The 576,716-nt window shown below is 47.6% G+C and overlaps 5 protein-coding genes and 1 long non-coding RNA gene across 6 annotated transcripts in view; all 6 read left to right on the forward strand.

The window, feature by feature from the left end:
* Positions 1-21,594: 21,594 nt before the first annotated feature.
* Positions 21,595-311,782, forward strand: LOC125940925 (calcium-activated chloride channel regulator 2-like). The gene is made up of 11 exons (XM_049657656.1): positions 21,595-21,691; positions 29,328-29,501; positions 33,653-33,780; positions 37,369-37,480; positions 39,462-39,689; positions 66,919-67,218; positions 80,226-80,441; positions 295,636-295,903; positions 299,260-299,433; positions 303,794-304,072; positions 311,155-311,782. The coding sequence occupies exons 2-11, from the start codon at positions 29,334-29,336 to the stop codon at positions 311,718-311,720; spliced, it is 2,439 nt and encodes an 812-aa protein (XP_049513613.1). The 5' UTR covers positions 21,595-21,691; positions 29,328-29,333; the 3' UTR covers positions 311,721-311,782.
* On the forward strand, positions 171,018-200,486 carry LOC125940928 (uncharacterized). The gene is made up of 3 exons (XM_049657659.1): positions 171,018-171,218; positions 188,951-189,229; positions 199,676-200,486. The coding sequence occupies exons 2-3, from the start codon at positions 189,109-189,111 to the stop codon at positions 200,260-200,262; spliced, it is 708 nt and encodes a 235-aa protein (XP_049513616.1). The 5' UTR covers positions 171,018-171,218; positions 188,951-189,108; the 3' UTR covers positions 200,263-200,486.
* Positions 286,365-289,680, forward strand: LOC119431042 (uncharacterized). Its single transcript, XM_049657657.1, has one exon. The coding sequence runs from the start codon at positions 286,649-286,651 to the stop codon at positions 288,971-288,973; it is 2,325 nt and encodes a 774-aa protein (XP_049513614.1). The 5' UTR covers positions 286,365-286,648; the 3' UTR covers positions 288,974-289,680.
* A 95,813-nt stretch (positions 311,783-407,595) lies between the features above and the next one.
* Positions 407,596-576,716, forward strand: part of LOC125941011 (calcium-activated chloride channel regulator family member 3-like) — a 226,166-nt gene continuing 57,045 nt past the window's right edge. The window contains exons 1-2 of the mRNA XM_049657887.1: positions 407,596-407,685; positions 421,113-421,285. Of these exons, the coding sequence (XP_049513844.1) occupies positions 421,126-421,285 (160 nt within the window). The 5' untranslated portion in view covers positions 407,596-407,685; positions 421,113-421,125. The remainder of the gene's footprint in view (positions 407,686-421,112; positions 421,286-576,716) is intronic.
* On the forward strand, positions 462,091-464,701 carry LOC125940929 (uncharacterized). Its single transcript, XR_007464088.1, has 3 exons — positions 462,091-462,227; positions 463,723-463,764; positions 464,573-464,701. It is a non-coding gene; the product is annotated as an uncharacterized LOC125940929 (long non-coding RNA).
* Positions 499,948-568,600, forward strand: LOC125940927 (calcium-activated chloride channel regulator 2-like). The gene is made up of 6 exons (XM_049657658.1): positions 499,948-500,232; positions 514,037-514,249; positions 524,627-524,894; positions 546,290-546,463; positions 552,336-552,614; positions 568,014-568,600. The coding sequence occupies exons 1-6, from the start codon at positions 499,975-499,977 to the stop codon at positions 568,595-568,597; spliced, it is 1,776 nt and encodes a 591-aa protein (XP_049513615.1). The 5' UTR covers positions 499,948-499,974; the 3' UTR covers positions 568,598-568,600.

Below are 576,716 nucleotides of genomic sequence, written 5' to 3' on the forward strand. Positions count from 1 at the left end.
TGAATATGAACTATGATGGATATTGTAGTATGTTGGTTTCTTCTTATTGAAGAGGCACGCACCGGAGTTAACAAGGAAGTTTTCAATGAGTCGACCTCTCACGTCGCATCGCGAGTCTCGCCAAAGGGTATGATGAGCATTAAAATCACCAGTGATGATGTATGGTTCTGGGAGCTGGTCGATGAGGCTGTAAAATTTCGTTTTACTGAGGTGATGGTTGGGTGGTATGTAGATGGAGCAAATCGTTATAAGCTTGTTGAATAAAATTGCTCGCACAGACACAGCCTCGAGAGGCATGTGAAGGGCTAACTGTTGGCAAGCAACAGACTTATTTACAACTATGGCTACATCGCCGGACAAGGCAGAAGCGTTGTCACGATCTTTACGGAAAATGGCATATTGCTTTAGAAAGTTGGACTGTGTAGGTTTTAAGTGTGTTTCTTGGACACACAGCACCTTCGGATTAAATTTATATATGAGTTCTGTGATGTAGTCGAGGTTACGAAGTAGTCCTCTGACGTTCCACTGTAGTATCTGAGTGGCCATGTTGCAGACTATGTTTGTGCTGTGTGTCTCGTGTAAAAACACTAACTTAACTTACAGAGCCCTTGTCGGGCCCTGTGATGCGGGATTTTTCTTTTTTGGAGCGGTCGAGAGATTTTCGCCGCTCCTTAGGCGCTGGCTGCGCCGTCTGGCTTGAAGATGTGTCCATCGGCTCATGCGGCACCCTGGACACCCGCTCTTGAGAGCGGTTTGTTCGCGGTGAAGGCCTCGTCTCGAGGGGCGAGACCTTGGAGGCCACCAGCCCGGAGGTCGATGGCCCCTTTTGGGATGGCGGAGCAGTGCTAGCTGCAGCCGCCGAGGGGGCAGATGGCTTCGCCACCGGCTCACTACGCGCGGGCCGGACAGCAGCCGGAAGCCGCTGCGACGCTGTCCCCTAAAGCGTCACATCGGCAAAGCTGGTTTTTGGCAGGTAGGACACCTGCCTTCGCGCCTCTTTAAACGAAATGTTTTGTGTGACTTTTACTGTGACTATTTCTTTCTCTTTCTTCCACGACGGGCACGACCGCGAGTAGGCGGCATGCTTGCCATCTCAGTTACACATTGCAGTTTGTTTTCACAGGATTCGGATGCATGTTCGTGGGCACATTTCGCACAGGTGAGGCGGCCATGGCAGTTCTGCGAACTGTGGCCTAATCTTTGACACTTAAACCAACGGACAGGGTTCGGAATGTAGGGCCTCACTCTGATCTTTATGTATCCTGTCTCTGTGGTCTCGGGCAGTACACTTGTACCGAATGTCAGAATAATGTGTTTTGTTTGGATCTCTTTGCCATCTCGCCTCATCTTAATTCGTTTTACATTGATCACATTTTCATCTTTCCAGCCCTCCAGAAGTTCCGCTTCGGTTAGGTCCATTAGATCATCATCTGAGACGACACCACGAGTGGTGTTCATCGTGCGGTGCGGGGTCACTGTTATTGGCATTTCGCCAAAAGACACTAAGGTATGCAACTTTTCATGTTGTTTTTTTGTCGCGGAGTTCCAGAAGGACATCGCCACTTGCCAACTTTGTAGCCTTGTAGCCTGGTCCTATGGTTTCTGTCAAGCCTTTCGCAACGAGAGGAGGTGATGCAGCTCTTGCGTTCTTGTCTGGCTTCTCACTAAGGATCACGTGAAATCGTGGAAAAATGTCTTGTGACCAAAAAAATTGAAATACTTAGGAGCGCCCCCGTTTCGGTCGGCGATCAGCAAGTGCAGGAAAGGAGCTATCCTTATATGTGAAATGTGTTTCGGCGGTGGCGCCAGCCACCCACCATGGAGCCCAACAAGGCGACACTGCAGAATCTGTAAGGAACAGGTCTGGCAAACTCCAACTGTACGCCACCGCTATAACCAAATACATATACCCAAGGCAGGATATAATGCACAAGGTTAACCCTTACTGCCCGCGAAGTCGGAAGTGAAAGGAAAATGAAGAGAGGACAGGAAAGATTGAAAGGGAGAGAGAAAGGCGAAGGTTGGAGGGAGAGAGAGACAGGAAAGGGGAACTACCGATTTCCCCCGGGTGGGTCAGTCCGGGGGTGCCGTCTAGGTGAAGCGAAGGCCAAAGAAGTGTGTTGCCTCCGCCGAGGGGCCGTAAAGGTCCAAACACCCGGCATCGGCTCAACCCCCAGGATCCCCTTTTCCCCGGACACGGCTAAGCCGCGCACGGTAAGACGCGGGAGGGTCCAACCCCCATGTGCTCGGGTCCGTGGTGTCGCAACACACCAAACGCCTGCTTACGCAGACGCCCCTGCGGGGGTGTTATGGGAGCGTCAGGACTTATCAAGTCGGGAAGGGCCGACCCCTCCGTCTCCTCCACCGCCAGCCTCCGCTTACGCTGGAAGACCGCACTGCTCAGCTCGAACCTGGCAGCACAACTCTGGGCCATCCACCCAGGCAGCACATCACATGGGGCCAACTAGGGCCGATGATGGTTTTCAGCCGGCACTGGCTGGGCCGCGAAGGCCCGCCGTTGCCTCCGTAATGCCAGTGCTGGCAAAGCCACTGTAACAGACATCCAGCGCTGGCCCTGCTTTGCCGGTGAATGCCCGTTAATGGTTGGGCCGGGCTTCGCAACTGGCTATCCCGGGCCGGCTTTGCCGTAAGAGTGCCGTCATTGGCTGTACATCTCGAAACATTGGTTAACAACGTCCGTTCAAAGCTATAGGCATAGCCACATTGTTTAGCAGTTCTGATAGACCAGTAAATATCGACCTGTCAAACAGAACGGCATTTCAATATTACTTTTCACGCAGCATTCGCTATTTATTTGAATTTTCCACCGCTCACGCCAACTGCAACGAGATCACTCTGGTAATTTTTTGTCTCTTACTAAATTATTATGTAAGTTCTGCATATTTTTTTTGTTTTATTACAAAGGCTGTTAACTTTCGCCTGATTGTATTTGTGTTGAATCATTCGATCGGACATTGTTAACAAGTGGCACAAGGGCACTCCATTATAATGCGTAAATGCGCGCACGCCGTGTGCATCCTCGATAGGCGCAATAACAAATTCAAGGGGCTATATAATTAAAAGGCATGTGCGCTTACATGTGCGTCGTTTAAGTAGTGTGGCGGGTAGTGAATTGCAAAATACTGCATAACTTTATGGTGCAATCATCTGTACCACTTGCCAGTAATACCGTCGCTAGCTCAACTTCTGCAGCGGCTGTAAATTTTATTGCCAGTACAATACAAGACATTTTGGATGACTGCTCCCTATATTATTTTTCTGCATAGAGAGCGTGTCGAACTATGCAGTAGTGTCTCCTGTGGCCAGCTTCATTATAATCTTAGGTGCCTTTCCCGGAATACTCTGTCGTTCGTGTTTTCTTTTTTTTTCCTGTTTTGGATGCCAGATGATTTTTTCTGACCAATGGGCACAGTAGGCGTCAATTCCTCCCCGCAGAAAGAACCGGGGAAAAAAAGAAATGGCGCCATGTTGAAGAAGAGGTTTCTGCTGGGCTATTGGTGCATATTTCTAAAACAAAAAAACAGCCAATAGAAGAGACAAGAGTGTGAGACAAGCCCAACGCTAACTTACAATGAAATGCTTATTTTGCACGACGCCAAATATATCTACACTGAAGAGAAGGGGGAAGGCGGAGAACAGAGACAACGCCACAAGAGACATACGGGGGTGGGAAGGGGGGGGGGGGGGAGTGAAGAGAAAGGTTTGCTCAGACGACCAAGACGTCTATACAAGGCGCTCTCCGTTGGAAGGGAACAGAAAATACAGAAAAATAAAAAAGAACAGGAATGTTCGTGGCCCGCCGCGCCATTCCGAACCTTGACGGATGGCTGAAAGAGTTGAAGTTACCGACCTAGGACTGACAACGAAGAGCGAGGCTAAGATTAAGGAGAATACAGAAATATAGAATGAAAAAGAAAATGAAGATGAAGGCTACTGGATAAAATATGTAAGCTACTGAATAAAATTAATTTCTGATTAAAAAGTGGAACAAGCATAAAGAAAAAAAAAACTACTAAGATATATATATTTTTCAAGTAGGTGAACTCTTTTCGTGAGAGCAACACAGATTTGAATAAATTTTTTTGCTGACGTTTGCATCTTTTATCAGCTAATCAATAAACCTATCGTTGTTTTGACTTTGCAAGGCGGCATACATAAGCTTCCTTATTCCTTATTAAATTCAGGCTCCCACTGGCACCCTCAACGACACACCTCTGGTAACTTCTTCCTCTTGTAAATAAATATCTCGGTATATACATCACACACAACATTTTTGGAATATGTACGTTGAGTTTTCAATTTACCAATGCCAGCCGCATGTTTGGTTTCTCGCTCCAAAATTTTCTTCATGGGAAGCTTTTATTTTATAAATCTATGGTGGGGTCAATCTTCGAGTACACCAGTTCTGTCTCGCAACTCTCGAAAGTGTCCAAAACCTTGCCGTCCTTGTTTTGCTACATACAATTACTCATGTGTAGCCAGTGCGCCTTCTACAAAATCGTCGCTTGGTTTACCTTGTTGCCGTATGCGATCTCGCTTGTGTTTGTTTATTACGATTTATTTTATTACTCCCGCTGCTTAAAGGACATATTTTTCTACCTCTCACCTACGTTTCTTCTCGCAGCAGCCACGTTTGAAGCTTTCTTGTTTATGAAAAGAAAAAAAAACTGCGCGCTTTTTTTACGTAAAGCCTTCGGGCTTTGACACTATACTAACATAATTAAGTAAATTAATTTGGCGAACTTGAACGAGATCCTTGTACTCGCTTTTTGGGCTTCACTTGTATGTTATGCGCCACGTAATGTATTGTCGCGAGGTTTTTTAGATACGGCTGCCGCTCCTATGTGTCTATTCATTTTTTTTTCCGAAGAGGGAGGTTATATTATTTAACTAGAAGCAAGAAATGCATGGGGGCATGTTAGTAAGTGATGTTGTGCGCCGGACTACCCCTTTGCGCACACGTTGTCTTACTCTACCATTCTCCTGGGATAAACAGCGCAAGAAATAATAAAAAACAATAATTGATCACTTTGAGATGTTCTACAGGCCCATTTGTCATGTTTTACATTTCAGCTATAATATATAATTAGATCAGCACAAGTGCTACTGCTCGTTCAGCCACAGCAGCTTTTGGAAAAAGAAAAAATAAATAAATAAAAGAATAAAAAAACGTGCGCGAGTCGTTCTTCACTACTATCAGGCGATGTGACGTCAAAACACCAAGAATGCGTTTCACTCTCACCACGTTTTCCCTGCGTTCCCTCGCTTTGCAGTGTCGAAGGTATGCACGGTCTATAATGCGCACAGCCGAGCCTGCGTTGCTAATCAGAACCGGATGGGCGCACAAAGAAGCGTGAATAATGCCCTGTCAAATTTGTTGCTCCCTGCGCGGACCTCGCCGGCTTCCAAAAAAACGTGGTGACTCTCAGTCTCTCGGAGGACGAGGGACCCGTACACATTCTGCTTCTGCGTGTGAGTTGTCGTAGCCCACATTTCTCGAACCATGTTTTGCTTGCGAAGCATGCATCAACTTGTCCAGCAACGTGTTCAGTACCAGCGGCTTGACCTTCGCCACTACAAGCTTCGTTCCACACTGCTATTGGGTGAAACATGAGCTAGCCAAACGTTGGAAAACTGCATTTACTGCGAAATAAACTCAATTATCGCAAGGTAAGTACAATTGTCTTATTTTTATTCTCAAGTATCGTGTTTCAACTAAGTGCACTGCCTAATACGTGTATTTTCTTTTTTTACAGAGATAATGTACGGCCACTTTTTACTACGTACGTAGACGGTGCTGCACCGCTTCAGCGTCAGCTGAAACGCACTGTCTGTTTGAAAACACGCAGCACGGCACATTTCGGCTGGTACACTCAAGAAGACCAAAGTTGGATTGTCGTAATTCCTTACTCAGGAAGTACATTCTGCGAGCTGACTGGTGTTCAGAACTTCCTGCAAAAGTATAATCTGTTCTATTGCAGCTTGCTTAGGTGTTTATCATGAAACAATGCACCCTTTCTTTGCTACCTCTGTTCTAAAAGCTTACACATTGCCAAAGGCTAAGTACAGCTACCCACAAGCACTTACGAGAAGTCTTGTGATGAAGGCATAATTAATCATAATTGGCTAGTTAGAACAAAAATGGCATATTTTGATGTGCGGCATTTCGTACCTAATTTTTGCGTATTTCTGCTTCTTTTTTTCAGCTTCAACAAATTGTTTGGATGGAGAAATCATATCTGTGGGAGGTTGCCTTCAATATAATGAACGCCATCATGGGCCATGCAGTTCAACTGCCGTACAGCCTGCATGGGAAGAAAAGCAAGAGACTGTTTAACATGCGGCTATGCAGAGGGGGAACAGGTGATACGCATTTAATTTCTCAGTTTTGTACCTTTTGCTTATATTATGCACTGCTGAAAGTGTTGGGATAATAAAGGTATATGTATTGTATGCAGATGGTGCCTGAGAGACGCAGACATCGACATCAATCAAGCGCAAGGCTTCATAAGAATGTGGCTGCCAGGCGTCATCGACTATGCTAATAGCAGAAGGCGGCATTACGCCGGAGCGGCTTAACCCCCCGCAGCGTCATAAACAAAGCTTTCGTAGGTGGTCCGCAGGATTGGGGATACGAGCGACAATCTGTATGAACCTATTTTAAGACCAATAAAGAAATTGTGTATATTATTTGGTGATGTTATTGTAGATCATGGCATGTTGCATCGAGCTACCCTGCAATATTTGCGTAATTTAAAATCGTAGGAAATAACGGCATCGCCCACATAAATCACAATCTGCCAATATGGCCATGCCAGTGGGTAATGCGGGGCAATAAATTGACTAAAAGTGGCAGAGCCGGCTATTGACCAATACCGGCGCTGCCAGTAGGCAAGGTGGGACACTAGAATGGCAATGAACGGCAGAGCCGGCTATCTGCCTGTATTGGCGCTGCCACACAATGGCCGAAATAGGCCCTTTAGGGGCATGGCCACGCTGGGCCATTCTTGACGCCGGTAGCGCTGCCGGTTTCGGGCCTATATTTGTGCCGGTGTTTGCCGTGATATTGCCGTGCTGGGGCCAGCCTGGTTGTGCTGCCTGGGCAGCGAGCCGTGGAAGCCGCTTCGAGACAAGGTCTCGGAACCGCGTTCGCGGCGGGTGCCCAGACCCACTAAAAAGACGCCGGACTCGAATCTCATTGATTTGAAAATAATGTTTACGTTCTTCTTCTTAGTGGGTATGAGGCACTCTCAGAGGCAAAAAAACAAGCAAACAAGCAAGCAAATAATCATACAAACAAAAACAAAGAAACAGTCGGTGTGCTGTAATTCGGTGACTTTTCATGATTCTGTGATTTTGTGTAATCTAACCTTGGGACGGAAAAAAATATCAATCGCAAGAGGAATTATCGGCAACATACACAGGTATAGCGTATTCCTTATTATTGTTTCAAGGTCATCGTCATTGTCATGTCGCCGACGGTGGCCCGGGCCCGGGCGGCGGCGGAGGCGCCGCCGTAGAACAAGGGGGATAGCGTCGCAGACCGGCGGACGACGACATGGAAGGAAGGACAAGTGAACAGTCGAGGAACCCCTCGTGCAATCTTCGTTTTTAATCATCGTGACACCTGTATAAATAGGCAAGCCACCAGGTGACGCTAGCAGAGCTTGGTCACTGCCGCTCTGGGGAGTCCTATAGTCGGCGGATGTAGACTATACTCCATCTCACAAGCTGTTGTCAGCAGTGTGGAAGCTACACGAATTCTTAACCAATAGGAAGGCCAAATGCCCCTCGAGATGTGCTCATTCGCGCCGCGTCGTCTGCTCAGCGTCTGCTTGCCATCCACATACAGGGTGTCCCAGCTATCACGCAGCACGATTTAAAAAAAGAGGAACGGTGTTACGCGAAGCAAACCTAGTGCGTATTGTTTCCAGTACAATGTAGTAGCTGCCGCTAACTTTTTGTTCCTGAGATCTAATTAGTTAACTTTAATTATCTAACTCGAGAAGTACTCTCCTACTTATCAAAGTATCAATGAGAAAATTGTAGAGCAACATGAAAAACTCCCGATACAGCTTTCTGTTGCTCAATACGTGCTACATAAATCTATTTTTCCGAGCGTGAAAGAAGCCAGAGAATACACGCAGAATTGCCGCGTGAATGGCCGCTTGAGGCACTTTGCGTCTATTCGAACGGGCACCCAGATGCGTCTCTTCGGGACGATTGGCACTGGTAGGGGCCTGTGTACACGAGACGCTGAGAACTGGAGGCGCCTCTCGAGCGTCGGTGTCTTGCGTTCTGACTATGCCCTGCCGTGACGCCAGTCCAATGGAACGGCACACGGCTTCTATGTGCTCCCATTTTCCACACCTGAAACAGACTGCATCTCGAGCTGGACAGGAGGGTGAACTTGCGAGGTGATACCTGGACCGGCAGCGTTACCAGGTGGTTGGTTGTCGGGCCGGCCGGGCGCCTAGTTGACTTCGACAGGGCTACACCCGGGAAGGCCGCTCGTGCCGTCGACAACCATTTTTTCTTCTGCTCGGCAGCGGTATCCGATCGAATTCACCTGGGCGGTTGTAAACCACCCCAAGTTCTAACCACTGTGCCCCTCCTTCCCCGCTGGTGATTCATTGAATGTTGTTAGCAAGTGTCGCTCCAGCATCTTTAGCGTCTCCTCGTACGCGTCCGTGGACTCCGAGATCTATGACTGTTTGGTATTCCCCGCCTGCGTCTGGGCCTCTTGTAGCTAGAAATATGTATGCAGGCCCTGAACACCCAGGGCGGTCAGAATAATTCTCTTTTTGAAATCGGGAGTGGTGTCTCCGGCCAGCTCCAAGTAGATTTCGGAAACGCGACGCAACTGCGCCCACGGGATGGGGGCGGAGCAGGCGTATGCAAAAAAGGTGGTGGCGGAATTCCACAAAGCATGGTTGTAGGACAGTGCCTAGAATATGTAAGTATATTCTAGGCACTATAGTTGTAGGTCCAGCAGGGTCGTCGTTTGAGTAGGTGTACTCTGAAGCGCAGGTAAGACTGCAGTGTCTTAGGCCTCCGTAGTCGTAGTGGTCAGTGCTTTGGATGCGTAAGTTCACGTCAGCATCAATGAAATGCGCTGTAGCGTTCAGCGTCCGTGGTCCGAAACAATAGTAGGAAGGCCACGCGCGGGTATCAGTAGTAGCGTTGCAGCAGAGGCATACCTGGGGTCCGTGGACGTAGTTGACGCGTCGCAGCACCAGCGTTCGAAGAAGGGTTAGTTCGAAGACGCGGTCGCAGGAAGTGGGGACGCGTTGCCGTAGTAGCGACTGAAGTCCGTAGTGTAAGTTGACGCAGTAGTATATAGCAGGGGGTTCTCCATAGACAGCACGGGCAGCAACTTGGACGCGTCACTGCAGCAGTAGCAGAACAGGGATACGTCTCAGAAGCAGCGAAGTCCCTGGCGTCCTTTGCAGAAGCATAATGCGAAGCAGTGGTATCGTAGCAGTGGAAAGGTTCGGAAGTATTCCGCGCAGCAGTAGAAGTCCTTTTCCCCTCGTCGGCAATTGTTATGTCGTCGACGGCGGCCCGCGGGCCTGCGGCGGAGGCGCCACCGTAGAACCAGAGGGATAGCGCTGCAGGCCGGCGGCCGACGAAATGGAAGGAAAGACAAGTGAACAGTCGAAGAAGCCCTCGTGCTATGCCCATTTAATCATCGTGACCACGTGATCGTCACAACTGTATAAATTGGCAAGCGACCAGGTGACGCCAGCAGCGCTTGGTGGGGCTTTATTGGTCACTGCCGCTCTGGAGCGTTCTAGTCGGCGAATGCATAGGTTATATCACCGTCATCATCCGTGTTCTCCACGACGAAGAACGCTCGCGCCACGCGCCAGTCCGTGCCTCCGTTCTTTCGAACGTCTGGTATCCTTCAGCGGTAAGGCATCGATTTTATACTTTTAGTTCACCGTTGTTTCACTGTTTCTTGAGTCTTTAATGCGTGGTGAGTTTCTCAGTAACGCAGGCCAGCTTCAGGTCTGTTTTGCGCCGTGAAATCTTCACCCTTTGCCCGGATTCACATAGCCGTCAAACACCCCGTCCGGTGATGGTGACGGCACTGCCACTCGTAATGAGCCAGTGTGTTCTCGGTCATTACTCTTCAAAAATAGCACACCGATGACTTTGGTTGAAGCTTCTAAAGTCGCCGTTGTCCTATTTTTATAAAAATTGCCGAGAAAACAGTTTCATGACGGACGCCGGTGCCGTGACGGTGATTGGACAGGAAGGGTATTTGACGGTTCTGTGAATCCGGCCTTAGGTGGCTTAGTTGCCTGCAGAGCTTGCTTCTTGTGCAGTGGCGTCAACTGCTTCCCTTTGGCTCTGATCCCATATAACGTAATTAGTGCGGTAATTAGGTCCAAAAAGCGGTAAAGGGCAAGCCTTGGGCCGTCCGCTGCCGTCTCTTCCAGAAGGTTACTCTGGGCCGTCCTTTATTCAAAAATTGTTTGGGGCGCGATGCACCAGACGTTGTTTGTCCTCAACACAATCACGAAGGCTCTGCTTTCGCTGACAATCCGCCGAGCCCATTCTTTCCGTCGCGATTATTTCGCGGGAAAAGCTCAGTTCAGAGGGTTGACAAGATGGAGCCCGGCAGTGATACGACGTACGTTTTCATCTGAGGAGCAACTTTTGGCGTACATGCCGACATTTTCTGTCGCTTTCTCGCTCGGTTGAAAAAAGCGTTGAGATGCTTTTCCGCGAGCTTTTCGAGGCCTTGTCTTAAGTGCTGTCCACTCAAATAGCGGTTGTTATTGATCTGCCCCTACTACTGTCCTTAGACTTGAGATCTTCATGCCGTGATCAAATATCGACCACTGTCAGGTTTTCCGTCGTTCGATGCACTATACCTATCAACCTTTATGACGAGCCCAAATCACGGTGCTTCTGAGAGATAGCGAAGGCTTTCAAATAATTTACAAGAGATAGAGAGAACCTTTTTTTAAGAGTGAGGCTGTTTAAGGCAGCCGTAATTTTTGGTTTGTATCGAGAAACTATCATCAGCAATGAAGAAATAAATAAAAGAAAACAAACTTTCTTGCCGAGGTGGGATTCGAACCCGCGTACCCACGACGGCCCCAAGGCGAGCTTCGTAACCACTAGGCTACACAGCCACTTTTTTTTTTCTTTATTGAAGGTTATACAGCCGCGATGTATAGGCTATACAGCCACCGCAAGTTTCGCGTCATTTGGACTCGCCAGCTTTATGAAAACGAGTGCCCGGGCTAATCGAGTGAGGTGTGTTTCTGTTTGCCTGTGCGCGCGTGACACCGCGCTTGTCTAGTTAGTAAGCTAATGTTCACGAGCTTACACGGCCGATAAAACTATTTAACTTGTAAACATTCGCTTACTAACTAAATTAACAAATACGGTATCACGCGTGCACAAGTAAACATGAACACATATCGCTTGATGACCGCGGAAACTCGCTATCAAAACGCTGAACTGAGGAGGTGCGGCGGCAGCAGCGCGCGAATTTACCTTCGTGCCGTGTTTCGCTTTATCGCGAACCAAACGTCGAAAGCACAGCGCATACAAAGCTACCGGCACAAGTTGCACTTTTGCCACAGCGCAGATTGCTTCGAAGATCAGGCCCGTGCGGACGCGCAATTTTTCCACGTCGCTGACCGCTTTCAAGATACGCCGCGCCTAAGCAGCCGCCGCCGGAGCAGGAGGCGCGACAGAAGCGCGCTTACGCACCGCGTTCCTCTCTCGCGTGAGCGATATTGAGCCGCGATGGTCGGCTCACCCAGCGAGACGGTCATTTGAGGAATAGCCAGCCGTTCGTGCGAAGGCACGAGTACTGAGCGGGCGCGAGAGAGAAAATTAGTGGCCGTTTGCTCCTTGAATATTCGACTTCACCTAGGCACTGCGGAGGTTAAGTTTCTTTGCTCTCTCTGTATGCGTTTGTCCTTAGGCGTGCTGGCAGTGTGCTGCGAGGTCATGTTGCCGTAGTCATGTCTGTTTGTTGATGCCGTGTTTCGTGCACAAGGTTTCCTCGTGCATCTCGTTGGATGTTGCTGTCGCTGGTCATGCCTATGCTCGAATTGTTTACGCTCCTACGTTGGCTGCCGGCGCGGTGAACCAGGTGAAGCAGCGGGTACAGACGCCCCGTGTGACGATATGAACCGCATCACTTGCTTTGCGGCATATCCGCGGCTCGTGAAGCAACTTGAAATGCTTCAAGAAACGGTGTGCAACGCCGCGCATGGATTGTGCGCACGCCTTTGACAACGCTACCCTCGCTGCCGACGTTTCGTGGTGACGTCGTGGTGACGTTTTCAGTATCGTTGAAAACGTCACCACGTTTTCAACGATACTGAAAGTATTCGTGCGGAAAGCGGATACGGCCACAGCGAAAAGGAAGGAGACGGCGGGATGATGAAGCCACGTGCCGAGGACGCAACTATAACGACGACACGTTAAGTTTTTGTGGCGGTTCAAAGTGCATATTTCCCAGAACGTAAGTACGACCAGGTAAGAGTTATGCCGCCAACATTACGCGGTGCGTGCAATTGTGTTAAATAATTCGGTGACCCAGAGTGAATCAGCACATGCGATGGGGAATGAGATGCACGCATATATTTGCAGATGTGCGTCCATAAGCCTTCAAACAACGCTTCAAACCATATGAACTTCCTGCTTGAAGCCATGAGAACTTACCGTTTTCTTTCTTTTTCCATAACTTTTAGAATCACAGAATGCTCTGTGTTTTAGTAGAATTTCCCCCTTGGTCTACGTTTGCTCTAAATAAGACACGAGACAATTGCCTGTTCGCCACGTGGTTTTCCTTTAATGACAGCATACCGTCTTGATCCTCACGCGAATGCAAAGCCTTGCAAGTGGCAGCAGGAAGTGCTTATGGTTTGAAGCATGGTTTGAAGGCTTATGGACGCACATCTGCAAATATATGCGTGCCTCCCATTCCGCATCGCATGTGCTCATTCACTCTGGGTCACCGAACTATTTTACACAATTGCACGCACCGCGTAATGTTGGCGGCATAACTCTTACCTGGTCGTACTTACCTTCTGGGAAATATGCACTTTGAACCGCCACAAAAACTTGACGTGTCGTCGTTACTGTTGCGGCCTCAGCACATGGCTTCATCATCCCGCCGTCTCCTTCCTTTTCGCTGTGGCCGTGTCCGCTTTCCGCACGATACTTTCAGTGTCGTTGAAAACGAAGCGACGCGGCTTTCGGCAGCGAGGTCAGCGTCGTCAAAGGCATGCGCACAACCCATGCGCAGCGTTCCACATCGTTTCTTGGTGCATTTCAAGTTGCTTCACGAGCCTCAGATACGCCAGAAAGCAAGTGATGCGCGTTCCTATCGCCAAACGGGGCGTCTGTGCCCGCTACTTCACCTGGTTCACCGCACCGGCAGCCAAAGTCGGAGCATAAACTAACTCGCGCATGGACATCGTCAACGCACTCAATCTCGCAACCGTCCGCGCCAGTGCACTGTGCCAGCAACATCCAAGGAGACGAGCCAGGAAAGCTTGTGCACGACGCACGGCATCAACACAGACACGACTACGATAACACGACCTCACACCACACTGCCGACACGGCTAAGGACAAACACATACATAGAGAGCAAAGAAACCTCTCCTCCGAATTACCTAGGGGAAGTCAGATATTCGATGAGCAAAAGCCCTGAGATTTTCTCTCTCGCACCTGCTTGTGCTCGCGCCTGCGCATAAAGAAACGTGGGGCGATTCCTCAAATCACCTTCTCAGCTAGGGCGGGCCCTCGCAAGCCTTCACTCGCACATACAAGCATAAGGCGGGCGGCGATGATGTTATCGTGTTTGGACTTTATACGGAATCTCACAGCTACGTCCACGACCACGGCAGAAATGCGATTGGTGTGTCCATATAATTGCTATCACAATGAAAACGTGGTTCGTTCCGTTCACGAACTTAAAAGAGCAAGTCTAACAAAGCCTGTGTGCTCGCGTTTCCTCTCGGATGGAAAATGGGAGGAGGGGACGAGGGAGAGAAGAAGAGTTAGAAGATGAAATGCTTCTGGAAAAGAGTTTTCTGGTTGGTAAACAGCGTCTGAGCGTTGCTGACTCACAGATATCTCAAAATAGTATTTTCCTCAGTATGGGGCGCAACCAAAGGTTTGCAATCCATGCGGTTTGTGGAAAATCGGCCAGGGCATAAAGTCACGTTCAGTCAGCAATGAGAGAAGTCACATAACTGTATCAAATGAACGTTCGCATCATCATCATTATCGTCATCAGCCTATCTTTTATGTCCCTTGCAGGCCAAAAGCCTCTCCCTGCGACCAACAATTACCCGTGACTTCCCCCTAGCTGATTGCAACTTGCGCCGGCACATTTCCTAATTTCATCACCCCAGTTATTTTTCTGCCGTTCTAGACTGCACTTCACTTCCCTTGGCACGCATTCGGTAATACTAATTGCCCACAGGTTATGTGCCCTACGCGTTACATGGCCTCCCTAGGTCCGTATGTTTTTCTTAATGTCAACCAGAATATCGGCTATCCCCGTTGGCTCTCTGATCCACAACTCTCTCTTCCTGTCTCTTAATATTACACCTAACATTTTCGTTTCCTCGCTCTTTGTGCGGTGCTTAACTGGTTATGGAGCTTTTTAGTTAACTTCTAAGTTTCTGCCCCATATGTGTGCGCTGGAAGAATGCAATGATTGTACAGTTTTCTTTTCAACGATAGTGGTAAGGTCCCAGTAAGGATTTGGTAAAGCCTGTAGTAAGCACACCAACCCATTTTTATTCTGTAAATATGCTTATGATCAGGGTCCTGTGAATATTTGACCTACATAGACGTAATCCTGAACACTCTCTAGAGGTTGACAGGTGAGCTTGATTTCTGGTGCCCTTGCCAGGAGATTGAACATTATCTTTGTCTTCTGCATATTAATCTACAACCCCACTCTTACACCTTCTCGGTTAAGGTGCTCAATCATTTGCTGTAATTCATCCCCATGTGTTCCTGAACAGGACAATATCATCTGCAAACTGAAGGTTGATGAGATATTAGCGGATGTTCAGGAAGAGATATTCTAGAATGGATAGCATTCATTTCATCATTTAGGTAGTCCAGAAATCGGCGAAGTACAATCAACCTCTCTGTATGGTTTTCATTGATTATGAGAAGGCATTTGATTCAGTTCAGATACCAGCAGTCATAGCGGCATTGCGTAATCAAGGAGTACAGGAGGCATACGTGAATATCTTGAGATTATGTACAAACATTCCACTAGCTACCTTGGTTCTCCACAAGAAAAGTAGAAAGTTAGCTATCAAGAAGGGGTCAGGCAAGGAGACACAATCTCTCCATTGCTATTCACGGCATGCTTAGAAGTGTCACGGCCGCTGGATAAAAAAAAAAGGTGCGGCCTGCCGCGTGCATCGAAATAAGGTGTGATCCACCGCGGCGCCACACGCCGGGGGCTGTTGTCTGGCATCGGCATAGCAAATGCGTCAGGAACGCGCTTGGAACGCCGTCGCACGCGCAAGCTGACGCGTTCCAACCCCGTCAGCTAGCGCCGTTCGGCCCAGCGAAGCGGCCGACAATGCAACTACGGCCGTCACGTTCGCTCCCATAGCAGCGCGCCCGACGCAGCAGGCCACACCTTTCTTTTTTATCCAGCGGCCATGGAAGTGTACAAGCTATTACGCTGGAAAGGCTTAAGAGTGAGGATCAACGGGGAACGTGCGCAACAACACTGGGAACGCAAATGATGTCTGACTATCCCAGAACCTACATCTAGGAACATTTCCCTCCCTACCATGTGGCTAGGCAAGGTCCCTAGTCCTGAACCTAGAGATTACTACGAATTTATCAAATGTATTTCTCAATAGGTGCAGTAACCTGAATAAGTCATACATGCAAGGTGGCTATTTCTCCTTGCCCCATTTCAAAGGGGATTCTCGTAGATATGGGTTTGCGAATCATGATCTCCGAGACCGAATCGACTACGAATTGAATCGAATACCAAATAGTTTTTGAATAGTTTCCGAATAAAGAACGGCCGTTATCATTATTCATATAAAACAATGCTCACATTCTAGTATTCTTAAAGTCAGCAAGTTTCTGTCGTTACATAGTGCATTATGAGGCATTGTTTATTAAAAGCACAAATTACGCATTAGGAGCAAAACATGGGGAGTTTCTTCGCAAGCGCATAACTTTTCAGAGAGCACGAATGGTCGCTGTATAGCCTGTAAAGTATGCCTACCTAATCGACGTAGCCTGCTGTAGTACGCAAGTTCAGATGTTTTATCTCTCTACCATGTCCGCAGAGGCGAAATTTACCGAACTTTTGCTCCAACTTTATGATTATTTGGGTGCCACTGGCGTTCTGAAATATTCGAAAAGTATTCGAAAATATTCGCATTTACAAATGGAGGCTATTCGATTCGAAGACCGAATCAAATAGGACACTTTTCGACTCGTTATTCAAAAGTTTCGGATATTCGCACACCCCGACTCATGAACATCATCATCATCATTATCATGGCCCATTATTTATTACTTCTCAACTGCTTTGTGTGCCCAATAAGTATGCGCGATTATTGATTGATTCATTTCTCACATTACAGAGACGTTATGATCATGTTCAAGCTCGCGATTGCAGTAACCCTCGGGTTATTCTGCTTGACGACCCTTGTTTCTGGAGCCATCGACAAAAGCGACGGTGGTTACACTGACATCGTGGTGTCCATCCACCCGGATGTTACACCCTCCGACGACATCGTCCGGAACCTGAAGGCACGTGCGACAGCTCTAGTTTTCTTTAGAAGTGATTCAATATGCGAACATAATGCATAATTAGCTGTCATCTTTACATACAAGGTAACTGAATTCGCAATACTTGTGTCGCTGTACTGCTGTCACTTTCTGTAAACCTGGAGGTGTTCTGATGAACTAATCTCGACAAGTGAAACAGACAAAGAATGTGTCATCAGAAGAATTTGATTCTAAATGCTAAATCTTTAATATTATATCTTCGTATATATTTTTGGGAAACGCTGAATGCTGTAAAAACAGTAAAATGTGGATGATGCAGAGGTTATCCATGATGATCATAGCACATTAGGAGATTTTGGACTGCTGAATTCTTTACGACTATATATTGATGGGCCTTAGGAAAGTATACTGTACTCAACACATAAAAGCTTGACCACCCTAAATGACTTATTACACATGAAGTGACAATGTTCTGCAGTTAAAGGGACGCTAATGAATCGCTTTATATGTTGGAATAAACTGAAGGAGCGGGCTTCTGTAATAACGAATTCGTCATTCGTCGTATGGCAATGTACTAGACGTAGTTCCATGTTCATATCTGCGTTCAGGCAATGAAATGAAGTTTCACCATAGATGGGAGATGGTTACTTCCATTTGGAAATGGTTACTTCTTCCACGTATATGGAAATGCAGCTTTGGCATCGAACTGTGGTTTTTATATTTAAAAAAAATGTTTTTCCTGTTCGTATTGAGAGGGCGAATCATACGCGAAGGCTTCAGTCGTAGTTTTCTCGAATGAATATGTGTCGGTGTTATTTTTTTCCTGTTGTAATTGAGGCATAGAACAGGCTTCCGAATGATGTGGTCAGATTTGATGTTACTGAATTCATACATTTACTTGATGTACATTTATGTGATTAATATGATTAGCTATTGTTATTGTTATAGTAGCTATATGGTAGCTATGGTCATTATTTAAATGTCTTGTTGTTTAACACTGGGAAATGCGGGAGATTGAAATCAAGACGACGAGGAATATGAGAACAAAGTGACAGCCGGAGCCAACGCTTCGAGAAGTGGACTTGGCTTCTTCAAGGCGACATATGCTCCCCTCACGAGGCACAATATATATAGGTAGGACTCTTCTAAAGGGGAGAGAAGGTAAGGCGGGTGGCTGAGGTAACGATCGAGAGTGTGTTAGCGGCGGTGATGTAGAATTGAACGATAATGCGCTACTGATAGTCGGTGGAGGAATTTGAGGCAGCGCCGTGTGTTAGCCGGTTGACGTGTCATTGTCGGTTCCTGTTTTCGTGGAAGGCGCCTGGACGACCGGGCGTGGGTGGGGGGGTATCTGCTCCGCTGGAGGTCATTGATCTAGTGAGTGACTAGTGAGTGAGGAAGCTTGCAAGATATTGGTGGTCATCCTCCGACCACTGTTCCTTTTAGCAAACGTAGGGTATGGCGGAATGCCGTACGATTAGGAAGGATCATCAGAAAGTAAGCCATAGCTCCCACCAGGATAAAATTCGTTGGAGACAATATCAGACGGCCCTATAGGAGCATTGTAGACAATGAAAACAACTGGCGCAATACACTTATGTGCCCCTTGCGACATGCTGCAGGCAGTGCACGTTCATTTTGCTTTGATCGCTGTAGTAGAGAAGGGGGTGTTTTAGTTCTTTCAGTATTCGGCGTAATGCATCTAATGTTGGGCTTAAAAAAAAGACACCTGCTTGGGAATTGTAAACAAACGCATGTATGGCGCCTGTCAGAATCGAAGCGATGTCGTCAGGTCTGGAGGCAGAAACATGGAGCAAGCATTATAACTACATGTTTATTACAAGGAAGTGTTAAAATGTTCAAGTCTGGCCTGAAAAGGCCGTTCTATAAGCAGATCCTTTCGACAGGCTTGACTCACACAACAGGAAAGAGTGACGCGTAAACATCAGCATTCCGTAATTTGAACATCTGGATTTGCTTACGGTCGTTGTGGCTTGCTGATGCTCTAACGGAAGTCTACGAAAACTAATAGTAATAACAATAATAATATTAATAATGAAATAAATATTTGTTATAGTACACAGAAACCGCTAGGAAGACTTTCTAACGGTGCACTGATAAATAATACGCAAGTGATGTGAGGTAGAGAAACAATAACGGAAAATTAAAACAAAGAGGGTTGCGTAAAATGAAGTTAACCATGCAACATGATTATCCAAATCAGAACACAGGGAATTAACTCTGAAATATCTCAATACAGGAGCAATGCTTATTAGGTGTTTTTTGTACTCGAGCCATAGCAGAGTCGCTACTGCAACAATGCCACGCAGAAAGCGCAGAGTTCTGTCTGCGTGGCCTGCTGCCTTATATACTTTTTGGCACGCAAAAGTATTCATGATCAAGACGCTTTGGTCAATGTACGGTGTTATGAAACACCTTATAAACTAAGAAAAGGTCTCACTTAATACGTCTAGGTTTTAGAGGTGCGAGCTGAGGTACATCTGACAGGGCTGGTGCATGGTCGCCAGAATGTAAAGGTGGTGCTTCAAAGTAGAAATGAATTTATCCTACACATTTTCAGTGGGGTTTCAATGAGAGATTTGCACGTTCCACCCCACACTACAGAGGCATACTCTAAATGTGGAAGGCAGACAGTAGAATAAATTTTTTAGAAAGGCAGCATAGGATCGGAAGGATCCGATCGCATAGGATCGGATATTCACTTCGATGAGTGAGCGTGCTCTGAACGGCACTATTCTTTGGTGATCTACGGCGCTCTAGCTTCGTGAGAGCACAGTTCTAGCTCAATATACAGCTGGTGCCCAGGTTCAATTGCTTCGCGAGACAAGGCTACTATCGTAATTACTGGAAAAGGAGATAACCTTTAGACCATAGTCACTCTATTAATGAGGATCATCTGTCCATAATGACATATTTTAAAATTGCAATATCATTATCTCCAACTAATACTTGAATTTGCAAGAAAGACATGTAACTGGAGCGGAAAATCATGCGTTCTTACGTGCCCATTTTTGAGAAGCGCCCATTCCCTCCTGCACTAATTTTGGTTGTCCTGCTTGCTTGCTGTCTTGCCGAGTACACACAATTCCCACTACCAGAGGCAAGAGGTAGAGACGTCGACAAGAGCAAGTTGAAAAAGAAGTCGGCAACCGCCGCACCTCAGATTGCGACCAAAGCATGCATTGACTGCGTATATGACGTAGACCTGAAAATGCGTCGAGAGGCGTAAGCACGTCTTGGTGACGCTGCAAGGCGTGAAGTCGGCAACCGCCGCACCTCAGATTGCGACCAAAGCATGCATTGACTGTGTATATGACGTAGACCTGAAAATGCGTCGAGAGGCGTAAGCACGTCTTGGTGACGCTGCAAGGCGTGAAGTCGGCAACCGCCGCACCTCAGATTGCGACCAAAGCATGCATTGACTGTGTATATGACGTAGACCTGAAAATGCGTCGAGAGGCGTAAGCACGTCTTGGTGACGCTGCAAGGCGTCTTGCAGAACGCCAGCGTTCACCGGTTCGTGATTGAAAAGCTTAACTACGAAGCTTTGCGGAAATATGCAATGAGGTGAGTGACGAGCACCATGCGCACAAGCGTTACGCAATGTGCCAACGGCTGGTGAGGTTTTATTTGTAGGTGCGAACAAGTACTTCGACATGTGCTGTGGGTAATGAGTTTGGTTCGGTAGTAGACTGTAGACGGCCTGTCACCTAACTAAATTAGACTGCAGTGTTCCGAACTGTGACGTGGGGCGTTACATTGGACCGTGTCTCGGGTCCTACGAGGACTGACTGACTGATCCCTCTCAACGTGCAGGTCGTGCTTAAATCGGCATCCCAGCTCCTACACACAGCTACGAACGGCAGAGTTTACTTTAAAAAGTTTATCATCGAATTCCCCAAATCTTGGCCGAAAAGAAAAAGTCCACGGATTCTAGGGGCAACGTACTACCCCAAAAGTGAAGTACGAATCGAGAATTCCTCGTTTTGCGGACGCGATCGACCCTACACGGTGACATCAGCAGGCTGCGGGGAAAAGGGAGACTTCATTCATCTCCCAGCACGATATCTCTTGAACCTGAGCCCCCTGACGACGGAAAAAAAAGAAAGTTCTGGTACGTAATTTTTGTTAACTGTTACAACGACTTTATGGGAAGAAATTGCGGCATCATTCAAGGTTCGATTTTGCCCGGCATCGGAGAAACTTAATTCAACAGAGTTTTTTGTTATTTAAGAGCGGCACATATTGGCCCAGTGTCACATATCCTGAGACAAAAACTGATCGTTTGTTTCGAGCACGGTTACCTCAGGTCAGCGGCCCGATGCCTACCAGACCATAAACGGCCAGTTTGACCCAATTTGCCAGGAAATAGGTTAGGCGCGACATGATAGATAGATAGATAGATAGATAGATAGATAGATTCAAAACGCCTGAATTTCGTAAAGAATGCTTCGCAGTAATATTCCCGGCCACAGCTACGTTAATTGCAAAATTTCAACCGGCGTCATATCGCACTGATCTCTCGTGGTACCCTCAGTTTACGCTTGCTTTTCCCCTACTCACTTCTTTCTTCCCGCTTATTTCTCCCCTCCTGTCCTCGCATACCTTTTATTCCAGCTGTATAAGTGTCGTCGAAAGAGTTTCAATAGTTGTTCCGTGCATTGCTTTCTTAATATACGTTTTGTACCCACTAAACATGCACCGGATCACTAAAAAAGAAAAGTGCTTTATTGCGTGTGTTGATTGAGTGGCTTCATTTTTATTTCAAGCGTACACTTTCGTGCATGAGTGGGCGCACCTGCGGTATGGAGTGTTTGACGAGTATGGCAGACGGGGAGACCCTAATTATCCGGAAACATTCTGCGAGGGACGCAAGGTGAGCAGCAGTCCTTCAACTTGCTTGTGGAGTGTCCTCAGTGTTTTCCATCCGCAACTCACTCCCAGAATGCTGTAATTGGCCTCGAGAGCCACCACTAGAGAAACCGGCGCTGTCATCGCTGTGACGTAGAAAGTGACAACACGCGTTCCTGCCTTCTCCACCTTTGCTTCGTTTGCCCCACTCAATGCAGCTCTCAGGCTGGACGATTGAAGCCTTTGTTGTAGGGTTTTAGATAACGTGTTTCATTGCAAAGACATCCATTTATTTGCCCACTCTTACAGCATCGTTTACTGCTCGGTTTCGCAGTGCCGAAGGTATTCGGCCGAGCCCGGCGTGGGTTTTCTCGCGTACCCCAACACGAAGCGGCAGCGAGATGCTTGGATGATGAAGTCACTGAAAGCGAAACAATATGATGATCGTTAGAGTCGCGCAAGCAATGCACACACGGCCTGTGGTGCGCTGGCTTGATATGACATCAATAAGAGAAAACCGGTAGATCCCACGCCCTGTGGGAATCAATGTGAACGAAACCAAGCGAACGAAACCACCATGAAAGCACCAAGACGTATAGGCGGCTGTCTGAACCCATTTCAGTAGTTTCTGAGTGTTATCTTTTTTAAATGCGAAGCATTTCTTGGCGGACATTTGCCACACTGGCAGTATCTATCTATCTAGCCACCTACGTCTTTGTGCTCTCATGGTCGTTTCGTTAACTTTGTAGGTACCGAAATTGGCATAGTATGACAAGTGTATGCCGAAGATAAATGATAGGTCATGACAAAAATGCCGTGATATGCGTGTCATGTAGGTCATGATAATGACCCCACGAAAAAGATGAACTCTCGAAAACCGCTGAAATGGGTTGGGACGTGGGTACTAAGTGAAGGAAACACTAAAGGATGATGGTAGAAGTCATGGTCGAGCATGACTAAGCAAAAATGAGAATGACTCGCGAAAAAAGATTTACACTCAAAAACCACTGAATGGATTCAGAAACGGGGTACTAAGTGAAGGAAACACTAAAGGACGATGGTAGAAGTCATGGTCGAGCATGACTAAGCAAAAATGACAATGACTCGCGAAAAAAGATTTGCACTCAAAAAACACTGAATGGATTCAGAAACGGGTACTAAGTGAAGGAAACACTAAAGGATGATGGTAGAAGTTATAGTCAAGAGTATGACTCAGCAAAAATGGCAGTCGCATAGCGAAAAAAGATTAACACTCAAACGTCACTGAAATGGGTTCTAACGTGGGCACTAAGTGAAGGAAATGCTAAAGGAAGATGGTAGAAGTCATGGTCGAGCATGACTAAGCAAAAATGACAATGACTCAGCGAAAGAAGATTCACACTCAAAAACCACTGAATGGATTCAGACGCGGGTACAAAGTGAAGGAAACACTAAAGGATGATGGTAGAAGTTATAGTCATGAGCATGACTCAGCAAAAATGGCAATCACACAGCGAAAAAAGATAACACTCAAAAACAACTGAAAGGGTTTCGGATGTGGTACTAAGTGAAGGAAAAGGCTTAAGTTTGATGATCGAAGTCATACTCATGAGCATGACTAAGGTCTTAAGAGAACTTAGTCATGCTCATGAGACCTTAGTCATGCTTAAGCATAGCTAAAGGCACTCCTGAGGACTGATGACATGATTGTCATGACGTGCGTGTCATGAAGGTCATTAAACAGCCACCTACGTCTTAGTACTCTAATGGTCGTTTCGTTAACTTGGTAGGCTCCCCGCATACTGCTTCTTATAACTTCCATTCCCACAGGGCGTGGATTCGCAGGCTTTTTCGGTGAGTGATTGTCATTTTTGCTGAGTCATGCTTATGACTATGACTTCTATCATCATCCTTAAGTGTTTTTTTTTCACTTAGTGCCCAGTTCCAAACCCATTATAGTCGTTTCGAATGTTCCTTTGCGAACTTTTACCGCTTTCACAGTATATGTCTAGCCGCCTAGGTCTTGGTGCTTTCATGGTCGTCTCGTTAATTTGGTATGTACCAAAATTGGCATAGTATGACAAGAGTGTATGACGAACATAAGTGATAGGTCATAACCTGAATGTCATGACATGTATGCAGCGTAGGTCATGAAACAGCCTCCTGCGTCTTGGTGCTCTCATGCGTCAAAAAACCCCAAGTGGCAAAGTATCGAGAATTAATGATGGTAATTGGTGCAAGTATTGTTGTAATAGCAACGATAATGATAGTAGTATACAGTAATGACTCAATAATGACCATGACTCAGCAAAAAATCGCAATTACTCAGCAAAATAGATTAACACTCAAAAACCACTGAAGTGGGGGCACAAGGGAAGAAAACACTAAAGGATGAAGAGAGAAGTCGTAAAGAAAACACTAAAGGATGCTGACAGAAGTCGTAGTCATCAGCATGACGCAGCAAAAATGACAATGACTAAGCGAAAAAAGATTAATAATTAAAAAATCGCCGTTTCGCCCGAAAGGCGAAGCATCAGTTGGGATAACAAATTAGTAGAGAGCTATACGGAGTAAGGATCGTAGATTTATCGGCTGTATAAACTTAGACACGTCACTTACTAACTGGATTAACAAGCATGGTGCCAGCGCGCACGAACAAACACGAATAGATCCCACTCGATGACCGCAGACAACCGCTGTGAAAACGCTGGCGTGAGCAAGGGCGGCGGCAGCCGCGAGCGAAGGTTCATGTGGTCTACCGCTTCAACAGAAGCAGAGCACATACAAAGGCAGGAGCCGTGTGCAAATATCTTTCAAGATATGGTGCGCAGAGCGCCCGCAGCCGCGCAAAGTACAAGTACGCAGTTGCTGGCAGAGTAGAAGCCGCACCCTCTCCCTTCAGCGCTGCCTTCCCGATTTCCTCCTTTCGCGTGCGAGATTGAGTCTCCAGTACCCCCTGCGCTCGGTTGCTAGATACGCAGTTGGTGCCGTAGCACAGCGTCGCTCCCTCTGCCTCCCTCCTTTTCATCGCCGCACGGCCTTTCGCGCGACGGGACAAGTCGCGTTTGCTCTCCGCCATGCGTTCGCTCTCCGTGAAAGCGCGCGTCCCTCAGGCGTTATACCTTAGACCATATGGTCGCTTAGCGCAAATAATGGAGGGACGGAGTCAAGTGGAGCGCCTTCACGCGCTTTCACTCGCACATACAGTATACGGCACGCGGCGACGATTTCATCGTCATTGGACTTTATGCGGAACCTCACGGCGACAGCGAAGACCACGGCAGAGATCCACTTAGACTATCCATATAATTGCTATAGCAATAAAACAACTGAAATAGGTTCGAACGTGGATACTAAGTGAAGAAAACACTAGGGGACGATGGTAGAAGTCATAGTCATGAACATGACTCCACAAAAATGAGAATGACTCAGCGAAAAATCATTAACACTGAAAAACCACTGGAATGGGTTCGGACGCGGGCCCTAAGTGAATAAAACGCTAAATGATGATGGTAGAAGTTATATCCATGAGCTGGACTCAGAGAAAATGACAATGACGCAGCGAAAAAAGATTAACGCTCAAAAAGCACTGAAATCGGTTCGGACATGAATGATAGGTCATGACATGTATGTCATATCATTCAGGTCATGAAACAGCCGCCTACGTCTTGGTGCTGTCATCATCATATCGTGAATTTGGTAGGCTCCCCACACACTGCTTCGCATAATATCGATTCCCACAGGGCGTGAGATTTGCCGGCTTTTTGACTGTTAATCATTTTTGGTTGAGTCACTGTCATTTTTGCTTAGTCATGCTCATGACTAACTTCTACCATCATCCTTTAGTGTTTGCTTTCCTTAGTGCTCACGTCCAAACCCACTCCAGTGGTTTTTGAGTTTCAATATTTTTTCACTCGGCCATTGTCATTTTTTGCTGATTCATGGACATTAATGAGTCATTATTGTATTCTACTATCAATATTGTTACTATCATAACCACACTTGCACCATTTACAATCATTCTCCATTCTTTGCCACTTCCGATTTTTTTTTACCTATGAGAGCACCAGGACGTAGGCGGGTGATTCATGACCTACATGACACACGTATCATTACCGATCATTTATGTTCATCGTACACCCTTGTCATACTATGCCACTTTTGGTACATACCAAGTTAACAAAACGACCATAAGAGCACCAAGACGTAGGTGGCTAGATAGATAGATACTCTGAAAGTGGCAAATGTTCGCCAGGAAATGCTTCGCATTTAATACCCTGCGCCGGAGATGCATGCGACTTGCATGCGCGCACAAGGCGGAAGCGTGGATTAAGGAGATAAATATATAAGCAGTTGAATTTCCAGGTAATATAATAAGCCGATGATAAATAATCGTGTTAGAAAAAGCACTAATAAAACGGAGACTTGGCTAGAACACAGGAGAAAGCACTGTTCTTGCTAAGTATCCGTTTTAGTAGCGCTTTTCCTACAGCCAACGTATACCAACACGCCCAACTGACAGCTGTGATAAAGCATCGCCCCGCGATAATTCTGGCGAAATTGGCCCGCCGCACTCCCCGGACGAATGCTGTGAACAGCACTGTTATTGAGGCAAAAGTACTCATAACTACTTTTATGAAAGATCATGCGAACTGAATGGCCAATAATAAAGCATCAGGTCGCTCGCTCGCTAAAAGCCTTCGCTTCCCTACACAACAGACTGGGGACGTACGCGCTAGGTTTTTTTACAGCCACACATACAACATTTAAAACGTGCAAGCAGTCGGAATTACCCGTGCCTGAACCGCTCCAGAGCAGTCAGTATCGCGTGATGTCGCTTTCTACGTCAGGGAGAGATTTCAGCAGATGGAGCCATGATGTCTCCTCGAGGCCAATAGTGACACTGACGTGATTCACCGTTCTGCGTGCTGGCTGCCGTTAATGTGCGTGCCTTCCTCTGTTTGCTCGTTGTATTCTTATTTGATTTGGTCATAGGACGGGGCACCATACTCTCGTACTTCTCTCATCACGGATTAGAAAAATGACATGGCAAATTGCATATTTCTATCATGCTTGTTTTCCTAACGTTGTTGAAGAGTGTGCCCATAGAAGAATGTAAACTTTATTTTCCAATCAATGAGATTCGAATCTGGTGTCTTTTTAGAGGGTCTGGGCACCTGCTGCGGATGCGGTTCCGAGATCTTGTCTCGAAGCCGCTTCCTCGTCTCGTTGGACGGCCCAGAATTGTACTGTCAGGTTCGACCTGAGCAGTGCGGTCTTCCAACGCGAGCGGAGGCTGGCGGTGGAAGAGACGGAGGTGTCGGCACTGCCTGAATTGTTTGTTATGTCCTGACATTCCCATAACATGTGATTAAGTGTGGCTACCTCACCACAAGATGTGTATCTGTTTGTAGTGTACATGTCTGGATACATAGCGTGCATGAGTCTGGGGTTTATGTAAGAATCACTTTGTAATTGTCTGTAGTGTACCGCTTGCGCCCTGTCTAACATAGCGTGAGAGAATGGGAGTGGGTAATGACTCTAAGTCTTATAAAATGGTAACCTCGGCTATTTATACACATCTGCCACCGTTTCTGGATATCACGGGAAAAATTGGGCAGCTTCATCTGGCGTGCTTCCAACGCGGCATTCGCAGAAGTTTGGATGTCGGCCACATGTTCATGGCGCATCCTTCTGAGGGGCAACTTCACGCGTGGTAACAAAAACATCACGAGAGAGAGAGAGAGAGAGAGAGAGAAATTTGTTGACAGAAAGGTTGGCCTGAGCTGTAACTTGCTCTGGCCTGCTACTCTACACTGGGGAAAAGGGACGGGGAGGAAAAGGGTTAATGAATGATGATGATGATGATGGTAAGAGGGGGAGGTGTGTATATACAAGTTCACAACGTTGTCGCATTTCTAAAGCCGTGTGTCGAGCCCAGTGGCCTGTAGAAAGGCTAAAGCGGCACTGGTTATCAGGGCTGCGCTGTTTGCATTGGGCCAAGGGCCTAAAAGAAACTCGTCTGATAGGGGCCTCTTATCGACTTTTTCAATTGAAGCGACCAGTTTCTGTCGTTCTTGCGCGTACGCGGAACAAACGCAAAATATATGCTCAAGTGTTTCTGGTACCTGGCAGTATTCACAATTGGGGTTAATGTCACTGCAACCAATCATATGTCGATAACGATTCGTGAATGCGACACCAAGGCGAATCCGGTGCACCATGCTTGTTTGGCTTCTTTTGAGCTTGTGAAGATTGCAGTATTTCATTTCTGGGCCCCATTTATGCACTGGCTTGTGTTGACGATCTGGTTGGGTCCAGTGCTCCAACGTGAAATTGCGTATTACGCAACGAAGTAGGGCATTTGTGTCTGTCCGTGAGAAGGGTATGTGTACTTCAGTCCCATTATTTAAAGCAGCTTTCGCTTCAGCGTCTGCCTGTTCGTTCGCTATCACACCACAGTGTGAAGGAATCCATTGAAAGGCGATATTATGCCCATTTCTATTTGCATGGTCGAGAAGCTCTGCAATTTCTATAGCCATCACGGCGCACGCTATGGTGAATGGAGAGCATGCATAGAGCGCAAATATAGCGTTGGTTCTAATATCCCTGGACTGATACAGTAGTGTGGAGCCTTGCGCTGTTGTTCGTCATAAACCACTGTCAAAATGAATACAGTTTGTGAATGCGCTACCGAATTCTTCGGCGCAAACGTTTTAGCACGTCAACGTTTGTTTGCCTTTAGGGCACATAATAAAAGTACACCGCGACTCTGGCACACAAAATAAAGGCGTGTCAACCACAGTCGACGCAAAAGGAGGCAAGTTCGATGTACTGCCAGCGTCACCTTTAATCCGAACGTGGGAGTGAGCGACCCGCGTAACCGTCAACGCCACGAAAATGCACCGGCTAGATTCAAGATGAGAGTGCGCCAGGTATGCTAGGGTGCCTCGATGGCAACCAACCTGCTTGGCGTCGAGGCACCCTAGAACTATAGTACTTATGCCATACCTGTTCACAGTGTATGCAACCAGTTGTCGCTCGGATCACCCAGAGAGGGGCGACGGTTGCGCGTCCCCATTTTTGGCAGTCACATTCGCCGGAAGCCGCGTCGACCTTCAGTGCGTCAGTAGTATTTTCCTTCTTTTCGATTTTATTATGCTAGAAGTTCTGCGCTTATCAGGTATGAAATGCCATGGGGGAAGGGGTTAAAACCAACTAACAAACGCCCAAACGAAGCACATTAAAAACGCCGAACGCACATAAATATGCAGATGAGATTGTCGGTAGCCCTGTAAAGTGCATAGCGCCGTACGGCGGAATACTAGTTTAATAATTAATTTTAGAACACACAACACTAGTTCGCTGTTAATGTTGCCAATTCCAAGTGACATTATAGAAACTAGGGCAGCTTTCATCCCCCGTGCTGATGTTCTGTGCGTCACGTCGGAGGCATCAAAACTATCAAGGTGTCGATGTTTAATTGGGGTGAAAAGGTTAAGTGGAACGAATTTCTCCCATTTTCTTTTTAGCCACATACATTGACAGCCATGCACCAGTTAGCCGAGCATCGTACTTTGTTATTCATAAAGAATTCGCACCATTTTTTTAAATGACCAAAAAATTTGTATGCCTTTTGTCTCATTTCCTACCCTCTCAGTTTCATTTTCGGTCTTTTCCAGCTGAAGATGAACGCCTGTTCGAAATTCCTGGGTTTCACCGCTCTGCGAGACGACGGCTCACCATGCATGAGGGATAAGAAGTGTCACTTCGAGAAAAAGTGCACCGTCTCGCCCTTTATTATCTCTAAAAGCCCTGCAGAAAGCTCTATCATGTTTATGCCGTACGTCAAAAACGTAAGAATTCCTGTTTCTACTGCCTCTCTTCGGAACTATTATGTTGATATGAAATATGCAATGAAGAAACAAAAGCGTCTTGCACAACGGCTTAACCTCAGGGGTCCTGAACAATAAATAAGTGCGAGTGCATTCTGTAGATCGACTGTGGAGCTACCTGTCAATCTCTGAGCCGAGTTTGGAAGATTACGCGCGCCGAAACTTATCTCACAAACAGGATTCTCAAACAGAACATAGCGATAACTTCCCGTTTCCATGATCAAGGAGGGAGCTTCTCCTCATTTCTGGAGATACCGACCGAGATCGGTTGACGGCAGCCAGCCATTCGCCGCCTTCTTTGTACTGACATGCTCGCTCTGGCATCTTTCGCTCTTTCAGCTTTCCGCTCTTCCTGCAGTTATTACGAAACAAGGAAGTGCGTTTGTGAACGCATCGTGAATGTTGCGTAAGTGCTGCGCGGTCGCTTTTGGGGAGCCAACCAGACGTACGCGTTGGAAGGCGTCCGCGCACGCGCCGCGATCGCTCGACGTCGTGTCGTGCCCGACGGAGGAAGAGGCCAAGCCCCCAAACGAAGCAGGAGTTGCGTCGTGTCGTGCCCGACGGAGGAAGAGGCCAAGCCCCCAAACGAAGCAGGAGTTGCCGCGCGTCGCCATGCTTTTCTTCAGGGCGGCGGAAAATTGGGAGGTTGCCATGTACAAGGTAGCCTATAGCTTTCGCTCAGCGGCCACGTTAAGCAATGTGTAAAAAATGGCCATTCAAACTCAAGTTTTAGCTTGAAATTCGATTCTACTTTTAAAGGATATTGCAAGACTCCTGGTGGTTCAGTCGGCTCAACTGCGACTTAATAACGAATATTGTGAGCCCGGCTAAAACCTGTAGCAGCATCGGCGTAGAGTCACCTAATGCTGCCGCTATGGCTGAACACTTCAGCGCGCCATGCTTCGGCGTATGCCACGATCGACCATAATACACGCGTGGCACGCCAGTCACAACGCACGCATCTTGCACGCCACGCGAATAGTCGTTCCGCAAGACACGATGGCGCATCATGGTCACGGGGAGCGCGTCGCACGGGTTGCAGCTTCCGGCACGCGCGTAAACATTTTAGCACTGCTAGGTCTCACCGCCACCGCGCGTCAACACGCGACGCGGCCTCCGCGCCAGATGCCGTACGCACCGAGACGCAGTACGGCGCGTACAGACGCGTTCCAACACGTACGTCTGGTTGGGGAATTAGCGCTGGAGCCACCTTGAAAGGCATTCGCTAACTCTGAGCAATATCTCCGAGGCGTGGCTTCCAATCTTCCTTGCCATTCAGGATGGTTGAAATTCGAGCGTGTTCGCATACAATTTTTCGTTATTTTTGTAGCACACAAGGAACAGAGCAAAATGATGTATGAGCCCTGCACGTGATGGTAATATTTATTAAATACATTCAACCCAATAACTACAACAACAAAGCATAGCGTCAGGTGACAAAGCACTCTGTGCTGTTTCGTCCATGTGTTCCCATCGTGTTCATCCTCGTATATAAACATCTTTAATGAACAAACACCAGCGTAGCCCCCTCTCTCAAACATGGTCCAGATTGATCAAAACAAAAGTGTGAGGGAGGGGGGGGGGAGGAGTGTTCTGACGCGGATATGATAGGAGTGCCTCAATGAATTTAAACGGGTGAGCTGGAGTAATGCGCAATATTATTAGGTCCTTTTCGAAAATTTACTAGCCTAAATGATTTTTTTTAATTTACCGTCTTTGTATCGATGTGTTCATGAGGTTTGAGCAAAAGGCACGAAAAAGTAAGTTTTGTTACACGCACTTCGATTTCTATACGTTGATATAAAGCCCATACCTTAAAGGGCGCCTCGCCAGGTTTGCTCATTTTAAACAAACAAGCTCAGCGCCTATTTCACGCACTCCCGATCATGTCTGCCAAGTACTACAGCGCAGCGCAGCCTCGAAATTATCTGGAATTTATAGCCAAACGCCGCGCGTCATCTCCCTCGAGGAAGCATGGCCCCCAGCCAGAGAGTCAAAGTAACGCGCACTAACCATAGTGGGAGATATTTAACAAGAGCGGACACTCCCATAGAGCTCGCGGCTGAACTGACTGCAGCACACCGTGCGGCTGATGTGAAAACCTCAACCAAACTTCCGGTTTCGGTTTTGGTCGCGTGCTTCTTGAAGTTTTTTTTTTTCTAGCAACTGCTACGATTGGGTGCATGTCTGTTTTTCATTAATTGCTTCTCTCCACCATGGGGTGGCCACTGAACTATTACGTCAAAATAAATGATTGCGAGAATTCTTTACAAGCCTCCAATCGTATCGGTCGTCTGGGCAACGTGCAATTTCATTATGTACAAGCAAGAGGCCAGGTGAAATGAGGAAATCTTTATTTTGCTATTAAAAAAATTCTCATTGCGGCCTTTTTGTGCGTTCATCCAGTGTTGTGGTACCAGGTCAGCAGTAACTCATGTACGAAGCCGCACCAGACGGCATCAGCTGAAGAAAGTAAATTACAAGCACCTGTCGTGAATAGGAAAAGTGCGTGTAGAGCGAAACGTGCGGAAGCCGGGAAAGGGCGACATTACTAACAAAGGCAATTCGCTTTTACAAACATTGCGTAGAAAACACTTGACTCATCCCAAATAATACCATAAATAAAATGTGACGGAGACATCTGATTTCCAAGCATTCCCCCATTCCCGGGCCTTATTGCCTACTCCTTAAGAGCACAAATAAACGGGTGGCTGCACGTTTTCGACACAGCTTGCCCTTAGCCGACGTAATGGTACACCACCTGCACAGAGGTGGCCATAACGCAGGCTCCCAGCAAGGCCGGGCTAGACGCTGGCAGGATGCCTTCTACTCGCACTCAAGAAAAATGCGCGGGTACAAAGCCTGCTTTCAGTCCGTCACAAGACGGAATTTATCGCGTGTTCTGCAGGCACAAGTAGTACGTCTCAAGATTCAGTACACCCCAAACTAACTCTGCACAACGGCCGAGCTGTTTTTCGATAACTGTCACAACGCTCGGTACTGTGCCTGAGCCTAAATTGCTTGAAATGCAGCACAGGCTGTCAAACAAAATTTCTCACCGTGCCGCGGTTCAATAGCGCAGGAGCGCCGTATCGAAGTGCAACAGGAACGCAAAGCATTCCTGATACTTGTTGAGAGTAGCGCTCGTATATGGCCATGACGAGCCGCTCAAGATCATGGCCTACTCGATCGCGCCACCTCTCGGTCCGCTGCCGAAGGCTGCTGCCTGGCGGCTTAGCCCAGCTGTCCACCCTATTCTTCAGCTGTAACCCGATGCAAGAGCACAGAGCCTCGATTTCAAAATCACTCTGCCTTCTAGCTGCGCCTATCCTGCCAATTATTCAGTCCCTTACCGCGCGCTATGCTATCGCGTGGTGAAAGGAGTCGGGCAACTGGGAAGAATGGGTTGGCTCTACAGCTGCGTAAGAGGCACTGCAGCTGCGGTGGTTGTGGCGGCCATGTTGAGAGGGACAGACGTACACGCATTTCGTGGCGCAGTGACACCTATTTGGCCGAAGCAATCATTAGGAGTGTCGCAGTTTGCATGTCTCGATGACAAAGAGAACTCGTGCCTAAGGGACGCTTACATCGTGCAGAAACGTTTCTAAAATGTTTCAACAGGGAGTAGGATACAGGATTTGTGAGCAACACATAGATTTGCTCTTGCTAGAATAGGCCTTTCTACAGCTGAACTTGTCGACAGCCTTTTGCTGTAAGCAGCGCCCAGCCAGTTTCTGCACGTACCATAATATTCAGACTTGTTAAATAGCCGTAACAAAACGGTGCGCATACACTACAGGCTCGTTTCCTTATAGACAGCGTCTTAGGAACTTTGCGATAACCGATAAGCCCAGCAGGTCAACGATCAATGTTGCTGCAATCTGATTCACCTCGCCTAGCATTAGTGCATCTTCTTACGGTAGAAACGGCTCAAGACTCTAATCTGCTCACCCTGTATGAAGGTCGCAGAAAGTTTTGCTTGTATTTCTCGTCGCCCAAATAGAAATGTGGTATTCACGGAGGTTTTGATAGCAATCTAATAATCCGTAATTACCCTGTTTTACTAATGAACGTGTGATGCTTTTTTCTGACAAAAAATGGTTACCTTACAGATTTCTCATTTCTGTGAATCGGGTCAAGGCCTTCGCATGCACAACTACGAAGCTCGGACAAGGCAAAACTTGATGTGTAATCGACGGTCTGTCTTGGATGTCATCCTCTCGAACGATGACTTCAAAAAGTTAGTGCGTTTTGTCTATTTTTAAGGCGGAAGCCTGAGCTGGTTCATGGGTCGAAAACTTGGCGGTCCGGAAAATTGAATGGTGCACTTTGGTGCCACCTTGGTACCACCAACAAAGGTTGTGGGCTCGAATGCCTAATTAACCCTACCTTTATTATGATAGAGTGAACTAAGGCACTCTAACCCATGGTGGGTGTTGAACCCACGACCTTTGGTGTTACCTAAAGCTAAGTTAATTAGGGCAGAGGTAATTAGGATGTATAATTAAGGCGCTCGAGCCCACGACCTTTGGTGGCAGTCAAACCCACAGGCTTTGGTGTTACGGCACAATTCATTCAGATAGAGTTATTTAATAACTCGAACCCACGACCTTTCGTGGGATTCGAACCCCGACCCTTCGTGTTGAGACACAATTAGGGCATAGAACAGAACAAGAACAGGAAGATGAAGACAACATGGAGGTAATGAATGAAACTTAACTAGGCTGATCTCAGACGCAGCAATTGAAGTGGCAGGTAAGGCACTAAGGTACGCTCTCCCAAGTAACAAAGGACCTAATATAGAAACGGCAAATATGAAAGTGTCAAACTCGAGAGACCGGTTAGAATTCGCTGAACTGTCTAACAAAGTAAGGGATATCCGAAATTATAACGTGGAAAATATCGAGGAAGCAGTAAAATATGCCCGCAGCATGAAATCAGTGAGAAAAAAACTTTGCATAGGACAAGGCAAAATGTATGCAATGAAAGATAAGCAGGGTAATATCAGCAATTTTCATGACACAGTAAAAGCAGCGGGCGAATTCCATACTGACCTGTGCAGTTCCCAGAGCAGCTGAGCTACTTTCATTCGAAGAAGTGATGTACAAAATACAGAGGCTCCTTCTATAACTAGCGATAAAATTAGGAGGGCCTTGAAAGGCATTGCCAGGGGAAAAGCTGCTGGAGAAAATGGAATAACAGTCAATTTAATCAAAGATGGAGAAGAGATCATGCTTAAAAAGCTTGCGGCACTTTATACGCAATGCCTCAGAACTTCAAGTGTACCAGAAAGCTGGAAGAACGCCAACATTATACTCATCCATAAAAAGGCAGACGTTGAACAATTGAAGAATTATGGACCCATTAGCTCGCTTTCCGTATTGTTAAAAATTCAAGATAATTTCCAACAGAATCAGGGCAACACTTGACTTCACCCATCCAAGAGAACAGGCTGGCTTCAGGAAGGGTTATTGTACGATGGATCATATCCACGTCATAAATCAGGTAATAGAGAAATCTGCGGAATACAATCAATCTCTCTATATGGCTTTCATAGATTATGAAAAAGCGTTTGATTCAGTAGAGATACCAGCAGTCATAGCGGCATTACGTAACCAAGAAGTACAGGAGGCATACGTGAATATCTACAGGGATTTAACAATAACCTTGGTTCTCCACAAGAAAAGTAGAAAGATACCTATCAAGAAAGGGGTCAGGCAAGGAGACACATTCTCTCCAATGCATGCTTAGAAGTATTCATGCTCTTAGACTGGGAAGGCTTAGGAGTGAGGATAAACGGCGAATATCTCAGCAACCTTCGGTTTGCAGATGACATTGCCTTATTCAGCAACAATGGAGACGAATTACAGCAAATGATTGAGGACCTTAATCGAGAAAGTGTAATAGTGGGGTTGAAGATTAATATGAAGAAGACATACATAATGTTTATTAGCCTGGCAAGGGAACAAGAATTAAGGATCGCCAGTCAGCCTCTAGAGTGTAAAGGATTACGTTTATCTAGGTCAATTACTCACAGGAGACCCTGACCATGAGAAATAAATTTACAGAATAAAACTGGGGTGGAGTGCTTATGGTAGGCATTGCCAAATCCTGACCGGGAGCTTACCATTGTCGCTGAAAAGAAAAGTGTACAATCATTGCATTCTACCGGTGCTAACATATGGGGCAGAAACTTGGAGGTTAACAAAGAACCTCGAGAACAAGTTAAGGACCGCACAAAGAGCGATGGAACGAAAAATCTTAGGGCTAACGTTAAGAGACAGGAAGAGAGCGGTGTGGATCAGAGAACAAACGGGGATAGCCGATATTCTAGTTAACGTTAAGCGCGAAAAATGGAGTTGGGCTGGCCATGTAATGCGTAGGATGGATAACCGGTGGAGCATTAGAGTTACAGAATGGATACCAAGAGAAGGGAAGCGCAGTCGAGGTCGGCAGAAAACTAGGTGGGGCGATGAAGTCAGGAAATTTGCAGGCGCAAGTTTGAATCAGCTGGCGCAAGACAGGGGTAATTGGAGTTCACTGGTAGAGGCCTTCGTCCTGCAGTGGACGTAAATATAGACTGATGATAATGATGATGATGAATATAGAGTTAAGTAAGACACTCGAACCGACGACCTTTGGTGGGAGTCGCACCCTCGATCTTTGGTGTTAATTATGGCGAAGTTAACTAAGGCACAGTTAATTAAGGTAAAGTCAAGGCACTCGAACCCGCCACCTTTCGTGGGAGAAAACAAGTGATAAGAAGTAGCTATGCATTCGAATGAGAATGTCAAGCAATTTAATGCATGTCACGTGAGCGCGCAGGCTGTCGCCTTCATCCAGCGTATGCTAAAGTGACCGTAACTTTTTAGCCGTACTCTGCGCTCGGAATTAGAAGACTGGTTTGTTTATGATGAATTCAGGCTCCCGATGGCTAAACATGTCATTTCATGCAAATACCAATGCAAAGAAGCATTGCATACTGAGCTAGTAGGTATACGTTTACGTTAAACATAAATGTGATCGCCTCGAAAAGGGAAGAATTCAGGCGTTAGCAATTTGCCTCTAGCTCAAAGTTCTCCATGCGTCAAACCTACCCCGCAAATAACTCCTAAGATGTCATACATTTCACATATTTGCGAACACAAATTTCGCGAACAATCAACTTCATTGAGGATATTGCCAGAACACGCATATAATTTTTTCCAGCGTATTTAGCCGCACTAACAGCTTCCCTGTAAAATATAGCTGATATAGTCTTTGAGGTTGTTTCGTATCCACAAAATAGATACCAAAATGGACACACATAAAACATATCATATTAATATTATTCAGAGTGGTATACAAACAATGACAAGCGTGAGACAAAAATTACGATGCAAGCCCCATTTTAAAAAAATGCTTGTTACTTCAGTGACTTGCCTCCGTAGAATTCTCAAACTTCTTTCCTCGCTGTTGATAGTGTTCTATGAAAAACACACTGTAATTTATTTTTATATACTGTGTCATGGATGTGACAGGTATCATCTCTACCTTCCGCATCATTCTTATGTCTATGCCCTACCGTCCTTGACATATATGTGGGCTCACGTTAAACTGCACAAATACTCAAGGTGTAGCAAGCCACTTGCTGCACCTTGCTCGTTACCCCAAGAACAGAATTTGCATCTCCGAGTCGACAGAGGTAATTACTAGTTTTCCTGGCTAATGCTGGCACCGATTTCAATGACAGTAACGAAATAATTGTTTTCTCACTTAAACACATGTTTACTGCCGGTTTGCATTCCGGCTGGAAGAACCTGACATGGGTTCCAACTTTTTCTTTCAGGCTAGCAGCCCCGAACTTGTCTAAGCGCATCCATGTCACCTTTGAAGAAGCGCAGCAAGGTGACGAACCTCAAAAAGTCGTTCTAGCTTTGGATACGTCAGGCAGTATGAAGGTGAGAGCCTTTCCTCAAGTGTTTTTCGTCCGCTTGTTCATATGAAAAAAAAAAAGGGGGGGGGGGTGAGGGGAAGATGTAGAAAGCGCACACCCTGTACAATAATTTACACCCCTAAATGTGAATAAGGGTGGAAACAAGTCCATAACACACCCTTCTACCCAAAAAGGCTGTAAGGATGTGAGCAGGTATTGTACATTTTAATTCTCTTTTAAGAGTGTAAATTACTTGACAGTATATTGCGCCCCTTGTCAGCGCAACGACTGATTGTAGCGGTTACGCTTTAGCGCGCTCGGATCACGCTGATGCTGTGCCATTTGCTCTTTAGAACTAAAAGCTTCTACTCTGTGTTTTGGGGAGACATCCTTGTTGACACAGCATCTGCCAGTTTTCCTGCGCGCCCTTGCGCTACGCCGACGCTGGGCGTGCGACTATGCCACACGGGCGCTTTCTTTCCAATTAGCCATGATCTAAGTTACTAAGACTGTAATTACAGACGTCCACAAATTACTGAAGAAAGCAATAATGATGAATACCCGGCGAACTCCGAATACCCGACAGTAAAGCTATATTGAACGCAGTATTCATTAAGGTACTCCACCTTTCCGCCCCAGGTGGACACTAGCAAAAGGGGAGGTCGTACCAAATTAATGGAAATAAAGCATTTTAGAGCACAGCTCTTCGGTGCCCGTTCTGCGGCGAGCGGCGGTGGCGGCGTAAAAGGCGACACCGCGTCCGCGGCTCTTCGTTGACGTTACGCCTGGGTTTCGGAAGCCCTGACGCTAGAATCGGCATGTCAACGACGAGCCCTTTCCCGTGCGCGTTCGAAGCGGCCTTGCTCAACAGCAGCGCCGTTACACGTCTTCAGTTTCTCATGAATGGCCCGTATACCCCCTTAACGAATGGCTCATACCCCCGTAAACGCCGTCTCTCCATTACGACGACAGAAAAGTGAAATTCTACGCTTGGAATAACCCGCGGCAACACAGCCAGCTGTGGAAGCAGACTACGACTAAGGCAGAAGCAGTGGCAAGAGCACGTGCCGAGCACGCGCTCGTGCTCAGCACAGCATCCAACGGCACGAGCGCCAACCGAGGGATGCCAACGAACTAGCTGCGGAAGACGACGATGACGCTCGAGCCAATGCTAATGATGACATTTTTTTTTTTTCTATACGCGGACACGATCCTGGGGGAACTAGCCATTAACGACTTTGCTGTAAGAACACACGGAGATGATCCGCGATTTTTTATTTGTTGCGTGGCTTCATCAGCACGCAGCCTTGATGGCGCATGCGTTTACTAAGCGATTCTTTAAAGCACCTCTACTGTGTGGAAGTAATAGACCAACACTTGCGGTGGAATGGCTTGTGTCCTGATTTTTCGGCCCCATCTTCTTCCAAGAGCGGTGGACTTTAGGACGGCTCGGAATACGAATGGGCAGCATTGAATTCTACAGCGCCGGTTTAGAGAGAGCTTGTCAACGCGTTGAAGTTATGCGGCCTTTGGTGTAAACAGAGGGGATTGTCTAAGGGGAACCGCAGGCAGGCGAATCGAAGTAGTGGAATGAAATTTCGTTGTGGCATTGTTCCATACCTTAAATCCTAAAGCCCGTATTTAGGAGATTTAAGGAACCTTCCGAGCGCGGGCTAGCTATATGAACCCCCAAACATGTAATATTACGATGGGTGACATGTCCTCCCAATGTGACCACAATCGGATGTTATGTTCGTATGCGTATCAATAAATATCTGAGGCACGACAACTTTGGAGGCAGTGCTTAGGCCAAGCGTAATTACTAGTGAAACATTGAAACACCCTGTGCAAAAAACTACACTGCCTATTATTAGGAAGCTGCATTTCATAATGCTTGCGGGCGCCTGAGATTTCGCTTTCTACATATTGTTTTCTCAATATATGCGTGCTACATAATTGATAAAACGACTAAAATGTTGCATCAACACATGTTTTTCATATTGCAGTCAATGGCCCGGATTGATTTTCTGAAAGCAGGCCTTCAGGCTTACATAAACCACGTACCTGATGGCAAGATAAGACTGGCCATGCTGGAATTCAACTACAACGCCACACTACTTCACGATGTGCTTCTTGTGAATTCGACCACTCGTCAAAGTTTTGTTGCCACAGTGAACGCTCTGAAAGCTGATGGGGGTACATGCATCGGTTGCGCACTTGAACTGGCTATACAGGTACGCTTTTTCTTCCTCTCCTCTGCTTCGTTTGGCTGTCTGCTCTAGCTCCTGTTACATGTACCGAGTCAAGACAGATAAACTGCGCGCTGTAATTTGCCGGCCTGAGTCGCTCGCTCGTTATTTCCCGCCGGTAGCGGGGATCAATATCCTCTAAGCTTCTAAGTGAAGCGCGTGCTGATGAACAGTGGTCGTGATTTCGCCTCGGTCATCTAAGTGAATGGCCACTTTATCGAGGGTGAGTTCCACCGATGAAAAGACTGGCGTTGCAGTCGGCATGACATTGCATAGGAGGGACCACCTGGGTACTGTTGCCGCGTCGGAAGAAGCGGAGCGGACCGAGAACAAAAGCTTGGTGAGTGGTGACTTTCTTTGTTTTTCCCTCTCTGTCTCTTTCTTTCCTTCTCTGTCTTTCTTTCTCTTCCTTTCTTTATTCCTCTATCTCTTTCTTTCTTTCTCTCTTTCTTTCACTCTTTCTTTCTTTATTTCTTTTTTGTCCCTGAGATGCGCCATTGAGCTTGGACCATTTTGCACTATCACCAGGATCGGACCACTTTTCAGTGTGACACCAACACCACCGAAACTTGTGAGCCTATAAAGCTTCGCTTAAAAAGAAGAGAGAGAGAGAGAGAAGTCACAGGCCTGCGCGGCACACGCAGCACAGTCACAGCGTAAGCTGGTGGAGCGGCTCAAGAGTAGCTCCAACTTCGGCACCATGCACACCAGGGCCTTCGCGACAAAGTCTCTTCGCCTCGTTTTGACGAGAACGATCTGAACTTAGTTAATTCAGGTTTAATGGCGCAAGAACGACAAAGGCCATGCTGCGCCAGCCACAAGGTATTAAGAAATGAAATGATAATGTAGCGAAAGTTGCGTTACCTTATATTCTATGTAAAAAACCGGCTTCATCTAAAAACTTGAACAAGTCAGTGAATGGAACTAGCGGATCATCTCCCAATAATGAGGCGGGGTGTAAAGGTATGTGTGAGTTATACAGATTCTGCAAAAGTTTGCGTCTGTGTGTGTGTATATGTGGACATGTCATAACAATGTGTATTACTGTGAGAGGTTCATGACATTTATCGCAGGTTGGCGGATCTTCTTTTCGAAGTAAGAAATTGTGTGTCAGATGTGTGTGTCCTATTCGAAGTCGACATAAGATCACCTCATAGAACCGTTGCTGGTGACTGCACGATTTCCACTCGTCAAGCAGGGGTTTGGTTATGTGTAACTTGTTGCTAATGCAGGAGTCCCATTCTTGTTGCCATTTTAATGTCAGGGCTTTGAGAATTGCTCGGATACTGTCTTTGTATGGAATTTTTGAGTGAGTTAGGTCTTTGTGCGCTGCCATGGCTGCGCATCTATCTGCCGATTCATTCCCTGGTATCCCAACATGGCTAGCGACACAGCAGAATCATATGGTTCGTCCGTATTTGTTATTCACAACCATGTTCAAGATATCGCCAAGCAGCGGTTCACAGGCGGATTTTAAATTTAAAGCTCTGAGTGCACTCAACGAATCGGTGTAAATGACAGCACTCTTCTGTTTGTCGGTGGTAACTTTGTTTACTGCCGTCCATATAGCCATAATTTTGGTGGTAAAGACTGAAGCGGAATTATGTATTCGAATGCTATTTTCCCAATTTTCCGTTACGGTTCCCACACCCACGTATTCTTGTGTTTTAGAACCATCTGTGTAAAATTCTGTATGATCTTTATATTTGTCTTGAATAGTGCGGAACTCTTGCAATAATTGTTCTTGTGGGGTGTCCTTTTTCTTTAAGTGGGTTAGTGTCCAGTCACATAGTTGTGTAAAATCGCACCATGGGGCCAGTCTTTGCGGCCTTTCAGCAACCTGCAGGACCTCATGAGGAATGTTGTAAATCTGACAGTATTCCTCATGTCGTAAGACAAGTGGCCGTGTCATGTTCAGTTTATTTGTGTAGTGTAATCGAGAATTGCATTGTGTTACGATTTTGTAGCATATATGTTGTGGTGTTGACCGAATTCTCAGTACATAGGAAAGGGTTAGTAGTGCTCTGCGGTGCTGTAGGGAAGGCTCATTGCAGTCAACGTATAAACTTTGGACAGGCGATGTTCTGTAGGCACCGCTCGCCAATCGTAGGCCAAGATTGTGAATTGGATCGAGTCGTTTAATGTAGGATTGCCTGGCTGCACCATAAACTACACTACCGTGAGAATGCTACGCACAAGGGACCGGTAAATACGTAGTAGGCATATTCGATCAGATCCCCAGTGCTTGTGCGATAACACTTTGAGAATATTTAATGCTTTATTTGCCTTAATTTTTGTTGTGTTAATGTGGACGAGGAAGTTTTGTTTTGTATATCAAATGTTACGCCTAAAAATGTGTGGTCTTGTTTGACCGGCAGTGTTGCACCATCCAGTGTCGGAACCGGATCTCAACGTAAGCCACGCTTCTGGGAAAATAGCACTGTAACGGTTTTGTGGGTTGAGAAGCGGAAACCATTTTTGTCAGCCCATTGTGTGAGATTATTTTTGTTATTTGTAGCTGTCTTTTGCAGGTGGATATGTTTGAGGCTCGGCAAGCCACTTGCAAATCGTCGACATATATTGAATGCATAACAGACGACGGAATGATTTTGTTTACAGAGTTCATTTTGACTATGAAGAGTGTCGTGCTGAGAATGAAACCTTGTGGGACGCCATTTTCTTCTGTAAATGTGCGGGAAAGTGTTGTGCCGAGACGTACCTGAAATGTTATATTTGACATGAAATCATATAGGCAGTTTAGCATTCTCCCACGAATTCCCAATTCAGCCAGGTCTCTTAAAATTCCATACCGCCACGTGGTATCGTACGCTTTTTCTAAGTCAAAGAAAACCGCGGGACAGTGTTGTTTGTGTAGAAACGCATCACGTATTTCGTGTTCTAGTCGGACGAGATGATCAGTGGTGGAGCAGCCCTTTTTGTATCCGCACTGGTGTGTGTCTATTAGGTTTCTTGATTCAAGGATGAATGTGAGTCTCGCGTTTATAATGCTCTCATATGATTTGGCTAGACAACTTGTTAGTGCAATGGGTCTGTAGCTGCTTGGGGATGATGCAGGTTTACCAGATTTTAGAAAAGGCACTACTACGGCGTTTTTCCAGTCTTTAGGCATTACCCCAGATTGCCATATCTTGATGAAAAATTGAAGTAGTGCCTCTACCGATGCGTGAGAAAGGTGCGCCAGCATTGTGTAGTGGATCCGGTCAAGACCTGTTGCTGTTTTTTCACCGACCGAAAGGACTGTTTAATTCCTGCATTGTAAGAGTGGCATTTTATAGTTCCATTGAAGCACCGGTAGTGGGAAGTCTTTGTTTCTCTGCCGACTCTTTGTATTTTAAAAATATGTTTGAGTAATTTGCTGAGCTTGAGATGTTGTAAAAGTGTTCGCCTAATAAGTTGGCCTGGTCTTCTAGTGTTGTTTGTGTGCGTGGACTTGTAAGTAGTGGTATTGTGTATGATGCGTACTCTCCTTTAAACTTTCTGACCTGGTCCCACATTTGTTTAGATGTGACCGAACTATTAATTGAGGATACGTATTTTTGCCATGACGATTTCTCCGCCTGGCGCCAAACAAATCTTGCTTTGGCTTTGGCCTGTTTAAAGCCTAGGAGGTTGTCGTAGGTTGGATACCTTCGTGAGATTCCCCAGGCGTTATTTTGTTGTTTTTTAGCTTCGGTACACTCGTCTGTCCACCACGGATTTAGTTTTTTACGCAGAATACCGGATGACTGAGGTATCGCTGTTTCTGCGGCGGAGATTATGACCTCAACGAACTTTTTATTGAGTTCGTGAACGCTCAGTTCTGGTGAGAAGGCTATTTCCAGTTTCGCATGCTCCATAAAAACTGGCCAATCAGCGAGTTGCAGTTTCCACCGGCGTGGCTTAGTGCCTAAGGTTGGTGGTGATGGTAAGAGTTTTATGATTGCGGGCAGGTGATCACTACCATATGACGTGCCGAGGGCTTCCCATTTAAGATCGCTAACAAGAGACGGTGAGCAAAAAGCTAAATCTAAGCAACTGAATGTACGTGAAGTCGGTGAAAAATATGTTGATGCACCCGAGTTTAAAAGGCAGATATCATTTGACAAAATAAAATGTTCAATGAGCTGGCGTCTTGGGTCAGTTTTGTCACTGCCCCCAAAAGTACCATGAGCATTAAAATCTCCTTCTAAAATAAAAGGCTCCGGCAGCTGGTCTGTTAAATTTTCTAGATCATTAATATTACAATGGGTATGGGGTGGAAGGTACAGTGAGCAAATGGTGATGGTCTTGTGAGACAGAACGGTGACCACTACAGCCTCGAGAGATGTATTTATTTGGATATTTTGGGTAGGAGTGCCGCCCTGAACTGCTATGGCGACTCCTCCTGACAGACGGCTGGAGTGTTCGCGGTCCTTACGTACGACAGTAAAACCTTTCAAAAATTGTGTATTTTTGGGGCCTAAGTTCGTTTCTTGAAGGCAGAATGCAACTGGCGATAGCTTATTTATGATGTCTTTTATTTCACCTAGATTATGAATCAGGCCTCCACAGTTCGAATGGATGATGAAAGCCATTGTAAGACAAATACAATTGTTTACTTATGTGTGTGTGAGCTAAAAAATGATAGGTGACATGTAATAAAAAGATCACTACTCTAATCAAGGGCGGTAGCCGTTCAGGTTACCTGTCCCTTTTTCGGCGCAGTTACGAGAAGTCTGTCCTTCTTGCTGCGCTCCAGGGAGCGCGGATCTTTTGGCGTCAATGACGCCGGGGTTTTTGGGTCGACCTCCATCGCCTTCTCCGAGGCGCTGGACGATCGAGAGCTAGGCACCGAAACGCGTGTCTCGGGCCGTGGGGTTCGGTTCAACTTTGGGCCCTGTGACGCTGCGGTCAGCCGGCCCGTATTCGATGATTATGGAGCAGCACTGGCTGCTACCACCAAGGGGGTGGATGGAGTTTCTGAAGGAGTACCGCGCGCGGACCCTGTAGACTCCTGAAGCCGGTGTGGCGCTGCCCACTGCCGCGCCGCACTGGCATAGCTAAGTTGAGGTAGGTGCCCCAACCTTTTCCTCGCTTCATAGAATGAATTTTTTTCTTTTACGGTGATTGCAATTATTTCTTTTTCTTTTTTCCAGCAAGGGCAGCTGCGTGAGTAGGCTGGATGGTCTCCCTTGCAATTGGCACAATGTGCAGGAGCATTGCAGTTGTCAGAAGGATGGTCGTTGGCACTACACTTCGCGCATGTTTCTTTTCCTCTGCATGATTGTGATGCATGTCCAAACCTCTGGAACTTGAAGCACCGCCTTGGGTTCGGTATGTACGGTCGGACGTTGATTCTTAGGTATCCTGCTTCGAGTGATGTGGGCACAGTACTAGTTCCAAATGTTAGTATCACGTGTTTTGTGGGGATTTGTTGGTCGTTTCGTCTGAGTGTAATCCTTTGTACCTTAACTACGTTTTGATCTTGGAATCCTTCAAGGAGCTCTTCGTCACTAAGGTTTAGGAAATCTTCTTCTGATATTACTCCCCTGCTTGTGTTGAGCGAGCGATGTGGAAAGATTGTGACTTTAATGTCACCAACACTGGTGAGTTCAGCGAGCTTTTCGACTTGATCTTTTTTTGTCAGTTCAAGGAGGAGGTCTCCGCTTGCCATTTTGGAGGCTTTATAGCCCGGTCCAATTGTGTTTGCTAAGCATTTCGATACTAAGAAAGGTGACAGTATTCTTATGCTCGTGTTGCCTTCACTATGAAGGACATTGTACTTTGGGAAGGTCTCTAGGTCTGTACGGAGGGTAAATTGAAAGATTTCATCGGTGAGACCTCTTTTCAGAGGCCGATCAGGGAGTCGGGGGAACGCTTCTGCCATAATATGGTTTCGAAATTCGGCGGCGGTGGTAGCCACCCACCACCGAGCCCAACAAGGGGACGCTACAGGTTACGAAAAACCTGCAGACGCCAGCTATGCACCGCCGCTATAACCTAATGTACAGTCAACCACAAAAGTTTGCGGACCACGCGAGCGCGTGCCAGACTGCCTATCCGCGCCACCTAGCGGTACGCCACCTAGCGGCGACAGGTGCGCTCTCCCGGATATGAGCCCTCTTGGTACTCGCCTGCCTGTTAATTTTTTATTCCCGTGCATGACATTGTTAGTTCGTTGTGTTGACGCAGAGCGCTGTCTGCGATAAGACCGCCACATATCTGGCTTGATAGCAGTATCGGAGCAATCACTGCAACCTTTGTCGACTGGTGTGCCAGTGGGTAGATAAGTTTCACGAAGCGCTGCGACGATTTTTTTACGCGACGTTTACTGGCGCACTTTGGTTGGCAGCATCTTGGTCCAATGAGTGTTGCTGCTTCTGCGTCTTGAGAGAAAGGGTAGGGAGGTGTTTCTCTGTCATCAAAAATAAAGAAAAAGCGGATGCATAGAAAATTTTCTTCCACACATAGGCGCATCTTCGCATCAGTCGCTGAAAACGTAGTAGACTTGCTTCAGGCCACGTGGTGATTGCCTATTTGGAAAGATGCCGCTGCGTGTTCCACTTGACGAAAGAAGGCACATTGTGCGTTTATTTATAGAGGGAATACCTCAGCGCGGAATCTGCCGCCGAACCAACAGGAGCCGGACTGCCTTGAATAGGATTATTCAAGCTTTCCGCGACGATGACAGATTCACAGATATGGAGCGCAGTGGGCGTCCAAGGGCCACGACTGAGGAAGAGGACCGCCTGATTACGGCCGCCATCGTGGCTGATCCTTTTCAAAGTGCAGAGGATATCCGAGAAGCGCTCTCGCTCACGGTATCGTCTGAGACTGTAAGAAGGCTGAGTGAGCTTGGCCTGCAGTCTTTCGTAGCAGCACAGAAGCCCTGCCTCTCAGGCAGCCAGCTACAAGAACGACTCATGTTCGCTACAGCAATGAAAGATTGGACAACAGAGAAATGGGGCGATGTCATCTTTAGCGACGAGTCAACTTTTTCCACGCGCTGGGACCAACGGAAGCGGGTTTGGCGTCCACTAAACTGCAGGTGTGTTTATAGTGTATTGGCAGTTAATTCACGAAGCTAATTCTGCATCACAACATGTTTCACGTAAAATGAGCTTTTGGACATTACGAGATTTTTCTGTAGTGGTATTATGTTGAAAACATTAACGATTGTTTCATAGTACTACTTACTCTGAAGCTAATTAAAAGCTGCCAGTGGGTCTTTCAGTACTATCTAATGATGTTTGCACGTTTTCTATTGCAACTCTATAACAGCATTATAAAGTTCATACGCTAGAGGAATCACAACATTTTTAGACGCGCCGCTGGAACCCAATTGTATGCTATTTCTTGCAGATATCTGCCTAATTACACACAGAGTGTTCTATCCAGTGGACGGTGTTCCGTGAGCGTGTGGGGAGCAATCAGCAAAGATGGCCTTGGTCCCCTTGTGCGTCTGGAAGGGCCCTTCACTGCGTCACGGTACTGCGACGTCATCACTAGACACCTCGTTCCGTATGCGCTGGACGGTCCCTTCAGCGACGGCTGCTATTTTTTTCAACACGACCGCAGCCCGATCCATAAAGCACGTATCGTCCAGTCATTGCTAGAAGAACATGCTGTTTGCCAGCTTGAGTGGCCTCCATGTGGCGCCGACTTGAATCCCTTAGAAAATGTCTGGGGCATGTTGAAGAAACGGCTGTCCACATGAGCCAACCGCGGCCGCACGGCCGATACGCTGTGGCAAGCGATCGCACAAGAATGGGAAAGCCTGCGCGGTCGACCGGAGATTACTGAATCTTTGTACGAGTCGATGCCCACACGCATCAATAAGGTGCTAGAAAACGGCGGACATTTCACTTCCTACTAGATCATTGAGAGACCTATGTTTCATGACACTTCTGTAAATGAATAAATTCATCCCCTTCAGACACGAATTATGATGCACTGTCTGCAAATGCGTCAAATGCGCATGGCATCATTTCAAGACGCTCACTATTACATTCCAAGAAAGAAGACGAAGCAATGTGCTGTTTTGTGCGATTTTCAGTAAAAAAATTAATTAGCGTATAACTCATTATCTAATTATTCTGAAATCCGTCAGCTTCAATGCTTGCATAAAAAGAATCAACTATTAGGCCCGAAACGCATGCACACTTGCTTTTTCGGTTGTATTCGTGTCGACCGGAGAAAAAAAAATACTCTTGACGTTGGTCTTGGAACGCGGCACGTCGAACGATTGTCTGACATGGTAGTGTCTCCAGCAAAGTGATCATCTGCAGCAATACGCAGGACAATGAAGTTAACTGACCGCTAGTTGTCCCATCAGGAAGCGGACACGAATATGCACACTGAGTTTTAGGTCATTTGAAGAAACACGTGGCGTGGGACGCGCTTCCGAAGTTCGAGTCCCCAAACGAGGACGCCGTGTCGCAAAGGGTTATAAAAAGAGTCATCGCACCCGATTATTTCTTATTTTTCTAAATGTAACCACTATAGCAGCGCGGTGGTTCGGGCTTTGCGCAGCAAAACCTGGGCGCAGGAGATCAAATCCCGGCCGCTACTGTCACTTAGCGATGGGGGAGGAACGGAAAAATTCTGCCTACTGACTAAGCATCTGTGTCCCATGGCTGCCTCACCGCTCACTCACGAACTCACGAAAAAAAAAAAACAGCGTGGCTACGCGAAAATAGAACTGATAACAGCCGAAGAATACGCTGTCTGATTACTTGTACTGATATTCTGCTCTCAAAATATAAGCAAGTAGCCCTGGCTAACAAAGAGCGCGTCACGTTGAAAGAGATAGGTAGAAAATATTTGCGCACAGTGCGAAAATAGACAGGCCATAGATTTAAGGAGGGATGCGTCTTCAACGTAGCGCTGCTGTCGATCGCTGGTGACGTAGCGGAAGTGTCGCGAAGAGGCTCTTGGCCACGCGCTCGCGTGGTCCGCAAACTTTTGTGGTTGACTGTACGTACCCAAGACTGGATAGATGCACACGGTTAACCCTTGCTCCCTGGAAAAACGAGAAGTAAATGAAGTGAGTAGAAGACAGGAAAGATTGAAAGTGAGAGAGAGAGAGAGAGAGAAAGGTTTGAGAGGGGGCGCACGCGGCATTTTAGCGCACTTTTCCCCCAGGGGGTGCGGGAATGTCCTGCGACGCAAATTATTCATACTGTTCATATTCTACATTATACCTGCTGTAGAGCTTCACGGTGCTTCAGCGGAAGCGAAGGCGCTGTTATCATAGCAATTATTTTTTTTATTTCCCCGAGTAATAAAATGTTGCCCTGCCTGGTGTGTCTCCCAGTAACAATTTTCTACAGATGTGAACTAGAAAGCTTATGACCCGTGCTGTTAAATTCTGATTGGAATGCTGTGTATGTATTTATGGCTCTATAAACAAACGCCTTTATTACGCTTTTTAGGTCAGCAAAGAGGCCATAGCCAAAGACAACATAAACTAAACACGAATGCAGCTGATACTAAATGCGCCTTCCGATGGTGTATACGAAGCACGCACCTTAGCTCGCATTGCGTAGTTTTGAGCTCTTTGAAAATCATGTCGTAGTACCAAAAATGCCTGGCGCCTCAAGTCTTGGTAGAATATTGCGTTCCAATTCCGTCGAAAAAGAGGAAACTAGTGATGATATTTAGTCTGGCCGTAAGCGTAACATATCTTCCTGAATAAAGAACGGTACACTAAAGACAGACGAGCTCCTCAGCAATTGTACCCCAATGTGATAATGACGTCAGCTAGAGAAATCAAAACGATACTTGCAACAGACACGCTCTGTTTGGGCGGAGGTTTCCGCAAAAGCACGCATTGAAGTATGCTAGATTATATTTTTCCTCTGCGCAACGCAAATCTTTTTCAGACGTGGTGGTTCTAGAAGAGGTGAAATTTCTTTATGCACTTTTTGAAACTATCCGCAATCGCCGCAACGTTACACGGGAGAGTGGTACAACGAGATAATAAAATAAAATTCTAAGCATATGGCGCGGTTGCAACAAAGAAAGTCCCAGTTTCGTTCAAAAGGCGTAGCATTGATTACGATACCTAATTAGTGGGCGGCTTAACTAAGGATAGTAGTTTTATCGGCCGCATAAACATGCAAACATAGGCATACTAACTAAATTGACAAGCATAGTGTCACGCGTGGACAAGCAAACATGAGCGCATATATCACTCGAAGACCGTGAAAACTCACTGTGAAAACGCTGGAGTGAGTAAGCGTGGCCGCAACAGCGAGTAAATTGACCTTCGTGCGGCCGCTCGCATCAACGCGAACGAAGCCGCGAAAACAAAGCGCAAGGCGGACTCTGTCCCTGCCGCAGATGGCATTCAAGATGCAATGGCCCCGAGCCGTTCGGTGTAAAAGGCCCCCTCCCGCCCCACCCTATCCCTACCCTCCCTCTAGAGCGCTGCGCGCGACTAGACTAAGCTTCACGCAAGCTGTGTGTTGTTTAATACGCACTAAGGTCTCTTCTGTTACAACAAGCTGCCCTTCGGCATTTTCTCTGCTCATGCTATATTTCGAAGGAAGATGGTTACCATTCTAGCGGGCCTGCCTGGAATTCAGGCATACTTAGAGGATGTGCGTGTGTCTGAAAAGGCGGCAGACAACGAAGCTCGGCTGAAAACTGTGTTGCAGCGATTTCGAGAGCACGGCGTAAAGCTGCGATAGTACAAATGCAATTTCAGCCAGCTATCGGTGACTTATCTGGAACACCGTGTCGATAGTCTCGGTATTCACCCGACGAGAAAGAACGTGGAAGCTATCATGAAAGCACCGATACCTCGTAACGTGAGCAAGCTGCGTTCGTTTGTCGGAATGCTAACATTTTATTCAAAGTTTTTGCTGAACATGTCGACCGCGTTGTCCCCGTTGTATCAGTTAATATAAAAGAATGCGCCATGGCAGTGGAACCAGCCTCAGGAAACTGCGTTCGTCAAGGCCAAACAGTGTTTCAAGGATGCCGAAGTGCTTGTTCATTTTGACCCGTTAAATGAGCTGAAACAAAAGTGCGACGCTTCCCCACACGGCATTGGCGCAGTACTGTTTCATACAGTAGGCAGCGTCCACAGATCGATCGGATTCCGTTCAAGGACTGTCACGAAAGCTGAACGGAAATACTCACAGCTGGAGCGTGAGGCGCTTGCACTAGTTTTTGGTGTCTATAGATTTCGGGACTATCTTTTGGGCTGTGAAGTCACCTTGGTTACAGACCACCAGCCTCTCCTCGGATTGCTTAGGCCCGACCGCCCGACACCCTCTATGGCTGCCGCCCGCATTCAGCGCTGGATACTCGGAGCATATCGTTACAAACTTCAGTACACTCCCGGAAGGCAACTGCTGAACTTGGACGCCCTCAGTAAGCTTCCGTTGCAATCACCTGGTCCCAGTATGGAGCCCCCCAAGAGCAGCAAGAGTACGTTTGTTTCTTTGGAAAGCCTGGAGGAAGGCATAGTCAGGACACCAGAGCTAATGGACCTTACAGCCATCGACTCGACACTAGATCGCGTCAAGCATTACGTGCTACATGGTTGGCCTAGAAGCTTTAAAAGCCTTGAGCCGCGCCTAGCTGTCTTTTTTGACCGTCGATTTGAGTTGTCCCTGGCACACGGGTTAATTTATTGGGGCCATTGAGTGGTTACACCCGCCGGTGCTCCAAAAAGATTGCTGCAGCTGCTGCATGAAACCCACCAAGGGTCTTCGCCGATGAAATCCATTGAGCGATCGTTGTTTTGGTGGCCAGGCCTAGACCGAGAGTTTCTCGTTTGAGTTCCCGGATAACGGCTCTGGCGTTTGGCTCAAGGTCACTTGAAGGTCAAAAACACCGGGAGCTAAAAGCATTAAAAACATGTGAAGGTGGATGACCAGCGAAGCTATTTAGCGCACGTCACAGATGTGATACAGAATTTTGAACAAAGGTACGAACATATTCAATGTACTGGTCTTCTGTGGTCATCGTGACCATAGGTACGCACATGCATTGGCATTTCAGCTGCCTAACTCAGTTATGCCTGAGTGTGCGTAGCGAGAGGTTCGGCTAATCTTATTGTTTAGCTCGGTTCTCTCTACGGTTACATCTTTATCGCTTAGCTTCGTACGTCTCAGTGCTTAGGTTTGGTTCTTACCCTTCGTTAACTTATGGTTACATTAAAGACTAGACATTTTTAAAGCGTAACGCTTTTATTTTGAGTCTTCATCTTGTTGTTTCTCAATTGCCACAAAGACGGCCCAATGGTCGGTGAGGCGGGAGGATAAGGGGTTGTCGTCCAGTGACTTGAACATGTTTCGGGTGCTATCCTCATCTGAATCCACTCGCCTGGCCGCTTCGTGCTTACGACTCTTCTCGAGGAGTGCGGCTCGTTCTTCCTCCGTTTCCTCGGCTCGCTGCCTCCTCTTGATCTCGTTCCGATGACAAACCTGGCTTCTTTTAGTCTCTCCGACTCACTTTCCATATCTGCCGACGAATCCCGCCAAGCCACCCCTAGACGAAGCATGTCATCGACCTGTTCTGCAATGACGCGACGTTCCGTAGCAGACACACGATATGGTCTTTGTCGCAGCGGTGAGTGAGAGCCAGTGTCGATGTGATGCTCGACTGTCGATGCACGGCCAAGAGATGTTTGCGCAACGTCGAAAGAACGGTGGAAGTGCTGAAGGAGTGCGAGAAGTTGATATCGCTGCGAATGTGTCAGGTCGTCGGCGATGAATGGGCTGAACACATCTGTCCATGCTGAGTCGGCTACGGAGAGGGCACTCAGTTCATGAACGGCAGTAGAAGGCATTTCGTCGAGGACGGAGATAATTCGGGTTGAATCAACCGACTCGACGTAACCGAGGCATTCGCGGCGGAGCAGTGATAGCGGCGACGAAAGATGATTGTAAATGGGCATCGTGCTGACACCGGCGGCGAGGTCAAGAGCTGCAAAGGGCAAAGGAAGCACTTTTCGGGTAACAAAGTGATGAGAGGGCATGAATAAGACCGTCCCGTCGGATATAGCACTACACGAGACCGGTACGAATGCTGAAGAGCACGGGGGAATACAGGTGTCTTCTTGCACGAGAAGTTTAGCGGCAGGATGAGCATCGACCGAAGCCAGGTCACCAAGGTGGGAAAGTTCAATCTCAGCCCGAGTGCAATTTATGATGGCATTGTGGCGTGAGAGAAAATCCCATCCTAGAATAACGGCGTGGGAGCATGATGAAAGAACGATGAACTCAATCGTGTATAAAACGTCCTGTATGGTTACACGGGCTATACCAGCAGCGGTAGTGCGAATGGGTTGAGCACTTGCCGTTCGAAGCGACAATCCAGACAGAGACGTCGTCATTTTACCAAGCAAGCGGCAAAACCTGGCATCCATAACTGAAATAGCGGCACCGGTATCGACGAGGGCGACTGTAGCGACATCTTCGACAAACACATCAATGACATTGGCAGGTAAAGGAGGAGGACTTCGGCATGTCGACACTTGCGCAGTTCTTGCCTCAGGAACTGCGTCGTCTAGTTTCCCTCTTCGTTAGAGACTGGTCGCTGACGCATAGGGGAAAGCGATCGGCGACGTGGGGAGGGTGACCGGAAGCGTTCGAAGCGAGGACGGCGATCAGTCTGGGAGCGAGGTGGTGATGGATCGAAGGGTCCGTAAGGCGCACTTGGATCGAGCGGCACATAGGACACTCGTCGATCGTCATCGAACGCCGGCGATCGGCGGCGGCAGAACCTTGCGACGTGACCGGGATACCTGCATGCAAAGCATATAGGCCGATTGTCCGGCGTACGCCACGGGTTAGCGACGGCAGTGCTGGCCCAGGGAGCGGGAGGAGGAGGGCGGTGCACAGGCTGCTGGAAACGTGGTACGGGCGCACTGCGAGGGGCCATTGCAGCAACCGCAACATAAGTTAACGGTGTAGCCACGGCATCCTGCTGGTGAACAGCTGGCAGCGCTTTCGTGACCTCTTCATGGATCACATTATGGAGAGGAGACGGCAAAGTGCTGGCAGACTCCGGAGTGATGGACACCAGAGACAGCTGTCGTACGACTTCTTCGTGGACGAAATCTTTGATTTGGGCTATCAGGGAGGCTTGTTCGGGGCCGGTGGTCAGGCTGCAGAGTGACGCCGCATTAGATGTGGGATGTCGCCTTGTCAGAGCTCGCTGCTTTCGCAATTCATCATAGCTCTGGCACAAGCCAACAACGTCGCCAACAGTGCGCGGGTCCTTGGCCAGAAGCATCTGGAACGCGTCATCGATTCCCTTCATGACGTGCTTAATCTTTTCCGCTTCCGTCATGGCAGCGTTCACGCGCCTGCACAAATCGAGGACGTCTTCTATATAGCTGGTGAACGTCTCACCCTTGTCCTGTGCGCTTGTACGCAAACGCTGCTCGGCTCGGAGTATCCTGACGACGGGTCGGTCAAATACTTCGGTAATCGACGTCTTAAACGCCGACCACGTTCGGATATCCCTCTCATGATTCCTGAACCAAAGACTGGCGACGCCCGCAAGATAGGAGGATACGTAAGCCAGCTTGTCCGAGTCATTCTATTTGTTGTGGGCGCTCACCCGTTCATAAGATGACAGCCACTCTTCAACGTCGTTGTCGTCGTTTCCGCTGAAGATGGGAGGTTCCCGCTGGCGAACGCTACCAGCGCAAGGGACGGGTGGCGATGGAAGAGTCTGCTGGTCGGCGTCCGGCATGGCAGAGGGTAGCGTCCGCGAACGAAGTTCCACGATGGTAGAGTGGAACGTTACCCCGCACCTCCACCATTTATAAAGGCGATTTATGGGGGTTCGTAGCGACAGCGGGTCGTAGGATGCACCGAGCCCAGTCCTCTCGCTCGAGCTTCTGCTGCGCGCTTGATGCTGCCGATGCTGCTGACTCTGCGTCGACGTTCGTCATCTTCCTTACAATATATATATATATATATATATATATATATATATATATATATATATATATATTGTCACGAGCTCTCATAACAGAGGGCAGAAACAGCGCGAATGACCACGGGGACTGTCGGTGAAGAAGGAAGACGACGTTCGGCTGGTTGCTTTTGTGCCGGGCTTGCAACACGCCAACCGTTCCTTTTCATCTGCCCTGCAGATTTAAATAAACGCTTCTCGGTGTAACATTTGGTGGAGCTGTGCTGGGTAGCTCCCACGACCGACAACGGAATCGTCCGTACAAGACCTTTGGAGAAGCCGCCGCCTTGCCGGACTTTTGCCATCGGCCACCATCATGCCTAGAGAAGAAGATGCTCCCAGTACTCCATCGACAGGACCAGCTCCGATTCAACACTACCGAGAGCCACGCACGTTCTCCGCAAAAGCAGGAGAAGATGTCGATGAGTGGCTCACCCATTATGAAAGGGTAAGCCAGTACAACCATTGGAACGCCGTATCCCAACTGAAGAACGTTGTTTTCTTTTTGAGTGGCACAGCGATGGTGTGGTATGACAACCATGCGGACGCGCTAACTACCTGGGCCTGTTTCGTTGACGAGATTAAAAAGTGTTTTGGCGATTCGGATGCCAAGAAGAAACGAGCGGAATCAACGTTAGCTCAGAGGGCTCAGGTCCCTGGAGAGACTTGCACCACATTCATCGAGGAAATTCTAAAACTGTGTAAGACCGTAAACCCCCGAATGTCAGAAGAGGATAAGGTGGGACACCTTTTGAAGGGAATCGCGGAAGATGTGTACAACTTCCTCATTGGGAAAGATAACTTGGAAACCGTATCAGATGTGATACGGCACTGCCGTACCTTCGAAACATTAAAGACTCGTCGAATTGCCCCGAAATTTGGACGGCTAGCTAATGTGACGACTGTAGCCAGTGTGGACACGAATCCTCCAACAGACTTATCGTCCACCATTCGGCAGATTGTCCGTGAGGAACTCCTTCGACACGAAGAACAAGCACGGTATGTGGCCCCACATTACAGCTCCTGCGCTTTCCGAGACGCCATGTGTGCAACCCCCTCGACTCTTTGGCAGCACTCAGTAAACGCAGCGGACTTTGGCAGCTATAGAGATTGTCCACATCATGACCTGAACCAGCCGTCCTATAACGATTCTTTTGAACAAAGCCTTGATCAGCGCCCACGCAATGGTCGCTCACGACGACCAGCCACTGCCTATGACTCGCAACGACAGTATATTGGTTACTCTCAACGCATGGCCACGGCTGAACAGTGTCTTCAACATCCCGATGTTCGCCCTATGCCTGTGTGCTACAGCTGTGGCACACCAGGTCACATAGCTAGATACTGCACCCAACGTCGACCATCAAACTATGGGCAATCGATGCCATCTGCGTGGCACAGTGGTCGTATCATGGACAACCAGCGGCCAGGGAACTCCGCTCTAGGAAGCCACTCCCGAGAAGAAAGGCCACGTACCTACACCTTAGGAAGCTACTTTGGAGAGGGGAGACCTCGTAACCGTTCGCCTGCTTCCGACCGCACCCTGACACCACCACCAGCTTTCCGAGCGTATCGATCACCATCTCCACGGCGGCGCATCCCGTCATCATCTCCGCGGCGCCGCTTCCCGTCACCCCCGCCGGAAAACTAGCCAGCGCGAACGATGGGGGTGAGGTCGCTGGAAAATCTGTGCTGCCGACTGAGATACCTCCAACTGTTTTCATGCTGAAGAATAGGGTTCATGTGTGTATTGACGGTGTGTCTACCATGGCTTTAGTCGACACGGGTGCAACTGTTTCCGTCATGAGCGTGCTGTTTAAAAATCTTCTGGGACGCAAAGTCATGTTTTGTTGGGACCAGAGCACAAGTTTTCGTGGAGTGGGTGGTGACTCATTATATCCGGTCGGAGTTTGCAATGTGGATGTGTCATTAGGTGGTCGAGTTTTTAACACTGAGTTTATTGTCCTTCCTCGTTCCACCCACGACGTGATTCTAGGGATCGACTTTTTACAGTTGTGTGGTGCAAATGTTGACTGCCGCACGGGAGAACTCAGTGTGGGCGAAAGTGCTTTATCGGTGATCTTGGAAAACTCACCCAACCAAGAGAGTGTATTTTGCGTCTCCAAGGATACCGTTGTGCCCGCTTTATCCGCGATGGGTGTTTCAGTTGTTTGTTCTACTCGCAACCCGTTCGATGCTGCAGTGGACCCTGTACATGTGAACTGCCTAAAGAAAAACGTGTTGGTTCCTCATTGCATGGTATCGGTGCTGAATGGACGCACACGACTATGGGCGATAAATTGTTCTACTGAAGCGGCGGTGCTGCCTCAAGGCTTAAAGTTGGCGACATTTCAAGAAGACTCGCCGATACCCATGGCAGTGCTTACAGAACTTCCGGACACAGCAGAAGCCAGTAACATGCGCCCTGTGGACTCAAAATTCGTCTCCATGGTCGCTAAATCGCTCAGTGACCATAAGCGCGATGCGTTGGTGGCGCTCCTTGTGAAACACTCCTCAGTATTCGACTTCACGCAGCACGACGGCCCGACATCGATCCCTGTGTCTAGAACTCGCCACCGCATCAACACAGGATCTGCTCAACCGATTCGACGAAAACCCTATCGCGTGTCGCCCGCAGAGCGCAAGATAATCAGTGAGCAAGTCGAAGAAATGCTAACCAAAGGAGTCATTCAAGAGTCATCTAGCCCTTGGGCAGCACCAGTGATATTGGTGAAAAAGAAAGATGGTACGTGGCGATTCTGTGTTGATTACCGACGCCTAAACAACGTTACCAAAAAAGACGTGTACCCGCTTCCGCGAATAGACGACGCGATCGATTGCCTTTATGCGGCCTCGTACTTCTCCTCTGTTGATCTGCGGTCAGGTTACTGGCAGATTCCTATGCACAGTGAGGATAAGGAAAAAACTGCATTTGTAACGCCCGACGGATTGTTTGAATTTAACGTCATGCCTTTCGGGCTGTGCAACGCGCCCGCAACGTTCGAACGGTTCATGGACACTGTACTGCGTGGCTTGAAATGGGAAGTTTGCATGTGTTACCTGGACGACGTTGTGATCTTCGGCCGAACATTTAGTGAGCATAACAAGCGTCTGGAGTTGGTGCTGAACTGCTTGGAGAAGGCTGGCCTGGTCCTCAATTCAAAGAAGTGTCATTTTGGGGAGCGACAAGCTATTGTGCTGGGACATCAGGTCGATAAAGAAGGCATCCGACCAGATCCACAAAAGACTGTGGCTGTAGAGGCATTTAGGGAACCTCACAGTGTCAAGCAATTGCGAAGTTTTTTAGGCTTATGCTCCTACTTTCGCCTATTCATTCCCAGATTTGCTGACGTGGCCCATCCTCTCACGCGCCTTCTCCAGAAAGGCGTTCCTTTTGAGTGGACCACAGAGTGCGACTCATCGTTTCGTCAATTAAAGTTTCTCTTGACGTCACAGCCTATTCTTCGCCACTTCGATCCCTCAGCACCAACAGAGGTTCACACCGATGCGAGTGGTGTTGGCATCGGCGCTGTGCTTGTTCAGCGCATCGGTGAAAGCGAGCACGTGATATCGTACGCTAGCCGCTCTTTGAGTCGCTCCGAGCGCAATTATACAGTTACCGAGCAAGAGTGCTTGGCGGTCATCTTCGCGGTGCAACGCTTTCGTTCATACCTCTACGGGCGCCCCTTCACAGTGGTCACGGATCATCATTCACTGTGCTGGCTTGTGAATCTGAGGGACCCTTCTGGTCGACTTGCGCGTTGGGCGCTCCGCCTACAGGAGTACGATTTTGTTGTTTCCTACAAGAGCGGTCGACGGCACGCTGATGCTGACTGTCTCTCTCGGATGCCACTGCCGACGACTGAATGCGACGCGGACAACTTCGACCAATACATCGCTTTTGTATCTCCGGAATTTCCTGATATGGGTACCTTCATATCCGAACAACAGAAGGACAAGAGTTTGCAGCCACTCTTCGCGGCCGCACACGAGCCTTTAGAAGATAGCCGTTTTCGCCTACGTGACGGCGTCCTGTACAAGAAGAGCTACTCGACCACTGGCGCGCGCTACCTTTTAGTTGTGCCCAAGAGTCTCCGCATTCAAGTGCTATGTGCCATGCACGACGATCCCACTTCAGGTCATCTGGGATCCACACGAACACTCTACCGTGCTCAAGAACGTTTTTACTGGCCCAAGATGCGTCACGATACCGAGCGGTACGTCGCCAGTTGCACCGAATGCCAGCGTTACAAACGACCTACAAACACACCGCATGGTCGACTTCAGTCAGTTCCGCCTTCCAGCGCCCCTTTTGAACAAGTCGGCATAGATCTCCTGGGCCCCTTCCCACGATCCTCCAATGGCAATCGTTGGGTTATTGTGTGCGTAGACCACCTCACCCGTTATTGTGAGACGGCAGCGCTGACATCGGCAACAGCAACAGAAGTTTCTATTTTCTTGTTATATTCCGTTATTCTCCGACATGGGCCTCCTCGCATTATAATCAGTGATCGTGGGAGACAATTTACTGCAGACGTTGTCGAAGAGACCCTTCGTCTGTGCTCATCTAACTTCCGCCACTCGACGCCATACCGTCCACAAACCAATGGTCTGGTAGAACGTACCAACCGAACGCTTGCCAACATGCTGTCGATGTATGTCGATTCCGCACATAAGAACTGGGACAGCATCCTACCTTTTGTCACCTATGCCTTCAACACCGCGAGACACGAGACCACCGGTTACTCACCGTTCTTCCTCCTTTATGCTCGTCCGCCTCGTTACACACTCGACACCATGTTTCCCTACTTCGCTCATGACAATGACTCTATTACCAAGGTCCTCTGTCGAGCAGAAGAGGCGCGACGCATTGCTCGGCTACGCACCTTGGCCTCGCAGGACCGGTCAAAGCTCCGCTACGATGGTCGGCGCCTACATGTATATTTCGATCCTGGCGACCTTGTGTGGCTCTGGACGCCTTTACGGAAGCGTGGCTTGTGCCAGAAGTTCTTGGCCCACTATGTTGGGCCCTACGTTATACTTGAACGCCTCAGCGAGGTCAACTATCGAATTGCACGCCTCACGAGCACTGGACGACACTCGGCCAAAACCGAAGTCACTCACGTTGCCCGCCTGAAGCCTTGCAATTCACGAACGACTGACTGACTTGCCCGGCGGGCTTCGTCTGCCAACGGGGAAATGTCACGAGCTCTCATAACAGAGGGCAGAAACAGCGCGAATGACCAGGGGGACTGTCGGTGAAGAAGGAAGACGACGTTCGGCTGGTTGCTTTTGTGCCGGGCTTGCAACACGCCAACCGTTCCTTTTCATCTGCCCTGCAGATTTAAATAAACGCTTCTCGGTGTAACAATATATATATACGATGCAACGCCGGCTCCTCCTCTGTTGTAGCAAGGCAGTTTCACTGGCTCCTCCGCTGGCGTCATGCCAGATGGCGCGGCGGGCGGCGCTGCCAGCTGCGGAGGCCACAGTGAAACGGCGAGAATACGGCCAATGTAGCTCTCGCTACAATATTTGTCCGTCATGGTGCATACCCATGTGTCGCTCATACCCTCTTAAGCAATGGCTCATGCGCCCTTAAGCACGGCCTCCCCATTACGACGACAGGAAAGTGAAATTGTACGCTTGATTAGTGGCAACGGAGCCCGCTGTAGAAGACGACGACGACGACGAATGCGTAAGCAGTGGCCCAAGCGCGTTCGCGCGGGTGCGCCGAGCGGCGCCTATGAGCCAGCTGTGGAAAAAAAACAACCACGCTCGAGCCATTGCTGATGATGATATTTTTGCACACAGACGCCACGAAACCCCGGATGTGAGCCACACAAAGCTTCGCTGTAAAAATAACATCAACAATATACGGGTGTCTAGACAAAGGTAAGCTAAGTGAGCTGTCGCATTAAATGCAAGACAATGCATTTGCAATACTTTATGGGAACAAAAGCACAATAGTTTCACCTAACATACGGCAGTGGCTACAACAGGTAAGTGGAGAAAATAGATGCTCCGGGTGCAAACACTTCGAAAATACGTTAATATACATACATGCAGTCAGTCTAATTCATCGTAAAAAAAAGATGATGAGGTTTTACGAGAAAGGACATGATGATGATGATATAGCTACTAGCGCTTCGCTAAAGTGCGGTGGTTGTAGCGGTTGTAACCGCCGTCGCTATAGAAAGCCGCAGCTACGACGTCCATCAAAAGTCGCGTCTACGGCTTGTCTTTACAAGGCCACAGTGTCAACAAAAGCTTACGCTGCCGCTGAATGCAAGTCGCGTTTTGATTGAAAGCAGCGTATGTCGCCATTGTGCAAGTTAACTTAGAATGTGTAAACGCCGCTTTTATTTTTGTTTTCTTCTGCTTTTTGTTGAAATTTTCAAGTTGAGAAACTTCCGTTTGTCCACGTCAGTTTCCACACTTTCTAGCAGGTTCACTTCGGAACTTAAGTGACGGGATGTTGTCGCGCAATAATTGGTGTTTAATAAACGTCTTCACAGACCTATTGAGAACAAGGTACCAGTAGGAAACGAAAGCAATGAACGCAGACACGTGGCGCAAGTTCAGAGAAAGACGAAACCGAGCAAATATAAAATATTGCGAGACAGCTGTTCAACCTCGACGGTTTATTATGCAGGCCGCGCGCTGAATAGAATGACTCAGGCCATGATGATGAGTATATACAGATGAAGAAGATGAAGGGGTAATATAATGCTCACACAGTTACCCCCGCGCATGGAAGCGGCCAACCTGGCCGCTGGCTATGGCAGCGAACGCCGTATGAAAGGCTTTAAACGTGAAACATGCACAATCTCTGTGGTACGGCGGCGGCCGTCCAAAGGCGTAACAACGGGAGTGACACGATAGTTAACTGGCGAAGTCTGTTACTGAACTGTGTAGGGCCCGACAAAACGGGACTGAAATTTCTCGCATAAGCCAGGAACGCGAACTGGAGTCCACAGCAACACTCGTCTCCAGGCTGGAAAGAAACGGCACGGTGGGATGCATCATAGCGAGTTTTGCGGTCTTGTTGACTGGCGTCGGTGTTGAGGCGGGCGTGTTGGCGACACTGCGCAATGCGCGAAACAAATTGCTCACACATTGATGTGGACGAAGGCACGGGGACATCAAAGAAAGACGTCGAGGACAGTGATCGGTTGACGACCATACAAAATGAAAAAGGGCCAGTACCCTGTTGTGCGTTGGACGGCCGTGTTGTAAGCGAATGTGACGAATGGGAGAATAACACCCCAATTGGTGTGGTCAGGGTTGATGTACATTGAAATCATGTCGGACAGCGTACGATGAAAGCGCTCTGTGAGGCCATTAGTTTGAGGGTGGTAGCTGGAAGTCGTTTTATGGATGGTATTGGACGCACGGAGAACATCGTCGAGAAGTTTAGACAGAAAAGTCCTGCCGCGGTCACTCAAAAGGATACGTGGGGCTCCGTGTCGTAAAAATATGGCTTCCAAGAAAAAGGATGCAACCTCCGCTGCGGAACCGGAAGGTAGTGCGGCTGTTTCAGCGTACCGTGTCAAGTGGTCTACAGCTGTGACAATCCATAGTTTACCGCCAGCCGATAAGGGTAGTGGTCCATACAAGTCGATACCAACGACTGCGAAAGGAGCTTCAGGACACGGTACAGGTTGTAGCAGTCCAGCCGGAGGTGAGGCCAGTCGTTTGCGGTGTTGGCAGATCGAACAGGAAGCCACGTATTTTGCTACGCTTGTTGCAAGTCCCGGCCAAGAGAAGCGGTTGCGAATTCGCTCATAGGTTTTATGGAAAGCAAAGTGACAGGCAGTGGGATCGTCAAGAAAGGTCTCCAGTATCTGGGTCCGATGTGATCGGGGAACTACAGGGACTCAACGGTGTCCTTCGGGATGAAACACGTACCGGTATAGCACCGAATTTTCAATATTGAAGTTCTTAAACTTCCGACGGAGTCTTGCGTTAGGTCTACGAGAGGATCCACGAATACGTTTCATAATGGAGTGGCAGTAGGAGTCACTACGTTGGCAAGTTGCAAACATATGAGAATGGCTAGGTGGGAGCCGATCGAGAGCTGCGAGTGAAGGAAATGCAGGATACACATCCAGCGGGTTGCTCATGGAAGGTGGTAAGCAGGGAGTGTTTGAAGACGGTGGTAGGGGACAACGAGAGAGAGCATCGGCATCCTGGTGTTTCTTTCCAGACTTGTAGGTGACGTCGAAGTCGTATTCTTGTAAACGAAGTATCCAACGGGCGAGACGTCCCGGTAAATTTTTAGCGTCGCCAACCAGCACAAGGCGTGGTGATCAGTAACGACCGTAAAGTGGCGGCCGTGCAGATAAGGCCGGAAGTTTTGGACGGACCAAACAACGGCAAGGCACTCTTGCTCGGTAATGGTATAATTTTTCTCTGCAGGTATTAGCGTTCGACTTGCGTATGCGTCCACACGTTCTTCCAGAAGAACAGCGCCGATACCATGGCCGCTGGCGTCAGTATGTAGAAGAGTGGGTGCGGTGTTGTCGAAATGACAAAGCACAGGGTCGGACGTAAGGGCACGCTTTAGGGCGTCAAAAGCAGCTTGGCATTCGTCCTACCATACATAGGGAGCTCCAGAAGGAAGTAGTTGATCGAGCGGCACCGCAATGGTGGCAAAGTTACGTATACGAAGCGCCGGAAATACGAAGCTAGGCCAAGGAAGCTACGCAAGTCTTTGGCGCGTTGAAGCCTGGGGAAGCCCAGGACAGCGGTAATCTTATCGGGGTCAGGTCGAATGCCCTCCTTGCTGACAAGATGTCCGAGCACTTTAATGGTTTTGCTGGCGAAGTGGCACTTTTTTGTATTCAGCTGAAGGCTTGCAGCAGAGAGGCATGTCAACACTTCCTCGAGGCGCTGCAAGTGCTGATGGAAGGTCGACGAAAATATGACGATGTCGTCAAGGTAGCATAAGCAAGTCTTCCACTTTAGACCCCGTAGTACAGTGTCAATCCTCCGCTAAAATGTGGCGGGAGCATTACACAGGCCGAAAGGCATTACGTTAAATTCGTAAAGTGCATCGGTTGTGGCAAAGGCAGTTTTTTCCTTGTCTGCTTCGTGCATGGGGATCTGCCAGTATCCGGAGCGTAGATCAAGGCTGGTGAAATACTCCGCGCCTTGTAATGAATCTAACGCATAATCGATTCGGGGCAGTGGATATACATCTTTGCGGGTTATTTTGTTCAAGGCACTGTAGTCCACGCAAAATCGCACTGAGCCGTCTTTCTTACGCACCAAAACGACAGGTGACGACCAAGGGCTTGAGGAAGGGCGGATGAGGCTTCGTTTCAGCATGTCGGCAACGTGGGTATCGATGATCTGGCGTTCGGCGGAAGAAACACGATATGGCCGCCGGCGCACGATGGAAGTTCCATCTGTGAGCCGTTGCATAAGTCTGTCCCAGAAGAGGAGAGTGCACGTCGAAGGAGTCTTTATGCTTGAATACCAACGCCATAAAACTCTTCCGTCTGCTGGGACGTTAGGTCAGTGCTGATTGCACAAGCGAGAACAGAAGCAGGGACCGTATCTATAGCTGTATATGCTTGTGAAACAGCAGTAGTCGAAGTAAGCACAGAGACAGGCTGAGTGTCCAAGACGCAAATTGCAGCAGCGCCTTTAGGAAGAAGTACTGGCTCAGTGGTTGTGTTGAGTACAGCCAAAGTGGCCGTGCCGTTGGTGAAGCGAACAAGGCTAGGTGCCAGAGCAATCCCTTTGGACAGGCAACGAGCTGATGGTACAACTAAAACGTCACCATCGGCGATGTCAGATTTAACTACAAGAAATTGTTCGTGGCCAGGAAGGCACCATACAATCGTCAGCAGTTCGTATGCGAAGGCGCGGGTCAGGCACGTCGTCGGAATTGTCTGGAATTGTCAGTCTCGGTCAAGTTAACGAGGCGTTGACGGCACGGAATGAAAGCAGACGCCGAAGAGAGAAAGTCCCACGCTAGTATAAGCATGTGAGCACAGGAAGTCAACACTGCGAACTGGATATGGTGGCGAATCCCGTCAATCGAAACGCGAACGGTGCATTATGCCGATCGCCGAATCACAACATTATTTGCGCCATGTAGAATAGCTCCATTGTAAGATGCAGTAACCTTGCGTAGACGAGAGCACAAGTCAGCGTGAATAACAGAAATAGCTGCGCCCGTATCAATCAACGCAGGAACTGGTACACCTTCTACACACACTAATAAAGTATTGGCCCAGCACACTGGAGGAATTGTGGTCTGTGCGGGCCATGCAGCTTTCCCTCCAAAAACTGCACCATCTAGTTTACCGATCGGTAGTCAGGAGTGCGGGAGGCTGGTAGCAGAGTTGATGTCGAGCGTCGGAGAGGGGAAGGCGAGCGGCGGCGCCCTGGAAGGTAGTTGCGAGGTTCTTCGGGATTTGGAGGCGGAGTAAGTGAGCGTTGTGAAAGCCGGCGCTGGTAAGGACTCGGAAGAAGCAACGGGTCTCTCTCGTAAACGTCGTAACCACGGCGTTCGTCCTGTTGTGGTCTTCGACAAAAGCGCGATATGTGTCCGCGAATACCGCAATAATAACAAATGGGGCGGAGCGTAGGCCGGGTAGGGTAATATGCTGTGGCAGGTGCACGAGGTGCCAGAGTCGCCAGATGGTTGGGAGTAGCAGGAGCAGGAGGCGTTGTTTGAGCGAACGCTGGTGCCATAGCCGCAACGGAGCATACGAGGGCGCCGGCGAAGGAGGGGCACAGCCCACAGTGCAGGTCATGGAGGACAGCTCCTCTTTGATGATGTCGCGCAGGCCAGGAACCGAAGGTTGCGGCTGAAGAACGGGAGGACGGCGCAGGCCGAACAATTGGAGCTCTTCGCGTATGAGAGTCTGAATCAGGACACGCAGGTCCGTATCCGAGGAAGGAGGCGTGTCACAGGCGACAGGTTGTAAACGGATGGCCTGCAGGGCGTCCAGATGCTGGCAAGTCGCGATAACATTGGTAACGGTATTTGGATTCTTGATGGCCAGTGCGTTGAACGTGACGTGAGCAACGCTCTTGAGGATATGACGAAAACGATCAGATTCAGTCATGGCTGCGTCAACCCGGCGACAAAGGGCGAGGACGTCCTCAATATAAGAGGTGTATGTTCTACGGAAAGTCGCATACGTGCATCAAGCTTTTTCTTGGCTACCTCAGAGCGGACGTTTGGGGCGCCGAAAATTTGCCGAATCTGGTGTCTGAAAGCCGCCCAGTCAGGCAAGGAGCTCTCATATGGTTAAGAAACCAAGTCCTGGCAACGTCAGTGAGGTAGAATGCGACGCTCCGAAGCTTGTGAAAATCATCCCACCGGTTAGACTCACTCACTCGGTCATAATTGTCCAGCCAGTCGTCAACGTCTTCACTGGAAGGCCAGCGAACATAGTGGTATCGCGCTGCCGCGCGCTGACGGTCAATGAAGGAACGGCCGGTGGGGCAGAGACGGTGAAGCTGGGGGCTCCTGGTGGATCTTCTTGGGGCATGATGGCGAAAAGGCGGGGCAAGTGGCGACCAGAACGAAGCTCCAGGGAAACTCGAAGTCGTAGAGGACCAAGGGATCGAGAGCAGCCTCCACCACTTGCGAGACAGCTGTTCAATCTCGACGGTTTATTATGCAGGCCGCGCGCTGAAGAGAATGACGCTGGCCATGATGATGAGTATATACAGATGAAGAAGATGAAGGGTTAATATATTGCTCACAATATATATGAATGTACAGAAACACCCGAAAATTTTGTGAAGGCTTAGTGTAAATTAAAGTAGAATATTAACAAAAGCAAGTGTGCCTTGTGAGAAGTTCATCGTTAATAAATCTTGGACAACTGAGAAGGCTTTCCGTTGTTCTTTACATTTGACACAATAATACCTTTCTGGTGGTGATGAGTTCACTATTTGCATGAGACATGATTATATTTTCTGCCTCTGAAGGAATGAAAGTTATCCGTAGAATAAAATGTTTAGAAAGCTAGCTGCTGTCCGTATGGACCACATTTCCCAGACGTTGACTATCGGGCTGTGGCTTGATTTATTCACTCACTGTTGAACAGGCATAATTGTATAGTGGATTTCATTGTGCATACAGCTATGCTGCCTTCCGCCATGCTCCTTTATTAACGTCCCTCGCCATTATGCTGCATGCAGCTCCCAAACCTTTCATTGTTCCTCTTCTCTCTGCGTTAGTGCAGAAAAATTTCGTGTAGGTCGTTTAGGCAACATATGAGTGCTCTCGTAGGCTGAGGTAATTTCTGTGAACATGCAGGTGCTCACCAAACCCAATGACCCTCCATATGGTTCCATCGTCATGTTGGTCACTGACGGTATGGAAAGCGTGGAGCCCTACCTGAGGAGCATGATTCCAAGCCTCGTGAATTCGCTCGTCGAAGTGAGCACGTTTGCACTCGGAACCGCTGCAGACCCCAAGCTCGAAGAACTGGCAGCTGCAACGAACGGCAGGGTGTTCTATTTCCCGGACAGTCAAAATTTCGCTGCCGTCCACATGGAAGTGGCCCTTCAGACAGCCAGCACACCCGGAATGGTGGATTCTGCATGGCCCATTATGGTCAGTATTAATGTCACAGTTTTACCGCTTTTGTGGCGATATTTAGCAGCTTTATTGTCTTTTAGCTCGTCGGTGGCACCAAGTGGAGAATACGAGTCCGAGTGTCCCCTTTAGTAATGAGCCCCAATTACACGCGAGTGCCGCCTTGACTGAGGGCGCGACGGGGATAAATATTTCGCATGGGAAAACGCTAAATTAATTGTCTTGCAAAAGCGAACAAGCGCAACTTGACTCTGACAACAACAGCAGTGGTGCACGCTTTTGTCCTCTCTATTTTACACAACCTGCCCGGAAATATGTAGACACTTTGTGATCGCTCAAGCTTCGCCTTTAAGAGTGAAACGCGATAGTATTCAAAGATCTTTGACAACTTCTCAAGCTCCCCGGCAACTGCAGCTTTTGTAACCATAATGTTTACCGGGAAACGCTGGCGGCGAGTGCTATGCACGAAGGTGAGCTTTCTGGTAGAAACGCGGCCTCTTGCGTGGGCCGATCCTGCAGGAAATGGTTAGCCGTGGCCAATAAAAAAAATAGATTTCTTTAGGTTTCTGTTGTTGTTTCACACTTTTAACATTTCAGCCTCAGAAGATACATTAATGACATGCGCTGTAGGGGTTTTGTTTGATAACATTTGTTTATGGGCTGTCATTCTCAAAATTCCGAGGAATAACTTTGTCAAGAATGTAAGACAAGGTACAATCAACTTGAGGGATATAATGGTGTGGCCCTTTAACCCGTACATACTGCATGTCATATATCAAGGCGTGGTATATGCATATACCTAAATATATACCGAACTTTTCGCTCACGGACAACACTGGATGACACCCACACCGCATCCTCTGCGACACGGGGCCCTTAACGCTTCCGCGTTAATATCCGGGTGCCGGCCATTCGTGTCTTCAACGCTCATGTGGCACTTAACGGCAGGCTGTTGCCCGAAACAGAATCTCGCAGACAGTACCACCGTGCGCAGCGCGCCTACGTAACCACGCTGCCTGGCGACAGTTAACGCGAGAGTGTTAAGGGCCCCGTGTCGCAGAAAATGCGGTGTGGCTTTGGCGGCATTGCCCGGCCATGAAAATCATCCCGAACCACCCCGACCCTGCAGTCCCTCCTCGTGGCGCTAGGCGTTAGTCAACAAAATGTAATTTCTCGAACATGATAGCGTTGGATTGTAACGTCGGAATGTATGCGAAAATATAATTGTGTTACGAGGAAACCCAAACACAAATCTTTTTACCCCGCATTTCTACCATACAACAGCGGCACGTCCGAGTACATTACTTGCTAAAATACGATCCGGATGCCGCTCGCGTCCTCAACAGTTTTGGTTGGTTACAGCCTTTCTAACGGTACTTGCTGCCGCCAGCTAAATTGGCGGGTTAAAGTCGGGAACAAAATGGCCAAGGACCAGCCGACAGACCACGTTTACTGCAACCCTTGGTGACGTGGTGAAACTAATTAACTTCTTTTATTAATCTTTGGCCTCAGCAGCCTGAGAAATATAGCGTATCTGAGCGCAGTACACGGCACGTCTACGTTTTAGTTAAACAGGCTACTAAGCAGAATCTTCATTACAGCACGCTTCGAAAAGCACCCTTACAGCAGTGTTGCCAGGTCCGACGAGGCGGCGTAGCCAAAAGCTAGAGAAGGTGTAGCCCAAATGTAGCCAAACAGAAAAAAAGCGCAAAACATTTCGTAGCCAAATATAGCCATTTTTATTAGCAATTTTATTTGTGTATACATTTTCACATTCGTGTACGACAGTCCTTTTTTGCACGACCCGTCGTAACAAAATGTCTGTGCCACCGCGACGGTCGGCTCTTTACTTAAACAGGGACATTATGCTTGCACAGAACGCTTTTTGGTTGGCCCCGGAAGCTCTTAAGTTCTAGCGAATCGCTGCATAGGGCGAATCAGTGCTGTTATTTTAAGACAGATAGTACTAAGTTATTTTTATTTATTCGCAGTAATATTAACTACGAACTGTGCTTTTTAGCTGTCGTGAACGCAAAATAATGTTTAGCATCATCGATCTCTCGCGTCATCTCTGCCTGCGGCGTAGAAGTTTAGCTGTCCAGCGATCTGCGACGTCGACGTGCTCACGGCTTCTTTTTTTTTCTGAGCTAAAACAAGTCTTTCGCGCTGTCATATCTCGCGTTATTTGTCTCATCGTCCAATCTGGTTTTCTCGTTTTTTTTTTCAATTAGCTTAGCCCGGATTCACTGGGACACACACTACCTATGTAGTGTCAATTTACATCAACCTGGCCGCCATCTTAGATCTCTAGCATGCCAAGAACATGCGTTAAGAAAAGAGGCAGACAACAGATGCCACGCACTGTCTGAATCGGTGTAAGCGAAGCTTTAAAAGATTGCTGCGCAAACAGGCACACTAGTGCAAGAAGCGGGCAGTCCTTTTCGGCGACGAGCACGTCCCGAACTAACTCGGTCGAAATGGTAAAAGCCACGACGGCGCACAAAGAGCAATGGTAAACAACAAATTGATAACAGCTATAATGCTGTGAAAACCAGTTACTGTCAAAAAGCAAAGCATATTGATGGCTAATAAAGTTTTAGAATAGGGGCCCCTAAAGTTTGGGGCCCCAAATAACTTTCCGGGTTTTAGCATTGGGGCGTGCCGGAATGAAGAGTTTTGGAATAGGCGTTTTGCTTTTGCGGATAGCGTGTTGCGGTTGCAGAGTCACTACGGCGTCAAATAAAAGCTGTTACAAATATTAAAATAAAATATACCATTTTATGATAAGAAGAGTAATTTAGACATTAGTGTTTTTGCCTTTAATTACAATTTAGAACTATTAGCAGCAAGCAACTTGTTGCGCTGAGTTTTGAGTAACCAACTTTACGTACCTTCACCCAGCCAAGTCAATTCGTGATAGGCCTAAGAGCCATGAAATCGACAATTGAATTCGGAATCAGCGGCGTATAATGAATCAATCTTCATTACACATTTTAGTTGAGAGAAAGTAATTAACCGCAATCACTTCTTCTAGCTTACTAACTTCACGCGTTACCACGAATCGAGCCCAGTTTTGTGCTAGGTTACAGCCATTGCTTCGAGGGGCGCCGCCACGTTTGTTGACGAAAGCTTTTGGTTTAGCTTTTGGGGCTCCCACTAAGTCGATGAAATAGCGTGCCCAATGAAAAACCCAAACACAGTTTGCGTCTTGCGCATGCGCAGTGGCTTCGACGCTATTTCTTTGGGGCCCCAATACGTTTGAGGCCCCTATTCTAAACCTCTAATAATTGCTGGGGTTTTACGTGCCAAAACCACGATATGACTGGGAGGCATGACGCAGTGGGGGACTCCGGATTAATTTTGGCCACCTCGGGTTTTTTAACGTACACCTAAGTACACGGATGTTCCTGCATTTCGCCTTAATCGAAATGCGGTCGCCGTGGCCGGGAATCAAACCCGCGTCATCGAGCCAGCAGCACGAAACCTCATAAGCTAAGCTAACACGGTGGGGGAGGTTCATGTAACGTGGTGCACTGATGTCATCGTGGCAAACATGTTTCGATAATGGCAGAATGAGTATCTGCATCCATGACATTACGGGCAAACCATCTAGAAGTAAAAGCACCAGAACCCACCTTTGGATCGGGGTCTTGCTCCCATTCTTTTTTATACGTTCTCGCATACTTGGCTCATTTCCCCATGTTTGGATTCTCCTCCCTGAGGAGGATCCGATCTTACGTCCAACTTATCGAAATTAATCTCAAATCTAAGCACGAAGAAAAATTCATCCAGCAAGAAAAGGAAAATGGCAGTAAAGCTTCGCGCCAGAAAAGTGGGGTAGATCAAAAGCTGTGCCCGGCGCGATACTTCATCCGGAAGACATGGCCATGAACACACTGGGGCGTGTCATCCACCCGCGCTTCCCTTCTTTCATGTCGGCGCCAGGATCGCCCGACCCTATGTTATTGCTCTCCCTTCCTGAGCATAGCCATGATAGTATACTGTGTACTGTGAAAAACCAACTACTTCCAGGTTCATCCCGATGCCCCGTGATCGGGTGCCTAACAGTCAAGCAAGGTGTAAGTTTAAGTGCATCAAAGATCAAAGCCACCGGCGCAGACAATAGCAGAGAAGGCAGGAAAGGCAGGGGGGGGGGGGGGGGGTCATTTCGCGGACGCACACACGCACAGTCACGCGGCCGGCTCAGCCAGCTATAACACAGCCTTCGAGATTTGCTTCTGCCCGATCAGAGCCACCTCTGGGGCTTGGATTAGGGCGCCACGTATAGCCCAAACACAGCCAAGTCGCAGATTTTCAGTAGCCCAAATATAGCGACATAGCCACTCGTCCAAGTCGACGCCAAAAATATTTTCCCGTAGCCCAATTTGGCTTAAAATAGCCAAACCTGGCAACACTGCCTTACAGTTGGAATACAACAACAATGCTCAATGCAGCTCACATCCTTGGCGTGAGGTAATACTACCACAAGCAGGCCATCGTGCCTTATAACTTGTTGCTTTATATTTGTCGCACGACATGCAATAGAAAAATAATTTTGTGTTAAAATAAAACAAAAAGGCAACCAGTATAATTAAGGTGTATGCAGGTTTCGTGTGCGCATTGGAGCAAAACTAAAGAAATTTAATAGATCACGTGCCAACGTGGGAACATCAGAGCATGACAGAAATAGAGCGCTGAAGTTTCGCCTTTAAGAGTGGAACCCTAGAGCATTATCGGGCCCCGTTCGCATCGCTTTTTTGGTTATCAGTAGGCTTCACTGCAACACAGAAGCTTTGAAAGCCAGCTTACAAAAACCAAGCTTTCACCGATACCCTTAAAATCGGCTTCACATTTAAACGGAAATGCATTGCTGAGAAGACGTTTTCCCAGGGGCAATATAGGTTGTCTTATATTAAAATGCGAAGCACCTGGCCAAGGCGGTGGTCAGACTTTCGACGCGGCAAAGAGGGCTAAGAATCTCGGGGTCCGGACAGGTCGTCACTGGAAACCAAACGTGGCAATGTTCGACACGTGAACGCTCTCGCGTGAGGCTAGCTTATCAGGGCTGTTTGAGGAATTATCTGGCTTTGCCTGGGATATTATTGGTCTTGGTAAGGGTCAGAAGAGCCGGTGAGGCTTTTACAGTGCTAACGGCCACGTCCATTGCTACAGATGTCGTCCAAATAAGAGAGAATTCGGGGTCGGGGTAAGAGAGCATTCGGGCCACAAGGACAAAGCGGGCAACATTGATGAATTCTACAGATGAATTCTACAGGTAGCAGTCGTCATAATACAGCTCCATTGGAGGTACAAAATAAAGGTAATACAAGCCTTCGCCCCAACCTCCAGCCACGATGATGAAGAAATAAACGTTTTATGAAGACGTTGAATCAGCGATGTGAAAGGTGAAAACTTAGTATACTGGGCGATTTCAGTGTAAAAGTGGGGAAAAAGCAGGCTGGTAGCAACAACGGCATCGATTCTAGGAGCACTAGAGGAGACATGTTGGTAGAATTGAACTCCCAATAATGAATACCTTCTTCAGGTATTCATTACGAAAATTACGAACGCACGGATGCGAAATATGAGCAGAGCACTATGCGTGTTTTCTTTTCGCGATATATTTGCTGGCGCTCTACCTCTCGTGCTTTACCGCAGCGGCAGCCGAGGGGTAAATGATCCACCTTGTATGCGGGAGGTACCGAGGTCAAATCCCGGTGCCGCCGGAAACCCAACGGTTTTTGACAGCGGAGCTGTTTAAGCCGGAGGTTGGCCCGTTTAGCCTAGACTAGAAACTGCGCCTGGCGATTGCGTCACCGCGCGTTGCCGAGAAACCACTTGCCCCAGCTGCGCCTCGCTTCTCCGCCGCTCCGCACCGCCGTGCCGAGCTGCTACGACCATGCACGTGCCACGTCTAGCCATGACGTCACTTCGAGTCGCCTAGCAACCCCATGTGCCTCGCTTCCCCTCAACATGTCAACGCTTCGCCAGGCTAGAGTGACCTAGAATATGGGAGAGTGTCCAAAACGCCGCGCGAATACATGGGAGGAGCGAGGACCTTTTTGTGTGAACTCCCGCGCCGCGGCGCTGCTGTACCGGACGCGTGGGCTTTCTCCGCTGCGGAAGCCGCGCCAAGGCGGCGGGCGTCTGCTACGAGCCTGATATTTTGGTTGCTGTTAGCCAACATCGCAATAATTTAGGATATATTAAGTACCACGTCACCGCAACGTAATACCGCAGTGACTCACCGCACAGAGAACGCGTTTGCTGGCTGTGAATACGGGTATTTTGTATATTTCCTTCTAGCTCGCTTGGTCCGCGCTTACGCGGCTGTTTGAGTAACGCATTCCGCGCGCTTACTTCATTTAGTTATGCGTGAATGAGCAACGTGAACGCGCTGCAGAAGAAAATAAGCTGGAAATCGCGATGACAACCAGGAGAACGTGGAAGATATGATTAGCTCATGCTAACGCTTTTACACGCTATCGTTCCCTTTCTTTTATTTCGTGCATTCGGTTTGTTTTATAAGACTGCCTTCCGCGCTCTGCTGTTTCTTTATTAAGGCGAAATCCTTAACAGGCTCTTGGGAAGCGCAATGTGTCCGTCGGTGGGGCCGCGGTACCAAAAATAAATACAAACCGCGTAACTCTCGCGTCTCGTTCACTTGGTATATATTCCAAAGTATAGCGTGGAAAGGCACAAATGTGTGACTAAGATGACTGATGGGTCATGGCATTAGTAACTTGACATACTTGCATTCACGTCGCGATTAACGACAATATCACGTGTGGTGCAAACCCGCATTTTTCGGCCAGAAATCCCTCTGATGGTGTGGGTACGTGTGACGATAAAAACGTGTTGAATGCCAATCTCGATCCCAGCGTGTCGAACTTGCTCATATATCATGAAGAACTGAGAGCACAGGTAAAGAGTAATAATAGTAATGATAATTTCTGGGGTCTGGACTGGACAAACTTTATTTGGGTCCTGCAGGACGCGCTTAGGGCGTAGTGGGCGTCTCCCACGTAGGGACCGACAGGGAATACCTGGCGGCCGCTTCGTGGGCCTGCTGGACGGCCCATTGCTGGTCGGCGAGAAGCGAGCTTCTGAGGGACTTCTCCCACTTGTCCGAGTTTTACATCCGAAAATCAAAATATGGCTATTGGAGGGCTCCGGTAATTTCGACCACCTGGGGTTTTTTAATGTGCACCTATATCTATGTAACGGGTGTTTTATGCATTTCGCCTCCATCGAAATGTAAGCCGCCGTGGCCGGGAATCGAACCCGCGTCCTCGATCTTAGCAGTCCAACCTACCAACGCCACTAAGCTACCACGGCGTGTAGGTAAAGGGTACGCGAGGAATTTACGCGGCAAAAAACTAGACAAATCCAAAATAAATGAAACGCTAACAGTGCAACATTGTGTACGTACACCTCATTTCATAATTACGAGTGAACGTCAGAAAACGAACATGACGCTTTACGGATGTGCAACTCGTCTTTCGCCTTCGTGTGTTGCAAGAGCGCAAACACTAAGCGAATGTTAACATGAAAGTAACTTTAGGAATATTTATTGCGTATGCTCGCTGGTTCGCACACAGCAAATATACTTACTGATAAATATTTACATACTTGTAGTTCCGTAATGAAAGAAGCAACTAATCACCAGAACATAAACTTCTCATGTTTTACTGATTGAAGGTAACAATTTTAGGGATATGTAGAATCAATAGCGATATTTGTAGTGCATCAAAGATTGCAATATTCAAGACGATTTTCCACTCAATATAATGCAAGCACAAACATCATCACGCGCCATGAATGCTGGTTAGATTACGTAAAAAATCACACGTTAAGCAATAACTATTATATCACAAGAAATTATGTTGGTAATTTCAGATAGGATTCACGGATTTATAAAACAAGGCTATTGCTTCAACAACTTTTGCATAATAAATGAGTGAATAGCTAGGCCAGTAGTAACTAGTCATTTCAATGTAGAAAAATATATATTTGTTCACCCTTTTTTATGTTTATTTACCTATTGGCTGGAATGGCTTTTCTTTCGTATGTCTGAATTTGAAACCAGCTTCGCTCACGGCGAACCTTAAGGTACATCGTGCGCGAAGTTTGTATTGAAGAGTTAGCGTACAGCAAGAATTGTTCGTGTACACCTTCTCATGGTGCTCTGTTCATAATAAAGTATTGTCGAAGCTAAAAAAATTATGAATAAATGCATATGCATATGGCTCTAAACCACTACTGACCGTGAGCGAAATGCGCGTAGTGGTGAGCGAAGCGGTCACTGCATGCACGCACGTAAGTATTTCACTTGACCGCGCGAGTAATTGACTTTTTTCGTTACTGTTATTCATGCAAGCATGGTGCTATTGCCCGCGTACCTATGCGAATAACGTATATTTTTTTTACGTTCTTTCCTTGCACGGGCTCATTTAGCGCGTTTCTACGCACGCACAGTTACCGTAATACCGTTCCCGAACTCTAGCACCGGAGCTAGGCCGCGCTGATCAGTTTGATACGTTAGTTTTTGCCTTATCTTGCTGTCCAAGCACAAAGAAACACTCAAAGATGGGTAAGCTCCATGCAGCACCACACTGCTGAAGTTAAATAGAGTTTAAGTGTTTTGCGTGGGAAATGAACGCAAAAAACTACAGCGCGTAGCAGACGACCCTCGCTTCCCGCGCGCTTCGCGAGAGCGAAAAGCCCACGGGTCCGGAGCAGCAGCGGCGCGGCGCGGCAGTTCACAGAAAAAGGCCCTCGCCGGAGCCGGCGCTTTGGACACTCTCCCATATTCTAGGTCACTCTAGCCAGGCCGCGTCTTGCAGCGCGTCGTGCGACCAAGCGAGAGTCTGCGCGTCAGCGTCGAGTCGACATGGGCCGCTATTTTGTAGCGATGCCTTTAAAGTAATAATGCCTTTTCGCGCTTATCGCGCTTTGTCAGTGATCACAGCGACGGTCCGATCGCGTTATCAACGTTGATACCGGTCTCTCTGACGACTGACAAAGCGCGATGAGCGCGAAAAGGCATTATGACTTTAAAGGCATCGCTACAAATAACGGCCATTGAATGCCGTGCCGAAGCTGCAGCCGAGAAAAGGCGTCGTCGAGTTGAAGATCCTGAGTTTCGAGAACGAGAACGCGCGAGTCTGCGTTGGAGTATCCGGCGTCGTCGGGATAGCAACCCTGGCTGTAGCTTGGTCGATTACAAGCGCCAGTGTTTGCTCCAGCCTTGCACCACTAGTGCAAGCTGCGCTGATTTTTCCTAATATGTAGATACATTCCCTGCCCTGGTGCTCGGCTATCGTGAGAGTTCACATCTCGAAAGGGGGCCAAATGAAGATTTCCGAGTTGTCTCTGGGCGCCTCTCGTGCAACCACAGACGACCCTGTTGAAGAGCATTCTCCGCGGCTGTGGGAGGCAAGTTCTGCCGCCGGGTATCTGCCAGTAAAATAGGTACAAGCGCGCTTTCGGCCTGGTGCTTGGTCAATATGGGACCTCAACGCTTGGAAAGGGGTATTTATTTCCAACCGTAGGGGTCCCCACCTCAATAGGTGCACTCCGGGCGCCACATGGCAAATGGCTGCCGGAGCGGCTCAAACATCACTTTTGTCTTTTTTTGTGCTCACGAGGGTTTCGACGGGAATTTAGGGCGCAGGCTCCTTTCCCTACCGTATCGTCCATGAAGACAGCCGAGCGCCAGGACGAGGAACACTTGTGCCCATTTGAACCAGTGGGTGCCCGGTGGTGGTAGGACTCGAACCCAACTAGGCCATGCTGACGACGAAAAAAAAACTAATCGTACAGGTATTTTGCAATGGCAGATTGGGGCCCTCACATGACACTTCTGAAATAGGGCATGCAAGTTTCCTCTCTTTCTCTTTCGTATTCCAGCTTGTCTTGTCACCTCTTCCAAAGCGGCTAATCATACAGGTGGCATGGACAACAGGCAGCAATCATGCTGCCGCGCAGACTCAAATGGGACTCATACTCTGCTAACATGATGACAAAAAAATGACATGCCAACTCAGCGCGCAGCAACGCATAAAGCCGTCGGTGGTTTCGCATTCTGAGCGGCAAAGGACAACCCTGACAATTGAAGGGGACCGGACTGGGAGTCGTGGCGGGTCTCGCAAATCCGGTGTCTTAGTGGTCAGCACACTGAACCGTGGCCTTGTAGACTCCATGTTTCCCCGCCATAGGTTCCGGGGTCGTGGCTGACCCAAAGCTCGTCCACGGTGATGGATGCTGCTCAGAGCTGAGTGAAGCCAAACATTTCGTGTCCAGTGTTGTGGCCTGACGGTTGGGTCTGTCGAACCGGTGTGCGGCATTGATAAAGCCGCATTAGGCCGCACAGGCTGCGTACAGCACCCAAAAGACAAGCAAGAGTTGTGGACACTCGCTACCACATGGGCAACCAACACAGCTTGGTGATTGCCCAAGGACAACAAGAAGTCGTAAGATGCCTACGCAGTGAATTTTTCGCAGAGCTCTCATGTTTTCCCTTATTTATATCAAACGGGAGAGAGGAAAGTAAATTTCACGCTGTCTCTGAACAGTGCGGGGCACCTTTTTCTGACGCATGGGGCATAGTTTGTAAAAGCAGAGAGGCATGGGGCAGACGCGCGGCACGCTTGTTGCCCTCGGCGTGCGGGAAGTCGTATCCGCGGTTTCGCCCTGGCTCGGCCTGGGCATAGGATAGATGTAAAAGATGCAAAAGTTATAATACCGTTGAGCGCCGGCGTGTGACCGATGGGCCTCGTGAAGCAGGATGTTGGAGGCTACGGCCTGATCTCACGAAGTCAGAATGCGGCGTCCGGACCACGATGACGGAACGCGAGTGTCTGCCCTAGAGGCCTCTGATGGAAAAAAAAAGATAAAGACAGATCGCGAGTTCGAATCACTAATTCTTTTTGTTCTCTTGACAGCGCATAATCTCGTTTCTTTTTCTTTTTATCGTAGTGTACTCATGCTTTCTTTTCTATTTCTCTCTCTTCTACTTTTCTCTGGTCCGGGAGCAAGATACAGGGATGTCGGCTCTCCTAGGCCCTCACCACCTGTAAATACATAACATGTAACGTGTAAATATGCAAATGGTTTCTTTATTATAATTTTATTTGTCATTTCTAAGATTGTATTCCTTCTCCTGTATGTGTCCACAACAACGGATTGTGGAATGGTAAAGTTGGCAGTTATTGCGGCTGTGACTGTCCGGTCTGCTGAGTCATCCTGGCCTGGCGGCCATAGCAGCCTCATATTTCACAGAGCAGTTGCAGATCTTTAAGCCTTCTGCCATGACTGAAACGCAGCGGAATGTAAAAAATGTGGCAGTTTAGCCCGAAAGGCGAAGCATCAATTGCGATAGCAAATTAGTAGAGAGCTATTCGAAGTAGGGTAGTAGTTTTATCGGCTGTATAAACTAGGGCACATTCGCTTACTAACTGAATTAACAAGCGTGGTGTCAGCGCGCACAAGCAAACATGAATGGATCACACAATGACCGCAGACAACGACTGTCAAAACGCTGGCAGCAAGAGCAGCCGCCGCAGCGGGCGAAGGTTCGTATAGTCTATCGCTTCAACGGGAACGGAGCGGCGAATGCACAGCGCATACAAAGGTCAGAGCCGTGTGGAGATAACAGACGGTGCGTGACATCGCCACAGCCGCGGGCAAAGTACGAGCGCAGTTGTTGGCAGAATAGAAGCCGCCCCCCCTCCCTCCCTCCCGCGCTGCCTTCCCGCTTTCTTGCTTTCGCGCGGGAGATTCGGTGGGAAGTTCCCCTTACAGCCGCTTGCAAGATACGCCTTTGGTGCGGGAGCACAGCGTCGCCCCGCTTCCCTCCCTCCCATAACCCCATGGACTTTAGCGCGACGGTCGCGTTTGCTTTCCGCCGTGCGTTCGCTCTCCGTGATAGCGTGCGTCCCCCGCGCGCTTTTGCTCGCGCATACGGCACGCGGTGACGATTTTATCGCCCTTGGACTTTATACGGAATCTGACGGCGACGGCAGAAATCCGGTTGAAGTGTCCATATAATTGCTATCGCAATAAAACGAGAAGTACTTCGTCATGCCGTCATTATCATCATCATCGACATTTCACCATTCATTAGAAGGGCGCCATCGGGACCTTTTTTTGGTAGGTGACGATGACGTGATTTGTGTGCCGTTTTCCTGCCACCGCTTTCTGATGACGGTGGGGTCGCACAATGAGCCAAGTAATGCCCTCGTATTAAAACGGGAAGACATAACAATGAAATGCAAGAATTATAGGAAACGTTGTAACATAATAAAAAAGTTGAATCACTTTAGCATAAGCTGAAGAGGATGAAGGCGAAAGCCTGCGCTCACGAGTACTTGGCCCTCACAATTACTTGACATTCTTATCCGAATGCGTTGTTACTTCCTATTGTTTTCTCCCACGGAAGGTCGTGCGTTTAAATACCTTACTTAACTCTGCCTTAATGAACTGCGCTTTAATTAGCTTCGCCCTAATTAACACCAAATGTCGTGGGTTTGACACCTACCAAAGGTTATTAATATAAGACCAAAGCTCGAGGGTGCGACTCTCACCAAATGTGGATTAGAGGGCATTGTTTAACTATATCTTAACTGTGTCTTCGCCTTAAGTAACACTAAATCTCATGGGTTTGACACCCACCAATGGTCTAGGTTCGACTCCCGCCAAAGGTGGTGGGTTCGGCCATCAATGGTGGCACCATCAGCTCAGGTGCCAGTCAATTCTTGTGTCATCGAATTTTCTGGACGGTCAAATATCCGACCCATGAGCCATCTAAGGCTGCGCTCCCGCCTTAATAATTCCTAATTATACAATGGTATGACGCTTTGCGCCTCGGCAGATGATGTTTTCAATCCCTCAGTTGTGTTTCTCTCTTTAATCCATAAATATGTAATTTTTTCTTATCATTAAGCCCAACATGAAACATTCCTTGTTCTGTGGGTTTGGACATAGTCAGAAGATAACTGTGGAATACTTTTTTCGCGACGCAGATTTTGCACGACGAAAGAAACTTCACCAATCAGACGAGTCTCGAATTCGCCATCGATATTGGTTTGACAAAGAAAGCAACAGTCTTCTTAACTAGAGTTCATGCGGAGCAAGATATCCGCATATGGCTCGTCGACCCTGATGGACAGCCCTGCACAAGCTGCCGTACTGCTATCATTAGTGACTTGGTCAATATAACCATACCGGACCCAGCACAGGTAAGTTCACTAGCAAAGCAATAATTCTACATGTACTACCCCCGATTTCGCACAGTATATTTTGCAGGGAAGCACTGTATGGACGTTTGTCTTCATAGCACAAGGTCTCCAATCTTGCGTTCGGCTTGGCCCATGACATCCTATGTTGCGGAGTAGACACGAGAGATGGCGTCATAATGGTGATTGGTAATTTCTACTAACATCTCCTTGGAAACGGGTCGTCGATAAATGGCCACTAGCCTGCTCGAGCTAATGGATTTGTACTTCATAACTGTACACTAGCATTCAGCCTATGTCTACTTTTTATTTTATTAATACGATTTTGTGCTGGGTACATCCCGCACTTTGCACTACAGCACTGAACTGGCTCGGGCTTACCCGAAAGCCCGGACCCGGCCCGGCCCGTGAAGTTTTTTCACGGGCTCGGGCCGGGCTCGGGCACGGCGTGTGCTTTTTGACCCGGGCCCGGGCCGGGCTCGGGTTTTTTGACGCGGGCCTGGGCCGGGCTCGGGCTTTCTGCGAGTTATTCTCGGGCTTCTCAACTCTGAAAAACATGTATTTTTCGGTCTTGGGCCGGGTTCGGGCCGGTTTCGAGTTGGGCTCGGGCCGGGCTCGGGCTTAAGGTAAAGGGGTGGCGCCCACCCCTTTACCTTAAGCCCACAAGAGTTTTGATCGGGCTCGGGCGGGCCGCCCAATGTAAAAACGGGCCCGTGCAGTGCTCTACTGTGCACTATGTTTGTCTCTAACCATTTTTTTTCCGGGGCGAGAATGCACGTGCTGGAGAGGGGCCGCTCTTCAGCCTCACTTCAATCCACCACCTGCGCGGTAATAATAATACTGCTGTATCAGATGGGCTGCTGGTGATGAAGAAAAAAAAGTCGCACTTTCGCCTGAAAGGCGAAGCATCGATTGCGATAGCAAACTAGTGGACACGAAATAACGATAATAGTTTTATCGGCCGCATAAACTCGTAAACATAGGCACACTAACTAAACTAACAAGCGCGATGTCACGGGCGCACAAGCAAACATGAACGCACCTCAATCGATGACCGCGGAAACTCACTGTCAAAACGCTGTAGTGAGTAAGCGCGGCAGCAGCTGTAGGCGAATTGAACCACGTCCCGCCGCTCGCAACAACGCAAACGAAGCCGCGAAAACATAGCAGGACTCGGCCCCCGCCGTAGATGGCTTTCAAGCATGCTTTCAAGATACAGCGGCCCGGGTGGATGCGAGCGGCGTAGTGCGCTGCCTCCCCCTTCCCTACCCCCCCCCCCCCCTACCCCCAGAGACTTCCAGCCCGGCGTGCGCGCGCGGTCGCTCGGGCGTCGCCACCGTTTCCAGGGGAGGCGGCGCCTGCTGTCGTCTCGGAAGGGGACTTCTGGCTTGCGCGTCACAGTCGGCGCCGAGCCCCGCCGTAGTTAGCCCGGGCGGGTGCTGGTGCTTCCCGGAAACACTCCAAAAGCGACGTTGTCTCATCGACGCACGAGGCCGATGACTCGTTGCATCCTGGGGTCGCAGAACTCGGCACGCCCATCAGCTCCTGGCAGTTGAACGGCCGAAGATACGAGACATAATTGCTCGTTCATTTGCACCAGGGGACGCTGAATTAGTCGTCAGCTCCTTGGCCTCGAGAAAACGACGAAGCGTGAACAGCACTCCACCGCTGCATGTCTGCCGGGGAAGCATTCTTTGTCCCGAGGGACCATCAGGCACAACAGTGCGCGGCGGAGGCGCGCCAGACGTAGACATGGGGACACCAAGGAAAGATCGCAGTGCTGAGGAAGAAGCCGCTTGAGAAGAATCGTGGCGCGCTACTAAGCGAGACTGCCAGCGTCGATACCGATTGTACCCAGCACGATGTTACGGACCGGGGTTTGGTAAACCTTCCCATGCGTCTGCTTGGAGCTCTAACCAGGTTGACCATCGGAGAGGGTCCGGCAGAGAAGAGAAGGCGACTTAAAAACAAATAACACAAGTTTAATACATGGTTACGGGCGAATGGTGTGCTCCAAAGAAAACATACAAGAAACGTTCAGCGTGCATGCACCTGCAGGCTAGGGCAAAGCAGGAGTGTTCACCACGTGGCTGCTTTCTGGCTTTCTTATACCTTCCACCATCCGGGCATTCTCCCCCTCTCCTCCTCTCACTGCAGGACAGGGTAAACCAGTCGAAGTAGTAAGGGTGGGTGACCGTAGCGGGGTGAACGTACCCAGCGGGAATGAGATGGTCGCAAGGCGGCACGGCAGGATTCTTCGCTGACGTATCCTTGACCCTCGCGACAGACACGTCTGTTCATGTTCGCGAGCGAGATCGTTAGGCACGCCGTTTCCCATGCGCTAGCACGTGGTCCGGGCATGGCCGCTCAAAGTGAATCCTAACAGACTGCACGTGGTCCGGGCATGCCGCTCTAAGCGAATCGTAACAACGGTTAGCCGAAGAAGCCACTACAGAACGACGGCGGCGAGCCCGAGACCCCGAATACGTCCATCGTGATAATGCTAGGGAACGGGAGCGAAATAGTCGGCTCCTAGAAGATCCCGACGTGAGAGAAGCCGAGAACGAACGATACCGATCAGCTCCGCTGTGTCTTTAGCCTTTCGCCACTAGTGCAAGCTACCCCGAATTTCTGTATTTTTATGGTGTTCATATAGGAGTAAATAATAATTCATTTCTCTCAGACGTTTTTAAGGTATTCCCATTGGAGTAAATACTACTTCGTCTCTTAAAGGAGTGTTTAAGTGCTTCAATTGGATCTAACATTACTTTCATACTTGCAAGGGTTTTAGAGGTTTCATATGGAGCAAATTTTACTTGATTTATGGAAAGGGTTCCTGAGGTGTTACAAATGGAGTGAATACTTATCCATTTCTGAAGAGTTTTTCGAGATCCTGCTATATTATTTATACTATTTTTCTGCAAGGAATTGAAGCCGCAGCTTTGGTTTCGTGGCTTTACTACACTTATTAATGACCGATGAAGTGCTGCAGGTGCTATGTTCTGGGCAGAGAACAACCTTTACCATTACTTATGTTGTTTTCCACATTTATAGTTCGATTTTCAACTTAGTTATAATACTCCACTGGATATTAATCTGGAATTGAAGTACAGTAAGAGCGTTTATCTATCGGTCTAGTCAACCACCCTTTCTCGGCTAGTCAACTCTGCTCAATACCACAAATCGAAATGTGAATTAAGCACGAATAAAACCCAGGCATTTGCGCTATCACGTTCGCGAAATTATGTGACACTGATAAGATTCAAGTATGCGCGACAATTTTTTTTGGTACCATTAGACCATTAACGAATGGAATTCTTGACAGGAATACATTCTCGCCGATGTATTTGTTGTTAGCATTTCAACGCGCGTTATGATTTATTAGGAAAATAAAACTGAAAGTTGTTCAGATAGCTATATGAAGTATATTTTATTTCTGTACCATTACAACCACACACGGGAGACAAGGCATAGAGGAAAGCATAGCATTCAAGGAAAATTACGGGTCATAAGAGCATGTTATTTGAAATGACACATATCAATTAGCAATAATATAAAAAGGTATATACCATACATCAGCAAGGCCGAAAGTCCAACATATCGCTCATTCAATAAACAAACGCGCACGAAAACAACACAATGCAGGTGTACCGACAAAAGGAAGCCCGGATTACATTGAATGACAGAAGGATGCGTGGCCAATTATGGCAATAATTTAATTACTCGAGTGAACCATATGAAGTATCGCTCTCCATAAATTGCCGCGCACCATTTAAAACAAGAAATATGATCTATTTACGAGAGTCATTCTCAAAAAAAAAAATATTGCGTGAACACGGGACAAGGAAGGAAACAGACACGCACTCGTGTCGGTTTCCATTCTTGTCCCGTCTTCGCGCAGTTCAGCCAAAAGTAAATATGCACGAACAAGCCCAGCTAAAACCCTTCTTCAACCTAGCATGGCAGGTGACCTACAAACATTTGTAAATGGGTTTTACTCATTTTTGGCATTGTGAGAAATCATTGATCATCCCGTATTAAATGCCAAGCATTTCTTGGCGAACATTTGGTACTTTGACAGTATCTATATATCTATCTAACCGCCTACGTCTTGGTGCTCTCCTGGTCATATCGTTAACTTGGTAATTACCAAAATTGACATACTATGACAAGAGTGTATGACGAACATAAATGGTAAGTCATGACATGAATATCATGACATGTGTGTCATGTAGGTCATGAAACAGCTCTCTTCGTCTTGATGCTGTCATGGTCGTTTCGTTAACTTGGTAGGTACCAAAATTGGCATAGTATGACAACAGTATGTGGCGAGCATAATTGATAGGTCATGACATGGGTGTCATGTAGGTCATAAAACAGCCGCCTAAAATCACAATGACTCAGCAAAAAAACATGAACACTCTAAAACAACTGCAATGGGTTCGGACGTGGATACTAAGTGAAGCAAACACTAAAGGATGGTGGTAAAAGCCATAGTCATGAGCATGACTCAGAAAAAATGACAATGACTCAGCAAAAAGCATTAACACCCAAAAACCACTGAAATGGGTTCGAACTTGGTTACTGAGTGAAAGAAACGCTAAAGGATGGTGGTGGAAGCCATAGTCATGAGCATGACTCATCAAAAAGAGATTAACACTCAAAAACCACTGAAATGGATTCTCACGTGGGTACTAAGTGAAGGAAACACTAAAGGATGGTGGTAGAAGTCAGCCATGAGGAAGAGTGAGAAAAAATGACAATGACTCGGCAAAAAAAGATTAACACTCAAAAACCAATGGAATGGGTTGGGATCTGGTAGCAAGTGAAGGAAAAGGCTAAAGGTTCATAGTCGCAGTCATGAACCTTTAGGTTTCGAGCCGGTTTCGAGCCGGGCTCGGGCCTGGCTCGGGCCTAAGGTAAAGGGGTGGCGGGCCGGGCCGGGCTAGTAACGTAGATTATTTCCGGGTTCGGGCCGGGCCCGGGTCTCGCCATAAAAGTTTTCATCGGGCTTGGGCGGGCCGCCCAATATAAAAACGGGCCCGGGCCGGGCTGCGAAAATCGGCCCGTGCAGTGCTCTATCTTGAGGACTCATGACATGAATGTCATGACAAGCGTGTCATGTAGGTCATGAAGCAGCCGCCTACGTCTTGGTGCTCTCATGGTCGTTGCGGTAACTTTGTAGGTTCTCTACAGGGCGTGCAGATTCCCACAGGGCTTGGGATCTGACGGCTTTTTTTTTTTTCAAATTGGGTGGAGGCGGATTCTTCCTATACCAGTGACGACAGAAGTCAGCAAGTGAACACGCTCAAATGACACGTACAGGCAATTTGACTATCTAACCGACGTTTAAGTTAAGGATCGGCCGATTGACCACGCCACTTTTAGGGAGCCTGAATGGTCTCCTCCTCACCGGGAAAGGGAGAACATGTAGGCACGCTAGCGACAATGGACACGCCGCATTCTGGTGGGATCACTGTCCACAAAACCTGATAAACACCTGTCGGAGTGACGAGAGGCGACGCTTTTTCACCTCGGCAACTTGCTACCAATTGCTGTGCTTCGCGTCGCTTTGGAAATAATGGCGCGCCTGTGCCTACCTGCACGCTGACCGATGTAAAAACCCCACTGGCAAGTGCGTGCAAGCCCTGCTGCAACAATACTGCATGCACACGGACACACACCTGAAAGTTTTCATGGGTAAGCTTCCACGAAAAAGCACCGATGTACACACACATAGTAAGAAAAAATCACCGTCCCTTTTACTCCATGAAGCTGGTCGAACAACGAAACTGTGTTAGTTAGAGTTTACACCATGCAAGTTAAACTTTGAAAGCTGTCTATATTGTAAATTGTTTGTTTCACCATTTTTTCATCTCATTTTGGCTTTCGCGTGCTTCGCGTAGTGACCATGCTTTAGGAGTGCTTTCGTTTGCGGTTCTCTTAGTGAGTGCTTTTCTTTTCGTGTGAGGTTTCTTTTTGTGTTTTGCCGTGCTTTTTTTTCGTGCATGTTGCGCCGCCCCTTTTGATCTGCGGATCAGACGCGTCGGATATTTATGCATGGCTCATTCACCCTTCCAGCGAAATAACTGATACTCGGTTAAATTGATTCTACAATGTACGCACTGCTATTCGTGTCACGCAAGCAATCTGAATACCCAAGGCTCGGCGAAAAACATGGTCAACAGATAGAACCCGCAATAGCATTCGAGAAGCTTCCGGTACAAAAAGGGGCGACTTGCGATGAGCGATAACTTTTAACATTCGTTAGCCTGTGAAATGCTAACCGGAAAAGGACAAACAAGTACCTGTGCCAATACGACGTTCAGCTGATGTCCTCGGGGAAATAAAAACGAGGCAGCTTCTTTGTTTGTTGACAGAAAGGGTAAAATATTGGGTGAGCCATGGTTGAAAGTGCGTTGGTTCATCGGGGCCTTGTCAACAAATTACGTATGCGAGCACTCTAGAGCGTTATCAGGGTGTCTTACGAGTGACGCAGAATTTAGCCTGTTGCCCTAGCAGAAATGGAATTGCGACAAAGATGAAGTTTACCCATAAAGGGTGGGACGCTATGAGAAATTGCTATCTAATTGCTTGTCGATGAAACACAGCGTTTGTAAAAAAATTCTTAGTCGTGTTATCATTTTTCATGCATCTGCTATCAGCTATACTCCCAAATGTCCTGATATAACCGTAGCCTAAACGAGGCTTATATTTCGCTGAGAGGGGGTCGTGGATCGTAGTTGATATCTCCGGTGTTCTGAGTGAACTGCGCAAGATACCTTGATGAACGTTTGCGAAAATAAGTGGCATGATATTGGTAATATTTAGCCAAAATTCAAAGTGTGTGGACTGTAATCATAGAGTTTGGAGTAAATTACATATTAAAGCGATCCGAAGCCTTAAAAATGTGTTACTAATGACACAAAATTCACCCAGACGCTCGGACAAAATTGTGAATGCAACCGAGGTCAGACTTCGCGGAATTCGGCGGAGGAGAGCGAGGTAGACATTATGCCCAATGTTTAGGCGAAGTAAATTGTGTACGGATGAATTACTGCCATTGTAAAAATTTCTTGACGTGTGCTAAAGAGCGTTATGCGTGGGAAATGTTTCAAACAGAATAGTCATGCACGCGCAACCTATTTAAGTGCGTGATTAAATTCGAGGCAACTGATATTCTTATTGGAACTGCTGGAAATACAGCACCGCTGGTATTTGGGTTGTGACTCTGCAAGGTCGCATAAGTTTGCTGTCATTATTTTACATTTGATAAAATTGTGATAGTCTTGTATAAAGCTTCGCAGTACGTGTTAGTACTTCTTTGTGTATTAGTCAGCAAGCTCGTCCCATCTTGGGTCGTTGTTCGAAGTTCTCGTTTATCAAAGCAATAAGTCAAAATGGTCAGTTTAGAAGGCGCTATCAGCAGGGCGCTTTTGCCTTTGGCAAAATGTAATAATTAGCATTTTGTGTAGAAGACTGCGAACTTGAGCGGGACGCTGGTTCTAATATGCATATTTACCTGTTGTTGACTTTTTCCTTGAACATACGCGTTATTTCTTTTTCAAGCCGGGTATTTGGACGCTTCGGGTCAACAGTACCAACAATGATACTATGGACATCAACGTGAGGGTAATGGCACAACCTGAAGACAATACTGAACCCATCATCACCAACTCCCAAATGACAAGGAAGGCGTCTACCCAAAAATCTGATGTTGTCGTCATTGTCGCCGTCACCAAAGGGAACAAGGTTGTTTTGAATGCCAGGGTTGTGGCCTATATAACTGACCCGTATGGTCGATTGACTACCTTGACACTTCTCGACAACGGCAAAGGTACGGATTATTGTGCTCGTTCCTCTTGTCTCTCAGCTCGGTGGAGTCTGTTAATGCGTTATAGAACTGCACGAGATCGATGAATCGGGTGAGTTTAGACTTAGGCATGACGACAGCGCATGAATGCTTTTTCGAACACACTCGGTGTGCGTTAGTCAACGGTAGCACCATAGGGAAACACTAGGACGCTGTACTGCCCTGAAAAGGCCCTCACCAGGTTCGGCCATTTTATGCAGAGAAGCGCAGCTTGTAAATCACGCGCTTGCAATCGTGTCTGGCAAGTATTAACGCGATAGCGTTAAGAGCCCCGTGTCGCAAAAAATCAGGCGTCGGTGTCGGTGTCGGCGTCGGCGTGGATGTTGGCATCCATGGCGTAGAAAATCATCCCCAACCGCACCGACCGCGCAGGTCCTCCACGTGGAGCAAAGTTTTGGTGAATAAAAATTGAATTTCTCAGAGTGAAATCCGTCAGAAAAATGGTAAAGTACGACATAACCACAACCTACAGACATGGTGGCGTCACATTGTAATTTGAATATAAGAGAAAACGTAATTCTGTTACGCGGAAACTCAATCACACACCCCTTTTCCAGCAGTTCCAACAGCGGGGTGCTCGGGTAGTTAACTTGCGAGAATACTATCCAGATGGCGCTCGGATCCTCGGGAGGTCAACTTGGGACTTCGCCTGCCTAATGCGCTTTGGACACGCGCGTGCGTAGAGCCAATAGAAAACAAAATAATAAAATACTAAAAAAGGCGCTAGGGCCTTCACATTTTAATATACCACGACTTATATTGCCCCAGCAAACACGTCTTCCCAGCAATACCTTTCTGTTTAAAAGTGAAGCCGACCTTTAGGAAATCGGCGTAAGCTTGGTCTTTGTAAGCTGGCTTTCCCACGTTCTGTGTTGCAGTGAAGCCCTATGAAAGAAAATGCGATGCGAACGGGACCTGAAAACACTATCGCGTTCCAGTCTTATAGGCGAAGCTTAAGCGTCCTCCAATTTTTACAGTGCTACTCGCCTCCTGAAGCAGATGAAAGTTCGAAACGCCATGCGCTCTCCCTCTTGAGCAAGCTGTGACCCCAGCCAGAGAGACAAGGCCACACGCACAAATCACCGTGTTGTAAAACGCAATGCCAGCTCACTATTACCAGTGACTTCGGTTAACGTTCTAATGCGGAAGACGCAACGCCATTGCTGTAAATGCGCTGCTCAGCCAGACAGGAGGAGAAGAAAAATAAAAAAATAAAAAATTTATTATGCGGCTTCACGTGCCAAAACCACGATCTCATTAGGAGGCACGACGTAGTGGGTGACTCCGGAAATTTGAACCACTTGCGGTTCTTTAAAGTGCACCTTAATCTAAGCAAACGGGTGTTTTCGCATTTCGCCCCCATCGAAATGCGGCCGCCATGGCCGGGATTCCATCCCGCGACCTCGTGCTCAGCAGCCCAACACCATAGCCACTGAGAAACCACGGCAGGTAACCACGGAAGGTAAGAGGCGGGGTTGCACGCCTGAACATGGGTCTTATTCTCGGAAGATCACTTTGGGCGATACTATCGCCTTCACGTGACGTAGATCTCAACCAGCCAATCAGCACATCGGGTTTTGCTCATCCAGCCAATAATCGCGCGCCTGATGGCCGAGGCGATAGTATAGCCGAAAGCGACTTTCTCAGAATGCGTCCTCATGACGCAACACCTCGGCTGCCGTATGGGAGAAAGCAGGAAAGGAAAGTCCTCAGGCGTCTCCGCTGGCAGTGACGCTCGCCTTCTGGTGGTATGATTGCCAGACTGTTAATTCCTTCTTCCATAATGAACTCATTTGAAAACATTAGCCGTGGCATAGCTCGGCTATGCCAAGATATACTAAGATATAGATATAGCTAAGTCGGCCACATCGTTCAGAACCAGTAGATCTGGTAGCATGGGCGGGTAACGATACCCATTGTTAACGCTAAAGAGTGGAATCTTCTGCTTAACGAGAAAGTCGTTGCACGTTGTACAAACCCGCGCCACGGTTTCACCCCACTCAGGCGGCGCCGCTAAACTCAACGTTTCACGCAAAGCACTACTTACCGGCGTCAAGTCCTTCATGTGCCACAGTCTTTCACACACGTCGCACACATATCCAATTGGATTGTTTACGAAGTCCGTCTCGAAGGTCCGAGTCGCACTGGCACTTTGGCTAAGTTTCACCGTATAGTCCGCCAATCGGCGAACCTTGATGTCATCGACGGCGTCTTGTTGTTGCTGCTGCTGAGATGGTCAGGCACGTCGCTCAGCCTCCTGGCGATGCCGCTTTGCTAGACGCTCCTCCCTTTGCTCCGGTGTCTCCGCAGCACGTTTAGCCTACTTCAGTTCGTTCTTCCTACGCTCAACCGCTAATGGCCAGGCAACTACCTCAGGATCCGATGAGTTAAGCTTCTCCGCTATTCTGCGCCGCTGAACAGCAATTTCGCTCTCCTTCTCCATGGCTATACCACACTGGCAAACGCCCAGCGCAAACGATCAAACGCCCGGCAAGCCAGCTGTGCGCCGTGTGACGTCCCTGTTCCTCGCGCATGCGCAGCACGGCTCTCCAGGAGCCACGCGAAACTGCTCAACTTCGGCCAGTGTAGCTTACGCTACAAACTTATATTGGCAAAACGCCCATCGGGCCTTTTATAACTTGCAGTGTTGAACTCAATCTTGCGGTGGTGTCTGTTGAGGGGCCCTTTGAGGCAGTGCTGTCAGCGCAGCGTTCCTTCAGCTCGATAGCCTCAGAGGGCGGCTTGGCACCTTATGAAGGTGCCAGGCCACCTTCACGGGAATAAGGTGACACCTTCACCCGTTATTGTAGCGCCCCGAACAAAGCAAGGATTAGAGGTAGCCGTGTACCTCATGCCGACGACATACGGCAAGACAATTGGATTGTTTCAATCAATAGTTAGCTGAGTGCTTCTGTTATAGTACATATGTACTTATATTCATGTACAAGAGTGCAGTAGTGAAGCAGCTTTGGTTTTAGGTCTGCGATACAGTCCTAATATCTTGCTTACCTTCCTGGTCAAAACCTTAAGCTAACCGGCACTTTAAAATTCAGCAAGACTAATTACATCAATATTTTAAAACGTCGGCGCTGAGTGAATATGAATACTATGAGGTGGAGAAGTACACCGGACAATTTATTTTATGAAGTAGAAGCAGTGATTTTTTTAATGGCACATCTTGCACAGCGCAAGCGAGCTAGTTAGAGTAAAAATAGAACAATTGGCGTAACATCAACTACAGCGCTGTAAATATTTGACTGCGTAGTGTTGAAGTACTACGTTAGAGAAGTTCTCCATTGAGAAATTTCATAAAGGAAACCAAATAAGTTTGCAATCAAAAAGAAACGTAACAAATGAAGCTTCGAGTTATGAGAGTTGTCACCATTTTTTAGGTGAGCCTTTTTATCCACGGCCGTGCCTGCTTTATTTTTGACGACCTTATTAAGGTTTCAGGTTATATTTTGCATGTTTTCACTTTTTTTTTGCTTTAAACAATTAAGAAACGTTTTTTATTGTGTTTTTACTTTTAGGGCGTTCTAGATCCAACATTTATATATTTTTCTCAGTGAGAAATTCGCCGTATCAAATAATTGTACAACATTTAAAAGGAAATACCAGAGAGTAGCGAAATTTAGTTTGTTAATGCATATTATGCATATTTAGCTAGCTCTAAGTGTCTTCACAGCAGCCTGGCCTCAGTTGCCTAAATGCTATGCGGCGTGAAGGCCAACCTACACGCACGGTTGCTTCGAGGAATGGTGGTTTGAACTTACAAGACGCGCACAAGCCTGCGCCCACTTGGCTCGTCATTTTCACCTTGGTAGGCATGGTTCGCATGTTTATGAGTCAGCCAGAGTACCGACACTTCTCCGGGGGAGATATCCTTGCTCACGCCGTGCGTCGACAGAGCTTTCGGAAAAGGCACCTGAAATTATGATAAAGCCGGCAGCAGAGACACTAACTACTACGGCGGTGCGAGATTCTCCCCATACAGAAAACTAACAAAGGGCGCCGTCATCTAGAATGGGGAGCATTGTTCAAACGATAAAACTTCCACCCGCTACAGAAGTTCAGCGGGCAAACTCATTGCCGGTAGGTGGCACAAATGATTGGCCCAAAATATTAATTATGCAGTATTTTTATATTCCCTACCAGCAGTAATAATTTAAACGATGGACATGTCAGCGCACATGCTTTAATTGTATGCCCACATGAATTTGTTAAGTGCCAATCAAGGATGCACACAGCAAGCGCGCATCTAAACGTTATAACGTGCACTTGTTTAGAAGGTGAAATTGCTTATAACGCTGTGCACTTGCGCAGTGACTTCCGAAAACGTCCCCCACGGTTTGCCTTCTCTCGTTCATCACATAACGAGGCTCTCGTCTCCGGCAACTTTGATGATACGAGTTTCCCTCTCCCAAGTTCGTGACATATCTGGTGGAGGTGCGTGGAGATGCATTGTGCCATCGCCGACTTACAGAAAATAATTGGGCCCGACATGCCGTCGGGGCACGATCGTGAGCTCTACCGCGTTCTGTTTTCATACCACGATATTTTAGACATTAAAAGTCGTCCTTTCGCCCAAACTACAGCTGTTATACATACATCTCATAAATACCGGCGATGCCCCTCCTATTCATCGCCGCCCGTATCGAGTGTCGCTGGCTGAGTTGAAGTTGAAGTGGCCTGACAGAGGCTCTTGCTCCTAAGCGCGTCCGACAAACATATTCAAAGCAAATATAGCCAAAAAAAAACTAGTGAGTACAAGCGTCAAGTTATTCACACAGAAGTTCATAAAATGCTTGTCAAGAACATTATTGAACCGTCGTGTAGTCCATGGGCGTCACCTGTTGTACCGGTGAAAAAGAAAGATGGCTCATGGCGATTTTGCGTGGATTATCGGCACCTTAACAGGGTTATCAAAAAGGACGTGTATCCCCTACCTCGTACTGATGACTCCCTTGACTGCCTGCATGGTGCTCGCTATTTATCATCTATTGAACTTCCCTCCGGCTACTGGCAGATTGCCGTGGACAATCGAGACCACGACGAGACTGTCTTTGCAATACCTGACGGTCTTTATCAATTGAAAGTGATGCCGTTCGGTCTATGTAACGCTCCTGCCACTTTTGAACGCATGATGGGCTCCCTTCTTCGCGGTTTCAAATGGTCCACGTGCGTGTGCTACTTGGACGACGTTGTAGTATTCTCCTCAACATTCGCTGCGCACCTCGAGCGCCTATCAGCAGTCCTGGACGTCTTTCGTCGAGCCGGTCTGCAACTCAACGCATCAAAGTGCCAATTCATCCGTCGCCAGATTACCGTGCTTGGACATGTCGTTGACGCAAACGGAGTTCAACAGGACCCAGGCAAGATCCATGTAGTTACGCACTTCCCTGTTCCGGAGTGTGTACAGGATGTGCGCAGCTTCATCGGCCGTTGCTCGTACTTCCGCCGCTTCGTCAAAGATTTCGCGGCCATAGCGCGACCACCAACCGAGCTTTTGAAGAAAGACGCCCCTTTTCATTGGGGCAATAACGAGGCCTCTGCATTCTTGAATAGAATCGACCTTCTCACAACGCCACCCATTCTGGCCCATTTCGATCCTTCTGCGCATACCGAAGTCCGAACTGATGCCAGCGGCCATGGAATCGGCGCAGTACTAGAACAGCGCCAGCGCGGCAATGACCACGTTATCGCTTACGCCAGCAGGCTCCTCTCGCTCTCTGAACACATCTATTCCATCACTGAGCGTATGTGTGCGGCCCTAGTTTGGGCGATTGGTAAGTTCCGCCCATACTTATATGGCCGTCCCTTTTCAATTGTCACAGACCAGCACTCACTTTGCTTGTTGTGCTTACTGAAAGACCCTACAGGAAGACTTGGTCGCTTGCCGTGACGCCTCCAAGAATATTCGTACTCTCCAATCTACAAATCTGGCCGTCTACACAAGGCCGCTGATTGCCGGTCTCCCTACCCAGTCGACGAGCCTGACGACTCCGACAGTACTACCGCCAATGGTATTTTATTGCGATAGCAATTATATGGACACTTCAACTGGATTTCAGCCGTCGGCGTCGCCGTCGTCGCCGTCGCCGTCGCCGTCGCCGTGAGGTTCCCTATAGATAAAATCTTCGCCGCGTGCCGTATGCCCGAGCGGAAGCGTGCGGGGACGCGCGCTATCACGGAGAGCGAACGCACTCAATCTCCCACGCGCAAGCAAGGAATGGGAAGCCAGCGCCGGAGGGAGCGGGGGGGGGGGGGGGGGGGCGCACTTACACTCTGCCAACAACCGCGCTCGTCGCTCGCTCGCACCGTCTCTTATCTCCACACGGCTCTGACCTTTGTGCGCCGTGCATTCGCCGCTGAGTTTCCATTGAAGCGATAGACCGCACGTACCTTCGCCGCTGCGGCGTATCCGCTTGCTGCCAGAGTTTTGACGGTCCTTGTCTGCAGTCATTCAGTGTGATCTATTGATGTTTGTTTGTGCGCGCTCACACCACGCTTGTTCATTCAGTTAGTAATAGTCGGGCCACATTTTCCAACGCACGCTACACATGCAATGCTGCCCGGATCGGCATTGCAGCGCTACAGGTGTGTCCCTTCGCACGCGCTGCCCACGGGAAGCGCTTCTCATCAACACCACCGTTTCACACGCGCCTTCTCGTGGTCATCGAGTCTCTCTTCATGTCGGTCTACTTACGCCGCAGCACACCTGCTTACTTAATCAGCTCATGTTTACTACAATTCATATTGCTACCAAAGCCGCTCACCTTACTTCGTATGACATTGCTGTGTTGCTGTCGCATTGATTGCTTCGCCCTTAGGGCGAAACTGTGACATTTTTTCTCTGTCTGCCTTCGCTAACATCGCCGATGAGCAGTGCCAGGACCTATTACTGCGAGCACTCGAGTGTCTGCCCTCTACACCTACCGACGCCTCCAATCACCGATATGTCCTCCAGAGCGGCATTCCGTACCGAAGAAATTTTCCCCCTGGCGGATCTAATCTTCTTGTCATGCCCAAACATCTACGAGGGACTGTGCGCTTTGAACTCCATGGCGCATCCACTGCAGGACGCCTTGGGGTAACTCGCATGTACGACCGAATCCACCGCAGCTTCTAGTGGCCCGGTCTCGCTCACTGCATCCGACGCTATGTTGCTGCCTGTGATTCCTGCCAGCGTCGGAACACGCCCCCAGGTTCTACCTGCCGGTCATCTCCAGCCTGTCACCGTCCCTGTGGAACCGTTCTTTCGTGTTAGATTAGACATCCTCGGCCCCGTTCCGACGTCATTCTCTGAAACACATAGTTAGCCGTTGAAACTGATTTCGCCACCCGATACGCCATCACGCGGGCTCTCCCGTCCAGTTGCGCCACTGACGTCGCAGACTTTCTCTTGCGTGACAGTATCTTGCTTCATGGCGCCCCGAGACGGCTGCTTACTGACCATTGTCATAACTTCGTCATAACTTCTTGTCGAAAGTTATCGCCGACATTGTGCGTTCCTGCTCCACACAACACAAGTTGACCACCTCATACCATCCTCCAACCAATGGAATGACGGAGCGGTTAAACCGTACCCTCACAGATATGCTGTCTATGTACTTTCGAGGGACCACCATGACTGGGACAGTGGCCTTCCTGACGCCACATTTGCGTATAATTCTTCTCGGCACGACACCGCCAGATTTTCTCTATTTTATCAACTGTACGGTCGCGAGTTGACCTTGCCCCCTGATACTGCACTTCCTCCTGCGGCGACCTCAACAAGCGAGTATGCGCGCGACGCCATCGCCCTCGCCGACCATGCACGCCAGCTTGCCCGTACTCGACTGACGGCCTCGCAAACCACTCAGCAGCGCCAGTACAACGCCCGCCACCGTGACGTACAGTTTTCGCCTGGTGCGCTCGTGCTCCTGTGGTCGCCCTCTCGTCACGTCGGATTTTCAGAGAAGCTCCTTTCGCGATACACAGGGCCCTACCGCGTGCTGCGCCAGGTGACGCCTGTGACGTACGAAATTGAACCTGTCAGTTCGACCTCTCCCTCTACTCTGGCATCCATTGATGTTGTGCATGTCAGTAGGCTCAAGGCCTGCTACATTTCTTCAGAACCCAGCCTTTAGTTGCTCCGGGATGGCGCTTTTGCCCCCGGGGGTAGCGCTATGGGCCAGTATTTACGAAACGAAGAAACGAGCAGTGTGAAAACGACGGCGGCGACGATTAGAGATTAGAGCGGGCGGTTGACTCTTGGCCAAATGTGTCGTATATGGTTATAAATATACCTGTGTATTGCATCTCGTCTCCGTCTTCCTACGTAACACTATAAATCGAGAAGTATATGTGTGACCCGAGCAGGATGTTGCGGACGGAACAAAACCTGAACACTCCCTTTAATCTTCGTCTTCTGGCTATTTTAGCGCAGCCCCGATGCCTATGTTTGAAGCATCTCAGTAAACAACGCATGGTTTGTCGGCGTTGAATATTCCAAGTATTGGCTGTTCGGTTAGCCCTTTCTTCATTTCATTAAAAGCCTTTTCAAGTTCAACGTCCCGTTCCCATTTAGTGTCCTTGCGTAGCATTCGCGTAAGTGGATAACACTACAATGTCAACAAAGTAGTGGACAACATTCTTGAAATGACGCTTTGTGATTATTGATTTTACAGCCCTTTCAAATATGGCGATGGCTTTCTTGAGACCAAAAGGTATTGACCCTTTTCGCGGAGCCATTTGTTTTAGAGAAACGAGACGGCACTCACGGCGGCGCGCCATACCTCTCCTCAGCGACCGCGCACGAATATGAAACCATTACCACTTCTACCTTGCTTCTCTGGGATCAGCTGTCGGAAATGCAACTGAGTTTTCGCTAACACACTGTGCTCCAATCATGCTAGATTGAATCATGTGGATTGAAGACGTATGCAATAGTTGGCTGCAAAAATATTGACTGGCGCATGTTAAGGAATAGAATGAATTTGCGTGGCCAAGTTCGCGGACCGCTGCTGCAACTGTCCGAACAAGTTACCGGCACTTCGTGATGTACCTACGGCTTTTTTCGAGGATACAGAAATTTGCTCATCCGCCAGCCTTGTATAGCTAACCTTCAAAGAAAGGTCTTCATCCCAGAACGTCGGCAAGAGTGAGTACCACTCGTTAAACAATGACAAAGGGAGTAGCGCCGCTTTCTGTCATAGCAAGTTTCGTGCACGTTATCTATACACATCTGTCTCAAATGGCAGGAAAACTTACGCACACTCTATCGCCGACGTATCAAGAATAAGGGAATGGGCGCACACTTGAATATATGCGCGCTGTATACGCACAATAAATAACGCACTACACCGATGGCGCACGAATGGTCGAAGCTGAATGTTTCGTGACGGTCCGCAACAGTAAGCAAGTTACTAGCTGTACTATATATTTGCTACAATGTATTACAATGTACAAAACAGCTACGTTTCAAGCCTTGTGCGCTGCAAGAACAAATCTATCGGAACTGAGCACACTCGCGAGCGATTAGGCAGAAAATAATCAGATAGTGGCCGCACCGAGGAACTTCACTAAGTCAGAAACTGACAAGCCACTGCTTCAAAATGTTTGCCGAATAAAGAACGAAAAGCAAAACACACTAATCTTGACAGAATTCATAATCGGAAAGCTTGGATAGCTTGGAATACATATTTAGCCGCGCTTTTACAACAAACACCATATACGCTGCTTGCGCCGTTTGGACATAGCTTAATCAGCTCCGAAGGCGCTTTTGCATGTTCTCTGAAGCTGTGATCAAAGCTTCGTGTCGCCCACCTAGTCACCGTCTACGATATCTCCGAAAACAGAGATTTTCTAAGCCGCGCCGGCGTCATACACTTCCATTGTAAACAAGGAGGCAACGGAGGCAGTTGAGGCAAGCAATGGACGCGTCACCACGTGATCAAACATGGCAGCGCCCACGTGATCGCCGCGAAAAGGGTCAATAACTAACCATTCATAATGGCCATCAGATGTAACAGAAGCCATTTTGGGAATGGCCTCTCCAAACATTTGAACGTGCCAATATCCTGAGGTAATATTTAAAGTTGAAAAGTGTAGCCACGTACCCAAGTTACACATCGCACATCATTGATGCGTGGGATAGGCTGATAGTCTGGTAGTTTAACGTCGTTAATTTTTCGGTAGTCGAAGTACAAACGGGCACGGCCTTCGCCTTTCTTTTCAGCTAGGATGAGAGGTGCAGCATATGGTGAGGATGGGCGTACTGCACCTTGTTCGCGAAGACAGGCAACTTATCTTGCAATATCCGCTTTCACGGCCTGGGAGCATCGGTATGCAGGTCGATGAATGGGAACGTTATTGGACAGTGTAATGCCATGGTGCTCACTCGCGATGCATCTGACGTCCATTTCGGATTTTGAAAATATGTCTACATACTTCTCAAGAACGTCCTTCAATGCTGCTTGTGTAGACTCCTCGAGATGGGACAACACTTTGCAATGAAGAATCGCGAACGCTGAAGACTTCGGAGGAGGTTGAATAACATTGTTGCCTTGGTACAAAGTCATGGTGTGGAGGAGGCATTGTCCAGGCCAGGTAACAGTTGTCTTCATGCCTTGCAGCACATGTGCTTTGACTGTCTTTCTTAAGTTTCTTATTTGCAGTTCTATTTGCACGCGACGCAAAGTTTTTGCTGATGAGGTGACTTGTTGAATGTTGGTGCATGGATCTTTGAGTAATTGCAGTTTCAGAGCTTTGAACACAGTCTCGTTGATGCAGCTAATGGTAGCTCCTGTATCTAGAGTCACGCTCACAGTATTCCCGTTCACAAGGGCATCAAACCGTATCAACATAGATTTTGGTCGCTCTTCTCGTTTCCCTGGTCGACGGCAAAGGCGGAAATGCTTTCACGGCGAGGGCATTCGGTGTGCCAGTGAAGCTGTCGTCTCAGTCCAGCTGAGGCGCAGTGTCGGCACTCCCCGGGGAGCATGCGTGGCGGTACTGCTGAGTCTTGTCGCTTCGCAGCAGGATCACACTCTGCCATTGCCCGCCTTACTGAACGGTGAATGTCCACGCGCTGCAAAAACCAATGTGCTTCTAGTGACTCTGAAAGCCACTGCGCTGGCGTTGAGAATGCCTTTGAAGCAAGCTAGATGCATCTCCATTTCTGAAGGCACACCGTAAGTTTAGCCTGAAACGATGTGGGCGTCCTTCAAGTCGGCGAGGCGGCCCAATTGTACTTTTTCTTCGTTATATTGCTTGATTGGCTGACCTCTCTTCAGGCGACAATGTATTAACTGGCGGAACGGACTCCCGTCGGTCGCAGCGAATTGTTCCAGCATGCTTTCTTTGATGCTTTCCCATGATTCGCAGGTGTCTAAAATATCAAATACCAGCGGAAATATTCACCTTCCAGGTGATCGCTGAAGCGGTCCTACGGTTGTCGCCTTGAAGCCAGAAGCGTAGCCATTTGTCCAAAGGGACGTCATCTTCTGCTCCTGTGTACTTCGGAATCTTGATCACCTTTTAGGGGCGAAGCTCCTTAGGGTCGAGCCTTGTCCGCCGTCGCGCCGTTGTAGCCACGCTAGTACTCGCCGCTCCCGCTAGAGGCGCAGCTGTGCTCTCTTTCTCTTTCCCTCTTGTTCCCGACGCGCTCTCTCTCTCTAGAGTGACCTAGAATATGGGAGAGTGTCCAAAGCGCCGCGCGAATGCATGGGAGGAGCGAGGACCTTTTTGTGTGAACTCCAGCGCCCCGGCGCTGCTGTACCGGACCCGTGGGCTTTCTCCGCTGCGGAAGCCGCGCCAAGGCGGCGAGCGTCTGCTGCGAGCCTGATATTTTGGTTGCTATTAGCCAACATCGCAATAATTTGGGATATATTGTCGCCCAGCTAGTACAGCTAGAATAGTTGACCAGCAAAACACTTCAGCCTTTAATAATGGCTGGACCTCGGAGAGCGCGCGCGCAACCACCAACTTCGTCGTTCTCGCCTCAAGGGGCCAGTGTCACCACGTGCCAGCTTATTTCGCGTCATTGCTCCCCTCTCAAAAGCGACCGACCCGGTCCCTTCAAGGGCAGCGGGCGAGCAATCTGGGCAAGAGTGCCAACATGAAAAGAAAAAAAAAAGACAGGAATGTACACAATGCTAAGGGTTGTTTATCCCTCGCGTGCGTAGTACGGCTTCATCCGTACTACGTGGATGACTTCAGCACGGGGACGGCGTCGGTTCGAACTAGGATCAGAGCTTTGAGGCACCACCTCATAGTTCACATCAATGAGGCGGCGTACAACTTCGTAGGGGCCGAAATAGCGGCGCAACTATTTCTCCGAGAGCCCACGGTGTCGGATAGGTGTCCACACCCACACGCGGTCGCCTGGTGAGTACTGGACGTTCCGTCGGGTCCGGTTGTAACGGCAGGCGTCGGTATTCTGCTGGGTGCGGATGCGATTCCGAGCAAGCTGGCGAGCTTCCTCTGCTTTCTCGACGAACTCTTCAGAGGTGTCATTCCTTGTGGTTCCCTGGTCTACCGGGAGCATGGCGTCTAAGGGGGTTGTAACGCGACGTCCGTAAACGAGCTCGAATGGTGTAAACTCGGTGGTCTTCTGCACAGCGGTATTGTAAGCAAACGTCACGTATGGCAAAATTTCATCTCATGTCTTGTGTTCCACATCAATGTACATGGATAGCATGTCGGCCAATGTTCTGTTCAGGCGCTCTGTTAAGCCGTTAGTCTGGGGAAGATAGGCTGTGGTCCTTTGGTGGTCAGTATGCGCCAGCGTGACGACTTGTTGCAACTCCGCTGTAAACGCTGCACCGCGATGACTAATGAGCACAGCGGGTGCACCATGACGAAGCACGATGTTGTGGACGAAGAAGCAGGCGACTTCAGCAGCAGTTCCCCGCGGCAGAGCTTTTGTCTCCGCATAGCGAGTTAAATAATCGGTTGCCACGATTATCCACTTGTTTTGCAAGGAAGTCGTGGGGAACGGACCAAGAAGGTCCATTCCCACTTGCTCGGATCCAAAGGCTGAAGGAGACCGGCAGGCTTGACGGGTGGGACTTTACACCTATAACAGTCACGGCACGTTCACACAACGCTGAACCGACGAAAATAGGTGTAACCAATAGTATTTCTGTCGTATGTGCGCTAATGTCCTCGCGAAGCCTAAGTGGCCGGCACAGGGATCTTCGTGACAGGCCTGTAAAACTTCCTCGCGCAGCGCCGTCGGAACGACGAGAAGGAACGTTTCTTGGCTCTTCTCGAAATTTTTCTTGTACAGGACATCGTTCCGCAGGCAGTACGATGTCAATCCTCGTGAAAGTGGGCTTGGGACAACGTCAGCTCCCTCGAGATATCGGATGACTGGAAGCAGTTCAGAGTCTGCACCTTTGTAGTCAGCCATGCGCACCACGTCGACGACACCAAGAAACGGCAAATCTAGCTCCAAGTCGGAGGATGTCAAGGGAATAGGAGAACGTGACAAGCAGTCAACGTCACTATGCTTACGGCCCGATCTGTAGACAACAGTCATGTCGTATTCCTGGAGGCGGAGGCTCCAACGAGCGAGGCGACCTGACAGGTCTCGTAGATTGGCAAGCCAGCAGAGGGAATGGTGGTCATTGATCGCTCGAAATGGCCGGCCGTATAAGTAAGGTCGGAACTTGCTGATGGCCCACACGACTGCTAAACATTCTTTTTCTGTGGTTGAATAATTAGCTTCGGCTTTTGTAAGACTACGGCTCACGTACGCAATTAACACGTTCTGCGCCGTCTTGCCATTGAACCAGAATAGCCCCGAGTCCTACGTTGATGGCGTCTGTGTGAATTTCAGTTGCCGCGGTGTCATCAAAATGCGCCAGCACTGGAGCGGATTGAAGGCGTTTGCGCAATTCGGTGAAGGCCTGCTCTTGGTCTGCTGTCCACGCAAAGGACACATCTTGTCGCGTCAGTCTCGTGAGGTTCAGCAATCCTCGAGAAGCCTTCAACGAAACGACAATAGTAAGCGCAGAGGCCCAGCAACCGCTGAACAGCCTTCTTGTCTTTAGGGTGAGGAAACTCGGCAACGGCAGCAAGCTTTTCTGGGTCTGGTCGTACTCCTTGAGAGCTGACCACGTGGCCTAAAAACTTGAGTTTGTGATGTCAGGTTCTTCGGGAGTGAATTGTTACACTGAGGCAGAGCCTCCGTTCAGTCCACGTTCAGTCCAGAGCCACCCCGTTAGTCCACGCGAGAAGAGTCTCAATCAAAACAAAGAAACAAAAATCATCGAGTCTTAGTTACTCGGGCACTTGCGTTGACGGCGTGCACTAGCACTTGCGTTGACGGCAGTAGTGACGTGGCGGGCAGTGGCATGCGAGGGACGCGGACGCACGGTAGAGCCAACCCGGACGTCCGAGTCCAAGGTTTGTTGGAGTCGAAGACCGACCAAGCCCGACCGCTACAGCTGAGCGGCGCCCGTACCGGTTCCCTGGTTCGCGGCTTCGCCCTGGCGCCTCTCGCCAGCGTCGTTCCAGGCCTCTGGTCACCCCCAGGTGACCTCTGCTCTCCGCACGGCGGCTCAGGAACAGCAGCAGGAACGCCCACCGGAACAGGCACGCCAGCAGGAACAGAAAGAGGAGCAGGAACGCCAGCAGGAACACGAACGCCGGCAGGAACAGCTGCCGCAGGAATAACTGGGCCTTACGCTCGGCGTATCTCTCCAGGGGCAACCGGGGCCATGCTGGTTCTGTTGAGGCTCTCGGGTTCGGGTCTGGACCCCGACGACACCGACCTCGACACCAGCGATCTTTTCACCCCTGTCTCCGAGCGATCCCACTTCGAGCGTCCCAGTCTCTTCTTCTTCCTCCTCGTTCCTCGTACCACAGCCTGTGGTTTCGTGTCGACCACTGATTGGTCGATTCTCTTTCTCCCTCGTCTGGTCGCTCGTGCCACCGCCGCCAACATCGTCGTCTTTGTCGGCGACTCGATGGTGGTTGGAGCAGACGCTCCTACGCAGTGCGTTGACGCTGTCTACTCACTCCTGACAAGTTCCCGGAAGCCAAAACAACATTTTTCAGGCTTGATGGTGAGGTTTGCCTTGCGTATTGCGGTAAGGACACTTCGTAGTCGGGTGAGATGTTCATCGAACGAGCTGGAAAACACAACAACGTCGTCTAGGTACACTAGACACGTCTGCCACTTTAGTCCGACGAGTACACTGTCCATCATTCGTTGAAACGTAGCAGGAGCCGAACAGAAACCGAAAGGCAGGGCTTTAAATTCGTATAGCCCGCCGGGAGTCCCGAAGGCGGTTTTTTCATGGTCACGCTCGTCCACTTCGATTTGCCAGTACCCTGACTTTAGGTCTAACGAAGTAAAGAACTCAGCATGACGCAGACGGTCCAAAGCGTCATCGATCCGTGGCAGGGGGTAAACGTCGCGTTTGGTGACTCGGTTAAGCCGTCTGTAGTCAACGCAGAAGCGGAGCGTGTTGTCTTTCTTTTTTACTAGTACGACAGGCGACGCCCACGGACTTGTCGATGGCTGGACGACGTCATCATTGAGAATTTCTTGAAGTTGACGCTTAATCGCCTCCCGCTCCGTAGGTGACACGCGGTACGGTTGCTGACGAACAGGCCGCGCCGACTCCTCTGTAACTATCCGGTGTTGCGTAATGGAGGTGCGCTGGACTTTAGATTCTGTCGAAAAACAGCCATAGAATTCTGTCACTAGGCCCAGTAGCTGATGCTTCTGTACATCTGCTAAGTCAGCATTAATGTGGACGCGGGTACTCAAGCTGGCATGAGTTGTTGCATCCGGTGATGTCACTTGTAACGTGCCGACGTCGGAGAAGTCAGCAATGTCGTTCAGAAAGGCCACAGTTGTACCTTGAGGGACGTGCTGATACTCATGGCTGAAGTTTGTCAACAAAACTTGCCAGCACTTATTCTGTATTCGAACAAGGCCCCGGGCGATGCAGATGTCTTCCGAGCAACAGCGGCATATTTGCCTCGGCAATACCCTCATAGTCGTCGAATGCGTCGCAGGTTACGAGGGTCAATACGCTGCTCCTTGGCGGCACCGTGATGTTCTGGTCGACAATCCTCAAGGCGTTGACATACGTGTCGTCAGTGCTGCTCCCTGCTAAGGCCTGCGCCGTTTAAAACGTTACCAGCGACTTTTCTAAGTTTATCACGGCTCCATTAGCCTGCAGAAAGTCCCTTCCCAGAATTAGGTCCCTCGAACAGCTTGGGAGGATAATAAAATCTCCGAGGTACGTAAACCCACGAATGCTCACTCGCGCTGTGCATCTTCCTACTGGGGTTAGCAGATGGCCTCCTGCAGTGCGAATCTGCGACCCAGTCCACTCGGTAGAAACTTTCTTCAGCTTGCAGGCAAGGTCCATGCTCATAACTGAGGTGTCCGCTCCAGTGTCGATTAACGCTGTTATTTCTTCGTCGTCTACGGTGACGGGAATGTTCGACGTTATTACCTCTCGTACGGTGTTTGACTGCGTCTGTACGTCTGCGTCGTTCTGTTTTCGTCGTTGTCGTCGTAGTGGAGGATCTTGCGCACAGTCGACGTCAGCGGCCTCACCTCCGGAGGTCGCTAACTCAGTTTTCCCGAGCCACCGGGCTAAGCGAGCGGCGTCTGAGAGCGCCGCGAGAGAATGCTTGGCTTGGTGATGGTGACCTGTAACGAGCAGGAGACGACGAACGGGGCTCGTGCCATCGTTGATCACCATTGCGACGATTCGCGACGAAACTCTCTATTTCCGGCGGCCGCTCACCAGGTCGGGGACGAGGTGCATTCGGGGCGAATCCTCGGAGCCCCACATGACGATAAGGACACATTCTGTAGATGTGCCCGGCTTCGCAACAATGCTACAAAGGGGCTTGTAGGCTGCGGTGCGCCAGACGTCGCTCTTCCTAGTTCTTGCTTCGGCGATGTGCGGTGTGCTGCGAGGCCTGAAGCTTACGTCCAATTGCTGAGCGGGGTATACCATGCTATACGCACTTGAGGGTGGTGGACGACGTACTGCTTCAGCGTAACTCATTTCAGGACGCGGTCTCTGCTGTGGTGCCTCCTACTGTTCAGGAATCTGGAGGCCTGTCGGACCTCGGCGCGCACCATTTCCGCAATGGAAAGTTGTCCCACAGAGGCAGCGGTCGTCTGCATCTTCTGCAGTTCCTCCTTGATGACAGCCATGATGAGTTATCGCAAGGTGCCGACGTCGTTGCTGAGGGTAACGGCAGAGAGCTCCCTTGAAATCATGGCGTCGCGGTTGTATTGCCTGGCCCGCTGTTGAAGGGCCTTTTCCATGGTAGGCTTCGTCGTGGAAGTCTGCCACTGTCGTCGGCGGATTTCTAATGAGGCCAGCAAAGATTTCCTCTTTGACGCCGGGAATTAGGTGGCGCACCTTCTTTGCTTCAGTCATAGAGGGGTCCGCACGTCCGAAGAGCCGATTCATGTCTTTACGTACGCCGTCACTCGCTAATTCGGGCCTTGAATTCTCGACTCCATTGCTAACTCCGCCCTCTCCTTCCTGTCCGCCCTGGCGAAGGCATTGAGGAACTGCCGATGAAATTCTTCCCATGACGTCAGTGTCGCCTCGTGGTTCGAAAACCATATTTTAGTGGAATCTTCAAGAGCGAAGTACACGTAGCGAAGCTGACGCTCGTGGGTCCAGTCGTTGACGTTGGCGACCCGGTCAAAATGGTCAAGCCAGTCGTCGGCGTCCTCTGAAGCACTCCCGTGGAACGGATGCGGCGTCCGGGACTGATTGACGACCACGTGCGATGCTGCAGTAGCGGCAGGAGGTGGTTGGTTCGTCATTCTACTTCGTTCGGGTAGCAGACCGTGCTGTGGCTGGAGTTCCTGGAGACGTCGGCTGGTACGTACGTGCACAGGGGTAAGCTCGGCCGAACTACTCGCCGGGCTTAGGTCTGGGGTACGCTCCGGAGATCTTAACATCGACCGCACCCAGCACTTCCACCAGAAATGTCACCCAGCTAGTACAGCTAGAATAGTTGACCAGCAACCGATAGGCAAAAAAACACGTCAGCCTTTAATAATGGCTGGACCTCGGAGAGCGCGCGCGCAACCACGAACTTCGTCGTTCTCGCCTCAAGGGGCCATTGTCACCACGTGCCAGCTTATTTCGCGTCAATATTAAGTACCACGTCGCCGCAAGGTAACACCGCAGTGACTCACCGCACAGAGAACGCGTTTGCCGGCTGTGAATACGGGTATTTTGTATATTTCCTTCTAGCTTACCTTTTTCCACGCTTACGCGGCTGTTTTGAGTAACGCATTCAGCGCGCTTATTTCATTTAGTTATGCGTGGAATGAGCAGCATGAACGTGCTGCAGAAGAAAATATGCTGGAGATCGCGATGATAACCAGGAGAACGTGGCATATATGGTTAGCTCATGCTAGCGCTTTTACACCCTATCGTTTCCTTTATTTTATTTCATGCATTCGGTTTGTTTTACAAGACTGCCTCCCGCACTCTGCTGTTTCTGTATTAAGGCGAAATCTTTAACTGGCTCTTTGGAAGCGGAGTGTGTCCGTCGGCGGGGCCGCGGTACCCAAAATAAATAGAAACCGCGTAACAGTTGCGTCTCGTTCACTTGGTATATATACCAAAGTACAGCGTGGAAAGGCACAAATGTACGTGTTACTAAGATGACTGATGGGTCATGGCATTAGTAACTTGACATACTTACATTCACGTCGCATTTAACGAAAACAATATGACGTGTGGTGCAAACCCGCATCTTTCGTCCAGAAATCCCTCTGATGCTGTGGGTGTGACGATAAAAACGTGTTGAATGCCAATCTCGATCTCAACGTGTCGAACTTACCGATATATCATGAAGAACTGAGAGCACAGGTAAAGGGTAATAATAGTAATAATTTCTGGGGTTTTACACCAAAAATCACAATATGGCTGTGAGAGACGCCGCCGTGGAGGGCTCCATTAATTGCGACCACATGGGGTTCTTTAACGTTCACCTAAATCTATGTACACGGGTGTTTTAGGCATTTCGCCTCCATCGAAATGTAAGCCGCCGTGGCCGGAAATCGAACCCGCGTCCTCGAGTTTAGCAGTCCAACCTACCAACGCCACTAAGCTACCACGGCGTGTAGGTAAAGGGTACGCGAGAAATATACGGTGGCAAAAAAACAAGACAAACCAAAATAAATGAAACGCTAACAGTGCAACATTGTGTACGTATGCCTCATTTCATAATTACGAGCGAACGTCAGAAAACGAACGTGGTGCATTACGGATGTGCAACGCGTCTTTCGCCTTCTTGTATGCACACTAAGCGAATTTTAACATGAAAGTAACTTGAGGAATATTTATTGAGTATGCTCGCTGCTTCGTACACAGCAAATATACTTACTGATAAATAATTACGTACTTGTAGTTACGTAATGAAAGATGCAACTAATCACCAGAACATAAACTTCTCTTGTTTTACTGATTGAATGTAACTCTTTTAGGGATATGTAGGATACATCAAAGATTGTAATCTTCAACACGATTTTCCACTCTCTATAAGGCAAGCACCAACATCATCACGCGCCATGAATGCTGGTTAGATTACGTAAAAAATCACACGGGAAGCAATAACTATTATATCACAAGAAATTATGTTGGTAATTTCAGATAGGATTCACGGATTTATAAAACAAGGCTATTGCTTCAATAACTTTTGCATAATAAATGAGTGAATAGCTAGGCCAGTAGTAGCTATCTTTCATTTCAATGTAGAAAAATATATATTTGTTCACCTTTTTCATGTTTGTTTACCTATTGGCTGGAATGGCTTTTCTTTCGAATGTCTGAAATTGAAACCAGCTTCGCTCGCGGTCAACCTTAAGGTACATCGTGCGCGAAGTTTGTATTGAAGAGATAGCGTACAGCAAGAATTGTTCGTGTACGCTATCTCTGAAGCGAAATAGGCCAACAATATTGCGGCGTTAGGGCCGTCTCTGCTTCTTCTCTTGTTTCCCCTTACACCTTCTCATGGCGCCCTGTTCATAATGAAGTATTGTCGAGGCTAAAAAAATTATGAATGAATACATATGCATATGGCTCTAAACCACTACTGACCTTGAGCGAAATGCACATAGTGGTGAGCGAAGCGGTCACTGCACGCACGTATGTATTTCACTTGACTGCGCGAGTAATTCACTTTTTTCGTTACTCTTATTCTTGCAAGCATAGTGCTATTGCCCGCGTACCCATGCGAATAACAAATGAGTGAATAGCTAGGCAAGTAGTTGCTATCTTTCATTTCAATGTAGAAAAATATGTATTTGTTCACCTTTTTCATGTTTGTTTACCTATTGGCTGGAATGGCTTTTCTTTCGAATGTCTGAAATTGAAACCAGCTTCGCTCGCGGTGAACCTTAAGGTACATCGTGCGCGAAGTTTGTATTGAAGAGATAGCGCACAGCAAGAATTGCTCGTGTACGCTATCTCTGAAGCGAAATAGGCCAACAATATTGCGGCGTTAGGGCCGTCTCTGCTTCTTCTCTTGTTTCCCCTTACACCTTCTCACGGCGCCCTGTTCATAATGAAGTATTGTCGAGGCTAAAAAAAATTATGAATGAATACATATGCATATGGCTCTAAACCACTACTGACCTTGAGCGAAATGCACATAGTGGTGAGCGAAGCGGTCACTGCACGCACGTATGTATTTCACTTGACTGCGCGAGTAATTCACTTTTTTCGTTACTCTTATTCTTGCAAGCATAGTGCTATTGCCCGCGTACCCATGCGAATAACATTTCTTTTGTTACGTTCTTTCCTTGCGCGGGCTCATTTAGCGCGTTTCTACTCACGCACAGTTACCGTAATACAGTAGCGCACCCAGGATCTCTGCCAGGGAAGGGGGGGGGGGGGTTGACACTTTGTCAATACAATCTAAACAGCACTAATTTCGATTTCTTCGCGGGAAATTGTCAAAAAAAATGAGCTTTTTGCGAGTGTGCAGACGATTTCGCGTCTTACATCTTAGTTGCAGCACTCAAATGCGCAAGGAAAGAGAAGGGCTTAAACAAAAGGGGGGGGGGTTAAGTCGGCCTCAGGGGGGGAGGGTTACAACCCCCAAATCCCCCCCCCCCCCCCCCCGTCGGTGCGCCACTGCCGTAATAGCGTTCCCGAACTCTAGCATCGAGCTAGGCCGCGCTGATGAGTTTGATACGTTAGTTTTTGCATTATCTTGCTGCCCAAGCACAAAAAACGCTCAAAGATGGGTAAGCTCCATGCAGCACCAGACCGTTGAAGTTAAATAGAGTTTAAGTGCTTTGCGTGGAAAATGAACCCAAAAAACTACAGCGTGTTGCAGACGACTCTCGCTTCCCGCGCGTCGCGAGCGCGAAAAGCCCACGGGTCCGGAGTTCAGCAGCGGCGCGGAGCGGCAGTTCACAGGAAAAGGCCCTCGCCGGAGCCGGCGCTTTGGACACTCTCTCATATTCTAGGTCACTCTACTCTCTCTCTCTCTCTCGTCCGTAGCTAGGGGCGCTGCGGTGCACAAGGGCGTTCGTTCCCGACGCGCTCTCTCTCTCTCGTCCGTAGCTAGGGGCGCTGCGGTGCAAAAGAGCGTTCGTTCCCGACGCGCGCTCACTTTCTCTCTCGTCCGGAGCTCTGGTTTACCCGAATGATCCCCCGGTGCTTCGCCCACTGATCATCATTCACGTCGTGGATATGCGGTGATTTTTTTGGATGTGCTCATGGTGCTGCTGAGGTTGATCCTGTCGACTTAATGGGACGAAAAGACGATGATGTAAACCCGAAACAGGGCTTTATTTTATCCACGCGCGCGCTTCCTCTTCCTCATTGACGGTCATCCTGCTGAAGGCACGTGAACCATCATATATATATATATATATATATATATATATATATATATATATATATATATACCTGCGACTCCTAAACTATGAAATAAAGCTATAGAAAGAAACAACCGAAATAGTCAACACCACGATTGTCTACTACGTGACGCACACTCGGGCGTCGCGCGACGCAAGATGTCATGCTGCAGAGATTGTGGAATTATGTTGTTGTGCTATCGCTCAGGCTTACGCAATAATCAAGTCCCTGCCTCAAATTTTGCAGGGGCAGATATGTTTCCCGATGACGGAAAGTACAGTCAATATTACACCAAATTTGCTGGAAACGGAAGGTACGTCGTGAAGGCACGCGTGAACGGTAAAGAGACGAGGGTAGCCTGCTGCGCATCTTGTTCAGGAAGCGCCATTATGCCCCGCAGGCTGCTGACCTTACCACCTGGTGAGTTATCCAATCGGACATTTCCATCAGACATCATTACTTATGGCATGGTCACTTCAGTTGCGAACGAAACTGATTTATTATACAACGGTACAAAATATACCATTGTTATGCGATTAACGACTCTTGCAAGACACTCGTAAACATTGTAACAAATTCACATGAGGTCCAATTTTATACATTAAACTTTCCGCTTTAGATAGTCTAACATATTCTGTTGATAGAACAGCGATATCTGTTTTTGAAGCTGACGTACGCGTTTGTGAACTGTGTTCTTCAATTTTATTGCGATATCAATTATGTGGACGCTCCAAGCGCATTTCTACCATCGGCGTCGCCGTCGCCGTGAGGTTCCGTATAAAGTCCAACGGTGATAAAATTGTCGCCGCGCGTCGTACGCTGTCTGTGCGAGTGAAAGCGTACGATGGATGAGCCGGCAATTGCGGCTGAATGTTGCGCTGGCGAGGGAGGGAGGCAGGCCGGAAGCACGCGGTCTACTTTCGCGCGCGTGGCGCGGGGCGAGGCGCGGGAGAAGGAGAGGGAGGGTGCATTATGCTCCGTCGCCTGCTATTCACAGCGCGGCCGCGCGGGCGTCGTATCTTGAAAGCGATCCGCAATGTGCGCGAAGTGCGCATACGTGCCGGCCTCATTTTCAAAGCGATCTGCGATGGGTACAAAGTGCATGCGCAGTGTGCCAGTAGCTTCATATGCGCTGTGCTTTCGACGTTTAGTTCGCGTTGAAGCGAGACGAGAGGCAGCGCGAAGGTCAATTTGCCGGCTGCTGCTCGCGCGCTAACTGTGGCGTTTTCACAGCGAGTTTCGCGGTCATCGAGCGAAATGTGCTCATGTTTAGCTTTGCGTCGGTGACACCATGCTTGAGTTGTTAAGCGAATGTTTCCAACTTTATACGGCTCAATAAACTACTGTCCTTGCTTCGTATTGCTCTCTACTAATTTGCTGTCCCAATCGATGCTTCGCCTTTCAGGCGAAACTGCGAATTTTTAAGCATACTAGTTTTGGGCTATATTTCTAAAAAAAAGAAGCTCCAGGTTTTAAATGAAAGATCCTCTCTGAACAGTCACTCGAATTTGCCTTTCTCTTTAGATGCAGAAATTTTCATTTAAATTGATCCAGGGGTCGCTTCATAAAAGCGTATTTGCTTTTTAGATGTGTTTGAATGGGTGGTAACGGAGTTGGCCCCGTGCTTAAGCTTCCTTCTAAGTGTTTTGCTTAACTTTCATACCGCATTGCTGTCATCCATGCATGTTATCACCACCATACCTTTATGAATCTCAGCACGATCCCAGCATTCGTGCAGTACACAATGTTTATTCTACAGAGCGCCTGGTAATTAAAAGTGACTACCTTAGGGTGCCGCGCGGACTTCGTAGTTTACGCATCCATGTCGCTAACAAATGAATAAGCAACTCACCTCAGCGATTGCGGAAATATCGGGCTGTGCCTTGTTTCGCCGTCTCACTCTCACATTAGAAAGGGAACTTCCCGCTAATTACGAAAAAAAAATACCTGAGGTGTGGTCATCGCTAAGCAAGGCTGAATCTTTCGTTTAGTCAAGGCCACCATAATTAAAGCAATAAAGCAATGAGGCACGGTTTGACAATTGGAATGGCATGGCAGGCAATCATATTTGGAAACTAAGCTCACGGGACGAGAGAAATGGTTTATTTGAAACTGCAGCGAACCAAAAGTAAATATAAGGGTGGTAGCCTTTTCAACGTGTACGTGAAGCCAAGCGAGGGCGGGTAAATTTCTTATACTTGAGGGAAAAGACATGGGAGGGAGGGGAAATTTTCCAACGTGAACGTGAGGAGATGAGCACGTGACATTGGTCGTTAGGGGGAGGGACGAAAACCGAAAATGAGGTGACTTCCCTACGTCTGCTTGGAAGCAAGGGCACTGTCTCGTGTGTCCTTGTTTAGTCCTGTTTTAGGTTCTTTTTTTTGTTTTCCAAGCAAAATTGAGCATCGGCATGGCCCTAAAGAATAGAAAACAGGTAGCTTCGAGCTGGCTGTCTGAGTCGCGTGTGCTACCACGGAAGAAAGTCGCAGTTTCGCCCGAAAGGCGAAGCATCGACTGTGATAGAAAATTAGTCGACAGCTATAGAAAGTAAGCATAGTAGTTTTCTCGGCCGTACCAGCTTGTAAACACAGGCACACTAACTAAATTTACAAACGCGATGTCACGCGCACACAAGCAAACATGAACGCACCTCACTAGATGACCGCGGAAACTCCCTGTCAAAACACTGGAGTGAGTCAGCGCAGCAGCAGCGACCGAATTGAGCTTCGTGCCGGCGCTCACACCAGCGCGATCTTAGAAGCAAAAACGCAGGGCGGGCGGACTCTGCCCCCGCCGCAGAAGGCTTTCAAGATACAGCTGCGCGGGCGGGCGCGTGCAGCGAAGAACGCCCCCCCCCCCCCCCCCCCCTTTCTCCTCCCGAAGCCTCCTGGCCTGGCAGGAGCACACGGCCGCAGTAAAGCGTGGCCCCTCCCCCCCCCCCCCCCCCTACCTTCCTTCCCTCTGGTGCGTTGTGTGCGACTAGAAGACTTCGGTTCCTTCCCGCTTCCCGCCCTTGTGTGCGCGAGCCGCGCATGCTTTCACTCGCACATACATAGTACGGCGCGCGGGGACGACTTCATCGCCTGTGGATTTTATACGGAATCTCACGGCGACGGCGGTGACGACGATGGCAGAAATTCGCCCAGTGTCCATATAATTGCTAAAGCAATAAAAAAGGACGTTCGCCATAGGAGCGGAGACTTGAGAAATGGAGTCAGTGTGCTTACATAACTGCGGCTACTGGTAATTCAAAGTATCAATAAGTCACTGCAGTCATGAAGTTTTCACCGGTGCTTGGAAACATTGTAGGATGATTCAGAACTAAATTATGCCAATGTAAGCATTCACGAAAACTAACTCATGTCTACCTTCTTGTTCAAGCTGCAGCAAATCTTCCATCTATGTGCGAACCATTTCAACGAACTTACCAATGCTATTGCTGAACATTCGCGGTCATGCCGGAATGATATTCAAACAACTAGAAACAAACTAAAGTACCTTTTTTTTTCAGTAAGCGAAATTGGTACGTGAGATCGTAGCATAACTCAGTTGCAAACACGCTCCAACGATGTGTGCTTGTGAACGAAAGAAAACTGTTTCGGACATAATGGTTAATTTCCAGAGCAAAATGCCTCATCTAACATTTTATTCCACGTTCGCAGCTCTCTCAAGCCTAAGAGTGCATTTCGCAAAGCCGGAATAAATGCGTGATTGCGATAATAAGAATATTTAGCTAGATATTGTTTCTTTGTATAAAATTCTGTGCCTGGTGTGTTGGGAAACGAATCCTTTACGCAATATGAATGAACTATCGCGACAAGCAGGAAGTAGGCACAAATGACTAAGATGCTTGGTCGGCAGACGGATATTTTTTTAAACAGCTATCAGGTGCGTACGCGAGCAGTGATTGAAGCGCACATTGGAACGTTCTTTCAACTGTATACTTTCCTCAACGGCTTTCAAACTTCATTAGATGTAACCATTGAACTCTACTATGTTTTGCTGTATGCCGCTTCGCCACTTGCCGAGACGGGCGCAGGTGATGCCAGTGGAAATGCGATTACGTGCGGCGGCTTCTCCCGGAAGCGGGGTGTATGCTGCGCTTACTGGTGCGTGCGGTCACGTTTTATTGCGATAGCAATTATATGGATACCCCAAGCGGATTTCTGCCGTTGGCGTCGTCATCATCGTCGCCGTGAGGTTGAGGTTCCGTATAATGTCCAAGGGCGATAAAATCGTCGCCGCACGCCGTATGCTGTATGTGCACGTGAATGCGCGCTTTCACGGAGAGCGAACGCGACCGTCGCGCGAAAGGTTGTGGGGGGTGAGAGGGAGGGAGGGGTGGGGGCGACATTGTGCTGCGGCACCAACGGCGCAAGGGGAACTGGCGACTCAGTCTTGCACGCAAAAGGAGGAAAGCGGGAAGGCAACGCGGGAGGGAGGGGGTGCGGCTTCTACTCTGCCCGCAACTGAATACTTGTACTTTGAGCGGCTGTGACCAGTCGCCCGCACCGTATCTTGAAAGCGATCTGCAGGCGGCTCATAGCTTTGTATGCGCTGTGTTTTCGTCGCTCAGTTTCCGTTGAAGCGATAGACCACGCGAACCTTCGCTCGCTGCTGTGCTGTACTTGCTCACTGCAGCGCTGTGACAGCGGTTGTGAACGGTCGTCGAGTAGGATAGTCTAGTGTTTGCTTGTGCGCGCTGACACCATGCTTGTTGATTCAGTTAGTAAGCGACTGTGTCCAAGTTTACATAGCCGATAAAATTACTATCCTTACTCCGTATACATATCTACTAATTTGCTATCGCAATGGTGCTTCGCCTTTCGGGTGAAACTGCGACTTTTTTTCTTGCTGGTCACCTGCGTTTTATAGAGTGTTGTTGTATTTATATGTTTGCTAGGAGCTTTAGCGATAATATGAACTCGTATGCAACCGTTCTTTTTTGCATAAAGTGTTTTCTCGATCAGCAGTATTTCCAGCGAGCACCACTCTTGTTAGTGACGCCTTTTGGCGCGGCGATGCTAAATTTTGGGCGTCTTACCAAAGGACTTAGCCGGCCTGTTTCGGTAGCTTACGGCGCAACAGGCAGGTATTTCAGGGGAAGGAAATAAGAAATGCCGAACACCCGTTCACACGAAGGGCCGCTGCAAAGCGCCAATTTCTGGGACGAGGCTGGCTTCAGTCGAGGCCGCTTTATGTGCTGTCTAGCGTCGTATAGTAGAGACCAGTGGATGCAATTATTTACTGGCCACCTAAAATCGTTTACATCGAATAAAACAGAGCGCAGAGATTGTGTACATATGGATCGTTATTGAGAGCAAGTGCTCAGCCGAATTTTTCTTTGCGCGTTTTGTCTCGAAACCAAAACCTGGCATGGTTATTTTCAACTGCGGCATTATTTGCAGGGCACTGCGGTCTCACCCTTGATTATGACATGAGCTGCTTTCCCACCAGCAACGAAAGTTTCGAGGGGGTCCCGCCACCACAAGGGGAGCCCATCGGCCCTTTTCAGAGGGAGGTCGATGTAGGATCATTCGATGTGACAGACGACCTGCATGAACACATGGTGCCTCCAGTGGCAGTCAGGGACCTGACAGTTTCTGATGCGGGACCAGGAAAAAATGGCACCCTTCTGGCGAACATGACCTGGACATGGCCAGGAAAGCACATGACTCATGGAACTGGTTGGTATTGGCTCTGAAAGCGCACCGTGGTTTACCTCGGCAACCTGCTGTTTGCAGTTGACATTGCCCTGTTTAGCAACGATGGGGATGAGCCGCAGCAAATGATTGAGGAATTTAACCGAAGAAATGTAAGAGTAGTGTTGAAGGTTGCAATGCAGAAGACAGAGGTAATAGCTTCGAAAGATAATGATTATTTGCTATTGGCATTCAGCCTCTATATGCAAAAGTACGTTTATCTAGATCAGTTACTCACAGGGGTCCTGATCACGAAAAACAAAACATCTTCGGAACAATAGAGATGGTTTGGAGCTCATACTGGAGGCATTACTAAATCATGAGCGATAAATTACCACTATCCGTTAAGAGAAAAAGTCTAACACTCATTGCATTCTAGGGATACCAATGAAGGGGGCAGAAACATGAAGCATAACAAAGAAGTGTGAGAAGAAGCAACGGACAGTGCAACGAGCGATAGAACGAAAGCTGAATAGCGTATAACACGAAGAAGCAGTAATACTGCAGCGTAGAGGGGAGAACAAATGGAGGCAGTCGCTATTAGTTGACATTAAAAGAAAAATAGCGAGTTGAGCAGGTATGCAACGTGTAGACAGGTAACCGGTGGTATATTGGTGCTACAGAAAGTGTGCCAACAGAAGGCAAGCGCAGTCGAGGTCGGCAGAGAATTAGATGCTGCGATGTACGTAGGAAACTTGCTGCACAACTTGGAATAAGCTACTACACGAGAGGGGTTATTGGATGAGATGCCTGTGAGATGCCTTGATCCTGCAGTGGACATAAAAAAACAAGCTGCTGATGATGATGACTGCGAAGGACAAAGTCACCTTGGTGCTTGAATCAAACCTGCACACGCGGTCCATTGAGACGTATTCCGCGCGCGATAAGCAACAGTAAATGAATATAACAGAGGAAATCAAACGCTTGACCTAGGCAAAGTGAGGAGAAGCCTAGTCGTTATATTTCGAGATGCCAACATTAGGGTAGGCAGGCATTTCTATGTTCTAACGCACAGAACTAGCTACCAAATGAGGTCAAATGAAATGTATATTTCGACAATAAAGTTTCGGGCGACACCGTCAAAAACCACAATCGGATTGACAGAGGACTGTGCCCCATAAACATGACAAGTTAGGCATGCTACTACACATTTTATTAAATGCGTACATGTTAATGTGCACGATACATACGGAATACACACTTAATGTATGTACATGTATCTATATATACAATGTCGAACACGCTCAATTATATCGATATTCAATAAAGAAAAATAAAAACGATGAAATGATGAAAACAACGAGACAATGAGATATTTATGGTTATATTTGTGATAGAACCGTATCATTCAGATAACAAATTAAATAACTCCTCTTGCGGTCTTTCATATCGACGGAATAGTAAATGGTTATAAAGTTAAGTACATGGTTTTATCATCAGTAAATCGAGTAAAAGAGTGGCGTGAGCGTGTAACGGGACATTAGCAATAATTCGAATCACGTTTCTTTGCAATCTGTGTAATATTGCTATGTTTGTGTTCGTGGTGGTACCCCACACCAAGTGTGCATATGTGAGGCGTCACTGAAATAGGGCGTTAGAGATTACAACTTTGATGTCTGTAGGCAAGGAAAAGACGCAGCTTAGTCAACATACCTAATTCTCTCGATACTTTATGAATGCCCCACACCACGTTATAATGTTTGCCATATAGTCACACCTAGACATTTGAAAGTTGGCACAATGTCTAACTTAGTGCTGCCCAGGATTAAGTGCGGCAGTGATGAGATCATTGGTTTATTTCTTGTTTGGAATAAAGTGGCTTGTTTTTGAAGTGTTTATCGTCAACGAGGAAATGGTACTGCAGTCATACAGCTCATCAAGCGTGTTGTTTGCTGTTAATGCTAATACGTTAACCGATTTTTCCGAAAAATAAATATTGGTGTGAAATATATATGATTTCTCATACAGATGACAAATCGAACGCTTTCGCCAAGGCGAAGTATATAGTTGACATCGATATTGAACAGAGGGGGCCAAGTATATTGTCCTGAGGGACGCCATCGTTGATATCTGATAAGTAATGATTTAGTGTGACTTGCTATTTCTGGTGCACTAGATATGTGCTAATAAGGTCTAAAAAGTAAGGACGAAAGAAGTAATGGTTACGTTTTTGAAGCTAAGCGTTGTGGTGAATACTATCGGAGGCTTTTGAAAAGTCTACATAAATGCCCATAGCGTAAGCCTGCTCTGCAAAAGAAACTGAAATCACTTCGTCTTGATATGGAAGTGTTACTCCTGTAGATTTTCCTTTGACGAAGCCGAACTGAGACGTTGTCGTCGTAATGTGCTTATATACAACATAACACATCCGTCTGTGTCGCATCTTCGCAATGTACTTTCAAATGACGGGAAGAACAGAAATGTGTCTATATTGTTTGATAAATTATTCCTATCTCCAGTTATAAAATACCATAAACCTTTGCAATTTGAAGATTTGTTTGGGACGATGCCAGAAGAAAAAACAATAATTAGAATGTATGTTTGCGTAAGTGCAGTGATACTGACGACAATTTTTGATGGTTCAATTTCAAGGCCGTCAATGTCGCTACTTTAGGTATTGGTCAAAGAGTCAATCACATTTCCTTCTTCAACAACTGCGGGAGTAAGAAATGCACTTTCACATAGAGTTAGTCCTCAGTATTAAGACACTAATCGGTATACGAAGTGTCAATTGCTGTAACACGGAATCTAATAAATACATTGGCCAATTCAGGACCAGACAGCGATTGACTACCTAACGTTAAATGGTCTACCGTTGGCTTCGTTTCCGAATTCAGAAATGTTTTTTGGGGGGGATTTCTGTGCTGAATAGATAACCAGGTAGTCTTTTTTTCGCATTTCCTTTCATGCTGTTGACTTTGTTTCGGTAGGCCTTAGATGTATTCACGTCCTCTAAGGTTCTAGATTTCACAAACCGGTGATACAGTGTATTTTATAGCGCATTTCCGTCAGCCAATCATTCGTTATCCATGTTTTTCGTGTTTCGCTCTTGTCTTCGTTACAACAGGGAAACATTGCAAATATCTTTTCTGATATTAGCGATAAATGTGTCATATGCAACATCTACATCTGAATTCGAATAAACTCACTCCCATGTCACTTCATCCAGATGTTTGAAGTTCGGCAGCATGAATTTGTCTATATTTCAAAACTGCGATGACACAGTTTGTGTTTCCTGCAAGAAGGCTCGTGACTGATGAACATGCAAATAGGTCAATGGCCGCTAAGGTCAGCCGCTATAACACCAGAAGTTAGGAGTTCTTCGTTTCTATTTGGAACGAACACACCAAGTAAGTTGATTTGTCACACTGAATACATGTCGGCAGGACATTAGAAGGCGCTTGCTTCCAGTAAATGGACAAGTTCTGTAGCCCCACTGGTCGCGCTAATGATGTCGATGTTCAAGTCACCGCCAACTACAAAAGTGTACTTGCGATTATTGCTCCAGCTGAAATATTCGCCTAGAAAAGCCAGGAAGTTGGAAATTCTACCACGGGGTGGGCGATACGCAACACAGAAGACAAAATAATTGCATTGTGAGGATAGAACTTCGTAATCCTCAGAAATAAATTAGAATTCCCAAATAATTTAATTTCAGTTCATGCCCTTTTTTATGAGGATTAAAACGCCTCCACCTCGTTCATTGTGTCTATTGGGGGGGAAAAGACGCGTAACCTGGCAATATAAGCCCCTCATGATCTGTTTTACATCATGGTTCGGTTACCATAATAACACCAAAAAAGTTGAAGCAGAAGACAAATGCACAAAAATCGTCTTTTCTGCGCGCTGACTGGACGTCAAGGTGCAGGAAGGCTTCCCGTCTTTGTGCTGAAACTGCTACTTAAATATTGCGGGGTTATATACTCGTTGTTATCGTTGTCTTACATTAAATTAAAGCTATTCAGAGTATCGAACCTAATATGTCCTAATCGAAATAAATCTGTCAGACACGCGGCACATTCGGAACACTCGTGAAGATTCGCTCTTCTGAGCAAAGATATCGCCGCCTCGGGTCCACACAAACTGCCGATCGTTTTCTTTTTTTTCTTTCAACAGTTTAACTAAGCAGCTTCTTCAGCTGCGAGCAGAGGTGTTCATTAACAAAGACAGCAGAGTTATGCGGCTGCTCGAGACCAGCTGTGCACAATCGTACTTTACGAGATGCTTTATGTACAATGTCCGCTTTTCTCGGGCACGAAACTGCACATAATAATAAATTCAAGCAAAGCTTGTATACGCTAGCCTGCGCCGGCGATGTAACGCTAAAAAATCGAGCTGCTCTCAGAGTGGCACAGGTGCTTGGCACGCGCTCGTGCACTGCTCCCGCATTCCTCGTCGTCGTCTTCTTCCACAGCTGGCTGCGTTCCCGCTTATCATTCCAGCGTAGAATTTCACTTCGGTTCTGTCGTCGTAATTGGGAGGCCACGTTTACGCGGTAATGAGCCATTGCTTAAGAAGGTATGAGCTATTCATTGGCTTACGTAACGGACAGATTAAATTTTTAAAGAAATTTCATGGAAATTCATCCACAAGGAACGCGCTCGGGAAAGGGCTTAGTCATCGACGTGCTGGTTCTAGCGTGATGGCTGCTGAAGCCCAAGCGAAACGTCAGCGAAGAGCCGCGGACCCCGAGTTGCGGGAGCGCGATGTTGAGGCCAAACTTCAGCGTCGTCTAGCCTTCGAGGAACCCGACAACGGTGGTGCACGCCTCGGCAACGCTAGCGCCAACTTCCCCGGCGCGACAGCGAGGTTTCAGCACGAGTTTCCCAACCGGAACTTCGGAGCCAGCTGCAGTGCGTGTGACCGGTTGTGGTTCGAGCACAACGTGGTACTCGTCATTGGAATTCGTTGCGAGGAGCACCGAAGAAACACACGTCAAGCTTCGCTTACCCCCATTTCCACGACAGGGGAACAGCTACTAATGTTGTTGTTTTTTGTTTTGTTTTTTTGTTTTGTTTTTTTTGCTGAAGTTGGGTATTTGTCAGGGACTCTGGCGGGTTTCCATGCCATCCTTCGAGATTGGTTCATTGATTGCTTCCACTATATTTCTAATCGTGACGGTTTAAGCTCTCCCCTTTCATGGCAGGGATGCCTTTAATATCTACATTCCGGTTTCGCGAGTATTGTTCACGAATAAGTCCTCTAATCATTGGATTAGACCCCCGGCTCACATTCAGTAGCAAGTTGTGCGTTCTGGTCCTTGTGTTCTAAGTTTTCCCTTTGAATTTATGAACAACGTGTGTTCATTTCTTCGAATCTTGCTTCGAGGTTGAATTTTTGAATTCTTGAAATTTGAAAGTTCTTCAAAGTTTAATTTCTTGAAAGTTGAATTTTTGAAATTATCAATTCAATTTTTAATTTCTCTGCATTATTTCCTCATTTCTCGCTCAAGCTTGAAGAACGTATGTCGTGCAGTTACTGGCTCAGTTTGCTGCTTCAGCTTGCGGCATTTTAGAAGACATTTGGGCAGCAGCGGCTGCGGTAGTACCAAGTAACTTAAAAATTATAATGGAATACCTTCAAATCTGCAAAATCGTTGATTTCAGAGCGTGAGAAGTTCGTCCCCACCGCCGGCATAACTGCCAAGACATCTACAACTTAGCGAAAGTAATTTGCATGATGATACAGATAAAAATCATATACAGAGGGAAAGAGAGGTATATCGAAATACAGATATTAAATTCTCGCTAGATGCATATACAGGATTCGGCATTTGCTACTTTGTATTTTAGGACACTTCAATATATTGGAACATTCGTTTCGAGGTCGCTACGCTGCGTCATCAGCTATTTTTGCATGTTTTGTACACTTGGTAGGGGGATTACTCTGCGGGTAGACACGCTAAGAGGTCGATATATTACATTTACGAAATGTATTAGTTTATCGGTGTTTTCCGAGCCTGTTTGTATAGGTTCCTGATCACCCAAGGTCAAGGCTCATCTCACGCATTGAATTAGTTAACGCGTGCTCTAACTCTTGGGACAGAAAAGCCGTTGTAGAGCACGTTAAAGGACCACAGGTGGTCAAAATTAATCCGGAGCTCTCCACTACGGCGTGCCTCATAATCAGAACTGGATTTGGCACGTAAAACCCCAGAAAGAAGATGGGACAGAAAAGCAATGTTCTTGATATAATCTCTATTGTTTAGGCGGCAGAAAGATGAATGGCTACAGCATAGACGTGCTGCATGCTTAGAGTGCGCATGAATCACCAGTCACAAATAAACGAAGCGCAGTTTATATATGTGGCGCTGTGCAAACACGGCCTTCTTCTGAGTAACGCCTGGGAGCGCTGGTGTCACGGACAGACGCGTAATGATGCGGCTTTTTTCACATTTCACGCGCTTTCTCTACAACGCCCAAAAAATTATTACCCGAGGTACAGCACACTGAAAACAGCTGAATCGGGTGTTTTGAAACACAATTATCACTTTTCCATCAGAATTCGCGTCCTCAATTCAGCAATTAAAAAGTTGGTCCCTTATTCTCCTCTTATTTTCCTCTTATTAGTTATAAAAAAAATATCCTCCTGATCCTGTACGTCACTGCTGACATAATATCACTGGTTGCGTCCTCGTATATTCCATTTCATATTTGTAAGAGCTTGGCTAACGTTTGCTGGGCCAGAAATGCTGGACACAAATTTCAGCAGTGCCTGCGGCACAGAACGTGCTTGAAGCTTCCATTAATGCATTAAAACGTGTACACGCTGTGACGTATGCGTGAATTGTGATTACCATTATTAGCCTACTTCCTCCAGAGCAGATTGTATATAAAAGTATATTCAGCAATAATGTTTCTTGGTATAGCGCTTAAATGCTAATCGCGCAACCGCCCAAAGTCACTGTGATAAGTGTTCTGCAAATTTTTGAGGAAAATTAGCAAAAAATAAAGCGTCATCGTCCTGGCGAATTACCTTTGTTTGCCTTGACTACCTAAAATTGTAAATATTGTTTGAGGTGTACAACTTGCACCAGTCTGATGGATTGGGGCAGGTTGTATAGTCGCCATCTTTATGAAAGCGAAAGCAGCCTCGTCGGCCACATGCTGGCCAGGCTCCGCGGGGAGATGCGAAAACAAAAGGAGAGGATGGCGCCATTCCGTTTTCTGCTTTCTTCTTATGTATCACATATATGCGCTATAAGTGGTACAGTTCATTCTCTATACCGGCGTCTCTTCAAACACTTCCCAATACCCGATGTATCCGATGCATGTTCTTGTAAGACCAGGCCTCCTCGCTGTGGAACTGCCCTATACACCTGGGCTAGATTAAATGTTTCGTCCAACAGAAACTCGTGTTGAGGTGGCCTTTCGTACAACAATAAACGCATTGATGTCGTTGTTCGTGTTTCTTGTTTAAGTTCTTAAACACAGATGAGCCTATCGACTGGTTATCAAAAATCCACTTTTGTACTCGTGTAATGAGCCGTGGTTGACTTCCAAATTAAATGGATTGTTTGACGGAACCCGCTTTTTATTCGCTGCTGTGGCCTTGCGAGTGACTGAGCGAGTGGTCATTTGAGATGGTTTATTCATCAAGTATAGGAAGGTGCAGGTGTACATTTGCTGTGGCATCAAAATACGCATTAACCTCTCCTCTAGGAACTTTAGTACGATGTTCTGTCAGAAAGAATGACTCAATCATTCTGGAGCTCTAACATTTCTTTGGTGTTCTTCCGTATCCTCCTAATAGCTTCGTCAATCGATATCCGAGCGAGCAAAGACTTCAAAAGCCTGGACGAACACTTCGAGTCTCAAGTGCAGATCGACTCAACGAGCTTGGTTCAGGGCGACCTGATACCTAGACCGGGAGGAACAACTAACGTTGTGACAATCTCGCTTACACGTGAATTGGCAGAGGAAAGAGAAAATTTCACAATGTGGAGAGTGAAGTTTGCTCTTAGAGTGAACAATAGCTACGGCCTGATGTCCGGGATATCAAACATAGCGCAGCTGGCCTACGACGATTGGTCGAAAACTGAAGGTGGCTACCATGGCAAGAAGTACACACCAAAGGTTCCAGAAGGCCTGCCGGCCAGGCCCACGACAGCTGGGAAAAGTAGCCCGAAATCCACACAAGATAACTCTGCCGAGGATGAGAGCGATGACGGCACTTCATCTACGTCCCTAATTCCATGGCTCCTGGCTCTTCTTGTGGCAGCAGTAGTGGTGGGTTCTGCTGTGCTGTGGATCCTCAAAAGAAGCAAGGGCGGAAGTGATTCTCTAGTTGGCGAAAAGGGTGTTGCAGAACTGGCTGAGACAACAAGTGCGCCACCGTGAAAGTGTTTGAACACGTTAGGAGTTAATAAACTTCTCAAAACACTATTTTTGTGTGCATTACTACTAGGCTTGCACGTGTTCCTGAAATGTGACTGGTGTCTCGGCGAAGATTTTTACCTAATGCCTAGAGACTTCTACACCACTGCTGCCATAGTAAAAAAAATTATTTCAGCTTATCCGGATACCGACGCGAAATCATCGGCGAAGCTCTAGCTGCCGCTGAGTCCTTCGGACGGCCGGCCGAGGGACAGAGGGGCTGCGGAGGAAGACTATCTTCTGCGGCGTTGACTGACTGGTGGGAATTTTGTTTCTCTCTCTCTTCAGCCTATACAGTTTGCAAATTTTGAAATGGGAGTTTCCATCTCATTCGGCAAGAAAAGCTTAGGCGCCGGATTCACGTATGCTGGTCTCGCAGAAAGACTCACAAGAAAGACTGTGTAAAAGTATGTTCAACATCATGCGCGTTCTGCGGCTAACTAGATGACTGATCAATTATAAGTGCTGTATGAATCGCAATTTGTAAGAAAATCATTCCTAGAGCACAAGCGGCATTTACTTCCGATTATACAACAGGCGTCATAAAATATAAGCTTCATCAACAAAAAGGTGTAAATAGTTGCCGATTGGCTCTTCCACCACCAGCCTCCGCTCGCGTTGGAAGACCGCACTGCTGAGCTCGAACCTGACAGTACAACTCTGGGCCGTCCAGCGAGCCGAGGAAGCCGCTGCGAGACAAGGTCTCTGAACCGCGTCCGCGGCGGATGCCCAGACCCACTAAAAGTACGCCGGACTCAAATCTCATTGATTTGACAATAAAGTTTACGTTCATCTGCTTGCCGATTGGCTCATTGAGTAATCTCGCCGACCAAGACGGGGAAAGAGAAAGCACGAAAGCAAGAGAACAAGAGGGGGGGGGGGGGGGGGGCTGCAGGGACATTGCTGTAAAGGGTTACAGTATTAATATGGAGGTGGAAAAAGTTGACATGTGAATCGGGCATAAGTTCTGCAAAAGATTCCCCTAAACGAGGCATTAGCTGTTACTGTGACGGACTCACTGTATGTAGGATAGGATAGGAATAAGCTTTGTCCAACCGTTACGGCTGTTGGTGCCCGGGGCTAGGCTGCCAGGGGTCCATCGCCGGATAAAAATTTCCAGAGATCCTCGGCAATGGCCCTGGCCCGCTGGACGGCCCACTCCTGGTCCTCGTGTGCCTCGCTGAGGAGGGCTGCTTGCCATCTCTCAGCGAGGCACCACGCTTCAGAGGGTCCTGCTGTTGTCTTCCCCCTTCCTCTTGGTCCTTCTTCTTCATGGCGTTGGCATTCCCAAAGCATCAGGGCCATACCAGCCCGTTCGTGCTCGCACCACGGGAGCCTCGCGACGGGTGCAGCGCGGGCCACAGGCGGTGCATGTGGTAGGGGTTGGTGGAAGTGCGCGTCTGCAACCGCCTCAGGTCGACTGCCTGGGACCTGTCCAGCCGCCCGTGGGGTTGTGGATATTTCTTACGTTCTTTCCTGTAGTGACCAAGAACCTCTCGGTACGAGGCCGGGAACTCCTTGATGTCGTGGTCGGCGTCCCAGTGGCCCCCAGCGCCGTGCGCCGCGATTTGGGTTTTGTTGGTAACTCCTCCGCTGGGGTCCCGCACAACAGCGGTGGCGGCTGCCCTCTAGGTGATCGCGTCGCGGAGGCTAAGCTGCCTCGCGACGAGATGGGCGCGCTCGTTGTGGTTGGGCGGGATGCCCGTGTGTTTTCGGCCGTTAGTATTGTGGTTGTTGTCGCGGCTGCTGTCTTTTTTAGTGTCGAGCTCCCCGACGTGCGCGGGGAACCATTTGAGGGACTTATTCGTAATCGTGCCGGACACGAAGTCCCCGGCTCTGGCGTTGAGCATGCGCGCCACATTGCGGACACCCAACCTTTGGTGTAGTTCCGGATCGCTGATTTGAAGTCGCGTATGATCAGGCTATCATCAGTACCTCCGTGGAGTACCGCGAGGGCTATGGCCATCTCCTCCGCTGCTTCAGCCGACGGCAGCCTCGCTGATGCCGTGACTCGGATCCTTCCCTTCGTATCTACGTCCGCCATGGAGAAGGCGGGCGCCGCCACCGTCGGCCGGCCGTGTCGTTGATGTTGCCGCTGTTGCTGCTGCCGTTTTTGTCGTAGTAGTAGTAGTGATGATGGTGTGTGCATCCCCAGTTCGTCTCGCACATTCCGTTGTAGTGACGGTGGTGGTCGTCGTCCCTCGTGGCCATCAACGTTACCGGCGGGCCGCGGGTACCTGGCTGCATTGACGAAGAGGACGCCTTCTCGTCTGCCGTGCTCCTCGAGGATTGCTACCGCCCTGCGTTTACGTCTTTGCACGTCATGCACCGGGTGCATGTTCTTCGGCATGTTTTCCGTCTGTATGGCATCCCTGACTTCCGGTAGCAGTTTTTTCTTCAGTCCCCGTGCCTCATGATATCGAATCCCGAGCAGGTTAAGGATTCGTCTTCCCGTTCTGGTGCCCGACAGCCTCTCCAGCTGCGCTATTCTCTGTGCCTCGGCGACTTCCTCGAGCGTGTTGTGTACGCCTAGCTCGAGAAGCCTGTGGGTTGGCATGTACTGGGGTACCCCCAGGGCGCTCTTGAACGCCCTGCGGATCGCCACGTTCAGCTTGTCGGTTTCGCTCCTGTTCCACTCGGCATACGCGGCGACGTACAATATGTGGCTCAGCGCGTACGCCTGTATCAGCCTCGTCACGTTCTGTTCCTTCATTCCTCTCCTCTTGTTCGCGACCCGCCGCACGAGGTGCGTGGCGGCGGCCACTTTCTTCTGCAGTCGGGCAACCAGCTCGTGGTTGGCATCCGTTCTCTTCCAGGCACAGGCCGAGCACTCGCAACTTGGACACCGTCGGTATTCGGGTCCCCTCCCTCGTCGTGACGCGGACGCCCAAACGACGGGCGTCGAGCACGCCCTGCGGGAGGGGTCCTTTCTTGCGCGGTCTGTGGAGTAGGATCTCTGACTTGTCGGGTGAGCAGACGAGTCCCGTGTCTTCAAGGTGGCGCTCCACCTACAATTGCTACATTTGGGTGGATGTCTCAGTTTCTCTTCAATTACTTATCTCCACCTAGCGGATTTCCGCTGAACTATTACGTTATACACTTGCCTTTGCTTCGAGTTGTCGACAAATTCGACTTCGCCCTGTCATCTGCTAGCCGCCTGGTTAGCTCAGATGGTAGAGCGGCTGCCCCGGAAAGGCGGTGGTCCCGGGTTCGAGTCCCGGACCAGGACGAATTTTTCTTCAACTGCGAGGCTTTCTTTCGAGGAACCCGGTTGGGTTTCCATTGTAGCAAATTGCTACATTTGGGTGGATGTCTCAGTTTCCCTTTAATTACTTATCTCTACCTAGCGGATTTCCGCTGAACTATTACGTAAATCTGGAAAGGAGTAGTGGTGCCAGCGCTAACATTCGCTAATGCCGTTCTATGCTTAAAATTGGATATCTTGTCGGGTTTGGGTGTTAACCAAAGATCAGTAGGCCGATTGGCTTTGGGAGCCCACGGTAATACCACAAATGAGGCAGTGCAGGTTGACATAGGTTGGGCCTCTTTTGAAGTCAGAGAAGCACATAGCAAAATTAGTTTTGAAGAAAGGCTCAGGAACATGGATGAAAATAAATGGGCGGCTAATGTGCACGAGTATCTCTACATGAAAAGCATGGACACAGAATGGTGGAAGAGGTCAAGGAAGTTGACAACCAAGTACAGGACAATCGAAACTGTAAATAGACAACCAGGAGTCATCAGAAAGAAAGTGAGAGAAATATAAACTGTAAACTAGATGCAAAGAATGGAAACAAAAAGGACAATGGAGATTTACAAGAATGAGAAGAAAGAAATTAGAAGGGAAAATCTGTACGATAACACAAAGGGCAGTGCCTTGCTATTTGAGGCTGGAGCCGGTTGCCTAAGGACCAAAACATACCGGAGCAAATATTCGGAACTAGATGAGGCATCTGTATGCTGCAGTAAAGATCCAGAGACCACTAATCACATCGTAATGGAATGCGACGGGGTCCACGCAGCGAGAACCGTAGGTAACGTGCAACTCCCAGAAGCACTTGGGTTTAAAGTGGAAGGAAACATCAACAAATCAGCCGTAGAGATAAGCAAGAGACGATTAGGGTTCTGGTGGAAAAAAGCAGGGAAAAGATGGACACGACCTGATCTCTTAAAATCATAGCCAGCGGTACAACGTAAATTTTTGAAAAAGAAAAAAGAATTCAGAGAGGGGGGGTATACAAAAATGCTAGATAAAGAACATATATAGTATACCTGAATAAATCAAGCGACTGTTTGTCGCCGCCCCATTTCAAAGGGGATGCCAATAAATCATCATCGTCATCATCATGGTCAAATTGGGACTTCGCCTGCCTATTTGGACACGCGCGTGCGTCGGGGTAATAGGAAATAATTAATAAAATAGTAAAAAAAGGTGCTAGGGCCTTCACATTTTAATATAGGATGAGTTATATTGCCCCCTGAAATAACGACTTCCCAACAATGCATTTCTGTTTAAAGTGAAGCCGACTTTAAAGGGATCGGTGTAAGCTTGATCTTTGCAAGCTGGCTTTTCCACCTTCTGTGTTGAAATAAAAATGCGATGCGAACGGGCCCGATAACGCTATCGCGTTCCACTCTTAACTGCGAAACTAAGCGTCCTCGATTTTTTACAAATGCATGGTGCGCAAAACATTAACCAAATGAGCTGTCAAAAACTAAAGCCATATTTTAAAAGATGAGCTCAAGCTCTGTAATTGGTGAAAGTTTCATCGAAGCACTACCAGCTTTACAACCTTTATAGGTGTTCGGGCTCCCGGCCGTATCTCCTATAGAATTGCTCAGTGATAAAACGAACGATACTTAAATGTCCTAATTGCTACAAATATACGTCATGAAGAGCACAATTTGCATAATAAGGTGAGTTCTTGTAACTTTTCCATGCCCAGTTTTTTTTTTTTACCGTTAGATAGGCACAAAACGGCAAAGTATAACCTTCCGGAATCTCAAGGAATTCGCGCGATGATGATTACGCAAAGCACATACATGGCACACATTTTAGTGGGAGCCCGGCAGGCAGAGAGCACTTCACGTTAAAATGGTGAGCACCTACTCTTTCTTTACCACGCCCCAAAATATCGATGAATTTGATCGATACCTTTTTGACACGCTGTAAACGTTGCCGTGGGAAGGCATCCACGAGCTATGCGCATAATCAAATGTTTCACTTCGAGCAGCCAATGAGAAATCGACGAGTCGACCAGAGCAGCAGAAAAAGGAACCGCGCTGGCAGTAGGGGGAGGAGTTCCAGAAGCGACACCAGGACAAGGTCGGCCACCGGATCGGGAGCTGAAGACGGCCGTCGGGTTCCGGACCCGAGCCACCAGCACTTCACCCGGCCGGGGCCTCCTGCCAACCCGTTCCTGGGAGTCGCCACTCTTCCGTTCGAGAACTGCTGCCCGAGGCCGGCGAGCGTCTGCGCCCGTGGGCAGAACGAGAGCAGTCGGGCTATGGGCCCGAGCTCCACGACCAGCTGCCCGGCCAGGACGCCGCCGCCGTCAACCCCTGCTGCCAAGCCGCCTGCCTTCCCGGGCATCGCCACCCTGCCCGATTGTCAACTGCTGCTGCCCGAGGCCGGTGAGCGTCTGCGCCCGTGGGCAGAACGAGAGCTGTCGGGCTACGGGCCCGAGCTCTACAACCAGCTGCCCGGCCAGGACGCCGCCGCCGTCAACTCGTGCTGCCGAGCCGCCTGTCTTCTCCCACCGAGCCAGCGCTGCCACGCTCTGGTAGCCTTTACGACGTTCCGACACGAGCTTTGGTGAGACCAACACCGCTCATCTCGTCGTCTCGTCTCCGCTACTCCGCGTCGAGACTATAGCACGCGCACATGCCCGCTTCCTGCCCGAACTTGCCCGATATCATTAGGCGTTCTAGCTACATGTTTTCATTTTATCTTTGTGTGTTTGCTTTATAGTTTTCTTTTCGTTCTAGTTTTAATTATTAAAAGTTTGTGTGTTTCTCAACAAACGGCTTTGTCCTCGATTGGGTTCTGGGAGGCTCCGCCTCAGAGAACCGCCAGAAAACATTAACACGAAAGAACCTGCTCATCACATCGTCTAGCAGATTACACCCCAATATTTCTTGCAGAATTTCTTGCCATCATTTAGCCATTAGAAAATTGGGTACCCAGACATCGAAAGTAATAATTGTTACCGATGCGCTGTCGGTTTGTACACATTTAACTTCTACAAATCATTCACATCTGCTGAGTATATTTTCGACTCTTGTTCCAGACAATTTGTCTGAAGTCCGCTTTGTATGGGTCCCCGGTCATAGTGGAATTTCTTTAAATGAATCAGCTGACTCACTCGCATCATTGTCACTAAATGGTCCTGTCTTAAATATCCTTCCTGATTTCGCTTTTATAACAGGTGCTAGATTTAAACGCTTTTTATTTCTAAATTGTACTAAATCATCCCTACTTTCCACAGAGGAATTTCAACATCTAAATTTCCGGTGGAACACGCGCAAATGCCTTTCACGACAATGCGAGGTGACATTATCAAGCTTCCGTTGTAGAGTTCCCCGCCTAAAATTTTACCTTCATAGATCTGGTTTGTCTATAACTAACCTTTGTTCTTTTTGTAATGAACCAGAAACTATGGACCATTTCTTTCTTTCTTGCCGCCGCTTCTCCTCCCTCCGCAGAATGTTCCTAGTATTTCCTACAAGTAAGCTGGGTTTAGCGCTTACTACACCAAACATTTTGTCCTTTGGTGCGTGTCAATGAGGCACAAGCCATGGGTCAATGGTTTCTGCTATCCACAAGTTTATTGAAGCGTCAGGAAGGCTTCACTGCCAGGGTACCGACCGTGGGACACTTCACTTTATTTTTCCCCTAGATTTATGAATATGCCCTCTCAAATTTTCTGTTGGCATTGAGTTGAATATTGCTTTGTATTAAATGTGCCTTTCTTCCATTTTGTTTTGTTAGACGCACATTTCGAATCTAATGTGGCCAATCCCCCTGTGGGTACGAGCCATGTTTTGAGGCAACAACAACAACAACATCCGCAAATAAACAGCAACAAATCTGCGCTTTGGTCGGCTCCGGTAGGTAAAATTTAATGACTGCAGCAGTGATGATCTAGGAGCTTCTCTTGGGGTTGTCCGATTTTCCGCGCTGACACCTACGCTGTTTTAACCATGACTCAAGCTTTAATGCATCCTCAGGGGAGGGCTTTGTTTTGACTATTGTGTTCGAATAATATAAATGAACCCTTTATTTTGTTCCCCACAATCGGTTTCATTTATCCCTCAGCGTTTCGACAGCGTATGTACAACAAGTAAGAAATCCTTCGCGTCGTGAGAAGTCTTAGTTAGACCAAAGTACGCATTCCATTTCAGACCAACTTTCTGCAAGCAGTTTCATCACATAGGTACGTGGTGAACACCGCCTGCGCAAATGCCTTCATTCATTATTGTACAATAAAGTGCACCATTTAAATATATTGTAAAACAATGCACAAATGCTGTATAAAACACAAGAATGTTTCAGCCTGAGTTCAACAGCAGACTGTTTTCGTACAACAAGAAGGTAGTCAACCAAGATGGTCGAGTATGAGGAAGCTTGTGGATGCTCCCCAACATTAATCCCATTGCTTCAAGAACTTAGGAACGCAGGGAAAAAAACTGTCAGCCCTTCCGCTGGGGTGGAGATGGAAGACCAGCGAAGTTCTACTATGGTGAGAATTATGTATTTTCAATTATGACTATTAAAATGTGATGGTGTAATTGGTTATTTGAACTATTAAAGAATGGGAAATGTATATGATCCGGTGGTTTTCATGTATTTAGTGACCACAAGGACCATGGCCTTATGGTCGCTACGGTACACCGCCATAGGGTGTCCGGGAAAGGTTGGTTCATAAACACGTCACCAACACCGCGCGCGTTTGGTGTGAAGGTGGGCCAAACGCCGCCGCCGCCGCCAACAACAGTTGTGCGTGTTGTTTGTGGGACAGCACACAACCGCTGTCAAAACGCTGACTACGTGACGGAACGTCTAAACGCCGTTGTCGACACTGTTAGGGGAGAGGCGAGCGGTAGCCCAGAGAGATCCAGCGGCACAGGCGGCAGAGGCCGGCACGGCTGCGCGCATGCGCCGCAGTGGGAGAGAGAGAGAGAGAGATAGATTGTGGTTGTGAAGAGGAAGAGGTGCACGCACACGCACAGTCTAGGGTGCCTCAATGCCCTCCTCGCCCACTGCTCCCCTTCCATGGGGAAGTCGCGTTTGCTCTCCGCCGTGCGTTCGCGCCCCCTGAAAGCGTGTGTCCCTCGCCCTAGCGCTTTCACTCGCACATACAGCATACGACCAATGAGACTGTGTTTTGTACTGCCGGACGCGACCATCGAAGAGTGAGCCCTTAACAGCTTCGCTGTAAAAAACACGCTCGCTGCAAGGACTCGAAACATACGTCTGCTGTACAACCTACTGAAATTTATGAAGGCGAGGCTTTACCCTCAGCATTGGCATCAACATAGCTAATGTTCATGGCATCATATAAGCATAATAACTTTGGCATAATCTAACTTAGAGAAATTTGAAGGCAGGCGCATGGGCACGTATTTTTGCTATACAATTTGGCCTTCGGGTCTTTCGTCTGGAGCGATGCGAAGGCACGAATGCTCGGACAGGAGCGACGACCTATATCTTTGAATATCTAACGCTGGGCTTTTAGCGAAAAAGGGAATCATTACTTTGCATTTATAGTTCGCTACAGAATTCATGGAACTCTAAGAATAGTCCCAAGCATTCTGAACAACGTTTCCTTTTTCTTTATTCCTCATTATTGCTTTAAAGGTTGTCGTCATCATCAGCGTTCTCGACGACGAAGTACGCGTGCGCCACGCACCAGTCCCTGACGAAGAAGCAAAAGAAGAAGACGCCCTTTATTCGGCCGGTATCCTTCAACGGTATGGCATCGGTTTTATACTTCTAGTTCTTCCTCGTTTCGTCGTTTCTTGAATATTTAATCCGCGGAGTGTTTCTGAGCAACGCAAGCCACATTAAGGTGTATTTTGTTTACTCAAATCTTCACCCGTAGTTCGCTTAGTTGCCTGTCCAGCTTGCTCTTTTGTGCAGTGACGTCAACTTTTTTCCTGTGGCTTTGGCACCGTACAAAGTAATTATTACGCTAATTGTGACCAAAAAGAAGGTAGAGGCCAATACTTGGGACGTCCGAGGCATTCTCTTCCAGACAGTCACTCAGGGCACGTCATTTTAGCCAAAATTGTATTGGGCGCGGTGCATCATGGGATGCCTGCGCTCAATACAATCGGGAAGGCTCTGCTTTCGCAGACAATCCGGTGGGCGCATTGTTTCAGGCGCGCGTACTTCGCGAGAAAGGCCTAATTCGCAGGGTTGACAAAAGTCTGAGCCCTGCAGGGATAGGACGCACGTTTTTACCTGCAGACGCACTTTTGGCGTACATGCGAACATTTTCTGTCGCTTTCTCGCTCTATTGAAAAACGTTGAGGTGCGTGCATCTCGAGGCCTTCTCTTGCGTTGCTGGCAATGTCAACTGCAAATCGAACGTTGCTGAGATATTCGCGGATATTCAGGAACAGCTATTCTAGAATGAATCACATCTATCTCATCAATCAGGTAAAAAGAAATCTGCGGAGTACAATGAACCTCTCTATATGGCTTTCATAGATTATGAAAAGGCATTTGATTCAGTTGAGATGCCGGCTGTCGTAGAGGCATCGTATAACAACGAGTACAGCAGGCATATGTGATTATCTTGGGAAATATGTACAACGATTCCACAGCTACCTTGGTTCTCCGCAAGAAAAGTAGAAAGTTACCTATCAAGAATGGGGTCAGGCAAGGAGGCACAATCCCTTCAATGTTATTCACTCCCAGAAGTAAACAAACTCTTAGCCTGGGAAGGCTTGCAGTGAGGATCAACGGCGAACGTGTGCAGCTACACTGTAAACGCGAATGATGTATCGGTGTTCCTTAAATAACGTGCATCTAGGAACATTTCTTTCCAACCACGCGGCTAGGCAAGATTCCTAGTCCTGGTCCTAGCGGTCGCTACGTATTTCACAAATGTATTTCTCGATAGGCGTAGTGAAACCTGAATAAAAAAGAAGTCACAGGCCTGCGCGGCACACTGCAGCACAGTCACAGCGTAAGCTGGTTGAGCGGCGCAAGCGTAGCTATTATTTCGGCACCACGCACAACAAGGTCATCGCCGCAAAGTGTCTTCGCCTCGATTTTGACGAGAACGATTCGAACTGTCCGGCCAGCGTCGACGGCGAGCTGCGGCTTGTAATGCTCTCTGCACAGCAGTCTGCGGAGCGCGATGATACCTGGTTGTAGCCGCGCACGTAGCTCTACGATTCGCTTGTTCAGCAGCGTTCGTACTTTGCGAGGAGACGCCATAACGTGTACCGAAGAGGTGCCCAGAATACGGGGCGCACATCTAACATCGGGATAGCGTTGATTGCGCGCCTCGTCTGAATCGCATCTCGTTGCACGGGGTGGTTGCAGGCACGTTAACTAGATGGCGGCACCATAGTGGCGGAGGCTCCGGTCGTCTGTGCCTGCGCGCCTGCCTAGGGCGCGTTTATAGGGCCTTTTTCTGACGCTGATATAGCAAGCGCTAGCGTGGCTCAGTGGCAAAATATCCGACTCCCACGCAGCGGGCCTGGGCTCGATCCCGGCGGAGAGCGGGTACTTTTTTTCGCATTTCCGGCGATAGCGGTTACGGGGCGGCGGCAGCATCATCGCGACCAGAAACGGCTATTCGAATGAGCCCATAACACTTACGCTGTAATAATTCAGGCGAGGTGGCTATTTCTGCAAGCCCCGTTTAAAATAGGATGCTCATAAACATGAGTGCGCGAATCGTGATCCTTGAAGCCGTATCGAGTACCAATTGAATCGTGCCAGAAATGAATGGAACGGAATTGAACATTCAGTAGTTTTCAAATAAGGAACAGCCGCTATCACAATTTTAAAACGAATGTTCACATCCTAGTCTCCTTAAAGTTAGCAAGTTTCTTTCTTTACATAGTAGCTTATGAGTCATTGTTTATTAAAAGCACAAGTAAAGCATTAGGAGGAAAAAAGTATAGTTTCTTCGCCTGCACTTGACTTTTCAGAGAGCGCGAATGATCGTTGTATAGCCTGTAAAGCATGGCCACCTAAGCGCTGTAGCCTGCTCCACTACACATGTTCTCATGTTTTATGTCTATACTATGCCTGCGGGGGATGCAAATTTACCGTACTTTTGCTGCAACCTTATGATTAATTGCGCGCAGTTCACGTGCTGAAATACTGGAAAACTGTTCGAAAAATATTGGCATTTACGAACAGAGACTATTCGATTCGACGACTGATTCAAATAGAACACTTTTTGATTCGTTATTATTCAAAGTTTCGAATATTTGCACACCCCTTCTCATGAACATCATCATCATCATCATCATCATGACCCAATATTTTATTACTTCTCAACTGCTTTTGTGTGTGCAATAAGCATGTCCGATTACTGATTGCTTATTCCTCCCATTGCAGAGAAGTCATGACCACATTCAAAGGGGCAATCGCAGCAACCCTCTGGTTAGTCTGCTTGGTAACCGTTGTCGCTGGGGCCATCGACAAAAGCGACGGAGGTTACACCAACATCATGGTATCGATCCACAGGGATGTTTCACCCTCCGAAGACATCGTCCGCAATTTGAAGGCACGTGCGAGAACCAGACTTTTTTTTAAACATTATTCAATAAGCGAACATAATGTACATTTAACGGTCCCCTTTGTATAGCAGTTATCTAAATTCACAATACTTGGGTTACTATACGCTAACACTTTTTCTAAACCTCTAGGTGTCGACAAAGAATGTTTCAGCAAAAGAATTTGGTTCGAAATGCTATATCTTTTAATCTTATATATCTTCGTATATATTTCGGGGGACAGCTGAATGCTTTAAAAACGTATTCGAAATACCGGAGATGTGGAGCCCATGCATGATGATGATAGCAGCTTTTCGGCTGCTAAAATACGACTATATTCACGGGTTCTGTTAAAGGATAGAGTACAGAGGAAATAAAAGCTTGACCGCCCGTAATCACTTATTATCAAGAGAATATACATGGAGTAGCAATGTTGCGTAGTTAAAGGGATCCTGAAAAAACGTGATACGTCGAGCTACACTGAAGCAGTGGGCTTCATTAATAACGAATTGGTCATTCGCCGTGAGAACTGAGCTTTTGAAAAATATAAAATGTCGATAATAGGAAATAGGAATGGTGGCACCTCTTGTGGGTTTTGGTACCTCTCAGGTGACGTCAACTCTGCTGGTTCACAGAGACCGCCATATAGGTATGTCACGTGGATATTACATCAACTCGTCCGTTTTAACATGGGTGGTTCAAATTGAGGAGGAGCAGTGAGGAGCAGCACCGGGACCGCAAACAAGGATAGACTTCGAGGCGAACAATCTTTCGATCGAGCTCGACTTGATATATCTTTTTATCGTATGTCCCTTCAAGGGTCACCTGAATCTCACCTCGTGAGCGAGGAAGCTTGCAAGATGTGGGTCGTCATACTCCGACCGCTGTTCCGGTTAACAAAAGTGTGGTATGGAGGAATCCCGTGTCATGGGAAGGATTACCATAAAGTAAGCCAAAGCTCCAACTAGGACAAAAATTGGGAGAGCATCGTCCTCAAGAGTATAGGACGCGATAGCATTCAAAGGTCCCCGACTGCTTCTCAGCCGCTGCAGCTTATGTAGCCTTAATGTTTACCGGGAAACGCTGACGACGAACACTATGCACGAAGGCGAGCGTTCTGGTTCTTTTTTCTTTCTTTTTTTCCGCCCGGCCAGCCGGCACCGCCGCTGCCACGGATGCCGCAGCGCCGCGCTATAATTGGTGGAAAGCATGTGATTTGTTACTCTGTGATTTGTTGCGAGTTTTCGTTCACGCTCAACGCCGTTGGCGCAGTGCTCACTGCGTAACGGGTCCCTTAATTTCATCGCTTTAGAATTCGTTCGAGAAAATTTTCGGCTGCCCCTAGAGTATTGTTGACAATTAAAGCAACTGGTGAAGTACACTTATGTGCCCATTATTACATGTTGCAGACATTGCGCATTCGTTTTACTGGGAGCGCTGTGGTAGAGAAACAGGTGTTAATTCTTTGGGTAGTCGACCTAATGCATCTAATGTGGGTCTTAAGGAAACAGACCTGTTTGGGCAACGTAAACAGACGTATGATGGCGCCTGTCAGAATCGAAGCGGTGCTGTCAGCCAGAAACAAGGAGCAAACATTTCGCAACGCATGTCGAAGCTTCGCGTCACCCAGCTTATACTTTCATGTTTATTACCAGGAAGTGGTCAAGCATTCAAGTCTGACCTTAAAGGGCCGTTCTATAAGCAGATCCTTTGGACAGCTTCAACTCAGACAACAGGAAAGATTGACCTGTAAACATCAGCATTCCGCAATCTAAACTTCCGGATTTGCTCATTGTCGTTGTGGCTTGCATAAGTTCTAACGGAAATGTAGAAAAACTACTTGTAATAATCGCAAAAATAATAATATAATAATAATAATATATAATATAATAATAATTTGTTTTTTGTAATAGTACTAATTTAATAAAACTACTACGAAGCGTTTCTAATGGTGCCCTTAAAAAAGTAATACGCAGGACACAATGTACAAAAAAGACAAGCGTGGCAGACAAAACGATGTTAGGTAGAGAAACAATAAGGAAAAGAGGCAGGCGTCAAATGAAATTGATCATACAACATGATCATCCACAGATGTTCAGAACACAGGGAATTAATTCTGAAATATGTCAATACAGCAAGAACATTTATTAGGTGTTTTTTTTTAACTCGAGCCTTAGGAGAGTCGTTACTGCTACAATGCCACGCATAAAGCCCAGAGTGCGGCCTGGAGATTATAATTTTTGGTATAAAAATTGTACATGATCAAAAAGGTTTGGGCAATGTATGTTGTTGCGAACCACCTTATAAACGAAGAAAATCTCTGACTTCATACGTCTTGACTTTAGAGTTGCGAGCTGAGGTACATCTGAGAGGGGTGAGCCGTGGTCGCCAGAATATAAAAGCGGTGCTTGGAAATAGAAATAAATTTATACTAGACGCTTTCAATGGGGTCAGAATTAGATTTGCAAGTTCCACCCCACACTACAGAGGCTTACTCTAATAGTGGAAGGCACACAGTAGAATTCATTCTCAGAAAGGCACCATAGGATTGAAAGTTAGGCTATATTCGATATTCCCTCCGATCAGTGAACGTGCTCTGAACGGCGCTATTCCTTCCGGTGATCTACGGCGCTTCAGCTTCGCGAGAGCACAGTTCTAGCTCAAGATACGACTGGTGTCCAGGTTCATCTGCTTCCCAAGACAAGACGACTATCGTAATTACTGCAAAAGTAGATACTTTAGGATCATGTTCTCTCTACTAAAGAGCGTTTTTTGTTGATAAAAAATAATTTAAAATTCGGATATCAAAATCTCCAACCGAATACTTGCTTGCCTAAGAAACATGTCCGATTCGCGCTGGAAATCGAGCGTTCTCACATGCCCATTTTGAAGGAGAAGTTTCCTTTGCCTCCTCTGCCAATTTCGCGTTTCCTGCTGTCTTGCCGAGTGCACACAAACCCCACTGCCCCCTACCAGAGTCAATAGGTAGAGTCGTCGACAACAGCGAGGTGAAAAAGAAGTCGGTAACAGAAGAACCTGAGATTGTGACCAAAGCATGCATTGAGTGTGAAAAATCTCAGAGGCCTGAAAAAAGGCTCAAGAGGCGTAAGAACGTCTTCCTGACGCTGTCAGGCGTCTTGCAGAAGGCAGCATTCACCGCTTCGTGAACGAAAAGCTGAACAACGAAGCGTCGCGTAAGTATGCAATGCGTAGAGCGACGAGCACCATGTGAACAAACGTGAGGTGAAGTGCCAACGGCTGGCGAGGTTTCATTTGAAGGTGTGAACAAGTACTTTAGCATGTGCTGCTTGTAACGAGTTTTGTTCTGTAGTAGACTGTAGACGGCCTATCACCGAACCAAATTAGACTATACTGTTCCGAACTTCGACGTGTGTCGGAACATTGGACTGTCTCGGGTCCTACGAGGATTGGCTCACTGATAACCTCTCAACGTGCAGGTCATGCTTAAATCAGCATCCCGGTTCCTACACATAGCTACAAAGGGGAGAGTTTACTTCAAGAAGTTCATCGTCGAATTCCCAAAATCTTGGCCCAAAAGGAAAGATGCACGTATCCTAGGGGCAACGTACTACCCGAAAAGCGAGGTGCGCATCAGCAATTCCTCGTACTGCGGAGACGATCGACCCTACACGGTGACATCAGGAGGCTGCGGGGAAAAGGGAGACTTCATTCATCTTCCAGCAGAGTATCTCCTGAACCTGAGTCCCTTGACGACTGAGAAAAAAGAAAGCTCTGGTATGTAATTTTTGTTGCTGTTACAATGTCTTCATGTGAAGAATATTCCGGCATAATTCTGGGTTCGATTTCACTCGAGTAAAATCATTTCATTGAAGTGAATTTTTTTATCGAAGACCGGCACTTACCGGCACAGGGTCACATACCCAGAGACAGAAGCTGGTACAAAGGTTAGATTCGAACATGATTACCTCAGCGCAGCAGCCCGAAGGCAATTGTACCATGAACTACCATTCTGATCCAAGTTGGTGGAAAATAGGTTAGGCGCGGACGTTAGAGATTAGAGATAGATAGATAGATAGATAGATAGATAGATAGATAGATAGATAGATAGATAGATAGATAGATAGATAGATAGATAGATAGATAGATAGATGAAAGTGATATTCTTTATCTTTGCGATGTTAAGCGCTATTAATGCACAGATTAGCAAACGGGCATGACAACTTGCAAAACGTAGCAGACGATATTACACAACTGCCCGTTCTAGTAGTACTGATATCGTTCTTGCTACAGGTGGCTGCCTGACAAAAAAAAAAAGATGTCACAGAAAATACACATGTATGCCCTTTACTGTCCACTAATACACACTGTCGCAACTGCACCACATGAAATGACCTAGCATTGAGTGGACGCCCTTGTACATACGAAGCTTACATAACATTATCGCTGTATCGTTTGTGCAAGCAAGGTACACTAATGTCTACCACACGACACGGGTGAAACATAGAAACATGCGGAAAGAAGAAAAAAAATGCCCAATTTTACTTCGTAAACCTCGGCGCTTGTGGCATCACAAGCTTCACTAAAATGTGCCGTCCTTAACTGGCGGTTCTCGTCGTTTCGTGTTCTGCCGGCTGCTGTGGCACTAAACCACACAATGCTGTGCACCAGGCGTGAGGGGTGAAGTGGGCATTCTTGTCATCGTGGAAAGCAAAACACTGGTAGCGCGCACTCCGACCAAAGCGCGCGAGTGGTCGTTCATGCTGACGACCTACGACATTCGAATCTGCCAGCTAGGGGAGCAATTGGTTCGGGTGTCGATGACCGAAACTTGAGGTTGCCGCGTTTAGGCTTAGTCTATGCGAAAGAAAACTAGTTTGCATAGAGCCGCTGCAAATCGAGAAGAAACTAGCCGAGGGAGAGATGCAGCTCCGGGAGCCTGAATGTCTCCTTGCGCTCTACGGAACATATGAGGCAAGCAATCACATGATCAATTCAGCAAGGCGCAATGTCGACAATCAACAGGAAACAGAAGACGCGCCGCGAGCACCACAGTTTCTCCAGTCTCCCGGAACGTTACTTTTCTCCGGCAACAAAAAGAGTCTCTTTCGCCACCGTTCAAGCGACACTTCGTGCAGCTGGCACATTTGACGAAAGCCGCCTCCGTGGAGTTCAGTGATCACATTGAGTGATGCTCCACTGCGAGTTAGACGTGTCGTTCAGAGTGACCAGAAGTGTGCATTGTAAAGTAAAAAGAGAAGTGATTGCGTTGTCAATCAAAGCCGAGCAACCGCACAAAAGAAAGAAAAAAGACTGTACAGATCGCAGGTACTGTAGGAATCAACGTTATGCTCAGCATTTTGCAGGCAGCTGGCTATGCAGCACTGTTTGTCATTCGGCAAAGCGTTACCAGGTTGACCAATGTGTTTTTCCAAATCCAGTATTTGTGTGTGTGTGTGACGTGAGTACAGTGAACTAGAATTAACCCGAGTGCGTGCGTGTGACGAAAGCAGCAACAGACGACGACGGTAACGTCGATTACATGATTTCTACGAACGATCAAATTCCTGAGAACCAAGCTGCATGCAGGTGCGAGATGGGTAAGAAAGGCAGAAACTAAACTAAGCAGACAACTTGGTCCACTGGGTCGGCATAAATTGTTGTCATGGTAATAATGTCATACCCTGCATGCACCAATGATATCAATTTATAGCATTCTTGTCATGCATGTCATGACATTCATGTAAATGGTGTCATGGCTTAACATATCCCCCAGACCATGGCATTTATTGCAATAACTTTATGACATACATGGCATGACATGTCGTTCATTCTGTTATAGTCATCTCATTATGACATGTCATCACATGATTGTTGTTCATGTCAGCTCCATTTCCTGACAAATTATATATTGGAATATCCATGACATGAGTGAAATCACATGCGTCACACGAATGACATGACATGCATATCAGTGGCTTTACTGTCATGAATGACATGAATGACAAGAACTGATGGTGTCGTGGTCATTTCTTTACCTGTATGTGTATCAGAATACGTCTGACGAGACGTGCGTCCATGCCGTGACAAGAATGACATGGAATGCCATGCTCATGCATGTCTTGTCATTCATTTCATGTCACGCAATCCGAGGTATTCATATCATGGTACGCATGTAACTCATGTGATGTCATTTATGTCATGTCATCCATGACAGATCATGCACGCATGTCATGTCATTCATTTCCAGGAATATACCGAGTTAAAGAAACGATCACGTCAGCATCATGTCATTCATACCATTTATTTCATGACACACTCAATGACAAGCATGTGATTTCAATAAATGACATGCGCTTGTATGTCTTGTCATTGATGTCCTGACGCACATGACATGTCATAAAATCCATGTCATTCATGTCACTGCGTGTCATTCATGTCATGCCATGACATGAATGACGGACGGACGGACGGATGGATGGATGGATGGATGGATGGATTCAATGATTCATTGAAAATGCCTGAAATTCGCAAAGAATGCTTCGAATTAATATTCCCGGTCCAATCTAGGCCAACAGCAACATTATAACCGGCGTCATATTGCACTGATCTTTCGCCGTACACTCAGTCTAAGCCTGCTTTTCGTCTACTCACTTCCTTCCTTCACTGTTATTTCTCACTTCCTGTCGCCTTATACCTATGTTTCAGTTATGTAAGTGTCATAGAAGGTTTTTATTCGTTGTTGTGTGCATTGCTTTCTTTATATTCGTGTTGCGCTCAATGAACATGCCTCGGATCGCTAAAACAATGAGTACTTTGTCGCGTGTGTTGATTGTGTTACTAAATTTTCTGTTCCAGCGTACACTTTCGTACACGAATGGGCGCATCTGCGTTATGGCGTATTTGACGAGTACGGTAAACGGGGAGACCCTCAGTTTCCCGAAACCTACTGCGTGGGAAGCAAGGTGAGCAGCAGGCCTTCAACTTGCTTGTGTAGTGTCCTCGATGTGGTCCATCCGCAACTCACTCCCAGAATGATGTAATAGTGACACTGAAGTGACTCACTGTTCTGCGTTCTGGCGGTATTATTGTCGTGTGTTCTACGTCTTCGTTGTATTCTTAGTTCAGTCAGGACCACCTCAGCGGGCGACGCAGAAGAGGCCGCCATTGCACTCGCATCGGGGCTACCTGATTGCGATGTCATCATCAGTGACTCGAAGACTGCTATCCGGAACTTCAGTAGCGGCTACATTACAAACCTCGCGCACTCTCTACTAGTCGCTCACCCGCCGAAAAACTACATCGCTCTCATCTGGACTCCAGCACATCAAGGGCTACCAGGCAACGAAATGGCTCACTGCCGCTGCTCGAGGATTCACGGACCGAGTGGACGGAAATGTGGGCCTTACCCCAGAAGCCAATGACTCCCAACAACAGACCAATAAAGACGCACTCATCACATTCCATGTAATTTGCACACATTACAAACACCAACGCCTAGCGTATCCACCTCTCTCTGTGTCGAGCACGCGCCAGAGAGAAATATTGTGGCGCCAACTACAAACTCGCACTTTTCTTACCCCACGCACTTTGCACTTATTCTTTCCCGACACATACCCGACACCCAAGTGTCGCTTCTGCCCTGTCCAGACAGCAGATCTCTCCCATATAATGTGGAAATGCCCCATCAAATATCCCCCCCCCCCGCAACCTCAAACCATTAATTAGTAGCGAGGAGCTGTGGGAGACTGCCCAGCGCACCTCCGATCCCACCCTGCAGGACCGAGTCCTGAGGTGGGCTGAGGAGGTAGCGGAGGCCTACCATGACTGGTAGGCGGACGTCTGGCAGCACAAGGTGCTAATACTGGAGCACACAGGCCTCCCTCTCTCTACCCGGGCCCCTCCCCTTTCTTAAAAAGGGAAATAAAAGTTCATTCATTCATTCATACTCTAGGCCATGCGACGCGGCACCATACTCTCGCACTTTACTCATCACACGTTAAAAAGAATGTCATGGCAAATTACAAACATGTTTCTATCATGCTTGTTTTCCTAAGGTTCTTGAAGACCGTGCCCATAAAAATATATCATTCTACTTAAACAATAACGACTCTACCTCTTTGCAAAATGGTAACCTCGGCTATTTTGGCACAGTTGCAACCGTTTTCGGATATCGCGGAAAAAAATTGGAGAGCTTCATCTGGTGTGCTCTTCATCACGGCATTCACAGAAGTTTGGATGTCGGCCCCATCTGCCGAATCCCTCTGAGGGGCAGCTTTAAGCGGGGTAACAATAACATCACGGTGAGCGACAGGGTAAATATAGAGCATGTGACGCAGCGCAAGTACAGCGCGAGTTCTGATATTCCTGGACAGATACAGTAGTGTGGGGTCTTGCGCTGTTTTGTGTCGAAATGGCGAAAATTTGTGATGGCGCTACCGAACTCTTCGGCGCAAACGTTTTAGCACGTCAACGTTTGCCTTCACGGCACGTAATAATGGTGCACCGACCTCTCGCATAAAAAAGGAAAGGCGTGTCAACCATAGTCGTCGCAAAAGGAGGCAAGGTCGATGTACTGTCAACGTCACACTTAATCCGAACGTGGGAGTGAGCGACCCGCGTAACCGTCAGCGCCACGAAGATGCACCGGCTAGAATTAGGGTGAGCATGCGCGCCAGGCATGCTAGGGTGCACCTCGATGGCAAATAACCTGTCTGGCATCGAAGCACCCTAGAACTTGCGGTACTTATGCGATACCTGTTCACAGTGTATGCAACCAGTTGTCGCTCCGACAAACCGGAGAAGGGTGACGGGTGAGCATCCCCATTTTTGGGAGTCATATTCGCCGGCAGCCGCGTCGATCGTCAACGCGCCAGTAGTATTTCCCTTTCTTTCGATTCTGTTATGCTAGGAGAAGTTCTTTGCTTATCAGGTATGATACGCCATGCGGTAAGGGGATTAAAACGATCCAACAAACGCTCAACCGAAGCATATTCAGCATCTCCGAACGCACATAAATCACAAGATGGCCTTCCCGGCAGCCCTGTAAAGTGCCTCTAGCGCTGTACAGTGGTATACTAATTAATTAACCAATATAATAAAGAAGACAAGGCGACCACGCAGCAGCCAAGCAACCAAGCCACAGTGTTGGTGGTAGCCATGCAACCCGAGCTTGCGCTTGCCTGGATTTCGTCTGCTTGACGCCCATCGTTTTCGACGCTGGCTTTTGCCATCCCTCGTCGTTCCTTGACGTAAATCACGTGACGTTTGGTGGAGGCTGCGTGGGTCCCCTGCACCAACCTGGAACTTCGTTCAAGGACGATCCCTTCTGTTCCTGCATCCATTATTGCCAACGAGATCCCGACTCTGACTAACCCTTCGGCAGCCCATAACACCTGCGTCCCCGTGAACCGCCAGCGGTATCCGCCCATCTTAACGGCTCAGGTGACTCAGATGTTGAAGATTGGTCGTCGACGTACGGACGAGTCAACGCCAATAACAAATGTGACAATCAAATGAAGCTGACTCACGTCATGTTTTTTTCGCGGACATCGCGCAACTGTGCTATCACAACCACGAGACCGACATCCCCACTTGGTCCGTTTTCAAGACTTCCATTACGGACGTCTTTGATCGGCCGTCGATAAATCACGCGACACTAATAATATTATTTCAGCACATCAGACCAGTTTACTGTTCCAAATGCTATCAATTCCAAGTTACTTTATAGAAACTCGGCCAGCTTTCATCGCCCGTGCTGGTTTGTTTCCTGTGCGTCACGTCAGAGACTTCAGAACTGCAAAGAAGTCAATGTTTAAATGCGATGCATAATTTAAACGAACGAATTTCTCCCATTTTGTTTTTAGCCACTTACATTGATAGCTGTGCACCAGCTAGCCCAACATCGTACGTCGTTATTCATAAAGAATACGCGCCCCACATTTCACACGACAAAATATTTTGTATGCCTTTTGTCTCAATATCCTACACCCTTTCGTTTTTATTTTCGTTATTTTACAGGTGAAGCTGAACGCTTGTTCAAAAAACCTGGCTTTTACCGCTCAACGAGTCGACGGTTCGGCGTGCATTATGGATAAGGAGTGTCAATTTGACGAAAAGTGCATCATCTCGCCCTACATTAGCTCTAAACGCCTTGCAGAAAGCTCCATCATGTTTATGCCGTACGTGAAAAACGTAAGAATTCCTGCTTTTACTGCCTCTCTTCGCAAGTATGATGTTTATGTAAAATACAAAATAAAGAACGAAAAGCGCCTTCCGCAACGGCTGTACCTCAGGGGTCCTGAGCAGTCCGTAATTTTAGTAAACAAGTACGACTGCATTCTGTAGATCGGCCGTGGCTTGTTAATATCTGAGCTGTGTTTGGAATCACGCGCGCCGCATCTTTTCTCACAAACAGGGTTCGCAAAGGGAACATAATGTTGACTACACGTTTTCAGGATCAGGGAGGGAGCTTCTCGTCATTCTGAAGTGACAGGCCGAGATCAGGCGATGGAAGCCAACCTTTCGCCCTCTGTTTGTACTGACATGCTCGCTCTCGCATCTATGCTCTTCCACATTTCAGCTCTTCCTGCGGTTATTACGAAACAAGGAAGCGTGTTTTTGAACGCATCATCAATGTTGCGTCAGCTCTACGCGGTAGATTTTGGGGAGCCAACCAGACGCACGCTTTGGAAGGCGTCCTCACGCGCGCCGCGATCGCTCGACGTCGCGTCGTGCCTGAAGAAGAGGCCAAGCACCCCAACGAAGCAGGAATTGCCGGGCGTCGCCATGCGTTTCGTCACGCCGGCGCAGTATTGCCAGGTTACCATGTTCAAGGTAGCCAATAGCCTTCGCTCAACAGCCACGTTAAGCAACGGGTTAAAGATGACCAAAAAATTTCTAGGACGCTTAAACTTCGCCTTTAAAGTGGAACGCGATAGCATTCAAAGATCCCTGAGTGATTTTCTTCAGGCTTCCCGGCAGGATGGATGGATAAAACTTTATTTCATCTATTTAAATGTGGTTCGGCCCCTAGATGTCCGGGAGCCCCCTGGGCCGATATCTCTAGGCAGGCCTCGGTCCATCAGCCAGAGCTGGTCATCCGAGCAAGTGGCCCGAAGAGCGGACTCCCACGAGGAAAAGGAAGGGTTGGGAATTAGGTTGTACCGCCATGGGCTTGGGGCAGCTCCACAGACAGTGGAAAAGATCTGCCCGGGGCCCTTGGCAGGTGGTACACTGTGGATTATTGAGACCAGGGTAAAATAAATGTGCCAGATATGGGGAAATAATTGCCTTGGTCTGGATTTGGCGCCATATTGAACGACCCCGTTCGAGCCCCGTTATTGGCCACGTTGTAAGCTGGCTTTCCCACTGCAACCCTTAACGTGGAAAAGCCAGCTTACAAAGTCCAAGCTTACACCGATTTCCCTAAAGTCAGCTTCACATTGCTGCTGCATTGCTGCGTTGCTGGGAAGACGTTTTTTCCGGGGCAATATAAGTCGTGTTATAATAAAATGCGAAGGTCCTAGCACCTTTTTTATTATTTTATTAATTGTTTGATATTGCCCCGTAACGCGCGCGTGTCCAAAACGCATTAGGCAGGTGAAATTCCAATTTGACCTGCCGAGGATGCGAGCGCCATCTGGGTAGCATTTTCGCAAGTAAACTACCCGAGCGCGCGGTAGTTGGTATGTTATAAATGCTGGAATAGGGGTTTGTGTTTGAGTTTCCTCGTAACAGAATTATGTTTTCTCGTACATTCAAATTACAATCCGACGCCAACATGCCGGTAGGTTGTGGTTAAGCCGTATTTTACCATTTTTCTGAGGGATTTCACTGTGAGAAATTCAATTTTTGTTCACCAAGTACCTTGCATCTTGTGGAGGGCCTGCGTGGTTGGAGTGGTTCGGTATAATTTTCTCCGCCATGGACGCCGACCCGACGCCGGATTTTCTGCGACACGGGGCCCTTAACGCTATCGCATCAACAATACACGCATCTTGCATTCCCCGCGAACAGACGTTCCTGAAGACACGTTGGCGCATCGTGGTCACGTGGGGTGCTTCGTGCGGTTGGAAGCTTCCCGCCCGGGCGTAAGAAAACCTAGCAGCGCTAGGTTTCGACGGCGCCGCGCGTGAACACGCGCCTGATGCCGTACGCGCCGAGACTCGGAGCGGCGCGTTTAGACACGTTCCAACGCGTACGTCTGATTGGGGCATTACAGCTGGAGCCATTTTGAAAGGCATTCGCTAAGTTTGACCAATGTCTGTGAGGCGTGGCCACCAATATTCCGGGCCATTCAGGATGGTTAGAATTCGAGTGCGTTCGTACACAATTTGTTTTCTTTTTTTTTTGTAGCATACAAGGAACAGAGCAAAATGTTGTATAAGATACTGCAGGTGATGGTAATATTTATGAAATAATTTCAACTCAGTAACTAGAACAACAAAAGACAGCGTCAGGTGACAAAGCGCTCTGTGTGGTTTAGTGTGTGTCTTGCCATTGTGTTCATCCTCCGACACAGAACGTCTTTAATGAACGAATACCAGCGTAGCCGCCTCTCTTAAACATGATTCTGATTGCTGAAGAAAGGGAGGGGGGGGGGGGTAAGAATGCCTATAAGGTTTCGGTCGCAGCCATGATATGTGTCTCTCAACGAATTTAACACGGGTGAGCTGGATTAGTGCGTATTATTATTAGGTCCTTTTCGGAAATTCACAAGCTTAAATGTTGTTTTAATGCACCGTCTTTGTATCAATGTGTTCATGATGTTTGAGGAAAATGAACGAAACACTTAGTTTTGTTAGACACCCTTTTATTGCGCCTCGCCAGGTTTCCTCATTTTAAACAAACAGGCTCAGCGCCTATTTCACGCACTGCCGATCTTGTATGCAAAGTACTACAGCACTGCGCGGCCGCGAACCCCATGATCTGGAATTTAAAACCAAATGCCGCCCGTCCTCATCCTCGAGGAAGCATGGCCCCCAGCCAGAGAGTCGAAGTAACGCGCACAAACCATAGAGGAAGAGCGGACAATCCCATAGAGCGCAGCGGCTGAACTGACCGCAGCACACCAAGCGGCTGATGTGAGAACCTCAACCACACTTCCTGTTTCGGTTTAGAACGCGTCGGGAACCAGTCGGGCATCGCGTCGCAGGCTATCGCATCGGGAACCACAGCCACCGCAACACCGCGGCTGCGGTGGCTGTGGCGGCCATGTTAAGAAAGACAGGCGTGGACGTAGTTTGTGGCACAGTGACACCTATGTGCTGGAACCAATCGTTAGGAGTTTCCTTGGTTGCATGTTCCGATTACAAAGAGAACTGGTACCTCGGTGATGCTTACATCGGGCAGAAATGTGTCTAAAATCTTTGAACAGGCAGGTAGTATACAGGATGTGTCATTTCCTCTTGCTAGAATAGGCCTTTCTACAGCTGCACTTACCGAGAGTGCTGTGCTGTAAGCAGCGCTTAATCAGTATCTGCACATACGAAAACTTTGAGAGTGGTTAAATAGCCGTAACAAAACTGTGTACATACACTAGTGGCTCGTTGTCTTACAGAAAGCATGTTGGGAACAGTGGGATAACCAATAAGCACAACAGATCAACGATCAATGTCCCTTGTAAGTTGATTCACCTAACGAAGCATTAGTGGAGCTTGTTAGGGCGGAAATTGCTGACATCTACTCTGCACGCTCTGTGTGAAGATCATACAAAGTTTTGCTTGTTTTTCTCGTCGCCTTATACAAGTTTGTTTTTATTCACGGAGGTTTTGCAGCAATATAATAGCCTTTAACCCTTTCAATGTCGCGGACGTACCAGCCCATTTTCGCATTTCGGTACGGCATATCACTAACGTCCGATAGGAATGTGAGGACTATACAAAGAAACATCTGCCATCATTAGTGTTACTTTTTCCCTTCGGTATAAGCAAAAGTAAGCCGTTGTGTGTTTTTTTTTAACAATATCCGAGAAAAAGAAACGACCCTGGAAGTGCTTGGCCTGACAGACAAAGGGTGAAAAGCACTGTCTTACTTACGAATGTGTCATGCTTTTCTGTAACAAACATTACCACCTTACAGATTTCTTATTTCTGTGAATCGGGTCAAGGCCTACGCATGCACGACGGTGAAGCTCCGACAATGCAAAACGCGATGTGTAATCGACAGCCTGCCTCGGATGTCATCCTCTCTAACGATGACTTCAAAGGGTGGGTGCTTTTTGTTTTGCTTTTGCAATACTCTGTGCCCCGAATTAGTAGACCTGTGTATTTATGTCGGATTCAGGCTTCCTAACCGTAAATGTGCCCGACCATTCAAATACCAAGTCAAAGAAGCAATGAATACTGAGTTAGTTGGTATACGTTTATGTTAAAAATTAAAGTGAACGCCTCGAAACAGACAGAAATTGAGGGCTAGCAATTTTCTTCTGACGCGTAACTTTCCCACGTATGTGACAATATCCACCAAATAACTCCTAACATGTCACACATTTCATATATATATATATATATATATATATATATATATATATATATATATATGGAGAACAATCTCGTTATTTGAGGACATGGTCAAAACACGCATATAATTGTTTCGAGCTGTAATTGCTGTAAAATATGGCGAGCTTATTCTTTTAGGTTGTTTCGTATCAATAATATCGGTACCTAATTGACCAAACTTAAATCATATCATATTAGTATTATTACGACTAGCATACAAGTAAGACCACCCGCAAGACAAAAATTATATGATGCAAGCCTCACTCAAAAAAGTGTGTCGGAACTTTTGTGGTTTGCCCCCATGGAATTCGCAAACTTCATTCCTCGTTGGTGACAGTGTTCGCTGGTAAAATACACCGTAATTTAATTTTATGTACGGTGACATAAATGTGACAGGTATAATCTCTATCTGGTGCATCATTCTTATGTTTATGTCCTACTGTCATTGATATCTATGCGTGCTCACACTAAAGTGCACAAATACACCAGGTGTTGCACCTTGCTCGTTCTCTAAGAAATACTACTTTTTCTTGCTAATGCTGGCAACTGTTTCGATGACGAAAGAATTCTTTTCTGGCTTACACACACTCGTTTACTCCCGCATTGTCTTCCGGCTGTGGCAGAACCTGACATGTGTTCCGACTTTTTCTTTCAGGCTAGCAGCCCCGAACTTGTCTAAGCACATCGATGTCTCCTTTGAAGAAACGCAGGAAGGTGACGAACCTCAAAAGGTCGTTCTAGCACTGGATACGTCATCCAGTATGGCGGTGAGAGCCTTTCCTCAAATACCTGAAGTGTTTTAGAGCGGAGTCGTGAGGCGCCAGTTCGTGCAGCGAGCGTCGTCGGAGTGGCGGCGTAACCGAGCGAAAGAGCACAGCCAATGATGAAAGAACGAACGCGGAGCGAGAGAGGAAAGACGCGAGCCGCGAACGGCGGAGACCAATGAGAGCGGTCGCTTCAGTGACGTCCTCACGGGAAACTGGTATTATGCGGACCCGCCCGACCGCTCGATGCGTACTTGTATCTGGTCTCAGCCGGACCGATCGTTTCGTACTATCCGCGTCGGCTTTCACTCCCCCTTGTTTGGTTAGCTTGGGGTGATATGGTTCACGCTGGCCTCGAAGGTCATGGTTTGCGATTGTATTTTACAATGACATCTGCAATGCACGTTTTTGCACATCACCCCCATGAAAATACGGCCGAACGAGACAGTAGGCCTATAACTCGCTGACCGCTGCAATCACGGCCGACGGCCCTTTCTACCTGGCCACAGCCCGTCATAGTTCCCTTATTTCTGACAGCACGATTAAGGTGGGCCTAAAGAAATTGGTTTTGTAGGTGTTGTCGGTGCTAATAGCAAACGAAACGTAGTACTTGCAAGCCACCCGGACCACCCGAGCCGCCTTGCTGAGACGGTCGGTGTTTGCTTTTAGTCTGCCAGACGAAATGCCGTCGAGTCGTTGCTTGCGATCACGCGAGTGGCATACTACTGGGTGCTCGTTTACGGAACCGACGCACATTCAACATGATTTTCTTCTAATAAATACTATTTCATCTCAATGACGAATGCTATTCGATTTCTAGGCCACCGTGAACGGCGATAGAAGCGATCGGCTCGGTTGGGTGACAAGACTGGTGAGGTACCGGCCCTACTGCGACGCCGGCTGTATCATCACCACAATCATCAGCCTAATTTATGTCAGCTGCATGCAGGATGAAGGCCTCTCCATGCGATCTCTAATTACCCATTTCTTGCGCTTCCTGATTCCAACTTGCGCCTGCAAATTAACTAACTTCATGACACCCCACTTGCCTCAGATGGGGAGGGTGGGGAGTCATTTTCAGATTTTTTTTTCTGTAATGGTAATTTCTTATTGCGCGTGTGGTTCGTGTATTGAATAAACGCCAGCAGCGCATCTGTGTTTGATGAAAATGTACCCTTTTGTGTTATGATGCGTGAGCCAGCATGCCATAGCACGTGGATACTGCTTTTCGGCACTACAATAACAGGCAGCGAAATGTGCTTTATTTTGCACTTTTATTAGCAAGATTTTTAAAAAAGATACAATGCACAAAAGAATATTGCAGACCTGAGTATCTCGCATCTACAGCACAAAGTGCGTGCACATCCTGTAGACGCAATAGAAAAAGCTTCTTAAAAATTGTGAATTGCAAAAATCGTGTTTTTTACATCCTACCAACTCAAATCGTTTGTCACCACAGTTATCTGCGATTACTCCTGGAAAAAAATATCGTTGAGCGAGACCGGTTGAAAGGCTAAACACAGCACATTTCGCATTGCGCATACGCAAATTGCTGCTTTCTGAACAGCTGTCTGAAAACATTGATCACTTTCTTACAGCTAAATCATCTTTATTCCTGAATTTCTTATTCACTTGTCAGTAAGGCACCGATGGATTATTTTTTTCTCTACCTTTTTTATACTCCTTGTCTTTCTACTTCTGCAGAATACCTATCACTAGAAGACGATCTTCCCAAAGTTGTAAGCCACTGGTTAGCGGTCTCTGAGCATTTCCTACTCTAGCAAAAAATATTTTGCACAGAGGGATCAATACTTTGTGGGAACACCGTGGCGCGGGGCTCGCTAAGCTCCGACGTAAGCACCTTCGTACGCATTGCGCCTCAGCGCGACTTGACACGAAGGTAAATTCGCTCGTTCTGAACAAAATCTGGTCGTCTGCTTAGCTCTCAGTCTAACAACCGCGAACATCGCACATCGCAAATGAAAATTTGATAAAGAAGAACAGACTAGCAGGCGCTTTTTTTTTTTTTTTTTTGTCGACACACAACATTTGGCTGCGTAATGCCACGTACACACTAGCGGAAAAACGCGCGCGGCGCGCCGGCGGCGGCAAGACGCGCGCCGCGAAAGCAGCCGTGAAACGGGTTTTTGTTGCCGCGGCAGGGATCGCTCCTGGACCGATTTTTGGCGGTTTGCCGCGTGCCGCGGATGAAGGAGACCAATGAGAGCGGCCCGCTTCCGTGACGTGCGCGCGGGAAACTGGTGTCATGCGGACCCGCCCGACCGCTTGTTTCTCGTTTCGCACTATCATCTGCACGCGTGAGCTCCCGGATAGTTCGAGAAGGGGAGAGGAGCCTAGTCTGTCACGTGATTGCCGCAGCGGCGCGCCGCCGGTTGGTGTGGCCGCCCTGCCGCTGCTGCGGTTTGCCGCCGGCGGCGCGCCGCGCGCGTTTTGCCTAAAGCCCCTATATTTATAAAAGTAGCGCCATTCTTAGATCTTGCCGCCACCGCGCTCACCCCGGCGCTTCCTCCTGGCCCTCTCTTAGCCGCCTCCTGTCGCCTCAGCCTCCTCTGCTCCCCCATTGGCCAATTCGTGTCACGTGGAAGTTCGCGTCGCGCTTTTGTATATTTTTTTCTTTCCAGCGCGCTCCGACTGCCATTCTCGGGCCTGTGCGACGAAAGTGCTGTACGCACAAACTGATAAAACGTGTTAGGGACAAGAACTTCGTTGTGATGGCATGCTGCTGCGCCTTGTTTTGCCGATCGTAGTGTACGTGCCATAACGTAAAATGCAACCGGCGCCGTAGCAGACAACGTGAACAGCGCTTGCAGTGCTTTCTCCACTAGCGCAGCGCTCCTTCAATTGGCTTCCGCACCTTGTCAAGCTCTAGGTGACTTGCAAAGCGTAACCGAGAACAGGCAAGTCTCTAGCTTAACCCCTTCGTCCGTGCAGCAAGCATTCAATCATCTTCAGCAACGATAAGTTATCAGTTTTTTTTTTCTTATTCCATAAAGCGAACGCCAGTCGCCGAGATACAACAAAACGCAATTTCCGTCAGCAGGTTAGCCAGCGCTCACTCGTCTCAGGAGCTGCTTTCGATAGGTAGCTTCGATGTATTTACACTCCGCAGAGAAATGTAGCGCGTACGGAATACTCGTCCTTTGATCTTAAAGGTGTTTCGATAAGGTTAGCGGCTATTCGCTACTTAACAACCGCATAAGAATCGTGCGTACCGTTCATTCTCTTGGCAGCTGATGAAAGGGTCCCTGTTGTCCCTTCCCGTGTTGGCCCACCACAGAGCCGCGCAGAACGTCTTTCGGCCTTTCTTCTGTTTTTTATAGATCGCTGGAGCACTGGTCGATACAGAAACAAAATGTTGCCCCGCAGAGAAGAAGGCTAAGGCGTGCACGTGTGCAGTGATGCCGAGAGCGCAGGAGCCGACGAGCAGAACGGCAGCCGTAGCAATAAGAGCGGAAGCGCCGAACGTTGGCGCAACAAGTGAAGCGACTAAATAAATACATAGCATGCCAAAAAAGGAAATAGCCAAAAACACATTTTATTTCTACACATAATTACATCACTTTGCTTTATTGCTAAGTAGGTTGAAAAGATAGAGCCACAAACACGAAAGTTACTGAATTTTCCTTTGCTTACCAGTGTCATAGCGACGCTTTGTTACCAATACCGAAACTAGCCCCACTATCGACCCCCTTACCTTAGCGTGAAAACACAGGGATTGCGGACTCTAGTCCTGCCGCAGATGCAAGGCAGATGGCTGTCAAGATACAGCCGCACGGGCGGGCGCTCGCGGTTGTGTCCTCGGCTGTGTCCTGAAGTGCGGTAGACATTAGGACGGTTTGGAATGCGCATGTTGGACGGCTCGGAATTCGAATGGGCCGCACTGAATTCTACACTGTCGGTTATAGAGAGAGCTCGTCAACGCGTTGAAGAACCCATGCGGCCTTTGGTGTAAGCAGAGGGGATTTTCGAATGATATCCGCAGGCAGGCGCATAGAAGTAGCGGAATAAAATTTCTTTCTCGCATTCTTGCATCACTTAATTCCCAAAGCACGTATTTAGGAAGGATTTAAGGAACCTTCCCAGAGCGAGCGGTCCTCAAGTGCGGTAGACATAAGGACGGCTTGGAATGCGCATGTACCACTTTGATCGTTGACACGTCCTCCCAATGTGGCCACCAACGAAGCTTACGTTCGTACGCGTATCGTTAAGAAATTTATCAGGCAGAATAACTTGAGAGGCAGTGATAAGGCCCAGCGGAATTACTAGCGAAACATTGAAACACCATGTGGAGAAAACTTAAGAGCCTATTATTTAGAAAGATGCAAATAACTTTGGATTGCATTTCAGAATGCTTGCGGGCCCCTACGATTTCGCTTTCCGTGTCTGGTTTTCTCGATACTTGCGTGCTAGATCATTGCTAAAACAACTGAAATGTTACAGCAACGCATGTTTTTCGTATCGCAGGTAAAGGATCGGATTAACGTTTTGAAGGAAGGCCTTCAGACCTTCATATACAACATACCTGATGGGAAGATAAGACTGGCGATGCTGGAATTCAGCACGGCAGCCACTCTACTACACGATGTGCTTCTTGTGAATTCGTCGACTCGTCAAGGTTTTGTTGACACAGTGAACGCTCTGAGACCTACGAATAACACGTGCATCGGTTGCGCACTTGAACTGGCACTACAGGTACGCTATCTTTCTCTCCTCTCCCTTCGTATGGCTGTCGGCACTATTACATATATAGAGCCAGTCGCACGCTCTGATTCGCCGACCGGAGTCTGTCGCCCGTTGGTTCACGCTGATAGCGCGGGTCAATGCCCTCGAGAAGCTTCTAAGTGCAGCGCGGGCCGGCTAACTGTGGTCGTTATTTCGCCTTAGTCATCCAAGTGAAGGGCCAATTTTATCGAGAGCGAGCGTCACCAGAGGAAAGACTGGCGCTGCAGTCGGCACGACGTGGCATATGAGGGACCACCTGATCACTGCTGCCAAGGTCAATCCACATGGTCGTGAAGGCCAGGCACAAATACGGTTCCAAGCAAATGGGCAGCGACATCAATTATGGTCGTGCTATAGAGTTAATACTGACTCTAGAGGAATAGCTGGGCAAAAAAAGTGGGAATCTATAGGCGCCGCCATGTTGCTACGACTCATTTCTCAATTTTTGTAACACTAAAAAAAAACCCGGCCGATCCCACGCCCTGTGGGAATCGATGTTATGTGAAGCAGTGTGCGGGGAGCCTGCCAAGAGAGCACCAAGACGTAAACGACACTTTCATGTCCTACTGACACGAATGTCATGACATTCATGAGTCCTCAGGAGTCCGTATAGTTACATGGAAGAGACCTTAAGGCGAAAGCCTTCGTCATGCTTATGACTTTGACTTCAACCATGAAGCTTTAGCCTTCTCCTTCACATAGTACCGCATCCGAACCCATTCCCTTGGTTTTTGGGTGTTAATCGTTTTTCGCTGAGTTATTCTCATTCTTGCTGGCTCATGGTCATGACTATGACTTCTACCACAATCCTTTAGTGTTTCCTTCACTTAGTGACCACGTCCGAACCCATTTGAGTGGTTTTTGAGTATTAATCTATTTCGCTGAGTCATTGCCATTTTTGCCGAGTCATGCTCATGACTATGACTTCTGCCACCATCCTTTAGTGTTTCCTTCACTTAGTACCCACGTCCGAACCCATTTCAGTGGTTTTTGAGTGTTAATCTTCTTTTGCTGAGTCATTTATATTTTTGCTGAGTCATGCTAATGACTATGACTTCTACCACCATCCTTTGGTGTTTCCTTCTCATAGTACCGACGTCCGAACCCATTTCAGTGATTTTTGAGTGTTAATGTTTTTTTTTGCTAAGTCATTTTCATTTTTGCGCAGTCATGGTCATGACTATGACTTCTACCAACATCCTTTAGTGTTTGCTTCACTTAGTATCCACGTCAGAAGCCATTTCAGTGGCTTTAGAGTGTTAATATTTTTCGCGGAGTCATTGTGATGACCTACATGACACGCATGTCATGACTTATCACTTATGTTCGTCAGACACTCCTGTAATACTATGCCAATTTTGGTAACTAGCAAGTTAACGAAACGACCATGAGAGCACCATGACGTAGGCGGCTGTTTCATGACCTACATGAGACGCATGTCATGATATTCATGTCATGACATATTACTTATGTTCGTCATATGCTCTTGTCACAGTATGCCAATTTTGGTATATACAATGTTAAGGAAACGGCCATGAGAGTACAAAGTCTCCCGCAGGGGCGTCTGCGCAAGCAGGCGTTTGGTGGGTTGCGACACCACGGACCCGAGCACACGGGGGTTGGACCCTCCCACGTGTAGCCGTGCGTGGCTTAGCCGTGTCTGGGGAAAGGGGGATCCTGGAGGTTGAGCCGATGCCGGGTGTTCGGACCTTTAAGGCCCCCCGGCGGAGGCAACACACCTCTTCGGCCTCTGCTTCACATAGACGGCACCTCCAGACTGACCCACCTGGAGGAAATCGGCAGTCGCCTTTTCCTGTCCCCCTCTTCAATCTTTATCTTTCTCCCTCACTTTTCCATCTTGCCTGTCTTCTAGTCACTTCTTCTCACTTCCGAATTTCTGGGCGGCAAGGGTTAACCTGGTGTAGCTATCCAACCTTGGGTATTTTATATTAGGTTATAGCGGCGATGCATAGCTGGCGTCTACAGGTATTCCAACCTTGTAGCGTCCCCTTGTTGGGCTCGGTGGTGGGTGGCTACCATCGCCGCCGAATTTTCCAGTTTTATATGGCAAACCCTTTTCCCCCGCTGCCTGATCGCTCCCTGAAAAGGGGGCGCACCGACGAAACCTTCAACTTCCGCATGAAACCAATAGAAACATTTCCCAAGTACCATGTGATACATAGCCAAAGTGAAACAAAGACTGTCCGTACGATATCCCCATTTGTGGTCGCAAAATCTCTTACAGAAGCAATTGGCACAGGTTACAAAGTAACTAAGATGGGAAGTGGAGACCTTCTTCTAGAAGTCCGTGGCAATCTGCAGTACAACAAGCTGTCAAAACTCGTGGCGTTTGGGGATATTCCTGTCTCCGTGGGCCCACACCGGTCAATGAACACTGTGCGCGGCGTCATCTCTGATGACGACCTGCTTGAACTTAGTGAGAGTGAGTTGTTGGAAGGATGGCAAGAACAAAATGTGGTTAAGGTCCAAAGAATCAAGATAAGGCACGACAATAAGGAAATCCCAACCAAACATGTTATCATTACCTTTGGTACAAGCAACCTCTCTGAGACGATTGAAACCGGCTACTGTAAACTGCGTGTACAACCGTACATACCAAATCCGCGCCGATGCTTCAAGTGTCAGCGTTTTGGTCATGGGTCGCAAAGTTGCCGAGGGCGATCTACCTGTGCAAAATGTGCATCTAAAGACCATTCCTCAGAAGTGTGCACCTCCACAAACCACTGTGCCAACTGTGACGGAGACCACCCCGCCTACTCACGAACATGCCCGACATGGAAGAAAGAAAAGGACATAATAGAACTCAAAGCGAAACTAAACATCTCCTTTCCGGAAGCGCGCAAGCGTTTTTCTTCTTTCAATCAGTCTAATCCGTCCTACTCTGATGCGGCGCGCCGGGGGGCTGCACCACATCTTTCGGCGGCCGCCCGAGTCACACGGAGTGTGACAACGGTCACGGCATCAGCCCCCCTGGCAGGAGCAGCAAGCGCTGCTCCGCCCCCAACCAAGAAGGGCCAGCAGACTTCCGGGCCTGCAGGTCCCAGGGCCACTGCTCGTGCAGACAGGCCCGAAAAACCCCCCAGTGTGCTCGCCGAGCGGGCGGCATCCAGCGCCTCTGAAGAGGCGATGGAAGCAACCAACACTTCTCCGGTGTCTCAAACGCCGAAGGAACGGCGTAGCTCCACAGAGCCCGCCGGGAAAAAAGAAAAATCACGTATCACGGGGCCTGGAAAGGCCTCGTGAGACTATTCGGTCTAGCTCTTGACACACAGCAATATACGCCTCCAGTATGGCTACACAAATAATACATTGGAACGTTAGAGGTCTACTCCACAATCTGGACGACATAAAGGAGCTCCTACACAAGTTCAATCCGCGGGTTCTCTGTGTGCAAGAGACAAACCTCAATTCTACTCACACAAACTTTCTGCGGCAATATGCCATTTACCGCAAAGACCGAAACGACACCCTCGCCTCATCTGGCGGTGTCGCCATAATAGTCGATAAGGGTGTACCCTGCCAGCATTTAGAGCTTCAAACGCCTCTTGAGGCAGTTGCAGTCAGAGCAGTGCTTTTTGGTAAGCTGCTTTCAATTACTTCTTTATACATTCCGCCAAGCTATCAACTCTCCAGAACAGAATTTGAAAGCTTTATTGCACAACTTCCGGAACCGTACATTGTCGTTGGAGACCTAAATGCACATAATACGTTGTGGGGCGACTCTCGATGTGATGCCAGAGGGCGCCTGATAGAAAATTTCCTGTTATCTACAGGTGCATGTTTGCTAAATAAGAAACAACCAACATTTTACAGCGTCGCAAACAAGACATTTTCATGCATAGATTTAAGCATTGCGTCAAGCACAGTAGTGCCCTACTTGGAATGGAAGGTGGTTAACAATCCATACGGGAGTGACCATTTTCCTATTATCTTACGATTAACAAAACAAGACGAATGCTCACCACATGTGCCCCAGTGGAAAGTCGACTCCGCGGACTGGCAGCGATACCGAGACCTTACACATTTGACCTGGGATAACATTCGTATGCAAAGTATTGACGATGCAGTCGCATATTTAACAGCATTTATTGTGGACGCAGCGTCAATATGTATCCCGCAAACAAATGGATCGCCTTCTAAACGACGTGTTTCCTGGTGGAACGATGAATGTAGGGAAGCGCGAAAGAAACAAAATAGGGCTTGGAATAACCTCCGTGACTCGCCGACTACAGAACACCTTATCATCTTCAAGAAAATAAAGTCGGAAGGTAGAAGAACGCGCCGCCGTGCCAAAAGGGAAAGCTGGCAGAAATACATCTGTAGCATTAATTCTTATACAGACGAAAGGAAAGTCTGGAACAGGGTTAAGAAAATAAAAGGCCGCGAAACCCATCCTCTACCTTTAGTAAACACACAAGGAGACACACTTGAGGATCAGGCTGATTGTCTAGGAGCCCATTTCGAGCACATTTCCAGTACATCCCATTTCACAGATACATTTCTAAGATACCAGCGACAAGCAGAGCGACAACCTCTGGGTCGGAAAGGCACAGCCAATGAAGCATACAATCGTCCATTTAGCATGGCAGAATTTCAGGCTTCACTCAATTGTTGTAACAAGTCTGCTCCGGGAAGTGACAGAATACTTTACGAAATGATAAAACACTTACACCCTGAAACCCACAGAACACTACTGTCACTCTTTAACTCCATGTTATCTGCCGGCTACATTCCGTCCGCCTGGAAAGAAGCAATCGTAATTCCTATTCTCAAAGAAGGCAAGGACCCTTCCTCGGCGAGTAACTATAGGCCAATAGCTCTGACAAGTTGTATATGCAAACTCTTTGAAAAAATGATTAACCGGCGCCTCGTCCATTTTCTTGAAAGCAACAAAATACTCGATCCCTTACAATGCGGTTTCAGGGAAGGTAGATCCACAATAGATCACCTCGTCCGCATCGAGACCAATATCCGTGATGCCTTTGTACACAAACAGTTTTTCCTATCAGTATTTTTAGACATGGAGAAGGCATACGACACAACTTGGCGTTTTGGAATTCTCCGTGACCTGGCTGGAATGGGAGTCCGAGGCAATTTGTTAAATGTGATTCAGAGCTACCTCTCTGATCGCACGTTCCGTGTTAGAGTTGGTAACGTTCTGTCTCGACTATTCACGCAGGAGGCTGGTGTACCACAAGGTGGTGTGCTGAGCTGTACTTTATTTATTGTCAAAATGAACTCGCTCCAAACTGTCATACCACGTACAATGTTTTATTCTGTATATGTGGATGACATCCAAATGGGTTTCAAATCATGTAATCTTAGTACCTGCGAGCGACAAGTACAGCTTGCCTTAAATAAATTGTCTAAATGGGCGGATGAGAATGGTTTCAAGCTAAACCAGCATAAAAGTACATGCGTACTCTTCTCCAACAAGAGAGGTGTACTACCAGATCCCGCTATAGCCCTTCATGGGGAACGTCTATCTGTAAGCTCCGAGCATAAATTCTTAGGTATCATCTTAGACAATAAACTAACCTTTATTTCCCATCTGAAGTACCTTAAAGCGAAGTTCCTCAAGACTATGAACCTGTTGAAGCTGTTGTCACGGACATCCTGGGGAGCCGACAGGAGATGCCTCCTAAGCTTGTATAAAAGTCTAATACGATCACGCCTTGACTACGGAGCCATAGTCTATAATTCTGCTACACCTAGTGCTTTGAAAATGTTAGATACTATCCACCACTTGGGCGCCTTCAGGACAAGTCCTGTACAGAGCCTGTACGTTGAATGTAATGAATGGTCTCTACACTTCCAAAGGACATATTTAAGCTTATCCTATGCCTTGAAGGTGAAATCAGATGTAGATCATCCGTGCCATTCAATTGCTCGCGATTTGTCCGCGACCAGGCTGTTCCATAACCGCCCAGCCACTAGGCCTCCTCTGTCCCTCCGGTTGAAAGCACTGTCCGAAGAAACAGACGTCCCTCTTCTAGAGAATGTGCTAATGGCTCCTACTCGGCTTCCACCGCCTTGGGAGTGGCAGACTATCGAATGTGACATCTCTTTCGTAGAAATTTCAAAACAAGCACCTGAGGCACATATACACTCACATTTCCTTGAGCTTCAGGAGAAATATTCCTGTGCTGAGTTTTACACAGACGCTTCAAAGTCTCCTGTCGGTGTTGCTTACGCAGCTGTAGGACCATCGCTTTTAATATCCGGTACACTTAACCCACATACCAGTATTTTTACGGCTGAAGCATACGCGATCCTCTCTGCAGTAAAACACATAACTGAAACGACTCTTACTAGGGCTGTTGTGTTCACGGACTCTCTGAGTGTAGTCCGAGCCCTAATGAGTTTACGAAAACATAAAAACACTGTCTTTAACGAACTCTATGCATTGCTATGCTCAGCTTATATGGGCAAACAAGTAATCATCCTATGCTGGGTACCTGGACACAGTGGTATAAAAGGCAACGAAGATGCTGACGAGAACGCCACCTCGGTAGCTTTTAGCGACACTGACATAAACATACCCATTCCGGCCACAGACATTAAACCATACTTACGGCATAAGCTGAAGAACACTGGCAGAAAGAGTGGGATACCCAGGTAGCCAATAAACTGCGCTTGATCAAACCTAAATTAGGGCACTGGATATCCGAAAAAACAGCACGATACAAAGAAGTGCTCCTTTGTCGATTAAGAATAGGTCACACCTTCGGCACCCACTCTTACCTATTGACTGGAAGTGATCCTCCATCATGTCGAAGGTGTGGCGACACCCTTACAGTGCTCCATGTCCTAGTCCAGTGCAGAGAATTAGAAGCTGAGCGTAAAAAGTACTTCCGTTCTGCGTATCGCCAGCAAATTCCACTTCACCCAGCATTTTTTCTTAGTAACGAACCGCTTTTTAACCTGGAAACAGTTTTTAGCTTTTTAGATGAAGTGAACGTCTTAGAAATAATTTGGCCGGGTCATATGTAGCAAAGCCTCGCCTTCGAGGCTGTAGCTGCAGTGACATTAGCCTTTATAGAACATGCCTCTGAGCTCTCTACTTCAAGAGCCCTGTGGAGACAGTAGTTATTGTATGTCTTTATTACATCAGTTTATCGTAGTGAAACTCTTATGCACTTTTTATTTTGTTATAAATCATTGCCATTATATTTTACGCAGTTTACAGCGACCCGTTTTTAGGCCTCTTTACAGCCAAACTACATTTACACTTGTAACTCAATTTAATCACTTCATTTATAATACATGAACAATTCATTACCATTTGTCATGGCGCTCTTTGGCCATATTTGGCCCTTGCACCATTAAGCACCACACATCAATCAAATCAGAGTACAAAGTCTTAGGCAGCTAGATAGATAGATACTGTCAAGTAGCAAATGTTCGCCAAGAAATGCTTCGCATTTAAAATTCAAAATATCATGCAAAACCAAGCACTTACACGTAGCACGTAGGCACGCACAACGCTTGAAGTTAATTCCGTATATTTTTCAGAAAGATCGCATGGCTGTTTAGAAAATTTACATTGTTTAAAAGGCTGCGTTTGCAGGTGCTTTAACTAGATGGCGCTACCATACTGACGGAGGCTCGGGATCGCGTTGATTGCGCGCCTCGTCTGAATCGCATCTCGTCGACTGCGGCTGCGCGCCTGCACAGAGTAGCAACATGGCGGCGCCCTTGCGGTTCCCGATTTGAATACATGGGCGCTATGGTAAGCCTTTCCTCTAGAGTAGGTTATATTAAAGAGTCCCTGAAACGGTTCGGGCAAATTTTGTAGACGCGTAGGGTGCAGCTACAGTAAAACATTCGCGTCACAATTTAAGTGGAGCGTCTCATATTAGGATAGCTACGGACGATTACAAGTTACCCTCCTCCCTAGCCATGCATTTCCTCAACTCGTTCGCCGAGTGATCGGGGCTAAGCTCCGCCTGCGCTGGCTCTACGTCATGTTGTGACGTACGTTGTCGTCTATTTACGGTTGTCTTGGAGCCACTGCACGAAGGCTCGCCAACTTCTCCGCTAGCCGCCCGGCCGTCGATCCCCAGCGAGAGCGATCAAGCAGCGTGCGTTGCGAGCGTTCGGTCGCAGCTCCGAGCGTGTCCAGTATTCCGGTAACCACAGGCGAGCTGGGTGTTTTGATTGATAGCCAGAGGCGTAAAATAAAGCCCCTCCGTACCACTCTGATGAAAGAGCTTGGTAGACGTACGTGAGCGGCCTGATCGGCATGCGCGGTCCAGTCATCTGGTGGTGCAGAGCTTAACCATCCAAAAACAGAGCTAATATTCCTGTAACCAAGTGTAAAGCATTTTAAACATGACAGCATGTTCAAGATTATGCTCTTGCCAAAAATTTGAGCCAGCAGCAAAGTAGAAAAAAAACTTGGTTACTGCTATATTAGCTGTGTGTTTGGTTTAGCTTTGTGCCGCCAGGTGGCTGCACCGTGCAAGCAGTTCGTGTTTGAAGCACTGTTCATCACGTAAAACGTGGTAAAACGGCCACTACACTTGCGCTTGCGTTTACTTGAATGCCGGACACGCTAAACTCTATTGCGGCAAACCTTCGACGTGAAGCGACGGCCGCAAACGCGTAGATGCTGGCGCCGTTTGGATTGGTTTGGATACCTAAGTCCGATGCGCTGCAGCCACTCCGCTCGTCTGCTGCCTTGCAGGAAAGCACGATGTCGCAGCCGCGCACGATGACGGAGCTTGACATGTCGTCGATCGCTACGTTTGTAGCCCACAACGCAACAAGGGCGAACCGTGGTGTTCGCGAAAAGAAAGAACAAGACCAACACTGACCGCGCAGCTCTCGTCAACACGCAGCACGTTGTAGCACAAGCAGACGACGCTTGCTGTGGGGCGGAAGTGCTTTTTGTGTAGTGATATATGTTCTTGTGCATTCTCTTTCTGTTACTTTCTTTTTAGTGAAACAAATTAACTAACATCTAAACTATTACGAACAACATTTCTTCACCATAATGTTGGAAAAATTGTCGATGACGCGCCCTGGGCAGCCAATCGGATAGCTGGCCCAGTGACGTATTCTGGGCAAAACAGGTCATCTGGGCACAAAAATCAGCCGCTTGGCGTGCTGCAATCGGTAGCGATGTACATTTTTAAAACCTTATAATAAATTACACGCTTTACGTGGAGCGCTTAGATGAGTCAATTAATTATCAGAAGGACCTACTCTAACGACCCAGTACGTTTGTACAATATCGTCAAAATAATTTCAGGATCCCTTTAACTCTATGGGTCGTGCGATGATTGTAGCGCCACTGGGTTTCGCGTGGCAAAGCACCAGTTGATGAGAATTCTGCATCCATTACGTCCCTAATGGAAACATCTGAAAAAGTGCAGGCAATGTGAATAGAATAGGGAAATTTGAAGACACAGACGGTTTGCTTCCAGGCTCGAATAATTATGAGTACGAAACTGTGCAGGCTTTCAACAGTTTGCTCGTGACGATGCGTGCTAAGATACCGCAAGATGGTGTTGCAGCATTTAACACAATATTGTCGTCAAAACTGTCTGATGCGTAGCCATAAGAAGTAGCCATATCTAAAATTTCTAAGAAGATTTTATTTTAGTTATGTATTCACCACCGGAGAAAAACTACAGGTGACGCGCGTGGTTTGTTAGTGAAAATGAAAGAGGGGTTCTATTGAAGTATTTCAATGTAGTGTTCATTTTATCTTCATCCCGAAATAACAGATGTATGTTTGTATAAAGGACACATGCCTGTAGTACTTAGTTCAAAATTTGGGCAAACCTACTGCTCTGCATTCATGTAATATTTTTAAGGCTCACTGGTGTAATGCCTGCCGTCATAAACTCTATATGTGTGCTGTGCCTAAAGCTAAACCATCGTTACTAAAGTGCGCACTTATCCCACGAGATGTCTGTGCTCTAGGCAAGCTTTACATGAACACGTGCACAGATACAAAGCATGCAAAGTACACGCATACGAAGTAATTTACTGCATCGAGTTGCCAGAGTGCAAAAAACAGTGCAACACATCGACGCGTATGTTCTGCGTTCTCCTTATAACAACGAAGTTTATTGTCGCCCAGCTAACATTTATAGCAGCAACACGAAGACTACACGCACACGCAGCAGTTTATTGTACTACGTCCTAACAGCTTGCTGGAAGAAATGCGGTCTCTCTACGCGTCTGTCCTGCGCTTCCTGAGCAGACAACCGAGTTTAATGCGATGTCGCTACATTTTAATTGTAGCTAAACCAGAAGCACATGCCCGCAGCTATTTCTTGAAGCCTTTCGCCACAGTTCAGGAAGCAATAAAGCGACTCGACGCGTCTGTCCTTGGCACCTCTTACATTGCCGGCGTGTATTGTTATACAATGAAGTACTTTTCGCAGCTATACGAGGTACACACAAACACAGCACTTGATTGCACTGGGTCAACTTAGTGCGTTGGAAGCAATACGGTGCCTCTACGTGTCCGCCCTACATTCCCCTTAAATAAAGGAAATGTAATGTTTTATAGCTGCATATTTACAGCAGCTGCACTAGGAATACGCGCCTACGCAGCATTTTAGCGTACTGTGTCGATTACCAGAGGATGGTGGAAGGTCCCGCGACGGAAATTATTCATGCTGTTTATATTCTGTTTTGCTACTATAGAGCAATACGGTGCTTCAGCAGGAGCCAACGCACCACAATCATAGTAATTATGTTCTGCAGCAGATGTGAAGTGGAAGACACGTGACCCATGCTGTGAAATTCGGTTTGTAATGCTGTGTATGTAGTTGTGACTATGTATAAGCAAAAGCTTCTATTACGCTTTTTATAGGGCTACAATGATGTCATAGCCATGGACAGCACAAATTAAACCCGAAGGCAACTGATACTAGATGCGCACTCCGACTGTGTACACGAGGCGGGCATCTTAGATCGCACTGCGTAGTTTTAAACGCTTCCAAAATCATGCCGCAGTACAGGAAGGTGCCTGGCGCCTGAATTCATGATAGGATATTGCGTTTCAATTCCGTCATGAAAGAGAGAACTTATTACTTATTTTGAGCCTGCCCGTAAGCGTAACACATCTTGCCGAATAACGGTACGTCGTAGACAGAAGAATTTTCAGCTGACATACGACAATGGCGAACAATATCGAAGCGGGGGAAAATGCCTGCTCTGGGTGCGAACACTTCGAATAAACGCAAGGACATATATATGCAGTCGGTCAGCCTAATTCATCGAAAAAAAGAACGATGATAACATTTTGGGACATGATGATGATGTAGCTACTAGCGCATCGTTAAAGTGCGGCAGTTGTGGCGATTGTAACCACAGTTACAATAAAAAGCCACAGCAAAGACTTCCACCAAGAGGTGCTTGTCGTTACAAGGCCACAATGTAAATACAGCTCACGCAACCGCTGAATGCAAGCCGCGTATTGATATGAAGCAGCATAAGCCGCCAGTGTGAGTGAACTGAGGAAGGGTAAACATCGCTTTCTTTCTGCTTCTTGTTGAAATATTTAAGTTGAGTAACTTTCGCTTGCCCGCCGCAGTTTGCCTAATTTGTAACAGCTTCACTTCGGGGGTGTTGTGCCGGGATTTTCTGGCACAATATTCAGTGGTTGAGGTAACGCCGTCACTGGGCCTCTTGAGGAAAAGGTACCAGTAAGAAACGAAAGCAATGACTGCAAACATAGGTGACTCAAGTAGAGAGAAAAACGAAACTAAGCAAGCATAAACTAATATATAATGTTCAGAAAGACCCGAAAATTCAGTGAAGGCTCAATAATACATTGCAGAAGAATATTAGATAAATCAAGCTTGCTTTGTGCGAAAAATAACCTGGTCAGCGTCTTTCAATTTTGATGGAAATGTGAGAAGGCTCTTCATTGTTCTTTGCATTAGAAACAATAATACCTTTCCTGGTGGTAACGAGTTCACCATGTACATGAGACAGGATTATATTTTCCGCCTCTGAAGGAATGAATGCATTCCGTGGACGAAAATGTTCAGAAAACAAGCTGCTCTCCGTACGAACGACATTTGTCGAGGTGTTGACTGCCAATCTGTGGCTTCCTTTGTTCACCCACCAGGTATAGTTGGATAGCGGATTTCATTGCGCATGCGCCCATGCTGCTTCTCACTATGCTTGTTTTATACTCCTTTTAATGCCCCTCGCCATTATTCGGCATGGAGTAGCCAAGCCTTTCACTGTTCCTCTTCACTATGCGTTAGTGCAGCAGAATTTCGTATAGGTCTTTTAAGCGACTGTTGAGCGCTCTGGCGTGCTGAGGTGATTTCCTTAACGTGCAGGTGCTCACCAAAACCAGTGATCCTCCGTACGGTTCCATCATCATGGTGGTCACTGACGGTGAGGAAAACGTGAAGCCCTTCATGACGAGCGTCATTCCAAGCCTCGTCAGTTCCTTCGTCGAAGTGAGCACGTTTGCACTGGGCACCGACGCAGACCCCAAGCTCGAACAACTGGCAGCTGCAACGACTGGCAGGGCGTTCTTTTTTCCCGACGACCAGAAATTCACTGCCGTCAACATGGGCATGGCCTTTCAGACAGTCAGCACACCCGTAATGGCGGATTCCGCATGGCCCATCACGGTCGGTGTTATTTTTATCAATTTACCCCTGATATGGCTATATTTGCCAGCTTTTGTTCTCTTGTAACTCAGTGGTTGCACCCAGCGGGGGCTACGAGTCCAAGCGTCCCCTTTAGTAGTGAACCTCAGTTACCTTCGAGATACCCCTTGACTGAATGCGCGAAGGGGGTAAATATTTCGCGTGTGAAAACGTTAAATAATTTGGCATCCGAAAGCCAACAAGCGCCACTAAGACCTCTGTCAAGCGGGCAAGATAGGTGTACTTACGGGGAGTGTCGCTCGGTTTGAGTGCACTTCGCCAAATCTAAACGTCGCAAGTGGAGTGTCATTCGCAGAATAGTCCACTCCGGTCAGTGTGCGTTCACGTAACGCACTTTGCTGGCCGAGTGCATAGCGTCCCCACAACTGGTTTCAATGGTACACAATGTTATGCTTGAAAAAAGGACGCATAAGTTGATTTTTTGTTGTTCAACGGTTTTTAACAACATAATTTTTGTTTAGCAAGAAGCGAAACAGCACAATGAAGAAACGATTTTATTGTGCACTCAACTAACTTCCCGAGCGTGATGCGGCCGTACGGCGTTACACTGCGGCATTGACTTGCAACACTCTTATAATAAAAAAATTATTTTAGTTTTTAAGCGAAGCTTTATAGGCTCACAAGTGTCGGCGGCCGTGGTGGTGGTGGTGTCACATTGAAATGTGGGCCGATACTGGTGATTGTGCAGAAAGGGTCCAAGCTCAATGGCACGTACCAGGGACAAAAAAGAAAGAGAGAGGAAGAAAGAGAGAGAGAGAGAGAAAGAAAATAACCACGAAGGTCAGATGCACACACGAGCTTCGCTTACTCCCATTTTCTCGAAAGGGCAAGGGCTGGGGAGCTTTTTCTTGAAAAAATGTAATAATTTTGTTTTTATTTATAATACAACGTAACGAAGTTTCTAGGTGTTTTAGAAGCTTTTTTTTTCTTTTTAATCTGCAAGATCAAAAAAGGAGCTATTAGCATGTAGCCATGTTTTTTTTACTTCGAATGCGCTCTGTTTTTCTGTTTAGCACCGCGTAGCGTGAAGTGTCCCTCAAGGTCTCGAAATGCACTCCTTGTAAGTGCCCTTAACTTACCCGCTTGAAAGGGGTATTCAATGTAACATTGGCTGAATATGTATCTCGAATATAGCATTGTAACAGCGAAGCTGTTTAAACTGGGCGTTGGCCGTCAGGTGTAACGTCGAATTGTGGGCCGATCCTGGTGATAGTACAGAAAGGGTCCAACTGCAATGGAACATAGCCCTGTTAACTAGCGAAGCTGTTTAAGCTCCAGGATGGTCCGTCGAGTGTACGCCGCAAACCCTCCGCCTGGCGATGACGTCACCATGCGTAGCCTAGCAACGCTTCGCCCCAGCTGCGCCGACCGCGCCGAGCCTCGCCACAGCTGCGTGAGCCGTGACGTGCATCACGCGCGCCGCATCGCTTCGCCTTAGCTTTGCCGAGCCATGACGTACGTCACCGCGCCGTGCAGACTGGTGCCGCGACTGCGCAGACACGAAGCTAAGCCGTGACGTCACTGTGCCGACCCACGGGATATATACCTTAGCGTGGCCGCCGCGGCGACACCAAAGCTGCGCCGTCCCCGCGCCGAGCACATCGCCACTAGGATGGGGCGGCCGACGAAGAGCTTCACTCCCGAAGCAGCGGAAGCGCGGCGCTGGAATACGCCACGCCGCTACTCGAGAGCGAGTGAGACGACTTCGGCCCGATCCCGAGTATCGCGCCACCGAAGCGGCGGCGAAACGTCCGCGATTCGCAGAAGATCCGGAGTTACGAGCCCACGAAACCAAGCAACAGCGTTTGAGCCTCCAGAAGCGTCCAGATGCTTTAATGACCGAGTGTTCGTTGCTCCTTGGGCTGTCGATGATTCCGGGGTGATACTGCGCAAAACGTGGCCGAGTCTGGATGCATAACATCGCAAAAACTTGGCCGAACCGAGATAAAGCTAGGTGGGGTTGCCAGCTTCACTCTCAGCCCAGTATTCGCACCACTAGCCTGAAGTTGCCCCTAATATCTAATTTTGTTTACTTATGCTACCGGTTAAGACCCGATGGCATTTCAGACGGGTATGGTAAAACGGGAACAGATAACAACGAAATGCGAAAAACAAAGTATATAATATACAGGTAACGTAACAATATATACTAATTATACAATGATATGGCGCTTCGCGCCACGGTAAGTGTCGTTTTCCATCTCCGAGATGTGTTCTTTTTTTATTTTGGCTCCATCCACATGCGTAGATTAAAATAATTAAGGACAACATGTAACTGTTCCTTACTCAGTTCTTTCGGAAATAAAATCATAAGTGTGGACTTTCTTTTTTTCTCGACGCAGGTTTTTCAAGACGAAAGGAAATTCACCAATACGATGCAGCTGGATTTTACCATCGATGTTGGTTTGGCAAAGAACACAACAGTCATAGCTACAGTAGGAGCCTTCGACCCAAGTATGCGCATGTGGCTTGTGGGCCCTGATGGACGGCAATGCGAAAACTGCACTACTGCCATTAGTAACGTGACCAAGATAAACATACCGGACCCAGTACACGTAAGTTAATTATTAATTAAGAAATTATCATTGGCTAACCGAGATATTCGATAGTATATTTTGTAGCGAAGCACTACATGGGTGTTTGTCTTCCGAGCACGACTCTCAAGTCTTGCGTTTGGAGTGCCCCCGTGACATGCCATGTTGGGGCGTTGAGGTTGGCAGTTACCAGCTGGTACAAGAGATGACGTCACAGCGGTGATTGATGATTGCTAATACCTCCTTTGAAACGGGGCGTCGACAAATGGCCACCTAGCCTGCTTGAAATAATTGATTTGTACTTCATCACTGTAGACTAGCATTCTAACTATGTCTTTACTACGATTAGCATTCTTAAGGTACATCCCGCACTGTGCACTATCTTTGTCTTTGACCGTTTTTTTCCGGGCGTGAATGCACGGGCTGGAGAGAGAGCGCTCTTCAGCCGCACTGTAACGTGATCCACCACCTGCGCGATAAGAAGAATCCTATTGTATCAGACGTACTGGTGGTGCTAAAAAAGTCAGTTTCGCCCAAAAGGCGAAGCATCGATTGTGATAGCTAATTGATAAACAACTATACAAAAAAACGGTAGTCATGTTATCGGCCGTGTAAACTTGCAAACATTCGCTTACTAAATTAACAAGCATGGTGTCAGTGCGCACCAGCGAACATGAACACATGACACTCGATGAGCACGGACTCTAGCTGTAAAAACGCTGGTGTGAGGAAGCGCGGCAGCAGCAGCGAGTGAAGTGACCTTCGTGCTATCTATGGCTTCAACGCAACCCGAGGGGCAGAGCGCGGCACGCGCGCGGTGACGGTGTTATCAGCCCTTGAACTTCATGAGGATCATGATGGCGATGCCGACCGTAAAATGCCTCTGGAGTGTTCTAAATTGGGTATCTGCAGCAATTAACTGGTTCTCTGTGATGGTTAGCTTGGGCTGCTTGCAGCGATGCGTTGCACACGAATATCACCAGGTGACAGCCCATTGACAAAGGCGCAGGCTTCGACAGACGTATTCCACAGTGACAGTGACGCCGAGTTGCTTGAATGAAGGCTCTTGGTCGCTTCGAAAAGCTGAGGCCCCCTTATTAGGCACGTGCTTATTAAACCTCTTCAAGAACCTTGTGCGATAACGTTTGGATTAGGGTGTCGTGGTATATCATTATGCCACGCCGAACGTCCTTAAGACGCTGGTTCGCAGTCTTCCATCTGGGTATGCGCCTTGCCACAGGCGCCTCCAGAACAAGCCCTATTGAGAGCCCGTATGTTGAATCGAACGAATGATCCCTTCACCTACAAAGAACATACAGCCCCTTCACATATTTACTCAAAGTACTGTCTAACCCTCGACATCCTTGCTACACACGCGTTAACGATGTGGCATGTGCTGAACTGTTCCATAATCAACCCTCGGGGAGAGAGCCTTTATCAATGCGGATCAAAAAACTTACTGATGTAATGGATGTCCCAATCCTCGAACATTGCCGAATGGCTCTAGTAAAGCTGGTAACGCCGTTGCCATGGCAAATCGCTGAATGCCACCCATCATTTGTAGATGTAACAAATCAGGCTCCAGATGCGCACATATATGTGCACTCTCGAGAGTTCCAGGCGAAGCACACCTACCCAAAGTTTTACACAGATGCGTCAAAGTCACAAGCTGGCGTATCTTACGCTGCTATCGGACCAGAGTTTTCGGAATCTGATGTTCTACATCCTGAAATCAGTATATTCATGGCAAAAGCATATGCAATGCTGTCGGCTACTAAACACCTTAAGGAAGCAAACCTCTTAAAGGCAATTATATTCAAAGATTCCTTGAGTGTTATGAAAACTTTAAAACCGTTACGAAAACATGAAAAGCCTGTAATAAACGACCTCTGTTCAGTGCTATGCAATACGTATACATCTAACCAAGAGGTTGTAGTGTGTTAGGCGCCTGGGCGCAGGTGTATAGAGGGTAAAGAGCTTGCAAATAAAGTGGCAGCTTCCGTAGTAACAAAACCTAGAAATCCGTCCATACTCGTTCCTGCCACAAACTTGAAGTCATTCCTACGCAAAACAACTCCGGAGCCATTGGAAACACTTGTGGGATGAGCAAACATTGCATATGCTGCGTGTAATTAAGCCACTTTTAGGTAGCTGGCCATCATTAACAAATCCCGACGATCTGAAATTCTCTTTTGCCGCCTCAGATTAGGGCATCCATATGGGACTTATTCATACGTTTACTGGTAATCAACCCCCCCCCCCCCCCCCCCCCCCCGTGTGTCAGATGTGACGTAAGCCTGACCGTACTCCACGCCTTGCTGGAGTGCCGGCAAGCAGAGCGATGAAGGCACTTTCCTTTGGCGTGCAAACAGCAGATCCTCTTACAACCGGCACTCTTTCTTGGACTAGAGCCTTTGTTTAAAACCAAGGCAGTGCTTACTTTTTAATGATGTTGTGGTGCATGCCATTAGCGTGAGAGATTCGTAGCCCTCCCTTTATGCAGAGGGTATTGCTGCGAGTTTGCTGATTAGTAGAGCACGTGCCTCCAGACCATTGTGCTCAAGGGCCTTAGCGAGGCGGTGATGCTACTGAATTGACACACTTTTGTCGTGTTACTGCATTTTGGGATATGTTTTATGGTCATCGCTCGCATCACTCGTCCTTGACGGTTACTTGCATATTTTACATACCTTACAAGGCATATTTTAGACCTCTATGCAGCCTCACTTCATCAGACACTTGTAGTTCACCGCATCATCGACTGCCCCACACCATTTCGTGGCACTCATTGGCCATCCCCGGCCATTGCATCAAAAAAAAAAGACATACGTCATCAAACGAGGCAGCTTCTTTATATTTGCTAACAGTAAAGGTCAAGTAATGGGTGATCAGGAGGCATCGTCAAAAGTGGGTTGGTTGAATGGGGCCTTGTCAACAAATTACGTGTTCGGACAGTCTAGACCGTTATCAGGGCGACGCAGAATTTAGCCTGTTGCCCTAGCAGAAAAAGAATTGCGACAATGATCAAATTTATTCCTAAGGGATGGGACACTATGACAAATTAATATAGGATATTAAATGCTTGTCGATGAAACATAGCGTATGTAAATAATTTCTTAATTGTGTTATTAAGTGGCAAGCGGCCGCTATCAGCTATACTCGCTAATGTCCTGACATAACTGTAGGTTAAACCACGTTTATATTTCTCTGAGAGGGAGTCGTTGTTCCTAGTTGATTTCTCCGGTGTTCTGAGTGATGCGAAGCCTTAAAAGTGTGTTACGAACAACGCAGAATTTACGCTGATGCCCTGATAAAATTTTGAATGCAACCGAGATCAGATTAAGCGAAGAGTTTGGGGGAGGTGGACACTATGCCCAATGTTCAGGCGAAGGAAATTGTGTACCGGTGAATTACTGCCATTGTAAAGCTTTCTTAACGAGTGCTGAAAAGCGTATCGGGCAAGTTTTCAAACCGACTAGTCATGCACGAGCAACGTTTTCTAGTATGATTAAATTACAGGCAAGTGATTGTCTTATTGCAACTGCTGGAAATAAACAGCTCCGCGGGAATTTGGGCTGTGATTCTGCAAGGTCGCATTTGTATGTCGTCATTATCTTACATTTGACAAAATTGTGGTAGTCTTTTCGAAAGCTTCGCAATACGTGTCAGTACTTCTTTATGTATAAGTTAGCAACCTAGTCCCACCTTAGGTCGTTGATCGAATTTCTCGTTGATCGAAGCAATAAGTTGAAATGGTCAGTTTAGAAGGCGCTATCAGCCGGGCACTTTTGTCTTTGCCAAAGTGTAATGACTAGTATTTTGCGCACAAGACAGAGAATTGAGCAGGACGCTTGTTCTAATATGCGTATTTACCTGTCGTTGACTTCTTCCTTGAACGTACGCTTTATTTTTCAAGCCGGGTTTTTGGACGCTTCGGGTCGAAAGCAACAACAATGATTCTATGGACATCAACGTGAGAGTAATGGCACGACCGGAAGACAACACTGAACCCATTATTACCACCGGCCGAATGACAAGTATGGAACCTACCCTTAAATCCACTGTTGCCGTCATTGTCGACATCACCAAAGGGAACAAGATTGTTTGAAGGCGAGGGTTGTGGCCTACATAACTGACCCGCATGGTCGATTGACTACCTTGACACTTCACGACAACGGCGAAGGTACGGATAATTTTGCTAGTTCCTCTTATCGCTGAACTTCATGGAGTCTATTACGGATTATATAACTGCACAAGACCGACACATCACGTGATATTATACTTATGCATGACGACAGCGCACAAACAAGTTTTGGAACTCACCCGATGCGTGTTAGTCAACGGTGGCGCCTGTCACTAGGACGCAACACTGCCCCGAAAGGGCCCTCACCAGGTTCGGCTATTTTAATCAGAGAAGCGCAGCGTATTATACATCACGCGCTGACGCTCGTGTCTGCCAAATATTACAGTGCTGCTCGCCGATTGAAAGAGATGAAAGTTCAATACGCCAGGTGCCCTCCCTCTTGAGGAAGCAGTGACCCTTGCCAGAGAGACAAGGCCACAGGCACAAATAGCTGTGACGTAAAACGCAAAGCTAGCTACGTCGCTCGTCATGACAGGTGACTTCGGTTAATGTTCCAATTCGGAAGACGCAACGCCATCGCTGTAAATGCGCCGCGCAACCAGACTGGACGAGAAGAAAAAGAATACAAAGGTGGAGTTCCACGCCTGAACATGGGACGTGGAACCCTTTCAACTTCGTCTTCTGGCTCTTTTAGCACAGCCCCTATGCCTAAATTTGAAGCACCTCAGTAAACAACGCAAGGTTTCTCGGTGTTGAATATGTTGACAACATTCTTTCATTGATAATTTGTGATTATTGATTGTAAAGCCTTTTCAAATATGGCGAAGGCGTTCTTAGACCAAAACTAACCATTCATAATGGTCATCAGATGTGAAAAAAGCCGTTTTGAGAATGTCCTCTTCATGCAGTTGCACTTGCCAATATCTTGACGTAATATTTAAAGTTGAAAAGTGTCGTGACCTACCCAAGTTATCTAGCACAACATCGATGCGTGGGATAGGCTAGTAGTCTGGTAGTCTAACGGCGTTAATTTTCCGGTAGCCGATGCACAAACGGGTACAGTCCTTCGCCTTTCTTTTAAGCTAGGATGATAGATGCAGTATAAGGTGAGGATGGGCGTACTACACCTTCTTCGAGAAGACAGGCTTGTATTGCAATCTTCGCTTGGTCGGCCTGGGAACATCGGTTTGGCGGTCGGTGAATGAGAACCTTATTGGTTAGTGTAATGCAGTGTTGCTCACTCGCGATGCACCCGAAGTCCATTTGGGATTTCGAAAAAAAAAATGTCTTCACGCTTCTCAAGAACGTCTTTCAATGCTGCTTGTGTAGTCTCCTCGAGATGGGTCATGTCAACATTTTACAATGAAGAAACGTCAACGCTGAAGGCTTGTTTTCGATACGTCGGAGGGGATTGGATAGTATTGTTGCCTTGGAACAAAGTCATGGTGTTGAGGTTCAATGAGAGGTTTAAAAAGCAGGCATTGTCGAGGCCAAGTAACAGTTGTGTCTTCATGCCTTGCAGCACATGTGCTTTGTCTGTCCTTTCTTAAATTTCCTACTTGGAGTTCCGTTTGCACGCGACACAAAGTTATTGTTGATTAGGTGACTTGTTGAACGGTGGTGCATGGATCTTTGAGTAATTGCAGTTTAGAGCGTTGAACACAGTCTCGTTGATGCAGGTAATGGTAGCTCCTGTATCTAGAGTCACGCTCACAGTATTCCCGTTCACAAGGGCATCAAACCATATCAACATAGCTTTGGGTCTCTCTCCTCGTTTCCCTGATCGACGTCAAAGGCGGAAATGCTTTCATGGCGAGGGAATTCGTTGTGCCGGTGAAGCTGTCGTCTCAGTCCAGCTGAGGCACAGTGTCGGCACTCCTCGGAGAGCATGCGCGGCGGTACTGCTGAGTCTTGTCGCTTCGCAGCAGGATCATACTGCGTCATTGCCCGCCTTGCTGAACGGTGAATGTCGACGCGTCACAACGACGAATCTGTTTCCAGTGCAGCTGAAAGCCACTGCGCTGGCGTTGAGAGTGCTTTCGCAGCAAGATGCATCTACATTTCGGAAGGCACACCGTCAGTCAAGCCTGAAACGATGTGGGCGTCCTTCAATTCGGCGAGGTGGCCCAGTTGTACTTTTTCTTCGTTATATTGCTTGATTTGTGGACCTCTCTTCAGGCGACAATGTATGAACTGGCGGAATGGATCCCCCACGGGCGCAGCGAATCGTCGCAGCATGCTTTCTTTGATGCTTTCCCATGATTCGCAGGTGTCGAAAATCCCGGTCAAAGTGGAAAACCTCATCTTCCAGGTGATCGCTGAAGTGGTTTAACTTGTCTCGCTCCAGTCTTCCTGAGGTTGTCGCCTTAGACTCAAAGAAGCGTAGCCATTTGTCCAAAGCGGCGTCATCTTCGGCTCCTGTGCACTCCGGAATCTTGATCACATTTTTTTGAATGTGCTCATGATGCTGCTGAGGTGGATCCTGTCGACTTCACGTGACGAAAAGACCATAATATCAACCCGAACACTGGGCTTTATTTCTTCTTCGCTCGCGCTGTCTATCCCTCATTCACAGTCATCCTACTGAATGAACGTGAACCGTCACATTATATATATATACATATATATATATATATATATATATGCGACTCCTAAATTATGAAGTAAAGCTATACACAGAAACAACCGAAATACTCAACACCACGATTGTCTGCTACGTGACAGACACCAAGCGTCGCGCGACAAAGGACGTCATGCTGCAGAGATTGCGGAATTATGTTGTTGTTGTCCTGGCGCTCAAGCATACGCGATAATAAAGTGCCTGCCGCAAATTTTGCAGGGGCAGATGTGTATCCCGACGACGGAAAGTACAGTGGATATTACATCGAATTTGCTGGAAAAGGAAGGTACGTCGTGAAGACACGCGTGAACGGTAACGAGACGAGGGAAGCCTGCTGCGCATCTTGTTCAGGAAGCTCCATTACGCCCCGTAGGTTGTTGACGTTACCTTCTGGTGAGTTATTCAATCTGACATTTCCGTCAGACATTATTACTTATCACATGGTCACTTCACTTTATTGCAACGAAGCAAGTTAGCTTTGTGAATACAAATGGCTTCTACTTACTATAGACATGACTTGAAAGACAAGCCACGTGTTACGTGGCGGATAACGTCACGCGCCCGTGGCAAACAACGGTATATGACGCATGCTGCAATGTCGGGTCATTTGTCGTGGGTAAGGCGAGGGTAAGGGAGGGCGGACGTTGGCCAGTGAGAGTGAGGAAAGGTTACGGGTAAACAGGTGAGGCCAAATGAGGAATACGGGATCCACATAGCCGAAATACAGGTAAGTAAATTAGTATGCAAGATGAGTTTGAGGTCGGAACTACTTAATCACACCGGCAGGAAGCCTCCGTAACTCGCATTTAATTGAATAGATTGACTTATTGGCATCGAAGTCTACTTGCAACTGACCAAAGTCATAAATGGGTGTTATTAAATACTGAGAATCTGTTACATGACCGACTTTCTGCCGTCCCTCCGATGTTTCTTGTTGTTTTCCACCTATTACCACAGCTCAGCACCGTCCTTTACCTGAAATAAATATTGTTCCACTCAATTTTTATTGCGATAGTAATTATATGGACAGTCAGGGAAGAATTTCTGCCGTCGCCGTCGCCGTGAGGTTCCGTATAATGTCCAAAGGCAATAACGCCGTCACCGCGCGCCCTACGCTGTATGTGCGAGTGACCGCGTACGCTGGGAGTCTACCAACGCATCTCAATCTTGCCCGCGCGAAAGGGAGCAAAGCTGGCAGCAAGTACGCCGTCTCTCGCCGCGCGCGAGGCACCCAATGTTGAGGGGAGGAGAGGGAGAGGCATTGAGGGGAGGGGAGGGAGGGGGAGACAGCGGGTGTCTGCGGCCATCGATTGTGATGTGGTCATGTTTGTTGGGCGCGCTGACACTAACTATGCTTGTTAATTTAGTTAGCAAGCGAATGTTTACAAATCTATACAGCCGTTAAAAGTACTATCCTTACTTCGTATGGCTCTTTGCTAATTTGCTATCGCACATCGATGCTTCGCCTTTGGGTGAAAACTGCGACGCTTCCTTCCTATGATTAGAGAGGGACAAAAGCGTGAGGGTTGTGGCTTTTCAGGCATTGCATGGTAGCGTTTGTGGAAACGTTGAAACGAACAAAAGACGTGACGTTAATATAGCCAAAGCTCGACTACAGTACAACCAAAACCGATTTGTTTTATGCTTCGGCTGCAGCATGGAAACTGAAGTCGAGGCCATAGTCGAGGCACCTTATTTACAGTAAGCATTCAACTCAAGGGGAAGCTTTAGTTCGGGGACTCCTATGTATATGCATGGGAAACGAAAAATAATGTTTGTCGGCAACACTGCGCTAATTGACAATGTTTGCTGCATTTACGAGGAAAACTTGAAATCTAGTCACTGCTGCAAACAAAATTTTGATTTACGCCTTCAGCTATTTGCTAACTTTGTTAAAACAGCAAAGTTTAGCAAATAGCAAATTGCAAGCACGTTTACAACTCCTAACTCAACAATCAAAATTATATGATTCTGCAAACTGCAACTAATAACACATCTAAAGCGAACAAAACTGATTTATTATAAAACGCTATATAATATACCATTGTTATGCGACTACGACTTTAGCAAAATACCCGTAAACATTGCAACAAATTAACGTTTTAATACATTAAACGTTTCCGCTTTAGATGCGCTAACAGATTCAGTTGATAGAACAACGATATCTGCTTTTGAAGTAGACATACGCGTTTGTCAGCTTAGTGCTTCGATTTTATTGTGATAGCAATTATATGGATGCTCGAAGCCCATTTATGCCGCGCGCGGTCTTCACGCGCCAGGCAAAGGGCGAGGCGACGGAGAGGGAGGGGTGGGGTGCATCCTGCTCCATCGACTGCGGCTCACAGCGTAGTCGCGCGGCCGCAGTATCTTGAAAACGATCTGCGATGTGGGCGAAGTGCGCGCCCGCAAGGGCCTCATCTTCAAAGAGATCTGTGATAGGCACAAAGTACATGCGCCGAGTGCCGGTAGCTTCGTATGCGGTGTGCTTTCGACGTTTCGTTCGCGTTTAAGCGAGACGAGAGAACGCGCGACGGTCAACGTGCTCGCTGCTGTGGCGTGCTTTCTCACTAAGGTGTTTTCACTGCGATGATTCGCCTTTCGGGCGAAACGGCGATTTTTTTAAGCATACCAATTCTGGGCTATATTTAAAAAAAAACCTCCAGTCTTTGATTAAAAATCTTCTCCCCAACAGTCACTCGAATTTGCCTTTCTCTTTCAAATGCAGAAATTTTCATATAAATTGGTCCCTGGGTCGCTTCGTAAAAGCTCGTTTGCCTTTTAGATGTGTTTGAATGGGTGGTATCGGAGTTGGCCCCGTGCTAAAGCTTCCTCCTAAGTGTTTTGCTTAACCTCCATACCGCATTGCTGTCATCCATGCAGGTTATCTCTGTCATACCATTATGAATATCAGCACAATCCCAGCATTCGTGCCGTACATAATGTTCATTCTACAAAGCGCCTATTAATGAAAAGGGACTGCCTAGGGTGCCACGAGGACTCCGTAGTTTACGCTTCCATGTCGCTAAGAAATGAATAAGCAGCTCACCTTAGCGATTGTGGAAATGTCTGACTCGCAGATTTGAAAGTGAACTTCCCGCTAATTATGAAAAAAATACGTCAGGTGTGGTGATCACTTAGCAAGGCTGAATATTTGGTTTAGTCAAGGTCACCGTAATCAAGGCAATAAAGCAATGTGGCATGCTTTGACAATTGGTATGGCATGGAAGGCAATCACACTCTTAAACTACGCTCTCTAGACTCAATAGTTTATTTGAAACCATAGCGAACCGAAAGGAAAGGTAAAAGTGGTAGTATTTTTAACGTGAACGTGAAGCCAAGCGCGGGCGGGTAAATTTCTGATACTTGAGGGAAAATACAAGGGGGGGGGGGGGGGGCGAAATTTTCTAACGTGAAGGTGAGGGGGAGATGCGCATGTCACATTGGTCGTTAGAGTGAGGGACGAAAACCAAAAAAAGGGTCACTTGCATACGTCTGCATGGTCTCGTGTGTCCTTATTTCGGTCGGCACTGTCTCGTGTGTCCTTATTTAGTTCCTATTCAGGACCTTTTTGTTTTCCAAGCAAAATTAAGCGTCGGCATGGCCCTAAAGAAATAGAAAACTGGAAGCATCGAGGCTGGCTGCCTCAGTCGCGTGTGCTACCACGGAAGAGAGTCGCAGTTCCGCCCGAAAGGCGAAGCATCGACTGCGATAGCAAATTAGTCGACAGCTATAGACCGCATTATTTTAGCCTCGCACGCAGGCTACGGGCGCGCTCCAATACTCTCGACACCAGGCGCCACCTCTCGGCGTGGACTGCGGGAATCGGCGGACTATCGTGTGGCGCTTGTTTGTGAGGTTGCTACTCACGGTTTGAGTGGGTAGCAACAATGTACAAAAGGTACTCGTCAGGGCGGCATTGTGCCGTCGTCGGCGTTCTTGAGAAGCTTGTGGCGAGCGCCAATTTTTGAAAATTCCGCTCGCCGTTACTCTTTGCAACACTTGAAGACGAAAGCCTGGCGCAATTTAGCCATGCATTGACTTATACATTAAGTTAGACATTAGGTTTTACTTTACCAAATTAAAGGCTCTAGTATAGCCTCCTCGATAAGCTCTGTGCCTGTCAAGACGCCAAGACAACAATAGGGAGTCGCCGTCGCCAGAGTTGCAAACTGCCGCCGCTCATTTCGCTGAGGGCGCCACCGACGTAGAGGGCCTAAAATCCCTATATAAGGAAATGTCACAGTTTCGCCCTAAGGGCGAAGCAATGAATGCGATAGCAACACAGCAATGTCATACGATGTAAGGTGAGCGGCTTTGGTAGCAATATGAATTGTAGTAAACATGAGCCGATTAAGTAAGCAGGTGTGCTGCGGCGTAAGTAGACCGACATGAAGAGAGACTCGATGACCACGAGAAGGCGCGTGTGAAACGGTGGTGTTAAAGCCCCTATATTTATAAAAGTAGCGCCATCCACTTCCCTCCTCCTCCGTTCCACTATCGCGCTCGGCGCGACCAGCGCGATCGAGGCGCGATATCGACAGTGGCGCCGCCTGCGTCGGGCCTGCCGTGGCAGACGACAGCTAACGTGCTACCAGAGGAAATCCGAGGAAAACTTCGATCGCGCCCTGCGGAAACGTTTTTGAGGCGCGATTTTGCTTCGTCAGTCAGTAACTGGTCTTAATAATGCCGTTTTGGAAGTAGCAACGCGACGATGCGAGACGGCGCAAATATCAAGTGTGCAGCAAGCGTTTGCGCACGCCGGATGGTAAACAAAAAAAGCCTTTTGCCCTCGCCTTGTCGGTTGCGGCAACTTAAGGCGCAGCAGCATGCCATCACAACGAAGTTCTTGTCCCTAACACGTTTGATCCGTTTGTGCGTACAGCACTTTCGTCGCACAGGCCCGAGAATGGCAGTCGGAGCGCGCTGGAAAGAAAAAAAATATACAAAAGCGCGACGCGAACTTCCACATGACACGGATTGGCCAATGGGGGAGCGGAGGAGGCTGGGGCGACAGGAGGCGGCTAAGAGAGGGCGAGGAGGAAACGCCGGGGTGAGCGCGGTGGCGGCAAGATCTAAGAATGGCGCTACTTTTATAAATATAGGGGCTTTAGGTGGTGTTGATGAGAAGCGCTTCCCGTGGGCAGCGCGCGTGCGAAGGGACACACCTGTAGCGCTGCACTGCCGATCCGGGCAGCATTACATGTGTAGCGTGCGTTGGAAAATGCAGCCCGACTATTACTAACTGAATGAACAAGCGTGGTGTGAGCGCGCACAAACAAACATGAATAGATCACACTGAATGACTTCAGACGACTGTCAAAACGCTGGCAGCAAGCAGCGGGCGCAGGTACGTGCGGTCTATCGCTTTAACGGAAACTGAGCGGCCAGTGCATAAAGGTCAGAGCCGTGTGGAGATAAGAGACGGTGCGGCGAGCGACGAGCGCGGTTGCTGGCAGAGGAAAAGTGCGCCCCCCCCCCCCCCCCCCCCCCGCTCCCTCCGGCGCTGGCTTCCCGCTTCCTTGCTTGCGCGTGGGAGAGATAAGAGACCGTGCGGACGAGCGACGAGCGCGGTTAATGGCACAGTAGAAGTGCCCCCCCCTCCCCCCCCTCCCCCCCCGCTCCCTCCGGCGCTCGCTTCCCGCTTCGTTGCTTGCGCGTGGCAGATTGAGTGCGTTCGCTCTCCGTGATAGCGCGCGTCCCCGCACGCTTCCGCTCGGGCATACGGCGCGCGGTGAAGATTTTATCTATACGGAACCTCACGGCGACGGCGACGACGACGGCGACGGCGACGGCGACGCCGACGGCAGAAATCCGGTTGAAGTGTCCATATAATTGCTATCGCAATAAAAGTACCGCCATCTACTCTTTCCTCCGCAGCCTCCTCTCCTAAAGCGCTTGCTTTTTTCTTTACTTTTTGCTTGCGAAAGCCAAGTCGACGGTGGCGCACATAGAAAGTCTACGTTGAATCTTTCAGGTCGGGCGCGCGCGCCAACGCGTGGCTGCGGCTGCGCAGAGGACTTTCAACACGGCTCTGAGGCGGAATATATATATATATATATATATATATATATATATATATATATATATATATATGAAGTGAAAAGCGCGCGCTATCATCGTCCAATCGGAAATACAGGAGAGAGAGAAGTGGCGTTTATCAAAGAATGGCGGTACTTTTCTTATATAGGGACTTTATGAGGGCCGCCGCCGGCCACCGCGTCTCCCGTCTCCGCGGCGGGCGTGACGCCGACTGTTTTAATTGCTGTGATGGTGGAACAACGATCGACTGAGTGGCCAGAGCCTTGGTTATAATGCTGTGGAGCACCATAGTATTGTCTCGAATAGAGTCTGTGAAAGTGTGAGCGCGCTTGCAGCAACTGTAGCGTCAAAGCGGATTGCGCATCGCACGTAGCAAAAATAAAAATAAAAATAAATAAAAACGAAAAAAAACGCGAGTTTGTTCATTGTGGTTAATACGCCCTTAGTTACCGTAGTAAAGTGCAGAAAATACGCAAGTCGGCAAGCGTTCTTACAGATATATCTTGTCAAAAATTGCTTGCGACGCTGCTCTATAGTGAGCTGCTCTTATATTCTTCTTCATCCTTCATACTTATAGTGAGTCGTCCTTCGGGCCACGGCGCGCGTTAGTAGCATACTATTTTTATCACTTTCAGACAAGTCTTCCCCAAGTTCTTTTGCATCGGATGAGCGTTGTGGCCGACGTGAATATTCATACCCAGAAACATTTGCACTTTTTACCACGTCCGTGTGCCTTGGCGACCAGGAAAAATAGAGACAAATATTTAAGGACCGAGAAAAAGCGCCGGATGCCTTGAATAAGCAAGATGCGAGGAAATGTTTCATTGCGAACGCTTTGTTGAACGATGCATGCAGCTCAGACATACAAAATCCCGAAGGCGCTTCTGTCATTATATGCTTTGTCACGTCACTATATGCGTTGCTCGAAGTTACATGTATCCACGTGAAGAAGCTCACGGTGCTTTACCCGCACATTATGTCTGTGAACCAGCGTGGCCTCTTCGATTTTTTCTTTTTTTGACGTGATCGCACGTCGAAAGCATCTAGCAATCACGGTCGCCCAGCGTTAAGCTCACGTCCACGATCACCCAGGAAGGTTTAAAATGCGTGGACCGTACCGACGTTGCTAGGTTTGACCGCACTTCACGAGAAAAACCGACAAAAACAATGTACCCGATTTGCGATCCCAGTGGAGGTAACGGAGAGACGTAGACGCGGGCACACGATAGGAGTCATGAGCTGAATGGATGGATGGATGAAGCTGAACCCTTTAAATCGGGCGGTAACACGCCGCCTAGCCTTGACTATTAACATATTTTGTACTTTGTGGAGGGTGAAATTTCACCCCTGCCTTGATTTTTGCCACCAATCGGATAACCTCCGTTTGGTTATTTCTACCCGCTTAAAGTCTATTTTGCCTCCACTGTCCCTAAACCTCCAATGCTTTGAAAAAGTCAGCCCCGTTGCTTTGCACTGTAGGGTTAAGGCCTTTACAGAAAAGTATGAGGTGTTCAGCTGTTTCCTCTTCTTCTCCACACGCACAGCACAACGTGTCTATACCTTGGTACTTGACTCGGTACATCTTAGTCAGCAATACTCCCGTCCTGGCTTCAAATAACAAAGAGCTTCCCCTAGAATTATCGTAGATATTTTCTTTGGCATTTTCGTGCTTGAAAGTTCTGTAGTTCCAGTGCTGATTTCGTCTGCATCCCTGTTTTCCATAGACCCCTCTCTGTTTCTTTAACCTTCTTCTTAACCACTGTTTCCTGGTTTGCACATCTCCTGCAGTCCAAATATTTGATTGACAATTTTCTGGTCAGCTTCTCCATTTTGTGTCAACATTCCTCATGTACAAATAACTGAAAACTCTCCTTGCCCACCGCTTTTCTGCCATTTCTCTCAATCGCTCCTCAAATTTTGTCTTGCTGCTAGCTTCCCTGCCCTCGAATGACGTCCATCCTATGTCACCCTGTACTCCCTGTTTTGGTGTATTTCCGTGAGCTCCCAAAGCAAGCCTACCTAACCCTCGCTGCTTAACTTCCAACCTTGCTCGAACCTTTGATCTCATGCACAGGACTGCATTACCGAAAGACAAACTAGGGACCATCACTCCTTTCCAAATCCCTCTCGCCACTTCGTACCTATTGTAATTCCACAGTGCCCTATTTTTCATCCCAGCTGCATTTCTGCTACCTTTGGCTAGTCTACGTCGGTGGCGCCATCTCTCGGTGGAAACGACCAGTAGGAAGAGGAAAAAGCGACGGCTGATCGAGCGCCGTTTGACAGGCACAGAGTTATCCAGGAGGCTATGGCTCTAGCTACATGTAAAACCCCGTGTGGCGCCTACCCTCGTATCACGGACTTGGGTATGGAATATGCATTTCCATAGGGTCACGTGACATTGTTTTGCCATCCGTGGCGACGCGGGGTTTTTGACCAGGCCATTGCCAAATAAGAACACCTCCGCATCAGACACATAAAAGTTTCGTCTTAATAACTGCTGGGGATTTACGTGCCAAAACCACGATGTGATATGATGCACGCCGTAGTGGACGGTTCCGAAAATTTCGACCACCTGTGGTTCCTTAACGTGTACTGATATCGCACAGTACACGGGCTTCTAGCATTTCTCCTCCATTAAAATGCGACTGCCGCGGCCAGGATCGAATCCGCGTCTTTCGCGTCAGCAGCTGCACACCGTAACCACTGCACCAACGCGGCGGCGCTGTTACGTATTCGGCGGCTCGACGCCGAGGGTGGCAGGACGACCGGCACAAGGAACAGACGACCCATGCAGCGCCAGGAAGACCATCACCTTTATTCTATAAGCGACGCCATTTCTTTCTCTGTGGCGGCGCGCTTTTTGCGCGTTACGTAGCCAATCAGGGGGTGGCAAAAATAAAAAGAAAAGATATCGCGGCAAGCGGGGCAATCTCATCTGCAGGCCCCAACGTAGAGTGACCAACACCGCGAATGTTACAGCGCCGAGCGGTGAATTTTCGAGAAATGAAACGCTAGGAAACCAGATCATGATTATTGTTGCGTGGAAGAAGGGCACCCCAAGTATTTTTTTTTTCGTTTTTTTTTTCGTTTTTTTTTTTTTCTTTTTTTTTAACAGCGGATATGTTTGAGCCTAGCGTCAGTCCGTAACGTGCGAACCGAAAACGTAGGCTGATCCTAGCGGTAGTGCAGAAAGGGTCCAAGCGCAATGGCACATACCCCTGTGAACTAGCAGCGAAGCTAAGCCTGGCAAAGTCTAGGTAAGCATGGTTGGGACTACTTAAGATTAGACAGTCATCGACAGCCAATCGATAATGGATCAATAATCAATAAATTCCGGAAAATACTGGGGATGACTTGGTAGTGCTTAGCGTAGCCCCAATACGTGGCCAATACCTTTCGAGAGCCAATCGATAGCCAATCAGTAGCTAGTCGATAATTGATCAATATTCAACAAATTCCGGAAAATGCTGGAGATAATTTGGTAGTACTTAGCCTAGCCCAAATACGTGGCCAACACCTTGCGATAGCAAATTGATAGCCAATCAATAGCTAATCGATAATCGATCAGTAATTAATTAATTCTGGAATACGCTGGGGATGACATGGTAGTGCTTAGTCTAGCCCAAAAGCCAGGACTAGTTAGGTGCCCATCAGCTCCGCTGTCTCTTTAGCATTGCGCCTCCAGTGCAAGCTACGCTTTTTTTTTTCTTAGTGTGTTCAAGCAAGCACGCCTTGGTCACGTAACACGTAACCAACGAGGCTATTAGAGAAGCTTTCAGAGTTGGTTCAAAAGTAAACAAACAGTGCTTCACGGCAGTATTGTTATTTTCATCGCATCTTTCACTCAGTAACATTACACGAGGTGTGAAACGCATTTCAAAAAGCGCTACCCTGTTTGGATAAGTTTTTCGAGCTGGCATTTGCCAGAACACTTAATCTAACAGAATATCTCGCTTTACGACGCGCAGAAACAAACGCATAGGTTTTCCGCAAACGAAAATGCGTGGCCCTCATTGCGACCATGATACCGCGAAACTTTATAAAAGTCAAGCGTGCCCTCGATCCGACGCGTGTTCTACTGCGTTCGTCATGCGTACATCGTGCAGAAGTGAACTGAGCATGCACTTAGCCATTTCAAGCGTGAACGGTCCGCTTGAAGCACAATTCATTGCCACCGCTCCTGCGTCCGCCAGTGCTGCGATTCGCAGTGCCCGCCGTCCACAGCCAATGCTCGCACCGCGGCGCCACCATCGCGAGAAAATGGCGGCTCCGGAGAAAGGTTCTGAATTCTAGTCTATACAAAGTAAGGATAGTAGTTGTATCGGCCTTGTAAGCTTGTATAACATAGGCATACTAACTAAATTAAAAACATGGCGTCACGCGCGCACAACCAAACGTGAACGCATCTCACTAGACGACCGCGGAAGCTCCCTGTCAAAGCGCTGGAGTGAGTCAGCGCAGCATCAGCGACCGAATTAAGCTTCGTGTCGGCACTCGCATCACCGCGATCTTAGCCGAGAAAACGCAGGGAGGGCGGACTCTGTCCCCGCCGCATATGGCTTTCAAAAGACAGCCGCGCGGGCTGGCGCTCGCAGCGCCGCACGTCTCCCCCACCCCAACGCCCACCCCTCTCCCCTTGAAGGTTCCCTCGCGGCGCGACGGCGCCGTAAGACGGGGCCCCTCCACCTCCCTACCCTCCCTCCGGAGCGTTGCGCGCGACTAGAAGACTGCGCTTCTTTCCCGCTTCCCGCCTTTGTGTGCGCGAGCCGCAATTGCCGGCTCATCGTCGCATGCTTTCGCTCGCGCTTTGTGTGCTAGCTAGCGCCCTATAGTAGAGACCAGTGGATGCAATTATTTACTCGCCACCTAAAATCCTTTACTTCGAATAAAACATGGCGCAGGAATGCTCTACACATGTATCGTTTTTGAGAGCAAGGGGTAAGCCGCGTGTTGTGTCTCGAAACCGAAACAGGGCTTCAGTATTTTCAATTGCAACATTATTTGCAGGGCATTGCAAACCGGGCTCTGATTATGACGTGAGCTGCTTTCCAACCAGCAACGAAGATTTTAAGCCGGACCCGCCACCACAAGGGAAGCCCATCGGCCCTTTCCAGAGGGAGGTCGATCTAGGAACATTCGATGTGCCATTTGACCTGCATAAACACATGGTGCCTCCAATGGCAGTCAAGAACCTAAGAGTTTCTGAGGAGAGACCAGGAAAAAATGGCACCCTTCTGGCGAACATGACCTGGACATGGCCAGGGAAGCACATGGACCATGGAACTGGTTGGTATTGGATCTGAAAGCGCACCGTAGTTTATCTCAGCAACCTACTGTTTGCAGATGACATTACCATGTTCAGCAACGATGTGGATGAGCCACAGCAAATGATTGAGGACTTTAACCGAAAAAGTGTAAGATTAGTGTTAAATGTTTAAATGCAGAAGACAAAGGTAATAGCTTGCAAGATAATTCGTAATTGGCAGTCAGCCTGTAGAATATTCGCAAGAGTGCGTTTATATAGGTCAATTACTCACAGGGGATCCGGATCACGAAAAAAATCTTCGAAACAATAGAGATGGTTTGGGGCTCATACAGAAGGCATTACCAAAACATGGGCTTCAACTTATCACTATCCGAAGAGAAAAGTCTAACTGTGATTGCATTCTAGGGGTACCAACGAATGGGGCAGAAACTTGAAGCTTAACGAAGTTTGAGAAGAAGCTATGGAGAGTGCAATGAGCGATACAATGAAAGTTGAATAGCGTATTACACGAAGAAGCAGGAACACTGCACTGTGGGTTGGAGAATAAACGGAGCCAGTCGATATTAGCTCACATTAAAAGAAAAATGGGGTTGAGCAGCCTATGTAACGCGTAGACAGGTAACCTATATTGGTGCTACAGAAAGGTTACCAAGAGAAGGGAAGCACAGTCGAAAGCGCAGTCGCGAGAACTAGGTGGTGCGATGTATGTAGGAAACTTGCGGGCACTACTTGGAATAAGCTAGTGCAAGGCAGCAGTAATTGTATATCGCTGTGACATGCCTTGATCCTGCAGTGGACATAAAAACAAGCTGCTGCTGGTGATGACACCAAAGGACAAAGTCACCTTGGTGCTTCAATCAAACCTGCACACGTGGTCAATTGAGACGAATTCCGCGCGTGATAAGCGAAAGTAAACAAATATAACAGCGGAAATAAAACGCTTGACCTAAGCAATGTGAAGAGAAGCCTAGCCGTGATATTTCATGATGCCAACATTAGGGTAGGCAGGCGTTTCCATGTTTCTACTGCACGGAACTACCTATCAAATCAAGTCATAAATTTCGAAAATGAAGTATCGCGGGACAGCAACAAAGGCACAAAGCCACAATTGGCTTGACAGAGGACTGTCCCCCATAAACTTGACAAGTGGAGCATACGAGTACATATTTTTTTTAATGCGTACATAGTAATGTACATGACACATACAGAATACGCACCTTATGTACATATATCTATATATAAAATGTCGAACAAGCTAAAGCGTATTGACATTGGCTGAAGGAAAAAAAGGAATGAAATGATGCAAAGAACGAAAAAACAAGGATGAAAAAACTCCAAAGCAAAAAAACCATGACGTACCAATACAATACCAATACCAATACTACTATTACAATGCCAAACATATCATGCCATACCAGTACCATACGAAATACCATACCCTACCAACATGTAAGTGAAACAATAAAATATTTATGGTTATATTTGTGACAGAACTGTATCATTCAGATAAAAAAATTTATACACTTATATTATGTCGTTAGGTCGGTTAGCTGCATCGATTTTTTCGGTTGAAGCCTTGCTGTTGAGTAGATTTGGGAGTCGAAAAAGCAGCATTTCTCGACGGTAATTGGTTTTAATCCGTAATACGCTAGTAATCTTTATTGCGCGTGGTGTAACGTTTTATTGCCGGGTTAAATTGGTGAGGGAGCAAAGGAAGGGTTATGACTCTTGCTGTCTGTTTCATATCGGCGCAATTGTTAATGGTGATAAAGTTGAGCAAAAGGTCTTGTCATCAGTAAATCGAATAGAGGAGTGATGTGAGCGTGAAACTGGACATTAGCAATCATGCGAATCGCCTTTTTGTGCAGTCTGTATATAGTTGAAATATTTGTGTTGGTGGTGGTACCCCACACCAAGTGTGCATGTGTGAGCTGTGACTGGAATAGGGCGCTCGAGGTTAGTACATTGATTTCTGCCAGCCAAGCAAAAAACGCAGCTTATCCAAAATACCGTATGCTCTGGAAATTTGGTAACACCGTCACTGATATGAATGTCGTATACCATGTTATGTTTGCCATAATGTCGTACCTAGACACGTTAAGCACGGCATATTGTCTAACAAAGCTGATCAGGATTAAGGGTCGCAGTGAGTTCACTGGTTTATTTCTACTTCGGCATAAAATGGGTTTTGATTTGGATGTGTTTATCGTGAACGAGAAAATAGTACGTCAGTCCCATAACCAATGAAGCGTGTTCTTTGCTGTTAATGCCAATTCGTTATTCAATTTTTCCGACGCAATATCCTCTTGTCGTCTGCATAGGTAACAAATCGAGCAATCTCTCCAATGCGAACTATATTGTTGACATAGATATTGAACAGTAGGGGGCCAGGTATGCTGCCCTTAATACACCAGGACTAATACATTCTAAATCTAATAAGCACTCATTTATTGTGACTTGTAGTTTGCAGTGCCTAAGATTTGTCCTAATAAGGGCTAACATCAGCCTAACAAGTCAGCACGAAAGCAGTAATGGTCCACGTTTTCGAAGCGAAGCTTTCTGATGAAGCCGATCGGAGGCTTTTGAGAAGTGGATATAAATGCCCATAGCATAAGCCTGTTTTTCAGAAGAATGGAATGTCATTTCTTTTTTATATAGAAGAGCTAATTCTGTAGATTTTCCATTGACAAAGCCAAAATGAGACATCGTCATAATATTCTGCTTATTTAAAAATATATATACGTGTCGTTGTGTAGCATCTTCGCAAAACCCCTTGAAACAATGGGAAGAACAGAAATGGGTCTGTACTTTCATAAATTATTCCCACCTCCACCCTTGAAGATAATAGAATCATTGGCTATTCGACGATTTTTTTTTGGTACGATGCCAGAAGAAAAAAATTTTGGCACGATGCCAGAAGAAAGAAAAGATTTATAATGTAGGCTAAAGTAGGTGCAGTGAAACTGGCCACAAGTTTTGCTGGTTGAATTTGAAGGCCGTCAATGTCGCTACTTTTTAGAATTTTTAACTTTTTCAACAACTGCGTTAGTAAGAAAAGCACTTTCACACTGCACTTGGTTCTAAGTATCTGAGATACTTATCGGTTTACATAGTGTCACTTGCTGTAACAAGGAATGCATTAAAAACAATTGCTAATTCACGACCAGATAATAATTGACCACCTAACGTTGAATGATCTACCGTTGGCTTCGTTTCCGAATTCAGCAACGTGTTGAAACGTTTTTCAACGTTTCCAGAAAGTATCATTTCTTGAGGATTTCTGTGCTGAATAGCTAACACAGGTAGTCTTTTCGCATTTCGCTTCATGCTGTTGACTTTGTTTCGGTGTGCATGAAATACCTTCTTGTCCTCTAGAGTTGTAGATTACATAAAGCGTTCACACAGCGCATTTTTATAGCGCATTGCCTTCAGGCAATCTTTTGTTATCCATGTCTCTCGTGCTTTTTCCGCTTTTATGTTCGGTATACAAGCGGTACTGAAAACACGTTGCTCATATGTTTTCTCACGTGTAGCGATAAATGCATCATTATGCAACATCTGAATCTCATTTCGAACATACGCCCTTCCACGTCGCTTCATCCAGATGTTGCTTGAAATTCTGAAGCATGGATCTGTTTATATTTGAAGAAATCGACGACACAGTTTGCTTGTGTTTAGTGCAAGATGGCTCGTGATTGATGAAGAGGTAAATAGCTAAATGGGTGCTAAGATCAGATTCTATAACACCAGAACTTAAGAGTTCCTCGTTTGTATTTGTAACTAACACATCAATACAGTTGATTTGTCACACTGAATACATGTCGACAGGTGAATGGCACGGTAGAAGGCGCTTGCTTCCAGTAAATGGACAAGTTCAGTAGCCGCACTAGTCGCACTTGAGATGTCCATGTTTAAATCCCCGCCAAGTACTAAAGCGTATTTGCGATCATCGCTCAAGCTCAAATATTCCTCTAGAAAAGCGAGAAAGTTGGAAATTCTACCACTTGGCGGGCGATACGTAACGCAGAAGACAAAATGATTACATCGAAAGGTAATCCGTAATCTTCAGATATAAATTCGAATTTCAAAATAATTTCACAGTTGATGTCCTTTTTTTTATTAGGAGAAATACGCCTCCACCCTCTCAGTTGTGCCTGTTCAGAAAGAAAGACACGTAACCTGGCAATCTAAGCCCCCTCGTGGTCTGCTTTACACCATGTTTCGGTTATCATAACATCAAAAGCAAAGTTGAAGCTGAAAAGAAATTCACAAATATCGCCGTCTTTTAGAGACTGGGCGTCAATGTGAAGGAAAGAACAGCGGCCGATTTTTGTGCTGAACACGCTACTCGAGTCTTGCGGGGTTAAATAGTGCTTGTTACTATTAAAAATTTTTAAACCAAATCGGTTCAGAGTTTCGAACTTCACCCATCTTAATTTACCAATCTATGTCAGATAATTTACCAATCTTATCATATTTAACAATCTATATAACAATCTTCAGTGTACGGGGGTATGAGCCATTGTTTAAGGTGGTATCAGCCATTCATGAGCAACTGACGTGTCCTAACACGTTTGAGCAGCAACGCCACCGTGAACGCGCTCGGGAAAGGGCTCGGCGTCGGCATGTCGAATCTAGCGTGAGAGCTTCCGAAGCCCAGGAGAAACGTCAGGGAGGAGCCGAGAACCCCGAGTTGCGGGAGCGCGATGTTGAGTCGGAACGTCAGCGTCCTTTCGCATCCCAGGAACCCGACAACGGTGGTGGACGCCTCGGCAGCGCTAGCGCCAAATTCCGTGGAACGTTCTCAACCGGAACGTTCATGATATAGCCATGTTCGGTTGGGTGATGCCCAACGACGATACGCCCAATCTCATTGTGGGAGCAGTATTCACTAAAGGCGACTCACCATAGTCACAGCTGCGCTGGCTTCCAACTTCGCAGTAGTGGAAGGGCTCTGAATTTTTCCTTGCAACAGTTACACCAAACAGCTTCTTCAGCTGCGGGCAGAGTTCTTCGTTAACAAAGACTGCAGAAATAGGCGGTTGGTCGATATCAGCTGTGCAGAATCGTACTTTACGAGATGCGTTATGTGGATTGCGTTTTTCTCGGCAACGAAGCTGCAACTACATTTGCTTCAGTTGAGTCTTAGCTCTGTGGCGGGTTTCCATGTCATCCTTTGAGATTCGTTCATTGACTGCTTCCCTATATTTCTGACGGTTAAAGCTCTCCTCTCATGGCCGGGATGCCTTTAATCTAGAAGTTCCGGTTTCGCGAGTACTATTCAAGATTAACAATCCACTAATCATTGGTTGCAATTTGTTGATTCAGCAGTTAACATACAATAGTAAGTCGTGCGTTCTGGTCCTTGAGTTCTAAATTTTTCCTTTGAATTTCTAAACATCGTGTGTCATTTCTTCAAATCTTGCACTTAAGTTTGCAAGGTTATTTTCAACTTCTCTGCATAGTTTCCTCATTTCTCGTTTAAGCTTGATGAACGCATGTAATGCGGTTCCTGGCGCAGGTATTTAAACATGTTTGCTACTTCAGCTTGTGGCATTTTCGAAGACATTTGGGCAGTAGCGGCTGCGGTAGTGCGGAGTCACTAAAGGAATAAAAGAATGCAATACCTTCCAACCTGCTAAATTGTTGATTTCAGAGCGTGAGAAGTTCGTCACCACCGCCGGCACATCTGCCAAGACATCTACAACCTAGCAAAAGTTATTTGCATGATGATAGAGATAAAAATAATATGCAGAGGGAAAGAAGGCAGATCGAGATGCAGATATAAACTACTCGCTAGATAAATATACACGATTCGGTGTTCATTTATTCCGAGGTCGCTGCTCTGTGTCATCAGCCATTTTTCTGTCTGTAGTGTACTCGGCAGACGGATTGCTCTACGGGTAGACACGCCAGAGGTCAATATATTACATTGACATTAAAAACCCTTGTAGCGATGGTGCGAGTGACATGTGAGCATCATCGACTGATGAAAAAAAAATAGAAGCTACAATATAGGCACAGTGAAGCCCAGCACAGTCTCAAAGTGTAATCACTGGCAGTATAGGCATTGACATTTTTAGCTAGCCACAATAATGTCGTTAAGATTTATATCGGGGAGTGTGTTTTACGTGCTCCAAATGTTGAACATAGCAAAATATAGTTCAGGCTGAAAAGGGAGAACAAGCATCTGTTATAACAGCAGCCGGCACCATGTTTCAACTGGTTATTATAGACTTTCGTGCCAAGAAAAGGTAGCTGAGAAACGTCAGTGTTCACATTTTTCTTTGCTCTTTCGAAATACATGTGCTTCAGTTTTGAAGAATGACAATATCGCTGGAAGCATTACCCAGTCTGTCATCGTTAGAGGCAGGTTTTCTTCAATTTGTGTAAAGGTCACTAACATGGGGAATATTTGTCTGCTGCCAGTGACATCAGTTTGCACAAAATGATAGCATCTTCACTGGCATTTTATAGCCTCTTAAGATATAAAAGCCCGTATATTGGCGGCATGTGGAATACTATGTGGGGTGGCGAGCACGCATAAAAGAAGGATCAAGGTACCTGGTAGCGAAGCTTCCATAGAAGCCCATACGTTCAAAACATGGCGGTTCATCGGCGTTTCATGGGGCTTAGCGCCATCTGTGTGAGGAGCGAACACTTCCGGCGGAAGAAAAAGTAATGTGACGTCATATCCGTTAAAAACAGAAGTGACGTCGTTTTGTTCTCAAAGGCGCGAAATTTGTTTTCGCAGGCTGGCCATTACAGCTGTATATTCAAATGCCCCGCCATACAATTTGGTGGGCGTTCCGAGCTTTCGGCACGGAAAGCGAGGCAGGAAAAGGTCTGCCGTATACAGGTGTCGAAATCGCATCCCTGCACTAAACATGCTTTCTTTGGAGGCCGACGAACGCTTTGGGCGTAGAGTGCTCGTCGTTTCGTCGGACGCGAAGCCCGTCGGCCAGCGCTGTCAGACGAAAACAACTAAAGTGAACAATTATCTGGCGGTCGCAACTTACTGCTTTTGACTGAACAGGGGTGCGATCTTGTACGCGTTCCAAAATGGAACGGAGGCGGTCCGTTCCATCGAGCCGCACACGATTGGTCAATTTGATCGTCACGGTTCAAATTGACAAATCGTGTGCGGCTCACGGTTCAAATTGACCAATCGTGTGCGGCTCGATAGAACGGACCGCCTTCGTTCCATTTTGGAACGCGTACAAGATCGCACCCCAGGTTAAGAAACAATGAAACTACCCGCGTCACCAAATTTAGGCAAACGTCGATAAGCAAAACGACACAACATGTGAGGGAGGCGTATTGCAACAGGTGAGCGTTACGAGCGCGCCTTTCTGCACACTTCAAGAGCTGCATTGCATTGCAAGTGATAGCGGCATGAACGCCCGCCGCTATCGATGGGCGCTCTTGCGGTGGGAGCTGAAAAAAGGTATTCATTGATAATGATCAAGTGAAACAGAATTGTCACTTCTTTTCTCGCCATGCGTATATAAAATCGATTAGGAACTTTATTTTCGTTCAATGAATCTCTGTGTCTCTTTAGTTATAAAACGCTTTTTTTCTTTCCCAATGTTTGTTCCCTTCAAACATAGTCGCGCTTCAATCGCTGCTCCCATAACCACACTTGCTGATGTCGGTGACAATTTGTTCTGAACCGCTTTTCGCCCGAAGCTTCGCGACCTATGTGAATCGACCTTGGAAGGATGACGGGCAGTTTCTGAAGCAGTGAGAATTAAACACACAATATGTTTTCCGACGAAGTTACGAAAGAAAAACAAAACAGCAAAACAGTGAGAAAATCCACTGAAGAAGCCGGGGCAGTCTTGCTCACTTTTATAACTATCGCTTTTGTAAGTATGCACGCGCGCCTCGTCAAATTTGAGGGAAGAGCCAAGAAACGAACGCTAATTGCATTTTTTATATTGTATATTTTATTTTCTAAAGGTTTAGCACTACGCGAAGACTTTGCCCCCTTTGGGGGTATTGCCGTGTCATCTAAAAACGTGGGCTGATTCCGATGGCAATGCACTCTAAAAAAAAGGAGCTCAAATCTTTAGCCTTCGCTGTGGAAGAACGCAAGGAATTGGCATCTCAGGCATGCGCCAATTAAACGTTGCAACGAGCGACTTTTGTTCGAGACAGGATGCGTGCGATCGCATGGCTGATTCACATTACTCCGACACGAGAACGACGTTGCTCTAACGACTGATGACGCGAGCAGTTTATAGGACGGAAAAAACCGTGGCCAACGGTTTAAAGGAAGGAACACGCTTTCTCCAGCAGTCTGCAGACCAAGGCCGGTATTTTGTAGCGATGCCTTGACAGTAATAATGCCTTTTCGCGCTTATCGCGCTTTGTCAGTGGTCAGAGCGATGGTCCTCTCGCGTTATCAACGGTATCAGCCGGCCGTGAGCGGTGCATGACAAGACTAGTGTAAAATAAGTCATAAGGCATCGCTACAAAATCGCGGCCCAAAATCGGTGCCATGTCGGCCTAGCGTGAATCAGCCTTTACGGTTAGAGCATTTGGCTGCACTGCGCCGTAAGGTAGAGGTTCACTCCGACCATTGGTCACGCCGTTTGTTAGCAGTTCAGGCAGAATTCAACCGCTTTAGATGTATTTTTAAAAAAAATTAACGATGCGTATTGAGCATATGCGAGCGGCTCACAGGGTGCACGAAATCGCAAGTTTGTAAGAGATACGACGTTTAGCAACGTTTCTTTGATAAATGAAAGTATGCAAGGAGGCATGCGCGCGCAGTGGTTGAGACGTCAGTGTTACAGTAGGCTATCCCATAGTTAGCTAGCGGGGCGTTATTGAGGCCTAGTTTATTTATTTTTTGGTAAAAAAAGATCTGCGTTTTTCTAACGTGGTTGTACAGCTTTGTAAACACCCCAGATCAAGGCTCAGCTAACGCATTAAGTAAGTTAACACGTGTTCTTGGGACAAAATGAATTGAATGGCTACAGCATAGACGTTTTGCATGCTTAGAGTGCGCATGAATCACCAGTCACAAATGTACGAAGCACTGTGCAAACACATCGTTCTTTTATGGAACGCCTGGGAGCGCTCGTGTCGCGGTTCGCGGACGAGTAATCATGCGGGTATTTTTAACGCGTAAAGAATAATTACCCGAGACATAGCCCACTGAAAACAATTGAATCGCGTGTTTTAAAACGCAATTATTACTTTTCTATCAGAATTCGCGTCTTCAATTTATTAATTAAAAAGTTCGTCCATTAATCTCCTATTTTTTGATAGTTCAATTGAAGTTCAATTATTAAAAAATCCTCTTGGTGCGGTACGGCACTGCTAATGTAATATCACTGGTTGCTTCCTCGTATATTCCATATATGATTTGTAAGAGCTTGACTAACGTTTGCTGTGGCAGCCTGTTTAATTCGAAGCCAGAAATGCTGGATCCTAATTTAACAGTGCCTGCGGCACAAAACTTGTTTGAATCTTTTCAAACGTGTACACACTGGGGCGTACGCGTGTATTGTGATTACAATTATTGGACTACTTCCTCCTGAACAGATTGTATATAAAAGTGTATGCAGCAATAATGTTTGTTTATACAGCACTTAAATGCTAATCGCACAACCACCGAAAGTCACTGTGATAAGGGTTCTGCAATTTTTTGCGGAAATTGAGCAAACAAAAAAGCCTTATCGTTCCGGAGAATTATCTTGGTTTGCCTCGACTGCCTAAAAATGTATTGATTAATATTGTTTAAGATGTAAAACCTGCACTAGTCTGATAGATTGGGACAGACTGTACTGTCGCCATCTTTATGAAAGTGAAAGCAGCCTCGTCGGCCACACGCTGTGCAAGCTCCGCGGGCAGATGCGAAAACTCACGGAGAGGAGGGCGCCATTCCGTATTCTGCTTTCTTCTTATGTAATCACATATATGGGCTGTTGGTGGTGCAGTTCATTCTCTATAGCCGCGCCTTTTCAAACGCTTCCCAATATCCTATGTATCCGACGCATGTCCTTGTACGACCAGGCCTCCTCGCAGTGGAACTGCCCCATACACCTAGGCCAACAAAACCTCGTGTTCAGGTGGCCCTTCGTATAACAATAGACGCATTGATGTTGTTTCTTGTTTTAGTTCTTAAATACACCTGAGCCTATGGACTGGTTCTCATAATTCCACTTATGTACTCGTGTAATTAGCCGAGATTGACTTCCAAATTAAATTAATTGTTTCGTGGAATCTGCTTTTTATTCGCTGCTGTGGCCCTTCGAGTGGCATAGCGAGTGGTTATTTTAGATGGTCTATTCATCAAGCGAAGGAAGGTGCAGGTGTATATCTGCAGTGGCCTCAAAGCACGCGTTAACGTCTCCTTATAGGAATTTTAGTATCGACGTACTTTCGGAAAGAATGACTCACTCATTCCGGAACTCTAATATTTCTGTGGCGTTCTTCTGTATCCTCTCTAACAGCGTCGTCAATCGATATCCGAGCGAGCAAAGACTTCAAAGGCCTGGACGACCACTTCGAGTCCCAAGTGCAGATCGACTCAACGAGCTTGGTTCAGGGCGACTTGATACCTAGACCGGGAGGAACGACTCACGCTGTGACGATCTCGCTTACACGTGAATTGGCAGAGGAAAGAGAAAATTTCACAATGTGGAGAGTGAAGTTTGCTCTTAGAGTGAACAACAGCTACGGCCTGATGTCTGGGTTATCAAATATAGCGCAGTTGGCCTACGACGATTGGTCGAAAACTGAAGCTGGCTACCATGGCAACAAGTACACCTCAAAGATTCCAGAAGGCCTGCCGGCCAGGCCCACGACAGCTGGGAAAAGTAGCCCGAAATCCACGCAAGACAACTCTGCCGAGAATGACAGTGATGACGGCACATCGTCTACGTCACTAATTCCATGGCTTCTGGCTCTTCTTGTGGCAGCAGTAATGGTGGGCTCTGCTGTGCTGTGGATTCTCAAAAGAAGCAAGGGTGGAAGCGATATTGGATTTGGGGACAAGGGTCCTGCAGAACTGGCTGAGACAACAAGTGCGCCACCGTGAAAGTGTTTGAACACGTTAGGAGTTAATAAACTGCTCAAAACACAATATTTTTGTTCGCATTGCTACTGGGCTTGCATGTGTTCCTCAAATGTGCCTGGTGTCTCGTCAAGTATTTTTACTTAATGCCTAGAACATCTACACCAGTGCTAGCATAGTGAAAAAAATTATTTCAGCTTATCCGGATAGCAAGACTCAACGCGAAATCATCAGCCAAGCTCTAGCTGCCACTGAAGCCTTCGGGATGCCGGCCGAGGGATAGAGGCGTTGCGGAGGAAGACCATCTTCTGAGGCGTTCACTGACATGTGGAAATAAATGTTATTTCTCTCTCTCTGTCTGTCTCCAGCCTATACAGCTAGGCAATTTTGAAATGAGAGTTTCCAACCCCCCAAAAATTAAATTATGAGGTTTTACGTGCCAAAACCACGATCTGATCTAAATCTAAGTGCACGGGTGTTTTCGCATTTCGCCCCCCGTTTTCTGCCAAATTGACATCTTCATAGGTAGAACGACCACAAAATATTTCAACAGTACTTTTAGTTGACTAATTAGAATTACGGGATAAAACAATGTACTCGCGGTTCTTTAACAAGTCTCTTGAATGAACATGCAACTCTTCTTATTCACATAGAATCAACGACAAGCATTCTTAGAGTAGGTGCCTGATAGCTGGGTCGCAATATATATATATATATATATATATATATATATATATATAATACAGGTTGAACGATGTTCGGTTGCCGCAAGGCTATAGTAGAAAAGTTGTTGCACTTCTTATAAACAACTGCCTATTGTGTCAACGTTTCAGCCAGAGACCGCTCTTTCTCAAGACTGACAACAAATTGCACAGAGTCTGTTTTTATACCACTTTCCACCGGTGATAGAACAAAAATCGAAAAACAGGGGAATGTAAAAAAAGAGAGAAATGTGTATGCGAGAGGTCGCCCGCACCGTCTCTTAAAAGAGATCTCCACACGACTCTGACCTTCGTATGCGCCGTGAATTCGCCGCTCAGTTTCCGTTGAAGCGATAGACCGCACGAACCTTCACCCGCTGCGGCGGCTGCGCTTGCTGCCAGCGTTTTGATAGTCGTTGTCTGCGGTCATTCACTGTGATCTATTCATGTTTGCTTGTGCACGCTGACACCGCGCGTGTTAATTCTGCTAGTAAGCGAATGTGTGCAAGTTTATGCAGCCGATAAAACTACTATCCCTACTCCGAATAGCTCTCTAATAATTTGCTATGGTAAAGTAAAATGGTAAAGTGTGACTTAACCACAACCTACAGGCATGTTGGCGTCGAATTGGAACCAGAATGTACGAGAAAACCTAATTATGTTACGAGGAAACTCATACACAAACCCCTTTTCCAGCATTTCTGCTATACCAACTACCATGCGCTAGGGTAGTTTCCTTGCGAAAATCCTATCCATATGGCGCTCGCATGCTCTGCAGGTTAGAGAGCCTACTACGGCAGGTAAAATTGTGATTTCGCCTGCCTAATGCGTTTATGACACGCGCGCGCATCGGGGCACTAACAAACAATTAATAAAATAATAAAAAAGGTGCTAGGTTATTCCTATTTTAATATTTGTTGTTGCTGCTGATAATGCGAAATCAGACTTATCGATGTGCAATCTGGAATCCCACAGGGATCAGTCTTGGGCCCCGAGTTCTTTTTAGTTTTTATCAATGATATAGTGAATAATATACTAGTTAAAATTCAGCTCTTCGCAGATGAATGTGTACTTTACTATGAAATTCACAGCGAGGCAGATCAGATGATCCTAAATTCATCTTTATCAGCAATAGCGACATGGTGCTTAAAGTGGCAAATGAGCATTAACCTAAGAAAAACAGTATCAATGATCATTACACGAAAAAGGAAGCTGTTACCTTTTGTATACAGCACTAATGGCCATAACTTATCCTCTGTTACAGAATATAAAACTCTTGGTGTAGTAATTACGTCGGACCTTAGGTGGAATAGCCATGTAGCCTACATAAAGAAAAGCCATGAAGAAGCTCGGATACCTGAGGAGTACCTTGGCTAAATCTACAAGTAACATAAAAAACTAGCATACAATACTTTCATCAGACCATTGTTAGAATACGCTACTCCTGTCTGGGACCCTCACACCCAAGCAAGCATAAATATTATTGAAATGATACAGCGGAAATCAGTCATACATCAGTTAGCGCTCTTTTACAGGAGGCGAACCTGGAAACTCTAGAGGTAAGGTGATATCGACAGAGGCTCAAAATGTTATATTTTATTCATAGGGAGCATCCAAATAAACTAGATAAAAAATTGTACATTACACCTTGTAGCGGGCGCCTGACGCGTTCATCACATTCATTCAGGTTAGACGAGTATCCGCACCATACCACTTTATTTAAGCAGTCGTTTTCCCCCGAACCATTCATGATTGGAATGCTCTGCCTGAAAACGTCCTTCAAAGCTAAACCTTATCATCCTTTTTGCACGCTTTCGTTAATCTATGACCCGAAACGTTTTCCAAAATCTCTGTCCTATTCCATATACTATGTGATATAGATCAAAACATGTTAAGGGCACCCTTATTTTTGTGTGTATAAGCCATTGTGTAAACGTGTGCTGTATTGCTGAATTCCTCGATATCTTCCTTGCTTGCTTTTTTTTTCCTTTTTTCAATGTTGTTTCTTTTTTTCCCCTTCTAACGAGATCACGCTTTGCTTGTTTCCAATTTCTTTTTTGACATTTTTTGTTTTGTTTCACATGTTATTAGCTTGTTAAACCTTTTTTGTACATCCCACTCCTACCTAGGGCCTGTAAAAACAGGCCGGCAGTACGAAATAAATTATAAACAAAATAAGACGACTTATATTGCCCCGGGAAAAACGTCTTCCCAGCAGTGCATTTCTGTTAAAAATGAAGCCAGCATTAGGCGATCGGTGCAAGCTTGTTCTTTGTAAGCTAGCTCACCCACGTTCTGTATTTCAGTGAAGCCCACTCAAAGAAAAATGCGAAGCGAACAGGCCCGATAACGCTATCGCGTTCCAGTCCTAACGGCGAAGCTTAAGCGTCCTTCAATTTTTTTTTACAAATGAATGGGGTGCAAAACATTAACCAAATGAGCTGCGGTATTAAAAATTAAAACCATATTTTAAAAGAGGAGCTCAAGCACTGTAAATGGTGAAAGTTTCATTGACCTATTGATGATCGTTTTTGTACCTGTCCTGTCGTCGACGCGTTTTCGCTCAAGGACTTTGAAGGTCGGCTGAATGATGAAATAGATAAGGCTTTCGCCGTAAAACTAGCCGAGCGCTCCCCCCAGTGGTAGACCGCAAGACACTTCCAAGCACTACCAGCTTTAAAACCTTTATAGGTGTTCGGGCTCCCGGCCGTATGTTCTCAAGAATTACTCAGTGATAAAACAAACGATACATAAGTGTCCTAATTGCTACCTGTATACGTCATCATGAGCACAATTTTGATAATAACGTAAATTGTTCGAACCTTTCCATGCCCAGTTGTTTAACCATTACGTAGGCACAAATTTAAGCGGCAAAGTATCACCATCGAGAAGCTCAAGGAATTCGCGCGTTGGTGATTACGCGAAGCACATGCATGGGACATATTTTCGCGGGAGCCCGGCAGGCAGAGAACATTTCACGTTAAAATGATGAGAACTTGCTCCTTCTTTACCGCGCCCCAAAATATCGCTGAATTTGATCGACACCTCGTCGACACGCTGTAAACGTTGCCGTGGGAGCGCATCCACGAGTAGCACTATGTGCATAATCAAATGAAGCTTTCACTCCAGCTTGTGGTAAGATTGGTCCATTTTCGGCAGATTACGGAGTGTTGAAAAAAATCCAAGAAGAGGTAACGCCGAAACTACCCCCCCCCCCCTCCCTCCAGTACAACGAGCACATCCCCAAATACACAGCACCAAATTTGCGCTCCGGTCGGTTCGGATGGTACAATTGAATGACTGCAGCAGTGGTGATCTGGGAGCTTCTCTTGGGTGGTCCGATTTTCCACGCCGGCATCTACGCTGCTTTAACAATGACTCAAGCTTTAGTACAAGCTCAGGGGAGGGCTTTGTTTTGATTATTGTGTTCGAATAATATAAGCGAATCCTTTTGTTTTTGTTCCCTGCTGTCAGTTTCTTTTAGCCCTCAGCGTTTCGACAGCGTATGTACAACAAGTAAGAAATCCTTCGCGTCGTGACAAGTCTTCAGTTAGACCAAAGTACGCATTCAAGTTCAGACCAACCTTCTGCAAGCAATTTCATCACATAGGTACTTTGTGAACACCGCCTGCGCAAATGTCCTCATTCACTATTTTACAATAAAGTGCATAATTTCACAATATTTTCAAACAATGAACAAACGCTCTACAAAACACAAGAATGTTTCAGCATGAGTTCAAAGTGCACAGCAGCCAGTTTTCGTATAGCGAGAAGATAATCGAGCAAGATGACCGAGCATGAGGAAGCTTGTGGATGCTGCCCAACATTAACTTCATTGCTTCAAGAACTTAGGAGCGCAGAGAAGAAAAAAAAGATCATGCTCTCTGCAAGGACTCGAAACATACTTTTCCTGTATAACGTACCCATATTTATAAAGGCAAGGCTTTCGCCACCGCATGAACATCAGCATAGCTAATTTTCATGCCATCAAAAAGCCATAATAATTTTGGCATAATATAACTTAGAGAAATTTGAAGGCAGGAGCATGGCGTGTATTTTTGTTATACAGTTTGGCTTTCGGGTCTTTCCTCTTGAGCGATGCGAAGCCATGTATGCTCGAACAGGAGCGACGACCTGCATCTTTGAATTTCTAACGCTGTGCTTTTAGCGAAAAAAAAAAAGGAAATTATTATTTGCATTCATTGTTCGTTGCAGAATTCGTGGAACTCTAAGAATAGTCACAAGCATTCTGTGCAACGTTTTTTTTATTGGTATTCAATGCCTCAAGGATTAAGTTACAACTTCATCTATCACAGTATATGCTCAGATAAAAATATATCTAGAAATAGGACGTTACAACATAAAGTCGCCGTAATAAAGCCCATTTAACACGGTAAGGAAAAAGATCAGGAATGCGTAGGAGGTATATAATTTAACCTGGGCGATTTGCTCGCTTAAATCTCAAAACTTTCTCAGACTTCATTCTGTTTAGCTATTCAAAAATTATCAATGGTGCTTCTGTTTAGACTCGCATAATATTTTTTTTTCTTGATATATCACCCCAGTCTTGGCCAATCCCCCATGTGGGTATGAGCCACTCTTGGAGGCAAACAAACGAATACGAAGAACACGAAAAAGAAACAAGCAGTTTACTGCGTAAAACTATGCTTTCTGAAATCGGTTTGCTGTGAGTCGACGACTTTTCGTGGTTCTGTGTTTTCGTGTAACGGAAACGTGGGACTGCAAAAAAAACTAAATCAGAAGGATTATCACAAACATGCTCTGTAATACAACCTCGGGCAGGTATTACGAATTCCTCATTATTGCTTCAAAGCTTGTCGTCATCATCAGAGTTCTCGACGACGAAGTACGCGTGCGCCACGCACCGGTCACTGACGAAGAAGCAAAAGAAGAAGACGCCCCTTATTCGGCCGGTATCCGTCAACGGTATGGCATCGGTTTTATACCTCTAGTTCTTCCTTGTTTCGCCGTTTCTTGACGTTTAATCCGCGGAGTGTTTCTAAGCAACGCAGGCCACGTTCAGGTGTATTTTGTGTACTGAAATCTTCACCCTTAGTTGGCTTAGTTGCCTCTCCAGTTTGCTTTCTTGTGCAGTGGCGTCAACTTCTTTCCTGTGGCTTTGGCACCGTACAACATAATTATTACGCTAATTAGCACAGAAAAGAAGGTAGAGGCCAATACATGGGACGTCCGAGGCCTTCTTTTCCAGAAGGTCACTAAGGGCCGTCATTTAGGCCAAAATGGTATTGGGCACGGTTCACCAAGGGATGCCTGCGCTAAACACAATCACGAAGTCTCTTCTTTCGCAGACAATCCAGTGGGTTCATGGTTACCGGCGCACTTACTTTGCGCGAAAGGCCTAATTCGCAGGGTTTACAAAAGTCTGAGCCCTGCGGGGATAGGACACACGTTTTTGCCTGCAGACCCACTTTTGGAGTACATGCTAACATTTTCTGTCACTTTCTCGCTCTATTAAAAAACGTTGAGATGCGACCTTCTCAAGGCCTTCTCTTGTGTTCCGGCAATGACATCTGCAAATCGAAGTTTGGTGAGCTATTCGCGGATATTCAGAAATAGCTATTCTAGAATGAATCACATCCATCTCATAAATCAGGTAATCCAGAAATCTGCGGAGTACAATAAAACTCTCTATACGGCTTTCATAGATTATGAAAAGGCATTTGATTCAGTTGAGATAGCAGCAATCATAGAGGCATCGTGTAACAAGGAGTACAGCAGCCATACGTGATTATCTTGGGAAATACGTACAACGATTCCACGGCTACCTTGGTTCCGCACAAGACAAGTAGAAAGTTACCTATCAAGAATGCGGTCAGGCAAGCAGACACAATCCCTCCAATCTTATTCACTGCACCCTTAGAAGAAGTATTCGAACTCTTAGACTGAGAAGGCTTAGGAGTGAGGATCAATGGCGAACGTGTGCTGCTACACTGTAAACGCAAATGACGTATCGGTGTCCCTTGAAGAACGTACATCTAGGAACATTTCGTTTCCAACCACGCGGCTCGGCAAGGTTCCTAGTCCTGGTCCTAGAGGTCGCTACGAATGTCCCAAATGTATTTCTCGATAGGCGTAGTGAAACCTGAATAAATAATGCAGGCGAGGTGGCTATTTCTGCAATGCCAGTTTAAGAGAGGGTGCTCATAAATATGGGTGTGCGAATAGTGATCCTTGAGACCGTATCGAGTACCAATTGAATCGTGCCAGAGGCGAATCGAATTGAATCGAATATCAAATAGTTTTCAAATAAGGAACAGCCGCTATCACAATTATAACACAATGTTCACAACCTAGTCTTCTTAAAGTTAGCAAGTTTCTGTCTTTACATAGTATGTTATGAGGCATTGTTTATTAAAAGCTCAAGTGAAGGACTAGGGAAAAAGTATAGTTTTTTCGCATGCACATTACTTTTCAGAGAGTGCGAATGATCGCTGTATAGCCTCTAAAGCATGGCCGCCTTAGCGCCGTTGCCTGCTCCACTACACATGTTCTCATGTTTTATGTCTAAACTATGCCTGCGGGGGTGAAATTTTACCGTACTTTTGCTACAACTTTATGATTACCTGCGCGCAGTTGACGTTTTGAAATATTCGAAAACTATGCCAAAAATATTGCCATTTGCGAACCGAGAATATTCGATTCGATGGCCGATTCAAATAGGACACTTTTTCCTTCGTTATTCAAAAGTTCACGTGTTGAAATACTGGAAAACTGTTCGAAAAATATTCGCACTTACGAACAGAGACTATTCGATTCGACGACTGATTCAAATAGAACACTTTTTGCTTCATTATTCAAAAGTTTCGAATATTCGCAAGCCCCTTCTCATGAATATCATCATTATGGCCCATTCAATAATACTTCTCAGCTGCTTTGTGTGTGCACGATAAGTATGTCCGATTATTGATTGCTTCATTGCTCCCATTCCAGAGAAGTCATGACCATATTCAAAAGCGCAATAGCAGCAACCCTCTGGTTATTCTGCTTGGTAACAGTTGTCGCTGGGGCCATCGACAAAAGCGACGGAGGTTACACCAACATCATGGTATCGATCCACAGGGATGTTACACCCTCCGAAGACATCGCCCGCAATCTGAAGGCACGTGCGAGAACCAGAGTTTTCTTTAAACGTTATTGAATAAGCGAACATAATGTACATATAACGGTCATCTTTGTATAGCAGTTATCTAAATTCACAATCCTTGTGTTACTATACTGCTATCACTTTTTGTAAACCTCTAGGTGTCCTGATGAACGGAGGCCCACAAGTGGAGCCAACAAAGAATGTTTCATCAAAAGAATTTGGTTGAAAATGCTACATTTTGCATATATATATCTTCGTATTCATTTCGTGGGATAGCTGAATTCTTTAAAAACGTATTCGAAACGGCGGAGTTGTGGAGGTAATGCATGATGATGATAGCAGCTTTTCGGCTGCTAAACTAGGCCTATATTCACGGGTTAGTAAAGAATGGAGTAGAGAGCACATAAAAGCTTGACCGCCCGTATTCACTTATTATCACGAAAATATGCATGAAGCTGCAATGTTTCGTAGTTAAAGGGACGCTAAACAAACGTGCTACGTCGAGCTACACTGAAGCAGTGGGCTTCTGTAATAACGAATTCGTCATTCGTCGTGAGAACTGAGCTTCTGAAAAATATAAAATGGCGATAATAGGAAATAGGAGTGCTGGCACCTCTTGTGGGTTTTGGTACCTCTCAGGTGACGTCAACTCTGCTGGTTCACAGAAACCGCCATATAGGTAGGTCACGTGGATATTACATCAACTCGTCCGTTTATATGTGGGTGGTTCAAATTGACGAGGAGCAGTGACGAGCAGTACCGGGACCGCAAACAAAGATATACTTCGAGGCGAACAATCTTTCCATCAAACTCGATTTGATATTTTTCTTTACTGTATATCCCTTCAAGGGTCACCTGAATCTCACCTCGTGAGCGAGGAAGCTTGCAAGATGTGGGTCGTCATATTCCGACCACGGTTCCTGTTAGCAAAAGTGCGATATGAAGGAATTCCGTATTGTGGGAAGGATCATCATAAAATAAGCCAAAGCTCCAACCAGGACGAAAATTGGGAGAGCATCGTCTTCAAGTGTAGAACGCGATAGCATTCAAAGATCCCCGACTGCTTCCAACGCTTCCCGGCAGCTGCAGCTTATGTAGCCGTAATGTAACGCTGACGACGAACGCTATGCACGATAGCGAGCGTTCTGGTTCTTTCTTTTTTTCCGCACGGCCAGCCGGCACCGCCGCTGCCACGGATGCCGCAGCGCCGCGCTACAATTGGTGCAAAGCATGGAACGCACGAAATTGTACTCTCAACGCCGTTGGCGCCTTGTTCACTGCGTAACGGGTCCCTTAATGTCATCGCTTTAGAATTCGTTCGAGAAAATTTTCGGCTGCCCCTAGAGCATGGAGACGCGTCTGTCAAGACGCGGCGGTCGGACGCATGCCACGTCGGCTCCGTCGGAAATCGATGAGTGTTGTGAAAATTTGCCCTACATCCACCCGAAACTGGTCTCACCGTCTCCGTGAAGTTGCCAGGAACCTCTGGATACCATATTTGTCCAGGTGGGCCTTTTTTCAGCAATTTACGACTGGTTGAAACTCACGCCACGCACGAGCCTGGCTAAGCCAAACGCCGGCGGGGCGAACGCCGAGGCTCCCTAGCCATGGCGGTGGCCGCGAAGGCAGGCAATGACCCCAGCATGACGCAGAGGATGGAACTCGAGGCCGCGGAAGCACGGCAAGACCCTATACCCGGAGAAGATGAATATCTTCAGATCATGGTTCGCCAAATGCAAGAGAAGCTCGCCAAGACGAAGCCAACGGGCTCTGCGCCAGCCGCCCAGCAACAGGCTCCCAAAACAGGATTGGCTCCCGCAGCTGGCGCTGCCTCCGATTCTCCAAGACGAGGAGGGCAGCAAGTGCAATGGAAGCCGACACAAACACCTCGGATCCGGCCAGATGAGTTGGTGATTGTGCTCAAGCCAAGACTTAACGTGGATCTCCGTGCTGCGTTCGGTCCAGGCGGGATCGGCACCGCAGTGCAAGGCCTCACCGGTAGTACCGCGAACGCTGGCGTCTCCGTGTGGCCGGTATGGGATCAAAACATCGTTGTTGTGGGAGTGAAGACAGAAGCCCTGGCCTCGAAGCTTATCGGGGACGTCACGCTGACAATCGGGGACCGCCAAATACCGTTTCACGGACATTTAAAATCGGCTGGAGAAACCTGCAAAGGCGTCATCACCGTTGCAGACACCGAAACCTCGGAATCCCTTCGGCACAAGCTCGAATGGATCGACGGCGAAATCCTGTACGTGCGGAAATTAGGAACATCTAACGTCGCAGTGGTGACTTTCAAGGGACGTCGCGTTCCAAGATTCATTCACTACTGTTCCGAAAACGTGCCAGTGCGTTACTACAAGAAAACGGTTCCGGCATGCTACCGGTGTGGCACGCTGGGCCACAGAGCGGATGCGTGCCCCAACCCGGACGATCAGCGGTGTATTCACTGTGGTGCGAATGTGAACATCACCCCGTCAGGCCCAACGAAGCACAACTGCCAACCCAAGTGCCTCATTTGCGGCGGAAACCACTTCACTGGCTCTGCGGAATGTGTGGGAAAATTCAGGAAGGCATGGAAGCCCACTCCACCCCAGCTGAAACATGGACAACCGGGACACCACAAACAAGGGGGACCAGCACCTCCCGCGAATGGCGTAAACAAGCCACATAATTCCAAGCAAAGGAAGACTGGACAGCCCAAACCGAGCAATGTACAGGCCGGGCCGAGGTCGAAGCCGCCTACGTTCCAGGCTGGGGATTTCCCCCCACTGGTAAGCCCGCAGCAAAAGGTGAGCAGTTGGGCAGGGGTCGCCTCTCAGCCTCCCGCTACCACCTCCCCCTCCCCTTCCGAAATCGAAATCAGCAAACAGCTAGAAATTATGCAAAAACGAATTGCCACTCTAGAACGCGAAAATCAGGCGCTGAAAGCGATGCAGGCTCCACAACGAACGGAGCCGGAGTCTATGCAGGCCTCGGCCAGCTCGGACGAGGAACAGGAGTCTGGGTCGGACCTATCAGGTTATACAAGCGTCTCGAAAACCGAAACCGTCGTAACAAACTCGGAGGGCATAGAGACACGTCTTAGCAGGCTGGCAACAAAATTTGAGGAAGAGAACAAAATGATAATGGAACAAAACAAACTTATGGTGGAACACATTATTCCACAACAGGTAAACCTTGCAGTCCAGGCAGCGATCCAGGACCTGAAGCAGAGTCTCGTGCCGATACTCACGGCCAGCATACTTCAGACCATCCAAAATTGGCTCACTCCCCAATTGGAGGAAATCAAAGCTAGCACTAAGATGCCGGAACAACGTCGACGCAAAATTGTTCATCGTAACCCGGCAAACTCTGAATCCGAGGGCAATATGGAGCAACCCATTGCACATCAAATCGAGACTTCCATGCCTACTCAGGCTCCCACGCAGGCCCCAGTGGTGATGATGCCACCCCCTCAACAATAAATTCATGATGGCAGGCATTTCTAAAGTTAATCATAAAAATTCCAAACAAGCGAAATTAGAGATTATCCAATGGAATTGCAGGGGCTTTAGAGATGGGAAAAAGAGGGCCACTCTCCATCTCTACCTGCAGACCCTAAATTCAATGCCGGCGGTCATAGCCTTACAAGAAACCGGACTGCAGGCGAAACTGCCTGGATACAATTCATTTCAGGGGGGTACGTCCACCTGTATTCTCGTACATAAGGAGTGTACCGCTCGTCAGATAGACCTCGATCTCTCGGAGGGGCATGAATACACGATGGTCAACATCCTACCTAATAAAAGACGAGACCCTAGCGTATACGTCCTTAATGTTTACAGTTCCCCCAAATGCAAGCGAAGCGTCTTCAACGAAATATTTTATAAAGCAGTTAGGGAAGCGGATAAGCATCCACTAGTGATCGTGGGTGACTTTAATGCCCCCAGCTACCATTGGGGCTACACTCGCGAAATCGCCAAAGGTCGCAAATTGGCAGAACTCATTTCCACGCTCCGTCTATCGCTCCTTACAGACCCGATGCAACCCACTAGAGTTGGAAATTCTGCAAACCGGGATACATGCCCGGATCTAACGTTGGTTAAAAATATATCTCATGCAACATGGGAAAACTTGGACGATACACTCGGTAGCGATCACTGTCTCCTCAAAATCACTATTTCCGCTAAAGTGGCCCGCACAACGTGGAGCCAAGCCAAGCTTACAAATTGGACAGCTTTTCGCTCTCATGCAATCCCCTCTGTTTTCGGAGCGGGTGGGTACACAGAATGGGCGAAACAACTCACTGCCACAAACTCGAAGTGTGTCACAACCCTACAGACCACGGAAGACATTCCTGCAGTAGACAATCACCTCCTCCATCTTTGGGAGGCCCGCAGGAGTTTAACCAAACGCTGGCGGAAAAACAAACTCAACCGCAAGCTCAAACTTCGAATAGCTGAGCTGAGCATGCAAGCGGCGGAATACGCGGCCCAACTCAACGACTCAAACTGGACAGAACGATGCAATGCGGTAGCTAGGCAGATGAACTCGAAGGGCGCATGGCGCCTTTTCCGCAGTCTCATTGACCCCACGCAAACCAGAGGAGAAACACAAAAACAGCTCCGCCGGGCCTTGCAAGGCTTTCATGGAACCAATTCCCAGCTAGCCGATGCTCTTTGCGATAAATACCTATGCCGCATGCTGGACCCGGACAAGACTGCATACGAATACGCGGGCAGGGAAAACCATCAACTCGATGCTCCATTTGCCATGCATGATCTGAAAGCGGCGCTGGGCAAAATGCGCAGGGGCACCGCCCCAGGCCGAGATCATATCACTGTAACACTTCTAGTAAATCTGTCGGATGATACCTATTGGCATCTATTGGAATACATTAACGCGATCTGGGACGGCCAACCGCTTCCAATCGATTGGAAAACAGCATTAGTCACCTTCATTCCCAAACCCGGCAAGCAAATTAGTACAGACAACCTCAGGCCCATATCACTTACTTCGTGCGTAGGCAAACTCATGGAAGCCATGGTTAGAGACCGCCTCTCTCCGTACCTCGAAAGTAAGGGATACTTCGCGGATACCATGTTTGGTTTTAGGCCACATATGTCTGCACAAGACGTCCTCCTTCAACAAAATCGAGACATCATCCAACCCACCTATTCGACACACAATGACAGGGCAATTCTTGCTCTCGACCTTAAAGGTGCGTTCGATAATGTTAAACATGAGATCATTCTGACCAACTTAAGCCACACTCATTGCGGTAGGAAAACCTTTGCATATATCAGAGACTTCCTCTCAGATAGGCTGGCGATTCTCCGCATAGATGATGAGGAACATGGACCCTTTAAAATGGGTACGCGAGGGACCCCGCAAGGGGCGGTCATCTCCCTGTTACTATTTAATATAGCTATGATGAATCTCCCGCAGGTTTTGGCACAGGTAGAGGGGGTACATCACGCACTATACGCTGATGATGTCACAATTTGGGCAAATCAGGGCAGTATAGGCGAAATGGAAGACCGTCTCCAGCAGGCCGCCTCCATCGTGGACGCCTACGCGACTCAATGCGGATTGCAGTGCGCTACAGCTAAATCCGAACTCCTACATATCCGAGCAAACGTAAAAGACAGAACGACCCTGGACTTGACTCTATCAGGGAGTTCCATTCGGGTGGTCTCTGAGATCCGAATCTTAGGCCTTCTCATAAATAACAGAACAAAAAACGGAACTACGTTGGACAAGTTAAGCAAAGTAGGGGAACAGGTAGGACGTATGATCCGCCGAGTCTCAAACAAACGCGGGGGGTTACGAGGTAGGGACGCGCTTCGGCTCGCCCACGCCTTTGTAACCAGCAGGATTCTTTACTCAACTCCGTATTTAAGAATGACTAAACACGACGAGAACAGGGCTGATGTAATCCTCAGGAAAGTAACCAAACGCGCCTTAGACCTGCCCATCAGCACTTCCAATCAGAAACTATCTGCCTTGGGGGTTCTTAACTCTATTCAGGAGCTCAGGGAGGCGCACCTCACAAATCAATACACACGGCTTATGCAGACCGCCCCGGGGCGTCGCCTGCTGGACCGCCTGTGCATTCAACACAACTGCGAACCTGAACACACGGAGCGCATCCCAGAGCTGTGGCGCACCAAACTCTGGGTGCCCCCACTCCCTCGTAATATGACGAAAGAAACACATGAAGGACGAAGACAGGCACGTGCCAAAGCGCAAGAAAGACAGCTTGGCTCCCGTACTGGGGTTTACTATGTGGATGTAGCCGGACCTTCGCCCAGGGGATATTACACGGCGGCGGTTGTACATCAGGGAACTCAGGTGGACGGACTCTCATTTAGAGCCGCGAATATAAACCAAGCAGAGGAAGTCGCTGTCGCCTTGGCGGCTGCACACCCTCAATCCAAATGCATACTCACAGACTCTCGAAGGGCTTGTGAAAACTACTTGGCAGGGGAAATCTCTCCGCTAGCCAACAAAATTCTGAGACTCTGCATCAGGGATCGGGATCCCGCACCAAAACGAATAATCTGGACTCCAGGCCATCAGGGCCTTCGAGGTAATGAAGCTGCAGACGCAGCAGCCCGCGCACTTATTCCCCGGGAACCTCCCTGTTGCCCTAAACAGCCTGAATGTCCTACTCCCCTACTACGGTTCAGTGCAATTCGACATTACTTCTGTGAGCAGCGCCGGGTGTACCCCCCTCCGGCAAAAGGCCTATCCAAAACTGAAGAACGCGTCCTACGGCGCCTCCAAACTAATACGTTGCTCTGCCCAGCTATAGTAAAGCATTTCGATCCCAAAATCAATGGGCAATGCCAGCACTGTGGTAATTTGGCAGATCTGTATCACATGGTCTGGGCCTGCCAACAGAATCCCAATCTATCCCCTATTCCCCACCCAACTCGAGAGGACTGGGAGGCGACCGTGCTCAACAGCTCCGGACTAGAGAAACAACGAGCTCTGGTCCAACGGGCTCGAGTGGCGGCTTCGACCAATGACGTCCCGGACTAAGGATGACACCTAGTTTCATGGAGCTCACGGGCTTCACCCTCTCTCTTTGTTCAATAAAAGTTTTCACCACCACCACCTAGAGCATTGTTGACAATTAAAGCAACTGGTGAAGAACACTCATGTGCCCATTGTTACATATTGCAGACATTGCGCATTCGTTTTACTGGGAGCGATGTGGTAGAGAAGAAGGTGTTATTAATTCTTTGGGTAGTCGACCTAATGCCTCTACTGTGGGTCTTAAAAAAAGTTGACGCAGTTTCACCTGAAAGGCGAAGCATCAATTGCGATAGCAAATTTGTAGAGAGCTAGACGGAGTAATGATATTAGCTATATCAGCTGTATGAACTTGGACATGCAGCAGCACCGGCAACACGCAGAACTGTTGTCGACGCCGTCGGCGTTTTGCCCGCGTTCGCGCAAAATGCGTGCGGCGTTGGTGACTTGCCGGAGCTTCTGATATAAATAGGCACTTGGTGCCGCAGCTAAACGTCACCTCCTTTCCCTACCCCTCTCCCCCCCCCCCCACGGCCTTTCGCGCGTCGGAAGAAGGCGCGTTTTCTCTACATATAAAGTTATTGTAAAGGAGGAAAGAGACGCCTACTTCTGCAGCCCTTAAGGGAGCACGGCGCAGAACGCGCGTTTGTTCCCCGCCGTGCGTTCACTCCCCGTGAAAGCGCGCGTCCCTCGTGCCCTTTCACTCGCACATACAGCGTTAGGCGCGCGGCGACGATTTCATCTCCATTGACGTCATACGGAACCTCACGGCGACGGCGACGGCAGAATTCTGCTTTTGAGTGCCCATATAATTGCTATCACAATAAAACAGAATTGCCATCATGTAAACAGACGTATGATGGCGCCTGTCGGAATTGAAGCGATGCTGTCCAGAAACAAGGAGCAAACATTTCGCAACGCATGTCGAAACTTCGCGTCACCCAGCTTCTACTTTCATGTTTGCTACCAGGAAGTGGTCAAGGATTCAAGTCTGACCTTAAAAGGCCGTTCTATAAGCAGATACTTTGGACAGCTTCAACTCAGACAACAGGAAAGATTGACGTGTAAACTTCAGCATTCCGCAATCTAAACTTCTGGATTTGCTCATTGTCGTTGTAGCTTGCTTAATTTCTAACGGAAATGTAGGAAAACGAATTGTAATAATCGCAATAATAATAATGCTAGTTGTTATAGCGCCCAGAAACTGCTAAGAACCGTCTGTAATGGTGCACTTAAATTGTAATACGCAAGACACAATGTACAAAAAAGACAAACGTGGTAGACAAAAATATGTTAGGTAGAGAAACAATAAGGAAAAGAGGCAGGCGTAAAATGAAATTGATCATACAACACGATCATCCACAGATGTACAGAACGCAGGGAACTAATTCTAAAATATGTCAATACAGGCAGAATATCTATTAGGTGTTTTTTGTTTAACTCGAGCCTTAGGAGAGTCGCTACTGCTACAATGCCACGTAGAAATCCCAGAGTACGGCGTGGAGATCATATTTTTTGGTATGAAAAGTGTACATGATCAAAAAGGTTTGGGCAATTTATGGTGTTACGAACCACCTTATAAACGAAGAAAAGCTCTGACTTCATGCTTCTTGATTTTAGAGTTGCGAGCTGAGGTACATCTGAGAGGGTTGAACCGTGGTCGCCAGAATATAAAAGCGGTGCTTGTAAATAGAAATAAATTTATACTAGACGCTTTCAATCGGGTCAGAATTAGATTTGCAAGTTCCACCCCACACTACAGAGGCCTACTCTAATAGTTGAAAGAACACAGTAGAATTAATTTTCAGAAAGGCAGCATAGGATTAAAAGTCATGCTAAATTCGATATTCCCTCCGATCAGTGAACGTGCTCTGAACGGCGCTATTCCTTCCGGTGATCTACGGCGCTTCAGCTTCGCGAGAGCACAGTTCTAGCTCAAGACACAGCTGGTGCCCAGCTTCAGCTGCTTCCCAAGACAAGAGGACTATCGTAATTACTGCAAAAGGAGATACCGTAAGATCATGTTCGCTCTACTAAGGAGCGTAATCTGTTGATAAAAAAGCAATTTAAAATTCGGATATCAATATCTCCAATCGAATACTTGCTTTCCTAAGAAAGATGTCCGATTCGCGCTGAAAATCAAGCGTTCTCACATGCCCATTTTGAAGGAGAAGTTTCCTTTGCCTCCTCTGCCAATTTCGCGTTTCCTGCTGTCTTGCCGAGTACACACAATCCCCACTGCCCCTACCAGAATACAGAGGTAGAGTCGTCGACAACAGCGAGGTGACAAAGTCGTCGGTAACAGGAGCACTTGAGATTGCGACCAAAGCATGCATTGAGTGTGAAAATGACTGAGGCCTGAAAAAAGCCTCGAGAGGCGTGAGAACTTCTTCCTGACCCTATCAATCGTCTATTCAAAAGGCAGCATTCGCTGGTTCGTGAACGAAAAGCTGAAAAACGAAGCGTCGCGTAAGTGTGCAATGCGTAGAGCGACGAGCACCATGCGCACAAACGTGAGCGCAAGTTCCAACGGCTGGGGAGGTTTCATTTGTAGGTGTGAACAATTATTTTAGCGTGTGCTGCGTGTAACGAGTTTGGTTCTGTAGTAGACTGTAGGCGGTCTATCACCGAACCAAATTAGACTATACTGTTCCGAACTTCGACGTGTGGCGGAACATTGGACTGTCTCTTGGGTCCTACGAGGACTGACTGCTGATACCTCTCAACGTGCAGGTCATGCTTAAATCAGCATCCCGGTTCCTACACATAGCGACAAAGGGGAGAGTTTACTTCAAAAAGTTCATCATCGAATTCCCAAAATCTTGGCCCAGAAGGAAAGATGCACGTATCCTAGGGGCAACGTACTACCCGAAAAGCGAAGTGCGGATCAGGAATTTCTCGTACTGCGAAGACGATCGACCCTACACGGTGACATCAGGAGGCTGCGGTGAAAAGGGAGACTTCATTCATCTTCCAGCAGAGTATCTCCTGAACCTGAGTCCCCTGACGCCTGAAAAAAAAGAACGCTCTGGTACGTAATTTTTGGTACTATTACAATGCGTTTATTTAAAGAATATTCCGGCATAATTCTGGGTTCGATTTCACTCAGCACCGGAGCAATTTCATTCAAGTGATATTTCTCCTATTGAAGACCGGCATATACCAACCCAGGGTCACATGACCAGAGACAGAAGCTGGTCTAAAGGTTAGCTTCGAACATGATTACCTCAGCGAAGCAGCCCGATGCCCATTATACCATGAACTACCATTATGACCCAAGTTGGCGGATAAGAGGTTAGGCGCGGACGTCAGAGATTAGATAGATAGATAGATAGATAGATAGATAGATAGATAGATAGATAGATAGATAGATAGATAGATAGATAGATAGATAGATAGATAGATAGATAGATAGATAGATAGATAGATAGATAGATAGATGTCTTTGTAGAGCGTCCCGTTCTCCTGCGATCTCCAATTTCCGATCTGCGCTTCCCTTCTTGTGGTATCCATTCTGTAACCCTAATGGTCCACCGGTTGTCCATCCTATGATCACATGGCCTGCCCAGCTCCATTTTTTCCTCTTAGTATCAACTAGAATATCAGCCATCCCCCTTTGCTATCTTATCCACACCGCTCTCTTCCTGTCTCTTAACGTTAGGGCTAACATTTTTCGTTCCATCGCTCTTTGTGCAGCCTCTAAGTTGTTCTCGAGGTTCTTTGTTAACCTCCAAGTTTCTGCTCCATATGTTAGCACCGGTAGAATGCAACGATTGTACACTTTCTTTTCAACGACAGGTAGTGGTAGTGCCTGCCGTATGCACTCCAACTCTATTTTATTCTTCTTTAAACTTCTTTCTCGTGATCAGGGTTCCCTGTGAGTAATTGACCTAGATAAAAGTACTCCTTTACAGACTCTAGAGACTTACTGGCGATCCTGAATTCTTGTTCCCTTGCCAGGCTATTGAACATTACCTTTATTTTATGCATATTAATATTCAACCCCACTCTTACACTTGCTCGGTTAAGGTCCTGAATCGTTTCCTGTAATCCGACACCATTGTTGCTGAATAGGACGATGTCATCTGCAAAGCGAAGGTTGCCGAGATATTCGCCGTTGATCCTCACTCCTAAGCCCTCCCAATCTAAGAGCTTGAATTTTTCTTCTAAGCATGCAGTAAATGGCATTGGAGGGATTGTGTCTCCTTGCCTGACCCCTTTCTTGATAGGTATTTTTCTACTTTTCTTGTGGAGAACCAAGGTAGCTGTGGAATCCTTGTAGATATTTTGCCAAGGTATTCACCTATGCCTCCTGTACTCTATGAATCCGCAATGCCTCTGTGACAGCTTGTGTCTCTACTGAATCGAATGCCTTTTCATAATCTATGAAAGCCATATAGAGAGGTTGATTGTACTCGGCAGATTTCTCGATTACCTGACTGATGACATGGTTTTGATCCATCGTAGAATATCCCTTCCTGAAGCCAGCCTGTTCTCTTGGTTGACTGAAGTGAAGTGTTGCATTCATTCTATTAGAAATTATCTTGGTGAATATTTTATATTGTACTGAGAGCAGGCTCATGGGCATATAATTCAATTCTTCAACGTCTCCCGTCTTATGGATTAGTATAACGTTCGCGTTCTTCCAGCTCTCTGGTACATTTGAAGTAGTGAGGCATTACCTGTTTTTCAAACGTGATATCTCCTTTATGTTTGATTAAATAGACTGTTATTCCATCTTCTCCGACAGCTTTTGCCCTGGTAATGTCCTGCAAGGCCCTTTTAACTTCATCGCTAGTTATAGAAGGCGGCTCTGTATCCTGTTATTACTTCGAATGAACGTAGCTTGGCTGCTCTGGGAACTGTACAGGTCAGCATAGAATTCTTCCGCTGCTTTTACCATATATGACATCGAAATTGCTGGTTAATATCTTTCGGTGCGTACGTCTTGCCTTGTCGTATGCCAAGTTTTGCTTCTCATTGATTTCATGCTGCTTCCATATTTAAACTGCTTCCGCAATCTTTTCGACGTTATAATTTCGAATATCCATTACTTTCTCTTTCTTGATCAGTTTTTAAAGTTCAGCGAATTTTATCTGATCTCTCGAATTTGCCACTTTCATGTGTTGTCGTTTCTTTATTAGGTCGTTTGTTACTTGGTCGAGCTTACCTACTGGTTGCCTTGATGTCTTACCTCCCACTTCAATTGCTGCTTCTGAAATCAGCCTAGTTACGTTTGCATTCATTACCTCTATGTTGTCTTCATCTTCCTTTCTAAAGCTGCACATTTGTTGGCGAGCACCAGCCTGCATTGGTATACTTGATATGTCCTCATATATACTGAGTTAAAGAAATGACCAAGTCAGCATTATCGTGTCATGTCATTGATGTCATGACGTGTGAGTCATGGTAAATATGCACTTATTTCACACCGCACCGTGCCTGGTCTGATATATATCCAGTCCAAGAAACGGCCACGAGTGCATCACGACGTACGAGGCTAGAAAGATGAGATTGACGGACGGATGGACGGGCGGACTGAAAATGCCTGAAATTCGCAAAGAATGCTTCGCATTAACATTCCCGGCCACAGCTATGCCAACAGCAAAATTTCAACCGGCGTCATATCGCACTGATCTCTCGCAGTATACTTAGTTTAAGCCTGCTTTTCCTCTACTCACTTACTTCTTCCCTGTTATTTCTCACTTCCTGTCGCCTTATACCTATATTTAAGTTTTATAATTGTCATCGAAGGTGTTTATTAGTTGTTCCGTGTATTGCTTTCTTTATATTCGTGTTGCGCTCAATGAACATGCGTCGGATCGCTAAAGCAATGAGTACTTTATTGCGTGTGTTGATTGTGTGACTTCATTTTCTGTTCCAGCGTACACTTTCGTACATGAATGGGCGCATCTGCGTTATGGCGTATTTGACGAGTACGGTAAACGGGGAGACCCTCAGTTTCCCTAAACCTACTGCGTGGGAGGCAAGGTGAGCAGCAGGCCTTCAACTTGCTTGTGGAGTATCCTCGATGTCGTCCATCCGCTACTCACTCCCAGAATGATGTAATAGTGACACTGAAGTGACTCACTGTTCTGCGTGATGGCGGTATTAATGTCGTGTGTTCTACGTCTTGGTTGTATGCTTATCTACTCTAGACCATGCGACGCGGCACTATACACTCGCACTTCACTCATCACGCGTTAAAAAGATGTCATGGCAAATAACATACATATTTCTATCATGCTTGTTTTCCTAAGGTTCTTGAAGATCGTGCCCATAAAAGGTATTTTATTCTACTTACACAGTAATGGCTCTGCCTCTTCTAAAATGGTAACCTCGGCTATTTTTACACAGCTGCCACCGTTTCTGAATATCGCGGAAAAAATCAGAGAGCTTCATCTGGTGTGCTCTTCATCACGGCATTCACAGGTGGTTGGATGTCGGCCACATCTTCGTGACGTATCCCTCTGAGGGGCAACCTTATGCGGGGTAACAACAAGATTATGGCGAGCAACCGGATGAGTATAGAGCATGTGATGGAGCGCAAATATAGCGCTGGGTCTGATATTCCTGGAATACTACAGTAAAGTGCGGTCTTGCACTGTTGTGCCTCATAAACGACTGTCCGAATGGCGAAAATTTGTGATGGCGCTACCAAATTCTCCGGCGCAAAAGTTTTAGCACGTCAACGTTTGCCTTCACGGCACCTAATAATGGTGCACCGAGCCTCTGGCATAAAAAAAAAGGACAGGCGTGTCAACCATAGTCGTCGCACCAGGAGGCAAGGTCGATGTACTGTCAACGTCACACTTAATCCGAACGTGGGAGTGAGCGTCAACGCCGCGAAGATGCACCGGCTAGAATTAGGGTGAGAGTGCGCCAGGCATGCTAGGGTGCACCTCGATGGCAAATAACCTGTCTGGCATCGAGGAACCGTAGAACTTGCGGTATTTGTACGATACATGTTCACAGTGTATGTGACTAGTTGTCGCTTCGATCACCCAGAGACGGGCGACGGTTGCGCATCCCCATTTTTGGGAGTCACATTCGCCGGCAGCCGCGCCTATCTTCAGCGCGTCAGGAGTATTTTGCTTCGTTTCGATTCTGTTATGCTAGGAGAAGTTATTTGCTTATCAGGCATGATACCCCATGCGGTGAGGCGTTAAAGCGATCCAACAAACGCCCAACCTAAGCACATTCAACATCTCCGAACGCACATAAATCAGCCGATGGCATTCCCGGCAGCCCTGTAAAGTGCCTCTAGCGCTGTACAGCGGTATACTAATTAATTACCGAATATAATGAAGACAAGACACCGACGAAGCAGCAAGACAAGCAAGCCACAGTGTCGGTGGTAGCCGCTCGACCCGAACGTGCGCTTGCCTGGATTTCGGCCGCTTGGACGCCCACCGTTTTTGATAGCGTTCCTCGTCGTTCCTTGACGTTCCTTGAAGTTTACACGTCAATTAATCAAGTGACCTTTGGTGGAGGCTGCGTGGGTCCCCTACACCAACCTGTAACTTCGTTCCCGGACGATCCCTTCTGTTGCTGCACCCACTATTGCTAACGACATCTCGACTCAGACTGACCCTTCGGCAGCCCAGGCCACCTACGGCCCCGTGTACCATCAGGGGTATCCGCCCATCTTAACGGCTCAGGTGAAGATTGGTCATCGACGTACGAAAGGGTCACCACCAGTAAGAAATGGGACGATCAAATGAAGCTGACTCACGCCATGTTGTATCTCGCGGACATCGCACAACTGTGGTATCACAACCACGAGACCGACATTCCCACTTGGACCGTTTTCAGGACTTTTATTATGGACGTCTTTGGTCGGCCGTCAGTAAATCACGTGACAATAATAATATTATTTAGAGCACGTCACACCAGTTCACAGTTCCAAATGCTATCAATTGCAAGTCATTTTATAAAAACTCGGGCCGCTTTACTCACCCGTGCTGATTTGTTTCCTGTGCGTCACGTCAGAGACATCAAAACTATAAAGAAGTCAATGTCTAAATGCGCAGCAAAATTTAAGCGATCGAATTTCTCCCAGTTTGTTTTTAGCCACTTACATTTACAGCTATGCACCAGCTCGCCCAACATCGTACTTTGTTCTTCACAAAGAATGCGCGCCCCGCTTTTCACATGACAAAATATTTTGAACGCCTTTTGTCTGGATATCCTACCCTTTCGTTTTTCTTTTCGTTATTTTACAGGTGAAGCTGAACGCCTGTTCAAAAAACCTGGCTTTTACCGCTCAACGAGACGACGGTTCGGCGTGCATTATGGATAAAGAGTGTCAATTTGAGGAAAAGTGCATCGTCTCGCCCTATATTATCTCTAAAAGCCCTACAGAAAGTTCCATCATGTTTATGCCGTACGTGAAAAACGTAAGGATTCCTGCTTGTACTGCCTCTCTTCGCAAGTACTATGGTGATATAAAATACTAAATAAAGAAACAAGAGCATGTTACGCAACGGCGGAACCTCAGGTGTCCTGAACAGTGCGTAATTTTAGGAAATAAGAACGATTGTATGCTGTAGATCGCAGGGGCGTAGCCAGAAATTTTTTTCGGGGGGGGGGGGAGGCTGCACCGGCCCGACCGGGGGGGGGGGGGGGGGGGGGGGGGCAAGCGTCTGCTTTCATCTACGTGACGTGATCGATAATAAATATCGGCAGTTTAAGCAGACTATACATGTATATCAAAGACATGGCACCCCCCCCCCCCAAAGTCGCGTGTGCGTGTGCTTGTGAAGAAGTTAAGTAAAAAGTGAAGTAAGCTCAGTAAACTACAGTAAGTACGACAGGTACAGTGGGCGTTTGGAACAACTGTCTCTCATCGCACCACTGAATGGACCAGTCTTCGAAAACGCATCATTGAGACGACCCGCCCGATCGGAGAAGGCATCATTAACTGTTAATCTCCATTAAGCGTAGATGGCGTCGTCCTCGTCGGGGCGAAGTGCGTTTCACAAGTCAAGGACGGCTATATACACATGAAAATGCACGTGTGACCAGGCTATACCTACTGTTATAGCAATAGCTTGTTCGCTGCGTCTTTGCGCTAGAAAACTTAAATACGCGCAAACACGCGTAATGCTTTTTTTTTTCGAAGCTTTCGCCGCCCTGCTCCATTATACGAGAGGGTTGCATTTCCTGGGGCAAGTGCATGGGCCGCTGTGTCTTCCACTGTGTGCGAGCGTGCAGCCGTCATTTGCCTTTACGTCAACAGATTCAGAATTGTACAGAATATTTCACCGCACAGCATAGATATGGAATGTGTACGCATTTTAAGTAGTGCGTGCAACTCATTTCTGTGTCACTTACGCCGGTGCTAACAGGAATCGACCTTGTACCTCACAGAATCTCGACTGATTGGTGTACTAGTGATGCAGGAATGAACTCCGGTCTTGTTCAGTGCATAGTGCAAATAATCAATTTCTCAGGACGCGTGAACTCCGACGAGAAGTGTCAGCGCCTGCAACAAGAGTTTACTTACGCTGTACTGCGCACAGCAGTAATCCATGCTTTTCGGCTGTCTGTTTCGTGCATTCTGTTGAGAGTCGTGAAATTTCACTGCTGGCATCAACCCGTTCGTTTGTACATTGCTGGTTTGGAATTCCACAACACAACAGTAACTACCAGCCTTCCGTAGGGGCGCAATCGCAAACAAGAGACGTTTCGCGCGCAGACTAAGGCTACGTTCACACTTGGGAAGCGGCAAGTGGGCCGAAAGGCCTAAGCGGCCGGAAAACGTTTTCGCGGTTGTCCAAGTTGTTCACACTTGTTTTGCTACCGCCGCGGCCGCCGCGGCAGCTTTCGTCCACATCCATCTAGTCTGCTAACTTTTGTCGGCGTTAGCAGACTAGATGTTTGGAATGCGCTAGTTTGTAATGCGCTGAATTGTGTGGTAGGAGAGGTTTACTGGACCGCGCTTCATAGCTCCAGCAAGTGTGCTCTACTGAGCAAGGCAGACGAAGGTCTAGAAACCGGATAGTACCTTCTTGTGGAATTTCATAAGTGATTTCAAGGGGAGCCAGACATTGCCTAATTGCAGGCAGAATTGAGGCGACCTGATCTTCCACTTCAGCGGATGAGCATTCGATAAGAAACAAAAATTATAAGCATAATTACAATGCATAGTTACAATGCTAACAACAAAATTTCATCAAACGGGTTCCTTGCCATACATTGCAAATCTTGCGGCTGCCAACAACTACTTGACAGATGCATCATCATAGGACGTTGCCACAATCAAGTGATGCGTGAGATTATTGAGGTTGATGCCATTTTGAAATGTGAGAAGGTGCGCGTAATCACACCCTCCTTAGCTTTATCAAGCAAGGAACGTGAATTTCTTAGATTGTAAACACAGGTTCAGTGAACTGCACTCGCATGCTTCTTAATTTTGTTTTTTATGTCACGTGAGCTATGAGCGGGCTATATAATGCGCAATAGGGTCATGAAATAAAAGCAGTTCGAAGTTAGCGCTCACCCTGTCACCTGTTCCTTTTTTCCCTTCATACTCAAACTGAGTTGCGCTAAAGCAAGACAGCTATGTGGTCGAACCAATCGTTAGGAGTGTCGCTGGTTGCAAGTCCCGATGACAAAGAGAACTCGTACCTCAGTGATGCTTACATCGTGCAGAAATGTTTCTAAACTCTTTGAGCAGGGAGTAGGATACAGGCTGTCTCAGCAACACACAGCTTTCCTCTTGCTAGAATAGGCATTTCTACAGCTGCACTTACCGAGAGCGCTGTGCTGTAAGGAGCGTCCAATCAGTGTCTGCACATACGATAACTCTCAGACTGGTTAAATTGTCGTAACAAAACTGTGTACATATACTAGCGGCTCATTTTCTTACACAAAACGTGTTAGGAACAGTGCGGTAACCAATAAGCACAACAGATGAACGATCAATGTCGCTGCAAGTTGATTCACCTAAACAAGCATTAGTGGAGCTTCTTCCGGCGGAAACTGCTGACGACATCTGCTCTGCACGCTCCGTATGAAGATCATAGAAAGTTTTGCTTGTTTTTCTCGTCGACCGAATATGAGTTTGTTTTGTATTCACGGAGGTGTTAGTAGCAATGTAATAGCCTTTAGCCCTTTCAATGTCACTGACGTACAAGTTCGTTTTCGCATTTCGGTGCCGCATATCACTGATGTCCGATAGGAATGCGAGGACTATGCAAAGAAACATCTGTCATTCTCAGTGTTACTTTTTCCCTTCGGCATAAGGAAAAATAAGCCTTTGCGTTCTTTTTATAATATCCAAGAAAAAAAAACAACACTGGAAGTACTTAGCCCGATATTCAAAGTGTTAAGCACCCTGTTTAACTTACGAATGTGTCATGCTTTTCTCTGACAAAAATTATCACTTTACAGGTTTCTCATTTCTGTGAATCGGGTCCAGGCCTAAGCATGCACGACGGTGAAGCTCCAACAATGCAAAATGCGATGTGTAATCGACAGCCTGCCTTGGATGTCATCCTCTCTAACGATGACTTCAAAGAGTGGGTGCTTTTTGTTTTGTTTTTGCCATACTCTGTGCCCCGAATTAATAGTTTATTTATGAGGGATTAAGGCTTCCTATCGCTAAATGCGCCCGATCATTCAAATATCAATCCAAAGAAGCAATGATTACGGAGTTAGATGGTATACGTTTGTGTTAAAAAGTAAAGTGAACGCCTCGAAACAGACAGAACTTGAGGGCTAGAAATTTTCCTTGAACTCATAATTGTCCCACGTATGTCAAAATTTGCCGCCAAATAACTCCTAACAGCTCGCACATTTCACACACACACACGCACATACACACACACACACGTATGTATATATATATATATATATATATATATATATATATATATATAGTCGCGAGAAATCTCGTTGTTTGAGGACATTGTCAACACACGCATATAATTGTTTCGAGCTGTAAGTGCTGTAAAATATAGCACATGTATTCTTTTCGGTTGTTTCGTATAAAAAAATACATACCTCATTGAACACACTTAAAACATATCTTCTTAGTATTATTAAGACTAGCATACAGTCTGCTACTATAGTCGACGGGCTGCGACGAGTTCCGATGCACACGGCAGCATGAGGCAGATACTCGACTACGGGAAATTGCACGTGTCATCGAGGCCACAGATACAGAGCGACGTCACCAGCGCTGCGCGCTTTGTGACAGCAGCAGCCAATACTGAGGCTGAAGTCAACGGCTCCCTGGTGGCAAAGTTGGCATCGTGGCATATAAAAGGCGCATACGAAGGCCGCTCGCACGAAGGGCACGGCAGGACCACCAGAATGCATCCGCCTAATCCGTTCACCTTCTTTACGCAGGTGAGAAAACGCTATGACAAATGTTATCGGTCAAATAATGTGTTTTTGGTTGTGCTGCCGTGCCCAAGGCTGCTTGCTGAGCTGCTGTGTGAATGCGTTGGTGTTTCATTTAACAAAACACTATTGTTATTATGTGGTGACATTGAGAGTAACCACGGTCCCGATACCGCTACTATAATGAAGCAACTGCAACTGATTGCTGAGGACCTGAAGGAAATCAAGCAAGAACGATTAACCGCAATTGATTCCAAGCTGGAACTGCTGATGGCATTAGATGGTAAAGTAACGACTTGTATGAATAAATTGGCTAGTTTGGAGAAAACTATACATGCCCTCGAGCTTAAGGTTGACGATCTGGAAAATCGTTCCAGAAGGTGTAATCTTATCATTTATGGTGTCCCTGAGAATGAAAAAGAAAGTGACGACTCCCTTGAATCAGTTGTAAATGAAACAATCGTTAAAAGCATTCTGAAAATGGAGCCTGTTACTATCGAAAGAATCCACCGAATGGGAAAACCTGCAGCCAAAAAAACACGGCCGGTAATCATGAAACTTGCCGACTTTCGAGATAAAACAAGGGTATTGAAGAGCTGTCGCAGGTTGAAAGGGACCAATTATTCAATAAGTGAAGATTTCTCAGTCCGTATTCGAGAAATTAGAAAAAAACTCTGGAACTACGGCAAAACAAAAAAGGAAGCTGGAGAGAGCGTTTCTTTAACTTATGACAAACTGAGAATTAACGGTGAGCTGTACTGTTGGGATGAGAGTCAAAATGATGTGGTACCATTAAATAGACAGTCGACCATCCTTAGCTCGAAAAAAAACCAGCAAGGCGAACCAAAGTCGCTACGTCCACGCCGACTCCAGCATCATTCGAAATAAGTTTCGTAAACTTAAATGCACGTAGCATTGTTAATAAAGTAGATTCACTGGAGTCGGTCTTAATTAGTCTAGAACCGGATTTTGTTGCCGTGACAGAAACATGGCTGACACATGATGTCCTGGACGTTGAATTGGCCCCACCAAACTATTCAGTAGTACGAAAAGACAGACAGACACGTGGCGGGGGCGTTGCCATATTTATAAAGAAAGATATCCCTTTTTCAAGGCTCCCTGATGTAGAAAATGTTGAAGCAATTTTTTTCAAACTAACTTTGGCCCAGCGCGTGGTTACGGTGGGGTGCGTCTACCGCAGTCCCACGTCTGACTGTAGCGTCACCCGTTCACTATGTGACTATCTACAACGGCATTTGTCATGTGGCCGGCTAATCTTAGTGGGCGACTTCAACTTACCCGATATTGATTGGAAAGCCATGCCCTTTCCATCGCTGTCCTCTGAAATAATCAGTGATATGATGTTGCCTTTTAACCTGAATCAGGTAGTCACCCAGCCCACACGCACTAAGGGAACTACATCAAATATTCTTGATCTGACATTTCTCAGTCATCACTTTCCACTTGAAAACATAAAGTTACAAATTCTGCAAGGCATATCGGACCACGAAATAACACATTGCACCATCCACACAGAAACCCCTATTCATGTCGTTGAAAAGTGTAGTACGTTTTATGATTTTTCAAATGCTGATGACGTCAGTATTATCGGCCATCTCAGTTTTGAATATGCTACCTTTCAAGAGCTTACTATGGACGTTTCCATAGATATAGACGCTTTGTGGAAAAAATACACAGACATTGTATTTTTCAGCCTTCAAAATTACGTGCCAATCAAGACGAAAAAAAGAAAAATAACAAATCCATGGATAACACGCGAAATAATCCAAGCTAAACGAAAAGTAAAACGGCTACGTAAAGCCCTCAAGCTAAAGCCTATGCACGTAAACAGACATACGCTTAACGCATCAATTACAAATATGAAATAAAAAATTAAGGCAGCTAAGGAAACCTATTTTTCTAAAACTCTTCCTAACTTTTTGAAAAGCGCGCCACATAAATTTTGGCATTACCTTAACCCTAAACACCATGACAGCCCCGCCGCTTCCAGTGATAATGGAAACTCCGCAAATTCCTTTAACAGTTATTTTCAGTCAGTATTTAACCTCGATGATGGAAAACTTCCGCACGTAGTATCAAGTGGCCGAACGCCTATCGAGCCGCTCACAATCACAGAACCAGGCCTGTTAAACTTTTGTTAAATATTGACACAAAGAAAGCGATTGGACCCGATAATATACCTAATCTATTTCTTAAGAGATATGCTGAGTGGAATGTTAAATATCTATGCCACATCTTTAATAAATGATTAATAACGTGCTCACTTCCTGCCGAGTGGAAAACTGCTAAAATCATCCCCGTGCATAAATCTGGTAGCACATCAGAGGTATCTAATTTCAGGCCCATTTCCTTAACCTCGACCATATGCAAACTTCTCGAACACGCAGTACTTAAACACATAAACACATACCTAGAACAGGAATCTATTCTTTCTGCATATCAACACGGTTTCCGACGCGGTCTCTCAACAGTCACTCAGCTACTAGAACTAACACACGACATATCACAAAGTCTAGATAATAGAAGACAAACAGGCTTAATTTTATTGGACTACTTCAAGGCTTTTGATCGTGTACCACACAAAAAACTAATTAGGAAGCTTCAGTGTACACTAGGAGAAAGCCCAATTGTTAAATGGATAGAAAACTATCTGACTGACCGTTCGCAGTTTGTCCATTATCATAACGAAGATTCCACTTTTGCACCTGTTACATCGGGAGTGCCCCAGGGCAGTGTATTGGGCCCTGTTTTATTTGTAATATACATAAACGATTTGCCTTCCAGATTACATGTTAACATCCGTCTATTCGCTGACGATTGTATTTTATACCGTGAAATTAATTCCGATGATGACCACCATATACTAAACAATGCCCTAGAATCTGTCTTCTCTTGGTGTCAGGAGTGGCAGATGATCCTAAATGCTAAAAAATCTGTAACACTTACCGTAACTAGAAAGAAACAAATATCTGATTTTATTTACGTTATTAACGACACACCTCTCATACGTGTATTTGAGCATAAATATTTAGGCGTCACTTTAAAGCATGATCTTCGATGGGAAACCCACGTTAACAATGTAACTTCAAGTGCATTAAAGCGGCTTTTCTTTTTGAGAAGACGCCTTCGTCTCGCACCCCCCGATACGAAGCTTTTGGCCTACAAAATGCTTGTTAGACCAGTGCTAGAATACGCCAATATTGTTTGGTTCCCCTACACAAAGGAACTTATAGCAAAAATGGAGGGGGTGCAGAGGAAGGCAGTAAGGTTCATATATAATAAATACAAGGTAACGGATTCTCCGACTGAATTACTAAAGAAAGCTGGGTTATTAACACTGCAAAGTCGGGCAAAACTAGCAAGACTAAAGTTTTTGTTTCAGTTAATCCATGGTGACATAAACATTGACACGTCTAGACTAATTTCATACAATCGTTCTAGATCAACACGTTACAGGCACTCTGAAACACTTAATGAATACACTTCCAACTCAAATTGCTTCAAATATTCATACTTCCCTCAAACCATAAGGGAATGGAACCAACACAGTCCTTGCATTACTAACGCTTCATGTTTAGATATGTTCCTAACTATGGTGGAAATAGGTGTACAGGCTGAGCAATTTCTGTAATTTTTTTTATAACCTGTACCCGGATTTTGTGTTTCAATAACCTGATTGCATCATTGCACACGCTACCATTGTAATTGTCCTAATTTGTAGCCATGTCGTGATTTGTCGCATTGCTACTTGTCGCATTGTTACTCCTGATCTTCATGTAGTGATTACTTCAGCGTTCTGCATTGTACAAATGACTTGATTGTACTTCTTTCGAATTCATATGTATGCCCTCCCTGCTATGATCTCTTGTGAGATCGGCAGTATTGTTAAATAAATAAATAATAATAATACAAGTAATCACACGCGCGAAACAAAAATTATATGATGCAAGCCACACTCCAACAAATGTGTCGGAATATTAGTCGTTTGCTCCCGCGGAATTCGCAAACTTCATTCCTCGTTGGTGACAGTGTTCGCTGGTAAAATACACCGTAATTTAATTTTATGTACTGTGACGTGGATGTGACCGGTATAATCTCTATCTTGCGCATCGTCTTTTTGTTTGTCCTACTGTCATTGATATCTATGCGGGCTCACACTAAGATGCACAAATGCACAAGGTGTAGCAAGCCACTTGCTGCACCTTGCTCGTTCTCTAAGAAATACTAGTTTTTCTTGCTAATGCTGCCAATTTTTTCGATGACGAAATAGTCATTTTTTGACTTACACACACACGTTTACTTCCGCTTTGTGTTCCGACTGGGAGAACCTGACATGTGTTCCGACTTTTTCTTTCAGGCTAGCAGCCCCGAACTTGTCTAAGCACATCGATGTCAGCTTTGAATAAACGCAGGAAGGTGACGAACCTCGAAAAGTCGTTCTAGCTTTGGATACGTCATCCAGTATGGCGGTGAGAGCCTTTCCTCAAATACCTCAAGTGCTTTAGAGCGCAGTTATTAGGCGCCCGTTCGTGCAGCGAGCATCGTCGGAGTGGCTGCGTAACCGAGCGAACGAGCACAGCCAATGATGAAAGAACGAACTCGGAGCGAGAGAAGAAAGACGCGAGCCGCGGAGACCAATGAGAGCGGCCGCTTCAGTGACGTCCTCACGGGAAACTGGTCTTATGTGGACCCGCCCGACCGCTCGATGCGTACTTGTATCTGGTCTCAGCTGGACCGATCGTTTCGTACTATCCTCTGCTCGCGTCGACTTTCACTCCCCCTTGTTTGGTTAGCTTGGTGCGATATGGTTTGCGGTTTGCCTCGATTGTATTTTACAATAAGTGTAACCCGAGACGTCCTGATGGAAGGGGTTTTGGAGACAGTGCGACATATCCGATTTTATACGACAAGACGAACCCTGAATACAAGGTCGCGGAGGCGACACCCGGTACCTCATTCTCCTTGACATTGGAACGCGGCAACGCCGCAACAGAAGGCAGCACATCAACACGATCATGATCAGTGTCAACGACGTCGGCATCTTACAAGTATGGCTTTTTGGGCTAGTTGGTTAGATACATCAGAGGTGGTCATAGCGCTAGAAGACACGGACAAGAACGAGAAAGCGCTCGTCCTGTTGTTTCGTTCTTGTCCGTGTCTTCTAGCGCTATGACCACCTCTGATGTCGTCATCTTCGTCAGACATGACTCGCGATAAGAACGAAGAACGCAGACGCAGTGCCTACCTGTCATCAGACGAAGAAAAGAGCACGCAACATTTCGCACCTACAGAGAGGACACGATATTTTCATGCTGTCACGTGACTGCCGCAGCGACTCCCCGCCAGTTGGTGTGGCAGCTCTGCCGCAGCTGCATTTTAAGGCCGGCAGCGCGCCGTGCACATTTTACCGCTAGTGTGTATGGAGCTTTCTGCGGCGACGATCGCTCCGCGATAGCGCCAGAGTAGCGCGGTTCGTGTGTTCACCGATAACGCATCGATGGAGTACGCGGCGAGCGCATCAAAACAAAGCTCTGCATGAGCGGAGGTCTGTCTGCGGTGGCGGCTCTGAATCGCTCCCAAGCTGTCACCCGTGCAATGCCCCTCACGATCTGCCGATTGACGAGTCGGTCGCTTCATATTTCGCTCCGTTTGCAAGTGCTGCACGAGACAGATTGTCCGCGCCATCCGAAGTATCGCGAAGCAAAAATACGTATTTAGCTGCGCTCAAATTTCGCATTAGGGAGTGTCGTAATCGCCGCTCATTTTATTTTCGTCTGTTTGTTCATAAAAAAGACATAGAAAGCACATATACACTGTAAAATGATTTAAACCCTCAAAAGCGCATAAAAGTTTTAATGGGATTATAAATGACACCCTTACACCGTTTTAGGGTGTAAGGGTGTGAGTTATAGCCACATTGACATTTTTATTCGCTTTTGGGGGTTTAAATAAAAACGTAATTTCCGTTAGCGGGTTAGCTAGCACTCACTGGTTTCAGGAGCTGCTGTCGATAGGTAGCTTCAATGTATTTACACACCACAGGGAAATGTACCACGTACGGAATAGACGAGTTGCATAAATGCCAGCAACACTGTAAAAAGCTCTGGAGTGTTCAAGCAACATTGTGCAGCACCGCCATCGTGCATGAAAACACTACGAAAAACGCAGTACACATGCGAATGCGATAGGGATAGAAAAGTTTTATCTTGGCGTGAACAATCGTCTGCGCAGCGTTTTGTGTTCCGTGTTTGTGCAATAACTCCCAACGATGTCGCACCATTCAGGGAAGGTAATCTTCCCCAACACTGGATGGAATAACGACCTTGCCGTCTTACCTCCGCTGTCGGATCGGAGCGTACACGAATTTTATGCAGGACGATCGGGAACGAAACGAAGCTACAAACGAAGCTACAACTTTCACGTGGAATCGTACGTCAACGTATGTGCGCTGAAGACCAATGTCAGCCAAAGCAGGTAAATATTTGTGCAACTGTATCGCATGTAAACGGGCGATAGTCGCAACCATTGACCTTCTGTGATAAAAGCGCTTTGCTCTTGTGTGAATGTTAACAAATCATCATGACTTTATTGAAGCTTAGGTTTAAGAAAGCAAATTATAGATGAGTTGGTGAGATAGTTGATTCTCTTGTCTGAAGTCATGGAGGGAGGAGCTTAGCGCTCTTTATTTATTTCCAGCGCCGGGCTCATCTTCTTGAAGGCGCCATGCTACCGAAGCAAAAAAAAAGGCGCCACCGTATTCCCTGATGACAGCATTGGACACGGCACGCATCATCGATGGAAGCTGCGACTTCCCGGCAGGAAAGCTCGCCTGCAACCACATGACCGCTGTGTTCAGGACTGTCATGCTCCTACAGTCAAAGGGTTTCTCCGAGGCGCCGTACCAGCTCTCGTGCACGGATTTGCCTCAGCAATGGAGGATTCCCCGCAGAAGCACGATCAGAGGATTCCCGCGTCAATCCGTGGACTGGCGCAAAGTGAAAGATGGCGGGAGTAGTGCGCCAAAGTTTGCCTTGCCGAAGAAGCGCCGCGTCCACCGTAGAAATCGGCAGGAGCAAGAAGAGGCGAAGCAAAAGTTTGCTCAAGAGCTGCTTTCGTTTGACCCGGATAATAACTTCGCGAAAGCGCTCCTGCTAACCGACGAAGGCGAGACCATGCAGTCCAGGTTCGGGCTGGTGTCCTCAGTGGCGCCACAGAGCTACCAGCAGTCCCTGCTGCCACGCGGTTTCACCGTTCTTCTTTCTGGCCTACAACCAGCATACGAAGATCCTTGGGAAACCATCCCGACTCTCACTTTCTTCGAAAGCGGCACAGCCTGGAATCCTCCAGCACACCTTTGGACAAACAGTGTTATGCAGGTCAGAGGCTGGTCAATGTTTCTTGCAAGGAATTACTATGAATCTCTCAAATGTTGTGTGTTGGTGCCAAACCCTTGTGCGAATTATATTTAGCCATGGTTTCGATGCTATAGGCTGAGTCATCACATTTATTATTTTTATTGCCTTCAACCCCCATTTGGTAGCACATAGATGCGCACATTCATATAGTTTCCCGTCACTAGGTCGTATCGGACAGATGTAATATTTTGTATTTTTAGCAACCCCACAAATATCAAGATGTAAATCTTTTTATCCGTTAGACCATTGCGTGCACTGAGTTTGAGAAACATGCAATGTTTTTAATTTTCATATCTGTCTGGCATTTATTTCATGTATCAGGAGATATGTATGACACCAGCGGTAGTGAAGCACTTGAAAAGGACAGCCGCCAGCAGGTAAAAAGTGCAACATGGCGTCAGGGACGCCGGCTTCGTGTCACATCCTCCAAGTTTGGTGTGGTCCTGAATAGGAAGGAGTGGACTGTAAACGGCCTGCAGAACCTCACAGGCTGCCAGAGACCTTTCTAGTGTTGCTGCAGTCAAGTTAGTATTTTCTTTTCATCCTTGTAAACGCATGAACAAAGTATATATGCCACAGAGTGGCATTAGCATATCCAAATATTGTAATAGACATTGTGCGGTAACTAACGTTGCACTAAGTTTATTTCTGTTACATTTTTCCAGTTACGGCATCAAGGTGGAACTGCTCAACGCTACGAGGATGCTCTAGGCCGTATGGGCCACGCTCCTACAGTTAGTAACCAAGCCTTTCCTTGGTTGGGTGCGTCGCCCGACAGGATTGTGTATGACCCCCCCAGAACAATCCTATGGTGTAGTAGAGATCAAGTGTCCCTACTCTCTACGTGACCACAAGGCGTCTGCCCTTCTAAACATCTGATTCGCTGACATCTGATTCGCTGACATCTGATTCGCTAAGGGTACAAGGAGATTGGAATCGAGCGGTCGAAAATGTAATATCCCTTGATTTTCTTGATCTTCCTTTCCACATGCATCCTGATTGCTGCGATTTCCTGAGTCTCCTCCACTTCCGCGGGAGTAAATTGCCCATGCATGAGGAAGGGTGGAATGTTCAGCATAACTTTCTTGCTTTGTAGCAGGTGTTTTATTTTAAATCCTTTTGTCAGCCATGACTGAATCACCTGTGTTAAACTTTAGGTCTAAAAATCCACTCTTCTATACACACTCTGTGTCAGACGTACACCCAGTAAATAGTTCCGAAAAAAAAAGTAAGTACTCAATGAGGGGAGATGCCTATGAGGGCTTTGAACGTATGGGTAGACTTGTATGAGGAATCGACTTGTGATTGCGTGACGAAAGGTGTTGGCACATCACATGTAATCTCAGTGGCATCCAAGACGACAAGTGTTGATGGATATTTCTCCTTGAAAGCAGACGGCATGGCAGCATCAATAGGTTGTCGTGATATCCATGTTGTCGTTTCTTTTACTTGCAAATAGATATAGTGAAGCACTGCAGAAAAAATGCTTTGCGCCATATGTTACGTCATTCCTATTTTATAACAGCGCCCTTCATTATAATTGCACCATCTCCCGCTTAAGGGGACGCTAGCACAAACGCGTTAGAAACGTGCAGTACTCTCTAGTAAGGGGGAGAGGCCACAGCGTATTACGCAGCCGTTTACACATGGCGGAACGTGCACCGCGTTTGCCGACGCCATCACATGACTGCTGAGAGAGTATAACCCCCGTATTCATGAACGCTCCTCGACTTGAACTTGACGTGCCACCGCCTTCAACGCGTTTCGAACGCGCTGCCCAAGGCGGTGGCAAGTGAAGTTCAAGTCGAGGAGCTTGAAGGCGGTGGCAAGTCAAGTTCAAGTCGAGGAGCGTTTATGAATACGAGGGTAAAGCCCGTTTCACATGGTGCGATTTTGTCTGCGAATTCGCACGTGCGAATTCGCAGCTGCGGAAAATAGGCTGCTGGACCCTTCGTGCGTGCGTTTTTTCGATGTTCGGCGTGCTGAACTTCTCTGCGAAAAACGCAGATGCGTTGGTGGCCACTGTAGCGGTGGAAACAGACGACCAATAGGAGGCGGCTCGCTCATATGTTGTCGCCAGTCAAAATGCTTAACGAGTATGGAAAAACGCAGCTGCCGTAGATCCGTGTGAAACGGGGTTGCGAATTTCGCATCTGCGGAAATCGTAGCTGCGAAAAACGCACTGCAAAATCGCACCATGTGAAACGGGCTTAAGGCGGAGAGGCCACAGCGTCTTACACCAGCTTCTTACACGGGCCGTAACGCGCTAGCACAAACGCGTTAGAAACGCGCAGTCTTTCGTTAATGTTGGGTATTTATTGTCATCGTGGTGCGTGTGTCCATGTGCGCTTCGTGGCGTAGTGGTTAGCGCCGCGCTAACCACGACAGGGGTCCCTGGTTCGATTCCACGCTACGGACACAACTTTCTGAATTTTTCTTTTTTCATAAAAGTAGACGTGGCTACCTACTACGACGATGACTACTACTACTACATACTACAGAGGAGGGACAGAGACTGATGGAGACGTTGAAGTGGCCGATGTGTCTGTGAAATAAGCCAACTCAAAGTTTAACAAGCACAAGAAAGTGTTGGTTCTCTACACCAATCTTGTGTCGCCGACCACTACATTCAACAGTTCGTAGCCCACTCCTCGTACGCTCGCGTTCAATGTTTTCACCATTTTCCCCAAAATCAAGGGGATGCATGAGAGCACAGAAGTGCTTGTAGCTGGGCAGTACAGTGTAAAACTCAATGTCATCATTGTTGTCCTTGAATCTTTGAATTCCAAATGGAGGCAATTCTTCCAGCTTCTCAATATTTTTTCTGTGCAGTGACAAGCTCTGTACGAAGCAGCTGTAAGTCCTTATTTTGCGCCTTCATTTGCAGCTTCAGGCGCTGATTTTCTACATCAGTTGCTTTGCTTTCAGTGAGTTTATTTTGTAGGAGTGCAATAGTTTCTCCTAAAGAACTTACTTGCAGCTTCAGGTGTTGATTTTCAGCCTGTGAATCTGCTTCGCTTGCTTTGCTTGCAGCCAGCTCATGCTCTAGGGCAGAAAGATTTTCTCTGCATGCACAAATAGTTCCAGAGGCTGGTTCTTCTGGTGACTGTTGCTGTTTGTCAGGAAGCTAAATGGAGCCCGTATCTTCAACATTGAAGACATCAGTGCCTTCACTATTTTTGTTGCATCTATCTGCTGAGTTTTCCTTGTCATCTGCTCGGTTATCGTTGCGGGTGTCTAGCTTTTGTCCTGTAGTGGGAAGCCCTTGAGCCTTGCCATTACACTTCCTTTTAGATGATGCAACTTTCTGAGTGGTGCCCGTTGAGCTGGTGGTTTCCTCGGCGGCTTTGGCTGCTTGAATAAAAATGTGGATGGCACAGCAGACTGGTGTAAGTGTCGCTAACCATTAGCAACATTAGCAACAAAGTCACTCTCGAGAAAGTGGAGAGAGCAGACCCTGGTGGCCTTCGAAACTGTGAAGAGTGGGTCCTTCGTCTCGCCTGATGGCTGCAATCAACTTTTTGTATATGTCCTGGTCACTTGGGAATCTGTGGTTTGACACCTGTGAATAAAAGTCAATATTCAGAATGCTTTCTGTCTTTATTGGGACATATCTCAACAATGCTCTCTTAAAACAAAAAATCGACGATGTCATGCAAGACAGTTAAGGTTTCGAACACTCGACAAATCTGCGCAACCGCGGTGTACGCACATGGCTGCACCGTTGCGAATTTCTCGATTTCAGGTGCTTATGTGCGCAGGGCTTTACGACAACAGACCGGATTTTTTTATAAAGGCAGATACAGAAACTTTATAGCAAAATAAAACACGAAATGCCGTTTTGACATGCATACAGGGCTCGACTAAAAGTGCGTGTGCACAGTAATCCAGCCGTCAGTGGAAATGCACGGTATGTCTGACATTTTCGGTCCACACACACTTAGCTGTCTTGCTTTACCACATCACACGACACAAGTACTGTCTGCGAACAACGCGAACCGGATGTGTTTCACCACCAACATAAACGGCGAAGACGGTGCTTCGACGTAAACATTCGCAGAGCTGTGACAAACCAGAATGGCCTCCGCCCTTCAAAATGGTATGCGCGCACAGCACGGTCTAAAAAGTTTCCTTTTACAGTGTGACACAACGACATAGCCCTTTGCTTAGGGATACCAGTGGTCAAAACCACGTAACGGTGTCCGGTAAACATCGTGCCACATGCCACAAACCGCAAATGGTTTCAGGTTTTTGAGGGCATTTACCTATTAATTTCATCGCTAAAGCATATCGAGATCACTTATAGATGAATCAAGTCAGATTTCTGGCAATAAAAATAAGTAAAAACATGCTTAATGACAAAAACAAGCCACTGCCTAACAAGCACACGACGGAGGTGCGAGACAGCAAGAATGGGCTTACTTTTTGTGCAGACCTTACAGCCTCCTTAGCAAATAATAAGGACGAACGCCCTCATCAATGTTCACCTGCGGCACAGCGTCTGCTCGGCGTCTATACTTGGCGTTTGCTCGCTACCGTCATCCAGTACCATGCTAAAGTGGGGTAGTAAATTAAAGATGCAGTGAACAATTATGTTTTTATAGCGTTCCACGTCGTCAACGCGTCACCAGTGCTACCGCTGTGGCTCCATCTGCTAACTAGAAATCAAACCAGTTTTACGGCACGGTGCTGTGTCTGTAGTGCTAGCAGCGTGAAAAGAAACAGCCGATCTCAATATTTACGGCAAAACATACTTAATCTTTTTACCTCACCTTCAGATGAGACTTGGCGATGACGAATTTCGCCTTTTTTTTTTTTTGCTGACAGGGCGGACAGCCAGTAAAAGCGCGAATTAGGATCGAAGCGGGGGTCGGAGCTATATGTGCGCTTCCATGTTGCTGTACGTAATCATGGTTAGCACTGCTATTACAGTTACCGGTGGTAACTGCCACAGTAATTCTCGGTATACGACGTGCATGCGCAAAGGTCGTAACGTGTCACGTGCCGCTGTACCGTATCATGTAGCCAGCAAAAATAAAACATAATAAATAAATATATAAATAACTAGCAATGTGGACACTGTGGACCGATGTCCACCTGCAGGAGCGTGGGGTATGAGTGCATGGGCCCGTCGGCCCAGAAGGCTGCGTCGTACATGACCGCATGGCTTCCGTAAAAGTCCGGCACAGGTGAAGTCCACAGGAGCCGCATTTGGCTCGGTTGATCTGTCGCCCGACAAATCGGGCAGCGAACTGAACTGCCTCACCTCTTCTCTCCCCTCGTGAGATCATGGTGAGGAATTTGCCTTGAAGCAAGTAATGGAGGCGTATGTATTGAAGTACTCTTCGGAGAAGCAGGCATAGAAGCAGTATTCTTCACGGATGTAGGCATCGGAGACGTAGGCATAGAAGTAGGAGGCATTGGAGTAGGCCTCGTAGGATTAACACTCTGAAGAGACGGCGTCGGAAGAGACGGTGTCGGAAGGATAATCGTGGTCGAATGGGCACCCAGATGCGTCTCCTCAGGACGATCGGCACTGGTAGGGGCCCGTGTACACGAGAGAGAGAGAGAGAGAAATAGAAGAGAGGAAAGGCAAGAAGGTTAACAAGACGCACGTCCGGTTTGCTACCCTGCACTGGGGAAAGAGGGTATAGGGATGAAAAGAGAGAGAAATGAAATAGAGAGCACAGTTACGAGACGCTGAGAACTGTAGGCGTCTCTCGAGCGTCGGCGTCTTGCGTTCCGACTATGCCCTGCCTTCACGCCAGTATAATGGAACGGTACACGGCTTCTATGTGCCCCCATTTTCCACAGCTGAAACAGACTCCATCTGGACAGGATGGTGAACTTGCGAGGTGATACCTGGACCTGCAGCGGTACCAGAGGGATGATGGTCGGGCCGGGCGGACGCAATGTTGACTTCGACTGGGCTCCAGCCGGGAAGGCCACTCGTGCTGTCGACAGCCATCTTGTTCTTCTGCTCGCCAGCGGTATCCGATCGAATTCACCTGCGCGGTTGTAAATCGCCTCAAGTTCTGACCACTGTGCTCCTCCTTCCTCGCTGCTGATTCATTGAATGTCGTTGGGAAATGTCGCTCCAGCATCTTTAGCGTCTCCTCGTACACGTCCGTGGACTCCGCGATCTATGACTGCTTGGTATTCTCCGCCTGCGTCTGGGCCTCTTGTAGCTAGAAATATGTATGCAGGCCCTGAACACCCAGGGCGGTCAGAAGAATACTCTTTTTGAAATCGGGAGTGGTGTCTCCGGCCAGCTCCACGTAGATTTCGGAAACGCGACGCAACTGCGCCCACGGTATGGGGGTGGACCAGGCGTCTGCAAGAAAGGCGGTGGCGAAATTCCACAAAGCATGATTGCATAGTACAGTGCCTAGAATATGTCAATATATTCTAGGCACTGTAGTTGTAGGTCCAACAGGGTCGTCGTCTGAGTAGGTGTACTCTGAAGCGCCGGTAAGACTGCAGTGTCCTAGGCCTCAGTAGTCGGAGTGGTCTGGTTTTTGGATGCGTCTAAGTTCACGTCAGCATCAATGAAATGCGCTGTAGCGTTCAGCGTCCTTGGTCCGAAACAATAGTAGGAAGGCCACGCGCGGGTATCAGTAGTAGCGTTGAAGCAGAGGCATACTCCGTGGACGTAGTTGACGCGTCGCAGCACCAGCGTTCGATGTAGGGTTAGTGCCCGGGTAGCGTCTGAGCCGTTCTAAGTTCGAAGACGCGGTCGCAGGAAGTGGGGACGCGTTGCCGTAGTAGTGACTGAAGTCCTATAGCGTAAGTCGTCGCAGTAGTATATAGCAGGAGGTTCTCCATCGACAGCACGGGCAGCAACTTGGAGCGCGTCGCAGCAGCAGAACCGGGATGCTTCTCAGAAGCAGCGAATTCGTCCCTGGCGTCCTTTGCAGAAGTATAATTCGAAGCAGTAGTATCGTAGCAGTGGAAAGGTTCGGAAGTATTCCGCGCAGCAGTAGAAGTCCTTTTCCCCTCGTCGACAATTGTTATGTCGTCGACGGCGGCCCGGGCCTGCGGCGGAGGCGCCACCGTAGAACAAGGGCGATACCGCTGCAGGCCGGCGGCCGACGACATGGAAGTAACAAGGAGGATGCATAGAATTTTATGTATCCTTCTTGGGAAGGAAGGACAAGTGAACCGTCGAAGAAGCCCTTGTGCAATTACCATTTAATCATTGTGACCACGTGATCGTGACAACTGTATAAATTGGAAAGCCACCAGGTGACGCCAGCAGTGCTTGGTGGGTAGGGAGCCTACAAAACAGCGCTTGCATGTAGGCAAGCGTGTAGGCAAGCGCTCCCTATTGGTGGGGCTTTATTGGTCCCTGCCGCTCTGGGGCGTTCTAGTCGGCGGACGCATAGGCGATATCACAGTCATCATCCGTGTTCTCCACGACGAGGAACGCTCGTGCCACGCGCCAGTCCGTGCTGCTGTTCTTTCGAACGCCTGGTATCCTTCAACGGTATGGCATCGATTTTATACCTTTAGTTCACCGTTGTTTCGCCGTTTCTTGAGTCTTTAATGCGCGGTGGGTGTCTCAGTAACGTAGGCCAGCTTCAGGTCTGTTTTGCGCCGTGAAATCTTCACCCTTTGGCCGGATTCACATAGCCGTCAAACGCCCCGTCCGGTGATTGTGACGGCACTGCCACTCGTGATAAGCCAGTGTATTCTCGGCCATTACTCCTCAAAAATAGGACACCGATGACCTTGGTTGAAGCTTCTTAAGTCGCCGTTGTCCCGTTTTTATGAAAATTACCGAGAAAACACCGTTTCATTACGGACGCCGGTGCCGTGACGGTGATTGGACAAGAGGAGCTTTTGACGGCTCTGTGAATGCGGCCTTATGTGGCTTAGTTGCCTGCAAAGCTTACTTCTTGTGCAGTGGAGTCAACTGCTTACCTGTGGCTCTGACCACGTATAACGTAAATATTGCGGTAATTTGGTCCAAAAAAGCGGTGAAGGGCACGCCTTGGGCCGTCCGCTGCCTTCTCTTCCAGAAGTTCACTCTGGGCCGTCCTTTATTCCAAAATTGATTGGGGCGCAATGCACCAGATGTTGTCTGTGCTCAACACAATCACGAAGGCTCTGCTTTCGCTGACAATCCGCCGAGCTGATTCTTTCCGTCGCGATTACTTCGCGCTAAAGGCTCAGTTCGGAAGGTTGACATGATTGAGCCCGGCTGGGATACGACGTACGTTTTCATCTGCGGAGCAACTTTTGGCGCACATGCCGACATTTTTTGTCGCTTTCTCGCTCGGTTGAAAAAAACCGTTGAGATGCTTTTCCGCGAGCTTTTCGAGGCCTTGTCTTAAATGCTCTCCACTCAAATAGCGGTTGTTATTGATCTGCCCCTACTACTGTCCTTAGACTTGTGATCTTCCTGTCATGATCAAATATCGACGACTGTCAGGTTTCTGTCGTTCGATGCACTATACCTATGAACTTTTATGACGAGCCCAAATCATGGTGCTTCTGAGAGATTACGAAGGCTTGCAAAAAATTTACAGGGGATAGCCAGCACCTTTTTTTTCTTACAGCGAAGCTGTTTAAGGCAGCCGTAATTTGTGGTTTGTATCAAGAAACTATGATCAGCAATGAAGAAAGAAATAAAAGAAAAAGTTTCTTGCCGAGGTGATTCGAACCCGCGTACCCACGATCCCAAGGCGAGCGTCGTAACCACCAGGCTACACAGCCACTTTTTTTTTTCTTTATTCAAGGCTATACAGCCACGCTATATAGACTATACAGCCACCGCAAGTTTCGCGTCATTTGGACTCGCCAGCTTTCTGAAAGCGAGTGCCCGCGCTCATCGAGTGAGGTGTTTCTGTTTGCCTGTGCGCGCGTGACACCGTGCTTGTCGAGTTAGTACGCTAATGTTCACGAGTTTACTCGGCCGATGACACTATTTAACTTGTAAACATTTTCTTACTAACTAAATTAACGAATACGGTATCACGCGTTTGCACAAGTAAACATATACACATCTCGCTTGGTGACCGTGGAAACTAGCTGTCAAAACGCTGGAGTGAGCAGGCGCGGCTGCAGCAGCGCGCGAATTCACCATCGTGCCGTCTCTCGCTTTATCGTGAACTAAACGTCGAAAGTACAGCGCATACAAAGCTAACGGCACAAGTTGCACTTTTTCCACGTCGCTGATTGCTTTCAATATACACCGCGCCGTAAGCAGGCGCCGCCGGAGGAGAAAGCCCTCCCGTGCCTCGCGCGCGACAGAAGCGCGGATATGCCCCGCCTTCCTCTCTCGCGTGCGCGATATTGAGCCGCGATGGTCGGCTCACCCGACGAGACGGTCATTTGAGGAATAGCCAGCCGTTCGTGCGAAGGCACGAGTACGAGCTGGCGCGAGAGAGAAAATCAGTGGCCATTTGCTCCTTGAATTTTCTTCACCTAGGTACTACGGAGGTGACGTTTCTTTGCTCTCTCTGTATGCGTTTGTCCTTAGGCGTGCTGGCAGTGTGCTGTGAGGTCATGTTGCCGTAGTCGTGTCTGTTGGTTGATGCCGTGTTTCGTGCACAAGGTTTCCTCGTGCATCTCGTTGGATGTTGCTGGCGCTGGTCATGCCCATGATCGAATTGTTTACGCTCCTACGTTGGCTGCCGGCGCGGTGAACCAGGTGAAGCAGCGGGTACAGACGCCCCGTGTGACGACATGAACGCGCATCACTTGCTTTGCGGCGTATCCGAGGCTCGTGAAGCAGCTCGAAATGCTTCAAGAAACGGTGTGCAACGGTGCGCATGGGTTGTGCGCACGCCTTTGACAACGCTGACCTTGCTGCCGAAAATCGCGTCACCACGTTTTCAACGATACTGAAAGCATTCGTGCGGAAAGCGGACACGGCCACAGCGAAAAGGAAGGAGACGGCGGGATGATGAAGCCACGTGCCGAGGCCGCAACTATAACGACGACGCGACAAGTTTTTGTGGCAGTTCAAAGTGCATGTTTCCCAGAACGTAAGTACGACCAGGTAAGAGTTATGCCGCCAACATTACGCGGTGCGTGCAATTGTGTAAAATAATTCGGTGACCCAGAGTGAATGAGCACATGCGATGCTGAATGAGATGCACGCATATATTTTCAGATGTGCGTCCATAAGCCTTCAAATCACGCTTCAAACCATATGAACTTCCTGCTGCCACTCACAAGGCTTTGCATTCGCGTGAGGATCAAGACGGTACGCTGACATCAAAGGAAAACCACCGGGCCACAAGTCAATTTACCCGTGTCTTATTTAGAGCAAACGTAGACAAAGGGGGAAGCTCTAATAAAAAACAGCTTCCCGTGATTCTAGACTGTTATAGAAGAAAAGAACGTGGTAGTTTCTCATATCTTCAATGCAATGCACCTCTGTAATGCGGGGAAGCATGCAGTGTACTGGAGTGAGGCAAAGTGAGATTTTGCGCGCGTTCTAAGTGTAACCAACATGTTATAAAAACTCGAAACCTCACTGAGCCATGGTTCTCACCGTTATTATTATCCCACACGCTCACCTCAGGCCTCCGCGATGGCTAAAGTATACAGTGCATTGCTGTAAAGCGAAGTTAGAAATTGCGCTCGGAATTGTGTATTATAAAACTTATCTACAATACTTGTATGTAATGCAGTGAAAGCATCTAGCAAGCGAAACTAAATGTAATACCGGCCGACAGAGGCCTCGAGTGCGCACCTGACATAAGCGCGAGAACCGTAGCCCAGAGCAATTTCCAGTTTTTATGAAATATTGCTTATCCTTAGTACGCGCGCAAATTCTCGCTTGGTTTACTGCAATACACTGTATGCTTCACCGCGTAGGTCTCAGGTGGGCATGTGAGATGACAATACGTTGCTTACATTTAGTACACGCGAAAATGATCCATTCGCTTCACTGCAATACCCTGTATGCTTCACAGCGAAGGCCTCAGTTGAGAACCTGAGATAATAATAAAGGCGAGAACCGTGTTCTAGTGAGTTTTCCGGTTCTTGTTGCTTACATGTTTCCAACTTACATGTGGAATACACGTAGTGCGCGTGCAGATTCGCACTTCCCCTCATGCACTGTGTGCTTCGCATAGACTATGCTTTACCGCATTACAAAGATGCATTGCGTTGAAGCCATGAGAACTTGCCGTTTTCTTTTTTTCCAGAACTTTTAGAATCACAGAATGCTCTGTGTTTTAGTAGAATTTCCCCCTTGGTCTACGTTTGCTCTAAATAATACACGAGACAATTGCCTGTTCGCCACGTGGTTTTCCTTTAATGACAGCATACCGTCTTGATCCTCACGCGAATGCAAAGCCTTGCGAGTGGCAGCAGGAAGTGCTTATGGTTTGAAGCATAGTTTGAAGGCTTATGGACGCACATCTGCAAATATATGCGTGCCTCTCATTCCGCATCGCATGTGCTCATTCACTCTGGGTCACCGAATTATTTTACACAATTGCACGCACCGCGTAATGTTGGCGGCATAACTCTTACCTGGTCGTACTTACGTTCTGGAAAATATGCACTTTGAACCGCCACAAAAACTTAACGTGTCGTCGTTATAGTTGCGTCCTCGGCACGTGGCTTCATCATCCCGCCGTCTTCCTTTTCGCTGTGGCCGTGTCCGCTTTCCGCACGATACTTTCAGTGTCGTTGAAAACGAAGCGACGCAGCTTTCGGCTAGCGAGGTCAGCGTCGTCAAAGGCATGCGCACAACCCATGCGCAGCGTTCCACATCGTTTCTTGGTGCATTTCAAGTCGCTTCACGAGCCTCAGATACGCTGGAAAGCAAGTGATGCGCGTTCCTATCGCCAAACGGGGCGTCTGTGCCCGCTACTTCACCTGGTTCACCGCACCGGCAGCCAAAGTCTGAGCATAAACTAACTCGCACATGGACATCGTCAACGCACTCAATCTCGCAACCGTCCGCGCCAGTGCACTGTGCCAGCAACATCCAAGGAGACGAGCCAGGAAAGCTTGTGCACGACGCACGGCATCAACACAGACACGACTACGATAACACGACCTCACACCACACTGCCGACACGCCTAAGGACAAACACATACAAAGAGAGCAAAGAAACCTCTCCTCCGAAGTACCTAGGCGAAGTCAGATATTCGATGAGCAAAAGCCCTGAGATTTTCTCTCTCGCACCTGCTTGTGCTCGCGCCTGCGCACAAACAAACGTGGGGCGATTCCTCAAATCACCTTCTAGCTAGGGCGGGCCCTCGCAAGCCTTCACTCGCACATACAAGCATACGGCGTGAGGCGACGGTGTTCCGATGTTTGGACTTTATACGGAATCTCACAGCTACGCGTCCACGACCACGGCAGAAATGCGCTTGGAGTGTCCATATAATTGCCATCGCAATGAAAACGAGGTTCGTTCCGTTCATGAACGTAAAAGAGCAAGTCTAACAAAGGCCTGTGTGCTCGCGTTTCCTCTCGGATGGAAAATGGGAGGAGGGGACGAGGGAGAGAAGAAAAGTTAGAAGATGAAACGCTTCTGGAAAATAGTTTTCTGGTTGGGAAACAGCGTCGGAGCGTTGCCGACTCACAGATATCTCAAAATAGTATTTTCCTCAATATGCGGCGAAACCAAAGGTTTGCAATCCATGCGGTTTGTGGAAAATCGGCCAGGGCAGAAAGTCACGTTCAGCCAGCAATGACAGAAGTCGCTTAACTGTAGCAAATGAAGCTGCGCATAATAATAATAATCGTCATCATCAGCCTATCTTTTATGTCCACTGCAGGCCAAAGGCCTCTCCCTGCGATCCCCAATCATCCCTGTCTTCTGCTAGCTGATTTCTACTTCCGCCTGCACATTTCCTAATATCATCACCCCAGTTCACTTTCTGCCGTTCTAGACTGCACTTCGCTTCCCTTGGCACGCATTCGGTAATACTAATTGCCCGCCCGCCTAGCATGATGTGCCTAGCTCCGTATGTTTTTATTAATGTCAACCAGAATATCGGCTATCCCCATTCGCTCTCTGATCCACACCTCTCTCTTCCTGTTTCTTAATATTGCACCTAACATTTTTCGTTTCATCGCTCTTTGTGCGGTCCTTAACGTTGTTGAGCTTTTTCGGTAACCTCTAAGTTTCTGCCTCATATGTGTGCGCCGGGGGAATGCATTGATTGTACAGTTTTCTTTTCAACGATAGCAGTAAGGTCCTAGTCGGGATTTGGTAAAGCCTGCGGTAAGCACACCAACCCATTTTTATTCTTCTGTAAATTCCCTTTTCATGATCGGGGTCCTGTGAATAATTGACCTAGATAAACGTACTCCTGAACAGGCTCTAGAGGCTGACTGGTGAGCTTGATTTCTTGTTCCCTTGCCAGGATATTGAACAATATCTTTGTCTTCTGCATATTAACCTGCAACCCCACTCTTACACTTTCTTGGTTAAGGTGCTCAATCATTTGCTGTAATTCATCCCGATGTGTTGCTGAACAGGACAATGTGATCTGCAAGCCAAATTTTGATGAGATATTAGCAGATGTTGTGGAAGAGATATTCTACAATAGATTGAATCCATTTCATTATTTAGGTACTGTACAATCAATCTCTCTATATGGTTTTATTTGATTATGAAAAGGCATTTGATTCATTTCAGATACCAGCAGTCATAGAGGCACTCCGTAATCATGGAGTAGAGGAGGCATACGTGAATATTTTGGGATATATGTACAAACATTCCACACCTATCTTCGTTCTCCACAAGAAAAGTAGAAAGTTACCTATGAAGAAAGGGGTCAGGCAAGGAGACACAATTTCTCCTTTGCTATTCACGGCAGACTTAGAAGTAGTGTTCAAGCTATTACGCTGGAAAGGCTTAGCAGTGAGGATCAACGGCGAACATGTGCAACAACACTGTGAACGCAAATGATGCCTTGGTATTCCTTAAAGAACGTACATGTAGGAACATTTCCCTCCTTACCATACGTCTAGGCAAGGTTACTAGTCCTGGACCTAGAGATCGGTATGAATTTATCAAATGTATTTCTCGATAGGTGCAGTAAAACCTGAATAACTCATGCTTGCAAGGTGGCTACTTCTCCTTGCCCCATTTCAAAGCGGATTCTCATAGTTATGACTTTGCGAATCATGATCTCAGAGACCGAATCGAATACGAATTGAGTTGAATAAAATATCAAATAGTTTTTGAATAGTTTCCGAATAAAGAACGGCCGTTATCACAATTCATAATAAAACAATGCTCACATGCTAAAATCTTTAAAGTTAGGAAGATTCGGTCACAACATAGTGCACTATGAGGCATGGTTTATTAAAAGCACAAATGAAGCATTAGGAGCAAACATGTGTAGTTTCTTCGCATGCGCATAACTTAACAAAGAACGCGAATGGTCGCTGTATAGCCTGTAAATTGTGGCTACCTAATCGACGTAGCCTGCTCAACTCCGCAAGTTCTCATGTTTTATGTCTATACCATGCTCGCAGGGGGGAAATCTACAGTACTTCTGCTCCTACTTCATGATTAGTTGGGTGCTGTTGACGTCCCTGAAATATTCGAAAAGTATCCGAAAAATAGTCGCATTTACGAATAGACCATTCGATTCGAAGACCGAATCAAATAGGGTGCTTATCGATTCCTTATTAGAAAGTTTCGAATATTCGCACACCCCGACTCATGAACATCATCAACATCATGGCCCATTATTTATTACTTCTCCACTACTTTCTTTCTGCCCAATAAGTATGCGCGATTATTTATTGATTCATTGCTCTCATTACAGAGACGTTATGACCATGTTCAAGGGTGCAATTGCAGTAACCCTCGGGCTATTCTGCTTGTTTACCGTTGTATCTGGAGCCATCGACAAAAGTGACGGCGGTTACACAGACATCGTTCTATCTATCCACCCGGACGTTAGACCCTCCGAAGACATCCTCCGGAATCTGAAGGCACGTGCGACAACTCGAATTTTCTTTAAAAGTGATTAATGTGCGAACACAATGCACACTTAAGGGTCATCTTTGCATAGCAGGTAACTTAATTCACAATACTTGTGTTCGCAAAACTGCTATTATTTTTTGTAAACCTCGAGGTGTCCTGATGAACCAATGTCGACAAGTGGAACAGACAAAGAATGTGTCATCACAAGAATTTGGTTTAAAATGCTAAATATTTACTATATATTCGTGTATATCTCAGGCAATGGCTGATTGCCGTAAAAGCATAGTGAAATGCGGGTGATGCAGAGGTCATCCGTGATTATTATAGCAGAATAGCAGATTTTGGGCTGCTGAAGCCTTTACTACTAAATATTAACGAGCCTCAGTAAAATATAGCGAACTGAACACATAAAAGCTTGACCACCCGAAATGACTTATTACGAGCATACACATGAAGTGACGATGTTGTGCAGTTATAGGGATGCTAATCAAACGCGTTTTATGTTGGGCTAAACTGAAGGAGCGGGCATCTGTTATAACGAATTCGTCATTCGTCGTAAGGCAATGTACTACACGTAGGTTCATCTTTATATCTGCGTTTAGGCAATGAAATGCAGTTTTTACCGAAGAAGACATTGGGAGATAGTTACTTCTTCCATGTACATGGAGATGCAGCTTTTGGCATCTAAGTATAGTGTTTAAATTAAAAAACATTATTTTCCTGTTCGTACTGAGAGCGTGAATCATAGGCGAGTGCTTCAGCCTTACTTTGCTCGAGCGAATATGGATCGGTTCTTTCTTTCCTGATGTAATTGAGACATGGAACACGCTTCCGAATGATGTAGTCGATACAAATGATGTAATTGAATTCATGCCTTTGCTTGATGGGCATACATGGTAATATTATGATGATTAATCTGAGCTTTAGCTATTGTTACTGTTATTTAACTGTGTCTTGTTTGGTTGTTTTACTTATTTTATATACATGTGTGTAAGTCTGTGTGTGTACTTCTGTCTGCAAAATGTTCTCCCTCCCTGTACAGACCCTCAAGAAATGCTTAACAGTACGTATTTCTAAATAAAATAAAACATACCAGCAGGCAATGCAAAACCAGCTTGAAGGGTGATTATGTCCCATAACTATATTCGGGCCTAAGGCGGATATAAGGAGGTCACGTGGAGATTGATTACGTAAACTGGCCCGTTTTGACGTGGGCGGTTGAAAGAGCAGTGACGAGCAGCACCGGTACCACACAAAAAAAGATACACTTCTAGGCGAAGAATATTTCTATCAACTTCTGCTTAATATCTTCCTTTACTTCATGCCCCTTCAAGGATCAGTTTAATTGCGCCTAGTGAGTGAGGAAGCTTGCAAGATATCGCTCGTCATCTTCTGACGACTCTTCCTGTTAGCAAACGTAGAGTATGGCGGAATGCCGTATGATCAGGAAGGATCATCATAAAGTAAGCCATAGCTCCAACCAGGATAAAATTAGTTGGAGAAAATTTCAGGGTGCCCTACAGGAGCATTGTTGACAATGAAAGCAACTGGCGCAGTACAGTTATGTACCCCTTGTGACATGCTACAGGCAGTGCACATCCATTTTGCTGGGATCGCTGTAATAGAGAAGGTCTTATTAGTTATTTCAGTAGTCAACGTAATTCCCCTAATGCGGGTCTTTAAAAATTAAAAGAAACCTGCTTGGGCAATGTAAACAATCGTATGATAGCACCTGTCTCGAAGTGAAGTCGTCAGGCGTAGAGGCAGAAACAAGGAGAAAATGTTTTGCAACGCATGTAGAAAATACACGTTACGCAGCTAATACTTAGCATGTTTGTTATGAGGAAGTGTTCAAAGATTGAAGTCTGGCCTGAAAAGGCCATTCTATCAGTAGATCCTTTGGACAGCTTCAAGTCAGACAACAGGAAAGAGTAACGCATGGACATCAGCATTCCGCTATCTGACCTTCATGTATTTGCTTATAGTCGTTGTGGCTTGCTTGAGCTTTTACGGAAATCTACGAAAACTGATAATAATAATAATAATAATAATAATAATAATAATAATAATAATAATAATAATAATAATAATAATAATAAATAAATGTTTGTCATAGTGCCGCGAACTGCTACGGTGACTTTGTAATGGTGCACTTAAATGTAATACGGAAGACACAATGTACAGATAGGCCACACGGGGTAGACAAAACGACAGAGAAATAATAACGGAAAATGAAAACAAAGAGGCGGGCGTAAAATGTAATACAGAACACAGGGGAATTAACTCGCAAATGTGTCACTAGAGGCAGAATACTTATTAGGGTTTTTTTTGAACTCGATCGTTAGGCGAGTCGCTGCCGCATCAATGCCACGCAGAAAGTGCCAAGTGCTGCCTGCAGATTACATTTTTTCTAAAATGGAACAATTCTACATGATCAAAAAGCTTTGCGCAATGTATGGTGTTACAAACCACCTTATAAACTAGGAAAAGGTCTGATTTAATACGTCTTCATTTTAGAGGTGCGAGCTAAGGTATGTACACCTGAGAGGGCTGGACCATGGGCACCAGAGTGTAAAAGCGGTGGTTGCAAATTGACTGGACACTCTCAATGAAGTCAGAATTAGATAGCACTTCCACCCCAAACTACAGAGGCATAATCTAATAGTGGAAGGCACACAGTAGACAAAATTTTCTGAAATGAAGCAGAGGATTGGAAGTCATGCGATAGTTGCTATTCGCTTGCATCAGTGAATGTGCGGTTAACGGCGCTATTCCTTCCGGTGATCTAAAGCGCTCTAGCTTCGTAAGAGCACTGTTCTAGCTCAATATACAGCTGGTGCCTAGGTTGAGCTGCTTCGCGAGACAAGGCTACTATCGTAATTATTGGAAAAGGAAGTAACGTTTAGACCATATTCACTCTACTAATGAGCATCATCTGTTCATAATAATATATTTTAAAATTCCAATATCATCTCCAATCTAATACTTGAATTTGTAAGAAGGACATCCAATTGGAGCGGAAAATCCAGCGTTCTTACATGCCCATTTTGGAGGAGAAGTTTCCTTTGCCTCCTCCACCATTTTTGCTTGTCCTGCTGTCATGCCAAGTAAACACAAGCCACACTGCCCACTACTAGAGAGGCAAGAGGTAGAGACGTCGACAACAGCGACTTGAAAAAGAAGTCGGCAACCGCCGTACCTCAGATTGCGACCAAAGCATGCATTGAGTGCGAAAATGACAAGATTTGAAAAAAGCGTCGAGAGGCGTCAGAACGTCTCGATGACGCTGCAAGGTGTTTTGCAGAATGCGAGCGTTCGCTGGTTCGTGAATGAAAAGCTGAACAACGAAGCTAGGCGGAAATATACAATGCGTTGAGCGACGAGCACCATGCGCACAAACGTGACGCGAAGTGCCAACGGCTGGCGAGGTTTCATTTGTAGCTGCGAACAAGCACTTCGGCAAGCACTGTGCGGAACGAGTTTGCTTTGGTTGTACACTGTAGACGGCTTATCACCGACCCAAATTAGGTTGTAGTGTTCCGAACTTCTACGTGGTGCGGAACATTGGACTGTGTCTAGGGTCCTACGAGGACTGACTGATCCCTCTCAACGTGCAGGTCGTGCTTAAATCAGCATCCCAGTTCCTCCACGTAGCAACAAGCGGGAGAGTTTACTTCAAAAAATTCATCATCGAAGTCCCGAAATCTTGGCCGGAAAGGAAAAGCGCGCGTATCCTAGGGGCTACGTACTACCCGAAAAGCGAAGTGCGAATAAGGAATTCCTCGTTTTGCGGAGACGATCGACCCTACACGGTGACATCAGGACGCTGCGGGAAAAAGGGAGACTTCATTCATTTTCCAGCAGAGTATCTTCTCAACCTGAGCCCCCTGACGACTGAAAAAAGAGAAAGTTTTGGTACGTAATTTTTGTTACTGTTACAATGACTTTATTGGAAGAAATTGAGGCATAATTCAGGGTTTGATTTCACTCAGCACCGGAGAAATTTCAATCAAGTGATTTTTTTTTGTTATTGAAGAGCGACACATACCAGCACAGGGTCACATACTCAGAGACAAAAATTGGTCCAAAGGTTTGTTTCGAGCACGGTTACCTCCGGTCAGCAGCCCGATGCCCATCAGACCATAAACGGCCAGTTTGACCCAATTTGCCGGGAAAGAGGTTAGGCGCGGACATTAGAGATTAGATAGATAGATAGATAGATAGATAGATAGATAGATCATAGATAGATAGATAGATAGATAGGTCATAGATAGATAGATAGATAGATCATAGATAGATACATAGATCATAGATAGATAGATCATAGATAGGTGATCGATAGATCATAGATAGGTGATAGATAGGTGATAGATTCAAAACGCCTGAGTTTCGCAAAGAATGCTTCGCAGTAATATTCTCGGCCACAGCTAGCCTAAATGAAAAATTTCAGCCGGCGTCATATAGCACTGATTTCTCGTGGTACCCTGTTTGCGCTTGCTTTTCCTCTACTCACTTATTTCTTCCCGGTTATTTCTCACTTCCTGTCCCCGCATGCCTTTTCTTCCAGCTATATAAGGGTCGTCGAAAGGGTTTCAATAGTTGTTGCGTGCGTTACTTTCTTTATACACATGTTGCGCTCACTAAACAAGCGTCGGGTCGCTAAAAAAAAGTGGGCAAGTTTGCACTCGGTCGTGCAAACATTAGGATACAGCAAAATAGTCGATCCTCAAGTCTTAATGGCTGCTACTGCTAGGTATAAACTTGGTTGCTGCTAGGTCTCAACTTGGTTTACCTTAACTACGCATGTAGGAAGGTATGTCGAGCGATCATTTTCGGAGGTACCTTCCATTTCGCGACAATTTGCTTGATTACCGCTGGACGCGTCGGCGCCTATGAGTGACTGCGTTCCTGGCATGCCACAAACGCACGCAGGCTAATCAAGGTTGGCACAGTGCCAAGAACACCAGTTGTTGCTTGCCCAAGGCGAACGCGGTGGAGGCTAGCCGCACGATATCAATCGGCCAGCTTCGCTGAGTCTTGAGCTTTGTGCGGCCTAGTACAAGCTTTCGCCTTTTTTTTTCTCCTGGCTCAGCGCGCTGCGTAGAAAAGAGAGGCGGGGGTCGGGAATGGAGGGAGCTGGCGAGGAGGAGACCGCGTGTGCGTGCGCCGCGCCGCCCTCCTCCGCCCTCCTGTTTGCCATGGCTACGGGGCGGCAGTTTCTTGATACGAACCACAAATTACCTCTGGCTTAAACAGCTTCGCTGCTAAATAGTGCTTTATTTCGTGTGTTGATTGAGTGACTTCATTTTCTTTTCAAGCGTACACTTTCGTACACGAGTGGGCGCACCTGCGGTATGGCGTATTTGACGAGTACGGTAAATGGGCAAACCCTGTGTTTCCGGAAACATACTGCGTGGGAGACAAGGTGAGCAGCAGGCCTTCAACTTGCTTGTGGAGTGTCCTCAATGTTTTCCATCCGCAACTCACTCCCATAATGCTGTGATTGGCCTCGAGGGCCACCACTGGCGAGACCGGCGCTGCCATCGCTGTGGCGTTGAAAGTGAGATCACGTGACTCACGTTCGCGCCTTTACCACCTTTGCTGCCTTTGCCACGGTGAACGCAGCTGTCTGGCTGGGCGATTGAAGCCTTGATTACAGGAGCTTAGATAACGTGTTTCATTCCAAAGGCATCAATTTACTTGCCCACTCTTACAGCATCGTTTACTGTTCGGTGTCGCAGTGCCGGGCGTATTGGGCCGAACTTGGCGTGAGTTTAATCACGCCAGGCTCCTCACGCCCAAAACGCAGCAGCAGCGAGATGCTTGGATGATGAAGTCACTGAAAATGGAGCAATATGATAATCGTAAGAGTCGAGCAAGCAATGCACACACGGCCTCCTGTAGCACGCTCACTTGATATCACAGCAGTAAAAAAAAAGGAAAAAGAGGCACATCCCACGCCTTGTGGGAATCGATATCGATGTTATGCGAAGCAGTGTGCTGGTAGCCTATGAAGTGAACTAAACTACCATGAGAGCACCAAGACGTAGAGGCTGTTTCATGACCGACATGAAACGCATGTTATGACATGTCATGAGTTATCATTCATGTCCGAACGCATTTCAGTAGTTTCTAAGCGGTAATATTTTTTCGCTGAATGATTGCCATTTTCGCTAAGTCATGCTAATGACTATGACTTCTACCATCATTATTTAGTGTTTCCTTCACTTAGTACCCACGTCCGAACCCATTCCAGTCGTTTTAAATGTTTCTTGACGAGCATTTGCCACTTTGAGAGTATCTATCTAGCTGCCTACGTCTTGGTGCTCTTGTGGTCGTTTCGTTAACTTGGCATGTACCAAAATTGGCATAGTATGACAAGAGTGTATGACAAACATAAATGATAGGTCATGACACGAATGTCACGACATGTGTGTCCCGTAGGGCATGAAACAGCCCTCTACGTCTTGGTGCTCTCATGGGTAAAAAAGAAACACAAAGTGCCAAGGAATCGAGAACTAATGATGATAATGGGTGCAAGTATTGTTATGATGTAACAATAATGATAGTAGAATACAATAATTACTCAATAATGACCATGACTATGCAAAAAATGAAAATTTCAAGTGAAAGAAGATTAACACTCAAAACCCACTTAAATGAGTTCAGACATAATAGGTCATGACAGGACTGTCATGACATGCACGTCATGTAGGTCATGAAACAGCCACCTACGTCTTGGTGCTCTCATGGTCATATCGTTACTTTGGTGGCTTCCTGCGCACTGCTTCGCATAACATCGATTCCCACACGACGTGGTATCTGCCGGCGTTTTAACTGTTAATCATTTTTTGCTGAGTCATTGGTCATTTTAGCTCATGACTATGACTGCTACCATCATCCTTCAGTGTTCCATTCCCTTAGTCCCCTTAGGTTTTTTTGTGTTAACCTTTTCTTGCTGAGTCATTGTCATTTTTCGCTTAGTCATGGTCATTATTGAGTTACTATTGTATTCTATCATTATCGCTACTATCGTAACCATACGTGCACCGATTACCACAATTAATTCTCTATTCTTTGCCATTTTCGGGGTTTTTTACCCATGAGAGCACCAAGACACAGACAGCTGTTTTATGACCTACATGACACACATGTCATGTCATGACCTATCATTTATGGAGTCCTATTTTTAGCAGTCACATTCGCCAGCAGCCGCGCCGATCATGAGCGCGTCAGTAGATTGTGTTATGCTAGGAGAATTTCGCTTACCAGATATGATATGCCATACGGTATAGGATTAAAACGATCCAACAAAGGCATAGCCGACATACACTCAACATGACCGAACGCATACAAATTAGCGGAGGAAAATCTCGGCAGCCCTCTAAAGTGCATATGGCTCTGTACAGCGCAATACTAATTAATTATAATAATTGCAGCGCAAAGCTTCAGTTCCCCGTTTCAAGTGCTGTCATTACTAAGTCACTTTATAGAAACTCGGGCAGCGTTCATCCCCCTGCTGGTTTGTTTACTGTGCGTCACATCGGAGGCATCAAAACCATCAAGAAGTCAATGTTTCATTGGGGTGAAAAGGTTAAGTGGAATGAAGTTCTCCCATTTTATTTATAGCGACATATATTTACAGCTAGTCACCAGCTCGCGCAATATCTTACTTTGTTATTTAGAAGAATTCGGGCCTGCTTTTCATGCGGCAAATTGTTTTTGGATTTGGATTTATTTTTCGTTCTTTTACAGGTGAAGCTGAACGCTTGTTCGAAAAACCTGACTTTCATCGCTCAACGAGACGATGGCTCAAGGTGCATTTTGGATCCCGAGTGTAACTTGGATAAAAAGTGCATCATCTCGCCATATATTCTCGCAAAACACCCTGCAGAAAGCTCTATCATGTTCATGCCGTACATGAAAAACGTAAGAATTCCTGTTTTTACTGCCTCTCTTCGGAACTATTATGTTGATATAAAATATGACACGAAGAAACAAAACCGTCTTGCGCAATTGCTCTACATTAGGGGTCCTGAACAATCCCTAATTGTATGTAGTAAATAAATACGAGGGCATTTGTGCATCGACCGTGGCAGGTATGTTAACGTTATGAACGTTTGCGAATCCTGTTTGGTGTGTGGGATTACAAACTCGGCTCAGAGATTGACAGGTATCTCGATACCTGTCAATCTCCCTCATGACTCATGACATCGATACCTGTCAATCTCTGAGCCGAGTTTGTAATCCCACACACCAAACAGGATTCGCAAACGTTCATAACGTTAACATCCAGTTTCCACGATCAGGGAGGGAGTTTCTCAGTAATTTCTAGGGCTACCGGCCGAGATCGGCTGACAGCAGCCAACCATTCGCCGTCTGTTTGTACTGAGAAGCTCGCTCTGGCATCTACGCTGTTTCAACTTTCAGGTCTTCCTGCGGTTATTACGAAACAAGGAAGCGTGTTTGTGAAAGCATCTTCAATGTTGCGTCAGCGCTGCGCGGTCGCCTTTGTTGAGCTATCCCAGACGTCCTCGTTGGAAGGCGTCCGCGCGCGCGCCACAATCGCTCGACGTCGCGTCGTGCCCGACGGAAGAAGAGTCTACGCACCCAAGCGAAGCACGCGTTGCCGCGCGTCGCCATGCTTTTTGTTACGGCGGCGCAGTGTTACGAGGTTGCCATGTTCAAGGTAGCCTATAGCTTTCGCTCAGCGGCCACGTTAAGCAATGTGTTAAAGATGGCCATTCAAACACAAGCTTTGGCTGGAAATTCGGTTCTACTTTTAAATGATCTATCAAGACTCCTAGTGGTTCAGTCGGCTCAACTGCGACTTAATAACGAATATTGTGAACCCGACTAAAACCTGCAACAGCATCGGCGTGGCGTCACCGGATGCAGCGCATTGTGCTTTGGCGTATGCAATGATCGACCACAGTACAGGCGTGGCATGTCGGTCACAACGCACGCATCTTGCACGCCACGCGAATAGTCGTTCCGGAAGACACGATGGCGCATCATGGTCACGTGGGGCGCGTCGCACGGGTTGCAGCTTGCGGCACGGGCTGTAAAAATTTTAGCAGCGCTAGGTCTCAACGCCACCGCGCGTCAACACGCGACGCGGCCTCCGCGCCTGATGCTGTACGCACCGAGACGCAGTACGACGCGTGCAGACACGTCCCAACGCGTACGTCTTGTTGCGGCATTACAGCTGGAGCCAGCTTAGAAAGACATTCGCTAACTTTGAGCAAAATCTCCGAGGCGTGGTTTCCAATCTTCCGTGCCATTCAGGATGGTTGAAATTTGAACGTGTTCGTACGCAATTTTTTTCTGTTTGTAGCACAAAAGAAACCTACAAAAATGCTATAAAGATGATGCATGTAATGGTAAAACTTATAAAATAAATTTAAAGCAATAACTAGAACAACAAAAGACAGCTTCAGGTGACAAAACTCTCTCTGCTGTTTCGTCTGTGTCTTGCCATCGTGTTCATCCTCGGACATTGAACGTCTTTAATGAACAAACACCAGTGTAGCCTCCTCTCTCAAACATGCTTCAGATTGCCCCCAAAAAAGGAGGGGGTGGGGGAAGAACGCCTTCACGCTCGCTGACGCAGTCGTGATGGGTGTCCCTCAATAACTGGAAACGGGTCAGCTGGAGTCATGAGGGAGTTGCCAATTGCTTGCTCACCAGGGAAAAACCAGGCTGGCGAGCAAGCAATTGGCAACTATGGCATCAATTTTAGGAACACTAGAGGAGAGATGTTGATAGAATTCATTATTCGAAACCTATGGAAGTAGACCTGGAAAAGCCCTAATGGAGAAACAAGGATATAGATTTCATACGCACTGCTGATGCCGGCATAGTGCCGGATGTAGAAGTGTTATAGGTAAGGCAATGTGCAGTGACCATATGTTAGTGAGGTGTAGGATTTCACTCAATTTGAAGAGAGAAAGAATAAGTCGAGAAGAAACGGGCCAACGTAGACGCAGTAAGGGTAAAAGCAGACAAATTCAGTTTGGTGCTCGCAAACAAATATGCGGCTTTAGAACAGGAAGCTGAAGACAACATAGAGGTGATTAATGAAACCGTAACTAGGCTGATCTCAGAAGCAGCAATTGAAGTGGGAGGTAAGGCACCAAGGGCCAACCAGTAGGTCAGCTCTCCCAAGTGACAAAGAACCTAATAAAGAAACGCCATAACATGAAAGTGTCAAGCACGAGAGATCAGATAGAATTCGCTGAACTGTCGAAACTCATCAACAAGAAGAAAGTAAGAGATATCAGAAAATATAACGTGGGAAAGATTGAGGAAGCAGTAAAATATGGACGCAGCATGAAATCAGTGAGAACAAAACTTGGCTTAGGAAAGGAAAAATGTATGCATTGAAAGATAAGCAGGGTAATGTCATCAGCAGCTTCGATGACATAGTAAAAGACGCGGAAGAATTCTATACTGACCTGTGCAGTTCCCAGAACAGCCAAGCTACTTTCATGCGAAGTAGTGATGAACAGGATACAGAGGCTCCTTCTATAACTAGCGAAGAATTTAGAAGGGCCTTGAAAGAAGTGGCCAGGGGAGAACCTGCTGGATAAGATGGAATAACAGTCGCTTCAATCAAAGAAGGGGGAGATATCACGCTTGAAAAGCTTCCGGCCCTTTATACGCAAATGCCTCACGACTTCAAGTGTACCAGAGAGCTGGAAGAACGCCAACATTATACTCATCCATAAGAAGGGAGACGTTAAAGAATTGAGGGATTATAGACCCACTAGCTTGCTTTCATTATAGTATAAAATATTCACCAAGAAAATTTCCAATAGAATCAGGGCAACACTTCACTTCAGCCCACCAAGAGAACAGGCTGACTTCAGGAAGAGATATTCAACGATGAATTATGTACATGTCATCAATCAGGTAATAGAGAAATCTGCGGAGTACAATCAACCTCTCTATATGGCTTTCATAGATTATGAGAAAGCATTTGATTCAGTATAGATACCAGCAGTCATAGAGACATTGCGTAATCAAGGAGTACAGGAGGCATACGTGAATATATTGGCAAATATCTACAAAGATTGCACATCAACCTTGGTTCTCCACAAGAAAGGTATATACCTATCAAGAAAGGGGTCCGGCAAGGAGACATATCTCTCCAATGCTATTTACTGCATGCTTAGAAGAAGTATTCAAGCTCTTAGATTGGGAAGGCTTAGGAGTAATAATCAACGGCGAATATCTCAGGAACCTTCGGTTTGCAGATGATTGTCCTCTTCAGCAACAATGGGGACGAATTACAGCAAATGATTGAGGACCTTAACCGAGAAAGTGTAAGAGTGGGGTTGAAGATTATATGCAGAAGACAAAGACGATATTGAATAGCCGGACAAGAGAACAAGAATTCAGGATCGCCAGTCAGCCTCTAGAGTCTCTAAAGGAGTACGTTTATCTAGGTCAATTACTCACAGGGGACCCTGATCACGAGAAAGAAATTTACAGAAGAATAAAATTAAGTTGTAGTGCATACGGCAGGCATTGCCAAATCCTGACTGAGAGCTTACCACTGTCACTGAAAAGAAAGTGTACAATCATTGCATTCTACCGGTGCTAACATATGGGGCAGAAACTTGGAGGTTAACAAAGAAGCTCGAGAAGAAGTTAAGGACCGCACAAAGTGCGATGGAACGAAAAATGTTAGGCTTAACGTTAAGAGACAGAAGAGAGTGATGTGGATCGGAGAACAAACGGGGATAGCCGATATTCTAGTTAACGTTAAGCGCGAAAAATGGAGCTGGGCTGGCCATGTAATGCGTAGGATGGATAACCGGTGGAGCATTAGAGTTAGATAATGGATACCAAGAGACGGAAAGCGCAGTCGAGGACGGCAGAAAATGCGGTGGGAAAATTTGCAGGTAGAAAGTGGAATCGGCTAGCGCAAGACAGGGATAGTTGGAGATCGCAGGGAGAGAGGCCTTCGTCGTACAGTGGACATAAATATAGTCTGATGATGATGATGATGATGAGCTGGAGCAATGCGTATTATTATTAGGTCCTTTTTGAAAATTCACTAGCCTAAATGTTCTTTTAGTACACCCTCCTCGTTTCGCTGTGTTCATGAGGTTTGAAGAAAAGGCACGAAAAACTAAGTTTTGTTACACCCCCTTTGCTTCCTATACCTTGATCTACAGCCTATACCTTAAAGGGCGCCTCGACAGGTTTGCCCCTTTATACAAACAAGCTCACCGTCTATTTCACGCACTGCCGAGAGCGTCTGCAAAGTACTACAGCGCTGCGCGGCCGCGAAATGATCTGGAATTGAAAACCAAACGTCGCGCGTCGACCCCCTCGAGGAAGCATGGCCCACAGACAGAGTCTAAATAACACGCACAAATCATAGAGGAAGACATTTAACAAGAGCCGACACTCCCATAGAGCCCAGCGGCTGCATTGACCGTAGCGCACCAAGCGGCTGGTATGAAAACCTGAACCACACATCCGGTTTCGGATTTGGTCGCGTGCCTTTTGAGCGCTAGCTGGTACGCGTTAATCCGCTGAGCTGGTCGCCTCGGTATTTGTTTTTCTTCTGCTCAATCGCGCGCTGTCTTGGTGTGGAATCGTTTTTAAGTAAAACCCAATCGTAGCAGTTGCTACAAAAGAAACCCATACGGGTTCCTCGAAAGAAAAGCCTCGCAGTTGAAAAAAAATTTGGTGGTCTCGGGTTCGAGTCCCGGGCCAGGACGAATTTTTCTTCAACTGCGAAGCTTTTCTTTCGAATAACCCATATGGGTTTTCTTTGTAGCAACTGCTACGATTGGGTGGATGTCTCATTTTCTCATTAATTACTTCTCTCCACCATGGGGTTTCCGCTGAACTATTACGTCAAAATAAATATGATTGCGAGAATTCTTTACAAGCCTCCAATCAAATCGGTCCTCTGGGCAACGTGCAATTTCATAATGTACACGCAAGACGCAAAGTGAAATGAGCATATCTTTATTTTGCTATTTCAAAAATGCTCGTTCCGGCGTTGTGCGTTCATTCAGTGTTGTGGCACCACGTAAGCAGTAACTCCCGTATGAAGCCCCACCGGACGGCATCAGCTGAAGAAAGTAAATTGCAAGCACGTGTCTTAAATAGGAAAGCTGCGTGTAGAGCGAAACGTGGGGAAGGGGTGAAAGGGCGACATTGCGAACAAAGGCAATTCGCTTTTACAAACATGGCGTAGAAAACACTTGACTCATCCAAATAACACCATAAATAAAATATGACGAAGACATCTGATTTCCAAGCATTCCCCCATTCCCGGGCCGCAACACTCCAATTGCTAGTAGATACAGCGTTCGACCGCTGGCGCCACGCTGCGCCGCTCGCGCGTACCGCGTTTCTAGGTGGTTTCTTTCGACGAGGGCGCTCGCACGCAATCATATGGTTCGTATGAATGCAACCACCCTTGGAAGCGTGACTGTATGGCTGAGGGCTTACGGTGTTCGTTTCGGGATTATGCGTACGCGGGTTCCAATCCCGCCCTGGCTATAATTTTTTTTCTTAATATCACGCTTTTCCTTTTTTTCCTCTGTGTTTGCCAGCGCGGTCGTTTGAACCCCGGTGCCACGGCGGCAGCCGTGGTGCCGACGCGAACGGCGGTCGTTGGCGTGTTGCGGAGCGCAGCGTAGCAACACCCCAAATAAAAAATACTGCTCCAGTCAGGTAGACTGCTCCCTCCCTGATAGTGAGATTATATTTGGATCATCAAAACAGTGATGCGTTTATAATACCACCGATCCCAACAGCAGGCTAGTCACCACCAGCGTTTTCTCCGTCAATGCCTCCTCCGTTCGAACGGCGGCGGCTAGAAACATGGTACGCGCGAGCGGCGCAGCGTGGCGCCAGCGGTCGAGCGCTGTATCTACTAGCAATTGGAAATACGCTCCCGGGCCTTATTGCCTGCTCCTTAAGAGCATTTACACGAGTGACTGCACGTTTTCGACACAGCTTGGCCTTGACCGACGCAATGGTACGCCACGTACACCAACGCAGGCTCCCAGCAAGGCCAGGCTAGACGCTCGCAGAATGCCTTGTACTCGCACTCACAACAAATGCGTGGGTGCAAAGCCTGTTTTCAGTCCTTCACAAGAAGGAATTTTCGAGTTAGAAGTTTCTGATTTTTTTAGCCCCTCGGTACTCTTTTGCGAGTTCCGTCGGCACAAGCAGTACGTGTCAAGATTCAGTACACCCCAAACTAACTCGCCACAACGGCGGAGTTGAATTTCGATAACTCTGTCACAACGCTCGGTGCTGTGCGCTAAGCCTAAATTGTTTGAAATGCAGCACCGGCTGTATGCTCATGATGCCGGGGTGAGCATACAGCCTACCGGCGTTTGCTCACCCAGCCGGCGTTCAATAGCGCAGGAACGCTAAGGATTCCTGATACTTTTTTTTTGGAAGTAGCGCTCGTTATACGGCCATGACCCCCCCGAGTCGAGAGCGTTCATGTTTTGGTTCATATTATGCTATTCCTGGCCTATGCCTGCAAATACGTAAAAAAAACTAATGTTAACCTTCCATCTTCGAGTATCTACACCCGTTCGGCACGCTTCAACATTCCTGCCCGGAGAGCGTTTGAGGTATTGAACAACAACCAGGTAGAGAGAGTTATCGGGAATCTTAAGAGCGAACCTTCCGATCTCTCAGGAGCGCCGTTAGGCTTTATTTGTCTGGTGTTCATCGAGATTTGGATCCGGAGAAGCGTCGGGCTGTTGGATACCTGGCTGCCCAAGATAATGGCCTTCTCGATCGCACCGCCTGTCGGTCCGCTGCTGAAGACTACTGCCTGGCGGCTTAGCCTAGCTGTCCGCCGTATTCTTGAGCTGTGAGCCGATGCAAGAGCACAGATGCTCAATTTCAAAACCACTCTGCCTCCTAGCTCCGCCTATCCTGCTAAACACTACCTTGCCGCGCGCCAGCTATCGAGTGGGCAAAGAGTCGGGCAACTTGGAAGAATGGGTTGGCTCTACAGCTGCGTAAGAGGCACCGCGGCTGCGGTGGCTGTGGTGGCCATGTTGAGAGGGACAGGCGTGCACGTACTTTGTGGCACAGTTACACCTTTTTGGTCGAAGCAACCGTTAGGGTTTGTATTGGTTGCACGTCCCGATGACAAAGAGAACTGGTGCCTCAGTGCGGCTTACATCGTGCAGAAATGTTTCTAAAATGTTTGAACAGGGAGTAGGATACAGGGTGCGTCAGCAACACATATATTTCCTCTTGCTAGAATAGGCCTTTGTACAGCTTAACTTGCCGATAACCTTGTGCTGTAAGCAGCGCTCAGCCAATTTCTGCACATACCCTAGTTTTCAGACTTGTTAAATAGCCGTAACAAAACATTGCGCATACGCCTAGAGGCTCGTTTCCTTATAGACAGCGTGTTAGGAACTTTGCGATAACCGATAAGCCCAATAGGTCAACGATCAATGTTGCTGCAAGCTGATTCACATCACCAAGCATTAGTGGAGCTTATTGCGGTAGAAACGGCTCACGACTCTGCTCTGCTCGCTCTGTATGAAGATCGTGTAGAATGTCTGGCTTGTTTTTCTCGTCGACTAAATAGAAGTTTTGTATTCACGGAGGTGTCAGTAACAATATAATAATCCTTAATGACCCTGTTTTACTAACGAATGTCATGACTTTTTCTGACAAAAAATTGTCACCTTACAGATTTCTCATTTCTGTGAATCGGGTCAAGGCCTTCGCACGCACAACTCTGAAGCTCGGACAGCACAAAACGTGATGTGTAATCGACAGTCTGTCTTGGATGTCATCCTCTCGAACGATGACTTCAAGGAGTGAGCGTTTTTTGTCTATTTTTTAAGGCGGAAACCTTAGCTGGTTCATGGGTGGAAAACTTGATTGTCCGGAAAATTCAATGGCACCAAAAATTGATGGCACAAAAATTGATGGTGCCACCAACAAATGTTGTGGGCTCGAGTGCCTATAATTAACCCTACCTTTATTAAGATGGAGTTAACTAAGGCGCTCGAACCCATGGTGGGAGTAGAACCCACGACTTTTGCTGTTGCCTAAGGCAAAAATAATTAAGGCAGAGGTAATTAAGACTATTTAAGGCACTCGAGCCCACGACCTTTGGTGGAAGTCCGAACACACGTGCTTTGGTGTTGATTATGGCGAAGTTAATTAAGGCACAAGTAATTCAGATAGAGTTAGTTAGGGCACTCGAACACATGACCTTTGGTGGGAGAAAACAAGTGATAGGAAGTAACAACGCATTCGAATGAGAATGTCAAGCAATTTAATGCATGTCACGTGAGCGCGGAGGCTATCGCCTTCATCAAGCGTATGCTAAAGTGACTTCAACTTTTTTAGCCGTACTCTGCGCTCGGAATTAGAAGACTGGTTTGTTTATGACGGATTCAGGCTTCTTAACGCTAAATGTGCCATTTCATGCAAATACCAATGCAAAGAAGCAATGCCTACTGAGCTAGTAGGTATACGTTTACGTTCAAAATAAAAGTGAATGCTTCGAAACAGAAAAAATTCAGGGGTTAGCAATTTGCCTCAAGCTCATAGTTACCCACACGTCAAAACTATCCCACAAATAACTCCTAAGATGTGACACATTTCACATATATAGTTCGCGAACAGTCAGGTTCAGTGAAAATATTGCCAGAACATGCATATAATTTTTTGCAGCGTACTTAGCCACACTAAGAGCTTTGCTGTAAAGTATAGCGGATATATTCTTTGAGGTTGTTTCGTGTCAACAAAATGGATACCAAAATGAACGCGCATAAAACATATCATATTACAAGCAATGACAAGCGCGAGACAAAAATTATGATGCAAGCCCCATTTGAAAAAGTGACTTGGTACTTCAGTGACTTGCCTCCATGAAATTCTCAAACTTCATTCCTCGCTGTTGATAGTGTTCGCTGGAAAACACACTGTAATTTAATTTGATATACTGTGTCATGGATGTGACAGGTATGATCTCTATCTTCCGCATCATTCTTATGTCTATGTCCTACCGTCATTGACATGTATGTGGGCTCACACTAAACTGCACAAATACTCAAGGTGTAGCAAGTCACTTGCTGTACCTTTCTCGTTCCCCAAGAAGGGAATGTGCATCTCAGAGTCGACAGACGTAAATACTAGTTTTCCTGGCCAATACTGGGAACTATTTCGATGACTGCAACGAAAAAATTATTTTCTGATTTACACACACGTTTACTCCCGGTTCGCGTTCCCACTGGAAGAACCTGACATGGGTTCCAACGTTTTCTTTCAGGCTAGCAACCCCGAACTTGTCTAAGCGCATCAAGTCACCGTTGAAGAAGCGCAGAAAGGTAACGAACCTCAAAAAGTTGTTGTGGCTTTGGATACGTCAGGCAGTATGGAGGTGAGAGCCTTTCGATCCTTTAAATGTTTTTCGTCCGTTTGTTCATAAGAAAAACAAAAGGGGGGCATGGGTGTGGTAGGGGATGAGGGGAAGGTGTAGAAAGCGCAAACCCTGTACAATAATTTACACCCCTTAATGTGAATAAGGGTGGAAACAGGTGCATAACACACCTTTACACCCAAAAAGGGTGTAAGGTTGTGAGCAGCCATGTCACATTTTTATTATCTTTTAAGAGTGTAAATTACTTTACAGTGTATTGCGCGCCTTGTCAGCGCAACGACTGAATGTAGCGGTTACGCTTGTAGCACGCTCGCATCCCGCTGATGCTGTACCTTCTGCTCTTTACAACTAAAAGCTTCTACTTTGTGTTTTTGGGAGACGACATCCTTGTTGACACAGCATCTTCTAGTTTTCCTGCGCGCTCCTATGCCATATGGGCGCTTTCTATTCAATTACCGATGATGTAAGTTAATAAGATTATAGTTACAGACGTGCACGAATTACTGAAGAAAGCAATAATGATGAATACCCGGCGAATGCTGAATACCCCACAGTACAGTTATATATTGAGCGCAGCACTCATTAAGGTACTCCACCTTTTAGCCCCAGATATGAACTAGCAACAGGGGAGGTCGTACCCAAGTAAAGGAAATAAAGCATTTTTGAAAGCAGCTCTGCGGCGCCCGTCCTGCGGTTAGCGGCGGCGTAACCGAGGGAACGAGTAAGCGAAAGATGAAAGCTAACGCGGAGCGCAGCGGGAAGTGAAATTTGCGAGGAGGAAAGGGGAGAGGAGGGTGCAGCGGAACCATTGGCGGAAAGCGGAGGGTGGTATGACGAAAGCGTGGGAAGAAAGACGTAGTCCGGTGACGATGACTGCAAGATGGCGCTAGAGAAGTGCGTGTCGTCTGGCAACGCTGCCTGCGGTGACTGCTGTGAATCGCGCCCACGCGTCGCCCACGGGCTGCCCCACGATCTGGCTCTCGCGATATCCAGATTAGTGAGGCAGTCGCGCCACACAGCGCTCCGTGTGCTACGTGCCGCACGAGACAGGTTGTCCGCGCCAGCCAATATATCGCGAAATGAACAGGACGTATAAAGATGCGCTCAAATTTCGCATTAGGGAGTATCGCAATCGCCGGTGAATATTTCGCCACCAACAACAATTAAGCAGGTATTTGATTAGGATAAAGCTTGTTGAGCAGAGGAAATGGTCACTTGAATGTCACAGATTGCTAGAAGGCCGCAAAAAATATAGTACTACGAACATGGAACTCGCAAAATGTGTTGTTTATTGAATTCCGAGTATTGTAGCCTGCTCCTAGTTTTCGGGAGCACACTACCGCTGAAAAACAAGGCAAAATAAACGAGAGCTACCTTTCCTGGATGCGTATAGTGACTGTATAAATGATATGGCTGCGGTTGTGCAGATGGCATATACCTACTCCATGTCGGCAAACAGTTGACGCCGTCGATACATGATAGGCCGTTATAGCGCCGCCGCGTAGTCTACGCTTACATTCGCGATCCCCGCTTGCACGCTAGGATAGTTCCTTTTTCTTGTTCTTTTTTTCATCGTGAGGGGGGGGGGGGGGGGGGCAGGCGTGATGGCCAGAACCCCGATTTCATTGAGACAAGCAGTAGTGGGGACTGTAAGGCCGTGTGATTGTTTTGTAGATGCTTTAGCAGTGTTGCGAGCTGCCCACGTGTTTTTGGTATAGGAAGGCCCGGAGGTGTCCACTCCCCTACGCGACCGGGCGGTAACCGCGGTGCTTCGGACCTTAAAGGGTCCGAAGGCCCGCGCGGTGTCAGGTGACGAACCACGGTGCGCGCCAGGGGGGGGGGGGGGGGCGGTGAGGATGCGTACAACGGATTAGGGGAACGCGTGCTTGTGCGCGCTGAGTTGCCATTCCGCCGACGGTCATAATAATTCCACGCAGACAAACCTCGAGTGGCGCGGTGCTGCGGCACTGGCTTCCAAGTCCTGTGCAGAATAAAGACGCTGTCGAGGTTCAGAATGGCCACGTGTTGCGTACATCCCCTACGCGTCCGGGCGCCAACCACTTGGAGCTTGTTTTCGGAGTCCTGATAAAAGCCCGCGTGGTGTCGAGTGAGTCGAGAAATAAACGTCTCTATTGAGGTCCCTGACGTGGGAATCGAGTGACTGAACGTTCATGGCGGCGGCGGTCACGCGCTTCCCAAAGATGTGCTTGTCCGCAGACTCCTGGGTCCACTCCATGATCGTGTGCAGCCCGGGTTTGGCGAATGGATTCACGTTTTCGACGAGGTCGAGGTCAGCGCTCCTGGCCTTTGTGGCCAATGTGCACTTAGTGCAGCTGAATAGAATCTCGTAGATTACTTCTGGGGCCAAAACAGATGAATGTGATGATGTGGAACGCTAATCGCATTGAATGAATGAATGAACTTTATTTCTCGTCCAAACGCGGGGAGACTGTGACTAAAGGCACAATATCATTAATATCGACATCCATCTTCTCTTCCCTTTCAAGCTCCCAGTGACCCAAGTTGGTGTCAGAGGTTCATTAAAAAGCGACACATACTGCCCTATATATATGCACTGCCCCAACCTGAGCCGATGGTTGGTTCCTAACCAGGCTCCCCTAAGCATAGCAGCTCGATTCTTTATACCATGGACTACCCAGTGACCAATGTTGACGGGAAAATGGTTAGAGACATGTACCTCTGATAGAACCCATCTCACGCTGACTCTTGGTGCCCACGCAATTAGTATTCAAGGAATGTAGCAACACAACGTATTACCGACGACACAATTACTTAAAATCTGTAATGGTCATTATGAGATATCTATTGTTTCGAGTATATTCGACATACATTTTCTCCGGGATCGGCGCAGTTTTGCTATGACACATGCTCACCAGGGACGGCCATCACCATGACACAATACGACAATGGAATGTCAAAGAAGGAATGACTTCGAAAGAACGACAAAAGTGGCAACACAACGTTTCTGAAGCGATGTCGGTAGTACGAATACAGCGTGACAACACCGACATGAAAACGGGAATAAGACAACGGTATCATGACAATGGCGTGACGACTAAACCATGACGACACTGTGATGGCGAAGCTGGAAGGACGACGACACAGTGACATATAACGACAGCATGACGACCACGAGCACATACCTTGCAGTCCCAGGTAGCCGACAGCTTGGGCCACTGGGTCGGGGAAATAAGCTAGTGTAATGGAATCAGGGCGACACAGAGGCAGCACCCGTTTCTGGGCCGGCTGTGCTATCCTCTCTCCGTCCTCATCTTCTTTTCCAGCGCCCGCCTTGCGAGCGCCCGCAGCCAAGTTCGCTTCTTCTTTACACTCGGCCACGCTGCAAGTTTCCGGCGCGCTTGTCCACGCAACTTGTCCACGCGCTGCTGCTGGAAAAACATTGCATTCAAGACTCGAGAAAATAAGTAGTCGTCGTTAAGACCGTCCAGTGCGCAGCCAGCTTCTCTGGAGGTCGGCACTGACTGTTGCGCTCTGGTCGCAGGTCCGGCTGACGATTATCTCGTCGCAGTTGAAAAAACGGGGCAGGCGACCTCGGACCCTGAACCGCCGTCTGTCTCACAATGCGGGATCGGTAGCACTGGTTGCGGTCGGTCGCAGTGCGAAGTAGCTTCAAGGTGCTCAAACCGGCTGGTCTTGGCAAAATGGTCGATCGCAGCCGGACTGTGCTCTTCAGAAGCCGTACTGTCGGCAGTACTTGACTGACCTGCGATGTCCATTGGGAAAGCCGGTGTTGCGGGCTTTTTAAGGCTCGAAGCAGGGTACGGCTGTGTCTGCGTCAAAACCGATGGTCTTTTGCGCGCCTTTTGAGAAGGCTTTTTGTGCGTATCGCGCGTTTATACTCTCTTGTGCGTCTTGCAGTCTCTCAACAGCGAATGAATGTCTCCGCATTCGGCAAATGACTGCTGCGAAGTCAGGAGGCGTGGTTCCAACCGGGTGCGAAGCATTTCAGGTCGAGGATCCATGGACAGATTGGTGTGGTCCTGTAGTTGTAGCGCTCCATCAACGGAGCTCGACGAAATACTCGATGGTTGATCCTTCGCCACGGCACTGGAAAGTGATGACGGGCCCACGATACCCAGCGGGAAAGATACTTGAACTCGGTGCTCTTGAACTCTAACCTCGTTTTCGGCGCCCGTCATTTTCAGCTGAGCCTCGAGTATGAGCGCGGTGGCCCCCCGGCAGTGGGCCACAGATGGGGCGGTGGTCCGCCAAGTGCTATCCATTTCCTGGTGCGGGGCTGATATCGTCGTCCGGTAAGCCAGCGCAGACGGCCATGTCGAAGCAGGAGTGGTGGTCGCCGTGCGCCCCCCACCATCCCCGGCATAGCCGACGGCGACACCCGGCGAGCTGGTGTCTAGGGCGGGGCAGCCGGCAGCCCTGTCTTTGCGTTCTGGCCACACCTGCCGCACGATCGGAGCAGTAGCTCTCCGGAGCATCGGGCGCAGAACGGCGCTGATCGGACTCACCACAGGCATGAGGAAGCGTGCCGAAAGAAGCCCTCAGAGCTGCACTCCATTCAGGCCACGACCATTGTTGGATGCCTGCGTAGTTGTGCTATGCCTTCGCGGCACCGCAGAGTCGTTTCGCTGCAACCAGCCATCTTGTGTGGTCTGGCCAGGCAAAACGCTCACCCAAGGCATTGATGCTGCGAACCCAAAGGATGACGTCGTCTTGAAAGCCCCGAAACGTCGGTGTTTCCACGAACGCCGCAGGGAAGCGTGAACGGCGTTCCCAGGCAGGACGCAACCACTGACGGACGCGAAAGCGGTCGTCATAACCAGGAGCTGTTGTGTCAGCTCGGCGATGGCGCGGACGAGGTTATCCGAACATCCCTGGCCTAGAGCCACCGAGGAGGCTTGCATGCCGTCTCCTGACGGTGCAGCGGGTACTTGCGACAGTGGTAGGGTGGCGGGCTCCATACCTGAGGAAGCGTGAGCGGCGTTCCTGGGAAGGAGGGATCAGGCACGCCAAAGAACCGTGCGAGGAACACTTAAGGCTGCAACGCCTTAAGACAGGTTCATTGTAGTAGACTGCGCCATTGTAATGGAATCGGGGAGACACAGAGACAGCACCCGTTCCAGGGCCGGCTGTTCTATTCTCTTCGTCCTCTTCTCTTCCAGCGCCCGCTTGCGCGGGATCAAATCCCGGCCACGGCGGCCGCATTTAGATGGGGGCGAAATGCGACAACACCCGTGTACTTAGATTTAGGTGCACGTTAAAGAACCCCAGGTGGTCTAAATTTCCGGAGTCCCCCACTACGGCGTGCCTCATAGTCAGAACTGGTTTTGGCACGTAAAACCCCATAATTTAATTTTTTTAAATCTTGCGAGCGCCCACGGCCAAGTTCACTTCCTCTTTAAACTAGCTAGATATACATACTTAAAGTGCTCAATGTAGATCATGGTGTAAGATATATCTTACACCGGGATGTAGGTACAAAATGCTAATCGATTTAAAGTCTTCTAGGCAATGGAAATCGACAAGCACAGGACGCGTATATTGCCTGCTTCTCAGCGACATTTCTACATAAATTGCGCTGTTTTCGGATCATCTAATCTGTATCAACAAAACGAAAAACGCTTAACCTTGCACTCGGCCGTGCAACGCTTGAAACAGCGAAGCTGGGCGATCGTAGCCCAGCATTTTCCCGAAGTGCGCGCCAACATTTGATGTCATTGCTCATGATGATGATAAATTTTTTTCGCGCGCCTCGGACTTACGGCCGTCACTGCGCGTTGCATAGCGCAGCTTGCAACACCGACACCGCATTCCAATGCCGACACCGCGTTCCAGGTGACCCGCTCCGTGAATTGTCTCTCTCGCTTTCATAGCGCGCAAAACCTCTTCACCTCGCCGAGCACGAGCGCACGAACGCACCAGCTGTGGACGAAAATAGCGACACTCGAACGCAATCATAAGGTTCCCCATCGTGGGTACGAGCCATGTTTTGAAACAGCAACAACAACATATGGTTTGCATAAATGCATGTTCTGCAAGCGTGGCTGTATATCCTTGTGCTTATGACGCTCGCTTTGGGTCCGGGGGTACGCGGGCTCGAATGCCGCTTCGGCAAGAAAGTTTCTTTTCTTTTCTTTCTTGGTAGATTCTTGACACGCACCAGAAATTACGGCTGGCTTAAACAGCTTCGCTGTTACAAAAACACTCGGAACCCTTCCACTGCTGTGAAGATGGAAGCCAGCGAAGCTGTGACTATGGTGGGTCTGCTGTAGTGAATATTCCCCCACGTTGACAAGCGCGTATCGTCGTTAGGCATCACCTAACCGAACATGTCTATCATGAGCATTCCGGTTGAGAAACTCGCGTTTAAACCTGGCCGTCGCACCGGGGAAGTTGCTATCGTTTCCGAGGGATGCACCACCGTTGTTGGTTCCTGGAAGGCAAGACGACGCTGACGTTTCGCCTCAACATCGTGCTACCGCAACTCGGGGTCGGCGGATCTTCGCTGACGTTTGGCCTCAGCATCGCGCGCCCTCAACTCGGGGTCGGCGGCTCTTAGCTACCGTTTGGCCTCAACATCGCGCGCCCTCAACCCGGAGTCGACGGCTCTTCGATAACGTTTGGCCTCAACATCGCGCGCCCTCAACTCGGGTTCGGCGGCTCTTAGCTGACGTTTGTCCTTAACATCGCGCGCCCTGAACTCGGAGTCGACGGCTCTTCGCTGACTTTTGGCCTCAGCATCGCGCGCCCTCAACTCGTAGTCAGCGGCTCTTCGCTGACTTTTGGCCTCAACATCCCGCGCCCTCAACTCTGGGTCGGCGGCTCTTCGCTGACGTTTAGCCTCAACATCGCGCACCCTCAACTCGAGGTCCGCGGCACTTCGCTAACGTTACTCCTGGGTTTCGGAAGCCCTGATGCTAGAATCGGCACGTCGAAGACGACCCTTTCCCATGCGCGCTCACAGCGGCGTTGCTCATACGCGTCTACACATCGTCAGTTGCTCAAGAATGGCTCATACCCCTTTAACCAATGGCTGATACCCCCGCAAACGCGGACTCCCCATTACGACGACAGAAAAGTGAAATTCTACGCTGGAATAACTAGCGGCAACGCAGCAAGCTGTGGAAGCAGGCGACGACGACGAAGGCAGGACCAGTGGCAGGAGCGCGTGCCGAGCACTCGCTCGTGCTCAGCACGGCGTCTAACGGCATGAGCGCAAACCGAGGGGTGCCAATGAGCTAGCTGCGGAAGAAGACGATGACGCTCGAGCCAATGCTAATGATGAGTTTTTCTTTTATTGCGATAGCAATTATATGGACACTCAAAAGCAGATTTCTGCCGTCGCCGTCGCCGTCGCCGTGAGGTTCCGTATGACGTCAATGGAGATGAAATCGTCGCCGATGATAAGTGGTTCTTGAGGGAAAGGGAAAGGTTGACGCTATCTTCTGCAGCCCTTGAGGGAGCACGGCTCAGCGCCAACGGGGAGGGGCGCGCCGAACGCTGTATGTGCGAGTGAAAGGGCGCGAGGGGCGCGCGCTTTCACGGGGAGTGAACGCACGGCGGAGAACAAACGCGCGTTACGCGCGTTCTGCGCCTTCTTCCGACGCGCGAGAGGCCGTGGGGGAGGGTTGGAAGGGGGAGGGAAGGGCGACGACGTTTAGCTGCGGCACCAAGTGCCTATTTATATCAGAGGCTCCGGCAACAGTCACCAACGCCGCACGCATTTTGAGCGAACGCGGGCAAAACGCCGGCGGCGTCGACAACAGTTCTGCGTGTTGCCGGTGCTGCTGCATGTCCAAGTTTATACAGCTGATAAAGCTGCTATCATTACTCCGTATAGCTCTCTTCAAATTTGCTATCGCAATTGATGCTTCGCCTTTCAGGTGAAACTGCGACAACTTTTTTCTATACGCGGACACGATCCTGGGGGAACTAGCCATTAACGCCTTCGCCGTAAAAACACACACGGAGATGATCCGCGATTTTGTGTTTGTTGCGCTGCTTCATCCCCATGCAGCCTTGATGGCGCATGCGTTTACTATGCGCCTATTTAAAGCACTTATACTGCCTCTAAGTAATAGACCAACACTTGCGGTGGAATAGGTTGTGTCCTCATTTTTCGGCCCCATCTTCCAAGTGCGCCAGACTTTAGGACGGCTCGCAATGGGCATGTTGGACGGCTTGGAATTCGAATGGGCCGCATTGAATTCTACAGCGTCGGTTATAGAGAGAGCTCGTCAACGCGTTGAACTCATGCGGCCTTTGGTGCGAACAAAGGGGATTTTCTAAGGATAACCGCAGGCAGGCGAATAGAAGTAGCAGAATGAAATTTCGTTGTCGCATTCTTCTATCCCTTAAATCCTAACGCCCGTATTTTGGAAAGATGTAAGAAAACTTCCCAGCGCGAGTAAGCTACATGAACCCCCAAACATGTAACATTATGATGGATGACATGTCCTCCCAATGTGACCGCAATCGGATGTTATATTCGTATGCGTATCATTAAATAATATCTCAGGCACGATAACTTTGGAGGCAGTGCTTAGGCCAAGCGGAATTACTAGAGAAACATTGAAACACCCTGTGCAGAAAACTACACTGCCTATTATTAGGAAGCTGCAAATGAGTTTGGATTGCATTTCAGAATGCTTGCGGGCCCCTAATATTTCGCTTTCCGCATCTTGTTTTCTCGATATATGCGTGCTAGATCAATGCTAAAACGACTGAAATGTTGTATCAACCCATGTTTTTCATGTTGCAGACAAATGATCGGATTAATTTTCTGAAGAAAGGCCTTCAGGCTTACATAAACAACCTACCTGATGGCAAGATACGAATGGCTATGCTGGAATTCAACACGAACGCCACACTACTTCACGATGTGCTTCTTGTGAATTCGACCACTCGTAAAAGTTTTGTTGCCACAGTGAACGCTCTGAAAGCTGATGGGAGTACGTGCATCGGTTGCGCACTTGAACTGGCTATACAGGTACGCTCTTTTTCCTCTCCTCTCCTTCGTTTGGCTGTCTGCTCTTGCTCCTGTTACATGTACCGAGTCAAGACAGATAAACTACACGCTGTAATTCCCCGGCCTGAGTCGGTCGCTCGTTCGTTCCCGCCGGCAGCGCGTATCAATATACTCTGTAAGCTTCTAATTGAAGCGCGGGCTGATGAACACTGGTCGTTATTTCGTCTCGGTCATCTAAGTGAATGGTCACTTTATCGAGGGTGAGTTCCACCAATGGAAAGACTGGCATTGCAGTCGGTATGACGTTGCATATGAGGGACCACCTGGGCATTGTTGCCGCGTCGGAAGAAGCGGAGCGGACCGAAAACGAAAGCTTTACAAACGCCGGTTAGGTCATTGCCGCGCGATGGCTTGCAGTTCTGCCATGGCAATATTCAAGTATGAAAAATAATTACCGAAAAAAAGATTGACTCCTCGAGAAAGCCTATCGCAGTTCCCCGTGGGCGACGATGTCTGTAGCTGCAGAAAGAAAGCACCTTCAAACAGCTTCGGAAGCGTTCCGTCAACCATGTCTGCTCTTGTCCTTGACTTAACACACCCGGTACTCTGCAAGTACACGCGTTACGTATAGGCGCACCGCGTTCGTAGCAAAACAGAAAAGAAGAAACAATTAGGAAGAAACAGAAAAAAGATAGAGAAAAGAAAAAAAGAGAGACAGAGAGAAAAAAATTTACCCGCCCTTCCCCTGTCGAGAAAATGGCGGTAAGCGAAGCTTGTCGTGTCTCTATCTGACTTTCGTCAGGGTAACGTAAAGTTCCCGACATGTCGCGGTAATGAAAAATAAACGTTTATTAAATGTATACATCGAGGGAACCAAACGTACAATGCAACGGAAGGAAAAGTTGCACGAAAGGGAAACAAAAGTAGAAGGGAAGGGAACGAAAAGAAGCACGAAAGGGGAAAAAAGGTAGTAGGAAAGGGAAGGGAAAGTAGTAGGTCAAGTACACACACGACAGCCTTCGCTTACCTCCATTTTCTCGACCGGGGAAGGACTGGTATTTTTCTTTCGTTCTCCCTCTCTCTCTTACCTTATCTGTTTCTTTCATTCTCTCTTTCTATTTTCTCTTTCTTTATTTCTTTTTTGTCCCTGGTATGTGCCATTGAGCTTGGACCCTTTTGCACTATCACCAGGATCGGACCACTTTTCGACGTGACACCACCACCACCGCCGCCGGAACTTGTGAGCCTATAAAGCTCGCTTAAAAATAAAAGACAGAGAAAAAAATGGAGGACGCTTAAGCTTCACCTTTAAGAGTAGAACGCGATAGCGTTATCGGGACCCGTTCGCACCGCATCGTTCGCATACGGCAAGTAGGCTCCATTCACTGCAACACTGATCGTGGGAAAGCCAGCTTACAAAGACCAAGCTTACACCGATCCCCTTAAAGACGGCTTCACTTCTAAACAGAAATACATTGCCGAAAAGACGTTCTTCTAGGAGCAATACAAGTGGTCTTATAATAAAATGCGAAGGCCCTAGCACCTTTTTTTATTATTTTATTAATTGTTTGCTATTGCCTCGACGGCCGCGCGTGTCCGAAACGAATTAGCAGGCGAAGTCCTCATTTCACCTGCCTAGGATGCGAGCGCCATCAGGATATAATTTTCGCAAGTACCCGAACGCGCGGCTGAAGAAATGCTGGAAAGGGATTTGTGTTTGAGTGAGCAGTGGCACGAGCGCGCTCGCGCGGGTGCGCCGAGAGGCGCCTACGATCCAGCTGTGGAAATAAAAAACGACCACGCTCGAGCCATTGATGATGATGATGATGATATTTTTGCACACAAACACCACGAAACCCCGGATCTGAGCCATACACAGCTGCGCTGTAAAAATAACATCAAAAATATACGTGTTTTTAGACAAAGGTAAGAAAATCGAAGCTGTCGCATTATAGACAACGCGTTTTCAATATTTTAGCGGCATAAAAGCGCAATACATGCAGTCAGTCAGTCTAATTCATCGTAAAAGAAAACGATGACGAGGTTTTACGAGAAAGGACATGATGATGATGATGATGTAGCTACTAGCGCTTCGCTAAAGTGCGGTGGTTGTAGCGGTTGTAAGCGCCGTCGCTATAGAAAGCCGCAGCTACGACGTCCATCAAAAGTCGCGCCTACGGCTTTTGTCTTTACAAGGCCACATTGTCAACAAAGCTTACGCTACCGCTGAATGCAAGCCGCGTTTTGATTCAAAGCAGCGTATGCCGTCATTGTGCTAGTTAACTTAGAATGTGTAAACGCCGCTTTTCTTTTTGTTTCCTTCTGCTTTTTTCTTGAAATTTTAAATTTGAGGAACTTCCGTTTGTCCACGTCAGTTTCCGCAATTTGTAGCAGGTTCACTTCGGGACTTATGTGGCGGGATGTTGTGGCGCAATATTTGGTGTTTAATAAATGTCGTCACAGACCTATAGAGGAGAAGGTACCAGTAGAAAACGAAACCAATGAATGCAGACATGTGGTGCAAGTTGAGAGAAAAACGAAACCGGAGCAAACATAAAATATATATGAATGTACAGAAAAACCCGAAAATTCTGTGAAGGCTGAAGGCTTAGTAGTGCATTAAAGTAGAATATTAGGAAAAGCAAGCATGCCTTGTGAGAAGTTCAGCGTTAATAAATCTTGATGGACAACTGAGAAGGCTTTCCGTTGTTCTTTACATTTGAAACAATAATACCTTTCTGGTGGTAACGAGTTCACTATGTGGATGAGACAAGATTATATTTTCTGCCTCTGAAGGAATCAAAGTTATCTGTGGATTAAAATGTTTAGAAAGCTAGCTGCTGTCCGTATGCACAACATTGCCGAGACGTTGACTGTCGGAGTGTGGCTTGATTTTTTCACCCGCTACTGACCAGGTATAATTGTATAGCGGATTTCATTGCGCATACAGCTATGCTGCTTTCCGCGATGCTCCTTTATTAACGTCCCTCGCCATTATGCTGCATGGAGCTGCCAAACCTTTCATTGTTCCCTCTTCTCACTGCGTTAGTGCAGCAAAATTTCGTGTAGTGCTCTGGGGCTGAGGTAATTTCTGTAAACGTGCAGGTGCTCACCAAACCCAATGACCCTCCATATGGTTCCATCGTCATGTTGGTCACTGACGGTGAGGAAAACAAGGAGCCCTACCTGACGAGCATGATTCCAAGCCTCGTGAATTCTCTCGTCGAAGTGAGCACATTTGCACTTGGAACCGCTGCAGACCCCAAGCTCGAAGAACTGGCAGCTGCAACGAACGGCAGGGTGTTCTATTTCCCGGACAGTCAAAATTTCGCTGCCGTCCACATGGAAGTGGCCCTTCAGACAGCCAGCACACCCGGAATGGTGGATTCCGCATGGCCCATTATGGTCAGTATTTTTGTCACCATTTTACCGATTTTATGGCGATATTTAGCAGCTTTATTGTCTTTTAGCTCACGGTGGCACCAAGTGGAGGATACGTGTCTGAGTGTCTCCTTTAGTAATGAACCCCAATTACACCCGAGTGCCGCCTTGACTGAGGGCGCGACGGGGATAAATATTTCGCATGGGAAAGCGCTAAATAAATTGTCTTGCAAAAGCGAACAAGCACGACTTGACTCTGACAACAGCAGTGGTGCACGCTTGTCTTCTCTCCATTTTACACTACCTGCCCTGAAATATGTAGACAATTTGTGATCGCTTATGCTTCGCCTTTAAGAGTGAAACGCGATAGTATTCAAAGATCCTTGACTGCCTCTCAAGCTCCGCGGCAACTGCTGCTTTTGTAACCATAATGTTTACCGGGAAACGCTGGCGGCGAGTGCTATGCACGAAGGTGAGCTTTCTGGTAGAAACGCGGCCTCTTGCGTGGGCCGATCCTGCAGGAAATGAGTAGCCGTGGCCAAAAAAAAAGATTTCTTTAGGTTTCTGTTGTTGTTTCACACGTTTAACATTTCAGCCTCAGAAGATACAAAAAAGGCATGCGCTGTCGGTGTTTTGTTTGATGACATTTCTTTATGGACTGTCATTCTCACAATTCCGAGTAATAACTTTGTCGAGAATGTCAGACACAGTACGAGAAACTTTAGGGATATAATGGTGTGGCAGTTTAACCCATGTATACCGCATGTCATACATCAAGGCGTGGTATATACAAATACCTAATTATATACCGAACTTTTCGCTCATGGACCACGCTGGATGACACCCACACCGGATTTTCTGCGACACGGGGCCCTTAACGCTCCGGCGTTAATATCCGGGTGCCGGCCATTCGTGTCTTCGACGCTCTTGTGGCACTTAACGGCAGGCTTTTACGCGAAACAGAATCTCGCAGACAGTACTACCGTGCGCAGCGCGCCTACGTAACCACGCTGCCTGGCGACATTTAACGCGAGTGTGTTAAGGGCCCCGTGTCGCAGAAAATGCGGTGTGGCTTTGGGGGCATTGTCCGGCGAAGAAAATCATCCCGAACCACCCCGACCCCGGAGTCCCTCCTCGTGGCGCTAGGCGTTAGTCAACCAAATGGAATTTCTTAAACATAATAGCGTCGGATCGTAACGTCGGAATGTATGCGAAAATATAATTGTGTTACGAGGAAACCCAAGCACAAATCTTTTTTTCCAGCATTTCTACCATACAATAGCAGTGCGCCCGAGTATATTACTTGCTAAAATACCATCCAGATGCCGCTCGCATCCTCAACAGTTTGGGGAGCTCATATGCAGTTTTGGGTGGTTCAGCGCTGCGGTCAGAGGTTTGCTTAGGTGATGATGATGATGATGATTATTTATTGGCATCCCCTTTGAAACGGGGCGGCGACAAATAGTCACCTAGCCTGCTTGATTTAATCAGGTATACTATACATGTTCTTTATCTTGCATTTTTGTATACCTATCATTATTTTTCTTTTTCAAAAATTTACCTTGTACCGCTGCCTATGATTTTAAGAGATCAGGTCGCATCCATCTTTTCCCTACTTTTTTTCCACCAGTACTCTAATCGTCTCTTGCTGATCTCTACGGCTGATCTGTTTATGTTTCCTTCCACTTTAAACCCAAGCGCTTCTGGGAGTTGCACGTTACCTACGGTTCTCGCTGGGTGGATCCCGTCGCATTCCATTAGGATGTGCTGAGTGGTCTCTGGATCTTTACTGCAGCATAGACATGTCTCATCTAGTTCCGAATATTTGTTCCGATATGTTTTCGTCCTTAGGCAACCGGCTCGAGCCTCAAATAGCAAGGCACTGCCCTTTGTGTTATCGTACAGAGTTTCCCTTCTAATTTCTTTCTTCTCATTCTTGTAAATCTCCATTGTCCTTTTCGTTTCCATTCTTTGCATCCAATTCACGGTCTCTATTTCTCTCACTTTCTTTCTGATGACCCCTGGTTGTCTATTTACAGTTTCGATTATCCTGTACTTGGTTGCCAACTTCCTTGACCTCTTCCTCCATTCTGTGTCCACGCTTTTCATGTAGAGATACTTGTGCACTTTAGCTGCCCATTTATTTTCATCCATGTTCCTGAGCCTTTCTTCAAAACTAATTTTGCTTTGTGCTTCTCTGACTTCAAAAGAGGCCCAACCCATGTCTCCATGCACTGCCTCATTTGTCGTATTACCGTGTGCTCCCAAAGCCAACCGGCCTACTGATCTTTGGTTAACTTCCAAACCCGCCAATATATCCGATTTTAAGCATATAATGGCATTTGCGAATGTTAGCGCTGGCACCATAACTCCTTTCCAGATTCCACGCACCACCTCATACTTATTGTGGCCCCACAGTGCTCTGTGTTTCATTAATGCTGCATTCCGCTTCCCCTTTATTTTCAGATTATCTTGGTGGTTGATTGAGTAATTCTTTCCTTCGTTTATGTGTACGCCGAGGTACTTATATTGCTTCACTATGGGTATTACTTGCTGTTGAATTGACACCACGAAGTTACTCGTGTGCTCATTAAAGATCATAATCCCTGATTTCTCTGTGCTAAACTTAAGGCCTAGATTTGTCGCTGCGTTCCCACAGATATTCGCAAGTATCTGTAAATCTTTTTTATTGTCCGCTAGTAGCACAATGTCGTCTGCGTACATCAGTCCAGGGATCTTCTGTTGCACCATTTGTCCATTACGCATGTAGGATAAATCAAAACCTAATTCGCTGTTTTCCAGTCGTCTTTCTGTGCCCTTGACGTAAAGCGTGAACAACAATGGTGACAGAGGGCATCCTTGCTTCAATCCTTGGTGAATTCCCACCATTTCATTTCCTTTTCGGCCTTCCCATGCCACTTGTACTTGGTTGTCTCGATATATCTCCCTCAGCAGCTCCACGAAATCGTCATCTATGCCTTCGTATTGAAGAATATCCCACAACAATTCCCTGTCTACGTTGTCATAAGCTCCTTTAATATCTAGAAATGCTATCCATAAAGGTCTTTTCTGAGCTACTGAAATCTCTATGCACTGAGTTAGTACAAACATATTGTCTTCTAAGCGTCTGCCTGGCCTGAACCCATTCTGTAGTTCCCCCAATACACCGTTTTCCTCCACCCACTTCGACAGTTCTAATTTTATGGCTTTAGGCTTAGGGTGCCTCGATGCCAGCGCCACCGTTCAGGGTGGTGCCATCCTTTGACCGCCCCCGCGCCGCCGCTTTCTCGCTGCGACGCCATCTTGAATCACAGCGAGCGGTCGCGATCGCTTGGTGCCGGTGCTTAGTTCGAGACACAGTGCGCGCGGATGCTTCGCTGACGCTTCTACTTGCTGGACACTGTTCAGCCGCATGAATGACAAGCTTGTCAAGTGCATCGAGTCGACATGACGGGCTGTTGTGTTCCCAAGTGCACCGGATCGACGCGTAAAGGGCTTCGTTGTTTACGCTTCCCCCGGGACCCACAGCGAAGGAAGAGATGGGAAGCCCAAGTAAAGCGGTAGCACTGAAAGGCAACGGATAGCTCCTACATTTGCGAGGTAAGTGTCAAGAAAGTTTAGACTATCGCACCGTGTTTTTTCATTTAAATAAGAAAGTATTCTCTGATCCTCGCTCACGTACCTACGTTCGCTCACGAACTAAGCACTGCACCGATGCTGTCCGAGTAGCCTATAGTTTGCGAGTGCGTGTCGCATAGGCTTTTGCCGTTTTGATCGGCGCAGTCTATGCGAGTAGTACCCTTATTTTAAGGACTGACGAAAATGCTTCGCCGCGAAATAGTCTTACATTAGCTACAAATCGTCATGTAAACCACCTATTTTACTTTTTCACGGGAAGCACACATCGTGTGTCTCTTCTTTTTTTTTTTCTTCCTCAGTTTCTTTTTTCGCTACTGGTTATTTGGGACTAAAGAACGCAGTGCTTCTTCTGGGGAGAGCGCCTGTTGTGTACGTGGCAAGCGAAGCATTGTGAATTTCTCTATTTTCAGCAGATATCTCGCGCATCTGAGGTTGTTACGTTATATAGCTGATTTTTTAGACGAATATATTTGTAGCGTGGTGCTCGTAAGCCGATGGTCATTCGTGCTCATTCCCGATCGTAGTGGGTACTGTGCCGGTCTTTAAATGCCTGTGCACGGTATGCCCAGGTGTAGTAGAGTTAAGGGGCATCATGGGACCAAAATGTTTCGGCGCTTTCTGGCATGGTGTTGGTTGTAGCCTGTGCATTTCTTCGAAACGTGTGAAGCGAGGTAATACAGCATTACTTCTGCGAAAATTTATTTTTAAGCACTGTAATGGGTTCTCTGTATATACAAGGCAACTTCTCATATCAATAATCACTTTTGTTGTTTTACTTGCACTTAGAAACACTTTGAAGAGGACCAGTACGAGGGAAATCGACAGGATGGGCGCCGTCAGTTGACAAAGTCAACAGCCCTACATCATCATGGACTATATTTTCGAAGCGAAAAACATTGCGAATCTGTATTTGACTCTTAGTTTCATTTACGGTTTTTGTACGCGATATGTATGCAGTGTTTATTTTTTCAATGTAGTTATCAGTGTTCTAATGGTTATTTATAAAATGTTCTGTACTCGCCATCGATGTGTTTGGCTGATGCGAAGTATTCGATGGTAGCTGATGTATTCTGGCTGGATATCTTCATTAATATCACCCGCGGTTGCGTTTTCTTGTTTGTTATTCTTGTTTTCGATTTATATTGTGTGTAATAAGGTTGATGTATTCACTTAACCCCCCCCCCCCCCCCATGTAATGAATAAATTTAAAAAAAAACTCTCCCTATCCCGAATTGTGTGTGTCGAGCCTACATTGCGAATTTTTTTTTTATCTCGTCTTTCAACATAACCTTCAGGCGCCACACACTACATATCATTTTTCATGTACATATCTCTTTCATGATTGACTGTACTAGACATAAGTAAATGTATTTTTTGCATCGTTTGGTTTCTTGAGTGTACTACGCAAGATTCACACAGACAAGTTACGTTACATTTTTCTCTACAGCACTAACTAAACCTTATTTTCACATCGCAGTTATTTTTACACCAGCTTATTCCTGTCAGCACACAGTTTTATGCGCAAAAAAAGCAATATTGCGCGTAGATATTGTCAAATAATTGCAACGAACGCGAAGAGCACACGCAACGCAAGGGAAACTAACCGTCGTGCGCGAGTGGCTGGCTACGGTAAAGGAGGCGTGACGTGTAAACCAAAATACAACAGCGAAAAAGAAAAACTTCCGCACACAGGGGGTCGCAAACCTTATATACCAAGCATCAAAGCGCAAAAAATAGTGCTTATTTCAAACATATACACGGCATATTAAATGTGATTGAATTAGGCAATTTGGGGCATGTTCCCGGCGCCATACATTTACGTCTTGGACCTTCCACGAGTTAACGGCTATTGGTTATAAAGATGTGCAGATGCGATACCGATAAAAAAAATCCTCATCAAGGCAAAGCACTTGGAAGTGCGCCGCGAGTAACACAATTTATGAACGCAAGCGTAGCCGAGTCTGAGCTCGTGTGATTCAATATGGCGGCGCCAGCGGGGTTGTCTCCACCCTGAACGGCGGCGCTGGGCATCGAGGCACCCTAGGCACCCTATTTTTCACTAGGGTGCCTCGATGCCAGCGCCGCCGTTCAGGGTGGTGCCAACCTTTGACCGCCCCCGCGCCGCCGCTTTCTCGCTGCGACGCCATATTGTGTCACAGCGAGCCGTTGCGATTGCTTGGTGCCGGTGCTGAGTTCGAGGCACAGTGCGCGCGGATGCTTCGCGGACGCTTCTATTTGCTAGACAGTGTTCAGCCGCATGACTGACAAGCTTGTCAAGTGCATCGTGTCGACATGACAGGCTGTTGTGTTCCGAAGTGCGCCGGATCGACGCGTAAAGGACTGCGTTGTTTTCGCTTCCCCCGGGACCCAGAGCGACGGAAGAGATGGGAAGCCCAAGTAAAGCGCGATCACTGGAAGGCAGCGGATAACTCCCGCATTTGCGAGGTAAGTGTCAAGAATGTTTAGACTACCGCACCGTGTTTTTCATTTAAATAAGAAAGTATTCTCTGATCCTCGCTCACGTACCTACGTTCGCTCACGAACTAAGTAAGCACTGCACCGATGCTGTCTGAGTAGCGTATGGTTTGCGAGCGCGCGTCGCATAGGCTTTTTTCGTTTTGATGGGCGCAGTCTGTACCCTTATTTTAAGGACTGACGAAGATGCTTAGCCGCGAAATAGTCTTACATTAGCTACGAATCGTCACGTAAGCCACCTATTTTCCTTTTTCACGGGAAGCACACATCGTGTGTGTGTCTTGTTTCTTTTTTTTTTTTTTTCTTTTTTCGGTACTTGTTATTTGGGACTAAAGAACGCCGTGCTTCGTCTGGGGAGAGCGGCTGTTTTGTACGTGGTAAGCGAAACATTGTGATTTTCTCTGATTTCTCAGGAGATATCTTGCGGACCTCAGGGTGTTACGTTACATAGCTGATTTTTTAGACTTGTACATATTTGTAGCGTGGTGATCGTAAGCCGATGGTCATTCGTGCTCATTCCCGATCGTAGTGGGTACTGTGACGGTCTTTAAATGCCTGTGCACGGTATGCCCAGGTGTAGTAGAGTTAAGGGGCATCATGGGACCAAAATGTTTCGGCGCTTTCTGGCATGGTGTCTGTTGTAGCCAGTGCATTTCTTCGAAACGTGCGAAGCGAGGTAATACAGTATTACTTCTGCGTTAATTTATTTTTAAACACTGCAATTGGTTCTTTTTATTTACAAGGCAACTTTTCCTATCAGTTTAAAGGTCAATAATTACTTTTGTTGTTTTATTTGTACTTAGAAACACTTTGAAGAGGACCAGTACGAGGAAAATCGACAGGATGGGCGCCGTCTATTAAAGTCAACAGCCCTGCCCACGCTGTTTCAATTTCGACGTGAGTAATAATTGTACTGTGGCATATTATATCCGCAATCTTTAGTGGACGCAATACAACAAATGTTTTTTTGTTTTTTTTTATGTCAGCTCGGCCTAAGCGAAGAAGACCTCCTGCGAGGCGGCCTGCCGCATGTGTACTTGCTGGTACGGAAAACAGCCCTTCCTCAAGTATTGCTCAAGAATTTGACCTTGACGACACCGCAGAAGTCAGTCGAGATAGTATCTCCTCTTTGGAAGAAACTGCAGTTGAGCGTGAATGCACTGAAGACATCTCGCTTTCGGCATGTGAGCTACGAAAGGCTCTGCAAGACATGAAAAAGAAAAACAATGAATTGCATGAAAGCTTGTTGTCAGTGAAAAAGAAGTTGAAGACAACTACGAGAAAGACAAAGCGGCTGGAAAAAAGCCTTGCTACGCTGACCAAAAACCTAAAGTTTTTGAACGAGGATCAGAAGGCTGCCTTAGAAAGAAAAAGCCGAAAAGGCAGCACATGGAGTGCAGAAACTATAAAGAAAGCGTTGCAGCTCAAGTTTACCTGCGGCTCTGCTGGATATGACTTGCTCTTAGAACAAGGCAACCCTCTTCCGTCACGCAGAACGCTTTGCAGACGATTACAGCACCTGTCATTTAAGCCCGGTGTCTTAACTGAGATCATAAGCATGATGAAAGTAAAAGTGGCTGCGATGTCTGACATCGAAAAAGATTGCGTTTTATTCCTGGACGAAATGGAGATTCGTAAGGGTGTCGAGCTAGACAGAAGTGGTGATGGCTTTCTTGGCAAGACGACGCTCCCTGAAACTGACCAAGCAGCAAACCACGTACTGGTCTTTATGGTTGGTGGCCTAAACAAGCGCTGGAAGCAGGTAATCGCTTATCACTTCACGGGCGCTTTTGTGAATGGAGAGAAATTAAGAGACTTTGTTTTCCATTTAATTAGGCTTTGTGCAGATATTTCATTGCGCGTGCTTTGCGTGACATGCGACATGGGGAGTTCCAACCGTGCAATGTGGCGAAGCCTAAACCTGTCAAGTTCCCGCTATTCTGTCACTACGTGCACTGTTCCCAATCCATGTGACAATGCTATGTCGCTGTTCTTTATGCCAGATCCTTCACACGTTCTAAAAAATGTCAGAGGGCACCTCGTACGGAAAGATCCGATGCAAGTCAGTGACGAAATAGTGGCCAAGTACAATTTACCAAGCAGAGATGTGTCGATTGAGTACGTTGAAGCAGTGTTAAACTTAGACACGGAGCAGTTAAAAGTGGCTCCCAATCTAAGTACCCTCCATGTTTCGAACGGCCACTTCACAAAGATGAAAGTAGGGGTGGCAGTTCAGCTCTTCCGTGAAGCACCTGCAGCTATCAGGTACCTTGTGGAAAGGAAGAAGCTCCCACCCGAAGCTGGAACAACAGCCTGGTTTTTTGAAACAATTTTCAAGTGGTACACAATCATGACTGCGCGGCACCATGTTGTTGCTCTGAGTTTGTTAAATAAAATTAGATATGAAGAGGCCATTTCAACGCTGAAACTCGCTGTTGAAGTCGTTGAGAGCTTAGGCATTGGCATCAAAAAGGTGTGGAAGCCATGCCAGGCTGGGGTGGTAATGTCCACTGCTGTCGTGCTTCAACTGCATGATATTCTGCTCAAGAAACGTGGTTATACATTCTTCTTGACAGGAAGGCTGGCTCAAGATTGCCTCGAAAACTTGTTTTCCGTCATCCGAATGATCTCTTCCGTGCCCAGTGCATATGATGTGAAAAATGCGCTCAAAATCGTATCAGTTAGCCAGTTCCTCAAGGTACCTAAAAACTCAGGTTATGAAGCCGATGACAGCAACTACTTAGTGGACTTCTTTTCTACAGAGATACAAGAAGTGAGGGCAGAATTCCAAGATCCCTCGGACGCAGATGACTGCGCAGAGGTCGAGCCATTGTCTCCAGTAGAAAGTGACATCGTTGCCCACTTGGCAGGCTATTTGGTGAAGCCCTTCATCTCCACAAACAAGCCCTGCTCTAGCTGCATACAAACCCTGACTGCTGATCAGCCTTCTGATGAGCATGCTCTCGTGCAGCTCAAGGAGTACAAGCAAGGCTCCAGAAATCTGGTATATGTGAGCCGTACAGTACTGCACTTTGTTTCTTCCTGCGAAAGTCTATTCAAGAAATTTTCAGAGGAAGAGGACATTTGTCGTTTGAGTTACCCAATCAAGACTTTTACGAGTCTTATCGAGCGATCGGTTTCTCTACCACCTAGTGAGTGCACTGACCACCCAAACGTGATGCAAAAACTGATGTCCCGTTTTATCGTCATGCGACTGCGAATCTACCTGCGCTGGCTAAACGAGCCTGATGATTCAGATGATGGTTATGGCAGTAAGACTGTGGCTGGCGTCAACTTGCCGTAAAGTGACTTGCTTTGCAGGTTACACCACACCGTACGCTATCGTCGCCATCAGCATGTTTGAGTCCACTGCAGGAATAAGGTTTGTTGCATCTCTCTACATCATCATGGACTATTTTGGAAGTTAAAAGCATTGCTAATCTGTATTTGACTGTCTTAGTTTCATTTACGGTTTTTGTACGCGATATATAAGCAGTGTTGATTATTTTTTCAATGTAGATAACATCAGTGTTCTAATGGTTATTTATCAAATGTTCTGTACTCGCCATCGATGTGTTTGGCTGATGTGACGTATTCGATGGTAGCTGATGTATTCAGGCTGGATATCTTGATTAATATTACCCGTGGTTGCGTTTTCTTGTTTGTATTCTTATTTTCGATTTATATTGTGTGTAATAAGGTTGATGTACTCACTTGAAACCCCCTCCCATGTAATGAATAAATTAAAAAAAAAACTCTCCCTATCCCGAATTGTGTGTGTCGAGCCTACCTTGCGAATGTTTTCTTTATCTCGTCTTTCAACATAACCTTCAGGCGCCACACAGTACATATATTTTTTCATGTTTCATGATTGACTGTACTAGACATTACTAAGTAAATGTATTTTGTGCATCGTTTGGTTTCTTATGTGTACTACGCAAGATTGACACAGACAAGTTACGTTACATTTTTCTCTACAGCACTAACTAAACCTTATTTTCACATCGCAGTTATTTTTACACCAGCTTAATCCTGTCAGCACACAGTTTTGTGGGCAAAAAAGCAAAAATTGCGCGTAGATATCGTCAAATAATTGCCACGAACGCGAAGAGCACTCGCAACGCAAGGGAAACTAACCGCCGTGCGCGAGTGGCTGGCTATGGTAAGGTGACGTGTAAACCAAAATACAACAGCGAAAAAGAAAAACTTCCACACACAGGGGGTCGCAAACCTTATATACCAAGCATCGAAGCGCAAAAAAAAAAAAATAGTGCGTATTTTAAACATACACACGGCATATTAAATGTGATTGAATTAGGCAACTTGGGGCATGTTCCCGGCGCCATACATTTACGTCTTCGACCTTCGACGAGTTAACGGCTATTGGTTATAAAGATATGCACATGGGACACCGATAAAAAAATCCTCATCAAGGCAAAGCACTTGGAAGCGCGCCGCGAGTAACACTTTATGAACGCAAGCGTAGCTGAGTCTCGGCTCGTGTGACACAATATGGCGGCGCCAGCGGGGTTGTCTCCACCCTGGACGGCGGCGCTGGGCATCGAGGCACCCTATTTTTCACGATTGAAGGGCGCCCCTAGCGGCGGTCGCCGAAATCACGTCTGTTGTGTTGGTTGGTTCGGTGCTCCGTCGGTCGGCAGGTGTTACTGAAAGTTTGATGCTGCTCCGAACGCTGAACATATTATTTTAGTGTGCGTTTTTTTTTTCTTGTCTGTTTTGAACATTTTCTGTCCGTGAAGTTGACAGTGTTTTCGCCGGTGGACTTAATGCGACTTTTCGACACGGGCAAGCAGTGTACTAACGACCTAACTTCTGTGCCACCGGTTTGTGACAGTGTCATTGACTTGCACTTCGGCGCATCGAATCGGCAACTGCACAAAGGATGGGCATTCAAGGAAGATAAGTACATTCGCCGCATTGAATGCTGCGTTCATGAGCACTCGTCCGGGAGCGAGCTACAGATGCTGAGAAGCATCTGCCTTTGCCCGATGAAGCCCGGTCATTACAGACAGGTCGCAGCACTTCGTGATGACGGGCAAACTTTTTTAAAGCTTCCTTCTGTACGCACACGACAGTGCTAATGCCGTCCCCCTTCGTAGTCGATAAACCCGCGCATTTCGGCAACAGTGCGCACGGATCACGCAGGTATGGCAGCCGGCGCTTCGCGCTCTATAGCTTCATAGAAAAGTGAATGCAGTAAAGCAAAAAAAAAGCCCTTATCTGTCACAAAGTGGTCGCTGCAAACACGCGAGTTGGCTGTCGGCCACCACGCAGACCCGTCAACATTCACACGGCACATTGCCTGCACCCATTTTGCCTTTTTGGCTGCATGCAGCGATGCCGCAGGGAATCTGAAAAATCTTATATTTCCTGGCTATTTACTGGAGTTGAAGCATCCCACGGCGGCGCACTGCTGAGGCATCTTACCAGCGATTTCAGCATACACGGCAAAGGCACAGTATACCCGACGACTACGCAGCAACGAAGGAACGGGCGAGGGAACCAGCCGTACGGACGCACTGGCTGTACTGGTGACCCACCAAAAAAACATGGCGGCCGCGTGCTCCCCGCATTGTATTGCACGCGCATGCGCAGAGACCCCCCATGAAAAAGGTCCATCGGTGAAGGAACAGACTGGGACTCGTGGCGGGTCTCGCAAATCCGGTGTCTCGAGAGGTCGGCACACCGAACCCTCTGGGCTTGTAGGCTCCATGATACCCCGCCATTGGTTTGGGGGTCGTGGCTGACCCAAAGCTACAGCGACGGGCATGGCTGCTGCGCAGAGCTGAGTGAAGCGAAACATTTCGTGTCCAGTGTTGTGGCCTGATGGTTGACTCGGTCGCACCGGTGTGCGGCATTGATAAAGCCCCATTAGGCCCCCAAAGGCTGCGCACAACACCCAAAAGACAAGACTTATGGACACCTCGCTAACACACGGGCGACCAACACAGCCTGGTGATTACCCAAGGACAACAACAAGTAAGATGCCTGCGCAGTGAATTTTTCGTAGAGCTCTCGTGTTTTCCCTTATTGATGTCAAACGGGAGAGAGGAAAGTAAATTTCCCCGCTGTCTCTGGACAGTGTGGGGCGCCTTTTCCCGACACCTGGGGCATAGCTTGGAAAAACAGAGGCATGGGGTAGATGCGCGGCGCCTTTGTAGCCCTTGCCGTGCGAGAAGTCGTGTCCGCGGTGTCGCCCCGGCTCTGCCTGACCGTAGGATAGATGTAAAAGATGCACAAGTTATAACACCATTGAGCGCCGGCGGGTGACCGATGCGCCTCCTGAGCAAGGATGTTCGAGGCTCACGAAGTCAGAATGCGGCGTCCGGGTCGCAACGATGGAACGCGAGTGTCTGCCCTAGAGGCCTTTGATGAAAATAAAGACAAAAGAGAGATCGCAAGTTCGAATATCACTAATATTCTTTTTGTTCTCTTGACAATGCATATTTCTCGTTTCTTTTTTTTTCCCTTTTTTTTAGCTTAGTGTACCCATAGATTCTTGTTTTTAATTTCTTCTCATCTTCTTTTCTCTGGTACGGGAGCAAGATACAAAATGTCGGCTCTCATAGGACCTGTAAATATATATCATGTAACTTGTAAATATACAAATGTTTTCTTTGTTCTAATTTTATTTGACATTCCTAAGATTGTATTCATTCTCCTGTGTGTGTCCACAACGGATTGTGGAATAGGAAAGCTCGTAGTTCCTGCGGATGTGACTGTCCGGTCTGCTGAGTCATCCTGGCGTGGCGGCCATAGCAGCCTCATATTTCACAGAGCAGTTGCAGATCTTTACGCCTTCTGCCATGATCGAAACGCAGCACAATGTAAAAACCAGAACCATGCCGTCATTATCATCATCATCATCGACATCTTCACCATCCATTAAAAGGGCATCATCAGGACCTGCTTTTTTTTTAGGTGAAGATGACGTCTATTTGTGTGCCGTCTTTCTGCCACGACTTTCTGATGACTGTGGGGTAGCACAATGCGCCAATGCCCTCGCATTAAAACGGGAAGACTATAACAATGAATGCGAGAAATATAGGAAACGTTCTAACATAATAAAAAGTTGTCACTTAAGCACAAGCTAAAGAGGATGACTGCGAAAGCCTGTGCTCACGAGTACTTGGCACTCACAATTACTTGACATTCTCATTCGAATGCGTTGTTACTGCCTATTGTTTTCTCCCACGAAAGGTCGTGCCACGTTCGAATATCTAAGTTAACACAATCTTAATGAACTGCGCTTTAATTTGCTTCGCCCTAATTAACACCAAAGGTCGTGCGTTCGGGTCTCTTAATTAAGGTGTAGTTAATTAGGCACTCAAACCCACGGCCTTTGTTGGTGGCACCTTAACTTCGCCTTAAGTAACACTAAATCTCGTGGGTTTGACTCCCACCAACGGTCTTGGGTTCGACTCCCGCCACCCGCCAGAGGTGGTGGGTTCGGCCATCAATGGTGGCACCTTCAGCTCAGGTGCCAGTCAATTCTTGTCTTCGAATTTTTTGGATGGTCAAATATCCCACCCCTGAGCTATCTAAGGCTCCCGTCTTAATAATTCCTAATTATACAACGGTATGACGCCTCGGCAGATGATGTTTTCAATCCCTCAGTTGTGTTTCATCCATAAATATGTAAATTTTTCTTATCATTAAGCGCAACATAAAACCGCTCCTTGTTCTGTGCGTTTGGACATAGTCAGAAGGTAACTGTGAAATACTTTTTTCGCGACGCAGATTTTGCATGACGAAAGAAACTTCACCAATCAGACGAGTCTCGAATTCACCATCGATATTGCTTTGACAAAGAAAGCAACAGTCTTCTTAACTAGAGTTCATGCGGAGCAAGATATCCGCATATGGCTCACCGACCCTGCTGGACAGCCCTGCACAAGTTGCCGTACTGCTATCCTTAGTGACGTGGTCAATATAACCATACCGGACCCAGCACAGGTAAGTTCACTAGCAAAGCAATAATTATACACTACCCCCGATTTCGCACAGTATATTTTGCAGGGAAGCACTGTATGGATGTTTGTCTTGCTAGCACGAATCTCAAATCTCGCGTTCGGCTTCGCCCATGACCTGCTATGTTGCGGAGTAGACACGAGAGATGGCGTCATAATGGTTATTGGTAATTTCTAATAACATCTCCTTGGAAACGGGGTGTCGATAAATAAATGGCCACCTAGCCTGCTTGAACTAATCGATTTGTACTTCATAAATGTACACTAGCATTCTGCCGATGTCTACTTTATAGTTTATTAATACGATTTGCATTCCTAGGGTACATCCCGCACTGTGCACTATCTTTGTCTCTAACCATTTTTTTTTTTTGGGGGGGGGGGGGGGGGGTGAGAATGCACGGGCTGGAGAGAGGCCGCTCTTAAGCCTCACTGTAATGTGATCCACCACCTCATTCACCCTTCCAGCGAAATCACTGATACTCGGTTAAATTAATTCTACAATGTACGCACTGCTATTCGTGTCACGCAAGCAATCTGAATACGCAAGGCTCGGCGAAATACATGATCAACAGATAGAACCTGCGAAAGCTTTTCGATAGAACCTGCGAAAGCATTCGAAAAGCTTCTGGTACAGAGAGGCGCGACTTGCGATGAGCGATAACTTTAGCCTGTGAAATGCGGTCACCGGAAAAGGACAAACAAGTACGCGTGCCAATACGACGTTCAGCTGATGTCCTCGGGGAAATAAAAACGAGGCAGCTTCTTTGTTTGCTGACAGTAAGCGTCAAATATTTGGTCACGTGCAGCCATGGTTGAAAGTGCGTTGGTTCATTGGGGCCTTGTCAACAAATTACGTATGCGAGCACTCTAGAGCGTTATCAGGGTGTCTTACGAGTGACGCAAAATTTAGCCTGTTGCCCTAGCAGAAATGGAATTGCGACAAAGATGAAGTTTACCCATAAAGGGTGGGACGCTATGAGAAATTGCTATTTAATTGCTTGTCGATGAAACACAGCGTTTGTAAAAAAATTCTTAGTCGTGTTATCAATTGTCATGCATCTGCTATCAGCTATACTCCCAAATGTCCTGATATAACCGTAGCCTAAACGAGGCTTATATTTCGCTGAGAGGGGTCATGGATCCTAGTTGATATCTCCGGTGTTCTGAGTGAACTGCACAAGACACTTTAATGAACGTTTGCGAAAATAAGTGGCATAATATTGGTAATATTTAGGCAAAATTCAAAGTGTGCGGTCTATTATCATGGATTTTGCAGTAAATTACGTATTCAAGCGATCAAGGCCTTAAAAATGTGTTACTAATAACGCAGAATTCACGTAGATGCTCTGACAAAATTGAGTGCAACCAAGGTCAAATTTAGCGGCATTCGGCGGAGGAGGGCGAGGTAGACACTATGCCCAATGTTTAGGCGAAGTAAATTGTGTACGGATGAATTACTGCCATTGTAAAAATTTGTTTACGTGTGCTGAAAAGCGTTATGTGTGAGCAATGTTTCAAACAGAATAGTCAAGCACGCGCAACCTATTTAAGTGCGTGATTAAATTAGGGGCAACTGATGTTCTTATTGGAACTGCTGGAAATAAACAGCACCGCTGGTATTTGTGTTGTGATTCTGCAAGGTCGCATAAGTTTGCTGTCATTATTTTACATTTGACAAAATTGTGATAGTCTTGTCTAAAGCTTCGCAATACGTGTTAGTACTTCCTTGTGTATAAGTCAGCAACCTCGTCCCATCTTGGGTCGTTGTTCGAATTTATCGTTTATCAAAGCAATAAGTCAAAATGGTCAGTTTAGAAGGCGCTATCAGCAGGGCGCTTTTGTCTTTGGCAAAATGTAATGATCAGTATTTTATGCAGAAGACTGCGAATTTGAGCAGGACGCTGGTTCTAATATGCATGCATACTTACCTGTCGTTTACTTTTTCCTTGAACGTACGCTTTATTTATTTTTGAAGCCGGGTATGTGGACGCTTCGGGTCAACAGTACCAACAATGATTCTATGGACATCAACGTGAGGGTAATGGCACAACCTGAAGACAATACTGAACCCATCATTGCCACCTGCAAAATTACAAGGAAGGCGTCTACCCTTATATCTGATGTTGTCGTCATTGCCGACGTCACCAAAGGGGACAAGGCTGTTTTGAATGCGAGGGTTGTGGCCTATATAACTGACCCGTATGGTCGACTGACTACCTTGACACTTCGCGACAACGGCAAAGGTACGGATTATTTTGCTCGTTTCTCTTGTCGCTCAGCTCGGTGGAGTCTGGTATGCATTATAGAACTGCACGAGATCGATGAATCGGCTGAGTTTAGACTTAGGCATGACGACAGCGCAGAAATACTTTTAAGAATACGCTCGGCGCGCGTTAGTCAACAGTTGTACCACAGGGAGACACTAACGCTGTACTGCCCTGAAAGGGCCCTCACCAGGTCGGCAATTTTATTCGTAGAAGCGCAGCCTATATATCAATCGCTTGCAATCGTGTCTGGCAAGTATTAACGCGGTTGCTATTGTTTGCTATTGCCCCGACACGCGGCAATTTTATTCGGCATCGATTTCGGCATCAACTTTATTCACCATCGGCAATTTTATTCGTAGAAGCGCAGCCTATATATCAATCGCTTGCAATCGTGTCTGGCAAGTATTCACGCGGTTGCTATTGTTTGCTATTGCCCCGACACGCGCGTCGGGGCAATAGCAAACAATTAATAAAATAATAAAAAAGGTGCTAGGGCCTCCACATTTTAGTATAAGACCACTTATATTGCCCCTGGAAAAACGCCTTCCGAGCTATTATTAGTATCGCCTGTGACTTCGGTTAATGTTCCAATGCGGCAGACGCAACGCCATCGCTGTAAGTGCGCCGCGCTGCCAATCACGAAAATAATAAAAAGAAAGCAGAGGTGGGGTTGTACGCCTGAACATGGGTCGTATTCTCGGAAGATCACTTTCGGTGGTACTATCGCCTTCGCGTGACGTAGATCTCAACCAGCCAATCAGCACATCGCCTTTGCTCATCCAGCCAATAATCGCGCGCCTGATGGCCGAGGCGATAGTATAGCCCAAAGTGACTTTCCCAGAATGCGTCCCCATGACGGAACAACTCGGCTCCGGTATGGGAGAAAGAAGGAAAGGAAGGTCCTTGCGGACGCCAGTTCGAGGCAAAGGGAGAGGGAGTCTCCGCTGGCAGTAACGCTCGCCTGCTGGTGGTATGACTGCAAAACAGTAATTCCTTCTCCCATAATGAACTCATTTAAAAAAATTGTATCGGCAAAACGCTCCTGGGGCCTTTTAGAACTTGGAATGTTGAACTCAAGCTTGGGATGGTGCCTGGTGAGGGGCCCTTTAGGCAGTGCTATCAGCGCATCGTTCCTTCAGCTCGATAGCCTCTAAGGGTGGCTTGGCACCTTACGAAGGTGCCAGGCCACCTTTACGTGAAGGTGGCGTCTTTATTAAGGCGGCCCCGAAACGCCTGCCGCTATCATAGCGTCCAAAGAAAGCAACGATGAGAGATGCGCGTGCACCTCGTGCAGGCGACCGTAGGCAAGGCAGTTGGAGCGTTTGAAACAATAATTTGCTATTAGCACTTTGTCCATAGCACACATTGTGTGCTATGACACATATGTGCTTATATTCATGTGCAAGAGTGGAGTAGTGAAGCAGCTTTTTTTTTTTAGGTCCGCTATAGAGACCTAACATATTGCTTACATTCCTGTAGTTAAAACTGTAAGCTAACCGGTACTTAAAAATTCAGCAAGACTAATTACATTAACATTTTTAAACTTCGGCGCTGACTGAACGCTAAAAAGTAGGGAAGTACACCAGACAATTTATTTTATGGAGTAGAATCAGGGATTTTTTTGAATGGCACAATTTTCACTGCGCAAACGACGTTAGAGTAAAAATACAACAATTTGCGTTACATCAACAATAGCGCTGTAAATATTTGACTGCGTACTGCTGAAGTACCAAGTTAAGTTGTCCAGTCAGAAATTTCAGTAAGGAAATCATGTAAGTGTGCATTCGTAAAAAAAAAAAAACGTAACACAGCTTCGCGTTATCACAGTTGTTACCACTTCTATGATCTGCCTTTTTATCCACGGACGTGCCAGCTTTATTTTCGACGACCCTATAAAGGTTTCAGGTGATATTTTGCATTTTTGTACTTTTTTTTGCTTCAGCAAATTAACAAACGTTTTCTTTGTTTTGTTTTTTTACTTTTACGGCTTTCTAGATCCAGCATTTATATATTTTTCTCAGCACGAAATTCGCCGTATCAAATACCTTTACAACATTTAAAAGTAAATACCAGAGAGTAGCGAAATTTATTTGTTAATCTATATTATGCATATCCAGCTAGCTCTGAAGTGTCTCCACAGCAGCGTGGCTCAGTGGCCTAAATGCTATGCGGCGTGAACGCACGCTTGCCGGCGCGCCCCGTGAGGAATGGTGGTTCGAACTCACAAGACGCGCACCAGCCCCCTCCCACTTGGCTCGCCATTTGCGTCTTGGTAGACACGGTTTGTCTTTGTGAGGCAGCCAGAGCATCGACACTTGTCTGGGGAAGATATCCGTGGTCACGCCGTGCGTCGACAGAGCTTTCGGAAAAGGCACCTGAAATAATGATAAAGCGGGCAGCAGAGACACTACTACGGCGGTGCGATATGCTCCCGATACAGAAAACTAATAAAGGGCGCCGTCATCCAGAATGAGGGTCATTGTACTAGCGATAAACTTACACTCGCTACAGAAGTTCAACTAGCAAACACATTGCCAGTATTGGCACAAATTATTGCGCCAAAGCGTTAATTATGCGGTATTTTTAAATTCACTACCGGCCGTATTAATTTAAACGATGGACATGTCAGCGCACATGCTTTTTTAATTGTATGCATGCATGAATTTGTTAAGTGACAATCGAGAATGCACACAGCAAGCGCGCATCGAAACGTTTATAACGTGCACTGGTTTATAAGGTGAACTTGTTTATAACACAGTGCACTTTCGTAAGTGCACTTGCGCGGTGACTTGCGAGAACGGCCCCCTCGGTTTCCCTTCTCTCGTTCATTACATAGCGAGGGTCTCATCTCCGGTAACTCTAGTTGTAGCCTTGGAGTCAAAGAAGCGTAGCCATTTGTCCAAAGGGACGTCATCTTCTGCTCCTTTGTACTTCGGAATGTTGATCACATTTTTGGATATGCTCATGATGCTGCTCAGGGTGATCCTGTCGACTTAATTTGACAAAAAGACCTTAATGTTAACCCAAACACTAGGCTTCTTTTTCTTCATCGCGCGCGCATCCTCTTCCTCATGCACGGTCATCCTGTTGAGTGAACCTGAACCTTCATATATATATATATATATATATATATATATATGCGACTCCTAAATTATGAAGTAAAGCTATACAAAGAAGCAACCGATATAGTCAACACCACGATTGTCTGCTACGTGACACACACCCAAGCGTTGCGCGACGAAAGATGTCATGCTGCGGAGATAGCAGAATTATGTTGTTGTGCTGTCGCTCAAGGTTACGCAGTAATAAAGTCCCTGCCGCAAATTTTGCAGATCCAGATGTGTATCCCGATGACGGAAAGTACAGTGAATATTATATCGAATTTGCTGGAAAAGGAAGGTACGCCATGAAGGCACGCGTGAACGGTAACGAGACAAGGAAAGCCTGCTGCGCATCTTGTTCAGGAAGCTCCATTATGCCCCGTAGGTTGTTGACGTTACCTCCTGGTAAGTTGTCCAATCGGACATTTCCGTGAGACATTATTACTTATCGCATGGTCACTTCACTTTGCTGCAAAGAAGCAAGTTAGCTTCGTGAATACAAATGGCTTCTGCTGTAGACATGACTTGAAAGACAAACCACGTGTTGCGTATCACGTGTCACGCATGCTGCCACGTCGGGTTGGTTGTCGTGGGTAAGGTGAGGGTAAGGGACGCTAGGGTAAGGGAGGGCGGACGCTGGGAGGTGAGAGCGAGGGAGGGTTACGGGTAAAGATGTTAGACTAAATGAGGAATACAGGATTGACTTTCTCTAAGTACAGAGAAGTAACTTAGTATGCAAGATTAGCTTGAGCTCGGAATTTCTTAACCCTTAACCACACCGGTAGGAAGCCTCCGTAACTCGCATTTAATTGAATTGATTGATTGACGTGGAAGTCCACTTGTAACTGACCCGAGTCATAAATGGGTGTTATTAAGTACTGAGAACCTGTTACATGACCGATTTTCTGCCGTCCCTCCAACGTTTCTTGTTGTTTTCCACCTATTGCCACAGCTCAGCACAGCCCTTTACCTGAAATAAACATTGTTCCATTCAATTTTTCTGCCGTCGCCGTCGCCGTGAGGTTCCGTATAATGGCCAAAGGCGATAACACCGTCACCGCGAGCCCTAAGCTGTATGTGCGAGTGACAGCGTGCGCGGGGAGCCGACGAACGTGGCTCAATCTCGCCCGCCCGTAAGGGAGGAAAGCAGGTAGCATGTGCACCGTGTTTCGTCGTGCGCGAGGCACCCAATGTTGCGAGGCATCGGGGTGAGAGGAGGGAGGGGGGACAGCGACTGTCCGCGGTAATCGGGTGTGATGTGTTCATGTTTGTTGCGAGCGCTGACGCTAAGCTTGTTATTTTAGTTAGCAAGCGAATGTTTGCAAGTCGATATGGCCGTTGAAAGTACTATCCTTACTTCGTATGGCTCTTTGCTAATTTGCTATCGCACATCGATGCTTCGCCTTTCGGGCGAAACTGCGACATTTTCTTGCTCTGATTAGAGAATGACAAAAGCGTGAGCTTTGTGGCTTTTCAGGCATTGCATGATAGCGTTTGTTGAAACATGAAAAAGAACAAAAGACATGACGTTAATATAGCCAGAGCTCGACTACAGTACAACCAAAACCGATTTGTTTTAAGCTTCGGCAGCAGCATGGAAACTTTGGTCGAGGCCATAGTCCAGGCACCTTATTTTCAGTAAGCATTCATCTCATGGGGAAGCCTTAACTATAAGGCTCTTATCTATATACATGGAAAAGAAAAAATAATGTTTGTCGGCAACCACTGCACCAGTTTATGACGTTTGTTGCATTTACGAGGAAAAGTTAAAATCTAGTCACTGCTGTAAACAAAATTTTGATTTACGCCTTCAGCAATTTGTTAAATTTGTTAAAATAGCCCAGTTTGGCAAATAACAAATTGCGAAGCACGTTTACAACTCTAAACTCAACAATCAAAATTGTACGATTCCGCAAACTGCAACTAATAATACATGTAAAGCGAACAAAACTGATGTATTATATAACGCTATAATATATACCATAGTTTTGCAATTAGGACTTTTGCAAACACTCGTAAACATTTCAACAAATTCACATAAGCTCCAATTTCATACGTTAAAATTGTCCGCTTTAGATCCTCTAACAGTTTCAGTGGATAGAACAGCGACATCTCTTTTTAAAGCTGACGTACGCGTTTGTCAACTTTGCGCTATTATATATGGATGCTCCAAGCGCATTTTAGGCGTCGTCGTCGTCATCGCCGTGAGGTTGCGTGTAAAGTCTAACGTCCATCAAATTGCTGCCGTGCGCCGTACGCTGTGTCTGTGAGTGAAAGCGTACGAAGGGTAAGCCGGTAATCACGGCTCAATGCAGCGCTCGCGACGGAGGAAGGCAGGCCGGAAGCGCGCGGTCTTTCGCGCGCGAGGCATGGCAGCGAGGCGACGGAGAGGGTGAGGGAGGGGCAGGGGGAGGGAAGGGTGCATTCTGCGATGTCGCCTGCTCTTTACAGCGCGGCCGCGCGGGCGCCGTGCTTTTCGGGCGCCGTATCTTTAAAAGCAATCTGCGATCTGGGCGAAGTGCGCGCCAGCGCGGTCCTCATTTTCAAAGGAATTTGCGATGGGGACAAAGTGCATGCACCGAGGGCCGGTAGCGTCGTATGCGCTCTGCTTTCGATGTTTAGTTCGCGTTGAAGCGAGACGAGAGACAGCGCGAAGGCCAATTTGCCCGCTGCTGCTGGCGCGCTTTCTCACTCCGGCGTTTTCACATCGAGTTCCTCGGTCATCGAGCGAGATGTGTTCATGCTTAGCTGTGGGCGCGTGACACCGTACTTGTCTATTTGTTCAGTAAGCGAATGTTTACAACTTTATACGGCCAAGTAAACTACTATCGTTGCTTCGTATTACCCTCTACTAATTGGCTATCGCAATCGATGCCTCGACTTTCGGACGAAACTGCGACTTCTTCTTTTTGAGTGAGCGAACTCGGTGTGTGAGGTAGTGGGCCTTCGAATGAAAAAAAAAAAAACAGTGTCGGACACGCTGGTCAATTTCCAGGGCAAGAACCCTCATCTAACATTTTATTCCACGTTCGCAGCTCTCTCAAGCGTAAGAGTGCATTTCGCGAAAGTCGCAAGAAATGCGTGATTGCGGTATTAAAAATAATTGTAAGCTAGGTGTCTAATTGTTTCTTTGTATAAAATTGTGGACCTGGTGTGTTGGTAAACGTTATGAAGGAATTATCGCGAGAAGCAGGAAGCAGCGTCAATCACTAAGATGCTTGTGTTTAAGTGGAAAGACGTATATTTTTAATACAGCTATGAGGTGCGTACGCGAGCAGTGATTGAACTTCACATTTGAGCGTTCTTTCAACTGTTTAGTTTTCTTAGGGGCTTTCAAACGTCATTAAATGCAACCACTGATCCCTACCATGTTTTGCTAAATGCACCTTCACCGCTCGCTGAGCCGGGCGCAGGTGAAGCCAGCGGAAATGTGGTGTCATGCGGCAGCTTGTCCCGGAAGCGGGGTTTATGCTGCACTTACTGGTGCGTGCGGTCAGGTATTATTGCTGCCGTAAAATTTAAACGCGATAGCGTTAAGGGCCCCGTGTCACAGAAAATCCGGTGTCGGCGTGCGATGGTTGGTGGCGGAGAAAATCATCCCCAACCACCCCGACCACGCAGGCCCTCCACGTGGTGCAAAGTTTTGATGAACAAAAATTGAATTTCTCACAGTGAAATCTGTCAGAAAAATAGTAAGTACGACTTTACCATTCGGCGTCGGATTGTAATTTGAATGTACGACAAAACATAGTTCTCTGCTACGAGGAAACTCAAAAACCCATTTTCTAGCATTTCTACCAGACCTACAGCCGCGCGCTCGGGTATTAGCGAAAATGATATCCAGATGGCGCTCGCATCCTCGGCAGGCCAAATTGAGGACTTCGCCTGCTAATGCGCTTCGGACACGCGCGCGCGTCGGGGCAATAGCAAACAATTAATAGAATAATAAAAAAGGTGCTAGGGCCTCCACATTTTAGTATAAGACCACTTATATTGCCCCTGGAAAAACGTCTTCCCAGCAGTGCATTTCTGTTTAAAAGGGAAGCCGACTTTAAGGATGTCGGTGTAAGCTTAGTCTTTGTGGCTTTCTCACGTTCAGTGTTGCAGTGAATGAAGCCTACTTGCGGGATGCGAACGATGCGATGCGAACGGGTCCCGATAACGCTATCGCGTTCTACTCTTAAAGGCGAAGCTTAAGCGTCCTGTAATTTTCTTTCTTGGTGGTTACCCGCGTTTTATGGCGTGTTGTTGACTTTATGTTTGCTAAGACCCTTAACGATATTATGCAGTCGGATGCGACAGTTCTTTCTTGCCTAACGCTTTCTCTCAATCAGCATTGTTTCCAGTGTGCAACACTCTTGTTATTGACGCATTCGGCGCGGCGAGGAAAAATTCTAGGCGTCTTGCCGAAGGACTTGTCCGGCCTGTTTCAGTAGCTTACGGCACAACAGGCAGGTATTTAGGGGGAAGGAAAGAAGAAATGCCTAACACCCGTGCACGCGAAGTGTCGCTACAAAGTCGCAAAGCGCCAATTTCGGGCACGAGGCTGGCTTCAGTCGAGGGCGCTTTGTGCTGCTATCTAGCGCCCTATAGTAGAGACCAGTGGATGCAATTATTTACTCGCCACCTGAAATCTTTACATCGAATCAAACACGGCGCAGGGCTTGTCTACACATGGATTGTTAATGAGAGCAAGAGCTAAGCCGCGCGTTGTCTCGAAACCGAAACATGGCTTCAGTATTTTCACTTGCGACATTATTTACAGGGCATTGCGAACTGGGCCTTGACTATGACAGAAGCTGCTATGGCCACTCCAACAATACTTACAAGCCGGCCCCGCCACCGCAAGGGGAGCCCATCGGCCCTTTCCAGAGGGAGATCGATGGAGGATCATTGCATGTGACAGACGACCTGCAGAAACACATGGTGCCTCCAGCGGCTGTCAGGGACCTGCATGTTTCTAAGGCGAGACCAGGAAACAATGGCACTCTTCTGGCGAACATGACCTGGACATGGCCAGGGAAGCACATGACCCATGGAACTGGTTGGTATTGGCTCTGCAAGCGCACCGTGGTTTAACTCGGCAACCGAAAAAGTGTAACAGTAGTGTTGAAGGTTTAAATGCAGAAGACAAATGTAATAGCTTGGCAAAATATTGAGAATTCGTAATTTGCAGTCAGCCTCTCGATTGTGAGCAATAGTACGTTTATCTAGGTTTATCTAGGGATCCGGATCACGAGCAAAAAATCTTCCGAACAAAAGAGATCGTTTCGAGCTCATACGGGAGGCATTACCAAATCATGAGCGAAAACTTACCACTATCCGTGAAGAGAAAAGTCTAACAGTCATTGCATTCTCGGGTTACCAACGAATGGGGCAGAAACTTGAAACTTCACAAATAAGTTTGATAGCAAGCTACGGACAGTGCAATGAGCGATAGAGCGAAAGATGAATAGCGTAAAACACGAATAAACAGGAAGACTGCAGTGTGGATTGGAAAACAAACGGAGGCAGTCGATATTAGCTGACATTAAAATAAAGAAAAATGGGGTTGTGCAGGCCATGTAACGCGTAGACAGGTAGCCTATATTGCTGCTACAAAAAGGGTGCCAACAGAAGGGAAGCGCAATTGAGGTCGGCAGAGCATTAGGTGGTGTGATGTACGTAGGAAACTTGCAGGCGCAACTTGGAATAAGCTAGTGCAAGACAGCGGTAACTGGATATCCCTGTGAGATGTCTTGATCCTATAGTGGACAAAAAAAAACAAGCTGCTGCTGCTGATGACTGCGAAGGACAAAATCACTTTGGTGCTTGAATCAAACCTGCACACGTGGTCCATTGAGATGAATTCCGCGCGCGATAAGCAACAGTAAATGAATGCAACAGCGGAAATAACACGCTTGAGCTAATCAAAGTGAAGAGAAGCCTAGCCGTGATAATTCATGATGTCAACATTAAGGTAGACATGCATTTCTATGTTCCTACGGCACGGAACTAGCTATCAAATCAAGTCAAATGACGTCATATATTTCGAAAATCAAGTGTCGCGGGACACATTCACAAAGCCACACTTGGCTTGACAGAGGACTCTCCCCCATAAACATGGCAAGTGGGCCATGCGAGTACATATCTTTTTAATTGCGTACATGGTAATGTACATGACAAAAACAAAATACGCACCTAACGTACGTATATCTATATATAATATGTCGAACAGGCTGAAGTGTATTGACATTGGCTGCAGGAAAAAAAGGGATGAAAGGATGAAAAGAATGAAAAAACAAGGATGAAAAAAAAGACAGAGCGAAAAAAACCATGACGTACCAATACAATACCAATACTAATACTACTATTACAATGCCAAACATATCATGCCGTACTAGTACCATACGAAATACCAACACGTAAGTGAAACAATAAAATATTTATGGTTATATTTGTGACAGAACAGTATCATTCAGAAACAAAATTAATACACTTAAATTATGTCGTTAGGTCTGTTAGCTGCATCGATTTTTTCGGTTTCAGCCTTGCTGCTAGTAGATTTGGGAGTCGACAAAGCAGCATTTCTCGAAGGTAATTGGTTCTAATCGAGTAATACGCCAGTAATCTTTATTGCGCGTGGGGTAACGTTTTATTTCCGGATTAATTTGGCGAGGGAGCAAAGGAAGGGTTATGGCTCTTGCTGTCTGTTTCATATCGGCGCAATTGTTAATGGTGATAAAGTTGAGCAAAAGGTCTTGTCATCAGTAAATCGAATAGAGGAGTGGTGTGAGCGTGAAACTGGACATTAGCAATCATGCGAATCGCCTTTTCGTGCAGTCTGTATATAGTTGAAATATTTGTGTTGGTGGTAGTACCCTACACCAGGTGTGCATGTGTGAGCTGTGACTGAAAGAGGGCGTTCGAGATTAGTACATTGATTTCTGCAGCCAATCAAAAAACGCAGCTTAGCCAAAATACCTATTGCTCTGGAAGTTTGGTAACACCATCACTGACATGAATGTCCCATACCATGTTATAATGTTTGCCATAATGTCGTACCTAGACACGTTAAACACGGCATAATGTCTAACAGTGCTGCCCATGATTAAGTGTGGCAGTGAATTCACTCGTTCATTTGTAGTTCGGAATAAAATGGCTTTTGCTTTTGAAGTGTTTATCGTAAAAGAGAAAATGATACGCCAGTTCCATAGCCAATTAAGCATGTTCTTTGCCGTTAATACCAATTCTTTATTCGATTTTTCAGAAACAATATACTCGTGCCGTCTGCATAAGTAACAAATCGAGCGCTCCGTCAATACGAACTATATTTGATATAGATATTAAACAGTAGGGGGCCAAGTATACTGCCCTGAGGGACACCAATACTGATATCTTCAATATATAATGAGCAATACCTTATTGTGACTTGTGGTTTCCTGTTCACTAGATATGTCCTCATGAGGTCTAACGAGTCAGCACGAAAGCAGTAATGGGCACGTTTTCGAAGCAAAGCTTTCTGATGAAGCCGATCGGGGACTTTTGAGAAGTCGTCGTAAATGCCCATAGCATAAGCCTGTTTTTCAAAAGAATAGAAAATCATTTCTTGTTTATATAGAAGAGCTAATTCTGCAGATATTACGTTGACAAAGCCAAACTGAGACGTTGTCATAATGTTGTGCCCAGGTGGTCCAAATTTCCGGAGTCCTCCACTACGGCGTGCCTCATAATCAGAACTGGTTTTGGCACGTAAAACCCTATAATTTAATGTTGTGCTTACTTACAAAATTATATGTTCGATTGCGTAGCATCTTCGCACTGCACCTTGGAAAGATGGGAACTGCAATAATGGATCTATAATTTCATAAATTATTCCTACCTCCACCCTAGAAAATAACAAAGACTGGCAATTTGAAGATTTTTTGTAACGATGCCACAAGAAAAAACTAGATTTATAATGTAGGTTAAAGCAGGTGCAGTGACAATGGCGACAATTTTTGCTGGTTGAATTTGAAGGCCGTCATTGTCACTACTTTTGAGAATTTTAAATTTTTCAACAACTGCGGGAACAAGAAAAGCACTTTCACATATACTTGGTCCTAAGTATCTGATACATATCGGTGTATATGGCGTCACTTGCTGTAACAAGGAGTGCATTAAAGGCATTTGCTGATTCCCGACCAGTTATTAATTGACTACCTAACATTCAATAATCTGCTATCGGCTTCATTTCCGAATTCAGCAACGTTATAAAACGTTTTTTAACGTTTCCAGAAAATATATTTTTTGAGGATTTCTGTGCTGAATAGCTAACCAAGGTAGTCTTTTGGCAGTTCGCTTAATGCTGTTGACTTTGTTTCAGTGTGCATGAAATGAGTTCATGTCCTCTGAGTTCTAGATTTCATAAAACTTTCACACAGTGCATTTTTATAGCGTATTAGTCCATGTCTCTCGTTCTTTTCCCGCTTGTGTTTTCGGTACAAGAGGTACCGTTACGTGCTCAAAATGTTGAACATAGCAAGATAGAGTTCAGGCTGAAACGGGATAATAAACATTTATTATAACAGCAGCCGGCTCCACGTTTCAACTGGTTATTGTAGACTTTCTGGCCCACAAAAAAGGTAGCTGAGAACGTCGGTGTTCAAATTTTCCTTTGTTCTTTCAAAATAGATGTGCTTCACTTTTCCAGAATGACAATATCGCTGGCAGAATTACCCAGTCTGTCATCGTTAGAGGCAGTTTTTCTTCAATTTGTGTAAAGGTCACAAACATGGGGAATATTTGTCTGCTGACTGTGACATCATTGTTGTGACATCACATGAGAGGGTTGATATATTACATTGACATTAAATACGATTTGAGCGATGGTGCGAATTACTCGTGGGCAACGTCGATCAAAATGAAAGGCACAGTGAAGCCTACCAAAGTCTGAAAATGTAATCACTGGCAGTATAGGCATTGACATTTTTAGCTAGCCACAGTAATGGCATTAAGATTTATATGAGGGAGTGTGTTTTACGTGCTCAAAATGTTGAACATAGCAAGATACAGTTCAGGCTGAAACGGGATAATAAACATTTATTATAACAGCAGCCGGCTCCACGTTTCAACTGGTTATTATAGACTTTCTGGCCCCAAAAAAAGGCAGCTGAGAACGTCGGTGTTCAAATTTTCCTTTGTTCTTTCAAAATAGATGTGCTTCACTTTTCCCGAATGACAATAACGCTGGCAGCATTACCCAGTCTGGCATCGTTATAGGAAGCTTTTCTTCAATTTGTGTAAAGTTCACAAATATGGGGAATATTTCTCTGCTGCCAGTGATATCAGTTTTGCAGAAAACGATAGCATCCTCCTTAGCATTTCATATATAGCCTCTAAGATAATATAATAGCTCGTATAGTGGGTGCCTGTGGAATACTATGTGGAACGGCGAGCATGCCCAAAAGAAGAACGGCAGGCAGTTTTTGAAGCAGCACGAATCAAACACATAATTTGTTTTGAGACGAAGTTAGGTAAAGGAAACAAAACAGCAAGTCAGTAAAAAAATTCACTTAAGAGGCCGAGGCAGTCTTGTCCACTTTTATAACTATGGCTTTAGCAAGTATGCACGCGCGCCTCGTCAAAACTGAGGGAACAGTCAAGAAACGAACGCTAATTACAGCTTTAAATTGTATTTTTTATTTTCTAATGGATTAGCACTACGCGAAGACTTTGCCCCCTTAGGGGGTATTGCTGTGTCATCTAAAAATGTGGGCTGATTCCGATGGAAATTTACTGTAAAAAAAAGGAGCTCAAATCTCTAGCCTTTGCTGTGGAAGAACGCAAGAAACGCAAGAACGCATCTCAGGCATGCGCCAATTAAACGTTGCAATGAGCGACTTTTGTTCGAGACGTGGATGCGTGCGATCGCGTGGCTGATTCACATTACTCCGACTCGAGAACGACGTTGGTCTCACGACTGATGACGCGAGCAGTTTACAGGACGGAAAACGCCGTGGCCAACGGTTTAAAGGAAGGAAAACGCTGTCGCTAACAGTCGGCAGACCAAAATCGGTGTCGTGTCGGCCTAGTGTGAATCAGCCTTTACGGTTAGAGCATTTGGCTGCACTGCGCCGTAAGGTAGAGGTTCACTCCGACGATTGGTCACGCCGTTCGTTAGCAGTTCAGGCAGCATTCAACCACTTTAGATGTATTTTAAAAAATTAACGATGCTTCTTGAGCGTATGCGAGTGGCTCACAGGGTGCACGAAATCGCAAGTTTGTAAGCGATACGACGCTTAGCAACGTTTCTTTGGTAAATGAAAGTATGCAAGGTATGCAAAAGTATACGAGCATGCAAGTATGCATGCGCACGCAGTGTTTGAGACGTCAGTGTTACAGTAGGCTATCCCATACTTAGCTAGCGGTGTGTTAGTGAGGCCTAGTTTATTTATGTTTAGGTAAAAAAAGATCTGCGTTTTTCTAACGGGGTTGTACAGCTTTGTAAACACCCAAGATCAAGGCTCAGCCTTACGCATTGACTAAGTTAACACTTGTTCTTGGGACAGAAAAGCAATGTCCGTTATTTATTCTCTAGCGTTTAGGCTACAGCAAAATTAATTGAATGGCTGCAGCATAGACGTTGTGCATGCTTAGAGTGCGCATGAATTAGCCAGTCACAAATGTACGAAGCGCTCTGCAAACACATCGTTCTTTCGTAGAACGCCTGGGAGCGCTGGTGTCGCGGCGCGCGGAAGCGTAGTCATGCGGGTATTTTCATATTTCACGCATTTTCTCTACAACGCCCAAAAAATAATTACCCGAGACATAGCACACGGAAAACAACTGAATTGGGTGTTTTAAAACACAATTATTACCTTTCTATCGGAATTGGCGTCCTCAATCTAGCAATTAGAAAGTTCGTCCATTAATCTCCTCTAATTTTCGATAGCTCAGTTATAAAAAAAATCCTCCTGATGGGGTACGTCACTGCTCACGTAACATCACTGGTTGCGATCCTCGCATTTTCTTTATATTATTTGTAAGAGATTGGCTAACGTTTGCTGGGGCAGCCGGTATAATTCGAAGACAGAAATGCTGGATCCTAATTAAGCAGTGCCTGCGCCACAGAACATGCTTGAAGCTTTCTTTACGGCATCCAAATGTGTACGCACTGTGGCGTACGCGTGTATTGTGATTGCAATTATTAGACTACTTCCTCCACAGCAGAGTGTATATAAAAGTGTATTCAGCATTAATGTTTCTTAATATAGCGCTTATATGCTAATCGCACAACCTGCAAAACTCACGGTGATATGGGTTCTCCAAAGATTTGCGGAAAATGAGCAAGAAAAAAGCGTCATCGTCCCGGAGAATTAACTTTCTTTGCCTCGATGGCCTAAAACTGTATTGATTGATATTGTTTAAGATGTACAACCTGCACCAGTCTGATGGATTGGGACAGGTTGTGCAGTCGCCATTATTATGAAAGTGAAAGCAGCCGCGTCGGCCACATGCTGTCCAGGCTCCGCGGGCAGATACGAAAACCAAAGAAGAGGAGGGCGCCATTCCGTATTCTACTTTCTTCTTTAGGAATCACATATACGCGCTATAAGTGGTACAGTTCATTCTCTATACCGGCGTCTTTTCAAACACTTCCCAATATCCGATGTATGCGAGGCATGTTCTTGTACGACCAGGCCTCTTCGCAGTAGAACTGCCCTATACACCTAGGCTAGTTTAAATGTTTCGTCCAACAACAACTCGTGTTCAGGCGGCCCTTCGTATAACAATAAACGCATTGATCATGTCATTAGTGTTTCTTCATTTAGTTCTTAAACAAAGATGAGTCTATGGACTGGTTCTCATAATCCCACTTTTGCACACCTGTAATGAGCCGTACTTTACAACTAAATTGAATAAATTGTTTCGTGGAATCCGCTTTTTCTTGGTTGCTGTGACCCTGCGAGTGACTGAGCGAGTGGTCATTTGAGATGGTTCATTCATCAAGTGAAGGAAGCTACAGGTGTGCATTTGCTGTGTCATAAAAATACGCATTAACCTCTCCTATAGGAACTTTAGTATCGACGTTCTGTCGGAAAGAATGACTCTCTCATTCTGGAGCTCTAACATTTCTTTGCTGTTCTTCTGTATCCTCTCTAACAGCGTCATCAATCGATATCCGAGCGAGCAATGACTTCAAAAGTCTGGACGAGCACTTCGAGTCCCAAGTGCAGATCGACTCAACGAGCTTGGTTCAGGGCGACTTGATACCTAGACCAGGAGGAACGACTCACGTTGTGACGATCTCGCTTACACGTGAATTGGCAGAGGAAAGAAAAAATTTCACAATGTGGAGAGTGAAGTTTGCTGCTAGGGTGAACAATAGCTACGGCCTGATGTCCGGGATGTCAAACATAGCGCAGTTGGACTACGACGATTGGTCGAAAAGTGCAGCTGGCTACCATGGCAACAAGTACACCCCAAAGGTTCCAGAAGGCCTGCCGGCCAGGCCCACGACAGCTGGGAAAAGTAGCCCGAAATCCACACAAGACAACTCCGCCGACGATGAAAACAATGACGGCGCATCATCTACATCCCTCATTTCCATGGCTCCTGGCTCTTCTTGTGGCAGCAGTAGTGGTGGGCTCTGCTGTGCTGTGGATTCTCAAAAGAAGCAAGGGCGGAAGCGATACTGGAGTTGGGGACAAGGGTCTTGCAGAACTGGCTGAGACAACAAGTGCGCCACCGTGAAAATCTTTGAACACGTTAGGAGTTAATAAACTTCACAGAACCCAATATTTCAGGTCGCATTACTACTGAGTTTGCATGTGTTCCTCAAGTCTGCCTGGTGTCTCGGCGAAAACTTTTACCTAATGCCTAGAACTAATGCATCGCATATCAAGTAGACTTTATTCAACGCTACTGCAACCACAGTAAAAAAATTAATTTCAGCCTATATACAGTTTGAAAATGTTGAATTGAGAGTGTCCTTCCTATTTGCCAAGAAATGCTTCGGTGCCGTATTCACTTACGCTGGTCCCGTGGCGCACAAAAAGTCTATGTAAAAACATATGAACATCAAGTGCTTCCTGCGGCAAACTAGATGACGGATCATTATAAGTGCTGTATGGTTCGCAGTTCAGAAGAAACGCACTCCTAGAGCACAAGTGGCATTTATTTCCGATTATAGAATAGGCTTAATATATTGGAACCTCCATCAAGAAGAACGTCTAAATAATTAGTTGCAGACTGGTTCATTGCATAATTTCACCAAGAAGTGAAAGAACAGGCCTGAAAGCAAGAGAACAAGAGGAGGGGGGGGGGGGGGGGAGCGGCTGCAGGAACATTGCTGTAAAGGGTTGCAGTATTAATATGGAGGTGACGTGTACAACGGGGATTGGTTCTCCACAAACCTTACCGTTGGCACATTTTTAGGGCGACTGCGGGTTGAAGAGCATGAGGCACTGGACACGCCCAGTACCTCAGAATAAAATCGCAAGAAGTTTGTGCGCACGAGCATTTATTTGGGTTTTCCGGAGGGAAGGGGTCGTACGTCACACCATTTCGAAGCATTTCTTGGCGAACATTTGCTACTTTGATGGGCCACATGACAACTTTCAAACACGTTTGTCTCAGTTTTCAGTTTATAGCATTTTTAGAGTTTGTCGACAAAAATGTTGGCACTTTATGTAGTCTGATCATAATGAAAGTTGTCATGTTTGTGCGTTTATGTGTCCTGAATTCAAAGAAGTAACTTTCAGAGTTTTCCACAAATATATTCAGTAAGATAATTGCAATTGTTTCTTTGTTGAGCATGGTAAAATTGACTCAGCGTCGGAATTCTTTTCTGCACTGAAACACTTATGTCCCACTACATTTTTTTGCTTTATTGAATTGCACCATTAATTAGATAGTGAAATAAAACGAACACTCGCCAAGGAAATACTTGTATTGGTAAATAAAACTTGACGTTTCCAGTCCCGTACGGGACCCTCTATCTATCCCATCTATCCGCCATCTATCTATCTATCTATATCTGTCTATCTATCTATCCGCCATCTATCCCCTATTTAAACAAGAGCCACCGTGTTTGCTTCATTGTGACCAAGGGTCCCGTACGGGACTCGAAACGTCAAGTTTTATTTTCCAATACATGTATTTCCTTGGCGAGTGTTCGTTTTATTTCACTATGCTCATTCCTCGCCAGACGGGTTTCCGTCGAACTCTGGTTTATGTTACGATTAATTGGAAGCAATGTGAGCTATTTTTAGTGCTTTCTTGTGCTCACCGTTGACGTCTAAGCTTCAAGGATTGCGAGGAAATGTAAGAGCACACCAGCTCACCCGCGCAGAAAATCCGGGACCTCCTATCCTTTGGCCTGTTGAAGATACTTACAACCCCAGAGAAGAACAGAAGATGCAGCGGAAAGAAAGGATACGTATTTTGAAATCTCGCAGGGAAGCATCAACAATTCTCAACACACCATCCTACACGCATTCGAGAGAGGACGCCTCAATCATACGAAAAGCACAAACACACACATTACTCACACCACACTATACGCATTATATTAACAGGGACCCAGGCTCCCCCACTTGTAAACAGTGCGGGGCCTATCCATCAAATAAACACATCTTGTGGGAGTGCCCTGAAAACGCCATCTTGAAAAAGACAATACTTTCTAAATTACCACACAACCAGCGTCCTGGCAGCTGGGAGGAGTGGACCACTCCCCCACGAAGGTTTGAAAAACTATGGTGGCCGCTTCTGGTGCAGCACGTCAAGAACGTTCTGGGCCAGGAGGCATGAGCCTACCAGGAGGCCCGGACTTGGGCTTTAGTTCCTTCGGGTCTAATAAATGTTATTTCTCTCTCTCTCTAAGCTTGCACAAAAATGCATTGTTTTTACCAAATGCATGGCGTGCAAAACATTAACCAGATGAGCTATCAAAAAACTAAAACCATATATTAAAAGGGGAGCTCAAGGTCTGTAAATGGTAAAAGTTTCATTGAGCTATTAAAGATTGTTTTAGTACCTTTCCTGTCGCCGACACGTTTTCGCTCAAGGACTTCGAAGGTCGGCGGAATGATGAAACACACAAGGCTTTCACTGTGAAACTAGATTTTGCACGCGGACATCGACGCTGTTTTATCAATGACCCGAGCTTTACCACATCGTCAGGAGAGGGCTTTGTTTTGATTACTGTATTCGAATAATATAAGTGAATCCTTTCTTTTATTCTCCGCTGTCGGTTTCTTTTATCTCTCAGCGTTTCGACCGCGTATGTACAACAAGTAAGAAATCCTTCGCGTCGTGAGAAGTCTTCAGTTAGCCCAAAGTACGCATTCAACTTCAGACCATCTTTCTGCAAGCAGTTTGATCACATAGGTACTTTGTGAGCACTGTCTTCGCAAATGCCCGTCATTCATTATTGTACAATAAAGTGCATCATTTCAGAATATTGTAAGACAATGCACAAATGCCGTATAAAACACAACCCGCCGTGGTTGCACAGTGGCTATGGTGTTGGGTTGCTGAGCACGAGGTCGCGGGATCGAATCCTGGCCACGGCAGCCGCATTTCGATGGGGGCGAAATGCGAAAACATGCGTGTACTTCGATTTAGGTACACGTTAAAGAACCGAAGGTGGTCGAAATTTCCGAAGTCCCCCACTACGGCGTGCCTCGTAATCAGATCGTGCTTTTGGCACGTACAACCCCTTAATTAAATTTTTTTGTATAAAACACGAGAAATGTTTCAGCGTGGATTCAAGATGCACAGTAGAAAGTTTTCGTACGAGAAGGTAATCAACCAAAATGGTCGAGTATGAGAAGGCTTGTGGATGCTCGCCAACATTAATCCCATTGCTTTCAAGAACTTAGGAGCGCAGGGAAAAATATAGAACATGCTCAATGCAAGGACTTGAAGCATACTTTTCCTGCATAACGTCACCAAATTTATAAAGGCAAGGCTTTCCCCACAGCATGGTCATTAACATAGCTAATGTTCATGCCACCAAATCAGCATAATAATTTTTGGTCTGATCTAACTTAGAGAAATTTGAAGGCAGGAGCATGGCACGTATCTTTGTTATACAATTTGGCCTTCGGGTCTTTCCTCTGGAGCGATGCGAAGGCATGTATGCTCGAACAGGAGCGATGACCTGTATCTTTGAATTTTTAACGCTGTGCTTTTGGCGAAAAAGGAAATTAATATTTCCATTATAGCTTCGTTAGAGAATTCATGGAACTCTAAGAATACTCACTAGCATTCTGAGCAACATCCTTTTTTTTATTGATATTCAGTACATCAAGGATTAGGCTAAAACTTCATCATGGTATATGCTGAAATAATATGTCTTAAAATGAAACGTTACAACATGCAGTCACCGTAATAAAGCCCATTTCAGGCGGGAAGGAAAAAGATAATGAACGCATAGGAGGTATATAATTGAACCTGGACGACTTCCTTGCGGAAATCACACTTTATCTGACTATTTCTGTTTAGCTATTCAAAAATTATCAATGGTGCTTCTGTTTAGACTCGTATAATCTTTCACAGCGTAAGCTGTTATGGGCTCATTCCAATAGCCGTTTCGGTTCGCGATGATGCCGCCGCCGGCGTTTAACCGTAACCGCTATCGTCGGAAATGCGAAAAAAAAGTACCCGCTCTCTGCCGGGGTCGAACCCAGGCACGCTGCGTGGTAGTCGGATACTTTACCACTGAGCCACGCAAGCGCTTGCTATCACGCAGCAGAAATATTCCCTTTAAACGCATAGCGCGCAGGCGCAGCCGACCCAAGCCTCCGCCAGTATGGTGGCGCCATCTAGTTGAAGTGCCTAGTGAGTGAGTACGAATTTTATTGAGGTCCTGAGGAGAAAGAATTAAAGCGGGGCCGGAGGCCCCGCCAATCGATCCAGTGGCTCCACCCAAGTCGGGGCCGGTAGACAGAGTCCTTCGGCGACGGCCCGGGCCCTCTGGACAGCCTTGAGCTGAGCGATGAGCTCTGTACTTCTGAGCGCTGAGTCCCAGGAGGACTGGTCAGGAAATTCCGTGCCCGCGTTGGCAGGGCACAGCCAGAGCATGTGTTCGAAGTTGTATTCGTGGCCGCAGTGTGGGCATGCAGTAGGAAAGTCAGGATTGATCCTGCTTAGTGTTGTTCGCGTGATGTATGTCCTAGTCTGCAACTGTCTGTAAGTGAAGTGCCTACAGCCGCTGCGCGCGCAGGCACAGACGGCGAGATGCGATTCAGACGAGGCGCGCAATCAACGCTATCCCTATGTTAGATATGCGCCACGTATTCTGGGTACCTCTTCGGTACACGTTGTGACGCCTCCTCACAAGGTACGAACCGCTGCTGAAGAGGCGAATCGTAGAGCTACGTGCGCGGCTATAACCAGGCATCATCGGGCTCAGCAGACTGCTGTGCAGAGAGCATTACAAGCCGCAGCTCGCCGCCGCCGCCGGGTGGACAGTTCCGATCGTTCTCGTGAAAATCCAGGTGAAGACACTTTGCCGCGAAGACCTTGTTGTGCGTAATGCCGAAATTGGAGCTACTCTTGCGCCGCTCAACCAGCTTACGCTGTGACTGTGCTGCGTGTGCCGCGCAGGCCTGTGCCTTTTTCTTAATATATCGGCCGCTTCTTGGCCAATCCCCAATGTGGGTATGAGCCACTCTTGGAGGCAACCAAACGAAGATACAAAAAACAAGAAAAAACGCGTGGTGCATACTGCTCTGCTTTCTGAAATCGGTGTGCTGTGAATCGGTGACTTTTCATCGTTCTGTGATTTTTATGTAAATGAAACGTGGCACTGGAAAAAAAGTCAATCAGAAGAATTATCAAAACATACACTGTAATACAACCTCGAGCCGGTATTACGAATGCCTCATTATTGCTTTAAAGGTTGTCATCATCATCAGTGTTCTCGATGACGAAGTACGCGTGCGCCACACACCAGTCACTGATGAAGAAGCAAAAGAAGACGCCCTTTGTTCGGCCGGTTTCCTTCAACGGTATGGCATCGGTTTTATACTTCTAGATCTTCCTTGTTTCGCCGTTTCCTGATGTTTATCTCCGGAGTGTTTCTGAGCAACGCAGGCCAGGTTCAGGTGTATTTTCTGTACTGAAATCCCGTAGTTGGCTTAGTTGCCTGTCCAGCTTGCTTTTTGTGCAGTGGCGTCAACTTCTTTCCTGTGGCTTTGGCACCGTACAACATAATTATTACGCTAATTAGGACCAACAAGAGGGACGTCCGAGGCCTTTTCTTCCAGACGGTCACTCAGGGCCGTCATTTGGGGCAAAATGGTATTGGGCGCGGTGCATCATGGCATGCCTGCGCTCAACACAATCGCGAAGGCTCTGCTTTTGAGACAATCCAGTGGGCCCATTGTTTCCGGCGCGCTTAATTACTTCGCGCGAAAGGCCTAATTCGCAGAGTTGACAAGAGTCTGGAGACCACTTTTGGCGTACATGGCAACATTTTCTATCTCTTTCTCGCTCTATTGAAAAACCTTGAGATGCGAGCTTCTCGAGGCCTTCTCCTTTGTTGCTGGCAATGTCATCTGCAAATCGAAGGCTGCTGAGATATTCGCGTATATTCAGGAACAGCTATTCTAGAATGAATCACATCTATGTCATCAACCATATAATGGAGAAATTGTGGAGTACAATCAAACTCTCTATACGGCTTCCATAGATTATGAAAAGGCATATGATTCAGTGGAAATACCAGCAGTCATATAGATGCATCGTCTAACAAGGAGTACAGCAGCCATACGTGATTATCTTGGGAAATACGTACAACGATTCCACACCTACCTCGGTTCCCCACAAGAAAGTTACCTACCAAGAATGCGGTCAGACCATGAGACGCAATCTCTCCAATGATATTCACTATATGCTTAGGAGTAGTATTCAAGCTATAGGAGTGCGAACGCTTAGGAGCGAGGATCAACGGCGAACTGTGAACGAAATTGATGTCTCGGTATCCCTTAAAGAACGTACATCTAGGAACATTTCCTTTCCAACGACGCGGCTAGGCAAGGTTCCTCGTCCTGTTACTAGATGTCGCTACGAAATTCCCGAATGTATTTCTCGATAGGCATAGTGAAACCTGAATAAATCATGCAGGCGAGGGGCCATTTCTCTTCGCCCCGTTTCAAAGCTGATGCATGGGTGTGCGAATAGTGCACTTTGAGACCATATCGAATATTAAATGATATAGTTTTTGAATAAAAAACAGCCGTTCTCCCGAAAAATATAAGGCAACGTATTCTTAAAGTAGGAAAGTTTTGGTCTCAACATAGTACTTTATGAGGCACTGTTTATTAAAAACACAAGTGATGCATCAGGAGCAAACATGTATTGCCCCTTTTCGCGGAGCAGTTTGCTCTAGAAGAACGAGATGGCGCTTTCGGCGGCGCGCCATACGTAGCCTCAGCCAATGCGCACGAATACGAAACCATTAGTGCTTCTGCCCTGCTACTGTGCGATCAGCTGTCGGAAATTTAAACTGGGTGTTCGCTTATTCACTGTGCCCAATTCATGCTGCAAAATATGTAAGGATAAAGGGAAGACGCGTGCGGTAGTTCGGTGCAAAAATAGTGATTCACATATAAAGGAATGGAATCAACCTGTGTCGCCACTGTTACATAAGGACTGCCTGTGTTGCCGTCCTTCGTAATGCACGGCTTTCCTCGAGGATCAAAAAAGATAATTAATCCGCCAGAGGTGTATAGCTAACCTCCATGAGAAAGGACTTCAACTCCGGAACGTCGGCACTTAAGAAGGCGTACCGCTCGTTACTAAAGGAAGTAGCGCCTCTTACTGGCAGAGTAAGCTTTTCGCACGTTATCTTCACACGCCCAAGCCTACTCGCACGCAAACTTGCGCCCACCCTATCGCCAACGTATCAATAATAAATGAATGGTCAAACACTTGAATCAATGTGCCGAAGCATGAGCGATGGCGACTGCACCGACAAGACACGAATGTTTGAAGCTGAACGTTTCGTGACGGTCCACAGAGTAAGCGAGGGACTAGAGATAATACGTCTTTGCTACAAGCTACCGCAAAGTACAGAGCATTTACATTCCAAGCTTTGTGCGCAACAAGAGCAAATATATTGCAGCAGAGCGCACCCACGAGCGACTAGGCTGAAAAAAAGATATGGCCGCACGGAGGCACCGAGGAATTTTACTGAGTCAGAAGCATGAAAAGCCGCTGCTTCAAAATGTTTGCCAAATAAAGAACGAAGAGCACATTGATTCCGATTTAATTGATATGCGGAAAGGTTGGACAGCTTGGAATACATTCGCAGCCCCGCTTTTAGTACAAGCACCGTATACGCTGCTCGCGCCGTTTGGACAAGGCGTAATGAGCTCTAAAAGCACATGTTCTCCGTGGCTGTGGGCAAAGCTTCGTGTGATGCACAAAGCCACCGTCTACGACATGTGTCGAAACGGAGGTTTGCTGCGCCGCACGGGCGCCACGCGCTTGCATTGTAAACGCGGAGGCAACGGAGGCACCTGAGGCAAGCAATGGACGCGTCACCACGTGATCAAACATGGCAGCGCCCACGGGAGCGCCGCGAAAGGGTCAATAGTTTCTTCGCAAGCGCAGGACTTTTCAAAAAGTGCGTATGATCGCTGTATAGCCTGTAAAGCATGGCCACCTAAGCGCCGTAACCTGCTCCACTACACATGTTCTCATGTTTTATGTCTACACTGTACCTGCAGGGGTGAACATTTACCGTACTTTTGCAGCAACTTATGAATAATTGCTGCGCATAGTTGACGTTCTGAAATATTTGAAAACTATTCGAAAAATATTCGCATTTACGAACAGAGACTATTCGATTCGACGACCGATTCAAATAGGACACTTTTCGATTCGTTGTTCAAAAGTTTCGAATATTCGCACACCCCGTCTCAGGAATATTATCATCATCATCATGGACCATTATTTATTACTTCTCAACTGTTTTTGTGTGCACAAAAAGTATGTCCAATTATTGATTGCTTCATTGCTCCTATTACAGAGAAGTCATGACCATATTCAAAGGGGCAATCGCAGCAACCCTCTGGTTATTCTGCTTGGTAACCGTTGTCGCTGAGGCCATCGACAAAAGCGACGGAGGTTACACCAACATCATGGTATCGATCCACAGGGATGTTACACCCTCCGAAGACATCGTCCGCAATTTGAAGGCACGTGCGAGACTTTTCTTTAAACGTTATTCAATAAGCGAACATAATGTGCATTTAACGGTCATCTTTGTATAGCAGTTATCTAAATTCACAATACGTGCTTGTGTTACTATACTACTAACACTTTTTGTAAACCTCTAGGTGTCCTGATGAACGGAGCTCACAAGTGGAACCCACAAAGAATGTTTCATCAAAAGAATTTGGTTGAAATTGCTACATTTTGAATCTTATATATCTTCGTATATATTTCGGAGGAAGGATAGCTGAATGCTTTAAAAACGTATTCGAAATGCCGGAGATGCGGAGGCCATGCATGATGATGATTGCAGCTTTTCGGCTGCTAAACTACGACTATTTTCTGGGTTCTAGTAAAGCATAGAGGGCAGAGTACATAAAAACTTGACCGCCCGTAATAACTTATTATCAAGAGAACATGCACGAAGCTGCAATGTTCAGTAGTTAAAGGGACGCTAAAGAAACGTGACACGTCGAGCTACACTGAAGCAGTGGGCTTCTTTAATAACGAATTGGTCATTCGTCGTGAGAACTGAGCTTTTGAAAAATATAAAATGGCGATAATAGGAAATAGGAGTGGTGGCACCTCTTGTGGGTTTTGGTACCTCTCAGGTGACGTCAACTCTGCTGGTTCACAGAGACCGCCATATAGGGAGGTCACGTGGAGATTACATCAACTCGTCCGTTTATACATGGATGGTTCAAATTGACGAGGAGCAGTGACGAGCAGCACCGGGACCGTAAACAATGACAGACTTCGAGGCGAACAATCTTTCGATCGAGCTCGACTTGATATTTTTCTTTACTTTATGTCCCTTCAAGGGTCACCTGAATGTCACCTCCTGAGCGAGGAAGCTTGCAAGATCTGGTTCGTCATCTTCCGATCGCTGTTCCTGTTAGCAAAATTGGGGTATGGAGGAATCCTGTATTATGGGAAGGATCATCATAAAGTAAGCCGTAGCTCCAACCGGGACAAAAATTGGGAGACCATCGCCTTCAAGAGTAGGACGCGATAGCATTCAAAGATCCCCGACTGTTTCTCACGCTTCCCGGCAGCTGCAGCTTATGCAGCCTTAATGTTTACCGGAAAACGCTGACGACGAACGCTATGCACGAAGGCGTGCGTTCTGGTTCTTTTTTTTTTTTTCCTCCGCCCGGCCAGCGGGCACCGCCGCTGCCATGGATGCCGCAGCGCCGCGCAATGGGTGCAAAGCATGGAACGCATAAAATTGTAGCGAGTTTTCGTTCACGCTCAACGCCGTTGGCGCCATGTTCACTGCGTAACGGGTCCCTTAATGTCACCGACTTAGAAAGCGTTCGAGAAAATTTTCGGCTGCCCCTAGAGTATTGCTGACAAATAAAGCAACTGGTGAAGTACACTTATGTGCCCCTTGTTACATGTTGCAGACATTGCGCATTCATTTTACTGGGAGCACTGTTGTAGAGAAACAGGTGTTAATAATTTTTTCAGTAGTTGACCTAATGCCTAAAATGTGGTTCTTAAAGAAACAGACCTGTTTGGGCAACGTAAACAGACGTATGATGGCGCCTGTCAGAATCGAAGCGATGTCGTCCGGTATAGAGGCAAAAACATATAGCAAACACTATTTCACAGCCATGTCGAAACTTCGCGTCACCCAACTTATACTTATATGTTTATTACCAGGAAGTAGTCTAAGATTCAAGTCTGGCCTTAAAGGCCGTCATCTAAGCCCATGCCTTGGACAGCTTCAACTCAGACAACAGGAAAGGGCTTCGCGTAAACATCAGCATTCGCAATGTAAACTTCTACATTTGCTTATAGTCGTTGTGGCTTGCATAACTAAGTTCTAACGGAAATGTCGGAAAACCAATAGTAATAATAGTAATAATAATGTAATATTTTTATAGTGTCCAAAAACCGCTGCGAAGAGCTTGTAAAGGTGCACTTAAATAGTAATACGCAATACACATTGTAAAAAAAGACAAACGTAGTATACAAAACGATGTGAGGTAGAGAAACAATAACGGAAAGTCAAAACAAATGAAAGTGATCATAAACATGCGTATTCACAGATGCACCGAACACATAGACCTAGTTCTGAAATATGCCAATGCAGCCAGAATATTTATTACTTGTTTTTTCAACTCTAGCCTTAGGAGAGTCGCTCCTGCTACAATGCCATGCAGAAAGCCCAGAGTGCTGCCTGGAGATTATAATTTTTGGCAAGAAACTTGTACACGACCAAAAGGTTTGGGCAATGCATGGTGTTAAGAACCACCTTATAAACGAAGAAAAGCTCTGACTTCATACGTCTTGATTTTAGAGTTGCGAGCTGAGGTACATCTGAGAATTTCGTGGTCGCCAGAATATAAAAGCGGGCTTGGAAATATAAATAAATTTATACTAGACGCTCTCAATGGGTTCAGAATTATATTTGCAAGTTCCACCCCACACTACAGAGGCCTACTCTAATAGTTGAAAGAACACAGTAGAATTAATTTTCAGAAAGGCAGCATAGGATTAAAAGTCATGCTATATCCGACATTCACTTCGATCAGTGAACGTGCTCTGAACGGCGCTTTTCTTTCCGGTGATCTACGGCGCTCTAGCTTCGTGAGAGCCCAGTTCTAGCTCAAGATATGGCTGGTGGCCAGGTTCAGCTGCTTCCCGAGACACGACGACTATCGTAATTACTGTAAAAGGAGATATTTTTGATCATGTTCGCTCTACTAAAGAGTGTAATCTATTGATAAAAAAATCATTTCAAATTCGGATTCCAAGATCTCAAATCGAGCACTTCAATTGGTAAGAAAGATATTCGATTTCGGAGCGTTCTCACATGCTCATTTTGAAGAAGTTTCCTTTGCCTCCTCCTGCCAATTTCGCGTTTCCTGCTGTCTTGCCGATTACACACAATTCCCACTGCCCCCTACCAGAATACAGAGGTAGAGTCATCGACAACAGCGAGGTGAAAAAGACGTCGGTAACAGAAGCACCTGAGGTTGCGACCAAAGCATGCATTGAGCGTGAAAATGAAAGAGGCCTGAAAAAAGCCGCCAGAGGCGTGAGAACGTCTTCCTGACGCTGTCAGGCGTCTTGGAGAACGCAGCATTCGCTGGTTCGTGAACGAAAAGCTGAACAACGAGTATGCGATGCATAAAGTGACGAGCACCACGTGCACAAACGTGAGGTGAAGTGCCAACGGCCGGCGAGGTTTCATTTGTAGGTGCGAACAAGTACTTTAGCATGTTCTGCGTATAACGTGTTTGCTTCGGTAGTAGACTGTAGACAGCCAATCACCGAACCAGATTAGACTGCAGTGTTCCAAACTTCGACGTGGGGCGGAACATTGGACTGTGTCTCAGGTCCAGGACTGGCTGACTGACTGATACCTCTCAACGTGCAGGTCATGCTTAAATCAGCATCCCGGTTCCTACACATAGCTACAAAGGGGAGAGTTTACTTCAAGAAGTTCATCATCGAATTCCCAAAATCTTGGCCAAGAAGGAAAGATGCACGTATCCTAGGGGCAACGTACTACCCGAAAAGCGAAGTGCGGATCAGGAATTCCTCGTACTGCGGAGACGATAGGCCCTACACGGTGACATCCGGAGGCTGCGGGGAAAAGGGAGACTTCATTCATCTTCCAGCAGAGTACCTCCTCAACGTGAGTCCCCTGACGACTGAAACAAAAGAAAGCTCTGGTACGTAATTTTTGTTTCTGTTACAATGTCTTTATGTGTGGAATATTCCGGCATAATTCTAGCGTTCGATTTCACTCAGCACCGGAGCAATTTCATTCAAGTGATTTTTTTATAGAAGAGCGGCACATACCAGCACAGGGTCACATACCCTAAGACAGAAGCTGGTCCAAAGCTTAGATTCGAACATGATTACCTCAGCGAAGCAGCCCGATGCCCATTATACCATGAACTACCATTCTGACCCAAGTTGGCGGATAAGGGGTTAGGCGCGGACGTTAGAGATTAGACAGACAGACAGACAGACAGACAGACAGACAGACAGACAGACAGACAGACAGACAGACAGACAGACAGACAGACAGACAGACAGACAGACAGACAGACAGACAGACAGACAGACAGACAGACAGACAGACAGACAGACAGACAGACAGACAGACAGACAGACAGACAGACAGACAGACAGACAGACAGACAGACAGACAGACAGACAGACAGACAGACAGACAGACAGACAGACAGACAGACAGACAGACAGACAGACAGACAGACAGACAGACAGACAGACAGACAGACAGACAGACAGACAGACAGACAGACAGACAGACAGACAGACAGACAGACAGACAGACAGACAGACAGACAGACAGACAGACAGACAGACAGACAGACACGGACGGACGGACGGACGGACGGACGGACGGACGGACGGACGGACGGACGGACGGACGGACGGACGGACGGACGGACGGACGGACGGACGGACGGACGGACGGACGGACGGACGGACGGACGGACGGACGGACGGACGGACGGACGGACGGACGGACGGACGGACGGACGGACGGACGGACGGACGGACGGACGGACGGACGGACGGACGGACGGACGGACGGACGGACGGACGGACGGACGGACGGACGGACGGACGGACGGACGGACGGACGGACGGACGGACGGACGGACGGACGGACGGACGGACGGACGGACGGACGGACGGACGGACGGACGGACGGACGGACGGACGGACGGACGGACGGACGGACGGACGGACGGACGGACGGACGGACGGACGGACGGACGGACGGATTCCGACAATTCGAAAATGTCCTTGTAGAGCGTCCCGTTCTCCTGCGATCTCCAATTTCCGATCTGCGCTTCCCTTCTTTGGTATCCATTCTGCAACTCTAATGGTCCACCGGATGTCCATCCTATGCATTACTTGGCCTGCCAAGTTCCATTTCTTTCCGCTTGATGTTAACTAGAATATCGACTATCCCCGTTTGTTCTCCGATCCACACCGCTATCTTCCTGTCTCTTAACGTTACTCCTAACATTTCTCGTTCCATCGCTCTTTGTGCGGTTCTTAACTTGTTCTCGAGCTTCTTTGTTAACCTCCAAGTTTCTGCCCCATATGTTAGCACCGGTAGAATGCAATGATTGTACACTTTTCCTTTCAACGACAGGGGTGAGCTCCCAGTCAGGATTTGGCAATGCCTGCCGTATGCACTCAGCCCAATTTTATTCTTCTGTAAATTTCTTTCTCATGATCAGGGTCCCCTGTGAGTAATTGACCTAGATAAAAGTACTCCTTTACAGACTCTAGCGGCTGACTGGTGATCATGAATTCTTGTTCGCTTGCCAGGCCATTGAACAATTGCCAGGCCATTGTTTTCTGCATATTGGGTTGAAGATGATCATCTTCAACCCAATTCTTACACTTTCTCTATTACGGTCCTCAATCATTTGTTCTAATTCGTCTCCGTTGTTGCTGAATAGGACAATGTCATCTCCAAACGGAAGGTTGCTTAGATATTCGCCGTTAATCCTCACTCCTAATCCTTCCCAGTCTAAGAGCTTGAATACTTCTTCTAAGCCTGCAGTGAATAGCATTGGAGACATTGCGGCTCCTTCCCTGACCCCTTTCTTGATAGGTAACTTTCTACTTTTCTTGTGGAGAACCAAGGTAGCTGTGGAATCCTTGTAGATATTTGCTAAGATATTCATGTATGCCTCCTGTACTCCTTTATTACGCAATGCCTCTATGACTGCTGGTATCTCTACTGAATCAAATGCCTTTTCATAATCTATGAAAGCCAAATAGAGAGGTTCATTGTACTCCGCAGATTTCTCGATTACCTGATTGATGACATGGATATGATCCATTGTAGAATATCCCTTCCTGAAGCCAGCCTGTTCTCTTGGTTGGCTGTAGTCAAGTGTTGCCCTGATTCTATTGGAAATTATCTTGGTGAACATTTTATACAATACAGAAAGCAAGCTTATGGGTCTGTAATTATTCAATTGTTTAACGTCTCCCTTCTTATGGATAAGGACAATGTTGGCGTTCTTCCAGCTCTTTGGTACACTTGAAGTTGTGAGGCATTGCGTATAAAGGGCCGCAAGCTTTTCAAGCATGATATCTCCTCCGTCTTTGATTAAATCTACTGTGATTCCATCTTCTCCAGCATCTTTTCCCCTGGTCATTTTTTTCAAGGCCCTTCTAACTTCATCGCTAGTTATAGAAGGAGCCTCTGGATCCGGTTCATCACTATTTCGAATGAAAGTAGCTTGGCTGTTTTGGCCACTGTACAGGTCAGTATAGAATTCTTCTGCTGCTTTTACTATCTCATTGAAATTGCTGATGATATTGCCATGCTTATCTTTCAGTGGAAACATCTTGCCTTGTCCTATGCCAAGCTTTGTTCTTACTGATTTCATGCTGCATCCATATTTTACGGCTTACTTAATCTTTTCCACGTTATAATTTCGAATATCCCTTACTTTCTTCTTGTTGATCAGTTTTGACAGTTCAGCGAATTCTATCTGATCTCTTCAGTTGGACACTTTCATGTTTTGTCGTTTCTTTATTAAGCCCTTTGTTTCTTGGGAGAGCTTACCTACTGGTTGCCTTGGTGCCTTACCTCCCACTTCAATTGCTGCTTCTGACACCAGCCTAGTCATGGTTTCATTCATTACCTCTATGTTCCCTTCATCTTCCTGTTCTAAAGTGCATATTTGTTTGCGAGCACCAGCCTGAATTGGTCTGCTTTTACCCTTACTGCGTCTAGGTTGGACTGTTTCCTCTCGACTAATTTCACTCTTTCTATCTTCAAATTCAGAGAAATGCTGGACCTCACTAACCTATGGTCACTGCACTTTACCTTACCGAACATTTCTACATTCTGCACTATGCGTCGATCGGCAGAGAGTATGAAATCTATTTCATTCCTTGTTTCTCCTTTAGGGCTTTTCCAGGTCCACTTCCTGTTGCTGCGCTTCCTGAAGAATGTATTCATTATTTGGAGCCTATTTCGTTCTGCGAATTATACCAACATCTTTCCTCTTGCACTCCTAGAATCGATGCCGTAGTTGCCCAATCGCTTGCTCACCAACCTGCTTTTTCCCCACTTTTGCACTGAAGTCGCCCATGACTACAGTATACAGAGTTTGCACCTTTCTCATTGCTAATTGAACATCTTCATAAAACTGTACTATTTCTTCATCATCGTGACTGGAGGTTGGGGCGTACGCTTGTACTACCTTCATTTTGTACCTCCTATTTAGCTTTATTACGATGACTGCTACCCTCTCATTAATGCTGTAGAATTCTTCAATGTTGCCAGCTATGTTGTTATCGACTAGAAATCCTACCCCGGATTCTCTCTTACCTGGAAAACCTCTGTAACAGAGGACGTGGCCGTTAGTCAGCACTGTGTAAGCCTCACCAGTTCTAACCTCACTAAGGCCAATAATGTCCCAGGCAATGCCTGATAATTCCTCAAATAGCCCTGCTAAGCTAGCCTCACTCGAGAGGGTGCGCGTGTTGAACGTTGTCACGTTCAGTTTCCATTGGCGGCCCGTCTGGACCCAGAGATTCTTAGCACCCTCTGCCACGTCGCAGGTCTGACCGCCGCCTTGGTCAGGTGCTCCGCAGCCACTGGTGACTGAGGGTCATGGGTTAATTGTCGGAGTCATCACATATTTGTTGGCGATCACCAGCCTGAATCGGTATACCTGATATGTCCTGATATATACTGAGTTAAAGAAATGACCAAGTCAGCACCGTCATGTCATGTCATTGATGTCATGACATGTGAGTCATGTTAAATATGCACCTATTTCATGCCGCACCATGCCTGTTCTGATAAACATCCAGTCGAAGAAACGGCCACGACTGCATCACGACGTACGAGGCTAGAAATATTAGATGGACGGACGGACGGACGGAAGGATGGATGGTTTGATTGAAACTGCCTGAAATTCGCAAGGAATGGTTCGCACTAATATTCCCGGCCCCAGCTAGGCCAACAGCAACATTATAACCGACGTCATATGCCACTGATCTCTCGCAGTATACTCAGTTCAAGCCTGCTTTTCCTCCACTCAATTCTTCCCTGTTATTTCTCACTTCCTGTCGCCTCATACCTATATTTCAGTTAAGTAAGTCTCATCGAAGGTGTTTATTAGTTGTTCTGTACATTGTTTTCTTTATATTCATGTTGCCCTCAATGAACATGCGTCAGATCGCTGAAACAATGAGTTCTTTATTGCGTGTGTTGATTGCGTGACTTCATTTTCTGTTCCAGCGTACACTTTCGTACATGAATGGGCGCATCTGCGTTATGGCGTATTTGACGAGTACGGTAAACGGGGAGACCCCCAGTTTCCCGAAACCTACTGCGTGGGAAGCAAGGTGAGCGACAGGCCTTCAACTTGCTTGTGGAGTGTCCTCGATGTTTTTCATCCGCAACTCACTCAAAGAATGATGTAATGGTGACACTGAAGTGGCTCAGTGTTCTGCGCTCTGGCGGTATTAATGTGCGTGTCTTCTTCTATTTCTTCGTTGTATTCCTATTTGCTCTAGACCATGCGGTGGGGCACCATACTCACACACTTTACCCATCACGCGTTAAAAAATGTCCATGGCAAACTACATACATATTTCTTTCATGCTTGTTTTCGTAAATTTATTGAAGACCGTGCCCATAAAAATATATCATTCTACTTAAACAATAATGGCTCTGCCTCTTCTAAAATGGTAACCTCGGCTGTTTTTACACAGCTGCCACCGTTTCTGGATATCGCGGAAAAAATCGGAGAGCTTCATCTGGTGTGCCCTTCATCACGGCATTCACAGAAGTTTGGATGTCGGCCACATCTTCGTGACGTATCCCTCTGAGGGCCAACTTCACGTGGTGTAACCAAAAGTTCATTGCGCGAGCGACCGGATGAATATAGAGCATGTGATGGAGCGCAAATATAGGGCTGGGTCTGATATTCCTGGACTGATACAGTAAAGTGCGGTCTTGCGCTGTTGTGCGTCATAAACCACCGTTCAAATGGCGAAAATTTGGGATGGCGCTAACGAATTCTTCGGCGCAAACGTTTTAGCACGTCAACGTTTGCCTTCACGGCACATAATAATGGAGCACCGAGCTTCTGGCATTAAAAAAAGGGAAAGGCGTGTCAATCATAGTTGTCGCAAAAGGAGCCAAAGTAGATGTACTGTCAACGTCAGACTTAATCCGAACGTGGGAGTGAGCGATCCGCGTAACCGTCAGCGCCACGAAGATGCACCGGCTAGAATCAAGGTGAGAGTGCGCCAGGCAAGCTAGGGTGCACCTCGATGGTAAATAACCTGTTCGGCATTCGAGGCACGCTAGAACTTGCGGTACTTACGCGATACTTGTTCACAGTGTATGTGACCAGTTGTCGCTTCGATCACCCGGAGACGGGCGACGGGTGAGCATCCCCATTTTTTGGATGTTCACCCGTTCGCCGCATTCGCCGGCAGCCGCGTCGGTCGTCAGTGCGTTAGTCGTATTTGCCCCTGGTTTCGGTTGTATTATGCTAGGAGAAGTTACATGCTTATCAGGTATGATGCGCCATGCGGTAAGGGGGCTAAAACGCTCCAACAAACGCCCAAACGAAGCACAGTCAACATCGACGAACGCACATAAATCACAAGATGGCATTCCCGGCAGCCCTGTAAAGTGCCTCTAGCACTGTACAGCAGTATACTAATTAACTCATATAATGAAGTAGACAACACGACGACGAAGCAGCCAAGCAAGCAAGCCACAGTGTTGCTGGTAGCCCCGCGACCCGGACTTGCGCTTGCCTGGATTTTGGCTGCTTGACGTCCGCCCTTTTCGACGCTCGCCTTCGCCGTTCCTCGTCGTTCCTTGACGTTTACACGTCAATAAATCACGTGACGTTTGGTGGAGGCTGCGTGGGTCCCCTGCACATACCTGGAACTTCGTCCACGGACGATCCCTTCTGTTCCTGCACCCATTATTGCCAACGAGATCTCGACTCTGACTAACCCTTCGGCCGCCCATGCCACCTGCGGCCCCGTGAACCGCCAGCGGTATCCGCCCATCTTAACGGCTCAGGTGACTCGTACAGATGTTGAAGATTGGTCGTCGATGTACGAATGAGTCAGCGCCAATTACAAATGTGACAATCAAATGAAGCTGACTCACCTCATGTTTTATCTCGCGGACATCGCGTAACTGTGGTATCACAACCACCAGACCGACATTCCCACTTGGTCCGTTTTCAAGACTTTCATTACGGACGTCTTTGTTCGGCCGTCAATAAATCACGTGACACGAATATTATTATTTAGAGCACATCACACCAGTTCACTGTTCCAAATGCTATCAATTCCAAGTCACTTTATACAAACTCGGGCAGCTTTCATCGCCCGTGCTAATTTGGTTCCTGTGCGTCACGTCAGAGACATCAAAGCTATAAAGTCAATGTTTAATTGCGGAGCAAAATTTAAGTGAACAAATTTCTGCCATGTTGCTTTTAGCCACTTACATTGACAGCAATGCACCAGCTCGCACAACATCGTACTTTGTTATTACCAGAGAATGGGCGCCCCACTTATCACATGACAAAATATTGTCTACGACTTTTGTCTCGATATCCTACCCCTTCTGTTTTATTTTCGTTGTTTTACAGGTGAAGCTGAACGCTTGTTCGAAAAACCTGGCTTTTACCGCTCAACGAGACGGCGGTTCGGCGTGCATTATGGATAAGGAGTGTCAATTTGACGAAAAGTGCATCGTCTCGCCCTATATTAGCTCTAAAAGCCCTGCAGAAAGCTCCGTCATGTTTATGCCGTACGTGAAAAACGTAAGGATTCGTGTTTTTACTGCCTCTCTTCGCAAGTATTATGTTCATAGAAAATACGAAATAAATAAAGAAGAGCGTCTTACGCAACGGCTGTGCCTCAGGGATCCTGAACAGTGCGTAGTTTTAAGTAAATAAGTACGACTGCATTCTGTAGATCGACCGTGCAGCTACCTGTCAATCTCTGAGCCGACTTTGTAATCTCGCACGACAAACCTTATCTCACAAACAGGATTCGCAAACGGAAGAAATTCTTAAATTCACGTTTTCACGATCAGGCTGGGAGCTTCTCGCCATTCTGGAGTTACAGGCCGAGATCGGGTGATGGCAGCCAACCATTCGCCGCCTTGTTTGTACTGACATGCTTGCACTGGCATCATTCGCTCTTTCAGCTTTCAGATCTTCCTGCGGTTATTACGAAACAAGGAAGCATGTTTGTGAGCGTATCATCAATGTTCGGTCAGCGCGGCGCGGTCGCTTTTGCGGAGCCAACCAGACGTACGCGTTAGAACGCGTCCGCGCACGCGCCGCGATCGCTCGGCGTCGCGTCGTGCCTGAGCGAGGAAGAGGCCACGCACCCAAACGAAGCAGGAGTGGCCGCGCGTCGCCATGCGTTTCGTCACGCCGGCGCAGTAGTGCGAGGTTTCCATGTTCAAGGTAGCCTATAGCTTTCGCTCAGTGGCCACATTAAGCAATGTGTTAAAGATAGCCATTATTACACAAGCTTTAGCTTGAAATCTTGCTGTTCAATTTTTAATGATATTGCAGGACTACTAGTGTTTGAGTCAGCTCAACTGCGACTTAATACGAATTGTGCGAGCCTGACTAAAACATGCAGCAGCATCGCCGTAGCGTTACCTAATGCAGCCGCCACGGCTGAACACTTTAGCGCACCGTCGTTCAGCGACTGCCGTGATCGACCACGCGTGGCGCGCCGGTCGCCATACATGCATCTTGCACACCACGCGAACTGTAGTTGTTCCAGAAGACATGTTGGCGCATCATGGTCATGTGGGGCGCGTCGCGCGGGAGATCCGGGTGGCAGCATCCGGCGCGACCGCATCAAATCTAGCAGTGCTAGGTCACGTGACACGGCCGCCGCGGCTGATCCTGTACGCGCCGAGACGCGGAGTGGCGCGTTTAGACTCGTTCCAATGCGTAAGTCTGATTAGGGCATTAGAGCTGGAGTCATCTTGTAAGGCATCCGCTAACTTGGAGCATATAGTCTCCGAGGCGTGGCCTCCAATCTTGCGTGCCGTTCAGTATAGTTAAAATAAAATTCGAGCGTGTTCGTACACAATTTTTAAACTTTTTGTAGCACACAAGGAACAGAGCAAAATTCTGTGTAAGATGCTGCATCTGATGCTAATATTTATTAAATAAATTTAACTCAATAACTACAAGAACAAAACACAGCGTCAGGTGACAAAGTGCTCTGGGTGGTTTCGTCCGTGTCTTGTCATAGTATTCATCCTCGGACATATAACGTCTTTAATGAACGAACACCAGCGTAGCCCCCTCTCTCAAACATGCTTCAGATTGCTAAAAAAAAAGGGGGGGGGGGGGGGGGGTGGAAGACCGCCTTCAAGCTTCTGACGCTGCCATGTTAGGAGTCCCTCAATGAATTGGAACGGGGAAGCTGGAGTAATGCATATTAATATTAGGTCCTTTTCGCAAATTCACTAACCTAAATGTTTTTTTTAATACACCGTCTTTGTATCGATGTGTTCATGAGGTTTGAGGAAAAGACACGAAAAACTAAGTTCTCCTACACGCACTTTGCGTGCTATACGTTGATACACAGCCCATACCTAAAAGGGCGCCTCGCCAGATTTCCTCATTTTAAACAAACAAGCTCAGCGCCTATTTCACGCACTGCCGATAATGTCTGCAAAGTATTACAGCGCTGCGCGGCCGCGAAATGATCTGGAATTAAAACCAAATGCCGCCCGTCCTCCCCATCGAGGAAGCATGCCTCCAGCCAGAGAGTCGAAGTAACGGGCACAAACCATTGAGGAAGACATTCAACAAGAGCGGACACTCCCATAGAGTCCAGCAGCTGAACTGACCGCAGCACATCAAGCGGTTGATGTGAAAACCTGTGTGTGATGTGAAAACCTCAACCACACTTCCTGTTTCGGTTTAGGTCGTGCGGTTTGAACGCAGGCTGGTACGCAGTTACGTCGGCTGCTCTGATCCCTGCGGCACTTGTTTTTCCTTCTACTGCTCAACCGCACACTGTCTTGGTGCGGAATCGTTTTCTTTAGTAAAATAAACATGATTGCGAGTGATTTCGCAAGACTCCATCGAACCGGTCCTCTGCGAAACGTGCAATTTCATGAAGTAGACGCAAGACTCCTTGTGGAATGAGAAACTTTGATTTCGATTTCCAAACCACTCTGCCTGCTAGCCGTTCCTTTCCCGCCATTCATACCCTTGCCGAGCGCAGGCTATCGCGTGGGGAACCAGTCGGGCAGCTCGGAAGAATGGGAGAAGTTTGCTCCGCAGCTGCGTAAGAGGCACCGCGGCTGCGGTGGCCGTGGCGGCCATGTTAAGAGGGACGGGCGTGCACGTAGTTTGTGGCACAGTGACACCTATCTGGTCAAAGCAATCGTTAGGAGTGTCGTTGGTTGCATGTCCCGATGACAAAGAGAATTGGTACCTCGGTGATGCTTACATCGTCCAGAAATGTTTCTGAACTCGTTGAACAGGGAGTAGGATTCAGGATGTGTCAGCAACACACAGCTTTCCTCTTGCTAGAATAGGCCTTTCTACAGCTGCACATACCGAGAGCGCTGCCATGTATAAGCAGCGTCCACTTAGTGTCTGCACACGATAACTTTCAGACTGGTTAAATAGTCGTAACAAAACTGTGTACATAGACTAGCGGCTCATTTTCTTACACAAAGCGTATTGGGAACAGTGGGGTAACCAATAAGCACAAAAGATCAACGATCAATGTCGCTGCATGTTGATTCACATAAACAAGCATTAGTGGAGCCTCTTACGGCGGAAACTGCACCCGACATCTGCTCTGCACGCTCAGTTAACCCTTTCAGTGTCGCTGACGTACCAGGTCGTTTTCGCTTTTTGGTGCGGCATATCACTAACGTCCTATAGGAATGTGAGGACAATACAAAGAAGAAACATCTGTCATTGTTACTGTTACTTTCGGTATAAGTCGGTATAAGTCGGTATAAGCTTAGTCGGTATAAGCAAAAATAAGCCGTTTTATTTTTCTAAAATAAAATATCCGATAAAAAGAAACGACCCTGGAAGTACTTAGCCCGATATTCAAAGGGTTGAGCACCCTGTTTTACTTACGAATGTGTCATGCTTTTCTCTGACAAAATTTATCACCTTACAGATTTCTCATTTCTGTGAATCGGGTAAACGCCTACGCATGCACGACGGCGAAGCTCCCACAATGCAAAACGCGATGTGTAATCGACGGCCTGCCTTGGATGTCATCCTCTCTAACGATGACTTCAAAGAGTGGGTACTTTTTGTTTTGTTTTTGCCATACTCCGTGCCCCGAATTAGTAGACCTGTTTATTTATGACGGATTAAGGTTTCATAATGCTAAATGTGCCCGATCATTCAAATGCCAAGGCAAAGAAGCAATGAATACTGAGTTAGTTGGTATACGTTTATGTTAAAAATAAAGTGAACGCCTCGAAACACAGAAATTGAGGGCTAGCAATTTTCCTCTGACTCGTAATTTTCCCACGTATGTCACAATTTTCACCCAAATAACTGCTAACATGTCACACATTGCATGTATATATATATATATATATATATATATATATATATATATATATATATATATTGTTACGGGGAGAATATATATAGAATCTTTGGTGGACGTGCGGGGTACGCTCGCTACAACACCGGGAACTGGATCTTCGCAGCGGACGGCGCGTTGCTGCCACCACAATGACCGACCAAGCGACCCAGTGTGACCAAGACCCGTCACCGGTCATTCTCTTGCACCCTCGTGATCCCGGGACATTCAACGGCACCAGCGGCGTGGACGTCGATGCATGGCTGGCAATGTATGAGCGCGTCAGCCGCACTAACAAGTGGGACCCGACCATAATGCTGGCGAATCTCATCTTCTATTTGCGGGGCACTGCGCTACTCTGGTTCGAGACGCATGAGGCAGATCTGACGAGTTGGGACGTCTGTAAGCAGAAATTACGCGATCTATTTGGGAGACCTATCGCACGACAACTAGCGGCCAAGCAGGAGCTCGCAGTTCGTGCTCAGACGTCTACGGAGCCGTACATCTCGTATATTCAGGACGTGTTGTCTCTGTGCAACAAGGTCGACAAGGACATGCCTGAAGTGGACAAAGTGGGCCACGTACTGAAAGGCATAGCCGACGACGCATTCAATCTGCTACTGTGTAAGAACTGCTCAACGGTGGAGTCGGTCATCGCTGAATGTCGTCGTTTTGAGCTGGCCAAAAGTCAACGTATCACTCACCGCTTCGACCGACTTCCTAATACGGCTGCCACGTCCTCCTGCGAAGGTTTAGCCACGCTTCGGCAAGCGCAAGCTCCAGAAAACGTCACCAGGATCGTCCGTCGAGAACTCGAGGCCATGGCACCCGTTACACCTCATGACGGTATGCAAAGCAACAACCTGGCTCCGATTTCGCTAATTCAGGCCGTGGTTCGCCAAGAGGTCGCGAATATGGGCATTTTACCCACCTTTGATAACGGTCATACTGATACCAACCCGGTCGCCCCTGTTATCGCTGCTGCAAGACCGAACACGACCTTCAGGCCACGTTATCGAAATCCAGCCGATTGGCGCACACCTGATGACCGGCCCATCTGCTTCACGTGCTCTCGGATTGGACACATCGCCCGCCATTGCCGCAGCCGCTGGCCCACGTGCTATCGCCCAAACACTTACAATCGCCCGGACCATGCACCATATGCCCCGTCGTTCCGTCCTGAGGCCTCAAGTGCTGAACGTCCTCCTAGGGAAAACCGGATCGCCGCTCGTGACATTATATATATATATATATATATATATATATATATATATATATATATATAGTACGCGAAGAATCTCGTTATTTGAGGACATGGTCAAAATACGGATATACTTGTGTCGAGCTGTAATTGCTGTAAAATATAGCGCGTTTATTCTTTTAGGTTTCTTTCGTATGTATAAAAGCGGTACCTAATTGAACAAACTTTAAACATATCATATTAGTATTATTAGGACTAGCATACAAGTAGTAACACGCGCGAGAAAAAAATGATATGCTACAAGCCTCACTCCAAAAAAATGTGTCTGAAATTTAGTGGTTCGCCCCCGTGGAATTCGCAAACTTCGTTCCTCATTGGTCACAGTGTTCGCTAGGAAAACCCAACCAAATCTAATTTTATGTAGTGTGACATAGATGTGACAGGTATAATCTCAATCTTGCGCATCATTCTTATGTTTATGTCCTACTGTCATTGAAATCTATGCGTGCTCACACTAAACTGCACAAGTACACCAGGTGCTGCACCTTGCTCATTCTCTAAGAAATACTAGTTTTTCTTGCTAATGCTGGCAACTATTTCGATGACGGAATAATCATTTTATGACTTACACACGTTTCCTCCCGCTTTGTGTTCCGGCTGGGAGACGCTGACATGTGTTGCAACTTTTTCTTTCAGGCTAGCAGCCCGGAACTTGTCTAAGCACATCGATGTCACCTTTGAAGAAACGCAGGAAGGTGACGAACCTCAAAAGGTCGTTCTAGCACTGGATACGTCATCCAGTATGGCGGTGAGAGCCTTTCCTCAAGTACCTCAAGTGTTTTAGAGCGCAGTTATTAGGCGCCCGTTCGTGCAGCAAGCGTCGTCAGAGTGGCTACTTAACCGAGCGAACGAGCACAGCTAATGATGAAAGAACGAAAGCGGAGCGAGAGAGGAAAGACGCGAGCTACGAACGGCGGAGACCAATGAGAGCGGCCGCTTCAGTGAGTCCTCACGGGAAAGTGGTCTATGCGGACCTGCCCGACCGCTCTATGCGTACTTGTGTCTGGTCTCAGCCGTACCGCTCTGTCGTACTCTCGTCTGCTCGCGTCGGCTGTCAACCCGTTGATCGTTGACATGTCCTCCCAATGTGGCCACCAGCGGATGTTATGTTCGTATGCGTATCGCTAACTAATCTAACAGGCAGGTTAACTTTAGAGGCAGTGATAAGGCCCAGCGGAATTACTAGCGAAACATTGAAACTTCATGTGGAGAAAACTAAACAGCCTATTATTAAGAAAGATGCAAAGAACTTTGGATTGCACTTCAGAATGCTTGCGGGCTCCTAAGATTTCGCTTTCCACATCTGGTTTTCTCGATATATGCGTGCTAGATCATTGCTAAAACGACAGAAATGTTACACCAACGCATGTTTTTCGTATTGCAGGATAAGGATCGGATTAATGTTCTGAAGGAAGGCCTTAAGGCTTACATAAACAACATACCTGATGGCAAGATAAGACTGGCGATGCTGGAATTCAGCACGGCCGCCACACTACTACACGATGTGCTTCTTGTGAATTCGTCGACTCGTCAAGGTTTTGTTGACACAGTGAACGCTCTGAGACCTACGAATAACACGTGCATCGGTTGCGCACTTGAACTGGCACTGCAGGTACGCTTTCTTTTTTCTTTTATATCATTCGTATGGCTATCTGTACTTGCTCCTATTGCATATATCGCGCCAGTGGCACGCTATGATTCTCCGACCGGAGTCTGTCGCCCGTTAGTTCACGCAGTTAGCGCTGGTCGATATCCTCTGGAAGCTTCTAAGTGAAGCGCGGGCCGGCTAACTGTGGTCGTTATTTCGCCTTAGTCATCCATGGGAATGGTCAATTTTATCGAGGGCGAGCGCCACCAGTGGAAAGACTGGCGCTGCAGTCGGCATGACGTGGCATATGAAGGACAACCTGGGCACTGCTGCCAAGGTCAATTCACATGGTCGCGAAGGCGAGGCTCAAATACGGTTCCAAGCAAATGGGTAGCGACATCAATTATGGTCGTGCGATGATTGTATCGCGACTGCATTTCGCGGGGCAAAGCACCAGTTGATAAAAATTCTGCATCCATTAGGTCACTAAGGGAAACATCTGAAAAAGTGCAGGCAATGTCATTAGAATAGGGAAATTTGAAGACACAGGCTTTTTGCTTCCAGCCACGAATAATGAGGAGTACGAAACTGTGCAGGCTTTCTGCAGTTTGCTGCTCGAGACGATGCGTGCTGAGACACCGCAAGATGGTGTAACCGTATTTAACACACAAATGTCGTCAACACTATCTTATGCGTAGCCATAAAATGTAATGGCAATATATATATATATATATATATATATATATATATATATATATATATTATTCTAAGATTTTATTTTAGTTGTGTATTCACTACTGGTGACACGCGTTCTCTGTTAGTGCAGATAAAAGAAGGGTTCTAGTGCAGTATTTCAGTATAGCGTTCATTTTATCTTGACCCCGAAATCACAGATGTATGTTGGTACACAGGACACATGCCTGTAGTACTTAGTTCAAAATTTGGGTAAACCTACTGCTCTGAATCCATGTAACATTTTTAAGGCTCACCGGTGCAATTCCTGTCCTTATAAACTATATATATATATATATATATATATATATATATATGTGTGTGTGTGTGTGTGTGTGTGTGTGTGTGTGTGTGTGTGTGTGTGTGTGTGTGTGTGTGTGTGTGTTGTGTGTGTGTGTGTGTGTGGTGTGTGGTGTGGTGTGTGTGTGTGTGTGTGGTGTGTGGTGTGTGTGTGTGGTGTGTGTGTGTGGGTGTGTGTGTGTGTGTGTGTGTGTGTGTGTGTGTGTGTGTGTGTGTGGTGGTGTGTGTGGTGTGTGTGTGTGTGGTGTGTGTGTGTGTGTGTGTGTGTGTGTGTGTGTGTGTGTGTGTGTGTGTGTGTGTGTGTGTGTGTGTGTGTGCGCGCGCGCGCGCGCTACGCCTAAAGCTAAACCATCGTTATTAAAGGGCGCACTTATCTCACGAGAGGCGTGTGCTCTAGGCAAGCTTTACATGAACACGTGCACAGATACGAAGCATGCAAAGTGCACGCATACGAAGTAATTTACTGCATTCAGTTGCCAAAGTGCCATAAACAATGCACTGCCTCGACGCGTCTGTCCCGCGTTCTCCTTATAACAACGAAATTTATTGTCGCCCAGCTAAAATTTATAGCAGCAAGACGAAGACTCCACGCACACGCAGCGATTTATTGTACTATGTCCTAACAGTTTGGTGGAAGAAATGCGGTCTCTCTACGCGTCTGTCCTGCGCTTCCTGTGTAGACAACCGAATGTAATACTATGTCGCTTCATTTCATTAGAAGCTAAACCAGAAGCACACGCACACTCCTATTTTTTGAAGTCTTTCGCCAGACTGAGCATGAGGTCGCGGGATCGAATCCCGGCCACGGCTTACGCATTTCGGTGGGGGCGAAATGCGAAAATAGCCGTGTACTTAGATTTAGCTGCACGTTAAAGAACCCCAGGTGGTCCAAACTTCCGGAGTCCCCCACTACGGCGTGCCTCATAATCAGCTCGTGGTTTTGGCACGTAAAACCCCATAATTTTATTTAATCTCATTTAATTTTCTTTCGCCAGAGTTTAGGAAGCAATGGCACCTCTTACATTACCCACGTGTATTGTTATACAACGAAATATTTTTAGCAGCTATACCAGGTATACACGCAAACACAGCGCTTGACTGCACTGTGTCAACTCAGTGCGTTGGAAGCAACACGGTGCATCCACACTTCCGCCCTACACTCCCCTTACATAAAGGAAATGTAATGTTCTATAGCTGCGGATTTACAGCAGCTGCACTAGAAATACGCGCCTATGCAGCATTTTAGCCTACTGTGTCGATTCCCAGACGGTGATGGAAGGTACCGCGACGGAAATTATTCATGCTGTTTATATTCTGTTTTCCTACTGTATAGTAATACGGTGCTTCAGCGGGAGCCAACGCACCTGCTATCACAGCAATTACTATTTCAGTTTGCCTCTTGAAATAAAACTTCCCGCTGACTGGTGCATCCCCAACCAACTATGTTCTGCAGCAGATGTGAAGTAGAAGCCACGTGACCCATGCCATGAAATTCTGTTTGTAAGGCTGTGTATTTACTTATGACTTTGTATAAACGAAAACTTTTATTACGCTTTTTATAGGGCTACAAAGAGGTCAAAGTCATGGGCAACACAAACTAAACCCGACGGCACTGATACTAGATGCGCTCTCCGGCTATGTACATGAAGCGCACATCTTCGCTCGCACTGCGTAGTTTTACACGCTTCCAAAATCATGCTTCAGTACAGGAAGGTGCCTGGCGTCTGAATTCCTGATAAAATCTTGCGTTCCAATTCTGTTATGAAAGAGAGAACTTATTACTTATTTTGAGCCTGCCCGTAAGCGTAACACATCTTGCCGAATACCCGTAAACCATAGACAGAAGAATTTTCATCTGACATACGACAATGGCGAACAATATCTAAGCGGGGGCATATATATATATATATATATATATATATATATATATATATATGAGCAGCCGGTCAGCCTAATTCATCGAGAAAAACAAAAAGAAAATGGTGATACGTCATCGAGGTGAGGCCCCGCCCCTGCACGGATTTGTTCTGTGTGGCACACGCAGCATAGACACAGCGTAAGCGGGTGGAGCGGCTCAAGAATAGCTCAAATTTGGGCACCATGCACAACAGGGTCTTCGCAGCAGTCTGTTCGCCTCGTTTTGTCGATAACGATCTGAACTGTCCGCCTGGCGTCGACGGCGAGCTGCGGCTTGTAATGCTCCCTGCACAGCAGTCTGCTGAGCCCGATCAAGCCTTACAACTGCAACTCACATATCGGGCACAGCCGCGTTTGCAGGCACATTAACTAGATTGCGCCACCATACTAGCGGAGGCTCGGCAGCTCGGGAGCGCGTTGATTGCGCGCCTCGTCTGAATCGCCTATCGTCGTCCGCGCCTGCGCGCGCTGCGTTTGCAGACATCTTACCTAAATGACGCCACCATGCTGGCGGACGCTCGGGTCGTCTGCCCCTGCGCGCTTGCCTTATAGGGCGTTTCCGCTGGCCGATAGCAAGCGCTTGCTTGGCTCTGTGGTAGAGTATCTGGCTCCCACGCGGGTTCGATCCCGGCGGGAATCGGGTACTCTTTTCGCATTTCTGGCGATAGCGGTTACGGTGGCGTAGACCACTGGCGGGGGCATCTTCGCGAACCGAAACGGCTATTGGAATAAGTCCATACCAGCTTACGCTGTAAAATAATGATAACTTTTTGGGACAAAGGACATGATGATGATGTAGCTACTAGCGCATCGCTAAAGTGCGGCAGTTGTGGCGATTGTAGCCACAGTTACAATAAAAAGCCGCAGCAAAGACGTCCACCGAAAGGTGCGTCTATGGCTTGAAGTTACAAGGCCACAATGTAAAGACAGCTCACGCTACCGCTGAATCCAAGCCGCGTTTTGATATAAAGCAACATAACCCGCCACTATGAATGAACTGAGGAAGGGTAAACGCCGCTTCCTTTCTGCTTTCTCGGTGCAACTTTCTACGTTGAGTAACTTTCACTTTCCCGTCTCAGTTTCCGTAATTTGTACCAGGTTCACTTCGGGAGCGTTGTGCCGGGATGTTGTGGTGCAGAATTTGGTGGTTAAGGTAACGTCGTCACAGGACCCCTTGAGGAAAAGGTACCATTAAGAAACGAAAGTAATGATAAGCAAACATGTGATACAAGCTGAGAGAAAAACAAAACTGAGCATGCTTAAACTGTTATATAATGTACAGAAATACCCTCAACTTCAGTCAGGCGCTCAATAATACATTGCAGAAGAATATTACAAAAATCAAGCATGCCGTTGTGCTTAAAATAACCTGGTCAGCGTCATTAAATCTTGATGGAAAACTCAGAAGGCTCTTCGTTGTTCTTTACATTAGAAACAATAATACCTTTCTGGTGGTAACGAGTTCACCATGTGCATGAGACAAGATTGTATTTTCTACCTCTGAAGGAATGGGTGAATTCCGTGGATGAAAATATTTAGAAAACTAGATACTGTCGGTACGAACGACATTTGTCGAGACATTGACTGCCAGTCTGTGGCTTCCTTTATTCACCTACTATTCACCAGGTATAGTTGGATAGCGGATTTCAGCGCGCATGCGCGCATGCGCCCATGCTGCTTCTCACGATGCTCCTTTTATACTTATTTTAGTGCCCCTCGCCATTTTCATGCATGGAGCAGCCAAACATTTCACTGTTCCTCTTCACTATGCGTTAGTGCAGCAGAATTTTGTGTAGGTAGTTTAAGCGACAGTTGAGCGCTCTGGCGTGCTGAGGTAATTTCTGTAAACCTGCAGGTGCTCAACAAAACCACAGATCCACCATACGGGTCCATCATCATGGTGGTCACTGACGGTGAGGAAAACGTGAAGCCCTTCATGACGAGCGTCATTCCAAGCCTCGTGAATTCCCTCGTCGAAGTGAGCACGTTTGCCCTCGGCACCGACGCAGACCCCAAGCTTGAAAAACTGGCAGCTGCAACCAATGGCAGGGCGTTCTTTTTTCCTGACGACCAGAAATTCACTGCCGTCAACATTGGCGTGGCCTTTCAGACAGTCAGCACACCCGTGATGGTGGATCCCTCATGGCCCATTACGGTCAGTACCATTTTTATCAATATACTGCTGACATCGCGATATTTAGCAGCTTTTATTCTCGTTTAACTCAGCGGTGGCAGCTAGCGGGGGCTACGAGTCCGAGTGTCCTCTTTAGTAACGAACCCGTTACACCCGAGATACCCTTGACTGAATGCGCCACGGGGATAAATATTTCGCCTGTGAAAACGTTAAATACATTGGCATGCGAAAGCCCTCAAGTGCCATTAACATCTCTGTCAAGCGGGCAAGTTAGGTGCACTTACGGAGAGTGTCGCTCGGTTTAAGTGCACTTTGCCAAATATAAACGTCGCAAGTGGAGTGCCACTGGCAGAAGGGTGCACTGCGGTCAGAGTGCTTTCACGGAACGCACTTTGCTGGCCGAGTGCTTAGCGTCGCCGCCACTGGTATCAATTGTACACAATGTAATGCATAAAAAAGACGCAGAAGTTGATTTCAGTTGTTCAACGGCTTTTAAATAAATAATTTTTGTTTAGCAAGAAGCGAAACAGCAAAATAAAGAAAAGATTTTATTGTGCACGCAGCTAACTGCCCGAGCGTAATGCGGCCCGGCGGCGTTACACTGCGGCATTGACTTGCAGCACATTTATAATAAAAAAATTTCTTGTTTTCTTGAGAAAAAATATATGAATTCCGTTTTTATTTATAATACAACGTAACGAAGTTTGTAGGTGTTTTTAGAAGTGCTGTTTTATTGTTTTTAATCTGCGTCATCAAAAAACGCGCTCTTAGCGTGTCGCCATTTTTTTTTTGCAGCGAATGCGCTGTGTTTTCCCGTTTAACACCGCGTAGCCTGAAGTGTCACTCAAGGTCCCGAAGTGCACTCCTTGTAAGTGCCCTTAACTAAACCGCTTGAAAGTGGTATTCAATGTAACATTTGCTGAACATGTATCTCGAATACAGCATTGCAACAGCGAAGCTGTTTAAACTGGGCGTTTGCCGTCAGGTGTGAGCTGAAATGTGGGCCGATCCGGGTGATAGTGAAGACAAAGTCCAAGTGCAATGGAACATACCCCTGTAAACTAGCGAAGCTCTTTAAGCTCGAGGATAGTCCATCGAGTGTACGCCGTAAAACCTCCGCTTGGCGATGACATCACCATGCGTCGCCTAGCAACGCTTAGCCCCAGCTGCGCCGACCGCGCCGAGCCTCGCCACAGCTACATGATCCGTTACGTCATCGCGTGCACCACAACGCTTCGCCTTAGCTTTGCCGAGCCATGACGTCACCGCGCCGTGCGGAGTGGTTGGCCCGGCTGCACAGACACAGAGCTAAGCCGGGACGTCACTGCGCCGACCCACGGGATATATAGCTCCGCCTCGCCGCCGCGGCGACACCAAAGCCCCGCCGTCTCCGCGCCGAGCATATCGACGCGAAATTGGGGCGACCGAAGAAGAGCGTACGTCACTCCCGAAACAGAAGAAGCGCGGCGGGAAAGCCGCTGCGCCTCTACTCGAGAGCGAATGAGACGACTTCGGTCCGATCCCGAGTATCGCGCAGGCGAAGCGGTGGCCAAAGTCGGTGATTGGCAGAAGACTGCGAAGTTATGAGCCCGCGAAACCGAGCAAAAGCGTTTGGGCGTCCGGAAGCCTCCAGGTACTTTAATGACCCAGTGTTCGTTGCTCCTTGAGCTGTCGATGATTCCGGGGCAATCTTGCGCAAAACGTGGCCGAGTCTCGATGCATAAGCTCGCAAAAACTTGGCCGAATCGAGGTATAGCTAGGTGGGGTTGCCAGCTTCGCTGTTTTCCCAGTCCTCGCACCACTAGTGTGAAGCTGCCTCTAATTTTTGTTTACTTAGGCTACCGGTTAAGACCCAGTGACATTTCAGACAGGCGTGGTAAAACCGGAGAGATAACCACGAAATGCGAAAAATAAGGTATACAATATACAGGTAACGTATTATTATATCCTTATTATGCAATGGTATGACGCTTCGCGCCTCGGTAGGTGTCGCTTACCATCTCTGAGTTGTGTTCTCTTTCTTTTGTGGCTCCGTTTACATGCGTATATTAAAATTATTAAGGACAACAGGAAACCGTTCCTTGCTCAGTTCTTTCGGAAATAAAATCGTAAGTGCGGACTTCTAATCATAAGTGTGGACTTCGACGCAGGTTTTCCAGGATGAAAGAAAATTGACCAATGCGATGCAGCTGGATTTCACCGTCGATGTTGGTTTGGCAAAGAACACAACAGTCATAGCTACAGTAGGTGCCTTCGACCCAAGTATGCGCATGTGGCTTGTGGGCCCTAATGGACAGCAATGCGAAAACTGCACTACTGTCATTAGTAAGATGACCAAGATAACCATACCGGATCCAGTACAGGTAAAGTAATTATTAATTAAGGAGTAATATTTAGGGCTAACCGCGATTTCCGATACTATGTCTTGTAGGGAAGCACTACATGGACGTTTGTCTTCCCAGTACGACTCTCAAATCTTGCGTTCCGCGTGACATGCTATGTTGGGGCGTTGAGGTTGCAGTTACCAGCTGCTACTAGAGATGACGTTGCAACGGTTAGTAATGATTTCTAATAATATCTCCTTTGAGACGGAGCGTCGACAAATGGGCACCTAGCCTGCTTGAGCTAATCGATTTGTAATTCATCACTGTAGACTAGCTTTCTACTTATGTCTCCTTTATATTCTTTAATACGATTAGCTTTCTTAAGGTACATCACGCACTGTGCGCTATCTGTGTCTCTAACCGTTTTTTTTTTTCGGGCGAGAATTCAAGGGCTGGAGAGAGGCCGCTCCTCAGCCGCACTGTAATGTGATCCAGCAGTTGCGCGTTAACAATAAACCTGTGTCGTCAGACTTGCTCTTGGTGTTAAAAAAGTCGCAGTTTCGCCCGAAAGGCAGAAGCATCGATTGCGAAAGCAAATGTATAGACAGCTAGACAAAGAAAGGGTAGTAGCTTTATCGGCCGTAGGAACTTGCAAATATTCGCTTACTAACTAAATTAACAAACATGGTGTCCGTGCGCACCGGCGAACATGAACACATCACACTCTATGAGCGTGGACACTAGCTGTGAAAACGCTTGTCTGAGGAAGCGCGGCGTCAGCAGCGAGTGAAGCGACCTTCGTGCTGTCTATCGCTTCAACGCAAACTGAGGGGCGAGAACGCACCACGCTCGTGGCGACGGTTTTATTGCCATTGGGCTTTACACAGAACATCACGGCGACGGCGACGGCAGAAATGCCTCTGAAGTGGAGGGGGACGTCCATCTTTGCATTTTCAAAGAATTCCATGATGGGCTAGTTGGTATTTTGACATGAGAACCATCTTGAAATAGCGACCGTTTCACGGGGTCGCGAAATCAGGGCAGTTTGCTAGCTTCCGAAGTTACAAGTTTCTTTGCCCAAGAAACCCCCGTCGTACAGTGGAGAAAAGGTATCCATCCACAAGCTGCGGCGTGAGCTCGAAGAGAACCGAGACTTCATGGTCATAAGTAGCATTACGCCAGACCGTCCGCTCGCGCGGAAAGGGTCCTTAGCACCCAGTAATTACAAAACCGCAGGCGGCAGCCCGCCAAAGCAACACGTCGAAGGCGCTCGACCCTCGCATGTGGCGAAGATGGCGTATCACCTGTGCCACTCAGTTGGAGTGAATTCGGGAATACATCCGCCCGCGCTGCGCCGAAGATTCGGACGAGAACCGGGCATTCAGGCTGGTGGTTTCAGGCTGTGTTGCGACAATTCATTTGGAAGATTCGTACCTTTCAACCACCGTTTGTTTCTGTACGGCGAGTGTGCTGCTTCATCGGCGAATATGACACTTGCTGGCTTGTCAGTCACCCATTCTTGAGTTCCACTTCTATCACCATCAGAGTTGCCTTTCCACATGATCTCGGGCACTATCGCCAACGACTACAGAAATTGGAGTTGCACGTGAATGCACTGGAAGAATGACAGCGGGATAGTGAGTAGAGGGACGCTACATTGCTCAATGCTAATCGCATTAACTTTACCGTCGTCAAGGAATGGGTTCCGTCTGAATCGATCCTTCATTCAACGTCTGTGTTCAAAGTCTGGTTTGTACTGTAAATAACACCTGCCTGTAACGACCATGGTTGACTCTCTGTCTCCTGCTTTTTCATTGCATTAGTACTCTAAACGCCTCTTATTTATCTCAACCGCTCACCGGTTAACATTCCGGTCATTTTGAACCTCAGTATTTCTGAAAACATTGACGTTCTCTACAGTCGTGGCCGGTTCAATTTATTGGCAGTTCATTGCAATAAGATGAGTCGTCTCCGGACTTTTGATGCAGCAAACCCATACCTCATCCTATGATTAATATTTCCTCCTGTATGTATTTTTCCTCGGCCAGTCAGCCCGGGCCTCAAGTAGCAAGGTAGTGCCTTATTCGTTACTCTCTACCACGTTTCCATCCTTGCCATCTTTGTAAACTCTCATGGACGTTTCTTCCTATGCGCCCAATTTATTCACTGTTTCTCTCCTCTCGCTTTCTTTTTGCTGTGACTGTAGGAGGTTTAAAGCATGGCAAGCACACCACGCTTAAACACTGTTTCAGGGTGGTCACACCTCCTACTACTGCAATTTAGTATTTGCGCTATTTACTATTTGCTATTTACTGTTTATTCAGTAATGCTGCTAATCACTACCAAGTTTGGCACACTGGCATTTGTTTCTGAATTTGGCTAAAAGGTGCTTCGCATATCTCGCTTCCATGTTAACCACGTTCATGTGCCAATAAAGGCATATATTAATCAAATTTATTTTCTACAGGTCGCACGAGAAAACGGAGAGCAACAAATTCTGCGAAAATCATTTTCGTCTTCCTCGTTCTGTGACATCGAGGCACCCTAGTGGCGCGTACGCGCACTAAGTATAGTCTGGTCTTACATAAAGAGTGTGAAGTGCATGGCGCCTTGTTTTTGATGTCCCACTAGCACGCAAAATTAACGTGTTATTCGAATTCTTTAGTAATCAGGAAGCAACTAGCGTGGTTTAATCGTTTTCGCATGGAGTAAACGTGTCTTCTGTAGAGCTCACATATCGTATATATTTATGTAGACTGAGTATAAAGCTTGCTAAATAAATACGTTTGGCCACAATCACGAGTGCTGTGCCTTGTCTGGGTGGCCTTAGAAACGTGGCTGATTGGGATAGTTCGTGATTCCTTACCGTGAGTGTACAGCGCGAAGGTTAAGCGAAGTCGTATAGAAGGTAAGAGCGAGCGCTGACTTCCAATTGAAATATTTTTACCGATGATTCGAAGTTATACAAAGCAGTGATACAGCTATCCCAAAGTCAACCAAGCCCATAAGTATAGTAGACCACCGCCAACTTTTAACAACGTCACAGGTCTGATGTCACGTGGTTTTCTTTAATGGCCAAGCACCATCCCTTAGCAATCCTGAAAGGATTCTCATTGCCGCCAAATAAGGCTTCACATTTGGTCGCCTTGTTGCCTTATTTACCCACTGAACCTCACAACTGGAGACGAAGATCAACCCGTGCGAGAATAACGCAAGAAGCTGTGACGCTGCGATGCAGGATGGTTTGCGTCAAGCGTATGGAAGCAGTGGGCGTCCAAGCAGCTTAAAGAGCAGCCGAGCAGTAGGCCTTTTAAGATGCTGAATTGCAGGTAAATCGGGCAAATTGAACCCTTCGACGAAGTAGTGACAGGCTACCGTACGAAGAGAAGTTTTTTTTTTGCGTAAATACAGTTTCGGATGACTGCAAGGTGCATGCATTTCTGAGCATCGACCTAAAAAATTCACCGACGATTACGATACTGTCCAATGCGAAATTGAGTGCAGCTCTATCCGTGTGTTCATTTCGCGATGTATTGGAGATCGCGAGAGGCAGCGCGTGGGTGACACGTGGGTGCGATTCACAGCAGTTGCTGGAGAGAGACGACGCGCATTACTCTAGCGCCCTCTCGTAGCCATCGTCACCATACTACGCTGTTCTTCTCACGCTTTCGCCATACCCGTCTCCTCGGCTTACGGCCTCATGGTTCCGCTACACCCTCCTCCTTCGCTTTCCTCCTCGCGTCTTTCATCCCCCGCTGGACCCGTTCGCTCAGGTACGCCTATTCTCACAGCAGGAATGAACGCCTAAGTACTGCGCTCTAAAAGGTGCAGCTTATTGAAATCACCAGTCACACCAGCTAAACCCTCCAAGAAGACTTGCAGAATTGCTTTGTAACCTCCTTATGCCTAAAGCGTCCCTCATAAAAGAGCGCCATAAATTTTGTAGATACAGTCAGCTGGAACCCGAAACCATCGCACACTGTGTGCGGAATCGCGAAAGTTCGCTCAAGCATGCGAATTCTGTGTTTTCTTTGGAGAAGGGTCACTGGGAGACCGGCAACTCTGCGGTTTACTTAGCGCTGACATCTTCATCATCATCACCAGCCCATATTTAGGTCCACTGCAGGACGAAGGCCTCCCCCTGCGATCTCAAATTATCCCGGTCTTGCGCTAGCTGATTCTACCTTGCGCTGCAGATTTCCTAACTTCATCGCCCCACCTAGTTTTCTGCCTTCCTCGACTGCGCTTCCCTTGTCTTGGTATCAATTTTGTAACTCTAATGGTCCACCGGTTATCCTTCCTACGCATTACATGGCCTGCCCAGCTCCATTTTTTCCTCTCAATGTCAACTACAATATCAGCTATCCCCGTTTTCTCTGTGATCCACACCGCTCTCTTCCTGTGTCTTAACGTTAGGCCTAACATTTTTTGTTCCATCGCCCTTTGTGCAGTCTTTAAATTGTTCTCCGACCTGCAAGTTTCTGCCCCATATGTTAGTATCGGTAGAACGCAATGATTGCACACTTTTCTTTTCAACGACAGCGGTAAGATCCCATTCAGGTTTGGTAATCCCTGCCGTATGCATTCCAGCCCAATTTTATTCTTCTGTAAAGTTCTTTCTCATGATCAGGGTCCCCTGTGAGTAATTGACATAATACCGCTCAAGGCCAGACAATATTTCAAGCAATCGTAGAGCGCACATTGGCCTCGGAAAAAAAATTAAAAGGAAAATGTCCCAGAAATGCATGCTGATGAATCGAGAAGTGATTTGCACAAGATTAACTCTGATTAAAAGGCTAAAAGAAGCATTCGTATGAATGTCATTGCTATGGCTCTGACATGAATTTTTCCTGGGCGTGCCAGAATATCACAGATCGACGCACAAACTGCGGAAGAAGAGCCACTGCTGGGATCCTGGTTCTGAGTTCGGGGGTCGGAGTCGGGGCTCATACTGAGGGTCACTTGTCCACGCCACCTGAGTGTCTAAAAGCTGGTAGCTGGCCTGCGCTATCCCGCGCCGTTGTACGACGCTAAATAAGCGGACCAATGCTACCGCCCGGTTCTATCGTCGACAGGTGCTTGTTGGCCACACTCTAAAAACAAAGAGAATTCCAGGAACTCTCTTTGAGGTAGTATCTGCTTGTCCCATATTTCACTCCCTTTTCAGGAGTAAAACGCCTCCATCTCAGAGAGAGTACAGCAACTCCCCCGGACAGAGTATTAGTACTCCTCCTAAACAGAGTGATAGGAACTCCTTGCAGAGTACGAATACTCTACCCCACAAGGGTATTAGTACTCCCTCGAACCGAGTGCTTCTACTCCCCCAACAGACTGTTTGTACTCCTCCTAACAGAGTGTTTGTACTCCTTCAGACAGAGTGCTGGTACTCCTCCCAGTTGTGTGAAAGCACTCGCTATGCAGTGCTATGGTCCCATCAGAGGCCATTCACAACACTTACATGTCGGGGATATTTGATTCCTTCATAAGGAGCTCCTGCACTTATGCTTGGTGAATTGGATTTGATGTTCAGTCGCCGAGTCACTCGAATGAAACATATTTTTCTTAAAAGGTCAACATTTTTATTGATCAAACAGTCACAAGGCAAACTGAGTAAAATTTCGAAAAACATAGAGATACACATAAAATCCGATTACGAAGATTTTCATGAACTTTACAACACATCTTGCAATAATACATAAACATTTTCTTTAACATTTCATCGCTAATGCAGTGAGAAATATTTTTATTTTCAATTGGCAACATTTAAAGAAATGAAAGTATACAATGTAAAATCAAACAAATAACAAACATGCGCAAACTCGCGAAGTATTGGCACTACGATTGAAGAGAAAGATGCACCACATTACTGGTCAGAAAACGCATTTCAAGCACAAAACTCGTGTACTTATACACCGTAGGTTACCAGATGAGCTGCTAAGCATAAGGCTGGTAAGTAATTTGCGCAGGAAACGTTTTTCATGCCATATTATAAGACAGCAGCTCGTTTGATAACATCATAAGTAGCGCATGGATGCTCCTGACTGAGAGTACAGTATATTTAGAAATGTGTTGTATATTTTCATGTAAAGCCGTACGTCTAGTTTTGGTTATAATATTTCCCATAGTTATTCATGTATGGGCTGCACCCCCTTTTTTCTAAACGCGCATCTTGCTGTGGTTTACCAGCACTATCTCCGCTCGGTGTCAACGCGGTAGAGTGGCGTATCATAGCTCCTATTCAGTTGGATCCAAAGCTGATAGTATTTTGGGAGAAAGCTCGACTTCCCTGTTGGCGTCCTCATGCAAGTAATTTCCTGGTGCTGTCGGGATCGTGCCATTGCCCTTTCTCACGCACTGTATTTCGAAGACAGCTACTGCCACAGCGCACTGACGCATTTCACAACTGTTGTGGTATTCTTGTTGTCTATTGTGTAATTTTCTTTCTCATAAGACATCACGTGATAGTTTGTTCATTTCGTACAGATACATATTCTAATGATCTGATCTGGAGTTTTGCTTGTAAAACAATCTTTTCCGTTTCATTACTAATACATGGCACATGTTCGTAGCGAAACACAAAGGAGCAATGCAAGGAAGCAAAGGAAAGGAAAAGGCCACACCAGCCACACCACTTCACACATTTATCTTCATTCTGGCAGTGTCATTTTGGTATTAATGATGACAATGGAGGCTGGCTGGTACATTTTGCTTTGCGATTTTTTTTCTGCAGAATGCTTCATAATTTCGTGTGCTACTTGGTCGTGATGCAGGCTAAAGCGTATGCACCATTTCCTGATAAATTAGTGCACTGTCAAATGCCAGTACATTGCTGCCCTAATAGCTCATGGGTGTTCATTGCGGCACTTTTTTAAAATACCTTCCGGTCTGCCCAATGCAGATACATCTGCAGGAGAAAGGAATCTAACTGTCAAAGTGCACATGCGCATGTAAAAAACATGGTGGCCTGCCTCGTTGGGCAATGTTTTCGTGCTTGCTTGAACGATATTTGTTCTTGCGAAGACTTTCAAATCCCTTCGGTACCATTGCCACGGCTATCTTCAAATAATTAGCGAGGCCATGAATGTAGAACACCATTGCCTTCTTTTTACGCAAGGAAACCATAGTGTTGGGATCAGTACTGGCACATACCACTTTCAAATGTTTAACAGAATCTCCAAACTTGTACTTATTAGCTGCTCTGGATATCTGGATTTCCTAGGTTTCGTGATCTGTGCCACGGCACTGAATTCCATCAGGTGGACATGAGATCTTGTCAAGGTTGGTGCTATTCATAGGCTTGCCAATTTCACTTTTCACTAGTTTAGTGCGTGCTGTGCAGTACTTCAGGAGTTCCTTCTAGGCATTTCTTCTTTCGAGTGATGCAGTTTATCATTTGCGGTCATGGAGTTCGCAAAGTCTTATTTACAGGTGAAAGTTTGGAGATGCTGTTAAAGTAGAAGTTGTAAGTAGAAAAGTTGAAAGTGTGACATGTGATACTCAGTCCAACACTATGTTACTAGGGACACAGTGGTGCATTATGTTCATGGCTTCTCCTATTTTTTTGAGGAATGTCGTGGAAGGTACAGAAATGACGATGTTCTCAGCACGGAATGACTTGGCTCGCATTTTGCAGGTGGTGAGCGGGACATTCAGAGTAAAGGCACTTCATAAGGACATCGCACAACGAGGATTGCCACCATGTTTGTTACATGCATATGCTACGCCATCTATGAGATCCATTTCTCCTGCAGCTGTATCTACATCAGTCAGACTGGGAGGCGTTTTAATAAGTGTCTCAGCAAATATCAACAATATCAACGTACCAAAAATCAACAATATCAAGGCAGCAATGTGCTCGCAGTTGGCAGAGCATTGCTCTGCCAAAATGCCAGCCACGGATCAAAAGGTGCAGGTCCTGTACTATAATCGTGACCTGGAGCCAGAGGAAATTATGGGAGCATTCTTAATAAAGAAGAATCAAGCTGAAACATACAGCTATACGTTGTCCTAATTGATTTAAGTATGGTACTCCCAAGATGAAGACAGTTGTATGAAGAAGTGATTTCTTCCTTGTTTGAATGTATTTTTTCAAATTATCGTGAGAGTTCCTTCTTTTGTTTGACAACAAACGTTCACCATGAAGTAGCATGTCAACTATAAAAGTGGGCAGCAACACAAATTCGTCAGTTGATAGACAGTGTCATGTTCCTGTTGTTGTGCCTTTCACAGTCCCCAGTTATTGCACTGTTGTTAATTATAAACCAGTACTATCTAGCCAAGAATACTTTTCCTCTCAACCTATTTTTCGGATTCTGCTGTCGTCAGTGTACAATTTTTTTGGATTGTTGACCCACTCTCCTCTTTAACGTTATAACTTGACCGCACAAATAACTAAAAGTAAATTTACAATATTAGCTTCTGTATCGCAATATAAATATAAAATTGCAAGGAGCACTAGCATTAAAATCTTGCGCATCACATTTCCTGCCTTATTTGGTAGCTTTTCGCTCCTTATTACAGTATGAAAGCTGCACTTCTCAAGAGCAGCCGGCATAATTAGATGACCATTTATTGCGACCACTGTAAAATGCATTATAACTGAAGTGTGGCATGGCTTCAGACGTAAACAAAAATTGGTTGTGATGAATTCTTGCATCAAAGGCTAATGAAGCATAAGCACAGGCAGGGCAGTGCACAAAGACAAACAAATAGGTGAATCATAAATTGGGAAGGGCAAATTCCTGTTTTACAGATCCCTTCTTTGCCCATGGTTTTGCATGCGGCTATGCCTATACTTGCGAAATGAACCAACTACCTTAAACCCCAGTTTTGTTTTTCCTACTGAAATGGTAAAAGTACACTAAATCAATAAACATTATGCCGAGGGAATCTTGTCGCCCCCTTAAGAGAGGTATATTTGTGACTGGGCGAAATTATACAGTGCCTGAAGCCACATCATAACTGTTGTCAAAAGATGGGTGTGCACTGGCAAATCAGTTCTCAGGTTGCACAATGTGCAATTTATTTTCTTTGACAAGAAAGAAACCTGCATCCTCTGCTGACATTTATCACGGAACAAAAGCCTTTCTCACATTCCTTATGTATTGTCTTAAATGCTCAATGCAGTTTGTTTTGGTAGCATGGTCACTTCATCGTTTAAGTGTCCACAGCACTGCGCTGACCAATTTGCATATATCTGGTGCATGGTGTTGGTTTATGACATTACTGTTGCATGATAATCATGTATGACAATCACAAAGGTGATGCAAATGGCACCATACATTCTATCCGAAACCATGCTACCCTTTGTGCCGATAATAACCTAATTTTACTTTGTCACACTATGAAATTTAATTATTCAGGTACAGAGAAATTGGAGCTTCATTCCATAACCACTGAGATTTTACATATGTTAATACGATAAAATTTATCTCTGGACTATTTCAACTATAACTAAAGTCAGAATGGGGAAGGTGTCACACACAGCACCGACTCTCAACTTGTGTATTAAACACCCCTCCTGTATTTCTTTTATTTTTGCAGAAGAGCATACATCAGCCATTCCAGTTTATTCCTTCAGCTCATTTACTCCTCTTTCGTAGGATACTAAGAGCACAAGTTGTAAGCCTTGCACAGCTTCAGGGGAACACAGGAAGTGTTCAGTGGGCTTAGAGCTACTCTGTGATTACATAATCAGTTTTTCCAGTGGTCATTACAGATTTCTAAAATACTCATCAAGTGTGTATTTGGTTGGATATTGGAAATGTAAGCTTAACAAGTCACGAGCTACATGACTGATGTTGACAGCCATGCTAGTTGGAGTGCATAATACTTGGCAGAGAATTGGATGAAAACATAGGCGCCACTGCTCTCTAACCTACTGAGAACTACCCCTTGCATTCTTACTCAACTGACTGTTCACTCAATCTTAAGTACAGAAATTTACTATGTACAAAAATGCACTAATTTCATTTTGCCTTATAAAACTTTTGCCTGCACAAGCCATCAATCTAAGGTTGTTTTTTTTCTTTTTGTCCGATTACATGTTCACATCGACCAATCGCTCAATAAGTGTTCCACGCTGATGCTGTCACAATTCATTCAATTGAACACATCCCTGCTTCCAGTTACAAACTTGGCTGGCAAGTAGATTTAGTCACCCTCATCAAAATCTCAAATACCCCCCAAAAGCACACGGTTGAGTGTGTCACAGAAGGAGATACACCAATTATACGTCCGTCAAATAAATTTTATATTGAAAGTGATTATGTGGCTTTTAAATAAGACGTAAGGTGCGCAACACGGTGTATGCAACCATCAAAGGTCTCGCTCCTGCTTCCAGAAGTGTGAGCGATATTAATGAACTGGTCCCGTGAGCATGTACGTAAACAACAATACCTCAAACCTGAAGTGCTCTGCCCTAATGCTCCCGCTTTGTTGAACTCATAGAAGCGACTGCTCAAGCGCGTATCGGGCAAGGTTTCAAACGGAATAGTCATGCACGAACAACGTTTTCAAGTATGATTAAATTACAGTCAATTGATGTTCTTATTTAAACTTCTGGAAATAAACAGCACCGCTAGAATTGTATCATGGTTCTGCAAGGACGCACAAGTCTGCTGTAATTATTTTACATCTGACAGAATTGTGATATTCTTTTCTCAAGTTTCGCAGTACGTGTCAGTACTTCTCTATATATAAGTGAGCAGCCTAGTCGCTCCTTAAGGCGTTTCTGGAATTTCTCGTTGACCAAAGCGATAAGTGAACCAAACACAACAGGTTAGTTTAGGAGGTGCTACCAGCCGGGCACTTTTCTCTTTGCCAAAATGTAAAGATTAGTATTTGGCGCATATGACTTCAAATTTGAGCAGGATGCTGGTTCTCATATACATATTTGCCTCTCGTTGACTTCTTCCTTGAATGTATGCTTTACTTTTCAAGCCGGGTACTTGGACGCTTCGGGTCGACAGAACCAGCACTGATTCTATCGACATCCACGTGAGGGTAATCTCACAACCTGAAGACAACAATACTGAACCCATCATTGTCACCTGCCGAATGACAAGGATGGCGTCTAACAATAAATTCGACGTTGTCGTCATTGCCGACGTCACCAAAGGGCAGCAGATTGTCTTGAATGCGACGGCTGTTGCCCATATAACGGACCCGCATGGTAAATTGACTACATTGACACTTCGCGACAACGGCAAAGGTACGCATTATTTTGCTCGCTCCTCTTATCACTCCTCTAGATTAAGTCTGTTATGCATTACAGAACTGCACGAGACCGATGAATCGTATGAGGTTAGACTTAGTTGTGATGACAGCGCGCACACGTTTTCGAGCACACTCGGTGTACGTTAGTCAACGGTGGCGCCACAGCGAAGGACAAGGACGCCACACTGCCCTGAAAGGGCACTCACCAGATTCGGCTATTTTAATGAGAGAAGCGCAGCTCATTATACATCACGCGCTGACGCTCGTGTCTGGCAAGTAATACAGTGCTGATCACCATTTGAAACAGATAAATGTTCAAAACGCCACTCCACTCACGAGGGAACTGAGACCTCAGCCAGATAGACAAGGTCACATGCACAAATTGCCGTCACGCAAAACGCAAATCTAGCTACGTCGCTCACCATGACAAGTGACTTAGGTTAATGTTCCAATGCGGAAGACGCAACGCCGTCGCTGTAAATGCACTGAGCCGCCAGTGAGAAAGAGAAGAAAAAGAAAGCAGAGGTGGGGTTCCACGCCTGAACATGGGACGTATTCTCGGAGGATCACTTTCGGCGATACTATCGCCTTCGCGTGACGTAGACCTGAACCAGCCAATCAGCTCATTGGGTTTTGCTCATCCAGCCAATATACGCACGCCTGATGGCCGAAGCCATAGTACAGCCAAAAGTGACTTTCACAGAATGCGTCCCCATGACGCAACACCTCGGCTCCGGTATGGGAGAAAGCAGGAAAGGAGTCCTTGCGGACGCTATAGTTGGAAGCAAAGGGACAGGGACGTCTCCGCTGGCAGTGACGCTCGCCTCCTGGCAGTGTGGTGGCAAGACAGTTAATTTCTTCTCTCATAATGAACTCATTTGAAAAATTATATCGGCGAAATGCTCCTCGGTCCTTTTAGAACTTGCAATGTTAAACTCAAGCTTGCGCTGGTCCCTGTTGAGGGGCCCATTGGTGCAGTGCTGTCAGCGCAGCGTTCCTTTAGTTCGCCCTTTACCTGAAGGTGGAACCTTTATTAAGGCGGGCCCGAAACGACCGCCGTTATCGTAGGGCCCCAAACAAAGCAAGGATGAGAGGTAGCTCTGTACCTCGTGCCAAGGACATACGGCAGGACAATCGGATTGTTTAAAACAATAATTCGTGGAGTGCTATTGTTATAGTACATACGTGCTTATATTCATGTACAAGAGTGCAGTACTGAAGCAGCTTTGCTTTTTATGTCTGCGATAGAGTCTTATTATCTTGCTTACCTTCCTGGTCAAAGCCTTAAGCTAACCAGTACTTTAAAGTTCAGTAACACAAATTACATTAATATGTTTATACGTCGGCTCTTAGTGAATACTATGAGGTAGAGAAGTACACCGGACAACTCATTTTATGGAGTAGAAGAAGTTCATTTTTTATTCCGATAGCAATTATAGGGACAGTTCAACCGGATTTCTGCCATCGGCGTCGCCATCAGCCGTGAGGTTCCGTAGAAATTCCAAGGGCGATAAAATCGTCGCCGCGCGCCGTATGCGCGAGCGAAAGCGCGCGGGGGACGCGCGCTATCACGGAGAGCGAAAGCACGGCGGAAAGCAAACGCGACCGTCGCGCGAAAGGCCGTGGGGGCATGGGAGGGAGGGAGGCGGGGCGACGCTGTGCTGCTTCACCAAATACTTGTCTTGCAAACAGGCGCAAGGGTAACTGGCCACTCAATCTCCCACGCGAAAGCAAGAAAGCGGGAAGGCAGCGCAGGAGGGAGGGGGGGGGGCAGCCTTCTCCTCTGCCAACAACTTCTCCTCTGCACAACTCCTCTGCACTTTGCCCGGCGGTGGCGCTCGCCCGCACCCTCTCTTATCTCCACACGGCTCTGACCTTTGTATGCGCTGTGCATTTGCCGCTCAGTTTCCGTTGAAGCGATAGACCGCGCGAACCTTCGCCCGCTGCGGCGGCTCCGCTTGCTGCCAGCGTTTTGACAGCCGTTGTCTGCCGTCATTCAGTGTGATCTATTCATGTTTGCTTGTGCGCGCTGACACCACGATTGTTAATTCAGTTAGTAAGCGAATGTGTCCAAGTTTATGCAGCCGATAAAACTACTATCCCTACTCCTAATGGATCTCTACTAATTTGCTATCGGAATCGATGCTTCGCTTTTCGGGCGAAACTGCGACATTTTTAATGGCGCAACTTCCACTGCACAAACGAGGTTAGCGTAAAAATAAAACTTGCGTAACATAAATTATAGAGCTGTAATTATTTGACTGGGTAGTGTTGAAGTACTAGGTTTGATAAGCTCTCCAGTGAGAAATTTCAGGAAGGAAACCAAGTAAGTTGGCAATCGTAAAAAAAGGAACAAATGAAGCTTCGTGTTATGACAGTTGTTACCATTTCTTAGGTGTGCCTTTTATCCACGGCCGTGCCTGCTTTATATTCGACGACCTTATAAAGGTTTCAGGTTGTATTTTGCATGTTGCATTTGTTTTGCTTCACCCAATTAACAAATTTGTCTTTATTCTGTTCTTCCTTTTAGGGCGTTCTAGATTCAGCATTTATATATTTTTTCAGTGCGAAATTCGCCGTATCAAATAACTACACAACATTTAAAAGTAAATACCAGAGACTAGCGAAACTTAATTTGTTAATCCATATTATGCATATTCAGCTAGCTCTAAGTGTCTTCACTGCAACATGGCCTCAGGGGCCTAAATGCTATGTGGCGTCGAGGTCAACCTGCACGCACGGTTGCTTCGAGGAATGGTAGTTTGAACTTACAAGAAGCGCACTAGCCCGCGCCCACTTGGCTCGCCATTTTCCCCGTGGTAGACATGGTTTGTATCTTTGTGAGGCAGCCAGAGTACCGGCACTTCTCTGGGGTAGATATCCGTACTCACGCCGTGCGTCGACAGAGCTTTCGGAAAAGGCACCTGAAATATGATAAAGCGGGCCGCAGAGACACTACTACGGCGGTGCGATATGCTCCCGATACAGAAAACTAATAAAGGGCGCCGTTATTCAGAATGAGGGCATCGTAATAGCGATAAAACTTACACTCGTTATAGAAGTTCAGTGGGCAAACTCATTGCCGGTAAGTGGCACAGATGATTGGCCCAACGTGTTAATTATGTGGTATTTTTAAAGTCCCTACCGGCCGTAATAATCTAAACGATGGACATGTCAGCGCACATGCTTTTTTATTTGTATGCCCGCATCAATTTGTTAAGTGCCAATCGAGGATGCACACAGCAAGCGCGCATGTAAACGTTATAACGTGTACTCGTTTATAAGGTAATCTTGTTTATAACGCAGTGCACATTCGTGAGTTCACTTGCGCAGTGACTTCCCAAAACGGCGCCCTCGGTTTCCCTTCTCTCGTTCATTACATAGCGAGGGTCTCGTCTCCGGGAAATTTGATGCCTTCAGATATCATACGAGTTGCCCTATCCCCAGTTCGTAACATAGTTGGGGTAGGTGCGTGGGGATGCATTGATGCCATCGCCGACTTGCAGAAAATAATTGGGCCCGACATGCCGTCTGAGCACGGTCGTGAGCTCTACCGCGTTCTGTTTTTTCATACCATGATATTTTAGATTGTCCTTTGGCCCAAACTACATCTGTTAAATATCGCATAAATACCGGCGATGCCCCTCCTATTCATCGCCGCCCGTATCGAGTGTCGCCGGCTGAGCGTCAAGTTATTCACACAGACGTTCACAAAAAGCTTGCCAAGAACATTATTGAACTGTAGTGTAGTCAACGGGCGTCACCTGTTGTACTGGTGAAAAAGAAAGATGACCCATTGCGATTTTGGGTGGATTATCGGCACCTTTACAGGGTTATCAAAAAGGACGTGTATCCCCTACCTCGCACTGATGACTCCCTTGACTGCCTCCATGGTGCTCGCTTTTTTTCTCATCTATTGAACTTCCCTCCGGCTACTGGCAGATTGCCGTGGACAATCTAGACCGCGAGCAGACTCGCTTTGTAACACCGGAAGGTCTTTATCAATTCAAAGTGATGCTGTTCGGTATATGTAATGCTCCTGCCACTTTTGAACGCATGATGGGCTCCCTTCTTCGCGGTTTCAAATGGTCACGTGCGTGTCCTACCTGGACGACATTGTAGAATTCCCCCCAACATTCGCTACGCCCCTCGAGCGCCTCTCAGCCGTCCTGGACGTTTTTCGTCGAGCCGGTCTGCCACTCAATGCATCAAATTGCCAATTCGTCCATCGCCGGATGAACCTGTTGTACATCTCGTTGACGCGTACGGTGTGCAACATGACCCAGGCGAAATCCGTGCTTTTATGGAATTCCATGTTCCGAACTATGTGAACGATGTGCGCAGCTTCATCGGCCTTTGCTCGTACTTCTGCCGCTTCGTGAAAAATTTCGCGGCCATAGCGCGACCACCGACCGAGCTTTTGAAGAAAGACGTCCCCCGTTCCAGTGTGGCCATAACGAGGCCTCTGCGACGCGTTCTCGCATCTAATCGACCTCCTTAACAACGCAGCCCATTCTCGCTCATTTCGATCCTTCTGCGCCTACCTAACTCCGTGCTGATGACAGCGGCCACGGAATTGGCGCAGTACTAGCACATCGCCAGCGCGGCAACGACCGTGTTATTTCTTACGCCAGTAGGCTCCTCTCGCCCTCTGAGCGCAACTATTCCATCACTGAGCGTGTCTGGCCCTAGTTTTGGCGGTTGGGAAGTTCCGCCCATACTTGTATGGCAATCCCTTTTCAATTGTCACAGACCAACACTCACTTTGTTGATTGGGCTCATTGAAAGACCCAACAGGAAGACTTGGTCACTGCCCATCACGCCTCCAAGAATATTCGTACTCTGCAATCTACAAAGCTGGCCTACACAAGGCCACTGATTGCCGGTCTCGCTACGCGGTCGACCAGCCTGACGACGCCGACAGTACCGCCAACGGCATTTTCTCTGTCTGCCTTCGCTAACATCGCCCATGAGCAGTACCGGGACCTATCGCTGCGAGCACTCATCGTGCGTCAGCACTCTACGCCTACCGACGCCTCCGTTCGCCGATACGTCCTCCAGAGCGGCATTCCGTACCGAAGAAATTTCACCCCTGGCGGATCTGATCTTCTTGTCGCACCCAAACATCGACGACGGACTGTATTCTTTGAGCTCCATGACGCACCCACTGCAGGACTCCTTTGGGTAACTCGCACGTACGACCGCATCCACCGCAGCTTCTAGTGGCCCGGTCTCGCTAGCTCCGTCCGACGCTATGTTGCTGCCTGTGATTCCTTCCAACGTCGGAAAACACGTCAGGTGCTACCTGCCGGTCATCTCCAGCCGATTACCGTCCCTGTGGAACCGTTCTTTTGTTTCGGATTAGACGTCCTCGGCCCCTTTCAGACGTCATTCTCTAGGAACAAATGGGTAGGAGTTGCAACTGATTACGCCACCCCATATGCCATCACGCGGGCTCTCCCGACCGGTTGCGCCACTGACATCGCAGACATTCCCTTGCGCGACATTATATTGCTTCATGGCGCCCCGAGACAGCTGCTTACTGACCGTGGTCGTAACTTCCTGTCGAAAGTTATCGCCGACATTGTGCGTTCCTGCTCCGCACAATACACGCTGACCACCTCATACCATCCTCCAACCGATGGACTGACGGAGCGGTTAAACCGTACCCTCACAGATATGCTATGTACGTTTCGAAGGACCACCATGACTGGGACATTGGCCTTCCTGACGCTACATTTGCGTATAATTCTCCGCACGACACCACCGGATTTCATCCATTTTATCAACTAATGGTCGCAAACCGACCTTGCCCCCTTGATACTGCACTTCCTCCTGCGGCGGCCTCAATAAGTGAGCATGCGCGCGACGCCATCGCCCTCGCCGACCATGCACGCCAGCTTGGCCGTACTCGACTGACGGCCTTGCACACCTATGAGCAGCGTCTGTACAACACCCGCCATCGTGACGTACAGTTTTTGTCTGGTGCGCTCGTACTCCTGTGGTCACCCTCTCGTCACGTCGGACTTAACGAGAAGCTCCTTTAGTGATACACCGAGCCCTGGCACGTGCTGTGCGAGCTGATGGCCAGTAACTTACGAAATTGCTCCTGTCAGTTCGACCTCTCTCTCTACTCTGGGTATACAGTGATGCCGTGCACGTCAGTAGGCTCAAGGCCTGCTACACTTCTTCAGAATCCGGCCTTCAGTTGCTCCGGGATGGCGATTTTGCCGCCGGGGGCAGTGCTACGGGCCAGTATTTACAAAACGAAGAAACGAGCAGTGTGAAAACGACGACGACGATTAGAGGCTAGAGCGGGCTGTTGCCTCTTGGCCAAGCGTGTCGTATTTGTTTGTAAATATACCTGTATATTGCTTCTCGTCTGCGTCTTTCTACCTAACAATATAAGTAAATAAATGTGTGACGTGAGCAGGAGGTTGCGGACGGAGACAAACATGGTCGTCCGAACACTCCCTTTCATCATCGGATTCTGGCAGTTTTAGCACAGCCCCGATTCCTACGTTTGAAGCATCTCAGTAAACAACGCATGGTTTGTCGGCCTTGAATATTTCAAGTATTGCCTATTCGGTTAGCCGTTTCTTCATCTCATTAAACGCGCTTTCACATTAACGTCCCGTTCCCATTTAGCGTCCTACGTAGCGTTAGCGTAAAAGGATAAACGATATTCCTAAACTGGGGAATGTATTCCCGGTAGACATTGATGGTTCCTAGAAATCGTTGCAGGTCTTTATGACATGCCTTTTTTTTTGTAAACAGCAACACTGCTTCAACATTGCTATCTTTGGGTAAAAAAATTACGTTATGGGGTCTTACGTGCCAAAACCACGACCTGATTATGAGGCACGCCGCAGCGGGGGACTACGGAAATTTCGTCCACCTGGGGATCTTTAACGTCCACCTAAATCTAAGTACACGGGTGTTTTCACATTTCGCCCCCATCGAAATGTGGCCACCGTGGCCGGGATTCGATCCCGCGACCTCGTGCTCAGCAGCCAAACACCATAGCCACTGAGCAACCGCGGCGGGTCAATTTTTTTTTTTTTTTTTTTTTGGGGGGGGGGGGGTTGTCACTAGAATTGTGAGTAAAGTGACACTCCTTGAGCTTCACCTTACCATTCTCGATCTTCAGGGCTTCCAATAAAACTTGCAAGTGACTTTCATGCTCCGCAAATGTGTTAGAAAACATTACAATGTCATCGAAGTAGTGGACAACATTCTTTAAATGACTCTTTGTGATTATTGATTTTACAGCCCTTTCAAATATGGCGGTTGCGTTTTATAGACCAAAAGGCATAACCATTTAAAATGGCCATCAGATGTAACAAAGCCGTTTTGGGAATGTCCTCTCCAAGCAGACTCTCCAAGTTGCAGTTTCGACTTTTGGGCCTCCTTCTGTATATACACTATGAACCATGTAATGCAAATATGAAATAAACAACTTGATTGATTGATTGATTGATTGATTGATTGATTGATTGATTGATTGATTGATTCATTGATTGATTGACTGACTGACTGAAGCATTTGAACGTGCCAATACCATGACGTAATATTTAAAGTTGAAAAGTACCGTGACGTACCCAAATTATCTAGCCTATCATCGATGCGTGGGATAGCCTGATAGTGTGGTAGTGTAACGGCGTTAATTTTCCGGTAGTCGATGGACAAACGGGCACAGCCTGCTCCTTTCTTTTCAGCTATGATGACAGGTGCAGAATAGAGTGAGGATGGGCGTACTACGCCTTGTTCAAGGAGTCAGGCAACTTCTCTTGCAATCTCCACTTTGTCATCTTCGGAGCATCGGTATGGCGGTCGATGAATGCGAACACTATTTGAAAACGTATTTCGGGGTTGCTCTTTCGCGATGCACCCGAAGTTCATTTCTAATTTCGAAAAAAATGTCTTCATAATTCTGAAGAATGTCCTTCAATGCTGCTTGTCTAGACTCCTCGAGATGGGTCATGTCAACACTTTGCAACCAAGAAACGTCAATTCTGAAGACTTGTTTTCGATACGTCGGAGGGGATGGGAATATATTGTTGCCTTGGTACAAAGTCATGGGTTTAGGTTCAATGAGAGGTTGAAAACGCCGGCATTAGTCCAGGCCAAGTAAGAGTTGTCTTCATGCCTTGCAGCACATGTGCTTTGACTGTCTTTCTTAAGTTTCCCATTTGCAGTTCTATTTGCACGAGATCCAAAGTTTTTGTTGACGAGGTGGCTTGTTGAACGATTATGCATAGATCTTTGAGTATTTGAGTTTTAGGGCTTTGAACACAGTCTCGTTGATGCAGGTAATTGTAGCTCCTGTATCTAGAGTCATGCTCAGTGTATTCCTATTCACAGGGGCATCAAACCGTATCAACATAGCTTTGGGTCGCTCTCCTCGTTTCTTTGGTCGACGCAGAGGCGGAAATGCTTTCGCAGGCGAGGGAATTCGTTGTGCCAGTGAAGCTGTCAGTCTCAGTCCAGCTGAGGCGCAGTGTCGGCACTCCCCGGGGAGCATGCGTGGCGGTACGGCTGAGTCGTGTCGCTTCGCAGCGGCATCTGTTGTGAATGTTGCCGCGTTGCAACGGTGAATGTTGCCGCGGTGCAAAGACCAATGTGTTTCTAGTGCAGCTGAAAGCCACTGCGCTGGCGTTGAGAATATTGATCACATTTTTGGATGAGTTCATGATGCTGCTGAGGTTGATCCTGTCGACTTAATGTGACGAAAAGACCATAATGTCAACCCGAACATTGGACTTTTTTTTCTTCATCGCGTGCACTTGCGCTTCCTCATTCACGGCCATCCTGCGGAATGAACATGAGCCGTCATATATATATATATATATATATATATATGCGACTCCTACATTATGAAATAAAGCTACAGGAAGAAACAACCGAAATAGTCAACACCACGATTGTGTGCTACGTGACACGCACCCAAGGATCGCGTGACGAAAGATGTCATGCTGCAGAGATTGCGGAATTATGTTGTTGTTGTGCTGTCGCTCACGCTTACGCAATACTCAAGTCTGTGCCGCAAACCTTGCAGGGGCAGATGTGTACCCCGATGACGGAAAGTACAGTGGATATTACACCAAATTTACTGGAGAAGGAAGGTACGCCGTGAAGGCACGCGTGAACGGTAAGGAGACGAGGAAATCCTGCTGCGCAACTTGTTCTGGAAGCGCCATTACACCCCGCAGGTTGTTGACGTTACCATCTGGTGAGTTATCCAATCGGACATTTCCGTCAGACATTATTACTTATCGCATGGTCACTTCACTTTATTGCAAAGAAGCAAGTTAGCTTTGTGAATACAAATGGCTTCTGCTGTAGACATGACTGGAAAAACAAAGCACGTGTTACGTAGCGGATGACGTCACGCGCCCGTGGCAAAAAAACGGTATATGACGCATGCTGCCACGTCAGGTCATTTGTCTTAGGTAAGGCGAGGGTAAGGGAGGGCGGACGTTGGGAGGTGAGAGTGAGGAAATGTTACGGGTGAAGACGTGAGGCCAAATGAGGAAAAGGGGATTCACATTTTCGAAGTACCGAAAAGTGACTTAGTATGCAAGATGATTTTGAGGTCGAAAGTTCATGCCTACACCGGCAGGAAGCCCTCATAACTCGCATTTAATTGAATTGATTGAGTGATTGACGTTGAAGTCCACTTATAACTGACCTGACTCATAAATGGGTGTTATTAAATACAAAACACCTGTTACATGACCGACTTCGTGCCGTCACTCCGACGTTTCTTTTTTTTTACCTGAGTTAGCACTGACCTAAACCTGGGATAAACATTGCTCAAGTCACTTTTTCTTGCGACAGCAATTATATGGACACTCAGGGAGAATTTCTGCCGTCGTCGTCGTCGCCATCGCCATGAGGTTCCGCATAATGTCCATGGGCGATAACACCGTCACCGCGCGCCCAACGCTGTATGTGCGAGTGACAGCGTGCGTGGGTAGCAGACGAACGCGGTGCAATCTCGCCCGCGCGAAAGGAAAGCGGCTAGCAAGTGCTCCGTTTTTCGCCGCGTGCGAAGAACTCAATGTTGCGAGGCATCGAGGGGGCAGGGAGGGGGAAGGGGGGGGGGGGGGGACAGCGAGTGTCCGCGGTCATCGAGTGTGATGTGTTATGTTTGCTGTGCGCGCTGACACTGTGCTTGTTAATTTAGTTAGCAAGCGAATGTTTGCAAGTCGATAAGGCCGATAAAAGAACTTTGCTAACTTCGTATGGCTCTTTGCTAATTTGCTATTGAACATCGACGCTTCGCCTTTCCGCCGAAACTGCGACGTTTTTTTTTTTTTTTTTTTTTGATATGATTAGAGAGGAACAAAAGCCTGAGGTTTGTGGCTTTTTGGGTATTGCATGATAGCGTTTGTGGAAACGTGGAACAGAACAAAAGACATGATGTTAACATAGCCAAAGCTCGACTACAATACAACCAAAACAGACTTTTTTATGCTTCGGCTGCAGCATGGAAACTGAGCTCGAGGCCATAGTCGAGGTACCTTATTTACAGTAAGCATTAAATTCAAGGGGAAGCCTTAGCTCTAAGGCTCCTATCTATATACATGGGAAAGGAAAAAATAATGTTCGTCGGCAACCACTGCACCAATTGATGACATTTGTTGCCTTTACGAGGAAAGGTAAAATCTAGTCACTGCTCGTAATAAAATTTTGATTTAGGCAGTCAACTATTTGTTAAATTTGTTAAAATAGCGCAATTTAGCAAATGGTAAACATGTTTGCAACTCTAAACTCAACAATCAAAATTATATGATACCAAAACTGATTTATTATACAACGCTACAACATATATCATTATTATGCGACTACGAGCTTTGCAAAACACTCGTATACAATGTAACAAATTCACATGAGCTCCAATTTCATACATTAAACTTGTGCGCTTTAGATGCTCTAACAGAATAAGTTGTTAGAACAATGATATCTGTTTTTGAAGCTGACGTGCGCGTTTTGTCAACTTTGTGTATCTATTTTATTGTGATGGCAATTATATGGAGGCTCCCAGCGCATTTCTGCCATCGTCGTCGTATAAAGACACATGGCGATAAAAGCCGCGCGCCGTACGCTGTATGTGCGAGTGCAAGCGTACGAAGGATGAACCGGCAATCGCGGCTCAATGTAGCGCTCCCGAGGGAGGATGGCAGGCCGGAAGCGCGTAGCCTTCTTTCGCGCGCGAGGCATGGGGGCGAGGCGACAGAGGGGGAGAGGGAGGGGCGTTGCTACCTGCTCCGTCAGCTGCTGCTCACTGCGCAGCCGCGCGGGCTCAGTATCTTAAAAGCGATCTGCGATGTGAGCGAAGTGCGCGCCCGCGCGGGCCTCATCTTCAAATCTTCGTATGCGCTGTGCTTTCGACGTTCGCGTTGAAGCGAGATGAGAGAAAGCACGAAGGAAGGTCTGTTTCCCGCTGCTGCTAGCACGCTTTCTCACTCCGGCGTTTTCACGGTGAGTTTCCGCGGTTATTGAGCGACATGCGTTCATATTTAGCTGTGCACACGTGACACCATACTTGTCTATTTAGTTAGTAAGCAAATGTTTACAACGAATGTTTACAGCTCTCCACTAATTTGCTGTCGCAATCGATGCTTCGCCGTTCGCGTGAAACTGCGATTTTTTTAACAGCGAAGCTGTTTAAGCCAGTTGTAATTTGTAGTGCGTGTCAAGAAACTGTCACGCCGTAGCCATGGCAACCCGGAAGAGGAGGAGGAGACCGCGTGCATGCGCACGTGGTCCCCTCCTCGCCAGCTCCCTGCCTTCCCGACCCCCGCCTCTCTTCTCTCCGCCGCGCGCTGAGCCAGGAAAAAAAAGGCAAAAGCTTCCAATAGGCCACGCAAAGCTCAAGACCCAGCGAAGCTGGCCGATTGATATCGAGCGGCGTTTGCGGCATGCCAGGAACATTGTCGCTTGTAGGCGCCGACGCGTCCAACGCTAGTCACACGAAATGTCGCCGACGCGTTGGGCATCGGCAAGCGACAGCGTTCCTGGGATGCCACAAACACAGGCAGGCTAACCAAGGTTGGCACAGTGTCAAGAACGCTGCTGCTTGCCGACGCCGAACGCGTCGGAGGCTAGGCGCTCGGTATCAATCGGCCAGCTTCGCTGTGTCTTGAGCTTTGCGTGGCCTAGTGCAAGCTTTCGCCTTTTTTGAAGCATACTATTTTGGTCTGTATTTCTATAAAAAAAGCTCCAGGTTGTAAATCAAAAATTCTATCCCAACAGTAACTAGACTTTACATTTCTCTTTCAAATGCAGAACGTTTCATTCAACTTTATCTAGGGGTCGCTTCATAAAAGCACTTCTGCATTTTCGATGTCTTTGAATGAATGATATGGGAGTTCACCCCAGGCTAAAGCTTCCTCCTAAGTGTTTTAGCTTACCGCAATGCTGTCATCCATGCATGTTATCCCCATCATACCGCTATGAATCTCAGCATAATCCCAGCATTCGGGCCGCACACAGTTTATTCTACAGAGCACCTGGTAATCAAAAGTTACTGCCCTAGGGTGTCACGAGGACTTCGTAGTTTACGCCTCCATGTCGCTAAGAAATGAATAAGCAGCTCACCTCAGCGATTGTGGAAATATCGGGCTGTGCCTTGTTTCGTCGTCTTACTCTCACATTAGAAAGTGCACTTCCCGCTGGTAAAAAAAAATTAAAGGTAGTCAGGTGCGGTGGTCGCTCAGGAATCATTCCGGACGGCTGAATCTTTGGTTTAGTCAAGGTCACCATAATCAAACCAATAAAGCAGTGTGGCACGTTTTCACAATTAGATTGGCATGGCAGGCAATGATATTTGAAAACTAAGCTCACCGGACGAGTAAATGGCTTATTCGAAATTGTAGCGTACCGAAGGCGAAGATAAGGGTGGTAGCATTTTCAACATGAACGTGAAGCCAAGCGAAGGCGCGTATATTTTTTTATTCTTGAGGAAGAAGACAAGGGAAAGAGGGGAAATTTTCCAACGTGAAGGTGAGGGGGAGATCAGCATGTGACATTCGTCGTTAGAATGAGGGACGAAAATCAAAAATGAGGTAACTTGCCTACCTCTGCTTTGTAGCAAGGGCACTGTCTCGCGTGTCCTTGTTTAGTCCCGTTTTAGGAGCTGCGAGCTGTCTTTCTCAGTGGCGTCTGCTACCACGGACGAAAGTCGCACTTTCGCCTGAAAGACGAAGCATCGACTGCGATAGAAAATTAGTCGACAGCTATAGAAAGTAAGGATAGTAGTTATATCGGCCGTATAAGCTTGTAAACATGTGCATACTAACTAAATTAACAAGCATGGTGTGACGCGCGCACAAGCAATCATGAACGCATCTCACTAGATGACCGCGTAAACTCCCTGTCAAAACACTGGAGTGAATCAGCGCAGCAACAGCAGCAGCGACAGAATTGAGCTTCGTGTCGCCACTCGCACCAGCGCGATCTTAGGAGCGAAAATGCAGGGCGGGCGAACTCTGCCCCCGCCGAGATGGCTTTCAAGATACAGCTGTGCGGGCAGGCGCGCGCAGCGAAGAACGCCCCACCCCCCCTCCTCTCCCCCAGAAGCCTCCCGGCCGGGCGGAAGCGCGCGGCCGCAGTAAAGCGTGGCCCCTCCACCTTCCTACCGTCCCTCCGGAGCGTTGTGTGCGACTAGAAGACAGCGGTTCCTTCCCGCTTCCCGCCCTTGTGTGCGCGAGCCGCGATTGCCGGCTCACCGTCGCATGCTTTCACTTGCACATACAGTGTACGGCGCGAGGCGACGATTTTATCGCCCATGGACTTTATACGGAACCTCGCGGTGATGGTGACGACAATGATGGCGGAAATTTGCTGGAAACTGCTGCTACTAGTAATTCAAAGTATCAAAAATCACTGCAGTCATAAAGTTCTTACCGGTGCTTGCAAACATTGTAGGATGATACAGAACTAAATTATATCAATTTAAGCATTCACGAAAACTAACACATGTCTCCCTTGTTAAAGCTGTAGCGAATGCTTCCATCTATGTGTGAACCGTTGCAGCCAACTTACCAATGCTATTGCTGAACATTCACAGTCACGCCGGAATGACATTCAAACAAGTAGAAACAAAGTAAAGCACATTTTATTAAGATAGCAATTATATAGACACTTCAAGCGGATTTCTGCCGTCGGCGTCGCCGTCGCCGTGAGGTTCAGTATAAAGTCCAAAGGCGAAAAATCGTCCCCGCGAGCCGTATGTGTGAGTGAAGGCGCGCGGGGGACGCGCGCTTTCACGGAGAGCGAATGTACGGCGGAGAGCAAACGCGACTTCCGTCGCGCGAAAGGCCGTGGGGGTATGGTGGGTAGGGGGTGGGAGGCGACACTGTGCTGCGGCACCACATGCGTATCTTGCCACCGGGCGCAAGGGAAACTGGAGACGCAATCTCAGACGCGAATGGAGCAAATAGGGAAGGCAGCGCGGTAGGGAGAGGGGGAGGCGGCTTCTACTCTGCCAACAAATGCGTTCTTGTACTTTGCGCCGGTACGGGCTGCCGGTGTTGTCATGCGCACCGTATCTTGCGAGCGATCTCCACGCGGCTGTGACGTTTGTATGCGCTGTGCTTTCGCCGCTCAGTTTCCGTTGAAGCGATAGACCGCAAGAACGTTCACTCGTTGCGGCGGCCGCGACTCCGCACGCCAGCGTTTTGACAGTGGCTGTCTGCGGTCATCGAGTGTGATCTATTCATGTTTGCTTGTGCGCGTTGTCAGGCACGCTGGTCAATTTACTGTGCAAAATGCCTCATCTAACATTTTATTCCACGTTCGCAGCTCTCTCAAGCGTAATAGTGGATTTCGCGAAGCCGTAAGAAATGCGTGATTGCGGTATTAAAAACAATTTAGCTAGGTATCTATTGTTTCCTTTTCTGTTGGTAAACGAATCCTTCACGCAATGTGAATGAATTATCGCGCGAAATGCAGGAAGTAGCATAAATCACTAAGACGTATATATATATATATATATATATATATATATTTTTTTTATTTATATTTATTTATTTATTTATTTATATATTTATTTATTTATTCAATACAGCTATCAGGTGCGTACGCCAGCAGTGATTGAAGTGCACATTCGAACGTTCTTTCAACTGTTTACTTTCCTTAACGGCTTTCAATCGTCATTATATGCAAACATTGATCTCTACTATGTTTTGCTGGAGGCCGCTTTGCAGCTCGCCGAGCCTGGCGCAGGTAAAGCCAGCGGAAATATGGTGTCATGCGGTTGCTTGTCCCGGAAGCGGGGTTTATGCTGCATTTACTAGTGCGTGTGGTCACGTATGATTGCTGCCGTCAAAGTTTTTCTTGGTGGTTACACGCGTTTTCTGGCGTGTTGTCTTTATACGTTTAAGAGCTTTAACGATAATATGAACTTGTATGCCATAGTTCTTTCTTGCATCACGCGTTTTCTCAATCAGCAGTGTTTCCAGCGAGAGCCACTCTTGTTAGTGACGCTTTTTGGCGCTGCGATGGAAAATTCCGGGCGTCTTGCCAAAGGACTTATCCGGCCTGTTTCTGTAGCTTACGGCACAACAGGCAGGTATTTCAGGGGAAGGAAAGAAGGAAATGCCGAACACCCGTTCACGCGAAGTGGCGCTGCAAAGTCGCAAAGCGCCAGTTTCGGGGACGAGGCTTACTTCAGTCGAGGCCGCTTTATGTGCTGGCTAGTGCCCGATGGTAGAGACCAGTGGATGCAATTATTTACTCGCCACTTGAAATCGCTTACTTCGAATAAAGCATGGCGCAGGAATTCTCTACACATGTATCGTTTTTGAGGGCAAGGGGTTAGCCGCGTGTTGTCTCGAAACCGAAACAGGCTTCAGTATTTTCAATTGCAACATTATTTGCAGGGCATTGCGAACCGGGATCTGAATATGACGTAAACTGCTTTCCAACCCGCAACGGAACTTTCAAGCCGGCCCCGCCACCACCAGGGGAGCCCATCGGCCCTTTCCAGATGGAGATCGACCTAGGATCAGTCAATGTCCCATATGATCTGCACGAACACATGGTGCCTCCAATGACTGTCAGGGACCTATATGTTTCTAATGCCAGACCAGGAGAAAACGACACTCTTCTGGCGAACATGACCTGGACATGGCCAGGGAAGCACATGGACCATGGAACTGGTTGGTATTGGCTTTGAAAGCGCACCGTGGTTTAATTCTGCAACCTACCGTTTGCAGATGACATTGCCCAGTTCAGCAACAATGGGGATGAACTGCGGCAAATGATTCGAGGACTTTAACCGAAAAACTGTAAGAGTAGTGTTCAAGGTTGTAATGCAGAATACAAAGGTAATAGCTTGGAAAGATAATGATTATTCGTTATTGGCAGTCAGCCTCTAGAATATGTCCAAGCGTACGTCTATATAGGTCAATTACTCACAGGGGATCCTGATCACGAAAAAAAAACATTCGGAACAATAGAGATGGTTTAGGGCTCATACGACAGGCATTACGAAATCATGAGCGATAAATTACCACTATGCGTGAAGAGAAAAGTCTAACAGTCATTGCATTGTAGGGGTACCAACGAAGGGGGCAGAAACTTCAAGCTTAACAAACAAGTTTGAGAAGAAGCTAGGGACAGTGCAACGAGCGATAGAAAGAAAGTTGAATAGTGTATAGTACGAAGAAGCAAGAACACTGCAGTGTGGGTTGGAGAATAAACGGAGGCAGTCGATATTAGCTGACGTTAAAAGACAGATGGGGTTGAGTAGGCTACGTAACGCGTAGACAGGTAACCGGTGGTAAATTAGTGCTACAGAAAGGGTGCCAAGAGGAGGGAAGCGCAGTCGAGAGCACCGTCGAGATAATTTTAGGTGGTGTGATGTGTGTAGGAAACTTGCACGCACAGCTTGGAATAAGCTAGTGCAAGACAGGCGTAATTGTATATCGCTGTGAGATGCCTTGATCCTGCAGTAGACATAAAGACAAGCTGCTGCTGGTGGTGGTGTAACCGAAGGACACTTTGATGCTTGAATCAAACCTGTACACGTGGTCAGTTGGGACGAATTCAATGTAAAGGTGAATGAATATACCTGGGGAAATACACACTTGACCGAGGCAAAGTAAAAAAAAATGCCTAGCCGCGAGATTTCATGATGCTAGCATTATAGCGGGCAGGTATTTCTGTCTCTACTGAACGAAACTAGCTATCAAATTAAGTCAAATAAAATCTATATTTCGAGAATCAAGTGTCGGGGGACACAGTCAAAAAGCCGCTATTGCCTTGACAGAGGACTGCGCCCCATAAACATGGAAAGTGGGGCATGCGAGTACATTTTTTTTAAATGCGTACATGGTAAAGTACATGAGACATACAGAATCCGCACCTAATGTACATATGTGTATATATAAAATAGCCGAACAGGCTCCAGTGTATTGATATTGGCTGAAGGAAAAAAATTGTCGCAGTTTCACCTGAAAGGCGAAGCATCAATTGCGATAGCAAATTTGTAGAGAGCTACACGGAGTAATGATAGTAGCTTTATCAGCTGTATAAACTTGGACATGCAGCAGCACCGGCAACACGCAGAACTGTTGTCGACGCCGTCGGCGTTTTGCCCACGTTCGCACAGAATGCGTGCGGCGTTGGTGACTGTTGCCGGAGCCTCTGATATAAATAGGTACTTGGTGCCGCAGCTAAACGTCCCCTCCCTTCCCTCCCCCCCACGGCCTTTCGTGCGTCAGAAGAAGGCGCGTTTGCTCTACATATTTGGTGATTGTAAAGGAGGAAAGAGACGACTACTTCTGTAGCCCTTAAGGGAGCACGGCACAGAACGCGCGTTTGTTCTCCGCCGTGCGTTCACTCCCCGTGAAAGCGCGCGTCCCTCGCGCCCTTTCACTCGCACATACAGCGTTCGGCGGCGCGCGGCGACGATTTCATCTCCATTGATGTCATACGGAACCTCACGGCGACGGCGACGGCAACGGCGACGGCGACGCCGACGGCAGAAATCTGCTTTGGAGTGTCCATATAATTGCTATCGCAATAAAATGGATGAAAGGATGAAAAGAATGAAGAAAAAATTAATAAAAAGCCAAAGCAAAACACCATGGTGTACCAATACCATACCAAAACTACCATGGTATGATATGAGAACCAGACTAGTGCCATACCAAACACCATACCTTATCAACATGTAGGTAAAGCATAAAATATTTATGTTCTACGGTTATATTTGTGACAGAACTGTATTATTCAGAAAAAAAAAATTTATAGACTTATTTTGTGTCGTTAGGTGTGTAACCTACATCGATATTTTCCGTTTCAGACTGGCTGGCTGTTGAGTTGTTGTGGGAGTCGACAAAGCAGCATTTGTCGACAGCAATTTGTCTTTAATTGAGTAATACGCCAGTAATCATTATTGCGCTTGGGGTAACGCTTTTATTGCCGGGTTAAATTGGCGAGGGAGCAAAGGATGGGTTACTGCTCTTGCAGTCTGTTTCATATTGGCGCAATTTTAAATGGTGATAAAGTTGAGCAAAAGGTCTTGTCATCAGTAAATCGAATGGAGGTGTGGTGTGAGCTTGAAACGGGACTTTGGCAATCATGCGAATCGCATTTTTGTGCAGTCTGTGTAATGTTGAAATATTTGTGTTGGTGGTGGTACCCCACACTAAGTGAGCATATGTGAGCCGTGACTGAAATAGGGCGTTCAAGATTAGTACATTAATTTCTGTAGCCAAGCAAAAACGCAGCTGAGCTAAAATACCTAATCCTCTGGAAGTGTGGTAACCGCATGACTGATATGAATATCCCATACCATCTTATAATGTTTGCCGTAATGTCCCACCTAGACATGTTAAACGTGGCATAATGTGTAACAGTACTTCTCAATATTAAGTGTGGTATTGAGTTCACTGGCTTATTTCGAGTTCGGAATAAAATGGCTTTTGCTTTTGAAGCGTTTCTTGTAAACGAGAAAATGGTAAGCCATTTCCATACTCAATTAAGCGTGTTCTTTGCTGTTAATGCCAATTCGTTATTCAGAAACAATATACTCGTGCCATCTGCATAAGTAACAAATCGAGCGCTTCGTCAATACGAACTATATCGTTGACAGAGATATTGAACAGTAGGGGGCCAGGTATGCTGCCTTAATACACCAAAACTAATATCTTCGAAATCTAATAAGCAAAGATTTATTGTGACTTGTTGTTTCCAGTGCACTAGATATGTCCTAATAAGGGCTAACAAGTAATGCACGAAAGCAGTAATGGTCACGTTTTCGAAGCAAAGCTTTCTGATGAAGCCGATCGGAGGCTTTTGAGAAGTCTACATAAATGTCAATAGCATCAGCCTGTTTTTCGAAAGAATCGAAGATTATTTGTATTTAATATAGAAGAGCTAGTTCGGTAGATTTTCCATCGACGAAGCCAAACTGAGGCGTTGTCATAATATTATGCTTGCTTACAAAATTATACGTGTGATTGTGTGGCATCTTCGCAATGCACCTTGAAACGATGGGAAGAACAGAAATAGGCCTATAGTTTGATAATCTGTTCCTACCTTCACGCTTGAAAATAACAGCAACATTGGCAATTTGAAGATTTTTTAGAACGATGCCAGAATAAAAAAAAAACTAGATTTATAATGTATGCTAAAGCAGGTGTAGTGAAACTGGCGACAATTTTTGCTAGTTGAATTTGAAGGACGTCAATGTCGCTACTTTTGAGGATTTTTAACTTTTTCAACAATTGCGGGAGCAATAAAAGCACTTTGACATACACTTGGTCCCAAATATCTAAGATACTTATCGGTGTACGGAGTGTCACTTGCTGTAACAAGGAATGCATTAAAAGCATTTGCTAAAAAACGACCTCATATTAATTGACCACCTAACTTTGAATGATCTACCGTTGGCTTCGTTACCGAATTCAGCAACGTTCTGAAACGTATTTCAACGTTTCCAGAAAATATTCTTTAAAGGATTTCTGTGCTGAATAGCTAACACAGGTAGTCTCTTTGCATTTCGTTTCATGCTGTTGACTTTGTTTTGGTGTGCATGAAATGCCTTGATGTCCTGAGTTCTAGATTTCATAAAACGTTCACACAGTGTATTGTTATGGCGTATTGCATTAAGACCATCTTTTGTTGTCCATATCTCTCGTTCTTTTCCCGCTTGTGTTTTCGGTACAAGAAGTAATGAAAACACATTGTTCATTTGTTTTGTTATATATATCGATAAATGCGACATATGCAACATCTGGATCTGACTCCGAATATACGCCTTCTCACGTCACTTCATCCAGATGTTGCTTGAAATTGAGCAGTGTGAATGTTTATATTTCAAAAACGCGACGACACAGTTTGATTGTGTTTAGTGCAAGGTAGCTCGCGATTGATGAAAATTGAAATAGGTAAATGGGCGCTAAGATCAGCTTCTATAACACCAAAAGTTAGGAGTTCTTCGTTTGTATTTGTAACGAACACGTAAAGCAATGTTGATTGGTCACACTCAATATGTGTTGGTAGGTGTATGGCACATTAGAAGGCGTTTGCTTCCAGTAAATGGACAAGTTCAGTAGCCGCACTAGTCACACTTGATATGTCAATGTTTAAATCACAGCCAAGTACCAAAGTGTATTTGCGATCATCGTTCAAGCTCAAATATTCGTCTAGAAGAGCGATGAAGTTGGAAATTCTATCCACTTGGCGGGCGATACGTAACGCAGAAGACAAACTGATTCCATTGCAAGCAAAGACTTTCGTAATCGTCAGACATCAATTAGAATTTCAAACTAATTTCACAGTTTATGCCCTTTTTAGGAGAAATGCGCCTCCACCCTCTCAATTGTGCCTGTTCAAAAAGAAAGACACGTAACCTGGCAATCTAAGCCCCTCGTGATCTCCCTTATACCATGTTTCGGTTATCATAATAACATCAAAAGCAAAGAACATCTGCCGATGATTTTTCTACTTAACAGGCTACTCAAGTCCTGCAGGGTCAAATACTGCTTGTTACCGTTATCGAACATTTTTAAACCAAATCTGTTCAGAGTTTCGAGCTTCATCTATCATAATCTAGCTTAATTTACGTCAGACACGTGGCACATTCTGAGCGCTCGTTAAGATTCACTATTTCGAGCAAAGATATTGCTGCCTCGGATCCACACAAACTACCATTCATTTTCTTTTTTACAGCGAAGCTGGTAAGGGCTAGGTTCCCCAGGTTCGTGTCCGCGTGTAGAAAAAAACTGTCATCATCAGCATTGGCTCGATCGTCGTCGTCGTCGTCTTCCGCAGCTGACTCGCTGGCGCCCCTTGCTTGGGGCTCGTGCTGTTGGACGCCATGCCGAGCACGAGCACGTGCCACTGCTGTCGCGTTCGTCCTCGTCTTCTCCCTTCACAGCTGGCTGCGTTGCCGCTAATTATTCCAGCATAGGATTTCACTTCTCTTCTGTCTTCGTAATGGGGAGGCCGTGTTTACAGGGGTACGAGCCATTGCTTAAGGGGGTATCAGCCATTCATGAGCAACTGATGACGTGTCCTAACGCGTTTGAGCAACGCCGCCGCGAACGCGTTCGGAAAAGGGCTCGTCATCGGCGTGCCGATTCTAGCGTGAGGGCTTCCGAAGCCCAGGCGAAACGTCAGCGAAGAGCCGAAGATCGTTATTTGAGGGAGCACGATGTTGAGGCCAAACGTCAGTGAAGAGCCGCCGACCCCGAGTTGCGGGAGCGCGATGTTGAGTCCGAACGTCAGCGTCCTCTCACATTCCCGGAACCCGACAACGGTGGTGCACGCCTCGGCAACGCTAGCGCCAGCTTCCCCGGAACGTTCTCAACCGGAACGTTCATGATAGCCATGTTCGGTTGGGTGATACCCAACGACGATACGCCCATTCTCATTGTGGGGGCAGTATTCACTACAGCCGACACACCATAGTCAGTTTCGCTGGCTTCCAACTTCACACAGTAGTTGAAGGGCTCTGAATTTTGTTATTGCAACAGTTAAACCAAGCAGCTTCTTCAGCTGCGGGCACAGTTGTTCGTTAACAAAGACTGCAGAATTAGGCGGTTGGTCAATATCAGCTGTGCACAATCGTACTTTACGACATGCTTTATGCAGACTCTCCCTGTTTTTCTGGGAAACGAAAGTGCACAACTATATTTGCTTAAGTTGGGTCTTAGCTCTGTGGCGGGTTTCCATGTCATCCTCTCATTGATTGCTTCTCCGATATTTCCGATCGTGATGGTTTAAGCTCTTTCCTTTCATGGCAGGGATGCCTTTAATCTGGACGTCCCGGTTTCGCGACTACTGTTCAAGATTAACAATCCTCTAATCATTGGCTGTAACTTGTTGATTCATCTGCTCTCATTCAGTAGTAATTCGTGCATTCTGGTCCTTAAGTTGTGAATGTTCCCTTTGAATTTGTGAACAACGTGTGTTATTTCTTCAAATCTTGCACTAAAGTTTTCAGGGTCATTTTTAACTTCTCTGCATTGTTTCCTCATTTCTCGCTCAAGCTTATTGAACGCATGTCGTGCAGTTCCTGACGCAGGTATTTAAACATGTTTGATACTTCAGCTTCCGGCATTTTCACAGACACTTGTGCAGTAGCGGCTGCGGTAGTACGGAGTAACTAAAGGAATAAAAAATGCAACACCTTCCGGCCTGCAAAATCGTTGATTTCAGAGCGTGAGAAGTTCGTCACCACCCCCCGCACATCTGCCAAGACATCTACAACCTGGCAAAAGTAATTTGCATGATGATAGATAAAAAAAATTGCACCATCTTCCCGAGGGGAACCATGGGCTGATGCGGAGCATCGCGGCCGTCATAACGGCGTTCACGCGTCGCGTGCAGCATCGGGAGCAGCCTCTCGTTGTTGACGTTTACACGCGGCTTCCCGTTCTCGAACTTCTGGTTCCGCCGCTCGCTTCGTACGTTTACGTTGAAATTCACGATCCCGAACCTCAGGTTCTGCTGCTCGACGTTCTCGAACCGACGCTGCTTCACGTTGCCGAAGCTCAGGATCCGCTGCTCGACGTTCACGAACCAACGCGGCTTCACGTTTTAGAAGGTCTGGTTCCGCCGCTCGCTTCGTACGTTTACGTTGCACTTGACGGTCCCGAACCTCAGGTTCTGCTGCTCGACGTTCACGAACCAATGAGGCTTCCCGTTGTCGAAGCTCAGGATCCGCTGCTCGACGTTGACGTTTCGAAGCGGCTTCGCGTTCTCGAAGTGTGGAATCCGCTGCTCGACGCTGACGTTTCGAAGCGGCTTCGCGTTGGCCAACTGAATCTGGATCCACTGCGCGTCGCCGACGTTTACGTGCTGCGTCGCGAGCTTTTCTCTGCGCAGCCTTGTCTTCAGAGGTGCTCGCGGTTCTGCTAATGAACTGGCTGCTGCTGTTTGAAGATGTGTCAGACAGTTCGTTGACAGATTCGTTGGCGTCCATTCAGTGCATCGGACGGCGCAGCGTGACTAAACCGAAGCAGCAACCGAGGCAGCGGCGCATGCACCGGGTTTATATAAGCAGCTGGAGCGGAGAGGAGGAGGAGAGAGAGAGGCGCGCATGCGCGCGCTATCGCACAGGTGGCGGATGAAGACACGGAGGGAGAAGCGCGTTATCGAACAGATGGCGTGGAGAGGGGGAGAGAGGCGTTATCACACAGCTGGCGTGGAGAGAATGAGGAGAGGTGCGGACGGACGCCGACGCCGACGCCAACGACTCCGTGGGACAAGCCGCCGCTATAAGATGCTCCGCATCTAAAATAATGTTGTTACGGGGATAACGTTTATTTAGGAAGTATTTCTAGATACAAGGTTTGGACAAGCAGCGGCGACGGATGCAAGGCTGTCGCGCGCCTCTGGCTCCTTCGTCGCCGTCGTCTTCGTCCGACCGACAGTAGCAGCCCCTTCACTGTCTCGTGGCACTCCCCCCCCCCTCCCCTCCCCCCCATGCGAGAGTGCCGACCCGGCGCTTGTTACGACGGACCAGAGGGGCCAGTTACGTACGGCTTAAGTCTCGCAACGTGCACGATAGCAGAGGGCGGTGGCGTAGACGGCGCTGGCGCGGAGACTGGCTCGATCTCATACGTAACGTCGGTGACTTGACCTCGAACCCTATAAGGACCATCGTAGCGGGACAATAGCTTTTCGGAGAGACCGATGCGGCGGGACGGTGACCACAGCAGCACGGGGGCACCTGGGGAGTAAGAAACGTCTCTGTGGTGACTATCATACAGGGCTTTTTGGGAACCCTGAGACACTGTGAGCCATTTACGAGCGATCTGGCGAGTTGTGTCGACGCGCGCTATGGCGTCGCGAACGCACGTGGTGGGTGAGCTGACAGGAAGTAAAGTATCGAGAGGCAGAAAAGGTTCGCGTCCATACAGGAGATAAAACGGGGAGTAGCCAGTGGTGTCATGTCGTGAGGAGTTGTAGGCGAAAGTAACGTACAGCAAAGTAGCGTCCCTATCGTGGTGATCGGCGGAGACGTACATTGAAAGCATATCGGTCAGAGTTCGGTTCAGGCGCTCTGTGAGTCAATTCATTTGCGGGTGATAAGCAGTTGTGAGCTTGTGGTAGGTAGAACAGGAACGAAGGATGTCATCGATGACGCGAGACAAAAAGTATCGTCCTTGATCGATCAGAAGCTGTCGAGGAGCACCATGATGGAGGATGATGTCATGAAGGAGGAAGTCGGCGATGTCCGTAGCGCAGCTGGTTGGGAGGGCACGGGTAATGGCGTATCGCGTCACGTAGTCGGTCGCGACGGCGACCCACTTGTTACCTGATGTCAGGTTTGAAAGGGGCCAAGAAGGTCGAGCCCAGCACGAAAGAACCGTATGACATTCGATAGGATGAAGCAGACCGGCAGGTAACATAGCTGGCCTGTTGCGGTGCTGGCATTTGTCGCAGCTAGCCACATATCGTTGGACGGAGAGATAGAGACCAGGCCAGAAGAAACGGCGCCTGACGCGATCATAAGTGTGGGTGACACCAAGGTGACCATCAGTGGGCTCATCGTGAAGCTGCCGAAGGACAGCTGACTGCAGATGGGCAGGCATGACAAGGAGGCGTTCAGGGCCCTCAAGATGCATACTATGGCGGTATAAGGTGCCGTCCTGAAGGAAGAACAAGTGGAGTGAAGGGTCGAGTGTGGCGGAGTTGGTACGGTCGATGATAGACCGTAAAGCTGAGTCGCGGCGTTTTTCGTCCCGTATATTAATGAGGTCCGAGATAAGACGCAGGCGTTGGTGTCTTGCTCGGTGACGTCAGGGGAATCCGCTGGATGCCGCGATACAGTCGGCATCTTGATGAAGCTGACCAGACTTGTGCACCACTGTAAACGAGTATTCTTGGAGGCGCAGAGCCCGACGACCAAGGCGGTCTGTAGGGCCTTTGAGCGAAGAAAGCCAACAGAGGGCATGATGATCTGTTACGACGATAAAGGTGCGACCAAAAAGGTAGGCAACAGCAAGACACTCTCGTTCCGTGATGGAGTAATTCTCCGGTGCGGACAGGAGGCGGCTAGCGTACGCAATAACACAGTCGTGGCCGCTCTGACGCTGAGCGAGGACAGCACCGATTCCATGGCCGCTGGCATCTGTGCAATGTTCCGTCGGTGCAGTCGAATCAAAATGCGCTAAAACAGGGTAAGTCGTGAGGGCATCGATAAACATCGAAAATGCAGCATCTTGGGGTGAGCCCTATGTAAAAGCAACGTCTTTTTTGAGGAGCGCCGTAAGGGGACGCGCAATGTCGGCTAAATTACGAATAAAACCTCGGAAATAGGAGCACAATCCTATAAAACTGCGTACGTCTTTAGCCGAACAAGGTACAGGAAAATGCTTCACAGCGCGAATTTTCAGGATCGCGCTGGACACCTGTCGCCTTCACGAGATGGCCAAGGACGGTTATTTCACGGCGTCCCAAACGGCATTTTGAGGCGTTGAGTCGGAGACCGGCATTGGGGAATACCTCGAGAATGGCGGAGAGGCGCTGAAGATGGCTGTCAAATGTTGGCGAAAAAACAATGACATCGTCAGGTAGCACAAGCAGGTTGACCATCTCAAGCCACGAATGTCGCCGGCTCATTGCAAAGACCGAAAGGAATCGCTTTAAAGTGATAGAGGCCATCGGGAGTTACGAATGCGGTTTTTTCGCAGTCCAGTGGGTCAACAGCAATCTGCCAATAACCTGAGCGAAGGTCAATACAAGAGAAATATTGGGCTCCGTGAAGACAGTCGAGTGCGTCGTCGATACGGGGCAAGGGATAGACATCCTTTTTCGTGATCTTGTTGAGGTGTCGATAATCAACGCGAAATCGCCTGGTGATGTCCTTTATCTTGACCAGCACAACAGGAGCGGCCCAAGGACTCGAGGACGGTTCGATGATGTTCTTGGCCAGCATTTTATCGACTTCCTTTTGGATTATGGCGCGTTCCGCAGCAGAAACACTATAAGGGCGCCGATGAACCGGTGCCGAATCACCGGTGTGGATGGAGTGCTGTACAACTGTTGTCTGGCCTAAGGGGTGATTTTCGAGATCAAAGATATCGGAATACGACAGCAAGACTCGACGAAGATCTTCTGCTTGCGTATGCGGGAGCTCGGCTGATATCATTTTTTCGTAATTGGCACATAGCGACGAGGTGGCTGGGAGAGAGCCGGAAACAGTTCGAGGGCTGTCGACGGCTAAAACAGAAATCGCGCATTCCTGCAACGACGACACGGTGGCAAGCGCGACACCGGCATGTAGCACGTGGGTAGAAAGTCCAAAGTTCAAAAGAGGCAGGCAGGTTTTGTTGTCGCGTACGGTAACCCCAGTGTGCGGGAGGACGACAGAGGGCATCAGGACCACGTCGAGAATTGGGGAAACAACGTATTCACCATCTCGCACAGGAGGAGAGGGACTTAATGGGACGTCCGTGGAGGCTTGCGGTGGCAGGTAGAGGAACTCGACAGAACATAAGCAGCTGGGAGTTTCCAATAGTACGTGGGCGTCAAAAGGGAGCTCCAGTTGAAGTACAACTGTGGAGCAGTCGATAAGGGCTGAGTGCGTCGAGAGAAAGTCTAGGCCGAGGATCACGTCGTGGGGACACTGCGCAAGCACGGCAAACAAACCAATGGTCTGATGGCCAGCAATGCACACTCGGGCAGTGCACATTCCAAGAACAACAGACGAGCTGCCATCAGCGGCACGTACTGTTCTCTAAATTGCGGGCGTAATCACTTTGCGGAGCTGAGTACGGAGCTCTTTATTGAAATCTGACCTCCGGTGTGTATGAGGGCCGTAACGGTGACGTCGTCCACTTGAATGTCCAGAAGGTTTCGGCGAGTAGGTACAGTCAACAGAGGATTTGTATATCGGGTCACTGATGCAGCGTCACCTCCGGGAGCTGCAGGGCTTAGTTTTCCGGAGCGTAGGTGCCAGGCCGTGCAGGGGACGCTGACCGGTATGGTCATGGCGATCGATGGGCTGTGAGCGGCTAAACCTGGAGTGTAGAACGGCGGCATCGGAAGCATCGGAAGCATGTGGATCAGAGCGAGGGAAAAACCGTCAAATGTTGCCTCCAGGACGACGCCAAGATCCATTGTTCCAGTTTGAAGGCGACTACCAGCTACTGCGGCAGTAACGGGCAATGTGTCCAACGCGAGAGCAGTACAAACATATGGGTCGGTCGTCTGCCGTCCTCCAGTCAGCCGGGTTTCTGGAGCGCGAAGGGTAGACCTGGTTCTGGGTGACATTTGCAGGACTACGGTCGGGTGCACGGATGGAACAGACGGCCGATGATAATCCCATGTTCGCGAACTCCTGGCGGACGATGGCTTGTATGAGCGACCCGGTGGGCTGGTTGGCTGACTGAATCTGGAAGAACGGCCGTAGGAGCTAGTGCTTCGAGTTCGCGGCGGACAATACGCGTTACATCTTCTGACGCTGTAGCCGGTACAGGCGTTGGTGGGTCTTCGCATGATGATGTGGCGGCGGCGTTAGGCAGCCGAAGTATTTGGCGGGTGATGCGGCGACTCTTCGCTTGTTCAAAGCGCTGGCATTCCTTAACTATGGCGTCGACCGTCGCACAGTCATTACATACAAGTACATTAAACGCGTCGTCGGCTATTCCTTTCAAAATATGCGATATCTTGTCATCTTCGGCCATTTTTGCGTCAACTTTTCGACAAAGGCCCAGTACGTCCTCTATGTACGAAATGTACGATTCAGTGGTCGTCCGGACACGAGATCCCCAACTCCTTTTTAGGGGCCTGCGGTCGGCCAAATTATCTGCCGAACAACTCACGCAAATTCGCCTTGCAAGCGTCCCAACTTGTAAGATCTTCTTCATGCGTCTGGTACCACACGCGTACCGTTCCTTTCAGATTGAATATCACATTGGCTAACGTAACCGTGGGGTCCCACCTGTTGTGGTTGCTGACGCGGTCGTAGAGGTCGATCCAGTCTTAGACATCCAAGCCATCTGTGCCAGAAAAGGTTCCCGGGTCTTGTGGGTGCAAAAGAATCACAGAAACCGATGGCTTCTGCGCCGTCGGCGCTTCACTGCTCATCGCGGAGCAACCAAGACGGCGACCGCTTCGAAGTTCTGTGCTTGGTTGATGGAGCCGGCACGTTGGCAGGTTACCCAGCACCTCCACCAAAAGATGTTGCGAGGATAACGTTTATTTAGGTAGTATTTTATATACAGGGTTTGGACAAGCAGCGGCTACAGATGCCAGGCTGTCGCGCGCCTCTGGCTCCTTCATCGCCGTCGGCTTGTCCGACCGACAGTAGCAGCCCCTTCACTGTCTCGTGGCAATATACTGAGGGAAAGAAAGGTATATTGAGGTGCAGGTATAAAATACTTGCTGGATAAATATACCCAATTCGGTGTTTGCTAAATTTGTGTTAGGATACTTCGATTTATTGCAACATTCGTTTCGAGGTCGCTACGCTGTGTCATCAGCTATTTTTCCATGTCTGTTGCATACTCGGCAGGAGGATTGCTATGCGGGTAGACACGCCAGAGGGTCGATATTTTACATGACATTAAAAACCCTTTGAGCGATGGTGCGAATGACTCGTGGGCATCATCGACACATACAAAATAGAAGCTACAAAATAGGCACAGTGAAGCCTAGCACAGTCTCACAGTGTAATCACTGGCAGTAATAGCCATTGACATTTTTAGCTAGCCACAGTAATGCCGTTAAGATTTATATCAGGGAGTGTGTTTCACGTGCTCCAAATGTTGAACATTGCAAAATATAGTTCAGGCTGAAAAGGGATAACAAACATCTGTTATAACAGCAGCCGGCTCCATATTTCAACTGGTTATTGTAGACTTTCGGGCCAAAAAAGGCAGCTGATAACATCAGTGTTCAAATTTTACTTTGTTCTTTCAAAATACATGTGCTTCAGTTTTCCAGAATGACAATATCGGTGGCGGCATTACCCAGTCCGTCATCGTTATAGGCAAGTTTTCTTCAATGTGGGTAAAGGACATAAACATGGGGAGTATTTGTCTGCTGCCAGAGAAACGAGTGTTGCAGAAAACGATAGCCTCTTCATTAGAATTTGAAAGCCTCTAAGATAATATAATATCCTGTAAAATGGGTGCATGTGGAAAACTATGTGGGGGGGGGGGGGGCGGCACGCATAAAAGAACGACGGGCAGTTTCTGAAGCAGTGAGAATGAAACACGCAATATGTTTTCCCACGAAGTTACGAAAGGGAAACAAAACAGCAAAACAGTAAGAAAATACACTGAAGAAGCCGGGGCAGTCTTGTCCACTTTTATATCTTTGGCTTTTGTAAGTATGCACGCGCGCCTCGTCAAAACTGAAGGAAGAGCCAAGAATCTAATGCTAATTATAGTTTTTAATTGTATTTTTTATTTTCTAATGGTCTGGCACTACGCGAAGTTTGCCTCGATGGCGTAAAATTGTATTGATTATTATTGTTTGAGATGTACAATCTGCACCAGTCTGATGGAGTGGAGCAGGTTGTACAGTCGCCATCTTTATGACAGTGAAGGCAGCCTCGTCGGCCACATGCTGTCCAGGCTCCGCGGGCACATGCGAAAAGAATAGGAGAGGAGGGCGCCATTCCGTATTCTGCTTTCTTCTTATGTAATCACATATACGCGCTATAAGTGGTACAATTCATTCTGTATACCCAATACCCTATGTATACGACTGTGATGATTAAGTGTGGGCGCAGGTTAGCCAGACGCACAAGAAGGCAACCAGAGACACAAAGAGACGTATTTATGACACGAACGGCACGTGGGACAAGACATGAACATGAACTATACAGATAAGCTGGTTCAGTGTCACGCTCGAGCACTCACAGTTCTAAACAGGAGTCCGGTCTCGTGGTGACGGCTCGGCGGACTTGGCTCTGGCGGCGGTGGGTATACGGGCGGCGGTTGACGTTCAGGGTGGCACCGGGACGTAGCCCGGTTCCGGAGCGTTAGCTCTGGGTTATAGCCCGAGCTCGGCACCGTGGCGGTGGGATGAGAGCCGGGACGAAGCCCAGCACAGCCGTAGGGTAGAAGCCGGGGCGGCACCCGGTTTGCGGAACAGGACCAGGACTCCGGGACGTAGCCCGAGCCTGGAACACGGCAGCGGTCGTGCGAGCGGGAACGAGGCCCAGCTCCGCAGGACCCGCGTCGATGGTAGAAGCCGGGGCGGCGCCCGGTTCGGAACAGGACCAGGGGGCTCTGGGTCGTGGCCCGAGCCCGGCAGCACGGCAGCGGTCGTGCGAGCGGGAACGAGGCCCAGCTCCGCAGAACCCGCGTCGATGGTAGAAGCCGGGGCGGTGCCCAGTTCACAGTGCAGGACCGGGATGCCGGGACGTGGGCCGGCGTTCGGTCCGCTCCATCTCGCTGCACTGCCCGTTCTGTCAGCCTGGCTGCCCCGTCGTTCCGATGGTCTCTCCCGGCACGCGCACCGACCACGCGCACCAGCGACGCTCACTCCCGCGCTTTTCGGCCCCGCACGCCGAACACAAGCACGGAAAAGCCCGCGCATTTCATCTCTCGGCCCCGCACACCGAGCACAAATATTAACTGGCGTCCTCCTACCACACTTCCCCCCTGTTCAAGAACGACGCGGCGGTGAGGTAGGACGCGTCGACTAAATATGCGTAACACAAAACACAGAGTGCGGAGTTCGTCCGTTCGTCAGTGAGTTCTTTCTTATGGTCCGGTAATTTCACTTTACACCACATAATGCACTGTACTCAACTGTTAGAAATGTTCGCTAGTTGATTGTCCCAAACACTCCATCTATACACTTGTTCACAACACACATTTGTAACTGACAATTCAATTGTCCGAGGCCATTCCTAAATAGTATTCCTTTTTATCCTACCCGTTGCATATGCACAATTTTTTTTGCCTTTTCCGGAGCTCCCATGCTTGTCTAATTCTAGCCTGTTTCTTTCTCTTTCCTACGCCTACAGATTGCTTGTACGGCTTGGAATGGCTTGGGTAGAACTCTGGCTTCTTGGACTTTCTCATTGTCACCCACATCTTCTTCCTGCCCTTAGGCGTTCTGTGGAAGTTCTTCGTGCCCTTACACGTTGCCTTACATCTGGGACGCTTCGGGTATCTTCTGGCTTTCTCATTACTCTGTTTCTTGGAATCTAAATGCCTCGTTATGTCTGCTGCCTGGCGATCACTGGTATCATTTTCGATGACAGAGTCACTCTTGTTCTGAGGTGAAGCTACCTCTTTCTCTGCTGTGCTCTGCTCCTTGTTTACGCAAACCTTGATCGGGATGTCGACCATCCTCTTATCCTCGTCACCCTGCATCAAGGCCTCCTCAGTGGTGCGCTTCTCTAGGCCGTCACGGGCGCTATCGAATCTGCCAACTTCGGGCATCTTTCTCATGTGATGCAGTTCTGCTCGCAATATCTTGATCTCGTTCTCTAGGAACATTTTCCTCTTGTCATAGGCTTTGTTAGCTGCAACATGTTCTGCTAATCTAACAGCCTCGACGCGTTTCCTTCCTTCCTCAATTAGTTTGAGGCCGCTCACCGGTAGTCCACTATCTCGCACGCTCAAACTGGTTCTATGTTCTTGAAGCTTGAGCTTCAGCAGTAAAACGCGTTCCTCGGCTTGGAGCCGTTTTTCTTCGAGCTCAAAGTTCACGCGCTCATCTTCACGAACTTGCGCGCGGAAGCGTCTTTCTGTTGCGCGTTCCGCGTCAATCCACTCGCGAAGAGCGGCGCCAGCTAAGCCCATGTCTTTGCCGATCGCGTATAGTCTCTCAATATCCATGGCTTCCTCCCGTGCGTCTAGCTGTCGGCAAGATGTTAAAGCCGATCCTGGCAAGCTCGCCAAAATTGTGAGGATTAAGTGTGGGCGCAGGTTAGCCAGACGCACAAGAAGGCAACCAGAGACACAAAGAGACGTATTTATGACACGAACGGCACGTGGGACAAGACATGAACATGAACTATACAGATAAGCTGGTTCAGTGTCACGCTCGAGCACTCACAGTTCTAAACAGGAGTCCGGTCTCGTGGTGACGGCTCGGCGGACTTGGCTCTGGCGGCGGTGGGTATACGGGCGGCGGTTGACGTTCAGGGTGGCACCGGGACGTAGCCCGGTTCCGGAGCGTTAGCTCTGGGTTATAGCCCGAGCTCGGCACCGTGGCGGTGGGATGAGAGCCGGGACGAAGCCCAGCACAGCCGTAGGGTAGAAGCCGGGGCGGCACCCGGTTTGCGGAACAGGACCAGGACTCCGGGACGTAGCCCGAGCCTGGAACACGGCAGCGGTCGTGCGAGCGGGAACGAGGCCCAGCTCCGCAGGACCCGCGTCGATGGTAGAAGCCGGGGCGGCGCCCGGTTCGGAACAGGACCAGGGGGCTCTGGGTCGTGGCCCGAGCCCGGCAGCACGGCAGCGGTCGTGCGAGCGGGAACGAGGCCCAGCTCCGCAGAACCCGCGTCGATGGTAGAAGCCGGGGCGGTGCCCAGTTCACAGTGCAGGACCGGGATGCCGGGACGTGGGCCGGCGTTCGGTCCGCTCCATCTCGCTGCACTGCCCGTTCTGTCAGCCTGGCTGCCCCGTCGTTCCGATGGTCTCTCCCGGCACGCGCACCGACCACGCGCACCAGCGACGCTCACTCCCGCGCTTTTCGGCCCCGCACGCCGAACACAAGCACGGAAAAGCCCGCGCATTTCATCTCTCGGCCCCGCACACCGAGCACAAATATTAACTGGCGTCCTCCTACCACAACGACGCATGTCCTTGTACGACCAGCCCTCCTCATGGTAGAACTGCCCTATACACCTAGGCTAGTTTAAATGTTTCGTCCAACAACAACTTGTGTTCAGGCGGCCCTTCGTATAACAATAAACGCATTGATGTTGTTTCTTGTTTTAGTTCTTAAATACACATCAGCCTATGGACTGGTTCTCATAATTCATCTTATGTACTCGTGTAATGAGCCGAGGTTGACTTCTAAATGAAATGAATTGTTTCATGGAATCTGCTTTTTATTCGCTGCTGTGGCCCTGCGAGTGACTGAACGAGTGGTCATTTGAGATAGTCATCAAGTGAAGGAAGGTGCAGGTGTTCAATTGCTGTGGCACCAAAATACGCGTTAACGTCTCCTTATAGGAATTTTAGTATCGCCGTTCTGTCGGAAAGAATGACTCACTCATTCCAGAACTCTAACATTTCTGTGGTGTTCTTCTGTATCCTCTCTAACAGCGTCGTCAATCGATATCCGAGCGAGCAAAGACTTCAAAGGCCTGGACGACCACTTCGAGTCCCAAGTGCAGATCGACTCAACGAGCTTGGTTCAGGGCGACTTGATACCAAGACCGGGAGGAACTACTAACGTTGTGACGATCTCGCTTACACGTGAATGGGCAGAAGAAAGAGAAAATTTCACAATGTGGATAGTGAAGTTTGCTCTTCGAGTGAACAATAGCTACGGCCTGATGTCTGGATTATCAAACATAGCACAGTTGTCCTACGATGATTGGTCGAAAAGTGGAGCTGGCTACCATAGCAACAAGTACACCTCAAAGGTTCCAGAAGGCCTGCCGGCCAGGCCCACGACAGCTGAGTCAAGTAGCACGAAATCCACACAACGCCACTCCGCCGACGATGAAAACAATGACGGCACATCATCTACGTCACTAATTCCATGGCTCCTGGCTCTTCTTGTGGCAGCAGTAATGGGGGGTTCTGCTTTGCTGTGGATTCTCAAAAGAAGCGAGGGTGGAAGTAATACTGGAGTTGGAGACATGGGTCTTGCAGAACTTACTGAGACAACAAGCTCGCAATCGTGAAAGTGTTTGAACACGTTAGGAGTTAATAAACTTCACAAAACACAATATTTCAGGTCGAATTACTACTGGGCTCGCATGTGTTCCTCAAATGTGTCTGGTGCCCCAGCATATATTTTTACCTAATGCCTGAAACTACTGTAGCGCATATGCAGCAGACTGGCTTCTACACTAATGCTACCATAGTGAAAATAAAATTATTTCAGCTTATCCGGATAGCAAGACTCAACGCGACATCAGCCAAACTCTAGCTGCCGCTGAGTCCTTCAGGATGCCGGCCGAGGAATAGTGGCGCTGCGGAGGAAGACCATCTTCTGCGGCGTTTACTGACTGGTGGAAATGTTGTTTCGCTCTCTCTCTCTCCAGCCTGTACAGTGTGAAAATTTTGAAATGAGAGTTCCCACCCCCGGCCGCCGTGGCCGGGATTCGATCTCACGACCTCGTGCTTAGCAGCCCAACACCATAGCCACTGAGCAACAACGGCGGGTCAGAGAGAGTTTCCATCCCATTTGGCAAGAAAAGCTTAGGCGCCGGATTCACGTACGCTGGTCTCGCAAAAAGACTCACAACAAAGACTATGTAAAAATATGTGAACATCATCCGCGTTCTGCGGCAAACTATATTACGGATCAATTTTAAGTGCTATATGAATCGCAATTCGTAAGAAACGCTTTCCTAGAGCAGAGGCGGCATTTAATTCCGATTATACAACAGGCGTCATGAAATATAAGCTTCATCAACAACAACGTGTATATAATTAGTTGCCGATCGGCTCATTGAATAATCTCAACAACTAAGAAGGGAAAGGCACGAAAGCAAGAGAACAAGAAAGGGGGGGGGGGGGGCTGCAGGGGCATTGCGGTAAAAGGTTACAGTATTAATATGGAGGCGGGAACAGAAGTTAACCTGTGAATCGGGGATAGGTTCTACGAAATGTTCCCCTAACCGAGTCATTAGCTGTTACTGCGACTGACTCACTGTCTGTATGCACGGGATTTACAGCCAAGTCAAATTCAAGAATTCGGCAAACTTTTTGTCCATTGGCTCCTTCGTACTTACGGCAAGTACACTTGCTTTGGGTCGCGGACCATCGTGGCTGATTCACTCGCAGGAGTATCCCTTAATGGCTGTGTCATATCTGTTTTGCCGACATCAGCTTATATCACCGCGGCTATGTACAGAAATTTCTCTATATCGCAATATTCCGAGAATCTATTTTAAGGTCGTCTTCTGAATTCCACCATATTTGTTTCCTGTGGAATAATAATTGGTGTCCTTCAAGGCTATTGTAAGTTTCCATTGCAAATTGACATGCCGTATACCGCCTCAAAATTTTATTGCGATAGCAATTATATGGACACTCCAAAGCAGATTTCTGCCGTCAGCGTCACCGTCGCCGTCGCCGTCGCCGTGAGGTTCCGTATGACGTCAATGGAGATGAAATCGTCTCCGCGCGCCGAACGCTGTATGTGCGCGTGAAAGGGCGCGAGGGACGCGCACTTTCACGGGGAGTGAACCCACGGCGGAGAACAAACGCGCCTTCTGCGCCGTGCTCTCTTAAGGACTGCAGAAGTACAGCTGACCGGCGATACCCTGGCGGGACAACAAGCTCTCGTCCAGCAAGTACGTCGAGCAGCCATGGCCAGTGGAGTCCTGGAATGAGGACACCACCCACTCGTCCTCAAGATCAACGATCTGAATGGTCTAAATAAATGTTTTTCTCTCTCTCTCTCCTCCTTTACAATCACCATATATGTAGAGCGAACGCGCCTTCTTCCGACGCGCGAAAGGCCGTGGTGGGGGGGGGGGGGGGGGGGGTGAGGGAAGGGAGGCGACGCTTAGCTGCGGCACCAAGTGCCTACTTATATCAGAGGCTCCGGCAACAGTCACCAACGCCGCAGGCATCTTGTGCGAACGCTGGCAAAACGCCGGCGGCGTCGACAACAGTTATGCGCGTTGCTGGTGCTGCTGCATGTCCAAATTTATACAGCTGATAAAACTACTAACCTTACTCCGTATAGCTCTCTACAAATTAGCTATCGCAATTGATGCTTCGCCTTTCAGGTGAAACTGCGACATTTTTTACTTACACAGGTCTGGTCTCGCTGTCTCCCCTCTATGCTGTTTTTGCAAGGAATCCGAATCCATTTAGCATTTTCTCCTCTCGTGCCACCAATTTTTAAGAGAAAGAAAACTCTTAGAAATTTCATTTCGAAAACTTGGCCTAATACTAACCTCGCTAACTATTATTTCCTATGGGGCGACTTGACTGGGACGCAGCTACAGGGATGCTTTTCTTGCAGTTTACAATTTCATTACGGACATAAAAAGAGTACCTTGCTGAATTTCTAGAATTATGAATTATTCCTATTATTTAAATTTGTGACAAAATTATTATTGCGATAGCAATTATATGGACACTCCAAAGCAGATTTCTGCCGTCGGCGTCGCCGTGGCCGTCGCCGTGAGGTTCCGTATGACGTCAATGGAGATGAAATCGTCGCCGCGCGATATAATGATAAGTGGTTCTTGAGGGAAAGGGAAAGGTTGGCGCTATCTTCTGCAGCCCTTGAGGGAGCACGGCTCAGCGCCGCCGAACGCTGTATGTGCGAGTGCAAGGGTGCGAGGGACGCGCGCTTTCACGGGGAGTGAACGCACGGCGGAGAACAAACACGCGTTCTGTGCCGTGCTCCCTTAAGGGCTGCAGAAGTAGGCGTCTCTTTCCTCCTTTCCAATCACCATATATGTAGAGCAAACGCGCCTTCTTCTGACGCACGAAAGGCCGTGGGGGGGGGGGGAGGGGGAGGGAAGGGAGGCGACGTTTAGCTGCGGCACCAAGTGCCTATATAAATCAGAGGCTCCGGCAACACTCACCAACGCCGCACGCATTTTGTGCGAAAGCGGGCAAAACGCCGACGGCGTCGACAACAGTTCTGCGTGCTGCCGGTGCTGCTGCATGTGCAAGCTTACACAGCTGATAAAGCTACTATCATTACTCCGTATAGCTCTCTACAAATTTGCTATCGCAATTGATGCTTCGCCTTTCAGGTGAAACTGCGACAACTTTTTTTTTATCTCAGAATTCTTAATAGTATTTTTTAATGACTGCTATGCAGATTTAGTTGTTAAATTTCTAATAAACATAGTTGACACCACCTGCTTCTTGACCGATCCCCCGTAGTGGGTATGAGCCAAAGTTTGAGAGACAAGATAAGACAAGACACATCCTTAGTCCGACTGCGGGCTGGAAGCACAATGCACTTGACTAGCCCAGTACCGGCGAATAAAACCACGAGAAGTTTGTGCGCACGAGCATTTGGTTCTTCCGGGGGGAAGGAGACGTATGTCGCACAATGACATTTGTGCGCAGGCACGAACAGCCGGCCGACCGCAAGCTGATGAGTCATGACTATGCGGCCACTCTTAAAGATACCCTGTTAGCAGCTGCAATGGCCGTACTATTCAGACAGAGCCGTATATCCAACCTTTGGTGGTGAGTTGCCAGTAGTTGTGAGTGGTCCAAACCATGCCACTACATGACTTCCGTAAAATCACAATACTTGATGCGTGTTTGTACCATTTTTTGCCTGTAACACTCCAGGATCTGGTGATGGAATGTTTAAGTGATATACCGCATTTACTCCACTAGGGGCTCGTATTCATGATGGCCATAGTGTCAAACTTGCTGATCACCGTACACAATAGCACCACTGCTCTCTGCACCACGTTGCAGCGTGGCCTCCGCCTTATAGAATTTGTCGAGGAATCAAATACATGAATAATCACTGCATTCCCAATGCCATTGTATATTAGATGCTGCAAACGAATTATTGAACGCTACGCACTGTCAAGCGAGAGGTACGGGGATCGTTACCCCGCACCTCCACCACGATGTTACGCGAAGAACGAGTCAGTAAGACGGGCAACTATTTACAAGATGTATTTACAACAGCTGTTGCAGCGCTGACCGGTTAGGTTCACAGCGCGAGCCCAGCTCGTTCTTCCTCTTCTTTTCTCGAGTGCTCTCAAACAATCAAATACCACACGCGTGTACCAATATGTATTTCCTCATCAAACAATATATTCGTATTTCCCAAAAAGTGTGGCAGAAATAACTCATGTCTATGCTTCCGTGTTTTTTTTTTGTCTATTTAATAAGAAAACAAAATATCACACGAACTTTAGAACTATATCCGTTCTAAACCAGCAAAGCAGTGCATGCAGCTGATCTGAAAAACGTTTGAATGAATGTTTGTCATTCAAGAACCTTGTTTGCATTTTTGTACATATGCAACGGCCAGGGAAAAACCTGAATCACGCTGTCATTTGTTGCAATAGATTGCGCAGGAGCAGCTGTTACCGGTCTTGTATTTACACCCATATTATAGTCGCAACAGTGAGTGCATATAAAAAGCAGGGGTTCCGCAAAATATACATTATAGATTCGAAGATAGAATGGAATGTACAAATGCGAAAATACAACTTGATAAAGTGCAAAAAAGTTCCACTGGAAACAGTTCACTGCTTGTATATACAACACCTCGCCACAAGATATTTAAATATACGTATAAGTCTCCCATAAATCTACGTATTTAAGCAAACGTCACTGTATATAATGCGTCAAACATGACCCATAAACATGTTGCGCAATCACAGATACTAAACTTTACGCATAAAAAGACAGACGATCCAGGCACGAACAAAACTATGATCGCCGAAATCGTGATATGTACTTGGGCCATGCGGCGGTCGCGACCGCATCATATGGGTAGAATAATAGCGGAATAATGCCGAAATCACTACGAAAATGTGTAATTTAACTGCCTGCAGAGCGGCAACAAATATTCTGCATCCAAAATTAAAGAAGGGTATTGTTTCGGTTCAAAAAAGAAGTAAAAGCAGGTAGCTAAAAAGGAAAGAAAAGGCGAAACGAAAGCCACAGATGATGCGGCAAGTTGAACTACCCAATATCCGAGTGTGTTTTTTGGGAAACGCCGCGTGGGCCGAGCTTTCAATGAGCAAGGTCGGTCAAAATTGGTTATTGATGTCCTCGTAATTTTTGTATTCGCGTTCGAATTTTGATCATGGTGCTAACTATTAGAATAAATAGCAAAAATTTCTACGGTTTTAAAAGCTAATGAACAGTCATACGTTTGTATAATTATGAGTTTATGGACATGATGAAACAGAGCTTTTTACTTGCATTGATTTTTGCTGCTTCGCTGTCTAAAGGACAAACTTCAATCGACGGGGAAATTTAGTGAAACGGTCAATGACTTCGGACACGTTGACGCCAATGCGTGTGTGGGTGTATAGAAGCGCCAGCTTAACCATCCGTTCCTCAGACATTGTAGAGCGCACGTATTTTTTTTTTAGTAATCTCATGTTACAAAATATTCTCTCGTGCTGGCAGTGGTCACTGGAAGGGTGACTAGAATCTGCAGCAGTTAGTACACATTTACATAGAACCTGCAGTCGCAACGAGAGAGAGCATCTATTCCGGTTCTCAAACCTAAAAACACTCCTTCGATATCGTTGGCATCCTTGTTTTGGTAGCCTGCACAAACAGTAAGCTGTTCGATTCCAGCAATATCCGCCGGTTCGTCAGCAAGTATACAGAAGCTGCCTGCAGCGTTGACTTTTGAATCTAGGATTTCTTTGATAATTCTACCACAAATTTCTATAATTTCGTACTGTACATCTTGGCTTAAAATGCGAGGCATTACTGGGGCAACTTTCCAAATGGTTCTTTAGATATTTATCTCCACAATTATCTCGCATGCGAAAAAAGCGCTCTGAAAATACCGGTATTTTCAGCGGGGCTTTGCTTAAACCTATAGGACCACTGTTCTTATGGCTACGGAGAGCTATACCTTGTCGCCCGCAAAAAAAGAACTGCCTCAATAATAGTGACGCGAGACAGAAGAAGACCGGCACCGAAGCAGAGGTCAGCATTAGACCGGCACTGAAGAAGAGGAAGTAGAGGTTTCTCCTCGCCATCTTGGCTGGTTGCTGCTACGCCTGTGCTACTCGCCTATATTGTAAATATTTGTAAATATGCGTTTTTCGCGCAACATTTTCTGGTGGAGGTGCGGGGTACGCTGCCTGTTCATCCCCATCACCCAAGCACGGAACTCCGAAGTGGTCGCCGCGCTGTTCCCTCGGTGATGGCCACTGAAGCACGCACCGCGCGGGAACCTACCGTGCAGTAGCCGTCCCCGCCATCTGTCATCTTATCGCTTCCGCAAGATCCGGGCACCTTCTCTGGCACAGATAACGTGGACGTCGAGGACTGGATTGCATGGTATGAGCGTGTCAGTAAACAGAACAGATGGGACGATACGCTTATGCTGGCGAATGTGATATTTTACCTGAAAGGAACCGCGCGCGTCTGGTACGAGACGCACGAACACGATCTGGCCAGCTGGGACGTTTGCAAAGAAAAAACTGAATGACTTGTTCGGCAAGCCCTTGGGTCGTCAACTATCCGATAAAAAAGAACTTGGCTCCCGTGCGCAGTCATCTACTGAATCATACATTTCGTATATTCAGGATATTCTAGCGCTTTGCCGTAAAGTTGACGGTAACATGTCCGAAGCGGACAAGATCGGACACATACTCAAAGGAATCGCCGATGACGCATTCAACCTCTTAGTATTCAGGAACTGCGCCACCATGGATGCTATTGTGACAGAGTGTCGGCGATTCGAACAAGCTAAATCCCGCCGTATCGCCCAGCAATTCACCAGGCTCCCCAATACTGCCGCATCGTCATCATGTGAGGAACTACTACCTACGTCACAATCGCCGGTTTCGAACACTTTGACACGGATCGTTCGACGGGAGCTAGAAGCAATGTCACCAGCTCCTCTCGTGCCCGATGTCTCGACTGCCAACCAGCCTATGGTTTCATTGATTCAAGCCGTGGTTCGACAGGAGGTCGCGAATTTGGGACTCTCCTCTGTGTGCGCTGTTCGCGTGCCACCAGTCGCACAAGTAACACCACCAGTTCCACCAGTCGTGCCGCGGAACCAGCCCTTTTACTCGCGATACCGCAATCCCGCTGAGTGGAGGACGCCGGATGATCGCCCAATATGTTTCGCGTGCTCTCGAGTTGGGCATATTGCGCGACACTGCTGGAGCCGTCAGACGTCACCGACTGGCTGGAGCACCCGGAACCCTCGTCCTGAAGGCTACTCCCGTACAACATCGTCGCGCTCTCCACCGACTGACACGCCCGACGTCGACACTCGCACCAACGTGTACAGCAGGTCACCATCGCCACGCGATCGTCGATCTTGCTCACCGCAAGCCCGCCGATTCCCTTCGCCGCAAGCCCGCCGTTTCCCGTCGCCTGCCAACTCTGGACGCTACGCATCGGAAAACTAACGAGTTCAGCGCCCGGAGGTGACGCTGCATTCTCGACCCGGCCTCGAAATCCTCGTCTGACAGTTCCTACCCGCTCTAATTTGCACAAAGTCCAACTCGACGGTGTTAGTGTTATGGCCCTTATCGACACTGGTGCACAGATCTCGGTGATGAGCTCTAGTCTTCGTGAGAAGCTGAAGAAAGTCCTGACAACCGCCGTGCTACGTACAGTGAAAGTTGCCGATGGAAGCACACCTACTGTTGTTGGAACGTGTACTGCCCGCGTTACTATATCTGGCCATACAACGAGCGCTCAGTTTCTTGTGCTTGAGCAGTGCCCATACGACGTGATCTTGGGCATTGACTTTTTGTCGACACATTCAGCCCTCGTCGACTGCGGCACCGGTGTCCTGCAACTTGAACTCCCTTCAGTCCCAGAGACTCTTCCTGATAAACCTACGCAACTGTGTTCGTCAGAGTACGTGCGATTACCGCCCCAATCCACTACTTATGTTCTTTTGACGACCTCTCCTGCTGTCGCTGACGGGGATTACGTTGCATCCCCTATTACTGACGTTGTCTTGGCACACAATGTGACTCTACCCCACACGGTTGTCGAAATTGTCAACAACGAAGCTTATCTGCCTGTGCTGAACTTCGGCTTAACCGCCCGTGTTCTACCATCCGGAATTGCGCTCGCAACGTTGGCATCCCTCAGCGACTGTCAAAAATCCACGTTAACATCTGAGCTGACTTTGAGTCCGACGTGCTCAGCAAGATCCACCAGCTTGCCTACCAGTGAATTCAACAAAATGATAGATGCGGACCTTTCACCTGCGCAGGCTGATGAGCTCTGCCGTGTGTTAGCGCCGTACCGGGACGTTTTCGACTTCGACAACCGCCCACTTGGCCAGACAACGGCTGTCATGCACCGAATCGACACAGCCGACGCAAACCCTATTCATCGCCGTCCTTATCGTGTTTCTGCTGCTGAACGGGCGATTATACAAACAGAAGTCGACAAGATGGCTGCAAAAGACATTATAGAAGCTTCGTCTAGCCCATGGGCATCCCCAGTTGTGCTTGTCAAGAAAAAAGACGGCACCTGGCGTTTCTGTGTCGATTACAGACACCTGAACAAGATCACTAAGAAGGACGTATATCCGTTGCCACGTATAGATGATGCCCTCGATTGCCTCCACGGAGCGAGTTATTTTTCGTCCATCGACCTGCGGTGTGGCTATTGGCAGGTTGCCGTAGATCCTATGGACCGTGAGAAGACCGCTTTTGTGACACCTGATGGGTTATACCAATTTAAAGTTATGCCCTTCGGCCTATGCAATGCGCCAGCCACATTTGAGCGCATGATGGATTCGCTCCTTCGTGGCTTCAAATGGTCGACCTGCTTATGTTACCTAGATGATGTTATTGTTTTCTCAACGACATTTGAGAGCCATATTCAGCGCCTGTCCGCCATCCTCCAAGTGTTCCGCAGCGCCGGTCTCCAGCTTAACTCATCCAAGTGCCATTTTGGTCGCCGCGAAATAACAGTGCTCGGCCACCTTGTTAATGGTGTAGGAATCCGACCTGACCCAGAAAAAATTCGCGCCGTGAAGCATTTCCCTGCACCTTGCTCAACCAAAGACGTTCACTCCTTCATTGGCTTATGTTCTTACTTTTGTCGCTTTCTCAAAAAAATGTCGCAGTTTCGCCCTAAGGGCGAAGCAATGAATGCGATAGCAACACAGCAATGTCATACGAAGTAAGGTGAGCGGCTTTGGTAGCAATATGAATTGTAGTAAACATGAGCTGATTAAGTAAGCAGGTGTGCTGCGGCGTAAGTAGACCGACATGAAGAGAGACTCGATGACCACGAGAAGGCGCGTGTGAAACGGTGGTGTTGATGAGAAGCGCTTCCCGTGCGCAGCGCGTGCGAAGGGACACACCTGTAGCACTGCACTGCCGATCCGGGCAGCATTGCATGTGTAGCGTGCGTTGGAAAATGTGGCCCGACTATTACTAACTGAATGAACAAGCGTGGTGTGAGCGCGCACAAACAAACATGAATAGATCACACTGAATGACTGCAGACAACGACCGTCAAAACTCTGGCAGCAAGCGGATACGCCGCAGCGGCGAAGGTACGTGCGGTCTATCGCTTCAACGGAAACTGAGCGGCGAACGCACGGCGCATAAAGGTCAGAGCCGTGTGGAGATAAGAGACGGTGCGAGCGAGCGACGAGCGCGGTTGTTGGCAGAGTAGAAGTGCGCCCCCCCCCCCCCCCCCGCTCCCTCCGGCGCTGGCTTCCCGCTTCCTTGCTTGCGCGTGGGAGATTGAGTGCGTTCGCTCTCCGTGATAGCGCGCCTCCCCGCACGCTTCCGCTCGGTCATACGGCACGCGGCGAAGATTTTATCTATAGGGAACCTCACGGCGACGGCGACGGCGACGACGACGGCAGAATTCCGGTTTAAGTGTCCATATAATTGCTATCGCAATAAAATTTCGCTGACATCCCCCGTCCGCTCACCGACCTTCTCAAGAAAGATACGCCTTTCGTCTGGGGCCATCTCGAAGCTCAGGCATTTTCTGCGCTTATCCGCCTTCTGACGACTTCTCCTTTGTTGGCGCACTTCGACCCATCCGCTCCTACGGAAGTTCGGACGGATGCCAGTGGATACGGAATCGGAGCCGTCCTTGCCCAGCGCCAGCATGGTCGTGACTGCGTCATAGCGTACGCCAGCCGCCTGCTCTCTGCCCCAGAACGCAATTACTCAATTACCGAGCGTGAATGCCTTGCCCTTGTTTGGGCAATCTCCAAATTTCGGCCGTACCTCTTTGGCCGCCCATTCACGGCAGTCACTGACCACCATGCGCTCTGCTGGCTTTCCTCGCTGAGAGATCCTACAGGCCGTCTCGACGCTGGGCTTTGCGATTACACGAGTACTCGTTTTCCGTCATCCACAAGTCTGGCCAATTACATCAGGACGCGGATTGCCTGTCCCGTTATCCCGTGGATCCACCCGACAGCACCAACCCTGACACCGATGCCTGTGTCCTTTCTATATCTCAGTTATTTCATTTCGGCGATGAACAGCGGCGTGATTCGGCGTTACGTTCCATCATCAACCGTCTCAGTTCCGGGCCCCCTGACGAGTCACTCCGGATGTTTACCTTACATAATGGAACTTTATACCGCCACAGTGCTCTAGAGGCCCTGAACACTTGCTTGTGGTGCCCTCCCACATGCGTACTACTGTCCTCCAGCAGCTTCACGACGAACCTACAGCAGGTCATCTTGGTGTAACGCGCACTTATGATCGCGTGCGGCGTCGTTTCTTTTGGCCTGGACTTTATCGCGCCGTACAGAAGTATGTTGGCCGCTGCGAACTTTGGCAACGACGCAAGAAACCACCGACGCTTACCGCCGGCCTTCTTCAGCCTATCGATGTCCCAGTAGAGCCGTTCTTCCGCGTCGGCCTCGATTTGCTCGGACCCTTCCCTACATCAGCATCAGGGAACAAATGGGTCGCTGTCGCGACAGACTATGCCACGCGTTACGCTATTACGCGCGCACTTCCAACCAGCTGTGCCACCGCTATTGCCGACTTCCTCCTTCACGATGTTATTCAGCATCTCGGAGCGCCTCGTCAACTGCTCACCGATCGCGGTCCTTACTTCTTGTCGCGTGTCATCGATGACCGTCTACGCTCATGTTCCACGAAACACAAAGTCACCACCGCCTATCACCCTCAGACGAATGGCCTCACCGAACGTCTGATTCGCACTATAACCGACATGCTGTCCATGTACGTTTCCGCCAACCACCGCGACTGGGATGCTACATTACCCTTTGACACATTTGCCTATAATTCGTCACGCCACGATACGGCAGGTTGTTCACCGTTTTACCTTTCCTTTTGGCAGGGAACCGACACTACCTATGGATACTGTACTACCAGCCGCCCCACAACAACCATCGGAGTACGCACAGGAGGCCATCGAAAGGGCGCACGCTGCGCGTCATATCGCGCGTGACCGCCTTCAGATCTCGCAGGTGTCACAGAAGAACCGTTACGATTGCCGTCACAAGGATGTATGTTACGCTCCTGGATGCTTAGTGCTCCTCTGGTCGCCAACTCGACACGTTGGTCTCTCCGCGAAGCTTCTACCACGCTACCATGGTCCTTATCGCGTTCTGCACCAAGTTACCGACGTGACTTATGAGATTGCACCGGCACAACCAATGTTATCTTCTGCGCCGATCAAGACTGACGTAGTTCATGTTGCCCGGCTGAAGCCGTATCACCCATCCGCTGACGCTGCACTCTGACCTGCCCGGATGGTGCGCGTGTTTTCGCCCGGGGGGTGTATCACGCGAGACAGAAGAAGAAGACCGGCACCGAAGCAGAGGTCAGCATTAGACCGGCACTGAAGAAGAGGAAGTAGAGGTTGCTCCTCGCCATCTTGGCTGGTTGCTGCTACGCCTGTGCTACTCGCCTATTTTGTAAATATTTGTAAATATACGTTTTCGCGCAACAATAGGCCGTTAAGTTTCTTCTGTTTTCCTTGTTTTACAATGCCTGACCTGGTCCAGCTTATCGATCACATTGGGTGCGCTTCCTGAAAATGGTAGGAAAAAGTTATCAGCTGCCAGCTGACAGTCACGGCGATATTTAGTATTTTCGTGTGTGGAAGATTGCGAGCACGTGCTTACATTTCTGCAACGACTTGGACACGAGGGCATGTTGGCCCAAGTACTATATAAGAACATTAAACCCATAAAGTTCCAGACTTGAAAATCTAAAGCACGCCTTTGGAAATGCCAGTGCACTAGTCACGTCAAAAGTTTATGACAACTTTATACCCATAAAGTCTCGGAATTAAAATAAATGCGCTGCGTAGATTCCGTGGCCGCTGCGAGATGCGGCAACGCGCCCGCTCGCTATCGAAAAGCACTTGAAAGTTTGTGCTCAGATGGGGCTCCCTGCGTTATGACTCCAGGTGCAAGGGTGTTGCCCCGAAATCCAGCCCGAGTTCACAATGGCCGTGCCGAAATGCATTTTCGAGCGTGAAAAAGACATTGTAGACAAAATACAGAATGATTCCCGGCGCCGGTGCATGCCGGCCGAAAAAATTTCGGAAGGGGCTGAAGCCCCATCAGCCCCCCCCCCCCCCCCCCCTGGCTACGCCCCTGCTAGTGTGGTATGAATAATCAAAATAAATAAAACGAGTTGCACGATTTTGAACTGCTTCTAGAGTTTTAGAAAGGGCGGTTTGGTGTGGGTCCTAAACAGAGCATGGTATTCTAGCTTAGGTCTGACAAAAGTTATACAAGTTAGTATTTTTAAGGATGGGGGTACAAGGCGCAAGTTGCGGCGGAAGTAACCAAGCGTGTGATTGGCTTCCTTAGTGATGTTCGTAATATGAGAAGACCAAGAAAGGTTACTTGAAAGTGTAAGGCCAAGGTACCTGCATGACTCCACAGATGATATTTCCGAGTTACAGAGAATGTACTTCGGGGTATGGTGAAGCTTGCGTCGATGAAAAGGTACTAGTGAAGTCTTTGTAGTGTTCAGTGACATTAGCCACATGTTGCCCCAAGTGGTAACTTTTTCAAGATCATCTTGCAATGCGTGGTTGTCGGTACCAGTCAGGATTGGGCGATAAATGACACAATCGTCAGCAAAAAGGTGAATGTTAAAAGAAATATTAGCCGCTAAATCATTAATATATATAAGGAAGAGGAGGGGCTCGAGAACTGTGCCTTGGGGCACACCGGAGAGAACGGGGCTTTTAGAGGTGGAGTGGTTGTTAGCACACACAAACTGTTGTCTGTTAATCAAGAAATTGTGTATCTAGTCTAAAACAGGAGGATTAAGGTGCAAGCGAGAAAGTTTTAGGAGAAGCCGTTGATGAGGAACTTTGTCAAACGCCTTTTCGAAATCTAAAAAGAGGGAATCAACTGGGATGTTTTGATCAAGGTTAGTGCTTATGTCATTTATAAAGAGCGCTGATTGGCTATGACAAGATAAACCTGTACGGAAGCCATGCTGGTTAGCGTGGAAGAAATTGACAGACGTTAGAAATGTAGCAATTTGGGAGTGAAGTACATGTTACAATAATTTTGAACGGACACTGGTTAGAGAAATTGGGCAGTAGCTACTACATAATGATGAAGGACCTTTCTTTGGGACTGGTATAACCTGACCCACATTCCAGTCGTCCGGCACCACTCCTGATGATAACGATTGCTGAAAAATACGACATAAGATCTCGCTTGTAAGATATTTAGTATTCTTTAAGACTATGGAATTAATACCATCGATGCCGGGTGAAGATGACAGCTTCAAGGAATCATTAAATTTCCTGATTCCACCAGAACTGAAGGTGATTGCGGGCATGGTATGGTGACTGAAATATGGGGATTCAGGAAGTTCACCTTTGGGTTCATTCGTAAACACGGAAGAGAATGCATGATTAAGCGCTTCGGCGATTTCGTGATCAGAAATAGGCTTATTTTTCTCGTCGCACAGTGCAAGTGGTTGCGAACGCTTTGGATTTATAATATTCCAGAATTGTTTAGAGATATTTTGATATTTTGGTTGATGCAGAGTGTTTAGTAGGGTAGTCGAAAAAAAAAGTTGCGCTTTGCTTGTCTAGCAAAGGATAGGTACGTTTTTTCAGCGGTGCAGTATTTCTGTCATGCGCACTCAGAGTTAGAATGCCTAGCAGAGCGACAAAGCCTTTTCATTTTATGGTTGAGACGCTTTAGTGTCGTATTGAACGAAGGTTTTCGGAGACAGTGATAGTAGGTGCATAAGTTTTTATCAGTATATATATATATATATATATATATATAGACAGTGATAGTAGGTGCATAAGTTTTTATCAGCTCATGCATATATATATATATATATATATATATATATATATATATATATATAGCACACAACTACTCTAATAGTTCAAAGAATATGAACACGTACGAAATATAGCAAGACTTTACTGCCGCTTCGGCCCTCTTGTTGAAGCCCGGACAGCGGCCAAGTCAGTAGGGTCCTGTTATTTTCCTGCGGGCATTTATTCTTTGAATTGTATGTATGTATATATATATATATATATATATATATGAGCGTTTTATTTTTTGACAACAGAATTTTCAAGAATCCCCCGTGACGTGTCGCACAATTCTACTTCTACCGCTAGATTACTCTCGGAGGCAGACATATTTTGCACAAACAACGGAAGGGAATATTTCACTGAATAATATTTCTTTCCTATTTAACATTTAAACTATATACTTTTGCAACATATTACAATTTATGAATTGTGGCTTGTGACATACAAAGTCCTATTCATTTGTAAAGAATTCTAAGGGTGACACCAGCTTCGAGATGTGCGTTCCCAAATTTTGCGAAGAATGCATTGGCGTTCCAGTAAACTTGAGCTTCAGTGAATTAAAAAAAATACGCGTCTTCTTCAAAAACTAAGTGGTACAACAGTGCATTTTGACGGCAAGTTTAACTGCGCTTATCTCAAAAGTGGTGCTATTTTCTTTCTAAGTGGATGTGCTTTGTGAAATACTTTATTTAGTGTATTGCAATGTGTGCGTTAAAGTAATTAATTAGAAAGTTAATTTTTGATACTTTGTTAATTAGACAGTTATGCGCACTGATTTTTAATGTACGTCTTCAAGTATGCTAGCTCAAAAGTGGATTTGTGCTAAATGCCCACAGGTGATTTTTCAAAATTCCCATGCGAGGCACGTCAGCCCTGCTCGGCCCCCTAGGGACGCTCTCTGCCGGAGGTGGTGGTGAATTCTTTATTTCGCCCAAAAAGAAGGGACTAGTCCAAGGACCGGTTCCGCTGACTTAGAGGAGATCGGCGGGGATTCTTTGGGATTCCGCGGCCTCCACCGCACGCTGGATGAGCCGGCGTTGGTCTGCTGCCTCGGAGGTACGTAGGAGGGACTCCCACGACTCTGAGGTATTTGCGTTGTCTGTGTTCAAGTGCGTACAAGTCCACGCCATGTGTATGAGAGTTGCCGGAGCTGAGCAGTGTTTGCACCTAGGCGTTATTTGTTGCGGAAAGATTTTACTGTATAAGAGGGGGTGTGGGAAGCTGCCTCTTTGTAGTTTGCGCCATTGGACGCCCTCGCGTCTTTTTAGATTGCGGTGTGCGGGAGGATCTGTGCATCTTCCGAGTCGGTAGTACTGGAGGATGTCCGAGTAAGTGGTGAGTTGCATTTGCCGGCTCACACTCGCAACCTATCACTCGCACACGCAGCGTTCGGCGCACGGCGACGGTTTCATCGCCGTTGGACTTTATACGGAACCTCACGACGACGGCGACGGCAAAAATGCGCTTGGAGTATGCACATAATTGCTATGGCAATAAAACTAAAGTAGCGCCAACTGCACCCATTTGCTTCTTCCACCTCTCCTGGCAGCTGCAGCAGCGCCTCTAGGGTGTGCACAAGGAAAATACGAACACGAAGTATAGTTCCTAGAATATACTTTATTCTAGGCACTGTACACGAAGGCCGTGAGCACGACCGGGCGAGTCCGCGCTCGACTGGTGCGCGTTCGCTAGCGCGAGTCGGCATCCCAAAACGCGCAGCTCCACCATGCAAACATATTCGGACGCGGCCAACAAAACTAAGGAAGACGCCATGTCCCGACCAAATAAATAAAAAAGATACGAACGGACACTCAAGGAGGCGCTTTCTTGACCTCATCAAAACATAGTCGATCACGTTTGAAACCGAGCGATTTCTCAGTGCCGCCGAGCGTACCCGGATGTCGATTTCAAGTGCAGTGGCGCTGCCTTCAGTAGCCCCAACGCTGAGCGCGTCTGCATGCAAACGCGCTCGCGTCCAGCCCTGCTTGCTTTCGGAGATGATTTATCCCTGTACAAGCGTTTACTTTACTGAAATCCTATATCAAGCACTTCCATGACACGGTGTACCCCTAAATTAGTGAACCAGTAGTAACCGTACTATCAGCATAAACTTCTCTGTTTAATGTAGCTAAAAAAATACCTTTCTTTTTCAGGGGCTCTATGCCATGCACCTAAGCACAATGCGAGCACTTCTGCTTATTGACTGATTGAATACCGCATATTTTTACACTTTCAGGCACAGCTCAAATCACCACCATTGTTTCTACATACGGTCCATTGCCGTACTATAGTGCCTAGAATATACTTAAGTATATTCTATTCTAGGCACTATAGCTGTACTCAACGTTACCTTTTCGCATTCTTCTTTCTCTCAAACCTCTCCCAATACACCGCTGCGAACCGCACCGGACTGCTGTGCACTAGCAGGATCATTGCACGAGCGCATCTTTCCGACCAAGCGCCACACTCGACGGGCTTCGCACCTCAACTAACTTGGTTTACAATCTACAGAACGCACGTGAGAGGAGGTGCCTGCACATTAACACGAATAAAGCTAAACATAAACGAAAGAGAGAGAGAGAGATTGTGGTCGCCTCTTCCTCTTCACAACCACAATCTCTCTCACTTATGTTTTTTTTTTTTTTTTTTTTCAGGGGCTTTGTTCGTCACTTCCGCTCAGGGGCGTCCTAGTCGGTGGATGCATAGACGATGTCGCAGTCATCATCCGTGTTCTCGACGACGAAGAACGCTCGCGCCACGCGCCAGTCCGTGCTGCCGTTCTTTCGAACGTCTGGTGTCCTTCAACGGTATGGCATCGATTTTATACTTTTAGTTCACCGTTGTTTCGCCGTTTCCTGAGTCTTTAATGCGCGGTGTGTTTTTCAGTAACGCAGGCCAGCTTCAGATGTGTTTTGCGCCATGAAACCTTCACCCTTTGGCTGGATTCACATAGCCGTCAAACGCCTCGTCCGGTGATGGGCACGGCACTGCCGCTCGTAATGAGCCAGTGTTTTCTCGGCCATTACTCTTCAAAAATAGCACGCCGATGGCCTTGGTTGATGCTTCTAAAGTCGCCGCTGTCCTATTTTTTATAACAAATGGCGAGAAAACATTGTTTCGTGACGGACGCCGGTGCCGTGACGGTGATTGGACGGGGCGGGGCATTTGACGGCTCTGTGAATCCGGCCTTAGGTGGCTTAGTTGCCTGCAGAGCTTGCTTCTTGTGCAGTGGCGTCAACTGCTTCCCTGTGGCTCTGACCCCGTATAATGTAACTATTGCGGTAATTAGTGCCAAAAAGGCGGCAAAGGGCAAGCCTTGGGACGTCCGCCGCCTCCTCTTCCAGAAGGTCACTCTAGGCCGTCCTTTAGGCAAAAAGCGTATGGGGCGCGATGCACTAGACGTTGTCTGTGCTCAACACAATTACGAAGGCTCTACTTTCACTGACAATCCGCCGAGCCCATTCTTTTCGTCGCGATTACTTCGCCAGAAAGGCTCAGTCCTGATGGTTTTCATCTGCGGAGCAACTTTTGGCGTACATGTCAACATTTTCTGTCACTTTCTCGCTCCGTTGAAAAAACATTGAGATGTTTTTCCGCGAGCTTTTAGAAGCCTTGTCGTAAGTCCTGTCCACTCAAATAGCGGTTGTTATTGATCTGCCCCTACTACTATCCTTAGACTTGTGATCTTCCTTTCATGATCAAATAACGACGACTGTCAGGTTTCCCATCATTCGATGCACTCAACATATCAATCTTAATGACGAGCCTAAATCACAGTGCTTGTGAGAGATTACGAAGGTTTTCAAAAAAATTACAGGAGATAGACACCACCTTTTCTTTAACAGCGACGCTGTTTAAGCCAGTCGTAATTTGTGGTTTGTATCAAGAAACTATTATCAGCAATGAAGAAATAAATAAAAGAAAACAAACTTTCTTGCCGAGGCGAGATTAGAACCCGCGTAACCAAGGCGAGCGTCGTAACCACTAGGCTATACAGCCACATTTTTTTCTTTATTGAAAGCTATACAGCCACGCTGTATATGCTATACAGCCACAGCAAGGTTCGCGCCATTTATACTCGCCAGCGTTCTGAAAGCGAGTGCCCGCGATCAACGAGTGAGGTGTGTTTCTGTTTGCCTGTGCGCGCGTGACACCACACTTGTGCATTTAGTAAGCGAATGCTCACGAGCTTATACAGCCGATAAAACTATTTAACTTGTAAACATTCGCTTACTAACTAAATTAACAAATACGGTGTCACGCGTGCACAAGTAAACATGAAAACATCTCGCTTGATGACCGCGGAAACTCGCTGTCAAAACGCCGGAGTAAGGAGGTGCCCGGCAGCAGCAGCAGCGACCGAATTTACCTTCGTGGCGTCTCTCGCTTAATCGCGAACTAAGCGTCGAAAGCACAGCGTATACTAAGCTACCGGCACAAGTTGTACTTTTTCCACATCGCAGATTGCATTGAAGATGAAGCCCGTGCAGGCGCGCACTTTTCCCACGTCGCAGATCGCTTTCAAGATACGCCGCGCCGTAAGCAGCAGCCGCCGGAGCAGAAAGACCCCCGTGCCTCGCGAGCGACAGAAGCGCGCTTACACCCTGTTACAAATGCGTATGGCTCATTGAATGTGAACCATGTTGACCAGCGAAGTACAGCCACCGAGGAAACAGGCCAAGCACGCCTAGTAGTTGGCCCGCTAAGCGCAGCCACTGAAGAAGCAGGCCAAGCACGCCTAGTGTTCTTGAACTCACATGTTTATTGCCGTCTGAACGCCAACTACCGCACCCACTTATCCCTTGCCCGCTAGGCATGGCGCGGTAGCAACACAAAAGGGCAGCGCTGCTTGGGTGCGCTGCGTTCCGGCAACTTAATCATTATATCACTCCTCCCCTCTTAAGATACATGCTACGGGGAGTACTTGATAACAGGTTTTCGAGTTCTTGTGCTACGCCGCAACTTTAGAGTGCAAGGTGCAGCCATGACAGGGTTGTTCACGGCACAGCTACTTCCAGATACACTTCCAGGCGATTGTTCCTCGTGTAGCACGTCGGGCGCAGCTGGGAGATGTACGTCTGGTTCTTTCTCATGAAGCACATCCGGGACCGCTGGAGAATGGATGAGCGGCTGCTCCAGATGAGGAAAAGCTTCTGCGCCAGCAGGACGAAATGGCGCTGTCTGCGCAAGTGGTCATTGTGTCGGTTCCATGTCGAACCGTCTTGACGAAGGACACGGGCCGACTGTGGATTGACGTCCAAAACACTGGCAGGTACCCATGGTGCACCTGTGCGGAAGTTTCTCGCATACACTTTATTTCCCGGTTGGAGTAATGGTGCCTGCCGTGACCCTTTTGTCAGCTTCTGTTTCAGTTGTTTGAAGAGCACTGATGCTTGTAGACTAGGCCGCAGGACATCCAACGGAGTCTTGAACACTCTCCCCATTAGGAGCTCACATGGTGGCCGACCCGTTACTTCATGTGGGGTTGTTCGATAATGAAATAAGAACCTGGAAATCTGTGTTTTGAAATCGCCAGAGTCAGACTTCCTAAGTTTGTTCTTTACGGTCTGTACCACTCGTTCTGCTGCACCGTTCGAGGTGGGTGATACGGTGGTACAAGCATGCGGCGTATTCCGTTTCGAGTTAGGAACTCAAGGTACTGTGCACTGGTAAACGCAGAGCCATTGTCAGAGACTATTACGTCCGGGAGGCCGTGCTGAGCGAATGCAAGTCTCAGGGCAGAAATGGTAGCTTCTGCAGATGTAGATGACACAGGGAAAACTTCTATCCACTTCGAGAAAGCATCCGCGATAACTAAGAACGTGTGTCCAAGAAATGGTCCCCCGAAATCAATGTGAAGCCGTGACCAAGGTCGGTGCGGAAACGGCCAAGGCATCTGTTGGACCGGCTGCGCAGCCCGTTGTTGAACCTGGCACGTAGCGCAGTTTTTCACACTGTTGGCAATGTCATTGTCTATGCCTGGCCACCAGACATGGCTTCTGGAAATCATTTTGCTTTTTTCAATACCAGGATGACTGGCATGAAGTACTCCAAGTACTTGGGCCTGCAGTGATTTTGGAACCACGACTCTTGATCCCCATAGTAAGCAGCCTTCATGGAGACTGAGTTCTGAGCTTCTTGTGTTGAAAGGGTTCCACTCTGGCCCAGCTGGGAGGCTCTCTCCTTTCAATACAGAATGCACAACGTGACCCAGAACTGGATTGTTCCTGGTGGCTCGTGCCACCAGAGCAGGTGAAAGAAGTCGTGGATAGGCCTCCTCCAACATGAAAATCTTGGCAGGGTCAGGTAACGCACTGCTCTCGTTCGGTAGTGGAAGTCTGCTAAAAGCATCATCATGGCGAAGTTCTCTTCCAGGCTTGTATACAAGTGCGTATAATTGTACGCGGATAGCTTGAGAGCCCACCTGACCAATCTTGGTGATGCTTGCACAGGGACGGGCTTGTTGGCACCCAGCAGTTCAAGAAGTGGCTTGTGATCAGTGTATACTTCAAACGGTATGCCCCACAAGTACTGGTGGAACCAATCTACACCAAACATGAGTGCCAGGGCCTCCCTATCAAGTTTACTGTAGTTTCGTTCTGCTTTTAACAAGTTCCGTGAGGTAAAAGCAATGAGATGTTCTCGGCCATCAGCATCTTTGTGAGCCAGAACTGCACCTATGCCATAAGGTGACGCGTCACAGCTGAGACACACACGCCTGTCAGGACGGAAATGCACGAGAATAGGAGCTGAGGTCACCAGGTGCTTGCAGGCTGTGAATGCATCTTGCTGATCCTGCCCCCACTCCCATTTCTTTCCATCACAAAGAAGAGAGTGCAGGGGAGAAAGAAGTGCAGAAAGATTAGGCAAAAAACGCCGATAGAAATTGACAAGTCCCAAGAAACTCTGAAGTTCTTTGACGTCTTTTGGCACAGGGGCATGCAGAATGGCAGCCACCTTGTCGAAGTTCGGGGAAAAGGCCTTCCTTGTTGATGGTGTGCCCAAGATACACCACTTGTGGCACGAAGAAATTACACTTCTCGAGTTTCACTTTAAGGCCAGATTCTTGAAGCTTGCGAAGCACATCACGAAGGTTGTTGAAATGCTCAGCATAATTAGCACCTGTGACAAGAATATCGTCGAAATAGACGGCCACATGTGGTAGCCCTCCTAGCAAGTTCTCCATCTCACGTTGAAGTATAGCAGGAGCTGACGACACTCCAAAAGGCAAGCGGGTGTACTGAAAAACGCCATGTGTGTCGAAATTGTGACGCACTCTCTGGAGGCCTCATCAAGCACTACTTGCTGATACGCGTCGCGCAAATCGAATTTGGTGAATTTCTCAACCCCTGCAAGGACAGTCCACAGGTCCTCAATCCTTGGAATTGGATATTTGTCCACTGTCGCTACTGGGTTGATGGTGACACTAAAATCTCCACAGATTCTGATGGCCCATCCTTTTTTTACCACAGGAACAATAAGTGCAGCCCACCTTGATGTTTTCACGGGAACAAGGATAGAATCTTTCCTTAATCGTTGTATTTCTTGTGTGCCTCCATCTGTCAAGGCATATGGCATCAGGCGTGGCTTGAAGAACCGGAGTGGGGCACCAGAAGGAACATGTAATGACGCTTTAGCACCTTTGAACGTACGAAGACCTTCTTCGAACACCTCTGCAATGTCTTGGACTAGGTGTTTTATGTCAGAAAGTGCATGTATATTTACATCAACATTGGATAGGCCGATGCCCAGCTCGCGCATCCAGTTGCGTCCTAGCAGAGTAGGTGAACTGTCCCCGGTCAGAAAAATAGGTAGATCCGCCTCCTTGCCATGAAACTTCACAAGGACATCAGCCTTGCCTTCAACTTTATTCAGATCCCCGGAATAGCGTCGCAGAAACACTTGCGACGGCTGCACATTAACCGAAGGCAGAAACTGTAGAAGCCGCGACTTTGCAATGACGGAGACGCTTGCCCCTGTGTCCACTTCCATGCAGACCGGCTTGCTGCAAAGGTCAACGGTGACGGTGAACGGCTGAGGCGATTCGGCGTAGTTAATTTGCCACATGTCGTTGACTTCTGAAGGCGAAGCTGTAGCGGCATCTTCATCTTTTACAGTGTGCACGCGAAGGCGGATGCTTGACTGCGAACTTCGTGCAGTGGACGAACGCTGCCTGTGAGGACTGCTGCTTCGGGCTTGGCTGTCCTTTCGTTTCGTGTTGCAAACTTTCGCTAGATGACCCCGTTTGTGGCATTAACTGCAGACAGTCTTCACATGCTTGCATTCGGATGCAAGATGTCCACCCCCGCAGCGATAGCAAGTGACGGCCACGGAGCCTACGAAACGCGGAGGGTCGAAAAGGTGCCGTTAGGGTTAGCTTGTGCAATCTCCCCGGCATCCTTTTTTTTTTTTTTGCTGCTTCCATTGCTAGGGCTGTCTGCATGGCATCCTGGAATGTGAGGTCCGATTTTTCCAGCAATCTTGTTTGAATGTCTGCGTTGTTCACACCACACACAATGAGGTCGCGTATCATGTTTTGTAGTTCGGCACCGAAGTTGCAATTCTCAGAGAGGCTTTTCAGCGTTGCAGTGAACGCGCTGATAGATTCGCCTTCCGCGCCAACGCGGGAGTTGAAACAGAAACCCTGCAAGACTGCACACGGCTTCGGGCAATAGTAGTTTCCAAGAACCAAAAGAATCTGTTCGAGAGTTTTCTCACTCAGCTTGTCGGATTTTACCAAGTTGCGAAGCAGCGCATAGATCTTCTGCCCGCAACAACTGATAAATACGGACGCTTGCTTGTCTTCGGCGATACCATTCGCCACAAAAAATGCTTCGAGTCAGTCCACATAGCAGGGCCAGTCGTTTCCTCCTTCCTTGAATGGCTCGAGACTGCCGAAATTTGGCATGTTGAACGGGTGGACAAGGAACGCAGACTCACTTGAAACTGCCGTGCGAGAAACGCCGACTCACTTGAAACTGCCGTGCGGGAAACGCCGACTCACTTGAAACTTATCACCTCGTCGCCAGCTGTTACAATTGAGTATGGCTCATTGAAAGTGAACCATGTTGGCCTGCGAAGTACAGCCACCGAGGAAACAGGCCAAGCACGCCTAGTAGTTGGCCCGCTAAGCGCAGCCACTGAAGAAGTAGGCCAAGCACGCCTAGTCTTCTTGAATTCACATGTTTATTTCCGTCTGAAAGCCGACTACCGCGGCCACTTATCAGTTGCCCGCTAGGCATGGCGCGGTAGCAACACAAAAGGGCAGCGCTGCTTGGGCGCGCTGCGTTCCGGCAACTTAATCATTGTATCACACCCCGCCTTCGTTTATTAGGTGCGCAGGATTGAGCCACGATGGTCGGCTCACCCGAAGAGACGGTCATTTGTGGCATAGTCTCCTATATACTTTAGGGGGCCATGTTTGAGGAATAGCCAGCCGTACGTGTGCAGGCGCGAGTACGAGCGGGTGCGAGATGCGACAATCTGTGGTCATTTGCTCCTTGAATATCTGACTTCGCATAGGTACTACGGAGGAGAGCTTTCTTTGTTCTCTTTGTATGTCTTTCTCCTTAGGCATTAAGGCCGTGCTGTGTAAGGTCGTGTTACCGCAGTCGTGTCTGTGTGTTGATGCCGTGCGTCGTCCACAAACTTTCCTCGTGCGTCTCCTTGGATGCTGCTGGGGCAGGGCATTGGCGCGGATGGTTGCGAGGTTGAGTGCGCTGACGATGTCCATGCGCGAGTTAATTTACGCTCCGACTTTAGCTGCCGGTGCGGTGAACGAGATGAAGCAGTGGGCACAGACGCCCCCCCCCCCCCCCCCCCGTTTGGCGATAGGAACGCGCATCACTTGCACTGTGGCGTATCTGAGGCACGTGAAGCAACTCGAAATGCTTCAAGAAACGATGTGAAACGCTGCGCAATGGTTGTACGCACGCCTTTGACAACGCTACCCTCGCTGCTGAAAGGCGCGTCGTTCCGTTTTCAACGACACTGAAAGTATTCGTGTGGAAAGTGGACACGGCCAGAGCGAAAAGTAAGGAGACGGCGGGATGATGAAGCCACCTGTTGAGGCCGCAACAATAACGACGACCCGGTAGGTTTTTGTGGCAGTTCAAAGTGCATGTTTCCGAGAGCGCAAGCACGACCAGGTAAGAGTTATGCCGCAGACATTACGCGGTGCGCGCAATTGCGTAAAATAATTCGGGGACACATACTGACTGAGCACATGCGATGCGAAATGAGAGGCACGCATATATTTGGAGATGTGCGCCCATAAGCCTTCAAACCATGCACTTTCTGCTGCCACTCGCAAGTCTTTGCATTCGCGTCACTAGCAGACGGTACGCTATTATTAAAGGAAAACCACTTGGCCAAGAGGGAATTGTCTCGTGTCTTATGTAGAGCAAACGTAGACCAAGGGGTCAACTATAATAAAACACAGGGTTCCTGTGATCCTTAGAAGTTATGGAAAAAAGTAAAACGGTAATTTCTCATGGGTTGAATGGCAATGCATCTCTGTAATGCGGGGAAGCATACAGTGCATTACAGTGAGGCAAACCGAGAATTAGCGCGCGTTCTAAGTGTAAGCAACATGTTATAAAACCTCTTAACCTCACTGAGTCATGGTTCTCGCCGTTATTTTTATCTCACTTGCTCACCTAAGGCTTCCGCGATGGCTTAAGTATATAGTGTATTGCAGTAAAGCGAAATGAGAAATTCCGCGCGGAATTGGGTATTATAAAGCTTCTCCACAGTACTTGCATGTAATTCGGGGAAATCATCTAGCAAGCGAAATTAAATGTAATACCCGCTGACGGAGGCCTCAGGTGCACACCTGGTAATATATTAAAGGCGAGAACGGTAGCCCACAGCGATGTCCGGTTTTCATTAAATGTTGCTTATCCTTAGTACGCGCGCAAATTCTCGCCACGTTTTGTTGCAATACACTGTATGCTTCACTGCGGAGGCCTCAGGTGGGCATTTGAGATGACAATACGTTGCTTACACTTAGTACAGGCGAAAATTATCAATTCGCTTCACTGCAATACCCTGTATGCTTCACTGCGGAGGCCTCAGTTGGGATCCTGAAATAATAATAGAAGCGAGAACCGTGGCCCAGTGAATTTTCCGGTTCTTGTTGCTTACATGTTTCCATCTTACATGCTGATTACACGTAGTGCGCGTGCAGATTCACACTTCTCCTCACACACTGTGTGTTTCCATACACTATGCTTTGCCGTATTACAAAGATGCATTGCTATGAAGCCATGAGAAATTGCTGTTTTCTTTTTTTTTTCCAAAACATTTAGAATCACAGAATGCTCTGCGCTTTAGTAGAGTTTCTCCCTTGGTCTACGTTTGCTCTATAGAAGACACGAGACAATTGCCTGTTCGGCACGTGGTTTTACTTTAATGATAGCGTACCGTCTTGATCCTCACGCGAATGCAAAGCCTTGCGAGTGGCAACAGGAAGTGCATATGGTCTGAAGCATGGTTTGAAGGCTTATGGACGCACATCTGCAAATATATGCGTGCCTCTCATTCCGCATCGCATGTGCTCAGTCACTCTGGGCCACCGAATTATTTTACACAATTGCGCGCACCGCGTGAGGTTGGCGGCATAACTCTTACCTGGTCGTACTTGCGTTCTCGGAAATATTCACTTTGAACTGTCACAAAAACTTGCCGTGTCGTCGTTACTGTTGCGGCCTCAACAGGTGGCTTCATCATCTCGCCGTCTCCTTCCTTTTCGCTGTGGCCGTGTCCGCTTTCCGCACGAGTACTTTCAGTGTCGTTGAAAACGGAGCGACGCGGGCTTTCGGCAGCGAGGGTAGCGTTGTCAAAGGCGTGCGCACAACCCATGCGCAGCTTTGCACACCATTTCTTGAAGCATTTCAAGCTGCCTCACGTGCCTCGGATACGTCCCAAAGCAAGTGATGCGCGTTCCTATCGCCAAACGGGGCCTCTGTGCCCGCTACTTCACCTGGTTCACGGCACCGGCAGCCAAAGTCGGAGCATAAATTAACTCGCGCATGGACATTGTCAGCGCACTCAATCTCGCAACCGTCCGTGCCATTGCACTGCGCCAGCAACATCCAAGGAGACGCACGAGGAAAGCTTGCGGAAGACGCACGGCATCAACACAGACACGACTACGGTAACACGACCTCGCCCCGCACTGCCAGCACGCCTAAGGACAAAGGCATACAAAGAGAGCAAAGAAACCTGTCCTCCGAAGTACAAAGGCGAAGTCAGATATTCAAGGAGCAAATGACCACTGATTTTCTATATCGCGTCTGCGCACAAACGTAGAGCAATTCCTCAAATGAGCGTCTCATGGCGGACCCTCGCAAGCTTCCACTCGCATATGCAGCGTACGGCACGCGGTGACGATGTTACCGTGCTTGGACTTTACACATGGACGTCGATAAATGCAGTCAGAGTGTCCATATATTTGCTATCGCAATGAAAACGCGCTTCGTTCCGTTCACTAACGTGAAAGAGTAACTCTAGCAGAGCATGTGTGCTCGCGTTTCCTCCCGGATGGAAAATGGGAGGAGGGGATGAGGGAGAGAAGGAAAGTTAGAAGACGAAAGTTTCTGGAAAATAGTTTTCGGGTTAACAAACAGCGCTCGATGGTTGCCGACTCACAGATATTTCAAAGTAGTATTTTCCTCAATATGCGGCGCAACAAAAAGTGTGCAATCCAGGCGGTTTGTAGAAAATCGGGCAGGGCATAAAGTCATGTTCAGTCAGCAACGACAGTGGTCACGTAACTGTAACCTCTCGCGTGCGTAAACAAGCCTATATAATATTTGTCCGACAGCAGTTAGAGTACACTTCATCCATCTAGTCGCCTCATCAAAAATACTTAACAGACAAGTTAGAAGCGATCCAGAACAGAGCATGTCGTTCTATTTCGCGGAATTACAACATGCTCGAACTTTCACTCCAGCCGTTAAAGACCCGTCGAGACGTTGCCCTTTTATCTATCTTTCATAAATACGCTCATGCCACTCGGTCACCCCTACCACAATTACAACGTCCCTCTGACTTATCGCATAGATTACGTAACAACTACAGCGACGCCCGCATTTACGGCACTACACGTGCTTTCAACTTCTCGTCACTCCCGCGCGTCATCCGCCTGTGGAACAATCTTCCCCATCCTCCTGCAGTGCAGTCACGACATCTTTCGCGAACATCTGCTCAGACACTTCATTGATAACACTCAGCACGCCCGTTTGTTCTCGTGATTCATACAATTTGTCGTTTCTGTTTTGCATTGTGCATAAAACTTCATGCATTTCCCTTATTGTGTTCCATGATGCGTAGTTTGGTTGTACTTCATAGCATTTCCAAATTGCAATATCTTGTAATCTTTTTTATATAACCACTAGTTTTGTACTTAGCTCTATCTTGCAGTTATGTTTTTTTTATTGTTATCCTAATATGTATTGGCTTTTTTATTTGACCCCGTTACACAATGCCTCTGACGAAGCCTGTAAGGTATTTGTAAATAAAAATAAATAAATAAATACCAAATGAACGCGCGCATTATCATCATAATCATCATCAGCCTATCTTTTATGTCCACTGCAAGCCAGAGGCTCTCCCTGCGATCCCCAATTACCCCTGTCTTTCGCTAGCTGATTCCAACTGGCGCCTGCACATTTCCTAATTTCATGACCCCACTTAATTATCGGCCGTTCTCAACTTCGCTTCCCTGGCAACCATTCGGTAATACTAATTGTCCGCCGGTTATCTGCCTTACGCATTATATGGCCTGCCTAGCTCCATATGTTTTTCTTAATGTCAACCAGAATATCGGCTATCTCAATTCGCTCTCTGATCCACACCGCTCTCTACCTGTCTCTTAATATTGCGCCTAACATTTTTTGTTTCATCGCTCCTTGTGCGGTCCTCAACTTGTAAACCTTTTTCGCTACCTTATAAGTTTCTGTCCGATATGTGTGCACCGGAATAATGCAATGATTGTACAGTTTTCTTTTCAACAACAGTGGTAAGGTCCCAGTCAGGATTTGGTAAATACTTGCCGTAAGCACGCCAACCCATTTTTATTCTTCTGTAAATTTACTTCTCATGATCAGGGTCGTGTAAATAATTTACCTAGGTAAACGTACTCCTGAACAGACTCCAGAGGCTGACTGGCGAGCTTGATTTCTTGTTGCCTTGCCAGGATATTGAACAGTATCTTTGTCTTCTGCATATTAATCTGCAACCCCACTGCTACACTTTCACGGTTAAGATGCTCAATCATTTGCTGTAATTCATCCCCATGTGTTGCTGAACAGGACAATTTCATCTGCAAACCGAAGGTTTATAAGATATTAGCCGATGTTCAGGAATAGATATTCTACAATGGATAGCATCCATTTCATCATTTAGGTAATCAAGAAATCTGCGGAGTACATTCAACCTCTCTATATGGTTTTCATTGACTATGAAAAGGCATTTTATTCAGTAGAGATACCAGCAGTCATAGAGGCATTGCGTAATCAAGGAGTACAGGAGGCATACGTGAATATCTTGGGAAATATGTGGAACCATTCCACAGCTACCTTGGTTCTCCACAAGAAAAGTACAAAGTTACCTATCAAGAAAGGGGTCGGGCAAGGAGACACAATCGCTCAATTGCTATTCACGGCATGCTTAGAAGTAGTCTTCATGCCATAGAGTTTCTCACTGTAAGACATATAGGGTATTCTGGCGCCATCGTTTCTGCGAGTTTATTAAATGGCGCAATTCCATCATCGGAATGACGGGATAAGTGGCTGCGAGGCTTGTGCTGGCTGGTGTTGTACGAGGCTTCGTCTAAAACGGGGATATGGCTACACAAATAATGCGTTCTTAAGCTAAAATTTACAAAAAAAAAACGCTTTCAGTCAGCTATATTACATCTCTCAATAAAGTTTACTCAAATACAATGCAGAATATAGAATAAAAGCAACAACAGACGACAAGTTGTAACAGATCGTGCGAGAATCTTGTCTGTCCTGCAACTTAAGCGGCGAGCTGATACTTTTTACGTTTCATATAACTGTACATCCAATAATAAATCCTCAAATTTAAACAAAAGATGTATTTGTGTAATAATAAAGCTAAACAGCTTTTTACGTGCTGTTTCGGCAGAAAATTATTCATTGTGACAGACGGAACAGTGGTAGCCAAGCGCGTCTTCAAGGCTTACTGGCTCTCCGAGAATGATGCCAATCCGAAGTCACAATATACCAGCATTATCATGCATACCACTGCGCAGCAGCGCCAGATTTCCCTCTAGGTAATATAGTGAAACTCTATGGTTCAAGCTATTACACTGGATAGGCTTAGGAGTGAGGCGCAACTACACTGTGAACGCAAATAATGTATCCGCATTCCTTAAAGAACGTACATCTAGGAACCACCATGCCGCTAGGCAAGGTCCCTAGTCCTGGACCTAGAGATCGGTGCGAATTTATCAAATGTATTTCTCGATAGGTGCAGTAAAACCTGAATAATGTCATACATGCAAGGTGGCTATTTCTCCTTGCCCCATTTCAAAGGGGATTCTCATAGATATGGGTTTGCGAATCATGATCGAGACCGAATCGACTACGAATTGAATCGAATACCAAATAGTTTTTTAATAGTTTCCGAATAAAGAACGGCCGTTATCATTATTCATATAAAACAATGCTCACATTCTAGTATTCTTAAAGTCAGCAAGTTTCTGTCATTGCATAGTGCATTATGATGCATCGTTTATTAAAAGCACAAATTAAGCATTAGGAGCAAAACATGTGGAGTTTCTTCGCAAGCGCATAACTTTTCAGAGAGCACGAATGGTCGCGGTATAGCCTGTAAAGTATTCCTGCCTAATCGATGTAGCCTGCTCTAGTACGCAAGTTCAGATGTTTTATCTCTATACCATGTCCGCACAGGCGAAATTTACCGAACTTTTGCTCCAACTTTTTGATTATTTGGGTGCCACTGGCGTTCTGAAATATTCGAAAAGTATTCGAAAATATTCGCATTTACAAATCTATTCGATTCGAAGACCAAATCAAATAGGACACTTTTCGACTCGTTATTCAAAAGTTTCGGATATTCGCACACCCCGACTCATGAACATCATCATGATCATTATCATGGCCCATTATTTATTACTTCTCAACTGCTTTGTGTGCCCAATAAGTATGCGCGATTATTGATTGATTTATTGCTCTCATTACAGATACCTTACGACCATGTTCAAGGGCGCGATTGCAGTAACCCTCGGGTTATTCTGCTTGACGACCCTTGTTTCTGGAGCCATCGACAAAAGCGATGGTGGTTACAGTGACATCGTGGTGTCCATCCACCCGGACGTTACACCCTCCGACGACATCGTCCGGAACCTGAAGGCACGTGCGACAACTCGTGTTTTCTTTAGAAGTGATTCAATATGCGAACATAATGCACAATTAACTGTCATCTTTACATAGCAGGTAACTGAATTCACAATACTTGTGTTCGCAAAACTGCTATCACTTTTTGTAAAACTAGAGGTGTCCTGATGAACTAACTAATGTCGACAGAGTGGAACAGACAAAGAATGTGCCATTACGAGAATTTGGTTTTAAGTGATAAATCTTTAATATATCTTTATATTTTTTTAGGGAATGGCTGATTGCCGTAAAAACATATATAGTGAAATGCAGGTGATGCAGAGGTCATCCGTGATGATGATAGCAGATTAGCGGATTTTGGGCTGCTGAAGCCTTTACCACTAAATATTGACGAGCCTTAGTAAAGTATGCCATACCCAACACATAAAAGCTTGACCACCCGAAATTACTTATTATTACGAGAATAAACATGAAGTAACGATACCCCGCACTTAAAGGGACGCCAATTAAACGCGTTATATGTCGGGCTAAACTGAAGGAGTGGACTTCTGTAATAAAGACTTCGTCATTCGTCGTATAGCAATGTACTACACGTAGTTAAAACTTCATATCTGCGTTTAGGTAATTAAATGCAGTTTTTGACATAGTAGACATTGGGAGATGGTTACTTCTTGCATGTACATGGAGATGCAGCTTTTGGCATCCCGATATTTTGGCACCGCCGATTAAAACCGCAAGAAGTTTGTGCGCACGAGCATTTGGTTCGTCCGGGGGGGGGGGGGGGGGGGAAGGGGACGTATGTCACGCAAAGTCTTTAGTGCGCAGGCGCGAACAGCGGGCCCACCGCGAATTCATGGCTATGCGGCCCCTCTTAAAGATACCCAGTTAGCAGTTGCAATGGCCGTACTATTCAGACAGAGCCGTATATCCAGCCTTTGGGGGTGAGTTGCCAATAGTTGTGAGTGATGCAAACCATGCCACTACATGACTTCCATAAAATCACACTACTTCATGCGTGTTTGTACTATTTTTTGCCTGTAACATGGCAGGATCGGGTGATCGAATGCTTAGCTGATATACCGCATTTACTCCACTAGGGGCTCGTATTCATGAAGGCCATAGTGCCAAACTTGCTGATCACCGTACACAATAGCATCACTGCTCTCTGTTTTCACAGTACACTCCGGTGCTTGTAAGCGGCCATGTTTGCATGCGGCGCTCCGCTTCCCTTTATGTAACGCTCGCGTTTGTGACACCCCAGCATCTCGGCTTTTAAGCAGAAAGTTGTTCTACGACCAGAAATAAGAAGTGAGACCTCCAAGCCCAGCCCCCAATTTCCATTTCCTCGAAAAGGTGCGCCGATGACAGAAACATTGGGACGAACATCCAAAACGTCGATGAAGACGAGTTGCCAGTCGGAAACGACACTAAAAATGCGTGAAGTTCGTGTAAATTATGGAATTCTTTTATTCGATTTAGATTTATGGAATGACTACAGTAGCTAAACTTTAAAAAATTCATCTTCGTAGTGAGAGGGCGAATCATACACGAGTGCTTCAGCCTTACTTTGCTCGAACGAATATATATCGGTTCTTTTTTTTTCTCACGTAATTGAGACATGGAACACGCTTCCGAATGATGTAGTCAATAAAAATGATGTAACTGAATTTATGCCTTTACTTGATGTGCATTTATGTGATTATTACGATGATTAGTTTGAAATTTAGCTATAGTTATTGTTATTTAACTATGTCTTGTTGTTTGGTTTATTACTTATTTTATATACATGTGTATAAGTGTGTGAGTGTGTGTAAACTTCTGTCTGCAAATTGTTCTTCCTCTCTGAACTCGCCATCAAGAGATGGTTAACAGTATAAATGTGACGCAAAGCACATGCGAGCACCATGCGCACAAACGTGACGCAAAGTGCCAACGGCTGGTGAGGTTTTATTTGTAGGTGCGAACAAGTATTTCAGCAAGCGCCGGGTGTAACGAGTTTGGTTCGGTAGTAGACTGTAGACGGCTTATCGCCGAACCAAATTAGATTGTAGGGTTCCGAACTTCTACGTGGTGCGGAACATTGGACGGTGTCTCGGGTCCTACGAGGACTGACTGACTGATCCCTCTCAACGTGCAGGTCATGCTTAAATCAGCATCCCGGTTCCTACACATAGCGACAAAGGGGAGAGTTTACTTCAAGAAGTTCATCATCGAATTCCCCAAATCTTGGCCCAAAAGAAAAAGTCCACGTATTCTAGGGGCAACATACTACCCGAAGAGCCAAGTACGAATCAGGAATTCCTCGTTTTGTGGAGACCATCGACCCTACACGGTGACATCAAAAGACTGCGGGGAACAGGGAGACTTCATGCATCTTCCAGCACAGTACCTCCTGAGCCTGATTCCCCTGACAACTGAAAAAAAAGAAAGTTTTGGTACGTAATTTTTGGTACGGTTACAACGACTTTATGGGAAGAAATTGCGGAATAATTCAGAGCTCAATTTCGCTCAACGCCGGAGAAACTTAATTCAAGGTGTTTTTGTTATTGAAGAGCGGCAAATACCGGCACAGGGTCACATACTCGGAGAAAAAAACTGGTCCAAAGGTTTGTTTCGAGCACTCAGGTGAGCAGCGCGATTCCCATCGGACAATAAACGGCCAGTTTGACACAATTTGTCGGGAAAGAGGTTAGGCGCGACATGACAGATAGATAGATAGATAGATAGATAGATAGATAGATAGATAGATAGATAGATAGATAGATAGATAGATAGATAGATAGATAGATAGATAGATAGATAGATAGATAGATAGATAGATAGATAGATAGATAGATAGATAGATAGATAGATAGATAGATAGATAGATAGATAGATAGATAGATAGATAGATAGATAGATAGATAGATAGATAGATAGATAGATAGATAGATAGATTTAAAACGCCTGAATTTCGTAAAGAATGCTTCGCAGTAATATTCCCGGCCACAGCTAGGCTAACTGCAAAATTTCAACCGGCGTCATATCGCACTGATCTCGCGTGGTACCCTCAGTTTACGCTTGCATTTCCTCTACTCACTTATTTCTTCCCGGTTATTTCTCACTTCCTGTCCCCTCATACCTTTTATTCCAGCTATATAAGTGTCGTCGAAAGGATTTCAATAGTTGTTCCATGCATTGCTTTATTTATACACGTGTTGCGCTCACTAAACATGCATCGGATCACTGAAAAAAAAAGTGCTTTATTGCGTGTGTTGATTGAGTGACTTCATTTTTATTTCAAGCGTACACTTTCGTGCATGAGTGGGCGCACCTGCGGTATGGAGTGTTTGACGAGTACGGCAGACGGGGAGACCCTAAGTATCCGGAAACATACTGCGAGGGAGGCAAGGTGAGCAGCAGTCCTTCAACTTTCTTGTGGAGTGTCCTCAGTGTTTTCCATCCACAACTCACTCCCATAATGCTGTGATTGGCCTCGAGGGCCACCGCTGTAGAGACCGGCGCTGTCAACGCTGTGACGTAGAAAGTGACAACACGCGTTCGCGCTTTCTCCACCTTTGATGCTTTTGCACCACTCAACGCAGCTCTCTGGCTGGACGATTCAAGCCTTCGTTGTAGGGTGTTAGATAACGTGTTTCATTCCAAAGGCATCAATTTACTTGCCCACTCTTGCAGCATCGTTTACTGCTCGGTGTCGCAGTGCCGGACGTATTCGGCCGAGCCCGGCGTGGGTTTTCTCCGAGTACCCCAAAATGAAGCGTTAGCGAAATGCGTGGCTGATGAAGTCACTGAAAACGGAACAGTATGAGGATCGTAAGAGTCGAGCAAGCAATGTACACACGCCCTCCTGCAGCACGCTCGCTTGATATGACAGCAGTAAAAAAAAAAAAAAAAAAAAAAAAACAGGCATATCCCACGCCTTGTGGGAATCGATATCGATGTTATGCGAAGCAGTGTGCGTGTAGCCAACCAAGTGAACGAAACGACCATGAGAGCACCAAGACGTAGAGGACTGTTTCGTGACCGACATTAAACGCATGCCATGGCATGTCATGACCTATCATTTATGTCCGAACGCATTTCTGAGCGTTAATCTTTTTTTTTTGCTGAGTAATTGTCATTTTCGCTGAGTCATACTCATGACTATGACATATACCATCATCCTTTATTGTTTCCTTCACCTAATACCCCCGTCCGGACCCATTCCGGTCGTTTTAAATGTTTGTTCGCGAACATTTGCCACTTTGAGAATATATATTTATCTAGCCGCCTACGTCTTGGTGCTCTCATGGTCGTTTCGTTAACTTGGTATGTGCCAACATTGGCATAGTATGACAAGAGTGCAGACGAACATAACTGATAGGTCATGACATGAATGTCATGACATGTGTGTCATGTAGGTCATGGAACAGCCGCATACGTATTGGCGCTCGTATGGTCATATCGTTCATTTGGTGGCTCCCCGCACCCCGCTTCGCATCCCACAGGGCGTGGGATCTGCCGGCTTTTCGACTGTTAATGATTTTTTGCTGAGTCACTATCATTTTTGCCTAGTCATGCTCATGACCATTACTTGTACCATCATCCTTTAATGTTTCCTTGACTTAGTGCCCCGATCCGAACCCATTCCAGTTGTTTCTGAGGGTTAATCTTTTTTCGCTGAGTCATTCTCGTTGTTTTGCAGTCATGGTCATTATTGATTTATTATTGTGTGCTACTATCATTACCGTTACTATCGTAACCATGCTTACACCCATTACCATGATTGATTCTCCATTCTTTGCCACTTTCGGTTTTTTTTTTTTTACCCACTAGAGCACCAAAACGTAGGTGGCTGTTTCATGACGTACATTACACACATGACATGAAATGCTTCAACGCGAACGTCGAAACCACAGCGCATACGAAACTACCGGTACTCGTCGCATGCACTTTGTCCCCATCGCAGATCGCTTTAAAGATGAGACAGACATGTGCGGGCGCGCACTTCGTCCACATCGCTGATCGCTTTCAAGATACGGCGCACGCGCCACCGCACTGTGAGCAGCAGCCGACAGAGCAGAACGCGCCCCCCTTCACTCTCCGTCGCCTCGCCCCTGTGCCTCGCGCGCGAAATAAGACGCGCTTCCGGCCTGCTTTCCTCCCATGCGCTTCATTGAGACGCGATTGCCTGCTCACCCTCTTACGCTTTCACTCGCCCACACAGGGTATGGCGCGCGCCGAAGATTTTATCGCCGTTGGACTTCGTACGGAGCCTCACGGCGATGCCAACGGCAGAAATGCGTTTGGAGTGTCCATACATTGCTCTGGCAAAAAAATAAAGGCGTGTCAACCACAGTCGACGCAAAATACGGCAAGGTCGATGGACTGCCCGCGTCACACTTAATCCGAGCGTGCGAGAGAGCGATCCGCGTAACCGTGATGAGAGTGCGCCAAGCGTGCTAGGCTGCCTCGATGGCAAGCAAGCTGCTCGGCGTCGAGGCACCCTATAACTTTAGTACGTATGCGATACCTGTTCAGAGTGCATGTAACCAGTTGTCGCTACGTTCACCCATAAACGGGCGACGGGTGCGCAGTCACATTTTTAGGAGTCGCATTCGCCGGCAGCCGCATTGATCGTCACCGCGTCAGTAGATTCTGTTATGCTAGGAGAAGTTCTATGCTTATCAGATATGATACGCCATGCGATAAGGGATTAAAATGATCTAACAAAAGTTCAACCGACACACACTCAACATCAGCGAACGCACATAAATTAGCGGAGGAAAATCTTGGCAGCCCTCTAAAGAGCCCCTGGCTCTGCACAGCGGGATAGCAATTAATAATAATAATTGCAGCGCATAGCTTCAGTTCCCTGTTCCAAATGCTGTCAGTACCACGTCACTTTATAGAAACTCGGGCAGCTTTCATCCCCCATGCTGTTTGGTTTACTGTGCGTAACGCCGGAGGCATCAAAACTATGAAGGAATTCAGCGTTTAATTGAGGTGAAATGGTTAAGTGGAACGAATTTCTCCCATTTTCTTTGTAGCCACATATATTGACCCTTCGTCCCTGTTTGTTTGCGCACAAAAATTTAAGAAAATGAATATATTGACAGCTAGGCACCAGCTAGCGCAATATGGTACTTTGCTATTTAGAAGAATTGGGGCCTGCTTTTCACATGGCAAAATGTTTTGTACGCCTTTTGTTTCAATTCCCTACCCTTTGGGTTTTATTTTTGTTCTTTTACAGGTTAAGCTGAACGCTTGTTCGAAAAACCTGGCTTTTACCGTTCAAAGAGACGACGGTTCAGCGTGCATCATGGATAAGAGGTGTCAATTTGACGAAAAGTGCATCGTCTCGCCCTATATTGGTTCTAAAAGCCCTGCAGAAAGTTCCATCATGTTTATGCCGTACGTGAAAAACGTAAGAATTCCTGTTTTTACTGCCTCTCTTCGGAACTATTATGTTGATATAAAATATGAAACGAAGAAACAAAAGCGTCTTGTGCAATTGCTGTACATCAGGTGTCCTGAACAGTAAATAAGTACGAGTGCATTCTGTAGATCGACCGTGGAGCTACCTGTCAATCTCTGAGCCGAGTTTGTAATCACGCACGCCGAAACTTATCTCGCAAACAGGATTCGCAGACAGAACATAACGTTAACTTCAAGTTTCCACGATCAGGGAGGGAGCTTCTCCTCATTTCTGGAGCTACCGGCCGAGATCAGTTGACGGCAGGCAACCATTCGCCTTCTTGTTTGTACTGACATGCTCGCTCGGGCATCCACTCTCTTTCAGCATTCAGCTATTACTGCGGTTATTACGAAACAAGGAAGCGCATTTGTGAACGTATCATCCATGTTCCGTCAGCGCTGCGCGGTCGCTTTTGGGGAGCCAACCAGACGTACGCGTTGGAAGGCGTCCGCGCGCGCGCCGCGATAGCTCGACGTCCCGTCATGCCCGACGGAGGAAGAGGCCACGCAACCAAACGAAGCCATGCGTTTCGTCACGCCGACCCAGGGGGGATGTCCGGATGTCCTGACTCCCCCCCTCAGATTTCTGTAGCGCCCCCTCGCTGACAGGGGGATGGCCCTGTCGCAAAAAAAAATATGGCCACGAGCATTCTTCAAAATTATTTTTCGCGAGTACCAGTCACCGTATGAGCCACGTAGAAGTAAAGCTAGCTCGCTCACAAGCTTAGTTGTATTCCGTAGGGGTGTGGTGTCGCAAAGTTGCCGTAGTTATTTTTTCTCACAAACACCTTGGACCTCCTGGCGCCGGCCGTGCCTTACTCGTCCCGTCGGTGGCGTCGAATGAACCAGGGGACATTCATTTTGCCAAGCACGCCGATGTACGCGCGAGCGCCTTCGCGCCTGATCAACTTAGTTCCCCCTTGGGGTGTCATCGGTTTCCTCATTGGCTGTCATCGGTTCCGCGACCAACCTGCTTAATGAAAGAGATCTCTCGCTACAGTGTTCATATATAAATAATTACAACTAACAGACAAACTAAGAATTACGCATAGGCAACTTTTTTAACTGTAGCACTCTTCGTGATCACAGTTACACGTTGACAATATCCAGTACGAGCACAGTACCGTTCGTACGCTATAAGTTTTTCATTGTAACCACAGTTTTATTGTCGTACATTAAGCATAGGAGGCTCAAAGCCGCCGGTTCCGAAGCCTCGAGCAGCGGCTGCGAAGTGAGGGAGCGTGACGTCAGCGGCCAAAGCCAGCGCGCGGGCCTATAGGATGGCGTCGCGTGGTTAGAGAAACAGGAGTAAGTCCTCCAAAGCAAACGAAGGTGTCTCAGCCGAACACAAAGAATCTTCTTAAGGAAATCAAGGTGTCCCAACAGAACTCCAAAGACGGACCCGTGCTTACGCATTTATAACAAACCTGCGACAGATCATCCCAAATTTTATTTTAAGAAACAATACAGGCTAGATATACCGGGTGTTCAAAATTAAGCTGTTTTTCTTAAACTTAGGCACTGGGAGGCCCGTGAAGACCACCTGCGCAAATAAGTTACGTGGCCAAGGGGACACAAAGAGAGTTGATAATTATCGCTGTCAGCAACCGAATTAACTAAAATTGAATAACTAACTTTTTATTCACTGCAGTAAGTGTGTATGTTTGTATTCAAAAGTTAGAGGCAGTCGTGTTTCTACACAGTTTCACTTGGAAGAATTCTTCTAGCATGTCTATGCTCCAAGATATCCAACTCCAAATTTTAATTGTCGTTCGCATGATTACGCATGTAAGAGAGTGAGGATCGCCGCAAAGCTCCTCCCTGATGTGACGCGGCTGTTGGGTGCGGCGTTTAGTCTGACAACGGGGCGGAGGCATTGGCAAAGATAACTGTCCCCCTTCCCCTCACGGCTCGCGAAATAAAAAAAAATCGAAGAACCCGTAACCGCTGTCGTAACACGCGACCGCGCAGCCTGTAAAGACGGCGGCAGCTGCCATGCCGAGATAATGGCGCGAGCGGAGAAGCCGGAGGGCAGTGCGCGTGCGTAATGGTGACTAGACGACCGGGCATGGTCCTTGACTGGGCTACACAAATAAAGTGACTGCTGATTTCCAAGTATTGCAAGTTTTATTGAAATCAAGAGCAAGAACTGCACCATCAACAGCAGATACATTTTTAGCTATGCTAACGAATATTTCATACTGCCGCTTTAAGTTTGTTGTTGTCGTGCACAAATCTCATGACAACACTTCACCCATCAAAATGTCAACGCCCTAAAAATGTTCAAAATGCTTCCCTTCCACAGCAACGCAAAGCACAAAGCGCTCTCACATCGACTCGATAGCTCTGCGCAGTACGACAATTGAAACTTGGAGTCGGATATCTCGGAGCACGAACACGCTAGAGTAATTCTTCCGACTGATACTGTGTAGAAACACGACTGCCTCTAAGTTTTCATACAAACATACCCACTTACTGGAGTCGACAAAAAATAATTGTTCAATTTTAATTAATTGGGCTGCTCACAACGATATTTATCATCTCACTTTGTGCCCCCCTGGCCACATAACTTGTTTGCACAGGTGGTCTTCGCGTGCCTCCCACTACCTAACTTTAAGAAAACCATAAAGCTTAGTTTTGAACACCCTGTCTTATCAGGCACAGCCGCCAAGCACATGGCTGTATTGTGTAACGTCCTTTTCCTATAAGCTCGGAGAAACCGATAACTGGCTTCGATATAGGGCTCCTTCCTCTTCCTTGTGTTTTACGTGCCAAAACCAGTTAGGATTATGAGGCACGCCGTAGTAGAAGCTTCCGGATTAATTTTGACCACCTGGCGTTCTTTAACGTGCACTACAACGCAAGCACACGGGCGTTTTTGCATTTCACCTCCATCGAAATGCGGGCGCCGCGGCCGGGATTCCATGCCGCGATCTCATGCTCAGCAGTTCAACGCCTGAGCTGACTGAGCCACCACGGCGGGCTACAGGTGTTGCTCTAGCCGTATAAAAAGCAGGTTTATCGTGAGCAGAAACGGTGAATTTTGGTAAATAAGAAAGGCTACTATCATCATCATCATTGACCGAAGCTGACCCCCCCCCCCCCCCCTCAGAAAAAAGCTGGATCCGACCCTTAGTATTGCTAGGTTGCCATGTTCAAGGTCCTCTCTCAGCGACCTCGTTAAGCAATGTGTTAAAGATGGCCATTAAAACACAAGCTTTAGCTTGAAATTCGGTTCTACGTTTAAATGATATTGCAAGACTCCTAGTGGTTCTGCCAGTTCAACTGTGACCTAATACGAATATTGTCAATCGGGGTAAAACCTGCAGCCGCATCGGCGTAGCGTCACCTCATGCAGCCGCTACGGCAGAACACTTCAGCGCACTGTGCTTCGGCGTATGCCATGATCGACCACAACACACGCGTGACGCGCCGGTCGCAACGCACGCATCTTGCACGCCACGCGAATAGTCGTTCCGGAAGACACGATGGTGCATCATAGTCACGTGGGGTGCGTCGCACGGGTTGTAGTTTCCGGCACGAGCGTAAAAATTTTAGCGCTGCTAGGTCTCAACACCACCGCGCGACGTGGCCTCCGCGCCTGATACCGTAAGCGCCGAGACGCAGTGCAGCGCGTGCAGACGCGTTCCAACGCGTACGTCTGGTTCGGGCATTAGAGCTGGAGCTAGCTTGAATGGCATTCGCTAACTTTGAGCAAAATCTCCGAGGCGTGGCTTCCAATCTTTCGTGCCATTCAGGATGGTTGACATTTGAACAATTTTTTCTGTTTGTAGGACAAAAGCAACGTAGCAAAATGCTCTATAAGATACTGCATGTAGTGGTAATATTTATTAAATCAATGCAACTCAATAACTACAACAACAAAAGACAGCGTCAGGTGACAAAGCGCCCTGTGCTGTTTCGTCCGTGTCTTGCCATCGTGGTCATCCTCGGATATAGAACGTCTTTAATGAACGAACACCAACGTAGCCCCCTCTCTCAAACATGCTTAAGATTGCTCAAGAAAAATGGGGAGGGGGGGGGGGAGGAGGGGAGAACGCTTCCAAGCTTTCAGACTCAGATATGATAGGAGTGCCTCAATGGATGTAAGCGGGTGAGCTGGAGTAATGCGCATTATTCTTAGGTCCTTTTCGAAAATTCACTAGCCTCAATGTTCTTTTAATACACCACCCTCCTTTCGCTGTGTTCATGAGGTTTGAAGAAAAGGCACGAAAAACTACGCTTTGCTGCACGCACTTTGACTCCTGTACCTCGATATACAGCCCATACCTGAAAGGGAGCCTCGCCAGGTTGCCTCATTCTAAACAAACAAGCTCAGCGCCTATTTCACGCACTGCCGATCGTGTCTGCAAAGTACTACAGCGCTGCGCGGCCGCGAATGACCTGAAATTTAAAACCAAACGCCGCCCGTCCTCCCTCTCGAGGAAGCATGGCCCCCAGCCAGAGAGTCGAAGTAACGCGCACAAACCATAGAGGGAGATATTTAACAACAGCGGACACTCCCATAGAGCCCAGCGGCTGAACTGATTGCAGCGCACCAAGCGGCTGATAAGAAAAGAAAACCATGAACCACACATCCGGTTTCGGTTGTGGTCGCGTGCCTTTTGAAAGCTAGCTGGTACGCGTTAAGCCGGCTGCGCTGGTCACCTCGGCATTTGTTTTTTATTATTCTGCTCAATCGCGCGCTGTCTTGTTGTGGAATCGTTTTTAAGTAAAATAAATAATTCAGAAAAAAATTGACTTTTACCCAATCATAACAGTTGCTACAAAGGAAACCCAATAAAAGCCTCACACTTCAAGAAAAATTCGTCCTGGTCCGGGACTAGAACCCCGGGACAGCGTTATTTGCGCTGGTTATTTTCAGTGGAACAACCTCGATCCATTTGGTATGTGAATCCACTAGGATAATCAACATCCGCCCTTCAAAATCAACGTGGATTCTCGACCATCGCTCAAATGTGTCCGGCCACGGAACCAGCTCTTGCGCGCGTGACAGGCTGCAGTTTTGCTGACACACTGCACATGCGTGCACAATATTCTGGATATCCTTGTCAAGTCCGCGATACCAGAAAAGTGCCCGAGCCAGATTTTTCATCGCAGTCATGCCTTGACGGGTATCGTGCAGCAGCTGCATCATTGATTTCCGAGCGACGGCGGGTATCACTGTCCGATGGCTCCAATAAAGGATACCGTGGCTGCACGTCAGCTCGTCTTTCTTTTGGAACAAAGGCCGCAATGCTTCTTGTGCTGTCGACAATTTTCTTGGCCAGTCTTCCTGAACATAACGCATGACCGGCCTGAGCATGCCATCACGTGCCGTCATTTCGGCCAAATTGTGCGCCGACACAAGTCCAGAGTCCAGGTGGTCTGCTAGCAGCACATACTCTCGTTCGTCTTTCAGCATTGATTTGACTGTCTTGTCATCATCTGGCACTTGCGCGGGAAGGCGGCTCAAAGCGTCGGCCACAATTATGTCCTTTCCCGATTTGTACTGAATCGAGTACTTGTAACCAACGAGTAAACGAGCCCAACGCTGTTTCCTTGCTGCTGCCAAGGGTGGTATTGGTTTATCGTGACTAAAAAGGCGCATCATCAGCTCAATCCGTGACCAATGTAAAATTGTTTCCCAGCAAATACTCGCGGAACTTCGTCGCGCCCAATACCACCGCTAAGGCTTCGCGCTCAATCTGAGCGTAATTTCGCTCGGCTGAAGAGAGGGTGCGAGATGGAAACTCGATTGGCTCGTTTACGCCATTAACTCTGTGGTACAAGACTGCCCCGACGCCGCATGAGGATGCGTCCGTTTCCAAGACGAGTGGTTTGGTTGGGTCCTTTCCTCCTTTATCCTTCACCTCCTTTATCAACCGCTTCACAGCCTCGTATGCCTCCTCTTGCTTAGCTTCCCATTGCCAAGGCACGTCTTTTCGTAACAACTCGTATAGCGGCGCAAGTACTGTAGCCAATTTCCCCAAGAATGCGTTGTAATAGATAACCAGACCTAGTAGTGCGCGTAGTTCCGTGACACCCGTAAGTCGAGGCATTCGTAAGAGCGCGTCGATTTGTTCGGTCTTTTGCCTCTGGCCTTTCGCGCTAATGCGATGATCCAGGAATTCCACCTCCGGCTGGCGAAATCTGCATTTGAGCGGGTTCAGTTTAACACCGGCTTCCCTGAACCACCGGAACACCTTGCGCAACGTGTCATAAGTTCTTCTTTTCTCGGTGAGCACCACATCGTCCAGGTATGCTTGTACACCCGGTAGACCTTGCAATATAGTTTCCATTCGCTTCTGAAAAACCGCCGGTGCCGACGCAACCCCGAACGGTAGCCGGTTGAAGCAATGCAACCTGTTTGGCATGTTTACCACAAGCAGCTTCTTTGTCGCGTCATCTATGGGTTGTATGCATCCTTCAAATCTATTGTACTCAATACTTCCCCTCCGTTGAGCTTCGCAAATATATCGTTTATCTTTGGCAGCGGATATTGTTCCGTGTGGCATGCTGTGTTGACGGTCGTTCTAAAATCGCCACACAAGTGGATGGAACCGTCCTTCTTGACGACGGGAACGAGTGGCGCCGCCCACTCGGCGCTGGCGACCTCTGTCAGTATTCCCGTGTCAACCAACCTTCCGATTTCTTTATTTAGAGCTTCTCGTAGCGCGTACGGTACAGAACGGGCCTTGCAGAATCGCGGTACGATTCCTTCGCGCAACTGTAAATGAACCGGAGGCCCCTTGATTAATCCTAGCCCTGGAGAAAACAGATAGGCATATTCTGCCCTCAGCGTGGCAGCAATAATATTTTCGTCAGCAGCTGGCGGCTTACCGTCCTTGACGTCCACGTTCAGCACTGGGCCTCCAGTCAGCTGAAATGCTTGAATTATTTCTCGCCCACACAGGTTTGGACCTGAGCAGCCGAGCACCACTAGCGTCGTATTGACGGTTTTTCCAGCGTAGGTGACAGGAACTTACAACTGTCGTTTCACAGGTAGTCTACTCAGGAAGCAACTCAGTTGAAACGACGACTTGTCGAGCATGGGCCAACGGTGACGGTGCTGGGCGTAAGTTGGCCATGTCACTATTGACAGTGGTGACCCGGTGTCCACTTGCATCTTCACGGGCACCCCTTTCCACTGTAGCATTCGCCATACTGGCCCGATCAGTCCTCTCGACGACTCACGGAGGTGTAACAGGAGCTGTCCGCAGTCCTCGCTGTCGGAGGCTGGTTCCTCACAGTCAGCTACATTGTCTTGGCGAGGCTTGGATTGGCACATTGCAGCCAGGTGTCCCCTCCTCCGACAAGAGAAACACTCAGCGCGGCGGTACCTGCATTTGGCGGTCTTGTGGGAGTCGCTTCCACAGCAAAGGCAGCCGGTCTGGTCCTCGTTGCTGGACTCAGCCATTCGGCATGGCTGCGGCATTCTGGCGAAGTTCTGCTGCTCTGGCTTTGTTCGTACTGCGTGGACGCCTTCTGTGATTAGTCCATCTCCCATCAGTTGTACGTTGCGTGCCGCCATCTCGGCAGCCATCGCCGCATCCTCTGCTTCCTGCAGCGTGAGCGTGTGCCTTGCTAACAGATTACGACGCACTCCAGCATCCTGTCACGCAGCATCCTATCTAGCGCCCGGCCGAAATTCCACCTGTTAGCCATCTTCCGTAGCTCGACAATGAAATCGCTTGTCGACTCGTCGGCTTGTTGATTCCTTGTGAAAAAACGATAAGACTCCGCTATCTCGTTGCCTTTCGGTGCAAAGGGCTCAGCCAGTTTTTGAACTGCTGCTTCGTACGTCTGATCCTGAATCTTGTGAGGCGCACAACGCCCAGCCAAGAGATCTATCGTCTTGGTACTAAGGGCGGCAACAAATAAGGCCCGACGCTTCTTCGGATCGACAATCTCATGGCCTTCGAAGAAAGCTTAAGGTAAATACACCTGGTAGCGAAGCTTCCATAGAAGCCCATACGTTCAAAACATGGCGGTTCATCGGCGGTTCATGGGGCTTAGCACCATCTGTGTGAGGAGGGAACACTTCCGGCGGAAGAAAAAATAATGTGACGCCATATTCGTTAAAAACAGAAGGGACGTCATTTTGTTCTCAAAGGCGCGAAGTTTGATTTTGGGGGCCTGCCATTAGGGCGGTATATTCAAATACCCCACCATTCGACGTGATGGGCGTTTCGAGCTTTGAGCGCGAAAACCGATGCAGGAAAAGTTCAGCCAAACGAGTGTCGAAACCGCACCCTTGCGCAGAACATACTTTGTTTGGAGGCTGACGAACGCTTTGGGTGTAGAGTGCTCGTCCTTTCGTCGGACGCCAAGCCCGTTGGCCAGCGCTGTCCCACGAAAACAACTAAAGTGAACAGTTATATGGCGGTCGCAACTCACTACTTTTGACTGAACAGGTTAAGAAATAATGAACCTAAACGCGTCACCAAATTCAGACAAACGTCGACAAGCAAAGCAAGACAACATGTGAGGGGGGCGTATTGCAACAGGTGAACTTTACGAGGGCCCCTTTCTGCATACTTCAAGAGCTGCATTGCATTGCAAGTGGTAGCGGCGTCAACTCCCGTGGCTATCGTTGGGCGCTGAAAAAAAGGTATTTATTGATAATGATCAAGTAAAATAGAGTTGTTCTTTTCTCGCCATACGCATATAAAATTGATTAGGAATTTTATTTTCGTTGAATGAGTCTAACTGTGTATCGCTTTAATGAAAAAGCGCTATTTTCTTTTGCGGTGTTTGTTCCCTCCGAACATAGTAGCGCTTCAATCGCTGCTCCCATAACCACCCTTGCTGATGTCGGTGACAATTCGCTCCGAACCGCTTTTCGCCCGAAGTTTCGCGATCATTTTGGATCGACCTTGGAAAGCTTCTAATCGCACCCGATATGCTTCCCACTTGCCGTTCCCTTCGTCAAAATTAGGAGGCCCGGCAAGCATTTCCATGCTTTACCCTGGCCGTGGGGGTTAATAACCTCGTCGCCACTGAAGTAAGACGCCGAAACAGGACTGAACACAGGTTTATTGAGTTAGTCGTTTATGTAGTCAACTCTGGCGTGACGTCATGACACTCAGGCCTTCACGCAAGCGCTCGTGGCATCCGCTGACACTACACTCTGGACAACGTGCAATTTCATAATGTACACGCAATACGCCATGTGAAATGAGGAAATCTTTATTTAAAATTCTCATTGCAGCCTTTTGTGGGTTCATCCATTGTTGTGGTACCAGGTAAGCAGTAACTCACGTACGAAGCCCCACCAGACGGCATCAGCTGAAAACAGTAAATTACAAGCACGTGTCGTAAGTAGGAACGCTGCGTGTAGAGTGAGACGTGCGGAAGGGGTGAAAGGGCGACATTACGAACAAAGGCAATTCGCTTTTACAAACATGGCGTAGAAAGCACTGGACACCCAAATAACACCATAAATAAAATATAACAGACATCTAATTTCCAAGCATTCCCCCATTCCCGGGCCTTATTGCCTGCTCCTTAAAAGCACAAATGAACGAGTGACTACACGTTTTCGACACAGCTTGGCCTTAGCCGACGCGATGATACGTCACGTACACAGAGATGGCCACAACGCAGGTTCCCAGCAAGGCCAGGCTAGACGATGGCAGAATGCCTTTACTCGCACTCACGACAAATGCGTGTGTGCAAAGCCTGCTTTCAGTCCTAGCACAAGACAGAATTTTCGAGTTAAAGCTTTAACGTGACAGCGTTAAGGGCCCCGCGTCGCAGAAAATTCGGCGTCTGCGATCGGCGTCGGCGAGCGATGTCGGCGTCGGTGGCGGAGAAAATGATCCCCAGCCACCCCGACCGCACAGGCCCTCCACGTGGTGCAAGGTTTTGGTGAACAAAAAATTGAATTTCAAACAGTGAAATCAGTCAGAAAAATGGTAAAGTACGTACGACTTTACCATTCGGCGTCGGATTCGCCGTCGGATTCGCCGTCGGATTGTTTACCAATTGGCGTCGGCTTGTAATTTGAATGTACGAGAAAACCTACTTCTGCTACAAGGAAACACGTACACAAACCCCTTTTCCAGCATTTCTACCAGACCTACAGCCGTGCGTTCGGGTACTTGCGAAAATGATCTCCAGATGGCGCTCGCATCCCAGGCAGGTCAAATGGGGACTTCCCCGGCTAATTCGTTTTGGACACGCGGGCGCGTCGGGGCAATAACGAACAATTAATAAAATAATAAAAAAGGTGCTAGGGCCTTCACATTTTAATATAAGAACACTTATATTACCCTTGGAAAAACGTCTTTTCAGCAGTGCATTTCTGTTTAAAGTGAAGCCGACTTTAAGGGGATCTGTGTAAGCTTGGTCTTTGTAAGCTGGCTTTCCTACGTTGAGTGTGGCAGTGAATGAAGCCTACTTGAGGTATGCGAATGGGTCCCGATAACGCTATGGCGTTCTACTCTTAAATGCGAAGCTTAGAGTCCTCCAATTTCTTTTTTTTTTGCGCGTTCAGCGGCACAAAGCAGTACATGTCGCGATTCAGCACGTCCCAAAACTTACTCGCCACAACGGCCGAGCTTTTTTTCGATAACTGTGTGACAACGCTCCGGGCTGTGCCCTAAGCCTAAATTGCTTGAAATGTAGCACAGGCTGTCAAACAAAATATCTCACCCTGCCGGGGTTCAATAGCGCAGGAGCGCCGTATCGAAGTGCAACAGGCACGCAAAGGATTCATGATACTTGTCGAGAGTAGCGTTCGTTATACGGCCATGACCCCTCGAGTCGAGAGCGTTTATGTTTCGGTTCATATTATTATATTCGTGGCCTATAATGCCTGCAAACATGTAAATAAACTCAAGTTAACCTTCCCTCTTCGAGTATTTGCGCCCCTTCGGCACGCTTCAACATTCCTGCCCAGAGAGCGTTTGAGGTTCCGAACAACAACCAGGAAGAGAAAGTTACCGGGAATCTAGGAGGAAACTCGCCGATCTCTCAGGAAAGGCAATAGGGTGTATCTGTGGCGTGTTCATCGAGATTTCGATCCGGATAAGCGTCGCGCTGTTGGATACCTGGCTGCTCAAGATCGTGGCCTACTCGATTGCAGCACCTGTCGCACCGCTGCCGAAGGCTTCTGCCTGGCGGCTTAGCCCAGCGGTCCGCCGTATTCTTCAGCTGTAACCAGATGCAAGAGCACAGAGCCTCGATTTCAAAACCACTCTGCCTGCCAGCCGCGCCTATGCCGCCAATCACTCGCTTGCCGCGTGCCAGCTATGGCGTGGAGAAAGAGTCGGGCAACTTGCAAGAATGTGTTCGCTTTACAGCTGCGTAAGAGGCACCGCGGCGACGGTGGCTGTGGTGGCCATGTTAGGAGGGACAGGCGTGCACGCATTTCGTGGCACAGTGACATCTATTTGTTGTTGTTGGTTGCATGTCTCGATGACAGAGAACTGGTGCGTCGGGAAGGCTTACATCGTGCAGAAATGTCTCTCAAATTTTTGAACAGGGAATAGGATACAGGATGTGTCAGCAACACAGAGTTCCTCTTGCTAGAATACGCCTTTCTGCAGCTGAATTTACCGAAGGCGTTGTGCTGTAAGCAGCGTCCGGCCAATTTCTGCACATGCCATAATTTTCAGACTTGTTAAATAGCCGTAACAACACATTGCGCATACGCCTAGAGGCTCGTTTCCTTATAGACAGCGTGTTAGGAACTTTGCGATAACCGATAAGCCCAACAGGTCAACGATCAATGTTGCTGCAAGCTGATTCACCTCACCAAGCATTAGTTGCGCTCCTTACGGAGAAACGGCTCACGACTCTGCTCTGCTCGCTCTGTATGAAGATCGTAGACAGTTTTGCTTGTTTTACTCATCGCCCAAATAACCCTTTTGTATTCACGGAGGTGTTAGTAACAATATAATAATCCATGATGACCCTTTTTTACTAACGAATGTGTCATGCTTTTTTCTGAGAAAAAATTGTCACCTTACAGATTTCTCATTTCTGTGAATCGGGTCAAGGCCTTCGCATGCACAACAATGAAGCTCGGACAACGCACAACCTGAAGTGTAATCGACAGTCAGTCTTGGATGTCATCCTCTCGAACAATGACTTCAAAAAGTGAATGCTTTTTCTCTATTTTTAAAGCGGAAGCCTTAGCTGGTTCATGGGTCGAAAACTTGACTGTCCGGAAAATTCAATGGCCCAAAAATTGTTGGTGCACCACCCCACATCGTCCCGCCTTGGTGCCACCAACAAAGGTTATGGGCTCGAGTGCCCAATTAACCCTACATTTATTAACATGGAGTTAACTAAGGCGCTCGAACCCATGGTTCGAGTCGAACCCATGTGCTTTGCTGTTACTTTAGGTTAAGTTAATTAAGGCAGAGGTAATTAGGATATTTAAGGCACTCGAACCCATGACCTTTGGTGGAAGTCAAACCCACGTGTTTTGGTGTTAAGGCAAATTAAGGCACCATTCATTAAGATTGAGTTATTGAAACACTCGAACGCACGACCTATCATGGGGGTCGAACCCCGACCCTTCGTGTTAAGGCGCAGTTGATGAATATAGAGTTAAGACAATCAAGCCCACGACCTTTGGTGGGAGTCGCACCCTCTAACTTTGGTGTTCATTATAGCGAAGTTAACTAAGGCACAGTTAATTATGGTAAAGTTAAGGCACTCGAACAAATGTCCTTTGGCGGGAGAAAACAAGTTATAGGAAGTAACAACGCATTCAAACGAGAACGTCAAGCAATTTAATGCATGTCACGTGAGCGCGCCGGATCTCGCCTTCATCCAGCGTATGCTACAGTGACTGTCAACTTTTTAGGGGCGAAGCTCCTTATAGCGGCACCCGTTCCGTCCCCGTCGTCGTAGTAGTAGTCTGTAACCAGTAGTGTGTAACCAGTCTGAGAAAAATGAGAAAAAAATTCCGAAGTTGTGTCCGTAGCGCGGAATCGAACCAGGGACCCCTCGCTTCCGAGCGCGCGGCGTTAGCCCACTGCACCACGAAGCGGACATGGACACACGCACCACGATGGCAATAAATACCCAACCATAGCCTCCTCTATACTTTTCGTGCCCGCGCGTTGGCGCGGAATACACAGGCGCCGTCCGTCCCTCATAGTTCCGGTGCTTGCCGCTAGAAGCCGCCCCGATCCCACAATAACAGCAGATGACGTGGCCTATGTGCACGCTTGCATTGGTGATCGTCTAGAAACGTCTTCATGGCATTAGACTATGCGTATACGCTAAATAGGGTGCACACATAAAATGTTTAACACAAACACTGTATGCGGAATGCAATGCGAACTTTTATATTTGATTTCGCGCTCATAGCTTGAGCACTTTTCGAGACAACGGTTTGGCGTGGAAATCTTTCGCAAAGTCGTGTTTGTAAGTCACGCTCGTCGCGAAGTTCACAAAAAGTGGACGGAGAAACTTCATAAACACAACGTCCAAGAGTTTTTCATGATGGCCTGGGGCTGACCACTTGAGTTGTTCACGTTTCTGAAGTACTTTCGCGGCGTTCTCAACGGCAGCCTTTAGTGGCTGCTTCATCTTTCTCGCTTTTGCGAGGAAAACTTCCAGGTACTTTTTTAGCGAATGCAGAACCATTACAAGCTCAGCAGACGGATAGAGGAGTCCACCTCTGTCCTGGTGCCTAATTAAGGCATCCGATGGCGTAGAAGTGTTTGGTTTCGTTACTAGAGTGAAGCATTCATCACAGGAAATGGTTTCGTGGATTTTTCGTGCGATATATCCACCAACCATTGCTAGTGCAGCAACATCTGGTGTTGGGAGCAACGTCTTCCCCCTGTCGAGATGCTCCTCGAGGGTCGTGGTACGCTTCCTGAGGCCTGCATCGCTTCTTTCGGTTTGCTTTCGAGGCTGCAAGTATGATGGATACTCTTGGAAGACGCTGGGCACAACGCCTTTGTTCAGTCTTCGCGTCGTGCACCCTTCTTTAAAGTCGGACGGGACGAATTAAGTGTCGGCTACAAACAGTGGAATAACAAGATGTGCTATTTGGGGTCCAGTTGTCTCTCGAGATTACCTTAAGCCACTTTTCGCGAAGTTCTTGGTCACTGGGAATTTCGTATAATGATACTCCGGTTTCTTTCCGGCCGCTCCATGATTTGCAGTGCGGTACGCAGCAGTACGACATTGTGCAGCATTCGGGGCGCAACCAAACCTCTGAGCTTGGACAGCCGCCTTTTCTCTTTATCGGTAGTGCTGCACACAACAAAAATACCACTTTTAGGCATGTTGCCTTGAAACAAGCGAATTTTCTTTACGATGTAACACATTTAACAGAGAACTTACCCGAGTCGACCAAAAGTTGGAAGAAAGCGCACACAGGCACGGCTGTCTCAGTGAGTGCTGCAGTTAGCAAAGCACTTTGGGGACACGCACCACACTAGAAAGAACATCAACTGGCAAGCAGAGTTTTAGAACAAGCACGGTAAACTAATTTTACACGCGGCGGGAAAACCGCAGCGTAGCGGTGTGCACCTGCTGTTGCAGCGAACGCCGAGTGAGCTATTATGGGACGCGAGCGCCCCTAGGGGAACGCCGAGGCGTTCAGGGGACGGCGGTGAGGGACCGACCGCGCAGGCACAAAAGTTATAGAGGAGGCTATGACCCAACATTAACGAAAGGCCGCGTTTTTAGAGCGTTTCTAACGCGTTTGTGCTAGTGCGTTACGGCCCGTGTAAGAAGCTGGTGTAAGACGCTGTGGCCTCTCCGCCTTACCTTCAACGCGTTTCGAACGCGCTGCCCAAAGCGGTGGCAAGTCAAGTTCAAGTCGAGGAGCGTTTATGAATACGGGGGTATACTCTCTCAGCAGTCATGTGATGGCGTCGGCAAACGCGGTGCACGTTCCGGCATGTGTAAATGGCTGCGTAGGACGCTGTGGCCGCTCCACCTTACTAGAGAGTACTGCACGTTTATAACGCGTTTGTGCTAGCGTCCCCTGAAGCGGGAGATCCGATGATTCCCTCCGGAGCTTCGCCCACTCATCATCATTCACCCCGTGGATATGCTGTGATTTTTTTAGCTGTACTCTGCGCTCGGAATTAGAAGACCGGTTTGTTTATGACGGATTCAGGCTTCCGATCGCAAAATGCGCCATTTCATGCAAATACCAATACAAAGAATCAATGCAGACTGAGCTAGTAGGTATACGTCTACGTTAAACATAGAAGTGATCGCCTCGAAACAGAAAGAATTGAGGCTGTAGCAATTTGCCTCTAGCTCATAAATTTCCCCACACGTCAAAATTATGCGCTGGAATAACTCGTAAGACGTCAGACATTTCACATATATATAAATTGTGCGAACAATCTAGTTCATTGAAGATATTTCCAGAACACGCACCTCATTTTTTCGAGCGTATTTAGCCGCACTAAGAGCTTTCCTGTAAAATATAGCGGTTATATTCTTTGACGTTTTTCGTATCCACAAAATGAATACAAAAATAAACGCACATAAAACATATCATATTAATATTATTCAGACTGGCTTACAAGCAATGAAAAACTCGAGACAAAAATTACGATGCGAGCCCCATTTAAAAAATTCCTCGGTACTTCAGTGACTTGCCTCCGTGGAATTCTCAAACTTCATTCCTCGCTGTCGATAGTGTTCGCTGGGAAAACACTGTAATTTACCTTGATATACTGTGTCATGGATGTGACAGGTATTATCTCTACCTTCCGCATCATTCTTATGTTTACGTCCTACCGTCATTTACATGTGTGTGGGCTCGCGCCAAACTGCACAAATACTCAAGGTGTAGCAAGCCACTTGCTGCACCTTGCTCGTTCCCCAAGACGAGAATTAGTAGTCTTCCTGGTTAATGCTGGCAACTATTTCAATGACAGTAACGAAATAATCATTTTCTGACTTAAACACACGTTTACTCCTGGTTTGCGTTCCGGCTGGAAGAATCTGACATGGGTCCCAACTTTTTCTTTCAGGCTAGCAGCCCCGAACTTGTCTAAGCGCATCCATGTCACCTTTGAAGAAGCGCAGCGAGGTAACCAACCTCAAAAAGTTGTTGTGGCTTTGGATACGTCAAGCAGTATGAAGGTGAGAGCCTTTCATCAAGTGTTGTTCGTCCGTTTGTTCATAACAGAAAAAAGGGGGTGAGGGGAAGACGTAGAAAGCGCTAACACTGCAAAATAATTTACACCCATAAACGTGAATAAGGGCGGAAACAAGTCGATAACACACCCTTGCAACCAAAAAGCGTGTAATGGTGTGAGCAGGCATGTTAAATTTTATTATCTTTTAGGAGTGTAAATTACTTTACAGTGTATTGCGTGCCTTGTCAGCGCAACGACTGAATGTAGCAGTTAAACTTGTAGCACGCTCGGATCACGCTGATGCTGTACCTTCTGCTCTTTAGAACTAAAAGCTTCTATTCTGTGTTTTGAAAGACGACATCCTTGTTGAGACAGCATCTTCCAGTTTTGCTGCGTGCTCCTATGCCATACGGGCATTTTCTATCCAATTAATGATTATGTAAGTTACTAAGATTGAAGTTACAAACGTGCACGAATTACTGAAGAAAGCAATAATGATGAATACCCGGCGAATACTGAATACCCGACAGTAAAGCTATATTGAGCGCAGCACTCATTAAGGTACTCCACCTTTCCGCACCAGATATGAATTAGCAAGAGGGGAGGTCGTACCCAAGTGACGGAAATAAAGCATTTTAGAAAGCAGCTCTAAAGCGCCCGTCCTGCGGTTAGGGGCGGCGGCGTAATTGAGTGAACGAGTAAGCGAAAGATAAAAGCTAACGCGGAGCGCAGCGGGAAATGTTTAGTGGACGAACCTGTTCCCAGAAAAAAAGTCGCACGCCTGCGTGGTACACGCTGCATAGTCCCAGCTTAAGCTGGTGGAGCGTCTCAAGAGTAGCTCCAATGTCGGCACCACACATACTAGGGTCTTCGCGACAAAGTCTCTTCACCTCGTTTTGAAGAGAACGATCTGAACTGTCCGCCCGGCGTCGACGGTGAGCTGCAGCTTGTAGTGGTCTTTGCACAGCAGTCTGCTAAGCCCGATGATGCCTGGTTGTAGCCGCGCACGTAGCTCTACGATTCGCTTCTTCAGCAGCGGTTCGTACCTTGCGAGGAGACGCCATAACGTGTGCCGAAGAGGTATCCAGAATGCGCGGCGCACATCTCACACCGGAATCGCGTAGATTGCGCACCTCGTCTGAATCGCATCTCGTCTTCAGCGCCTGCGCACGCTGCGTTTGCAGGCACCTTAACTAGATGGCGCCACCGTACTGGCGGAGGCTGTGGATCGCGTTTTTTTTTTATTGTGCGCCTCGTCCGAATGGCATCTCGTCGTCTGCGCCTGCGCACGCTACGTTTGCAGGCGCCTTAACTAGATGGCGCCACCATACTGGTGGAGGCGCGGAGAATTTTTCCGGTGCCCGATAGCAAGCGCTTGCGTGGCTGAGTGGTAGAATACGCAGCGGGTGCGGGCTCGATCCCGGCGGGAACCGGGTACTTTTTCGCATTTCCTACGATAGCGTTTACGGTCGCCGGACGCCGTCGGGTGAGGCGGTGGCGGCGGCAGTGGCGGTGGACGCCATCGCGAACCGAAACGGCTATTGGAAGGAGCCCATAGCAGCTTAACGCTGTAAAACGTAGTGCGGTGACGATGGCTACAAGATGGCGACAGACTAGCGCGCGTCGTCTGGCAGGTCTGCCTGCGGTGGCTGCTGTGAATCGCTCCCACGCGTCACCCACGCACTGCCCCACGCTCTGGCTCTCGCGATCTCCAGATTAGCGAGGCACTCGCGCCACACTTCGCTCCGTGTGCAACGTGCCGCACGAGAGAGATTGTCCGTACTAGTCAATATATCACGAAATGAAAAAGACATATAAAGATGCGCTCAAATTTCGCATTATGCAGTATCGCAATCACAGGTGAATATTTCGCCACCACCAACAATTAAGGAGGTATTTGATTAGGATAATATTTGTGGAGAAGAGGAAATAGTCACTTGCATGTCACAGATTGCTAGAAGGCCGTGAAAAATATAGCACTACGAACGTGGCACTAGCAAAATGTGTCTTTGAATTCCGAGAATCGTAGCTTCCTCCAAGTTTTCGGGAGCATACTACCGCTGAAAAGTAGAGGCAAAAGAAACGACAGCTACCTTTCCTGGATGCGCGTGATTGTATAAATGGTATTCCTGCGGTTGTGCAGGTGGTATATACTTGCACCATATTGGCAAACAAAGGTAGACGCCGTCAATATATTCTAGGCCCTATAGCGCCGCCGCGTAGTCTCCGCTCACATTCGCTACCCCCGATTGCACGCTATGATCGTTCCTTTTATTGTGATAGCAATTATATGGACACTTCAAGCGGATTTCTACCGTCGGTGTCGCCGTCGTTGTCGCCGTTGCCGTGAGGTTCCGTATAATGTCCAAGGGCGATAAAATCGTCGCCACATGCCGTATGTGCGAGTGAAAGCGCGCGGGGGAAGCGTTCTATCACGGAGTGCGAACGCATGGCGGAGAGAAAACGCGACTTCCCGTCGCGCGAAAGGCCGTGGGAGTATGGAAGGGAGGGAGGGGGGGCGACGTTGTGCTGTGGCACCAAATGCCTATTTTGCAACCGGGCGCAATGGGAATTGGAGACGCAATCTCCCACGCGAAAGGAGCAAATCCGGAAGGCAGCGCGGGATGGGAGCTTCTACTCTGCCAACAAATGCGTTCTTGTACTTTGCGCTGCTGCAGGCTGTCGGTGTTGTCGCGCGCACCGTATCTTGAAAGCGATCTCCACACGGTTCTGACCTTTGTATGCGCTGTGCTTTTGCCGCTCAGTTTCCGTTGAAGCGATAGACCGCACGAACCTGCGCTCGCTGCGGCGGCCGCACTTACGAACGCCAGCGCGTTGACAGTGGTTGTCAGCGGTCATCGACTGTGATCTATTCATGCTGGCTCGGGCGCGCTTGTTAATTCAGTTAGTAAGCGAATGTGTCAAGTTTATGGAGCTGATATAACTAGTATTGCTACTCCTTGCAGCTCTCTACTAATTTCCTATCTCAACTGCTTCGCCTTTCGGGTGAAACTGCGACATTTTTTGTTGTGTTTCTTTTTCCTTCCGGGGGGGGGGGGGGGGGGAGTGGGCGAGGCGTGATGACCAGAACCACGATTTCATTGAAAAAAACAGTAGTGGGGGACTGTAAGGCCGCGTGAGTGTTTTGTACATGCTTTCGCAGTGTCCCGAGTTGCACACCTGTTTTGGGTATTGACCCTTTTCGCGGAGCAGTTGGGACTGGAGGAACGAGATGGCGCTTTCGGCGGCGCGCTATGCATTGCCTCAGCGAATGCGCACGAGTGCGAAACCATTACCGCTTCTTCCCGGCTCTTGTGGGATAAGCTGTCAGAAATGCAACTGGGTGTTCACTAACGCACTGTGCCCGATTCGTGCAGCAAAATGCGTAACGATAAAGGCGAGACGTTTGCGGTAGTTAACTGCAAAAATAGTGACATGCATATTAAGGAATGGAATCAACCTGTACCACTGCTTAAGTAAGGACTGCCTGTGTTGCTGGCCCTTCGCGATGCTGGCTTTCCTCGATGATAAAAAAATGTCACAGTTTCGCCCTAAGGGCGAAGCAATGAATGCGATATCAACACAGTAATGTCAAACGAATTAAGGTGAGCGGCTTTGGTAGCAATATGAATTGTAGTAAACATGAGCTTAGTAAGTAAGCATGTGTGCTGCGGCGTAGGTAGACCGACATGAAGAGAGACTCGATGACCACGACAAGGCGCGTGTGAAACGGTGATGTTGATGAGAAGCGCTTCCCGTGGGCAGTGCGTGCGAAGGGACACACCTGTAGCGCTGCATGCACTGCCCATCCGGGCAGCATTGCATCTGTAGCGTGGGCTGGAAAATGTGGCTCCACTATTACTAACTGAATTAACAAGCGTGGTGTCAGCGCGCACAAGCAAACATGAATAGATCACGCTGAATGACCGCAAACAACGACTGTCAAAACGTTGGCAGCAAGCGCAGCCGCCGCAGCGGGCGAAGGCTCGTGCGGTCTATCGCTTCAACGCAAACTGAGCGGCAAATGCACAGCGCATAGAAAGGTCAGAGCCGTGTGGAGATAAGAGACGGTGCGGGCGACCGCCAAAGCTGGGTAATGTACGAGCACGGTTGTTGGCAGAGTAGAAGCTGCCCCCCCCCCCGCTCCCTCCACGCGCTGCCTTCCTGCTTTCTTGCTTTCGCGGGGGAGATTCAGTGGCAAGATACGCCTTTGGTGCCGGAGCACAGCATCGCCCCGCCTCCCTCCCTCCCTCACATACCCCCACGACCTTTCACGCGACGGTCGCGTTTGCTTTCCGCCGTGCGTTCGCTCTGCGTGATAGCGCGCGTCCCCCGCACGCTTTCGCTCGCGCATACGGCGCGCGGCGACGATTTTATCGCCGTTGGACTTTATACGGAACCTCACGGCGACGCCGACGGCAGAAATCCGGTTTAGGTGTCCATATAATTGCTATCGCAATAAAAGATAATTCATCCACTAGCGCTGTATAGCCACCTCTAAAGAAAGGACTTCAACTCCGGAACGTCAGCACTTAAGAGTGAGTACCGCTCGTTACAAAACGAAGTAACTCTACTCACTGGCTTAGGAAGTTTCTCGCACGTTATCTACACACATCCACCCCTACTCGCACGCAAACATACGCCCGCTCTATCGCCAACGTATTGGTAATTAGTGAATGGGCGCACACTTGAATCAACGTGCCGAAGCATGAGTGACGGCGACTACACCTACACGATACGAATGTTGGAAGCTGAACGTTTCGTGACGGTCCACAGAGTAGGTGATCGGGACTAGCGATAATACGTCCTTGCTACAGGCTCCCACGAAGTACAGAACATTTACATTCCAAGCTTTTATGCGCAGCAAGAACAAATCAATCGCAGCAGAGCATCCACGCGAGTGATTAGTATGAAAATAAACAATCGGATAGTGGCCGCATTGAGGAACCGAGGAACTTTAGTGAGTCAGAAACATGAAAAGCCGCTGCATGAAAATATTTGCCAAATAAGCTCACTAAACCAGATTTATTTCATAAGCGGAAAGTTTGGCCAGCTTGGAATACATTTCTAGCTCCGCTTTTAGAACAAGCACCATATACGCTGCAACGCGCCGTTTGGACAAGGTGTAATGAGCACTGAAAGCGCTTACATGGCCTCTAAAGCTGTGGCCAAAGCTTCGTGTCGTCCACACAGCCACCGCCTACGATATGCGTCGAAACGGAGGTTTGCTGCGCCGCACCGGCGTCAAGCGCTTGCGTTGTAAACACCCGAGGCATCGGGTGTAGCTGAGATGAGCAATGGACGCGTCAGCACGTGATCAAACATGGCAGCGCCCTCGGGATCGCCACGAAAAGGGTCAATAGAGAGACCCGAAGATGTCCACTCCCCTACGCGTGCGGCCGATATCTGTTTCTGTCTTTGAGGGGTCCGAAGGCCCGCGCGGTGTCAGGTGACGAGCCACGGTGCGCGCCAGGGAGGCGCGGAGCGGATGCGTAGAACGGATTCGGAGAACGCGTGCTCGTGCGCACTGAGTTGGCATTCCGGCCGATGCTCATAATAGGTCCACGCAGACAAACCTCGAGTGGGACTGTTGTACGCGGTGCCGCGGCACTGGCTCGCGAGTCCTGTGCTGACTAAAGAAGCCGCCGATGTTTAGAGTGACCACGTGTTGCGTGTATCCCCTACGCGTCCGGGTGGCAACCACTTGGACCTTGTTTTCGGAATGGACACCTCCGGGCCTCTCTATTGACTAGTGACCATGTTTGATCACGTGGTGACGCGTCTCCCTCGAGGTGCCTGACGTGGGCATCGAGCGACTGAACGTTCATGGCGGCGCCGGTCGCGCGCTTCTCAAAGTTGTGCTTGGCCGCAGACTCCTGGGTCCACTCCACGATCGTGTGCAGCCCGGGTTTGGCGAACGGATTCACTTTGTCGACGAGGTGGAGGTCGGCGCTCCTGGCCTTTGTGCCCAATGTCCACTTAGTGCAGCTGAACAGAATATCGTAGATTATTTCTGGGGCCAAAGCAGATGAATTAGACGATGTGTAACGCTAGTCGCATTAATATCGATATCCATCTTCTCTTTCCTTTTCAAGTTCCCAGTGACCCAAGTTGGTGTCAGAGGTTCGTTAAACAGCGACACATACTCATTATCACATATGCACTGCCCCAACTTGAGCCGATGGTTGGTTTCAAACCAGGTTCCCCTAAGCATAGCAGCTCGATTCTCTATACCATGGACTAGCCAGTGACCAATGTTGGCGGGAAAATGGTTAGAGGCATGTACCTCTGATAGAACCCATCCCACAATGACTCTCGATGCTCACGCAATTAGCATTAAAGAAACGTAGCGACACACCGTATTGCCAAAGACAGTTACTTAGAATCTGCAATGGTCATTATTAGATGTCCATTGTTTCGAGTATAGCGACATACACTTTCTCCGGGATCGGCCCAGTTTTGCAATGGCACTTGCTCACCAGGGTCGGCCATCACCATGATACAAAACAACGGAATGTCAAAGAAGGAATGACATCGAAAGAACGACGAAAGTGGCAACACGACAATGTTTCTGAAGCGATATCGATTGTACGAAGACAGCGTGATGACAGCGACATAAAAACGGGATGAACACAACGGTATCAAGACAATGGCGTGACGACTACAGCATGAGGACAGTGAGATGACGAAGCTGGAAGGTAGACTAGACAACGACATATAACGAGAGCATCACGAACCCATTCCTAGCAGTCCCAGGTAGCCGGCAACTTAGGCCACTGGGTCGGGGTAATAAGCTAGCTCGATATATATATTCCCACCTGGTGTTTTGAGCCAGCAAACAATCATCATTGGGTGCCCAGCAAGAACGGAGACGACGACAGAATCGAAGATCCCGCGCCAGCTGGAGAACCGTCCCTTCGTGTCTGGCATTCGTCGTGTCTGGCTGCTGGTACTGTTGCTTGCGCTTGCATTAGCGCGTGACAAACTGGTGGAGGTGCTGGGTAATCAAACCTATGCACCAAACCCCTCCGAGCAGCAGGAGCTCCAGCCCCGTAACGGTGGTTAAGCCTGTACACCGCGCCAGCAGAAGGATCCGTGGACAAGCCCCTGAGTTTCGGACTCCTCCCAGAGACAATGGCAGCTCCGACCACCCCAGCCGGTATGGAAGGCACTACGCCGATTCATTGTACGCTACTCAATCCGCGTACGCCGAATCCCTTCTACGGTGCCATGCGTGAGGATGTTGAAGATTGGCTGGTGCACTATGAACGTGTTACCGCTTTCAACAAGTGGGACTATGCAGACAAACTAAAAAACGCATATTTCAGCCTTAACGATGGCGCACGTGTTTGGTATGAGAACCGTGCAGATACCCTAACTCGATGGGAAGAATTCAAACGCCGTCTTTTTGAGACGTATGCGAGCCCTGATCGCCGAGAACGAGCTGAGCGTGATCTCCAGTCTCGTATACAAATGCCGAACGAAGGTGTCGCAATGTATTTCGAGGACATGACGCGTCTCTTTCGACGAGCCGACCCCAGCATGTCGGAAGAAAAGAAGGTGCGGTACCTGATGCGCGGAGTGAAAGAGCAGCTGTTCGGCGGTCTCGTGCGCAGTACTCCCAAGACTGTCAGAATTTCTTTCCGAGGCCGTCACCATGGAACAGACTCTTCGGCAGCGGGCACCGTCATACGAACGCCAAGTGAACGCTGCCTCACCTACGGACTTCTTCGGAGCTCTCGGGGGCCACGTCAATTTCTTCTGGGAGCTCATCCGTTCCGTAATCCGCGAAGAACTCCAGAAACTGACGGTGCCTTCACAGCCGACGCTCAGCTCTTTGTCCAGCGTTGTCCGTGACGAAGTCCAGCATGCGCTAAGAGTACCGCCCTTCAACACTGAAGCTCAACCGCTAAGAACTGACAGCCCACGTATGTCGTATTCGCAAGCTTTGCGGCAACCTGCCCCACCTTCCTCCCCGTTTCACACCGCGTCCCGGCCATACCACAGCCCGACCAAACGGCCTCGTATTACCACAACAATCGACAGGCCCCAAGAAAATCAGACGTGTGGCGGGCACCTGATCGCCGTCCCCTATGCTTTCACTGTGGCGAAGCTGGGCATGTCTACCGACGGTGCTCATATCGAGCGCTCGGACTACGCGGATTCCCAGCAAACTCGCCGCGACCTAGGTTCGGCCAGCGTCCTCCTGCAATTGAAGAATACGTTGCCCAGCAGCGCGGATCCTCATCAGCTCAACACCAGTCACGCTCCCCTTCGCCGCGGCGGTTTTCTCCGAATCGCCGTACATATTCGAGCGTGGTGCAGGGTCGGTCGCCCAGCCCGCGCCGGGATAACTAACCACAGAGGCCTTCGGGGGCGAGGCCACTCAGTCTGGACGTGCTCAAGGACCCCTGCTGACGCGTACGCGGACCGACGATACATCGACGACGACGGTACCTGCTGATTACGGAAGACGCATTTCCTTGGACATTCCTGTATTGCTCGACGGTCGTGAATTGACTGCTTTAGTGGACACTGGAGCGGATTTTTCAATAATCAGCGAAAAACTGGCCACCTTTCTAAAGAAAGTGACGACGCCTTGGAATCGAACGCCAGTTCGTACAGCTGGCGGGCACATCGTCACACCACTCGGCATGTGCACGGCACGAATAGAGATTCGCGGCTCTACGTTTGTTGCCAGCTTGAGCATTCTCCCTCAGTGTTCTCGAGACCTAATCATCGGCATGGACTTTCTTAGGGAGCACGGAGCTATCATCGACATTCGACAACGCCTCGTTACTTTCTCGACAAAGAGCGCCGCAGCGACGACCAACACCATCCACCCTCGAGCGCCTCTTCGTGTCATCGACGACGCTGTCACGTTACCACCGCGTGCAAGTGTTGTGGTTCAAGTGGCATGTGACAGACTCTTACACGGTGAAGCGGTCGCAGAAAGCAATCACTCTCTCCTGCTTTCTCAAGGTGTTTGCGTATCAAGAAGCCTTATTGATCTCCATGATGTCCACTGTGACGTTCTTGTCACGAACTTCAGCTACGAACACCGCCACCTTTTCCCTGGTACTGTCATCGCCTACGCCGACCCGATCGCCGATGTCACTGAATGTTTTGTTTCCGAGGCAATTGGCACTGCTGAAGCACCTCTACACAACGTCGACATTGGTCCAACGCTTCCTGAACACAACAAACAACCCCTGCGCGAGCTGTTGCTCGAGTTTCACTCCTGCTTTGCACAGTCGTCGAAGATACGTCAAACGTCGATTACGAAACACCGTATCATTACCTATGACGACGCGCACCCCATACGGCAACAGCCTTATCGTGTATCCCTGACCGAACGACATGCCATTCAAACGCAGGTGAAGGAAATGCTTCAAGACTGCGTAAAACAGACTTCATGCTGGCCCTGGTCATCGCCAGTCGTGCTTGTTAAAAAGAAAGATGGCACGCTTCGGTTTTGTGTTGACTACCGGAAGCTAAACACCGTCACAAAGAAAGACGTGTACCCGTTGCCTCGTGTCGACGATTCTCTGGACAGGCTGAGGCTCGCGAAGTATTTCTCCTCTATCGATCTGAAAAGTGGCTACTGGAAAATTGAAGTAGATGAGCGGGACCGCAAGAAAACTGCATTTGTGACTCCGGACGGCCTTCACGAATTTAGAGTACTGCCTTTCGGCCTCTGTTCCGCTCCAGCCACATTCCAGCGAATGATGGATACCGTTCTCGCTGACCTCAAATGGAAAAGCTGCCTCATCTATCTCGATGATGTCGTCTTTTCGGAAACTTTTGACGAGCACCTTCGACGCCTTCGGAATGTACTCGAAGCCATTCGATCGGCTGACCTTACCCTCAAGCCAGAGAAATGCCATTTCGGTTACGAGGAACTGAAGTTTCTCGGTCACGTCGTGAGCGCGGCAGGTGTCCGGCGCGATCCCGAGAAGACTGCTGCCGTAGCTGCTTTTCCAGCTCTAACAGACAAGAAAATTGTCAGGCGATTTTTGGGCTTGTGCGCATATTATCGACGCTTCATTGAAAGTTTTTCGAAGATTGCCGAGCCGCTATTTCGCCTTACGCGTGACGACGCGCCATTCCTCTGGACTGGTGAATAACAGACCGCCTTTTCCGAGCTACAACGTCGATTGTCTTCTCCTCCCGTGCTCGGTCATTTCGATGAGGACGCTGACACAGAAGTACGCACTGACGCCAGCAATATATCGGTCTCGGAGCTATCCTAGTGCAAATGCAAGACAGGACCGAACGAGTTATAGCCTACGCGAGCCGCACTCTGTCACGAGCCGAGTCCAATTATTCCACCACAGAGAAGGAGTGCCTCGCGGTCATTTGGGCTACTACAAGTTTAGGCCGTATCTCTAGTGGCGGCCATTTAAAGTTGTGACCGATCATCACGCTTTGTGCTGGTTGGCAAACCTCCGGGACCCTTCTGGACGATTAGCACGTTGGAGTCTGCGACTCCAGGAATTTAACATCACCATCGTATACAAGTCAGGTAGAAAACATGAAGATGCTGACACGCTATCACGAGCACCTGTTGAATCTCAGAATCCTGACGAGGAAGATGACAGCGCCTTCCTGAGAGCCCTCAGCGGGCGGGATCTGCTCGCTAAACAGCGATCGGACACTTATTTACAGCCCATCATCGATCACTTAGAAGGCGGCATCGCGTACATTCCACGACGGTTGTCATTTTGCCTACGAGAGGGCATCTTATCCAAAAGAAACACAGGTGCCGGCGACAAACCACATCTTCTAGTAGTGCCTCAAGCCCTTCGCGACGACATTCTATTAGCCTGCCACGACGAGCCGACATCTGGTCACTTGGGCTACTCAAGGATATGTACTGGTGAACAGACTTTTCTTTTTACTGTAGTCGCGTCGTCCTCCGAAGAACTGCGAAGCGATTTTTTTCCCCTACCACAGAACGCATTTTTTGCCTCGTGTGCATGTGCGTATTTGGTTAGCACGTTTACATGTGTCTGTGTGTGCGTGTGCGTGTGCGTGCGTGCGTGCGTGCGTCTGTGCGCGCGCGCGCGCGCGCGTGTGTGTGTGTGTGTGTGTGTGTGTGTGTGTGTGTGTGTGTGTGTGTGTGTGTGTGTGTGTGTGTGTGTGTGTGTGTGTGTGTGTGTGTGTGTGTGTGTGTGTGTGTGTGTGTGTGTGTGTGTGTGTGTGTGTGTGTGTGTGTGTGTGTGTGTGTGTGTGTGTGTGTGTGTGTGTGTGTGTGTGTGTGTGTGTGCGTGCGTGCGTGCGCGCGCGCGCCTTACCTAATTTGTGTACTTTCCGTGTACGTCTTGTGTTTGAGCATCGAGTCGATGCTTCACTGGGAGGGGGAATGATGCCACCTGGTGTTTTGAGCCAGCAAACAATCATCATTAGGTGCCCAGCAAGAACGGAGAAGACGACAGAGTCGAAGATCCCGCGCCAGCTGGAGAACCGTCCCTTCGTGTCTGGCATTCTTCGTGTCTGGCTGCTGGTACTGTTGCTTGCGCTTGCTTTAGCGCGTGACAATATACTTAAAGTGCTCAACGTAGGTCATGGTGTAAGATATATCTAACACCGGGATCTAGGTACAAAATGCCAATCGATTTAAAGTCTTCTAGGCAATGGCAATCGACAAGCACAGGAGGCGTATATTACCTGCTTCTCAGTGACATTTCTACAGAAATTGCGCTGTTTTCGGTTTATCTGATCTTTATCATAAAAAAAGAAAGAAAGAACGCTTAACCTTGCACTCGGCCGCGCAACGCTTGAAACAGTGAAGCTGGGCGATCGTAGCCCAGCATTTTCCGGAAGCAAGCGCAAACGTTTGATCTTATTACTCATGATGATGATTTCGCGCGTCTCAGACTTGTGGCCGTCACTGCGCGTTGCATGGCGCAGCTTGCAACACCGACACCGCATTCCAGGAGACCCGCTCCGTGAATGTCTCTCGCTCTCATAGAGCGCAAAACCTCCTAACCTCGCAGAGCACGAGCGTACGAATTTGCCAGCTGTGGACGAAGACGACGACACTCGAACGCAATCATATCGTTCGCATAAATGCATGTTCTACAAGCGTGACTGTAAAGCCTAGTGCTTACAACGCTCGCATTGGGACCGGGGGCACATGGGCTCGAATCCCACCTCAGCAAGAAAGTTTATTTTCTTTCTTGGTAGTTGCTTGATACGCACCACAAATCACGGCTGGCTTAAACAGCTTCGCTGTTAAACAACATTCAGAGCCCTTCCACTACTGTGAAGATGGAAGCCAGTGAAGCTGTGACTATGGTGGGTCTGCTGTAGTGAATATTGCCCCCACGTTGAGAATGGGTGTATCGTCATTGGGCATCACCCAAACGAACGTGTCTGTCATGAACATCCCGGTTGAGAAACTTGCCTTGAAACCCGGCCGTCGCAACGGGGAAGTTGGCGCTAGCGTTGCCGAGGGATGCACCACCGTTGTATGGTTCCTGGAAGGCAAGACGACGCTGACGTTTGGCCTCAACATCGTGCTAGCGCAACTCGGGGTCGGCGGCTCTTCACTGACGTTTGGCCTCAACATCGCGCGCCTTCAACTCGACGTCCGCGGCTCTTCGCAGACATTACGCCTGAGTTTCGGAAGCGCTGACGCTAGAATCGGCACGTCGACGACGAGCTCTTTCGCGTGCGCGATCACAGCGGCGTTGTTGAAACGCGTCGACACGTCGTCAGTTGCTCAAGAATGGCTCATACCCCCTTAAGCAATGGCTCATACCCCCGTCAACTTGGCCTCCCCATTACGACGACAGAAGAGAAGTGAAATTCTACGCTGGAATAATTTGCGGGAACGCAGCCAGCTGTGGAAGCAGATGACGACAATGAACGCTGCAGCAGTGACACGAGCGCCGACCGAGGGGTGCCAACGAGCTAGCTGCGGAAGAAGACGATGACGCTCGAGCCAATGCTAATGATGAGTATTTTTTTTTATACGCGGACACGATCCTAGGGGAACTAGCCATTAGCGGCTTCGCTGTAAAAACACACACGGAGATGATCTGCGATTTGTTTGTTGCATTGCTTCTACACCACGCAGCCTTGATGGCGCATGCGTTTACTGTGCGCTTATTTAAAGCACTTATACTGCGTCTAATAGACCAACACCTGCGGTGGAATGGTTTGTGTCCTCATTTTTCGGCCCCATCTTCTTCCAAGTGCGGTAGACTTTAGGACGGCTCGGAATTCGAATGGGCCGCATTGAATTCTACAGCGTCGGTTATAGAGAGAGCTCGTCAACGCGCTGAACTCATGCGGCCTTTGGTGTAAACAGAGGGCATTTTCTAAGGATAATTGCAAGCAGGCGAATAGAAGTATAGCGGAATGAAAATACGTTGTGGCATTCTTCCATCCCTTGATTCCTAAAGCCCGTATTTAGGAAAGATGTAAGGAACCTTCCCTGTGCGGGCAAGCTACATAAACCCCAAAATATGCAACATTATGATGCGTGACATGTCCTCCCCATGTGACCACAAACGGATGTTATGTTCCTATGCGTAGGGTTAAATGATATGTCAGGCACGATAACTTTGGAGGCAGTGCTTAGGCCAAGCGGAATTACTAGTGAAACATTGAAACACCCCGTGGAGAAAGCTACACTGCCTATTATTAGGAAGTTGCAAATAACGTTGGATTGCATTTCATAATGCATGCGGGCCCTTAAGACTTCGGTTTCCTCATCTTGTTTTATCGATATATGCGTGCTAGATCATTGCTACGATTGAAATGTTGCATCAACGTATGTTTTGATATTGCAGAGAAAGGTTCGGATTAATTTTCTGAAGGAAGGCCTTCAGGCTTACATAAACAACGTACCTGATGGCAAGATAAGACTGGCTATGCTGGAATTCAACCGCAACGCCACACTACTTCACGATGTGCTTCTTGTGAATTCGACCACTCGCAAAAGTTTTGTTGCCAAAGTGAACGCTCTGGTAACTAAAGGGAGCACGTGCATCGGTTGCGCACTTGAACTAGCTATACAGGTAAGTTTTCTTTTCCTCTCCTCTCCTTCGTTTGGCTGTCTGCTCTAGCTCCTGTTACATGTACCGAGTCAAGAGAGATAAACCGCACACTGTATTTGCCGGCCTGAGTCGGTCGCTAGTTGGTTCCCGCTGGTAGCGCGGATGAATATCCTCTGTAAGCTTCTAAGTGAAGCACGGGCCCATGAACACTGGTCGTTATTTCACCTCTGACACCTTAGTGAATGGTCACATTATCGAGGGTGAGTTCCACCAATGGAAAGACTGGCGTTGCAGGCGGCATGACGTTGCATATGAGGGACTACCTGGGCACTGTTGCCGCGTCGGAAAAAGCCAAGCGGACCGAGAACGAAACCTTTAGAAACGCCGGTTAGGTGATTGCCGCGTGATGGCTTGCAGTTCAGCCATGACAGATATTCAAATATGAAAAATAATTCGGAAGAAAACAGATTGACTAGTTGAGAAAGTCTATCACAGTTCCTCGTGGGCGACGATGTCTGTAGCTGCAGAAAGAAGCATCTTCAAACAGCTTCGGAAACGTTCCGTCAACCATGTCTGCTTTTGTCCTGTGACATAACACACCCGGTACTCTGCAAGTACGCGCGTTACGTATAGGCGCACCGCGTTCGTAGCAAAACAGAAAAAAAGGAACAAGAAGAGAGAAAAAAAGAGGGAGAAACGAAAAAAGAGAGACAGAGAGAAAAGAAAAAAAATTACACAATCTTCCCGTAGGGGAACCCTGAATAGTATGCGAAGCATCCATGGGGTCGACTCAAGTTCCCATTAGTTTTCAGTTCGTCGTTTCCGTTAGGTTGAAGTACGTAACTACCGGCTTCGCGAGCCCGATGTTCAGGATCGGCCTGTCGCCGCTGCCGTTTCGTGGCAGCGGCTCTAGCCCTCTTCTCCGCGGCGCTGTCCTCGGCGCTGTCACTGGCGGTGGCGCTGTCCGTGGCACTCATCGTGGCGTTGCGGGAGGAGAATGAGAGGAGCGGAGCGCGCGCGCGCGTCATTATACCGCGAGCTACAGTGGCGCCCCCCAGCGGAGTATGCAGCGCCTACCGTAGCGCCTCTAACCTAAGCTGCTTCGCATTATCGCGCGCGGAGCCGCAGGTGTTGCCATTCGTTGCGCAATCCGGAGAGGAGAGGAGGAATGCCAAGAGGAGAGATGAGACAAGCAGAGGAGGGCAGGAGGAGGCGCAGTGCGGGTGTGGACGCCGCACGGCGTAGGGAGGGACGGGCAGAGCCGCCGGCAAGAAATGCTTCGCATTTAAAATTACCAGCCCTTCCCCTGTCGAGAAAATGGGGATAAGCGAAGCTTGTCGTGTCTCTATCTGACCTTCGTCAGGGTAACGTAAAGATTACATGTCACGGTAATAAAACAAACGTTTATTAAATGTATACATCGAGGAAACGAAACGTACAACGCAACGGAAGGAAAAGTTGCACGAAAGGGAAACAAAAGAGGGAAAGGCAATGAAAAGAACCACGAAAGGGAACAGAAAGTAGTAGGAAAGGGAAAGTATAGGTCAGTAGACAAACGACAACCTTCGCTTACCTCCATTTTCTCGACAGGGGAACGACTGGCAATTTTCTTTCTCCCTCACACTCTCTTTCCTTCTCTTTATTTCTTTCATTCTCTCTCTCTCTCTTTCTATTTTTCTTTCTTTCATTCTTTCTCTCTTTCTTTCTGTTTCTTTATTTCTTTTTTGTCCCTGGTATGTGGTATTGACGTCACACCCTTTTGCACTATCATCAGTGGCGCACCCCTTTTCAGCGTGACACCACCACGACCACCGCCGAAACGTGTGAGCCTGTAAAGTTTCGCTTAAAAAAAAGAGAGAGACAAAAAATCGCCGCATACCCACGAAGTGAATGATTATGAGTGGGCGAAACACCGGGGGATCATTCGTGTAACCGTGAATCCCCCGTACATTGCCTACTCGGACATGCAAATGAGTGACAACGCATGTGTACAGTATATACAATGTTGTTTTATTGGTCCAGAGCTACGGACGAGACAGAAAGACAGCGCGCGTCTGGAACGAGAGAGAAAGCACGCCTCGGGAACGAATGCCCTTGTGCACCGCAGCGCCCCTAGCTACGGTCGAGAGAGAAAGAGAGCGCGCGTGGGGAACGAACGCCTTTGTGCACCGCAGCGCCCCTAGCGGTCTCCATGCGAACCAGAGCTACGGACAACGGCCGACGGCGAGGGACAAGGCTGGGCCCTAAGGTGCTTCGCCCCTAAGAAATGGAGGACGCTGAAGCTTCGCCTTTAAGAATAGAACGCGATAGATAGCGTTATCGGGACCCGTTCGCATACGGCAAGTAGGCTTCATTCACTGCAAAACTGAAGGTGGGAAAGCTAGCTTACAAATACCAATCTTACACCGATCGCCTTAAAGTCGGCTTCACTTTTACACAGGAATGCATTGCTGGAAAGACGTTTTTGCAGGGGCAATATAAGTGGTCTTGTATTAAAAGGTGAAGGCCTTAGCACCTTTTTTCTTTATTATTTTATTAATTGTTTGCTATTTCCCCGACGCGCGCGCCTGTCCAAAGCAAATTAGCAGGCGAAGTTACAATTTGACCTTCCTAGGATGCGAGCGCCATCTGGATATCATTTTCGCAAGTAAAGTACACGAACGCGCGGCTGTTGGTCTGGTAGAAATGCTGGAAAAGGGGTTTGTGTTTGAGTTTCCTCATAGTCGAATTAGGTTTTCTCGTACATTAAATTACAATCCGACGCCGATTGGTGAACAATCCGACGGCGAATCCGACGCGGAATGCTAAAGTCGTACTTTACCATTTTTTTGACGGATTTCACTGTGGGAAATTCAATTTTCGTTCACCAAAACCTCGCAACCCGTGGAGGGCCTGCGCGGTCATAGTGCTTGGAGTGGTTGGGGATGATTTCCTCCGCCACCGAGCCGTCATCGCACGCGGACGCCGGTTGCCGACGTCTGCCGACGCCGGAATTTCTGCGACGCGGGGCCCCGAACGCAATCGCATTAAAAAGAAAAGCTGTTTGGCAGACGGCACTCGAGCAGACTGACCACCCCTTTGCCTTGCCTGGTATTTATGGCCCGCACACATCGCTATATTTTGAATATAAGGCCGTATGCCAAGCTTGAATTCGGCTCCGTGTACAATATACCGGGACAATTTTAAAACGTCCTAATATATGATACTACTACTACTACTGGTACTTCGTATGTGTGCTGAGCCTAAAACTATACCATCGTTAGTAAAGTGCATACGTATCCCACAACAGGCGTGTGCTCTAAACAAGCTTTAAATGAACACGTGCACACACCAAAAATATGCGAAGTGCGCGCATACCAATTAATTTAGCGTATTGATCTGCCAGAGTCTGTAAAAACAACGCGCTGTCTCGACATGTCAGTCCTGCGTTCTCCTTATCACAACGAATTATTGTCATGCAGCTAAAATTTGTAGCAGCAATACGAAGACTTCACGCACACGCAATGTATCGTACTGTGTCCTACCAGTGTGTTGGAAGAAATGCGGTGTGTCTACGCATCTGGCCTGCGCTTCCTGTACAGACAACTAAGTTTAATACCACGTAGCTACAATTTGACAGTAGCTAAACCAGAAGAACACATAGCTATTTATTTCAGTCTCACGCCAGAGTTCAAGAATGAATGCGATGCGTCGACGCGTCGGTCCTTCCCTTATAAAAATGACTATTGAAATGTTGTTGGCATATTGTTGAGGAATTGTTGACACAATATCCTTTCAATAATGTCTCAATAGTTATTGAACGTACACAACAATACCTCAACAATAAAGTTGTTCAGCGCTTCACAACAGTAAAGTCATTGACTAATTGTTGTTGACATATTGTTGAATAATGTTGAGTATTATTGAGAATTGTTGAGAATTGTGACATTTTATTCCAAACGATGAAAACTGTACGTGCACACAGGACGCGACATTTGCGACGTTTGAATTTTGCACTATTTCCCGCGCGCTCCGTTCGTGACCGGCCGGCGCACTGCGTTACCGCGATAAAGAAAATAGTTCTTCAAGAAACTAAGCAGAAAACTTGCATACACTTGCAAACCGCAGAAATTGTTAAGAAATACCATTATGTTACAAGATTTGTTAATAAATATTGCAATTTATGTCTCTGAAAGCGTGGATTTGTATGTGTGTTTTTGTGTGAATGCACGCTTGCGCTGTGGACTCTTTGGCGCATTCCGGAACTTCGTGCGTGTGGCGTATGTGTGCGGGTTGCGTGATGAGTTTGCTGCGTTTTCTGTGCCCTTCGCCTCGCTGTGACATCTTTGGTATATTCCAACTTGTTGCTCGCTCTTTATGGGCTACACGTGGCTCGAAGATCACCATGATCGCCTCCGACTCAGCCACATCGAAGGTGAGTGAGTGTTTCGAATTCCGCTTGCTCGTTCATTGCGACGCTATCAGCAAAAGTGCGTACAGAGCCCGTGCATGTCTTCCACGCGCCTCTGTGCTCGTTTTCATTACTAGTACTATCCTTCCGTTGCGAGAATTGGTTGTGCAGCAGTAGATTTGTGATGTGGAACATGAAGTTTTGTCCTGATTTAACTTCACAGCGCGCTTGTGGTGACGGAAAGCAGCTATGTGGAGCCAGCTAAAACAGGGTATGTTGCGCGCGCCACGATTTTTGGTACGGTGTTCCAGCACCAATTGAAATTAGCCTTATTAATGAGCGCTCGTGCTTTGCCGTATTGGTGGAAACAATGCGACGTGAAATAGTCCGAACTGTACTGTAATCAAGTATATTTCATTCGCGGAACGCCGTCCATTGACGTACATCTACTACACGGCGTGTCGTGATCGGCGAAAATATGCGCGGGGCGTTTTGCCGTTCGAATGTATTCTGCTGCGCTGTTCGCTTCAGGATCGAGTGTCCAGAGTCCGCTGACACGCCGTGCGGTAGACACGCGCTGTGGCGCGATAATAATAAAGAATTGCAAGGGCGTATATGCGATTCTATGTGATAGGTGGGATAAAAAGGGGTGATGCCAGCGAATGCTGTGAAATCATCAGGTCATGTGTGGTTTGTTTTCCTCCGGTACGCACGCGGTGAACTTTTTTTTTAACCACGATCTCCCTTCGACGCCATTGGGTGCTTCGCGCAAACACCTTCGCGTAGGCGCTCTATATTCACAGAAAAGGCAGATTCTGTGGGATTTTATGTTCTGCTTTAGTGGGATGAAACATTCAAAATAATGTCATCGTGTGAAGTTTCAGCCTTTGGCCCTTCAGTAACTGATTGATTTAACTAAGTTCGAAAATCAGTAAAGGAACGAGATGCTTGGGCATATTTGCCGTGTCGTCCCACTGTGCTTCCAGTGGCATGTAGGCGTTATCGACAAATGTCAAAAATCAGCAAGGCTTTTTATGACAGAAGTAGACAGCTATGTCAATAAGTTATTTTTGCTTTGAATTCACACACTAAAAAGGAGAGAGAGTGAAAGGGGAGGGTATCCTTGTGAACTAACTGACGCTTTGACATAAGCTTGGAACAATGGTTTGTTGGTGGAGCAGTTCTGTGGAGTACTTAGAGAGTAAGCAAACTGTAGTAGCAGCAGTTAGACGGGGAGTAAAAAATGAAACACTGGTTTTATATGAACGAGCTACCTTTAAGATGTGGCCGCAACAGTTCAGTAGATGAGCAAAAATAATTTTAAAATTTAGTAGAGAAATTAAAAATAAATTATTTGCCCACCTCACACTGCCAGTGGCAAGAACAGCCATGCTTTAATGTTTTCAATAAGTCATTTATATCCATCCATTTATGTCGGCCTAATCGTCGATGTAGATGTTTTGATTGTTGCTTTTGACTTATCATGGCGCCACATTTTAGTACTTACATCTGTTTCCAGAATCAAAATGAGCCTGGAGACGCCACAGCCGGAATGCGAAAGGTGAATTCTTTGGCCATTTATCATCTAGCGTCACCATGATCAAATGCACTGTTGCCATGAGAATGTATTGCCGTGAGGTATTCTCCTTAAGATTTAGTAAAAATGGTAGCATTAAGTGCCTCCTCTGCGATTTTGCATAGCCTTTGATTTGCGAGTCGATTAATTTATTTGATGAGGTGGGCAGTTGACACACCCTGCCTTTGTACACATTCAGCTGAGTAGGTCTGTGACACAGGAAGTGAATCTGATGTGTAGTGGTAATCGCATTAACGTTGACAGTTATCTTCCTGTTTGAGCTGCTACTGCTGCTTGCCAACACAAGCAGCAGTTGCCCAAGATGGCATGAAAGAGGTTCATTGAAGAGTGGCACATACCCCGAGTCACATACCCAGAGATCCAAGCAGGTCCATCAGATGGCTATTAACCCACTTCCCTCAACATAGCAGCCCTACCCATTAGGCCATTGACCACCAAGTGACATTAATTGGCTGGAAAATAGAGACAGACACCCGAAAGTATGTGAAGTATCCTAAAAATGCTACTTGCATTAACGTTTTTGATTCTTTGGTTTACTTACTATTTTATTTTGTACTGGGTGAATACTTGTTTTTCTGAAGCACATGGCATCCTAAGCATAACAAGCTATGACATTAGTTTTAGTTGTTTTTATTAGTGACATTAGTTGACATTTTAGGTCTAGAGCAGGCAGTATTTCTGTGATTTATTTGGAGTGCGGCTGTTGTGTAAATGTGCTTAAAATCCTTAAACTACCTCAATAATATTTACCTAAACGTGCCGTTTCACATAGGTTGGAGAAGTGCTCATTCAGATGATCCTGGCACAGCTTGCCATGGTGGACCAGACAAGTTTGCAAGGGCCTTGATTCACCATGTGTTCACAAAGAAGAACCTCATGGGCCAATCACTTCTCGGAAACAACACCACCAATAGGCAAAAACAGGCTCTTGGCCTTATCAGGGTCAATGCTGTTATAGGCAAGTACCATACATACTTTTTTCCCGTTGCATTTTTGCATTCACATTTTGTACTTGGAATTACCAGCTTGCTATTAGCACAACAAATAACTTTCAAGTAGCCTGTGTCTGCAACTACGTGCTACAATAGGCTACTATTTGGAATGAATGTTCCCTTGATCTCAAGTCTCTAACGCCTCCATACTAAAGTGCTAAATTTTAAAGGAGCCTTAACTGCCAGAAGTATTGGTAGCTCCAACTGACAAAGTTAAGTGTATTTGCGCATTAGTTGCACTACTTGACTGTCATTGCAATGAATAGTTGCAACGAACCAACTACCTATCTGTGAAGCACGCTACCAATCTGGTGGTATAGAGGGTGTGCTTAAGTAGCCTGAAAGTTGTTATAATTGTGGAGAAGCTATGCTCAAGTGCAGTTACTGCTCAACTCGAGGGACAGCACTTCCACCAAATTTCAGCAATCAAAATGGCCCTCCAGATTCTGTAACACAAAACATAGTGGTTTCACCTATTTCAACAGACCACATTGAATTAAAGTTGCTCCTGTCTTGAAGGAGGTCCATGTGGTGGAAGACAGTAGCCTTTCAGCAGAGGGAGCTTAAGTTATGGGGCATAATTCTTTGGTTGTTTCGATCAAAGCAACAATAGAAACAGTTGCCAACTTCGTTGTCAACATTGCTATATTTAGCGATGTCCATTCATTCTAGGCACTCAACCTATTAATTAAGATCCCATTTATCGCATGGTATCCTAAGATGTGGAAAAATAAAGGTATTTATTTGACTTTTCCTCACGTTCCCATAAAATGATCAGTACTCAATAGGCCCTTGGTAGCTACTATATAAAGCTTCTTACAGAACATGAGGCATGTCCACAGCTCCCACTCTGAAATTGTTGGAAATGTCTGGTGCTTTCTTACTTCAAAGACGCACTTGCCTGTTTTCAGCGTTACTATAAACCAGTGGTCAAGTACTATGGGTTTAGCTTTATTAAAGATTGAATGAGCTTTGTAGGTGTTCATGTTTAACCCTTTGAGGATCACATATTTTCTGGAAATACGTCCCCAAATTTAAGCATTATATTTTTATTCTAGATTGTTCTTCAGAGTGACCTTTCGAGAAAAAAAATGGGTAAATTTTTTAGGTCACAAAGTGACACAGGTTTCTTAGTGTCCGCAGTTTTACACCATGTTTATTGTAGCATGCAGGGCAAACTAGCATAATCACATTTTGAAAATGTAATGACACTCACAAAACATTAAACTAGGTGAATACTCCCAAACTACTGCCGTGATGCGCACCATAGAGTAAAGAGAAAGATCAGTTTTGGAAGAAGCCAAGGGGCAACGGCACAATCAGGGTTTTTGTAGAAGTCGCAGAAGGTTACAGAATCTGTAATGTGATGCTTGGGGACACTTCATGGCATGCTTATTTATATTTTCTTTTGCCGCCTCATATTTATGGTAGTGACCACCCGATTCCACCACTCTACATGCATGGTAGTGACCCTCAAAGGTTTAGCAGAGTCAGTCCTCTTGCATATTTCTCTTGTAAGACTGAGCATTTCTTCGTATTTCTTCTTCGCATTTATATGTGTTAGTGTAACCAGGTTGGCGCGCAACTGCAGTAAATCCTCGTTATAAGCAGTATTTTCTTTTATGTAGAGAGGCATAAGAATGGATATCATAATGCGAGAAGTGCACTCCAGTAGCATATGAGCTCGTAAAACAAACTCAGATATACCATACTCAATTCTGGTCACATAACCGTATTTGGAGCAACTCCTGCAAGGAAAAGTGCAATGAAGTGCTTCACATTTTGATTATGAACGTTGAGAGAACTAATTTTAGTTGCCAGTAGTCTACCATTAAGTTTTTTTCACCAACAGTATGAAGTCTTTTTTCCACCATTTTGTTCCTAAGGAAGCAACGTTCACATTTTTCGCACCAAGAATATTCATGAAGTTATTCTGCAACAGTGGGCTTTTCCTGTTTGCCTTCTGCATATTGTACTAAGTGGAGTCCTCCGGCGCCACTCCACTTTAATTAAACAAAACAAATGAAACAGTTTCACTATAATAGGGTGTAGTGTATGTCGCACGTTTGCATGTGAAACATTGATCTTAAACCTCATGCTGTTTTTCCTTTTTTACAGGCTTTACCTGTCACAAGTTTCCTGGGACAAACATGGCGCACATTAAGAACACTCTGGCCTCACTTCTCGCAAGGGACCTGAAGTGTCCAGAAAAGCCCAAGTCTGTGGACAGTTCAAGCGTTGTGCACTTGCAGCCCTCAACATTTTTTTTATTATGATGTTTCTAGTCACCTGAAAAGCCCAGGTTGGATGGTTCAGACGCAAGTACTGTGTTGTGATTAATAATGAATTGCACAAGTGTTGCGCTTTGTATTTTAGTACATCTTTCCGTAAATTTTTAATATATTTCTACAAAAAATAGTGTTTCTTGAATATTTTATTTCATAGGTATCTCAGGTCATTTCATGCCAAGACTGTTCCATGACGGCACACCATTTCAAGTTCGTTTCATAAAGTAAAAGTAGGCAAAGTGAGAAATTTTCCAGAAAATGAGGTTTCATACATACACCGGAAAGTGGAAATGGTGCTAATTAATGTCAGAGTGGTTCTGTTTAATAAAAACTACATATTAACATATGTTTGTAGTAATGGTTTATTTTGCTATTTTAAAACAGTAAAAATTAAGAGGTAAAAGTTTGCTTAAATTCAGAGTGCAACAACAGTTATTGGGCGAGGCAGCGATGTGCTTTGTTTCATGTACGCATGAAATCTGATTTCTTGCAAATTGTTTTATTCTAACTTGTGTTGCGGCACTCAAAAAATAAAAAAAAATTTTTCCTCATGCCAGTTCTATTTAAGTATTCCAGCAGGTAACTAATGGCCACGGTCTATCAGATAGAAATCTTTAGTCAAAGTGAATAAATCGCTTGGTATCTAATGAGCTGCCCAGGAACCTAGTAATCATGGCAGAAAATGCAACTGGATCGTGCAACAAGCAATGCAGCACAATAAACTGCTGCCATGGCACAACTTAATGTAATTACTGTGTCGTTTCAGAGGTAGATAACGTTTAGTAAAATGGGCACACACCATTTAACCAATAAATAAGAGTCTCAGTGGGCTCATGCAAATTGTGCCATGATTAATATGTTACTGGCTACCAAATAGAGAAAGCAAGTACGTTTTAAATGTTATTTACTGTAATGCTTGTATATTATTTATTTTCTATTTATTTCAATTTTGAGAAATGTTTTACTTTAGGGCCATGCAAACTTTACACCTCTCAGTATTCAATTTCGTTATTGTATCAAGCTGCTGGCAGTTTGTAGATTGCGATGGGAATTTTATTGCGATAGCAATTATATGGACACTTCAACCGGATTTCTGCCGTCGGCGTCGCCATCGTCATCGCCGTCGCCGTGAGGTTCTGTATAGATAAAATCTTCGCCGCGCGCCGGATGCCCCAGCGGAAGCGTGCGGGGACGCGCGCTATCACTGCTCCAATAATATTTAAATGGAGAGCGAACGCACTCAATCTCCCACGCTCAAGCAAGGAAGCGGAAAGCCAGCGCCGGGGGGAGCAGGGGGGGGGGGGGCACTTCTCTGCCAACAACCGCGCTCGTCGCTCGTCCGCACAGTCTCTTATCTCTCCCACGCGCAAGCACGGAAGCGGGAAGCCAGCGCCAGAGGGAGCGGGGGGGGGGGAAGGGGGGGGGGCACTTCTACGCTGCCAACAACCGCGCTCGTCGTTCGTTCGACCGCACCGTCGCTTATCTCCACACGGCTCTGACCTTTATGCGCCGTGCATTCGCCGCTCAGTTTCCGTTGAAGCGATAGACCGCACGTACCTTCGCCCGCTGCGCGGCGTATGCGCTCGCTGCCAGCGTTTTGACAGTCGTTGGCTGCAGTCATTCAGTGTGATCTATGCATGTTTGTTTGTGCGCGCTCACACCACGCTTGTTCATTCAGTTAGTAATAGTCGGGCCACATTTTCCAACGCACGCTACACATGCAATGCTGCCCAGATCGGCAGTGCAGCACTACAGGTGTGTCCCTTCGCACGCGCTGCCCACGGTAAGCGCTTCTCATCAACACCACCGTTTCACACGCGCCTTCTCGTGGTCATCGAGTCTCTCTTCATGTCGGTCTACTTACGCCGCAGCACACCTGCTTACTTAATCAGCTCATGTTTACTACAATTGATATTGCTACCAAGGCCGCTCACCTTACTTCGTATGACATTGCTGTGTTGCTATCGCATTCATTGCTTCTCCCTTAGGGCGAAACTGTGACATTTTAATCCAAACGATCAAAACTGTACGTGCACACAGGGCGCGACATTTGCGACGTTTGAATTTTGCACTATTTTTATCTCAAGGCACACATGGCTGTACAGTTAACAAATGTTTGGCTTCAATAAACAATTCATCTAGAAAAAAATCCTTTTTGTCCACATCAATTTTGAGCAGTTCATTTTGTTAAGGAGTATTGATTTTGTGTGTTAAGCCAATTCAAAAACTGGCATAATGGTTCTGCTAGCAGCTCTATAATATGTTTTATTACGGGCTATATCTAAAAGTGTGGTTTTGATTCCTTGGTTACCCAGGTCTGCAATGCAGAAGTGCCTGCATTTAAGTTTGCCCCTGTCCTCTAGTATGCAAGGATCACATCAATATGGTATCAATGGTAATGCTATGAGACTCAACGTAGCTCAGCGGTATTTAAGGAAAAGTATAGTGCAGTTTTCAACACTACTCACCAAACAGCATATTTCAGTGGGCTCTCAAGTGATTTCAATGGTTACGTTCAACACTGCTCCAATAATATTTAAATGGTGTTGCAATATTGACTAGCATTGCACATTGGGCTTGTTCGTATAACATAATGGAGGCAAAAGGCGTAGCGCATCAAAAACAGGACACAAGAGGAAGAACACATACAACACACACGTTTGGCACTTACTTGTGTGTTGTCTGTGTTCATCCTCGTGTCTTGTTTCTGATATGTAGTGCCTTTTGCCTCCATCAAGCAATATTGACGTTTAACACATCCAATAATACTTCAATGGGGTTTCAATATTGATGTTCAACAATGCTTCAATAATATCTCAATGGGGTTTCGATATTGATATTCAGTACTGCTCCAATAATATTTGAATGGGGTTTCAATATTGACATTTAACACAGTTCCAACATTATGTCAATGGGGTTTCAATATTGGCATTCAACATAATTCAACAATGTCTCAACAGGTTTTCAATATTAACATTCAACACATCGTCAAAAGTTCTTCAATCGGTTTTCAATATTGGCATTCAACATGGTTTCAACAATCTATGAATGACTTCTCAAATTGAAACGACCCAATGATGTTTCAACAAAATGTCGCGGGCCAATTTTCAACACCTGTCAACAATTTTCTCAATAATGTTTCAACAAAGCCTCAATCTGCTTTCAATGTTATTTGTTGACATTGACCAATGACTTTTCAACATTTCAACAATTTTTTTGTAAGGGTTCGTACCTCTTATATTACCAACGGTTACTGTTATATAGCGAAATATATTCAGCAGCTATACCAGGTATAAGCGTGAACACAGAATTTGACTGCACTGTGTCGCCGTAGTGGGTTGAAACCAAAGCGGTGCCTCTACGCGTCCGGCCTAAACTCCCCTTACATAAACGAAATGTGATGTTCTATACCTGCACGTTTACAGCAGCTGCACCAGGATTACATGCACACGCAGCATTTTAGCGTACTTCTCCCCCAGGCTAACTCATCCCCAGCATTTTCCGGAATGTATCGCGAAGCGCGGCCCCGTCTTCGGGTGTACGAACTATCTTTGGGGTCCCATGGCTTCTACTGATCGAGCGCCGCCGCACACACGCTTACATAGCTGTTGCCTCAAGGTCAGCACATGCTCAGAATCAGTCATTATCCCCGCGCTGCGCAGATCTCGGCCTGGCGGCTGTTGCGAAAACCGATGGTCTGAGGGTCCACGAAGTGTTGCATGTGTGGTGCCGTGCCAGGTGCCAAGAGGAGGAGTTATCCAGGGAGATTAGAAAAACTGTTTTATATACAAAATGTACATTATTTTACAAGAAGGGCTCCATGATATTGGAGCCGTCTACGTGCTAACATCTTTGCATGTGGTAGCGTTTACATCTCCGAGCGTTCTCCATGGTCGAGCGTGCTCTACATCGTCGAGCGTGCTCTACATCGTCAAGCGTGCTCTACATGGTCAAGCCTCTAGCGTCTCTCACAACACTCAAGTCCCCTGTTTTATCCCTTTCGTTTCCCTCTTTCACTCGACGAGGGAATACACTGTAGTTCTTTTAGCCAATCAGCATCTTGGATCAGGTGGCCATATCCCGCACGTGATGTGTCGTCGTTTCCCGCCGGGCTCCGCCTCCAATCTTGTTAGGTCGCCCCCGAACACAGGCAGCGGTTCACACCTTGGGAACCGAACGTTGATGTCGTTCCCCCGGGATTGCCAGACACTGGCCCTTTCAAGATTCGCCTCTCCATAGCGGTCAGTTCGCGGAACCAGGTAGGGCGGTGGCTGTCTCGAAAGGCAGCAGTCGGCGTACCGTCGTCGTGGTTCGGGTGGCGCTGGTAATTCACGGGACCGCACCAAGGGGCGACGCTGCCGTTTAGCCACGCATGAGTAGCCCGGAGACCAACTGCTAATCCCTCAGTCCCAGGTGAAAATTCTCGGCCGCGAGAAAGGGGCGCCAGGTTGGCGCGTCTGAGTCGGCGCCGGCCTCCTGTGTCCCGAAGGACCGCCAGACATAACAGCACCCCCGCCGCCAGATGATGCATCGGGAGGTCGAGTTGTTCCATGCAGCTCGGCCGGTTTGATGCCTGCTTCGCTCAAAGCCATGGGGCCGCTGCTTCCAGGAATGATGATCTTCCCGCCAAAGGCCTCTTCATAGGTGGGCTCTGACTGGGCTGCAGAAATGACAAGCTCCAAGCTCCAAGGAGCGACCTTTGTCAGCCACACACAATGCTGCAAGCGCCACTGTAAGCCACTCTCATCGCCAGACTTTACCAATTCCAAAAATCTGACTGCCCCCTATCTAAAGAAAACCCTGAAACACCAGGTGCGCGTTGATCCGGACAAGTACCAAAAAACTTACTATGATGTGTCTTCGCAAATAGACACCAACTGGGTTTATGTAATAAAGCTAAGTAATTATGAATTAGAGCTTCCACAGATCAGGAAGGCGAAGGGAGAACTGGCCTTCACTAATTCACATTCCGTAACACTTAGCACGAAAAAGCTACGTAATCCTTACCTAATACCGAAAATGCCAAATCAACAAATAGGAAGACCATCTACCACGTGCCCAAATTGGCTCACAAGGCCTTACTTATTCTGCATTTGCCCCAGCGCATTTCGAACTTGTGCTGCTTTAATGCCATGCTCCCTCTGAGCAGGTGGCCGTATTCATGGGAGATGCCCTTTTGCCGTATGTTGCAGAGAAAATGAATCTATCGCTAATGGCGATCCGCGCAACCAGTTTCTAACGCACGGTCCTCTCCACGTGCGTGCGGGAACAACCATCCGACGCTTTCCAAAGTCAGCTGAAGTATACTGCCTAACAAAAGCTCCTAAAGCTCAAAGTCGTTCAAAAAAAATATCCTCCAACAAATGAAAATTAATCAACACAACTTAGAAAAACGTGCCGGGAAAAAATAAGGACTCCTGTTAACAAAACACGACTTTCTACGCACTCTCGCAAAAGCGCAGGTCATCAACTTGCGCAACCTGCGCGTGACCTTCTAAACTATTGCAATCCTGACACTAAGTCTATAGCTGACACCAAGTGTACAGCTGTCGTCGCGTAAACCCACCCCTTTAATCTGTGGGTCAAACCCGAGCCGAAAAGGCTAACAACTCAACAAAACACTGCGGTATTCTTTACGCCTGTAAAACATTCAACACGCATCTCCCACAAAATGAATACAAAAGAAGAAGAAAATGCTACCCGTCTTCCTTGTTTACTTATTCTCGAGCCCCAATCGCACCCCTTTCTTTCAAACGAACTCGAGGGGGTCGCGCATTCCGGGGATTTCGCAAGGTGCTGTCGCGAAGAAGGCACAAGCCACTAATTTGCCTGACACGCCTTGTAGCTGTGACTTTAGGACAGCCGCTTTCAAGTGCTGGGAGGGGGATGCACTGACAGACCCGTGCGCGCACTGTCCCATTATCTGCTACGCAGACCCTTTTCTTTTCCCCCGCCAGTGATCGGCCATTGTAACAGCCTACAGGACGCTTGCATATGTCCCTCTGCCTACAGTGTACCTTACGCAATGCGGTCAGGTGACGGTCACCACGCCTTAATCTTCGCGAGACTCGCCTTTTCGCGACGTGCGTCACGCCGATCCTTGACCTCAGCAAACGCCTAAGCTTGGGAGTTACCCTCCTGCGCTTTTTCACGTTATCTGGCTGGATCATGATCTTAGCGCGTTTACCAATGTCGCCTTGGCACTTCGCACGTTTGACTCGAGACGCCCTGACCGCCTCCACCTTTCGCATCCTGCGCTTACGCCTTTTATGTTTGGCATGCTTCGTTGGTCCTGCGGCATCAGCACACGCACTTGAAATTTCGTTGCCCTCTCGGGTTTCACAGTGCGTCTGCCTTTGTAATAGAACATGACCAGATTTGACCATTGAGCAAGCTGGCTCGTCATGAAGTCTACCTTCAGCGGGCCTAGCTCTATCACTGCCGTCGACAGCATGCAAAACTCCTTGCTGGCCTTCGAAGTCGGCCTCTGTTTCCAGAACAGCCTCGCTAAATGGCGAAACAGCTGTTTCTTCGCGCTTGTCACTGTGTCCGTTAACTAGGGGCACAACAACCCTCTCAGCGCACTCTAAACTAGCACTATCAAGACTAGCTTTGTTACTCTCGTCTTGGCCTTCGCAGTCGGCCACAAGTTCTAGGGCGGGAAAACCACCGCTCACTTCAGTGACCGAATTCACCTCGCTTCCGGCTACTAACACCTTTAACTCGTCACTGCTTGCAGCTGCCTCTGGAATCGTATCTTGGTCCTTTGACCGCTACTCATTAGGGGACACGCCTAGCAGTCTCTGAGTCTCCTCATGTGCTTTTGCCCTGAAAGCTCCCTTACTGGAGAAGGAACTCTCCCTGCTCCTCCTTAGAGAAAAACTCTCCTGGTTCCTCTTTGGAGAAAACACTCGCCTTTCCGTTGGCGACTTTTCTGACCTATTCGACAATAAATAGGGCAACCTATCTGGCAGGCTGGCTGAAATTGCCGCCGCCGTACACACTTGGCCTAAAGGGCCTTCCGTTTCTGGTGCGGGAAAATCGCCGCTCTCTTCGCTTTGTGTGTGTGTCACTTGCATCACACCTTTTCCAAAACTTTCTAATCTAGCCATCTCAGTGCTAGCAGTACCTTCGACAGGATGGGCTTCTCTCTCACTTGGGCCTTCGAAGTCGGCCTGCCATGCTACACCAAAGCGCCTGAACAAAGCTCTCTTAGCCCTGTCGTAGTCGCGCGCTTTCTCATCGGACAAACAATGCAAGAAACACGCAGCGACACTAAACGGCAGCAGTGCTCCTAATCGCTCGGCCCACGAGTCCCGGCTGACACCCTCTTCCTCACACACTCGCTCAAAACGGGCGAGGAAATTAACTATGTCCTCGTCTGTCCTGAAAGTGTGGAGCTGGCGTCGTGCTGTCTGCCATCTAAGCATCTGGCATTCCCGTTCAAGCTTTTGCATCCGAAGAGCGTGTTGTCGCGCTTCCTCCTGCATGCGCTTCTCTGTTTCTTCGCGCTCGCGCCTCTCGCACTCAGCTTTTTGCTTCCTTTCCTCAATCGTCCACCAAGCCTCGTCAGCCTCCTCGACCGTCACCTCTTCTGCTTTCATGACGTCGAGAACCGCTTCTTTCGTTTTTGCGGAGTCGGCCGAAATGCCTAATTCCTCGCAAATTAGAAGGAGGTCCTGCACTCTGAATTTCTCCATAGCGATCTCGTTTGCCTTCAAAATTCACCCTTCCTAAAATTCGCTATTTAAAGAAGGTGAATTTCCCAAAATGGTGCCCGCCAGAAAACACAAAGTTACTCTCCCAGCAACTACCTACTTGTACTAGAGAGTTCTGGCGACATGAAGCGCAAACTCAGGCACTAAGCCCGTCCTTATCGCCACCATCAGGAGATCGCTGAATTTCTCTCTTCGCTTACGAAACAATTTTCCTGGCCTCTCCGGCATTCTCCCAACTCACTTCCTCATTCTGTAAAAGCTCCAATTGTTGACTTTTGCCTACCGTGGGGCCAACCAAAATGCCCATCGGCTCACAACTTTCGAGGAGTTATTGGATTTTAAAATTATCCGTATTTACAGTGCACCCTGTGTTTCTTCCCCACTAGTAATTTAGCCCACGAGACACTATATTCTTGGTCTGCGAGACAAAATCACTAACAACACCAATACACCATTATCGACTACCTGCGCTAATGAGTCTGGCGAAAAGAGAAGCAAACACGTAGCACTCACCACACCGATGTAGCCAACGCCGGCCGATCCCACCGCTGCCACCACTGTTGCGAAAACCGATGGTCCGAGGGTCCACGAAGTGTTGCATGTGTGGTGCCGTGCCAGGTGCCAAGAGGAGGAGTTATCCAGGGAGATTAGAAAAACTGTTTTATATACAAAATGTACATTATTTTACAAGAAGGGCTCCATGATATTGGAGCCGTCTACGTGCTAACATCTTTGCATGTGGTAGCGTTTACATCTCCGAGCGTTCTCCATGGTCGAGCGTGCTCTACATCGTCGAGCGTGCTCTACATCGTCGAGCGTGCTCTACATCGTCAAGCGTGCTCTACATGGTCAAGCCTCTAGCGTCTCTCACAACACTCAAGTCCCCTGTTTTATCCCTTTCGTTTCCCTCCTTCACTCGACGAGGGAATACACTGTAGTTCTTTTAGCCAATCAGCATCTTGGATCAGGTGGCCATATCCCGCACGTGATGTGTCATCGTTTCCCGCCGGGCTCCGCCTCCAATCTTGTTAGGTCGCCCCCGAACACAGGCAGCGGTTGACACCTTGGGAACCGAACGTTGATGTCGTTCCCCCGGGATTGCCAGACACTGGCCCTTTCAAGATTCGCCTCTCCATAGCGGTCAGTTCGCGGAACCAGGTAGGGCGGTGGCTGTCTCGAAAGGCAGCAGTCGGCGTACCGTCGTCGTGGTTCGGGTGGCGCTGGTAATTCACGGGACCGCACCAAGGGGCGACGCTGCCGTTTAGCCACGCATGAGTAGCCCGGAGACCAACTGCTAATCCCTCAGTCCCAGGTGACAATTCTCGGCCGCGAGAAAGGGGCACCAGGTTGGCGCGTCTGAGTCGGCGCCGGCCTCCTGTGTCCTGAAGGACCGCCAGACACAACACGGCGGAAACCGGTTGCACGCAGTGTCTCCGAGCTGCTGTCGAGCTGCTGCCGACGTTTCCCCGGCGCGAACGCGGGAAACGGGGAAACACAGGCGGTTTTAGCCGTAGCTCTGCATGTTGCCTCGTTGGTGCTGCTAAAATCTTTCTCTATCTCGCCCTCATTTTCTCTTTCCCTCTCCCGAGCATTGCGCGCGCCGCGCGCATGCTCTCCTTCCCTCCCCTTACCGTCCCATGTCAAGGCAACATGTGCAGGGCGCGGAGAGGCGAAGCACACGCTGCTCCTCGAGGTGGTTGCTGTATGTTGTATCGGCCGCTGTGTCATATAGTGCGGGCTACACATTGCGAAAGCGTTAAATTTTCTTTCTACCTTGCTATGTCCCCTTACCATTCCCTCTCTCTCCTGCATTACTATATAACCACACTATAGTTGACATTAAAGGTTGGTTTTTGCCTGTCTCGTTCCTAGGCCTGTACGTACGTTCCGTTCTTACCGTGACCTATTGGCCGCGGCTATGTTACACTAGGCAACGCAGTGACGTCATTTCTCGGCGCGGTTTTGCAGCAGCAGGCGGCACGTCTTACGGTTCGCTAGCACAGCTTCGCTGTTAAAATTGCTGTGTCACCCGTAATCGAGAGTAGATGTGAGCATTAAATGGTTACCGGCAAAGAAGATTGGTGCCTCGGGCCTGAAGGCTTACTGAAACCAAATGAACGTGTTTTGAACTGAACTTCGTTTCAAGTCTCCCCTCGCCAAAACAATCACCTGCGGTGCGCCGGACGCTGGCGTTGAAGAGAGCACAGGCAACCCTGTTTCAGTGCCAAAAGATGACAATCCAGTGTATGATGCCCTGCATCTGTCGTTTAACGTCGTTATTGGAATTGGCAAATAAACCTTCAGCGCACTAGAAGTTACAGCTTCAGTGATATTGTGAACAAACATTAGAAAGAACTCGGTAGCAATATTTTAAAATGCGTAAGCATTTCCATGGTGTACAGAACGAGAAAACTGTCCGAGTGTTCATTTGCCCTTCGCGTAAGACGGTCGCTTTCAAAATAGAGCCAACAGCAATGTTTTCGCCAGCTGTGGCTGAAGACGACGACGAACGCGCGAGCAGTTGCACGAGCACGAGGGGCAGGATGGGAATGCTGGCATGATCAGTGGCATCGGAGCCACCTGTAGAAGATGACGAACGTGCGGGCAGTGGGACGAGCGTGTCTCTGTGACACGTGGTGTATGCCATCAAGCACGCACTACGCAGACCTTTAGTAAACAAGAATTGTGGAGCAGCCGTGGCTTGGGATCGGATCGTCATCTACGAACCTGGCGCCGCCACCTGCAGTAGTTAGCTCGCCTCATCAGTTCACGTTGCGCCGCCTTCCGCAGCAGTCCATGTGGCCGCAGCGCTGTCGAATTTACCGTAATGGCACGTAGTCGCTGAGCAGTGCTAGGATTACCAGCAGTTTTGAGTGTGAGCACTAAACCTCACGTCGGCACTACAAAATGCCTACGCATCATTCCGATAGCTCCCTGAGGAGATTCTACGTAAATATTTTTCGTAACGTTTTTGGGCAGTAACTAGCGTAGGTAATGCGGTCCTGTACTAAGGGTTGGGCGCCAGAGACCGCACTTTTTTACCATTTCACCGGTTGCTCACTGGTTCTCGTTTAAGTGCCCGGATAATGGCTCTGGCTTTTGGCTGAAGGTCACTTGACGGTCAGCAACTGGATCTAAAAGCATTAAAAACATTCATGAGCCCTTCCACTCTGTGAAGGTGGATGACCAGCGAAGCTGTTTAGCGCACGACACAGATGTGATACAGAATTTTGAACAAAGGTACGAGCTTATTTACCGTCCTGATCTGTGGTCATCGTGACGATAGGTACGCACATGCATTCGCGTTTCCCCTCTGTTATTATGTGTGTCCGTCATGGTGCATACCCATGTGTGGCTCATACCCTCTTAAGAACTGGCTCATACCCCCGTAAACACGGCCTCCACATTATTATGTCAGAAAAGTGAAATTATACGCTTTGTAATGAAGAAGACAAGACGACGATGAAGCAGTCAGCAAGCAAGCCACAGTGTTGGTGGTAACCACGCGCCCCGAGCTTGCGCTTGCCTGGATTTTGGTTGCTGGTCGCTCCACCGATTTTTGACGTTTGCCCGTCGTTTGTCGCCGTTCCTTGACGTTCACACGTCAATAAATCAGGTGGCATTTGGTGGAGGCTGCGTGGGTCCCCCGCACCAACCTGGAACTCCGCTCCCGGACGCTACCTTCATTTCCTGCACCCATGATGCCCAACGACACCTTGACTCAGAATGACCCTTCGGCAGCGCCTAACACCTGCAGCGCCGTGTACCGTGAGCGGGATCCGCCTATCTTCAACGGCTCAGGTGACTCCGATGTTGAAGACTGGTTGTCGACATACGAACGGGTCAGCGGCAATAACAAATGGGACGATTCAACGAAGTTGACTCACGTGATGTTTTATCTCGCTGACATCGCGCAGCAATGGTATCGCAACCACGAGACCGACATTCCCACTTGATCCGTTTTCAAGACTTCTATTTCGGACGTCTTTGGTCGGCCTACGGCCCGCAAGCTTCGCGCAGAGCAGCGCTTGCGTGAACGTGCGCAGCATCCAGGGGAGAATTACACGGGCTACATCGAGGATGTGCTTAATCTCTGCAATCCCGTGCAATCCCGTCAACCCCACCATGGCAGAGGCGGAGAAAATCAAGCACACACTGAAGGGCATCGAGGACGACGCTTTTCAGATGCTGCTCGCGAGAAATCCCACCACAATCGCGGCACTCGTCTCCTTGTGTCAGAGCTTTGACGAGTTGCGTAGGCAGCGCACGATCGCTCGCCAAGCCCTCATGACACCAGACACGCTATCAAGCTTGCAGCTAGCTTTCCACCCTGCCGATCAACAGCCGCTGCTATCTACCATCAAGGACTTTCTCCGGGAAGAGGTAGCGCGTCAGCTTTTGTTGCTACCTCTCACGCACGAGCCTTCGCTGTCTTTGGCTCCGGACCTTCAACACGTCATTCGGACCCAGGTTGCTGAGGCCCTCCCGCCTGTGCCTCACCAACCACCCGTCACTGCGCCACTTACCTACGCTTCCGTCACGGCCCGGCCCCCCCAACATCCTGCGCCGTATGCTCGACCTGCGATGCCGACCCATGCCTGGCTGACGACTGCGAACGCTGCGCCGCTCGCCTTCGCGAGACCTTCGCCTCCGTTCCTCCGCCGCCCCGGCGCGTGGCGAACGCCAGACAATAGGCCCATCTGTTTCGCCTGTGGTGTCGCTGGACACGTCGCCCGCCACTGTCGCCGATGTCTACCTTCGCCATTTGACGTCCTGGACAGGCCTGTTCCTTCGTCTGCCCGGTCGCCACCAAGGTACGTCCCTGACGATCAACCAGCCTATGCTAACCGCCGGTCCCTATCTCCGTGACGACGCTCGCTATCACCTATGCGTCGCCGACCTCCTACGGAGGAGGGAAACCGATCGCTGCAGTTCCGGAGGCAAGAGCTGCATGCGCGTCGAACTGCCCAAAGCCTCCATCTATTTCGCCGCAGAACATTATCGACGTCGATGTTGAAGGAACCGCCGCATGAGCGCTTATTGACACGGGGGCCCCCGTTTTGGTTATCTGCGAAAACCTATGCCGCAATATCAAAAACGTGACCACGTCGCTCTCGGGACTAATGCTCCGCACTGCCAGCTCATAGCGCATTGCGCCTTCAGCTAGAGATGGGCAAAACGGCTCACTTCAGTGAGCGGCTCGGAACGGCTCAGCTCACTGAAAGGAACCGGTTCATTTGAACGGCTCACCGGTTCACTTAAACGTGTAACCTGTACGTGTTATGCATATTCTACAGTTATGTGGCTTTAAAAAAACGATATATGCATAATTTAATAACCGTGTAATTGGTATTTTCGCTATGTTTAGAGAATATTTTTACATATATTAAAAGCGTGAATTTTTAGTTGTAATTTATTTATTATATTTATTATACTTATTATTTATTTATTTATTTATTATTCATTACTACATTCGCTCAGAGAGCATTACAATAGGGGGGGGGGGGGACTAATACAAATGCAAAACAGTAGTAATTAAGGTTACATAACAAAAAGAACATGGTGACGAATAACACAGTACAGGCAGCATAACTATCTCCAAATAAAGAAAATAAAAAAGAAAGAAAAGGACTATATGTACATATATACACATACATGTGCACATATACATATATAAACACACATACGCACATATACACTCTCATAAATATATATAGTAGGCCAGCAAACGCGAGAAAAAAAATAACATCAAAACACACGAACTGATCACATGGCAAGCAGTTCACTGTAAAAGTCTGAATTTGATGTTTTAGAAACGGTGTCCTCAGGCAGAGCGTTCCATTCATTGATGGTTTTTGGGAAAAAAGAATATTTTAACAAGTTCGTTCTTTACTTCATTGGCCTTACTTTTAATGTGTGTTCACGGCGATGGGATATGTAATGTGGGTTAAGCATGTATTTTGATTTATTAATGCCAGTATTGTTGTCAAAAATCTTATGAAAAAATTTGAGACGCAAGCAACGCCGGCGTTCGGCTAGCGTCGAAACCTCTAGGCGTATTTTCATTTCTGTGACGCTACTAGATCTGCGATAGTTCCCAGTAATAAAGCGTGCCGCTCGGTTTTGTACGCGCTCTAGAATGTATTTAAGGTTGTCCTGATAAGGGTCCCATATCGTGCACGCATACTAAAGAATAGGCCTTACGTATGTCGTGTATAATAACTTTTTAGTTGCCAGAGGACAGAGGTGAAAATTTCGAGCCAAGAACATTGGTGTGTTATTCCATTTTGCGGCAATCTCAGCAATGTGATCCTGTCAAGTAAGATCACTTGAGAAGTGAACGCCGAGGTACTTGGCCGTTGTTACGCTCGGAATGGTTGAATTGTTCACTCTGTAAGAATGGGAAACGTCAGTTTTTTTCCCTAGAAAAGCACACGTAGTTGCATTTTGAATCATTTAGGGTCATGCACCAAGTAGCACACCAGTTTGAAATTTTATTAAGGTCCTGTTGAAGAATTTTGATGTCACTTGGATTGTTTATCGAGCGGTAAACAACGCAGTCATCTGCGTATAATCGTAGGTTCAACTGGATGTTTTTAACAATATCGTTCATAAAAATAAGAAATAATAACGGGCCCAGAACAGACCCCTGCGGTACTCCGGACGTGACTGGAACAGCTGATGAGCAACATCCCTTTACCACTGTTATCTGTCTGCGATTTACAAAGTAGTTTTTTAACCAGTTCATTAGGTCAGCGGGAATTTTTAAATGCTGAAGTTTGTGTATTATACAATCATGTCGTACCCGATCAAATGCTTTTTTAAAATCTAAAAACAAGCAGTCAACGCTAGTACCTCGATCTAATGCAGTTGTTATGTCAAAAGAAAATTCCGTTAACTGTGTGTCACAAGAAAATCCGGTGCTAAAACCATGCTGTTCTGCATAAAAAAAGTTTTGCGAATTCAGGTGCCTTATTAGGTTACTGTATACGATGTGCTCCATAATTTTCGAAGCGCCACATAGGAGAGAAATTCGGCGGTATTGTTCCAAGTTATTTTTTGGTCCTTTCTTATGGACGGGAGCCACATGAGCAAATTTCCATTCGTCCGACATGATTCCTTCAGATAGTGACGTCATATACATTGTGAAAAGAAGATTACTACGAGAGCTAGCACATTCTTTCAGCACGCGATTGGGTATGCCGTCAGGACCTGCCGCTTTGTTTGTGTCTAGGTTGGTAAGGATTTGAAAAATACCATGAATTGATAAAGTGATATCGGGCATTTCCTGAAGAACTGAGGTGCATGCCGGTAACGTAATATTGTTCATTGTGGAATTAGCAGAAAAGGCGGACCTGAAATAGTCGTTGAAAGCAGTGGCTATCAATTCATCATTTGTTATCGTGCCATTGTCAGACGTGATGCATTGTATACCAATCTTCTCTTTCCTGGCTTTTTGGCAAGCTTCCATATGATTTTGTCATTGTTTCGAATCTTTGCATCTAAAGTACTGAAAAAGTGACGCTTCGCTTCACTAATTTTCGCTTTACAAATTTGCTGGACAGAAAATAATTTTTCAGAAGGAACTGGCATTTTGCTTTTTCTGAGGTTCTGAAAAAGACGGCGTGTTCTTCTAAGGAGTTGTCGGATTTCGGGGGTGATCCATGGTTTATCTTTCCGACGTTTGGCAGTTAGAAATGTTGATGGTATGTGCTCCGAAATTAGTGCAAGTATTTTATCTTTCAGTACGCTCCAAACAGTGTTAACATCTTTTTCTGCGCAAACCTCTGTGAAAGCTGGAAGAAAATTTGTTAATTCACTGTTCATTGACTGGTAGTTTCCCTGATCGTAAAAGTATATCAGTTTTGAAGTAAGCCGAGCTCTATTTTGGTGTGGATAAGAAACGCTGGTTAAAACGACAGCGTGGTCGCTGATACCGGGAACACAGATAGGCGGAGACACCAGATCAGCTTCATTTGTGAAGAGGAGATCGAGGGTGTTGGATGACAGAGCAGTGACTCTGGTTGGAGACTCGACGCACTGAGTAAGGTTGAAGCTACTTGTGAGGTCCAACAAGGCAGAATGTAACGATGAGTTTGATAAGTTCGTCGGCCGGCCGCGGCCCTAGGACACGTCTGGTAGGTTGAAGTCACCCCCCAGTAGAACCACGTCATAAGAAACTGCCGCCAGTGCTTCAGACAGGCTAGATATAGCTGCACTGTCATTTCCTGGGGGCCTGTAGAACGAGGCTATTGTAATTGTCCTACCAGTTTGTGAAGCAACTTTACACATAACAAGCTCGCAGTCTATGTTGCAAAGATCGATCGGCCAGCTTTGCAAGTTATCTGAAACAAGTATGAATACGCCCCCTCCGCGTCTGTTCCTGTCCGAGCGATAAACCGTGTAGCCTATTGGGAACACTTCAGTATTTGAAACTGTGTCATCCAGCCAGGATTCAGTACCAATGATAATGTCCGGACAATGCAGTGAAATTACAAGCGCGAACTCATCTGCTTTATTTTTTATACTGCGGCAGTTGATAATTATAAGCTGCAAAGTTTGACATGCGCAGAACGGTCAGCTTCGAGGGTTTGCCATGAATTACACTGTACCACCTCTTTTGCCTCGTTATCATAGATGTAGGTGCTGTTTCCAATATTCAAACGGTTAAACCGAAGCTTAAAGGGGTGCGTTTGCTTTTTGGCGAATGAAAGTAGATGCCTTCTTTCTAATCGAACCTGCGCGGAGTAGTCTTCACTCATAGCATAGCTTGTTTCTTTAAGCCTCCGGCCTTGAAGTAAGACCTTCTGTTTAGTTTTGTAGGACGAAAAAGTAACTAAAGTTGGTCGTGGCTTTAGCGCGCTGTATCGCCCTATCCTGTGAGCGCGTTCAATGTCACTGTGACTGATGCTGACACCGAGCAGATCCTTACACAAACCGATAACATTTTTTTCTGCCTCATCCCAGGTTTCCCTTTCTGTATCCGTAGTGCCATAAAAAACAAGGTTGCATCGCCTAGATCGGTTTTCTAAGTCGTCGTTTTTTTGTGACAAAGTTTGAACTTGTTTCCTCAGAGATTCAACAATCGACTGAAGGTCCATGACAGCTGTCTGTGTGCCTCTGAAGGACTGAATCTCTTCTTCTACTTTGGATAGCTTTGTTTCCAAGCAATCTAGCTTCTCCGTGAATTCGCCTTGATTTGACTGGACAACTAAGACCTCCTTCAAAAGTTTTTGCTGGTTTTCTTGAATTACAGGAATGACATCGACAGCTTTCATGAGCCTTGCAACCTGAGCCTCTGTCAGAGGTCCAGGATTCAGCTAGACGTCTCCGGACAAAAGTACAAGCAGATGCACTACAAAGCTCGTAATGCAAAACCACGTGAAAGGCACACTTCCAATAAAGCGAATAGCAAGAAACAAGAGCCACGGTGTCGACAGAAAACGGCGCTTCTTAGGTTTGGGAGTAGCATGATATGCAACACCAACCTGCAGAAAGACTGCACGTAAGCGCATGGTAGTGTTCTCGTCGACACCGGTCCCCGTTGTGATGTTGTGAGGCTGCCGCTTTAGTACTTCATGGTCTGTTGGCGACGCCCGCTGTCCGCTGACGTTTTCTGTGACAGCCGACATGGTCGCAAGATCCAGCGATGCTCCCGCCATTTCCACCGGGCATCGGTAGGCGTGGTCAGGTTGCGGTGATAGCGATGACATGAGTACCCCAGCTGCCGCGATCTGCAGAAAGACGGCACGTAAGCACATGGTAGTGCTCTCGTCGACACCGGTCCCCAATGAAGCTTTCTTTTGTGATATTCGGGATAAAATGCTTATGATACGGTGACAGGCAGAATGCGACGTACTTTTTTCAGAAAAAAAAATATGTAACTTCCTCGTCATTACAGAAGCTTGTCCGTTTTTGTGGTACTTTAAAATCAACTTTTGTCAAACTAAGAACACAAAATGATTGTACATTATGTTTCAACTTTATTCATTTATTCACATACGTACGTTCACTATAATATGAGTAAGCTGTAACGCCATGCAAAATGAATGTAGAAATCATTTCTTGAAGTACAATACAAAAATCATACGAAAGATCCACAAAACTGCCCCACGTACCTTTCGTTTTTTTTTCTCTCTCTCTCTCTTGAGTGCAGGCGCGATACTGGCGATCATGCCATCATACACCAGGACAAAAAGAAAAAAGAAAAAAAAAGAAATGAAGTTCTATTACAACATAACAGGTCATTGGCCTCGTTTTAACGTGCTAATGATACACGCTCAGAAAATGCACTGAAGTGGATGTCATGGGCGATATTTTCATGACTACCCTAATTAGCACAAATGAAGACCAGGACGTAGACTGTACGTTCACCTCTTGTCGTTAAAGGGCCCCTATACCACCCAGAGGTCGAAATTTAGTTGTGGTGTTGCAGTTGTGCACGAGTCTACAACGAACACGTAGCCACGAGAATTTTTCGAAATGGTGCCGTAATAGCGGAGTTACACGCGTTTGATGATCGAAAAACGGCCCTCGCTCGTTTCGCTCTTTCCTTCGCTACTCTCCTCATCGGCTGGTCTCCCCTCCTCGCCGAGTGCTTCTCGAAAGGTCATGTGACATACGTCATCGCCAACGCGCTCCTCACAACACTGCATACTTCCAGTCACGTCCACGCTAGCGGCACATATACCGACGGCGAACCGTCCGCCAGTGCCGTAGAACGTCTGCCGCGCGAGAGGTGTCCAAAGTAGACGGCAGTTCGCCCGGCGCCCCGCCCGCTGCACCATCAATGGCCCAATCGACGACCGCGAACCTGCGCGCCTCCGCCACCGGCAACGAAAACATCAGCTGCAGCCGGGAGACGACGGGCTCGGCTGTGCTCGAATCGCAGCCGACGGCGCCGCTAATATCAGCGTGTTTTTCTTCTTTGTGTACAAGTATTGCGAAGAGCGATAACAACGATAAGAAAATATTGCGGCTTGTGAGCGTCGGTATTTCATTTCAAAGCGCCGTCCGTTTTACCTTTGAAGGGAACTAGAAAAGGCCTAGCGACGATATCGGCGCCGTCGAGCGATCAGCGGCAGCGGCGGTGAATCTGCCGCACAAATGAGTCCCGGTCTTATCCTCTCTACGTACGGCAAGGAAATCTCGCCGTTCGCGAGCAAGAACCGCTGTCGAACGGCGGCCCGCAAATGGCAAACGGCGTGCGATGAGTTACCGTGCCGGTAACGTGTACTCAGCGCTTCTCGGCTACCCGCTGTTGCTGCGGTGCCGGCCCGTGTTATGCGAAGCGTACCGCTATAAAACCTGTGTTGCGCGCACGTCGGGAAAGGCCAACACTGTCGCACTCTGTTCGCGCAGCTAATCAGACCGCTAAGCACGACTGTGTTGGAACGCGAGCGATTTGGCACTTGCGTTGCGGGCTGTAATTACAGATTCGTAAGGGCGCACAAACGAGCAACACGACGAGGAAGAGCAAAAAGCGCGCGTACCTGCTAGAAGACTAACCGGAAGTCGTAGGTTCTTGTTCAACCAATGGACGTCGTTTCCGCAGTTGACATCACCAGATTCCCCCTGCTGACATCGTGACGACCGCTGGGGATACCGGAAAGGCGAGGGGAGGAGAACGCCATTGTTTTTTTTTTTATTGCGATAGCAATTATATGGACACTCCAAAGCAGATTTCTGCCGTCGGCGTCGCCGTCGGCGTCGCCGTCGCCGTGAGGCTCCGTATGACGTCAATGAAGATGAAATCGTCGCCGCGCGGTGGTAAGTGGTTCTTGAGGGAAAGGGAAAGGTTGGCGCTATCTTCTGCAGCCCTTGAGGGAGCACGGCTCAGCGCCAGCCGCGCGCCGCCGAACGCTGTATGTGCGAGTGAAAGGGCGCGAGGGACGCGCGCTTTCACGGGGAGTGAACGCACGGCGGAGAACAAACGCGCGTTCTGTGCCATGCTCCCTTAAGGGCTGCAGAAGTAGGCGTCTCTTTCCTCCTTTACAATCACCATATATGTAGAGCAAACGCGCCTTCTTCTGACGCACGAAAGCCCGTGGGGGGGGAAGGGAGGCGACGTTTAGCTGCGGCACCAAGTGCCTATTTATATCAGAGGCTCCGCGACACTCACCAACGCCGCACGCATTTTGTGCGAACGCGGGCAAAACGCCGACGGCGTCGACAACAGTTCTGCGTGTTGCCGGTGCTGCTGCATGTCCAAGTTTATACAGCTGATAAAGCTACTATCATTACTCCGTATAGCTCTCTACAAATTTGCTATCGCAATTGATGCTTCGCCTTTCAGGTGAAACTGCGACAACTTTTTTTTTTTGTGTGTGGCGCTCCCGCAGCGCGTAGCGCTGCAGCGTTTGGCATCGTTGATCTTGACGGCATTCTGACCTCGATGCACGTTTACTTGAAATGTTCAAAAAATATCTGAGGTGGATTAGGGGCCCTTGAAAGACACGGAAGGCCATCTTCGAAGTGTGAGAGTCGTGCGACATCGTTCGAACAGCAGCAGGCAACGAACGGTACCATCCTTTGCCAATTAAGACTTCTTTTTTGCCAATTAAGACTTCTTTACTTCTCCCCTGGGTGGCATCGGGTGCCACACCATATAAGACGCACAAAAAAACCAAGGGGACTCCTGCGCACACCACACACTGCGAGCGAGTACCAGTAGCGCGAGTCGGCCCACACTGGATTCGTCGGTCAGAAATCGAAAAACATCGAAACCCAGCAGAAGGCCCAGCTCTGAACGGTTCGATACGGCTCATTCAAGGAGAGAGAACCAGCTTCCTCACTCCGAAAGAACCGCCGCTCATTTACTGAACCAGGGCTCCCTCGGTCTTCAAAAGAGCGGCCCGCTCCTGAGCGCTCAGGAGCGAGCCGGGTCTTTTGAAGAGCGAGGGAGCCGTGGCGAAAAGAGCGGCTGGCTCCTGAGCGCTCAGGAGCGAGCCGGGTCTTTTGAAGAGCGAGGGAGCCGTGGCGAAAAGAGCGGCTGGCTCCTGAGCGCTCAGGAGCGAGCCGGATCTTTTGATCCGCTCTTTTGAAGAGCGAGGGAGCGGTGGTTCAGTAAGTGAGCGGCGGTTCTTTCGTTCTTCAGCCGAAGGCGAGGGGGTGAAGGCGACTCTTGCGAGGAAGGGCGGGAGGGCAGTTGCTTTCTCGTACCGCTAATAGATGGCGCGGAAGTCGCACCCAGAAGGAGGCCCGGCTCTGACGGAACGCATCGGCACGGCTCTCTTAGCGCGAGAGAACCGGCTCCCTTTATCCAAAAGAACCGCCGCTCATTTTTACTGAACGACCGCTCACTCGCTCTTTAAATAAAGCCGCTCACAAGATCCGCCTCGCTCCTGAGCGACCCATCTCTACCTTCAGCTGTTTGCACCGCACGTGTCGTTATTCAAGGTGAACCTTATTTTATCAAGTTTTTCGTGCTGCCGTCATGCTCCCACGACGTTATTCTCGGCTGGGACTTCCTTTCACGTCATCGCGCCGTCATAGACTGCTCCCGTGCAGAAGGGGCCTTTACGCAACTGCAAACCTCTCTTTCGGTGGATAATCATCCCGACGCTCACAAACTTGTCGTTGCTGCGGACACAGATATTGCCCCTGAAATGTCGACCCTTGTGCCTCTGTCCTGTACGACCGCCCCTGACGGAACTGTTCTGTTTGCCCCATCGGAGGTACTTCTCCGCCGTCGCGGCATACGACTGCCGTTTGCAGTCGTATGCCGCGACGGCGGAGAAGTTGAATCGGGTGCTACTACTATGTTAGTTTCTAACTGGCTCCCATCTTCCGTTACATTACTTCGTGGGGAATCTTTGGGTCACATACAAGGTGCTGACCTCCTGCGCTCTATAGAGTTTGCAGAGGACCAACCCCATCTTCAGCTGAATGCCATCACATCACCTGTTCCCAAACCTTCGGGTCCAGACAGTTTCCACCCTTCTATTGCTGCCGATCTATCGTCAACACAACACCGCGAACTCCTGGCCCTTCTTCGAGACTTCGGCTCTTCCTTCGATTGCGCTCAACCATCTTTAGGTCGTACAGCGAGCGTCAAACACCACATTGACACTGGCTCTCATGCGCCCTTACGACAACGACCATGCAGAGTTTTAGCGGCAGAACGACGTATTATTAATGAACAAGTAGATGATGTGCTTACGCGTGGTGTCAGTCAGCCGTCCCAGAGCTCCTGGTCCTCTCCTGTTGTAATTCTGCGCAAAAAGGATGGATCTATCTGATTCTGTGTTGACTATCGCCGCCTCAATAAGGTAATTCGGAAGGACCCGTTGCCCCGCATCGATGATGCTCTTGATTGTTTCCAAGGGGCAGAATATTTCTCATCACTGGATTTGCGCTTGGGTTACTGGCAAGTTCCAATGGCCGACCCTGACCGACCTAAGACGGCGTTCGTCACTACTGACGGACTGTATGAGTTTGTCATGTACGAAGACTTGTGCGCGCGTGTCTGGTGCGGCGGACGGACAGTGACTATAAAAGAAGAAAAAGAATGGCGGGATTCGGCGCGAGCTCGCCTGACGCGGCACCTCGGACAACAGCCAATCACGAAGACACACGGGTGCGGGAAGAGGGAGCTGAAGAAGAGAAGGAAGGCGGCGTTCGAGAAAAGAAAAGGCCGGTGCGCGAGGTGGATGAAGCGAGGTTGTCGGACTCCGGGTCCGATCCTCAAGACTTCAAGAGCACCGGGCGGAGAAGCGAGGCTATCGGACTGTGGGTCCGAGTCTCAAAGACTTCAGGAGCGCCGGGCGGAGAAGCGAAGCTGTCGAGCTGCGGGCCCGAGTTTCAGGACTTCAGCGACGATCCGGCCTCTGTACTACCTCCAGCCTTTGGTGTTCGTGGGTCCTGCAGTGACATGGTGCTGAAGGCAAGCCCTTCCTACTTCCCTGCTGCGACTCCTTGGCCGAGCTGCGGACGATCCTCAAGACGCAAGTAGTGTCTTATCGTCTTATCCTCACGTGGCCGACGCCCTGCAACTGACTGGCCGTAGCAACGCCGTCCCGTACAGCCGCACCGACGCATGTCAAGTAATTGTGACCGGTCACGAACTTTACCGTTATATATAATTATTTATTGTGTGACAACATTTAGAAGTGCATGAACGTTTCTAGTAGTCTTAGTATCTTGGTTAGCTAGTTTGTGTGTGTGACAGTTAATTATATGTTCATGTCTTCGTTGTTTCTTTTCCCCACTGCGAATTAGTCTCAGTGGTGGCCACAATAATTCGAACCATGCAAGTACAAATACACTCCCGGGTAAGCAACCCCTCGTTGACTTAGGACCAAATCATCAATGAGTTTAACGTCATGCCGTTCGGATTGTGCAACGCCCCAGCTACTTTCGAACGGATGGTGGATAACATCCTTCGTGGCTACAAGTGGAATACCTGCCTTTGCTACCTTGACGACTTCGTCGTTTTTTCTCGCGACTTTCCAACGCACCTTGTTCGTCTTCGTGCGATTCTCACGTGCCTCACCTCTGCTGGCCTTCAACTTAACATAAAGAAGTGCCACTTTGCTGCACGCCAGTTGACGATACTATATAGGCCACGTCGTCTACAAGGAGGGCGTTCTTCCAGACCCCACGACGCTCCGTGCCGTAGCCGAATATCCGAAGCCCAATTCCATGAAAACACTTAGAAGTTTCGTTGGGCTCTGCTCCTATTTTTGTCGATTTGTGCGCAACTTTGCTGCGATCATCCCGCCTCTTACCAACCTTCTGACCGCCTCTAACGGCCTGTCTCTTTGGTCATCAGCGTGCGACGAGTCTTTTTGAACGCTACGGCGCTTACTAACTTCGCCACCAATACTCCGTCACTTTGACCCTAATGCGCCTACGGAGATCCATACTGACCCCAGCGGTGTTGGCCTTCGTGCAGTATTGGCTCAAAAAAACACCAGGATACCAAGAATACGTCGTTTCCTACGCGAGTCGAACGCTCAAGAAAGCCGAGTGTAATTATTCTGTCACCGAGAAATAGTGCGATCGCCATAATTTGGGCTTTGGCTAAGTTTCTTCCGTACCTTCATGGCCGCCCTTTCGACGTTGTCCCGGACCATCATGCTCTATTCTGGCTCTCGTCACTGAAAGATCCCTCGGGACGCCTCGGTCAGTTGGGCGCTTCGCCTGGAAGATTATGACATTCGTGTTGTGTACCGATCTGGCTACAAACACTCGGACGCTGATGCGCTGTCCCGCTCGCCGCTAGCTTCTGACACGCCTTCTCCGTCAGCTTCTTCAGCTCCCTTGTCGCCTATTCACTTTGCAGACATGTCGTCGGAGCAACGCAAGGATGCGTGGATTTGTCAACTCCTTGACTTTACTACTGACCCATCCACTTATCCCGCCTCAAGAACTGTACGTCACCAAGCCGCCCATTTCACTATTCGTGACGATCTCCTCAATTGCCGGAATTACGCGTCTGATAGCCGGAGGTGGCTTCTAGTTGTACCTCGCCACATGCGCACGGACATCTGCGCTGCTTTCCACTCTGACCCGCAAAGCGCTCACGCCGTCGTTCTCAAGACCTACAATCGCCTGCGGCAGCGATTCTACTGGCGCGGAATGTATACATTTGTGTGCAAGTACATAAGTGCTTGCACTGCATGTCAGCGGCGCAAGACTCCCCCCCCCCCACAACGCCCGGCCGGTACACTTCAGCCTCTCCCTTGCCCAGCCCGTCCATTCGACCGCGTCGGTATCGACTTATACGGCCCGCTTCCCTCGACCACCTCTGGGAATAGGTGGGTAATTGTCGGCGTGGACGACCTCACGCGTTACGCCGAGACTGCAGCTTTGCCCACAGCCACAGCAAGACACGTTGCGTTTTTCATCTTACGCAATTTTGTTTTGCGCCACGGTGCTCCCCGTGAACTTTTGAGCGACAGGGGACGTGTTTTCCTGTCTGGAGCTATTGAAGCCTTGCTCGTTCAGTGTAACATCATTAATCGCATGACAAGTGCATATCATCCGCAGAATAATGGCCTAACTGAGCGATTTAATCGTACTCTGGGGGATATGCTGACGATGTACACGGCATGGGACCAGACCAATTGGAACACCGTCCTTCCATTCGTCACATATGCGTACAACACTGCTACGCACGCGACCACAGGATTCTCGCCGTTCTTTCTCATGTACGGACGTGAGCCATCATGCACGCTGGAGAGTATGGTTCCCTACACACCTGACTCATCTGAGTACACTGCGATTTCTGATGTCGCCAGGTATGCCGAAGATTGTCGACAATTGGCCCGTTCATTGACAACCGAGGACCAAGGTCACCCGAAGCTCAGGCACGACACCGACCGACGTCTCACTACTTTCGCGACCGGTGCCCTGGTTTCAAATCAAATCAAAACAAATCATTTTTATTTTTTCCAAAAATACACATTGGAAATGTGTATGGCTTTGGCTTTGGATTCCTCCGAGTACGCCTGGCCTTTCGTCTAAATTACTGGCCCGATATCATGGGCCCTACCACATCCTCGCTCGGACATCTCCAGTCAATTATGACGTTGAGCCTTTGACACCGTCCCAAGACTTACGTCGTCGTGGTCGAGAAATCGTTCACGTGAGTCGCCTCAAGCCCTATTATGACCCCTCTATACTGTCAACGCCTTAAGTCGCTTGGATGGCTACGCTATTCCCCGGGGGCCAATGTAATGAATAAGACAACACGACGACGAAGCAGTCAGCAAGTAAGCCACAGTGTTGGTGGTAACCACGTGCTCCGAGCTTGCGCTTGCCTGGATTTTGGCTGCTGGTCACCCCGCCGATTTTTATTGCGATAGCAATTATATGGACACTTAAACCGGATTTCTGCCGTCGCCGTCGTCGTCGCCGTGAGGTTCCCTACAGATAAAATCTTCGCCGCGCGCCGTATGCCCGAGCGGAAGCGTGCGGGGACGCGCGCTATCACGGAGAGCGAACGCACTCGATCTCCCACGCGCAAGCAAGGAAGCAGGAAGACAGCGCCGGAGGGAGCGGTGGTGGGGGGGGGGGGGGGGGGGCGCACTTCTACTCTGCCAACAACCGCGCTCGTCGCTCGTCCGCACCGTGTCTTATCTCCACACGGCTCTTACCTTTATGCGCCGTGCATTCTCCGCTCAGTTTCCGTTGAAGCGATAGACCGCACGTACCTTCGCCTGCTGCGGCGTATGCTAGCTGCCAGCGTTTTGACAGTCGTTGTCTGCAGTCATTCAGTGTGATCTATTCGTGTTTGTTCGTGCACGCTCACACCACGCTTGTTCATTCAGTTAGTAATAGTCGGGTCCCATTTTCCAACGCACGCTACACATGCAATGCTGCCCAGATCGGCAGTGCAGAGCTACAGGTGTGTCCCTTCGCACGCGCTGCCCACGGGAAGCGCTTCTCATCAACACCACCGTTTCACACGCGCCTTCTCGCGGTCATCGAGTCTCTCTTCATGTCGGTCTACTTACGCCGCAGCACACCTGCTTACTTAATCAGCTCATTTTTACTACAATTCATATTGCTACCAAAGCCGCTCACCTTAATTCGTATGACATTGCTGTGTTGCTATCGCATTCATTGCTTCGCCCTTAGGGCGAAACTGTGACTTTTTTACGTTCGCCCGTCGTTTGTGACCGTTCCTTGACGTTCACACGTCAATAAATCACGTGGCAGATTGAATGATTAGTAGCAGCGGAGCCAGCTGTAGAAGACGGCGAACGCGTTCGCGCGGGTGCGCCAAGGGGCACGTATACGATCCAGCTGTAGGGAAAAAAACGACCACGCTCGAGCCATTGTTGATGATATTTTTGCACACTGACACCATGAAACCCTGGAACTGAGCCCTACAAAGCTTCGCTGTAAAAATAACACCAACAATGTACGGGTTTGTAGACAAAGGTAAGCAAAGTGAGCTGTCGCATTAAAGACAACGCATTTGAAATATTTTAGGCGAACAAACGTACAACAGTTTCACCTTACATACGGCAATGGCTACAACAGGTAAGCGGGGAAAATAGATGCTCAGGTGCAAACACTTCGAAAATACGCAAATATATATACATGCAGTCAGTATTCTAATTCATCGTAAAAAAAACGATAAGGTTATACGAGAAAGGACATGATGATGATGTAGCTACTAGCGCTTCGCTAAAGTGCGGTGGTTGTAGCGATTGTAACCGCCGTCGCTATAGAAAGCCGCAGTTACGACGTCCATCAAAAGTCGCATCTACGCTTTTCGTTACAAGGCCACAGTGTCAACAAAGCTTACGCTACCGCTGAATGCAAGCCGCGTTTTGATTGAAAGCAGTGTATGTCACCATTGTGAAGGTTAACTTAGAATGTATGGTATGGTATGAAGAACTTTATTTACCTTAGAATGTGTAAATGCCGCTTTTGTTTACAGCGTAAGCTGTTATGGGCTCATTCTAATAGCCGTTTCGGTTCGCGTTTTTGTCCGCCGCCGCCGCGTAACCGTTATCGGCCGAAATGCGAAAAAAAGTACCCGGTCTTCGCCGGGATCGAACCCAGGCCTGCTGCGTGGGAGTCGGATACTTTACCACTGAGCCACGCAAGCGCTGGCTATCGTCAAAAAAGGCCCTATAAACGCGCCCTTGGCAGGCGCGCAGCCGCAGACGACCCGAGCCTCTGCCAAGTATGGTCGCGCCATCTAGTTAAGGCGCCTGCAAAAGCCACATGTACAGGCGCAGACGACGAGATGCGATTCCGACGAGGCGCGCAATAAACTCGATCCCTATGTGAGATGTGCGCCACGTATTCACGGTACCTCTTGGTACACGTTATGGCGTCTCCTCGCAAGGTACGAACCACTGCTGAAGAAGCGAATCGTAGAGCTACGTGCGCGTCTACAACCAAGCATCATCGGGCTCAGCAGACTGCTGTGCAGGGAGCACTACAAGCCGCAGCTCGCCGTCGACGCCGGGCGGACAGTTGAGATTGCTCTCGTCAAAACGAGGCGAAGAGACTTTGCCGCGAAGACCCTGTTCGTGGTGCCGAAATTGCTACTCTTAAGCCGCTCCACCAGCTTACGCTGTGACGTGTGTCACATGTGACATGTGTCGCTGTGACATGTGTCGCTGTGACATGTGTCACAAGCTGCGCATACCGCGCAGGCTTGTGATTGTTTTCTCCTGCTTTTCGTTGATATTTTAAAGTTGAGGAACTTCCGTTTCTCCACGTCAGTTTCCGCAAATTGTAGAAGGTTCACTTCGGGACTTACGTGACGGTATGTTGTGGCGCAATATTTTGTGGTTAATAAACGTCGTCACAGACCTATTGAGGAAAACATACCAGTAACAAACGAAAGCAATGAATGCAAACTAGTTGAGAACAACAACTTTATTGAAGAATAAAAGGCTCAATGGGTGGAGACCCTAGGGAAGCGCGCCACTGGCTTTCGCGCGCCGTCTTGCTTGTCGGATGATGACCCTTTGGACCTCTTCCTGTGAACTGGACAGCGCCGCCTCCCATTGCATATGCTTCATAATTTCTGTGTTTGTCTTTTCTGTAAATGCCGTGCATGCCCATGAGATGTGGTCTAAGGTTGGCGTGGCCCCGCACCATGGGCATGTGTCCGTATATCTTTCGGGATGAATTTTATGGAGAATGTGCAGGTTGTTATATGTATAGGTTTGCAGCTTTCTGCATATAACCTGTTCTTCCTTACGGAGATTCTGATCAGGGGGTGGTAGTTTCATTCTATTTCCTCTGTGATAGTTTACAATTGCAGAATAGTTCTGGTCAATCGGGATCAGGTCGTCAGAGGCGTCCTGTGAGCCCCCGTGGTGTGTGGCATGCGCACGAGCTACTCTGTCAGCCTCTTCGTTCCCCTGATTCCCTCATGACTAGGTACCCATAACATGTGAAATCTGGCTCGGGGTTTTATATCTCGTATAATTCTATAGGCTGCGGTGCATACTCTTCTCCTGAGGTAGCTTCTGCATGCCGCTTGAGAGTCTGATAGGATGGTTATTTGTTGTTGGTTTGGTTCCGTCGCTTTGATAGCAAGGGCTATTGCAATTTCTTCTGCTTCCACGGTAGTGGCGTTGTGAGTGGAGGCGCTAGTGATTTCTCTGCCTAAGTAGTCAGTGACAGCAGCTACCGCTCTTTTCTGCCTGCCTGGGTATCTTGACGCGTCCACGAAGCGGGAGTTTGGTTTGTCTCCGTGCGTTATCTCAATGTATGCAGCTCTGGCTTCTCTTCTGCCTGCATGTAGAGTTGGGTCCATATTTCTGGGTATGGGCGCTACTTTGATGGTGCTTCTGATTATTGTGGGGATCGGGGTTGTGTTTTTCTAGCAGCTCGTGACACCCGAGCCTGCCAAGGAGTTTCCTACCCATGGTCGTTTGTGCGAGTCTCTTTCTTTGAGTTATCAGTTGAGCTTCTGCCAGTTCCTCGAATGTATTATGAATCCCGAGAGACATGAGTTTTTCGGTTGAGGCGCATTGCGGAATTTGTACGGCAATCTTGTACGCTTTCCTAAACCACGAATTGATGGCATCCCTCTTTGTTTTCGTTAGATGGTAATACGGCAAGCTGTAAATGAAGCGGCTAACCACCTAACTTCTTATTAGGCGAAGGGTGTGCGATTCCTTCATCCTCGTCCTTTTCGTGGCTACCCGCTTTATCATTCTTGCGACTTGTGTTGCCGTCTTGATGAGGTTAAGCCCGTGTTGGCAGTGTTGATTTGATTGTAGCAACATGCCTAGTACCCGGATTGTGGTCTTCTCAGGTATTGCATCATTTGCAATTCTGATTTCCAGTTTTAGGGCAGGGTCCGTCGGGACGTTACGATTCCCTTTGACTCTCCAGACTCATATGATCTCCAATTTCTCTGACGCGCATTGCAGCCCTCTGGCTCGCACGTATGTCTCGATTACAGAGGCAGGTACTTGTAATGGTTCTTCTTTTTCACTTAGCGACCCGGTGACACACCAGACTGTAATGTCATCCGCGTATAGGGAGTGCTCGATACCCGGTATGGCTTGTAGTTTCCTTGCGAGGCCTATCATCGCCACGTTAAATAGCGTTGGCGAGATCACTGCATCAAGACCTTCAAGGCACCCAACAAGGGTTGGGTGCCTTGAAAGTCTTGATTTCTACTGCGCCAAATTTAATCTCAACGGTTCGTTGGTTTAAAAAGCTGCGAGCATAGTTGTATGTCCGCTCTCCGCAATTTGTTTCAGCCAGGCCATCGAGTATTCCTTTGTGGCTTACGTTATCAAAAGCTCCCTTTATGTCGATGGCCATGACAATGTGTTAACTTGATCTTGGTATATTTGTCAGGACTTCATCCTTCAACTGTACGAGGATGTCTTGAGTTGCGAGCTTGGGTCTGAACCCAAACATAGTGTCTGGAATGATCTCATTGTCCTCTAAGTAGTTTTGTTCTCTACAGTTGACTATTCTTGCGAATAATTTCCCCAGACAGGAAGTTAGGGAGATTGGTCTAAGGTTATTAATTGCTAATTTCTTGCCAGGCTTGGGAATTAAAACTATTTGAGCGTGCTTCCACTGCCCTGGAATAGTACCCTGTTCCCAATGTTCATTTATAAATGTAGTGTATGCCTGTAAAGCTTCATCGCTTAGGTTTTTAATCATGGGGTTAGTTATCCGGTCTTTGCCTGCCGTTGTGTTTCGGATCATTTTCGCTATGGCAGCTCTAACTTCTTCGACTGGAGATGGGTTCATCGAGTTCAGGATGAGGCGCCGCCCCCCCCCCCCCTCCCTGTATTTAGTTTCGCGGGGTGGGGGAGATGGGTCTGTTCCGAAGCACTTGTTTCTTCCGTACCTCCGACGTATTCTTCTTTGAGTTCTTGTTCCGTCCCGGGGTACGTATGGATTAAGCCGTTCCAGCGTTTTACAGCCCTCGTTCTTGGTTTTGGTTGGTTCCATATTTGCTCTTAGTATGCGCCAAGCTTTTGCGGTACTCAGTGTGGCATTAAGAGAGTCACAGAAGCGTTCCCAATTGGACGTAGCTAGTTGCATTGCGTACTCTTCCTCTTTGCGGGTGATTTCTGCAATGCGTACTTTTGGCTTCCGGTTCTGTTTTTGTCGCTTCAGTCTTTTCGTTAGTCTTCAGCGTGCCTCCCAGAGATGCGCAGTAAGTGAGGGTATATCTCAGGTATCTCACATGTGCGGACTAGTTCTTTTGTGACTTTATCCTTTTGTGTTCTTAAACTTTCTCACATCCGGCGGTATTTGCATCCGGTGGTATTGCACCCAGTCGGTAATTTTGGCTATTCCTATGTGTCGTTTGATTTTCCCAGTCCGAATTGTGGTGATGTAATGGTCGCTGCCTAAATCATTTAGGGTGTTTATCCACTGCGCATCTTCACAATTCTGCACTATCGTGAGGTCAGGGCTGGTGTCCATGCTGACACTGTTGCCCTGTCTAGTGGGCACTGCAGGATCCGTTATAATTGTCATGTCAAGTTGTTCCGTTTGTTCTAGAATGTTTCTGCTGCCCTTAGCGTCCTGTTTAGGGTATCCCCAACTGGGATCTTTGGCGTTAAAGTCACCTACTATCACCAGTGGTCTTCCCTTTACCAGGCGGGCAGTTTCCTGCAGGAGGCTGTCAAACTGTCTTTCTCTGGCTTGGTGGAATGAAAATGTTTAGTATAAATGCACACTTTTTGTTCAGGCCTTTATATATGATTTCTATTAGTAAATGCTTAATATCCTTGTCGGTAAAATGATCGTGTTTGATTGCAGTAATTGATTTCGCTACCAAAGTCGCTATTGCTTTCTCCGAATCCAGGTGTGTGTACACGTCGTATCCCTGAAGGTATGGAGGGGATCCCACTTCTTGAAGGGCTATGACAGCTGGTGGCTCACTCTGTGAGCTCACCAGCTGTGCTAAAGTCCCCTTTTCCGCCGGTATCCACGACAGTTCCACTGCCAGATTTCGCAATTTTCTGTTATATTGTTGGTTTATGTTTAGGCATGGTTGCTTTATTGGGCAATGGCTGCTAGCCCTGCTATGGCCTATGGCTTCTCGGCTCTCTGTCTCATGTTAGCTCCAGTAATTTGTTTACGCACCGTTTTCATGATTTCAATTTGCTGAGCCTGGAGTTTTTTTGCCTGACTTCACTTCAAGCTCAGTCATTTGTTGCGTTAGTTTTTGTGTTATTTAGGCTGACACCTGTTGGGTGATCTGTTCTGCTATTGAGGGTAATAGTTGTTGGAAAGTCTCTTGGATTTGTGTCTGGAGTGTTTCGACCGTTAGCCTTTCTCCCTGTAATCTAGGGCGTTTTTGGTGTGCTGGTACAGCTTGCCCGGAAGCTTGCTCTGACTGTGCCGGTTTAGCCTGTGTGTTCTGTTGCTGCGACTGCATTTGACTGCATTTGCTTTAGTATCGCATTCTCACGCTCTAAATCGCCTAAGCGAACTCTCATGAGTTTAGCTCTCGTTCTAGGCGCCTTATCTGTGCAGATATTTGAGGTGTGGGTTAGGAGGCTATTGCTGACCAGCTCATCTTGTTTTTGTCGCCTTCATTCTTTAGTGATTGTTTCTTGTTCTTCTGTTGGTTGGTGAGAGAAAAAAGGAAACCGAGCAAATATAAATTATATATTAATGTAAAGAAAGACTCAAAAATTCAGTGAAGGCTTAGTAGTAAATTACAGTAGAATATTAGCAAAAGCAATCATCCCTTGTAAGAAGTTCAGCGTTAATAAATCTTGATGAGCAACTGAGAAGGCTTCCCGTTGTTTACATTTGAAACAATAATACCTTTCTGGTGGTAATTAGTTCACTGTGTGCATGAGACAAGATTATATTTTCTTCCCCTGAAGGAATTAGAGTTATCCGTGGATTAAAATATTTAGAAAGCTAGCCGCTGTCTGTACGGACAACATTGCCGTAACGTTGACTGCCGGACTGTGGCTTGATTAGTTCACCCACTATTGACCAGGCATAATTGTATAGCGGATTTCATTGCACATAGAGCTATGCTGCTTTCCGCGATGCTCCTTTGTTAACGTCCCTCGCCATTATCCTGCATGGAGCTGCCAAACCTTTCATTGTTCCTCTTTTCTCTGCGTTAGTGCAGCAAAATTTCGTGTAGGTCGTTTAGGCGACATACGAGTGCTCTGGTGGGCTGAGGTAATTTCTGTAAACGTGCAGGTGCTCAACAAACCCAATGACCCTCCATATGGTTCGATCGTCATGGTGGTCACTGACGGTAAAGAAAACATGGAGCCCAACCTGACGAGCATGATTCCAAGCCTCGTGAATTCCCTCGTTGAAGTGAGCGCGTTTGCACTCGGAACCGCTGCAGACCCCAAGCTCGAAGAACTGGCAGCTGCAACGAACGGCAGGGTGTTCTATTTCCCGGACAGTCAAAAATTCGCTGCCGTCCACATGGAAGTGGCCCTTCAGACAGCCAGCACACCCGGAATGGTGGATTCCGCATGGCCCATTATGGTCAGTATTACTGTTACCATTTTACCGCTTCTATGGCGATATTTAGCACCTTTATTGTCTTTTAGTTCAGTGGTGACACCCAGTGGAGGATATGAGTCCGAGTGTCGCCTTTAGTACTGAACCCCACTTACACGCGAGTGCCGCCTTGACTGAGGGCGCAACGGGGTTAAATATTTCGCCTGGGAAAACACTAAATAAATTGGCATGCAAACTAGAACAAGCGCGACTTGACTCTGCAACAACAGCAGTGGTGCACACTTGTCTCCTCTCTATTTTGCACAACCTGCACTACCTGCAGACCGCGAATACGCGCACAATTGCCGCGCGACTGGCCGCTCGAGGCACTTTGCGTGTATTCGCGGGCTTCTTTCACGCTCGGAAAAACACTTTTATGTAGCACGTGTTGAGCAACAAAAAGCTGTATTGTGAGTTTTTCATGTTGCTCTACAACTTTCTCATTGACACTTTGATAATTATTTCTATTACCTAATTAAATCTCAGTAGCGAAAGAATTACTGGCGGCTACACCACTGTACTGGAAACAATACGCACCAGGTTTGCTTCGCGCAACACCGTTGCTTTTTAAATCGTGCTGCGTGATAGCTACGACACCCTGTATATATATATATATATATATATATATATATATATATATATATATACGTTGTGGCATGCCAGGAACGCTGTCGCTCATAGGCACCGACGCGTCTAGCGCTAGTCATGCCAAATGTCGCCAACGCGTTCGGCGTCGGCAAGCGACAGCGTTCTTGGCACTGTACCAAACTTGGTTAGCCTGCCTGCGTTTGTGGCATGCCAGGAGCGCTGTCGCTCGTAGGCGTCCAAGTCCCCAGTGCTAGTCACGCGAAAAGTCGCGAAAGGGAAAGTTCCTCCGAAAATGATCGCTCGAGAATACCTTCCTAGATGCGTAGTTAAGTTAAACCACGTTAAGACCTAGCAGCAACCAAGTTCATACCTAGCTGTAGCAGCCAGTAAGCTTCGCTGTGCCTAAGCTTTGCGCGACCGAGTGCAAACTTGGCTGATTTTTCCTGACCTATCACTAGATACAAAAGTGGCTCCTTAATCGTGCCTACCCTTTTTGCGTTATCGGTAGGCTTCACTGCACACCAACGTGGGAAAGCCAGCTTACAAAAATCAAGCTTTCACTGATCCCCTTAAGTAGGCTTCACTTTTAAACAGCAATGCATTGCTGGGAAGACGTTCTTGCAGGGGCAATATACGTCGTCTTATATTACAATGTAAAGGCCCTAGGACCTTTTTGATTATTTTATTAATTGTTTGCTATTGCCCCGAAGCGCACGCGCGCGCGTGTCCAAAACGCATTAGGCCGAGAGCTAGTGGGGCTATACTAGTACAGGTGCAACCAAATTAGGAAGGTCCAGTAAGCTTCAACAAGGTCACTCCCTCACCAGAACAGGAATTGTCTTCGCTGGTGTACTATTCGGCCGCTACCTCCCTCATGACTCCTGCAATTTACCCATGGCCTTCAGTCCCCAGCGGCAGCGGAGCACCTGACCAAGGCGGCGGCCAGACTTGCGATAAGGCAGAGGGTGCTAAGAATCTCGGGGTCCGGACAGGCCGCCACTGGAAACTAAACCTGGCAACGTTAAACACGTGAACGCTCTCGAGTGAGGCTATCTTAGCATGGCTGTTTGACGAATTATCAGGCTTTGCCTGGGATATTATTGGCTTTAGTGAGGTTAGAAGAGCTGGTGAGGCTTTTACGGTGCTAACAGCCACGTCCCCTGCTACAGATGTCGTCCAAATAAGAGAGAATTCGGGGTACAATTTTTACGCCATAAGGACATAGCGGGCAACATTGATGAATTCTACAGGCTTAATGAGAAGGTAGCAGTCGTCGTAATAAATCTGCATCGGAGGTATAGAATGAAGGTAGTACAAGCCTACGCCCCAACCTCCAGCCACGATCATGAAGAAACGAAGTTTTATTAAGAAGTTGAATCAGCGATAAGAAATGTGAAAACTCGGTATACTGTAGTCATGGGCCACTTCAATGCAAAAAAAAAGAGGGGGAAAAGCAGGCTCGTGAGCAAGCATTTGGCAATAATGGCATCGATTCTAGGAGCACTAGAGGAGAGATGTTGGTAGAATTAGGCTCCGAATAATGAATACCTGCTTCAGGTATTCATTACGAAACATTACGAACTCCCTGATGCGAAATATGAGCGCACACGATGCGTGTTTTCTTTTCGCGATATATTGTATGGCGCTCTACACCTCGTGCTTTACCACAGCGGTAGCCGAGGGGTAGAGCATCCATCTTGTATGCGGGAGGTAGCGAGGTCAAATCCCGGTGTCGCTGGAAACCCACCTGTTTTTAACAGCGGAGCCGGAGGTTGGTCCGTATAGCGTATACCAGAAACGGCGCTTGGCGATTGCGTCACTGCGCGGTGCCTAGCAACCACTTGCCACAGCTGCGCCTCGCTTCACCGCCGCTCCGCACCGCCGCGCCGAGCTGCTACAACCGCGCACGTGCTCCGTCTAGCCATGACGTCACTTCGGGTCGCCTGGCAACCACATGTTTGCTCAGCGGTGGCGGCAACAGAGACAGCCAGCTCATGACTAATTCCTATCGTCTGACTTTGCAGTTACTGGCCAAAGTGTGGTTACTGATCGGTACCTGCTGCCTCTTTCACTTCTTCAGCGCCATATCAAGAATTCCGGAGCCGTATCAAGAATCGACAGCGCCCCCAACGTGGCCTACGTCACCAAGACGCTCCTACAAAAGGCGCAATCCAGGCACTGGAGGACCATTTGCTCAGCGGTGGCGGCAATGGAGACAGCCGGCTCGTGACTAATTCCTACCGTCTGACTTTGCAGTTACTGGCCAAAGTGTGGTTACTGATCGGCACCTGATGCCTCTTTCACTTCTTCAACGCCATATCAAGAATTCCGGAGCCGTATCAAGAATCGACAGCGCCCCCAACGTGGCCTACGTCACCAAGACGCTCCTACAAAAGGCGCAATCCAGGCACTGGAGGACCATTTGCTCAGCGGTGGCGGCAATGGAGACAGCCGGCTCGTGACTAATTCCTACCGTCTGACTTTGCAGTTACTGGCCAAAGTGTGGTTACTGATCGGCACCTGATGCCTCTTTCACTTCTTCAACGCCATATCAAGAATTCCGGAGCCGTATCAAGAATCGACAGCGCCCCCAACGTGGCCTACGTCACCAAGACGCTCCTACAAAAGGCGCAATCCAGGCACTGGAGGACCATTTGCTCAGCGGTGGCGGCAATGGAGACAGCCGGCTCGTGACTAATTCCTACCGTCTGACTTTGCAGTTACTGGCCAAAGTGTGGTTACTGATCGGCACCTGATGCCTCTTTCACTTCTTCAGCGCCATATCAAGAATTCCGGAGCCGTATCAAGAATCGACAGCGCCCCCAACGTGGCCTACGTCACCAAGACGCTCCTACAAAAGGCGCAATCCAGGCACTGGAGGACCATTTGCTCAGCGGTGGCGGCAATGGAGACAGCCGGCTCGTGACTAATTCCTACCGTCTGACTTTGCAGTTACTGGCCAAAGTGTGGTTACTGATCGGCACCTGATGCCTCTTTCACTTCTTCAACGCCATATCAAGAATTCCGGAGCCGTATCAAGAATCGACAGCGCCCCCAACGTGGCCTACGTCACCAAGACGCTCCTACAAAAGGCGCAATCCAGGCACTGGAGGACCATTTGCTCAGCGGTGGCGGCAATGGAGACAGCCGGCTCGTGACTAATTCCTACCGTCTGACTTTGCAGTTACTGGCCAAAGTGTGGTTACTGATCGGCACCTGATGCCTCTTTCACTTCTTCAACGCCATATCAAGAATTCCGGAGCCGTATCAAGAATCGACAGCGCCCCCAACGTGGCCTACGTCACCAAGACGCTCCTACAAAAGGCGCAATCCAGGCACTGGAGGACCATTTGCTCAGCGGTGGCGGCAATGGAGACAGCCGGCTCGTGACTAATTCCTACCGTCTGACTTTGCAGTTACTGGCCAAAGTGTGGTTACTGATCGGCACCTGATGCCTCTTTCACTTCTTCAACGCCATATCAAGAATTCCGGAGCCGTATCAAGAATCGACAGCGCCCCCAACGTGGCCTACGTCACCAAGACGCTCCTACAAAAGGCGCAATCCAGGCACTGGAGGACCATTTGCTCAGCGGTGGCGGCAATGGAGACAGCCGGCTCGTGACTAATTCCTACCGTCTGACTTTGCAGTTACTGGCCAAAGTGTGGTTACTGATCGGCACCTGATGCCTCTTTCACTTCTTCAACGCCATATCAAGAATTCCGGAGCCGTATCAAGAATCGACAGCGCCCCCAACGTGGCCTACGTCACCAAGACGCTCCTACAAAAGGCGCAATCCAGGCACTGGAGGACCATTTGCTCAGCGGTGGCGGCAATGGAGACAGCCGGCTCGTGACTAATTCCTACCGTCTGACTTTGCAGTTACTGGCCAAAGTGTGGTTACTGATCGGCACCTGATGCCTCTTTCACTTCTTCAACGCCATATCAAGAATTCCGGAGCCGTATCAAGAATCGACAGCGCCCCCAACGTGGCCTACGTCACCAAGACGCTCCTACAAAAGGCGCAATCCAGGCACTGGAGGACCATTTGCTCAGCGGTGGCGGCAATGGAGACAGCCGGCTCGTGACTAATTCCTACCGTCTGACTTTGCAGTTACTGGCCAAAGTGTGGTTACTGATCGGCACCTGATGCCTCTTTCACTTCTTCAACGCCATATCAAGAATTCCGGAGCCGTATCAAGAATCGACAGCGCCCCCAACGTGGCCTACGTCACCAAGACGCTCCTACAAAAGGCGCAATCCAGGCACTGGAGGACCATTTGCTCAGCGGTGGCGGCAATGGAGACAGCCGGCTCGTGACTAATTCCTATCGTCTGACTTTGCAGTTACTGGCCAAAGTGTGGTTACTGATCGGCACCTGATGCCTCTTTCACTTCTTCAACGCCATATCAAGAATTCCGGAGCCGTATCAAGAATCGACAGCGCCCCCAACGTGGCCTACGTCACCAAGACGCTCCTACAAAAGGCGCAATCCAGGCACTGGAGGACCATTTGCTCAGCGGTGGCGGCAATGGAGACAGCCGGCTCGTGACTAATTCCTACCGTCTGACTTTGCAGTTACTGGCCAAAGTGTGGTTACTGATCGGCACCTGATGCCTCTTTCACTTCTTCAACGCCATATCAAGAATTCCGGAGCCGTATCAAGAATCGACAGCGCCCCCAACGTGGCCTACGTCACCAAGACGCTCCTACAAAAGGCGCAATCCAGGCACTGGAGGACCATTTGCTCAGCGGTGGCGGCAATGGAGACAGCCGGCTCGTGACTAATTCCTATCGTCTGACTTTGCAGTTACTGGCCAAAGTGTGGTTACTGATCGGTACCTGCTGCCTCTTTCACTTCTTCAGCGCCATATCAAGAATTCCGGAGCCGTATCAAGAATCGACAGCGCCCCCAACGTGGCCTACGTCACCAAGACGCTCCTACAAAAGGCGCAATCCAGGCACTGGAGGACCATTTGCTCAGCGGTGGCGGCAATGGAGACAGCCGGCTCGTGACTAATTCCTACCGTCTGACTTTGCAGTTACTGGCCAAAGTGTGGTTACTGATCGGCACCTGATGCCTCTTTCACTTCTTCAACGCCATATCAAGAATTCCGGAGCCGTATCAAGAATCGACAGCGCCCCCAACGTGGCCTACGTCACCAAGACGCTCCTACAAAAGGCGCAATCCAGGCACTGGAGGACCATTTGCTCAGCGGTGGCGGCAATGGAGACAGCCGGCTCGTGACTAATTCCTATCGTCTGACTTTGCAGGTGGGTGTACACTGTATTTACATTGCACTAAACACTGTCGTTGCCGCCACTGCCGCCTTCACTGATGCAGTGGCTTCCTGTTGAGCTTGTAGCTGCCTTTCATTGACCATTGTTGCCGTGAGTCTTTGATTTTGCTCTGTTCAATATGTCCGAGTGCGATGCCTGTTTAGTTTGTTATGAGCCACTCTTAGAAAACGGTACATACCCAACCTGCTCTGAATGCAAATACGGCTATCACCTGGGAGCTTGCTCGGGTGTGAGCAAGACGACCTTCAAAAAAGACGATGCCGCAAAGAAAACATGGAAGTGCCAAACATGCGTTGTTTTGGCGGCCCGAAGTGCTCGTGGCGCAAAGAGCCACACCGGCGAGCATGAATTGACCTTCGATAAAATACTTATTCAAATTAATAATAAGCTGGCCCAAATACCTGAAATACAAAGCAAGGTGGATGCACTAATGGTATTAAAGAATACAGTGGACAAATTGGAGCTGTCTGTTCAGCATTTGTCTGATCAATATGATTCGGTGCTTTCTGAAATGCAAAAGCAAGCAACTGAAACAACCGCCCTTAAAAAGAGGGCAGATTCCGCCGGATCATCTAACACCAACATGAATGTGCTTGAGTTGCAAAAGCAAGTCAATGTCCTAGAGCAATACAGCAGACGACAAAATATTGTAATACATGGTTTACCTGTCACCCAGAATGAAAATTTGCTCGGGAAGCTGAATAATTTAGCAACTAAGCTTTCCCTTCCTGAATTGTCTAGCTCCGAAGTTGAAGGCGTGCACAGACTTCCGCCAAAAACTGGCAAAGTTCCTGTCGTGCTAGTCCGTTTCGCATCACGTGCCACACGTGATCAGTGGATGGCTAAGAAGGCCGAATTAAAAGCCGCTAGCTCAGACGTGTATTTCCTTGACAATCTCACGCCACAGAACAAGAAACTTCTTTGGCTAACGAAGGCAAACGCTGTGGAGTTTCATTATCAGTTTGCGTGATATAAAAACGGCAAGTTTTTGTGCGCAGGATGCCTGGTGATCGAGCACTGCGCATTGACAGTGAAAGCGACCTTGATAAGATTCGCTGAATGACTTATTTTCCTCTATAACTTGTGTTCAATTGCGAGTTTTGCTATCATGGCTATCTTCCACGAAGCCATATATCATGATGCTGAATCTTTTAAATCTTTTGTGCAGTGCCCCTCTTTTAAGAAGCAGGACAGAATGTCGATTTTCCATTTAAATGTACGCAGTCTGAGAAACAAACTAACTGATGTACTGCTTGATTCATTAGGTCATACGTTTCATTTCTTGGCCTTCACTGAGACTTGGTACTCATGTGCGTTCGATGTAGTATTTTTCGAAGGATATAAACATGAAGGTGTATATAGACCGAATCGTAGGGGTGGTGGAGTGTCATTATATATCAAAGATGTCTTATATGAGGTGCTTCCCGAATTTTGTTCCGTTTGTGCACATTATGAGTCTATTGCTGTTAAATGTGTAACATCTCTGATCGTCTCAGTTTATCGCACCCCATCAGGGGATACGCAAGAATTTTTTGGATTTATAACTACGGTTTTTGAATATGCGTCCTTAAGGAGTTTGCCTATTGTCCTTGTTGGTGATTTTAATATTGATCTGCTATTGCTCAGCCCACAAAGTCGACAATTTCTAGATATAATCAAGTCATTCTCATGCACAAACTTAATAGGACTGCCCACTAGAATAACAACAGCAACTGAAACACTGCTAGACTTATGCATAACTAACCATGATAAAAAGTGACGTCAACGCTGGTGTGCTAACAACTGATCTGAGCGATCACTTATCAGTATTTTGTTTTTTCCCTGCTGCAAAGAAAGAAAAAAAATGATAACGATGCTCCTGTTGCATATCGCTCCTTCAATGCCAATGCATTGTCTATATTTCATGCTAGTGTTGAGAGTATTGACTGGAGTGACGTGTACAGTGAGCAAAACCCTAGTTTATCATATGAACTGTTCCTGCAACATGTAAAGAGTTCCTATGATGCTGCCTTCCCACTCCAATACTATAAGAAGCACAGCAAGTCTAGGAAACCATGGATTAACAGAGATCTTTACAACAGAATTAGAGAAAGAGATAAACTATACCATAACTTCATTAGACTAAGAGACATATCTCTGCTACATGAATACAAAAAGGTTCGCAACAAATTAAACTCGGATTTGTAGAGAGCCCGTATTCAGTATTATCAGGCTAGATTTGCTGAGGTCTGCTGTAATCCCAGGAAAGCCTGGAAGTTGGCACGTCTATACTCATAGGTAAATCAAGATAGCCTTCCTACGACACTAACCATTGACGGCGTTGAGTTCACTGAAGCCAGTCTAGCGGATAAATTCAATGATCATTTCCTTACTTCAGGTGCAGCAGGTCAGACAGGTGACATAACAAACGACTGTGAACAATATATTTCTTCTCCCTGCGCAAAATCTATTTTTTGGCACCTTGTAGTAAACAAGAAATAGTCAAATACCTGAAATCGTTAAATAAAGATACTGCTGCTGGTTATGATAACATTAAGGCTGATCCAATTAAACATATTGCCGAATTACTATGCGGCCCACTGCAGCATATCTGCAATCAAGCTTTCGCCACAGGCACCTTTCCTGAAGGCATGAAGATAGCTAAAGTAGTAGTCATCCACAAAGGTGGCTCTCACAATGACTTAAATAACTACCGGCCTATATCTGTGCTACCTCTGTTCTCGAAAGTCTTAGAATATGCACTAAAATCACGATTAATGAAGTTCCTTGACGACCACCAAATGCTTGCCCGGCAACAATTTGGCTTCCGTGAAAAGAAATCAACCGAAATGGCACTCCTGGATATAAAAGAAAAGTTAGTTACTAATATTGATAATAAGCAATACATTCTCGGATTATTTCTAGACTTTAAAAAGGCGTTTGATTCCATTAAGCATCCCATTTTGTTTCGTAAACTCCCTCTCTACGGTGTTAGAGGTTTGGTATTAAATCTGATACGCAGTTATCTATCCGACAGGGTGCAGTTTACTAGTGTAAATGGTTACCGTTCCCAATCACAACAGATAAGATATGGCGTACCACAAGGCTCAATCCTTGGACCATTATTCTTTATTTTTTATATAAACGATATTGTGAATATACCGCGAACCCCTGACATAATTCTCTATGCAGACGACACTAGCATCTTTTTCACAGGCAAACATTTACTTGAACTTGAAATAGCCGCTAATAGTTGGTTAACAGAACTATCAAACTGGTTGAATTTAAATCAGCTTCAACTAAATGTAGGAAAAACTAAGTATATTATCTTTAAAAGCCGTAATAAACCTGATGACTATAGTACTTGTATTAGCTTTAAAGGCTCTTCTATCGAACGGCTTCCTACTTATAAATTCCTAGGTGTTGTTTTCGAAGAGAACTTGAGCTGGACACCTCATGTAAACAAGCTCCATGCAAATATGTGCAAGTCAATTTCAATATTATATAACATAAGAACCTTGGTACCAAAATGGTTAAAACTTCAATTATACTATGCCCTTGTTCATTCACATCTACACTACTGTCTACTAATCTGGGGTACAACTACTAAGACAAATTTAGATAGGTTGACAATCCTACAAAAAAGAGCTGTTCGTTGCATAGAGAACCTTAAACGAATTGACCACACAGCGCCATTTTTTTTCAAACTAAACATACTCAAAGTAGATAAGTTATTCCAATTAAGGCTTGCTATGTATACACATAAGGAAATTTTGCATGACCCAAATACCCTGTCCACATCTTCGCCATCTGACAACTCACAATATCACCTTAGGCATAACAGACTTAGAACACCTATGTTTAGAACCAATTATGGTACTCAGACACTCGCCTACCTGGTACCTCATTTCCTAAATAATCGAGAAATCGCTAATATGATTCAGGAATGCAGGTCGGCTTACAGTCTCAAGAAAAAGGTTAGAAATTATCTTTTGCTTAGCTCTTAAAACTTCTGTACGGTGCTTAGCTCTTCTATTTGGTCTCGATATTTTTCCCCATTTTTTTAGTCTCTACTCGTTCTTACATTTTTTCTCCTATTTGTTGTATAATGTTTTGTAACACTGATTAGTATTATTTGTTTGTTTAAATATTTCCTTGTTCTCTCGCATTAACCGATGCTATACTATGTATCCAGTGTAAGATTCTTGCTCTTTTTGTATTTGATTGCGTGTTGTTCATTGTTCATTTTTTTTTTCTACATTGTTGCACTATCCTTCATAATGTCCCACCCGCTGAGTAATGTATGGGTAGGGGGGCCTCTGTCAGGCAGTTGCACCTGCCTTTAGCCCCTTCATCCCAGACAATGAATTGTCTAAATAAAGCATTACCAAAAAAAAATGTGCCTCGCTTCGCCTCGACAGGTCAACGCCTCGACAGGTCAACGCCTCGACAGGTCAACGCCTCGACAGGTCAACGCCTCGACAGGTCAACGCCTCGACAGGCCGCGTCTTGAAGCACGTCGTGCGACCAAGCGAGAATCTGCGCATCGGCGGCGAGCCGATCCGGTATACCGTGCCGAATCTGCCACCGAGAAAAGGCGTTGTCGAGTTGAAGATCCTGAATTTCGAGAACGAGAACGCGAGAGTCCGCGTTGGAGTATCCAGCGTCGTCGGGATAGCGACCGTGGCTGTAGCTTGGTCGATTACAAACTCCGCTGTTTGTTCCAGCCTTGCACCACTAGTGCAAGTTGCGCTCATTCTTCCTAATGGGTAGATATATTCCCTGGCCTGGCGCTCGGCTATCGTGGGGGTTCACATCTAGAAAGGGGGCCAAAAAGAGATTTCCGATTCGTATCTGGGCGCCTCTCGTGCAACTACAGACGGCCCTGTTGAAGAGCATCCGCTGCCGCTGTGGGAGACAAGCTCTGCCGCCGGGTGTCTGCCAGTAGAATAGGTACAAGCGCGCTTTCGGCCTGGCGTTTGGTCAATATGGGACCTCAACGTTTGGAAAGGGGTATTTATCTCCAACCCGTAGGGGTCCGCACCTCAACAGGTGCATTCCGGGCGCCGCATGGCAAATGGCCGCCATGGGAGCGGCTCAAACATTACTTGTTTTTTTTTTTGTGCTCACGTGGGTTTCGACGGGAATTTAGGGCGCAGGCTCGTTTCCCTACCGTATCACCCCTGAAGAAAGCCGAGGGCCAGGCCGGGGAGCACCTGTGTCCATTTGAACCAGTTTGTGCCCGGCGGCGGTAGGGCTCGAACCCAACTAGGCCACGCTGACCACGATAAGAAAAAATAAAACGAATCATACAGGTATTTTGCAATGGCAGATTGCGACCCTCACAGGGCACTTCTGAAATAGGGCATGTAAGTTTCCTTTGTCTCTCGTATTCCAGCCTTTTATTTCTTCTTTTATTTTTTTTCTTCTCTATTGTCACCTCTTCTAAAGCGGCTTATCATACAGGTGGCATGGACAACAAGCAGCAATCATGCTGCCGCGACAGCCTCAAATGGCAGTCATACTCAGCTAACATGCTGACATAAAAATGACATGCCAAGTCAGCACGCAGCAATGCTTGAAGCCGTAGGTGATTTCGCATTCTGAGCGGAAACGACCACCATGACAATTGGTGAAGGAACGGACTGGGGAGTCATGGCGGGTCTCGCAAATCCTGTGTCTTCGAGGTCGGCACACCGAACCGTGGTCTTATTGGCTCCATGATACCCCGCCATAGGTTTGGGGGTCGTGGCTGACCCAAAGCCACAGCAACGGGGATGGCTGCTGCGCAGAGCTGAGTGATGCGAAACATTTCGTGACCAGTTTTGTGGCCTGATGGTTGGCTCTGTCGCACCGGTGTGCGGCATTGATAAAGCCGCATTAGACCCCCAAAGGTGGCGCACAACACCCAAAAGACAAGAGTTGTGGACACTCGGTACCACATTGGCAACCAAAACAGCTTGGTGATTGCCCAAGGACAACAAGAAGTCGTAAGATGCCTACGCAGTGAATTTTTCTTGCATTGACCTCCTGTTTTCCCTTATTTGTATCAAACGGGAGAGACGAAAGTAAATTTCCCGCTGTCTCTGGACAGTGCGGGGCGCCCTTTTCCGACGCCTGGGGCATAGCTTGGAAAAGCCGAGAGGCATGGGGTAGACGCGTGGCGCCCTTGTTGCCCTCGCCTTGTGGGAAGTCGTATCCGTGGTGTCGCCCCGGCTCTTCCTGACCCTAGGATAGATGTAAAATATGCACAAGTTATAACACCGTTGAGCGCCGGCGTGTGTGTGACTGATGCGCCTCGTGAGCCAGGATGTCGGAGGCTATGGCCTCATCTCACTAAGTCAGAATGCGGCGTCCGGGACGCGACGATAGAACGCGAGTGTCAGCCTGAGAGGCCTCTGATCTAAAAAAAGATAAAAGACAGGTTGCGAGTTCAAATCACTAATAATTATTTTTCTTCTCTTAACAGTGCATAATCTTGTTTCTGTTTCTTTTATTTTTTTCAGCGTAGTGTACTGATATTTTCATGTTTTTTTTTTATTTCTCTTTCTTCGTTTCTCTGGTCCGGGAGCAAGATACAGGGATGTCGGCTCTCCTAGGCCCTCACCACCTGTAAATATATATCATGTAACTTGTAAATATGCAACTGATTTCTTTATTCTAATTTTATTTTTCATTTCTAAGATTGTATTCCTTCTCCTGTGTGTGTCCACAGCAACCGATTGGGGAATAGTAAAGTTCGTAGTTGTTGCGGCTGTGACTGTCCGGTCTGTTGAGTCATCCTGGCCTGGCGGCATAGCCGCCTCATATTTCACAGAGCAGTTGCAGGTCTTTTCAAGCCGTCTGCCGTGACTGAAACGCACCGGAATGTAAAAACGAGGAGTACTTCGACCATGCCGTCATTATCATCTGCGACATATTCACCATCCATTAGGAAGGCACGATCAGGACCCATTTTTCTTTCTTTTTAGGTAGGGGAAGAAGACGTAATTTGTGTGCCCTTTTTCTGCCACGGCTTTCTGATTACAGTGGGGTCGCACAATGAGCCAAGTAATGCCCTCACATTAAAACGGGAAGATATAACAATGAAATGCGAGGAATATAGGAAACGTTCTAAGATAATAAAAAAAGTTGAGTCACATTAGCGCACGCTGAAGAGGATGAAGGCGAAAGCCTGCGCTCACGGGTACTTGACACTCGCAATTACTTGACATTTTCATTCGAATGCGTTGTTACTTCCTATTGTTTTCTCCCACGAAAGGTCGTGCATTCCAATATCTTAGTTAACTCTACCTAAATGACTGCGCTTTAATTAGCTTCGCCCTAATTAACACCGAAGGTGGTGGGTTCGACACCCACCAAAGGTCGTGGATTCGAGGGCATTATTTAACTATATCTTACTTAACTGTGCCCTAATGAACTTCGCCTTAAATAACACTAAATGTCGTGGGTTCGAGTCTTAACTATATCTTAATTAAAGTGGAGTTAAATACTCAAACCCACGACCTTTGTTGGTGGCATCTTGGTGACACCTTAACTTCGCCTTGAGTAAGACCAATTGTCGTGGGTTTGACTCCCATCAACGTTCTTGGGTTCGACTCCTGCCAAAGCTGGTGGGTTCGGCCATCAATGGTGGCACCATCAGCTCAGGTGCCCAGTCAATTCTGATGCCATTGAATTTTCTGGACGGTCAAATATCCGACCCATGAACCATCTAAGACTTCCGCCCTAATAATTCCTAATTATACAATGGTATGACGCTTTGCGCATCGGCAGATGACGTTTTCCATCCCTTAGTTGTGTTTCTCTTTTTTTAATCTGTAAATATACATTTTTTTCTTAAGTCCAACATGAAACCGCTCCTTGGTCAGTGCGTTTGGACATAGTCATAAGATAACTGTCCAATATTTTTTCGCGACGCAGGTTTTGCACGACGAAAGAAACTTCACCAATGAGATCAGTATCGAATTCCCCATCGATATTGGTTTGACAAAGAAAGCAACAGTCTTAACTAGAGTTAGTGCGGAGAAAAATATCCACACATGGCTTATCGACCCTCATGGAAAGAACTGCACAAGCTGCCGTACGGTTGTGATTAGTCACGTGGTCCATATAACCATACCGGACCGAGCACAGGTAAGTTCACTAGCAAAGCAATAATTATTCACTAACCCCGATTGCGCACAGTATATTTTGGAGGGAAGCACTGTATGGACGTTTGTCTTCATAGTACGACTCTGAAATTTTGCGTTCGGCTTGCCCTATGCCACGCTCGAAGAAGACACTACAAGAGATGGCGTCATAATGGTGACTGGTAATTTCTAATAACACCTCCTTGGAAACGGGGCGTCGATAAATGGCCACCTAGCCTGCTTGAGCTAATTGATTTGTCTACCCATGTCTACTTTTTATTTTATTAATACGACTTGCATTTTTGGGGTACATCCCGCACTGTGCACTATCTGTGTCTCTCACCATTTTTTTTTTTTTCGTGGCGAGAATGCACGGGCTAGAGAGAGGCCGCTCTTCAGCCTCACTTCAATGTGATCCACCACCTGCGCGGTAATAATAATCCTGCTGTAACAGACGGGCTGCTGGTGCTAAAAAAAAGTCGCCCTTTCGCCTCAAATCCGAAGCATCGATTGCAATAGCAAACTAGTGGACAGCTATACGAAATAAAGATAATAGTTTTATTGGCCGTATACATTAGTAAACATAGGCACACTAACTAAATTAATAAGCATGATGTCCCGCGCGCACAAGCAAACATGGAAGCATCTCAGTCGATGACCGCGGAAACTGACTGTCAAAACGCTGTAGTGAGAAAGCGCGGCGGCAGCAGTGGGGCAACTGAACCTCGTCCCGGCGCTCTTATCAACGCGAATGAAGCCGCGAAAACATAGCTCAGGGAGGAAGCACTTTGCCCCCGTCGCGTGTTTCTATTTGCGCCCAAGACCAGTGCTCGACCGCTGGCGCCGCCTTGCGCCGCTCGCGCGTACCATGTTTCTAGGTGGTTTCTTTCGCCGAGGGCGCTCGAACGCAATCATGGCCGCGATTTTGTAGCAAGGCATTATGACTTATTCTATTCTAGTCTTATCATCCACCGCTCACGGCCGGCTGATCCCGTTGATAATGCGAGTGGACCGTCGCTCCGACCACTGACGAAGCGCGATAAGCGCGAAAAGGCATTATGACATTAAAGGCATCGCTACAAAATACCGGCCCATATGGTTTACATAAATGTTCGTTGCGGTAGCGTGGCTATGTGGCTTAGTGATTACGACGCTCGCTTTGAGCCCAGGCGTACGCGGGTTCGAATCTCGCCTTTGTCAGAATTTTTTTTCTCAATATCACGCTTTTCTTTTTTTTTACTCTCTGTTTGCCAGCGCGGTCGGTTGAACCCCGGTGTCACGGCGGAAGCCGTGGTGCCGGGCGCCGACGCGAAGCGGCAGTTGTTGGGGTGTTGCTACGCTGCGCTCCGCAACACCCCAAATAAAAAAACTGCTCCAGTCAGGTAGACTGCTCCCTCCCTGATAGTGAGATTATATTTGGATCATCAAGACAGTGATGCGTTTATTTAGGAATACCATCGATCCCCTAACAGCAGCCACAGTCGTGCCTAGTCGCCACCAGGCCAGCGTGTTCTCCGTCAACGCCTCCGCCGTTCCAACGGCGGCGGCTTGAAACATGGTACGCGCGAGCGCAGCACGGCGGCGCCAGCGGTCGAGCAATGGGCTTGGGCGCAAATAGAAATACGCGCCCCCGTCGTAGATGGCTTTCAAGTAGAGTGTACTAGACAATGACCATATTCTAGTACACTCTACTTTCAAGACACAGCGGCACGGGTGGAAGCGCGCGGCGCAGTGCGCTGCCTCCCCCTTCCCTACCCTCCCCCCAGAGACTTGCAGCCCGGCGGGCGCGCGCGGTCGCTCGGGCGGCGCGCCCTCCGGAGCGTTGCGCGCGACTGGAGCACGGCTTCCCTTCCGCGTCGCTCTTGCGCGGCTCATCGTTGCACGCTTTCACTTGCGCACACAGAATACGGCGCGCTGCGACGCTTTTATAGCCCTTGGACTTTATACGGAACCTCAAGGTGACGACGACGGTTGAAATGCACTTGGAGTGTCCATACACACTAAACAGAAATAATCCCAGGTAGGAGTAAATGCCTCGTCACCTAGCGCATTCTCGAATGAGAGTTTAATATGCTCCATTCCCATGGAGTTTTAACAGCGAAGCTGTTAAAGCTATCCGTAACTCCGTTAGTCTTCCGTGAAAAACCACGCCGAGTTATGACTCCACCTCGCGTTGCCTAGTAACCGCGACGCCAGTGTTGCGAGGTCCGACGAGGCGGCGTAGCCAAAAGCTTGAGAAGTTGTAGCCCAAATGTAGCCAAACAGAAAAAAAAGTGCAAAATAATTCGTAGCCAAATATAGCCATATTTATTTGCAGTTTTATTGGTGCATACATTTTCACATTCGACTACGGCAATCCTTTTTTGCTCAACCCGTCGTAACAAAAGGTCCGTGCCGCCGAGACAGTCAGCACTTGACATCAACAACACCGGCATCATGCTAGCAGAGAACACTTTTGGGTTGGCCGCGAAAGCTCTTAAATTCCAGCGAATCATTGCAGAGGGCGAAATCACTGCTTTTATTTTATGACAGATAGTACTAAGTTATTATTTTTAGTTATTGTCAGTAATATTAACTACGAACTTTGCTTTTTAGCTGTCGTGAACGCAAAATAATGTTCAGCGTCATCGATCTCTCACGCCATCTCTGCCTACGGCTTAGAAGTTCAGCTGCCTATAGCGATCTACGATGGCGACGTGCTCACGGCTTCTTTTTTTGTGAGCTACAACAACTCTTTCGCGCCATGATATCTCGCGTTATTTGTCTCATCGTCCTATCTTGCCCGGATTTGTCCATTTACATCAACCTGGCCGCCATCTTAGGTCTCTAGCACGCCAAGAACATGCGTTAAAAAAGTGTCAAACAACAGATGCCACTCACTCTCTGTATCGGTGTAAGCGAAGCTTTAAAAGATTGCAGCGCAAAACGGCACACCAGTGTAAGAAGCGCGCAGTCGTTTTCGGCGACGAGCACGTCCCGAACGTAACTCGCCCGAAATGGTAAAAGGCGCGACGGCGCACAAAGAGCAAAGGTAAACAAATTGTTTAGAGTGGTTATGCTGTGAAATCTGGTTACTGTCAAAAAGCAAACCATGTTGATGACTAATAAAGTTTTAGAATAGGGGCCCCTAAAGTTTGGGCACCAAAGAGTTTTGCGGGTGTTAGCGTTGAGGCATGCAGGTGTTAAGAGATTTCGAATAGGCGTGTTGCATTTGCGGAGGTGGTTGCGCTTGTAGCGTCACTACGGCGTTAAGGAAAAGCTGTTTTAAATAATAAAATATACGTTTTTATGATCAGAAAAGAATTTCGACTTTCGTGTTTAATTACAATTTAGAACTTATTCTATTAGCAGCATGCAACTTGTTGCGCTTAGTTTTGAGTAACCAAGTTTAAGTACCTTCACCCGAGTCAATGCGTGTTAGGCCGAGTCAATGCGTGTTAGGCCTACGAGCCATGAAACTGACAAATTCGGAATCAGCGGCGTCCAGTTAATGAATCAATCTCCATTGCACATGTTAGTTGAGAGAAAGCAATAACCGCAATCACTTCTTCTAGCGTACGAACTTGACGCGTTACACGAATCACGAACCCAGTTTTGTGCTAGGTTAGAGCCGTCGCTCCGATGGACGCAGCCATGTTTGTTGACAAAAGCTTTTGCGGCACCTTTTGGGGCTCCTGATAAATCGATGAAATAGCGTACCCGACGCAAAACTCAAACACAGTTTGCGTCTTGCGCATGCGCAGTGGCTTCCACGCTATTTCTTTGGGGCCCCAAAACGTTTGAGGTCCACACGCACACACGCACAGCCACGCGGCCGACTCTGCCAGCTAAAACATGGCCTTCGAGATTTGCTTCTACCCGATCAGAGCCACCTCTGGAGCGTGGATTAGGGCGCCACGTCGCAGATATTCAGTAGCCCAAATATAGCCACATAGCCAACTCACCCAAGTCGACGCCAAAAGTTTTTTCCCGTAGCCCAATTTGGCTATATACAGCCAAACCTGGCAACACTGCGCGACGCAGGTGCGCGCTCGCTTCGCCCGACACAGACACGGCGCCGCCGAGACCCTACCAGCTGTGCGTTACTGCGCGTGCGCTGTGACATCATCCCGGCGCGTCTGCGTTCGCCGCCCGTGCAATGTTCATAGTTTCGCCCCACTTCCTCTACGACTTCGCCACCAGCTGCGCACTACTGCGCATGCACCGAGAGTCGGAATTGACGTCGCGGCCATCTGTGCATGTACTCTTTCGTTCCGCTCGAAAGCCGGTGCTGTCGTAAAGTCTGAGGGTTCGAGCGGCCACGAAGGTTCCATGGGTGGTGTCGTGCCAAGTGCCGGGAGAAGGAGATATCCAGAGAGTAGGGAACAGCGTTTCATATACATATGTACATATTTTCAAACAAGGGCTCCATGCTTACCGGAGCTTACTACATGCTAAGTCGTTGCATGTCCGAGCGTTTACATCTCCGAGCGTTTACATGTCTGAGCGTCTACATGGTCCAGCGTCTCTCACAACACTACTCAAGCCACCCTTTTTTATCCCTTTCGTTTCCCTCTTTCACTCGACGAGGGAATGCACTTTAGTTCTTCTTAGCCAATGACGATCTTCCACCAGTTGGCAATATCCTGCCCGTCATGTGTCCCCGTTCCGCCGGGTGCCGCCTCCAATGTTGCCTGGTCGCCCCTGCAAACCAGGCAACGTGTAGCACCTTGGAAATCAAATGTCGACGTGGTTACTACGGGAAAGCTCGATTGACGGTGGCCAATTTCAAGTATTAGTGGCCTCTCCGTGATGGTCAGTTTGACAGGGTCCAGATACTGGCCTTCGCGGAAGTCTCGGGAGGGGGCTTCTGGCTTCGCGTCACAGTCGGCGCGTAGCCCCGTCGTAGTTAGTCCGGGCGGGCGCTGGTGCTTGACGGAAACACCCCAAAAGCGACGTTGTCGTCTTAGTACCGCACGAGGCCAATGACTCATTGTAGCCTGCGGTCCCAGAAGTCAGTTCCCCCATCAGCTCGAGCATGCTCGACACCTCCCGGCACAGCTGGTGGGTGTCGACAGTGTTCAGCATGCGCTGTACGCCGACGACATTGCCATCTGGGCCACTACGGGAACCATAGGAGAGATGGAAGAATGCCTGCAAGCAGCGGCGAGCACAGTAGACCACTATGCCACGTACTGTGGCCTCCAATGCTCCCCGGCCAAGTCTCAATTTGTGTATGTTCGACCTTCGCCAGAATGCAAAATCTCAATTCAGTTTTCTCTCGCCAGCGGCCCCATCCGAGAAGTGGGGAGATTCGAATACTCTGTTTCTTTATTAATCAACATCGCAAGGCAGACACAACTCTTGGCAAGCTCCGCAAAGTCGGCAACCAGGTGGGCCGGATGGTTCGCCGCGTTTTCAGCAAGCGAGGAGGGTTGCGAAGTAAGGATGTGGTGCGGCTCGCACATGCCTTCGTAACTAGTAGAGAACTGCATTCGACACCCTACCTCCGTTTACGGAAACATGGCCAAGATTGCTTGGAGGTTGTACTCCGCAAAATGATCAAGATCGAGAGCCCTCGACCTCCCGATCTCCACTTCCAACGCGCGTCTTCTCGCGCTGGAGGTGGTGAACACCTATCGGCAGCTTCGCGAGGCACATGTCGTCAACCAACACACGCGTCTCGCCCAGACCATGTCCGGTCGCCGCCTCTTCGACCGGTTACATGTCAAACATGACCACCATACGAGGGAAAGGGTTCGAGTGCCCGAACTGTGAAGACGTGCCCTCTACGTTTGACCCCTTCCAACTAAGATGAGCAAGGAGAACCATAATGGCCGGCGCCCCGCGCAGGCGCATGCCCTGCACCGCCACTATGGCTCTAAGAAACACGTCTTCTACGCCGATAATGCAGCCCCCCCTCCCCCTCCCCCCCCGAAAAAAGAGAGCAAGCAAACTCGATACATTAAATATGGCAGTATGAAATCAAGTGTTATACAATAGTTAGCCGTAGAAGTCACCATTGTTGCTTATGCATCGTAAAGGCAAAACTACACTCACACGTGCCGGCGCCCACGCGCCTTGCGTTTGCCGCGCCTCGCGAGTAATGACAAGCCATTAGAAACCATCATGTTGTTGCTATGCCGCCGCGTCTCATTAGGGCTACGGGCGCCGGAATCGCAGAACGATCTCAGAGATTGGACGCGCTATGCGCTCATAAGTAACGTTTCAGGTGAGTTTAGAAAACAACAAAGCTCATTTCAATAGTCACTGGCGATCAGCGCGAGTGAGAACGTAGCCATCACGAGAATTACCGTTCAATCGGGAGCCATGGGGGCCGCCATGTTGGACAACGCTACTTCTTAGCGTGGGTAAACATTAAGATATCTGTGCTCGAGCCGCGCTTCGACGCGTACTATGTGCTGCACCACCTGCGCATGCGTGAGGCGCGCTGGTGCGAGCTTTCACGCGCCGGCACGCGTACGTGTACTTTAGCCTTTAGGCGGCAGCAAATCAACTGTGGAAATGCACATGCAATTCTTACAATTACTTGTCACACATGAAAAAGAGTATCGTGCGTATAAATCATGCAGATATCACTCAAACAATGCATCGACATTCTGTAAAGAGACTGGCTACGTAATTTCTAAATGAACCAGGATTAACATACAATTGGATTAGCAAAAGTAATAATTAACAAAATGATTATTTACATAATTACTCAATTATCTACGTAATGTGAGTAATACAAACCAACAGCACACTTAATGGTAATTAATTACTGTATCATGAAGTTTTTGGTAATCATATGTTTTTCTACATGATTATTTCAAAGTTGGATCTTTAAAAGCAATCCAATGTTTTATATTGCATTCAGATCTTTATATTGCGGCGACAGCCGCTGTGTATAATTCGAACTGGAGCACTTCAATGAAAAGCAAGCCTTTATTTTAAACGAATGCGTCGTTTCCACTGCATAAACTGCAAAAGAAAGATCACTAACAACACAAAGCTTTAGCATAAGACATGATTACTAGTGTAACAAGACAGGGACTAAATAAAGAAGTACGGGACCTATTAATTACTCCAGTAATCATATCTTATACAGCTTGTTACCAATTAGCCCAACTTTCTGCCTTAACAAAGTTCGACGCGCAAGCTAGCTGCGCAAAACCAGCACAACTGACAACAGCACGAATAAACGACGGGAAATCCTATGGCCGCGGGATTTTGGCGGCGGCGCTGCTGTCGCATGAGCTGGCATCCAAATGACGAACCATTCCGCACTTTTCGCTTCACGGCCCCTGAACAAACTACCCACTTTCTAGTAACACCGTACTATGGCCGCCGACTCCAATGGTGCCGGCGCGCCGCGTACCATTGCGGTACTCTGAATTTTTTTCCAGTGACTTTAGCGGTGAACAACCACATCCGCTCAACGCTAGTCACGGAACGAAACGTTTATTGAACGAACCTGTTTCCAGAAAAAAATAAGTCACAAGCCTGATCGGCACACGCAGCACAGTCACAGCGTAAGCTGGTAGAGCGGCTCAAGAGTAGATACAATTTCGGCACCACGCACAACAGGGTCTTCGCGGCAAAGTCTGGTCGCCTCGTTTTGACGAGAACGATCTGAACTTTCCGCCCGGCGTCGACGGTGACCTGCGGCTTGTAATGCTCTCTGCACAGCAGTCTGCTGAACCCGATCAAGCCTGGTTGTAGCCGCGCACGAAGCTGTAAGCTTCGCTTCTTCAGCAGCGGTTCGTACCTTGCCAGGAGACACCATAACGTGTACCGAAGAGGTATCCACAATGCGTGACGCACATCTCGCATCCCTTGATGATGATGATGGTGATCATGATCGTTTATCGGAATCTTCAAAACGGGCTGGTGACAAATAGTCACCTAGCCTGCTTGAGTTAACCAGGTCCAGTTACATGCAGCATGCAACGGCTATGTGCAACTTACATGTCGGGCACGACGCTTTGCAGGCACGTTAACTCGACGGTGCCACCGTACTGGCGGAGGCTCCGTGTCGCATTGATTGCGTGCCTCGTCTGAATCGCATCTCGTCGTCTACCTGACATGAAGCGCTTGCGTGGCTCAGTGTTAGAGTATCTGACTCCCACGCAGCGGGCGCGGGTTCGATCCCAGCGGAAACGGGGTACTTTTGTTCGCATCTCCGGCGATAGCGGTTACGGCCGCCGGCGGCGACGGCGGCGGACACCATCGGGAACCGAAACGGCTGCTGAAATGAGCCCATAACAGCTTACGCTGTAAAAAGTTGCACTGAGAACAATTGATAGCAGTGAGCACACTCCTCGATCGTCGAAATTTCATTTGCGGATCAGACGCGCCGGATATTTATACATGGCTCATTCACCCTTCCAGCGAAATCGCTGATGCTCGCTTAAGTTAATTCTACAATGTACTGTACACACTGCTATTCGTGTCACGCACGCAATCTGAATACGCAAGGCTCGGCGAAGAACAGTCAACAGATCGAACCCGTGATAGCATTCGAGAAGCTTCCGGCACAGGCAGGGGCGCCTCGCGCTGAGCGATAACTTTGAACATTCGTTAGCCCGTGAAATGCGGTCACCGGAAAAGGACAAACAAGTACGCGTGCCAATACGATGTTCAGCTGATGTCCTCGGGGAAATAAAAACGAGGCAGCTTCTTTGTTTGCTGACACTAAGGGTCAAGTAATGGGTGATGTGCAGGCATGGTTGAAAGTGCGTTGGTTTATTGGGGCCTTGTCAACAATTTACGTATGCGAGCACTCTAGAGCATTATCAGGGTGTCTGTCTTACGAGCGACGTAGAATTTAGCCTGTTGCCCTGACCCGCATGGTCGATTGACTATCTTGACACTTCGCGACAACGGCCAAGGTACGGATTATTTTGCTTGTTCCTCTTATCGCTTAGCTTGATGTAGCGTTATGCATTATAGAATAGCACGATACCGTTAAATCGGTGTTTATTTATGCGTGACGACAGCGCACAAACACGTTTTGGAACACACGCAGTGCCTGTTAGTCAACGGTGGCACCACAGGGAAACACTAGGACGCCGCATTGCTCTGAGAGGGCCCTCACCAGGTTCGGCTATTTTTACAGAGAAGCGCAGCTTATAGATCACGCGCTGGCGACCGTGCGTGGCAAGTATCCGTAAAAGATGGGACGCTGCCACAAATCGCTATTCAAATGATTGCCGATGAAACACAGTGTCTGTAAAAAAACGTAATCGGGTTATCAAGCGTCGTACGGCCGATATCAGCTATACACCCTAATGTCCTGACATGAGCGTAGCTTATACCAGGTTTATATTTCGCTGAAAGGGGGTCGTTGTACCTAGTTGATTTCTCCGGTGTTCTGAGTGAACTACAGAAGACATCTTGATTAAGTTTTGCGAAGTGGCACGGTATTGGTAATATTTAGGCAAAACTCAAAGTGTGCGGACTATAATCATAGAGTTTGCAGTAAAAACGTATTCTAGCGATCCGAAGCATTAGAAGTGTGTTACGAACAACGCAGAATTCACGCTGATGCCCTGTGAAAATTGTGAATGCAACCTAGATAAAATTAGCACGAGATCGCGGGATCGAATCCCGGCCGCGGCGGCCGCATTTCGATGGAGGCGAAATGCAAAAACGCCCCTGTGTTTGCGTTGTAGTGCACGTTAAAGAACCCCAGGTGGTCAAAATTAATCCGGAGCCCTCCACTACGGCGTGCCTCATAATCAGAGCTGGTTTTGGCACGTAAAACCCCACAAAGAATAAAGAAGAAGAAGAACCTAGATCAAATTAAGCTAAAATTTTGGGGGCGGAAGAGGGGGGGTGTTGAGATTATGCCCAATGTTCAGGTGAAGGAAACTTTGTATGGATGATATACTTCCATTGTAAAAATTGCTTAACGAGTGCTGAAAAGCGTTATGTGTGGGCAATGTTTCAAACGGAGTAGTCATGCACGCGCAACGTTTTCAAGCGCATGATTAAATTACAGGCAACCGATATTCTTATTGCAACTGCTGGAAATAAGCAGCACCGGTGGAAATTGGGTTGCGATTCCGCAAGGTGGCATAAATCTGCTGTAATTATTCTGCATCTTGATTAAATTGTGATAGTCATTCCTAAAGCTTCGGAATACGTGTCAGTACTTATTCATGTATAAGTCAGCAATCTAGTCCCACCGTAGGTCGTTGCTATAATTTCTCATTGATCAAAGCAATAAGTTGAAATGGTCAGTTTAGAAGGCGCTATCAGCCGGGCACTTTTGTCTTTGCCAAAGTATAATGACTAGTATTTTGCGCGCGAGACATGATTTTGAGCAGGACGCTTGTTCTAATATGCATATTTACCTGTCGTTGACTTCTTTCTTGAATGTATGCTTTTATTTTTCAAGCCGGGTATTTGGACGCTTCGGGTCAAAAGTGCCAACAATGATCCTATGGACATCAACGTGAGAGTAATGGCACGACCGGAAGACAACACTGAACCCATTATTACCGCCGGCCAAATGACAAGTATGGACCCTCCCCAAAAATCCGCTTTTGTCGTCATTGTCGACGTCACCAAAGGGAAGAAGATTGTTTTGAAGGCAAGGGTTGTGGCGTACATAACTGACCCGCATGGTCGATTGACTACCTTGACACTTCACGACAACGGCAAAGGTACGCATTATTTTGCTCGTTCCTCTTATCGCTCACCTTCATAGAGTCTGTTACGCATTTTAGAACTGCACTAATACCGGTGCATCGCGTGGCTTTAGACCTATGCATGACGACAGCGCACACACACGTTTTGGAACAGACTCTGGGCGCGTTAGTCAACGGTTGCACCACAGGGAAACACTAAGATGACGTACTCCCCTGAAAGGGGCCTCACCAGGTTCGGCTATTTTATTCAGAGAAGCGCAGCTTTTACATTACGCGCTGGCGAACGAGCATGGCTAGTATTACAGTACTGCTCGCCTCCCGAAACAGATGGAAGTTCAAAACGCCACGCGCACTGCCTCTTGAGAAAGCTGTGACCCCAGCCATAGATCCGGTGTGATATCACAAGCTCACACGCACAAATCGTCGTGACGCAAAGCGCAATGCTAGCTTCGTCGCTCACCATGACACGTAACTTCGGTCAATGTTCCAATGCCGAAGACGCAACGCCATCGCTGTGAATGCACCGCGCCGCCAGACAGGAAGAGAAGTACACGAAAACAGAGGTGGGGTTCGAAGACTGAACAAGGAACGTATTCTCCGACGATCACTTTCGGTGATACTGTCACGTTCGCGTGACGGAGAGCTCAACCAGCCAATCAGCTCATCGAGTTTTGCTCATCGAGCCAATAATGGCGCGCCTGATGGCCCAGGCGATAGTATAGTAGGCAAAGAGGGAGTCTCCGTTGGCCGTGACGCTCGCCTCCAGGTGGTATGGTTACCGGACAGTTAATTCCTTCTCCCATAATGAACTCATTTGAAAAACTTTATCGGCGAAATGCTCCTCGGGCCTTTTAGAACCTGCAATGTTAAACTCAGGCTTGCGATCTTTGTATCTTTGTTGAGGGGGCCCATTGGTGCAGTGCTGTCAGCGCAGCGTTCCTTCGGCTCGATAGCCTTCGAGAGCGGCTTGGCACCTTATGAAGGTGCCAGGCCACCTTTATCTGAAGGTGGTATTTTTAATAAGGCGGGCCCGAAACGGCTGCCGTTATCGTAGGACCCCCAACAAAGCAACGATGAGAGACGAAAGTGCACCTCGTGCCGATGACATACGGCAAGGCAGTTGAAGCGTTTGAAGCAATAATTTGCTAAGAGCAAATTGTCATAGCACATATTATGAGCTATGGCGCTTAATATGTGCTTATATTTATGTGCAAGAGTGGAGTAGTAAAGCAGCTTTGTTTTTATATCTGCAATAGACTTAACATCTTGCTTACCTTCCTGCAATTAAAACTTTAATCTAAGCCGTACTTTTAAATTCAGCAAGACTAATTACATCAATATTGTTAAATGTCGGCGCTGAGTGAATACTATAAAGTAGAGAAGTACACCAGACAATTTATTTTATGGAGTAGAAGCAGTGACTTTTTTAATGGCACATCGTGCACTGCGCAAACGATGTTATAGTAAAAATACAACAATTTGCGAAACATCAGAATTTCAGAAAGGAAACCAAGTAAGTTTGCATTTGAAAGAAATAACAAATTAAGCTTCGTGTTATGACAGTTGTTACCATTTCTTAGGTGTGCCTTTTTATCCACGGCCGTGCCTGCTTTATTTTTGACGACCTTATTAAGGTTTCAGGTTATATTTTGCATGTTTGCACCTTTTTTTTTGCTTTAAACAATTAACAAACTTTTTTTACTTTTAGGGCATTCTAGAGCCAGCATTTATATTTTTTTTCCGTGCGAAATTCGCTGTTTGAAATAACTGTACAACATTTAAAAGTAAATACCAGAGAGTAGCCTCATTTAGTTTGTTAATGCATATTATGCATATCCAGCTAGCTCTAAGCGTCTCCACAGCAGCATGGCCTCAGTGGCCTAAATGCTATGTAGCGTGAAAGCCAAGCTGCACGCACGCTTGCTGCGAGCAATGGTGGTTTGAACTTAAGAGACGCGCACCAGCCTGCGCTCACTTGGCTCGCCGATTTTCGCCTTCGAAGACAGGGTTTCCATCTTTTTTAAGCAGCCAGAGCACCGACACTTGTCTGGAGAAAACATCCGTGCTGACGCCGTGCGTCGACAGAGCTTTCGGAAAAGGCACCTGAAATTATGATAAAGCGGGCCGCAGAGACACTACCACCTCGGTGCGATATGCTATCCGATACAGAAAACTAATAAAGGGCGCCGTCATCCAGAATGAGGGGCATTGTACTAGCGATAAAACTTACACCCACTACTGAAGTTCAGTGGGCAAACTCATTACCGGTAAGTGGCACAAATGATTGCACCAAAATGTTAATTATTCAGTATTTTTGAATTCCCTACCAGCCGTAATCATTTAAACGACGGACATGTCAGTGCACATGCTTTTTTAATTGTATGCCCGCATGAATTTGCGAAGTGCCAATCGAGGATGTACACAGCAAGCGCGCATCGGAACATTTATAACGTGCACTTGTGTATAAGGTCAAATTGTTTATAACGCAGTGCACTTTAGTAAGTACACTTGCGCAGTGACTTGCGAGAACGGCCCCCTCTGTTTGCCTTCTCTCGTTCATTGCATAGCGAGGGCCTCGTCTCCGGGAAATTTGATGCCTTCAGATATTATACGAGTTGCCCTATCCCAAGTTCGTAACATATTGTTACGGGGAGGAAAACACAACAGGAAAACGTATTTACAGTATATTTACAAGGCGATCAAGCGTCAACCATATGGCCGAGAGCGCGCGCCAGATCATCAGCGTCTTCTTCATCGATGCTCCTGTAGATGAATTATACCGTGACATGACCCCCGGCTGCTCAAGCACCGTTACGGTGCTTGCTATGATCCAGGCGAGTGGTAAGGTTTAAGGCGGGATAGGTGAACGTCAGTAGGTGATGAAACGGTTGGCGAGGAAGACTCGAGCGGGCCAATCTCATACGTGACGTCTGTTACACGGCGTAAGACACGGTAGGGTCCGGAGTACCGCGAAAGCAATTTTTCTGGGAGTCCAACACGCCGAGTCGGAGTCCATAGAAGCACAAGGGCACCCGGAGTATAGATAACGTCGCGATGACGGGAGTCGTAGCGGTGCTTCTGGTGGCCTTGCGATGTAGTAAGGCGACGGCGAGCAATTTGGCGTGCCTCATCAGCTCGGGAAATGGCATCACGAGCGTACTCAGTTGGCAAATGGACGGCATCGGGGATGATAGTGTCAAAAGGTAACGTTGGGTCGCAACCAAACAGGAGATAAAAGAGTGAAAAACCAGCAGTATCATGACGGGATGAATGGTAAGCGAATGTAACGAAGGGCAACGCAACATCCCAGTCTTGATGGTCAGATGATACATACATAGAAAGCATGTCAGTAAGCGTCCGGTTGAAGCGCTCAGTCAAGCCGTTAGTTTGTGGGTGGTAAGCCGTCGTAAATTTGTGTTTTGTCGCGCAGGAGCGAAGCAGGTCATCGATAACTCTGGACAGAAAGTAACGGCCATGGTCAGTGAGGAGTTGACAAGGGGCTCCGTGATGTAAGATGACATCGTGTAGCAAGAAATCAGCGACGTCCGTAGCACAACTGGTAGGGAGAGCGCGTGTAATTGCGTAGCGGGTGAAGTGGTCCGTAGCAACGGCAATCCATTTGTTTCCAGAAGTAGAGGTCGGGAAAGAACCGAGGAGGTCAAGGCCAACTCGGAAGAAGGGGTCAGATGGGACGTCAAGGGACTGAAGGAGGCCAGCAGGAGGCTTAGGTGGTTTTTTTCGGCGTTGGCAGGGTTCACAAGCAGCTACGTAGCGACGAACGGAGCGGTAAAGACCGGGCCAAAAGAAGCGACGCCGAACGCGATCGTAGGTCCGGGAAACTCCAAGGTGACCAGCGGTCGGGGCATCATGTAGCTGGCCGAGAACGCTCAAGCGCAGATGCGTAGGAACGACGAGCAACAGTTCGCGTCCGTCCGGGTGGACGTTGTAGCGATATAACGTGTCATCTTTAAGTACGAAGAGGCGAAGGGAAGGATCGGGCGCTGCGGAATCCAGCTTCTGAATAAGCTCACTTAAAATCGGATCACGGCGCTGTTCATCACGGATGTGGCTTAAAGCGGAGAGCGAGAGTACACATGCAGGCGTGTCATCGGAGGCTTCAGGCAGATCCACGGGATTGCGGGACAAACAGTCAGCATCCCGATGCAATCGGCCAGATTTATAATAAACAGAGTAAGTGTATTCTTGGAGCCGGAGTGCCCAGCGACCAAGACGCCCAGTGGGATCCTTAAGCGACGAAAGCCAGCAAAGTGAAATGCTGGCCATGTAAATAGGGGGGGGGGGGGGGGGGGGGGATTTTCCCACCGCCCAAACGAGAGCAAGACACTCCCGTTCTGTAATAGAGTAGTTCTGTTCGGCTAAGGAAAGGAGACGGCTGGCATAGGCGACAACACGGGCATGCCCATTCTGATGCTGGACTAAAACAGCGCCGATTCCGTAGCCGCTGGCATCGGTGTGGAGTTCTGTTGGAGCGGAGCTGTCGAAATGAGCCAGGACAGGTGGTGTAGTGAGCGACGTGATGAGGGGTAGAGAAGGCGGCAGCCTGTGCAGCACCCCAAAAAAAAACGAGACGCCTTTCTTCAGTAAGTTTGTGAGAGGGCGTGCGATTTCCGCGAAATTCTTCACAAAACGACGGAAGTAGGAGCACAGTCCCAGAAAGCTACGAACTTCCTTTGTGCAAGTCGGAACGGGGAACTGCTGCACAGCTCTTTGTCAGGGTCGGGGCGAACACCGCTTGAGTCGACGAGATTACCGAGCATGATAAGTTGCTGACGTCCGAAGTGGCACTTAGACGAATTAAGTTGCAGGCCGGCTTTGCGAAAAACAGAAAGGATAGAAGAAAGTCGGTCGAGATGCGTTTCAAAGTTCGGTGAAAATACAATGACGTCATCAAGATAACAAAGGCAAATGGACCATTTAAAACCGTGTAAGAGGGTGTCCATCCTGCGTTCGAAGGTGGCCGGGGCGTTGCATAAGCCGAAAGGCATGACTTTAAACTGATAAAGGCCGTCAGGGGTAAGAAAAGCGGTCTTCTCACGGTCCATGTCATCAACGGCGATCTGCCAGTACCCTGACCGAAGGTCGATTGAAGAAAAATACTTGGCGCCGTGAAGGCAATCCAGGGCGTCGTCTATGCGTGGATTGTACACGGCTTTTTTGGTGATCTTGTTGAGATGCCGGTAGTCCACGCAAAATCGCCAACTGTCATCTTTCTTTTTAACAAGAACCACAGGAGAAGCCCAAGGGCTGCAGGACGGCTCGATTATATCTTTGGCAAGCATCTTGTCGACGTCCTTTTGAATGATGCGGCGCTCAGCTGGAGAGACGCGGTATAGCCGTCGATGGATCGGATGGGCATCGCCAGTGTTTATGCGGTGCTTGACAGCGCAGGTTTGACCCAGAGGACGGTCGCAAAGGTCAAATACGTCCCTATAAGAGAAGAGGAGGCGAAGGAGATCGTCAGCATGATGGGACGAAAGATCTGGAGCAATCATATTCTTCAGGTCGGGAGGAGACAGATCTGGCGAAGAAGACGGGATATCGGTGGTGTGCGAGCGACCAGCATCAGGAGGAGACAAGGTCGAGATAACGTAATCGTAGGACGGCGTCAGCATAGCGAGTGAAATGCCTTATGGGAGCACTTGTGAACACAGTCCGAAATTAATCACAGGAAGGCAAGTAAGGTTGTCCCGTATAGTGATAACAGTGTGAGGCAAACCAACACTGTGCGTCAACAGAACGGCGATGATGGGAGCGAGCACATAATCAGCGTCGGGAACTGGTGGAGAGGGCGTCACAGCAACACAAGTCGCGGCTTGCGGCGGCAAACGGACGTGCTCAGCAGAACACAGCCGACTCTTGATTGGTCCGGGTTGATCAATTACACTTGGTAGGTCAAGCTGTACAGTACCAGCGGAACAATCGATGAGGGCGGAGTGGGCGGATAAAAAGTCAAGGCCGAGGATGACGTCATTGGAACAGCAGACGAGGATGGTGAACAAAACAGAAGTTAGACGGCCGGCAACACTGACACGTGCGGTACAAAGGCCAGCTACGGGAGACGTACTACCGTCGGCCACACGGACAACACGTGATGGGGCAGGGGTCATAACTTTCTTCAACTGCCGGCGGAGGTGAGAACTCATAACAGAAATATGGGCGCCGGTGTCAATCAAAGCAGTAACAGGTAGGCCATCCACTTCAACGTCGATCAAGTTCTGATTGGTAGGGAGCGTCAACAGAGGAATTGGAGAGCAGGTCGGAATAGCAGCATCACCTCCAGGAGCTGCAGTCGTTAGTTTCCCGAAGGAAAACGCCGGCAGTAAGACGGGGACGGGGAACGGCGTGGTGGAGGTGACCGAGAAGGTCGGCGTCGTGGGGAGGGCAAGCGGCTGTAATGGGCGGTGGTAGTAGTGGTCTCGGCAGATGTTTCTTGGTCAGGTTGGCTTGGCACCTGGTGCTGGCTTCGGGGTGGATAGCGGAAGCTGGACGAGCTGGGTCGAGAAGACGAGGGCCAAGGACTTCGGCAATATCGTGAAATGTGTCCAACACGCCCACATCGAAAGCAAATTGGCTTGTCGTCAGGCGTCCGCCACGCATTCGGATCGCGATAATTCAGAGTGGGGTAACGGCGTTGGAGAGGGTTGAAGGTGGCCGAAGGGTAACTGTCAGGGTGGCTCAGAGAGCAGATGGTTTGGAGGCCCACGTGTGCCAGTTCTTGACGAACAACGGATTGTATAAGGGATATCGCAGGTGGGGCATCACAGGGCTCTCCTCGCATTAAATGTGCGGGTGATGCGGCTTCGATTTCGCGTCGAACGATTCGAGTGATGGTCTCCGATGTTGAAGGCTGAGTCGGCATACGAACATCCTCACACGTTGATGTCGCTGCCGTGTTCGGAAGGCGGGCGAATTGGTGGGCGATACGTCGGCTTTTAGCATCTTCGAAGCGTCGGCATTCAGTAATAATCTCGTTGACTGTCGAAGAGTTTTTAAACACGATCAGGTTAAACGCATCGTCCGCGATCCCTTTCAGCAGGTGCGCAACCTTATCGGCTTCTGTCATCTTGGCGTCAACCTTCCGGCAAAGGGTCAGCACATCCTGAATATACGTCAAGTACGGCTCGGTAGGCGTCTGCACATGCGAGGCAAGTTCTTGCTTGGCAGCACGCTGGCAGCCTGCAGGTTGGCCAAACAACTCGCGAAGTTTAGCCTTACATACGCTCCAGCTTGTGAGCTCCTCATCGTTGTTATCGAACCAGGCCTTCGCCGTTCCCTTTAGATAAAATGTGACATTCGCCAACATCATGGTCGGGTCCCACCTGTAATGTGCGCTTACGCATTCGTAGAGGCGAATCCATTTGTCTACGTCGTCGCCAGCAGTGCCGGAAAAGGTCCCAGGGTCACTGGGTGGAGCCAGGACGAAGGTTCGCATGGCGGGCGCCGCTGACGCAGTTTCACCGCTGGTGGACATGCCTAGAGTGGCGACTTGGCGGCCGCTGCGGAGCTCCGTCTTGCGTTATACCCCCAGCACTTCCACCAAGATGTTATGGGGAGGCAAACACAACATGAAAACGTATTTACAGTATATTTACAAGGCGGTCAAGCGTCAACCATATGGACGAGAGCGCGCGCCAGATCATCAGCGTCTTCTTCATCGATGCTCCTCTAGATGAATCATACCGTGACAATATTTAGGAGAGGCTCGTGGAGATGCATTGTACCATCGCCGACTTACAGAATATAATTGGGCCCGACTTGGCGTGCGAGCACGGTCGTGAGCTCTGCCACGTTCTGTTTTCATACCATGATATTTTAGACTTTAACGATCGTCCTTTGACCCAAACTACAGCTGTTAAATATCGCATACATACCGGCGATGCCCCTCCTATTCATCGCCGCCCGTATCGAGTGTCACCGGCTGAGCGTCAGGTTATTCACACAGAAGTTCGCAAGATGCTTGCCAAGAACATTATTGAACCTTCGGGGAGTCAATGGGAGTCACCTGTTGTACTGGTGAAAAAGAAAGATGACCCATTGCGATTTTGGTGGATTATCCGCACCTTAACAAGGTTATCAAAAAGGACGTGTATCCCCTACCTCGCACTGATGACTCCCTTGAATGCCTCCACGGTGCTCGCTATTTCTCATACATTCAACTTCCCTCCGGCTACTGGCAGATTGCCGTGGACAATCGAGACCACGAGGAGACTGCCTTTGTGATACCCGACGGTCTTTATCAATTCAAAGTGATGCGGTTCTGTCTATGTAATGCTCCTGCCACTTTTAAACGCATGATGGGCTCCCTTCTTCGCGGTTTCAAATGGTCCACGTGCGTGTCCTACTTGGACGACATTGTAGAATTCTCCCAAACATTCGCTACGCCCCTCGAGCGCCTCTCAGTAGTCCTGGACGTTTTTCGTCGAGCCGGTCTGCAACTCAATGCATCAAATTGCCAATTCGTCCATCTCCAGAATACCTTGTACATCTTGTTGACGCGAACGGAGTGCAACCTGGCCCAGGCGAAATCCGTGCTTTTATGCACTTCCCTGTTCCGAAGTATGTGAACGATGTGCGCAGCTTCATCGGCCGTTGCTCGTACTTCTGCCGCTTCGTGAAACATTTTGCGGCCATAGCGCGACCACCGACCGAGCTTTTGAAGAAAGACGCCCCCCGTTCCAGTGTGGTGATAACGAGGCCTCTGCGACGCGTTCTCGCATCGAATCAACCTTCTTACAACATGGCCCATTCTCACTCATTTCGATCCTTCTGCGCCTACCGAACTCCGTACCGATGCCAGCGGCCACGGAATTAGCGCAGTACTAGCACATCGCCAGCGCGGCAACGACCGTGTTATCGCTTACGTCAGCAGGCTCCTCTCGCCCTCTGAACGCAACTATTCCATCACTCAGCGTGTCTGGCGCTAGTTAGGGCGGTTGGGAAGTTCCGCCCATACTTGTATGGCAATCCCTTTTCAATTGTCACAGACCAACACTCACTTTGTTGATTGGGCTCATTGAAAGACCCAACAGGAAGACTTGGTCACTGCCCATCACGCCTCCAAGAATATTCGTACTCTGCAATCTACAAAGCTGGCCTACACAAGGCGACTGATTGCCGGTCTCGCTACCCGGTCGACCAGCCTGACAACGGACTGTATTCTTTGAGCTCCATGACACACCTACTGCAGGACACCTTTGGGTAACTCATATATATACACATATACACACATACATATATATATATATATATATATATATGTGTGTGTGTGTGTGTGTGTGTGTGTGTGTGTGTGTGTGGTGTGTGTGTGTGTGTGTGTGTGTGTGTGTGTGTGTGTGTGTGTGTGTGTGTGTGTGTGTGTGTGTGTGTGTGTGTGTGTTGTGTGTGTGTGTGTGTGTGTGTGTGTGTGTGTGTGTGTGTGTGTGTGTGTGTGTGTGTGTGTGTGTGTGTGTGTGTGTGTGTGGTGTGTGTGTGTGTGTGTGTGTGTGTGTGTGTGTGTGTGTGTGTGTGTGTGTGTGTGTGTGTGTGTGTGTGTGTGTGTGTGTGTGTGTGTGTGTGTGTGTGTGTGTGTGTGTGTGTGTGTGTGCGGCGGCGTGCGAGCAGCGTCCACCGCCGCATCTAGTGGCCCGGTCTCGCTCACGCCGTCCGACGCTATGCTGCTGCCTGTGATTCCAGCCGACGTCGGAAAACGCCTCAGGTGCTACCTGCCCGTCATCTCCAACTGATTACCGTCCCTGTGGAACCGTTCTTTTGTTTCGGATTAGACGTCCTCGGCCCCTTTCCGACGTCAGTCTCTTGGAACAAATGGGTAGGAGTTGCAACTGATTACGCCACCCCATATGCCATCACGCGGGCTCTCCCGACCAGTTGCGCCACTGACATCGCAGACATTCCCTTGCGCGACATTATATTGCTTCAGGCGCCCCGAGACAGCTGCTTACTGACCTTGGTCGTAACTTCCTGTCGAAAGTTATCGCCGACATTGTGCGTTCCTGCTCCACACAATACACGCTGACCACCTCATACCATCCTCCAACCGATGGACTGACGGAGCGGTTAAACCGTACCCTCACAGATATGCTATGTACGTTTCGAAGGACCACCATGAGTGGGACATTGGCCTTCCTGACGCTACATGAGCGTATAATTCTCAGCACGACACCACCGGATTTCATCAATTTTATCAACTGTACGGTCGCGAACTGACCTTGCCCCCTTGATACGGCACTTCCTCCTGCTGCGATCTCAACAAGCCAGTATGCGCGCGACGCCATCGCCCTCGCCGACCATGCGCGCCAGCTTGGCCGTACTCGACTGACGGCCTCGCAAAACCAGTGAGCAGCGTCTGTACAACGCCCGCCATCGTGACGTACAGTTTTCGTCTGGGGCGCTCGTACTCCTGTGGTCACCCTCTCGTGAGCAGCGTCTGTACAACGCCCGCCATCGTGACGTACAGTTTTCGTCTGGGGCGCTCGTACTCCTGTGGTCACCCTCTCGTCAGGTCGGACTTGCCGAGAAGCTCCTTTAGCGATACACGGAGCCCCATGGCACGTGCTGCGCGAGGTGATGGCCAGTAACTTATGAAATTGCTCCTGTATGTTCAACCTCTCCCTCTACTCTGGCATCCAGTGATGTCGTGCACGTCAGTAGGCTCAAGGCCTGCTACACTTCTTCAGAATCCGGCCTTCAGTTACTCCGGGATGGCGCTTTTGCCGCCTGGGGTAGTGCTATGCGCCAGTATTTACGAAACGAAGAAACGAGCAGTGTGAAAACGACGACGACGACAATTAGAGGCTAAAGCGGGCTGTTACCTCTTGGTCAAGCGTGTCGTATTTGTTTGTAAATATACCTGTAGATTGCTTCTCGTCTGCGTCTTTCTACCTATCAATATAAATAAATAAATATGTGTGACGCGAGCAGGAGGTTGCGGACGGAGACAAACATGGTCGTCCGAAAGTTCTCTTTCTTCTTCGTATTCTGGCTGTTTTAGCACAGCCCCGATGCCTACGTTTGAAGCATCTCAGTAAACAACGCATGGTTTGTCGGCGTTGAATATTCTAAGTATTGGCTATTCGCTTGGCCGTTTCTTCATCTCATTAAAAGCATTTTCAGATTGAACGTCCCATTCCCATTCAGCGTCCTTGCGTAGCATTCGCGTAAAAGGATGAACGATATTCCTAAACTGCGGAATGTATTGCCGGTAGACATTGATGGTTCCTAGAACTCGTTGCAGGTCTTTATGACATGGCTTTTTTGTGTAAACCGCAACACTGTTTCAACATTGCTATTTTTGGGTAAAAAAAATTAAATTGTGGGGTTTTACGTGTCAAAACCACGATCTGATTATGAGGCACGCCGTAGCGGGGAACTCCGGAAAGTTCGACCACATGGGGTTCTTTAACGTGCACCTAAATATAAGTACACGGGTGTTTTCACATTTCGCCCCCATCCAAATGTGGCAGCCGTGGCCGGGATTCGATCCCACGACCTCGTGCTCAACAGCCCAACACCATAGCCACTGAGCAACCGCGGCTGGTCTTTTTTTTTTTTTTTTTTTTGGTATCACTGTCCCTTGAAAAACTCTGTGTCCGAGATAGTCAATATAATTGTGAGTAAAGTGACACTTCTTGTGCTTAAGCTTACCATTCTCGATCTTCAGGGCTTTAAATAAAACTTGCAAATGACTTTAATGTTTCGCAAATGTGTTAGAAAACATTACAATGTCATCGAAGTAGTGGACAACTTCCTTTAAATGACGCTTTATGATTATTGCTTTTACAGGCCTTTCAGATATGGCGGGGGCGTTCTTTAGACCAAAAGGCAGAACCATTTAAAATGGCCATCAGATGTAACAAAGCCGTTTTGGGAACGTCCTCTCCAAGCATTTGAACGTGCCAATACCATGGCGTAATATTTAAAGTTGAAAAGTATCGTCACGTACCCAAATTATCTAGCATATCATCGGTGCGTGGGATAGGCTGATGGTGTCGTAGTGTAACAGAGTTAATTTTCCGGTAGTCGATGGACAAACGGGTACAGCCTGCTCCCTTCTTTTCAGCTATGATGACAGGTACAGCATAGGGTGGTGGTGGTGAAAACATTTATTTTAGGAAAATACAAGAGTTGACCCCCGAAAGGGGGACACCTAAGTGGACTCCCTAGTCCGGGATTCCATTGGAGATGGCCGCCGCTCGGGCACGCGCCACCAGGGCGCGCTGGGCGCACAAGGTAGAGCAGCTGAGTAGGGTCTCCTCCCAGGCCTCTCGTGTGGGAACAGGAAAAAGGGGGGGGGGGAGAGAAAAAGAGAAAGAGGGGCAAGCTGCAACCATGTGGTAGGTGTTGGCCAGGACCCCACAATGGCGACAGTACCCACGTGTATTAGGCAGACAATGGCGAGCCACGGCAGCAGGCGCGTAGCCAGGAGGGGGGGGGGGGGGGGGGCTTCAGCTTTCCCCCCCGAAATTTTTTCGTGCTGGCATGCACCGCCGAACAAAACTACCATCGACGCCGGAAATCATTCCGGATTTTGTCTACAATGTCTTTTTCACGCTCGAACAGACATTTCGGCGCGAACATTGCGAACTCGGGCAGAATTTCGTGGCAACGCCCTTGCACCTGGAGTCACGTAACGCAAGGAGCCCCATCCGAGCACAAACTTTCAAGGGCTTTTCGATAGCGAGCGGGCGCGTTGCGGCATCTCGCAGCGGCCGCGGAATCTATACGGAGCGCATGGATTTCAATTACGAAACTTTATGGGTATAAAGTTCTCATAAACTTTTGACGCGAAAGATGCACTGACATTTCCAAAGGCGTGCTTTCAATGATTTCCAATTCTGGAACTTTATGGGGTTAATGTTCTTATAAACTTGGGCCAACATGCGGGCACTGGAGCCCTCGTGTCCAAGCGTTCCAGAAATGGAAGCAAGCGCTCGCAATCTTCCACACACACGAAAATACTAAATATCACCGTGACTGTCAGCTAGCAGCTGATAATTTTCTCCAAACATTGTCAGGAAGTGTGCCCAATGTGATCGATCAGCTGGACCAGGCCAGGCAAAGTAAAATATGAGAAAACAGAAGAAAGTAAACGACCTATTATTAAGGATTTTTTTTTTTGCGGGCAACAAGGTCTGGCTCTCCGTGGCCACAGGGACAGTGGCCTTATAGATTCATAGCCCTCGCTGAAAATACAGGTATTTTCAGAGCGCTTCTTCGCATGCGAGCTGATTGTGGAGATATATCTGAAAACCATTTGGAAAATTTCCCCAGTAATGCCTCGTATTTAAGCCGAGATGCACAAAACCAAATTATGGAAATTTGTGGTGAAATTATTAAAGAAAGCCTAGATGCAAAAGCAGGCTGCTTCTCCATACTTCCTGACGAAACGACGGACATCGCTGGAATCGAACAGCCGACTGTTTGTGCAAGGTACCTAAACAAGTATGCCAACGACATCGAGGCTTTTAGGTTTTAGCACCGGAATAGATGCCCATCTCTCATTGCCACTGCAGGTTCAATGTAAATTGGTAAATACTGCTGCAGATTCTAGTCACCCTTCCAATGACCACTGCCAGTGCTGAGAGAATATTTTTTAACAAGAGTTTACTAAAAAACTACTTGCGCTCTACAATGTCTGTGGAACGCATGGTTAGGCTGGCGCTTCTATACACCTACAGAGACATCGGCATCAACGTGTCCGAAGTCATTGACCGCTTCGCTCAACTTCCCCGCCGAGAGAAGTTTGTCCTTTAGATATAGCGAAGCAGCAAAAATCGATGCAAGTAAAAAGCTCTGTTCCTTCAGGTCCATAAGCTTTTAATTATGAAAACATATGACTGTTCATCAGCTTTCAAAACCGCAGAAAATTTCGCTGTTTATTCTATAGCATTTAGTATCATGATCAAAATTATCATGCGAGTACAAAAATTACGAGGACATCAATAACCAATTTTGACCAACCTAGCTCATTGAAAGCCCGGCCCACGCGGCGTTTGCCAAAAACACACTCGGATATTGGGTAGTTCAACTTGCCGCATCATCTGTGGCTTTCGTTTGTCCTTTTCTTCCTTTTTTAGCTACCTGCTTTTACTTCTTTTTTGAAGCGAAGCCATACCCTCCTTTAATTTTGGGTGCAGAATAATTGTTGGCGCTGTGCAGGCGGCTATATACACATTTTCGTACTGATTTCTGCATTATTCCTCTGTTATTCTACCCATATGGCGCTGTCGCGACAGCCGCATGGCCCGAGTACATATGGCGATTTCTGATAGTTTTGTTCTCCACTGGATCGTCTGTCTTTCTTTGCGTAAAGTTTACTATCTGTGACGGCGCAAAATGTTTATTTGTCTTGTTTGACGCATTATATACAGTGACGTTTCCTTAAATACGTAGATTTATTGGAGACATACGTATTTTTAAATATATTGTTGCGAGGTTTTGTGTATACAAGCAGTGAACTTTGTTTCCAGCGACTCTTTCTTGCCCTTTAGCGAGTTGTATCTTCACATTTGTTTATTCCATTATATCTTCGCATTTCTAATGTATATTTTGCAGAACTCCTACTTTTTATTTGTATTCAATGCTGCGAGTATAATCTCGGTGTAAATACAATACACGACCGGTTACAGCTGCTCCTGCGCAATCTGTTGCACCGAGGCACAGTGTCATTGAGTTTTTTTTTTCCTGGCCGTTGCATATGTACAAAAATGTAAACAAGGTTCTTGAATGACAAAGATTCATCAAAGTATTTGTCCTCAACTTATTCATTTCATGGCCTTTACGTTTTTCAGATCAGTTGCATGCACTGCTTTGCTGGTTTCGAACTGATATAGTTTTAAAGTTCGTGTGATATTTTCTTTACTTATTAAATAGAGAAAAAAAAAACGCGGAAACATTAATATCAGTTATTTCTGGCACAATTATTGGGGCATACGAATATACTCTTTTATGAAAATGCATATTTTACTTGACAGTGCATAGCGTTCAATAATTCGTTTGCAGCATCTAACATACAATGGCATTGGCAATGCAGTTATTATTCATGCATTTGATCCCTCGACAAATTCTATAAGGAGGAGGCCACGCTGCAACCTGAGCCCCCCCCCCGAACAAAATTTCTGACTACGCCACTGCACGGCAGGACACAACAGTGTGTTGGTCTGTAAGCGGTGCAGGGTTCGCTCATCGGCCTTAGACAAACCCCGGACCGGGGCCGAAAAAAGCCGACGACCATCGAGGTAATAGGCCAAGATTTCTCGAAAAGATGTGAGCAACTGCGTTACAGGATCAGGCGATAAGGGGTAACCGCCCGCAGAAGAAGCGCGCGGGCGGCCGCATCGGTGGCCTCGTTACCAGGAAGACCCTCGTGACCCGGGGACCAGACAAGTCGGACGGGGTGAGGTACGAAACGTCAGAAGGCGGCCCGGAGTAGGTGAGCCGCGAGGGGCGAGACGGAACCGGCAAGGTATCGGGAGCAGGCAGAGTGCGTGTCTGAGATGATGACCCTTGCGTTGGGGTGGGAGGCCGACAAGCTAATGGCCACCTCCTCCGCCTGACTTGAAGTAGAGGCCCGAAAGGAGAGGCCATCTATCGTATTTCCCTCGTGGATCACGGCAGCCGAAAAGTAGTCACAGGGGGAAGGACCCGCGACATCCATATACAAGATACCGGGGCGAGATCTGTGTTGGGATGTAAGGGCGCGAACACGAGCGCCCCGACGACCAGAATGGGAGACAGTATTCATATTACGAGGGAGAGGGGGAACCCAGAGTTTCTGGCGCCAAGAGTCGGGAATCCGATGAGGAAGAATAGGCTGAAGACAAAGGCACGCAAGCAGACGGCGTCCAGGAGACGTCTGAGACAGGCAACCAAGTTGGTTAACGAGGTGAGCCTCCCGAAGCTCCGAGTAGGAGTTGTGCACCTCCAAATCCGCAAAACGACGGTTGGAAGCGGACACCGGGAGGTCCAGCGCACGCTTATGCACAGACCGGATGAGGGCATCCAGCTAGGCCTCGTGGTGGCGACCGAGACGGAGGTAGGGGGCCGCGTACCTGATCCGACTGATGACGAACGCTTGGGCCAAACGAAGGGCATCCCGCCCTCGCAGAGGGCCACGTTTCGTCGACACCCGACGGATCATGCGGCTCACCTGCTCCCCCGTGCGGCGGAGGCGGGTAAGGGTAGAGACCGGGTTGACAAAGGACGAGATAAAAAGTCCCAGAACCCGGAGCTCGGGGACCACGGGGATGGGACCCGAGGGCAAGGAGAGCCGGGGTGGGGGTAAAGAGGATGGAGAAAGAAGTGCTGATTTCTGCGGGGCGCACTCCAAACCACAAGAGGTGGCGTAAGTGTCCACTATACAAGTAGCCTGTTGAAGGCGCTGCTCGATTTGAGCGGGGTTGCCAGAATTAGTCCAGACGGTGATGCCATAGGCGTAAAGTGCGTGTTGGATACCCTCCACCTGGGCCAGAAGAGCAGGAAGGCGTAGCATGGCCAGATTAAAGAGGAGTGGAGAAAGAACCGCTCCCTGAGGTGTGCCCCACGTGCCCACGGGGTACGGCCCGTGTTCAGAGTCATCGACGCGGATGAAGGCAGGGCGGTGAGAAAGAAAAGCGCGGATGTCTGCGAATGCTTTCGAGCCACAATGTGTCGTGTTTAGATTGGCGAGGATACTACTATGTGTGACGTCAAATGTGCCGCGCAGGTCGAGCGCAAGAATGGCTTTGTCGTTGTGGCGCATAGTAGTAGGATCAATGATGTCGCGGTAAAGCTGGAGGAGGACGTCCTGCGCGGACAGATGTGGGAGGAAGCCCTACATTGTGTCCCCGAAGGTCCCCTCCCGCTCCAGGTAGGCGGAAAGGTGATCCCTAACCATCGCTTCCATGAGTTTACCTAGACAAGAGGTGAGAGAAATGGGGCGGAGGGCCTCGATGTGAACGGGGTTGCTAGCTTTGGGTATAAATGTAACGAGAGAGGTGGTCCATTCTGTGGGGAGGGGGCACCCATCCCAGGCAGAATTCATGAGGTGAAGAAGGGAGAGATAGGCCGAGTCGGGAAGGTTAGCCAGCAGGGTGACCGTGATACCATCGCGACCCGGGGCCGTACCTCGTCTCATTTTGGCCAACGCAGCCTGAAGGTCAGGCAGCGTGAAGGGAGCATCAAGCTCAGGGTTGGGACGGCCTGAGCACTGATACTCCGGCCCAACCAGGTCCTCCGTGCGACAGAGGTACTGGTCGCGCAGCTTGTCCGCGAGCTGAGCCGAGGTGCCAGGGAACCCGTGCAGAGCGCGGCGCAGTTGTCATTGTGTTTCCCCTCGCGTGGAAGAGGGATCCAGAAGGCTGCGAAATAGGCGCCACGTCCCCCTGGAACCCATCTGACCCGCGGCCTTCGCGCAGGTTTCGGCCCAGTTTGTATCATTGAGGTGGGCAGCATAAGCAGGCGCTTCCTCTGTGAGGGCAGCAATGCGTGCTTTGAGCTTGCGATTCAGCTGACACAGGTGTGAGAGCGTTGAGTCGAGAGGACATGGGCGGCCCAGGCGCAGTAACCGTCGGGGGAGGACAGGGGAAGGAAAGACTGGGTTCGAAAAACAGGCCAGTCCGTGAGGCGGGCCGTACCCCATAATTTGCGCACTATCCGCGTGGAGAAGGTGATTCGCAGCAGACAGTGGTCGCTACCAAGAGGCTCCTCGAGGTTTTCCCAAGTAGCCTCCTGGATATGTTTGGTGAGAGAGAGGTCCGGACACGTGTCACGAGTAACCGAGTTGCCCCCCCCCCCCCCCCGCGTGGGACTAGTCGGGTCCGTGAGCAACGTGAGACCAAGCGTGGAGATAAGCTCCTTGAGCTTACGGCCCCGGGCCTTCTCATAGTGGTAGCCCCAGTGCAGACTGGGGGTGTTGAAATCCCCAAGAATGACCAGGGGGTCACGAGCAGCGGTGTTAAGGGCGCGGTAAGAGAGTTCCGAGAAGGTGACGCGCGGAAGATGAGGAGGGCAATAGACATTAAGAACAGGAATTGGGGGGTCATGGCGCCGCGAGGAGAGCACCGTAACCATGGAGTAATCGTGTAGGAGGGTGAGATCGAGATCGACTTGCACCGCTGTATAAGATTTGTGGACGAGAATACTGGTCGCCGGGTCCCCTGTGTAAGAACAGTAGCTAGAAAGAGAAGGATTGAGACCAGCCTCCTGGAGAGCCCGGACGGCCGGCAGAGAGCCCCGGAATTGAAGGAAGAGGAATAGGTGAGAGATCTTCTGCCTATTCCCGAAACCGCGACAGTTCCACTGGATGAGCTCGAATTGTGACGAAGGCGAGGGGCTCGAGGAGGGCACCGCCATAGTGAGAGACGAGTTAGGGGTCGTCCGCCATCGCCTGGGCCAGCAACAGGACCGGGTCCGGTACTGGAGGAGCAGGAGAGGGAGGAACGAGTACCGGGTTGAAGGGGGGGTTAGCGGTCCCAGCAAGTTTGCGGCGGCGCGGGGTGGCGTTGGGAGACGCCGAGCGAGAGCGCGACTTTTTGAACCTGATTTTTGAGCACGCCCATATCTGGACGGCCTTGAGAACTTCAGCCGTAATTTTTGGCACGATGGTCTCTCCGATGCGTTGGATGAGCAGATCGCGTAGGGCTCATAGTGCACGCTCCATGGTAAGGCTTCGTTGTTCGAGACCAGTGAGACGGTCTTGAATGGGAAGAGTAGTATCGATCGGAGGAAGATCATGCATGGGGACCTGAATTGGGGGAAGGGCCGAGTAGGGATCTTGCGAGACCGCTGCGGCGACTGCCGGAGTTTGCGGGCGCTTCTGGGAGGGAGGCCCGAGGGGAGAAGAACTGGGGTTGGGATGATGGAAACGGCCACTGAGGCAAGTGGAAGGGCCGACTTGGGTTGGGGGGGAAGGAGTTGGAAGCGAAAGGAGTCGAGTTGCTTGGCCAGAGCAGCGACCTGGCGCTGAATCTCGGAGTTCTGCCGCTGGAAAGTAAGTTCCAGCGGGGTGAGGGCAGCGGAGGGAATGGAGGGGAGAGACTGGGAGGCAACGCCGGCCCAGCTGCTCACCTGAGGTGGAGCCGCAAGTGGCGGGAAGTGTTCCGGAGTCGCCAGTGGCGGGGCCTTAGACCGGGAGCCGGACTTGGGTTGAGTCAAGGGCGCGTGGTCTTGATGTGGAGTACGAGGTGGTGGCGAGGCCGGGTGTGAGGAGACCGGCTGGGAGGGCTTGATAGGCTTACGGTACTTGCCGGGGCAGCCCCGTGCCCCGGTTTCGTGCGGCCTGGTGCACAGGATGCAGCCGGGTTGGCAGTCATGTTGAGCAAGGCCCTCAGGCGTGGTAGGCACCTGGTAGCCGCAGCGGGAGCAGAAGCCCGGTTTGGGGGAGGGGCAAGCCTTGGCCCTGTGGCCAATGGTGCCGCAGCAAGAACATACAAGAACCGTCTTCTCGTAGAGGCGGACGTAGGCCACCTGGCAGCGGTAGAAGATGAAACGGGGGACCTTCGGGCCCTCGAAGGTGACAACCGCCACGTTGGAGTCCCCGAGTTTGCGGGCCGCGAGGATAGTGCCTTTCGGCCACTCCAGATTCGGCTTGATGCTCGAGGATGATGCAGCCGGGTCGATGTTGATGACGCCGCGGCAGATGTCCCTAGACGCCTTGGCGTGGCCCCCAAACGGGAGCTGCTGGTCACCTACGGGTAGCATAATGTCACCAAGGAGTCGTTGAGCAATAGGGATCGAGGTGAGGCTGCACTCCACCACATCTTGGTCCCAGAAAGGCACGCACCGCGTCACCAGCGCGTTCCGATGGGAGCACCGTCTTGAGGTCCAGTGAGGCACGCGGTTTGAGCACAACGATGAGGTCGTCACGTCCTATGCGGGGCGTGTATCGCAGCCGCCAAAAAGGATTACGTGGCGCCTGAGGAGGAGACGAGTTGGGAGCACCCCCTGGGAGAAGGCGCGTCGACATTCCCGCAACCGCCGGTTGCGAGGCAGCCGGCGTCCCCTTGAGCTTGGGCCTCTTGGGAGCGGACTTGCGTTGCTTGCGTTGCCAAAGTTGGATTATATCTTCAAGATACTCATGTTCGTTAGGGACATCCTGGTCGCTGGGGTATCATCCATCGTAACCACTCGATGTGAGGCGGGATCGTAGCCCGTAACCGGGGTTGAAGCCGTCATCGCCGGTCGGCGCGACGCAGCAGTTAGGCTTAGCGCCCCAGAACGCTGGGAGAATCTTCAAAGGCCCCGGAATTGGCGAAAAATGGTCCCACCGCGACGAAAGTGGGGTCCAAGTGGAGCGCTGGGCTTGCAGAAGACGATGGTACCAAGCTTATGGGGATCTGTGGTGATGGACCGCAGTAGCCAAGGGGCATCTGCGGAGCTGAGGCGAAGTGCGTCCGTCGCCGCCGAACGCTCGACTCCCCGTAGGGTGAGGATGGGCGTACTACGCCTTGTTCGAGGAGACAGGCAACTTGTCTTGCAATCTCCACTTTGTCAGCTTCGGAGCATCGGTATGGCGGTCGATGAATGCGAACGTTATTTGAAAATGTATGGTGGAGTTGCTCTCTCGCGATGCACCCGAAGTCCATTTCTGATTTCGAAAAAATGTCTCCATATTTCTGAAGAATGTCCTTCAATGCTGCTTGTTGAGACTCCTCGAGATGGGTCATGTCAACACTTTGCAACCAAGAAACGTCAATTCTGAAGAGTTGTTTTCGATACGTTGGAGGGGATGAGAATATATTGTTGCCTTGGTACAAAGTCATGGTGTTTAGGTTCAATGAGATGTTGAAAACGCAGGCATTAGTCCAGGCCAAGTAAGAGTTATCTTCATGCCTTGCAGCACATGTGCTTTGACTGTCTTTCTTAAATTTCCCATTTGCAGTTGTATTTGCACGCGATCCAAAGTTTTTGTTGAGGAGGTGGCTTGTTGAACGATGATGCATGGATCTTTGAGTAATTGCAGTTTTAGAGCTTTGAACACAGTCTCGTTGCAAAGACCAATGTGCTTCTAGTGCAGCTGAAAGCCACTGCGCTGGCGTTGAGAAGGTTGATCACATTTTTGTATGTGCTCATGATGCTGCTGAGGTTGATCCTGTCGACGTAATGTGACGAAAAGACCATAATGTCAACCCGAACAATGACTTTTTTTCTTCATCGCGTGCACTTGCTCTTCCTCATTCACGGCCATCCTGCTGAATGAACATGAACCGTCACATCTTTATATGCGACTCCTAAATTATGAAATAAAGCTATAGGAAGAAACAACCGAAATAGTAAACACCACGATTGTCTACTACGTGACAAACACCCAAGCGTCGCGCGACGAAAGATGTCATGCTGCAAAGATTGCGTAATTATGTTGTTGTGCTGTCGCTCACGCTTACGCAATAACCAAGTCTCTGCCGCAAACTTTGTAGGGGCCGATGTGTATCCCGATGACGGAAAGTACAGTGGATATTACACCAAATTTACTGGAGAAGGAAGGTACGCCGTGAAGGCACGCGTGAACGGTAAGGAGACGAGGAAATCCTGCTGCGCAACTTGTTCTGGAAGCGCCATTACACCCCGCAGGTTGTTGACGTTACCATCTGGTGAGTTATCCAATCGGAGATTTCCGTCAGACATTATTACTTATCGCATGGTCACTTCACTTTATTGCAAAGAGGCAAGTTAGCTTTGTGAATACAAATGGCTTCTACTATTGGCATGACTTGAAAGACAAACCACGTGTTACGTAGCGGGTGATATCACGCGCCCGTGGCAAACAACGGTATATGACGCATGCTGCCACGTCGGGTCATTTGTCTTGGGTAAGGCGAGGGTAAGGGAGGGCGAGTGTCCGCGGTCATCGAGTGTGATGTGTTATGTTTGCTGTGCGCGCTGACACTGTGCTTGTTAATTTAGTTAGCAAGCGAATGTTTGCAAGTCGATACGGCCGATAAAAGAACTTTGCTTACTTCGTACGGCTCTTTGCTAATTTGCTATTGAACATCGATGCTTCGCCTTTCCGCCGAAACTGCGACGTTTTTTTTTTTTTTGTTATGATTAGAGAGGAACAAAAGCCTGAGGTTTGTGGCTTTTTGGGTATTGCATGATGGTGTTTGTGGAAACATGGAACAGAACAAAAGAGATGATGTTAACATAGCCAAAGCTCGACTACAATACAACCAAAACAGACTTTTTTATGCTTCGGCTGCAGCATGGAAACTGAGCTCGAGGCTATAGACGAGGTACCTTATTTACAGTAAGCATTAAATTCAAGGGGAAGCCTTAGCTCGAAGGCTCCTATCTATATACATGGGAAAGGAAAAATAATGTTTGTCGGCAACCACTGCACCAATTGATGACATTTGTTGCCTTTACGAGGAAAGGTAAAATCTAGTCACTGCTCGTAATAAAATTTTGATTTAGGCAGTCAACTATTTGTTAAATTTGTTAAAATAGCGCAATTTAGCAAATAGCAAACACGTTTACAACTCTAAACTCAACAATCAAATTTATATGATACAAAAACTGATTTATGATACAACGCTACAAAATATATCATTATTATGCGACTACGAGCTTTGCAAAACACTCTTAAACGATGTAACAAATTCACATGAGCTCCAATTTCATACATTAAACTTGTGCGCTTTAGATGCTCTAACAGAATCGGCTGATAGAACAATGATATCTGTTTTTGAAGCTGACGTGCGCGTTTTGTCAACTTTGTGTATCTATTTTATTGTGATGACAATTATATGGAGGCTCCCAGCGCATTTCTGCCATCGTCGTCGTATAAAGACACATGTCGATAAAAGCCGCGCGCCGAACGCTGTATGTGCGAGTGCAAGCGTACAAAGCATGAGTCGGCAATCGCGGCTCAGTATAGCGCTCGCAAGGGAGGAAGGCAGGCCGGAAGCGCGTAGTCTTCTTTCGCGCGCGAGGCATGGGGGCGAGGCGACAGAGGGGGAGAGGGAGGGGCGTTGCTACCTGCTCCGTCAGCTGCTGCTCACTGCGCAGCCGCGCGGGCTCAGTATCTTAAAAGCGATCTGCGATGTGAGCGAAGTGCGCGCCCGCGCGGGCCTCATCTTCAAATCTTCGTATGCGCTGTGCTTTCGACGTTCGCGTTGAAGCGAGATGAGAGAAAGCACGAATGTCTGTTTCCCGCTGCTGCTGCCACACTTTCTCACTCCGGCGTTTTCACAGCGAGTATCCGCGGTTATTGAGCTACATGCGTTCATATTCAGCTGTGCGCACGTGACACCATACTTGTCTATTTAGTTATTAAGCCAATGTTTGCAACGAATGTTTACAGCTCTCCACTAATTTACTATCGCAATCGATGCTTCGCCATTCGCGTGAAACTGCGATTTTTTTTTAACAGCGAAGCTTTTTAAGCCAGCTGTAATTTGTAGTGCGTGCCAAGAAACGGCGGCGCCGTAGCCATGGCAACCCGGAAGAGGAGGAGGAGACCGCGTGCATGCGCATGTGGTCTCCTCCTCGCCAGCTCCCTGCCTTCCCGAACCCCGCCTCTCTTCTCTCCGCGGCGCGCTGAGCCAGGGGAAAAAAAGGCAAAAGCTTGCAATAGGCCACGCAAAGCTCAGCGAAGCTGGCCGATTGATATCGAGCGGCGTTTGCGGCATGCCAGGAACATTGTCGCTTGTAGGCGCCGACGCGTCCAACGCTAGTCACGCGAAATGTCGCCAACGCGTTCGGCGTCGGCAAGCGACAGCGTTCCTGGCATGACACAAACGCAGGCAGGCTAACCAAGGTTGGCACAGTGCCAAGAACGCTGCTGCTTGCCGATGCCGAACGCATTGGAGGCTAGCCACTCGGTATCAATCGGCCAGCTTCGCTGTGTCTTAAGCTTCGCGTGGCCTAGTGCAAGCTTTCGCCTTTTTTTAAGCATACAATTTTGGTCTGTATTGCTAAAAAAGAAAATCTCCAGGTTCTAAATCAAAAATCGTATCCCAACAGTCACTAGACTTTACCTTTCTCTTTCAAATGCAGAAATTTTCATTCAAATTGATCTAGGGGTCGCTTCATAAAAGCGCTTCAGCATTTTCGATGTCATTGAATGAATGATATCGGAGTTGGCCCCAGGCTAAACCTCCCTCCTAAGTGTTTTAGCTTACCGCAATGCTGTCATCCATGCATGTTATCCCCATCATACCGCTATGAATCTCAGCACAATCCCAGCATTCGTGCAATACACAATGTTTATTCTTCAGAGCGCCTGGTAATGAAAATGACTGTCCAAGGGTGTCACGAGGACTTCGTAGTTTAGGCTTCCATGTCGCTAAGAAATGAATAAGCAGCTGACCTTAGTGATTTCGCAAATATCGGGCTGTGCCTTGTTTCACGGTCTGACTGTGGCATTAGAAAGTGAACTTACCGCGCTAATAACTGAAAAGAAAAGTGCGTCAGGTGTGGTGGTCGCTTAGCAAGCATTCCGGACGGCTGACTCTTTGGTTTAGTCAAGGTCATCATAATCAAACCAATAAATCAATGTGGCACGCTTCGACAATGAGATTGGCATGGCAGGCAATCATATTTGAAAACTAAGCTCACGGGACGAGTAAATGGTTTATTTGAAATTGTAGCATACCAAGGTGAAGGTAAGGGTGGTAGCATTTTCAACATGAACGTGACGCCAAGCGAAGGCGGGTATATTTTTTATACTTGAGGAAAAAGACAAGGGAGGGAGGGGAAATTTTCCAACGTGAACGTGAGGGGGAGATCAGCATGTGACATTCGTCGTTAGAGTGAGGTACGAAAACCAAAAATCAGGTCACTTGCCTACCTCTGCTTGGTAGCAAGGGTACTGTCTCGTGTGTCCTTGTTTAGTCCCGTTTTAGGAGCTCCGAGCTGGCTTTCTCAAGGGCGTGTGCTACCACGGACGAAAGTCGCAGTTTCGCCCGAAAGACGAAGCATCGACTGTGATAGCAAATTAGTGGACAGCTATACAAATTAAGGATGTTCTTAGTCCAAGGGCGATAAAATCGTCCCCGCGCGCCTTATGTGCGAGTGAAGGCGCGTGGGGGACGCGCGCTTTCACGGAGAGCCAACGTACGGCGGACAGCAAACGCGACTGCCGTCGCGTGAGAGGCCGTGGGGGTATGGTAGGTAGGGGGTGGGAGGCAACACTGTGCTGCGGCACCATATGCGTATCTTGCCATCGGGCGCAAGTTAAACTGGAGACGCAATCTCCCACGCGGAAGGAGCAAATAGGGAAGGCAGCGTGAGAGGAAGGGGGGGGGGGGGGGGAGCGGCTTCTACTCTCCCAACAAATGCGTTCTTGTACTTTGCGCCGATACGGGCTGCCGGTGTTGTCGCGCGCACCGTATCTTGCAAGCGATCTCCGCGCGGCTCTGACCTTTGTATGCGCTGTGCTTTCGCCCCTCAGTTTCCGTTAAAGCGATAGACCGCAGGAACGTTCACTCGTTCCGGCGGCCACGCCTCCGCACGCCAGCGTTTTGGCAGTGGTTGTCTGCGGTCATCGAGTGTGATCTATTCATGTTTGTTTGTGTGCGCTGTCAGGCACACTGGTCAATTTCCTGTGCAAAATGTCTCATCTAACATTTTATTCCACGTTCGCAGCCCTCTCAAGCGTAATAGTGGGTTTCGCGAAGCCATAAGAAATGCGTGATTGCGGTATTAAAAACAATTAGCTAAGTATTGTTGTGTATGGCGGTCCTTCGGGACAAAAATGAGGCCGGCGCCGACTCAGACGCGTCAATCTGGCGCCCCTTTCTCGCGGCCGAGAATTGTCACCTGGGACTGAGGGATTAGCAGTTGGTCTCCAGGCTATCTCATGCGTCGCTAAACGGCAGCGTCGCCCCTTCAGTGCGGTTCCGTGAATTACCAGCGCCGCCCGAACCACGACGAGGCCCGGCGCCGACTGCGACGCGCCAATCTGGCGCCCTTTCGAGACAGCCACCGCCCTCCCGGGTTCCGCGAACTGACCGCTATGGAGAGGCGAATCTTGAAAGGGGCCAGTGTCTGGCAATCCCGGGGGAACGACATCAACGTTCGGTTCCCAAGGTGTCAACCGCTGCCTGTGTTCGTGGGCGCCTAGCAAGATTGGAGGCGGAGCCCGGCGGGAAACGACGACACATCACGTGCGGGATATGGCCACCTGATCAAAGACTGTCATTGGTTAAGAAGAAAAAGTGCATTCCCTCGTCGTGTGAAAGAAGGAAACGAAAGGGATAAAAGAGCGGTACTTGAGTGTTGTGAGAGACGCTTGACCATGTAGAGACGCTCGACCATGTAGAACGCTCGGAGATATAAACGCTACTATATGCAAAGATGTTAGCACGTAGACGGCTCCAATATCCTGGAGCCCTTCTTGTAAAATACCATGTACAGTGTATATAAAACAGCTTTCTAATCTCCCTGGATATCTCCTCCTCTTGCCACCTGGCACGGCACCATCCACGAAACCTTCGTGGCCGCTCGGACATAGACTTTCGCAACAGTATCTATTGTTTCCTTGTACAAAATTCTGTTGATAAACGAATCCTTCACGCAATGTGAATGAATTATCGCGAGATGCAGGAAGTAGCGTAAATCACTAAGATGCTTGTGTATGAGTGGACAGACGTGTATATATATATATATATATATATATATATATATATATATATATTTTTTAAACAGCTATCAGGTGCGTACGCCAGCAGTGATTGAAGTGCACATTGGAACGTTCTTTCAACTGTTTACTTTCCTTAACGGCTTTCAAACGTCATTAGATGCAAACATTGATCTCTACTATGTTTTGCTGGAGGCCGCTTTGCAGCTCGCCGAGCCTGGCGCAGAAAAAGCCAGCGGAAATATGGTGTCATGCGGTGGCTTAATTGTCCCGGAAGCGGGGTTTATGCCGCATTTACTAGTGGGTGTGGTCACGTATGATTGCTGCCGTAAAAGTTTTCTTGGTGGTTACACGCGTTTTCTGGCGTGTTGTCTTTATACGTTTAAGAGCTTTAACGATAATATGAACTCGTATGCCAAAGTTCTTTCTTGCATAACGCGTTTTCTCCATCAGCAGTTTTTCCAGCGAGAGCCACTCTTGTTAGTGACGCTTTTTGGCGCTGCGATGGAAAATTCCGGGCGTCTTGCTAAAGCACTTATCCGGCCCGTTTCTGTACTTACGGCACAACAGGCAGGTATTTCAAGGGAAGGAAAGATGAAATGCCGAACACCCGTGCACGCGAAATGCCACTGCAAAGTCGCAAAGCGCCAGTTTCGGGGACGAGGCTTACTTCAGTTGAGGCCGCTATATGTGCTGGCTAGTGCCCGATGGTAGAGACCAGTGGATGCAATTATTTACTCGCCATTTAAAATCGCTTACTTCGAATAAAGCATGGCGCAGGAATTCTCTACACATGTATCGTTTTTGAGGGCAAGGGGTTAGCCGCGTGTTGTCTCGTAACCGAAACAGGGCTTCAGTATTTTCAATTGCAACATTATTTGCAGGGCATTGCGAACCGGGCTCTGAATATGACGTAAGCTGCTTTCCAAACAGCAACGGAACTTTCAAGCCGGCCCCGCCACCACCAGGGGAGCCAATCGGCCCTTTCCAGAGGGAGGTCGACCTAGGATCAGTCAATGTGCCGTATGATCTGCACGAACACATGGTGCCTCCAATGACTGTCAGGGACCTATATGTTTCTGAGGCGAGACCAGGAGAAAACGGCACTCTTCTGGCGAACATGACCTGGACATGGCCAGGGAAGCACATGGACCATGGAACTGGTTGGTATTGGCTCTGAAAGCGCACCGTGGTTTAACTCTGCAACCTACCGTTTGCAGATGACATTGCCCAGTTCAGCAACAATGGGGATGAACTGCGGCAAATGATTCGAGGACTTTAACCGAAAAACTGTAAGAGTAGTGTTGAAGGTTGTAATGCAGAATACAAAGGTAATAGCTTGGAAAGATAATGATTATTCGTTATTGGCAGTCAGCCTCTAGCATATGTCCAAGGGTACGTCTATATAGGTCAATTACTCACAGGGGATCCTGATCACGAAAAAAAAAACATTCGGAACAATAGAGATGGTTTAGGGCTCATACGGCAGGCATTACGAAATCATGAGCGATAAATTACCACTATGCGTGAAGAGAAAAGTCTAACAGTCATTGCATTGTAGGGGTACCAACGAAGGGGGCAGAAACTTGAAGCTTAACAAACAAGTTTGAGAAGAAGCTAGGGACAGTGCAACGAGCGATAGAAAGAAAGTTGAATAGTGTATAGTACGAAGAAGCAAGAACACTGCAGTGTGGGTTGGCGAATAAACAGAGGCAGTCGATATTAGCTGACATTAAAAGAAAGATGGGGTTGAGTAGGCTACGTAACGCGTAGACAGGTAACCGGTGGTAAATTACTGCTACAGAAAGGGTGCCAAGAGGAGGGAAGCGCAGTCGAGATAATTTTAGGTGGTGTGATGTGTGTAGGAAACTTTCACGCACAGCTTGGAATAAGCTAGTGCAAGACAGGCGTAATTGGATATCGCTGTGAGATGCCTTGATCCTGCAGTAGACATAAAGACAAGCTGCTGCTGGTGGTGGTGTAACCGAAGGACACTTTGATGCTTGAATCGAACCTGTACACGTGGTCAGTTGGGACGAATTGAATGTAAAGGTGAATGAATATACCTGGGGAAATACACACTTGACCGAGTCAAAGTAAAAAAAAAATGCCTAGCCACGAGATTTCATGATGCTAGCATTATAGCGGGCAGGTATTTCTGTTTCTACCGAATGGAACTAGCTATCAAATTAAGTCAAATAAAATCTATATTTGGAAAATCAAGTGTCGGGGGACACAGTCAAAAAGCCGCTATTGCCTTGACAGAGGACTGCGCCCCATAAACATGGAAAGTGGGGCATGCGAGTACATTTTTTTTAAATGCGTACATGGTAAAGTACATGAGACATACAGAATCCGCACCTAATGTACATATGTGTATATATAAAATAGCCGAACAGGCTCCAGTGTATTGATATTGGCTGAAGGAAAAAAATGGATGAAAGGATGAAAAGAATGAAGAAAAATTAATAAAAAGCCAATGCAAAACACCATGACGTACCAATGCCATACCAAAACTACCATGGTATGCTATGAGAACCAGACTAGTGCCATACCAAACACCATACCGTATCAACATGTAGGTAAAGCATAAAATATTTATGGTTTGCGGTTATATTTGTGACAGAACTGTATTATTCAGATAAAAAAAATTATACACTTATTTTGTGTCGTTAGGTGTGTAACCTGCATCGATATTTTTCGTTTCAGACTGGCTGGCTGTTGAGTTGTTGTGGGAGTCGACAAAGCAGCATTTGTCGACGGTAATTGCTTTGTAATCGAGTAATACGCCAGTAATCATTATTGCGCTTGGAGTAACGTTTTTATTGCCTGGTTAAATTGGCGAGGGAGCAAAGGAAGGGTTATGGCTCTTGCAGTCTCTTTCATATCGGCGCAATTTTTCAATGCTGATAAAGTGGAGCAAAAGGTTTTGTAATCAGTAAATCGAATACAGGAGTGGTGCGAGTGCGAAACGTGACATTGCCAATTATGCGAATCATCTTTTTGTGCAGTCTGTGCAATGTTGAAATATTTTTGTTGGTGGTGGTACTCCACACCAAGTCTGCATGTGTGAGCTGTGACTGAAATAGGGCGTCCCAGATTAGTACATTGATTTCTGTGGCCAAGCAAAAAACGCAGCTGAGCTAAAATACCTAATCCTCTGGAAGTGTGCTAACAGCATGACTGATATGAATATCCCATACCATCTTATAATGTTTGCCATAATGTCCCACCTAGACATGGTAAACGTGGCATAATGTGTAACAGTACTTCTCAATATTAAGTGTGGTATTGAGTTCACTGGTTTATTTCGAGTTCGGAATAAAATGGCTTTTGCTTTTGAAGCGTTTCTTGTAAACGAGAAAATGGTAAGCCATTTCCATACTCAATTAAGCGTGTTCTTTGCTGTTAATGCCAATTCGTTATTCAGAAACAATATACTCGTGCCGTCTGCATAAGTAACAAATCGAGCGCTTCGTCAACACGAACTATATCGTTGACAGAGATATTGAACAGTAGGAGGACAGGTATGCTGCCCTAATACACCAAAACTAATATCTTCGAAATCTAATAAGCAAAGATTTATTGTGACTTGTTGTTTCCAGTGCCCTAGATATGTCCTAATAAGGGCTAACAAGTAATGCACGAAAGCAGTAATGGTCACGTTTTCGAAGCAAAGCTTTCTGATGAAGCCGATCGGAGGCTTTTGAGAAGTCAACATAAATGTCAATAGCATCAGCCTGTTTTTCAAAAGAATCGAAGATCATTTTTATTTCATATAGAAGAGCTAATTCGGTAGATTTTCCATCGACGAAGCCAAACTGAGGCGTTGTCATAATATTATGCTTGCTTACAAAATTATACATGTGTGGCAATTGTGTGGCATCTTCGCAATGCACCTTGAAACGATGGAAAGAACAGAAATGGGTCTATAGTTTGATAATCTGCTCCTACCTTCACGCTTGAAAATAACAGCAACATTGGCAATTTGAAGATTTTTTAGAAGGATGCCAGAAGAAAAAAACAAGATTTATAATGTATGCTAAAGCAGGTGTAGTGAAACTGGCGACAATTTTTGCTAGTTGAATTTCAAGGACGTCAATGTCGCTACTTTTGAGGATTTTTAACTTTTTCAACAATTGCGGGAGTAATAAAAGCACTTTGACATACACTTGGTTCCAAATATCTAAGATACTTATCGGTGTACGGAGTGTCACTTGCTGTAACAAGGAATGCATTAAAAGCATTTGCTAAAAAACGACCTCATATTAATTGACCACCTAACTTTGAATGATCTACCGTTGGCTTCGTTACCGAATTCAGCAAAGTTCTGAAACGTATTTAAACGTTTCCAGAAAATATTTTTTAAAGGATTTCTGTGCTGAATAGCTAACACAGGTAGTCTCTTTGCATTTCGTTTCATGCTGTTGACTTTGTTTTGGTGTGCATGAAATGCCTTGATGTCCAGAGTTCTAGATTTCATAAAGCGTTCACACAGTGTATTTTTATAGCGTATTGCATTAAGACCATCTTTTGTTGTCCATATCTCTCGTTCTTTTCCCGCTTGTGCTTTCGGTACAAGAAGTAATGAAAACACATTGTTCATTTGTTTTGTTATATGTATCGATAAATGCGACATATGCAACATCTGTATCTGACTCCGAATATACGCCTTCTCACATCACTTCATCCAGATGTTGCTTGAAATTGAGCAGCGTGAATCTGTTTATATTTCAAAAACGCGACGACACAGTTTGATTGTGCTTAGTGCAAGGTAGCTCGCGATTGATGAAAATTCAAATAGGTAAATGGGCGCTAAGATCAGCTTCTATAACACCAAAAGTTAGGAGTTCTTCGTTTGTATTTGTAACAAACACGTAAAGCAATGTTGATTGGTCACACTCAATATGTGTCGGTAGGTGTATGGCACATTAGAAGGCGCTTGCTTCCAGTAAATGGACAAGTTCAGTAGCCGCACTAGTCACACTTGAGATGTCAATGTTTAAATCACATGCCAAGTGCCAAAGTGTATTTGCGATCATCGTTCAAGCTCAAATATTCGTCTAGAAGAGCGATGAAGCTGGAAATTCTATCCACTTGGCGGGCGATACGTAACGCAGAAGACAAACTGATTCCATCGCAAGCAAAGACTTTCGTAATCGTCAGACATCAATTAGAATTTCAAACTAATTTCACAGTTTATGTCCTTTTTAGGAGAAATACGCCTCCACCCTCTCAATTGTGCCTGTTCAAAAAGAAAGACACGTAACCTGGCAATCTAAGCCCCTCGTGATCTCCCTTATACCATGTTTCGGTTATCATAATAACATCAAAAGCAAAAAACATCTGCCGATTTTTCTACTGAATAGGCTACTCAAGTCCTGCGGGGTCAACTACTGCTTGTTACCGTTATCAAAAATTTTTAAACCAAATCTGTTCGGAGTTTCGAGCTTCATCTGTAATAATCTACCTTAATTTACGTCAGACACGTGGCACATTCTGAGCGCTCGTTAAGATTCGCTTTTTCGAGCAAAGATATTGCTGCCTCGGATCCACAAAAACTACCATTCATTTTCTTTTTTACAGCGAAGCTGGTAAGGGCTAGGTTCCCCAGGTTCGTGTCCGCGTGTAGAAAAAAACAATCATCATCAGCATTGTCTCGATCGTCGTCGTCGTCGTCTTCCGCAGCTGGCTCGCTGGCGCCCCTTGCTTGGGGCTCGTGCTGTTGGACGCCATGCCGAGCACGAGCGCGTGCCACTGCTGTCACGTTCGTCATCGTCTTCTCCTTTCACAGCTGGCTTCGTTGCCGCTAATTATTCCAGCATAGAATTTCACTTCTCTTCTGTCTTCGTAATGGGGAGGCCGCGTTTACAGGGGTACGAGCCATTGCTTAAGGGGGTATCAGCCATTCATGAGCAACTGATGACGTGTCCTAACGCGTTTGAGCAACGCCGCCGCGAACGCGTTCGGAAACGGGCTCGTCATCGGCGTGCCGATTCTAGCGTGAGGGCTTCCGAAGCCCAGGCGAAACGTCAGCGAAGAGCGGAAGATCGTGATTTGAGGGAGCACGATGATGAGGCCAAACGTCAGTGAAGAGCCGCCGACCCCGAGTTGCGGGAGCGCGATGTTGAGTCCGAACGTCAGCGTCCTCTCGCATTCCCGGAACCCGACAACGGCGGTGCACGCCTCGGCAACGCTAGCGCCAGCTTCCCCGGAACGTTCTCAACCAGAAGGTTCATGATAGCCATGTTCGGTTGGGTGATACCCAACGACGATACGCCCATTCTCATTGTGGGGGCAGTATTCACTACAGCCGACCCACCATAGTCACAGTTTCGCTGGCTTCCAACTTCACACAGTAGTTGAAGGGCTCTGAATTTTTTATTGCAACAGTTAAACCAAGCAGCTTGTTCAGCTGCGGGCAGAGTTGTTCGTTAACAAAGACTGCAGAATTAGGCGGTTGGCCGATATCAGCTGTGCACAATCGTACTTTACGACATGCTTTATGCAGACTCTCCGTTTTTCTGAGTAACGAAAGTGCACAACTATATTTGCTTAAGTTGGGTCTTAGCTCTGTGGCGGGTTTCCATGTCATCCTCTCATTGATTGCTTCTCCGATATTTCCGATCGTGATGGTTTAAGCTCTTTCCTTTCATGGCAGGGATGCTTTTAATCTGGACGTTCCGGTTTCGCGACTACTGTTCAAGATTAACAATCCTCTAATCATTGGATGTGAGGGGTCTCACATGTGCTCTTGGGACAAAGGAACGACAACGCAGTAGTGCAGACAATCAAAAGGGCATTTATTGCACCTTTCATACACTAATACATACTAGCCGAATTACAACCAATAGAACATTCACACGGGCGCGCGACAAATCAAGGAAGTCCGACTCACCGCGACCCGCTAGCGAGCGACTACGTTCGCCCCCTGCTATGACACCATCGCCTAGTCGTTCGCGTGTACAGTCACGCGAACGGTGGCGCGCTCGAACGATCCGTGTTCGTCCATACCGGTGTCCTGCTCTTAGCCTCGCGCGACGGTCGCGCGAAGCGGGCCGGCGCACGCGCGAAGCGTCCGTGCGTGTTCGTCGCCGATCCCAAGCCAAAGAGAGAGCGCCTCCGACCTTTTTCTCCCAATTGACCCCGGCGTTTCGGTGGCGTTAGCATCGCGACACTAGCGCCATCTCTCGCAACGCGCCGCAACCACCGCCGGTAGCCACGCAGAGAAGCCGGACTACAGGAGACATGCGGGGAAAACAACATCAGGGGACGCGTGAGAGTCGCGCATTCCCACATCCCCCCAACCTTAAATCACTACACATACGCCGGCGAAACATGTCACAAGGCCTATCAACGCGCGCGTCGCGAACAAAAGTTAGTACATGCGACAGTGGCGCCGCCGAGTAAATGTCCACGCATTATCCACAACGTGCGAGCCGACATTGACTCTGGGGTTCACCGCTGGCATCCGTTGGTCACAGCACCACGTCTGCAGATTCGATGGCACGACTCCAGCCCAGGACTCCGGAAACGGCGACGCAGAAGTCGGCACGAGCAAGCTTCGCTCGCGCCGACGCGCCCTGCCGGCGAGAGCCGCTGTAGCCGTTGGTGACTGCCGGCTCTTTTCCCAGCCGCCGAGGGTAACGAGCCGGACACGGGCGGCCGCCGAAATCGCTGCGCCGAACTGGCCACAGGCATCTGCATCGCCTGGGGTAGCTCGATTGTAGTCCGGGGCAGCAGCGCTGACGATGTGCAGGTGACAGCAAACCAGGGGTGACTCCGCTCACGCTGCGTACACTCAACGCACTCGACAAACACTAAAGTAGTGCAAGGGAGAGGAATTCGGCATACGCATCGCCCACGTGGTACGATGTTTAATTCGGCTAGCAAAATTTCGGGTGGCATTTCAGATGCTAAGTTCACGTGAACGAAGCTTGCTCTCTTGAGTCGAACGAGAATTTCAATTCGTGCTAGGCGAACTAATGAGGGAAGCAATGTGCGACACCTCAACACCACGGTCCACCAGGTTGTGTCCCTCAACGTGCGACAGGCGGCTTTGTTAAGCCTTAGGCCTAATGCGTCGCTACTTTGACAACAACCGGCATCCAAAAAAAAAAAAAAAACAACAACACCCAAAATGGGCACAAGAACAGGCAGCCGCGAAGAGACGTTAGCTCTGTGAGGTGGTCCTACTCCGCTCGGTGCACACAGCATCCGAGTTGACGGCGCCCACCGTCCCAGACGGTGTCGGAGCGCCCGGTGCCAGGCCGCAATACCAGTCAGCCCGTAGCGGCACCCGTGGCCCGCGGCCACCCGGCTCCCTGAGCCTCGACTTCCGAAGTCAAAGATATAGAAGAAGCTATTTACATAAGAAATTCGGACCACCCACGAGGCTTCCGTACTCACTCGCTTCAGGCTTGCCAATGCTCCGCGGGCGCTAGGCCTCGCTCTCCCAGGATGCAGACCACGTGGCTCTCGTACCGACGAGTGTACTTCAAAACACTCGCGAAAAGGCTTAGCATGTTGAAAAGTTCAAACACGCTACAGCAACCGTCGCCTCACTCAAGAAAGCACACCGCCGACACTAGCGATCAAAATCCACGCTAGGATTACGCTTCGGTTGAAACATCTCGAACCGAGCAAAACTGTTAAAATTATCGTCCGATGCCCCAAGAGGTCCACGTTGGGCAGCCAGATGGCGGGGTCTCACATGTGCTCTTGGGACAAAGGAACGACAACGCAGTAGTGCAGACAATCAAAAGGGCATTTATTGCACCTTTCATACACTAATACATACTAGCCGAATTACAACCAATAGAACATTCACACGGGCGCGCGACAAATCAAGGAAGTCCGACTCACCGCGACCCGCTAGCGAGCGACTACGTTCGCCCCCTGCTATGACACCATCGCCTAGTCGTTCGCGTGTACAGTCACGCGAACGGTGGCGCGCTCGAACGATCCGTGTTCGTCCATACCGGTGTCCTGCTCTTAGCCTCGCGCGACGGTCGCGCGAAGCGGGCCGGCGCACGCGCGAAGCGTCCGTGCGTGTTCGTCGCCGATCCCAAGCCAAAGAGAGAGCGCCTCCGACCTTTTTCTCCCAATTGACCCCGGCGTTTCGGTGGCGTTAGCATCGCGACACTAGCGCCATCTCTCGCAACGCGCCGCAACCACCGCCGGTAGCCACGCAGAGAAGCCGGACTACAGGAGACATGCGGGGAAAACAACATCAGGGGACGCGTGAGAGTCGCGCATTCCCACAGATGCAACTTATTGATTCATCTGCTCACATTCAGTAGTAAGTCGTGCATTCTGGTCCTTAAGTTGTGAATGTTCCCTTTGAATTTCTGAACAACGTGTGTTATTTCTTAAAATCTTGCATTGAAGTTTTCAGGGTCATTTTAACTTCTCTGCATTGTTTCCTCATTTCTCGCTCAAGCTTATTGAACGCATGTTGTGCAGTTCCTGACGCAGGTATTTAAACATGTTTGATACTTCAGCTTCCGGCATTTTCGCAGACATTTGTGCAGTAGCGTCTGCGGTAGTACGGAGTCACTAAAGGAATAAAAAAATGCAATACCTTCCAGCCTGCAAAATCGTTGATTTCAGAGCGTGCGAAGTTGGTCACCCCCCCCCCCCCCCCGCACAGCTGCCCAGACATCTACAACCTGGCAAAAGTAATTTGCATGATGATAGATAAAAATAAAATTGTTACGGGGACAACGTTTATTTAGGAAGTATATCTATATACAAGGTTTCGACAAGCAGCGGCGACGGATGCAAGGCTGTCGCGCGCCTCTGGCTCCGTCGTCGCCGTCGTCTTCGTCCGACCGACAGTAGCAGCCCCTTCACTGCCTCGTGGCACTACCCCCCCCCCCCCCCCCCCCCCCCCCAGGTGAGAGTGCCGACCCAGTGCTTGCTACGACGGACCAGAGGGGCGACTTACGTACGGCTTAAGTCTCGCAACGTGCACGATAGCAGAGGGCGCAGACGGCGCTGGCGCGGCGACTGGCTAACCTCATACGTAACGTCGGTGACGACGTAGCACCCTGTAAGGACCATCGTAGCGGGACAATAGCTTTTCGGAGAGACCGATGTGGCAGGACGGTGACCACAGCAGCACGGGGGCACCTGGGGAGTAAGAAATTTCTTTGTGGCGACTATCATCACGGCTTTTTGGGAAGCTTGAGACACTGTGAACCGTTCACGAGCGATCTGGCGAGCTGTGTCGGCGCGCGCTATGGCGTCGCGAACGTACGTGGAGGGTGAGCTGACAGGAAGTAAAGTATCGAGAGGCAGAGAAAGTTCGCGTCTATACAGGAGATAAAACGGGGAGTAGCCAGTGGGGTCATGTCGTGACGAGTTGTAGGCGAAAGTAACGTACGGCAAAGTAGCGTCCCTATCGTGGTGATCGGCGGAGACGTACATTGAAAGCATATCGGTCAGAGTTCGGTTCAGGTGCTCTGTGAGTCCATTCGTTTGCGGGTGATAAGCAGTTGTGAGCTTGTGGTGGGTAGAGCAGGAACGAAGGATGTCATTGATGACGCGAGACAAAACGTATCGGCCTTGATCGGTCAGAAGCTGTCGAGGAGCACCATGATGCAGGATGACGTCATGAAGGAGGAAGTCGGTGATATCCGTAGCGCAGCTGGTTGGGAGGGCACGGGTAATGGCGTATCGCGTCACGTAGTGGGTCTCGACGGCGACGCACTTGTTGCCTGATGTCGAGGTTGGAAAGGGACCAAGAAGGTCGAGCCCAACACGAAAGAACGGTATGACATTCTATAGGATGAAGGAGGCCGGCAGGTAACATAGCTGGCCTCTTGCGGCGCTGGCATTTTTCGCAGCTAGCGACATATCGTTGGACGTAGCGATAGAGACCAGGCCAGAAGAAACGCCGCTGACGCGATCATAAGTGCGGGTGACACCAAGGTGACCATCAGTGGGCTCATCGTGAAGCTGCCGAAGGACAGCTGACTGCAGATGGGCAGGCACGACAAGGAGGCGTTCAGGGTCCTCAGGATGCATATTATGGTGGTATAAGGTGCCGTCCTGAAGGAAGAACAAGTGGAGGGAAGGGTCGAGTGTGGCGGAGTTGGCGGTCGATGATATACCGTAAAGCTGAGTCGCGGCGTTGTTCGTCCCATATATTAATAAGGTCCGAGATAGACAAGACGCAGGCTTTGGTGTCTTGCTCGGTGACGTCAGGGGAATACGCGGGATGGCGATACAGTTGGCATCTTGATGAAGCTGACCAGACTTGTGTACCACTGAAAAGGAGTATTCTTGGAGGCGCAGAGCACAACGACCAAGGCGGCCTGTAGGGCCTTTGAGCGAAGAAAGCCAACAAAGGGCAGGATGATCTCTTACGACGATAAAGGTGCGACCAAACCAGTAGGGACAAAATTTGGCGAGAGCCCAGACAACAGCAAGACACTCTCGTTCCGTGATGGAGTAATTCTTCGGTGCGGACAGGAGGCGGCTAGCGTACGCAATAACACAGTCGTGACCGCTCTGACGCTGAGCGAGGACGGCACCGATTCCATGGCCGCTGGCATCTGTGCAATGTTTCGTCGGTGCAGTCGAATCAAAATGCGCTAAAATAGAATAAGTCGTGAGGGAATCGATAAACATCGAAAAGGCAGCATCTTGGGGTGAGCCCCATGTAAAAGCAACGTCTTTTTTGAGGAGCGCCGTAAGGGGACGCGCAATGTCGGCTAAATTACGAATAAAGCGTCGGAAATAGGAGCACAATCCTATAAAACTGCGTACGTCTTTAGCCGAACAAGGTACAGGAAAATGCTTCACGGCGCGAACTTTTTCAGGATCGGGCTGGACACCTGTCGCGTTGACGAGATGGCCAAGTACGGTTATTTCACGGCGTCCGAAACGGCCTTTTGAGGCGTTGAGTTGGAGACCGGCATTGCGGAATACCTCGAGGATGATGGAGAGGCGCTGAAGATGGCTGTCAAATGTTGGCGAAAAACAATGACATCGTTAAGGCAGCACACGCAGGTTGACCATTTCAAGCCACGAAGAAGCGAATCCATCATGCGCTCGAATGTGGCCGGTGCATTGCAAAGGCCGAAAGGCATCACTTTAAAGTGATAGAGGCCATCGGGAGTTACGAATGCGTTTTTTTCGCGGTCCAGTGGGTCAACAGCAATCTGCCAATAACCTGAGCGAAAGTCAATAGATGAGAAATATTGGGCGCCGTGAAGACAGTCGAGTGCGTCGTCGATACGGGGCTAGGGATGACGTCCTTTTTCGTGATCTTGTTGAGGTGTCAATAGTCAACGCAAAATCACCTGGCGATGTCCTTTTTCTTCACCAGCACAACAGGAGCGGCCCAAGGACTCGAGGATGGTTCGATGATGTTCTTGGCCAGCATTTTATCGACTTCCTTTTGGATTATGGCGCGTTCCGCAGCGCGCCATAACTTCTACCATAACCTGTACCTGCCACCGCAGCGCGGCTTGCGGGGGCAGGTAGAGGAACTCGACGGAACATAAGCGGCTGGGAGTGTCCAATAGTACGTGGGCGTCAAAAGGGAGTTCCAATTGAAGGACACCTGTGGAGCAGTCGATAAGGGCTGAGTGCGTCGAGAGAAAGTCTAGGCCGAGGATCACGTCGTGGGGACACTGCGCAAGCACGGAAAACAAACCAATGGTATCACACTCAGGCAGTACACATTCTAAGAACGGCAGACGAGCTGCCATCAGCGACTCGTACTGTGCTCTGAATTGCGGGCGTAATCACTTTGCGGAGCTGAGTAGGAAAGCAGCGCTCATTATTGAAATCTGCGCTCCGGTGTCTATGAGGGCCATAACGGTGACGTCGTCCACTGGAATGTCCAGAAGGTTTCGGCAAGTAGGTACAGTCAACAGAGGCTTTGTATATCGGGTCACTGATGCAGCGTCACCTCCGGGAGCTGCACGGCTTAGTTTTCCGGAGCGTAGATGCCAGGCCGTGCAGGGGACGATGACCGGTATGGTCATGGTGATCGAGGGGCTGTGAGCGGCTAAACCTGGAGTGCGGAACGGCGGCATCGGAAGCATCGGAAGCAAGTGGATCAGCTCGAGGGGAACACCGTCAAATGTTGCCTCCAGGACGACGCCAAGATCCAGTGCTCCAGTTTGAAGGCGACTACCACCTACTGCGGCAGTAACGGGCAATGTGTCCAACGCGAGAGCAGTTCAAACATATGGGTCGGTCGTCTGCCGTCCTCCAGTCAGCCGGGTTTCTGGAGCGCGAAGGGTAGACCTGGTTCTGGGTGACATTTGCAGGGCTACGGTCGGGTGCACGGATGGAACAGACGGCCGATGATAATCCCATGTTCGCGAACACCTGGCGGACGACGGCTTGTATGAGCGACCCGGTGGGCAGGTTGGCTGACTGAACGTCTGGAAGAGCGTCCGTAGGAGCTAGCGCTTCGAGTTCGCGGCGGACAATGCGCGTTACATCTTCTGACGCTGTAGCCTATAAAGGCGTCGGTGGGTCTTCGCATGATGATGTGGGGGCGGTGCTGGGCAGCCGAAGGATTTGGCGGGTGATGCGGCGGCTCTTCGTTTCTTCAAAGCACTGGCATTCCTTAACTATGGCGTCGACCGTCGTACAGTCCTTAGATACAAGTAGATTAAACGCGTCGTCGGCTATTCCTTTAAAAGGAATAGCCGACGACGCGATACTTCAAAGGCTATTGAAGATAAAAATGGAAAAATACGCCCACTTCTCTGCAAATCGTAGCGAGAGAATTAACCACAGCAGAGCCGTCAAGCCTTATAACACACGTATTGATGTTTTTCGTTATTCTTTTTTTCCGGATGTAATTGAAATGTGGAATGCCTTACCTGATGCTGTTGTAGATCAGACAGATGTGCACAAATTTGAATGCTCGATTGATATTTTGTATCGTGGGCACCCAACCTGATGCTACGAAATGTTAAATTTGCTTGTTCTACTATTTTCCCTCCCTGTAACAACCCTCAAGCGAGGGTTAACAGTATCAATAAAGAAAGAAAATATGCGATATCTTGTCATCTTCGGCCATTTTTGCGTCAACTTTTCGACAAAGGTCCAGTACGTCCTGTATGTACGAAATGTACGGTTCAGTGGTCGTCCGGACACGAGATCCCCAACTCCTTTTTAGCGGCCTGCTGTCGGCCAAATGATCTGCCGAACAACTCACGCAGCTTCGCCTTGCAGGCGTCCCAACTTGTAAGATCTTCATGCATCCGGTACCACACGCGTGCCGTTCCTTTCAGATTGAATATCACATTGGCTAACGTAACCGTGGGGTCCCACCTGTTGTGGTTGCTGACGCGATCGTAGGGGTCGATCTAGTCTTAGACATCCAAGCCATCTGTGCCAGAAAAGGTTCCCGGGTCTTGTGGGTGCAAAAGAATCACAGGAGCCGATGGCTGCTGCGCCGTCGGCACTTCACTGCTCATCGCGGAGCAACCAAGACGGCGACCGCTTCGAAGTTCTGTGCTTGGTTGATGGAGCCGGCACGTTGGCAGGTTTACCCAGCACCTCCACCAAAAGATGTTGCGAGGATAACGTTTATTTAGGAAGTATTTCTATATACAGGGTTTGGACAAGCAGCGGCTACAGATGCAAGGCTGTCGCGCGCCTCTGGCTCCTTCATCACCGTCGTCTTCGTCCGACCGACAGTAGCAGCCCCTTCACTGTCTCGTGGCAATACACTGAGGGAAAGATAGGTATATCGAGGTGCAGGTATAAAATACTTGCTGGATAAATATACCCAATTCGGTGTGTGTTAGGATACTTCGAATTTGTGTTAGGATACTTCGATTTATTGCAACATTCGTTTCGAGGTCGCTACGCTGTGTCATCAGCTATTTTTCCATGTCTGTTGTATACTCGGCAGGAGGATTGCTATGCGGGTAGACACGCCAGAGGGTCGATATTTTACATGACATTAAAAACCATTTGAGCAATGGTGCGAATGACTCGTGGGCATCATCGACACATACAAAATAGAAGCTACAAAGTAGGCACAGTGAAGCCTAGCACAGTCTCACAGTGTAATCATTGGCAGTAATAGGCATTGACATATTTAGCTAGCCACAGTAATAACGTTAAGATTTATATCAGGAAGTGTGTTTCACGTGCTGCAAATGTTGAACATAGCAAAATATAGTTCAGGCTGAAAAGGGATAACAAACATCTGTTATAACAGCAGCCGGCTCCATGTTTCAACTGGTTATTATAGACTTTCGGGCCAAAAAAAGGCAGCTGAGAACGTCAGTGTTCAAATTTTACTTTGTTCTTTCAAAATACATGTGCTTCAGTTTTCCAGAATAACAATATCGGTGGCGGCATTACCCAGTCGGTCATCGTTATAGGCAAGTTTTCTTCAATTTGTGTACAGGACATAAACATGGGGAGTATTTGTCTGCTGCCAGAGAAACGAGTGTTGCAGAAAACGATAGCCTTTTCATTAGAATTTGATAGCCTCTAAGATAATATATTATCCTGTAAAATGGGTGCATGTGGAATACTATGTGGGGGGGGGCGACACACATAAAAGAACGACGGGCAGTTTCTGAAGCAGTGAGAATGAAACACGCAATATGTTTTCCCACGAAGTTACGAAAGGGAAACAAAACAGCAAAACAGTAAGAAAATACACTGAAGAAGCTGGGCAGTCTTGTCCACTTTTATACTATGGCTTTTGTAAGTATACACGCGCGCCTCGTCAAAACTGAAGGAAGAGCCAAGAAACTAACGCTAATTATAGTTTTTTAATTGTATTTTTTATTTTCTAATGGTTTAGCACTACGCGAAGTTTGCCTTGATGGCCTAAAATTGTATTGATAATTATTGTTTGAGATGTACACTCTGCACCAGTCTGACGGAGTGGGGCAGGTTGTACAGTCGCCATCTTTATGAAAGTGAAAGCAGCCTTGTCGGCCACATGCTGTCCAGGCTCCGCGGGGAGATGCGAAAAAAAAGGAGAGGAGGGCGCCATTCCGTATTCTGCTTTCTTCTTATGTAATCACATATACGCGCTATAAGTGGTACAATTCATTCTCTATACCCAATACCCTATGTATCCGACGCATGTCCTTGTACGACCAGCCCTCCTCACGGTAGAACTGCCCTATACACCTAGGCTAGTTTAAATGTTTCGTCCAACAACAACTTGTGTTCAGGCGGCTCTTCGTATAACATTAAACGCATTGATGTTGTTTCTTGTTTTACTTCTTAATCACAGATGAGCCTATCGACTTGTTCTCATAATCCCACTTTTGTACTCGTATAATGAGCCGTAGTTGACTACTAAATTAAACTACTTGTTTTATGGAATCCGCTTTTCCTTTGTTGCTGTGGCCCTGCGATTGACTGATTGAGTGGTCATTTGAGATGGTCTATCCATCAAGTGAAGGAAGGTGCAGGTGTACAATTTTTGTGGCACTAAAACACGCATTAACGTCTTCTATGGGAACTTTAATCGATGTTCTGTCGGAAAGAATGACTCACTCATTCTGGAGCTCTAACATTTCTCTGGTGTTCTTCTGTATCCTCTCTAACAGCGTCGTCAATCGATATCCGAGCGAGCAAAGACTTCAAAGGCCTGGACGACCACTTCGAGTCCCAAGTGCAGATCGACTCAACGAGCTTGGTTCAAGGCGACTTGATACCTAGACCGGGAGGGACGACTCACGTTGTAACGATCTCGCTTACACGTGAATGGGCCGAGGAAAGAGAAAATTTCACAATGTGGATAGTGAAGTTTGCTCTTAGAGTGAACAACAGCTACGGCCTGATGTCTGGGTTATCAAACATAGCGCAGTTGTCCTACGACGATTGGTTGAAAACTGGAGCTGGCTACCATGGCAACAAGTACACCTCAAAGGTTCCAGAAGGCCTGCCGGCCAGGCCCACGACAGCTGGGAAAAGTAGCCCGAAATCCACGCAAGACAACTCTGCCGAGAATGACAGTGATGACGGCACTTCATCGACGTCACTAATTCCATGGCTTCTGGCTCTTCTTGTGGCAGCAGTAGTGGTGGGTTCCGCTGCGCTGTGGATTCTCAAAAGAAGCAAGGGTGGAAGCGATACTGGAGTTGGAGACAAGGGTGTTACAGAACTGGCTGAGACAAGTGCGCCATCATGAAAGTGGTTGAACACGTTAGGAGTTAATAAACTTCGCAAGAACAATATTTCAGGTCGAATTACTACTGGGCTCACATGTGTTCCTCAAATGTGCCTGGTGCCTCGCCATATATTTTTTACCTAATGCCTGAAACTACTGCAGCGCATGTGCAGCAGACTGGCTTCTACGCTAATGCTACCATAGTGAAAAAAAATTCAGCTTATCCGGCTAGCAAGACTCAACGCGTCATCAGCCAAACTCTAGCTGCTGCTTCAGGGTGCCGGCCGAGGAATAGTGGCCCTGCGGAGGAAGACCATCTTCTGCGGCGTTGACTGACTGGTGGAAATGTTTTCTCTCTCTCTCTCTCTCCAGCCTATACAGTTTGAAAATTTTGAAATGAGAGTTCCCACCCCCACCCCCCCCCCCAAAAAAAATTAAATTATGGCTATTTACGTGCCAAAACCACAATCTGATTACGAGGCACGCCGTAGTGGGGACCTCTCGAAATTTAAAGCTCCTGGGATTCTCTAACGTGCACCTAAATCTAAGTACACGGGTGTTTTCGCATTTCGCTCCCATGGAAATGCGGCCGCCGCGGCCGGGATTCGATCTCACGACCTCGTGCTTAGCAGCCCAACACCATAGCCACTGAGCAACCACGGCGGGTCACAGAGAGTTTCCATCCCATTTGGCAAGAAAAGCTTAGGCGCCGGATTCGCGTACGCTGGTCTCGCAGAAAGACTCACAACAAAGACTATGTAAAAATATGTGAACATCATGCGCGTTCTGCGGCAAACTATATTACGGATCAATTTTAAGTGCTGTGTGAATCGCAATTCGTAAGAAACGCTTTCCTAGAGCACAAGCGGCATTTAATTCCGATTATACAACAGGCGTCATGTAATGTAAGCTTCATCAACAAAAACGTGTATATAATTAGTTGCCGATTGGCTCATTGAATAATCTAACCAACTAAGAATGGAAAGGCACGAAAGCAAGAGAACAAGAAGGGGGGGGGGGGGGGGGGCTGCAGGGGCATTGCGGTAAAAGGTTACAGTATTAATATGGAGGTGGGAACAGAAGTTAACCTGTGAATCAGGGATAGGTTCTACGAAACGTTCCCCTAACCGAGTCATTAGCTGTTACTGCGACTGACTCACTGTCTGTATGCACAGGATTTACAGCCAAGTTAAATTCAAGAATTCGGCAAACTTTTTGTCCATTGGCTCCTTCGTACTTACGGCAAGTATACTTGCTTTGGGTAGCGGACCATCGTGGCTGATTCACTCGCAGGAGTATCCCTTAATGTCCCTGTCATATCTGTTTTGCTGACATCAGCTTATATCACCGTGGCTGGGTACAGAAATTTCTCTTTATCGCAATATTCTGAGAATCTATTTTAAGGTCGTCTTCTGAATTCCACCATATTTGTTTCCTGTGGAATAATTATTGGTGTCCTTCAAGGCAATTGTAAGTTTCCATTACAATTTGACAGGCCGTATACCGCCTCTAAATTTTTACTTACACAGGTCTGGTCTCGCTGTCTCCCCTCTATGCTGTTTTTGCAATAAATCCGAATCCATCGAGCATTTTCTCCTCTCGTGCCACCAATTTTTAAGAGAAAGAAAACCCTTAGAAATTTCATTTCGGAAAACTTGGCCTATTACTAACCTCGCCAACCATTATTTCCCAGTGATGGGGCGACTTGACTGGGACACACCTACAGGGATGCTTTTCTTGCAGTTTACAATTTCATTACGGACATAAAAAGAGTACCTTGCTGAATTTCTAGAATTATGAATTATTCATATTATTTAAACTTGTGACAAAATTATTTTGTCTCGAAAGTCTTAATAGTATTTGTTTAATGACTGCTATGCAGATTTAGTTGTTAAATTTCTAATAAACATAGTTGACACCGCCTGCTTCTTGACCGATCCCCCGTAGTCGGTATGAGCCAAAGCTTCCGTGTTTTTTTTTTTTGTCTATATAATAAGAAAAGAAAATATCACACCAACTTTAGAACTATATCCGTTCTAAACCAGCAAAGCAGTGCATGCAGCTGATCTGAAAAACGTAAAGGCCATGAAAAGAACGAGTTGAGGACAAATATTTTGATGAACGTTTGTCATTCAAGAACCTTGTTTACATTTTTGTACATATGCAACGGCCAGGGAAAAACCTGAATCACGCTGTCATTTGTTGCAATAGATTGCGCAGGAGCAGCTGTTACCGGTCTTGTATTTACACCCAGATTATAGTCGCAACAGTGAGTACATATAAAAAGCAGGGGTTCCGCAAAATATACATTATATATTCGAAGATAGAATGGAATGTACAAATGCGAAGATACAACTTGATAAAGTGCAAAAAAGTGCCACTGGAAACAGTTCACTGCTTGTATATACAACACCTCGCCACAAGATATTTAAATATACGTATAAGTCTCCCATAAATCTACGTATTTAAGCAAACATCACTGTATATAATGCGTCAAACAAGACCAATAAACATGTTGCGCAATCACAGATACTAAACTTTACGCATAAAAAGACAGACGATCCAGGCACGAACAAAACTATGATCGCCGAAATCGTGATATGTACTTGGGCCATGCGGCGGTCGCGACCGCATCATATGGGTAGAATAATAGCGGAATAATGCCGAAATCAGTACGAAAATGTGTAATTTAACTGCCTGCAGAGCGGCAACAAATATTCTGCATCCAAAATTAAAGAAGGGTATTGTTTCGGTTCAAAAAAGAAGTAAAAGCAGGTAGCTAAAAAGGAAAGAAAAGGCGAAACGAAAGCCACAGATGATGCGGCAAGTTGAACTACCCAATATCCGAGTGTGTTTTTTGGGAAACGCCGCGTGGGCCGGGCTTTCAATGAGCAAGGTCGGTCAAAATTGGTTATTGATGTCCTCGTAATTTTTGTATTCGCGTTCGAATTTTGATCATGGTGCTAACTATTAGAATAAATAGCAAAAATTTCTACGGTTTTAAAAGCTAATGAACAGTCATACGTTTGTATAATTATGAGTTTATGGACATGATGAAACAGAGCTTTTTACTCGCATTGATTTTTGCTGCTTCGCTATCTAAACGACAAACTTCAATCGACGGGGAAATTTAGTGAAGCGGTCAATGACTTCGGACAGGTTGACGCCAATGTCTGTGTGGGTGTATAGAAGCGCCAGCCTAACCATGCTTTCCTCAGACATTGTAGAGCACAAGTATTTTTTTAGTAATCTCATGTTAAAAAATATTCTCTCGCGCTGGCAGTGGTCACTGGAAGGGTGACTAGAATCTGCAGCAGTTAGTACACATTTACATAGAACCTGCAGTCGCAACGAGAGAGGGCATCTATTCCGGTTCTCAAACCTAAAAACACTCCTTCGATATCGTTGGCATCCTTGTTTTGGTAGCCTGCACAAACAGTAAGCTGTTCGATTCCAGCAATATCCGCTGGTTCGTCAGCAAGTATAGAGAAGCTGCCTGCAGCGTTTACTTTTGAATCTTGGATTTCTTTGATAATTTTACCACAAATTTCTATAATTTGGTACCGTACATCTTGGCTTAAATGCGTGGTATTACTGGGGCAACTTTCCAAATGGTTCTTTAGATATTTATCTCCACAATTATCTCGCATGCGAGAAAGCGCTCTGAAAAGACCAGTATTTTCAGCGGGGCTTCGCTTAAACGTATAGGACCACTGTTCTTATGGCTACGGAGAGCTATACCTTGTCGCCCGCAAAAAGAACTGCCTCAATAATAGGCCGTTAAGTTTCTTCTGTTTTCCTTATTTTACTATACCTGACCTGGTCCAGCTTATCGATCACATTGGGTGCGCTTCCTGAAAATGGTAGGAAAAAATTATCAGCTGTCACCTGACAGTCACGGTGATAATTAGTATTTTCGTGTGTGTGGAAGATTGCGAGCACGTGCTTACATTTCTGCAACGACTTGGACACGAGGGCATGTTGGCCCAAGTACTATATCAGAACATTAAACCCATAAAGTTCCAGAATTGAAAATCTAAAGCACGCCTTCGGAAATGTCAGTGCACTAGTCATGTCAAAAGTTTATGACAACGTTTTACCCATAAAGTCTCGGAATTAAAATAAATTTGCTTCGTAGATTCCGTGGCCGCTGTGAGATGCCGCAACGCGCCCGCTCGCTATCGAAAAGACCTTGAAAGTTTGTGCTCAGATGGGGCTCCCTGCGTTATGACTCCAGGTGCAAGGGTGTTGCCCCGAAATCCAGCCCGAGTTCGCAATGTTCGTGCCGAAATGTATTTTCGAGCGTGAAAAAGACATTGTAGACAAAATACAGAGTGATTCCCGGCGCCGGTGGTTGTTTTGGGCGGCGGTGCATGCCGGCTGAAAAAAATTTCGGAGGGGGCTGGAGCCCCATCAGCACCTCCCCCCCCCCTCCCCCTGGCTACGCCCCTGCTAGTGTGGTATGAATAATCAAAATAAATAAAACGAGCTGCATGGTTTTGAACTGCTTCTAGAGTTTTCTAGGTGTGGTGTGGGTCCTAAACAGAGCATGGTATTCTAGCTTAGGTCTGACAAAAGTTATACAAGTTAGTATTTTTAAGGATGGGGGTACAAGGCGCAAGTTGCGGCGGAAGTAACCAAGCGTGCGATTGGCTTCGTTAGTGATGTTCGTAATATGAGAGGACCAAGAAAGGTTATTTGAAAGTGTAAGGCCAAGGTACTTGCATGACTCCACAGATGATATTTCCGAGTTACAGAGAATGTACTTCGGGGTATAGTGAAAAGGTACTAGTAAAGTCTTTGTAGTGTTCAGTGACATTAGCCACATGTTGCCCCAAGTGGTAACTTTGTCGAGATCATCTTGCAATGCGTGGTTGTCGGTACCAGTGAGGACTGGGCGATAAATGACACAATCGTCAGCAAAAAGGCGATTGTTAGAAGAAAGATTAGCCGCTAAATCATTAATATATATAAGGAAGAGGAGGGGCTCGAGAACTGTGCCTTGGGGCAAACCGGAGAGAACAGGGCTTTTAGAGGTGGAGTGGTTGTTAGCACACACAAACTGTTGTCTGTTAATCAAGAAATTTCGTATCTAGTCTAAAACAGGAGGATTGAGGTGCAAGCGAGAAAGTTTTAGGAGAAGCCGTTGATGCGGAACTTTGTCAAACGCCTTTTCGAAATCTTAAAAGAGGGCATAAATTGGGATGTTTTGATCAAGGTTAGTGCTTATGTCATTTATAAAGAGCGCTGATTGGCTATCACAAGATAAACCTTTACGGAAGCCATGCTGGTTAGCGTGGAAGAAATTGACATACGTTAGAAATGTAGCAATTTGGGAGTGAAGTACATGTTCCAATAATTTTGAACAGACACTGGTTAGAGAAATTGGGCAGTAGCTACTACGTGATGATGAAGGACCTTTCTTTGGGACTGATATAACCTTACCCACTTTCCAGTCGTCCGGCACCACTCTTGATGATAACGATTGCTGAAAAATACGACATAAGATCACTTCTACTCTGCCAACAACCGCGCTCGTCGCTCGCCCGCACCGTCTCTTATCTCCACACGGCTCTGACCTTTATGCGCCGTGCATTCGCCGCTCAGTTTCCGTTGAAGCGATAGACCGCACGTACCTTCGCCCGCTGCTGCGGCGTATGCGCTTGCTGCCAGTGTTTTGACAGTCGTTGTCTGCAGTCATTCAGTGTGATCTATTCATGTTTGTTTGTGCGCGCTCACACCACGCTTGTTCAATCAGTTAGTAAAAGTCGGGCCACATTTTCCAACGCACGCTACACATGCAATGCTGCCCGGGTCGGCAGTGCAGCGCTACAGCTGTGTCCCTTCGCACGCGCTGCCCATGGGAAGCGCTTCTCATCAACACCACCGTTTCACACGCGCCTTCTCGTGGTCATCGAGTCTCTCTTCATGTCGGCATACTTACGCCGCAGCACACCTGCTTACTTAATCAGCTCATGTTTACTACAATTCATATTGCTACCAAAGCCGCTCACCTTACTTCGTATGACATTGCTGTGCTGCTATCGCATTCATTGCTTCGCCCTTAGGGCGAAACTGTGACATTTTTTTCCTACGGGCATTTATTCTTTGAAATTTATGTATAATATATATATATATATATATATATATGAGCGTTTTATTTTTTTGACAACAGAATTTTCAAGAATCCCCGTGACGTGTCGCACAATTCTACTTCTACCACTAGATTACTCTCAGAGGCAGACATATTTTGCACAAACAACGGAATTGAATATTTCACTGCTTAATATTTCTTTCCTAATTAACATTTAAACTATATACTTTATGCAACATATTACAATTTATGAATTGTGGCTTGTGACATACAAAGTCCTATTGATTTGTAAAGAATTCTAAGGGTGACACCAGCTTCGAGATATGCGTTCCCAAATTTTGCGACGAATGCATTGGCGTTCCAGTAAACTTGAGCTTCAGTGAATTAACAAAAAATACGCGTTTTCTTCAAAAACTATGTGGTACAACAGTGCATTTTGACGGCAAGTTTAACTGCGCTTATCTCAAAAGTAGTGCTAGATTCAAATTTTTTTCTAAGTGGATGTGCTTTGTGAAATACTTTATTTAGTGTATTGCAATGTGTGCGTTAAAGTAATTCATTAGAAAGTTAATTAGTGATACTTTGTTAATTAGACAGTTATGCGCACTGATTTTCAATGTACGTCTTCAAGTATGCTAGCTCAAAAGTGGATTTGTGCTAAATGCCACAGGTGATTTTTCAAAATTCCCCACGCGAGGCACGTCAGCCCTGCTCGGCCCCCCAACGACGCTCTCTGCCGGAGGTGGTGGTGAATTCTTTATTTCGCCCAAAAAGAGGGGACCAGTCCAAGGACCGGTTCCGCTGACTTAGAGGAGGTCGGCGGGGATCCTTTGGGATTCCGCGGCCTCCACCGCACGCTGGATGAGCCGGCGTTGGTCTGCTGCCTCGGAGGTACGTAGGAGGGACTCCCACGACTCTGAGGTATTTGCGTTGTCCTGTGTTCAAGTGCGTACAAGTCCACGCCATGTGTACGAGAGTTGCCGGAGCTGAGCAGTGTTTGCACCTAGGCGTTATTTGTTGCGGAAAGATTTTACTGTACAAGAGGGGCTGTGGGAAGCTGCCTCTTTGTAGATTGCGCCATTGGACGCCCTCGCGTTTTGTTCGATTGTGGTGTGCGGGAGGATCTGTGCATCTTCCGAGTCGGTAGTACTGGAGGATGTCCGAGTAAGTGGCGAGTTGAATTTACCGGCTCACACTCGCAACCTATCACTCGCACACGCAGCGTTCGGCGCACGGCGACGGTTTTATCGCCGTTGGACTTAATACGGAACCTCACGACGACGGCGACGGCAAAAATGCGCTTGGAGTGTCCACATAATTGCTATAGCAATAAAACTAAAGTAGCGCCAACTGCACCCCTTTGCCTCTTCCACCTCTCCTGGCAGCTGCAGCAGCGCCTCCAGGGTGTCCACAAGGAAAATACGAACACGAAATATAGTGCCTAGGATATACTTTATTCTAGGCACTGTACACGAAGGCCGCGAGCACGACCGCGCGAGTCCGCGCTCGACTGGTGCTCGTTCGCTAGCGCGGGTCGGCATCCCAAAACGCGCAGATCCACCATGCAAACATATTCGGACGCGGCAAACAAAACTAAGGAAGACGCCATGTCCCGACCAAGTAAACAAGAAAAGAAAAAAAATAGGAACGGACACTCAAGGAGGCGCTTTCTTGACCTCATCAAAACATAGTGCGTCACGTTTGAAACCGAGCGATTTCTCAGTGCCGCCGAGCGTACCCGGATGTCGATTTCAAGTGCAGTGGCGCTGCCTTCAGTAGCGTCAACGCTGAGTGCGTCTGCATGCAAACGCGCTCGCGTCCAGCCCAGCTTGCTTTCGAAGATGATTTATCCCTGTACAAGCGTTTACTTGACTGAAATCTTATATCAAGCACTCCCATGACACGGTGTACCCCTAAATTAGTGAACCAGTAGTAACCGTACTATCAGCATAAACTTCTCAGTTTAAAGTAGCTAAAAAATCACGGCATATCCACGGGGTGAATGATGATGAGTGGGCGAAGCTCCGGAGGGAATCATCGGATCTC

This window comes from Dermacentor silvarum, chromosome 10 (assembly GCF_013339745.2).
Source record: "Dermacentor silvarum isolate Dsil-2018 chromosome 10, BIME_Dsil_1.4, whole genome shotgun sequence".
NCBI lineage: Eukaryota > Metazoa > Arthropoda > Arachnida > Ixodida > Ixodidae > Dermacentor > Dermacentor silvarum.

Coding starts and splice junctions, on each gene's coding strand:
- LOC125940925 (XM_049657656.1), top strand. CDS start 29,334: ATGAACGCCTGTTCGAAATTCCTGGGTTTCACCGCTCTGCGAGACGAC. Junction 29,502..33,652: donor TTATGCCGTACGTCAAAAAC/GTAAGAATTCCT, acceptor GTTACCTTACAG/ATTTCTCATTTCTGTGAATC. Junction 299,434..303,793: donor GTTGTTGACGTTACCTCCTG/GTAAGTTGTCCA, acceptor CATTATTTACAG/GGCATTGCGAACTGGGCCTT.
- LOC125940928 (XM_049657659.1), top strand. CDS start 189,109: ATGGTGCCTCCAATGGCAGTCAAGAACCTAAGAGTTTCTGAGGAGAGA. Junction 189,230..199,675: donor GCACATGGACCATGGAACTG/GTTGGTATTGGA, acceptor CCTCTCTAACAG/CGTCGTCAATCGATATCCGA.
- LOC119431042 (XM_049657657.1), top strand. CDS start 286,649: ATGTCAGCTCGGCCTAAGCGAAGAAGACCTCCTGCGAGGCGGCCTGCC.
- LOC125940927 (XM_049657658.1), top strand. CDS start 499,975: ATGGTGGTCACTGACGGTAAAGAAAACATGGAGCCCAACCTGACGAGC. Junction 514,250..524,626: donor CCATACCGGACCGAGCACAG/GTAAGTTCACTA, acceptor TTATTTTTCAAG/CCGGGTATTTGGACGCTTCG. Junction 552,615..568,013: donor GCACATGGACCATGGAACTG/GTTGGTATTGGC, acceptor CCTCTCTAACAG/CGTCGTCAATCGATATCCGA.